This window comes from Marmota monax, unplaced genomic scaffold (assembly GCF_021218885.2).
Source record: "Marmota monax isolate L192 unplaced genomic scaffold, Marmota_monax_Labrador192_F-V1.1 WCK01_AAM20220418_F8-fsc00404, whole genome shotgun sequence".
In the NCBI taxonomy this organism is placed as follows: Eukaryota; Metazoa; Chordata; class Mammalia; order Rodentia; family Sciuridae; genus Marmota; species Marmota monax.
This window is the reverse complement of record NW_026694380.1, coordinates 27,803-562,812: the sequence shown is the minus strand read 5'-3', so window position 1 is coordinate 562,812 and position 535,010 is coordinate 27,803. Positions and strand designations below refer to the sequence as shown.

General features: G+C 47.3%; 50 protein-coding genes, 1 long non-coding RNA gene and 10 other non-coding genes across 121 annotated transcripts; 33 read left to right on the top strand and 28 right to left on the bottom strand.

Moving 5' to 3' along the window:
• Positions 1-2,136: 2,136 nt before the first annotated feature.
• Positions 2,137-2,243, bottom strand: LOC124109372 (U6 spliceosomal RNA). The gene has a single exon (XR_006856912.1). It is a non-coding gene; the product is annotated as a U6 spliceosomal RNA (small nuclear RNA).
• A 2,215-nt stretch (positions 2,244-4,458) lies between these two features.
• Fkbpl (FKBP prolyl isomerase like) lies at positions 4,459-6,022 on the top strand. 2 transcript variants are annotated; one of them, XM_046467920.2, is made up of 2 exons: positions 4,459-4,624; positions 4,911-6,022. In XM_046467920.2, exons 1-2 carry the CDS (start codon positions 4,617-4,619, stop codon positions 5,995-5,997), a joined length of 1,095 nt encoding a protein of 364 aa, XP_046323876.1. In that variant the 5' UTR covers positions 4,459-4,616; the 3' UTR covers positions 5,998-6,022. The 2 variants fall into 2 exon arrangements, with proteins under 2 accessions (XP_046323876.1, XP_046323877.1); XM_046467921.2 differs by having other exon boundaries at positions 4,874-6,022.
• A 415-nt stretch (positions 6,023-6,437) lies between these two features.
• On the top strand, positions 6,438-17,802 carry Atf6b (activating transcription factor 6 beta). Of its 2 annotated transcripts, none has more exons than XM_046467941.2 (18): positions 6,438-6,590; positions 6,969-7,048; positions 7,177-7,255; positions 7,524-7,615; positions 8,119-8,254; positions 11,884-11,969; positions 12,113-12,248; positions 12,335-12,466; positions 12,616-12,749; positions 13,535-13,720; positions 13,811-13,902; positions 15,101-15,280; positions 15,452-15,559; positions 15,753-15,834; positions 15,980-16,050; positions 16,244-16,355; positions 16,494-16,578; positions 17,109-17,802. In XM_046467941.2, exons 1-18 carry the CDS (start codon positions 6,485-6,487, stop codon positions 17,336-17,338), a joined length of 2,127 nt encoding a protein of 708 aa, XP_046323897.1. In that variant the 5' UTR covers positions 6,438-6,484; the 3' UTR covers positions 17,339-17,802. The 2 variants fall into 2 exon arrangements, with proteins under 2 accessions (XP_046323897.1, XP_046323896.1); XM_046467940.2 differs by having other exon boundaries at positions 6,493-6,599.
• Positions 17,803-23,115: 5,313 nt separating this feature from the next.
• Positions 23,116-80,213, top strand: Tnxb (tenascin XB). 5 transcript variants are annotated; one of them, XM_046467949.2, is made up of 44 exons: positions 23,116-23,313; positions 28,947-29,336; positions 29,685-31,523; positions 31,962-32,077; positions 36,943-37,099; positions 37,283-37,546; positions 38,295-39,035; positions 40,140-40,508; positions 41,500-41,793; positions 43,497-43,787; positions 44,141-44,446; positions 46,043-46,375; positions 46,760-47,107; positions 53,077-53,385; positions 54,577-54,864; positions 55,115-55,411; positions 55,959-56,273; positions 56,391-56,714; positions 57,138-57,461; positions 59,102-59,398; positions 61,234-61,566; positions 61,983-62,336; positions 64,828-65,160; positions 67,145-67,462; positions 67,878-68,186; positions 68,703-69,026; positions 70,986-71,303; positions 71,637-71,987; positions 72,556-72,843; positions 73,250-73,528; positions 74,937-75,224; positions 76,130-76,438; positions 76,695-77,030; positions 77,244-77,366; positions 77,487-77,630; positions 77,827-77,946; positions 78,037-78,180; positions 78,274-78,404; positions 78,523-78,655; positions 78,741-78,892; positions 79,004-79,100; positions 79,190-79,351; positions 79,426-79,589; positions 79,920-80,213. In XM_046467949.2, exons 2-44 carry the CDS (start codon positions 28,958-28,960, stop codon positions 80,019-80,021), a joined length of 13,203 nt encoding a protein of 4,400 aa, XP_046323905.1. In that variant the 5' UTR covers positions 23,116-23,313; positions 28,947-28,957; the 3' UTR covers positions 80,022-80,213. The 5 variants fall into 5 exon arrangements, with proteins under 5 accessions (XP_046323905.1, XP_046323908.1, XP_046323906.1 ...); XM_046467952.2 differs by lacking the exon at positions 38,295-39,035; XM_046467950.2 differs by lacking the exon at positions 44,141-44,446.
• LOC124109369 (steroid 21-hydroxylase) lies at positions 79,720-85,557 on the bottom strand. Its single transcript, XM_046467960.2, has 10 exons — positions 82,591-85,557; positions 82,420-82,509; positions 82,152-82,306; positions 81,946-82,041; positions 81,748-81,849; positions 81,566-81,652; positions 81,216-81,416; positions 80,807-80,985; positions 80,625-80,728; positions 79,720-80,501 (listed from the first exon to the last, which is right to left on the bottom strand). The coding sequence occupies exons 1-10, from the start codon at positions 82,790-82,792 to the stop codon at positions 80,239-80,241; spliced, it is 1,479 nt and encodes a 492-aa protein (XP_046323916.1). The 5' UTR covers positions 82,793-85,557; the 3' UTR covers positions 79,720-80,238.
• Positions 85,558-85,679: 122 nt separating this feature from the next.
• On the bottom strand, positions 85,680-99,306 carry LOC124109368 (complement C4-A). Of its 2 annotated transcripts, XM_046467958.2 has the most exons (41): positions 99,153-99,306; positions 98,827-99,025; positions 98,423-98,624; positions 98,176-98,246; positions 98,009-98,097; positions 97,704-97,786; positions 97,426-97,522; positions 97,184-97,289; positions 96,963-97,095; positions 96,047-96,162; positions 95,766-95,942; positions 95,456-95,641; positions 95,140-95,325; positions 94,821-94,979; positions 94,402-94,528; positions 94,175-94,249; positions 93,707-93,904; positions 93,507-93,618; positions 93,348-93,418; positions 92,974-93,113; positions 92,649-92,858; positions 92,352-92,403; positions 92,162-92,251; positions 91,844-92,053; positions 91,608-91,683; positions 91,342-91,498; positions 91,128-91,244; positions 90,862-91,033; positions 90,387-90,619; positions 90,142-90,309; positions 89,735-89,794; positions 88,700-88,793; positions 88,420-88,606; positions 88,193-88,283; positions 87,982-88,056; positions 87,158-87,260; positions 86,907-86,996; positions 86,727-86,825; positions 86,497-86,580; positions 86,114-86,246; positions 85,680-85,948 (listed from the first exon to the last, which is right to left on the bottom strand). In XM_046467958.2, the coding sequence occupies exons 1-41, from the start codon at positions 99,215-99,217 to the stop codon at positions 85,807-85,809; spliced, it is 5,235 nt and encodes a 1,744-aa protein (XP_046323914.1). In that variant the 5' UTR covers positions 99,218-99,306; the 3' UTR covers positions 85,680-85,806. The 2 variants fall into 2 exon arrangements, 1 of the variants encoding a protein (XP_046323914.1); XR_009228927.1 differs by lacking the exons at positions 85,680-85,948; positions 86,114-86,246; positions 86,497-86,580; positions 86,727-86,825; positions 86,907-86,996 and having other exon boundaries at positions 87,198-87,260; positions 88,544-88,606.
• Positions 99,307-99,859: 553 nt separating this feature from the next.
• On the bottom strand, positions 99,860-105,687 carry Stk19 (serine/threonine kinase 19). The gene is made up of 7 exons (XM_046467825.2): positions 105,553-105,687; positions 105,266-105,402; positions 101,801-101,896; positions 101,380-101,519; positions 100,730-100,827; positions 100,472-100,619; positions 99,860-100,272 (listed from the first exon to the last, which is right to left on the bottom strand). The coding sequence occupies exons 1-7, from the start codon at positions 105,650-105,652 to the stop codon at positions 100,227-100,229; spliced, it is 765 nt and encodes a 254-aa protein (XP_046323781.1). The 5' UTR covers positions 105,653-105,687; the 3' UTR covers positions 99,860-100,226.
• Dxo (decapping exoribonuclease) lies at positions 101,483-108,189 on the top strand. Of its 3 annotated transcripts, none has more exons than XM_046467822.2 (9): positions 101,483-101,531; positions 105,586-105,668; positions 105,833-106,155; positions 106,338-106,699; positions 106,853-107,088; positions 107,178-107,397; positions 107,520-107,655; positions 107,808-107,902; positions 107,987-108,189. In XM_046467822.2, exons 4-9 carry the CDS (start codon positions 106,344-106,346, stop codon positions 108,135-108,137), a joined length of 1,194 nt encoding a protein of 397 aa, XP_046323778.1. In that variant the 5' UTR covers positions 101,483-101,531; positions 105,586-105,668; positions 105,833-106,155; positions 106,338-106,343; the 3' UTR covers positions 108,138-108,189. The 3 variants fall into 3 exon arrangements, with proteins under 3 accessions (XP_046323778.1, XP_046323779.1, XP_058442584.1); XM_046467823.2 differs by lacking the exon at positions 101,483-101,531 and adding an exon at positions 101,910-101,936; XM_058586601.1 differs by lacking the exon at positions 101,483-101,531 and adding an exon at positions 101,910-101,936 and having other exon boundaries at positions 105,171-105,668.
• Positions 108,190-108,244: 55 nt separating this feature from the next.
• Skic2 (SKI2 subunit of superkiller complex) lies at positions 108,245-118,991 on the bottom strand. Its single transcript, XM_046467817.2, has 28 exons — positions 118,887-118,991; positions 118,705-118,808; positions 117,494-117,603; positions 117,278-117,395; positions 117,073-117,187; positions 116,884-116,958; positions 116,542-116,595; positions 116,266-116,456; positions 115,967-116,095; positions 115,594-115,739; positions 114,929-115,075; positions 114,728-114,812; positions 114,022-114,128; positions 113,604-113,750; positions 113,437-113,533; positions 113,045-113,257; positions 112,855-112,965; positions 111,655-111,885; positions 110,970-111,107; positions 110,680-110,817; positions 110,448-110,552; positions 109,990-110,137; positions 109,771-109,897; positions 109,391-109,601; positions 109,194-109,304; positions 108,894-109,112; positions 108,584-108,724; positions 108,245-108,489 (listed from the first exon to the last, which is right to left on the bottom strand). The coding sequence occupies exons 1-28, from the start codon at positions 118,906-118,908 to the stop codon at positions 108,289-108,291; spliced, it is 3,741 nt and encodes a 1,246-aa protein (XP_046323773.1). The 5' UTR covers positions 118,909-118,991; the 3' UTR covers positions 108,245-108,288.
• A 59-nt stretch (positions 118,992-119,050) lies between these two features.
• Positions 119,051-125,072, top strand: Nelfe (negative elongation factor complex member E). Its single transcript, XM_046467824.2, has 11 exons — positions 119,051-119,206; positions 119,641-119,723; positions 121,174-121,243; positions 121,338-121,483; positions 122,130-122,204; positions 122,290-122,327; positions 122,505-122,830; positions 122,940-123,084; positions 123,238-123,292; positions 123,538-123,640; positions 124,901-125,072. Exons 2-11 carry the CDS (start codon positions 119,649-119,651, stop codon positions 124,996-124,998), a joined length of 1,131 nt encoding a protein of 376 aa, XP_046323780.1. The 5' UTR covers positions 119,051-119,206; positions 119,641-119,648; the 3' UTR covers positions 124,999-125,072.
• Positions 125,073-125,213: 141 nt separating this feature from the next.
• Positions 125,214-131,081, bottom strand: Cfb (complement factor B). The gene is made up of 18 exons (XM_046467819.2): positions 130,882-131,081; positions 130,563-130,793; positions 130,009-130,194; positions 129,728-129,901; positions 129,397-129,498; positions 129,168-129,304; positions 128,731-128,869; positions 128,295-128,426; positions 127,919-128,020; positions 127,706-127,843; positions 127,067-127,164; positions 126,829-126,946; positions 126,515-126,668; positions 126,329-126,405; positions 126,056-126,156; positions 125,843-125,975; positions 125,723-125,772; positions 125,214-125,424 (listed from the first exon to the last, which is right to left on the bottom strand). Exons 1-18 carry the CDS (start codon positions 130,943-130,945, stop codon positions 125,269-125,271), a joined length of 2,292 nt encoding a protein of 763 aa, XP_046323775.1. The 5' UTR covers positions 130,946-131,081; the 3' UTR covers positions 125,214-125,268.
• A 371-nt stretch (positions 131,082-131,452) lies between these two features.
• On the bottom strand, positions 131,453-145,311 carry C2 (complement C2). Its single transcript, XM_046467818.2, has 18 exons — positions 145,162-145,311; positions 144,786-145,001; positions 143,759-143,944; positions 142,011-142,184; positions 141,813-141,911; positions 141,511-141,644; positions 139,424-139,562; positions 138,722-138,862; positions 137,227-137,316; positions 133,708-133,848; positions 133,488-133,582; positions 133,282-133,393; positions 132,999-133,164; positions 132,821-132,897; positions 132,585-132,676; positions 132,263-132,389; positions 132,091-132,140; positions 131,453-131,929 (listed from the first exon to the last, which is right to left on the bottom strand). The coding sequence occupies exons 1-18, from the start codon at positions 145,256-145,258 to the stop codon at positions 131,753-131,755; spliced, it is 2,313 nt and encodes a 770-aa protein (XP_046323774.1). The 5' UTR covers positions 145,259-145,311; the 3' UTR covers positions 131,453-131,752.
• Positions 145,312-166,142: 20,831 nt separating this feature from the next.
• On the top strand, positions 166,143-166,214 carry Trnat-agu (transfer RNA threonine (anticodon AGU)). The gene has a single exon. It is a non-coding gene; the product is annotated as a tRNA-Thr (tRNA).
• Positions 166,215-173,532: 7,318 nt separating this feature from the next.
• Zbtb12 (zinc finger and BTB domain containing 12) lies at positions 173,533-176,078 on the top strand. The gene is made up of 2 exons (XM_046467820.2): positions 173,533-173,817; positions 174,312-176,078. Exon 2 carries the CDS (start codon positions 174,332-174,334, stop codon positions 175,709-175,711), a length of 1,380 nt encoding a protein of 459 aa, XP_046323776.1. The 5' UTR covers positions 173,533-173,817; positions 174,312-174,331; the 3' UTR covers positions 175,712-176,078.
• A 1,747-nt stretch (positions 176,079-177,825) lies between these two features.
• Ehmt2 (euchromatic histone lysine methyltransferase 2) lies at positions 177,826-193,118 on the top strand. Of its 4 annotated transcripts, XM_046467813.2 has the most exons (28): positions 177,826-177,895; positions 178,542-178,608; positions 178,703-178,909; positions 179,003-179,256; positions 181,228-181,312; positions 181,409-181,449; positions 181,706-181,861; positions 183,540-183,677; positions 183,768-183,882; positions 184,040-184,141; positions 184,353-184,501; positions 184,593-184,736; positions 184,821-185,056; positions 185,136-185,318; positions 185,430-185,512; positions 185,932-186,038; positions 186,136-186,258; positions 186,344-186,445; positions 187,423-187,527; positions 187,653-187,807; positions 187,898-188,065; positions 188,991-189,135; positions 189,425-189,502; positions 189,875-189,990; positions 190,106-190,192; positions 191,616-191,694; positions 191,857-192,032; positions 192,613-193,118. In XM_046467813.2, exons 1-28 carry the CDS (start codon positions 177,854-177,856, stop codon positions 192,791-192,793), a joined length of 3,624 nt encoding a protein of 1,207 aa, XP_046323769.1. In that variant the 5' UTR covers positions 177,826-177,853; the 3' UTR covers positions 192,794-193,118. The 4 variants fall into 4 exon arrangements, with proteins under 4 accessions (XP_046323769.1, XP_046323770.1, XP_046323768.1 ...); XM_046467814.2 differs by lacking the exon at positions 184,040-184,141; XM_046467811.2 differs by lacking the exon at positions 177,826-177,895 and having other exon boundaries at positions 178,310-178,608.
• Positions 181,556-181,627, top strand: Trnaa-agc (transfer RNA alanine (anticodon AGC)). The gene has a single exon. It is a non-coding gene; the product is annotated as a tRNA-Ala (tRNA).
• Positions 193,119-193,515: 397 nt separating the features above from the next.
• On the top strand, positions 193,516-212,919 carry Slc44a4 (solute carrier family 44 member 4). The gene is made up of 21 exons (XM_046467815.2): positions 193,516-193,613; positions 195,437-195,485; positions 196,159-196,232; positions 196,356-196,434; positions 197,251-197,350; positions 197,432-197,557; positions 197,789-197,849; positions 204,640-204,730; positions 204,814-204,897; positions 205,159-205,394; positions 205,506-205,605; positions 206,261-206,353; positions 206,622-206,724; positions 210,098-210,351; positions 210,437-210,531; positions 210,626-210,729; positions 210,839-210,912; positions 211,136-211,206; positions 211,312-211,406; positions 211,487-211,571; positions 212,673-212,919. Exons 1-21 carry the CDS (start codon positions 193,580-193,582, stop codon positions 212,792-212,794), a joined length of 2,130 nt encoding a protein of 709 aa, XP_046323771.1. The 5' UTR covers positions 193,516-193,579; the 3' UTR covers positions 212,795-212,919.
• Positions 212,920-213,238: 319 nt separating this feature from the next.
• On the top strand, positions 213,239-217,055 carry Neu1 (neuraminidase 1). Its single transcript, XM_046467917.2, has 6 exons — positions 213,239-213,489; positions 213,915-214,107; positions 214,810-215,072; positions 215,625-215,807; positions 215,989-216,211; positions 216,313-217,055. The coding sequence occupies exons 1-6, from the start codon at positions 213,328-213,330 to the stop codon at positions 216,537-216,539; spliced, it is 1,251 nt and encodes a 416-aa protein (XP_046323873.1). The 5' UTR covers positions 213,239-213,327; the 3' UTR covers positions 216,540-217,055.
• Positions 217,056-233,613: 16,558 nt separating this feature from the next.
• LOC124109354 (uncharacterized) lies at positions 233,614-235,833 on the bottom strand. Of its 2 annotated transcripts, XR_006856908.2 has the most exons (5): positions 235,677-235,833; positions 235,456-235,494; positions 235,183-235,223; positions 233,987-234,170; positions 233,614-233,819 (listed from the first exon to the last, which is right to left on the bottom strand). It is a non-coding gene; the product is annotated as an uncharacterized LOC124109354 (long non-coding RNA). The 2 variants fall into 2 exon arrangements; XR_009228926.1 differs by lacking the exon at positions 235,183-235,223.
• Positions 234,495-234,561, bottom strand: LOC124109378 (small nucleolar RNA SNORD52). The gene has a single exon (XR_006856917.1). It is a non-coding gene; the product is annotated as a small nucleolar RNA SNORD52 (small nucleolar RNA).
• On the bottom strand, positions 235,323-235,385 carry LOC124109379 (small nucleolar RNA SNORD48). Its single transcript, XR_006856918.1, has one exon. It is a non-coding gene; the product is annotated as a small nucleolar RNA SNORD48 (small nucleolar RNA).
• Positions 235,834-240,641: 4,808 nt separating the features above from the next.
• LOC124109353 (heat shock 70 kDa protein 1) lies at positions 240,642-243,121 on the bottom strand. Its single transcript, XM_046467922.2, has one exon. The coding sequence runs from the start codon at positions 242,932-242,934 to the stop codon at positions 241,009-241,011; it is 1,926 nt and encodes a 641-aa protein (XP_046323878.1). The 5' UTR covers positions 242,935-243,121; the 3' UTR covers positions 240,642-241,008.
• An 11,241-nt stretch (positions 243,122-254,362) lies between these two features.
• Positions 254,363-257,170, bottom strand: LOC124109348 (heat shock 70 kDa protein 1). The gene has a single exon (XM_046467916.2). It carries the CDS (start codon positions 256,979-256,981, stop codon positions 255,056-255,058), a length of 1,926 nt encoding a protein of 641 aa, XP_046323872.1. The 5' UTR covers positions 256,982-257,170; the 3' UTR covers positions 254,363-255,055.
• A 1,137-nt stretch (positions 257,171-258,307) lies between these two features.
• Positions 258,308-264,391, top strand: LOC124109347 (heat shock 70 kDa protein 1-like). Of its 2 annotated transcripts, none has more exons than XM_046467913.1 (2): positions 258,308-258,428; positions 262,020-264,391. In XM_046467913.1, the coding sequence occupies exon 2, from the start codon at positions 262,033-262,035 to the stop codon at positions 263,956-263,958; it is 1,926 nt and encodes a 641-aa protein (XP_046323869.1). In that variant the 5' UTR covers positions 258,308-258,428; positions 262,020-262,032; the 3' UTR covers positions 263,959-264,391. The 2 variants fall into 2 exon arrangements, with proteins under 2 accessions (XP_046323869.1, XP_046323870.1); XM_046467914.2 differs by lacking the exon at positions 258,308-258,428 and adding an exon at positions 258,444-258,619.
• An 885-nt stretch (positions 264,392-265,276) lies between these two features.
• Positions 265,277-270,232, top strand: Lsm2 (LSM2 homolog, U6 small nuclear RNA and mRNA degradation associated). Its single transcript, XM_046467918.2, has 5 exons — positions 265,277-265,523; positions 266,111-266,178; positions 269,448-269,478; positions 269,594-269,653; positions 269,751-270,232. The coding sequence occupies exons 1-5, from the start codon at positions 265,521-265,523 to the stop codon at positions 269,874-269,876; spliced, it is 288 nt and encodes a 95-aa protein (XP_046323874.1). The 5' UTR covers positions 265,277-265,520; the 3' UTR covers positions 269,877-270,232.
• Positions 270,233-271,448: 1,216 nt separating this feature from the next.
• Positions 271,449-284,040, top strand: Vars1 (valyl-tRNA synthetase 1). 2 transcript variants are annotated; one of them, XM_046467830.2, is made up of 30 exons: positions 271,449-271,726; positions 271,991-272,410; positions 273,333-273,467; positions 273,559-273,697; positions 273,944-274,071; positions 274,157-274,244; positions 274,468-274,568; positions 274,699-274,826; positions 276,918-277,082; positions 277,333-277,414; positions 278,087-278,206; positions 278,297-278,405; positions 278,497-278,591; positions 278,859-278,949; positions 279,204-279,328; positions 279,417-279,520; positions 279,608-279,766; positions 279,866-279,956; positions 280,071-280,176; positions 280,268-280,338; positions 280,425-280,550; positions 280,876-280,980; positions 281,065-281,133; positions 281,220-281,298; positions 281,413-281,540; positions 281,879-282,034; positions 282,208-282,414; positions 282,486-282,597; positions 282,729-283,054; positions 283,910-284,040. In XM_046467830.2, the coding sequence occupies exons 2-30, from the start codon at positions 272,024-272,026 to the stop codon at positions 283,976-283,978; spliced, it is 3,801 nt and encodes a 1,266-aa protein (XP_046323786.1). In that variant the 5' UTR covers positions 271,449-271,726; positions 271,991-272,023; the 3' UTR covers positions 283,979-284,040. The 2 variants fall into 2 exon arrangements, with proteins under 2 accessions (XP_046323786.1, XP_046323787.1); XM_046467831.2 differs by having other exon boundaries at positions 271,450-271,726; positions 274,160-274,244.
• Positions 284,041-284,119: 79 nt separating this feature from the next.
• Positions 284,120-294,452, top strand: Vwa7 (von Willebrand factor A domain containing 7). Of its 5 annotated transcripts, XM_046467832.2 has the most exons (17): positions 284,120-284,471; positions 284,784-285,032; positions 285,372-285,653; positions 286,136-286,232; positions 286,807-286,917; positions 287,347-287,542; positions 287,661-287,830; positions 289,439-289,551; positions 289,791-289,907; positions 290,325-290,510; positions 291,041-291,173; positions 291,291-291,443; positions 291,556-291,648; positions 291,891-292,192; positions 292,271-292,410; positions 292,626-292,800; positions 292,912-294,452. In XM_046467832.2, the coding sequence occupies exons 2-17, from the start codon at positions 284,799-284,801 to the stop codon at positions 293,074-293,076; spliced, it is 2,667 nt and encodes an 888-aa protein (XP_046323788.1). In that variant the 5' UTR covers positions 284,120-284,471; positions 284,784-284,798; the 3' UTR covers positions 293,077-294,452. The 5 variants fall into 5 exon arrangements, 4 of the variants coding, with proteins under 4 accessions (XP_046323788.1, XP_046323790.1, XP_058442582.1 ...); XR_006856903.2 differs by lacking the exon at positions 292,912-294,452 and having other exon boundaries at positions 292,276-292,410; positions 292,626-292,758; XM_058586599.1 differs by lacking the exon at positions 284,120-284,471 and having other exon boundaries at positions 284,897-285,032; positions 285,448-285,653.
• Positions 294,065-295,726, bottom strand: Sapcd1 (suppressor APC domain containing 1). 2 transcript variants are annotated; one of them, XM_046467829.2, is made up of 5 exons: positions 295,381-295,726; positions 295,011-295,151; positions 294,442-294,537; positions 294,247-294,336; positions 294,065-294,160 (listed from the first exon to the last, which is right to left on the bottom strand). In XM_046467829.2, the coding sequence occupies exons 1-5, from the start codon at positions 295,642-295,644 to the stop codon at positions 294,065-294,067; spliced, it is 687 nt and encodes a 228-aa protein (XP_046323785.1). In that variant the 5' UTR covers positions 295,645-295,726. The 2 variants fall into 2 exon arrangements, 1 of the variants encoding a protein (XP_046323785.1); XR_006856902.2 differs by lacking the exons at positions 294,065-294,160; positions 295,381-295,726 and having other exon boundaries at positions 294,311-294,352; positions 294,442-294,630; positions 295,011-295,374.
• A 142-nt stretch (positions 295,727-295,868) lies between these two features.
• Positions 295,869-312,096, bottom strand: Msh5 (mutS homolog 5). The gene is made up of 25 exons (XM_046467826.2): positions 311,885-312,096; positions 311,362-311,517; positions 310,854-310,977; positions 310,296-310,376; positions 310,086-310,148; positions 308,512-308,633; positions 308,272-308,381; positions 307,991-308,026; positions 307,462-307,544; positions 306,794-306,839; positions 302,630-302,768; positions 302,462-302,524; positions 300,650-300,778; positions 300,062-300,134; positions 299,645-299,754; positions 299,324-299,404; positions 298,765-298,852; positions 298,356-298,545; positions 298,114-298,240; positions 297,587-297,736; positions 297,180-297,254; positions 296,881-297,024; positions 296,558-296,695; positions 296,349-296,422; positions 295,869-296,120 (listed from the first exon to the last, which is right to left on the bottom strand). The coding sequence occupies exons 2-25, from the start codon at positions 311,503-311,505 to the stop codon at positions 296,009-296,011; spliced, it is 2,502 nt and encodes an 833-aa protein (XP_046323782.1). The 5' UTR covers positions 311,506-311,517; positions 311,885-312,096; the 3' UTR covers positions 295,869-296,008.
• On the top strand, positions 299,803-299,875 carry Trnaa-agc (transfer RNA alanine (anticodon AGC)). The gene has a single exon. It is a non-coding gene; the product is annotated as a tRNA-Ala (tRNA).
• Positions 312,097-315,973: 3,877 nt separating the features above from the next.
• Positions 315,974-321,493, top strand: Clic1 (chloride intracellular channel 1). The gene is made up of 6 exons (XM_046467932.2): positions 315,974-316,245; positions 318,128-318,237; positions 318,441-318,566; positions 318,734-318,840; positions 319,416-319,597; positions 320,919-321,493. Exons 1-6 carry the CDS (start codon positions 316,207-316,209, stop codon positions 321,078-321,080), a joined length of 726 nt encoding a protein of 241 aa, XP_046323888.1. The 5' UTR covers positions 315,974-316,206; the 3' UTR covers positions 321,081-321,493.
• Positions 321,494-321,640: 147 nt separating this feature from the next.
• On the top strand, positions 321,641-325,143 carry Ddah2 (DDAH family member 2, ADMA-independent). 3 transcript variants are annotated; one of them, XM_046467930.2, is made up of 7 exons: positions 321,641-321,859; positions 322,697-323,055; positions 323,169-323,268; positions 323,381-323,454; positions 323,621-323,740; positions 324,319-324,419; positions 324,604-325,143. In XM_046467930.2, the coding sequence occupies exons 2-7, from the start codon at positions 322,759-322,761 to the stop codon at positions 324,755-324,757; spliced, it is 846 nt and encodes a 281-aa protein (XP_046323886.1). In that variant the 5' UTR covers positions 321,641-321,859; positions 322,697-322,758; the 3' UTR covers positions 324,758-325,143. The 3 variants fall into 3 exon arrangements, with proteins under 3 accessions (XP_046323886.1, XP_046323884.1, XP_046323885.1); XM_046467928.2 differs by having other exon boundaries at positions 321,643-321,859; positions 324,270-324,419; XM_046467929.2 differs by lacking the exon at positions 321,641-321,859 and adding an exon at positions 322,003-322,550 and having other exon boundaries at positions 324,270-324,419.
• Positions 325,144-325,466: 323 nt separating this feature from the next.
• Positions 325,467-330,270, bottom strand: Mpig6b (megakaryocyte and platelet inhibitory receptor G6b). Of its 3 annotated transcripts, none has more exons than XM_046467925.2 (6): positions 328,731-330,270; positions 328,190-328,537; positions 327,956-328,046; positions 327,552-327,592; positions 327,336-327,434; positions 325,467-327,208 (listed from the first exon to the last, which is right to left on the bottom strand). In XM_046467925.2, the coding sequence occupies exons 1-6, from the start codon at positions 328,789-328,791 to the stop codon at positions 327,192-327,194; spliced, it is 657 nt and encodes a 218-aa protein (XP_046323881.1). In that variant the 5' UTR covers positions 328,792-330,270; the 3' UTR covers positions 325,467-327,191. The 3 variants fall into 3 exon arrangements, with proteins under 3 accessions (XP_046323881.1, XP_046323880.1, XP_046323882.1); XM_046467924.2 differs by having other exon boundaries at positions 327,336-327,415; positions 328,731-330,264; XM_046467926.2 differs by lacking the exon at positions 327,956-328,046 and having other exon boundaries at positions 328,731-330,256.
• Positions 327,685-332,983, top strand: Ly6g6c (lymphocyte antigen 6 family member G6C). Its single transcript, XM_046467927.2, has 5 exons — positions 327,685-328,087; positions 329,286-329,512; positions 330,053-330,167; positions 331,532-331,642; positions 332,293-332,983. The coding sequence occupies exons 3-5, from the start codon at positions 330,116-330,118 to the stop codon at positions 332,505-332,507; spliced, it is 378 nt and encodes a 125-aa protein (XP_046323883.1). The 5' UTR covers positions 327,685-328,087; positions 329,286-329,512; positions 330,053-330,115; the 3' UTR covers positions 332,508-332,983.
• An 830-nt stretch (positions 332,984-333,813) lies between these two features.
• On the bottom strand, positions 333,814-335,702 carry Ly6g6d (lymphocyte antigen 6 family member G6D). The gene is made up of 3 exons (XM_046467948.2): positions 335,617-335,702; positions 335,362-335,508; positions 333,814-334,165 (listed from the first exon to the last, which is right to left on the bottom strand). The coding sequence occupies exons 1-3, from the start codon at positions 335,672-335,674 to the stop codon at positions 333,942-333,944; spliced, it is 429 nt and encodes a 142-aa protein (XP_046323904.2). The 5' UTR covers positions 335,675-335,702; the 3' UTR covers positions 333,814-333,941.
• A 1,693-nt stretch (positions 335,703-337,395) lies between these two features.
• Positions 337,396-346,910, top strand: LOC124109363 (lymphocyte antigen 6G6e). 3 transcript variants are annotated; one of them, XM_058586598.1, is made up of 3 exons: positions 337,396-337,550; positions 338,304-338,406; positions 346,843-346,910. In XM_058586598.1, the coding sequence occupies exons 1-3, from the start codon at positions 337,441-337,443 to the stop codon at positions 346,876-346,878; spliced, it is 249 nt and encodes an 82-aa protein (XP_058442581.1). In that variant the 5' UTR covers positions 337,396-337,440; the 3' UTR covers positions 346,879-346,910. The 3 variants fall into 3 exon arrangements, with proteins under 3 accessions (XP_058442581.1, XP_058442580.1, XP_046323900.2); XM_058586597.1 differs by having other exon boundaries at positions 338,281-338,406; XM_046467944.2 differs by lacking the exon at positions 346,843-346,910 and adding an exon at positions 338,510-339,179 and having other exon boundaries at positions 338,281-338,406.
• On the bottom strand, positions 340,426-343,577 carry Ly6g6f (lymphocyte antigen 6 family member G6F). Its single transcript, XM_046467946.2, has 6 exons — positions 343,443-343,577; positions 342,636-342,965; positions 342,249-342,512; positions 341,123-341,278; positions 340,899-340,965; positions 340,426-340,741 (listed from the first exon to the last, which is right to left on the bottom strand). Exons 1-6 carry the CDS (start codon positions 343,498-343,500, stop codon positions 340,717-340,719), a joined length of 900 nt encoding a protein of 299 aa, XP_046323902.1. The 5' UTR covers positions 343,501-343,577; the 3' UTR covers positions 340,426-340,716.
• Positions 346,911-346,948: 38 nt separating the features above from the next.
• Positions 346,949-361,543, top strand: Abhd16a (abhydrolase domain containing 16A, phospholipase). 2 transcript variants are annotated; one of them, XM_046467943.2, is made up of 20 exons: positions 346,949-347,142; positions 348,332-348,388; positions 349,121-349,187; positions 349,433-349,519; positions 352,523-352,608; positions 354,365-354,438; positions 354,647-354,769; positions 356,307-356,421; positions 356,514-356,615; positions 357,631-357,694; positions 358,094-358,143; positions 358,493-358,616; positions 359,043-359,147; positions 359,361-359,424; positions 360,178-360,234; positions 360,438-360,500; positions 360,611-360,687; positions 360,770-360,868; positions 360,951-360,997; positions 361,207-361,543. In XM_046467943.2, exons 1-20 carry the CDS (start codon positions 347,011-347,013, stop codon positions 361,288-361,290), a joined length of 1,677 nt encoding a protein of 558 aa, XP_046323899.1. In that variant the 5' UTR covers positions 346,949-347,010; the 3' UTR covers positions 361,291-361,543. The 2 variants fall into 2 exon arrangements, with proteins under 2 accessions (XP_046323899.1, XP_058442579.1); XM_058586596.1 differs by lacking the exons at positions 346,949-347,142; positions 348,332-348,388; positions 349,121-349,187 and adding an exon at positions 349,056-349,080.
• A 5,013-nt stretch (positions 361,544-366,556) lies between these two features.
• Positions 366,557-370,570, top strand: Ly6g5c (lymphocyte antigen 6 family member G5C). The gene is made up of 3 exons (XM_046467894.2): positions 366,557-366,671; positions 367,946-368,113; positions 370,372-370,570. The coding sequence occupies exons 1-3, from the start codon at positions 366,560-366,562 to the stop codon at positions 370,524-370,526; spliced, it is 435 nt and encodes a 144-aa protein (XP_046323850.1). The 5' UTR covers positions 366,557-366,559; the 3' UTR covers positions 370,527-370,570.
• A 2,292-nt stretch (positions 370,571-372,862) lies between these two features.
• Ly6g5b (lymphocyte antigen 6 family member G5B) lies at positions 372,863-375,223 on the bottom strand. Its single transcript, XM_046467892.2, has 3 exons — positions 374,486-375,223; positions 374,236-374,364; positions 372,863-374,011 (listed from the first exon to the last, which is right to left on the bottom strand). Exons 1-3 carry the CDS (start codon positions 374,541-374,543, stop codon positions 373,611-373,613), a joined length of 588 nt encoding a protein of 195 aa, XP_046323848.1. The 5' UTR covers positions 374,544-375,223; the 3' UTR covers positions 372,863-373,610.
• A 150-nt stretch (positions 375,224-375,373) lies between these two features.
• Csnk2b (casein kinase 2 beta) lies at positions 375,374-379,613 on the bottom strand. Of its 5 annotated transcripts, none has more exons than XM_046467888.2 (8): positions 379,462-379,612; positions 378,777-378,859; positions 378,044-378,146; positions 377,371-377,486; positions 377,046-377,147; positions 376,860-376,935; positions 376,529-376,718; positions 375,374-375,608 (listed from the first exon to the last, which is right to left on the bottom strand). In XM_046467888.2, the coding sequence occupies exons 2-8, from the start codon at positions 378,846-378,848 to the stop codon at positions 375,518-375,520; spliced, it is 750 nt and encodes a 249-aa protein (XP_046323844.1). In that variant the 5' UTR covers positions 378,849-378,859; positions 379,462-379,612; the 3' UTR covers positions 375,374-375,517. The 5 variants fall into 5 exon arrangements, with proteins under 5 accessions (XP_046323844.1, XP_058442577.1, XP_046323845.1 ...); XM_058586594.1 differs by lacking the exon at positions 379,462-379,612 and adding an exon at positions 379,183-379,303; XM_046467889.2 differs by lacking the exon at positions 376,529-376,718 and having other exon boundaries at positions 379,462-379,613.
• Positions 379,614-379,814: 201 nt separating this feature from the next.
• Gpank1 (G-patch domain and ankyrin repeats 1) lies at positions 379,815-383,106 on the top strand. The gene is made up of 2 exons (XM_046467885.2): positions 379,815-381,830; positions 382,481-383,106. The coding sequence occupies exons 1-2, from the start codon at positions 381,205-381,207 to the stop codon at positions 382,923-382,925; spliced, it is 1,071 nt and encodes a 356-aa protein (XP_046323841.1). The 5' UTR covers positions 379,815-381,204; the 3' UTR covers positions 382,926-383,106.
• Positions 383,107-384,181: 1,075 nt separating this feature from the next.
• Bag6 (BAG cochaperone 6) lies at positions 384,182-403,228 on the top strand. 18 transcript variants are annotated; one of them, XM_046467869.1, is made up of 26 exons: positions 384,182-384,524; positions 392,258-392,378; positions 393,797-393,914; positions 394,029-394,225; positions 394,464-394,517; positions 394,678-394,752; positions 395,651-395,889; positions 396,464-396,593; positions 397,029-397,226; positions 397,436-397,688; positions 397,994-398,071; positions 398,182-398,289; positions 398,413-398,525; positions 398,632-398,719; positions 398,911-399,194; positions 399,756-400,047; positions 400,211-400,380; positions 400,568-400,621; positions 400,753-400,855; positions 400,945-401,069; positions 401,227-401,373; positions 401,627-401,686; positions 401,800-401,943; positions 402,024-402,131; positions 402,619-402,765; positions 403,043-403,228. In XM_046467869.1, exons 2-26 carry the CDS (start codon positions 392,271-392,273, stop codon positions 403,136-403,138), a joined length of 3,489 nt encoding a protein of 1,162 aa, XP_046323825.1. In that variant the 5' UTR covers positions 384,182-384,524; positions 392,258-392,270; the 3' UTR covers positions 403,139-403,228. The 18 variants fall into 18 exon arrangements, with proteins under 18 accessions (XP_046323825.1, XP_046323826.1, XP_046323822.1 ...); XM_046467870.2 differs by lacking the exon at positions 384,182-384,524 and adding an exon at positions 391,361-391,614 and having other exon boundaries at positions 398,635-398,719; XM_046467866.2 differs by lacking the exon at positions 384,182-384,524 and adding an exon at positions 391,361-391,614.
• CUNH6orf47 (chromosome unknown C6orf47 homolog) lies at positions 384,518-386,488 on the top strand. The gene has a single exon (XM_046467886.1). The coding sequence runs from the start codon at positions 384,897-384,899 to the stop codon at positions 385,776-385,778; it is 882 nt and encodes a 293-aa protein (XP_046323842.1). The 5' UTR covers positions 384,518-384,896; the 3' UTR covers positions 385,779-386,488.
• Apom (apolipoprotein M) lies at positions 386,617-388,852 on the bottom strand. Its single transcript, XM_046467893.2, has 6 exons — positions 388,633-388,852; positions 388,083-388,237; positions 387,625-387,698; positions 387,436-387,534; positions 387,170-387,268; positions 386,617-386,759 (listed from the first exon to the last, which is right to left on the bottom strand). Exons 1-6 carry the CDS (start codon positions 388,744-388,746, stop codon positions 386,734-386,736), a joined length of 567 nt encoding a protein of 188 aa, XP_046323849.1. The 5' UTR covers positions 388,747-388,852; the 3' UTR covers positions 386,617-386,733.
• A 1,154-nt stretch (positions 403,229-404,382) lies between the features above and the next one.
• Prrc2a (proline rich coiled-coil 2A) lies at positions 404,383-419,855 on the bottom strand. 3 transcript variants are annotated; one of them, XM_046467864.2, is made up of 31 exons: positions 419,670-419,855; positions 417,284-417,458; positions 416,598-416,775; positions 415,975-416,074; positions 415,821-415,893; positions 415,367-415,510; positions 415,057-415,208; positions 414,795-414,874; positions 414,505-414,647; positions 414,129-414,219; positions 413,786-414,002; positions 412,779-413,241; positions 412,173-412,363; positions 411,675-411,975; positions 411,086-411,296; positions 409,023-410,891; positions 408,449-408,717; positions 408,124-408,254; positions 407,760-407,889; positions 407,570-407,655; positions 407,144-407,377; positions 406,851-406,991; positions 406,661-406,732; positions 406,382-406,549; positions 406,091-406,176; positions 405,725-405,935; positions 405,550-405,648; positions 405,231-405,443; positions 405,033-405,127; positions 404,840-404,930; positions 404,383-404,723 (listed from the first exon to the last, which is right to left on the bottom strand). In XM_046467864.2, exons 2-31 carry the CDS (start codon positions 417,393-417,395, stop codon positions 404,583-404,585), a joined length of 6,492 nt encoding a protein of 2,163 aa, XP_046323820.1. In that variant the 5' UTR covers positions 417,396-417,458; positions 419,670-419,855; the 3' UTR covers positions 404,383-404,582. The 3 variants fall into 3 exon arrangements, with proteins under 3 accessions (XP_046323820.1, XP_046323819.1, XP_046323821.1); XM_046467863.2 differs by lacking the exon at positions 419,670-419,855 and adding an exon at positions 419,316-419,466; XM_046467865.2 differs by lacking the exon at positions 419,670-419,855 and adding an exon at positions 419,316-419,466 and having other exon boundaries at positions 406,091-406,173.
• LOC124109373 (small nucleolar RNA SNORA38) lies at positions 416,972-417,101 on the bottom strand. The gene has a single exon (XR_006856913.1). It is a non-coding gene; the product is annotated as a small nucleolar RNA SNORA38 (small nucleolar RNA).
• Positions 419,856-425,301: 5,446 nt separating the features above from the next.
• On the bottom strand, positions 425,302-427,178 carry Aif1 (allograft inflammatory factor 1). 2 transcript variants are annotated; one of them, XM_046467861.2, is made up of 6 exons: positions 427,013-427,178; positions 426,761-426,822; positions 426,607-426,673; positions 426,208-426,249; positions 425,846-426,008; positions 425,302-425,548 (listed from the first exon to the last, which is right to left on the bottom strand). In XM_046467861.2, the coding sequence occupies exons 1-6, from the start codon at positions 427,035-427,037 to the stop codon at positions 425,464-425,466; spliced, it is 444 nt and encodes a 147-aa protein (XP_046323817.1). In that variant the 5' UTR covers positions 427,038-427,178; the 3' UTR covers positions 425,302-425,463. The 2 variants fall into 2 exon arrangements, with proteins under 2 accessions (XP_046323817.1, XP_046323818.1); XM_046467862.2 differs by having other exon boundaries at positions 427,005-427,150.
• An 8,635-nt stretch (positions 427,179-435,813) lies between these two features.
• On the top strand, positions 435,814-435,917 carry LOC124109374 (small nucleolar RNA U13). Its single transcript, XR_006856914.1, has one exon. It is a non-coding gene; the product is annotated as a small nucleolar RNA U13 (small nucleolar RNA).
• A 1,819-nt stretch (positions 435,918-437,736) lies between these two features.
• Positions 437,737-441,449, top strand: Ncr3 (natural cytotoxicity triggering receptor 3). Its single transcript, XM_058586582.1, is given in 3 exon segments — positions 437,737-437,761; positions 440,684-440,899; positions 440,902-441,449. Coding segments are annotated over 3 exon segments (366 nt in total). The 3' UTR covers positions 441,027-441,449.
• A 456-nt stretch (positions 441,450-441,905) lies between these two features.
• Positions 441,906-443,808, bottom strand: Lst1 (leukocyte specific transcript 1). Its single transcript, XM_046467963.1, has 4 exons — positions 443,676-443,808; positions 443,180-443,278; positions 442,800-442,822; positions 441,906-442,134 (listed from the first exon to the last, which is right to left on the bottom strand). Exons 1-4 carry the CDS (start codon positions 443,689-443,691, stop codon positions 441,988-441,990), a joined length of 285 nt encoding a protein of 94 aa, XP_046323919.1. The 5' UTR covers positions 443,692-443,808; the 3' UTR covers positions 441,906-441,987.
• A 4,184-nt stretch (positions 443,809-447,992) lies between these two features.
• Ltb (lymphotoxin beta) lies at positions 447,993-449,868 on the top strand. 2 transcript variants are annotated; one of them, XM_046467961.2, is made up of 3 exons: positions 447,993-448,157; positions 448,561-448,828; positions 449,233-449,868. In XM_046467961.2, exons 1-3 carry the CDS (start codon positions 447,996-447,998, stop codon positions 449,733-449,735), a joined length of 933 nt encoding a protein of 310 aa, XP_046323917.1. In that variant the 5' UTR covers positions 447,993-447,995; the 3' UTR covers positions 449,736-449,868. The 2 variants fall into 2 exon arrangements, with proteins under 2 accessions (XP_046323917.1, XP_046323918.1); XM_046467962.2 differs by having other exon boundaries at positions 447,996-448,157; positions 448,645-448,828.
• Positions 449,869-452,910: 3,042 nt separating this feature from the next.
• Tnf (tumor necrosis factor) lies at positions 452,911-455,565 on the bottom strand. Its single transcript, XM_046467919.1, has 4 exons — positions 455,198-455,565; positions 454,601-454,649; positions 454,372-454,419; positions 452,911-454,098 (listed from the first exon to the last, which is right to left on the bottom strand). The coding sequence occupies exons 1-4, from the start codon at positions 455,381-455,383 to the stop codon at positions 453,680-453,682; spliced, it is 702 nt and encodes a 233-aa protein (XP_046323875.1). The 5' UTR covers positions 455,384-455,565; the 3' UTR covers positions 452,911-453,679.
• A 1,479-nt stretch (positions 455,566-457,044) lies between these two features.
• Positions 457,045-459,106, bottom strand: Lta (lymphotoxin alpha). Of its 2 annotated transcripts, none has more exons than XM_046467937.1 (4): positions 459,044-459,106; positions 458,529-458,636; positions 458,338-458,443; positions 457,045-458,094 (listed from the first exon to the last, which is right to left on the bottom strand). In XM_046467937.1, exons 2-4 carry the CDS (start codon positions 458,625-458,627, stop codon positions 457,682-457,684), a joined length of 618 nt encoding a protein of 205 aa, XP_046323893.1. In that variant the 5' UTR covers positions 458,628-458,636; positions 459,044-459,106; the 3' UTR covers positions 457,045-457,681. The 2 variants fall into 2 exon arrangements, with proteins under 2 accessions (XP_046323893.1, XP_046323894.1); XM_046467938.1 differs by lacking the exon at positions 459,044-459,106 and adding an exon at positions 458,927-459,035.
• Positions 459,107-467,650: 8,544 nt separating this feature from the next.
• On the bottom strand, positions 467,651-481,603 carry Nfkbil1 (NFKB inhibitor like 1). Of its 4 annotated transcripts, XM_046467904.2 has the most exons (5): positions 481,465-481,591; positions 481,214-481,283; positions 479,670-479,946; positions 471,744-471,965; positions 467,651-471,551 (listed from the first exon to the last, which is right to left on the bottom strand). In XM_046467904.2, the coding sequence occupies exons 1-5, from the start codon at positions 481,485-481,487 to the stop codon at positions 470,962-470,964; spliced, it is 1,182 nt and encodes a 393-aa protein (XP_046323860.1). In that variant the 5' UTR covers positions 481,488-481,591; the 3' UTR covers positions 467,651-470,961. The 4 variants fall into 4 exon arrangements, with proteins under 4 accessions (XP_046323860.1, XP_046323863.1, XP_046323864.1 ...); XM_046467907.2 differs by lacking the exon at positions 481,214-481,283 and having other exon boundaries at positions 481,465-481,603; XM_046467908.2 differs by lacking the exons at positions 481,214-481,283; positions 481,465-481,591 and adding an exon at positions 481,068-481,189.
• Atp6v1g2 (ATPase H+ transporting V1 subunit G2) lies at positions 481,178-483,826 on the top strand. Of its 2 annotated transcripts, none has more exons than XM_046467912.2 (3): positions 481,178-481,294; positions 481,830-481,930; positions 482,439-483,826. In XM_046467912.2, the coding sequence occupies exons 2-3, from the start codon at positions 481,871-481,873 to the stop codon at positions 482,610-482,612; spliced, it is 234 nt and encodes a 77-aa protein (XP_046323868.1). In that variant the 5' UTR covers positions 481,178-481,294; positions 481,830-481,870; the 3' UTR covers positions 482,613-483,826. The 2 variants fall into 2 exon arrangements, with proteins under 2 accessions (XP_046323868.1, XP_046323866.1); XM_046467910.2 differs by lacking the exon at positions 481,178-481,294 and adding an exon at positions 481,453-481,586.
• Positions 483,827-486,204: 2,378 nt separating this feature from the next.
• Ddx39b (DExD-box helicase 39B) lies at positions 486,205-504,617 on the top strand. 4 transcript variants are annotated; one of them, XM_058586586.1, is made up of 12 exons: positions 486,206-486,361; positions 487,616-487,953; positions 488,929-489,056; positions 489,337-489,429; positions 492,212-492,395; positions 493,511-493,629; positions 495,688-495,819; positions 496,772-496,881; positions 496,981-497,125; positions 497,443-497,590; positions 497,930-502,587; positions 503,270-504,617. In XM_058586586.1, the coding sequence occupies exons 2-11, from the start codon at positions 487,743-487,745 to the stop codon at positions 497,944-497,946; spliced, it is 1,287 nt and encodes a 428-aa protein (XP_058442569.1). In that variant the 5' UTR covers positions 486,206-486,361; positions 487,616-487,742; the 3' UTR covers positions 497,947-502,587; positions 503,270-504,617. The 4 variants fall into 4 exon arrangements, with proteins under 4 accessions (XP_058442572.1, XP_058442571.1, XP_058442569.1 ...); XM_058586587.1 differs by lacking the exon at positions 486,206-486,361 and adding an exon at positions 486,367-486,479; XM_058586589.1 differs by lacking the exons at positions 497,930-502,587; positions 503,270-504,617 and having other exon boundaries at positions 486,205-486,361; positions 497,000-497,125; positions 497,443-497,582.
• On the top strand, positions 487,184-487,261 carry LOC124109376 (small nucleolar RNA SNORD83). Its single transcript, XR_006856915.1, has one exon. It is a non-coding gene; the product is annotated as a small nucleolar RNA SNORD83 (small nucleolar RNA).
• Positions 492,449-492,525, top strand: LOC124109377 (small nucleolar RNA SNORD83). Its single transcript, XR_006856916.1, has one exon. It is a non-coding gene; the product is annotated as a small nucleolar RNA SNORD83 (small nucleolar RNA).
• Positions 498,164-499,423, bottom strand: Mccd1 (mitochondrial coiled-coil domain 1). Its single transcript, XM_046467909.1, is given in 3 exon segments — positions 498,164-498,616; positions 499,269-499,360; positions 499,363-499,423. Coding segments are annotated over 3 exon segments (357 nt in total). The 3' UTR covers positions 498,164-498,412.
• Positions 504,618-523,671: 19,054 nt separating the features above from the next.
• Positions 523,672-526,527, top strand: LOC124109342 (HLA class I histocompatibility antigen, alpha chain G-like). The gene is given in 5 exon segments (XM_058586585.1): positions 523,672-523,797; positions 524,069-524,338; positions 524,584-524,838; positions 525,629-525,913; positions 526,031-526,527. Coding segments are annotated over 5 exon segments (1,140 nt in total). The 5' UTR covers positions 523,672-523,733; the 3' UTR covers positions 526,297-526,527.
• The last annotated feature ends 8,483 nt before the right edge of the window (positions 526,528-535,010 follow it).

Sequence of the window (535,010 nt, the reverse complement as noted above, 5' to 3'; positions counted from 1 at the left end):
TCCCTCAAATGTAAACTACAAGAAGCAATCAGGGCTTCTATTTCACTGCCTTATATCCAGCCCCTAGCACAATGCTTAGAACAAAGGAAACTTTGAATAAAGATTTGTTGAACCAGGGACTGGGAGTGTAGCTCAATGGTAGAGTATTTGCCTAGCATGCCTAAGGCCCTGGGTTTGATCTCTGGCACCACCAAAGAAAAAATAATTTGTTGAATAACTTACTGAATAAGTAACTCATAGAAATGTGCGAGGAGCAAATGGGATAATGTATGTGAGACACTTAGCACAGTGACTAGTATTACAGTCACACTGCATGGTCAGTGTTGGCCAAAGAGCAGTTCATATTACACACTTTATTGCAAAAAAAAAAAAAAAAAAGTCTGCCTTTCACTGTCTCATCCTGCCTAAAAACTCTGCCTACAGGGAAGGACAAACAAACAAACAAACTGCTTTGGGAGAAGGGAGGAAAAATTTTGACACAAATCCCAGCAGAACTAAAAACCAACCACAGAAACCAAAACTAAACAGAAGGGGAAATTTATTTAACCTTTGGAAAGCTAGAATTTTTGTCTCTCATGCTGATGCTAAATGGCAGAGTGTTAGTGTAGCATATGGTTCCATGTGGTGAATGTGGAATGCAAAGGAATGTGAGAGTATAAAAACTAGCAGCCAGCTCCTTGCCTGGTGACAGGGCAGCACAAATAGGTATTGGAATAGCCTGGGAAAATTGAGATTGACAAGCTGGACATGAATAATGCTGAGGGTAAATTAGTTTCCCTTTATTTATCTCTCCTGTCTTGTGTTTCTTCTGCATCTACAATAAATCTCTTCATGGGCTGGGGATGTGGCTCAAGCGGTAGCGAGCTCGCTTGGCATGCGCGGGGCGCTGGGTTCGATCCTCAGCACCACATAAAATAAAATAAAGATGTTGTGTCCACCAAAAACTGAAAAATAAATATTAAAAAAAAATCTCTTCAGTCTTCACAGGTCAAAACTATGGCCATCTTTCAAGGTTCGACTCTCTAAACCCCTCCATGAAGACTTTTCAGATCAGTTCATCCCTGATTAAAATAACTTCCTTGCCACTTAATTTTTTTCCCCTGGAGCATTTCATAATATGATTCTTTACATTTATTAGATGACTGGTGGGAATCCACCACATTTTCATATTTAATCGTCGAGTTCTGAGTACTTGGTTAAGAATTTTTTGTGTGTGTTGGAGATTGAACCCAGAGCCTCCTATACGCAGGCAAGCCATCCACCACTGAGCTACATCAATCCTATATAGTATCTTTTTTTTTGTGTGATGAGGTCTCACTGTGTTGCCCAGGTTGGCCCCCAAACTCCTCGGCTCAAGAGATCCTCCTTCCTCAGCCTCCCCAGTAACTGGGGCTACAGGTGCATGTCACTGCATCCCTTTACACTCTCAAATCTCTAAGGGAAAGAGAGGGCAGAGTCATCAATCTTCCCTCATTTCACAGTCCAAGCCTCTCTCCCAAGAAAGTAATTTTTCACCTGTGTCTTTTTATGTCTTCTTCAGATCCCATGTTCTATATCCAGGCCTGGGGGTGTAATTCTCCTGGCTTATTTCTTTCCTTTGTCATGGTTCCTTAGTGACTACCCCCAGAGAATATAATGAGGCTCAACTGGGAGAGAGCAAGCACAGTGAGTCAGTCAACATTCAGGCAGTACCTATGCATTAGGGGAGAGCCTATACTTTTCCCCATTTCTTTACCTACACATGTTGAGGTAGGAAGAATTTATGGGTCCATGGATGTCTTCCCTGGGGACCTCTGAGTCTTCTCTCAAAAATGTAAAATTCAGTGTGTCTGTATGATGGTAGGGATGGAATCCAGGGCCTCATGCATGTTACGCAAGTGCTTTACCACTGAGCTACACTCCTAGTCCTGTATTTTTTTTTTCATTTTTTAGGGGGGGTAACTTTTAAAAATAAAATGCTTTAATTCGGGGCTGGGGTTGCCTAGCATGTGTGAGGCACTGGGTTTGATCCTCAGTATCACATATAAATAAATAAAAAATAACGGTCCATCAACAACCAAAAACATTTTTTTAAAAATGCTTTCATTCATGATTTAAATTAGTTTTATTTTACTTATTTTTAGGGCATAAAACAATAAAAATATAGAATACTTTATGAATTTGCATGTCATCCTTGCACAGGGGCCATGCTAATCTTCTCTGTATCATTCCCATTTTAGTATATGTGCTGCAAAAGTAAGCACTTGACTTATTTTTAAAGAGGTTTGCACTACGTTTACATTTGCACTTATATTCACAATAGCAACAAAGGATCGCCTAAAAAACAAAGTAGACTATTTAATTCAGTGTTTTTCAATATATAGCCTAAAGGTTTATTCTGAGGTTCAGCTCCAACTCATTCTTACAATGTGAGTAAAAATTTCTCAGTGTCAAAGAATGTTCCCTCATCCCTCATCATTCACTCCCATAGCATCTCACACTTCTCTTCCTATCATTATAATTACTGACTTTCCTTGGCCTGACTATAAGCTTCATGAAGGCAATAACTAGGCCTGTCTTATGCATCTATGTATCCCCAGTTCATAGCATGTTGCTTGGCATATAGCAGGTGATCAACAAATATTTATTGAGTGGATGGAGAAGATATAACCCACATACACACACACATACACAATCACAACCCTGTGGAATCTGAAATGTACAGATAAACAGAGCAATAAGAGAAAATATTTCAAAACACAGATTCGTAGCAGGGAGCAATTTCTTTTGAGAGAAACTGATCTCTATCCAGAAATTAGGTGTGATTTTTAATTTTATTTTTTAGGTGGGTACCAGGGATTGAACACAAGGGTGCCTAACCACTGAGCAACATCCTCAGCCCTTTTTATTCTTTATTTTGAGACAGGGTATCACAAAGTAGCTTAGGGCCTTGCTAAATTGCTGAGGGTAGCCTCGAATTGTGATCTTCCTGCCTCAGTCTCCAGATTTGTTGGGATTACTGGCATGCCCCCTATACCTGGTAGGGTGTTATTCCTTTATGACTTGCTTTAGACTGCCTTGAAATCCCTGAAATCAAAAGAGGAAGAGGGAGGAAGAAGAGATGGATTAATTTTCAATAGGATCCCAGGGATTCCAGAATGAAAGTAGTTAGCCATGGGGTGGAAGCAGTGTTGACTAAGCTTACTCTGGCTCAGAACACAGAAATAAAAATCCAGGGTAAATTACATCTAGGTTGGGGCTGGGGTTGTGGCTCAGCGGCAGAGCGCTCACCTAGCAGGTATAAGGCAGTGAGTTCGATCCTGAGCACCACATAAAAATAAATAAATATAAAGGTATTGTGTCCAACTACAACTAAAAAATTAAAAAAAAAAAAAAAAAAAAAAAAGAATGTCTAAGTTAGTGACCTGAGGCTCAACACAAAACAGGAGAGGGCTGTTTTAACTCAACTCTGTAGTTAATGATGAAACCAATGCACAGCACACACATACACTATCCTTGCATGGTCCTTGTAGTCCAAGGCACAATGAGACAAACTGAAGAGGGAGTCAAAGTGAGGTACGAAAAGGATTCCTTCCCCCTGAAAAGTTGTGGTGGCCCAGCCTGTGCAGGTAGCTGGCCAAGCAAGGATGAAATCACAAAAGAAACTTACACCTACTCAAACAAGGAGGACCAGTTTCCCCCTGCTACATTCAATGGAGCAAGTTATACCAGTTATATATGCAAAATGTAGAACAATCTGAAGGGGCACAGAGCAAGGGGTGAAGAGAATGGGATGAAATTATTTTGGAATCATTCAAAGAGTGGTTGAACCAGCAGGAGCATCACCTGGTTGTTTGTGGAAATGCAGAATCACACTCCTCATCTTAGACTTCCTAAATCAGAATCTGCAATTTAACAGCTTCTTCAGTTGACGTGTATTCACCTTAAAGTTTGAAAAGCACTGATTTCTTGATTAAATGAAACTTGAAAGGCAATGATGAATATAATGTAAAAGGTAAAGAAAAGCCTCAAGTGGTCCTCTAAGGGAATCATGCCGGTGGGAGAGAAAGAGGCCGGAGGGTTTATCTTGGATGGAAGGGGCAAAGGACCCGGTAGGAGTTGACCTCTGCTGGGATCCCCGAATTTAGGAATAATAGCACAGAAGGGCCTGAGGTTGCTGGATAAAAGGACTGCTGCCACTCTCATTCACCATCACCACCCCCACTCTCTATTATATCTTCAATCTTCCGGGTTTCCCACTCCAGGTTTTCTTTCCACTTTGAGTAAACAGACCAGGTGGACCTCAGCGGGGTCGGTTCAATTTCCCCTTGTTCAGTTGCTTCGGCCTACTTCAGTTGCTAAGGCCCGGAGCTTCGTGGTTGCGGAGGAAATGATGTCATGCGCAGTAGGCGGGCCAAACAGGTTCATCCCCGCTCCCGATTGGCTGCCAGAAATTTGACTGGTTACGCAAGTCTCGCGGGCTCCAGCATTAATTGTCAGTATCAGCTGCTCCTAGCTTCTAGGCAGTCCTCTGAGTCCAGCACTAGACTCCGAGGACAATAATCAGTAAGCACTTAGCTTCGGAAGGAGAGAAGATTCGAGTAATCCGGCTCTTACCACCATGCTAAGTGTTTTGGATGTTCAGGTAGTTTTTTACCTCATCGGGTGTCCGTAGGGAAGCTACTCGAACCGTAGGGAATTGTGGAATTTATAGTTCTGAATCTGGTCTGGGTGGAACCGAAGCTTGAGGAAGACAAGAGATTTTGGGAGCGGGGGAATAAAAGCGGAGGAGGGGATACTTTCAGACTAGGAGCCTCGGTCTCAGATGAGAAAGAACGAGTCGGAGTCTAAATTAGGACTCCAGCAATTAGCATTGTTATGATTTTCTTTTCAGTTGCTGACCTGAACCTGATCTGTTCCTTTCAAATCAGAACTGTTCATTCACAGTGGAAGGGACCAGGCAGACAAATGGAGACACCATCAGTAAATCCAACGGGAGAGAAGGACACCTCTCAACTGAAGCAACAATGGGAAAGGAACCCCCAGGAAAACTTTGATTCAACTACTGAGTTTAGGCAGCAGACCCAAAACCTTCCTACTGAAACCCTTGAGCTGAAAATGAGTTCAGATCCAGCCAGGCAATTTATAGAGAATCCTCAAGGGACTGAAAAACTGGTCACTAGACTTGAAGGAGACTCTGAAAAATCTCATGAATCAACTCGTGAGATGCCAGAGTTCCTTCAAGCATCGGATGTCTGGTACTGTCCTGATGGGAGCTTTATCAAGAAGATCATAATCCGTGGCCAAGGCTTGGACAAACCCAAGCTAGGTTCCCGCTGCCGGGTACTTATTTTGGGGTTCCCTTTAGGGTCAGGGTTGCCAGAAGGCTGGACAGAGCTAACTGTGGGTGTTGGGCCTTGGAGGGAGAAAACTTGGGGAGAACTCATAGAGAAATGCTTAGAGTCCATGTGTCAAGGTGAGGAAGCAGAACTTCAGCTCCCTGGGCACTCTGGGCCTCCTTTCAGGCTCACTCTGGACTCCTTCACTCACGGCCGGGACTCCTGGGAATTGGAGATCAGCGAGAAGGAGGCCCTGGCCAAAGAAGAACATGCAAGGGGCTCAGAACTATTTCGGGCTGGAAACCCTGAAGGGGCTGCCCGATGCTATGGACGGGCTCTTCGGCTGCTGCTCACTTTACCCCCACCTGGTCCTCCAGAACGAACTGCTCTTCATGCCAATCTTGCTGCCTGTCAGTTGCTGCTCGGGCAGCCCCAGCTGGCAGCCCAGAGCTGTGATCGGGTGCTGGAGCGGGATCCTGGCCATTTAAAGGCTTTATACCGTAGAGGGGTTGCCCAGGCTGCCCTTGGTAACCTGGAAAAAGCAACGGCTGACCTCAAGAAAGTGTTGGCAGTAGACCCCAAAAACCGAGCAGCCCAGGAAGAGTTGGGGAAGGTGGTCATTCAGGGGAAGAAACAGGATGCAGGGCTGGCTCAGGGTCTGCGCAAGATGTTTGTCTGATTAAAAGTTAAGAGGAACCTGTGAATTGTGTCTATTCTGTGAGATTTTTAGGGGCCCAGTGGGAGGGTTTCAGCCCATATCTTATTTATAATTTTTTTGCCTTGCTGGGGGAGATAGCAGTGTTCTCAGACAATCTTGGGGGAGCATATTTATCTCCGAAGACGTCAGGAAGTTATCTCAAGTCTAAACTTAGGACTGGCTGGGGGAGATGCTAGACCTTTAAATCCTGGGAACTACATGTCCCAGGCTCCTTGTCGCTGGGGCCTGTTTGGCGCGTGCGTCAGTTTTACAGCCAGCTACCGTGGAACTACTACTTCCACCGCCGTGCTCCCATTGGCCCTGCCTGTATAGCCATTTCTTTTCTCAATTCATGTGCTCAGCATCCAGGTTTTTTACTGGTCGGTAGGACTTCCGGGATCCCCCCCTTTTTTAAAATAGTCAACTGATTAGTTGGTGATGGGGAGAGGCGGGCCTTGGGAACCGTCTCATGGTCGGGGGGTGGGGGGCTAAGATGGCGGAGCTGATGCTCCTCAGCGAGATTGCAGACCCGACACGTTTCTTCACTGACAACCTGCTGAGCCCGGAGGACTGGGGTGTGCGGAGTGAGGCGTCGGGGAGGGAAGACGGCTATGGCCAACTGTGTCCCTGAGGCACGCGGGAAGGAAGCGAAGGCCAAAGAGAAAGGCTGGGCGAATACGGAATCCACCGTCCGAAGGAGGGCGGAGCAGGGGGGGGGGGTCGTGGTTTCGGGAGATGAAGGAGTTGGGGAAGACCTCCGCTCCCAACGGGAATGTCGAGTTGTTCCGGGGTTGGGGGAAGGAGGGGCTGAAGTTCTTTGGCTGTATCACTTTTCAAGTGGGCGGGCGGTGGGTCTGGCCAGGCAGAGCCAATGAGGGATGGGGCGGGGGCTTGTGTGCGATCGGTAGGCTGGGCGGTTGGACGACCCTCCTGACACTCCGCACTGCTTGTAGACAGCCCTTTGTATACTGGCCTGGATGAAGTGGCCGAGGAGCCGACGCAGCTCTTCCGTTGCGTGGAGCAGGATGTCCCGGTATTGCTCCCCTAACCTTTCTCTAACCCTTGGTGGGTGGGAGTGGACCCAGAATTATGACTTGTTTCAAGACCAGAGTCATCTCTATTTTCTTACATTCCTTCTCTGTGATATCCCCCTTTATTCAGTTTGACAGCAGCTCCCTGGATGTGGGGATGGATGCCAGTCCCCCTGAGCCCCCATGGGACCCACTGCCTATCTTTCCAGGTAAGATAGTCTTTGTGGTTGCTTCAGCCTTCCAGAATCCCTTATCTTCCTACTGTTTTCTAGAAACTATGTCATCCCCTGAGTCCTCACACCTCCTCCCCATAAGTGCCTCTGCACTCTTTTTTCCTTTGATCCTTTCTGTGTGTTCCTTCCTCCATGCTCTTGTGGAGATATCTCTACCACCTCCCCACCTGCCATGTCCCTCAACACTTTTTAGACTCTTCTCAGGCTTTGCTTCCTGGTTATTATCTAACCCCTTTTCCTCCAGATCTTCAGGTGAAGTCTGAGCCATCCTCCCCCTGCTCTTCCTCTTCCCTCAGCTCGGAATCATCACATCTTTCCACCGAGCCCTCCAGCCAGGTGAGAGAACAGTCTTCCTACTCTGTGTTGCAGGGACTTTTCTCCATTCCCTTTACCCATGGATGCTGAGGAAATGATTTGCTCTGAGTCATGAAGTGGAGGGAGGTGTCTTCTTCTGCCTCTGCATTTTCCATATTCCTTTCTAGTTGTCTAGAAGTGAAAATGGAGTCTTTTTATATACAGAGATATGTGGCAGCAGTGATGTGGGGCTGGGAAGAAGAGAGGTGTTACTGCTGAGAATTCTGGAGCTATTCTTGCCCAAGTTGTCTACTGTATAGCAATATTCCAAATCATGAAATTTTATCAGCCTTCCCAGGAAGAAAGTAGAAAGAAAAAGCAAAGGACAAGAGACAGCTTAGAGAGATGCTCAGTACCATTCAGACCACAATAATTGTCAGATAATTGACAAGCTCTAAAACTTCTGTTTTTGCTCTTACTCTCAACACCTTCCTTGTTTTCTTTCCTCTTTTCTGCTTCCCTGTTCCACCCCGATTTTCATCTAGGTCCCTGGAGTAGGGGAAGTTCTGCCTGTGAAGACAGAGTCTTTAGCACCCCCACTATGCCTCCTCGGAGATGATTCAACTTCCCCATTTGAAACTGTCCAGATTACCGTGGGCTCCACCTCTGATGATCCCTCAGGTAATAACAACCTGCCACTGAGGGGCATGGTAGCCCATGCCTGTAATCTCAGTTACTTGGGAGGCTGAGGCAGGAAGATCACAAGTTTAAGGCTAGACTCAGCAACTTAGGGAGACACTATCTCAAAATAAAAAGAACTGTGGATATAGCTCAGCAGTAGAGTACTTACCTAGTGTATATGAAGCCCTGGGTTCCATCCCCAGCTTGGTAAAAGCAGGAGGAGTAGGGGGCAGCTGCCATAGTTTTGGGGCTTTACCAAGGTAGTCTACTTCTGTGTATGTGTAAAGATAGAAGAGTGGGTGTAGGCAATAGGACAGGAACGACAAGGTGGGGTGGGAAAATAGCAGGTAGCAAGGAAAAGGGCCAGGAATGAAAGGGAAAATTTTCAGAAACTGAAGCAAAGGTGTTGATATCGATGATTTCTCTTTTTCTTGTTCTTAGTGTTCTGTTGTATTATTCAACTTACCATTAATTTGCATTTTAAAAAACTGTGGACAATTTAGGACATATTTATTTGTGTTATTTTTACCCCAACTGTTTTATTTTTATTTTTTTGAGCTGAAGTCTCGCTGTGTTGCCCAAGCAAACGTTGAACTCCTGGCCCCAAGCAATCCTCCTGCCTCAGCCTCCAGAGCACCATTCTACCCATCTTCTTCCAATATTTAATTATAAAAATTTTCAAACATACAGAAAGGTTGGAATAGCATATATCTAACCCCTAGATTCTACAGTTAACCTCATTTGTGCTTTTTTTGTGTGTGATTTTTAAGTTTATTATTCAAAAGCACATTTAGCAAATATTTATCGAGTACCTAATTCATACTAGATACTGGACAGCATGTTGGGAAAGCAAAGATGAAAAAGATGTGACCACCACACTGACTTAAGAGTTCTGTAATATAGTAGAGAGAAAGACAAATATGAGTCAGTATAGCTGTGGTCATTCCAGCATAAAGATCTTTGGATGGTAGGAGGAAAGTTCATGAGAGAGGGCTGCTTAACCGGAATGGGGCTGGATGTGGGACTTGCTCCTGAAGAAAGGTTTCCTGAGCTGAGATTTTGTTTTGTTTTACTTTATCCTTTTTTGTTGTTTTGGTTTTTAATGGACGTAAATTAATGGACATAAATTATTTATGGAGTATAGTATAATACATGTATATAATGTATAATGATCAGATCAGGGTAGTTAGCATTTTTTTTTTTTTTAAGAGAAAGGAGAGAGAGAGAGAGAATTTTTTTAAATTTATTTTTTAGTTTTTGGCGGACACAACATCTTTGTTTGTATGTGGTGCTGAGGATCGAACCCAGGCCGCACGCATGCCAGGCTTGAGCCACATCTCCAGCCTGTAGTTAGCATTTTCATCTCCTCAAATATTATCATTTTCATGTTTGGGAACTGATCTGAGTTTTGAAGGACATATGGAAATAAACCAGATGGATGAGAGGGTTGACTTGTGAGTATTTGAGGACCCTGCAGCTCTTTGGAGTGGATGTAAGTAAGGTGAAGACCTACAGAGGCTAGGGGACCAAGTGGGCAAGGGGCCTCTTGTTCAAAGGCAGTTGGGAGCCTTTGAACAACTAAGTGAGGGGGAAGGCATAGGATTATAAAGATGTCTCTGGGGCCTGGAGACATAGCTCAGTTGGTAGAGTGCTTGCCTCACATGTACAAGGCCCTGGGTTCAATCCCCAGCACCACAAAAATAAATAAATAAATAAAAGTAAAATAAAGAGGAATGGATTGTAGAGAGGAAGACTATAGTGAGATGGACTAAGGAAGAAACTCATGCCATTAATCAAGAGAAAACATTCCAATGCTGAGAAGAAGACAGATTTGAGAAAGAATGAAATGAAAGGGATGAACTTCAGTGATCCTTGGCATTGAAGAGAGGTAGGATTCAAAGAGGGTGCCTCGGTTTCTGACTTGCCAGGTTACAGTGCTTGAGGGTACTGTTTGCAGGATGGAGACTGCAAAGGCAGGAATCCTCTGGTCAAGGAAGATGATACTACACTTGATCTTGGCCAAGAAGCCATCAGGGAAGAGGATTAATTCAATGTTGGACATGATGACTTTTTATTTCAAAGTGCCTTTTGCCTGGTTGAACTCCAACAAGAAGCTGGAGAGCAAGGGAGTCCACTGCTGCAATCCATTTAGATTTTCTTCCTGGACCTCAGCAGTTCAAGGAAGGGTAGAGAGTAGTTTAGAAAGACAAACAGATCATATCTAGCAGACTATTAAATGTTACAAATAGGGCACACACAATAAGAATTGAAAGACTTTTAGCAACAAAGATTGTCTGTGACTTGGTAAAGCACATTGTTATTAAAGTCAGATTCTTCCCTATTTTTTAGGTATTTTCAAGGTCCTATACTTTATCCATTACTATGATAGGAGCATAGTCCCAGCATTTGGAGAGCTTTATGAGGGCTATAGCACACAAATAATAGTGGTCACCTCATGGATTCAGGTGGTACATACTTGTAATCCCAGATACTTGGGGGCACTAAGGGAAGAGGATCCCAAGTTCTAGGCCAGCTTGGGCACCTTAGCAAGATTCTGTGTCAAAGTAAAAAAAAAATTTTAAAAAGGACTGGGAAGTAGCTCAGAGGTAAAGCACCCCTGGGTTTAATTCTCAATGCCAAAAATAATAACAGCAGCAGAAATAATAATGATAGCAGTGATCTCTGAGGAGGGACGTTGGGTGGGTAGGAGACAGAGAAGGGAAGGAAATTTAATTTTCACTGAATTCCCCTTTGTTCTTTTGGAATGTATATCATATGACTATTAAGTATCCAAAATATAAATTATAAACTTTAAATAGCAGTATTAGCAATCATAATTTACCAGCAGCAAATAAGTGGTGTGAACAGAGGTAGTGGTGAACTGTTGCCCTTTGACCTGAATCTGGGTTTCATTTAAGCCATGTGGGTCCTACATTTGTTTTCCTGGAGTTATCAACAAAATATGAAGAGATTTAACAGAAGCTATGGAGGCTCAGAAGTGCCTGAGGCTTTGTAATTTAGTGGCTGGGAAGCTAACAGATATCAAAAGGGAACTAGTATGAAGGAAAAGCAGTGAGCCTCATTTAAAGCCAGTTGAATTTGGGTACATGGGGGCATGAAGATGTAAGTGACCAGAAGTCAGCTTGCAAGTCAGGATTGGGTGCAAGTGATAGATCACTTGCAAGCTGGGTAGTTCTTAGTGTGGGAGGTACTCTAGGCCAGGTTGGGTGGAAATACGGCAAGACAGGAACATGGGCCATGTAAATATTGGAGACTCTGTTTGGGTCTCTGCTATGTGAATGAACAAGATTTGTGAAAAAGAAAGAGGGAATAGCAAGAACAGCCTTGAGGAAAACTAGCAGTAATAAGAAAAATTAGAGAAACTACTGAAGGAGAAAGAGTACTGAAGAAAGGTAGAAGACGAATCATCAGGGTAGCAGCTTCTGGCCCCTTCTGAATTGCCTGCCTCTGGCCAGAGTAGTAGGTAGAACGAGAAATAACTCATTTCTCCATCTGAACCCTCTTCCACTTCCTCTTCAATATTTACCAGATAATATTAGGTAAATTTATTTCTTTTCTTTTTATTTTATTTAAGTTTATTGCTTTTATTTCTTCCTGCAACCCCACAGATATCCAAACCAAGGTAGAACCAGTCTCTCCATCTTCTTCTGTTAACTCTGAGGCTTCACTGCTGTCGGCAGACTCCCCCAGCCAGGTAAGTATAACTTCCCTTCCTCCTGGAGCTCCTCTGAGCCCTTCCTGCTTCATGGCTGTGAGAGCTTTTCTCTCTTCAGCTCTTTCTTCTTGACATATCTGATACTCCTCCTGACTAACATCTCTCTGGACTGCCCCACATAGGCTTTTATAGGAGAGGAGGTGCTGGAAGTGAAGACAGAGTCCCCATCCCCTTCAGGGTGCCTCCTATGGGATGTTCCAGCCCCCTCACTTGGAGCTGTCCAGATCAGCATGGGTCCATCCCCTGATAGTTCCTCAGGTAATGGGGCCTCTTGACCCCTGGGGTCCTTGGTAAGAGGCCCACAGTCCTGAAATTCCATCTTCCTCTCTTTCACCTTCCTTTAGGCAAAACCCCACCCACAAGGAAGCCACCACTGCAGCCCAAACCTGTGGTGCTAACCACCGTCCAGATGCCACCCAGATCCGTGCCTCCTAGCACCACTGTCCTTCTACAACCTCTTGTCCAGCCACCCGCAGGTACCAAAGAGGGAGGAGGCAGGCTGGATTGACCTGGTCAGAGAGCTCCCAGCCATGGAAGCACCCAGTCCTTGGGTGCTTTGGTGCAGGGATAGACAGAGGACCCCATGTAACTCATAGCTCTCTGACCTCCTGTTCACTTGCCCCAGTGTCCCCAGTTGTCCTCATCCAAGGTGCTATTCGAGTCCAGCCTGAAGGGCCAGCCCCCACTGTTCCACGGCCTGAGAGGAAAAGCATTGTTCCAGCTCCTATGCCTGGGAACTCTTGCCCGCCTGAAGTGGATGTAAGTATTGGGAAGAAGAGGAGTAGAGCTAGTGATACAAAGGGACGAGAGAGAGGGGGCTAGGGTTGTGACTTAGTGGTAGAGTGCTCACCTAGCATGCATGAAGCCCTGGGTATGATCCTCAGCACCACATAAAAACTTAAAACTAAAAAATATATATTTTTTTTTAAAGGAAAAGGAAAGAAAGGGATGAGGGAGGACTGGGGATGTAGCTTAGATGGTAGAATGCTTGCCTTGCATGCACAGGCCCTGGGTTCAATCCCCAGTACCCTGCCCCTGCCGCACCACACACACACACACACACACACACACACACACACACACACACGGTGATAAGGGAAGTCTCTCTTGGAGAGAATGGTGGATGAGGAGGGAGTTAAGATATGGGAGCAGAAAGTGAAGATGTAGACCTATAGATGATCCTGGAGGTCAGAGTGCAAGGCTAAACTTTGTGCAAGTGCAAGGCTAAACTTGGTCTCTGTAAACAAGGGCTGGGAAGAAGGAAGGCCCACCAAGTAAAGAGGTTTTACCAGGATGGAGGAAATTCTTCCTGCAGTCTAATTTCTCCCTCCTCTGAGTGACAGAGGGAATAGGGAATGGTTGAGAGAAGGGTTCCTTCCCTGGAATGTTTTAGTAGAGGAGGAAGCCCCTCTGGCTGAGGAGGTGGAAGGTAGGAACGGCCCTTAGGAGATTTGTGTAGTTAGTCCCTGAGGCCTAGGGCCATTGGTCCCCCTTTCCAGTTCATCTATCATTTTCTTTTTGCCTCCTCCTCTCTGGGTGCCTAGGCAAAGTTGCTGAAGCGACAGCAACGAATGATCAAGAACAGGGAGTCTGCCTGCCAGTCCCGTAGGAAGAAGAAAGAGTATCTGCAGGGGCTGGAAGCGAGGCTGCAGGCAGTGCTGGCAGACAACCAGCAGCTGCGTAGGGAGAATGCTGCCCTCCGGCGGCGGCTGGAGGCCCTGCTGGCTGAGGTCAGACTGGACTGTCCTTGGGAGATGGGTTGCAACACAGGCTCCACGCGATGACATCCTGTCTCTTTTACTTCTCCTTCTGCACCTTAGAACAGCGAGCTCAAGTTAGGATCTGGAAACAGGAAGGTGGTCTGCATCATGGTCTTCCTTCTCTTTATTGCCTTCAACTTTGGACCTGTCAGGTGAGACCCTACTCATTTCCCTAGAACCCTCTGGGTGGAGCTGACCCTCACAACTGTTAGATTGCCTGCTTTGGCCAAGTCTGTTTCCTTCCACTTGTACACAAACAGTTCTGGTGTCCTCAGCAATGGTGGTATATCCAGCAGTCTTTTTGCTCCACTGTTTCCTTCATGGATGGCACATTGTACAATAGATAGATGTTGGTGATAATGTTGATAAAAATAATCCATATTGAACTGGGAATGTAGTTCAATGGGTAGAGTACTTGCCTGAGATGTTCAGAGCTCTGGATTTGATCCCTATTAACCACCAAACAAACAAACAAACAAAACAGTGACTGTTAAGGGCTTACTGAGTTCTAGGCTCAAGGCTAAGCATTCTTTTTCTTGTTTTCTGGACCTATGAGGTAAAGATGGTTCCTATTCCCATCTTAAGATGAAGTGACTTGGTCTTACTGGAATCCAGGCAATCTGACTACAAAGCCTTTACTCTTTATTTTTGATACCAGGGATTGAACCCAGGGGTACTTAACCACTGAACCACATCCCTAGCCCCCTAGACAGGGTCTTGCTAAGTTGTTGAGGGCATTGCTAAGTTGCTGAGGCTGGCCTCAAACTTGTGATCCTCCTGCCTCAGCCTCCTGAGCCATTAGGATTACAGGCGTGCGCCACATCTGGCAAGCCCTTACTGTTTTTTAGTTGTAGACAAACATAATACCTTTATTTAATTTATTTGTTTTTATATGGTACTGGGGAATGAACCCAGTGCCTCATATGTGCTAGGCAAGCATTCTACCACTGAGCTACAACCCTAGCCACAAGCCCTTACTCTTTTTTTAAATATTTTATTATTATTATTATTTTAGTTGTACGTAGACACAATATCTTTATTTTATTTTTATGTGGTGCTGAGGATCGAACCCAGGGACTTGTGCATGCTAGGCGAGCGCTCTACCGCTGAGCCACAACCCTAGCCCTCAAGCCCTTACGAGTTTTTTTTTTTTAATATATATATTTTTTACTTATAGTTGGACATTTACTTATTTATTTTTTATGGTGCTGAGGATCAAACCCAGTGCCTCACATGTGCTAGATGAGCGCTCTACCGTTGAGCCACAACTCCAGCTCCAAGCCCTTACTCTTAAGTAGATACTTGATAAGCTGGACTTCTTTATCCTGCTCTTTCCTTCTTTGTCCATAGTATCAGTGAGCCTCCTCCAGCTCCCGTCTCTCCTTGGATGAGCGGGGAGGAGCCTCGACCCCAGAGACACTTGCTGGAGTTCTCAGAGCATGAGCCAGTTCATGGAGTTGAACCCCTCCAGGGATCCTCCCAGGCCCCTGAGGAGCTGCAGCCTAGCTCAAAAGGCTTGCCCAGTTTCAGGTAAGGAGAAAGAAGCTGCATCTCCTTTGTGGGTGTAAGCAAGTATTCTCCCTAAAAGCACTTTTGCGTGAAGAGGGAGCCGAAGCTACTCTCCTGCCACTGGCACCTTCCTCGTTGATGTGGGTGTAATGGGAAGTCTCTGATGGCTGCTTCATCCATGCCTCACTCCAGGAACCTGACAGCCTTCCCTGGGGGTGCCAAGGAACTACTACTGAGAGACCTAGACCAGCTGTTTCTCTCCTCTGACTGTCGGCACTTCAACCGAACCGAATCCCTAAGGTATGGGGGAGTCAGGGCTAGGCTCTGACTATAGAGAGATGCTAAGCTCAGAGGCCCTCCACTTCCTGGTTCTCCTCATGTACTGAAGCACCAGCTCCCCTGCCTTATCTTCTCACTCCTGTGTGCAGGACAGAAAAGCATCTAGGGCATCTAGGCCTGGCCCAGACATGTTTACCCTGCTGTGCTTCTCTAGGCTTGCCGATGAGCTGAGTGGCTGGGTCCAGCGCCATGAGAGGGGCCGGCGGAAGGTCCCTCAGAAAACCCAGGAGAGACAGGTAGGATGGGTAAGATTGTTCAAGGAGGCCACTTGAAGAAAAGGGCTAACTGTTCTGGGGAGACATCTTGTTGTGGAGGTTTCAGGAATTGTTTGGGGAAGTAGAGGAATGGGCGTGAGATGGGGGCCACCTGTTCTTCTTCTAGAAGTCTCAGCTACGGAAGAAGTCACTTCCAGTTAAGGCAGTCCCCACCCAACCTCCTGACCTCCCAGAAAGGTGAGTACTGGAGTGCTTATTAAGTGAGGTTCTACTCTAAAGAGCCATACTGTGCTTGTCAGCATTGTCACCAAAGAGATTATCCCCCACTTATCCTCTGAGGTCTCTGTCTCTCATACTCTTTCATCCTGGCCCAGTGGGAAGTGGGCATTGGGTTTAACTCCTCCCAAATCCTGTTTCCCCACCTGCCTAGGGATTCTGTGGGCCAACTGCAGATTTATCGACACCCAGATCGTTCACAGCCAGAGTTCCTGGATGCGATTGACCGCCGGGAAGATACATTTTATGTTGTCTCTTTCCGAAGGGTAAGTACTCCTGCCCCTGTCTGTCATCCCAGACTCTCTAGCAACCTGTCTTCAATGGGAAGATAAAGAGTAAAGCTGGAGTGCCTGTTTTCTGGCATCTTTTCTTCCACCTCCCAGCCTGGCCCCTCTGTTCCCTAGGACCACTTGCTGCTACCAGCAATCAGCCACAACAAGACCTCTCGGCCCAAGATGTCCCTGGTGATGCCTGCCATGGCCCCCAATGGTAATTCTTTCCCTCTGGGATGTAGGGAGGGGTCCTGAAACCAAGGAAGGAGGAAGTTCTGGTAGGGAGATCCAGCAGGGCAGCTGAGGGAGAAGGGAAGAAGAGTGGGACATTGAGAGATGCTAAGCTCAGAGGTGAGAAGAAGCAGGAAGTAAGTGGAGAGAAAATCAAAACTCAGAAGATTATAATGGGAGGAAGCTAAGGGTGGGTGCTCCTTGGTGAAGGTGCTTGGGAAGGTGGCTGGGCAGAGGGCATGGGCTGGGAACCTGCTAGACTCATGTCCTTTTTTTCCTCTTGACATCCTCTCTTTTATGACCCCCTCCCCCATCAATATCATTTTCTTTTCCTACCCCTTTCCTCCTCCCTGCACCAAACTCCATCCCTGCCATCCCGTTTCACCCCTGTTATGGGTCCACCTCTGTACCATTGCCTTTTCCTTTCCTCCCTACTCACCATAACTTTTCTGACCACACCTCTGCCCCGCATTTGCCTCCCCTTTCTCCTCTTTCCTGACTCTCCCCTTCTCACAGAGACCCTATCAGGCCGGGGGGCCCCAGGGGACTATGAGGAAATGATGCAGATCGAGTGTGAGGTCATGGACACCAGGGTGATTCACATCAAGACCTCCACGGTGCCCCCCTCGCTCCGAAAACAGCCGTCCCCAACCTCGGGCAATGCCACAGGTGGCCCCTTGCCAGCTTCTGCAGCCAGCCAGGCCCACCAGGCCTCCCACCAGCCCCTCTACCTCAATCATCCCTGACCTCTGTAACTCACACTAAGAATTGGGGGTGGGGTGGGGGGTACAGTGTGACCAATTGGGACTGTTTCAAATTCCCCTGATCCCTGGGTTTGGCGGCAGCTGGTAAATGAAAGACAGGGGCTAAGCACTTATTTGGGGGCTGGGTGGTTCATCTCTCTTCTCACCCCACTTCAGAATATAGGGCTTCTCTCATTCCCATGAACCCCTAGTCCCTGCTTCTTTCTCTGAGAGTATTGAGTGATGTTCAGTTTTGGGGTGGGTGGGCTGCTGCATATTCTGTTCTTTTGTTTCTCTCTTTGAGGGTACAAGTGGGAATTTAGTCCCCAGGTGGGACAAGGGACATTTTTACATTTTGGAGCTAGTTACTGGGAGTAAAGGAAGGTTGGTAGAGGGAGATTAGATTTATGTGTGTGCGTATCTTCTTTTTTGTTATTAAATAAACAACTTGGAGGGAGTTGAAGGAATGATGATTGCCTTCCTGGCTCATGATGGGGAGTTTTGGGAAAAGTGGCTTCTGTAGAGCCAGCATCACAAAACCAAGCACTGAAGACACTGCTGGTGGTGGGGTGGGTGTGGGATCACAGACCTCATGTCATCCCCTTGCCCCACCCCTGTAACTCTGGGGTATGTCTGTGTCTCGCAGGGATGTCTATGGCGTGACAGACTAGAGGATGCAGATCCCTGGAATGTGTCTGAGTAAACAGGAAGGACAGGGGGCCCCACACCCTTCAGGGTCCCCTGCTCTCCAGCAGGTTCTCCCTCCCTCCCCTTGCTTTCCAGGATGAGCAGCTCACACAAACAACAGGAGCTGGGGCCAGAGGGCCCTGAGCCCAGGAAGGAGGGGCCACATTGGAGAAAGGGGTGCTATTTGGGAGGAAAGGGGCATGTTTCTGGCATCCTCTTAGCCCTAAACCAGAGGGACTGGGATCTGAGGGTTCAGATGAGGGGGTTGGTGGGGAGGTCGGGCAGAAAAGACTGTGTATTCTAATTAGGAGGAGGGACAAAGTGAGGAGTTGAGTCTGAGCCCAACTTGAAGAAATCCCCCTCCAGCTGCCCCTGTCCAGCAGTGCCTCAGGCCTGACCCTGCAGGAGTGTCCTGGGTCAGCTGGAGGGTGTGAGCTGGGCTTGGGCTCCACGCCCAGATGACTGGACAGGGGCTGCCTGGGCCATAAGCCCAGGCCTGAAGGAGGGAGGAAGAACCTCACGTGTCCAGCCAGGCTCTCCCTCCTCCCTACCACCCGCCCATACTGTGTTTGGGGTGAAAACAGACTGGATAACTATGGCAACCTGGAACGGGGGCTCCCAGGAACTAGACCTCTCCTCCCTCCAGAGGGCAGCCCTGGTCCTCAGCTGTGCTTCCTGCACCAGGGTCCCTAGAGCCTTATCAAGCCCTACAGAGGCAGTAAGTTCCATGGGAACCAGGATTTTGGAAGTAGATCACCTGAGTTGGGCTCCTCCGCTTTGCCTTTTATTAGTGGATGTCCTAAAACACTGTCCTCAGGGTCCTCATCTGAGAGATGTGATATTCCTACCTACATCTTCTGGTGGGGTGAGGATGAAAGATGATATTTTCAGTGTTCACTCCATAGTAGACACACCGTTCCCTCAGGCCTTACTTCTTTCTCTCCCCATTTACATTGCCTTTCCCCCCTCTATTCTCATTTTATCCCGTCTGGGTCCATCACTGTTCAACTGTCCTACAGCTCCTCCTCCTTCCTGACTCCAGTTGGAGAAAGTGCTTCAAGCACTGGCATCTCATGCTGGAGGCTATAGGATGGGGCATGCTGCCCCTCCACTAAGTGGCCAAGGATAGCTGGCACTCTGGTGTGAACCAGGCCTCATACCTCTTGGCTGAGGGAGTGGAGTAGCAGGGAGGATGGAGAACTGTGGAGACTGGGTATGCCTGGGCTGGGGGTGAAGGCAGGCTCCTGGCTGCTGCCCTCCAAGCCCATGTGGGTTTCCATTTCCTTTGTCCACAGCCCCTTCCAAGGCTACCTCAGCATGCCAGGCCACTGTCACTCCTGCACTTCATTGCTCCCTTCCTGTCTTAGTCCCTCTTGATCAGTTTTGCTTTTGGGGGCTACCACCTCCTGCTTCCTCCCTCTGGATCCCCACCTTTTGTTCTCTGTGGTCCCTGACTCCCTGACACCATTGTCCCTCCCTTCCTCTTTTCTCTGCTTCTTTCTTGCCTGCCTTTTTTTTTTTGGCCCTCCACCGCAGCACAAATTATCACATCTTTTGACCCTTTATTCCTGTTTTGGTTTTTGTTTTGCATTTTGTTTTTCCCCTTCTCTCCCTCTGCTTCACTGTCTTTCTTCCTCTTATTTTTTCTTGGTCTTCTGGTCTCCTGCTGCTGACCCCGTGCATGCCTCCTCCCTTTTTCATGCCACCCCCCCATTTCCCTTTCCACTCCTTTGTCCACATTCCTTGCCCCTTTCCATTACTTCCTCTCTTCTCCCCCGCTGCAGTCTTCTCCTCCCCCCTTCTCTCTTCACTTTCCCGCTCCAGTCCTCTGTCCTCTTCCCAGCTGTGGGGGCCAGGACTGGGGAGCCTAATGTTTGCCTCATCGTTCTGCTATGGCTTCTCGATACAGCACATCTGGATTCCGGGGCCCAGATGTGTGGTTGCCACAGCGACCTCAGTCCCTCTGGTAAATACAGGCGCCCACCCGCCCCAGAGCAGAGAACAAAACAATTGTGTGACTTTCTTTTGTCACGGGATAGAAATGTCTTCCCTCCTCCCTTCTCCCCACACCCATGTCTCTGGGCAAAGGAAGTTTTAAGGGTCCAGACCCTTCTTTCCATGACTCTCTAGCCCCTGTTCATCCTTGGCCTCTTAGTTCTCTCCCATCTCAGGCTGTTTTCATTATTCCCATCCTCATCTCCCAGCCTTCAATTCCCTGTAATAAATGTTGGACATCCTACCCCATATGCAATTTAGGCGGTTTCTTCTCCCTGAATCTATACAATAACTGGATACAGAAAGAAGTTTTAAAAATCCAGCTTCTTTACGCTTTCTTCCGCAAGTTCTTCAAGAAGCTACTTTGCTTGTTTCTGTTTTCAACCCCTTCCTTTCCTGGAGCTGTTGGGGAAGGGGGAGAGAATGTAGGCTTTGGAATCAGAAAACTGGGGTGAGGCCCACTTTCACTACTAGCAAATTCTCTTGGACAAGCCACATAATGTCTATGAGCCTCCATTTCCTCATCTACAAAGTGGGATTCATAAAATGCCTGTGTAGGAAGCTGCTTTGTAAACGGAAGCCCAGTACAAATGTTTCCTATCTTTCCTTCTCTGGGCTGATTCCTTGGCTCACAGCCTCCTTGGCCTCCCTTCTTCGTTTCCTTCTCTGTCCTTCAAGCCCTTGCCCTCAATTGCCCTTCCTTTTCTTTCTCTTCTCTTTTCCCTTTTCTTCTATGTATATCTTTTATTCTATAACCTCCTGAGGTCAGGACAGAAACTTGGAGGATCATTCAAGGATGGAGGCTCAGAGCTGAAGATACCAGCTGAAGACCTTGAGAACAGTCAGAGCACACGGACAGTTTTGGAAAACACCATGACCTCTCCACCTACCACCCAGGACACCTCAGTGAAGCCAACCCAACACCTGACCAGAGGGCTTCCCTGCCCTCACACCTGTGGTTCCCTGCCAAACACTTGCTCCCCAGAGTCCTTTCACAATTCAATATTGACGAGCATTTATTGGTCACCTGTGCTGTGCAAGGCTCAGTGCTTTTCTGAAGAGAAGCAAAATGTTTATAAGGCCTGGACTCCTGGGAGACTGAAATGTAGGAGGTGAGTCAAGATTTAGGCAGTCATTATTTTGGAACCTGGAACTACATCAAGCTTCCAGTGGCTTTCCCAAATGCCTCATAAGCTTGTCAACATCTGGAACCCCATGTTCCTGTCTCAGACTCCAGCATCCGGTCCCCAGAGGTGGGCTTCCAAAACATCCTAGGGCCATACTTTTGGTTTTTGCTTCTCTCCAGAGTCTCATGACCACTCTCTGGACTAAATAACCATACTTTCTAAATACTGAAAAGAAGACAGGGCCTGGGGGGGTGGGTGAATGGATATAACCATAGAAATTGGAGGGTGTCAAGAGAAAAAATCCATACTCTACAATCTGCTCTCCCCAGGTTGTGCAATTTCCCTTGCCTTTGATTTGTCTTCCCCACTGCTTGCTGGGAGATCTGGGAGAAGGTGGTACCTACTCATGGCTCTGAGGGTTCAGGCCAAAACAGAGGAAGGAAGCTTAGTCCAGCTCTATCCAAGATGCTGACATCATCCTTCCCATCAAAGCCAGGAAAAAAACAGCCACATACACCCAGGCACACGGACATACACGGGGACACCCATGAGAGAGCCCATGTGTGCTTCTGCTCTCAGCCACGCAGAGCTGAGTGGGCAGTGGCCACAGCCACATGCTGTGCCAGCATACCCAGACCCAGGTACCCAGTACATCTGTGACTAGATCTCTGACCTGAGGTGCAGACACCTGTGCCTCAAATCACATGTGGCATCCAACACATGCCTGTTCTAAGTTCCTTCACTATCACCTATTACTTGGCCAAGGTACACCTTGTTGGTGAGGGGTGGAGAGGAGTCTATCCTCCACAGAGCCTGGGTCGGGTTCTTCCTCAGTGTGAACAGTTCTCTGTGACGGAAGTCCCATTTTTAGCCCCTTAACAGGGCAGCACTGGGAAAATGAGGCCAGAGAAACACCCAACAGACTTAATGTGGGGTGTGTTTGCTTGATCAGTCTTTCTGTCTCGCCTGAGACCAACATGCCCTTTTCCTCCAGCCCCTGTTTCTCTCCCTTCCCTGCTCCCCAGGCATTAATTCCCTTCCATTCTGCCTTCTACAACATCACCTCTCCATTTCCACAACATCACCCATATGTGCCTCCTGCTCTAGCTCTTTTCTTCATCCTTTTACTTGCCCCTAACCTCAGGTTTTCCTTCCCTGTCTTCCCCTCAACCCCTACTTCTTCCCACGTCACATATACCCTGATGTTCAGTCAAGCACTTGCCTAGTTAGTCTCACACATTTTTCTAGGAATTTGCTGAGGTGGGAAAATGAGAACAGGAAAGGGACTGGTCAGAGCAGACAGAAAGGCAGCTTGGTGTCAGTGTAAGCTGGGGAAGAGGGAACAGGTGGGAGCAATGGAGGCAGGTGGGGTGGATGTGGAACCCCATGGGTGGTCTCTCATGGCAGAGGTTTTAGGGTTAAAGGGGAGGTTGCCTCCTATCTCCTGCTCCTACCTCTGCTCCCTACCCTGCATGGCCAGTGGAGAATAGTTGGGGGGATGAAGGAGCCTGTGCTAGCAACAGATAGGGTGAGATTCCAATTGGAGCAGCATCTGGGAAGAAGTGGAAAAGGAATTTGGGGAAGGAGCAGGAGAGGGACTGGCCATGAGGAACAGTGTTGGCAGAGAAAAGAAACTGGGTCTGAGAAAAGGGGCCACAGGTGGGGAAAGGATGGGGAATAAAGAACTAGCGGGAAGAATAGCGAATGTCAGGTTGGGCAAAACTTAGGGTGGGGAGGAGTTTAAAATAGGATGGGGAAAGAACATGAGAAGTTGAGACAGGATGAAGTGGGTGAGACAAGGGTATGGTGGGACTCTGTGGTCCTGGACAGGGAGGGAGCCAGGATGATGGCAGGGGGACAGGAGGGGTGGTGTCTAGGAGGGGTGGGAGGACCTGCCCTATCTCCGCTCCCCTCCCTGACCTCATGCTGGTCCTCCCCTTCTCCTCCCCCTGCTCACTGCAGGCTCCCTCCTTCTCTCTGTCGCTGCCCAGATCGACAGTCAGTCTGGTCCAGGCTTGGTGAGCCTCTGCTGCAGGGGACAAGTGAGGGGGACCTCCGGGGAGTCTAGGGCTGCCAAAGGGAGTCCACCCTGGCCTGCTCTGAGACACTTCTTTCCCAGGATTGGAGACAGAGCAGGTGCAGAGGCACAGCAGCTGCCCTATTGCCCAGGTAAGGAACAGAGCCCTAGGGAGACACCGATGGGTAGACAGATAGGGATTTCACTTCTATCTGTCGGAAACACCCCAGCAAAGGTGTGGCAGGAGAGCTCTCAGAGTCTCTCCTAGGGCAGGGACTTTTGTTCAGGACAGAGGAAATAGGGACATCCACTGGGATCAGACTCCTTGTAGAGGATATATCTGGAGGGTGAGACAGTGTGATTGTGGGAGGTGGGGTGTGCCAGGGTTTGGATGGTTCCCATACAGGCACGTGAAAGGAATTGGGAACAAACCCAGGGACTCGGAGAACAGCACCACGGTAAAGGTGATTATCAGTGAGGTGCTGAGGCTGCCGGGAAGACAAGGCTGGGCTGATCTGGTGAACAGCTGAACCTCAGGAGGAAAGTACGGGTGAAATCCCAACTGCCGGGACTGTAGTGGCTGAGCCAGATCCAGAGGTGCCAGAGGGAGCTTTGGGCATCCAGACGGGGACTCCCCAGATGACAGCACGGAGGTTTCACAACCTGGGAAGGAGCCCTAGGGAGTCTTAAGCCTTTAGGAAATGCTGAAATGGGGCAAAGTGAGGACTCTCTGGTTTGGGAAGGGCACAAAGCCTACAGAGATGATCCTGAAGCTTGTTCTTGGCCGGGAGCGCTGCACCCATGACTCACAGTTCACCGCGGCTGCAATGGCTGAGTGATGTCCCTGGAGGGGCACAGCACTCTTGTCTTCACTCCGCCGTCCCCTTCTAGTCTCCTTTTGCTCAGTCGGAATCGTCCCACTCACCCCCTAATGCACGTGACACACCCTGGGTGGGGCGGGCGGGCCTCTTATCTCGCCTGGAAAGAATTTAATGGCTTAGAAACAACTGGAAGCGGAACTGAGGGGAACTACTGGGAAGCAACTAGGAAACACCGCAGCTGCCGCCTGTCCCACCCTTCTCCACTTCCGAGACCTCCAGCCCCCTCCCCTCTTTCCCTGGCCCTGTCTCCAATCCCTTGAGATCCAGCACCTCAATTCCTCAAACTTCCTTCTACTTAAATCCTGGCCACTAATGTAGAACCAGAACTCGCCTTCCTGTCTCTCACTGTCCTCCTGACCTTTCCCACTAGGGATTGGGAAATCCTTTTGTCTTAGTTTTTCCATTCTCCTGGCCCATCAGCTGACTCTATAGGATAAGGGGCAGCTAGGTCCCCAACTCTCCCTTACCAGTACTCTCTTCCCACCTGCTTATTATCCAATATCTCAGGCTCCTGTGCTCCTTCCCTCCTTTCTCTTAGACTCCTTCTGCCTTTACCCCTCATTGCCAAATTCAGCTGGGAGTGTGACAGGAGGGGCAGAGGGAGGAATTAGGATGGGATCAGAACCCCCCAGTCTCTGACACATCCCTCATAGAAGCCCACCCCCTCCACACCCCATGGGTCCTAGAGTCCCTGATGAGCAAAGTGTCAAAGTTGGCCACAAAACCAAATACCAGGGATGCTGAGTCACATTTGGGAAGATGCCCCTACCCCTACCAGTCCTCCAACTGTGGGAAGAATGCCAAGAGGGTGAGGCCACATTGCCCCCAACCAGCCACACTTGGGAGAGACAGAGGGGAGACACAAGAGATACCCAAATTCTTTGCTTGCCCATTGTAAAGAGAACAGTCAGAATTTTCCAAGAATTGGAGTGGGTAGCTAGAGGGGTGGTGGTGGAAGGGAAGGGGAGGGAACTGGGAAGGAGGCTCTGGGAATGGTTTATGGGGGTTGCACCTGTCTTCTAGACCAGCTTTCCAGAGAAGGCAATGGATTCTGTATACTCCTTCCTGCTACAGAGACTCCCTTCCATGCCCATGGGGAAAGAGACTGAATCCTGTGGGGGATGGGGGATGGGAAAGGGACTGGAGAATTCCCAGAGGCCTCCAGCAGTGTCAGAGAATACAAGAGGGACCATGTATCCTCCGCCTCCCAATTCGGAGGAGTCCTAGGAGTGCAGTTCCCTTCTGTTCAGTTCAGTTCTTCATTTTCACAGCTGCCCTTTGAGCCAGCAAGAAATCAACTTTCTTGGTCATCACTCAATGGCTAGGTAGAGGGGAGGTTGTGTGTCTGAGTGTGAGTATGGTGTGTACTGTGTACACGTGCCTCTACAGATTCAGGCTTTATAGGTGGATGTAAGTATTTTATGCACAAGCATGTTCATATTTGTATTTGTGGATGAACACTTGTGAATATCTCTATTTGTGTTACATATTTGTCTGTGCATGCACCATCATAGTTGGTATGTGGATGATTTGCACAGCTTTAGACACAGAATGACAGGTAGTTTAAGCCAGAACCCACCTGATACCCAAAGCTACACCTCTACCTGAGAAGGGCTGGGGCACAGAAAAGGGTGGCTGTCTACATTCAGATTTATCTGCCTTGGCTACCTGAGGTGAGGTGCCTCTCCTTGTGGAAACACTGTCTCTGGTGTCCAGTTCCCGTCTGTGTCTTGATGGCTGATGGGGGACTGTGGGGGCTTGTAGCCCTGAAAACTCATTTTTCTCGGACTCAGAGGCAGGCAGGAAATATGTAAATTGAGGGGGGGGTCAGTCCCTTGCCTCCTCAGCTGTGACACCTTCCCTTACTAGTTCATTTTTCCGCTGCCCTACTCTGCCCTCCTCTCTCCAGTCCCTCTAGTCTAGAAGAGCTGGCACTTGCCAACATTACTCCTCAACTTTTACCTGAACTGAAGCTTGACCCACTCCTCTGTACTCCCTCATTCTCCAGAACCCTCCCTCCCTCCTTGCCTCTCAAACCCCTATCTCCTTTATGTCCCAGCCCTTGCCACAGTGAATCCCACAAACACGATGGAATAACCATTACCCAGATTAAGAAATAAGATTTCCCTGGGCTCGATTTCCAGCACTGTTTTTTATATATATAGTATATGTTTTTTAAAAGTATCGGGGAGTGTAGCTTGGTGGTAAAGCATTTGCCTAGTATGCACCAAACCCTGGGTTCAGTCCCAGTACCATTAATTGATTAATTAATTCTCAGCATTCTATATTCTCCCACTATGTCCCATCTGGTCATTACCCGCACCATGAGCACCATATTCATGACTCAGAACACTATAGATTACCATCCTCTCTTCTTGAACTTCATTTAAATAGAATTATTTAGCATGTTCTCTTGTGTGTCTGGCTTCATTTGCTCAAGCTTTTAGTAAGATTCATCTATATTACTACATTTAGCTGTAGTTCCTTCTCATTGCTTATTTTATTCTACTGTAAGAATGAACCACAATTATTTAATCCATTCTGCTGATGTGAAGCATGTGGGTAGCTCCCAGTTTGAAACTATTCTGGGTAGTAGTGCTATGTTGGTTGTATTCCTAGGATTGGAATTGCAAGGTCATGGGGTTTACATATGTTCAGCTTTATTAAATCAAGTAAATTCAGCCAAACAGTTTTCTAAAGTGCTTATACCATCTGATCCTTCCAGGATCCATCCAACTCTGGTCTCTGACTGGTCTACCCTGGCTACTGCTTTCTAACTAATTTCTATTCCCAGACACTGTCCGTGGTCCTAGCCCTGACCTTGGTCCTATTCTTGACTTCAGCCTTAATGCTAGTCCTGAGCTTAAATTGAAATTTTCATTCATTCCTATAGTGAATAAATATTTATTGAGCACCTGTTATGTGCTTGGTGCAAGGATACAGATGACAAGGTCGGGGGAACAGTTACTATGACTGCCCCATAGACCTTATGGTCTAATGGGCAGATTGAGAATAGGCAAGAAAGTAATAAAATAATCCCATCATATATCTATTTGTGTCTGATCACAAATTGTTATAAATGCTGCAATTGGGAATTATATGGTACTGTGATATCACATGATGGGGGACCTGACTTGTTCAGAAAGGCTTTCATGAGGAAATGATATAGGGCTGAGACTTGAAGGATCTGGAAGCCAAGAGAGAAGGGAAGAGTAATCCACATAGAGGGAACAGTGTATATGAAGGTCTGGGATCAGGATGAAGCACAAGGAATATGAGGGACCTAAAGAAGGCGAGTGGAACTGGAGTGGAAAGAAGAAGGGAGATGAGGTAGGAGAAGTCAACAGCGGCCAGGTGATGCAAGGCTGTTTATCATTGTTCTGAGATAATTTGGAGGGGAGACACTTAAGAGTTCCAAGGAAAATAGGGACATCTGGTTGCCTTTGCAGGGTTGTGGAAGATCAGCTAGAAGTCAATGGCCATTGTTAGGCAAGAGGTGGATACTAGCTTGGACTATAATGATGGTAAGAGGGAAAGAAAGAAATGATTAAAGAGATGTTTATAAGAAAATGTGGATAAGTATGATGAAATATGGTGGCATTGAATGAGCTATTGGGTTTCTGCTAATAGAACTGGATGAATAATAGAGCCCTGAGGTGCATTGGGAGGGAAGGGATATGGGAAAGACAATCATAAGTTCAGTTTCAGAGAAGATGCCAAGTGCTAAGAGCCACAGCCAAGTAATATGATGCATGGCATTTTTGGTTGAAAGGTGACGCCAGCAAGCCATTGAGATGATATGATTATGTTAAGATCTGCATTCTTATGGATATTAGATTCCTGCTGTCCACCTAGGCCTGCTACGGGACTCCTGGAGAGTTCCCATTGGTTGGGGAAGTGCGGTAGGAGGGAATTCCGGAGGAATTGCAGAGGCACTTTTGTCGTTAATCAGGTGATCATGTGTGCTTGGGTCTTTTCTGGCTCTTATTTTCTTCCATGTGACTATTCTTGCAACTTTATAATAAATCTTGGCACTTGATAATGTAAGTCCCAAGGAAGAGGCTTTTTTTTTTTTTTTAAATGGGAGATATATGAACTTATTAAAAAAAACTGATGGGAAAGATCTAGTTGAGAATGAAGAAGGGAAAATAATCTATACCTTAAGGATTCTGAAAGACTACAGGAGCTGGGATCCAGGTGCTTGGTGAAGGACTGGCCCTAGATACTCATCTGCTAATTTCATTCAATGTCTATGTATTGGGTGGCACATTTACCAACACATCAGTTTGTTAGGGACAGGGACACAGCAGTGCTAGGACAGTCAAGATCCCTGTTCCAAAAGGGCACCCATTATAGTAGTGGGAAAAGACAAAAGAACAAGAAAACAAGGCAGCAGAAAATTCCATGAGGAACATAAACAGGCCATTGAGATGAAGACTACTGACCCAGCATAAGGAAGGACTCTCAGGGTCAATGACACATGAATTAAGATTTGAACTAGAAGTGGCCAGCTGGGGATGTAGCTCAGTGGTAAAAACAAAAACAAAATTAAACGGAGTGAAGAGCATCCTAGACAGAGGGAAGATAACAGTGCAAAGCCCTTAGGCTAGTGTAAACTTCGAGCACTTGTGACAAATAAAAGATCACTCTGCCTGTGAAGGGAGAACACAGTTTTTATAAAGGAGAACAAGGTAACCAAATGACATTACAAAGAGTGGTAGAGACCAGATAATGCCCAGGAAAGTATCTCTTGGGGTTGGGCTGAATGTGAATTTTCACAAATATGTGAGTTGGGTAGATTAGTTGTGAGTGATGGGACTGCTGGTGTGTTGGGGAAGAGGGGGTGATGCATTTTGTCTCCTTCCTTTTGAAGCTGCTCTCATATTTGCCCTCTCTCCCTGCAGCCTCCTGAGCGATGCCAGCCCAATGTCCTTTAACCTCCAGTCTGACCTTCCTGGTACTGCTGGGCACAGCCAGCGCAGGCCCCTTCTCTCCACGGTCGAATGTCACACTCCCAGTTCCACGGCCCCCTCCCCAACCAGGGGGAGGAAGCCCCTCTTCTCAACTTTACGAGCATACTGTGGAAGGAGGGGAAAAGCAAGTGGTGTTCACCCATCGCATTAATCTGCCCCCCTCTGCTGGCTGTGGCTGTCCCCCAGGCACTGAGCCCCCTGTCCCTGCCTCAGAGGTGCAGGCCCTGAGAATCCGGCTAGAGATCTTGGAGGAGTTGGTGAAGGGGCTCAAGGAACAGTGCACTGGGGGATGTTGTCCTGCTGCTGCCCAGGCTGGCACAGGTGAGCTGGTCATCACAAGAGGAGGCACAGAAGAGAGGGTGGAGAAGAGGGTTAGGGTTGGGTGCATCATTAGTCCATAAAGGATCTTGGATCTTGGTGTGAATTACAAAAAGGCACCCCTTCCTTGCTGTTAGAAGGGGTGGATGCAGCCCAGGGCACAACTTGGGGAGTGGAGCTGGGCTAGATGTCAACCCAAGCATTTGATAAGGTCATTAAGCAACTGGAAACTAAGTTGGCCTTATGAAATGAGGCTGGCCCTGCTGGAGGAGGGCACAGGAGCATACTATGTAGGCTCAGTCTCTCTCCCTGCAGAGAGACTGAGGCCTGTCTCTCTCTCTCCCACTTTAGGCCAGACAGATGTTCGTAGCCTTTGCAGCCTTCATGGTGTGTTTGACCTGAGCCGTTGTGCCTGTTCCTGTGAGCCAGGGTGGGGTGGACCCACCTGCTCCGACCCCACAGAGTCTGGGATGTCCCCCTCCTCCCCTCCTGCAGAATCCGGGTTTTGTCCCGATGACTGCAACGATCAGGGTCGCTGCGTCCGAGGTCGCTGCGTGTGTTTCCCCGGCTATACCGGCCCAAGTTGTGGTTGGCCTTCTTGCCCAGGGGATTGCCAAGGCCGAGGGCGCTGTGTGCAAGGTGTGTGCGTCTGCAGGGCAGGCTTCTCAGGTCCCGACTGTGGCCAGCGCTCCTGCCCTCGGAGCTGCAGCCAGAGAGGACGCTGCGAGGACGGACGCTGTGTGTGCGACCCAGGTTACACTGGTGAGGACTGTGGTGTGAAAAGTTGCCCTCGCGGTTGCAGCCAGAGAGGACGTTGTGAGAACGGGCGCTGTGTGTGCAATCCTGGCTACTCTGGTGAGGACTGTGGGGTGAAAAGCTGCCCTCGAGGCTGCAGCCAGAGAGGGCGTTGTGAGGACGGACGCTGCGTCTGTGACCCTGGCTACACTGGAGAAGACTGCGGCGTGCGGAGCTGCCCTTGGGACTGTGGTGAGGGAGGGCGCTGCGTGGACGGCCGCTGTGTGTGCTGGCCCGGGTACGCAGGCGAGGACTGTAGCACCCGAACTTGTCCTCGCAACTGCCGGGGGCGTGGGCGCTGTGAGGATGGCGAATGCATCTGCGACGCAGGCTACAGCGGGGACGATTGCGGCGTGCGTAGCTGCCCTGGCGACTGCAACCAAAGGGGCCGCTGTGAGGACGGCCGCTGTGTGTGCTGGCCGGGTTATACCGGGCCTGACTGTAGCGCCCGTGCCTGCCCGCGCGACTGTAGAGGACGTGGGCGCTGTGAGAACGGTGTGTGTGTGTGCAACACGGGTTACAGCGGTGAGGACTGCGGTGTGCGCAGCTGTCCTGGGGACTGTCGTGGTCGTGGCCGCTGCGAGAGTGGGCGTTGCGTGTGCTGGCCCGGATACACGGGTCGGGACTGTGGCACGCGTGCCTGTCCTGGAGACTGTCGCGGGAGGGGGCGCTGCGTGGACGGCCGCTGTGTGTGCAACCCAGGCTTTACTGGCGAGGACTGTGGGAGCCGTCGGTGTCCTGGAGACTGCCGCGGACATGGCCGCTGCGAGGATGGCGTGTGTGTGTGCGATGCGGGTTACTCAGGCGAGGACTGCAGTACACGCAGCTGCCCTGGGGGCTGTCGAGGCCGCGGCCAGTGCCTAGATGGGCGCTGCGTGTGTGACGACGGCTACTCGGGTGAGGACTGCGGTGTAAGGCGGTGCCCACGAGACTGCAGCCAACACGGCGTGTGCCAGGACGGTGTATGCACCTGCTGGGAGGGTTATGCAGGCGAGGACTGCAGCATCCGCACCTGCCCCTCCAATTGCCACGGACGCGGCCGCTGTGAGGAAGGACGCTGTGTGTGTGACCCAGGCTACACCGGCCCCGTGTGTGCCACCCGCACCTGCCCAGCTGACTGCCAGGGTCGTGGGCGCTGTGTTCAAGGAGTGTGCATATGCCACACGGGCTATGGTGGTGAGGATTGTGGGCAGGAAGAGCCTCCCGCCAGCGCCTGCCCAGGGGGCTGCGGCCCCAGGGAACTGTGCCGCGCAGGTCAATGTGTATGCGTTGAGGGCTTCCGAGGCCCTGACTGTGCTATCCAGATATGCCCTGGGGACTGTCGTGGCCGTGGAGAGTGTCGCGAGGGTAGCTGCTTCTGCCAAGATGGCTATGCCGGGGAGGACTGTGGGGAAGGTGAGTGGGCAGTCTTCTCCAATATGTTTGGGGAAGGACTGGGATTCTAGGACCAAGAGCCATCCAGAAAACCTAAAGCCTTGGGTGCCCAAGACCTGGAGGGAGATGGTGTAGGTGTTAGAGGGGTGGGAGTCAGAGGAGCCAGAGTCCCGCAAGAAAAGCAGAACTATGGGGAGGCAGTCATCAGGTGAGACTGGGCTTCAGATCTCTGAGGAGCGGATTGGGGCTCCCTTTAGCTGCTTGTAAAGAGATTCTGTGTTCCTGGAGATGGGAAGATGAGGGAGACCCAAGCCCTGTTCCAGCCTCTACCAACTTTTCCCCACCTACAGAGAGCAGGGGAAGGTCAGATGGGCCTCTTGGTGTGGCCTTGAGTAAGAGGGGCTGTGGGGGTGGCTGCCTGGGGCTAATCAGCTTTTCCTACCCTGTTCTCCTGGGCAGAGGTGCCAGCCATTGAAAACATGAGGATGCACCTCCTGGAGGAGACAACAGTTCGGACAGAATGGACCCGGGCTCCTGGCTCTGTGGATGCCTATGAAATTCAGTTCATCCCCACGGTGAGAAGGGGGCCAAGCTCCAGGAGTGAGCTGACTGAGTGGCACTGGCAGTATGTGTGGCAAGGGAGGGGGTCCTCACCTCATGCAAAAAGTTCATGTAATGAGTGGTTAAGCCCAGATGGCTGGAATCCTGAAGCTGCTGTACAGGCCTTCTTATCCTGCCCCATACCAGGCCTGGTGGCCTCTGCGACATCTCCAGCAAGCATTGGTCTAGTGCTGTTGGAACACTTCTAGTGATAGTGAGCTCAGTACTTCCTGAGGCTATACAGTTGGCCATCAAGGCTAGTCAGTTCATTGTGTTGGTGAATCCAAATTTGCCCAAATTCTACCATCCATCCATTGACCCAGCTGAGCATGCACCAGCTGATGGAATATTTTTTGCTTTTTCTGTGTCATATACCACAGGCCTCCAGATATTTGGCAACATCAGCCATCAATTATATTTCATTCTCCCCAGGCAAAACCCTTCAGTTTCTTCACCCCTTCCCCCTAAGTTTTTGTTGTTTGGAATTCATTACATTCTTGTGCTTCCTGCATTTTGTGTGTTCCCCAAAAATGGCATCAGAGAGGAGCCCATTGGCTAACTCTGGATGCACCAGCACATTTCTCAGAGTTGGCATATATTAACTTGTAGTCACAATACTGTCAGCAGTTTTGATCATAATTCTTTTAAGTGTCTTTTAATTATAAAAGTCATCTGGGCCAAGTGCATAAAATGTAGAAAATACAGATAAGCAAGGAAAAAATAAAAAAGGGAGGAAGGCAGGAAGGAAGGAAGAAAGGAAGGAAAGAGAGAAGACAACATTCAACTATATACACTTTTTAGTCTAAATATAGGTCTTTGCCTTTGACTCTGTTCAATGTTATCTTTCTTGGTTTAGGCCAAGCTGTCTAGGCTGTTGCAATAATTTGAGTCTGTGGACTTGTTCTTTCACCTTCATGACGCCAGCACATTGCAAAGCATTCTTTCTCTACCCGCCTCCAACTTGCCATTAAAACATTTGGGGAGCACAATAGGGGCAAAGCCTATGGCCTATTATTAGGGCCTTCCCTTTCTGTGAATTGAGCTTTTAGGATATGGCTGTTTCCCAGCTCTAAATCATCTGACATTTCTAGCATCCAACTCATGTTTTCCTGCATCATCCCCAAATGCCACAAGGGATGTGCCATGTCACCCTCATCTCCATCAGCTTAACCAGGACTCTGGAAAAATAAATAACTCTCTGGGCCTAAAGCCTGGTCAGACACTAGGACAGAAGGGATAGCTCAGAGATATTAGCTGTCATCCTTGCCCCCCTTTGCCTGGTCTCATTATGACCCCCAGGCTAGACCCCCACCATGTCCTATCTCTTCTCACTCTCAGGCCAAAGAAGAGGCAGAAATCCCTAGTTTGTGATACAACCAAGGTAGCTTGGGTTTTTTCTTATGTTTAAAAGAAAAAATTGTGATAAAAATAATTTAATCACGAGACAAGAACTTGGCAGCTAAAGAAAAACAAATAATTCTTGGCTGCTCCACACTAAAATAAGCACTGCTAACATTTTAAAGTGTTTCTCCCACTCTCTTCTTCTATGTGTACATTATTTACATAGCTCTAATCCAAAGAGGGTGGGACTTTTAAAAGGAATTTTCCTAAGAAACTTCAGAGAAAGAAGAATTAAAATAAACACTGGAGATAAGAGAAGCTTTCAGAGACCGTTGTCTCCTGCTCTGAATAAATACAGATTTATCCTTGGGTGTTGTCAGGGGGTGCAGCTTGCCAGCCAAAGCCCTAGGCTTTGCCCTTTACTCTGAGACAGGGTGGTGCTGGGTTGGCCTGCTCCAGGCGTGGTCCTGGTCTCAGTTCATCTACTCTGCTCTGGATATGGAACTCTGTCATATTGTGGGCCTGGGTGTGAAAGAAGCTCCTGTTAATTGGTCCCTAAACACCCCTCTTGGATTCCACACCAGCCTGTGCTCCCAGTCCTTTCTTTGTGTAGCTGACCTCTACACTTGAGTCTTCTGTTTTGGCCACTGCTCTCTGTCCATTTCTGTTGGCATGGGATATGTTCAGTAGCTCACTGTCCTCTGACCTCTGCCATTTTCCTTGAAGCCGGTCTCTACTTCATCTCCTCCCTCTTTCTGGAAGTACTTCTCTCTCAAAATCCAAACTCTGCTAGTTATTGGAATTATTTTCAGAACACAGAAGAAGAATGTCCCTTTTCTCCTTGCATATGTGGCATTGTTATTGTGACTCAGTGGGCCTCAAAGTGTATTCAGTGCTCCCTGGTCCTCAACATCAACATTACCTTGGGAACTTGTTAGAAACATGTGGTATATCAGACTCTACCCCAGCTCTCTACTCCAGAAAGTCTGCAAATGGATCTCAGTAACCTATGTTGTAACAGGTCCCCCAGGTGATTCTGATGGCCTCAAATCTGAGGATCATTACTTAAGAAATGCTTATTTTCCAAAATGTTGGCTGTTATGAGAGTGTGAGAGAAAGCATGGCATCCTAAGGGAGGTGATCCCTGCCTCAGAAAGAGGTTCAGGTATTCCTGGTCTGGGTGTATTCTGCAGCCTGGAAACAGACTAGGCCAAGTGTTGGCTTGAATACAAGAGTGCACACACAGAAGAGTTTTTGCATGGGTCTTGTCTGAAAAGGGAGGGTGAGAGACCAGTCAAGATAGAGTCCTCCCTTTGAGGGAGGTTGACATTAAGAATAAAGTTAAAAATTCACCAAGAACAATTGCTGAGGGAACCAAGCTTTACCAAGGGGCAGAGTTAGCTGCCAGAATCTGCCTCCAGCCAGCAAGATGGTGCTGGGACACATGGGTTAGGCTGACCGTGGACCTTTAAGGGGACTGTTCCCAAATCTATCTCAGGAGGAACCAAATGGTGTCTACAGAATATAGACAGGCTATTCCACAGAGTGAAGGAAAACTCTGGGGATAGGCTTGCCTTAATGAAAGAACCAGGCTTACTCAGGGAGCACCCAAGTGTGGGGTGGGGGGAGGGAGAGGAGAGAAAGAAAAAACAAAAGAGACAGAGACAAGAGAAAGTAGGGGTGAGAGTAATGGGCAAGTGGGTTCTGGGAAGGGTGAGACGTTACAGGTATTGAGTGAGGGCCAATCTAAGGTTTCCTAGCCTGGGATATCCAAGAGCAGCCTGAGTAGGACAGGAACAGAGATCGTGTGTGTCCAGGAAAGGTTTTCAACCCAGAAAACTCTGACAAAGCTTTATTTCATCCTCCACAAGAAATCTCTACGTGGCCTTCTCATCTGGTTTTATACTTTGGTATTTACTATGTTGATTTCCCCACAAGTCTCTTGGTTTAGGAGAGTACCTTTAGAAATTTCCAATCCTACTTGGCTGAATGGAGGCATCCCCATCACGGCCAACATAGCTAAGCAGAACACAGTGTCCTCAGCAGCTGTCCTAGCTGGATAACCCAGTGAAATGCAGGGATGTTAGAATGCTCACAAATGTCCAGCTCTTCCAGCCTCCCCAGAGACTGGCACTCTGAAGACTCTGTCTAAAGCAGCAGCCCAAATTTCCTGTGAGGCCACCATATACAATCACACTACCTTAAATATACACTTAGAGAAGGGTTGTTTTCTCAAACTCATTTACTATACAAAGAGATTTGTGTGGAGATCTACATTTAGCTACTAGAATATGAGCTACCCAAGGACAGGAACTGTATTTTTGTGTCTCCATTACTGAGCATGATTTCAGGTTCAAAATCAGCAATGAAGAAACACTTGTGAGCTGGCTATGGTATCCATGCCTGTAATCCCAGCAGCTCAGGAGGCTGAGGCAGAAGGATCACAAATTCAAAGCCAGCCCCAGCAACTTAGTGAGGCCCTAAATCAATTTAGTGACACTCTGTCTCAAAAGTAAAAAATGGGCTGGGGATGTGGTTCTGTGATTATATGCTCCTGCTACCAAAAAAGAAAGAAAGAAAAACATTTCTAGAACTAGGAGCCCATAGGCCTTGTTGTAAAGGGGTCTAGAAGCAAGCTGAAGAGAAAAGTCCTAAAAAGAAATATCATGATACAGGCCACAACCAAATTACACAGCCAGGGCAGGCATCTGCTGGAGATTCAGGCTGAGTAGACACTTGAAGGAGGAAGTGAGACTCAAAGGGGATCGTTAGTCTACTTCATTTGTTCTGAAAGGAACAAGTTTAGGAGAAGCCTCCTCCTACTCAGGTAGTTGGGGTTGCCAGGGGAAAGCCAGCAGGATTGTCAGGTGGAATTCTGGTAGATGAACAAAACAAAGAGTGCCCAGGAAGAGCAAACCTGGGTTCACACTGCCTGGGCTCAAGTCCTTGCCACTATCTTGATTTGAGTGATAAGATACTTATCATTCTCAGTTTCCTTATCTGTAAAATGGGACCAATAGGACCTATCTCACAGAGCAGTTGCAAGAATTGAGTGAGTTTGGCTAGCATGGTGGCTTATGCCTATAATCCCAGCAATTTGGGAGCCCAAGGCAGGAGGATTGCAAGTTTGAGCTCAGCCTCAGCAACTTAGTAAGACCCTGAACAACTTAGTGAGACTCTGTTTCAAAATTGAAAATTATTTTAAAAGGCTAGAAATGTAGTTCAGTGGTAAAATGCCTCTGGGTTCAGTACCAAAACAACAACAACAAAAAAGAATTAAATGAGTTCATATTTGTAAATTGCCTAGAATAGCAGCTAGCAGGAAGTAAGGCTCTAGACATGTTTGCTGTTACTTGCCTGCTCCCAGCTTGTACAGGGCCAAGTTCCACACAGTCCCATGCCAGCACTGTTCAGAATTGGAAAAAGAAGAGATATAGGGGAATTGGGCAGTAGGGGCAAGAGTACCAGCCTCTGATCCACCTGGTACTCTCTCTCACAGACAGAGGGGGCGAGCCCCCCATTCACGGCGCGGGTGCCCAGTTCTGCCTCAGCCTATGACCAGAGAGGACTGGCCCCTGGTCAGGAGTACCAGGTCACTGTCCGTGCCCTTCGAGGGACCAGCTGGGGTCCTCCTGCTTCTAAGACCATCACCACCAGTGAGAGCTGGAACTGTGGGGGCAGGGTCCTGGGTGGAAGTCTGGGTTTGAGAGGGACAGCTGTAGGCCTGTCCTGTGGGAGGCAGAGGGATGGGGTGGGATGGGGGCTCGGGTCTTGGAAGGAAAGCTGATGACTGAAGAATCAGAATCCCACATGAGCCCTCCTCTCTCCAACTCAACTAGTGATCGATGGTCCCCAGGACCTCCGCGTAGTGGCTGTGACACCGACCACCCTGGAGCTCAGCTGGCTACGACCCCAGGCTGAGGTGGACCGATTTGTGGTCTCCTATGTCAGTGCCGGAAACCAGAGGGTACGGCTGGAAGTTCCACCCGAAGCGGATGGGACACTGCTTACCGACCTGATGCCAGGCGTGGAATATGTGGTGACTGTCACTGCAGAACGGGGTCGGGCAGTCAGCTACCCAGCTTCTGTCAGGGCCAACACAGGTATGGCCAGCCAGGGGTTAGGGAAGGGCCCTAATTTCCAAGACAGGGAGCCCAGGTCTAAGGTTCACAGTCTCCTCTGAATGCATTTGGCAGGGTGTGTGGCAATCCCAAAACACCTGTTGCTCTGTTCTGAAGTCACTGAGGACACAGTTGCTTAGAGTCCTATAGCAAGGCTGCAGGTTAGACTCTGGAAGGAACTACCCCATGGAAAGGAGATGCTCTCTGATCCACCCAGATAAGGAAGGTTCTTATCCTAACTTAGGTAACTGAAGCAGTGGTGCTGAAAGTCAGATCTTGTAGGAACTGGATTCAGGCAGATTATAAATCAGCAGTCCTGTTGACTTCAGGATTTTGGTCTCCAGGAGTTGGGTCTCTCGGCCATAATTTTCTACTAACCCTCAAAGTTTCTTAACAGATGCCTGGATCTTTCTTTTCTTTTCCTGTGACAGGGGGACGCTCACTTCGCTGTATCTCACATTCTCTTCTTACTCCCCTTTCTCTCCTTCAGATACAGGGCCCCGCCTGCTGGCTTCTCTTTTCTTTCTAGGGCACCAACAGTGGTGGGCTTGGAGGGTGAGGGGAACTGACTCATTGCTCTGGTTCTGTTTCCAGGTGGGGCTGGGACTCAGGGGAGAGGCCTCTGGCTCTGATGGGGACGGGAGGGGGAGGAGCCGCGGTGGAGTGGAGTGCAGGGTGCGGGGAGCTGCCACTGACCAGCTCTCCCCTACCCCTTTTTCGTCCCCGGCAGCACCAGGCCACTACAGTTACCCGGAGGTGCACCCCCCAGCCCCGCCCCCCAAGCCCCGCCCCCGTCCTGCCCCTGCCTCGCGGCCTCTGCGGCCAGCTCGGCCCTCGGGGCCAGCAGAGGAGGGCGAGGAGGAGTCCCGCCCGGGGCCCAACCTGCCTCAGCCCTCGCGGCGGGCGTGGGGCAACCTGACCACCGAACTGGGCCGCTTCCGCGGCACGGTGCAGGACCTGGAGCACCACCTGCGGGCTCACGGCTACCCACTTCGCGCCAACCAGACCTACACGTCCGTGGCGCGCCACATCCATGAATACCTGCAGCGGCGTCGGGCGGCCGCTGCCCCCGCCGGCTCCCCCGCCCCCCAGCCCCGTCGCCCCCACCCTACCTCCAGCCCCACCGCGGGCACCTGGAAGCGGGACTCCAACCAGGGCATCTACGGCCTCTCCCCTGAAGGCGTCGACCGGTTGGCCGCGCCTCGCCACCCCAAGCCTGAGGTGTTGGGCAGTTCCGCTGACGGTGCGCTCCTCGTGTCTCTTGATGGGCTCCGCGGCCAGTTCGAGCGCGTGGTGCTGCGCTGGCGGCCCCAGCTGCCTGCAGAGGGCCCCAGCGGGGAGCTGACGGTGCCGGGCACCACACGCACAGTCAGTCTACCCGACCTCAGGCCCGGCACCACCTACCACGTGGAGGTCCACGGGGTGCGGGCGGGGCAGACCTCCAAGTCCTACGCCTTCATCACAACCACAGGTAGCATGGGCTGGGGTGGCGGGACCACCCATCTCCTATCCCCAGCGCCACCTGCCTTGGAGCCTGCAGCCTCACTTCTATGACTGCCAACCCCCACCACCACACCCTTCTACTTTCTGGCCCTCCCTGGCCCAGGCACCAGGGGACCCCCCCTCACCCCTACAAAGCACACCCTCCAGTGTCCCTGGAAACCACCCTCACCCCAGAGCTCTGGTATCATCCTATGGCCTTTGGGGTTCCCTTGTTTGCATCTGGGTTCCCACCTAGACCAGGATTGCTGTCCTAGGTAATGAAAGGGGTATCTGGGATAATGGCTTGTACAGCCTATCCTGCTCTGAGTGGCATGGGTTGAAACCAGTGATTCTCTGATTTACTGTGGTGAGGGTGATGAAAGACTGTGGCCTGTGGTTATTTCCCACAACTTGGCCTTGACTATGAAGGGACATTTGAGAACTGCTTGAGGGTGTCCATGAAGCCATCAGGCAGCATGTGTATGTAGGGGTGAAACCACTGCTTATTAGGCTGTGTTTTCAGTCTTCCTGGCTCACTACACGCTTGTCTCTCCCACAGGAACCATGTCTGGGCTGGGGGAAAGGGTGCTCTATGGCTGCAGTGGGTGTGTGTGGAGGGGTAGGGATGGTACTCTTCTTCCCCCATAGGGCTCAGATGCCACTTGACCTGGACGTCTACCCCATGCTCTCTTTCCTCTCTTCTACTGCCCATTCTCTTCTTGCATCCTCCCTCCCTAACACCACAGTCCCCTCCTTTCTTCCAGGCTTCTCACTGCAGCACTAATGGAAGCCGGACCTCCACTCAGTGGGGAGAGGGAAGTGGGTGGGGAGGGACATAGAGGGCATGGAAGCCTTATGAGGAGTGGGATGGCAGGCTTTATCTATTTACTACCTGCCCTAAGCACAAGCCTGTCTGCTCAGGAAAATGGTAGATGGGGGTGCTTGAAAGACAGAAAAAAACTTTGGGAGGATGTGGGGGGGGACCAGGAATATAAAAGGGGAGGTTCCCCAGGAATATAAAAGGCTGAGAATTCCTTTCTGGTTCTCATGTTCCACTCTCCTGTTTTTCTTGCCCTGCTCTGCCCCTTCCCAGGGTCCTCACCCTCGGGCCTCTTGGGGGCTACTGATGAGCCTCCTCCCTCAGGCCCCTCGACGACCCAAGGGGCTGAGGCCCCTCTCCTGCAGCAGCGCCCCCAGGAGCTGGGAGAGTTGAGGGTGCTGGGCAGAGACAAGACAGGGCGCCTCCGTGTGACCTGGACTGCCCAGCCCGACACCTTTGCCCACTTCCAGCTGCGCCTGCAGGTGCCCGAGGGCCCGGGGGCACATGAAGAACTGCTGCCAGGGGACGTCCGCCAGGCTCTGATGCCCCCGCCCCCTCCTGGAGCCCCCTACAAGCTGTTACTTCATGGGATCCCCCCTGGGGGCAAGCCCTCTGTTCCCATCACCTACCAAGGCGTTATGGGTACTTCCTGAACTCTGCTCAGATCAATGTCCTGAGATTGGGGGAGAAACTGGGGAAGTCAGAACTTCAGAAATGAGATGGGGATTCTGGAGCCGGTGAAGGAAAGAGCTGATGTTGGGGGCTGGGTTGTAGAAGAAAAAAGGATTCTGGGTTCAGAGGGAAGACAGTTGGAGGGGATCTTAGAACAATGATGAGGGTGGTGGAGTGGGAGGAAAAAAGTCAGAGGGTGAGACAGGAATCCAAGGAGAAAGGCTGTAAGCTCCTGGCCACCACCTGCAACTTTCTTTGACCTGTGTCTGCCCCCTACTTTCTGGTTGTTCCTTGCCCTACCCTTCCCTATAGATCTCTCAAAGATCCCTCAGCCCATGATACTCCTTCCTGGGAGTCTGGCTTGCTGTGGACAGAACCCTATGGTTCCATCAGCTAGATTCTGCTGGGGTTAGAGGCTCCTTGAGGGCTGGAACTCCTCAGCCATCAGGACTTCAGAGATGGGGGATTTTTCAGGACCAGTGAAAGACAGGGCTGGGGTACCTGGCTCACATCCCTTTTGGTCCTCCCTATGGGACAAGGGTGGCTGACTTTCACCTCAACTCTAAGTCAAGCTGACCACTGGGAGAGGGATGGCAGGGGAGAGAGCAGCTCAGATGGGCCAGGGAGCCTTCACACTCTTCTGGAGCAACAGTGGGGTGGCTAAAAACTCAGGCAGAACCAAAGGAGAACTGAAACTCCCACCAAAATCCTGGTGTGCAGAGGAGCTAAGTTTTGTGAGAGGTGGGGAAGTTGTCACAAGGAAGGGAATAGAAATTGAGGGGGGAAATATTCCCTTTCCCAAGAGGGTTGGTCATAGAGGGCTGAGGGATAGGTAGATGGAGGTTTCCAAGGGACGCAGTGCTAGGATGGAGTAAAGCAGGCAGAGAAGAGGGAGGGAGAATGGGGATAAGGAAATGGTTTGAGTCCACCATGCTTGCTTTTGCCCCCACCATAACCCCAGACAGGGATGGAGAGAAGCCTAGGAAGTCCTTAGGTCTACCACGCCTGGGTGAGCTGACAGTGACCGACGTGACCTCTGACTCCCTGCTCCTGCGTTGGACAGTCCCTGAGGGGGAATTTGACTCCTTTGTGATCCAGTACAAAGACAGAGATGGGCCCCAGGTGATGCCAGTGGAGGGGCCTCAGCGCTCGGCCCCCATCACATCCCTGGAACCTGGCCGAAAGTACAAATTTGTCCTGTATGGGCTCATCAACAAGAAGAGGCATGGTCCCTTAGTGGCCGAAGCCAAGATCTGTGAGTGAGAAGAAACACCCCATACCTGCCCACTGTACTATCATAAAAGAGGCCTTCTTCATGCTCTGGGAAGCTGCCTTGGGGCTCAGGAAGGCTTGCTACAGGCAGCAAGGCCTGAACTGCATCCCAAAGGGAAAGCAGTATGGGGCAGCGGGAGGGAGTGGTCCCTAGGAGAATCAATGTCACTGTTTCCTCTGGCTGGAGAACAAGGCATGTGGGGAGTTCAAGGGCCTGGTCTACAGCTCTTTTGCTGTGCGAAGGGTGTGGACCTCATTTGAGGACCCCAGGGAACCTCTGGGCCGTTTAAAGTGATTAGGTGTTTATCTCACAAATAGTACTGTGACTGCTGTAGAGGCTGACTGGAGAGTGAGTCAGCTGGTGAGACATGGGGGCCTGGCTGGGATGATGGCAGTGGGGTGGATGTCGAAAGTGAAGGAAAGCAAAGAGGCCCAGGCAAACCCTGGGTTCCCAGATCAGTTCTGTTCCCTGAGGCAGGGAGCAGCAGCTGGGGAACAATGTAGCGTGGAACGCTTCCATAAACACCTTTTGAACATTTATTGAGTCAGATGCCTTCAGGATGTTCTAAGTGAATGATCATACTTACTGCTTAGAGCAGCCTGGCAAGGCATGCCACTTCATGGATGAGGAGAATCAAGCACAGGGAGGGGAGGTCACCCAAGTAGAAAATGGCCAGGGCCTCCAATTGCTGCCCTGGTGGGCCTAGAGAGCAGAGAGAAGGCCTGCTGAGGGGCCTGGGCATCAGTGTCTGAAGGCAGGAGCCAGAGGGAGGAGAGGTGAGCCAATGGAACTCTGGGGACAAAAACATTCCAAGCAGGAGCAGAGGAAGAGGATCCCATGGGGTAGCCTGAGGGGTGACTGTCAGGGATGGGCAGAACCAGGGAGGAGAGTGGTGTCCTGGATGCCAGGAAAGAGGGTGTGGTCAGTAGGTCCAGATTCTGAAAGAGTGATTCAGGGGCTACTGAATGGCAATTAGCAATGGTAAGGTCACACTGGCACCATGGAGCTGCCTGACAGAGGGGTGGAGCTGGGTTGGGACATGGTTGCAGTTAGTGTGGCTTTTGGAAATCTAGGCTGGGAATAGAAAGCAAAGAGGGAAGGTAGAGGTTAGAGAAAAATGCAGGCAGAATGTGGGGGTGAGGGACAAGAGCATGTTTAAATATTGAAGGCCACATTGGTAGGGAGTCAGGGGCTGGTTATACAGAGTGGGGATGGCAGGTGAGTTGAAGCCCCAAGGAGGAGGGTCCAGAGCACATAGTGCCACCCTCTGATACCAACAATTTCCCAAGGATCTATCCTTTTCTCTTCAAGGAGAAACCAGCTATGAGTTAGGCTTGGAAGCAGTGGAGGTTGCACTGGGGAAGTTTTCCTGGCTGTGGAGATAAGGGAAGGCCTGGCTGGGTGCCCCACTTTCTGAACCCCTTGGTTGTGACAAAGTCAGCACTGCATCCACAGGGATTTTGTGTCATTTAGATGATGGCACCCTTTTTTAAGTGAACAAACCTCCTCTGCAGGGTACTTAGCTCGGCAAGCAGAGTGATGGTTGGATTTCAGTGCCCTTGTACTCCCTAGGTCATGCACCTTTGTGCATTGAATAGCCTGCCCAATATCACACAACATTCCTATGTGGGAGATGGGTTCCCCCTTCTGCTGTGACCCACCTTCTCTCAACCTTCTCTTCCTAGTGCCTCAGAGTGATCCCAGTCCAGAAACCCTACCCCGTCTGGGAAAGCTATGGGTAACAGACCCTACTCCAGACTCACTGCACCTCTCCTGGACTGTCCCTGAGGGTCAGTTTGACTCCTTCATAGTCCAGTATAAGGACAAGGATGGACGGCCCCAGGTGGTACCTGTGGAAGGACCTGAGCGATCAGTCATCATCTCCCCCTTGGACTCTGATCACAAGTACAGATTCACTCTCTTTGGGATTGCCGATAAGAAGCGGTATGGCCCCCTTATGGCTGATGGCACTACTGGTGAGTATTGCCACCAAAGCCCCCCACATGACCCCTCTCTCTCTCTGCACACTTACCGTCAGCTAGGAGCCAGCTGGGGCCTCCCAGAAAGGTGGCTGACTCCACCATTCTGGCCCTGCTCCCAGGCTGAGGGGCAGCCAGCCTCTCCCACACTGCTGGGCTTTATCCATTCTATTCAGCTACTCCCCAAGGCCCAGAAGGTGTGTCATACTCTGGCTGTACTAGACTTCACAGGAGTTCAGCTCTAATACTAATAGAATAGTGACACCTCCCCCCTCAGGTACTATGTTTAAACCCCAAACCCCAATCCAAGACTTCCAACTCAGCATCTGGTTGAATCCTCTTGTTTACAGCCCCAGAGAGGCAAGAAGAGCCCCCTCACCCTGAGTCCCTTGAGCAGCCCCTTCTGGGGGAATTAATGGTGACTGGCGTGACCCCAGACTCCCTGCGCCTGTCTTGGACTGTGGCCCAGGGCCCCTTTGACTCCTTCGTGGTCCAGTACAAGGATGTGCAGGGGCAGCCTCAGGCAGTACCTGTCAGGGGAGATGAAAATGAAGTCACAGTCCCTGGCCTGGAGTCCAACCGGAAGTATAAGATGAACCTCTACGGGCTTCATGGCAGGCATCGTGTGGGGCCCGTGTCTATAGTAGCCAAGACGGGTGAGTCAGCTGCACAGGCCTCTCTCCCTGCTTACCCCCGAACTCTGAGTGGGACCTGGCCAGCTCCACCTTCTTTTTTTCAGCTCCTCTTTTGACAAAGCCTCTGCTGTCTTCCTTCCCCTCTGCTCTTCTGTCCTCCACATTCCAGAACTCCTCTTCCAGCCTCTAGCTCCTAATCTCTTTCTCAGCCTTATTTCTCCATCTCAGAGCAGGCCCCAATTTAACTCATTCCAAGTATTTGTACTCATCCCTCCACCCCAGGCTGCCTTTACCTGCGACCACTGTATTCTCGACTCTCTTTTTTTACTGTGGGATCCTTCTGGGCCTCAGCTAGAACCTAGTCACTTCTGTACTTGTGTCACTATTCAGTGCATTGTTGTTCTGTACAGAGGTGGCAGATCCAGGAGATAAGGAAATCATGTTTCCCTGGCCTCCTCCTGCATGGAGAGGACTCTTCCCAGCCCAACTCCCTGATTCCCAGCCATCTTGCAGGGGAGTAAAGGGCTCACTTTCAGCCCTGCACCCCAGCCTGTTCCTCCGCATCCCCAGCTCCTCTCTGTTGGATGCCATGATCACAGCCCAAGATGCCACTGCCAACAAGTGGTGTGGCAAAGTGGTTTGGAGCATGGACTCTGGAACCAACTGGTTCTGAACACCAGCTTTGCAACTTCCTACCAGGGGACTATGTACAAGTTACTTAACCTCTCTGAGCCCCAGCTTTCCTTTCTGTAAAATGGAGGTAATATGGTGACCACTACACAGAGTTGTTAGAAAATACAGTGAACATGCATTCAGTACCTGGAGTGGTGTCTGGCCCATGGAGACTGGGGCTGTTCCTCATTGCTCTTGCTCTTTCTAGTAACCTCTTTTTTCTCCTCTCCTCCCTGCCTTCCCATCCTTGCCTGGGTTCTAATTCTTGCCTGATTCCTGCTCAGTCTCCTTTCCCTTACATAGCACCCCTGAACCAAGGAGGGGTCACAGAAGGGCTGGTTTCCCTTTTGCCACAGTCTCCCTAGTCCATGGAGCCCTGCAGAGACCTCCTTGGAGGGGACTGTGGGTGGGAATGTGATTTCAGAGCCAACCAAGGAAGGGCAGGTCCCTCTCCAGCCCCTGCCCATCTGAATCTTTCCCCTACTCTTGGCCAGAGCCCTACCTTAGCAGTTCAATCTAAGGGCTCAAGGGGAGAGAGGAGGAGGCCTGGAGAGGAAGCCTTACCAAGAACTCATTCCATGGTTTCATTTTGGTAAGAGGGATGGGGCTGCCAAAACACCCTGTGAGTAGACAAGGTGGTAAAAATCCTCCCCATCCCTCTGTTTTCTGAGGTCAGTACTGTCAGGGATAGGATCTGGAAGGATCCTCAGAGGGGTCCTGTCTTTTCGAATCAGCTTCTTTCTGAACCACCAGCACACTCCCACCAGCAGACAGGCTGATCCTTCTCCATCCATGAGTGCCTGGGTAGCTAATACCAAACGCTACACAAGCCCCTATGCACCTTGGCTGGAGGAGCATATCTGTAGGCTGGATGTACTACATTGTTCCCATTGATGGCAAACCAAGTCACCCTTAATGCCTGTGTGCCCCTGTCTCTTTTCTCAGCCCCACGGGAGGTTGTAGATGAGATCCCCAGCCCTACAAAACCCAGCATGGAAGTCCTGGAAACACCTGAGCAGCCACGCCTTGGGGAGCTGACTGTGACAGACTCCACCCCTGACTCCCTGAGCCTCTCCTGGACAGTGCCCGAAGGACAGTTTGACCACTTTCTGGTCCAGTACAAGAATGGGGATGGACAGTCCAAGGTAGTGCGGGTGCCAGGGTATGAAGATGAGGTCACCATCTCAGGGCTGGAGCCAGATCACAAGTACAAGATGCACCTGTATGGCTTCCACAGTGGCCAACGTGTGGGCCCCATGTCTGCCACTGGGGTGACAAGTGAGTGATCTGGTGGGAAGTTGACCCTCTAATTCCTTGGTGATAATTGAACAGGACATGGTGGCAGGGGCTTAGTTGAGTAACCACACAGGTCTGCTTGTAGCTGAAACTGTGGTCCCCTGTGTTCTTCCCCTGGGGTTGACCTCTGTCTCCTCCTGGGAAGGGAGGCACCAAAGGGACCTGTGCTATGCTGGGGGCTTCCCCAGTTCCCTACAGCTGACCAGGAGCTTGGGCATGCTTGTCAGTTTTCAGCAGAGCAAGGCCTTGGAGCCCCAAGGATGACCTCAGGTCTGCCAGTGGGGACCACAGCTTCTCACTCCTTCCTTAAGACCTGGGCACATCTCTTAGAGAGCCTGCCTCACCCTCTCTCTCTTTCCTTCTCAGCTGCAGTGGAAGAAACCCCCAGCTCTATAGAGGTGGAGAACCCCAGCCCCACAGAACCCAGCACGGAGGCCCCAGAGCCCACCGAGGAGCCACTGCTGGGGGAGCTGATGGTGACAGGAACCTCCCCTGACTCCCTGAGCTTCTTCTGGACTGTGCCCCAAGGCCAGTTTGACTCCTTCACCATCCAGTATAAAGACAGGGATGGGCAGCCCCAGGTGGTGCGTGTTGGAGGAGAGGAGAGAGAGGCCACTGTGGGGGACCTGGAGCCTGGACGCAAGTACAAGATGCACCTATATGGGCTCCACCAGGGCCACCGTGTGGGCCCCGTGTCTACTCTGGGCGTGACTGGTAAGTGAGGAAGGGTCTGACTCAGTTCCCTCTCACAGCTGATCCTGACTTTCTGTAGCCAGTTGCTCTCATTCCAGTGAGGCCACGAGTTTCTGCCTCTTGGGAAGACCTAGTAAGAGCAGGTCATGGTGAGAATTGGGGCTACATCTATTGGGGCTACAACCAGTTTTTGTGACTGTCTACCAGTTTTGTTTCCTTTGTTTCTTTGTCTTAAAAAGCAGATAATACCTACTTCATGGAAATATTGTGAGGATTAAATGAGTTAACAAATATCAAGTATTAAGAATGGAGCTGCGGGGCTGGGGTTGTGGCTCAGCAGCAGAGCGCTCACCTAGCACGTGCGAGGCCCTGGGTTCAATCCTCAGCACCACATAAAAATAAATAAACAAAATAAAGGTATTTTTTAAAAAATGGGACTGGGTGTGGTGGTGCATGCCTGTGATCCCAGAGGCTCAGGAGGCTGAGGCAGGAGGATTACAAAGTCTAAAGCCAGCTTCAGCAACTTAACAAGGCCCTAAGCAATTTTTTGAGACCCTGTCTCAAATTAAAAATAAGAAGGGCTGGGGATATGGCTCAGTGGTTAAACACTTCCGGGTTCAATCTTCAGTGCCAAAAATAAAGAATGGGCCTGGCAGAACGTAAACATGGTGTTGGGTTTCTTGCTATGGTCATTAATTATCCCTACTCTGGGATCTGCTTTGTTCCCATGGCTGGGTCAGCTACTTAATTGGTAATAATGTGTGTCAGACAGTGGGCTATTCATTAGCGCCACTCAAAATTTTTCTTTTTTTGAAATATATTTTTAGTTATCGATGGACCTTTAATTAATTAATTTATATGTGGTGCTGAGAATCAAACCCAGTGCCTCACATATGCAAAGTGAGTGCTCTACCACTGAGCCACGACCCCAGCCCTCAAAACTTTCTTTAATGATCATCCAGCAAGTGACTTTACAGCAAAAAAGAATATTTCTCCCACCCTTTGTCTCAGGCCAATTATGGGGCCACATTGGCCAGCATAAGGACCTATCCTGGGCACTTTGTCTGCAGAGCCTCATCCAACAAGGCTGAGGATGCCTCTGGGACCCTTCTGCTGACCTGCCCAGCTTGGTCACAGTGAAGGATGTCTCTTTTTCCCTTTGATTACTGAAACATAGGCACAAATGTTTTAAAAACAGCTTTTGCTATAAGAGAAAATATTAAAAACTTAAAAGACAGAGAAACAAATAGGTTTCTAGAACATGGTTTCTGTACTTGCACAAAGTTCAACTTCATAATTACTTGGATTATTTAGTTTCCAGAGCCTTCTACTCCCAAATTCTTTTCTTTGCCTCTGAAGAGGAAGAACCTCCTCATCAATTTACCCTCCTCATCACCTGATGTAGTGAAATAGAGGATTGTGCCATGCCCAGAGCCTGCTGCCAAGGTCTCTCCTGGGGTGACTGTTGGCCTGTCCCTCTGTCCCAGGTAGCCACACTAGGCTTTGTGTGGCCTTGTCCTTGGTCTGTGGGGTAAGGGTGAGCCCTTTCAGGTAGTGACTAAAGTGGTGCAATAGAGGAAGATTGAGTTTTGAAATCTGATAAACCCATTTCCATTCTTGGCTTTCCCATTCTTGGCTTGATCTTATGAAATTTACCTCCTCTCCTGGAACCTCAGCTTCCTCATCTTCAAGATGGAGAAACATGGTCCACCTTGTTGTAAGTGTGAGGGATGCTGATTTCTCAGCTCATTTGACTTTTTCTCAGACCCTTCTATAGAAAGATCACTGTATGTCCGTGTTCTAATGCTAGAATTTTTTTTCTTTTCTGGAATTGGGGATTGAACCCAGGAAATAGGGTTTCACCAAGTTGCTTAAAACCTCTCTTAAGTTGCTGAGACTGGCTGTGAACTTGTGATCCTCCTGCTTCAGCCTCCTAAAGCTGCTAGGATTACAGGTATGCGCCATGGCGCCCAGCAGATGCTAGATATTTTAAAACATGTACTTTACATGTTTGTATAAAATAGAAGTGGCCCTTTAAAAAGAGAATGGGACAGAATGTTTACCATCAGGGCAGCAAGGAGCTGAAGCAGCTGGAGCCTGCTGAGTAGGCTGAGGGCTGTGCCTGGCACACAGCATGTGCTGTACCGTTGCCAGGAGAAGCACTGCATGGAGCTAGTTAGAAACACTTCTAATCTGGCAAAAGACTATCCTTGATGCAGCGTGGAGACTGTCATATACATGAATAGTTATAATGTCACCTTTTCCAGTTAAGCCGAATTATTAACAATCAGGCTTGATGATGAGGGTCAATTTCTTCCCTGATGGAAAGAAGTACAGAGAAGGCAGAAACAAGCAGGAAACGGATTTTACAGGAACCAATAAGGTCAAAAGGCAAGTGAAACGAAAGAAAATGCCAGGCCTGGTAACTGTACAAGGAAGATGTTTAATATATGCTGATTGCTCTGGTCCCCTCACCCCCTTCAGCTACCTCTGTTCCTGCCCTTCTCACCCACACTCACTTTTGTCTGCCTGAAGCCTGGGTCCTGGTCCATTTTAAGCAGATTTCACTTGTCTGGAGTGTAGTCTTATCCTCCCATGGAAGTCAGAGAAACAGGCTCTTGGGAGTCCCACCCAGCCAGCCACTCTCTCCACCAGTTTGCCTCTTGGGACCACCTTCCAGTTTGGTCACTAATGAAATACCTCTCTGCCAGACTCGGCTTTCTCTGGAGCACTGGGGATAGGCAGGTTCTGAACTCAGTCTTTCTATCCCAGACCAGCACACCACTCGTGTATTTAACAAGCATTTGCTGGGGGACCCTCTGTGTGTTGGGCACTGGGACACAGCAGTGTGAACAATTCAAAACTGCTGCCTGTGGAGCTCACAGTCTAGAAGAGGAGAACAGGAAACCACTTGGACAAATAATGTCAGTGGTGCCATTTGTTATGGGGACAAAATCTGTGGGGGAAAGCAAAGCCAGTAGGTAAAGGTGGTAAGGACCTTGCTACACAGTATCTAAGGAAGGATCTGAAGGAGGGGAGAGAATGCCACATTGATCTTTGGGAAAATGTGTTCCAGACAGAGGGAAAAACAAATGCAGAGACTGGCAGGTGGCAAGAGGCCCCAAATGTCTGAACCAGCAGGGAGCTCAGCATGATTTGGATAGAGTCAGGGGAAGGCAGGCAGCAGGGAACTACATGAGACATGAACACATAGGTAGTTGGGAGCCATTTTAAGAAGTTGGCTTTTACTTTAAGTAAGCAGGAAGCCACTGTGAGATGGTCTCTAATGTAGTAACAGGACCCCTCTGGCTGTAGATCCAGCAGATCAAAGGCGGTTAGGGCTGAAGGAAAGAGGTGATGAGGAGACTGTCGTGATGACCCAGTAAGAGCCCATGGTGCTTGGAGATGATGGTGGTGGAGGTAAGGAGGAGCCAGATCCTTAAGAAAGTGAAAACAGGACTTACCCTTGGGACAATGTGGGAGGTAAGAAAGAACATGGGGATGACACCATAGATTTTGACCAGAGCAGCTAGAAGAACAAGGTTGTTGTTTGACTGAGGTGGGAAGGCTGCAGAGGGCACAGGTGTCAGAGGAAGCTCAGGAACTTGGTTTTGACTTGTTGCATTTGAGATCAACGATATATCCAAGGAAGATGTTGAATAGACATGACTCTGGGGGATAGAGGAAGTATCTGACAGGATATAAATTTTGTCACTGACCTACTGATGGGATTTTAGCCATTTTTCCAATCTTGATGACAATTGCTCCCCCTCCCCCAGCAAGCACAATCTCAGACATCTGGCAGGGACTTAGTGAAGGATAGTTGGCCAGAGAGATGTTGCTAATCAATGCAGTTTTACATCAAAACTACCCCATGGGTGCGCAAAAGCAACAGAAAGATCCTTTCCTAACAGTCCCCTGCCAACTCTATCCCAGCCCCATAACCAGAAGAACCAACCCCTGAAACTACCAAAACCCCCTGGAACCATGCCTTGGGGGAATTAACAGTGACAGATGTGGCCCCCAATTCCTCTCCTGGACTGTCCCTGAAGGCCAGTTTTACTCCTTTATGGTTCAATACAAGGACAGGGATGGGCAACCCCAGAAGGTCCTTGTGGCTGCAGACCAGCTTAAGGTCACCATCCCCAACCTAGAGCCTACAGGAAAATACAAGATGAACTACTGTGGGTTACATGGCAAGGAACACATGGCCCCCCTATCTCTGTGATAGCTTTGTGATGGGTGAGTAAGTGGGAGTGAGGCAGTTCTCATTCCTGTTATCCAGAGCTGCCCCCTAAGACCCTTCTCCTAGCCACCATCCCTCACTGAGGAGTTAGGCCCCTCAAGCTGTGCCTCAGTGACTCTGTAGGTCCCTTTCCAGTCTCCCAGACATCTTAGTCTGTTCTCCGACCCCTTAGCCTCTCCCTGGAGCTAGAACTTTCCCACCCTTCAGTGCCTTCCCCATCTCCAGCTCTCACCAGGCCAGAATGATGTCATCCTTCCATTTGGCCTAAATCCAGTCTCTCTCTCTCTCTTTTCCACCCTCTCTGATTGTCCACAGCTGTTTCCTCCCCATCTCTTTTACAACCCTGTGACTTGGATGCGGCTGCCACCTCCCCCCTCTTCCCCCACTTTTTTTTCCTTTCTTTTCTTTTTTTAATGTGTATGGTACTAAGGATAGAACCCAGGGCCTCACACATGGTAGGCAAATGCTCTACCACTGAGCTACATCCCCAGTCCAGCTCTTTTTATTTTTTGAGACAGAGTCTTGCTAAGTTGCTGAGGCTGACCTCCAAGTTGGGACCCTTCTGCTTTAGCTTCCCAAGTAGCTGGCATTACAGGAATCCTATCGCACCTGGCCTTCTTCTGCCTGTTTTTATTGGGGTTAAATGACACACATACCTGAATATCTTCTCAGAGATCCAGCCATCTGGCCTGAGTTGTATTTCCTGCTGATCCATGCTAGTCTCATCCTTCCACAGGCTGCCCTCTCCCTTGGACCCTCCTGCCCCTCATGGCTTCCTGGGCATAGTTTTGCCACAATTTTTGTGCCAAGGCACATGGTGAAATCCCTATCCCTTCTCTGAGCATTGTTTTAAAATCTAGAAAATAGAATGTATAGGATTAAAAAGGACACCAATTATATTGACATACAGCATGTCTTCTGTGTCTGCAGGTTTCACAACCAACTATGGATCTGAAGGCTTGTTGTTGTTTTTATACCAGGGACTGAACCCAGGGGCATGAACCCTTTTATTTTTCATTGTGAATTAGGGTCTCACTAAGTTGCTTAGGGGCTCACTAAATTACTAAGGCTGGTCTCAAACTTGGAATTCTCCAATCTCAGACTCCCCAGTCGCTGGTATTACAGGGGTATATCATCACATTTGGCACTAAGTATTTTTTTTAAATGTGCTTGTCCTGACTGGGTGCAGTGGGACAACTACATAAGTAGTGTGTTGGACTATATTTGGAGATGATGTTCATAGATTATATGTAAATACTACACCATTTTATATAAGGGACTTGAGCATCCTTGGATTTTATTAGCTCTGGAGGGTCTTAGAAACAAACCTCTTTTGATTCTGTGGGATAAATATACAGTTACCAAAATATTTCTTAAAAACTCACATTTGTGATTTGGTAATACCCGGACTTCTTCATTAGTTCATTAAATAGCAAGTCTTTGTGGCATGTTTAGTAAACTACCACACTTAGAAGTAGCGATGAATGTAAGCAAAATTTTGAAGCTTCTGAAGTAGCTCTAAGGTGATGTGAAAGCATCTCAGCTTTCTCTTGATGGCAACCTCACAAGTATTGTTTTTTTTTTTTTTAAGTATTGTTAATTCTACAATATTTGGCTTCCTATCTTGATCATTGAAGGGACTATAACTGTTCCCCATTTTAGTGCTTGATTCCCTTGGAACCAGCAGAGCCCAGGATTTCTCCCCTTTGTAGAACAGGCATGTTCTGTGTCTTTTGGATTCTAGATCCCTTCCCACCCACCCAGGCCACTGAAACCCCTGACCGCCCCCTGGAGCCACGCCTGGGAGAGCTGACAGTCACAGATGTGACCCCTGACTCCGTGGGCCTCTTGTGGACAGTTCCTGAAGGCAAATTTGACGCCTTCATGGTCCAGTATAAGGACAGGAATGGGCAACCCCAGGTGGTGCCAGTGACTGCAGACCAACGGGAGGTTACCATCCCTGGCCTGGAGCCCTCCCGCAAGTATAAGTTCCTGCTTTTTGGGATCCAGGATGGGAAACGACGCAGCCCAGTCTCTGTTGAGGCAAAAACAGGTGAGAGGGTCCCCCGTGCAGCCAGGCCTTGGGCCTCAGCCTTCCCGCCTGCTTCTGTTTGGTTTAAAAATTTATACTGCCTGCCCCAGTCCAAAGCAGACAAGGACCAGTTCTTGGGTCCAATTACCTCCTGCTGGTCTTTCCTCTCTTTTCAACATTTCTGTTTCTGTTGAATGGGGGAAGCCCCTTCCTGGAAGATGGACTATGGGAGACTGGAGCTGCTGGGAGAAGGGTAGTGGTCACCATCCTTCCTCCCTAGGCCTTGTGGGTTTCTCACATCTTGAGAGTTTCACCCTTTCCCTCCAACTCTCACCCCCCTCACCCATCTGGCCCCTCATCTGCCTCCCATAAAGGATTTTCTTCCTCCTCTGTCCTCCTGAAGCCTTGGGAACTGGGAACCAGAGGAGTCCAACCCAAATGTGCCCTATTTTGGGGTTCAGTCCAGCCCTTCTCTGCCCCTGGGGCTTCCTATTGCCAGAAACCTCTCGCAATAACAATGCCGTCAGCGTCTTTGCCGTCCAGGAAGGCAACAGGCCAGCTCCTTCCCAGGCCCCTGAATGGCTCCTTTGGCAGACATCAGATGCTTTCCCCATCTCAGTTCTCCCACTTTACCCTTCAATTCCTGCAATACCCCCAGGCACAGACAACCCCCCATTCCTCTAGGCCCTATGGGATTCTCAGTGCTCTTGAGTCCAGCTGGTGCAGAATAAGAAAGGGAACAGAGACGTTGCAAGGACCACCCCTGTCATAACATTTTTCTTCCCCCACTGCTGTCTGCCCCCATTAGGGAACCTGTGCCCCACTTGGATTTCCTCAGGGGCCAGTCAGATCACAAAGTGTGGGCTCCTGGGTCAAAGGAAATAGAGACCAAGTCCATGATAAGATGCCCCCTGCTGGGGAAATAGTCTCTCAGAGATGGGAAGAGTCTAGACAGCAGAAAGGGTAAGATGGAGAGGGGAACTAGGGAATTTCTTTCCAGGAATAACACAGGGCAGAAGACTCTTCCCACGTTGGTCTAGTAAAGAGAAGCTCAGGCCAGTTAGAGATGGTGGCAAGGATGGAGGCTGATGGAAATACTCTGAGGGAAGCACTGACTACTTGGGCAGTTCTGGGGTTTTCCAGCCATAGCCGGAGACAGTCAAAGAATCATTTCAGAAAAAAATAATCACAGGAACTTTTCCTCCCTGTTAGCTGCCCGAAGTGATGCCAGCCCAGGGGCTCTACCTCGCCTTGGGGAGCTATGGGTGACGGATACCACCCCAGAGTCACTGCGCCTCTCCTGGACAGTCCCCGAGGGCCACTTTGACTCTTTTGTGGTCCAGTACAAGAACAAGGATGGGCCCCAGGTGGTGCCTGTGGAGGGCCATGAGCGCTCAGCCACCATCACCTCTCTGGACGCTGGACGCAAGTACAGATTCCTTCTCTATGGCCTCCTAGGCAAGAAGCGCCTTGGCCCCCTCACTGCTGATGCCACCACAGGTGAGGGGAATCCCCTGCAGAGCCTGATCCTTTAAGGCCCTGGGGCAGCAGGCAGTCACTTGGATAGCTGCCATTACCATTATTAGATCCCAACCACTTGGTCTCAGATCTAGCTCCCCTATGCCCTTGCATGAGCCTGTAGCACAAGTCCTTTACAAAGCCCTGTCTCCAGATCTCGCCATCCTTCCCTTTGAGGTCACCAGCTTTCCAGAAACACATTAGCCATTTCTTCTCCATTTCTCCATCTCAGTGAGCCCGAGTTCTGTGGACCATACTGGAATAAAACCCCAACTAGGGGAGGAACTGCAAGTGACTGGCGTGACCTCTGACTCTGTGGGCCTCTCATGGACAGTCCCTGAGGGGCAATTTGACTCCTTTGTGGTCCAGTACAAAGACAGGGATGGGCAGCCCCAGGTGGTGCCTGTGGACGGCAGCCTCAGGGAGGTCAATGTCTCAGGCCTGGACCCTGACCGCAGGTACAAGCTGCTGCTCTATGGGCTGCACAACAGCAAGCGTGTGGGTCCCCTTTCTGCCATTGCCATGACTGGTAAGTGTGTGGTGACCAGAACACCCTGTGTTTCTTTTCCTCCTGGCTCTCCTGGTCTCACTGAGCCATAAGGTCGCTCAGCTTTCTGTTTCCCTTCTTTTGGGGAAAGAATGCCTCAGTATTTAAAGGCATCATTAAATCATCACAATGGTACTGTGATTACACAGTATCATTGAGTTTTGGTGAATGTGTAAGTCACGAAACCATTGCCACAAGGGAAATATAAAGCATTGGCATCTACCCAAATTTCCTTGTACCCCTTTGCAGCCAACGACCTCACTCCCAACCCTTGGCATCCATTGATCTACTTTCTATCATTTTAGTTTTGCCTTTTTTGCATTTTGTTTTAACAGCATCATACAATATATGTTGTCTTGGGTTTGGATTCTCGTACTTGCATAAAGTTTTTGAAATTCAGCTACATGTATGAAAAGTTGACTCTTTCATTGCTGATCTCTTGCCCTTATCTCCTTCTTTCCCACCTCCTCTTGAGAGATTTGTTCAGTGGCAGACCAGTCACCCATCTCTCCCTGTCTCTCTGAACCAGCCCCTAGGGAAAAAATTGAAGGTGATATCCCCACCCCAAGCCCTCCGACAGTTGAGCCCCACCTGGGGGAACTAATGGTGGAGGAGGCCACTCCTCACAGCCTGCATCTCTCCTGGATGGTGACCAATGGAGAATTCGACTCCTTTGAGGTCCAGTATGAAGATAGAGATGGTCAACTCCAAGTGGTCAGTACTGGGGGAGACCAGAGTGATGTTACCCTCACTGGTCTGGAATCAAATCACAGATATCTGGTGACCCTATATGGCTTCCATGATGGTCAGCGTGTGGATTCTGCCCACATAGAAGCCCTGACAGGTGAGTGAGAGGAACTCTGCCACTCTGCTCCCTTCCAAATGACTAGGGGGTCCGAAGGAGAGTAAAGGCCCTGCAAACATAGCCTCTCTTTCAAGCCTTCTCTCTCTTCATATTCAGTGCCTCAGGAGGAAGAGAATGAGCCATCAGAAGTACCCACCATGACCCCTGAGCCTCCACTCAGGCCACGCCTAGGGGAGCTGACTGTGACAGATGCCACCCCTGACTCCCTGAGCCTCTCCTGGACAGTCCCTGAAGGACAGTTTGACCACTTCCTGGTCCAGTACAAGAATGGGGATGGGCAGCCCAAGGTGGTGCGGGTGCCAGGGCATGAGGACGAGGTCACCATCTCAGGGCTGGAGCCAGACCACAAGTACAAGATGCACCTGTATGGCTTCCATAGTGGCCAGCGCACAGGCCCCGTCTCTGTCATTGGGGTGACAAGTGAGTGGATACTGGGAGCCTCAGGGTGGGACCCAGTGGGAGGTTGACTCTAACTCTTGGGTAACAGCTGAGCAGGGAACAGTGGCAGAGGCTTGGTCAGTAACCACAGACTTGTTCTTGGCTGAGGCTATGGCCCCCTTTATGCCTTCCCTGGGGTTGACCTCTGTCTTCTTCTGGAAAGGGAAGGGCCATAGGAACTTGTGCTGTGCTGGGAGCTGCTCCCAGTTCCATCTAGCTGCCCTTGAGCTTGTTTAGGCATGCTTGTCAGCTGAGCAGGGCCTCTCAGCCCCAAGGATGAACTTGGGCTTGTCTAAACTGACCTCGGTACCCCTAGTGGTGGCTGTGGCTCCTCCCTTCTTCTCCCCAAGACCTGAGCACACTTCCCAGGGAACCTGCCTCACTCTCTCTCTTTCACCTTCTCAGCTGCAGTGGAGGAGACCCCCAGCCCCACAGAACCCAGCACAGAGGCCCCAGAGCCCACTGAAGAGCCACTCCTTGGGGAGCTGACAGTGACAGGCTCCTCCCCTGACTCTCTGAGCCTCTCCTGGACTGTGCCCCAGGGCCAGTTTGACTCCTTCACCATCCAATACAAGGACAGGGATGGGCGGCCCCAGGTGGTGCGTGTTGGAGGAGAGGAGAGAGAGGCCACTGTGGGGGACCTGGAGCCTGGACGCAAGTACAAGATGCACCTGTATGGACTCCAGCAGGGCCGCCGTGTGGGCCCCGTGTCTACTCTGGGTGTGACTGGTAAGTGAAGGTCAAGGGGTCTTTAGGTTGATCTCAGGGAAGTTGAGTCTCCAGTGTATCCTCTGCTAAAGACCCAGGTCCCCAGAGCCCCTAGGCCTCTAATCCCCCCACCCCATCCTGTAGTGCCTTAAGACAGGTGTGATCTGGGGGCAGGGAGAGCTAGTCAGACCTATCTGGGTGAGAGCCTTGGAGACTGAGGCCTCTAAGACAGTGATTCACAGCCAGTTTGTGGCTCTCTCCTTTCCCTCAGAGAAAATTCTAGAGAAATTTCTTTTTGTATGATTGGGACAAATTCCATGAAATATTAATTTATTCCTTTAACACATCATGATGAAGCAAAATTTCAATCATATATGCAATGAGAAAGAATAATATGATGACCACTGGTATATTTGTCACCCTGCTTCAATTAAATGTCAACTCCTGGCCAGTCTGGTTAATTTTTGCCCCGCCCCTTCCCACCCTCTCCTACTAGAATGTTCTTTATTAGTGATTTTTTTCACTATAAAATTTATGTGCCATAAAATTCACCTGTTTTAAGGGTGCAGCTTATCCATTTTGGTACATTTACCTAGTTTGCAACCATCACCACTGTCTATTTTCAAAACTTTTTCACCATCCCAAAAAGAAATTTTAACTTCAGATGCGTTCCTATCCCCATCCCTCCTTCCCCACTTATCTATATGACTCAGGAGATTTGCCTTTTCTAGAATTATACAAATATAATTATATAATTCATGTTTTGGGGGGTCTGACTTCTTTCACTGTGTCCCAGGGACAGTTTGACTTTCATTGAGCATGATGTTTTTGAGGTTTATTCACTGCAGTATTTTAAAACTAATCTTGGACACACTATATTTTTAATAAATATGTAAACATATCTTTCTTTTTAAAAAGGCTATTTTTATAGGCTGGTGCTATAGCTCAGTGGTTGAGTGGTAGCCTAGCATGTGCAAGGATCTGGGTTCAATCCCTGGCACAGCAAAAGGAAATAAACACACAAATAGGCTATTTTTTAAAAATATCCACAATGCAATTACCATACTTTTAAAAATCGTAACAATCATTTCTTACTATGGTCAGTTATCCAGATCTCATAACTGTTGTTTTGCAATTTATTGCTAGAGCCAGGTCCAAATAAGGAAAATCATTGAAATCAAAAGAATTGGGTTGGGGCTGTGGCTCAGAGGTAGAGCGCTCACCTACCATGCGCGTGAGGCACTGGGTTCGATCCCCAGCACCACATAGAAACAAAATAAAGATATTGTGTCCACCTATAACTAAAAAATAAATATTAAAAAAAAAGAAATCAAAAGAATTGGAATTTTGATTAGAATAGTCAAGAAAGGCCTCCAATAGGAGGTGATATTTGAGCAAAGATTTAAAGAAAGAATAGACATGAGCCATTCATACATCTGGAGAAAGTCTTCAGGAGAAGTGAACACTCATGCAAAGGCCCTGATGTAGGAGGCTGCCTGGCATGTTTGTGGACTGTAAGGAGACCACAGAAAGACTTTGGTGATCATAATCAGAAATAGATTCTAAGGCCAGAGCTAGTCCACCTTCTGACCTGGATCCAAGAAAGCTGGGACTTCAACACCTCCTTCCAGCAACAAGAAATATTCTGTTTATATCTCTAGCCCCTGAAGAGGAGCCTTCTGATGCCCCTCCTCTGAAGCCACGCTTGGAGGAGCTGACCGTGACAGATGCCACTTCCGACACCCTGAGCCTCTCCTGGACAGTCCCTGAGGGACAATTTGACCACTTCCTGCTCCAGTATAAGAATGGGGATGGGCAGCCCAAGGCTGTGCGGGTGCCAGGGCACATAGATAGTGTAACCATTTCAGGCCTAGAGCCAGACCATAAATACAAGATGCACCTGTATGGCTTCCACGGTAACCAGCGCATGGGCCCTGTCTCTGCTGTCGGTTCAACTGGTGAGTGGATAGAAAGATACTGGGCCCTGCCCCAGGTTGGATCCAGTTTTCCTTTTACTGTTAGTATTTTTGTTTTGTTGTTGTTGTTTTGGTTTGATTTGGGGTATTTTTTTTTTTTTTTTTGTATGTGGGATTGAACCCAGGGGCACTTAGCCACTGATCCACATCACCATCCCTTCTTGAATTTTATTTAGAGACAGGGTCTCAGTAAGTTGCTGAGGGCCTTACTAAGTTGCTGAGACTGGTTTTGAACTTGTGATCCTACTGCCTCAGCCTTCTGAGTCACTGGGATTTCAAGCGTGTGCCACCACACCCGGTTGTTGTTGTTATTTTTATACTAGAGATGAACCTCAGGGAACCTTACTAATGGACTAAAACCCTAGTCCATTTCATCTTTTTACTTAGAGAAAGGGTATTGCTAAGTTGCTTAGGGCCTCAGCCTCCTGAGTTGCTGGGATTTCAGGTATGTCTTACCATGCTCTGCTTGGGTGTTTTTATTTTACTCCCTGAGACTGAGCCTCCTGAGCTTCTAGGATTGGTTCCGCTCTTGTCTTCACTCCAAACCTTTGATGTTGCCTCAGCTCTCTTATCCTCTACACAGGGGTATTTTGGGTCCTTGAAGAGGCAAGATACCAGGGAAAGAACGGATTCAGGCACAGCCTGGGTTGACCTTAACCTCAGCCCATTCAACCTCAAAAGAATCACTCAGCCTCTCTGGGCTTCCCTCTCCTCTTCAAAGAAGGAATAGCCACACATCTTAAAGGGTGGGTGGGGTATGACTGGGCTCACACAGTGTGAAAGGTAACCACTTCCCCTTGAAGGTAATTCGTTCTTAAAGACTCCTTAGGACAGAGGCTAGAGTTGTGGCTCAGTGATAGAGTGCTGTCTAGCATATGTGAGGCACTGGGTTTGATCTTCAGCACCACATAAGAAAATAAACAAAAATAAGATAAGGTATGTGTCCATCTACAATTAAACAACTAAAAAATATTTTTTAAAAAACTCCTTAGGACAAACCTATTATCATCGATTTCAGTAGGAAAAATTATAGATGTTTCCTAAGCCCCCAAATTGATACCACTTATGCTGAACCAACAATGAATCCTGTACATTGTTTTACTATTTAATATTAGTCATGTGTGCAACTTAACAAGGCGTTTTCCTTTCACCAGTCACTCTGTAACATGGCCACTGATGCTTTTATTAGGCCTTATGTCGCTGCTACCCCCGAGGTATAAGATGCTTTCCCAAACAGAACAAATGAACATGGTAATTTTGTGATTCAATTCTCAAGGCAGATGAAACCCTATAAGAACAGAAAAGGTTAATAAAAACAAAGCACATGATTTCACAGAGGCCCAAAGAGCTGGTCTCAGTGGAGTGGAATCTTTGTCCTAAGTTAGCAGAACCCCTGTTAAGGTCTAGAAAATACCTGATTGCAAAAATGACCTCAGTCTCTCATCTCCTTACCCTCAGTTGTGAAATCAAAATTGGCTTCTAAAAATGCTTGGGAAAATATTGTAAACCAGAAGGGACATTAAAGGAAAGTACTTGTAAAATAAGAGTCCCAATCCCAAGAGGATGTAGCTCCCAATATAACTTTCCTGTAATGTTGGGTTTTGTCATAAAATGTTGTATCTAACACACTAAACAGATGGGATTTGGCAACTCCTAAGGGACTGCATTGCAACTTTGCACAAGTCTGTGCTTTCTCCCTGGTAACTGAATATTCAAACCAGAGGACCTGTATAACCCTTCTAAGAGAAATCCTAAAATCCCTTGGCTAGAAGGAACCCTACCAAATATGTCCACCGATTTTTTTTCTCATGATGCAGACCCAGAAAAGGATGAAATACTTAGCGCAACTCTGACAGAACCACCAACCACAACCCCTGAGCCTTCTATCAAGCCACGCCTGGGGGAGCTGACCGTGACAGAGGCCACCCCTGACTCCCTGAGCCTCTCCTGGACAATCCCTGAAGGACAGTTTGACCACTTCCTGGTCCAGTACAAAAATGGGGACGGGCAGCCCAAGGTAGTGCGAGTGCCAGGGCATGAGGACGAGGTCACCATCTCAGGGCTGGAGCCAGACCACAAGTACAAGATGCACCTGTATGGCTTCCACAGTGGCCAGCGCACAGGCCCCGTCTCTGTCATTGGGGTGACAAGTGAGTGGATGCTGGGAGCCCCAGGGTGGGACCCAGTGGGAGGTTGACTCTAACTCTTGGGTAACAGCTGAGCAGGGAACAGTGGCAGAGGCTTGGTCAGTAACCACAGGCCTGCTCTTGGCTGAGGCTATGGCCCCCTTTGTGTCTCCCCTGGGGTTGACCTGTCTCCTTCTGGAAAGGGAAGGGCCATAGGAACTTGTGCTGTGCTGGGAGCTGCCCCCAGTTCCATCCAGCTGCCCTTGAGTTTGGGCATGCTTGTCAGCTGAGCAGGGCCTCTCAGCCCCAAGGATGAACTTGGGCTTATCTAAACTGACCTCAGTACCCCCAGTGGTGGCTGTGGCTCCTCCCTTCTTCTCCCCAAGATCTGAGACACTTCCCAGGAAGTCTGCCTCACCCTCTCTCTTTCTCCTTCTCAGCTGCAGTGGAGGAGACCCCCAGCCCCACAGAGGTGGAGGAGACCCCCAGGCCCACAGAACCCAGCACGGAGGCCCCAGAGCCCACTGAGGAGCCACTCCTGGGGGAGCTAACAGTGACAGGCGAGGCCTCCCCTGACTCTCTGAGCCTCTCCTGGACTGTGCCCCAGGGCCACTTTGACTCTTTCACCATCCAGTACAAGGGCAGGGATGGGCGGCCCCAGGTGGTGCGTGTTGGAGGAGAGGAGAGAGAGGCCACTGTGGGGGACCTGGAGCCTGGACGCAAGTACAAGATGCACCTGTATGGACTCCACCAGGGCCGCCGTGTGGGCCCCGTGTCTACTTTGGGAATGACCGGTAAGTGAGGAAGGGACTGAGAGGTTATCTTTCTTTCCCTGTGGATATCTGTTTGACTGTTGGATTTTTTCAACAACTCCTGTGGGCCCGGGCCTTGGCCACCCTCTCATGTCCTTCCTCCATTATCCTTGTCCATGGCCTATACCTATTTGTTTGACTTTTGCTCACTTTCAGCCATTTTCACTTTGTTGTGGACTCTCTCTGACAGGCAACCTTTGCCACCTCCAACAGTGATATATGTCAGGCACAGGCCAAGCTGGATTTACCAGAATTTTCTTTTCTTTCCATCGTAATTATGGGATTCTTTATTATAACTACACACACACACACACACACACACAAAAGAAACAACCCAACATCAAGCCATATTGGGATGACTGAATAACTTAGTGAATAGCTTTAAAATGAGCTATTATACTGCCATTGAAAATGTTTTACATAAAACAATGACTTTATTATGTTCCATTGAAAACACAGAGGCCCAAATTTTTGTAAAGATGCTAATCACAGCTATTTGAAAATAGCAGGCATGGCAAGAAGACTGGGAAGAAATACATCCCACGGGTATATGATTTGTTAGACAGAATGGAGTGTTCCAGCATGTTTTATTTTTCTATTTTATTCTTTTCTGCATTGTCCAAATTTTCTTAAATGAGGGCATTTCTTTTTTCTTTCTCTAGGCATTTTTTTTTATAATCAGAAAAAAGCAGAGAATTACAATGTCTTCTTTTTGTATTCCGTCTGTCTTCTTCCCTGTCACTCTGGAAACTTACTTCATTTCTAATTATGACAAAGTTAAATTCAGTCCACAAGAAAGTGAGGAACAAATCACAAGGTGAATTGGAATCCCACAGGGCATCAGGCTGCCTTTTCCAAGTCATTCTCAGCCAGATTCTGATGGCTGCCTCAGATAATTTCTTAAGAGTTTCCCAGATCTGGAAGGCCCCACCCTCTGAGAGTCATCTTGTGGAGGGCAGGTGGCTGCCTCTTTGCCCTAGGACTGTGGTTTGGGACAGGTACTGTCATGTCCTGGTGATCATCTAGATGGAGGAACTGTTCTTCCTCAGGCTCCCTGCCCATGGGGACAGGCCTTGTTCTTATACGTGTATTCAGCAAATCATCTGTGTGTGGAATGGGAGGACAAGGAGAACAGAGGAGTCATTGGAAAATGAACATCAGAAAAATTTGCACTAAGCTGTTAATTCTCATGCACCATCAGTTGTGTATTTTCTTATCTCCTATCCTGGCAAATCACAGCATTCCCTAGGAAGAGGGGGCAGTGTAAGGGGTCCATGTCCCCTGCCTTCCTGTTCTATCTGCATTGCTCTTCAATCCCACCCCCTTCTCAATTATTATTTCTTTAAATTTTTATTTATTTATTTATTTTAGTTGTTGATGGACCTTTGTGTTTTATTTATGTGGTGCTGAGAATTGAACCCAGTGCCTCACACATTCAAGGCAAGTGCTCTACCACTGAGCCACAACCTCAGCCCTCAATTATTACTTTTTATAATACAAAATTTCTCTTTTAATTTTTTTTTCTTTTGAATCCAGGGTACTTTACCACTGAGCTACATCCCCAGACCTTTTTAGTTTTCATTCTGAGACAGGGTCTTCCTAAGTTGTTAAGGTCACCCTCCAATTTGCCATCCTCCTGCGTCATCCTCCCTAGTTGCTGGGGTTATAGGCATGCGTTACCATACTCAAGCAGAATTTCTTTCTAAATCTACATTTTTATAGTGAAAAGAACTGTAGCAGCATTATGGAAAAATAGGAAAAAACTCATAATCCTACCTTTGACCCAATAACTGCTGTAAATAACAGTGTGAGCATTTGCCTAGCATGCATGAGCCCCCCTCCAAACAAACCAAAAACTATGTGTATAACGCATATTCCCTTTCTGCATTTTGCATACAAGTATGTGTTTTGAAGTTGCAGTCAAGAATATTCATTTAAATTTTGGCTTTTAATTTTTTGTACACAGTTACATTGTAATCATTTACCTGGCAGCTACACAACCTTTATTAATCATCATTTTAATGGTTATTTGATGCTTTGTGGTGAAAGCTCTGTAACAAAATTAATCATCTTTTCCAGGTCGTTTGGTTTCCTGACACATTTTGCTGCCATGAATAATCCCATTATGAATTCTTCTATGCTATAACTTTTTCCTGCTTTTAATAATTTTCTTAGGACAGATGCCCAGGATGGGATTATTGGGTCAAAGGAAATGAGCACTATTTTGGCTCCTGACACCTATGTCCCATTTGTTTTCTGAAAATTTGTAACCATGCACCACTGCCAACAGGACAGGATAGGCGTGGGGGCTGGCTCAGCTCCCTCCAACTATGAATGACTGAATGGCTAATACCAAAGGCTACCCAAGCCTCTGAGCCTTTGACTTGAGAAGCATATCTCCTGGATGTACTTCTCCATATGTATCAATGACACTAGTGAAGTAAGTCACCTTTGCTTCTGTCTCTTCTTTTAGCCCCACGGAAGGTTGTGGAGGAGACTCCCAGCCCCACAGAACCCAGCATGGAAGCCCCAGAACCCACCGAGGAGCCACTCCTGGGGGAGCTGACAGTGACAGGCTCCTCCCCTGACTCCCTGAGCCTCTCATGGATTGTGACCCAGGGCCATTTTGACTCCTTCACCATCCAGTACAAAGACAGGGATGGGCGGCCCCAGGTGGTACATGTTGGAGGAGAAGAGAGAGAAGCCACTGTTGAGGACTTGGAGCCTGGACGCAAGTACAAGATGCACCTGTATGGGCTCCACCAGGGCCACCGTGTGGGCCCCATGTCCACTGTGGGTGTGACTGGTGAGTGAGTGTAGGATGGGGCAGGGCAGGGAAGAGCAGTGCTGGAAGTTGTTTGATTCTCCACCAGCTTCACAAAAACAAAATGTTCCTGCAGGAATGCCGCTAGTTAAAGCCTGTTCATCTTGTTGAAAGGCAGATTTGTATTCATCAGGTTGGTGATGGAGCCTGATATTCTGCATTTCTATCAAAGTCCTTGTATTAGAACTGAGTGCTATAGTGCATGTCTCTAATCCCAGCCATTCTGTTTTGGAGACTGAGGCAGGAGGATCACAAGTTCCAGTCCAGCTTGGGCACCTTATCCAGACCCTATCTCAAGATAAAAAACAGAAAAGGCTGAGAGAGGAGCTGGACTTGTGGCTCAGTGGTAGAGCACTTGCTTAGCATGTGTGAGGCTATGGGTTCGATTTTTCAGCACTGGATCTAAATATATGAATAAAATAAAGGTCCATCAACATCAAAAACATATTTTTTAAAAATGCCAGGAGATATCGAAAAGGTAGAGCACCCCTGGGATCCATCCCCATTTCCAGAAAGGAAAAAAAAAAAAGATACTTGTTAGATTTTTGCTACTACAACAAGTACCAGAGATAATCAAGTTACAAAGAGAAAAGATTATTTTGGCTCACAGTTTTGGATGTTCTAGTCTACATTCAGTTGGCCCATTGTTTTTAGTTCTGAGGTGGGTCAGCAGATCATGGTGGGAGAGAATGGCAGTGCAAAACCTCTTACCTGATGGCCAGGAAGCAAAACAGAGAAAGGAATGGCTGGGGCACCAGTATCCCCTTCAAGGGCACACCCGATGACATGAGGACACCCCACAGCCAGGGACCATCTCTTAAAGGTTCTACCTTCTAGTGTCACCACCCTGAGGACCAATTCTTTGATATGCGGGCCATTGGGGAGCATTCAAGATCCAGACTACAGCAGTGCTCCTGATGCTGACATTGTAGGTCCCTGGGTCAGCCCTTGAGTAGCAAATTCCTCAAAATCTTCTCTTGGAATTTTTGCTAAGAATTCTGCTTGCAGCCCTGATTTCTTTCAGAGGAATCTTGTGGAGATTTCTCTTGGGTCTCTAGTGAAGTTGACAGGGGGCCATGAGGAAAGGGGGCAGGTACCCAGGGCATCTCCTTCACTGTATACCCCAAAACTTCAAGGTTCAGGTATCATCAGACTTACGTCTCCAATAGATCACCAAACCTGTGGGTGGCAGGATCCAGGCCCTGAGGGGGTTGGATGAGACCTTGAAAATGGCAGACTGACAAATTCCTGAGTAATGGGGAGCAGTGGGGAGGCAGGCCATAAACAAGAAAGCACAGCAAGGAGATGATTTTGTGATAGGGAAGCCTGGAGGACAGGCCAGGACCAGGCAAGGACTCCTAAGCCAGCATGTCCCCAAATACCAGGAACAGCCAAGACCTGGTGTGAGCTTTGAGGTAGAGAAGCCAGTAGGGAGGTAGTAATCCTGGTGACAGGAGACAGTGCCACTCTAGAGCCCTGCAACTGGAGGAAGGGGAGTGAGGCAGCAAGGAGGAATTAGGAAAGAGGCTGGGAGGAACACTCTCTAAGTCTGATGGCAGCTGGGAGAGGGACAGGTTCAGGGCACTCTCCAGTTTCTGGCTTGGGAGGAGTGTTCTGAGGTTCTTTGGGAGCAAAGACCTGAGCCAGGTGGATGAGGAGGTAGCCAGGAGACCCCAGTGGAGGGAGGCCCATGGTACAGTGACCAAGTGGGTCCTTCTCAAGAGGCAGGTGCTGGAGGGAGGAGAAGTTATGTGGGTGTTGATAGATGGTGGCAGTTAGTAGATGGTGGGTGAGGGCTAGGAACGGGGATGTGGAAGGAGCAGGAAGGGGACATGTCAGTGGTGCCATGGCCAGCATCATTCTGCTCCTTGGTGCTTTATTTGTTGTAAATGCTGCTTTGGCTTCTGAACTGAGAGGGCAGAAGAGATCTCACTGTCCCTGTATGTGTGTGTGTGTCCCTCTGCAGAGGATGAAGCAATGACCACGCAAGTAACACCCACCACAACCCCCGAGCCTCCTCTCAGGCCACGCCTAGGGGAGCTGACTGTGACAGATGCTACCCCTGACTCCCTGAGCCTCTCCTGGACAGTCCCTGAAGGACAGTTTGACCACTTCCTGGTCCAGTACAAGAATGGGGACGGGCAGCCCAAGGTGGTGCGGGTGCCAGGGCATGAGGATGAGGTCACCATCTCAGGGCTGGAGCCAGACCACAAGTACAAGATGCACCTGTATGGCTTCCACAGTGGCCAGCGCATAGGCCCCGTCTCTGTCATTGGGGTGACAAGTGAGTGGATGCTGGGAGCCCCAGGGTGGGACCCAGTGGGAGGTTGACTCTAACTCTTGGGTAACAGCTGAGCAGGGAACAGTGGCAGAGGCTTGGTCAGTAACCACAGGCCTGCTCTTGCTAAGGCTATGGCCTCTTTTTGCCTCCCCAGGAGTTGACCTCTGTCTCCTTCTGGAAAGGGAAGGGCCATAGGAATTTGTGCTGTGCTGGGAGCTGCCTACAGTTCCACCCAGCTGATCTTAAGCTTGGGCATGCTTGTCAACTGAGCAGGGCCTCCCAGCCCCAAGAATGAACTTGGGCTTATCTAAACCGATCAGTACCCCCAGTGGTGGCTGTGGCTCCTCCCTTCTTCTCCCCAAGACCTGAGGAAACTTCCCAAGAAGCCTGCCTCACCCTTTCTCTCTTTTCCCTTCAGCCCCCAGCCCCACAGAACCCAGCACGGAGGCCCCAGAGCCCACTGAGGAGCCACTCCTGGGGGAGCTGACAGTAGCAGGCTCCTCCCCTGACTCCCTGAGCCTCTCCTGGACTGTGCCCCAAGGCCAGTTTGACTCCTTCACCATCCAGTACAAGGACAGGGATGGGCGTCCCCAGGTGGTAAGAGTTGGAGGAGAGGAGAGAGAGGCCACTGTGGGGGACCTGGAGCCTGGACGCAAGTACAAGATGCACCTGTATGGCCTCCACCAGGGCCGCCGTGTGGGACCCGTGTCTACTCTGGGTATGACTGGTGAGTGAAGGTCAAGGGGCCTCTAGGTTGGTTCTTGGGGAAATGGAGTCTCCAGTATTTCCTCTGCTGAAGATCCAGGTCCCCAGGCCCCTAGGCCTCTAATCCTCCCACCCCATCCTTGAGACAAGTGTGATGTGTGGGGGCAGGGAGAGCTAGTCAGGGAACTGAGCAGAGAACAGTGGCAGAGGCTTGGTCAGTAACCACAGGCCTGCTCTTGTCTGAGGCCATGGACCCCTTTTTGCCTTCCCTGGGGTTGACCTCTGTCTCCTTCTGGAAAAAGAAAGGCCATAGGGATTTCTGCTGTGCTGGGAGCTTTCCCCAGTTCCACCCAGCTGATTTTGAGCTTGGGCATGCTTGTCAGCTGAACAGGGCCTCCCAGCTCCAAGGATGAACTTGGGCTTGTCTAAATTGACCTCAGTACTCCCAGTGGTGGCTGTGGCCCCTCCCTTCTTCTCCCCAAGACCTGAACATACTTCCCAGGGAACCTGCCTCACCCTCTCTCTTTCACCTTCTCAGCTGCAGTGGAGGAGACCCCCAGGCCCACAGAACCCAGCACAGAGGCCCCAGAGTCCACTGAGGAGCCACTCCTGGGGGAGCTGACAGTGACAGGCTCCTCCCCTGACTCCCTGAGCCTCTCCTGGACTGTGCCCCAGGGCCAGTTTGACTCCTTCACCATCCAGTACAAGGACAGGGATGGGCAGCCCCAAGTGGTACGAGTTGGAGGAGAGGAGAGAGAGGCCACTGTGGGGGACCTGGAGCCTGGACGCAAGTACAAGATGCACCTGTATGGACTCCACCAGGGCCACCGTGTGGGTCCCATGTCCACCGTGGGTGTCACTGGTGAGTGAATGTGGGGTGGGGCAGGGCAGGGAAGAGCAGTGTTGGAAGTTGTTTGATTCTCCACCAGCTTTACAAAAACAAAATGTTCCCAGCAGCAATGCTGCTTGTGCATATCTGAGTGCCTTGTGCATCTGCAGATTTGTATTCATCAGGTTGGGGCTGGAGACTGATATTCTACATTCCTATCAAGGTTTGTTGCCTCTGGTGCCTTGGTAAACCTCCTCACAACAGAGCAATGTGATTGTCCCTTGCAATTCATTGCTAAGAATTTTGCTTGCACCCCTGATTCCTCAGAGAGGCTCCACCTCTGTGGAGTTTCCTGGAAGCCATGAAGAAAGAGGGAAGGTAAAGGGGCACAGCATCTTCTCTGTGCACCTGTAATCCCATTGTAGGATACTGACAGACCTTTGGTCTATGGGTATACTGTTTATTCCACAGTGAATTTCATGCCCTTATCCAGGCACTGTGGAGTTCATTCACCTGTGATGCATGAATGAATTTATGCTGCTTGTGGAGCAGGATAGTGAGTAATTCTGTAAGAGTGTTGGGAAAGAAATGGTTTAGGATCTGTGCTAGGTGTTAGGTGACTTGTGGGAGACTAGGAGGCAGGTTTGGCTCCGAATTGGATGCTGTCAGGAAGAGGGCTCAACTTTATCACTGGGAATCTTACCAAGTCTTATCTGTGGGGAGGTCTCTAGAAGGAGGCCAAAGTTGGGACTCTATCAGCAGCCACCACTCAGATTAGCTGGATGGGGCTGTTGGGTCATGTCTTTGGTTTGGTGAATGTTCAAGTTTGTGTGTGGAGACATGATTCCAGGCTGGCTCTGTTTTTAAGCTATTCTGGTGACAGATGTCTATGTGGATGACCCATTAAACTATCTATGCTCAACTGGACCACATAGGTCTGAGCTGTGCCAGGCCAGCTTTGAGCAAGCAAGGTCAGCTGAGAGAGAGTGGGCAGCTCACATTGTTAGCTCACATTGCTGCTTTTTTCTCTCTCAGGGTAAAGTTTTGAAAGAGACATATACAAGTTCACATTTTTGTTGGGCTCACATTCAGGGTGACAGGCAGAAAGCCAGAAAGTACAGTAGAGGGGGATGAGCCTGAATGAGGCAGGGACTCCCAAGCTAACATGCCTACAGGGAGCTGAAGCTTATCAGGCATTAGCCTGGCAACAGCTTTAGAAAGTGGGTATCAGGTAAATGTCCCAACTGGTGCAGAGACATGAGGATAGAGAGAGCATGGCACACAAGAGAGGATTTTATAAGATATCTTCAAGGTACAGGGATGGCCCTGAGGTACGGGTGGAGAGATGGGAGAAGCTCAGGAGGCCTGAGGGGTATGGTTGCCCAGTTCTCTGCCGAATGTTGGCATCTGATGTGAACATACCAAGCTCAGGCCATGTTAAATATGGCGGGTGCAGGTGAGCCCAGAGTCAGGAAGGGCAATAGGGAAGAAACAATCCAAGTGAGAAGAGACAGTGGCCACCCCAGGGCCTGCAGCTAGAGGAACTTAGGAAGGAGTCTGGGACATCCTCCGAGTCTGATGGCAGCTGGGAGAGGGACAGGTCCAGGGCACTCCCCAGTTTCTGGCTTGGGTGGGGTGTTCTGAGGCTCTTTGGGAGCAAAGACCTGAACCAGGCGGATGAGAAGGTGGCCAGGAGACCCCAGTGGAGGGAGGCCCAGGGTACAGTGACCAAGTGGGCCCTTCTCAAGAGGCAGGTGCTGGAGGGAGGAGAAGTTATGTGGGTGTTGATAGATGGTGGCAGTTAGTAGATGGTGGGTGAGGGCTAGGAACGGGGATGTGGAAGGAGCAGGAAGGGGACATGTCAGTGGTGCCATGGCCAGCATCATTCTGCTCCTTGGTGCTTTATTTGTTGTAAATGCTGCTTTGGCTTCTGAACTGAGAGGGCAGAAGAGATCTCACTGTCCCTGTATGTGTGTGTGTGTCCCTCTGCAGAGGATGAAGCAATGACCACGCAAGTAACACCCACCACAACCCCCGAGCCTCCTCTCAGGCCACGCCTAGGGGAGCTGACTGTGACAGATGCCACCCCTGACTCCCTGAGCCTCTCCTGGACAGTCCCTGAAGGGCAGTTTGACCACTTCCTGGTCCAGTACAAGAATGGGGACGGGCAGCCCAAGGTGGTGCGGGTGCCAGGGCATGAGGACGAGGTCACCATCTCAAGGCTGGAGCCAGACCACAAGTACAAGATGCACCTGTATGGCTTCCACAGTGGCCAGCGCATAGGCCCCGTCTCTGTCATTGGGGTAACAAGTGAGTGGATGCTGGGACCCCCAGGGTGGGACCCAGTGGGAGATTGACTCTCACTCTTGGGTAACAGCTGAGCAGGGAACATTTGTACTGGTCAGGGAAGGACCGCAGGGACTTGTGCTGTGCTGGGAGCTGCCCCCAGTTCCATCCAGCTGACCTTGAGCTTGGGCATGCTTGTCAACTGAGCAGGGCCTCTCAGCCCCAAGGATGAACTTGGACTTGTCTAAACTGACTTCAGTACCGCCAGTGGTGGCCATGGCTTCTCTCTCCTTCTCCCCAAGACCTGAGTGCATCTCCTAGAGAGCCTGCTTCACCTTCTCTGTCTCTCCTTCTCAGCTGCAGTGGAGGAGACCCCCAGCCCCACAGAGGTGGAGGAGACCCCCAGGCCCACAGAACCCAGCACAGAGGCCCCAGAGTCCACTGAGGAGCCACTCCTGGGGGAGCTGACAGTGACAGGCTCCTCCCCTGACTCCCTGAGCCTCTCCTGGACTGTGCCCCAGGGCCAGTTTGACTCCTTCACCATCCAGTACAAGGACAGGGATGGGCAGCCCCAGGTGGTACGTATTGGAGGAGAGGACAGAGAGGCCACTGTGGGGGACCTGGAGCCTGGATGCAAGTACAAGATGCACCTGTATGGACTCCACCAGGGCCACCGCGTGGGTCCTGCATCTGCTGTCGGGGTGACCTGTAAGTAAGGGGCGGGCCCTTCACTCTGGGGTCCCCTCTGTTTTTTTCTTTGTTCTTTTTTGGATATCAACACCTTATCACTGGACCTCTTGGTTCCTATTTTCTTAAATATTACTAATGATGTTGCTTGTCCTTGAATTGAATATTATTTATCACTTAATTTGTGGTGAAATGGGCGTGTAGTCCATGCCCCATTTATTGTGGCTTCCCTCCTCCCTCCATTATCCAGAACTTCTAAGTCACTCTATTTCTCATTAATTGCACCTTCAGGTTCCATGACTGGATATTTTAATGACTCCAAATGTGCTCCAGGTTTGGGCTGTGTAGATTTGAATCTGCCTCCAAGCGTACTAACTGTGATTTTGCAAGCTTTTCTTAACCCCTGTGGCCTCAGATCCTGCAGTGTGGGGTGGTAATTTTATTAGCACTTTGTTGGGAGTTAGGTGCACTCTCAGGTGTGAACTGCCTACAGCAAAGCCTGGGATACAGGGAAGAGGTTATGGGGAAAGAACCGTCTCCCTTTGAGCAGTTCCTGCCTCTATCCTCAGCCTCTTCTGCTCTCTTCCAGCCTCCCTCCCTACCCAGACTCCCGTGGAGCCCCACCTTGGGGACCTGGCTGTGGCAGCTGTGACCTTGGACACTGTGCACCTCTCATGGACCGTGGCCCAGGGCCCCTTTGACTCCTTCCTGGTCCAGTACAAGGATGCACAGGGGCAGCTCCAGGCAGTTCCCGTGAATAGAGACCTCCGTGAGGTTACTGTCTCGGGTCTGGACCCCGCCCGCAAGTACAGGTTCTTGCTCTTTGGACTCCTGGATGGGAAGCGCCATGGCCCAGTCTCTGTGGATGTCAAGACCCGTGAGTGGAGGACAGAGGCCACCTTTGTCTCTGGAGCTCGTGGCCTGCTCCGCCCCCTTGTGGTGACTTTTGGGATTTCATATTTCTGTGCCTCACACTCCAGACCTTAGGACCTCAGGACCCATTTATTTATCAGGTTTATTGAAATCCAGACCCTGAGCTTCTCTTCCCCCACGCCACTCCCATCATTATCCCTACCCTGCTTACATCCCATTCCAGGAGACCCTTAGTTTCTTTGCTGACTTTTTTTTTTTTTTTGCAGTGCTTTTATACCTATTCCTGGTCCATTTGCTCCCTCATGTCCTCCATAACCATAGAGCATAGCACACACACACACACACACAGCAATCTCTCTGCTTCCATCTCTGTGGCCATCACTCTCCATACAGCTCCCTCTCTTTTCCAGTCCCAGACAAGAAACCCTCTCCCCGCCTGGGAGAGCTGACAGTGACAGATGTGACCCCTGACTCCATGGGCCTCTCATGGACGGTCCCTGAAGGCGAATTTGACTCCTTTGTGATCCAGTACAAGGACAGGGATGGGCAGCCCCAGGTGGTTCCTGTGGCTGCAGACCAGCATAAGGTTACCATCCTCAGCCTGGAGCCAAATAGGAAATACAAGTTCCTGCTGTATGGCCTGGCAGGCAGGAAGCGGCTGGGCCCCCTTTCTGCTGATGGCACCACAGGTAAGCAAGCCCCTGGCCCTGCCTCCTGCCCTTTCCAGAGCTGCCTCTTATTTGAGAGCCCAGAGTTGACAGCATGGCCTTCCCAGGAAATATATTCTCTCTTCAGCCTGGGCATAGCAACCATAACACCAAAAGAAAGTCCCTACTGTGTGCTAAACACAATTGTGAGCATTTCATATGCACTATTACCTTCATTCATAAACTGCTGCTGAAGGATTAAGAAGTAGGCTTTGGGCCGACCTGTGTTCAGATTCCAACTTCAGCCCTCTCCAGCCATGTGGCCATGGACATTGGCTTCCTCACCTGCGTGATGGTGATGAATAATCCCCACTGGCACTCAGTTTGCCCATCCTTCTTCTTCCATCCCAACCCTGAGGCAAGAGGTGGAAAGTAAGGGAGGGCTTGGCTGAAGAAAGACTGGAAAAATCTGGTATCCTTGAGCCCATGACTCAGCCCCCTGAGAAAAGGGTGGAGTGGGTCACTGACCCTTACCCACTCCCAGGACCATGAGTCATCCTGGCCAGCCAGTCAGGGCTTGGGGCCCCACACTCCATTATTATTTTTTTGGGGGGGGGGTACTGGGGATTGAACTCAGGGGCACTCAACCACTGAGCCACATCTCCAGCACTATTTTGTATTTTATTTAGAGACAGGGTCTCACTGAGTTGCTTAGTACCTTGCTATTGCTGAGGCTGGCTTTGAACTCACGATCCTCTTGCCTCAGCCTCCTGAGCTGCTGGGCTTATAGGCATGTGCCACTGTGCCCAACCAGACTCCATTTTTCTTTACCCCAAACTCTCACTTTGAGACTACATATGGGTTCCTCTGATCTCTATCAACAGCCATCCCCATATGGGAGAGTTTCCTTTTCTCTGTTCTTTGTTCTTCCAGCTCTGCCCTACCCCAGCTGCCCTGGTCCAGTAGGATTAGTGTGGGACTGGGGAAGCAGGTGGGCGGATGGTTCAGGCTGATGGCCATGGCAGGAGATAAGGCTGAGCAGTGACAGAAGCTGTGAGCTGCCTGGCTGCCCAACCCAGGTCTCCCACATGGGGGTGTCTGACAATCCAGACACCCTCTGAGAGTCTCTCAGCTTTGACCACAGCCCTGCTCAGAGGCTAGAAGTCAGAGGAAATTAAGGTCCCCCTCTGTACCACCCTTCTCTGGTGAGATGATCTTTTATGTTTATTGTACCCTTGAACACAGCAGGGAGGGAGCAGAGATGGGAAGGGGGGTGGGCAGTGGCCTCCAGAGGGAGGACCGGGCTGCTATCCCTCATCCTGCAAAGCAGGCCTATTTATCCTTAGGTGGCTGTCCCAGAGACAACCTGGGGACCTTTCCAAGACCCTTATACCTCAGGGCTCGGGGTCAGGCAGGTCTTAACAAGGATTCTCCCTTATGCTCTCCACAGCTCCCCTGGAGAAAACCCGGCAGCCCCCACCGCGCCTAGGGGAACTAGCAGTGACTGAGGAGACCTCAGACTCCCTGCGCCTGTCCTGGACTGTGGCCGAGGGCCCCTTTGACTCCTTCCTAGTCCAGTATAAGGACACCAACGGGCAGTCCCAGGCAGTGCCTGTGGCTGCAGACCAGCTTGAAGTCACCATAGAGGGCCTGAAACCTGGCAGGAAATACAAGTTTCTGCTCTATGGACTAGTTGGAGGAAAGCGCCTGGGCCCAGTCTCCGTCCTGAGAATGACAGGTGAGGCCTAAGGCTGTCCTGCTTGGCACTAGCAGGTAGCTTCCTTGCACTTTTGTGCTAAAGACTGACCGGAGTGGACAGGCCAGGAGAGGGAGCCTTGACCAGGGCCCAAGGAAAAGGAAAGTTTGCCACTAAGTCAGACTGCCATTGATTACAGAGTTAGACAAAAGCGGAGCCAGGACAGGCGAGAAGGAAAGGTCTTGGTGGTGGTTCCCTTACTTGCTGACCCCAGTTTTTGCTCCATCATGTGGCTTCCCCCCACTACTCTGTTGGGGTATGTTAACCTCCAGACCGGGGCAAACTTTCCTGCCATGGATGAGGCAGGAGCATTTCCTCAAATGGAAAATCACTGGGAAACACAACAGATGAGGGACACAGAAGCCAGTAGATGTGGCTGCATTTGTGGGGCAGGCTCCTCTTCCAGAGGTCACTGACATCCACATCAGGTCTGCCAGGTTAGAGGCAGCTGGTGTGACTGGCCTATCACAGCCCGGTCCACCCTCAGCTGTTCTCAGAAAGAATACCATGTGTCCCAAGCCCCAAGCCCCATGATTGCCAGGCAGTCAGTACAGGGTGAAGCCTGTGCAGACATCTAGAGGAGAGGCTGGATGGGATTGGGTGGGGAAGGGGAAAATATGTACTTGATCCAGACACAGCACAGGATACCTGGAAAGAGGATGAGGTCACAGCAGCTTTCCAATCAGGGAACAAGCCTCAGGCATGTCAGGAATAAGTCAGATTTAAGAGATGGAAAGTCCTAGAAGAACTTAGCCCCTCTCTTCTCTCTACCTGATAGCCTAATCAGAACTATAAAGTCCCCACCCCGGCCTTGGGCCAGCAAGATGGAAAAAGCAGAGCCCTGTGGCACTTCCACTTAACTTTTTCTCTGGGATCCCCCCACATAGCCCCAGAAGAGGACACACCAGCCCCAGAAGCCCCTGAGCCCTCTGAAGCACCGAAGCTGGGGGTGATGGCTGTGACCGAGGCAACCCCAGACTCACTGCGCCTGTCGTGGAGTGTGGTCCGGGGCCCCTTTGACTCCTTTGTGGTCCAGTATCTGGACACAGATGGGCAGCCCCAGGCCCTGCTTGTGGATGGTGATCAGAACAAGGTCCTCATCTCAGGCCTGGAGCCCAACACCTCTTACCAGTTCTCCCTCTATGGTCTCCATGAAGGGATGCGTCGAGGGCCCATCTCCACAGAGGGCACCACAGGTGGGGCCAGGCCTGGGTTGAGCCGGGTAAGGGGGCCCCCAGAAATGGGGATCACTTGAGGGATTGAGGTGGTGTCCAGGAGAAGGCAGGCCAATGGACTCTGGGGCAGCTCTTTGCTCTGCTCCTACCCGCAGCCACTAAAGGAGTCCTTTACCAGCTCTACTGTTGACAGAGAAATATGCCAGGGCAGTGGCAGAGGGCCACTGGGCTGGTGTGTATCTGTTTCCAACTTTTCTTTCCCATCTGTTCCTCCCAGGGCCTCCTCCTGCTGGTCTGACCCCAGGAGACCCAGGGCCCCGCCTGTCTCATCTGTCAGTGACTGATGTGACCACCAGTTCGCTACGGCTCAACTGGGAGGCCCCACTTGGAGCCTTTGATTCCTTCCTACTCCGCTTTGGGGTTCCATCACCAAGCACCCTGGAGCCACATCCACGTCCTCTGCTGCAACGGGAGCTGATGGTGCCTGGGACGAGGCGCTCAGCGGTGCTCCGAGACCTGCGCCCTGGGACCCTGTACAGCCTTACTCTCTATGGGCTACGAGGGCCTCACAAGGCTGACAGCATCCAAGGCACTGCCCGGACCCTCAGCCCAAGTAAGGCCCCATTTGGGGCACCCACTAAAATGGACCTGGTACCTCAGCCAGAGGGAGGCTGGGGAGTGCGTAGGAGGCATGGAGGATTCTTGAGAGCAATTTCCATTCCTAAGAAAAGGTGTGGTGGGCACTTCTGGAGCCAGGAGGCCCAGGAGAAAGGGAGGGAACCTCCCTGCCCCTGCCCTCACCATCATCCCTTGCTCCCATCCTCAGTTCTGGAGAGTCCACGTGACCTCCAATTCAGCGAAATTGGGGAGACCTCAGCCATGGTCAGCTGGGTGCCACCAACATCCAGGGTGGACAGCTTCAAAGTTTCCTACCAGCTGGCAGATGGAGGTAACGCTTTTCTGCCCATGTCCTCATCTGCTCTCTCATCTCTCCGGCCCCTGCCCTCTGTCCACCCCCAGTTGCTATGGAGTTCCCTGGGTAACCTCCTAGCCCCCAATATGATTTCAGGGGAGCCGCAGAGTGTGCAGGTGGATGGCCGGGCCCAGACCCAGAAAATTCAGGGGCTGATCCCAGGTGCTCGCTACGAGGTGACAGTGGTCTCTGTCCGCGGCTTTGAGGAGAGTGAGCCTCTCACAGGCTTCCTCACCACTGGTGAGAGGGACTGGGCCAGCGCAGCAGGTGGAGGGAGAGAAAATGAGGGTGTGGGTAGGAGCCTGGAAGGAACCCAAGGGGAAGGGAGGGGAGACACTGGAGCTCTGACTGTGGACAAGGGAGTAGCCAGTGAGTTCGGGAAGGTTAGGAGTAGGGACAGTGGTGGAGACCCCTCTGAGCCCCTCCCCTCTCCCAGTTCCTGATGGCCCCACTGAGCTGCGAGCACTGAACTTGACTGAGGGATCCACTCTGCTGCACTGGAAGCCCCCCCAGAACCCCGTGGACAAATACAACGTCCAGGTCACAGCCCCAGGGGGTGAGCAGAGCTGAAGACTCCCTCTACATGGGACTGTTGGGGGTAGGAGAGCAGGGAATGGCAGGAGCTGACACCCACCCCCATTCCCAGCCCCATCTCTGCAGGACTCCGCCCCGGGCAGTGCTGTGGACTACCCCCTGCGCGACCTGGTGCTCCACACCAACTACACTGCCACTGTGCGCGGCCTCCGGGGACCTAACTTCACCTCCCCAGCCAGCATCACCTTCACCACAGGTACAGCCTGGGGTATGTGAAATGGGTAAGGAGAAGGGCAAAGGAGCCGGGCAGGCCTCATCCCCATTATCTCTTCCCATCTTCCCCTCCCAGGGTTGAAGGCTCCCCTGGACTTGGAAACCAAGGAAGTGACTCCCCGAACAGCGCTGCTCACTTGGACTGAGCCCCAAGTCCTACCCACAGGCTACCTGCTCAGCTTTGACACCCCTGGTGGACAGACTCAGGTGCCCGCACCCCTACCCTATTGGCTACCTCCTCTCCCTGGATTGATTCGGAGGTGCTGGCTCTGGCTTCCTCAGGAGGTCTCTCCCTCCCCTGACCTATGTCTTGTCTGTCCCACAGGAGATCCTGCTCCCCTCGGGAATCACCTCACACCGGCTCCTTGGCCTCTTCCCTTCTACCTACTATAATGCACGGCTCCAGGCTGTGTGGGGCCAAAGCCTCACACCACCAGTATCCACCTCCTTCACCACTGGTACCCAGAACTGGGGCCCGCACTGGGTGGGCTGCAGGGTCTAAGGTTTGGAAAAAGGACAGGTTTCTCACACTCCTCTCCCCAGGTGGACTGCGGATCCCCTTCCCCAGGGACTGTGGGGAGGAGATGCAGAATGGGCCCAGCACCTCGAGAACCACCACCATCTTCCTCAATGGCAATCGCGAGCGGCCCCTGAATGTGTTTTGTGACATGGAGACCGATGGGGGCGGCTGGCTGGTGGGTGCCAGCTGGTGGCTGCCCTCCTCTCTCACACCCCAGGGATCTGTGTAGGGCAGAGACTGCTGCCCCTGAAGCCAGAGACTAATGCTGTTCCCATCTGCCTCCCAGGTGTTCCAGCGCCGCATGGACGGACAAACAGACTTCTGGAGGGATTGGGAGGATTATGCCCATGGCTTTGGGAACATCTCCAGGGAGTTCTGGCTGGGTCAGTGCCTCAGGGATTGGGGAACTAGGGAGGGGATGAAGGCCCTGTGGACATGTGGTCTCTGATGAAGCACCCACCCCTACCCCCAGGCAATGAAGCCCTACACAGCCTGACACAGGCTGGTGATTACTCCATGCGTGTGGACCTGCGGGCTGGGGATGAGGCTGTGTTCGCCCAGTATGACTCCTTCCGAGTAGGATCAGCTGCTGAGAACTACCGCCTCCACCTGGAGGGCTACCATGGCACCGCAGGTAAGAGCAGGCCCAGGCCTGGGAGAGGGAGTGGGAAGGAGTGACCTCACCATTCCTTCTCATGCCCTGCCCAGGGGACTCCATGAGCTACCACAGTGGCAGTGTCTTTTCGGCCCGTGATCGAGACCCCAACAACTTGCTCATTTCCTGCGCTGTCTCCTACCGTGGGGCATGGTGGTACAGGAACTGCCACTATGCCAACCTCAATGGGCTCTATGGGAGCACAGTGGACCACCAGGTAAGAGGCTGGGGAGGCAGCAGGGCTGCAGTGACTGGGGCTTGGTTGCTTGGGTGAAGCCCAGGATGTGACAGAGTTGCTCATGCCTCAGGGCCCCATCTGTGAAATGGGATAATAAAGTCAACCTTGCTGAGTTATCCCAATAAGATGATTTATTAGGTGAAAAAGGCCAGCTCAGGATTAAACCTCAGTCCTGGGCAGCTGAGGATTGCAATGGAAGGTGGGCAGGGTACCGGGAGAGTGGATAGATCTCTGGGAATCACTTCCTAAAGGGGCAGGGGTAGGGACAGATGAGATATCCAGATTTGACTCTTGCCAAACTTTCCCCAGGGAGTGAGCTGGTACCACTGGAAGGGCTTTGAGTTCTCTGTACCCTTTACGGAAATGAAGCTAAGACCAAGAAGCTATCGGTCCCCTGTAGGGGGAGGCTGAGCTGCTGCCCACCTCTCTCACACCCCAGTATGACTGCCGAGCACTGAGGGGTCACACCCAGAGAAGAGCCAGGGATGCCTCCACCTCCCAGCCACCAGAGGAAGCCTTCTCTGCCTGTGACCTCACAGCATCATGTTTACAGGGGGGAGGGGGAGGGGTTTCTATGGGAGCAATAAAGGAGAAACTGAGGCACCTGGCTGGCACTGATCCTGCCCCATCACTGGCACTGGTCATGCCCTGGGGCCCCCAGGTCCCGGGGCTGCAGCCGCACCTGGAAAGGCTGCATCAGGAGGTTCACACCACTGTAGGGCTGGGGCTGCAGAGAGGGCAGGGCACCCTCAGGCAGCAGTGTGAAGGCCTGGAGCAGGTGGGCCAGCACCATGAAGAGTTCCACACGCGCCAGCGGTTCTCCTAGGCACACGCGTGCCCCACAGCCAAAGGATGTCACTTTGGGGTTCTTGCCAGGCTTCAGGAATCGGTCTGTGAGCAGATGGGTGGATGGGACAGGGAGGTTTTTAGCTGTTATGAGCCTCCTCCACCTCCTCTTCTGCCTCCTCCATTTCCTCCTTCACCTCCATGCCTGGCACCTGGCCCCCCACATACCAGGCCAGAACTCCTGTGGCCGCTCCCAGACCATCTCGTCAAGGTTGGCACCTTGGAGGTTAGGGATGATGACTGTATCCTCAGGAATGTCATAGCCAAGGATGCTGAGGGAAGGTGGTGTTAGAGGCTGACCAGGACCCTGCTCAGGCCTTCCTCACTCATCCCTAACCCTTGGGACTCACCTGCTGGGCCGGATGGTGCGGTGGGGTAAGGCCAAGGGCACCACAGGCCGAAGGCGTAACACCTCTGAGATGGTGGCATTGAGCAAGGGCAGTCGCATTCGGTCCTTATATAGGACCTGAGAGCTTGAAGCCCCGGGCCCCAGTTGGAGGTCCAGCTCCTTCTGCAGTCGATGCTGAACCTGTGAGGCAAGGGTAAGCCTGGAGACCAGGGACCAAGCTCTGCTGCTGCCCACTCACAACTGCCTGACCTCCAGCCACTCCCTCCAGATACCCAGATATTGAGCCATTGTGTTCTTTTTGATGAATGTAGCCCCTGCCAGGGTGCAGCACTAAGAGAAGAGGGAGCTGGGATCTTCTGACCCTGGCCAAGCTGACAGGAAGGAACCTTTTGCCCGCCCCTGGCGCACACCTCAGGGTGGTGAAGCAAGAAAGCCACAGCCCAGGAGAGGGTGGTCGCTGTGGTCTCAGTGCCACCGATGAAAAGGTCCACCACGGCCATGTGCACGTGCCCTTCAAGGAGCTGTCCAGAACCACTGTCCTCTCTCGGCCGCCCCAGCTCTTGGAGCATGTAGTCTATCATATCTCTCCACTGGCCTGTCACCAAACTTTCCTGCAGAAGGTGGGGGAGTGACTGAGTTCCCAGCTCGGGGAGGGATGTGTGGGGGCAGCAGGTCCAAAGGTGGACCCAGCAGTGATGCTGAGGCAGTAGCATCACCGGCCTGGGCTGAAGGGAGCCTGGTCCATTCATGTCACTCCCACCTTGTGTTGCCTCAGCTGCTGCTCTACAATTTTGTCCCTTTTTTCCATGATCTTCTTCAGCTTCCAGACCCCTGGGTTGGGGAAGAACTGGACAAGGATAGAAGGGGGAGGCAAGAGTGAGCTGCTGAGAAGGAGGCCTATTCCTCTAGCCCCACCTACATGTCTGGACTCCACCTCCTCACCTTGAGGAAGGGAACCAAGTCCAAAATTTGGACAGACCAGTGGTTCCAAGCTTTCATGACATCCTGAACACAATTATAAATGGCATGTCCCAGGGTGTCATCCTGCCAGAAACGAAGGAATACTTTCAGTTTGGGACCAAGGAAGGGTCAGGGAAGGATTGAGGGGGAGGATGGAAGGGAAGGGAGGGCAACCTTTACCTTTTTTCCAAAGGTGAGGCAGCAGATGATGTTACAGGCAAAGAAAGAAAATTCCTTGTGGATGGCTAGAGGGGCACTGGCCTGGACTCTGAGGTGCTGTGGGGGAAGAGCAGGAGCTACACAGGCTGGCAGGGGAGCAAAGGGGCACTATGAGAGAGGGGAGCCTGACCCATGGGAAGGGCTGGGCTGCAGGAGCCCAGCTTCACCTCACAGAACTCCTGAGTCAGCTGCTTCAGCAGGGACTCCATGGATTCACGGACACCCAGTAGCAGGGCTGAGCGGGCAAGTTTCTTATGGGCCTTCCAGAGCAGGGAGTAGTCCCCTAGTGACAGGTCTGGATAGTTGTGAGACACCAGCTTGTCTGCAGTGGGAATCACAGGGATGGATGGTAAGAACTGACCACAGAAGCCAAGGACCTGAACTTCTCCTACCTCCCAAGTCCCTTTCTCCCTCAAGAATGCCCCCAGCTCTTACAGGATGGTACTCGGGGTCTGCCAGCAAAGTCCACCCACTTTCTGACCATGGCTTCCTCGATGGCCCTGGTGGAGTTCAGCACCACGACATCTGGGGGGAGCCCAAGCAGGTGTCAGGAAGGGCAGGACCCCACCTAGCCTCCTATGGGACAAGGAAGGAGTGAGCACTCACCCTGAAGCCCCAAGCGGAGCCTGTAGATGGGCCCAAGTTTCCGAGTGAGGCTGAGCAGATAGATGGGGAGGTTGGGTTGCAGAAAGTGCAGGAAGCCTGGGGCACGAGGAGGGAGGTGGAAGCCCCTGAGTTTCCTCTGGCCCCACAGCAGGCGGCTGCCAGCCAATAGTGTCAGCAGCAACAACAGCCCAAGAAACAGCATGGCTGAAGACCTGTGCGAGGCCCTGTCACAACCACTTATAACTCTTGAGCCCCCGCCTTGTTGCTTGGGTCATTTTGGCAGCCTTCCAGCCCCCACCTTCAGGACCCTTCCCACTGTCCTACCCACAGAGTGACACATTCCCAGGATGGTGACAGTCTTATAGACCTTGGAGATATCACATTTCAAAGGACATACCATCTATCAAGAAGATAGGAAGGGAAACAAAACCCTGACCTTTTTCATCCAGAATCAGCTTTCCAGTTCCATGTCAGCCATGCAGGTCAATGTGTCCATCCCCAGCCCAGGCCCTCGCCCTCCATACCCACCTTGGACAATTTTACTGGTTTAAATTTGTCTCCAAGAGAAAAATAACAGTCCCTGCCTACTGTGTCCCTCCAGGATTGTTTGAAGGACAAATGAGATGAAAATAGGGTTTTCTTTGTTTTTACTTTTAGATAGGGTGGCCATATGGCCTAGTTTGCCTGGGGCATCCAAATATATACCTGTAGTCCCTGCGAAATTATTAATAGAGCCTCTTGCACTATCAGAAGTGTCCAGGAGGCAAAGAATTATAGGGGTCATCATTTAGAGCACCTAATATGTAGCAGACTCTGTTCTATGTGCGTTCCCTGTATAAAGTAACCCTTCACAGACATGCTATACATAGAACACTAGTATTGTTCCCATTTTATAGATAAGGAACCTAAGATGAGAGGCTGAGTGGCTTCCCCAAAAACCAGAACAATCGGAAAGTGGTAGAGGCAGCATTCAGGCTTGTGATCAGGCTGCATAATCTGTACCTTTAACAGCTAGTGGCATCTCTCTTTGGTCCCAAAGAAAAATAACACACCTAAACTCGTGTGATAAAGATAAGAATTGTTATACAAATACGGAGATGTTTTGCAGAACCCAACAACAGGAAAGCAAGGAAGGGATCTCTGGCCTTGAAGACCAGGAATAGGAGGCAGAAAAAAAAAATTCCTGTAGGTGGCAGTTGCCTCCTCTGTCACTCCTCCCCTCTCTCCCCTGCTGGCAGAGAAGAGACATGCTTCCAGGCAGGCAGAGAGGGGTTGCTGTTGGTGCCAGGGTCCACAGGTTACAGGGTCAGACCAAGAAGAGTGTGGATTCCCAGCATTACTGAGCATCAATACCAAAGTCCAGGAAGCAGCACAATAGCCAAAACTGACCAGGGGCTACTCCTCTTCTGGAATTGTAGTCTTAAGGGATGGATTTTCACTGGATCAAGTAACTATCAGGGACTACTTTTGTGAGGAGGTAATTGGGGGCTTAGAAAAGAGGGCTGCCTGGGAGGTAAGAGCTTAGGCTTTCCCCTAACTCTCTATCTCTGCAGATAGCTCCTGGGACCCAGGGGGTCCCTCTCCCCTGGGGGTTTATCCAGAGCACAGGCTGTGCTGCTAGAGAGCCCCAATTGAAATCCCAGCAGTGCCACCTACTAGCTTGACCTTCCCTGCTGTTTGGAGTCCTAAAAGAGGCTCAGGCTCAGCCTAGATTCATGCCTTGCCCTGAAGGGAGACTAGAAGGGTGGGACTTCTGAAGTTGGCAGTGACAGCTGCCGTCCTCTTCATGGTCGACCTCCTGGGCCCGAGCTGTGTCTTGTCACAGTTGCAGCTACTGGCAAATGAGTTTATGCTGCCATCATGCAGAATGGCTTAGGGAGAGATGAAATGGCAACAAGAGGGTCACTTAAGCAGAATCCAAGGAAGTGCTGAAGTCCTAAGGAAGGTCAGAACTGCTTGATGTTGCATGGAAGAAGAGGGGGGCTCCATTTGAAAAGAGACTGATGTGGAAAGCTGACACACTGGTGGACAGCTCCACCCCTACTCCAACTCCCAAATATGATGAATGACATGCACTCCTTCTCAACCTTCAGAACATAATTTCTATGTCACCTCTTCTAGGAAGCCTTCCCTGGTTCTCTGGCACTCTCCTTTACTGGAATGGATGCCCCACAGGACCACACTGCTCCCTGACATCACACTTTTCAAAGGATGGGGAGTGTTCATTCTCATTTCTGCTTCCTCCAACAGTGAGCTGGCCACAGGCTGAGCACTGGTGGGTGCTCTGGCACAGGAGGAACAGATGGCTATATTTCTGGCATCTGGCACAGGGCATGGCATGGAATTAGAGTTCTGTGAATTTCTGTTGAATGATTGAATGGTGGGCTGCTGGACTGTCTCAGTTGGCATCAAAACTGATCTCAGTAAATTCCCCTGGGTGGATTTCTAAGGTCACCGCTTAAGATCCCAAGGGTTCAACCAAAGTGGGAGAAAGCTAGGCAAACAGAGTAGAGTGGGTTGTCCCCAGTAGAATGATCATTTCCTTCAGAGTATTAACAAATACATCATAGTTAGCCTTTGGGCTTGTTTAAAATCAGTGCCCAGATGAAGACATCATCATCGGATTGCACAACTTAAGATACCTAATGCTATTGATAACAGGATCAAGGGTCAACAGGATTTCAACAGACTAGGACTCAGCTAAATTCAACAGACCCCAGGACTGCCAACTGCACAAGGTCAGAGTAGGAACACGGGACTGGACACAGCTCATCTGGCAAGAGGTGATGTGTCAACTGAGCACAAACCCTGCCCAAGGCCCAGGTGACTGATGACATTGGGCGATGGAGCTCCTTGGGAACATCTCAGGGTACACTCTGGTCCTTGAGGAACAGGCTGCTGGGTCACAGTTCTGCTTGAGGTGGTCCCATGATGACTAAGGTCTAGTGAGTCATCATCAGGGTGGGTTCTGGCAGAGGTGGCCAGTCCAAGGGTCCCCAGGCTCTGAGAGTCCAAGATTATACAAATCTGGCCTTGGCCCCCCAGAACCCAGAATGGCAGATGCTCTCAATCCTAGAGATACACACTGACACTTTGGCAAAAGGCTTTATTGTGACCCTGTCCCTGGCTGTGTTCAGAGGCCAAGGAGTTGCTGCACTGCCAAGTGTCACCTTTCTCCAGCTCAGGCTCCACCTGGGAAGCAGAGAGGGGAAGCCCTCACACTTGGCACCCCTGGGTGCCATACTCCTGGAGGAAGTCACTGAGCTGGGCACAGGCTGCCCGCTGGCGGGTGCTCCGGCACAGGCGTTCAGAGGGCATTTCTTCAATCCAGCTATTTGAATCCAGCAGGTATTGGGGGCTGCAGGGAACAAAGGGCTGTCAGCAGAGGTCAGGAGGATGGGCATGCAGAATAGAGAGCATAAGGCCTTGGCTTCTGAGGGACAGGGATGGGTGCCAGGGAGGTGTTCCCTAAGGAAGGTCATCGATGTGAGGAAAACAAGACAGAAGGGACCAGATAACTCACTCTCCTTTGAGGTCATATGTGGCCCCATCCAGACCCATGATCAAATATTCTTTCTCAGGCTCCAAGTGAAGGCGGCAAGAAGCTCGAACCAGGAAGTTGCGGGTCTGACCAGCAGCAGCCTTGGAATCCTTGGCTGAAGGGATAATATGTGCAAGAGCCATTAGAGAGGTAGGGAAGGCCAAGGGCAGCACAGGGCTCTGCACAGCTATCATTTAACCCTTACTGTCCCTGATAGGCATGTGCTATTACTCCCCACTTATAGGCAAGCCCAGGTTGCTAAGAACGTGTGCTCAGTCTGAACTTTCATGATTCCAGCTGGCCAGACCCCACACCTAAACCTCCCTGCCTCCCCCAGTTGCCCGCCTCTTTGGCTCCCTTCCTACTGAAGTGCAGGACTTGGGTGATCCTGGTTTCAAAGAGGCGGAAAGCAGTTCTGCTATCTTCTCGGAGAACATGAACCTGGAAGCCTAGGCAAGGGTGAGGGGAAGGGAAGGCAGGTTGGTCAGCAGAGGCTGAGAGACCCCAGACAGCAAAGAGGCCACACATGGGCCTGTGAGAGGAACAAACAATCCAGAGAGACCAAGACAGCTGGTCCCTGAGGGAAGAGACTAACCATATTCCACACGGGGATAGTAGCAGGCAAACTTCATCCTATAACCATCCTCATCCTGCAGCCCCCGCTCCAGGGCACGACGCTGTCGAGGGCATTTCCCTGAGGTGGAAGGCCCAGATGAGGGGTGCATTTGCCCCATCAGCCCATCTTCCCAGCCCTAGCCCAGACCTTGCCTCTCACCCTCAGCACACTGGCAGACATCAGCAGAGCACAATGTGGACAGAAGTTTGCTCTTAGTTGGTGCCCCATAAAACACAGAACATTTGTGCTCTGGAGAAAAACAAAGAGTGGAGTTAAGGCACATGTCCCTCCTCCACACCTCCCCATCTCAGGGAGCCCCCTTCCACCTTTTACTGTGCTGGTTCCTGGCATCCCAAATAAGGGTGCCGACCCAAACCTCCCCAAATGCTACGTGGTCCCCAAGTGCTCACCAGGGCTGTAGTAGTCATATAGGACGGCGCTAGCTGGCTGCACCAGCCCCACGGCCACCTCCTGCACAGCTCCAAAGCCCACACACTCCCGGGAGGTGGGGACCTGGCACCGGGTGGGGAAGGAAGATTAGGGAATCACTCCCCAGCCTGCAGGCTTCCGGCTGCCTTTACTTGGCCTGTTTCTATTCCATTGCTATTGATCTTATCTCTACCATCCTTCACATTCTGTTACCTTCCGGCCACCAGAACTCTAAAAACTGATCCCCAAGGTCTCTGATAAACTTTACTGTACTTATGGTGACCTTGCTCCAGTACTATTTGTCCCAATCCCTCTGCAGTCTTAAATTATGGACACATTCTCTGCAAGACTCCCTAAACTGAGAGTAAGCTTCTGAACCGTCTCTGGTTCCATCTGGAAAATCCTTTTTTCTCTTTTCCTTCCTAGGCCTGAGCCCTCCTTCTTCCCCCTGACTCCCAACAAACCCTTCCAGGTTGATGATTCTCAAACTGGACTTTAAGTACCATTCTTGCATTGGGATTGTGGCAGGACTTGTCCTCCAAGGCATTCTAAATGCCCTCAAGCCACACTCCTGACAGCCTTGTCCTCATTACCAATATAACTAGGGCCTCTGTTATCTGCCATAACCTAAGAAGACTGCCTCTAATTCTGCTGTGGCTCACGTGGGTCTCATTTTTGTCCTGGCTCCCTGCTTACATTCTAGGTTCTCAAGAGCTGCTGACACAGCTGCCCCCTGAAACTTCATAACAGATTCAGTAATCCCAGTGCCATCAATTCCCTTCCTGTATCACCCCTCCCCACTCACCGAGTCAAAGTACAGTAAGACATGGGGTCCATCCGTCTCAAAGTGACTCACATAACGGTCAGAGAGGGAGGTCAGCTGTGGAGAAGGGGAGACAGTTTCAGGTCAGTGGCCCTAGGCCTCAAACAAGCCAGGACTTAGCATCTGGTGGTACTACAGGGATGGAGCAAGGTTCCTGAGGGCAGAGAGGGATGGTCTGGGTAGCTGACCATACCTTCTCTAGGTCAGCCCGCAGGGCATGGAATCCACTCAGAAGAGTAATATCCGCAATGGCCATACCAGACAGCCCCACCTTGCCATTTCGCCTGTGGAGAAATGTGGCCTGATGCTTAGATTCCATGTTACTCTGTTCCAGATGCGCAGCCCCAGCTTCTGTCCCACCCCCATTCTCCTAGCCCAGTGGTTGCACCCAACATGGTCTGTTCAGCTCCCAGCACGCACCAGATGCACACAGTATACTGCACTCTGGATTCCTGTTCCTCTGCCACCTTGGGCACCTCCCTCCTACGGCGGTTCCTCCGTCCCTCAAACAGCTGCAGGGGTGTCACAGGATGGGTATACACACCTGGGTCATCACTGGCTGGAAATTCCTCATACTCATAATCCTCATAATCCTCATTTGCTTCCCCTGCACAGGGCAGCATGGTGAGAAATGACTGGGAGGCCACTCAGCCCTACATCAGCCCCTCAGGGCCCAAGGCCTCCCCACTCCAACACTCACTTGTGTAGTCTACATGGCCTATGACTGACACCTCAATCTGAAGGTCTGTGCAGGTTGTGTTCTTCATGTCCAGGACATTGTAGGTACGCAGGACCTGGCTCAGCAAGGGGCAGAGAGAGGACATACGATGCTTGGGGTACAGACTTAAGGGCATCACCTTGGGATGAGGGGTCTAAAGCCCTAGCCCATCTTAATGGTCCAACCATAAGTGGACACCAGATGGGCTGCTGGGTACGACATGAGACAGAGATGATGATGCAGGGCTGCCCAAGGAAGTCAGCGCTCTAGAAGGCACACAGGAGGCTGGAACGGAAAGCTCAGGAAAGGGTTCTGGCTGAGGCTGGAAGGAGGAGAATGAGCTTGTTCCATGGTACAGGGAGCAGAGGGAGTGCATATATGCAGGGAGAGCTGTGTGGATGTGTGGTCTGGCCAGAAAGGTAGGCAGGGACCCCAGTGTGACTTTTTTTCTAGGTGAATCTGACTGGTGTTTTCAGGTCAGTCTCGTTGCTATGTGGACAATGGATCAGAGTGGAGAAATGGGAGGAAGGGCCAAGACCATCTTAACAAGGGCTCTAGGACACAAGTGAAAAGGCCCTAGACAGCAGGGGAGCAGAGCAGGAGTTACAGAGTCTATAAGGAGATGCTCTGGGTACTTCTAGATGGCATCTAGAGTGGTGGCTGGGCTCCTGGGCAGAAGGGGATCCCATCACTCAGATAAGGGACATAGGAGAAAGAAGGGGTTTGAGACCTGCTGTGTCTGAGGTACTGTGGAATGTGTTGAGCCTCTGGTTCAGGAGATAGAACCTTGGCAGGGAACAAGATGTGAAGATAAAGGAAATGACAAATGCCCAGAAAAGGCGGAGACCAGAGCAAAAGGGAAAGGCCCAGGATGGAAGCAGAGGACACCAACCCTGAGGTAGCTTCTTCTTCCCCCTGACTATAAGTTCAGCCTCTAGGGACCCCTCACCACCAGCTCCTCCCTCTTCTGTGGGCTCTGCCTCTCCCCTGACTGGGCACTTGCTCCGTCAGCCTTACCTTCAAGGTTCCCTTGCTGTTTCCTCCCACTTCCACATTAATCTTGTTGCTCAGAGAAAACTTTCAGGAACAAAAAAGAGAAACAGACATCAGAAGGACAGACGGAAATCAGTTTGTTGCTCTAATAATTTACCTCTTCCCTTAAAATATCCCACCTCACATTTCTAAAAGTCTCCACCTTTGTATGCATTCTTTCACTTGAGCCTCCTAAAACCATGTGGGACAGACTCCACATATATATGATTTATGGCTGAGAAAAGCAAAGCTCAGAAGTTTGGTGACACAGACAGAAAATCTTCCTAGGAGGACCTCTGGAAGAGGGCCACAGGGATTCCTGAAGGGTGACAGTGGGGATGGCTTCTAGACTGGCCCAGTTTTCATGGCAACCCAGGTGTGAGTGCGTTCACCTGCAGCTCCTCCTCTATCCCTTTAATTTGGTGGTTGTTCAGCTGAAGCACATAGGATTTGAACCCACTGCGGCCTATGGAACTGAGAGTCACATTGAGTCCCCGTTCCTCAGTGGTGTGGGCAGCGATCCAGTATGCAGACAGGGCATCCAGCGCAATCACTGTGTCCTAAGGAGGTCAGGCCAGGTAGGACTCAGCACTTGGTCTCAGAACTAGCCAGCCCCAGAGCCCATGGCAACTCCTACCTGAGTGCTGCGGAATCCCCCTTGGAAGCTGCCCTGATGGGTGAGCCAGGATGCCGCCTGATTGGCCAGCTCTGCTTTGCCCTCTCGAAGCAGCAGGTGCAGCAGGCCATAGGCTGTGGTTTCAATCCACAGGGCTGGGGCCTGGGGCATGGGGTCTGCTGGACTGCGAGGAGCCAGGGTGGGTGACACGACATTGTTCTGAGAACCAGTGACTGAGCCCCAGTACAAGTAATCTGGAAAAGAAGGGAGACCGAAAGGCAAATAGGGCAACAGATAGGGAGAGGATCCCAGTTACCTTCCCTCTGACTCCCTTCTGTCAGGCTTTCCTGATTCTATTCCCAAATCCTCCCTGCTTATGCTTTAATTCCTTCTCAGGGTCTCCATTCTTTCTCTTTCTAGATATATCCAGGTATCACAAGGACCATCCTCTCCCCACAAGCCAACAGAGTCACTGCCAGAACTCCCTTGTCCTTACCACCAGTCTCCTGGGCCATGGCCATAAGGTTGTTGTGGGCAACATCCCGCAGGTTCTGGGAAGCCTTGGACAGAGTTAGGGCATAGGCCGTGATGGCAGCTGCATGGGCACCCAGGAGCCCAGCACTTGCTTTCTCCCCCAAGAATGAGTTTGCCTTTGAGATGGAGGTTTCCTGGAAGAAAGCAAGGAGGAAGGTCTGGACTCCTGGGAGAACTGGGTCTGAATGCCTGAGTTCCAGTGATGGGAAAACCCATAGGTGTCCTTACCACTCTCTGCTTCAATTGCTGTGCACTCTGGTCCTGGAAGACAGCCAGCCCATGCTGAAGGGCAATGACCACGAAAGCAGTAAGAGCCACAGTCTCATCATTTCCCACCAAACCCCCCTAGAGAGGGGAGAAAAGATGTCATTCAGGAGGGAAAGAGGCAGAGACAGTTTTTGCTGGAGGTGCTCCTTGGCCCAGTCTCCCAGCACATCCACACCTGCATGGCCCTGTGGATAACTGGACATGGGTCCTGGAATGAGCCGTCTGCCTGTTGCTGGGACAGCAACCAACTGGCTGTCTCCTGCAGTTTTTCAGGTGAGCCGCCCACCTGCTCCTGAGCCAAACTTAGAACCTTCAGCACAAAGGCTGTGAGCCTAGTGGGAAGGAAGGGACAGATGGGGATAGGAGCGTTCCCTCTGCAGACACAGTCCCACTTCCTGGGTATCTGATTATTCAACCTCCAGGGCCCCCTTCCAATCTCACCAGGTGCTGCTGTCCCTGTGTAACCAAGCCCCAAAGGAACCATCTGTCTTCCGAAACTGCTGGATCCGCATGTAGCCTTAGAGAGGAGAGGGGGCTGCTAAGGTGTCACACATTCTTCCACTGTTTGTGCCCGAGGCCATGCTTCCCCCTGCTTCCCCTCTCTAGCCTTCTGGGCTGCCCATCTTCCATTACTTGCCCTCCCAACCCCTAGTCCTGCTTGGCCCTGCACCCAGAACCTTTCTGGATCAGATCCACGGCACGATCCTTGGTCTCAGGGGGCAGTTTGCTCCATTGTTCTGTCTTGTCCAGATAGTGGGAGGCTGCCAGTGTGGGAGCCAAGTAGATCATGGTTTGTTCAGCACAGCCATAGGGAAGCCTCAGGAGGGCGGCTAGGCCCCCTGGGGATAAGGCCCCCTCAGAGCCAAGGGTCTCCAATGGATCCGAGGCTACGAAGAGAGAGAGGGTTGAGGATGAGAGTGGGTCTTAGGGTCAAAACAGGGATCCACAGGCTTCACATGTGGACCCATCAGGAAGGGACTAAAGGTCACCCCCACCTGTAACTCTCACGATGCTGCTGAAATCTCCATCAGGGATAATATTTGGATCAGAGTTGCCAGGAATTTCCAAGCTCCGGCCTCGGTGGTCTGGGAAGATGGGAAAAGTTAGCAGTCGGTCCTTCTATCCACATCCCTATCACCCCACAATCTCCTTAGGAAACTGATGACTGGGGTAGGGGTCACTCACCCAGGGGGTTGAGTTCATAGACAATCTCCTCCCTGTGGATGGCCCCTTCCTTCTGTCTCAGAGAAACATGGCTGTGAGACATCAGATAGGTCTATAGCCTTCCCCCTCCCCCACTGCAAACTCCCCTGGGACTGTTCCAACTTCAGGGAGTGTTAGGTCACAACAATAGAAGATGTAAGTGTAACAAAACACTGGTTTTGGGTACAAGAACACTGGTCTGGACAGCAGAGGATGAACTGAGGATGGGGGATAAATCTGGGAGTCCAGGGACTTGGATTCAGGGGTTGCTCCATTCACCTCAATTTGCAGAACCTTGGACACTGCATCCCCTACAGGGAATTCAAAGGATCCTCGAGCCACCACCTTCAGGGACATAGCAGCAGCTGCCATGGGCACCATAGAGAAGGCAACGGGCCGGGCAGAGCCTGCAGGCACCAGCACCTGCTGGGCCAGCCCTCCGCCCCCAGCCAGACACAGCCCCTCCACTGGGGACACATGGACGCTCACCTGGGGGCAACAAAATGGGGATGGCCAGAGCCCCAGACCAGTTAGGGTTTCCATCCCCACCTGTCCCTGGTTCCCCCACCCACCCCCATGTGCTCAGGCTCCCAAGGGGCCTCACAGTCAGGTTTTTATCCAGGTAGTTATAGAGGACAGGCCGCAGCTCAAGTTGCTCAAAGCGGCGGACAGAGACGGGCAGGCGGAGGTGCAGGTGGAACTCGCGGAACACTCGGAGATGGACCGGTGTAGCCACACACAAACCTGATGGATGGGGAATTTGGGCATGGGGAGCAGAGGTCAGTGGAGAGCAGGGTATGACCCAGCTCTGCCATTAGCCTGCCCCTTCTCTCAGGATCAACCCAGGTGCATGCTAATAGAGACTTCCCCAGATCCCTGGAACCCCTTCTTCTATTGAGAGCAAAGGGTTAAGCAGGGTGCCTAGGTCAAAGAGAAATGGGAGAAAGGCAGCCTGAGGCCCAGGCAGGGCAACCTTACCTGTGCTTTTGGACAAGCTCACGCCATGGATCTCCCACGTGGTCAGAGAGTCAGGGAGCCACAATGACAATCTAGCAGGAGAGGTGGAGAAGCCCTGTCACACCCAGGGCTGGTCCTAGACCTAACCCAGAGAAAAAGCAAGGTCCCCCAGGTCCTCACATTTTGGAACGGTCCACTGTCTCCACTCTCCAGAGCCAGTTCTCTGGGAAGAAGCTGCGCACCACAATATCATCTTCATGCATCAGTTCCTCTTCCTGTAGGACCTCCAGGGCTGGGGGCCATGGGGGATGGGAGTGAGGAGGGACCCTTCTGCCCTTCCAGGCACCACTGCCTGTCCCCCACCCCACCTAGCCCCTCACCTCGGGCGAGGCCCACCTGGCCCCTTGTCCTGTTCTTCTTGCGCAGGCTCTCAGCAAACTGGCAGCAGGACAGGAAGGGCTCCCGGCAGGCCAGCTGCAACACACGAGCTACTCGCTGCTCACAGGAGCGTGCCATGGGTAGCCGTGTCAGCCCATCCTGACAGCAGCGCTTGGCTTCAGGTGAAGAATACTGGCCCACTGCAGGCCAGGTGAGGGTAAGAGCAAGGGACCAAATCAGACACGCCTCAGCCCCCATCCCAACCCCTAGACCCACAAGGACTTGCCTCGAGAACATAAATGTGGGGAGACAGCCACCAACCCAGTTACTTCAACCCCAGAACTTGGTTTCTTGGTCCCACATACCACCTACTGGCTCACTGAGGAGTAAAAGGGCAGAGAGACAGATCTCTACCCTGATCCAGAAACAAGTGGACAACTTAAGTTGCTTCATGGGTGCCCACAACTCACACTTCTCACTAAATGCCTTTTGGAAGTTCACATTTCTCTTTTTCCGGATTTTATTCTCCTTGGGACAGCTCAGACCTGGTAGAGAGCAAGTCTACAGTCAAGTCCTGCCTCTCCTCTCCTCCCCTTCCCCTGCCCATCCCTCCTGCCCCTCTTCTTCCTTGACCCCACAGGCCCTTCCTCCTTCCTCATCTTCCCCTCACCCACTCTCTTTCCACCACTGTTCTCACTCTTTCTAACGGACGTCAACTTCTCTCCATCAGAAAAGGCCAGACCCGCTGCCTGGAACACCTGAAGGGCACTGTCCCCACCTCCAGCACCACACCCAAGGTCATAGCTATTCATAACTTCAAAGACCTGGTAAGAAAAAGCAGGAAACTGGAGACGAGAGTGTCTGGGGGGCAAGATCAGCCACTGGGCTATGAGCAAGAGGGCAGGACATGGACAAATATGAAAGAGATATAGAGCGGGAAAATAGAGAGCAGAGGCCAAGAGGAGAAATGGACAAGGTCCAAGACCTGGGAGAAGAATAGGAAGGGTCTGTTAGGAGCTCAAGTGAGATCTAGGAACTGAGCTCAGTACTTGGGCTCAGGGAAGCAGGGGAAAGAGCCATAGGGGGCAAAAAGACAGGGGAGAGGGCTCAACAAACCTTGCTCATGTCCAGGGGCTTATAGGACCTGCCACCCACAGCATACAGAGCTGTGTCCACAGCCCCCAGGGCCACCAGGGCTTGAGAATCTGTTTGCAGATGCAGCTTTACATTCTCCCCATTACGATAGTCCTTGGCACCATCCAGGTTCAGTTCCAGCTGGCAGAGATGGGCGGTGGGGGCAGTCAGAGTAGGGAGAGCTTCTTTCAATCCCACACAACCTCACTGTACCCAAACTAAATCCATGCCCTTCTAGCAATCACCCTGTCTTCCTTTCTTAATCCCGTTAACACACAACACCTCTTCCAACCCCAGTCACCTTGCCCTCGCAGGCCTCAGCCTGGACATCCACTCGCAGGGAGTTGGCCACTGGGAGGCCTCGATGATAATAGAAGGCCACGAAGTAGAAGGAGGGTGCTAGGCGATGGTCCACAAACACAGAGACCGAGGTCAGGGCCCTCCTGTCCTCTCGATTCACAGACACGATCTCTCCCCGGGATAGGATCTGGGCCACGAAGAAGAGGACAAGAGTGGTTTCCTCTTCATTGAACATCCCCACCCTTGAAGCTGCACCCAACCTGTCCAGGGGGCTGTTCCCTGCACCCTGCCCTCCTCTACTCCCCAGCTATGCACACCATGTAGTAATAATGAGAGAAGGTGTCCCCACTGATGCCCATGGCTTGCAGGTTCAAGTTGAGAGTGTCCCCTACACGAGGGGGTCGAGGATCCAGCCGCTCAATAGACAGAAAGCCAGAACCTCCTGAAGGTGGGGCTCGCACAGTGAGCCTGGCTATGGCTGGATAGAGGGAGCCTGCAGACACCTGGAGAGAGGGACAGGTCAGGACAGGGTCAATGGCAAGGACCCATGTACCCCACTCCTCTCAAGTTGGGCTGTGGACACTTCCTCTCCTCCCCCACTGTCCCCAAGGGACAGGGGAGCCCTACCAAGAGCTGCAGTTCTGTGATAGTCTTCGGGACAACGATGGGAATGCTGACGTGGCCAGTCCCATCTGTGTTTTGTTGAAAGTCTTGAATTTTAGAAACTGACTCAGAAGACAAAGTGGCAGAAACTTTTACAGGAATGCCAGAAGCTGGGGAGCCTGACATTTCACGGACCAGGGCCTACGTGGGGGAAAAAGAGGCTGGTAAAAGGGGGTGGTCAGCAAGACACAGGACCCTCCTGACCAACACTCACTCCCCGCCAATCCTGCCTCCCCAGGAGCAACCTGCAGTAGGAAGGGGGCCCCAGGTACAAGGTGTCGCTTGGTCTTGCTAAGATCCAAGGAGAAGGCAGATGACACAAAACGCCAGGATGTAAGCTCTGCCTCCTCCAACTCCCCTCCTGCAAGACAAATGGCAGTGAGAATGTGGAGGACAGAGCTCTGGGAAAGAGGAATGGGAAGGTGAGGGGAAAGCTTGAGCATGCCCCACCCTAAGACAATGAGCTCCTTAGCACCCAGGCTGAACAGTATTCATCTCCATTTGCTGAGGCCCAACAAAGGACCTGCACACAGAGGTGCGCTGGATGAGTGAGCTGATGGACAAATGAGCAAAACAATAAATAAATAAACCAAGATGGGGAAAGGGGCAGACCCATGCAAAGACAAAGTTGGAAAAAGACAAGGTCTTTTGGGTCTTTCCTGTCTTTAGGCCTGATATGAGGTAGCAGAAGTCCGGGGTGGTGCAGGTGCTAGAGAACACGATCAATGCTATAATTCGGATCTTGAATGTCCCTCAAAGGTCCATATGGAAAAGGACTGGTCCCTAGTGTGGCAATAGTGGGAGGTGATGGGACCTTAATAAGGTGAGGCCTAGTGGGAAGACTTCAGGTTATTGGGGGCACACCCTCAAAGGTGATAGTGGGACCCAGGACCCTTACTCTTCCTTTCTTTTGCTTCCCAGCCATGAATGGAGCAGTTTTGCTTCAACATACACTCCTACCAGGAGGCGCTGCCTCACCACAAGCCCAAAGTAAAGGGGTCAACTGGTCATGAACTGGAATCTCCAAAACCATGAGTCAAAACAAATCTGTATTTATAAGCTGACTCTCTCAGGTAGTGGTTAGGATGATGGGATGATGATTAATACAGTCAGCTCAGAGGTAAGAGACAAGGGGCTAGATTTTACTGGGGAGTCACCTACCTGGAGACTCAATGATGGCTGCTGCAACATACAGACGCAGTCCTTGGAGGTCAGCAATACCAATATTAAGCTTCTCCAGGGTACCCTGGACCTTATCCTTTGAGAGGGAAATGTGACTCTGGCCTTCCACCAACTAGGGCATGGAGTAGGAAAACAGGACATGGGGTGAGACTGGAGTTCTCCACTTCTCTGCTCCCCACCTCTCCCCACCTCTTTCCTACCTTGTTCTGAGTCTCCAGCCCCCGGAGGAAAGTCTTCTTACCATCCTCATCCTGGAGGGCAAAGCGCACATATGCTACCCCCTGCACTGGCTTCCCATAGATGTACCTATTACCAAAGGGAGAAGAGGAAGAAGGGAGGCTGAGGCCTGGTAGAAATAATAATCTGGGAAGGAAGGAAGCGGGGCTCTATACCCTGTTCATTCTGCATGGGAACAGGACCTGGCAGGAGCAGGAGCTGTTACCTGGCCTGGATGTCTAATTCAATTTCGCCAAGATAGCCAGGTGCAGTCAGGATGTAGGGCTTTCCAGGGGTGATCTTCACCTCAAAGTTGGGAAGGACTGACCCAGAACAAAGGGGTAAGCAGGTCATACCCTAGTGAAAGTACCCTTCTAAGACCCCCTCCCCTCTGGTCTGTAGTGCCCATACCTCCCTGGTCCTGCCCTGTCCCACCATCTCTCCTTCTACCCCTTTTTTCCTTCATGAAAGAAGCTACCTGTCCTTCATATCTCCAGCACTCACCATATTTCTTCACCTCAAACAGGGTGCTTCTGTTGGATTCCAGACTGTCTGAGAATCGGGCTGAGATCTTCCAGGTCCCTGGTCTGAGGATGGACAAGGAAGGGACTCAACTCACCTATGCAGGAGAACCACAGAGAGCCAGCAGCCTGGTTCCCTAGGAGTAGGTCTAAGGGGATAAACCAGAGGCTCAGGAGGCCCAGGGCCAGGGCATCTGGGATGTGACCATGTTGAAGGTGGACAGCCCAAAAGGAAATGGGAATTGGAGTGGTGTAGACAGGGATAACTCCCAGGTGGGGGTAGCTCACTCTGAGATGTCTGGAATCGTGAAGTCATCCTGGAAGATGGGTGAAGGAACGCGGACCTCCTTCTTGAGCACACGGAGGCCAAAAGAATTCTACAAGGGGAATAGAAGTGGTCTCATGTGGGAAGTCACAGCGGCAGCCAGGGTCAGAAGGCCAGTCAGGGGACTCACCTCAACCATGATCGTGAGGGTGTCAGTGGATGGGCGCATCTTTTGATCCAGTGACAAGACCCGGTACCGAACTGGGAATGCAGAATGAGAGATGAGCAGGAGTCCGTGTGCAAAGGGAGGGTAGGCCCAAAGGGAGGGAAAGGCCCAATGGCGCTTTCTTTCAGGTTACCTCACATTAAGGAGAACCAAACATGTCCTGAGTGGGTTGGGAGGGAGTTAAAGTAGAGGGCCTGAGGCCTGTGCTTACCCCGTTGGCCAGGGTTGTAAATGGGCTGGTCAGTCTGCAAAAAAAGGTGTCCCCGACGAGAGGAGAAGAGCAGGTTAACACCCTGAATATCTGTTGTTCTAGACAGGGAGTCCTTCAGCCATGATGACTGGGCCACTAGCTGGACCTCAGGGCTTCTACGTAGTTCAAAGAGGCCACAACTCTTTGCATCATTCAGGGGGATCTGTCAGAAGAAGGAGAAGGAGCAGGTCAGAGACAGACACAGAAGAAAAATATCAGAGAGAGCAACACAGCAACAGGAAGGAGACCACTGAGGTGGGAAGAGAGGAAGGAAAGCCAGTGAAGAAGCCAGTCATTGGCAAGATTATAGAGGGGAACATTGGGGAGGCCCCCAGAAACAGCAGCAGAGGATGGGAGCCAGTTACCTGGAGACTGAGGAGCACAAAGTCTTTTTCTGAGCTGAGGGTAAAGTCCTCCTTTGGGGAGCAGCGGTGATTATTTCGGCTTGGGTTTCTCAGGAAAAGTGATCCTTTCACTACCTGTCCCCGGGGGGCATCCTGGAGCTGCACCCCCACTGATAGGGGGACCCCCAGATGAACCACAGAAGGCGAGAACAGAAGCAACCTGAGGAGAGGGGTGTCACAGACTTGACCCTGACCCTTCCACACCAGCTCTCCCTCACTCCCGAGTTGGGTTCTATCACCAGCCCTGCCTCCACCCAATCACCCAGCATATTGATTGCCTTTAGTACCTGGGCTTCTGCAGAGACAAGACAAAGAAGCTGGACGCCCAGATCAGCCCCCAGAGGAGCCTCATGGCTGGAGAATCCAAGAGGAGTCAGGTCTGTCTGTCTGTCTGTTCCCTTCTGGTCAACTTAGGGTTCAGGGCAGAGTTGACTCTGGATGTTGCTCCTCCCTTACCCCAGCTAAGCCGGGAAACCACGTGACAGTCAAGAAATGCAACTGGCCCCAGGCCCAGGTGTTGGGGGTTGGGGACTCGGGGCAGCCAGGACACCAGGGTCTGAGGAAATCTGGAGAAATCTTGGCCTAGAGATGGATCTTGCCTTCCCTATTAACCCTCCTCATCCTGGTGCCTGGGCACTGCCCTCTAACTGGGTATACCTGTGTGTGTACACATTTAATTGTGCTCATGTGGCCTAGATGTACACACCTAACAAAACAAGGATGGGCTTCTAAGACCCTTGCCTCTTACTTTTACCCTGACACAAACTGAACCTCTATAGCCTTTCGCATTCTGTAGGCCCTAACCGAAAGCCTGTGGTTTAAGAAATGGGGTGCAACCTCACCACCCTACAGGGAGAACTGGCCTGAATACAGAATTAACCCTTGTTCTCTCTGAGCAATGGAGAAAAGCTCAGAACTAAGGTTGGCTTTACCTATCTCTACCCCAAAATAAGACACCCAATCACGTCACACAAAATAAAGGACATCCAGAAAATATCAGAAAGCAGAGTATTTTATTTAGCAGTTTCAATCCAACACATAGGGTACAAGACCCCTCTTTCCCCAGCCTCCCCAGCAATCCCACCTTCCTGTCCCAACATAGAACAATAGCACCTTCTTTCCTGATAGGCAGTGGCCATGGTGGCCTTGGCACAGTTTCTGGCTCCAGATTCGTGGAAGGGCAGATAAATATTGCCTAGAGCCTACCACAAGAAAGAACCCAAGCTTGAACCTCAGCAGCATACACGGCAGCATTCCTGGCTTCCAGGCCTTCCCAAGGTGACCCTGGATCAGTCATTGTTGGGCAGGATCCCCAGGACCCTCACCCCACTCTGGGAGATGTGCAATGACAAGCAGAATCCTCACGTTTCTGGCAGGCGAAGGATGGTTCCAGAAGTGGTGGAGACACTATACAGGAGAAAGATAAGACTAAAGCCAACAGTGTAGGCCCAAGGTATGAGAAGAACTCAACTTGGTAAGGGGTGTTCCTGGGTCCCAGAGAAAAATGAGAGAAACTGGGCTTCAATAGTGAATTAAGCTTGTGTTGGGAAGAAATCCAACCTTGGGTCATTGCTCTTTCATCTCCCAGGCCAGGGGCAAGACTCACCAATCGACCAGCTGGGCTCCAATGAGGTCATGTACATGGTAGGCAAGGCCAAGTTGCACTGTGGCAGGTGCCCGCCGACCCAAGAGCTCCGACAGGAGAAGCTCCCGGTACTTGGCCTTCCGGACCATGCCAAGGACTGCCTGGCGCCCTGGAGAAGAGGTGGTACAGGAAAGAGAAAAGGTGAATAAAGCCTAGAGGCCTGAGGAGCCACCAAAGGATGTTCTTGAGAGGTTGAGGGCTTGGTTGCAGACAAGTTACCTTTAACAAAGTACTTGATGAATCTCCCAGCTCCAGGTACAGCTAGCCACCAGCTCCCAGCATCACGGACAGTGAAGACTCCGGCCTTTACCAGGTGCCTACAGCCGGGGGAAGTCAGAAGAGACACAGCCTGGACTCTGAGAACCATATGTCCTCCCCATCTATTTATGTTTGGGCACCAAGTTTCCAGAAACATGGGGAACCATGCAACAGGGACCAGATAAGAAAACCCAACCTGGCGCAGGTGTCTGCTCGGACCATGCATGCTATTTAAGGTTTTTGTGCCCTTGCTTAATCCACTGTCCATACTGAACTGCCTTCTGCCCATTCTTTTCCTGTTATTTAATACCATTCTCTATCCTCTTAGATCCAGCATGAATAAAATCAGAAAGCTATAGTTTCTGCCAACCCCCTCATGTATTTGTCAAGTCACTCAGCTCTCCTGAATTCTGGTCTGGAGTTCTTTCGAAAGCCCCAAGTTAAGATAGGCCTCCTCTCTTGAAAGAAAGAACACAAACTTAGATCATTTTATTACATAAAAGAGTCAGCCTTTTTTGGCAGGTTTACTAGGAAGAAAAAGATATTTTGGATGGGACTGGAAGAAGGCAGGGAGGTACCAGATGCTTGACTGTTGGTCCTACAAATCTCACGTGATCTCTGGATCCCTGAAGCCAAAGGTCTGTGTCATTTGTTCCTGCTGAAAACTAAGGTCCCCACAGGCTGGAAGCACGGAGGCCAGAAATTTCTGTACTGCCCCAGCGTACGGTCGGCCATCACAGGCCTTGAGGACCTAGAACCAAAGGTGAGAGATATGGGCTAGTCCTACCCTCCACCCATCTCCATTCCCAGGACAGCATTTCTCTTCCTGATTTCCCTCTTACTCAAGACCTTCCTCCACTCCTCCTCCTTCCCCTCCTCCTCCTCTACTTCTCTACTCCCTCTCCCTCATTTTACCACTTACCAGAGCCCTAACCCTCTTGATGGGACATGGGATAAGGGAAATCATTTTTTCATTCCTCAATTTCCTCACCCTCCCCTGCTCATGACACACACATACACAGCTACACATACTCTGGTCCTGTAGTCTTCAGTGAAGACAATTCCATGGGCATCCAAGTCAAAGCCCAGCTGGATGATTCTGATTTCTCCCTGCTCTTGAAGTTCCTTCTGTCTCCACAGAGATAGAAATGAAAAGAAGGATTTCAGGGTAAGATGTTGTTATACTCTGGGCACAATGGGGCAGGGAGTCTTTGTTTGCCAGAATTGGGGAATTTTAATGTGTGGGGATATAATCAGGTGGTACACCAAGCAGCCTTTTTCAACTAGTTACCCACCTTCCCAGTCACCTGACTTATCAGTTGTCTGTGAAAAAAAATATATTTTCTAAGACCAGTTCTACGCCAAGCAGTGAGATAAAACAGTGATTAAGACAGAGGCCCTTCCCTCAAGAAATCCACAGTCTAGATATCAGATGGCAGAAGGTGGGGAGAAGTATTGGATAAAATGTTTAAAACAAGTAAAAATAGCCAGGTGCAGTGGTACATGCCTGTAGTCCCAGCTCCTCCAGAGGCTGAGTCAGAAGGAACACAAGTTTGAGGCCAGCTTGGGCAACTTAGCAAGACCCTGTCTCAAAATTTTAAAATAGAGTTGGGGTTGTGGCTAAGGTAGAGCACTTGCCTAGCACGATGAGGCACTGTGTTCAATCCTCAGCACCACATTAAAAAAAAAATAAATAAATAAAAAAGCTATTAAAAAAAATTAAAAAGAGCTGGACAGGGGATTCAGCACAGTGGTAGAGTTTTTCTGAATTCAATTCCCAGTACTGAAGATAATAACAACAACAGAATAAAAATAAACTAGAATTCCTGTCTATAGGAATATAGCAAGAACCAAACACCTACTTGGAAATTAACTAAAATACTAAATATTATTTTAAAATTGTTTAAACATTAAAGAGATCAAAAGATAACAAAAATTACCAGACCTAATATAATATTTAAGCAGAAACAAGAACTCACAGTGGGAGTGGGACATGGAGAGCATTTGCTAATCTAATCAAATCTGTCCGACACATGGCCAAAAATAACTGGGCCCACAGGAAACAAAAAAAAAAAAGAAACAAATGAAACATACCAAGACTTTTATAGTGGAATTATCAAAAAGACAATCTTTTATAATGGCTATCAAAATACAGTTAGGTAAACAGAATAACTGTTCTATAGCATGGTAGGATAACTATAATACAGAAAACAATTTTATAAAGAACTAGAAAAGAAGAACTGGAAAGTTTTCAACACAAAATTATAAATGAAAAAGAAAATGATCATTATCTAATATGATGGTTACATACTGTATACATGGATCAAATAAGTCATATTGTATCCTATCAATGCATAAACTACTCTATGTAAAAATAAGACTATCCACTTTTACTTATTTGTTTATTTACTTATTTACTTTTGTGTTGGTATTAGGGATTGAACTCAGGTTACTTTACCACAGTCATTTGTCATTTTTTATTTTGAGATAGGGTCTTGTTTAGTGGCTGAAGCTGGCCTCAAATTGGCCCCTGGGTTCAATCCCTAGGAGCGAAACAAGGGGGCGGGATGGAAATTAAGCTAGTTATTTACGAATATGTACACAGGTGATATAAAGAACACCAAGGTAACAATTATAGCAGTTTGAATGGTGGTCAACTCCCAACTCCCAAGGATGTAAAGAATTTTGATCAGAGAAAGATATGTACAATATTGGCCATGTTTTATAGTTTGACCTAGGTGGTGGCAAGGTATTTCTTTATAAACATTCTGTAAATTCTCTGTGTACATTTATATTTTCTTTTGTGTAATTTTTAAAACTCTTTTGAAATATAAAAGATGTACGCTAACACAAATATAAAAACAACAATACTTTGTGTGTGTGTGTGTGGGGGGGGGGGGGGTACTAGGGATTGAACCCAGGGGCATTCTACCACTGATTTACATTCCTAGTCCTTTTGATTTTTTATTTTAAGACAAGGTCTCCTTAAGTTGCCAAGGCTGTCCTCAAACTTGCAATTCTCCTGCCTCAGCCTCCTGAGTCACCACTACATCTGGCTAAAAATCACAAATACTTTTTAAAGAATTAGTTCCATCTGACCTGCTTTCTCATCAGACTGTACAAGTCTCCATTCTCCTTTTCTTCTTTCTTTTTGTGACTAGCTAACTCCAATGGAGAGATTTCAGCTTTTATTTTACTGGACCTCTTCAGAGAAAATTCTTTGAGTTGCAGGTTTTAACACCACCAACTACTCCAACCTCCTTGAATACCTCTTTACTTTCACATTAGACCTCTTCCTGGATTTCTCTTAACTGGCAATTCCTTCTCAGCCTCTTTCACAGATTTCTCTTCCTCTGTTTTTCTCTTACATTAGTAGGCCTCAATTTTTAAGGCAAATTAAGAATCACCTGAAGCAGTAATTTAAAAATGTAGATTCCTACATCCCTACATCCCACTCCTACAAGATATCTTAATTCATTAACCTTGGGTAAATCCCAGAACCTCTAATTTCTGAATTAGCAACCCAGACGATTCTGGGCTGCTAATTCAGAAATTAGAATAGGTAGAAATAAGGCCATATAGTATTACATTGAGTAACACTGCCCTAAATAATGGTGTTGCCAGCATTGTGGATATGGCCCTAGTATCTTACACTCTAAACCTGGGGTCTTTAACCTTAGATCTCAGAGGAACTGTGAAACACTCCCCCACAAATCATACCTAATACTGTGTGTGCATGTGTGTGTCTGTTGTAGAGGCATTTTTCTGGCAAGAAATAGCTACTGCTTTCACCACCTTCCAAACATTGTAAAAAATCACTCCCTTTTCCTACTGGATCTCACTTACATCCATGTTCTGAACCCACTATCCATACCTCTATGACTTTTAATTCTATTATTACTGGCTCCAAATTCTCTCCAACAACTTTGGATGATCCGCAAACATGCCAACTCAACTTGTACAAAATTAAATGCATCATATGCTCCCCAAAGCTCAGTGTGCTCCTCCTGTATTCACTCCACCAACCATCTGGAAAACCTGGGAGTTACCATGAATTCCTCCCTCTTCATCACTCTCCACAAAGCCTCACTCACACTCCCCCTATCTTCCACACTTCCCTAAGTTAGGCCTTCCCCAGTTCTCAGATGCAATAGCTTTAAAGGCATGGCATTACCTCCAATACACCCAATACACCATTCTCTCTCCTGTTTAACATGCTCTACTAGCTCAATGCCTTCGTTATAAGACTGAAATAGCACCACTAAACCGACCAGGCCTGTTGTGATCTGATGTATGCCTGCATTCCCAGAGATGGACGCTCGTACTATGTATGCCCCACGACTGCTTCCCTAAAAGCTTCGCTCTTCTGTCTCCTTGATTTGGCCTGATGCTTGCTGGATAGCTGGTGAACCGACTGAGGATCTGTCTGACGCTGGCCTTCGCGAGTGCCCACAAGGCAGGGAAGGGGCCTCCGGTGGTGGCCTTGACGCCCCTCACCAGTTGCCGGTCCGCCACGGTCCGGTCCGGCAAAAGGCTGTACACTTGGCTCCTCAGCACGATAGGAGGCAGCGCATCCTCGAACAGACCTCTCGGGAACAACTGCACTAGCTCCTCGACCGCCGCGCGCGCAGACCCTGATTGGGGAGACAGGGACATTGAGACAGAATTAAGCGGGGGTGAGGGACAACTATGGGGGTGCGGGTCTCCCCCAAACACCTGGCTAGTGGAAGTGAGGTCCCTCCCAGTTAGGGTCTACAGCCCTGCACCGGGGCTGCCACGCCTACCTGATTCACCCCTCAAAGGATCCGCTTCTACAGGCCCTCGCTCCCGCCGCTTCTTCAATGCAAAAGTCTCCGGGGCCAAGAGGCGTCTCTTCCGGCTCATATCCCCGGACTTTAAGGTACCGGGGAAGCGGCAGAAATTGAGGGAAGAGCTAGTGGAAACAGGGTCTTCCGGCGCAGAGTAGTGACGTAGACCTTTCTGGGAGTCTCGGGAGATCTTATCCAGCAGGTTTAAACAACGTGATGACGTAAGAAGGGTCCCACTTGTCTTGCCCTTTGCTAGGAGAGGCGGATACCAGCACCACTTCCGCCGGGCAGCTGCCCTATGCCTGCCGCTGATTGGCTCTGGCCGAGAGCGCTCATGTCCCGGAACACTTGGATGGCGCTAAGCCGCACCGGTGGCCACGTTGGGCTCGATTTACTGGTGTAAATCTCACTGCTACCCACACCCGCTCCACCCCCTCCAGAGGATTTGTCTGGCACCGTAGCGGGATCGTTGCATCATTGGAAGCAAAGGAAAAAAAAAAAACAATTTTGCATTGCTCTTCTTCTGATATGCCCCCCTGACGTCATAGCCTTGCGGAAGACAAGGTTGGGGACTCTAAGGTAACCAGATATTTCATCTGAGTCCAGATTCCTTCCTGACCTCACTGCATTTAAAGAACCTGGGGGATAGGGCAAAGAAAGAGGTGGGCTGGCTTTGAGGGGCTGGGGCCTGCAAGTTTCAAGGCCAAAATCTGGTAGTCTGGAAGCTCACTTGGTTCTGACCCACTCTTTTTCCCTCTTAGGACTTTATGGAGCCCAGAGGGACCAAGAGAAGAGCAGAAAAGTTAGAGGTAGCTGAACCTCGGAACAAACTTGCCTATTCTGCATCCTCACTACCCACAGAGCCTGCACTCTACTCTGGACCCTTTCCTTTCTACCGGCGCCCTTCTGAATTAGGCTGCTTCTCTCTGGATGCACAACGCCAATACCATGGAGATGCCCGAGCCCTCCGCTACTACAGCCCACCCCCCACCAATGGTCCAGGCCCTGAATTTGACCTGAGAGATGGATACCCTGATCGATACCTGCCCAGGGATGAGGAGGTCCGAGAGGGGCTGGACCACTTGCTACGCTGGCTCCTGGAACACCGAGGCCAGCTGGAGGGGTGAGATAACCAAGAATAGATCTGGAGACTTAAATGTACCTTCTAAAGTTAGGAGGGCCAAAGCTGGAACAGGAATCAGTCTTTAGATTCTTGGGGAAATGAGCTGAGCTAATGCTGTGTCAGACCTTTACTCTCTTAACTCTTCCCTCTCAGAGGTCCAGGCTGGCTGGCAGGGGCCATAGTGACATGGCGGGGACACTTGACAAAGTTGCTGACAACACCATATGAGCGGCAAGAAGGCTGGCAGTTGGCAGCCTCCAGGTTCCAGGGGACACTGTACCTGAGTGAAGTGGAGACCCCAGCTGCTCGAGCTCAGAGGCTTGCTCGGCCACCCCTTCTCCGGGAGCTTATGTACATGGGGTACAAGTTTGAGCAGTATATGTGTGCAGGTGAGAGTTGCCCCTGCTCAGTGGCCCCTTTCCCCTTCCCCAGAGATTGAGATGCCCCCACCCCTGCTGCTGCTTCTCTCCTTGTGCAGACAAACCCGGAGGCTCCCCAGACCCCTCTGGGGAAGTTAACACCAACGTCGCCTTCTGCTCTGTGCTACGCAGCCGCCTGGGAAACCACCCTCTGCTCTTTTCCGGGGAGGTAGACTGCACAGACCCCCAGGCCCCATCTACACAGCCTCCCACCTGTTATGTGGAGCTCAAGACCTCCAAGGAGATGTACAGCCCTGGACAGTGGAGGAGCTTCTACAGGTTCAGGATGGGGTGGGCAGAGCAAGGACTGGGAAGGGGACTGGGGAGGATGATAAGGCCTAAAGGTGAGGGAGGAACAGAGGGTGGAGAGGGTCCCACTGACCCCTTGCCTTTCCTGTCAGACACAAGCTTCTGAAATGGTGGGCTCAGTCATTCCTCCCAGGAGTCCCAAAAGTTGTTGCTGGCTTCCGTAACCCAGAGGGTTTCGTCTGTTCTCTCAAGACCTTTCCTACCATGGAGATGTTTGAACACGTCAGGGTAAGACAGTGACATCACAGTTCCCACTTATATTTGCCTACCCCATGCACCAAGACCACGGGTCCAACATCCAGGGCTGCAGTCTGCCTTCCCCTTCTTCCAACCCATCCTCACCACTAGTCTTCTGCCTCCTCCTCCTTTGTCCACTCCAGAATGACCGTGATGGCTGGAATCCCTCTGTGTGCATGAACTTCTGTGCTGCCTTCCTTAGCTTTGCCCAGAGCACAGTTGTCCAGGATGACTCCAGGTGAGGCATTCAGCTCTGTGCACCCCCTCTGGATCCCAGGAGCTCAGTCTCTGGCCCTCAACTCACTCTCCCGTCTGCCCCCAGGCTTGTCTACCTCTTCTCCTGGGAGCCTGGTGGCCCAGTCACAGTGTCTATACATCGAGATGCACCCTATGCCTTCCTGCCTATGTGGTACGTGGAAGCTATGACACAGGACCTCCCATCAGTTCCCAAGACACCCTCCCCAACAGAGTGAGGCTTCAAGGGGCCAATTCGTCTGCAGAGATAATAAAGGTTTTCTAAGTGGCTCTCCCTGCTGTGTCTTCTGAGCTGAGTCATCCTGCCCAACACCCCAAGCACATGTGGTGGTTTGCTATTTTATTATTCCACTTCCACCCAGGAGTCATTCACTGGGTGTAAAGGCTAGCTGCAAAGACAATGTCCCTTCGTAACAGGGTAGCTGCTGTCTCCATCTTGGCTCCCAGCACAGGCTCCCCTACCAGGCGGGCTGCCCCTCGAAGTGAGCGACACATCTCAGCCAGGCGCTGGATGCAGCGGACCACCAGGCCTTCAGGGGTCCCCGAGAGCCCTGCCAACTCAGAGAAGGGCTGTGGGGAAAACAGAGTGAAGATTGAAGATGCCAGACCCAGACAGCTTCTGACCGGCCAGCCAGCCACAAAACCCCAAACCCCAGGTACTCACCATGCCCCGGGCCCACTCGTACACAACCTCAACAAGTCCAAAATTCAGCTCCCCCACAAATTCCTCCACTGTCTGGTTCAGACCGCAGGCCACCTGGACCTCACCAATCCGCTTTGCCACGGCTCGGATGCGTTCTACTCCCTGCAGAAGGGAAAGAAGAAGTCAAGGCTTGTCTTCCTGCTCTAGGCCCAGGGAGGCCCAAGTGAAGGAAGAGGCCATGTGCATTTTTAGAGGCACTTGTGGTCACCTGGGGAAACCAGATCAGGGGTTGGGAATGCCACAGTCCAGGGAGAGTGGTAGTATCCCTTACCTGCTTGAGGGTGCTTGGAAGCTGATCCCCAGGGTCCCCGGGACTCTGGCAGACCAGGCCAGAAAGCAGAGCTGCGATCTCCTCAGGCCGCAGGGCGCTCAGTGCATTGTCAAACATGAGCTCAGTGAGGAGCAATTCATGGCTGCTCATGGCACAAGCTACCCGCCCTGCCAACTTCACAGTGCCTGCCTGGTCCACGTAACCCAGCGTTCGGAGTACCTACAAGAAAGAGGGTTAGTGATGGGGAGTCTGCCACTTTCTCCCACACTAGCCTCCTAACCCCATCCCCACCGCTCCTACCTCTACTCGCTGGTGATACTCAGGGAGCAGCAGCAGTGACTGATCTGACAGTAGGAAGCGCAGCCGCTCCATCTCCTTCTGAATCTGCATTCGTTCCCTCAGCTTCAAATACTGCAGAGAGTCACAGGCAGGAGCCCTCAGTCCTCTCCCCTCAGCAGAGGTGTTAAGGAAAAGTCCCCCCTCCACTTGAGAGCTACCTGGGCAGAAAAACAGGGGCTGTGTACACACTGGGCTCCCCGAATTAGCTCTTCCAGCTTCCGGGCCCGGAGTCCCCCCTCTACCACTGACACATCCTTGAGCTGTAGGTCATTAACAGGGTCAAGGGTGGGAGGTCCTGCTGGGTAGGCTTGAGCCAGACGAAGCAATTCCTGGACAGCAGTGGTCACAGCTGCAAGGGGAGGATCCTTCCTAAAGAGGGAGCATGTTTTTGAGATCTGGGCAAGAGACTTCTTTGCCATAGGAACCTCTTTAGGCTAGACAAGGGGATCCCCCTCAGGCTGAGGGGATCTCTCAAGTATACTCCCCTAGCTGGTAATTCATGTCCTCTGGGGAAAAGGATCCCCCCAGCATCTCTGACCTGAATTTTGGTTGCTGCCTCTTGCTGAAGTCCTCCAAGATCTTCTCACCATTCACCCGGAGCACCTTGGTGGTGATGGCAGCCACATCTCCTGGCTGAAGCTTGGCCACAGTATGGTCACAGGGCCCTGTGAAAAAGGAAAAGTAGGTCAGTCCTTGCCATAGAGCCAGGCATCCAGCTCACATACCAGTCAGGAAGCCAGACATCTGCCTCACTCACCTTCAGGCAGGAACAGCTTAAACCCTACTAGGTCATCTGGGTGGGGCACATCTGGAGTGTCTGGATCCTTGTCCTGTGGATCCTCAGACACAAGCTTATCACACAAGACCAGGATTGTGAAAATTCTGCTGGTGGAGTTTGAGGAGACCTGAGGGAGGCAGAAAGCCCAGGACAGTGGAATGTAAGGAATAGACATCAAAAGTAGAAACCAGAAGCCCACCCTTGGGCTGGGATCAGGGAGCAACCACGCAGAGCCTACCAATATGGAGGGGTAACCAACCACCCAGCATATTTCTTTGTGTGGGAAGGTGGACATGAGGTATTGGTGGGAAGGAAAAGGGGGAAATGAAAGCATTGTGGTGGCAGCAACCTGCCCCCCAGCCAAGCAGGGAAGACGGAGCTAGAGTTTGTTCCCTCATTCCTTCCCACCTTCTGAGTTCCCAACCCATCATCCTCACCTGCAGGATCACACCCAGTGCATTGTGATGCTCCCGATTCTTCACAACCACCACTCTTCCTGTGGAGAGAGATTTCAGCCCATTCACCGACTCTATGATGCGTTGCTGAAAAAGAGGGAAATGCACAAGGGGATATAGTAGAAGGTGTCACTGGGACTAAGTTCGGGAGTACCCAGGGTGACCCAATCTCTTACTCCCTCACCCCATCATCTCCCCACTGGCACGCATTTACCTGGATCATGTTCCGGGTCTCTGTCAGTTCCTCCCCCCAGCTGTAATACTCTGGTAGGTCTACCAATTGACCAGTCATATCAGGCTCCTCCAAGGCACCCAGCCTCTTGGTTAGTTCAGCCAGCGCCTGTTCATGGGCCTGGGTGGCAAAGGGGATGTTGTGAAGCAAGCCCCTCAGGCCCATCTTGCCACACCCCCCACCTTCGCCCAACTGGCCTGTATAACAACCTCTTCTCAACCTGGTCTTGTCCACCTTCCTGTCCAGTATACTGGTCACCCCAGCCTCCTCACCTTGCTGTCTTTACGGGATGGAAACTCAGAGAAGCTCCTCTTCATCATGTCCTCCACCCTGAGGGCATCTACCCGAAGCAGATTAAGAATCATAGTGTACGTGAGGCGGAACTGGGACTGCAGCTGGGATGGCTTCCCCTGGAGCCAAGCCAGAGAGGTCAATGAGATCAGGTGGGGACTCCTTGGCCAGTCCTATGGGAATCTGTATCCTCTCAGATCTGGTCCTAGCTCTGTAACCATGGATCTTAGACAAACCACCTGCTCACCTCTTCTATAACAGGAAAGAACAAAATGAAATACAAAGACTCTCAAAGGCCCTGTCTAGCTCAGTATTCACAGCAGGAATAAACTAGAATGGATGGAATCCAATCTCTTCCTTAGATTTTCTCAGTCTCATCTTGGGTTCCTCCAGGCAAAATAAAAAACTCCAACAAATATTCTGCCCATTTCCTCTCTAAAAAGAGGTAACTACATAAGCAAATGAGGAAAATGATAATACCTGTCCTATAGAATTGCCTGGAGAGTTAAATGAGATCTTGTTAAGAAATTACCTGGGACTGTGCCCTGGCTACAAAGTGAGGTAGACTTTTTAGGGAGGAAACAGGCAGAAGGTTGGAAAAGGGAATTCAGCAGATCCCTGGAGCTGAAGCCCTGCCTGTCTTGGCCTCACACCACCCCTGCTCACCATCATCATGCGGTGCAGATCTGCCATCTCAGGCACACGACCCTTGCAGAGAAGGATGACAGTGCCTGTGGGGTCCAAGCCCCTCCGGCCTGCCCGGCCAGCCATCTGTACATACTCCCCAGGTAGCAGGTCCCGGAAAGTGGAGCCATCATGCTTACGCATGGAGTCAAACACCACTGTACGTGCTGGCATGTTTACACCCATGGCAAAGGTCTCTGTGGCAAACAAGACCTAGAAGAGCAGAGAAGAGCAAGGATCAACAAAGGTGCTCAGCAAAAGTCACACCCACCTCACTTTGTAGCTAAGGCACAGTCCCAGGTCATTTCTTACAGGATCTCATTTAACTCTCCAGGCAACTCTTTAGGACAGATACTATCATTGTCCTTATTTTGCTTATGTATTTACCTATTTTTTCCTTTTGCACACGTATCCCACTGCAATGATTCCAATGTGTTTAACAAGTATCTTGGTTAATATGTTATTTCAGACCATGACTTGTTTTGTGCACTTGTAATTTTTTAAAAATATTTATTTATTTTTAGTGCTGGGGGCCAAACCCAGGGCCTTATGCATGCTAGGCATTCATTGGCTTAAATAGTGCCAGGGTGAAAAATATAATGCCAGGTGAATTCTAAACTAGTATAAGTGGTACAACAACTCCTAGTCTTCCATGTCTCTGGCCATACTTGGCTAATATTAGCCAGGTTCCTAAATTTTACATTTAATAGCTGTAAAGTCATATCTTCTAAGCATTTCAATTTATGTTTCTCTGATTACTAGTAACTTTTTTCCTTTCCTTTTCCTTTTTTTCAGCACTGGGGATGCAACCCAGGGTGGCATGGATGCTAGGCAACTGCTCTACTACTGAGCCACATCCCCAGCTCTAGTGACTTTTCATATGGTCCCTAGTTTTTTGGGTTTCTCTTCTGATGATCGTTTGTTTGAGTATCCTGTGCATCCCCATTTTAAGATGGGAAACCTAAGACTTTCAAAGGCCCTGTTTAGAGGTTTGGAGGTTAAGAAATTTGTCCAAGGTTACACAGGGAGGATATGGTGAGGCTGAGATTCAAACCCAGGTGGTCTGGACCCAGAGCCCAGGTTCTGCACTGTCTTGCCTAAACTTCTATACTTCTGTCCTGGGGACTGCCCGCAAGGTGATGCCTAGTACCGTGGAAGTTCCTCTTCCCCCATCATGTGTACCTTGACCAGGCCACGGCTGAAGAGCATCTCCACAATCTCCTTGAGAATGGGCAAGATGCCACTGTGGTGTACACCCAGGCCACGGTGCAGGAGTTCAGACATATGCAGGACCTGTGAGGGTGGGGAAGTGGCCCATAGTCAGAGATGGGTCTCTGAAAACCTTATCTCACCAATTTCCATACAGATGCACCTGAGGCAGTTGGCGGTCAGAGCCCCTGAGACGAGCAAGGCAACGCTGCAGAAAGAGGTGAATCTCACTCTTCTCTGAACTCGTGGTAAGGTCAAGTGAGGTGAGGCCTGAGGCTTGCTCATCACAGCGGCCCCGGGAGAAGGTAAACACTACCACAGGCAGCTGGGCCCGGGCACGGAGGGAGGCCAGGAGTGACAGGTACACCCCACGGTCCTGGAGAAGGAAGGATAAAGGGTAGATGTTGAGTCCCTGAGAGGCAACTAAAGTGGAGGATGTGAAATAGTGATCAGTCAGCCAGGGTTCAAAGTTCAAGACCAAGTCCCTAGAGGACTAGGGAAAAAAGGATAGCAGAGAAACCTATGTTGGCAGATAGGAACCCCCCCAAATCTCACCTGTGCAGGGCCCCCCTGGTGTGTGGGCTGCTTGGCCCCAAAGGTCTGGGCATGTTTGCTCATTCTCTCCTTCTTGGCCTCTACAGCTGCATAGTACCTGTGGCAGAGAGGGGCAGCCATCAGATCTGGCTGGAGCCCAGACCTGATTCATCCAACCCTGGACTTACCCCTTGGTATGGAAGGCCCCTCGAGAGTCCAGCAGCAGAAAGAGCTCTCCCTGGGTCTTGGGGCTATTCCCTGTGAAGAGATAGTGCTCCAGGGGCACAGGGCGAGAAACAGTGCTGATCACATAGATCTGGCGACGCTTCAGTCTCCTGAAAGGAAGAGGGAGCAAGTCAGGGTGGGAGTGCAGAAAGGAACACCCATCTCTGACACCTTCCCCACCACCTCTGACTTTATCCAGTCTCACTCTGAGACCCAGAATGGAAAATTGTCCCCAACAATCCCATCTCAACATACAAAGTGTTCTGGGTCCAAGAGGAATTCCACAGCCACCCTCAAGGCCTGACTCTTCTCTTTGCTGTGGTGTCCTTAGTACCCCCAGCTCCCAATCAAGGAATTTTACAGTTCCTTCACCCATCTCACCCAATCCAGTCAGCAAACTCCAGGGCATTAGGGACGGTAGCACTCAGAAGGATGATGGAGACATGGTCAGGGAGCATAATGAGCACCTCCTCCCACACGACCCCACGCTAGGCATGGAAAAGGAAGACTGGTCATAGGGAGCGCAAAGAGGCCAATTTCTGCCCCCAGAGATGTGGCATAGGGGTCCATGGGGGCAAAGAAAGCAGTAAGGTCCTCTGTCGGGGGCCACGATGAACAGGAGCTGAGCACATAGGAGCTGAGCATGTACCCTTAGCCTTGAGCAATGAAGGTGTGGAACTGGCTTCCACTAGAAGTGCGAAAGCATTTCACCTTCTCTAGGCAAGGAATTATAGCTCTGGGAGCGGGCGTCACCCAATGGACTGGGCTATACACCCCTGAAACCCAATCCCTCGCCTCATTTGGGTGGAACTTTCTCGAGTGTCTTCCCCCCAATAAATAGGTTTTCAGGCATGCTCTCTCTCTCTTTCGCCTGCCTCTCTGGCCTCCCTTGTGGGAGCTAGAGTAGAGGAGCCGTCACTGGACCCCAAGAAAAAGGAATTTTCTCTGTCTCTGTGTGCTTATTTAGTGCCAGTCCAATTCACCTAGAGTGATCCTGACTGATTTAGTCATGTGTTGCAGCAGTCCTCAGGGTATATGGAATAGGAGAACTCTCCACTAGTCCCACAGGAGACCCCATGTTTCTTACCTCTGCATCATTAATATAGTGAACCTCATCAAAGATGACCCACTCCAGATCCCGAATGACATCAGAGCCACTGTACAGCATGGAGCTGGGAAGAAGAGCAGAAAGCTGACTCCTTAGAGGCTCCCATCTTCACCTTTGGGTTCTCTAGAGCAGCCTCCTCTACCTACCCAAAACCCACCATGTTGGGTGCCCCTTTCTCACCGGAGGATCTCTGTCGTCATGATAAGGCAGGAGGCCTCTGGGTGGAGCTGCACATCCCCAGTGAGAAGCCCCACATCCCCAAATGTGTTTCGGAAGTCCCGGAACTTCTGATTGCTCAGGGCTTTGATAGGTGAAGTGTAGATGGTGCTGGGAAGAGGTGTAAAGTCAGCCAGAGTCTCACACAGACCCATGGTCAGCACTTGTTCTGAGCTCTCCCAAGTCCACATCCCAGAGGCTGTGATGCTCCCCTTCTTTACCCAAATGCCCTCACATATTCCTTCATGATACGACTCCAGAAAAACTTAGTCTCCTGGGCTGGGGCTGTAGCTCAGTGGTGGAGCACTTGCCTAGCATGTGTGAGGCACTGGGGTCGAGCCTCAGCACCACATATAAATAAATCAATAAAAATAAAGGTCCACTGACGACTGAAAAATATATTAAAAAAAAAAAAAAAAAACTCTGTCTCCCATCTCTTCCTATAACCCAGGTCATCTTTCTAAACTTTCTCCCCACCACACCTTCTCATTTCTCTCTGGGCCCCATTTCAGTCTTTCCTGAACCTCCTTTATAAAGGATGAGGCAGACAGGTGTGGGAGAGATGAGGTCCAGACAGGATGCAGGAAAAAACAGGGCTGGTTGGTGAAGGGAGAGGAGGGTACTTATACCGTGTCATGTGTTTCTGGGCCAGGGCAATGGCATATTCAGCCACAACTGTCTTCCCTGCAGATGTGTGAGCTGCTACAAAGACAGAGTCATGTTGTTCCAAGTGCAGGATGGCTTGTTTCTGAAACACATCTGGCTCAAATGCCCACTGTGAGAGAGAGAAATTGATGGGCTGAAGAAGAGGACTTCTGCTCATGGACATACGGGAGACAGGGACAAAGTTCAGAGTGGGGTGAAGCTGGGACTGAGGACTAACACCGGTCTGGAGGTACAAGGCCTCTGGTGGGGAAAGAAGACAAGGGGTAGGCTGGGAGACAGGGCCAGAGTCTGAGTCACCCAAAGATGAAAGAACATGTGAGGACTAGGGTTCAGTACCTGGAAGGCTGGCTGGGGAATAAGACGATAGAAATCACCAACAGGGGAGGTGACATCTACAGGAATGGCCCACTGCTCCTGAGGTGGAGGTTTGGGAGGCTCTGGCGGGGATATGACTGTGGATGCTTCCTAGGAGTGATAAAAGGTACAGCCAAAGAGCTCTCAAAGATCACTCCTCCCCAGAGATACTTCATTCTTCCCAAAGATGCTCCATTCCTCCCCTAGACCCAACCTAGCCATCCCACCCTCCCTATGGCAAGGCCCCTTCTTTCTTGCCTCCATTGCCCAGAACCACCAACCTTTAACACTAGGTCCTCCAAGCTGCTTGCCCGGGCCAGGGGAACACTGCAAGTAGAGGCTGAAACACTGTCCCCTCTGGGACCTTCAGACTCTCCCTTTGCCTCGCCCTCATCCTCATCACCCACTCCCAAATCTAGAGGCTCCAGCAGACGGCTAAGGCTGAGTAGCCCGGGAGCTGGAGCTGGGTGATCTGAGAAGCAAAGCAAAAAGAGCAACCTTGTCACATCCATCTCTATCCATTGAAGGGTGCCACTGTAAAACCTCATAAAACTCACCCTTGGGGGCAAAATTCACGCCTTTCTTAAAGCCAGGTGGAATGGTGAGAAGATCTGGAAGCCAGGAGTAAAGAGACAGAATCAAGGTCACTGCATGCTGTTATAGATAACAGATATCTGCCATACAGATGTTTATAGATGGGTATGTCTGTTGTGACCATTTCCCAACAGATGACAATAAAGGTTGTTATTGAAAGGTCACTTTTCCCTTTGTTTGTTTGTTGGTCGGGGCAAGGGGGAGCTTTCATAAAACACAAAAGCATGGAAGGGCTACCAGCAGCCTAGTGACAGGGCTGCCTGGGCCCCTCTTCCTCGGGGCTCAGATGCAGAGCTTCACCTCACCTTTCTCAAAGTCTATATCCTCCTCAGCCTCCTCACAAGTGCTCAGATCTGTTATGGTGGGCTCATCCATCCCACCTGAGAGGGTAGACAGATAGGGATTCATGGAATGAGTAAAACAGGATGAGTGGGGAACCTTTCCCTGAAGACTAAGGACTCCCTCTCCTACCACCCTGTCTCCACAACAGTCACCTGGCCAGAAAGGGTACTGTGTTGGGTTCCCCCATAGAGACTGGGAGACTGGCCCTGGAGGCCGGCGAAGAGATAAGGAGGTTGTGGCTGACAGGTTTGTGTTCTCCAGCAGGACCTGAGGTAAGATATCAGAACCCCAGTGAGGCCGAGCTTGCCTCTGACCATCTTCTCCCAATTCTACTTCTGGAAGCCCCTGATCTTTTACCTCCTTGTAGCCCAGGATCTGGCCTGTTGTTGGGTGTCTTTGGGCCTGAAGGTCAGATGGAACTGGAGCCCCGGGGGCAGCCAGGAGTGACCAGGGATCTGTCTTCCTCTGCCATTTTCTGAAAAGAAAGGAAATAATTTTCAAGTCTTCGCTCTCTCTGCCCCAGCTTCCTTCACTGACCCGTCTCCCTAGTCTTGACCCCTCCAGTCTCCTCACCGAGCTGAATGCTCCACACCATGCAGTGGCAACCAGGCTGGAGAGGACAGAAACAACTGTTCTGCTTCTTGGTGCAGATCTGGGGCACAGGGAGGAAGGCCATGGGGAAGCTGGAACCAAGGTAAGATGAGAGGCATTAGGTCAGGAAAAAGAGTAACGTGAAGAGATGGGGATATAATTCAATCGGTAGAGTGCTTGCCTCGCATGCACAAGGCCCTGGGTTCAATCCCCAGCACCAAAAAAAAAAAAGAGTAACATGAAAAAAAAAATGATAAGATTTGTGTTTAGGTCAGAAATAGTAGATGTCCCAGACAGTCCAGGTTCATCAGGCAGAAGCAATGTTTCCTAAAAGTTGTCAAAACACTACCTGCTACTAAATTATCTGAGGTACAGACTTTGGATTTCACAATCATTCCCACCCAAAAGTTGCATTCTTTTTTTTTTTTTCAAATATTTATTTTTTTAGTTGTACACAATACCTTTATTTTGTTTTATTTAATTTTTTTTATGTGGTGCTGAGGATCGAACCCAGAGCCTTACATGTGCTAGGCAAGCTCTCTACTGCTGAGCCACAACCCCAGCCCAAGAGTTGCATTCTTTTTTTTTTTTAAAGAGAGAAAGAGAGAGAGAGAGAGAGAGAGAGAGAATTTTTTAATATTTATTTTTTAGTTCTCGGCGGACACAACATCTTTGTATGTGGTGCTGAGGATGGAACCCAGGCCGCACGCATACCAGGCGAGCACGCTACCGCTTGAGCCACATCCTCAGCCCCAAGAGTTGCATTCTTAAAAAGCTCTTCTGATAATCATGAAGTACACTTAAATTTGATAATCATTAGTTTTAGAAAAGGCATGCCAGACCTAAGGATGAAGAGACAGGGACTCAAAAGATAGCATCACAGCCACAAAGTGAACTTGTTCTTGAGGACAGGGAACTCCAAGAAAAGGACACATTTCAATGAGTATCTCTCAGAACTAAGGCATTTCCAGCACTCCCAGCTCCATCCTCAGATGGGCTCTGACCCACTACAGGTCCACTGAGCTAAGATTTGCCCGGCATCAGCAGGGGGCCCAGATGACAGTGGCCAGACACAGGGCCCAGATGACAGTGGCCAGACACAGGACAGGGAGGTCATGCTAGATCCTACTGAGGAGGGTGGAGGAAGTTTTAGGCTCAATGCGGGTCAAAGCTTGGGGTCAAACGTCACTCACGGTGCTCTCTGGAGTCCCAGGCACGTTCAGCAGCTCCCAGCGCCCTGTGCATCCCAGTTCCACGGTCCGAAGCGGCAGGTTCAGGGGGTCGGGGGAAGGAAGCACTAGAGAGCAAAGGTCAGAGGTCAAAGGTCAAGAGTCATTCTCAGTCTACGACTCGGTTCCACCTCCCTCCCCCTCACCAAGTCTCTCGGTCTCCAACATCCCGGAGCCAGACAGCCGGCCCGCAGCCTTGAAAGGCAGCGAGTAGTTGCAGGCAAGCCCCGCCCCTAAATGGGCGGAAGTAGAGGCGACTTCCGGTACACACCCCCGCCGGGAGCGTGGACCAGCGCGGCCAAGGGGCCCGACCTGGAACAGGAGAAGGCCGGGCGGAAGTGCCTGCGCCTCCGCCGCCTTGGTTACCGCGTTCTCAGCCCCTGCTACGTCATCGCTTAGAGCCCGCTCTCAGCAGCCAGCGCTGGCGCGGCCCGAGACCGTGGGGCTCCAGTTGCCGCCCCCTCAGGTAAGGTCTTCTCTTCACCCCTCGCCCCTTTTTTCGGAGCCCCTTCTATTTTCTTCCCCTTTTTCTTGCACTAAGAGAGCTGCGCGGGTTCAGCCGCCTCCTCTGCTGTCCAGACCCCGCTGTTGGCCATACTAACTCAAATGGGGATGGGGAGTCGGGTGCCATCACCTTGGTGACGGAGTCGGTGTTTTTCCCTCCCTGAGCCACGTGGTACCCCAAGGCTCTGATGTCTGATCCTTGGAGACAAGAGGAAATGCTGGTTGATACAACGACCGGGAGCTTGGACCACAGCCTGGTTTAAACAAGGGGTAGAGAAAGGCCAAAGGCAAAAGTAGGCAGGCCTGGAAGGGTGGGTTGGAGTATAGGGTGGACCGCGTGTGAACCCCGGGTGGTGAAAGTGGAGAAAGATGTCTTGGGCCCTGCCCTTGAACCAGGAGCCACCATGTTGGTGATACCCCCCGGACTGAGCGAGGAGGAGGAGGCTCTGCAGAAGAAATTCAACAAACTCAAGAAAAAGGTGAGGGAGTGTGTGGGGGCATATCCCAACCTTTCAGATTCAGCACTCCAAGAACACCGGGGTGAGTGTGAGGGGATGGGGGGTTCCAGCTCACACCTGGAGACATCACCTCTCCATGTAACTTCAAAAGGTGGGCTTTCTCAAGTCTTGGTGTGACTTTTTCCTTTTTCTATGCAGTCTTTCATGGAATTGTCATCTTTTTCTGGGGCTTTTAATACCACCACACTTCAGACTGGTAATTCCCAAGTTTAGATTTTCCAGTTGCATCTGTTGCCTTACTTATAACCTTTAGGGACCCAGACTGAAATTATTATCTTCCTATCTAATCTAGTCCTTTTTCTTGCTCTTGCACATAGAACTGACTATGTTCAACTCTTTTGTGTTTGAACTCAAAAATCTCATCTCTGACTTCTGCACCATTTGCAGAGCCAAACAGTTTTTTCCCCCTTTTCTTTTTGAGATTGGGGTCTCACTATGTTGCCTGGGCTAGTCTCCAATTCCTAGGCTTAAGTGACCCTCCTGTCTCAGACTCCTGAGTTGCTGAACTACAGGCACACACCACCATGTTCAGTGTGCCAAGTCTTCTTGATTCTTCTTTCAAAGTAATTTATCCTGTCTATTCATTCCCATGAATTTCTCATTGCACACCGTTGCACCTAGGCTGTTAGAATGGTCTTCAGTCTTTTTTTTTTTTTTTGAACAAACATTCACTCCTATTAAAATGATCTATTTTGTCCTCAAAATTCATGAGTGATTTCACATGTATACAACAAAGCCCCAAAACCTTAGGTTGACATTGCTGTCTAATCAAGCATAACTGTTTACTACTCAGAATTCATTCCCCGAAACCGTCTTTTCTCTGCATCTTTGTTTTCTTTGTCTAAAATACTTTTCTATTTGTATTGGCTTCGATTCTACTCGGGGCCCAGTTTAGTAGCCACATAAGCATCAGAAAGTCTTATTTGTATTCAGCTACAAGTAATCTACATCTTTTATAATCATTCTTGGCATTCAGTCTAGTCATTTCATCTCCTGGACTGTTAAGCATAGGAACCATGTATTTACTTCTGTATATCTCTGTTACAAAGTCATGTCTGGACTTCCTTAAATATGTAAGGAATGGGTAGGTGAACACCCCCACAAAGGCACATAGGCTTATACTTACTTGCAACTTATATCCTGGGGCTCCAATCCATGACTGGATTCATTTTCATCAACTTAAAAAATGTGAGACTCTGGAAAGCCTCTGGATACCATGGTTTGGTTAAGTATTGCTGGTATTGTACATGATTTGGGGGATCAGATATGAGAGGCAGGGATACCTCAATGCACCACTCCAGGGGTACCATTTGCATTGTCTTCTTCAAGGAAGGTGTCCCTGGAGTGTTGTACCCAGGGGCCTTGGGAAAAGACTTGGCCTGACTGACCACTGTCTTCTCATCATTCACAGAAAAAGGCATTGCTGGCTCTGAAGAAGCAAAGTAGCAGCAGCACAGCCAGCCAAGGTGGCGTCAAACGCTGTGAGTGACAGGAAATGGAGAGGATTAGAAGTGGGCAGTGTCGGCCTGACCTGTACCGCAGCCAACATAATGTCTGTTTCCTTCACTACTCCAGCACTGTCAGAGCAGCCTGTGGTGGACACAGCTACAGCAACAGAGCAGGCAAAGCAACTGGTGAAGTCAGGGGCTATCAGTGCCATCAAAGCTGAGACCAAGAACTCAGGCTTCAAACGTTCTCGAACCCTAGAGGGGAAGCTAAAGGTGTGCACAAGCAGGATTGTTCTTGGGACCTTTGATTTCAGAGAGCATCTCTCCAAGTTAGAAGGGAGATAGGTTTAGGGGGAAAACAATGCATATTTAGACATGGGCAACTTATTATACCAACTGAGCTTTGGGGTTTCCTTTTTTTTTTTTTTTTTTCCTTTTCTTTTCTCTCTGAGATGGGTCTCCCTATGTTGCCCAGGCTGATATTGAACTCTTGGGCACAAGGGATCCCACCTCAGCTTCCCAATAGCTGGACTGTAGGTGTGACCCACCACACGTGGGAAGAGCCTTAGGTTTCTTATTTGTAAAGTGAAAAAAAACTAGGTGAATCCTATTGTCTTCTCTGTTTTATACATTCTGTGATTCTAATCCACGTGAGGTTAGAGCTCTTAAAATGTGTTGCTCCAAGAAGTTGAACAGGCTGAAAACATCATCAGATTCAAGGTAGCGGTTAAACCAGGTACTTTACATGTATGTCAGGTCATTTATTTTAAAAACTACACACAATCAGATAAGAAGTATATGTAGCATTAAAAGAAAAGATCAGAAGTCAAGAAGAGAGTGAGGGAAGAGTAGCCCCTCTGTCTCATGGTTAGGCAGCCTCCTGTTCCAACACTGACATAGGCTTCTACCACCTCTTCAGGACCCTGAGAAGGGGCCAGTCCCTACTTTCCAGCCCTTCCAGAGGAGTATATCTGCTGACGATGACCTGCAGGAGGTAATGGTTCCAATTTGCCATCCCTGAGCTGGGGATTGAGGAAGACGAGAGACCCCATATTAACTATTCTTGATTTCTTTTTCAGTCATCCAGACGTCCCCAGAGGAAATCTTTGTATGAGAGGTTAGAGAACTAGACTGGGTCCCACTCAGTGTGGGGGTTGATTGCCTAGTCCTTGGGATGGTTGGGACTGGAGTTAAAAAAAAAAAAATAGTTTGTGGAGGGTGTGTTGAGTCTCCACAGGGTCTGGGAGGAGGAAGTAAAGGCCCTCTTTGAATTATATTGTCTGTTTCTCTTCAGCTTTGTATCTTCTAGTGATAGACTTTGGGAACTAGGGCCAGATGGAGAAGAAGCAGAGGGCCCAGCGTCTGGTGATGGTCCCCCTCGAAGCTTTGACTGGGGCTATGAAGAACGTGGCAGTGCTCGCTCCTCAACCTCCCCTCCCCGAAGCCGGGACCGCAGCCACGAGAGGAACCGGGACAGAGACCGAGATCGGGAGCGGGACAGAGATCGAGATCGGGACCGGGATCGAGATAGAGACCGAGATCGAGATAGAGACAGGGATAGAGATCGAGATCGAGACCGGGACAGGGATAGAGACCGAGACCGAGAGGGCCCTTTCCGCAGTGAGTGATCTTGGCTGGCAGGATGGGTGATCTCAGCTCAGACTTGGGTGGGTGCCACTAAGGTGGAAGGTGAAATGGACTGTCTTGTGACTGATTGCGAATCCCATAGGGTCAGACTCATTCCCTGAACGCCGGGCCCCTCGGAAGGGGAACACTCTGTACGTGTATGGAGAAGACATGACACCCACTCTCCTCCGAGGGGCCTTCTCTCCCTTTGGAAACATCATTGACCTCTCCATGGACCCACCCAGAAAGTAAGGATGGCCACAGGGCATGATAAGAAGACCTGGGATGTAAGGCCTAGGGGAGGAAGCTGCCCTGTTTCCAGCAGCCTGTGAGCACTGGGTTTGGTTGGGTCCAGCAGAGCCCAGAGGCCTTCTACTGACTCTGTTTTTTTCTCATCCCAGCTGTGCCTTCGTCACCTATGAAAAGATGGAGTCAGCAGATCAGGCCGTTGCCGAGGTTGGGACTTCCCAGACCTGTTCTTCCCATCCCTTCTGCCAGCTTCATGTTTTCTTCTTAAAATACTTGAAAGCCAGGAGGAAATTGGTTCCTTTTGACAGGAAGTCTCTTTCTAGTCACACAGAAAAACTTAAAATTTCAGATCCTTATTTATCTGCTTCTAGGATAGTAGCCCCTGGAATAGCTTCTCTGGGTTATCTGTAATGTTTCCCCTATCCTCTGTACCCTATCATCTTCTACTACAGCTCAACGGGACCCAGGTGGAGTCCGTACAGCTCAAAGTCAACATAGCCCGAAAACAGCCCATGCTGGATGCTGCTACTGGCAAGTCTCTCTGGGGCTCCCTTGGTAAGAACAGGAATCTTCCTCATTCCCCCCACAAACTATCCCTTTTTGTTCCCTTGCATATCCCTGGATTCCTTAGAGGTAGTAATGGTCAGAATTTTTATGGAGGCTATGGGAATAGAAAGGAGAATTGCCAGGCCCTCCATCAGCTAGGGGTAAGGGGAGGAGAGAAGAGTATTGAAACCAAAGCAATGACTGGAACAGGGAAGAAAGTGGGAGCCAAAGTCAGGTTAGTAGGGAGATGAACAGTTCATGAGACTTGTGCATTCTGAGCTGGAGTACAGCAGGCTTCATGAAACTTTGAAATTAAGAGTCCAGAACTCAAATGTGAAGTGAGGAATAAAAATGGTTTCGAGTCATTTGCATCTTGGGATGGCTACAAAATGATAGTATCATTAGGAAAACTGATTTTGGAGAAAAGAGTGACCCAGGACTAATTTGGGGACTGTTCAGGGAATATGTTAGGAAGGTGGACCAGGCTCCTTGTGCCCTACATGTCCCTAGCAGCCCTGACATGTTAGGTTGAGGATTCAGCAAAGAAAACAAGAAGTGTCCAACACTAGCAACAGCATCAGAGACCCTAGGCCACTAAAGCCAAAGGACACAGGCTTCAAGAGGGATAAGTGGTCAGTGGTAGGAGACGCAAGAGAATGGGAGTTGGTGTGGAGAGACTTGCTCTAGCCCTCAGGTAGGAGGGATGGAATCCTGATGAAGGAAAGAAAGAGAAAGGGAAAAAAGGACCAGAGGCTCAAGAGAGTATGCTGAGAGCCAAAGTTACCCCTTAAAGGAGTTCTGGTGGGGCCAGTAACATTTCTTACTGTGAATGACCCATTTTACCTGAAAATAGATTTTCCTGGGAAAGAAGTAAGCAGGAGGTAGGATTTGGACACTAGGAAGGATCCAGAATTGATCAACAAAGGGCTACAGATTTCTGATTTTTAATTTTTGATGTATTGACTAAAAGCAGTAGGTTAACATCATTCACATGTCTCAGTAATGATAACATTTGAGGATTTTCTAAGAACAAAACATTCATCACAATAGCCACATGCTCTGCAATAACATCACACTCTTGATTGTGATAGGTTGACCACAACCAACCTGAAGGAGCTAAGAGGAGACAGGCCATCCTGTCCACCAGAGGGCAGCATGAGAACTGGGCTTCCTGGGGACAGAGGCCAGAGTGAGGTAGTCAGGCTCTAGGCCTCAGGTCTGACTCATGATCTCCTTCAAACCTTAATTGTTACTCTTTTCCCTCTCTAGCTGTCCAGAATAGCCCTAAGGGTTGCCACCGGGACAAGAGGACCCAGATTGTCTACAATGATGATGTCTATGAGGAAAACCTTGTGGATGACTTCTAGGGAATGGAGCTGGATTCCTTGTGCCTCATACGCCCCCAATGCTGGTCTCAGTAAAACACTGAGGTGGAAGCTCACACACCTTCCTCAGCCTCTGGTTTTTCAGCACTTGGGATTGGGGTTAAGCCTTTAAAAACGGCTGTCAGATTATATTTCAGTTGTTAACATCGTCAGTACACATCCCCCGCTCCTTTACCCCACAAGGATCTGGAACACAGTTATTATTGCAGCTGTTTTAATTTGATCCCATGCCCCTTTCCAGCAGGAAAACCCTCATAGAAAACCCAGATCCTCATCTTTGAGTTTCTCCTTGAGCCAGGGCAGGACTTGGAAGAGATTGACGTGAAAGTCCCGGGCGTGAGCAGGTACCTGCTGTTGCAGTCTGTGGTCTTTGCAGACATCCACTACTCCCCAGCTGATCACACCAACCTGCAGAGGTGAGGGGATGCTATGGATCATTTTGTAGAGTTTCATCCTAATGTCAGGAAGCATGGTTATCCCAAGTGCATCTGAGCTGATCCAAGGGAATGAGACTAGATATCCAGCTCAACCCTGTTCTTGCCTTGCAGGCCAGACACATAACGCTAAAGTGATCAGTTCAGAGACTAACTCTAAGGTTAGGCGGGCTCTGTCCTTCTGTTACCAGCTATGTTCAGTGAGCTTTCCTGCTTTGGGGTCCATGCTGACCATTTAGCATCTCCCCACAAATAGGAAAGGGAGTACTCACTTGAATGAAGCGACTTTTCTTGTGAATAATCAGAGGACCACCAGAGTCACCTGTAGGAGAGAAGCTTTAGGGAAAGGACAATTGGGCCTCAGGAACTTATAAGAACCAGACTCCTCTCACCTTTGCAAGTATTGGGATCAGCATAGGGATATACCCCTCCAGTGCAGAGGAACCTAGGGGTGACAACTTCTGAGATATCCTTGACTTTATCATAGCCTGGAGCATATTGAGCATCTCTCTCACAGCTGGCTTTCTAAAGGGGAGCATGGGGGAGAAAGGGATGATGAACAAAGCCGACTTAAGACAGGCCCTTAGGATTTCCCCATTCCTCACCTTATCTCCATTCTTGATGTAAACCTCCTTTCGAGTCAGCTTTTTCTCTTCCTCAGAAACGAACATTGCTTTGACATCCTTGACAGGGAGCAGCTCTTCCTCTGAACAGGTGGACAGACTGGGTTACTCCAGTTCTCCCCTCCCACCCCATTGCTTCTGTCTTAACAGATGTCCTTCAAGCCCTTCCTGAGCTAGGCATCATTTGCTCCTACTACACCTCCCCCTCACATCTCCTGGAGTCTTATCTTTGTCCCATCCCAGAATATGCCTTACTGTGTTGCTTGCAAGTGGCTGTCTGAGGGAGTCGTAAAGCTCGAGTTGTTCCCTCGGTGCAGGGCAGACAAATGGGCCTGTTACAGAGGTGAGGACAGTCAGGAGCAGCAAATGGCCTGCCCTGCACCCCTGTCCTCCAGCCCACCTTCCCCAGCCTCCTTTCCTCAGGCACCCAGATTCTCTCACCTAAGAGTCTGGCTGTACTTCAGTTTATTCTTGAGCTTGATCAAGGCAACATCATAGTCATAAAATTCAGAAATTCCTTTTTCCTTTTTCCCATTGATGTTGTAGTTGGGGTGAAATAGGACTTCTTCTATCTCCAGGTCCTGCCTCTTCCCTCCTGATGGGGGAAGAGAGGGCAGCCTCCTGACTCTGACCCAGTGTCATCCTGACTTCTGGTTTTCCCTACCCCTAACTTTTTAGAGGGAAGGGCAGAGTTCGGGGTGGCAAGGAAGTGGGAGGTATGGCCGGAGCTCAGGGCCCATCTGCTGCGTCCTTACCCACGCTGACCTTGATTGAGTGTTTTTGGTCATCCACAGTGAAACAGTGTGCCGCTGTCAGCACAAAGTACTCAGACACCACAGCCCCCATACAATTCTCATGTCCCTTCAAAGGGCGCTGGGAACAGAACAGTGAAGGGGGAAAAGCCAGTCTGATGTGCATATTTTGTTCTTCCTCTGCCCTCTTTGCCCCTTCCACCTCCCCTCCCACAAGTACCTACTAGGATATAGTACTTACAGTGACTGAGATCTTGGCATGCCATGGTTGCTTGTGGTAATCAGTACCTTTCCTGTGTTCCCAAACCATGCCACAGAGCCCCAGAGTCTGGGTTTCATCTAGCCGAAAGGAAAGTGTGCTGAAAGCTAGAGACCCTTCATCCCCAAGTGGCAGCAGCCATTTTAGAAGGAATCCCCACCCCCCACCCCGCATGTCTATGGGGAACAGAAGCCCACATAGAGAAAAAGGCTGAGAGCATTTGTTATGTTAGGAAACAAGAAAACACTGGGGTAGTGAAAGGCCTTGGGACCAAATCAGGGACCTGCTGTTTTCAGACCCACTTTTGTTGCTAGCTTTCATTCCCTTAGTATCAATTACCACATTTGTAAAATGAAGTAGAAAGTCCTGATGTTGCTGTAATTCTAAGATCAGGAAGTGGACAGTGGCAGGAAACAAGAACAGTGACATAGAGGAATGAGAAAAGGCTTCCAAGGTCTGGGAAATATCAGTTGTAGAATGCGTGTCTAGCATGTGTGAGGCCCTGGATTCTATCCCCAGAAAGGAAGGAAGGGAGGGAAGGAGGAGGAGGTAGAGGGAAATGAGCAACTTGATGAGATCTGAGTTTCCTAATATTCGTCTTATGCTTTTGTATGTTCTTACCAATCATTTGGTAGAAAACATCCTCCAGATTTTCCATGTCCTTGACTTTGAACACATGCTGCTCATTGTCCTTCTTGGAAGCCAAAGCATTGATGTTCACTTGGTCCACCAGAGGCCCGACCCCAAACACATATACGTCTAAGGAAGGAAAAGGCAGAGTAAGGGTCCAGGCCCTGAGAAAGCATGATGCTAGGTCTTTGGCAGGTCACTCACCCAAATAATCCTCCCTTGGGTTTTTGCGATCCCTGCCAATGTCCAGCAAGTCCCGGATCTCACCAATAATAGTGACTGGATCCCCACCCATGTTGTACAAGCCTGCAGAGAAGACAAGGACCATGTGGGCAGGAGAGGAAAAGAATCAAAAAACATTAATTGGGGAAGGCAGTGACAACACACATAGCTGAGTAGCAGGTTGGAGATGGGATGGAGGTGACAGATCATAGAAGGCCTTGGGGAGAAGGATCCCACCTTTAAAAGGGTCATTGGAAAACTCAACAGCCAGCTATGAGCAGTGTTCAGGACCCCAACTCAAGTGTTACATGTAGATTTGAGGGTGGGGAGTCTGGGTAGGAAAAAGGTCCCTTCTGACCATCAGTCATCAGGATGATGACGTGGCGAGTACGGTTCCAGCCTTCAGGGGGGACATCTCCTGCCCAGTTCATCATGTTGTACACTGCCTGGAGGGCCCTCTTGGTATTAGTCCCTGTCTTCAATTTGTGGTCTGTAGAAAGGGAAAAGGTCATCACCTCACCTGGTCTTCCAAGCCATCCTTGAGCCTATCACAACTGAGATCCCACATCCTTCATCTTTGTGGATTGTCATCCCTTTGACTACAAAATTGCCCTATCAGCACCCAATATGTCCCCACTAACCCCCATTACCCAGTAACCCTGCCATCCATCTTTAACTACAATGTATGGTACCTGCCCCTGCCCCCTCTACCCCTTCCCCCATAATATCTCTGAGGCTTCTGACTTCTCTGACCCCCCAGTTAACCTGAGAGCTTCCCTTTCTTAACCTCTGACCTTCGTAACTGATTTGGTTGAGTTTCTCTGTGACCCAGTCTGCATCGCTGCTCTTTTGATCAGACACTCTGATCACAACTTTGGGTTCTGTGGCATATGTCACTAGAGCATATCTTGGCCTCACCCCATAACTTGCTATCTGTGAATGAGAAGAGTAAGAGGTCATGGCATTGAAAGTACAATATTATAGTTAGAAAAATTCAGCACCTTTTTTGGGACAGAAAGACCACAGTAAGAAGCTCAGGCTGAAGTTCATGGAGGAGGCTGTGCCAAGCATTAAATTACCACTTCACCTTAAAAGGAAAGGACAGAATAGGACCTGGAGATTTTACTGGGATGCTGTGGTTCAGAGAGACAGGGAGCACAAAGGAACTTAGTCCTGGAAGGGCAGCAAGGTCCAGTCAGGATCCCCACATTCAAGGGGAAGGGGATTCCACCTTCTCAATTAAGTTGGCGAGACACCTCTTAGCCCCTGTGAAGTTGCCGGTCCCAATGCTGTCAGATCCATCCAGCACCAGGTAGATGTTCATGGAGCCTGAGGGATCCAGGACAATCTTCCGCTTCTGTTGTTCCCCTGGATGCCAGCAGAGAGACTCAGGATTCAGGATGCATGTTTCTCCTGCAACTCCCCCAATTCCCTGCTCTTCCTCCCAACTCTGCTCAAACCTGGGCTGTGCCCATCCTCAGCATCAGCTCCTTCTATGGTCTCTGTCAGGGAAGACAGGAAGGCTTCGGCCACCTCTTGAGGGGTGTCATACATGAAGGTGTCTGGGAAAGGTCAGAACTCAGGTCAAATAGCTGAAGGGTCAAGGACAGTGACCAGAAAGACAGGATGATGCCTTTCTAGGATGGGAAGGGCTTGGAAGTGAGAAAGCTCTACAGAGTTTGGAAGAAGTGAGGAGAAGCTGGGTTGAAGAGAGAAGGAGACAGTGCCTTGCTGTGGGAACATTAGGACTGGAGAGTAGGATCTGACCTGGGAGCCCAAGTCAAGACTCACCTTGGCAGGAAGGCTCTGTCCCACTCCAAGATCCACCTTCCTGGCATTTTCGCTGTTGGGAGCCACGCAGGGTAAGCCCCCGGCTGCAGTGGTAAGTGACTGTGTCTTCAAGGCGGTACTGGCTTCCCACCTTCCTTGTGCCAATGGGAATGCCCGGGTTTGGGCAGTACCCCGCTGCAGAGGCCGAGAGGGCAGGTCAGAGAACAGTTGTGATGCCTGTTCCTTGGGGATGGATGTGTAAGGGAGAGAGTGTGGTCGACAGGAGCAGGCAGGCTTCTCACCTCCATCATCGCAGATTGCTGTTTGCCCATCCCACCGGCCATTTACTTGGCAGGTGCGATTGGCAGAGCCCCGGAGAATGTATCCATGGTAGCATTGGAAAGAGATCTCATCGCTCACATTGTAATAAGAAGACCTGGGCCAGTAGTACCCATTCTCAAATTCCTGAGGTCTTGGGCAGTAAATCGCTTTGGGGAGGAGGACAAGTAAAAGTCATCAAGATAGAAGGGCTATCTTCAGGGTATCCCTCTTGCTCTCAGAGACCTTGTCACTGAGAAACAGCAAGTCCCTGGTCTGCTGGTCTGCTCCCAATTCCTGAGCATTCTCTTCACTGCCACGGCTGCCAGATACAGGGCAAATGCTTAGTGAAGGTGAGCCCCCCTGCCTCCCAGATTTTTACCTGCACCCCTAGGGCTGCCCCTTACCCTGTTTAGCCAAACCTGTTGGGCTGCTGGCCTCAACACAGCTCTAATCTCACCCAAGGGCTGCTGACCTTGGCTACCACCTGCCCCATCATCCCCTGTCTCAGCACATCCCTGTTCTCACTGCCTCTAACCTCTGCACTCTGCTTTCTTGACAATCTTTTGGTCTCGAGTCTTTAGGGAACTCCAGGACCCTGTGGATCTGCAGGTGCGTGTCTGGACAGGGTATGGGTAGAAGCCAGAGGGACATATGTACTCCAGGGTCTTGCCCTCTTGGAGAAGTTGGAAGGAGCCACCTTTGATCTCTACCCCCTCCAGAGAGCAGGAGCCTTGGGGCTGGGCCAGCAATGGAATTGTGTTCACACCTGAAAAGAAATACTGGTGAAGCTTGGCCCTACAAAGTCAAAGAAGAATGCTGGGGGCATCAGGAGGGTGGGGGTGACCCTTTCTTACCTCTGGGCAAGAGGCCCAAGACCAAAGATACCAGACAGAGGTGGGGGCTGAGATGGCACCCCATGGTGATAGAAGGCAGGAGAGAAGCGGGCGAGCTGGGGTCAGGAGGGCTTCTCCAGGTTCCTTCTGTGTGCCTGCTTGGCTCAGTGTCCAAGCTGAAACTCTAGACCTAAGTCTAGTGGCACTCCCTTCCCCACCAATCCCCAGCCTTTTATGCAATCTGTTCTGGCACCTGCAGCTTGTCCGGCCTTCCCTATACACATCACTTTCCGGGAATATTCAAGCAGGAGGGCCCCACTGAGCTGCCAATTGAAGAAACAGAAACTACACAAGCCCCACCCTTTGCTGCCCAAGGTCTGGGACTCTCCCCTTTGACACTTCATGTCAGCTTCCAGGTTCTCCCCAACAATCCCAGACCACCCTAGCTAGAGACCAGAAATAGTCCCCCAGCTGGTTCCCCTGTTGACTGTGTTATAGGGCAGAGTCCAGCTGCTGTTTGTCCAGCAGGGTCTCTGACCTTCCTGGAATCATTCTGCCCTCCCCATCCCCCAGGCAGAGGTACAGACAGATGTGGAAATCATCAATTTTTATTAATTTCATAACTGGGAAATTTCATGTGAAAGTGAAAGGAACACATTATGTTTACCAGGGGGAGGGATTTGAGCAGGAGCAGGAGGGGAGGGTGCAGCGGGCAGACACACTGGCCAGCACCCCAGGGGACCTTCCTGCTTGTGCTTGCTGTGTCTGGGCTCCTGAATTCACACAGCTAGAATTGAGGATGGGCCACAGGGTCTGAGGGTAGGTGTTCAGGGGTAGGAGATAGGAGAGAAGGCAGATCCTGGCAAGATAGCCAAGGGATTTGTGGCCATGATTAGAGGGGCAAGAAATTCAGAACACCCTCCAGATGCTGCCTCAGCCAGGGTTGTAGGCGGAAGAGGTTAATGTGGAAGTCTCGGGGTGGTGGGGCACCATGGGGAGGCTTTTTGCGGGAGTTTTTGTTGGTAGCACCAAAACAGGGGTTGTAGAGACCCCAGCTCACCAGGCCCACCTGAAAGAAAGGAAAAATGAAGTAGAAAGACGCCACAGCCCCAGCTCTGAGCCCTGACTCCCATGGTTCCTTCAGAGACCTCCCTCACCACCACCACCACCACCCCTGCCCCAGCTAGGCTGAGTTCCTGTAGCCAGCCTTGTGAGCTTCCCTGTACCCACCTGGAAAAACCTGAACCTCCGCTCAAGGAAAACTGCTCCCCCAGATTCTCCTGCCAGCAAGATGAACAAGAGACAGTGTCATCCAGGGCAGGTGCTGGCGTCCTGGCATGCATGCTGGCCACAGGGACACTGTGGCCCTTCCTTGGGAAATCCAGACATGGGGGGTGCTCACCTTTACAGGGATTGTCATCCTCCTGGGTCCCACTGCATAGAAACTGATCTGTCACCACCTCACTGACATCCGTCAAGTTGGGGAACTTTATTTTGTCTTGGGAGACTACCTTGATACAGTCTGACCTCTGCAGTAGAGGTGGAGCAGGAAGGAAGAATGAAATGAGTGGCCTAGGGACACTTGGCAGAACACTAAGCCTGGGAGGAGGGGTGACTTAAGTGAGGTGGAAAAAGCAGCCGGAGCTAGAGGAGGAAGAGCACCATTCTGTGATCTGGCTTGAGTGGGACCCCAGAACCCCACCACCACCACCTAAGACCCTCACCTCTTCCCCTGTCTTGAGGTTAATGTTCAGTTTGCTCCCATTCAAGGCCACAAAATGAGCAGGGATGCTCTGTTGGTTCAGAAGTTCTGTCTCTGCCGTCAAAGAGAAGGGGATGTTGATTGTAGGTCCCTTTACCCACCAGTCAGACTTCTGGCTTGGAGACAGAAGTCTAGTCCCTGTTAGCACCCCCAGGCTCTGGCCCCAGCTCTTTACAAACTCTAAACCTCAGCACTCACCATGGTCCTGGCAGGTACTACGTTGGGGTCTCCGCAGAGCCATGTTGGCCTCCACTGTGCAGGGAATGCAGATGGGCCTGGAGAGAAGGGTGAGTGTCACACAGCCCATCCTCAGTATCCTGGGGCTCCCCAGAGCACTCTCCCCTGCAGGGCATCCTCCTGTCCTAGGATCAAGCACCTGGCATGGGTGGACATTTTCACTTTCTGGGCCAACTTCAGCAAGGCTATGTCATCACCATAGAACTCCTGTATCCCCTGGTCCTTCTTTCCATAGACATCAAATCCCGGGGAGATCTCGACTTTCTCAATAAGGAATTCTTTGCCCCACTGGGAGTTGGGATCCCCTGGGAATGATACGGTGGATGAGGCTGAATCAGGGCTCCTGAAGGGGCCAGAGGCTGGGGACGGGTAACCAGCACTCTGGCCTTGGGGTCAGGAACTTGGTGAAGCCCCTGCCTTACCCACGTTGACCCTCCACAGGGAGCGGTCCTTAGCATTGTGGAAGCAGTGAGCTGCTGTCAGAACCCACTGGTCAGAGACAAGAGCCCCCCGACAGGCCTCGTTGTTCTTGGGCTGCAGGGAATAAGTGATATTCAGAAACTGCAGTGTCTCTGGCCTATAGCTGCTTTCACCTCCGGGATCCAAGCCCACCCCTCTTTCCTGGTACCTTAATAGTGACATGCCAAGGTGTCCTTTCCTGGTCGGAGGCATTAGCTGACATGTTCCCCACCCCACAGATGGTGTCTGTGAACTTGGAGACATCTGTAAGTGTGAGGATCAGGTTGAGAAGGAGGCAAGGGAGGGGTATTGTGCCCAGGTTCCCAATATGGGCCCCCCACTGTCTCCCCACCATTCTCCCCAACACCAGGAAGACAAAACTCACTCACCCAGCATGTGTTCAAAAGCCTGGTGTAGAGCCTGTGGGTCCTGCAGAATGAAGGCATGCCGCTCACCATCCTTTTTGGACCCCAGCTCATTCAGTTCTTTCCAGTCGACATCCAGCTTGCCCACCCCGATGGCATAGATGTCTGATGGGGAGGAGGGAAGTCACCAATCCTGTGGCTGAGGGGCTATCCCGTGAGAGAGAATGCTGGAATCTGAACTACTATGGCAACAAAGATCTACATGAGCTGTATCCAAGCCTCCCTCACCCCTGCCACCTGTCTGTTTCCTAGCACTCCCTGCCCCTCACTCTTCCAGCACAGCCTTCTTGAAGTTTCTTTAAAAAAAAAAAAAAAAAAGCTTTCTGGCTGTAGTTGGACACAATATCTTTATTTTACTTATTTTATGTGGTGCTGAGGATCAAACCCAGTGCCTTGCATGAGCATGGGTGGACATTTTCACTTTCTGGGCCAACTTCAGCAAGGCTATGTCATCACCATAGAACTCCCAGATCCCCTGGTTTTTCTTTGCCACTGAACCACAACCCCAACCCTTGAAGTTTCTTAAATCTGCAGACGCTCTCTCACCTCCAACCCTCTGCACCAGCTTCACCCCATCTGGGTCATTCTCCCCAGATGTTCTCATGGTTCACTTTCACACCTGTTTAAGTCTTAGCACAAATGTACCTTCAATGTCTAAAACTTCAATGCCCCAGACCCTCCCATTCCCTCTCTGCCTCATTCATATCATGTCATGAGTTACCTACAAGCTGCATGCTATATGGATTCCTTATTTATCCTGAGTATCACCTAATGTGGGTAGAATCATGTTCTCCAAAGGATATATTCAAGTCTTAACCCTCAGGACCCATGGATGGGGACTTAATTGGAAACAGGGTCTTATTATTTTTTCTTTTTCTTGGTACTGTTACATCCTCAGTAATTCTTTTTCTTCCTTTCTTTCTTTTTTCTTTTCTTTCTTTCTTTTCTTTTCTTTTTTTTTTTTTTTTTGAGTGTAAAGAGTAGAATTTATTCAAGTAAGAAGAGAAAGCTCTCACAGGCCAAGAGTGGACCTGATAGAGGTGGTCCAGAAAAATGGTCTTTGCAGAATTAATCAAGTTAAGATGAGATCATACTAGATTAAAGTGGGTCATAATCTAAAGTCAAGGGCAATGGATGTGTAACTGATGTGATTCTGCAATCTGTATATGGGGTAAAAATGGGAGTTCATAACCCACTTGAATCAAAGTGTGAAATATGATATATCAAGAAATTTGTAATGTTTTGAACAACCAACAATAAAAAATTTAAAAAAATAAAATAAAAAATAAAGTCAAGGGCTGTCAGTGTAGCTAAGTGGTAGGGCACCTGCTTAGCATGTATGAGGCCCTGCGTTCAATCCTGAGCAATGCCAAAAAAAATGTTTAATAAATAAAAATAATAAGGAACTTTGGAAACAAACACACAGATGGCAGGATACCATGTAATGATACAGAGATTACACAGGAAAGAAGGCTAAGTAAGGACAGAAGTAAAGATTGGGTTATGCTGCTACAAGCCAAGGAATGCCTGGGGCTGCCAGAAACTAGAAGAGGCATGCAAGGATTCTTCCCTACAGCCTTTAAAGGGAGGCTGGCCCTTGCCACACTGTGATTTCAGACTTCTGACCTCCAGAACTGTGGAAGAATAAATTTGTGTTTCAAGCCACCCAAGTTTGGGGCAGTTTGTTACAGCAGCCCTAGGAAACGAATATACGTTGTCCTCTCTGGAATGGCAGACCTGTGCAAGCAGGCATTTTTGTCTGTCGAGCACCCAGGATGGTGCCTGGCTCAGGAGAGTTTCTCAGTAAAGACTTTAAAATGAATGACTGAATGAAAGAGACTCATAAACATAGCACAGAGACAGAGCTTCAGATATAGTCTTCCTCTGGAAAAGTAGGCTGTGGGAGAAGGGACTAAAGCCATCTCTTCACATTGGAGGCCCTGGACCCACACAGCTGCCAGTTCTGGCCTAGGAGTAGGGATCCCTGGAAGAACCACCCTGTGGTGGCCCTCAGAGTCCATCTGCTTCCACTCTTTGCACCCTTTTGGTGTAAAATGATCAAGGAGCTCAGAAAGACAGAGGGAAATCTCAGAAGTAATCAGCAATGCCCAGGACAGAAGCATAGCAGAACCACAAAATGATTTCTTCAGCTCTATTCCTTCAGTTTCCTGCTTCCGTTTGTTTGCTTGCTTTCACAGTGCTGAGGATGGAACCCAGGGTCCTTGCTGTTGCTAAACAAATGTTCTACCACTGAGCTACATCCCCACTCATTTTTGTTTTTGTTGTTGTTATTTTTGTTTTGTTTTGTTTTTTAAATCACAGTACATGTCAACTTGGACTAGTCACATTTTTTTTAAATATATTTTATTTTTTTTAGTTGTAGATGGACACAATGCCTTTATTTTATCTGTTTATTTTTATGTGGCACTGAGGATCAAACCCAATGCCTCACATGTGCCAACTGAGCCACAATCCCAGCGCCCCAACCCCGTTTTTTATTTTTGTATTTTGAGACAGGGTCTTATTAAATTTTCCAGGCTGGCCTCCAACTTTCTAGTCTCCTGCCTCAACCTCCCAAGTAGCATGTGCCACTGCACACAGCTATTAAGGTGTTTTTTGAGCATCTGACTCTGGTTCAGAGGCTAAAGAGGAAGGAAATGAATTTGGAGTTTTAAAACTGGGCCAGTTTTAAGCCAAGTATGATAGCACATGCCTGTAATCCCTGCTTGGAAGGCTGAGGCAGGAGGATCACAAGTTCAAAGCCAGACTCAGTAACTTAGTGAGGCCCTAAGCAACTTAGTGAGAGCCTGTCCCTAAATAAAATATAAAAAGAGCTGGGGAAGTGGCTCAGTGGATAAGCACCCCAGTACAAAAAAAAAAAAAAAAAAAACGGGAAAAGAAAGAAAGAAACAGAAAAAAACAAAAACAAAACCAGCTGCCCTCTCTGAGTGTCTCTCTCCAAAATCTTTTTCAGGTCAAAGGTGAGTACAATTTGTGTTTACTCTGAACCTGAGAAACTTTTCCTTCATAGACTGCAATTGCTAAACCTTGGTTAGCTGTCTATATTGCTAAAAGAGAAACAGCAGGGAGAGTCTAGAGGAATCCAGGATCCTTCTTCCTGGAAAGTTTCCTGAAACTTGAGACAATGGTGATGACCACACCAATGATGACAATGGCAGTTCTCTATGCTAGGCAAAATTTGCCTGAGCGTCTTCTCTTGGCCTATGAGGGAGGTCCTAGTACTGCTCCCCTTTTACAGATGAAGAAACTGCCCACAATCCCAGCCCACCAAAAGTGAAACCAAGGTGGGGACCAGGGGCATATCACTTCCCCTCTTCCATGTGATACTCAGCTACCCTCAAACAAAACAACAGAGAGAAAACTGTGTGGCTCTGGCCCAGAGCCACTGGAACTCTGGCTGAGGATCCCATACTGTCCACAGGGCAGCACAGATTGGGTGGGTGGGTGAAGGCAGAGGCTTACCTAGATAGTCATTCCTGTTCTGTTTGATATCCACAATCTCTTTGATGTTGTCAATTGCTGGCTTGGGAGAACCACCCATGTTGGACTTTCCTAGAACAGAGAAGGGAAAGAATTGTCCATCTGCGTGGGTTTCTGAATCCTCTGGAGCCCCAGAAGCATGAAGAAGCATTCAGCCTGGAAACCTTAACAAAGCCATTTCAAAATATTTTGTTTCCTGAAATTGTCTACATTCTAGGCACTGGGCCAGGAGCTTCATATACTCTTTCTCATTTAATTCTCATGAAACCCCAGGAAGTATGGATATCCTTATTTCATAGATGAGAAAACCAAGTCCTGGAGGGGCTATGTAATTTGGACAAAATCAAGATGTAAATGACAGGGCTGGGATTGTGGCTCAGTGGTAGACAACCTGCCTTGCACGGGTGAGGCACTGGGTTTGATCCTCAGCACCACATAAAAGTAAATAAATAAAATAAAAATAAAGGTATTGTGTCCTACAACTATAATATATATATTATATATATTCTAGGTTCAATACCCAGCAGCAGCAACAACAATTTAATAAAGTATATATATAAATGGCAGAGGCCAGATCCAATACAGACAGCTCCTCGTGTTCAAGAACCACATCTCCACCATTGAGCACCAGGTTACCTCCAGGTGGTAACATGAACTGACATGTTCTAATCATAGAATGCTTTTATACATACTACTCAAGTTTCTGTCCAAAAAAATTATGTAAGGAAAGGAGAGTAGTTATCATTATCCTCATTGTTGTTACAATCATCATCAATAACACTATTTTGGGGCTGGGGTTGTGGCTCAATGGTAGAGCGCTCACCTAGCATGCGTGAGGCCCTGGGTTCGAACCTCAACACCACATAAAAATAAATAAACAAAATAAACATGTACAACTAAATTAAAAAAAATATTTTAAAAAATAACACTATTTCTATCTTATAGATAAGAAACTGAGGCTCATTATAGTTTCAGCAGCACATATATTAAAATCAGAATGAAGCCAGGCATGGTGGCACATGCCTGTAACCCCAGCAGCTCAGGAGGCGGAGGTAAGAGGATCACAAGTTTGAGGCCAGCCTCAGAAATTTAGCAAGACTCTAAGCAACTTAGAAAGACCCTGTCTCAAAATAAAAAATTAGAATGTCTGGGGATGTGGCTCAGTGGTTAAGCACCCCTGGCTTCAAACCCTGGTACCAAAAAGAAAAAAAAAATCAGGATGATAACAAAGATTATCATGACCCCTGAACAAGGATTGCATGAAAATTTACAAAACATTACATTGGTTCAACTGCATTGTGGTTCAACTTGTCCCCTCAAAACACTTTTACTATGGAAAGTACTAAAAAAAAAAGGAAAGGAAAGAAACTGAGGTCTGAAGTGGCCAAGGGGGGAACAGAATGCAAAAGGTCTTCTGACCCTACATTGATGCCCCTTTCACTATTCCAGACCCCCTCACAAAGATGGCAGTACCCACCATCTGTCAGAATGATGATGGCGTGTCTGATTTCCTTCCAGGCGGATGTTACTATGCCAAGACGTTGCATTTGGTTATTCATCATGATGTAGACACTATTTAGAGCTTCATAGATATTGGTCCCAGTTCCATTCTCATGATCTGGAACATGCCAAAATGAAAGACTGTCTTAGAAACTTCCCACCTCCACCTGGGAGTGAGGAATCACTCTTTCACAACCACCGGAAATGTAAGTTATCAATAGGCTTTGATAAACTCAGAACTTTAATGATTTGACATCATTGCCTGTTCAAATGTTCAGTCTTTCTACCTAGAATGCTCACTGCATCCAAGACCACTGTAAGGTTCCAAGATTCAGGGATGGAGTTTCCAAAGAACTTGGATTGTTTGATCATTTTTTTTTTACACAGCGTGCGGGTGGATAATGATGGGAGACTGCCGTGCTGAGCTATGAAATTCAACCACACAGCATGGCCCTCTAGAAGGAGTTGAAAACCAATATCTGCACCATTCGTTTAGATTAACAGCACTTCAGGGTAAGCCATGAGCCAGGGGAAGCTGGGACTCCTCCACCGTGACCCTGGACTTGGAAGATACCCCAGAGCCTTAGGACTCCAGGGCCCCAAGAGACCTCACTCTCCAGACTCTACCTACAGGTACTGACCTTCCTCTCTGGCAGCCCTCATTTGATGACAGCCATACCTTTATAGTTGGCATTTTGCAGACTGTAGAGCACTTCGGTCACATCCCTGGATTTGTCACTCAAGATAGACATGATGGTTTTGGGCCGTGAGGCAAATGTGATGATGGCAACGCTGACATTGACCTCGAAGCTGAAGAGCTGAGGAGGGCAGGTGAGAGGAGGAATGAGAAGTCCGGAAACCAAAGGGGACACAGTAAGAGAATAAGAAAGAGGCCCTCGCAGAGGCAGAGAACCTGCACCGAGACTGAGCAAGCAACTGCAGCTAGGAAGAAGCCAGGAAAACAACATTTGCTGAGCATCTATTCTCTTTAACATACTCGCTCCTCATCTCATCCTCACATCAAATCAGTGAGGGACCTGATGCTCCCTATTTCATAGATTAGGAAACGGAGGCTTATTATCTCGTCCTGGATCACACTACTAATAAGAGGTGGCATTAGGATTGGAGTCTGGCCAGGCATAGTGATGCCCTCCTGTAATCCCAATGACTCAGGAGGCTGAGGCAGGAGGATCACAAGTTTGAGGTCAGTTTCAACAATTTAGCAAGACCCTCAGCAACTTAGTGAGACCCTGTTTCAAAATAAAAAATAAAAAGGACTGGGGATATATCCCAGTACCAGGGTTCAATCCCCAGTACCAAAAAAAAATTTTTTTTTCATTAAAAAATAAAGGATTTTGCTCTGCCAGTGCAACTCTGAGGTCATTTCTCTAACTGGTACATTTTATCGCCTCACCATTTAATTATATACTTTAAGTCCTAAGAGAAACTCTACAGAAGATATAAAGAAACCCTCTTTAAAACATGGCTGGGGTGTGCAGGTAAGTGTGCTTAGCCCTAGATTCAATCCCCAGCAGCAGCAACAACAATTTAATAAAGTCAAAAATGTAGCTAAGGGCTGGGGTTGTGGTTTAGTGGTAGAGCACTTGCCTCACATGTGTGGGGCACTGGATTTGATCCTCAGCACCACATAAAAGCAAATAAGTAAAATAAAGGTATTGTGTCCATCTACAACTAAAAAAAAAAATAGATAGTAAAAAATGTAGCTGAAAGCGAAAAACCACCTATTTACATGAATTACTGTGAAAAGCATAATTACAAAAGAAAGGGCTGGCAAGGAACCAAAGAACTGAAACCAGTGGCATCCGAACTCTTTTGGTGATGCTTCCTGTCAGCAAAAACATTTTGGAGGCCAGGCACGAGATGCATGCCTGCAATCCCCGTGGCTCAGAAGGCTGAGGCAGGAAGACTAAGAGTTCAAAGCCAGCCTCAGAAAAAGTGAGGCACTAAGCAACTCAGTGAGTCCCAGTCTCTAAATAAAATACAAAATAGGGTTGAGGATGTGGCTCAGTGGTTGAGTGCCCCTGAGTTCAATCTCTGGTACCAAAAAAAAATAAAAAATAAAAACATTTTGGACACATACCTCAATACAGGTGTATATATTTATGATTATGTGTGTGGGGGGGTGGAATCCTGGGGATTGAACCAGAGGCATTCTACCACTAAGCTACATCCCTTGTTTTGTTTTGAGAAAGAGTCTTGCTAAATTGCCCAGGCTGGCCTTGAACTCACAATCATCCTGCCTCAGCTTCTTGAGTAGCAGGATTACAAGCCATTGGGCCCATTTATAAATTATAAAGGATTGAACTATTCAAATACACACATTTTTAAAACTGCACAAAATATTGAAGTTTTAAAAGAAAATTATTAAATATCATTAATTTAATTAAGATTATTCAACAGAGACATCAGTAATTTTCTGCCTCACCCCCATGGATTATTATGTTACCCCTCTGTGGATACCACTGCTCTAGATAATGAATTTCTGGGGAGAAGACCTCACAGCCTTGTTCATCTTTGTTATCCCCCAGCATCCAACATGGTGCCTGACCCATAGTAAGTGCCCCAAAGGGATTTGTGGAGTTTTAAAAATGATCATGTGAATTGAATTTATGATTCCTGCATGGCATGAATATAATCTTGGAGGACATCTAGAAGGAGGTGGGCTGTGAGAGAGGCTCTGAGCACAGGAAGAAGACCGAGAGAGCCAAGAAGGACTTCTCAGCCTGTAAACTCCTAATTCCTGACCCTGTCCACCATGAGGAAAGCACTCTTCTTGAAGATCTCAAAGTCATCTTTCGACACACTCTGAGAGGCATCCAGGAGCAGGTAGAAGTTCAGGTGACCAGAGCGCTGGATCTGGATTTTACGGCCCAGGTTTTCTGGAGAAATGTGCAAGGGGAGATTCAGTTGCGCACTCCTTCCTGTGCTCTTGGTGAGGGAGTCCAGCCTCCCTGCCTCCCCTTCAGTCACTGAGTCACAGGAGGCTTCCCTCCCCGACCTGTTCCACCCAGGAACATCCCCTGCTACCCCGTCCTCAAAACACTCACCCTTCTTCTTCTGGGTGGGATTGGTGGCTCCAAGCACATGGGACAAGGAGATGGACAGGGCAGGGGCCACATCCTCAGGAAAGTCATAAGAGTAGGGTTCTGTGGGAAGAACCACCTGGAGGTCAGCCAAGGGGTGTCAGAAGTCTCAGGAGGGGCCAGGGGGGTCAGGAGTCCCAGGAGGGCAGCATGGCTACTCACGACGGCAGATGGGCTCTGTCCCACTCCAGACCCCATTGCCCAGGCACTCCCTCTCTGATGACCCTGTCAGCACCAGATTTGAGGAGCAGCGATAGCTGACCTTGTCCCCAAGGCCAAAGCGGGAGCCCGTCCGCACTGCGCCCACTGAAATGCCTGGGTTGGGGCAGTGGCCAGCTGCAAGTGAATAAAAAAGACAGAGATGAGCAAGCCACCAACCCCTCCCTCCAGGCTCCTCTATAGACCTTCGGAGCTGCAAGGGTCCCTTGGGAGAAAACAGAACTGTGAGACCAGGGTGAGTTTGAAGAACATTAAGTAGGGTGAAGGGTTTAGAATTTGGCAACCTCAGTTGCCAGCTGGAGCATCCTAGTTCCAACCCAGGCCTCACCTGTGTCTACCCAGAACCCCAGAGAAGATGTAGTGTGAGGACAGCTGCTTGCCCAGCATGTGTGAGGCCACTGGGTTTACTCCCCAGAACCTAAGGACATTTTTAAATAAATTAAATTTATATTTGAATAAGTGTTTGGGGCCGAGCATGATGGGGCACACCTGTAATCCCAGTGGCTCTGGAGGCTGAGGCAGGAGGATCGTGAGTTCAAAGCTAGCCTCAGCAACTTAGCAAGGTTCTAAGTAACTCAGTGAGGCCATGTTTCTAAATAAAATACAAAAAATAGGTGGGGGTGTGGCCAGTGGTTAAGTACTCCTGGATTTACTCCCTAGTACCAAAAAAAAAAAAAAAAAAAAAAAGCCTATTTGGGGAAAATTCCAGGGCAGGGCAGAAGTAGGGAGCCATCAGCTGAGCCACTGGGTGTGGGTATAGTCCTGCTGCCTGGTAGGCGTTGTCTTCTGTGTTATAGAAAGCCACAGGCAGCTGTGACTCAGAGTAATCCTGGAAGTCCTACTTCTGCCAAGCAGAGCCACTCACTATTCACAGGGGCAGTAAGAGCCATGACAAAAGTATATGTGGTGGGGGACTGGGGTTGCAGCTCAGTGGTAGAGCACTTGCCTAGCATGTGTGAGACACTGGGTTTGATTCTCAGCACCACATATAAATAAATAAATAATAAAGGCCCATCGACAACTTAAAAAAAAATATATGTGGTGAGGCTGGGGGGGTTGAGGCTCACTCGTAGAGTGCTTGCCTTGCATGCATGGGGCACTGGGTTCAATCCTCAGCACCACATAAATAAATAAAATAAAGGTATTGTGACCTACAACTAAAAAAAAAAAAGTGTATGTGGTGTTTATCAAGTTCCAGCTATTCTAGGTCTTAATAATATTAACTCATTTAACTCACATGGAAATCCCATGAGATCAGTACTCTTACTACTGCCATTTGATAGATGTGAAAACTGAGGCATGAAGAGGTTATATAACCTGCCCAAAGACTGTTAAGATCTAGGCTTGGAATATCCTAATCTGGCTCTGGGCAAGGCACTTAAGCACAATACTTAACTCTCTCCAATCATGTTTTCCGGGCAATACTTCCTGGGGCCCAAATACTAAGTGTTGCCTTCAGGCATGTAGAAAAGATGGACAGAGTATGTGGAGCCATTGTGTTGGAGCTGAAGTTTAGTACCAACTTCCAAGGGCCAGGCACCCTGCAGACCAGTGATGGGTGACCTGTGGATCTCAACTTACCCAATTCCAGGAATATTCTTCGGTCTAGAACACCAGGCCCCTGTCCCCAACAGAGGTTCCCTGGGCACATCTGGCCTCCACAAACTCCCCCTCCCTGTCAGACTACTCACCCCCATTGTCACACACAGCCGTCTCTCCATCCCACATGCCATTGGGACGACAGTGCCGCACAGGTGAGCCCCGCAGTGTGAAGCCGTCCTCACATATGAAACTCAGGTTGCCACCCACAGGGTGGGACCCCAGCCGTGGAGTGTACACACCATTCTCAAAGGTAACAGGGGCTGGACAGCGAACAGCTGGAGGGAGAGAAGTGGAGGAGACAGGGGTGGATGGCTGACACCTGGGCTGGACATCAAGTGAGTGATATTCTTCTGGGACACAGAAGAATGATCAACTGGTTGTCAAAACACTGAAAGAGTTGAACATGATCAATCCCAGCAACTGGAGAGACTGAAGCAGGAGGCCAGCCTCGATAACTTAGCAAGACCCTGTCTCAAGATAAAAGATAAAAGGGGCTGGGATGCAGTTCAGTGATGGAGTGCTCCTGGGTTGAATTCCCAGTATCACTTCCCCTTCCTCTCTCTTCTCTCTTCTCTCTTCTCTCTTCTCTCTTCTCTCTTCTCTCTTCTCTCTCTCTCTCTCTCTCTCTCTCATACACACACACACACACACACACGTTTTTTTGAGAAAGTAGGTTGACAGAGATGAAATTACTTTTTAAGATAACTGGTTGAATACTGACAATTTTACACAGTACAACTTAATTGATTGATAGTTACTTCCCTCAGCCCACTGTGGGTCATGGTCACTCCGGCCCCTTTCCTGGGATTCTCAGATGTCAGGAGATCCTGGGACCATTCAGCAGCCATTCAGAATGGTCACGACCACAAATCAATTGTACATAAAAAGTCATCCCTATCTTTGGTACCCCACAATCTCCATTAAAACCTGTCCTGAATTCCTTACTGTGGATAATTGACATTTTCCAAGTATTTTGGAGGGCCCTCTGCAAGAGCCGCCTGGCCAGCCCTCTACACCGCCTAATCAGGGTCAGCCTATCCTGAGCAACTCATAAATAGAAGTTCTGGGCTGGCCCTTGGCCAGGGCATGCTGGGCAAAGCCCAGGGGGAGCCTCACATCTGCAGACAGCCTTAGTGAGCCGGGTAGATCTTGGGAATCCTGGTGTCTGCCACCGTCCACTGCTCTTGCACAGTCGTGATGCAGGGACTGGGTAACTGCCCTGGGGGCAGGAGTAGGTAAGGAGGCTCCCGGGTGCCCAGCCATGGCTGAGGGTGAAAGTGCCACCAGAGATGTTCACGTTCTGAGGACAGGAAGGAACGGTAGCTGCCAGGCCTGTGGGTGTGGAAACACACAGACAATGAGAGGGGAAAGAAGAAAAGCACAGATGAGAAAAGGGAAACAAAAGACCATCCCTTTCATAGTGGGACTGGTCTCAGCCTGGGGAGACTGGCCTTTCCTGCAGAGCCCACCATCTCCCTCCCCTGCCTCCTACCTGGGCCCAGGAGCAGCAGATAAAGGAGAGCCATCTGTGGGTCCATAGTGTCCACCCCAGGGCAAGGAGAGCCAAGCCAGAAGAGGGAAAAGGTCATCTGACTTCCCGCAAACCAAAGCTGGCTGTTTCATTTACTGACAGAAAATGAAAGCTAGGGAGTGGCAAGGGGGGTGGCCTCCTGTTAGAAAACACTAAGCAGGGGTTGGGGACTGGGTTGAGAGGCAAAATCTTTGCCCTGTTTCCCTAATTCTGATATATCCGTAGTCAGTAGATCACCACCACAGACTTTGCATACTGATCTCAAGTGCCATGTGCCACACACACACCCACACACACCCATACACACACATGCATGCAGGAACACAGGCATGCACACACAAATGCACAAACACACACACACGTGCACTTACACACGTGTGCTCATTTGCACTTGCTCTCACATAACTAGTCTAAAGCACACAAACCCACAAACCATCCAAGATATTGCCAAATATGTTTTTGAAGCAAAGTTTTCGTTTTCTTTTCGGGTTTGCCAAGTGCATTTTATTTCCTGGGAGCCTGAGAGAGTGTGATCTTCTTGAATATAAACTTGCAAAGGATTGAGACTGATTTTCTTAGACTTCTTTTTTTTTATTTTTATTTTTTTAAGTTGGAGATAGACACAATCCCTTCATTTTATTTATTTATTTTTATGTGGTGCTGAGGATGGAACCCAGGGCCTCACACATGCAAGGCAAGTGCTCTACCACTGAGCCACAACTCCAGCCCTTCTTAGACTTCTTAATAGGAAAATTCACAATCCTTTTCTTTCCTGCAACCCTTCCCAAGAGAGAATCTAGGGAGAAAAATAGAATTAGCATTTGTTTGTGAAGACAGGAAAAATGTTTAGAATATTTTTACAGAAAGCCCAGTAGAAAAATTCCCCACTTGCAAAATAAATAAATTTGGAGTTGGTTACTTGAAGTATTAAAAGCATTTGGCTGGGATTATGGCTCAGCGGTAGAGCACTCACCTAGCTCATGTGGGGCCCTGGGTTCAATCCTCAGCACCACATAAAAATAAAAAAATTTTAAAAAGGTATTGTGTCGGACTACAACTGAAAAAATAAATATTTTTAAAAAAAGCATTTGGGGCTTAGGATGTGCCTTTCAATCATAACCTGCACTTGTATAAAATGAAGGAAGTAAAGAAATTTTAAGCCTGTGTGTTAGGCTCCCTGCCCCACAGTAGTCTCTCTTTAATACTTTTTGGAATATCAAATAAATATGGGATATAAATAAATAAGATCAATAAAAATTAAGATGAAATCTTTCTGAAATGATCATTCACATTTGCAAAAACTCTTTTGATTTATGAATAAATATATTTATAATCTGACCCACAGCGGGCTGAGGGAAGTAACTATCAATCAATTAAGTTGTACTGTGTAAAATTGTCAGTATTCAACCATTATTTAAAAAAGTAATTTCATCTCTGTCAACACACATACACAAAGTGGGACTCACAATGGACAAGACTGAGTGCAAGAAAACCATGACAGCCCAGGTGTCAAGGGTCCCCTCGCTGCTGATGTGGCAGAGCTGCTGGTGCTTCCCCCAGCCCCAGGATCTGTTCTCTCCCCTACAGTGGAAGATGATTAAGAGGACACACAGTCACCCAGCTGAAGACCATTCCCCAGCCTTCCTTGCAACCAGAGGTCAGACGACTCGGTTCCGGCCAATAGGATGTGAGTAGGGAACTGATGCTGTAACTTTCAACTTAGGCCCCTAAATTAAAGAGGAGCATGTCCTTCCATTCCCATGGGCTAGAACATAAATTTAGTAGAGAGCTGTCACCACCGTGAGGATGAGGGCAATGTCCTGGGGATGGAAGAGCAAACAGAGAAGGCTGCACCCCCCCCCCATGGTGTTGGTGTCAGATGAGCCCTGCCCACCTGCTACAAGAGGAAAATAAACTATCTTAAGGGTGGTGGTATTTAGAGATGTTCACAGATATTGTGGTTTTGTCTCCTTCTGGTCACCTGGTGGGACTGAATTTCCCCATCCATTTACTGAAATGTGAGTAGCATTGATGTGTGTCACACCCAGGCAGGCATTCTAAAAGCCAAAGCAATCTTCTTTCTTCTGTATGGCAACGTTTGATACAATGACCGTTCCATCAGCCTAGATCTCTAGGTGACAGCAAAAGCCTAACCACATACGACCTACAGAGGATACACCATATGAGCAAAAATACACCTGTGTTATTTTAGTTATTTAGTTATTATGTTATTTTTGTGTTACTAGAAGTCATATGACAATATTTCTGCCACATTCTATCAGTCAAAGCACTTCACATGGCCAGCTCAGATTTAAGGGTACAGGAATAGACTTTACCTCTTGATGGAAGGAGTGGCAAAGACACATTGCAGGGAGCACGCACACCAGAATAGAAGAGATTTGCGGTCATATTTTGCTAACTACTATGGCATCAAATACTTTGGTATTTTTTGTCACCAAAGCAAAATAAATCCTAACCTGGTTGAATGGTGAAGCCACTGAATTTTGTGAGTGCCTTGTTAAGCCACCAAGCTCCTGTCAAATCACTTTCATAGGAAGAGTCTTTCTTTAATGAATTTCGCCCAATATTTATTGAGTTAAATCAACTTGGCAGGGTGTGGCAGAATCCATTCTTTTCTTCTTTAAGTAATGAATGCCCAGTTTTCACCACATCTATAAAGTATGTTTTCAAGAAGAGAAGCATATGCTTCTCAATTTTCTTCCTCCCTTCCCACTAGGTGGAATGAGGAGAGAATGGTGGAAATTGCAGCAGTCACCCAATCACAAGATGGAAGTCACATGTCGATGATGACAAAGCAACAAAGTTAAAGAAGTCCTGTTCCCAAACCTGTAGGGCTGTCAGGACTGTAGGCTGTCTTGTACTGCGTATGCTCAGACCACTTAACGCCCGGCTACTCTACCTTTGGCATAGCAACAAGTCTGTAACTAACAACACACCTAGCCAGAAATCAAATGGGAGCCAAAGGCAACACTCAGGAACTGTAAATAAAGAAAAAACCTAAATATACCAGAGAGGCTTTCTTCTCTCCAATAAAAGATCCTCAGCATAAGCAGCCAAGGGTGATAGTTGATGGGGATCCTGAATGGCATGACAGTTGTATGTCACCCTCACTCAGGACTTAGATCCGTTCCATCTTATGGTTCTTCCATTGGGAATTGTTCCTGTCCGTGTGGTTGAAACAGGATCTCCATCAAGTCTGCATTCCAGTCCAATGAGGGAGGAAATAGGGGGCAAGTCGTGTCATGAAAATTCCACCTAACTATTCCACTCACATTCCATCAGCAAAAATGCAGTTATATAGAAGGCTGGGAAATGAGGCCTCTATTTTGTCTACCATGTGTGCAGCTGGAATTCTAATGCTATGCCAGAAGAAGATGGATTTGGGGAAAGAAAGTGCAATGTGCCAGAGGAGGCCGACATTGATGGGAAGCACTGCACAGTGGGGACACTTCGTATAGTGGCAAGTCAAGATGAACAAGACAGACTGGGTCACAGAGTTGGTCAGCTGCTCCAGGTCTCCGAGAAGCCCACCCAATTCAATGTGGCAGGACCATGACCTGAGTGACTTTGGGGCCAAAGGCACCATCTTTATTCCCCTCTATGCTCCTGAGTAGATTTTTAGAAGGTCCCCATTGGGTGAAGGTGATGGTGGCTTGTCCACTTCTTACATCATACAAAACCTGACAAGTGCAACTTGGGCTTTTCACTCCAGATGGAAGGAAGGAGGTGAATAATGCCAGATTCTTTCGTCTTGTTCAAATTTCTTTTTATGAATTCAAGGTTTCTAATGTCTGCTTCCAGGGGGCCAATTTCTTAAAATATTTTTTAGTTGTAGATGGACACAATACTTTTATTTATTTATCTTTATGTGGTGCTGAGATGGAACCCAGTGCCTCTCCCATGCTAGGGGAGAGTTCTACCACTGAGCCACAACCCCAGGCCCGAGGGGGCCAATTTTAAAGAGAAGAAATCAATTCCCCAATTTCTACACCTCATCCCCTACTCACAGGTAAAAAGTGGAAATAGTGATGTGATGACCTCTCAGTCTGATTCCTACTCTTCTGAAGCACTCCATATCTTGCAGCTAAAAATTTCACTGGAAAAATGGCAGATAGCATGGGCCAAGCCTACCATAGTCACCACGGCCTATGCCTTCTACAATCTGGACACCTGGATATAAACTTTGCTAACATTCTTTGATCTGCCACCCCTCATTTTTCTATGGTAACTGTAGGCCTGATCCCTAAACCCATATCAACCCCTAATTTTGTAAAGTAGGCTGACCTGGCCTGGGTCACAGTCATACTGTGTGATTTTTAGCTAGGAAGTCAGTATTGTTTAACAAGCCTCTTTGTGGTTATACTAGATCCATAATCGCCCCAACTCGGGCCTTATCACCGGGTGTTTCACTGGTTTCCAACAGCAGCATCTCTTTGCCCAAGAGATTTTGTTTTTGTCAGTTTTTTTTGTGTGAGTGTGTGTGTGTGTGTGTGTTCTGCCCTACAGTGTACAGAAAACTGGAAACACCAGAGAATCAAGGTCCCTGAACCAATGAGTGAACTAGCACATAAATACCCCCCTTCCTTACCCACCACCATGGGATAATCCTGATTTGCATGTTCTGCACCACTCCAGGGTTCCTCAGCAGATTAACCTCCACTCACCCCGCCTTGGCAGAGTCCTTGATAATACACCCTTTGTTGACTACTTTCCTTCTCTGACCTGCTTTCCTACTTCCCTACCCACATTTCCTGAGATCACCTTCCAAACACACTATTCGAATGGTTGTCTCAGAGTTTGTATCTACTTCGGGGGAAAAGGACTTCATATTTATGGCAGCTGCTCCGTGCCAAATACTGTTCTAAACCCTTTCCATGTAAGCACTCACTTAATCCTTGCAACAAATGAGGTTCTGTTCATCACTCCTACTTTACAGATGAGGAAACTAAGTTGCATAAAGGTTAAGTGAGGAGCTTCAGGTTCACATAGGCACTAAGTGGCAGAGTTTGTGGCTCCAGAGTCTACACTCATAGCCACAGCGCAATGGCACCTCTTCCTTTCATGTCTGTAGTGACTTCAGAACTTTCTCCATGTCCCTTCAGCCTACCCCAGTACTTTGCACTGTGCCTTTCCAAGCCCTGACTCCGTTGGCTCTTGTCTCCTGTTCCCCATACTGTGTGACACTCTCTTCTGCATCCTTCTCAAATGCTTTATCCATCAGACTCCAACAGGACCTATCCACGCCACTCCCTGCCTTGGAGTTATTCATATGCTTGTCTCAAGTTCCCCAGAGGAAGGATCCAAGGAGTTTTTGTTGAAATAATGAGCTCTATGAGTAAGGTTGTGGCCAACACCTTCCCCAGGTCTCTCTCCATCCCAAGAAAATAGTATCTTTTAGATCTGCAACAAAAGTGGCTGTTGTTTCTATTTCTTCCATTTCTTTATTAATAAAAATATTTAGATTGGGTAGGCCTCACCCACTTCCTCTAACACAGGCCACTCCTAGGTCACTAGGTATACATACTATCCCCCATTCCATCAGGCATTGATTTAATTACTTTGAACTAATTGCCCAACTGTGACCTTGAGGAACCTTTTCGTGCATCACACTTAGGGACTCCAGGAAAGGATATATCCAGCCTCTACCTTCTCCAGGCTCCTGGGGCCCAGGGGCCACCTTCAGACCCAGGCACTAGATTGTATACTGAACCTCCCATCCTCATCATCCATTGCACAAATAATTCCTAAGAATTAAACTAAGGGGTAAGGTGGGCCTCCCAAGAAATAGAAGACTCATCTTAGCTGTCCTAGGGGCAGTGGCACACGTCCTGCTACCTGGGGGCAAGGCTGCCCAGAATTACTCAGGTGAGAGGACGATGGCCATGTGCCACATGTTCAGAGGCCAGATGGGAAAGGGCATCAGCAGAGATGGCCTGTGGCTGCAACTGCTCTGCCTCCTGCCTTACAAGTCCCCTGCCTTCCAGTTCTGGACTTGACCTTAGTGAGAGGGGGAACCTGACGGCCCTCCATCTGCCCTTTCATTCACAGTGCCTTCCTAATGTTCCTTCCACATACGGGGAAGTGAAGAGGTGCTCCATCTCCTTTCCTGTTCCTGGTAACAGCCAGCAAGACAGGCCTGGAACTTTCATGTCTGTAGTGACTTCAGAGCTCCCTCCATGTCCCTTCAGCCCACTCCAGCACTTTGCACTGTGACTCTCCAAGCCCTCAATGCCACAATGACCCTCAATGCCACAATGACGGGGTGAAACTTTCCATTTTCAAGGAACTTATATTTGTTCCTTACTTTCCTCCCAGATGAAAATGAAAGGTTATACCCTCAGCAGAATGGTAGAAGAATTTGGGCTTTGACTTTAAACAGCCTAGAATCTAAGGTTCAGTTTGGCAAATTGATTAGCTGTTTCATAATCTCACTTACCCTATTTCATCACCTGTCACAGGCAGAGCCAAAAGCAAAACACTCCCCTTAAAGTCACCTCTGAGAATTAAATTAAGACCTCAAAAGGAAAGGACCTACTACCCTAAACGTGACATACCGTGTTTGGAAAGACCCTGCTTCCACTAACAGAGGTCTAAGGCAGCGCCTGAGACATGTGGACACTAGTAGAATGGGCCTCTGAAAGCTTGAGGTCTATTTTATCTACAGAGTGAAAGGTCTCAGATATTATATGAAACATAACAAACATGCACTTTTTAACTAAACATGTTCAAAATAGTACATATGGATGTCACCATTTATGCAAAAAAGGATGGGAGGAAAGAGATGGTAGACATATACAATTTTTGTCTTTTGTTTTGTTGTTTTGCTTTTGTGGTGCTGGGGATGGAACTCAGGGCTTCCCTAGGTAAGCACTGAGCTACACCATTGACCCCATATACACGTTTCATGTGCGTTTAATTTTTCTGCACAGGTTTATATGAAACTGGGTAGGAGAGTTGCCTCTAGGGAGAACTGGAGGCTGGAAAATAGGGTATAGGCAAGGAGGGTAACTTACTTTTCACTAAATCCCCCTTTATTTCAGTTAGTACTTTTAAAGATTAATTTATTTATTTTTGGTGCTGCAGATTGAACCCAGAGCCTCATGCAGGCTAAGCACACACCCTACCACTGAGCTGTGCCCTAGCCATTGCTTGTGCTTTTTATCACACTCATGATACCTATTCAAATAGATGGATGGAAACAAGAGGCCAAGGAGAGAGCTGCGGAACCAGGCAGAGGACATTTTTTTGAGGGGGGGGGGCGGTTACTGGGGATTGATCTGAGGGGTGATTAACCCCTGAATCAGGTCCCCAGCTCTTTTATTTATTTATTTTAGTTGTTGATGGACCTTTATTTTATTCATTTATTTATATGTGGTGCTGAGTATCAAACCCAGTGCCTCAAACATGTGAAGCAAGCTCTGTACCACTGAGCCACAACCCCAGCCCAGGCCCCCCACCTTTTTTTTTTTTTTGAGACAGGGTCTCAATGAGTTTCTTAGGGGCTTGCTAAATTGATGAAGCTTGCCTCAAAGAAGTGATCCTCCTGCCTCAGCCTCCCAACTTCCTGGGATTACAGGCATGAGCCACCACACCCAGCCAGAAAGATTCTTGAGGGAGGTCTTTGGGAAAGTCAGCACTTCCTTTGAGTTCTCAATCTGTTGCCCCAGAAGAAATCCTGTAAAAGCTTTGACAAAGTGACTTGAAGGTCCATCTTAATCTTCTACTATGCCATAAAAACATCTTGAGGAATGTGACCAAGAGACCTACAGACAGTCTCTCTGCAGATTGTTTCATCTTGTAAAATTTCAAACATATGCAAAAGTAGAGAGAATAGGACAAAGGACCACCGTGCACCTGTCCCCAACTTCAACAATCATCAATGTACAGATGATCTAGGTTCATTGCTACGCATCCACCCTCTCCTTCTGGAGTTTTATGTAAATAAATTCAAGGCATTATATTACACTTAACCTGTAAGTATACATCAGTATATATCTCTACAAGGAAAAGATTCCTGTATGAAAACACAACCATAAATCAATTAGATTTTTAGTGCATGCTAGGCAAGCATTCTACCACTGAGCTAAACCCCCAGCACATTTTTAGAAAACCAATCATATGACATTCATTTTTAATAACATGTCACACTCTATGTGTTAGTCAGCTTTCTGCCACTGTGACAAAATGTCTGAGAAAATCAACTTAAAAAGCGAAGATTTACTTTGGCTCAGTTTCAGAGATTTCAATCCATTGTCACTTGTCTCCATTCTTTGTGGGCCTATGGTAAAGTGAAACATCACAGCAGGGAGCATGTCATGAAGCAAAGCTGCTCAGCTCATGGAGGCTGAAAACAGAGAGCTCACTTTTATTGCAAAGTTCCTTTGCCCAAACCCCTTAAGCTATGAATCCATAAATGGATTAATCTATTGATGAAGTCAGAGCCCTTATGATCCAATCACCTCCTGCAGGTCCTGAACACTGCTGCATTGGAGACCAAACCTTCAACATATGAGCTTCTGGATGACAGTTCAGATCTAACCATAATGCTTCACTTTTGATAAACAAATTTGTAATATCTTTTTTTGTGAGGTAGAACACAGGGCCTTGCAAATACTAGGCAAATGTTCTACCATGGAACCACTGAAAAGTAGACATATAGACAAATCTATATGTAAAGTACATTGACTTTTTTTTTTTAACAGCACTGGAGATGAAACAGCCTTGGGTGAGGGTGGAAGGTGGGGTCTCTATCCCTAAACTCCATCTCCCCCTCTTTTTTTTTTTTTAATAATGAGACAGGGTCTCACTAAGTAATTGAAGCTGGCCTGGAACTTACAGTCCATCTGCCTCAGTCTCATAAGCCTCTTGGAGCCACTGTGGGGGCCACCATGCCTAACCCCATTGACTTTTTTTTTTTTTTTTAAATCCTTATTTATTTAATTATTTTTTTTAGTTCTCGGCAGACACATCTTTTTTTTTGTATGTGGTGCTGAGGATCGAACCCGGGCAGCACACATGCCAGGCGAGTGCGCCACCGCTTGAGCCACATCCCCAGCCCCCCCATTGACTTTTTATATAGTTGTCACCTGAGTAACCACCTCCCAGATAAAGACATGGAATATTCCCAGTCCCCAGTCTAGTGCCCTTCCCACTCCATTTCTCACTATTTACTATTAAAATGTAACTTTATTATAAAAATTATATGTAAAAGCTCAACTCTTTTATTTTTCTCAAAACATATTTTCTTTCACTTCTTAGCTTTTCCCAAAATAAAATGCCTCTTTGGGACTCTAAGTTTATATCTTTTTGTTTTCTGTATTAGCATTCTGCTTCTATTTTTAAAGTATGTAGAATAACAAAAGATCTGGCACCTTCCACAAATTGCCATGAATAAGTGGAAAAGGAATTATAATAGACTGAAGGACTTTAGAGTCATACTGACCCAACACAATGTGTGGCCCTTGCTTAGATCCTGATTCTAACAAACTGCCTCTAAAAACACATTTCTGAGACATTCAGGAAAATTTGAACATAAGCTACATTACAGCTATTATTGCTTGTGGTTATTGTGTTAGAATTGATCAAGGCATTGGGGTTACATTGTTTTCAACTTCCTCTGATGTTAAGTATACAAACATCAGTATTTATATACGACTGTATATGATAGCTTGGATTTGCTTTAAAATACTCTAATGGAAAAGAAGGGGCCAGATGAAACAAGGCTGGTGAATGATGGAAAGTTCTATACAGGTGATCTATTCTGGAGGGGGCCTGAATACCATTCCTCTCAATTTTATGAATATTTGAAAGTTTTCACAGTAGAAAGTTTAAAAAAGAAAATGTTGTAGCTTCCCAAAGGAAGTTAGTTTTGACTTAATAGTCAAAACCATTAAGTGACAAAGATTAAACAAATAAAAAGACTAGAAAAGATACAAGAGCCTGACAAACGATAAACATTGCCAAAAATACCAAATGCATGAAGGATAAGACTCAGGGAACAAAAGGACTGAATCATCTCGCAAGTTACATCCACCACCTAAATTAACAAGTGAGCCATTTGTACATTAGCTTTTCATGAGTCTTAATAGCATGAGTTACTTCCTTGAAGCTCAGTTATATCTGCATTTTTAAAACCCTAATTCTGAGTTCAAAGAGCCCAAGGACCAGACCTTTTAAAAAGTGACCATGTAAATGTTAAGGGCTGCCTGTTATATACCACCAGGCATGGTAACACACACCTGTAATCCCAGTTGCTCAGGAGGCTGAGGCAGGAGGATCGAAAGTTCAAAGCCAGCCTCAGCAAAAGCAAGGCGCTAAGCAACTCAGTGGGATCCTGTCTCTAAATAAAATACAAAATAGGGCTGGGGATGTGGCTCAGTGGTCAAGTTCTCCTGAGTTCAATCCCTGGTACAAAAAAAAAAAAAAGGCACCAACACAAGGGCTGGCAGAAAGTGCTAATCCAATAAGTGTTGGGCCCATGGGGCAGCCGCGTCAGAAGGCTTCCATCCACCTCTGATTTCAGCCATGGCTAAGTTGTGTGGCTCTTCAGGAGCTCAGACTCACCTTGTGCTAAGTCATGCCAGCCTGGGCATTCTTCTGTGCCTCAGTGCCCACTTGGCAGGTCAGGTAGAAAAAGCAGGGGAGCTAATGTCCTCATCAACCTGCTGTTAGTCACAGAATGGCAACTGGGGGGCAAATGCCCCTGCTTCCTGTTCCTACAGGTGAACAATTTTTTTAAGACATTCTACATAGCAGTAACACTTTTTTTTTTCAGGGATTGAACCCCGCACCTTCAGGAAATGCTCTACCACTGAGTCAGAGGTCTAGGTCTAGCCCTAACACTCTCTTTTAATGGAAACTTTTAAAATATGGGTCCCTGAGCAACCATTATGATCAGGGTCTCCCAATATCACTCCTGCATCCTAACAAGCAGCATTAGTAAAAAAAACAAAAATAAAACTGGGTTGGGGTTATAGCTCAGTGATAAAGCCACCTCTGGGTTCAATCCCTAGGACTGGAAAAAAAAAAAATGAGTGTTTAACTACCTGAAAAAGAGAGAGAGAGCAACACAGAGAGAGCAGTTCTCTGAGTAGAGGTGATGACTCTGGATCCCCAGGGTACATTAAAGAAACTGAAGCAGTTCAGGAAATTTTGGGATGGAGGGAGGGGAGACCACGGTGAACTAGACCATGGAAGTCAGTAGGCCTTTTTAAGGAGCCAGGGCGTATGTTTTGTAAGGCAGTTAGCTATGTGGTATTTTAGACAAGGAAGTGATTTGATTAGCATTTTAGAAATATTATTCTGGGATCAGTGTGGAGGGACTGGAAGACCAGCGAGGAGATATTTATAGTCCTGACAAGACAGCAGGAGCTGAAGACAAGCACAGAAGTGGGGAAGGAGAGCCAGGACCAACACTGAGGCATGCCCATGCTGCCCCTCGGAGCCCCCTCTGAACCCCCTCTGGATCTCATAATGCCCAGTCACATGGTTGTCCTGTGACTGCCTGTGTGTTTACTAGAGTCTTCTGGAGAGTAGGATATGTGTCTTATTCGTGTTTTCACTGAACAGATGTGTACAGAATTTGATGGCTAAGAATGTAGGAAGGATGAAGGAGGAAAGAGGAGTTTTAGCTTGGGTGATGAGATGGGTGGTGGCTCCCCTACTTATGAGTAGAGGAGGAAACAGACCCTATTCAGGACATACTGCATTTTAAGTACCTTTAGAACATCTGGTGGAAATAAAAACTTGAGAGTCTGTATCAGCCAGGATTATCTAGAGAAAGAGAACCAGTAGGATAATACAGAAATTTATTTTTAAGGAATTGGCTTGTGCAGTTGCGAGAGCTGGCAAGAACAAGATCCATAGAGCCGGCCAGCAAGCTGGAAATTGAGGGAAGAGCTGTTAGAGTCTTGAGTCTGAATTTGTAGGACAGGCTGGCAGGCCAGAAACTCAAGCAGAATTTCTTAAATATTACAATCTCGAGGCAGAATTTTTTCTGGAAATCTGTTTTTGCTTGTAAGGCCTTTAATAGATGACATGAGGTCCACCTGCACTGTTAAGGGTAATCTCCTTTACTTAAAGTCAACTGAGGGGCTGAAGTGTTTCTCAGCAATAGAGCACTTGCCTAGCATGCACAAGGTCCTAACACACACACACACACACACACACACACACAAAACGACTGAGATGTAGATTTTAATCAAGAAATACCTTCACAGAAACATCTAGACTAGTGTTTGAACAAATAACATGGCACTATGGCTTCCACCAAGTCAACATATAAAATTAAACATCAAAGCTGGGCACAATGGCATCCTCCTATGATCCTAGTGACTCAGGAGGCTGAGGCAGGAGAATCTCAAGTTCAAGGCCAACCTCAGCAACTTAGGAAGACCCTGTCTCAAAATAAAAATACAAAAGGGCTGAGGATGTAGCTCAGTGGTAGACCACCCCTAGGATAAACCCCTAATACTGGGGTAGAGGGGTGGGAGGTAGCAAAGTGGACAAAGGAAGAGAGTGAGGGGTGAGAGAAGAGTGAGGTTCTAGAGAGGAGGGAACCTCGAGACAGGCATCATGAAATCCAGGGGAAAGCAGTGAATCAAACAAGTGTGGTCCAGTGTGTCACAAGCTGATCGAGTGTCCGTTCAATTTGGAAATCAGGAAGCCTGGAAAAATCTCTTCCCAAGCAGGAGCATTCCTACTCCTGGTGGGAATGTAAATTTGTACAGCAGCTTTAGGAAACAGTTAGCCAGGGAAGCTGAACGTGTACAGATCTCACCATGCAGCAGTTCTACTCACAGGACTATACTGATGCTGACCTCAAAATGTGGCCCACAGATGGGAAGCCTCAGCTTCACTGGCAGCTTGTAGAAATGCAGAAATCTCAGGCCCCACCCAGGCCTACTGACTCAGATTCAGCAATGCAACCAATCTCCAGGTGATTCATCTGCACATTAAGTTTGAGAAGCACTTAATCTTCAAACTGTCTCGCTCATGTTAAAAGAATTTTGCAAATTCTGTACTATTTGCATGTTTTTATGATACTATCTAAAAATGTTCCCAGATGTTGAAAGAGTTTCAAAAGGATGTAATTTCCGAAGTCCTACTTAGGCAACTAAGCAACAAAAAGAAATAGTGGGGCATCTAAATCTGAAAGAGGAAGTCAAACAATTCCTGTTTGCAGATGACATGATCTTACCTGTAAGAAAACCTAAAAATTACACACACACACACACACACAAATATATATATATATTAGCACTACTAAACATGGTGGCACATGCCTGTAGTACCAGAGGCTTGGGAGGCTCAGACAGGAGTATGGAGAGTTTAAAGCCAACCTCAGCAACAGTGAGGCCCTAAGCAACTCAGTGAGACCCTGTCTCAAAAAAAAAAAAATACTCACAGGGGAAAAATATACAAAATAGGGCTAGGGATGTGGTCGAGTGCCCCTGAATTCAATCCCAATACCCCTCCAAAAATAAATGTTAGCACTGATAAGGAAATCCAGTAAAGTGCAGAATACAAGAACAACATACAAAAATTATAGCATGTCTATAAAACTCTCTGAAAAAAAAAATCAAGAAAATAATACCATTTACAATAGGGAGGCTGACATAGGAGGATCACAAGTTTGAGGCCAAACTGGACAACTTCATCAAAGCCTGTCTCAAAATAAAAAATAAAGGCTGGGAATGTAGCTCAGGGGTAAAATATCCCTGGGTTTAAACCAGTACCAAAAAATAATAAATAATAAATAAATAAAATACATAATAGTAAGTTTAATCAAGGAGGCAAAAAAACTCCACAGTGAAAACTAGAGAAAAAAAATTGAAAAGAATACTCAAAAAAATTGAAAGATTCTTCATGTTCCTGGATTGGAAAAAGTAATATTGTTAAAATGTCCATATTAGGGCCTGGGGTTGTGGCTCAGTGGTAGAGTGCTCGCCTAGCACATGTGAGGCCCTGGGTTTGATCCTCAGCACCACATAAAAATAAATAAATAAAATAAAAGCATCGTGTCCATTTACAACTAAAAAATAAAAATATATTTAAAAAGTCCATATTACCCAAAGTGATCTACATACTCAGTAAAATCTCTATGAAAATAACAATGACATTCTTTGCAGAAATAGAAAAAGCATTCCCAGAATTTTAGATCCACAAAAGATCCTGAGTAACCAAAGCCATCTTCATCAAAAATAGCCAAAGCAATCTTCATCAAAAATAACAAAGCTGGGGCTGGGGTTGTAGCTCAGTGGTAGAGTGCTGGCCTAGCATGTGTGAAGACCTGGGTTTGATCCTCAGCACCACATAGAGATAAATAAATAAAATAAGGTTATTGTATATATATATATACAACTACAAAAAAAATTTACAAGACCTAATTGAAAACATAACACAAAACTATAGTAACTCAAACAGCATGGCACTGGCATAGAAAGAGACACATAGACCAAAGCATAGAGAACTTCAAAATAAATCTCTGTATTTACAATCATCTGATTTTCTATAGTCATCAATACACATTGGAGAAAAAGACAATCTCTTTAATAAATGCTGTCAACGCTTACCTACTCAGGAAGCTTCTTTGGAGAAACTAAGCAAGAAATACAAATTGCTCACAAATATATGAAAAATAATGCTAAGTATCACTAATCATTAGGGAAACTCAAATCAATACTACAGTTAAGACAGGAGCAGTGGCACATGCTTGTGATCCTAGCAACTCAGGAAGCTAAGACAGAAGGATTGAAATTTCCAGGCCAGTCTCAGGAATGGAACAAGACTCTGTTTCAAAATCAAAAATAAAAAGTGCTAGGGATGTAGCTTGCAGTAGAACTCTTGCCTAACAGGTAAGCAACAACAACAACAAAAAAAACCAATGAGACATCACCTTATCCTAATTAAAATGGCTAGTATCAAAAATATTTTTTTAATGCTGTGGAGAATGTCAGAAAGGGGAACTCTTATATACTGTTGGCAAAAATGCAAATTAGTGCAACCATTATGGGAAAAAAAAATATAAAGACTTCTCAAAAAACTAGAAATAAAACTACCTAATGACCAGCAATCCCACTTTGGGGTACATATCTGAAGACAAGGAAATCAATATGTCAAAAAAAAATCTGCAATCCTGTGTTCACTGCAGCACTATTCACAATAATCAAGAAAAGGAGCCAGACATGGTAGTGTGTGCCTATTATCCTGACTACTCAGGAGGCTGTAATCCCAAGGATCACAAGTTCAAGCCAGCCTAGGCAACTTAGACTCAAAATAGAAAGGGCTGGGGACATAGCTCAGTGTTATAGTGCCCCTGGGTTCAATGCCCAGTACTGCCAAAAAAAAAAGTGTTGGGGGGGGTGAGGGATTACCATTTGTCCATTGATGGATGCTGAATGGATAAGGAAAATGTGGACAATGGAAATTTTGTGGGGGGCGGGTACTGGGGATTGAACCCAGGGGTGCTTAACCACTGAGCCATATCCCCAGACCTTTTATTTGTGTGTGTGTGTATGTGTGTGTGTGCGTATGTGTGTGTGTATGTGATTATATATATATATATTGTTAGAGACAGGGTCTCACTGAGTTGCCTCTATAAGTTGCTGAGACTGACTTTGAACTCGCAATCCTCCTGCCTCAGCCTTCCAAGAGGCTGGGATTACAGGCGTGTGCCACCATGCCCAGTGACAATGGGACATTATTTTTAGCAATATGAATGAGCCTAGAGGACATTATGTTAAGTGAAATAAGCCAATCATGGACAGACAAATACCACATTCTCACTTAAACTGAAAATGTTGGTCTCAGGTGTGGCCACTACACCTGTACCCCAGAGGCTGCGACAAGAGGATCATTTGAGGCCTGGAGTTGGAGACCAGCCCGATAAATGGTTGAGGTAATGGATATACTAATCATTTTGCTTGATCATTATACATTGTATACATGGAATGAAATTTTACTATGCCTGATAAATATGTACAATTTATATGTATTAATTAAACATAAAAATGATGATAATAACAAAAATGATGCCATGCCCAGTGTGTTGTGAACACTGACCTTTTCAAAAAAGTATTATTTGGGCTGAGGTTGTGTCCACCGCGTGGCCAGCACGCTGGTTTCATACAAGAGGTTCCTAGTATAGAATTTAACTAGTGAGATCAAAATAAACACACAGACTCAATTGCCTTTTTCTATGACCAGGTCTGAAATGGCCCTTCCTCTGGCTCTCGCCTCGAACCACCCGGTGGGGCAGCAAGGCTTACTCAGGACTAGCAGGAGAGAGAGAGAGCACGCCAGGGAGTGGCCTTTTATTGGGGAACAAGAAATTCAGGGGAAAATTCCATCTAATGAAGGTCGAGGGGGGGGCAGCATTCCAAGGTCAGGGTCAATGATTGGTCTCAGGGTCAATGGTCAGTCACTCCCCCACACGGACAGGCTCTCACACCTGGAGAGGGTGGGGATAGCTCCGACACAGTTTGGCCAGAGCGCCTCACACCCAATCAGGGAGGTGCCCAATCACGTGGGAGAATGGCTTCCCACAGTTGTGGCTCAGCAGTAGAGCGCTTGCCTAGCACCTGCGAGGCCCTGAATTTGATCCTCAGCACCACATAAAAACAAATAAATAAAGATATTGTGTCCAACTACAATTAAAAAATAAATATTTTTAAAAATATATTATTTACCATACCTTTCACAATTCTTTTAAAACATAAGTACATGATCATTCTCTTCTTTTGGGGGGTGGTAAGGGGGTATCAGGGATTGAACTTGGGGCTACTCAACTACTAAGCCACATTCCCAGCCCTATTTTGTATTTTGTTTAAAGACAGGGTCTCACAGAGTTGCTTAGTACCTTGCAGTTGCTGAGGCCTGGTTTTGAACTCATGATCCTCTTGCCTCAGCCTCCTGTCCCGCTGGGATTACAGGTGTATGCCACCATGCCTGGCCATATTCTTCTTAAGTAGGGCATTATGGCACAGTCCTGTAATCCCAGCAACTCAGGAGGTTGAGGCAGGAGGATCACAAGTTCAAAGCCAGCCTCAGAAATTTAGTGAGGCCCTAAGCAATTTAGTAAGACCGGATCTCAAATAAAAAATAGAAAGGGCTGGGGATGTGGCTCAGTATTTAAGTGCCCCTGGGTTCAATCCCTGGTACCAAAAAAAAGAAAAGAAAAAAATCATACTCTTCTTTAACAGTCAAGAATTTCACACTGTTCTATTTCTTCTGAATTCATATTTCTATTTATACCCCAAACATTTTCCTAATGTAATATATTTTATGCTTGAAAGCCTTCTAGGGCTGGGGGTGTAGCTTGGTGTAGAGCACTTGCCTAGCACACGAGGCACTGGGTTCAATTCTCAGCACCACATAAAAAAATAAATAAATAAAGGTATTGTGTCTGTCTACAACTAAAAATTTTAAAAAAGAAAGCCTTCTATTTTCTGCAAAAAGTTATGTACATAAATTAAAACTGAATTTTAAAAATTTCCTGTGGCCATAAGGCTCTAAGTATTAAAAATTTCCTTCTGGGTTATAATAAATATATGTTTGTATTTATTTATATATATAAGTAAAACAAATATATTTGTGTCTATTATTTATAATTAACTTACCAAAATAACTTGAGGTCTGAGTACTATGGCACACTGACACGGGAAGCTGAGATAGGAGATTCCTGCATTCAAAGCCACCCTTAGCAACTTAGCAAGGCCCTAAGTAACTTAGCAAGACCTTGTCTCAAAATAAAATATAAAAATGGGTTGGGGGTGCTGGGGTTGTGGCTCAGTAGTAGAGTGCTTGCCTAGCATTTGTGAGGCACAGGGTTCAATTCTCACCACCACATAAAATAAGTAAAATAAAGGTCTATCAACAACTAAAATAAATTTTTTTAAAAAATGAGCAGGAGATAAGGCTTAGTAGTAAAGCATCCCTGGGTTCAATCCCCAGTACCAAAAAAAAAAAAAAATAGTACAAAGTAAAATCATATTGGAAGTATAGTTCTAAATAAGATAGTTGGGTAGTTGGGTCACTTCTTTTCAATTAGTTCATGTACTTATCGATGAGCACTATTTATTGCTAGAATTAGACAAGATTCAGCATAAATTCTATTCCTATCTTTCATTTTTATAGATGTGAGAGCTGAAAATTTTGTTCCTATAAATATTATAGGTGGGAATGAAAAACATTTTGTCATAGTGATGTCACTACCTTATTTGACATCACATTTAATAAGATACCTAAACACAGTGACCTATCATCAAAAATCAGTCACCTGGGTAAATGGATGGAACTGAAGAACATCATGCTAAGTGAAAGGGACTCAGAAAATCAAAGGTGGAATGTCTTCTGTTATATGCAGAAGCTAGAGCACAGTAAGGAAGAAAGGGGGTGAGGTGGAACCCCATGAAAATGAAGGGAAGATCCGTTGAGCAGAGGAAGTAGCTTGAGGGGGAGGGAAGAAGGACAAAAAAAAAAAAAACAGGAGAAACTGTGGAATGAAGTTATGCTATGTATATATATGACTATACCACAGTGAATATCACCTTGATGTAAATCTACAATGCTCTAATTTTTAAAAACTATATATAAGTAGAAGGAAAATCAGTAGAGTAGAGGAAAGGGAAGAGGGGGAGTTGAAGAGGGAAAGAGGAAATTCTGGGAACTGAATTATATTCAATGCATATATGATTATGTTAAAAAAACTGATACTATGTGTGACTATAATTCAATAATAAAAAACATTCAAGATCAATCAACTGGCTGGATATAGTAACACATTCCTATAATCCCAGATACTTGGTAGAATGAGGTAGGAGCATCACAAGTTCAAGCCAGCCTAGATAATTTAGCAAAGCACTGTCTCAAAAATTTTTAAAAAGCCGGGCATGGTGGCCCACACCTGTAATCCCAACAGCTCAGGAGGCTGAGAGAGGAGGATCCCGAGTTCAAAGCCAGCCTCAGCAAAAGCAAGGCACTAAGCAACTCAGTAAGACCCTGTCTCTAGGGGTTGAGGTTGTGATTCAGTGGTACAGTACTTGCCTAGCACATGTGAGGCCCTGGGTTCAATCCTCAGCACCACATAAAAATAAATAAATAAAATAAAGATATTGTGTCCACTTACAACCAAAAAATAAATAAATATATATATATATATATATATATATATATATATATATATTTTTTTTTAATATCCTGTCTTTAAATAAAATACAAAATAGGGCTGGGATGTGGCTCAGTGAGTGAGTGCCCCTGAGTTCAATCCCCAGTATCCAAAAAAAAATTAAAGAAGGATTGGGGATGCAGCTCAGTGGTAGAACATACATACACCTAGCATGAACTGAGGCCCTGGATTCAATTCTTAGCACACAAAAATAAATAAATAAAATAAACACAGTTACCATATAATCCAGCAACTCCACTGATAAGATACAAATTGCAGATAAACAAATACATGTATACACATACTCATAACAACACCATCTAGAAACAGCTTAAATGTCCATCAACAGATAAATAAAACAAATTATGGCATATCCACACAATGGAATATTATCCAACCATTAAAAAGGAATAAAGTCATGATAAATGCATCTCCAAAACATGCCAAGTAAAAAATGCTAGACACAAAAAGCTCCATAGTCTATGATTTCAAATGTCCAGGATAGGTAAATGCTCAGGGACAGAACATATATTGGTGGTTGCCAGGGCCTGGGGAAAGAAGGGGAATAGAGAGCTGCAGCTTAATGGGAACAGGATATCCTTTTGGGGTGATGGAAATGTTTAGGAACTAAATAGCCGTGGTAGTCATGCAACACTGGGACTGTACTAAATATCACTGAATTGTTTATTTATTTTTTTAATATACTTTTTTGTACTGGGACACAATACCTTTATTTATTTATTTTTATGTGGTGCTGAGGATCAAACCCAGGGCCTCGCACATGCTAGGCGAGCGCTCTACCTTTGAGCCACAACCCCAGCCTGAATTGTTCATTTAAAAAGGGTTCATTTTATGTTCTGTGAAATTTTTTTTAACCAAAACAGTTAAAAAATAATAATAACGAATTCTCCTTCAACTTGTAGAAAGGAAACAGAATGAAAGTATCTATTCCCTGATAACAAAGGCATTCACTTTCTCAAAACTAACACAGATTTTTCAAATTGTCCCCTTTGGTGCCCTGGATGTTGCCACACTCCTAAATTCTGTCTTGGGCCTTCTTTCCATGGTAAGGAAGCCTGAATGGGGGAAGAGGAGGGGATACCTGTGCCAGCTTCACAGGGATCTCTCGGGCCCTCCACATCCAACGGGAAGTGTTAGATCTGAGAACGATCCCCTTAAATCTACCCAAGTTCATGTAGCCCTGGGACATTCCTCTGGCACTACAGGGACATCCATGCCTACACACCAAATGGGCAACACTGCACAGTATACTGTTTGGGAACACCTGCAGAGCACATAGAGAGTGAAATTGTGGCCATCTGCAAAGGAAGTCTATGTAAGAAATTCAGAAGCAAAGACACCTGTGTGTGTTGGGGGGTTGTCTTTGCAAAGGGACTCCAAGGTCCTGGGAATTTAGTTCTTAAACTGGGGTCAGGTACCCCATTCACCTTTCCCTCTGCATGCTGATTTGATGCATTCTTCTTTGGGTACAGTCTATTCACACTATTTTTAGGAGGGAGGATGAGTGTGAGGGGAGAGTGCTGAGCTGGCAAGGGGGAGGTAAGATGTGACTCAGCAGAGAGGGGCTGAGATTGACGAAGAATTTTTTAAAAAATACAGCAAATACTTGTCTGGGTTTATAGACCTAAAGTCAGAACCAGTAATGGGGATATGGAGCAAGGTTGGGAGTGAGATGTAGGAATGACTGATTTTCAGCAAGCTCTGAATCTGAGAAGTAGTCAAGAAAGGGGAGGCTGGGGATGCAGCTCAGTGGTAGAGCATGTGCTTAGTATGCACAAGGTCCTGGGTTCGATCCCCAGCTCCACTAAAAAAATACATATGTTCATTACCTACATATTATTGTAAGGAGGATGTCACTTCTCAGCCACAAAGATAATTGGGTTTAACTGGGCAATTTAATAAAAATGAGTATTAGCGGGGGGCTGAAGGAGGGCACTCCAGGCTCAGGGAGATGGCATAGCCATCTACCAAGAGATAAGATCGGAGTGTGGTAAATCCTGACTCTCAGAAGAGCACACAAGGTAGGAAAGACCCTTGGTGGGGAAAAGGGCTCAGGCAGCCGGAGAGCAGCTGAGTGATATATTATCAGCGGCATTCTTGCTCTATAGGGAAGGAGGAAGTAGGGAGAGGCTGACAGAAAAGGCACAGCTGAGGATTCCAGGCCCCTGAGTGGTGAGCAGGTACATGTGTCACCCCAAGGGTGCAATCTGTGGGCTACTTGGAGAATGGCATGTTGGCATCTTTTGGGGGGGATGGAGGGGCAGGGTGTACTGGGGGTTGGATCCAAGGTGCTTTTTAAACACTGAGCCATATCCCTAGTCCTTTTATTTTTCCCAAGGCAAGGTCACACTAAGTTGCTTAGGGCCTTGCTAAATTGTTGAGATTGACCTCAAACTTGCCATCCTCTTGCCTCAGCCTCCTGAGCTGCTAGAATTACAGGCATGAGCCACCATGCCCAGCTAGGCATCTTAAATTTCAAACAGAATAAATGTGGTGCATGCCTATAATCCCCGCTACTTGAGAGACTGAGGCAGGAGGATGCAAGTTTTAGGCCAACCTGCATAATGTAGAGAACTTATCTCAAAATAAAGAGGGGGGAAGAGTCTGGCATGGTTGGGTATGCCTATAATCCCAGCAACTCAGGAGGCTGAGGCAAAAGGACCCCAAGTTTGAGGCCAGCCTCAGCAACTTAGTGAGGCCCTGTCTCAAAAATAAAAAGGGCTGGCAATATGGTTCAGTGGTTAAGTGCCCCTGGGTTCAATCCTGAGTACCAAAAAAAAAAAAAGGGGGGGTGGATTGGGGGGGATAAAAGGCTTAAGGATGTAGCCCAGTGGTAGAGCAACCTTCTAGGTTCAATCTCCAGTAACCACACACTTACATACCTATAGCCCCTCACCCCAGAAAAAAATCAGAAAGTACCAGATGCTGATAATCATCAGAGTGAGATCCTAGGAAGAAAGTAGCTTCATTGGAATCGAGATAAAATTTGTTGGAAGGAGACCAAAAAGCTTTAAGAGGGAGGTCTTTACTATGTACCTTATATTCTTTTTGAATTCTGACTCATGAATGATTCTATAAAAAAAAATATATATATATATATATATATATATATATATATATATCAATCACCAGGACTCCTGCCCTGCAGGCAGAGCCAAGTGTAAATTGGAAAAGAGAGAGGGGAAAATGTGAAGATTTGGCTGTAAGACAGGAAGGTTTTATTTAAAAGGATTTAAAAAGTCCAGGCTGATGGCCCTCCTCCTTTCCTACTGATTGCAAGAAATACAGTATTCCAGTCTGTGCTAAGCACAATTATAAAAGTATACCCACAGTTGAAAATATTTTAAATGCCTCAGAGAAATATCTGGCCTTTCCTACTGTTTTGGATTATAGAGGTCACTATCCTCCTCCTTTAGTAACCAAGAGTGTATCCTAAACCATAAACTAGCTAGCCTTGAAAAATTCTCCCAGATATGCACACAAAAATGCACACTCCTGGGTGCAGTGGCACAGGCCTGCAATCCCAGTGACTTGGGAGGGTGAGGCAGGAGGATTGCAAGTTCAAGGCCAGCCTCTACAATTTAGCAAGACTTTATCTCAAAAAATATAAGGGACTAGGGGTGTAGGTCAATGGTAGAGGACCCTGGTTTCAATCCCTAGTATTGATGGTAATAATAATAAAATAATAAAAAATAAATGCACACACCCCTTATTGAGAGTAAACTATTATGGGCCCATGGAGAGAGAAAAGATTTCAGAAAGTAACTGCTCCACTACATTGTAGAAAATACTGAAACCTCTGGAGCCTTGATGACTTGAAGCCTGGACTAGCTAGAAGCAGCGGCACACATAAGTAATCCCAAATATTCGGGAGGCTTAGCAGTAGGATCACAAACTCTAGGCCAGCCTGAGCAACTTAGTTAGATTCTGTCTCAAAATAAAATAAAAGGGTGGGGCCTAGTGGCACACATCTGTGATACCAGCAACTCAGATGGCTGAGGCAGGAGGACTGCAAGTTCGAAAGAGACCCTCTCTCAAAATAAAAATAAAAAGAACTGGGGATGTAACTCAGTGGTAAAGCTCTCCTGGGTTCAATCCTCACTACCAAAAAATATTAAAATTCAGTTAAACGGTAGTGTGTGTGATGCCCTGAGTTCAATCCCCAACTGATTGATTTTTTTTTTCAATCTGAAAAAAAAAAAAGTAAAAGACATATACTGGACTAAAACTTAGACCTTATGACTCTTAGCTGTTCCTTGCATCTATTTGGATTTTACTTCCAAAGCCCACTAAGAATACTGAATTTACTTGTTCTTGACACTAGGCCAAGACATTTGGTACTGCAAGCTAAGGACAGGAGAGCCCCTTGTCTTATACTGGCAGAAGTTGAAGAACAAGAGACAAGGATCTAGATGATTCTAGACCCCCTGGATGGAGTATATAATCCCAGCTACTCAGGCCTTACATCATTTCTCCATCAGACTGTATAGGAAAGGATAGGTCTGTGCACTCTGGCTTGATACTATGTAAAGCTGTAACCAGAAGGACCAGGCACTTGAAGGATTCATTGGCTCTCAATTCCACCTACTACCAAGTACCACCAGTCCTAAACTACAAGCTGAGATTAGTCCCCTATGTGGGATGACCACATTCCCAGAAAGAAGTAGCAAGAAGAAGAAGGATATAAAACTTTGCAAATTCTTGTTCTTAATCTAACAACTTTTTTTTTTGATACCAGGGATTGAACCTAGGTGTGCTTAACCACTAAGTCACATCCCAGCCTTTTTTAATATTTTATTTAGAGGCAGGGTCTCACTGAGTGGCTTCGGGCCTCTTTAAGTTGCTGAGGCTAACTTTGAACTCATGATCCTCCTGCCTCAGCCTCCCAAGCCTAGAGGCATGCAACTATATTATTATTAAAGGTGTGCAAAACCAGGCCTAATACCTTTTTGTATTTCTACTCTGATTGGAAAATGATGATGATGATTTTTTTGTAATACTGGAGATTAAACCTAGGGGCTCCTACATGCTTGGTAAGTGCTCTGTCACTGACCTACATCCCCAGCCTTTTTTATTTTATTTTATTTGCCCAGGCTAATGTAGAACTTGCAATCCTCCTGTCTCAGGAGGATTAAATAGATGGATTACAGGTGTGCACCATCTCATTTGGTTCAGACTGACATTTTCAAAAGAACTTTAAAATTCTGTTTTCCTGGTGGGTGTTGTGGCACACACCTGTAATCCAAGCTACTTGGAAAGCTGAGGAAAGAGGATCAAAAGTTTGAGACCAGACTGGGCAACTTAGTGATGAAGTAGGTTAGAATATATAAGGATGGGTATTTTGAAAGGAGACAAACAGGGAAGGAAAGAGGGACTGTATTTGTAAACTAAAAACTCCATGAACACCTCACTTTCACTCCCCAGGCCTGTCTTCCTCAAGGCCTGAATTCTTAAGAGATCCAATAAGTCTCAGAATATTATAAATCCAAATTAGTGTCTATATTCCTTTTTAGTTTATAGAATGTATTTCTAGACTGATTAAAAGAAGCCGAGAGAGATGATGTTTAAAAACCCATGATACAGGGCTGGGGTTGTGGCTCAGTGGTAGAGCGCTTGCCTAGCATGTGTGAGGCACTGGATTTGATTCTCAGCATCGCATATAAATAAATGAATAAAATAAAGGTCCATCAACATCTAAAACAGATTTTAAAAAATGATACAGTTCAAGATCTATTAACTAGAAAACGTCAGCCTGAAAATTCTAAGAAGACCAAAGCCATCATGACTCACTGTATACTCTCCATGAGCAAAAAAAAAAAAAAAACGGATCCAGATGCCATGGCACATGCCTAGAATCCCAATGACATGGGAGGCTAAATCAGAAGGATCACAAGTTCAAGACCTGCCTCTGCAATTTAGCGAGACCCTGTCTCAAAATAAAAATTGAAAAATGGTTGGGGATGTAGCTCAGTGGTAAAGCTCCCCTGGGTTCAATCTCCTGTACCAAATGGAGGAGGAGGAGGGGGAGGGGGGAGGAGGAGGCGGAGGGGGAGGGGGGAGGAGGAGGAGGAGGAGGAGGAGGAGGAGGGAGGGGGAGAAGAAAGGAAGGAAGGAAGGAAGGAAGGAGGGAGAACTGTGTTCATTAGGCTGACACTGCCACTGCATGCTTCCCATGCTCACTATTTACAAAGTTTAAAAGAAGCAGCCCCCACCAGGGCACAGTAGCAGGTCTGTATTCCCAGTAACTCAAAAGGCTGAAGTAGGAGGATGACAAGTTCAAAGCCAGACTGAGCAATTTGATGAGGTACTGTCTTAAAAGAAAAAATAAAAAGATCTGGGATATAGCTCAGTGGTAAAGCACCTCTGGGTTCAATTCCCTAGTGGGGCGGGTATAGAGAAGCAGGAAAATAAGAAGCCTAAAACCCCCAAAACACATCTTAATCTCAAGTGTCCACACTCTCTTCCTTTTGTTTTTGACTCCCTCTCCCTTTGACTGTGTAGCCTGCTCTATTGTGTGTTGTCCTAAATAAATCCCCTTGCTTTCTTAATAAGTCTTTGCTTATGCCTTTTTTAACTTGTCCTGAAGTTCCTTTCTGTGGCATATGTCAAGAACCTGCCAGGGCTCACTTGAGGTCCCCTTTTCCCCTTCCAGGGTAGCTCCTTGGACCCAATCCAGTGACAGACCAAGTCTCAAAAAAAAAAAAAAAAAAAAAAAGGCAGGGGAGGTGACTTGGAATATAGTACAATGGTAGAGCATTTGGCTAAAGTGCCTGAGGCCCTGGGTTTAATCCCTAGTACCACAAAAAAAGAAAATGTTAGTCTGTTTCCCAAGTAGCAAAGCAGAAAAGAGCTACTGTTGATTCAGCACCTACTGTATGCCAGGCTTACTTAAACCTTACATTGGCCCTGTGAGCAATTAGTACCTTCAGTTCAAAAATAAAGATACTGTGAGAGCATAAAGTAACTTGCCCAGGGCCCTTGTATAGTATAGAGTGGAATATGGCTTTGAGCCAAGGTTCATAAGCATATGTTCTTCCTTTAATCCACTAACCTGACTACAAATAAGATTTCTGCAAAGGGGTTATTTTAGAATAAAGAGAACTGGGCAGGGGCATAAAAGGCAGAGAATTTTAAAGGGCAAAAAGCCAAGACATTATCTGAACACTGCCTGCACCTTCCAACCAAACAGCAACCCTTAAATTTGGGTGTGCAGTTTAAATCAAGAATAAACTTTCTTTGGATGGATGCTGGCTGAGCTGAAGAGGAATGACTTCAACAGCCAGTCATTTATTGCATGACTTTTATTTGCAAAACATAACTCACAACATAATTTTCATAATCAAGAAGTTTACCATCTCATGGGGAAACCAGATATTGAATACTTTAGTAAAAACATCAGAATTAAGATGTAAGGAAAATGTGCTACTCTCCTATGTGGGAGGCAACGTGAGTTACCTCCCTGGCTGGGGGAGAGGCGAGAGGCCCTTAGACACATCTTTGTGTCCAGAACTTTCCCCACCCTTCTCAGGTTGAGGGCTTGTCTGTGTAAAGGCGTGCCTGACCACAACCCCTGAAGACCCAATGGTCTCACCTGACTTTGGGACACTGCCCCCCTTAATCTTCATTGGAAGGGATTTTCCCCAGAATTTTTGTTACCCAATAACAGTCCACTCCCTGGCGTGTTCTCTCTCTTGCTAGCCTCTTCAGTAAACCTCGCTACTCTAATAGGTAGCTTGAGGCTGGGGGTACAGAAGCCGTCCTGGAGCTGGTTTAAAGGTAATTCAAACTCTCTTTGGATTTCTCCCTTCACCTATGAAGCCTGTGCTGGCCGCCGGCTAAACTCCTGGATGATGTAATAAATGCAATTGGTAAGAAATCTTCACATGGAGTTAGTTGAGAAAGTGAGTGTAGGTATTGTGGATATAAGAAAGAGGGGTGGTTGAGGACCAGCTTTCAAAGCACTGATAAGTGTTGACTGTGGGGGCTGGAGTTGTAGCTCAGTGGTAGACTGCTAGCTTAGCATGTGTAAGGCACTGCGTTCGATTCTGTACATCACATATAAATAAAATAAAGGTCCATTGACAACTAAAAAATATTTAAACAAAAACAGGTCCGGGGTTGTAGCTTAGTGGTAGAGCGTTTGCCTCGAACGCGTGAGGTCCTGGGCTCAGTCCTCAGCACCACATAAAAATAAATATAAAAATAAAGATATTGTGTCCATCTACAACTAAATAAAGGAACAAAAAAGTGCTGATGGTGAAGCTGTGCCAAAGAAAGAGAAGGCCAGCTGCAGAACTGAGGGGAGGTTTTGTTTAGGGCAGTGGAGCATCTGGAGGAGAGGCTAAGGATCGGAGGAACTCGTGCAGAGGGAAGATAGTAGACTCATACTAATATAAATAATAGCATAATTAGAAGAATTAGTCCTCTATGGTTGCCTATATAGTAGAGGTGAACTGGGCAAGGTCGTCGATAGCACGGAGATAATTTCAGTTATGGAAATGGAAGGGAGGACGGGTGTGATCTGTGACCTGAAATGGGGAAAAGCTGAGAGTACTGGATTATCTGGCTTTGTGGGAAATGAAATCATCTTTTAGGCCAGGAAGGCTGAGATGATTACTAGCTTAGAAGACTTGGAAAAGTCTGGAAGTGTGATTGGGAGAACTATGCACATACTCATGATGCACAGGCGGGCAACAGCGACCCAAAAGCACTGATAGCCGTGGGCTGGCCTGAACCTCTGGGAGGAGTTGCCGCTGTACCAGGGGCCTCACTCCACACAGCTGGACCGGAGCGTACCACCCCTAGGGAGCAGGTGGCAGAGCCGCCCAGGAAGAGCCGGGACACAAGCGCGCGCTCTGGGGGGGCGCGGAGCAGGAGGGACGCGCGGGGGCGCGGAGCGAGCGCGGGCCGCCGGGAGCGGGGGGCGGGCCCGAACAAGCGGGCCTCTGCGCGGCACTTGGCACGCACGCGCAGATGGGCCGCGGGCCCCAGAGGCAGAGAGGAGGGGGAGCAAGAAAAGAGCGGGGTGTGGAACGTATTTCCGCTCTGGCGGACAAATAATCCTGGCCAAAGGGGAGGCACGGCTGTCCAGCCCTTTAACCGCGTGGGGGTGCCAGTGGAGAAAGGGGGGTCGGGAAGGGGGGGGATCCTGCTCCTTTAATTCCCTCCCCTCTTCCTCCTCCCTGAGTCCTCGCCGACGCCGCCGAGCGCGGGGCCTGGAACACACGGCACGAGCTGCCCCCGCCCCTCCCCCCTTACGCCCACGCGGAGTCGGCCCCGCGCGCGCGCCCCGTTCACCCCCCGCGCCTGCGCGCTGCCCAGGCCCTGCCCGTGTGTGTGGGGGGCGCTGCCGGCCCCGGGGGGGTGGGGGAAATAGGGGGGAAAAAAAACAGCGCGCGGAACTCGGCCAGGTGAGAGACGCGTGCACTCAGGGTCGTGGGCTGGTGGTGGGGGGGGGCGTGCCACGGAGCTCTGAGCGTGGGAGGGGGGCGTGCACGATGCGTGCAGGCGGCTGGGAAGGACGTGTAAATGGGGATCAAGGGAAGCAGGCAACGGATAAAGGGGGCGGGGTGAGAAGAGCGTGCAACCCTGGTCACCCTAGAGTCCAGAGCCCCAGGATTCTGTCCCCCTTTCTTCGTCCTTCCCCTGTGGGCGCGTGGGCTAGCCCCTGGGTCGCGGGCCGCCGGTCTGGGGGGTGTGGACCGCTGCCCCGCCCCCAGGAACCACGCCTCCCTCCTCTCCCAGGGCCAGCGCCTCCCGGGGGTTCGGGGAAACTGAGGAAAAGGCTTGAAGACTGGGAGATTGGATGCTAGGGGTGCCGAGCAAGAATGGGAGCGAGAGGCCTGGACCCCTGGCTTCGGAGAGCCAGAGACCTTTGTCTCTGACCGGTTTCCTTCCCAACCAGGGTTGCCCACTCCTGCCACAATGGCCTCTGGGGTGGAAGTCCTGCGCTTCCAGCTGCCGGGCCACGAGGCTGCTACGCTACGGAATATGAACCAGCTCCGCGCAGAGGAGCGGTTCTGCGACGTGACCATTGTGGCCGACAGCCTCAAGTTCCGTGGCCACAAGGTCATCCTGGCTGCCTGCTCGCCATTCCTACGAGACCAGTTCTTACTGAATCCCAGCTCTGAGCTGCAGGTCTCGTTGATGCACAGTGCACGCATCGTAGCCGATCTGCTCCTTTCCTGCTACACTGGTGCCCTCGAGTTCGCAGTCAGGGACATCGTCAACTACCTAACCGCTGCCTCCTACCTACAAATGGAGCACGTGGTGGAGAAATGCCGGAACGCCCTCAGCCAGTTTATTGAGCCCAAAATAGGCCTTAAAGAGGATGGGGTCAGTGAGGCTAGCCTCGTGAGCAGTGTCAGTGCCACCAAGTCCCTCCTCCCTCCAGCCAGGACCCCAAAGCCAGCCCCTAAGCCCCCGCCCCCACCTCCTCTACCCCCTCCGCTCCTGCGGCCAGTGAAGCTGGAGTTCCCTCTTGATGAAGACCTGGAGCTGAAGGCCGAAGAGGAGGATGAGGACGAAGATGAGGACGTGTCAGACATCTGCATCGTCAAGGTGGAGTCTGCCCTCGAGGTGGCGCACCGGCTCAAACCCCCTGGAGGCCTGGGAGGGGGTCTGGGTATTGGGAGCTCTGTAAGCGGCCACCTTGGGGAGTTGGCCCAGAGTAGCGTGGCCCCCAGCACTGTAGCCCCACCACAAGGTGTGGTGAAGGCCTGCTACAGCCTGTCGGAGGACGCAGAAGGGGAGGGCCTGCTGTTGATCCCAGGAGGCCGGGCCAGTGTGGGGGCCACCTCGGGCCTAGTGGAAGCGGCAGCGGTGGCCATGGCTGCCCGGGGGGCGGGGGGCAGCCTTGGGGCAGGGGGCAGCCGGGGTCCCTTGCCAGGGGGTTTCTCAGGTGGAAACCCCTTGAAGAACATCAAGTGCACCAAGTGCCCAGAAGTGTTCCAGGGCGTGGAGAAGCTGGTCTTCCACATGCGTGCGCAGCACTTCATCTTCATGTGCCCACGCTGCGGCAAGCAGTTCAACCACAGCAGCAACCTCAACCGCCACATGAACGTGCACCGTGGCGTCAAGTCGCACTCATGCGGCATCTGCGGCAAGTGCTTCACACAGAAGTCTACACTGCACGACCACCTCAATCTGCACTCGGGAGCGCGGCCCTATCGCTGCTCTTACTGCGATGTGCGCTTTGCCCACAAGCCTGCCATTAGGCGGCACCTCAAGGAACAGCACGGCAAGACCACTGCGGAGAACGTGCTGGAGGCAAGCGTGGCTGAGATCAACGTCCTCATCCGCTAACTAGTGGAGCCAGCGTGGAGGCCAGGAGGCTGGGGTCCCTGGGCTGGTTGGGAAGAGGGGTTTTACGCCCAGGAGAATTGGGGGGTGGGGAATCTGGGGCAGACACATCCCTAGGGAGGGAGGGAGGAGATTCCTTGGAAAGAAGACCCTGCCTGTCAGCAGAAGAAAAGGATGGAGCTGGGGACAGGGTTCTTTGACAAGACCAAGGGAATATAGGGTCCCAAAGAAAGATTTCTTCTTGTAGAGGTGCATGGATATGTGGAGGGAGGGGAAGGGTCTTATACAATAAGGAAAAGCAAAGACTGGAAAATGTTTTTTTCCTGGCTAAGGCTGCCCAGGAGAAGGTTCCAACATTTGTTGAGGTAGGGGTGGGTGGGTGGGAATTGGGAGGGTATTTGGCAGGAGGCAATTTACTTGCTCCTGTTTAGAATAGATCTTGGGAGAGGGAGTGGTAAGGGGAAACGGTTACTGAATCCAGAAAAGGAACAGGGGAGTCAGTTCTTGCATGCTGGGGAAATGGGACTGTGGGTACAAGGCTCACCAAAATTGAAGAACAAAGTAAGGTGCCAGGTAAAAAACTAAGGTGAGCATCCTGGGTAGATATTGGGAAGTGGGGGTACAATAGCAAGAACAATGAATAGTGGAGGGGGTGGGGGGCAGGGCACATAGGAAAAGGACACAAGGAGGGCTGTTAGCGGGGAGGGAGAGGAGTAGAGACTTATACAGTATTTTTTAAGAAAAAACGTATTTTTTAGGATTTTTTCTGAAGTTTGGGGTTTTAGTTTTTCTGCTTTGTTTTCCACGAAATAAATTTTTTTTTCTTTATACTCTGGCAACTGCGTGTATATAACTGTCCACCCTAGACAGCCTCTCTCTTTAATGTTGTGTGCTCAGTAACCAAAAGTCACAAATTCACACAGGTCCCATGCCCAAAGGATCCCAGTTTTACACAGGACATAGAATGTGACAAATGAGCACCTCTGGCCAGAAAGATACACTCCTCCAGTTCTGCAACCTCAACTTATAGCCAGATACCTCATAGCACAAGTGACTGTCATCTGTAGTGATACACAAGTTGTTCCCCGACCTGCTGGATTTGGTATCAGTACCAAGAATGGGCTGCAGGTGGCTATACCCACTGAAATTGCAAATACACATCTGTGTTTTGGCATTTTTGTCTGGGGGAAATGGTTCATGTCTTGGGGAAAACTAAAAACCCACTAAACTTGCATAGGGTGTGGGGGAAACTACATTTCCCAGAAAGCTCTGGAAAGTTCTTAACCAGAGAACTACAGTTCCCAGAAGGCCTGGAATTGGCCTCAGATACCCCATACCTTAACAACCTGCCTGTGTCAAATACTGTTTGAAACCATACATTTATTTCCAAACTTTGACTAAGATGTAATACCTTCCGGGATGGCACTCTAAATCAGAGTTGTGTATCTTGGTGTGTGCCATTCATACATAAACTGTCAATTAAGCTACGACCCAAGGAGTGCCTCTATTCTTTAGGAAAAATGATTACTTACAGTAGTCACTCACTCGGGCCGCCGGGTTTACCTGGATCTCTAGCGCATATGGTGGCGGAACACGCCTGGCATAAGCAGAAGAGACATTTAGCCCCAGGTTTTCAAAAGGGAACGCCGCTCCAAGGGGCATGAAGCAGCCTGCTAGAGCGAGCCAATAGTATAGGTGTCCTCCGCATGTCCCTAACGCTCCCTTCTTGCTCGATAGACAGGCGAGGACCAAATGAGGCCGAGCCTTCTATCTGGTCGCCCAGAAACTAGAAAATACAGAAAAGCAATCAGAGTCAGGAGAAGCACAAGAGAATCAGAAAGCCAGCTTCCGAAAGCCAGGAGGGACAGACACTCTGCTTTTAAAACCAAGTGAGGATAGAGAAGCCACACCTGGATCCAGACTTGCCTCACCCTTAGTTCTCTGCAGAGCTGAGGCTGGGAAAGACAGGAATTCAGACCCGCAGTCCCCAGTTTAGGACAGCCACTGCCATCTCCGAGGCCGCTCTCAGGGGAAAATGGCTAGAATGCTCGTAGCGGCTCCTTTAAGCCTCCTCCTCGCCCCCCCTCCCTCGCCCACGTGACCCGGGGCGGCCGCGCGCCGGCTCGGCCCCTCGCGCAAGCGGCGATGGCGGCGGCGGCGGGAGCTGCAGCGGCGGCGGCCGCCGAGGTGCGGAAGGGGAGGGGGAGAGGCGGGTGCATGCCCGCGCGCGCGCCCGGGGGAAGCGCGCGCCCGTGCAATGCTCCGGGGGTGCAACGGGGCCGGGGGGCCCGGGCCGGACTTGCAGCAATCCAGGGGGCCAACACCGGGGGCGGATGAGGGGACCAGGGGGTGGGAGGTGGGGGGAGTGGGCACGGAGGCGCGCGTGCAGCCGCCGGCTGCCCCTGAGTGGGCGGCGGGCGCCGGGGCTCCGGGAGCACGCGCGAGGGGCACGAGGGGCCGTCCACCAGGCTGGGGGGCAGCGGGCGCTGGAGGGGTTGGTGCCCGGGGTCCCCGCGGCCTGGGGGACAAAGGGGGAGCGGCGCGTGCAGCCGGGAGGAGGGGGCGGGGCCGGGGCGCTGAGGCCCCGCCCCCTCCCCCTCCTCTCCTCTCGGCCCCAGAGATGCGGGGTCTACCGAGAGGGCGGGGGCTGATGCGGGCCCGGGGGAGGGGTCGTGCGGCCCCTCCGGGCAGCCGAGGCCGAGGAAGAGGGGGCCCCCATAGAGGAAGAGGTAGGCCCCGGAGCCTACTCTCTCTTCCCAGGGCCCAGGCGTCCTGGGCCCCCCAAATCCCTACCGGGCTGACCAGCCCCCCCGTCCCTTGTCTCCCCTCCCAGGGGGAGGCCCCCGCTGAGATGGGGGCACTGCTGCTGGAGAAGGAGCCCAGAGGAGCCGCCGAAAGAGGTGAGTGGGGTGGAAAAGGGCCCAGTTAGACCTTCACTTTACTGACAGAGGATCCCCAGAGTCCTCAGCCCTGAACTTTTTCTCTTCCCTACAGTTCATGGCTCTTTGGGGGACACCTCTCATAGTGAGGACACCCTGCCCAAGGCCAACACCGACTCCCTGGAACCTGCTGGCCCCTCATCTCCGGCCTCTGTCACTGTTACTGTTGGTGATGAGGGGGCTGACACCCCTGTAGGAGCTACACCACTCATTGGGGATGAACCCGAGAACCTGGAGGGAGATGGGGGCCGAATTCTGCTGGGTGAGAAGAAGGAGAGTCAGGGAGTGAGGGTGGGGTTCTATGACTCTGCTGCCTTCTTATCTTGCCTCTGCCTATCTCCCTGTCTTTTTCTAGGCCATGCCACAAAGTCATTCCCCTCATCCCCCAGCAAGGGAGGTGCTTGTCCCAGTCGGGCCAAAATGTCAATGACAGGGGCAGGGAAATCGCCCCCATCAGTCCAGAGCTTGGCTATGAGGCTACTGAGTATGCCAGGGGCCCAGGGAACTGCAGCAGCAGGGCCTGAACCCCCTCCAGCCACCACCAGCCCAGAGGGACAGCCCAAGGTACACCGAGCCAGGAAAACCATGTCCAAACCAGGAAATGGACAGGTAAGGATGAGGGGATGGAGTGGAAGTGGGAGGAAATGAGGTTATCCATGGTAAAGGTGTGTTTTGGTTTTTGTTGTTGTTGTTGTTAATGTAGTTTAGCTTCAGGCCCCTTCAGGTTTTCACAGATTTACCAAAGGGCTGCTATGTGTTAAATATTAGGCTGGGCTGGGCTTAGTCTGACTGATTCTCTCTTCCTGGAGTTTGTATTCTTGGGGGAAGGGTGGTAAGAATAGAAAAGAGGCATGTTGAAGGTTTACTTATAGTTTATATCCTAATTACTTTTTATGATAATGACTATGTAAAGGAACTTCCAACCTCTCTATTTTTCTACTTGAAAGCAAGTCCTGAAGGAGATTTTTCATCCCTTCTTGGAACTGCCTGTTCTATACCCTCCCACACACAAACACATACACATACATACATACACATGCTCTGTTTATTTATAAAGTCTGTACTGGGAATCTATCCTGAGAAGGAGATGAGGGCCACAGAAATGTCAGAAGAGGAAAGTGAAAAGGGTCCCCAAATCCTAGAAGGTTTACAACAAGGTGGGCTTTTTGGATTGGGGGTATTATTTTTTTTGGGGGGGTGGTCTTGTTTGTTTTTGTGTTACTCAGGATTAAACCCAGTGACATTCTAGCTCTGAGCTATATGCCTATCCATTTTTTAAATTTTGAGACAGAGGCTTGCTAAATTGCCCAGGCTGGTCTCAAACTTGTGATCCTCCTGCTTCCGCCTCTTGAGTAGTTGTGATTATAGGTGTGTGCCCCATGCCTGGCTATGACAAGGTTAAGGACTCCTGGAATTCCAAAAATAACATAAAAATTGCCTTATAATCCATTTTTAAGTGGACAGTTTAATGGTGTTAATATTCATAATGTGTAACCATCAATCTTCACAACCCTTTTTACCCTGTAAAACTTAAAACTACATGTCCATTAAACAATAACTCCCCATTCCCTCCTCCCTAGCCCTTGGCAACCACCATTCTAAGAGTGTCATTACTCTTAATTACCTTATACCCGTGCACTTATTCTTTTTGTGACTGGCTCATTTCATTTAGCATAATGTTTTCAAGATTCCTCCATGTTGTCATATGTGTCAGAATTTCCTTCCTTTTTAAGACTGAATAATATTCCATTGTTCATACATATTATCCCTTGATATCCCAAGGGGGATTTATTCCAAGCCCCCTTATTGATGCGAAAGTCCCTGAATGCTTAGGTCCTTTACATGAAACAATTTAGTATTTGCTTCTAAGGTACACATATCATCCTTTAAGTCAGCTCTGGGTTATTTTTAGTACAACTTAAGTGCTTCATAGTTATTACATTATAATGTAATGACAAAAAAAACCGCATGTTCGGTATAGGCAAAATTTTTTTCAAATATCTTTTGGCTTCAGTTTGTGGAACTTGTAGATACAGAAGGCTGACTTGGTGAACCACATTTTACTTTGTCCATTTATCACTCGGTGGACACCTGAGGCCAGGCCTGATGGTGCATGCCTATAATCCCATTGGCTTAGGAGGCTGAGGCAGGAGGAGTGCAAGTTCAAAGCCAGCTTCAGCAAAAGCGAGGCGCTAAGCAACACAGTGAGACCCTGTTTCTAAATAAAAAATACAAAAAAAAGGTCTGGGGATGTAGCTAAGTGTTTGAGTGCCCTTGAGTTTAATCCCTGGCACACCCCCCCCAAAAAAAAAAAATGGACACCTGTGTTGCTTTCACATCTTAGTTGTTATGGATACTGCTGCTGTGACTGTAGGTGGGCAGAGACCTTTTAACCTCCTGAGTTTGTGTTTTCACACACCTCCTCTTAGAAAACAGCAGTTCTTTTTTTGCCACTTACTGGTTTCTGGAGCTTAATTTTGGAGGAGTGGTTCACCATGCCCCACTGAACTTGAGCTCCAAGCTAACTCAGGCAAAACTGCAGGTTCACTCCAATCCTAAGCCTGTTTCCTCTTGCCCCAGCCCCCAGTCCCCGAGAAACGGCCTCCTGAAGTACAACATTTTCGTATGAGTGATGACGTGCACTCTCTGGGGAAGGTGACTTCAGGTTAGTGCCCTTCCTGACCCCCCCCCCACCTCCGTGATTTGATGTGGCCCATCCCTGGGGTGTACAGTACAGGTTTTACTCTTTTTCTCATTACAGATGTGGCCAAAAGAAGGAAGCTGAACTCTGGAAATGGCCTGGTGAGCTAGAGGGAGGGAGCAGGGTCTCTCCATCTGGGGGGCTGTTCCAAAGGATCCTAGAAATTGGGGCTATAGCCTGTCCTCAAGAGAAATAGGGGTGGAGGGTTGGAATGTAGCTCAGTGGTAGAGCACTTGCCTAGCATGCACAAGGCCCTGGGTTCAATCCCCAGCACTGCAAAGAAAAAAAGGAGGGAAAAGAGAAGTGGGGGATTGATGGAAGATGCTTGTAGCCTCAAGTTTTTTGATCTTTTTCTAGTCAGAGGAATTGGGTTCTGCCCGGGGTTCAGGAGAAGTGACCCTGGAGAAGGGGAACCCCAGGTCCCTGGAGGAGTGGGAGACAGTGGTAGGCGACGACTTCAGTCTCTACTATGACTCCTACTCTGTGGATGAGCGCGTAGACTCTGACAGCAAGGTGAGCCAGAGCAGCCTGCCCTCTGCAGTCAGGGAGTCCCCTGGTCCGGGGCTCGCTCTCCAGTCTTTTCCTGTTCCCCCTTTTCTTTCTTTTTATCTTCTCAACACCTGCTAATCCATGATCCCATGCTATCTCCCTCTGTTTCCAGTGTGTTCCTCCAACCCATTTTATCCCTTGCTCTCTCCACCAAGATGCCCCCCCATCCTGTACTTCAGCTTTAACATCCCATTTTGTGGTTTGTTGGTGGTTTACTTATTCTCTTGCTCTTTATTCAGTTTTATCTCACATGTTTATGTGTGGTTTTGCTTTTTATTTAACATTTTATCATGGAAACTTTCAAGTATATACAAAGTGGAGAATAGGGAACCCCCATCATCAGCTCCAGTGGCTATCAACACACAGCTGCTCATCTATACCTCTCCCAATACACACACTGGCTGGATTGTTTCAAAGTAAGTCTCAGGCATCATATTGTTTCATGTAGAAATGTTTCCACATGTATCTCTAAGTATAGAGTCTCTTTTTATTTTTTTAACATTACAAAATTACTATTTTCACACCCCAAAAAACTTAGCAGTAATATCTTAACACCATTAGACATCCTGTCAGTGTTTGCATTTATTTGGTTGTTTCAAAGTGGGCTTTTGGCAAGATCCAAATGTAGACCACATGTTGATTTGATTGACATTTGTCTTAGGTTTCTTTTGATACAGATTTCCTCATCTGTTATTTATTTACTATTATTTATGTTGGTACTGGGGATTGAACCCAGGGGCCCTTTACCATTCAGCTATATCCCCAGGCCTTTTTAATTTTTTTTCATTTTGAGACAGGGCCTCACTAAGTTGCTGAGGCTGGCCTCAATCTTGGAATCCTCCTGCCTCAGCCTCCTGAGTAGCTAGGATTATAGACATGTTCCACCACATCTGGCTGTGTTCCTCATTTTTTTTACTATTTATTTGTTGAAACCAGATCAGTTGTCCAGCAGAATTCCTCACACTTGGAGTGGCCTATTATTTTGTGTGAACAGATTAAGCTGATAGTTCTAGAAGCATGATTGTACTTTTTTTTTTTTTTTTTTTGGTAAGAAGACTTTTGATAGTGCACCCAAGTTCTTCCTGTTTCCTCACATTAGTGACGTTATCATTGACCAGTGGCGGGTTCAGGTGATGTCAACCTGACTCCTTCATTATAGAGCACCTCATTAACTTTTTAAATTTTTTTATTTGTTTTAATTAGTGATACATTGATTAACTTTTCATCTAGTGTTTTCAGCAGCCATTAGCAATTGTACCAATTTTCAGTAACCATTAACAGTTGTACCAATTTACCAATTTCATAAAAGCAGTATCACATGGTATTTGTTTCCTGAAATTCCCTTTTTGTATTTCCTATTATGTTGCCAGAATTCACACTACATTTTTACTTGCAACTATGGCACCCTTTTCCCTTCTGTATAGTATTCCATGTTCCCATCTTTATCCAGCCCTTTCCCTTCTCTTTTGCCTACATTTGCCTTTTCCAAGGAGCCATCTTGAGTAATGGCAGTGATAGTGGTGTTTTTCTTTACCCTACCTTATCATCTTTAGTCCTGGGGTTCTACCTCTGCCCAGTTCTCCCCAGGGGAGGGCTAGGACCTGGAGGTCAATGTTTCCCCAGCCCCACTTTTCTCTCTCAGTCTGAAGTTGAAGCTCTGGCTGAACAACTGAGTGAAGAGGAGGAGGAAGAGGAGGAAGAAGAGGAAGAAGAGGAGGAGGAGGAGGAAGAAGAGGAGGAAGAAGAGGAAGATGAGGAATCAGGCAATCAGTCAGACAGGGTAAGAGTAGATGTGGAATGGAGGCCTGTGGGGCCAGAGGAGCAGGGTGTGAGGTTGGGGCCAGAGCCCCTAACCCTTCGTCCTTCACAGAGTGGCTCCAGTGGCCGGCGCAAGGCCAAAAAGAAATGGCGGAAGGACAGCCCGTGGGTGAAGCCATCTCGGAAACGGCGGAAACGGGAGCCAGCACGGGCCAAGGAGCCACGAGGTGAGGGGGCTCCTCTGCTTTGGATCCCCTCCTCCAGCCCCCCTCCCGTCCCCAGAGAGCACGCACGTACACACACGCTCACGCATGTATACGTGCATGTACCCACACGTCCAGGCACTGTGAGCTCGCACTCTCACTCTCTCTGTCTCTGTGTCAGGAGTGAATGGTGTGGGCTCCTCAGGCCCCAGTGAGTACATGGAGGTCCCTCTGGGGTCCCTGGAGCTGCCCAGCGAGGGGACTCTGTCCCCCAACCACGCTGGTAATTGCCAATTGCCCGGACAAGGAGCCACTAGGGGGCGCCCACAGGGCTGGAGGGACGGGGAGGAGGGGGGTCCCCTGCCAGCGCTGGGGTATCCATGGCAGACTTTGGGGTTCTGGAGCAAGGAGGGAGAGGTAGGGTGGGTAAGAGAGAACCCTCAAAGTGGGTGAGGGACAGGGCCTCCCTCAGCTTCCTTTTTCCTCTGTCCAAGGGGTGTCTAATGACACATCTTCACTGGAGACTGAGCGAGGCTTTGAGGAGCTGCCCCTCTGCAGCTGTCGCATGGAGGCACCTAAGATTGACCGAATCAGTGAGCGAGCAGGGCACAAGTGCATGGCCACCGAAAGTGTAGATGGAGAGGTGGGCCCATGGGCTGGTGGGAGAGGTCCTTGGAGAGCCAGCAACAAACCCCAGACTCACCTTTTGTTCTCACCCATCTTCACTACCCCAGTTGTCTGGCTGCAATGCTGCCATCCTCAAGCGGGAGACCATGAGGCCATCTAGTCGTGTGGCACTGATGGTGCTCTGTGAGACCCACCGTGCCCGCATGGTCAAACACCACTGCTGCCCAGGCTGCGGCTACTTCTGTACGGCGGTGAGTGACCGGTGGTGCAGACAGGCAGCCTGCCCCATGGGAGAGGGCTCTCGGAGCCTGACTGTGTCCTCTGCCTGCCCCCAGGGTACCTTCCTAGAATGCCACCCAGATTTCCGTGTGGCCCACCGCTTCCACAAGGCCTGTGTGTCCCAGCTCAATGGGATGGTCTTCTGTCCCCACTGTGGGGAAGACGCTTCTGAGGCCCAGGAGGTGACTATCCCCCGGGGTGATGGGGGAACCCCACCAGCTGGTACTGCAGCCCCTGCACCCCCACCCCTGGCCCAAGATGCCCCAGGAAGAGCTGATACTTCCCAGCCCAGGTACTGGCCTCCCTCTTCCCTCTGCCTGTTCCCTACCCCATCCCTCCTGCCCCTTAGACATTAAAACCTCCTCTCACAGTGCCCGGATGCGAGGGCATGGGGAGCCCCGACGCCCACCCTGTGATCCCCTGGCTGACACCATCGACAGCTCAGGGCCTTCCCTGACCCTGCCCAATGGGGGGTGTCTCTCGGCAGTGGGACTGCCACCAGGGCCAGGTCGTGAGGCCCTGGAGAAGGCTCTGGTCATCCAGGAATCAGAGAGGTGAGTGGGTGTTAACTCTGAGGACAGCCAGGGCTGGGACCAGAGGAGCAGGTACTGCAGCTGATGTTGAATTCTAAGCAACCCACCTTGTCCCCCTCCTCCTTCCGGCAGGCGGAAGAAGCTCCGATTCCACCCCCGGCAATTGTACCTGTCAGTGAAGCAGGGGGAGTTGCAGAAGGTGATCCTGATGCTATGTGAGTGTGCCACTTACTCACTGAACACCGCCTTTATACCAGGCCCTGGGCTCAGGGCCAGGAGGACAGCCACAAAGCTCAGTCCTTACCCTGAAGGACTTAGCATGGTTGGGGAAGGACCAAAACCCAGGAAAGTGGGGACATGGGTGCTAAGTTCTCTTTTGCGTGTTTATACGTGTTAACTCAAACCTTCCCAGTATCAAGGCACAAAAGCAAAGTACCTTACCCATTGTGCAGCAGTACCAAGGGGCAGGGCCAGCCTGAGGGAACTCTGGCTCTCTGCTGAGTGCCCTGATAGAGGCAAACACAGGATGCCCAGCAGGGGGCCTTAAGGAGCCTTCCTACAGGAGGTACCATCGCCCCCTAGCTTGCTTACCACTTGTCCCTCCCTCTTCTGGTATGGCGGGCTCTCCATGCAGTGGACAACCTGGACCCCAACTTCCAGAGTGACCAGCAGAGCAAGCGCACGCCCTTGCACGCAGCCGCCCAGAAGGGCTCCGTGGAGATCTGCCATGTGCTGCTGCAGGTCAGCAGAGCCCAGCCCTCTGCCTCATTGACCAGGTCTTGGACCCTTTCCCCTGCCCAGCCTTGCCTGGTGCCAGCCCTCCTGCCCCTCCTCGCAGGCTGGAGCTAACATTAATGCAGTGGACAAGCAGCAGCGGACACCGCTGATGGAGGCCGTGGTGAACAACCACCTGGAGGTGGCACGCTACATGGTGCAGCGTGGTGGCTGTGTCTACAGCAAGGTGCAGCAGCAGGGAGTGGCCTCTAGGAGCCAGGGTTGGGCTCAGAGTGCCAGCCAGAGGACTTATCTGCCCATGTCTCCCTCAGGAGGAGGATGGTTCCACCTGCCTCCACCATGCCGCCAAAATTGGGAACTTGGAGATGGTCAGCCTGCTGCTCAGCACAGGACAGGTGGACGTCAACGCCCAGGTCAGCAGCCTGGGCTGCACACCCTGTCCAGCCCCTCTGGGTTCATCTCTAAATGTTCAAGCTTTGTCCAGGAAAAGCCCTTTGAAGTAGGCTCCTACGTTCTCTGATGTGGCCCATAGCCTTTGAGAGCTCTTTGGCCTCTCAGCACATTTCCTGCCCAGACTCAATTTCTCTAAAAACTCTTTTGTTTTTTACGTGGGAAATAATTTGTAGTAATTATAATCTGTGTTCTTAGGGGTGTTTATTGCTGCTGAATTGTCACAACTTCTAAGACTTTGGAATGGGCAGATCTAGGAAATAGTGTGGATGGGGTTTTTTTTGAGGGGGGGGGCTGTATCATGGATTGAATCCAGGACACACTTAACTACCAGGCCACATCCCCTTCCCTTTTTGTATTTTATTTAGGAATAGGGTCTCACTGAGTTGCTTAGAGGCTAAATTGAGGAAGCTTGCTTTGAACTCACAGTCTTCCTGCCTCAGCCTCCCAAACCACTGGGGATTACAGGCATGCACCTCCATGGCCAGCTTGAAATTGCGTGTTTTTGTTTGTTTTCGAGGGGTACTGGGAATTGAACTCAAGGGTTCTCAACCACGGAGCCACATACCCAGCACTATTTTGTATTTTATTTAGAGACAAGGCCTGAGTTGCTTAGCACTTCGCCATTGCTAAGGCTGGCTTTGAACTCTAAATCCTGCCTCAGCGCCTGAGCTGCTGGGATTATAGGCATGCACCACCACACCCAAATAGTGTGTTTTAGAGGAAGAAAAATCACTTAATTCTCTGCAGCCTTAGGCAACAGGCACTGTTAATTCCATTTTATAGACGAGGCCCACACATGATAAGAGACTTGTCCATGTTCTCCAAGCTTGTGGGTACAGCTGGGATTCACAGACTGGCCTCTTAGTTTGTGTTCTTGACCATATGTACTCTGGTGAGCAGGGCCAATGGCCCGCTTCTTACCCCCTCTCACCCACAGGATAGTGGCGGGTGGACGCCTATCATCTGGGCCGCAGAACACAAGCATATTGATGTGATCCGAATGCTGCTGACACGAGGAGCTGATGTCACTCTCACTGACAATGTGAGTAAGGATTTGGTCAGGGTTGGGAGAAGGCGAGAGCAGGTACAGCCTCAGGCCCCTGAGCAAATTGGAAGCTGCATTCAGGGATTCAGCCGCCCATACCACATCTTTTCTTTCACCCATAGGAGGAAAACATCTGCCTGCACTGGGCTTCCTTCACTGGTAGTGCTGCCATCGCTGAGGTTCTCCTGAATGCCCGTTGTGACCTCCATGCTGTCAACTACCATGGGGATACGCCCCTGCACATTGCAGCTCGGGAGAGCTATCACGACTGCGTGCTGTGAGAACCTGCCCACCCCAGGCCCCTGACACTCCTGCCCCTCCTCCAACAGCTTGGGATGCCATGCACAGGCTCCCTTTCCCTCCCTAGGTTGTTTCTGTCACGTGGAGCCAACCCTGAGCTGAGGAACAAGGAGGGGGACACAGCATGGGACCTGACCCCTGAGCGCTCTGATGTGTGGTTTGCACTCCAGCTGAACCGCAAGCTCCGACTTGGAGTGGGAAACCGGGCTATTCGCACTGAGAAGATCATCTGTCGGTGAGCTTAAGTCCCTCTGCACCCTGAACAACCAGTGTGCCCTCTTCCAGGCCCCATTACACCCTTATAACATCCCCCAAATCCTCCCCATCCCCCATCGAGCCTTATATTCACTCTAGTTGGTCTCCCGTTAGAGTTGACAAATACAGCAAATAGAAAGAGAAAACACCTGGTTGGATTAGAATTTCAGATGGGAGCTGGGCAGCTCCTATAATCCAGGTAGCATACCTTTTTTTTTTTTTTTTTTTTTTTTTTTTTAGCATAAGAATGTCCCATGGGGCTGGGGATGTGGCTCAAGCGGTAGCACGCTCACCTGGCATGCGTGCGGCCCGGGTTTGATCCTCAGCACCACATACAAACAAAGATGTTGTGTCCGCCAAAAACTAAAAAAAATAAATGTTAAAAATTCTCTCTCTCTCTCTCTCTCTCTCTCTCTCTCTCTCTCTCTCTCTCTCTCTCCTCTCTCACTCTCTCTTAAAAAAAAAAAAAAGAATGTCCCATGCAGCTGGGCATGGTGGCGCACACTTGTAATCTCAGTGGCTCAGGAGGCTGAGGCAAGAGGATCACAAGTTCTAAACTAGCCTCAGCTCAGCAGTTTAGCAAGGCCCTAAGCATCTCAGTGAGACCCTGTCTCTAAATAAAATATTAAAAGGGTCTGGGGATATGGTTCAGTGGTTACATGCCCCTGGGTTCAATCCCTGATATAAAAAAAAAGAATGTGCCGTGAAATATTTGGGACTAAATTATACTAAAGTGTTATTCCTGTTAATCTGAAATTCTAGTTTAACTGAGTATCTTGGATTGTATCTGGCATCCTTACTCCCAGAACCTCCCCTTCCCCATGCATAAGGAACCTCTCTACCCGTCTTGCATCTATGGGAGCTCTTCACCCTTGGTCCTTATCCTGTCTCTCCCACTTCTGCAGGGATGTAGCACGGGGCTACGAGAATGTGCCCATTCCCTGTGTCAATGGTGTGGATGGGGAGCCCTGCCCCGAGGATTATAAGTACATCTCAGAGAACTGTGAGACATCCACCATGAACATTGACCGCAACATAACCCATCTACAGGTAAGTGAGAGCCCTGGGTCCGCCACAGAGCCACCAGAGCCACCGAGTACAGTTGAGCAAGTAGGGTGCTTTTCTAGGTTACATGAAGGTATCATAAATAGGAGTTCATGGTGGCCTTGGGGACACCCCTATCAGTAATATCTTAATTTCCTCTCAACCTGAGACCGTCACCAACCATTGTCCTAAAACATGGGGTCCCAGAGAAAGAACAGTGCTGGGGTGCAGACAGCACTGGGAGCTGGGCCATTGCCGATCCGGGGTTAAGTTGACCCTCTGCCTCCCACCCCAGCACTGCACGTGTGTGGATGACTGCTCCAGTTCTAACTGCCTGTGCGGCCAGCTCAGCATCCGCTGCTGGTATGACAAGGTACATACCCCTCACCTGGACCCAGACGCTCTGCCATTGTTCCAGAGGAGCTGGCTGATAGCACCAATTCCCTGGGATCTTGTTCCTCACCTACCCTGTCTGGGAAGTGACAGAGAGGGCAGGGCAAGGCTGAGGATTCCAGGGACACTTCCAGGGCAGAGCTGGGCCTCTGCCTAGGTATATGCAAATCAAGGGTGATGCCTGTGTTTCCTGGTCTCTGACCTCAGCAATGCTGCGGCCTCCTCAACACCTCCCTGCCTCTGGGTTGAGATCAGCAGTGGGTTTTCCTACGTAGTGTTTGTTGGGGGTCTTGGGCAGCTAAGATGGGTCCCACACAAAAACCACTGTTCTCGCCTCGGGTCTACTCCCCAGGATGGGCGGTTGCTCCAGGAATTTAACAAGATCGAGCCCCCCCTGATCTTTGAGTGTAACCAAGCCTGCTCCTGCTGGAGAAACTGCAAGAACCGAGTGGTGCAGAGCGGCATCAAGTAATACCCCTGCAGCCCCCATCACCCGGTCTCACCTACCACTCACTGCCCCATCTCCTCTCCTGGGGCTTTTCCAGGTCCTTGCACCTAGTATCTCCCTCTCTCCCACCCCTAGGGTACGACTGCAGCTCTACCGAACAGCCAAGATGGGCTGGGGTGTTCGCGCCCTGCAGACCATCCCCCAGGGGACCTTTATCTGCGAGTGAGTCAGCTGGGGGTACCTTGGCACCTGTGGGCACAGTCACTTCTGACTCCAAGCCTCCCTCTGCCCTCCTCCCTGATGGATCACATCTCTTCTGCCCACTTCAGCCAGCCATCTTTGACCTCCACCCCACAGCTAAGGGAGCCTACCTCCACTCTGCCCACACTGCAGGGCCATCCATCCCTACTGTCCTGTTTTCCCTTCCCTCCACCTCAGTGTATTTCCAGACCTCACACATCTTCTCCCTGCCCTGCCTCTGTATGTCCTTGGGCAAGTTGCTTAATCTCTCTGAGCTTTAATTTTCTTGTCTGTAAAATGGAAGTGATAACAGCAGCCTGCCACCTACTTAAGGGCCTGTTTATCTCCATGACTTCTTTCTCTGCCTTCTACCGGCTGGCTCCCTATACCCTGGCCCTCAAACTTATTCCTTTGGCCTGGTAGGGGGAACCCTTGTTTGCCTATTCAAGGGACCATTGAGCTTCTCTCCATTATGTCTTCTCTCAAATTCTCAAACAAGTAGCCCCTTCCCCTTCCTCCTGGACCATCCTCCCCCACCATCTGCTCACTGCCTGTCCCTGCCAAAATCTGCTCTTGCCCTCACCTTCTGCTGCAGCCGAAGCCGCCTCACAGTCATTCTACTGCACTCCTACCCCCAATATGTGTCCCAGTCCTTGTTCTGGCATTTGCCCATTCCTATTAGACTACCTGATCCCATGATGCTGCCCTCACCTCTGCCCAGCCCATCCAAAATTGCTATCTACCAGTTCCTCCTGCTGTCCAAATGTGGGCATTCTCACCCCCAAGCCACTCCCAAAGTTCCTCATTGCTTCTTCTCTTCCTGCAGCCCAGTCCCTCTTCTGTCACACAGCCCTGCATCGCCCACCACCTGCCCTGTGGTTCTAGGACACAAACCTCCCAGTGTCTAAACCCAGACAAACTTCCCCATCTGAGCCTGCTGTCCCTGGGTGCTAATGCCCTTAGCCACAGAGGCCCAGCTCTGTCTCCACACTCTCTAGGCTCTAGCCCTTTTCTCTCACCTCCCACCACTGTTTCTCCAGGTCTTCTGGGGCCCACAGGCTTCTGGGATTTCCCTCCTACCTGCCTATTGTTCCAGGTCTCCAGTGGGGACCCCAACTGGCAGAATTGTATATTGGGTTGTGCCCTCACATGCCTATCTATATCCCCCTTCCTCTTCTTAACACCCACCCCAGAGCCGGGGACTGCCCACTACCCGTCCCAGGCGATGTGTGCTCCTCTGTGTACCCGCTGTGCCTTGGGTCACCCACCACAGCTCCAGCGGTGTTGATCTGTGAGGTCCAAAGATAGTAATGGGGCATCTGAGGAATGAAAGAAGAGGATTCTGTGGGGTTGTAAGGAGAGACCGCCCTGCTCACCTTTAGAACCACTGTTTCCTGTGCAACAGGTATGTTGGGGAACTGATCTCTGACGCTGAGGCTGATGTGAGAGAGGATGATTCTTACCTCTTCGATTTAGACAACAAGGTAGGCAGGCAGCTTCTAAAAGCCCTGCTCCTAGTGGCTAGGTTTCTGGAACCCCCTAGGAAAGGGAAACCTGGGGAGGAAGGACTGAATGGTCAATGCAGAGGGGATGACCAGGCAGGCAAGGTGGGGATGGATATGAAGAGTGATGTCCTTCCCCCTCAGGATGGAGAGGTATACTGCATTGATGCCCGTTACTATGGCAACATCAGCCGCTTTATCAACCACCTATGTGACCCCAACATCATCCCTGTCCGGGTCTTCATGCTGCACCAAGACCTGCGATTCCCACGCATCGCCTTCTTTAGTTCCCGAGACATCCGGACCGGGGAAGAGCTAGGGTGAGGCATCTCTGGGCTCTGCCAGGAATGTTGGGGATCAGGCAGGGATTGAAGGGAGCTTCTTAGACTTTATCATACAAAGTGTCCCCTAGAGAGCTTGCTTGTGGTTTTTATTTGTTTGTTTGGTACCAGGGATTGAACCCTGAGCTTAACCTCTGAGCCACATCCCCAGCCCTTATTTTATTTTTTATTTTTGAGATGGGGGTCTCACTAAGTTGCTTAGGGCCTTGCTGAATTGCTTTGAACTTTCAATCCTCCTGCTTCAGTCTCCTGAGCTGCTGGGATTATAGGTGTGCTCCACTGTGCCTGGCACTGGTGGGGCTTGTTAAAACTGTCCTGAGCATCAGCAAGATTCTGATTCACTAGATTTGGGAGGGGCCCCAGGAGCCTACATTTCTAACCAGTTCCAAGGCAGTGCTGAAGCTGCAAGTCCATAGAACTTAAAAAGATTTAGAATGTATCTGGCAAAATGGGGCTGGGGACCTGAGTCCTTCATGGGAAGTGGCATCCTCAGAGTCTTTAGAGTAAGGCTCTGGGTGCTTGAGTCCAGATTATACAAGTATCTGTGCTCCTCTGACAGGTTTGATTACGGTGACCGCTTCTGGGACATCAAAAGCAAATATTTCACCTGCCAGTGTGGCTCTGAGAAGTGTAAGCACTCAGCCGAGGCCATCGCCCTGGAGCAGAGCCGCCTGGCCCGCCTGGATCCCCACCCTGAGCTGCTGCCCGAGCTTGGCTCCCTGCCCCCTGTCAACTCCTGAAAATGGACCACACCCTTGTCTCTCCCCTGCCCCAGTGGCCATCAGCTCAGCAGCTGCTTCTGCCACCTGCTGCTCACAGCCCAAACCTGGGGCACTGCCACCTTTCCTGCCCACTACCCTTCACACATTCCTCAACCAGAGACTCCAGCCAGGCCCTGGAGGTCTGATGGCCCCTCTCCCAGAGCTGGTTCCTCCCTGGGAGCATGACTTCAGGGCTGGCCACCCCCGTCTCCCATCCTCAGCTGAAGTTTGATGAATTGAAATCTGGCCTCTATGCCAACTGGGTTTTTTGTTGTTCTCAATAAACTTTGGGTTTGGTAATAAACTGGGTGATTGTTGTAAGGATCTGAAACACTCAGCCAGAAGGATGGTGGGTTCAAGGGGCAGAGCAGGGTGAGAAGCAAGCTAGGCAGCGGGAGGGGAGGGGGGGACTGGAGGAACAACTGGTCTAGTCAAGGACTTAAATAAAGACAATTCTTAACATTTAATCCTTAGGAGGGTGTCGGCCCAGGTATACCCCAGTTATGGTACTGCAAAATTTCTTGTTGGCATGTGCCAGTTCCTTCCCACCCTGGTCTTTGACACTGAGCAAGCAGCCTCTGATCCTCTGGTTCCAGGCTCAAGCGTCCTGGCCCCACTGGTCACAGAATTGTGGATTCGGAAGGAGGAACTAGAGTGTGTCGGGGACCACAGCCGGGGGTGGAGCTGTGACGTGTGGGAAGGCGGGGCTGGCGGCAGGTGAGACGCCTGGTCTCCTGGGCTGCAATCACTCCGGGAGACTGAGCCATGGGAGGAAAGCAGGATGAGGACGAGGCCTATGGTGAGACTGAGGGGAGAAGCCGGGGCTATGTGGAGGGAGGGAAATTGGCAGGACACGGTGGCTGAGACTGGCTCCAGGGAGAGGAACTAAGGAAAGTTCTGGGTCCCTGAGGAAAGAGTCCTGGAAACAGGAGCAGGTGGAAGGAGGTAGAATCAGGGTCCTGGGGAGAGGATAGGGCTCAGAGCCTGGGGGCCATTGCTGGGGAGCATTTGTGGAGTGAAGCTGGAGGAGGTGACAGGATTTCAGGCTTGCACTCTGGGCTCTGAGGGTCGGGAAGGGGTGGGCAAACAAAGCCCAGATGAAAAGTGGCAGGGTTGGGGTCATGAGCAGGACAACAGGGCTCAGGATGCAGGAAGAACCTGGTGGGTGAAGCTGGAGCCTCTGTGAGGAAGAGTCCAGGAGTCAGTGTGGACTCTGGGTCTCTGAAGCCGAAAGGTGCCAAGGCCTGCCAGGCAGTCTCTGTGAGGAGTGGGAGCATGTGATGTTGAGTGGGCTGGGGTCTACTTGCAGGTCTCTGCAAGGAATGGCAAGAGAAGTGGGTTCTGCTAGGATCCCTATGAATAGTTGGGGATAAGGGTCTTAATGGAAATGGCCCTGTGACCTGCCTTGGCGTCTCTGTTAGAAGTAAGGAGTCTGTCTGGAGTACTTTGAGGAGTAGGACCAGGACTGGGATTCCTGTGAAGAGTAAGGGCCAAGGGGAGAAGGAGCCAGGAGCTGGCTTCCAGAATCTGCAAGGAAAAAGGGCTAGGAGTAGGGAGGGAGCTGGGGACCAGCCTCCAGGATTCCTGTGAGCAGCAAGGGCTGTAGCCTGCCCACAGAGATCCCCTTAGGTCTGGAGGGGAGACAATCCTGAGTGAGAAGCCTGGAGGACCAGGTGTTCCCTAGAGAGGGGGGGGGGGGGGGGGCCCAGGACACTCCCCAGAAAACTTCCTGGAGCAGCTTTGGATCAATCATTGACCTCATGCCCATAAGCCAAGGTAGGACAGAGTCCAGAGCACCTGGGAAGAGAGGATCCCACCCCTTCCCAGACTCTGGCCCAGCCTTCTGCCCTCCCTCCTGGTGCCCACAGTGAGACCCTGGCTGCCTGGCCCCACCTCCTCCCTGTGTGTACTCAGGGAGGACCAGGAACAGGACGTGGCCACAATCTCAACAGCCAGTCAGCTCAGGTGTCACCCTGACTAGCACCCAGAGCTCTGTGGTGGCTGCCTGAGAACTGAGGTCCCTTTGAAGTGGGGTCCCCTCTATAGGGGTCCTCTTTTTCCAATCCCCAGGCCCTTGCAGGGGTTGACACCCTAGGCTCAATTTTTTTTTTTTTTTTTGTCCATGGCTTCAGGTCAGAGAGTGAAGATAGGCATTGGTTCTGGGGCAGCTGTGATAAGGGGCTGGGACACCTCCCTGAGGGGCTCTGGACCTGGGAAGTCCAAAGCAGAATGTAGAGAGAGGAGAAGGATAAGAGTGGGGACTGAGAGCCCCTGAGACACAGTGTCCCACCTCCCACCAGCTAGAGGGAGCCTTGAGAGAAATGGGGCCAGGGGACCAAGGCTATTTCCCAGACAGGCAGCCTTGAGGTGTGAGTCTTGATCTGGAAACAGAAAGTCCCCCTCCCCACCCCTGCCTGTCATCTGGGTGGAGTTTAAGGTGAGCAGTTGAGCTGCTGACCAGGCGTGGATTCCTGGATTCTGCAGTTCCTGCTCCCTAGATTTTCCCTCCTGCCAGCCCTGCCCTGGACAGGATCCTGGGGCCAGGAGGGACTCCAGAGGAACAGACTAATGGAGAAACCCCTTCAGGGCCTCATTCTCCACACTTTTCTCCATGCCCCGCAGGGAAACCTGCCAAATATGACCCCTCCTTTCGAGGCCCCATCAAAAACAGGTGAGTTCTGGTCATTGCCCTGGGGGGCAGGGGAGTCTGGTTTTTATTTTGTATTTGCTAAAATATCAGTTAAAAAAAAAAAAAAAAAAAAGAAAAAATGCTACCCCAGGGTATTTGTTGTGTCTGGTCAGCAGGGAGCTTCCTGGTACTGGTGATACAGGGGTGTATACATTTGGGGGAAATTCACCCAGCTGAGTACTTAGGACTTGTCCTTTTTATGTGCAGTACTGGGGACTGAACCCAGCTCATGTTCTACCCCTGAGCTATACCCACAGCCCCTGAGTTGTGCTTTTCTCTGTCATGCTTTAGAAGAAAGATACCCACAAAGAGGTTTTCTTTTAAAATAAATAAATAAATAAGCTGGGCACAGTGGTGAATTCCTGTAATCCCAAGAAAGAGGCAGAAGGATTGCACATTCCGGGGCAGCCTCATCTATTCAGCCAGAGCTCATCTCATTATATAAAATAAAAAGAGCCAGGGATGGAGTTCAACCGCAGAGTGTCCCTGTGTTTCATCACCAGTACTTCAAACAATACATGAAACCTGCTAATACCCACTCTCCAGCATTTCCCAACTCACCAGCAGACCCTTGGGGACTGTCCCCTTCCCCTCACCAACTCCCTCCATTATACCTCCCCAAAGCCTCCCCAGTCAGACTCCATTTCTTTCCCAGGAGCTGCACGGATGTCATCTGCTGTGTCATCTTCTTGCTCTTTATTTTGGGTTATATCGTGGTGGGGATCGTGGGTGAGTTTCCATCTGTGCAGCGTTGGAATGGTGGGTGGGGTGATAACCCAGAGGTACCACCCCATAGCTGCTCCCTGCAAGCTCCTGCCCTCCCATGATCCATCTGTGTATGTCTGTCTTCAGCTTGGGTGTATGGAGACCCCCGGCAAGTGCTCTACCCCAGGAACTCCACAGGTGCCTACTGCGGGATGGGGCAGAACAAGTAAGTACAAAGATAGAAAGAGTAAAAGGAGGGAGGTAAGGTGGGAGTGGGCAGGAGATGGCAACAGCCTCCCATCCCCCAGCTCAGGCAAGAGAACCATCATGCTCTTTTACACTCTTCCCCTGTTGTTCCCACCCCATCCCCACCCTCTCTGAATCTGATCACACCAGAGCCCTCCCTTTGCTGGACATTTAGTTTGAGTCCCCCAGAACTGAGAGGACTTAGCCAGAACGTGGTAAATTGCATGGTTTTAGAGTTCAGAGATGGCTGTTTAGATTTGGCTAAGTTTTGGTTGTATATCCTTCGACAACTTACTTAACTTCTCTGAGCTTGATTTCCTCATCTGAAACACAAGGATGATTATAGAAGTGATGCTGTCAGTCTCCACAGGCAGGAAATGTTTAATAAATAATCAACCCTCCAGCATTTACATAGTGTTGACTATGTTCCAGGCAGGCAGTATACTTTACACATGCTCTCTTTAATGCCTCATGATGTAGATACTATCATTTTATAGATGATGGATCTGAGTCAGAGAGATGTTTAGTGACTTGCTCAAAGTCATAAAGCTAGTAGGAAAGGATTAAGCTACAGAATTGATGCCCTCAGCCATTCCTTAGCTGTTGTGATGGGAGTTGTTCTGGGAAATCATCTAGTTTCTCCCTTACCTCCCCAGAGGAGCTAGGACCAGGTGCTGGATGTGACTCCTCTAGGCCACAGGGGGTCCACTGTACTCTAGGGGAGTGACCTCAGTAGATCCTCCCCTCCCCTAACACCAGATGAGGCCCTGAGCCCACTCTTCCTCTCTTCCTGCAGAGATAAACCCTATGTCCTGTACTTCAACATCTTCAGCTGCATAGTGGCCAACAACATCATCACAGTCGCCCAGAAGGGACTACAATGCCCTACGCCCCAGGTCAGAGCCCAGGGCTGCCTCTGCCTCACATGTCCCCAGGGCCCCAGGTACTAGCCCCTTAGTACATTCTCTGCTCCCCAGGTATGTGTGTCCTCCTGCCCGGAGGCTGTATGGACAGTGGAAAAAGATCAGTTCTCGCTGACAGTTGGAGAGGTCTTCTATAAAGAAAAAAAGAACTTTTGTCTGCCAGGGGTGCCCGGGAATATGGTGAGTACTGCCCCCGACATCATCACTGTCACTCAGGAGGGCCCACAATAGGATGGAGTAGCAGGGGAAGTTGGGTAGAGGATCACTGATTGGCGTTCCTGGGAAGGGTGGACCGGCTGAGCCCTGTGGTAGTGGTGGTGGCAACAGTGGCAGTGGTGGTGAGGGGACCCAACTTCTCCATCCTGTTCTATGTCTGTGTGTGTGTTCTGTTCTCCCTTCCCCACCCCACAGACGGTACTCCAAAGCCTGCAACAGGAATTCTGCCCCAGTTTCCTCCTGCCTTCCACTCCAGGTGAGAAACACAGTTCCCTCCTCAGGCATCATCTCCTCCAATATTTATTTTTATTTCTCAAATGAGGAAACCAGAGAGTAAAGAGAGTAAAGCCACACAGCTTGTCAGTGGCACAAGTGGAATGAGCAACAGGTCTCCATTTCTCTCTCTGCCGTGTGACCCCACAGTCAGACCATCAGTGTTTTTCAGGCACCTACTATGTACCAGGCACTGGGGATAAATGTGGGGAAGGTAGAAATTGCTCTGGGCCTGAGCTACATTGTAGGTGGAGAGATCAGAGATGGTCATAGAAACTGTATGAGAACCCCATGAAAACCCCATGGAAGAATCTATACATACATGCTACCCCTTTGCATAGGGGAAAAGACTAGAAGGATATCCACCCAGCTGTTACAAATGAATGTGAGTGGGTGGTGGGGTTGCAATTGGCCTTTATCCTGTATGTTTTCCTTTGCAACCTCAAATACACACACACACACACACACACACACACGTGTGTGTGTGTGTGTGTGTGTGTGTGTGTATGATAGGGGAGGGAGGGAGTACTGGGGCTTGAGCCCAGTGGCACTCTACCACTAAGCTACCCCCAGCCCCTTTTTAAACTACATTTTGAGACAAAGTCTCACTAAGATGCCCAGGCTGGCCTTGAACTTGCAATCTTCCTGCCGCCTCAGCCTTCCCCTGTAGCTGGGATTACAGGCATGCCTCACCATGCCCAGCTCCTAATACATTTTTTTAATGTAAAACATTTTTTAAATTGTAGCATGAGTAAAGATAAACAGTTTTTAATGTAAGTACAATAAGAAGTGTGTCCAAAGATTGCTCCAAAGTCAGATCTGGATTTAAATTCTAGCACTTTCCCGCTGAGTGATCTGGGCTACTTAACCTCCCTGCACCTGGTTTCCTCTTCTTTGTAATGTAAATAACCTTCCTGGCAAAGTTGTGAGGGTGAATTAAATGGCTCTACATGTACATAACAAGTACCACAGGAGATGGGGATGGGTGAGAAAGCTTCCTGCAGAGGTGAGACTGAGCAAAAGCTGTTCCAGAGGAGTGGGGGGACTTCAAAGAAGGGAGGTGTAGAGTGAGGGGACAATGGAAGGCAGGGTCCAGAAGCTGGGCCAGGGAACCTGGATGGTTTCCAGGCAGAGCCTCTGAAGGTATCTGAGAAGCCAAAGGACATAGAGCCCGGAATGATGAGGTCGTGCTGTGCCCTGGTCTTCCTGGCCCACAGACAGGCAGAGGGTGTCAGGTCAAGGGAGTCCGGCAAAGGAGGCAGATTTAAAAGGGCCGCTGAATGAGGCTTTATTGAGATGTCACTCCCTGGCGGAACTCGATCAGACCCACAGAGGGGACAGGGGAAGGGTCTGAGGAGAAACCGCATGGAAGCTCTATAGGACTGGACCTTTATGGGGCTTACAGCAGGAAGGGAAGGGCTTGGGATAGGAAAAGGTGTTTTTAGGGTCCCTTGCCCCTTTGGAGTTGGTCAGGGGAGTTGGCTGAACTCCAGGATTGGCCAGTGAGTCCTGCTGATTGACAGGCATTAGTCAGGAGATCTGGCTGATTGACAGGCATTTCCGCAGGCATCTGATTGATGTTCCTTTCCCGCGCGAGCTGCTTTGTTCTAAGTTGTCACCACCGACCTAACATTCCAGCCTTTTTGGTGATACAGGGCGGCGAATTTCATCTAGCTACTTCCTGCTTGTTTAGGGGTATCATGAGAGGGGAGTGGCTCGGGTGTAGGTTCCGTGGGAAGGCAACTGTAGGGGTGTAGGAGCATCTGGTTGTAGGTCACGCTGGCAATTTCACTCATTTGCTTTTGAACCAACCTGAGGAGGCAAGGAGCAATCATTAATAGAAGTCCTATTACTAATATAGGAGTGAGAATGGGAGTCAGTCACGCAATGAGGGTTGAGTTTAGCCAGCCTGGCCAAGGGTCATTTGATGGTTGCCATTTAAGCCTTTCACCCAAATGATGGAGGGTGTCAGCATTCTCTTCGACCAATCCAGTTTCATTGATATAATAGCAGCATTCTTCTTTTAGGAACACACAGGTTCCTCCTTTATCTACTGTCAAAAGATTTAGAGCTCGAAGGTTCTGCAATGAGACTTGGGCAAGAGATGTTATTTGTCTTTGTAGGGAAGCGAGATAAGCGGCTGATGCCTCTACTGCTTCCCAAAGTTGTTGTTCAAGCTTCTGAGTAGCGGTTACTGCATAACCAAGTCTTCCTGCCCCAAGTCCAGAGGCAGCGAGGGAGGAGGCCAGGGAGAGTCCAACTACCACTGGCAAAAAGACGGCCCTTCTTGTCCTGGAAAGGGAGGTGGTGACAAGCTATGTTAATTCAGCCTCACTGTACAGAGTTAATTGGGGGACCAAGGTGGAAGGAACACAAAAAGCAAACGGCATGTTGAGGCTTAGATTTTTTTGTTAGGGTACCATTGCACCAGAAAAAGAACTCAGGTGGAGCAAAGGTTAAGGAAGAAATTTGAACAATCTGGTCATAGGGTGCAGAACCTGAGGAAGTGTAGCAGCAAGAGAAGTTCCCTGATGAGTTACGAAAAAGAGGTACTTCCTCAAAGGCTGGAGAGAGGGGTCCTTGGGGTCTAATTGAGGTATTGAGTGGAAAATCAGTGGGAATCGCAGTTAATGGAGTACGATCCAAACCTGCGCAGAGGAAACAGTCTGAAATGTTATTCACTTTGGACAAATTGAGAAGCTGAAGGCCTGACGTATTAGGGCCACCTATGAGAAAGGATCAGCTATAGGATGGGCAACTGCATCCAGCTGGTGTTGGAGTTCCTTCTCTTGCTCCTGGATGGTTATGTGAATTTGAGGGAGCACTTGTATATAAGTTCTCTATATTCTGATAGAGGCTGAGGGGTGTTTGGCAAAACCCCACAAATAGAATTTACCATCAACACCAGAAGCCCATTTTGGGTTCCATGGGTCCCAAATAGTCAATTTGGTGTATGCTCGATTCTCATAGCAAGGCTTATCTAGAAAGCGTTTTTTTCATGAATTATAAGGGCACCCGCCATAGGTGTCAGGCCAGTGCTTACAGGATTCTTCAGTTTGGTCTGATATGAAGCATAGCATTGCTGAACATAAGTGGGATGAGGTGGCCTGGTTGAATCCAGTAACATTAAGGGTGACGACCCAATTACATCCAGTGAAAGGGCAATCGCCTTGGCCCATAAACTGAGAGCGGGTGGTGCCATCCTGTTGCCATGTCGCTTGGATGTAGAAGCGCCATCTGTGGGTTGGGATAGAAGCTTTAGAGAGATTAATGATTAGTAAAAGAAGGAGAGGGTTGGCAAGAAACTTCCAGTTTGGTGGGCCCCAGCATGGAAGTATGACTGTATGGGGTCATTGGGGGATGTGGAGCCTCCAAGTAATGTTGAGGCCTTTGGAGACTAGTTGAACAACCTGAGAAGTGAAGGCCAGACCATTATCTGACTGGATGGAGGTAGGAAGTCCAAATCTGGAAATGATCTGCTCAATGAGGATGGAGGGGACAGTGTTAGCAGTTTCCCTTGAGGTAGGGAAACTGTAAGAGAGTGCTATCCCCAAACCACAAACAGTTAAATTCTGTGTCAAGGCCTAACCAAAGAGGTAGGGACTGTCCCTGAAGCCTTGGGGTAGGCCTGTCCATGTCAGCTGTTGAGACCTAAAGGATGTAGGGTCTTCCTGTGTGAAGGCAAAGAGGTAATAAGAGTCAGGACGCAGAGGCACTGTAAAGAAGGCAGCTTTAAGATCCAGGATAGTAAAGTGAGTGGTCAAAGGGGGGATATGAGAAAGAAAAGCGTGAGGATTGGAAACCACCGGGTGGATGGGAATAATGGCCTCGTTAATTAGGTGGAGTTCCTAGACTAAGTGATAGGTGCCTGAGGGTTTGCGTATCAGAAATATGGGAGTGTTGCGGGGGAGTCTTAGGGACTCAAGGAAATTTAGTTTGGGGTTTCAGCTGGGTTCGGACTGGCTTGTGGTGGGAGGCTATGACCGGCGTAGAGATGTCCCAGATCTGGGGACAACTAGGTCAGGTCATTATAGAGGGTAAGAATTAGAGGCAGAAGGAGATGGGTGGTAGTATTCTTGGGGTGTAGTTGGAGGGTGGCTCCTAGTAATTGGAAAACATCTCTGCCTAGGAGAGGAACTAGACAGGATGGAATAACCATAAAAGAGTGTGTGAAAGGGTGTCCCTCCAGGGCACAGGCCAGCTTAGCAGTTCGGTTTGGGGAGGAGGCTTTGTCATCAATCCCCATAACTGAGACCTGGGAATGAAACAGAGGCCTAGAGTGGGCAGGCAAGACAGAATAGGTAGCCCCCATGTCCACAAGGAAGCTTATGGACTTACCCGCTGCATGGAGCATTACCCTGGGCTCAGAGAGGGTAATGGTGGTCTTTGAATCTGGGCTTCTTCAGTCTTCTGTGAACCCCAATAGTTCAAGAGAAGGGACCACCTGACTGGTCATACCCCTGCGTAGAGGCGCCGAGGAAGGGCCAGCCATGGGCAGTCAATCTTCCAATGTCCTGTCTGCTTACAGGTGGGGAATGGCCTGGGAGGAGGCCATGGGTTTGGGCATTGGCGAGCCCAGTGACCTTTGCATCCACATTTGAGGCAAGCTCCTGGCAGAGAGGAATGCTGGTTTCCCCCGTGAAGCTTTTGCTAGAGACATAGGCCTCAGGGCCACTGCCAAGGCCTGGGTTTGGGGTGTTACCTTTTTCTGCAATGGAGCCTGCTTTAAAGGCCATTTTCACCAGATCTCAGATAGGGGTCTGAGGGTTTTCTAATATCATGAGCCGACTGAATAATGAAATGGATTGTTAACACTGTAGCCCTGGTGGGAGACTCAAGATCCAGCCTAGTGTATTTGGTTAGGGCCTCTGTAAGGCGGTTGAGAAATAAGGATGGATTTTCATCTGGATTCTGGGAAAGATCCTGAAGTAAGAATGGGATCTGTATTTGAATGATCCCTTTAGCAGCAGCCATTTCCTTGAGAAGACAAAGGAGCTTTGGGTTAGCTGGTGGGAGGGCCTGGTGGGACTGGGTATCGGAACTGACAGGAGAAGAGAGGCATGAGTAGGGGGAGGGGAAAGGGCCTGTCAGTAGAAGAGGTGAGCATAGCAGAGGAGGAGGCTCAGAGGGATCCGGAGAACCCACCCATTGCAGCCAGGTGGGACCCATCCTGCCTGCCCGTTGGAACCAGGCGGCAAAGGGAGGCGTGTGAGAGGAGCCAGCAAGGGAGGGAGAAAGGGCGCACGTGTCTGGTGGCCAGGCAGACTGGAAGCGCGCAGACAGGGCCGTGGCAGTGGTAGGGAGGGGGAGGGGACGTGGTACCACTGGGAGGGAGAGCAGACAGAAGGACTGGAGCAAAGAGCAGAGAGACGGTTGGGAGCAGAGAGCAGAAGGAAGGACCGGAGCGAATCTCAAAAAGCCTGAACGTGGTTTCCCATTTCCCTGTCCGGCGACAGAAATTGTCCAATTCAGTGAGGGTTTAAATTCAACAGTTCCTTCTGGGGGCCATTGTGACCAATTATATAACTGCAGTAAAATACCAGGCAGTTCTTGAATGAGCCCTAACTTGGCAGAATTTGAATATAGACACCCAAGGACTTTGGGGTCTAAGGAGAGGACTCTGTTTCCCATGACATTCTGGCACCCTCGGGGGTGAGTGGGAGCAGAAGAAGGCATCCCAAATTCTGTCTGCACTCACCTACAGAACAGATACGGGCCAGGGCAGAGGTTGAGTCGTTCCCTACAGCCTCCGCGGGCCCCAGTGGTTGGCCAACCTGGTTGGGTGGGTGGTTCTCAGGAGGACTGGGACTTCTCCACATTCCCCCCCCCCAGCCCTGAACAGAATGGGCGGGGCCTATAGCATGCGTGACTTAAGGATAGACCCCGCGGACAGACAGAAAGAAAGGTTTGGAAGGTCAGGGGAAATGGGAACTTACCCCACTCCTGTCGGCCTGGATGAAGGGAGAGGGAAAGAGCTGCTTAGAAATTTCCCTGTTCGTTTTAAGGGGGAAGGGATGTGTTTCAATCCCCTGAGGGAGAAGCCCAAAGATCCCTTCCCGGGTTTCAGCACCAAGATGTCAGATCGGGCCAGGCAGGCAGCGACCAAAGGAGGCAGATTTAAAAGGGCCGCTGAACGAGGCTTTATTGAGATATCACTCCTGGGTGGAACTCGATCAGACCCACGGAGGGGACAGGGGAAAGGTCTGAGGAGAAACTGCGTGGAAGCTCGACAGGACTGGACTTTTATGGGGCTTACAGCAGGAAGGGAAGGGCTTGGGACAGGAAAAGGTGTTTCTAGGGTCCCTTGCCCCTTTGGAGTTGGTCAGGGGAGTTGGCTGAACTCCTGGATTGGCCAGGGGGTCCTGCTGATTGACAGGCATTAGTCAGGAGATCTGGCTGATTGACAGGCATTTCCACAGGCATCTGATTGATGTTCCTTTCCCCCTCTGGCTGCTTTGTTCTAAGTCACCACTAAGTCGCCACCAAGTCGCCAAGTTGCCACCACCAACCTAACAGAGGGTGGATGGAAGTTGAGACTGGGGTATCACAGGGGTCCATCCAGAGGAGAGGAGATCTGAACCAGGGCAGCAGCAGAGAGGAATGGATGGTAGCCTTGACTCCACGGGGCAAGAGCCCCCTCTTGGCTTCGGAATCCAGAGCAGCACCCGCACCCCGCACCCCTAGTCCCAGGAGAGGAGAGTCCATCCCCTGAGGCATTATGGGCTAGTAGGGGGGAATAGTCTTTACATCCGGCAATCCCTGTTCTCTTCCAGCTCTGGGGCGCTGCTTTCCATTGCCCAACACTAACTTTACACTACCTGAATTCCCCTGGATCACCAACACCACCATTACTCAGGGAATCAGGTAGGCATCGCTCCCCCCCACCCGCATCTATCCCACACCACTTCCAGCCCGCAGCCCCATCTGATTTGGTCTCTCCCCAACAGTGGTCTTCTTGACAGCCTCAATGCCCGTGACATCACTGTTAAGATTTTTGAAGATTTTGCCCAATCCTGGTATTGGATTCTTGTGTGAGTCACCACACTCTCCTCCTCTCTTGTCCTTCCCTTCTCCCCTCCCTGATTCTCTACCTGCTAGTCCCATGTCAGAAACAGAAGGAAGAGAGAAGAGAAGGAGCCAGAGCTCAGAATAGACTCCATGCCCATCAGGATTTATAAGGGGGTCAAATCTGGGGACATTGGATGGCATAAGGAAAGGTATTTGGAAACCTCTGAAAGGAAAACAATTTCAGGAGCCAGAAGTGACCCTCACCTATGTTACTATGCCTACAGTGCCCTAGGTGTGGCTCTGATCCTGAGCCTGCTATTTATCCTGCTTCTGCGTCTGGTGGCTGGGCCCCTAGTGCTGGTGCTGATCATAGGGGTACTTGGAGTGCTGGCCTACGGCATCTACCACTGCTGGGAGGAGTACCGAGTGCTGCGGGACAAGGGCGCCTCTATCTCCCAGCTGGGCTTCACCACCAACCTCAGTGCCTACCAGAGTGTGCAGGAGACCTGGCTAGCTGCTGGTAAGTACCCTACCCGTTCTCTAGCTGCCAGCCACCAGAGCCTGGCCCTGGGCCATGCTGGCCCTGGTCTGACCCTGGCCCTATGCCCACTGTCTCCCCCATCCCCTGCAGTGATTGTGCTGGCCGTGCTTGAAGGCATCCTGCTGCTCCTGCTCATCTTCCTGCGCCAGCGGATTCGCATCGCCATTGCCCTCCTGAAGGAGGCCAGCAAGTCAGAGCCTGTCTAGGAGGGAGATGGGGCTGAGGGTTGGGGTGCAGGCCTGGGAGTGGGGATGCCAGGGAGGTGGCAGGGAGCTCCAGAGGAGAAGGGTATTAGGGCAGTGGGTAACACCACTGGATGACAGGATCTCAGAGCCTCAGTTTCCCACCTGTAAAATGGGTGTATCAGCAGTTGCAACTTAGGGGATTGTCATAAGGATTAAATGGATTGGTGAATGCCAAGTACCTAAAACTAGCAGGCCTCTAGAAGGGTGGGAGTGGCCATGGTGGATGGAACAGCAGGAGACCAGGCAGGGAGGAGAAGCGGCAGCTTCCTGCCAACCAGGAACCACCAAACTTGTCAAGGAGACCACACTTTGGTGTTTCTCTTTGCTTGCCCAAGTGGCTTCTGTGATTCTAGTCCCCTTTAAGGGTCCCTAGAAACAAGATATATTGCCTTCAGTTCATTCAGTGAGCACCTGATTTGTACCCACCCACACCAAGCACTGGTGCTAGGAAAGATGAAATTTCTGCCCTACTGCTGCCACCCCAGGGACACAGGGCCGACTCTGGCTGTGGCAGCTGAGGGGCCCATGCTAGAGTCAGCCGATCTCAGAGGATGGGTGGGGCTAGGGGCAGGTTGGTGGACAGCTCTTGTCTCTCCACAGGGCTGTGGGTCAGATGATGTCAACCATGTTCTACCCACTGGTCACCTTTGTCCTCCTTGTCATTTGCATTGCCTACTGGGCCATGACTGCTCTGTATCCTTTGTCCACAGTAAAGCCTTGGGGTGCAGGCCTGAGGGGCAAAGAAGTACTTGCCCATATACTGTCAGAGAGCATTTGGCAAATGTACCCTTTTCTCTGTGCAGCAACAGCCCTGTGGCTAGACAGCACTGAGTAAGGGAGCACAGGCTGAATTCTAGCCCCCTTTGTACTGTATACAACCTGCACCAGCGCCCAGGAACAGTCCCTGAGGAGTGGCCTATGGAGGCACCATGCGACCATGCTTTCCTTGACGCCCCTCTGGATACCTGGCCACGTCTGGGCAACCCCAGTACGTATACTGGGTGTCCAATGCCAGTGCACCCGGCTGTGAGAACGTACCAGTGAATACATCGTGTGACCCCATGGTGAGGAAAGGTGGACCATGGAGGGGGCTTCAAGAGGGCTGAGGGGACCTTAGGAACTAATTAGCCCAGATCCTCATTAGGCAGAGGTGACTAAGGCCAGAGAGGGCAGGGGGCTCTCTCAAGTTCACATAACCTACCACCACCCTCTATTCCTCTTGCTGACTCACCCATTATACATAATGGAAAAGTGAGGCTGTGACAGACATCATGGCCTAAAGGTGGAAGAGGGGAGGGCTGGGTAGCAGGATATTCCTCTGCCTCGAGGGTTATTAACTACTTCACCTCACTTCAGCTCTGTCCTTCACCCTGTCCTTCTGGGTAGCTGAGAAGGTTAAGTGACATTGGATACTTAAAGTACTTGGTACAATGCCTGGCACCTGATGAGATCTTATAAGCAATGGGGTTGTTTTGTTTTGCTATTTAAGTCTACTTCCCTTGAACACTGTCCTAGGCAGTTCACAGGTGAGATCTTGGAGGTGGGCCTGGAAGAGAAGCTACTTCCTTAAACTCTCCTGTGAGATTCTAGGGCATGGCACTATACTGCTGGGAATTTACTATCCTCAAAGCTTTCACGTCATAGCTGGGTGTGGTGGTGCACACCTGTAATCCCAGAGACTCCGAAAGCTGAGCCAGGAGAATCATAAATCCAGGCCAGCCTGGGCAAATTAGTGAGACCCTGTCTCAAAATAAAGGATTTTAAAAGGAGCAAGACACAGTAATGCACACCTGTAATCCCAGCAACTCTGGAGGCTGAGGCAGGAGGATTGCAAGTTTAAGGTACTGGGCCCACTCTTTATTTTATTTACTTACTTACTTACTTACTTATTTTTTGGTGCTGAGGATTGAACTACCAACTGAGCTATATCCCCAGCCCTTGGGCCCACTCTATTTAAAAAAAAAAAAAATTAATACAGGCAGGTTCGCACATGCATGTAATCCTAAGCAACCTAAGAGGCTGAGACAGGAGGACCACAAGGTCAAGGCCAGCCCCAACAATTTAGTAAGACCCTGTCTAAAAAAATATTTTTAAGAAGTCCTGGAGATGTAACTCTGTGGTAGAACATCAATGGGTTCAATCCCTCATACCACAAAAACAAGCAAACAAACAAACAACAACAAAAAAAAAAACTCAGCTATACTTGCAGAAGACGCACTGGGCACTGGGCGCTGGGTATGTAAAGCCCAGAATGCCCTGGTTTCTCCTTGCAACTTGCTTACCATCTACGTGAAAACTGACGCAAACCTGGTAACCTACAAAGTGGAAAATTGTTTTCTGGTTCTTTGGGGGTGGGGGATATTTTTTGTTTGTTTGTTTTTTGATACTGGGGGTTGAATCCAGGGGCGCTTAACCAGTGAGCCACATTACCCAGTCCTTTTTATTTTTTATTTTAAGACAAATTCTTGATAAATTGCTTAGGGTTTCTCTAAATTGTTGAGGCTGGCCTCAAACTTGCAATCCTCCTACTCAGCCTCCCAAGTTGCTACAGTTACAGGTATATGCCACTGTACCTAGAATTATTATTATTTTTTTCTTATTACAAAATTTCAAACACAACCCAGTTTCAGAAATTATCAAGATTTTCTTGATCACATTTGCTGGACTGATTTAGTTTTTATATATGCATTTACTTTTCATTATGGACATTTTCAAATGCACGCAAAGTAGGTTCACAGTAGAGTGGTGAATCCCTTTACCCAGAGTCCACCACCCTCAGTTTTCTGCTCTTCTTACTTTACCTATCTCCCTGCCCTCATGACATTTTTTTTCCCCTAACTTTTGTTTTTTGGTTGTTTAGCAGTGCAAACCTAGGGCCTTCACGTGCTGGGCAAGTGCTCTACCACTTAACTACACCCCAAACCTTTAGGGAGTTTATAAATGCAAATTCTGGACATCATGTAAATATGTCAGGATGAGTTTTAAAAGCATAACTTTAGTGTGGAGGCTCACCCCTGTAATCTCAGCAACTCAGGAGGCTAAGACAGGACTGTAAATTCAAGGCCAGCCTTAGCAACTTAGTGAGACCCTGTCTCAAAATAAAAAATAAGAAGGGCTGGGGATTCGGCTCAGTGGTTAAGCGCTCCTGGGTTCAATCTTGAGTACCAAATAAACAAAAAATAAAAAACATAATGAAGGGCTGGGGATGTGGCTCAAGCGGTATCGTGCTCGCCTGGCATGCATGCGTCCCGGGTTCGATCCTCAGCACCACATACAAAGATGTTGTGTCCGCCGAGAACTAAAAAATAAATATTAAAAAAATTCTCTCTCTCTCTCTTTAAAATAAATAAATAAATAATAATGAAGACTGTAGCTCAGGGTTAGAGTGTTTGCCTAGCATGCACAAGGCCCTGAATTCTATCCCCAGCAATATAAAAAAATTTTTTGTTAAAAAAGCATAACCACATCTGGGTGTAGTGGTGCATACCTATAATCCCAGCAGCTGGGGAGGCTGAGGCAAGAGGATTGAGAGTTCAAAGCCACTCTCAGCAACTTAGTGAGGCTCTAAGCAACTCAGTGAGACCCTGTCTCTAAATAAAAATATGTATTTAAAAAAATTTTTTGTAGTTGTAGATGGACAGAAATTTTATTTATTTTATTTTATCTTATTTTATTATTTATATGGTGCTGAGGATCGAACCCAGTGCCTCACGCATGCTAAGCAAGCGCTCTGCTTGAGCTATAGCTCCAGCCCTAAAAATATTTTTTTAATATTCTATTTTATTTTTTAGGTGTAGATGGACACAACACAATGCCTTTATTCTTATGTGGTGCTGAGGATCGAACCCGGGTTCCACCCGTGCTAGGCGAGTGCTCTACCGCTGAGCCACAATCCCAGCCCCTAAAAATATTTTTTTAAAGGGCTAGGGATGTTGCTTAGTGGTTAAGCATCCCTGGGTTCAATCCCCAGTACCAAAAAAAAAAGCATAACCACTCCAGTTGTGGTAATGCACACCTTTAATCCCACCAATTTAAGAGGCTGAGCAGAAGAATTGCAAGGCCAGCTTCAGCAATTTAGCGAGATCCTGTCTCAAAGTAAAAAAAAGCATAACCACTGTCAATATCACACCCAACAGAATTAAAACTAATTGCTTAATATCAAAATACCCAGTATATTCAATTCACACAGGTGTGGACTTCACACACACCACTGGCTTGGCCCAGGAGACCTGGATGTTCTTGGGCCAGTCCAGAGACAAGGAAGCTAATTAACACCCAAACAACAGACTGAATGCAGTCTGAACCTGGAGATAAGATTCCTAGAAGGAACTGTCTCCCCAGCTGAGGGAGGCTGCTGGGAACTGGTGGAGGTCAGGGCTATGCACTGAAGTCTCTAAAGCTGGACCTGAACCAACCTGTCCTCCTCGCCACCCCCAGGACCAGTCCATGAACTACTCCTGCCCAGGGCTGATGTGTGTCTTCCAGAGCTACGCATCCACAGGCCTAGCACAACGTTCTCTCTTCAACCTGCAAATCTATGGGGTCCTGGGGCTCTTCTGGACCCTTAATTGGGTATTGGCCCTGGGCCAGTGCGTCTTGGCTGGGGCCTTTGCCTCCTTCTACTGGGCCTTCCACAAGCCACGGGACATCCCCACCTTCCCCCTGAGCTCCGCCTTCATACGCACCCTCCGGTAAGCCAGAGGAAGGACCCTGGGAACTATGAGCAATAGAGACCCAGGAGTCCTGGGGCCACTAATTTCCTAATTCCTTCTGCAGTTACCACACTGGTTCGTTGGCATTTGGAGCCCTCATCTTAACCATTGTGCAGATAGCTCGGATCATCTTGGAGTACATTGACCACAAGCTGAGAGGTGAGCCTGCAGTCAAGAGCTGGGGAAGGCCGGGCTGAGCATCTGGATCCTTGGGGAAAAGCATTGACCAGACAGGAGTTTCCCTTCCTCCCAGGAGCCCAGAACCCTATGGCCCGCTGTATCATGTGCTGCTTCAAGTGTTGCCTCTGGTGTCTGGAAAAGTTCATCAAGTTCCTGAACCGCAATGCATATATCATGGTGAGCTACCAGGGGCAAGCAACTCCTTGGTCTGGCACCCCTTGGCCTAGGCCCCCAAGCCAAATCTAAGAAAGCCCACCACATGTGACTGACCTTCCTACCCCCTCAGATTGCCATCTACGGGAAGAATTTCTGTGTCTCAGCCAAAAATGCCTTCATGCTGCTCATGAGGAACATTGTCAGGTCAGGCTGTCCTGCACTGCCATGTGGCTCCCCCTCAGGTCTCCCACCCTAGTCTGGCTTCCTAAGCACACTGCGTTCAGAAGGACCCTGAACTTGGTTTAATGCTTTGTTATAGCCATTTTGAAATGGGAATAACTTTGATTTCAAACAAGTCCCTGCAAATTATGTAGTCAGCTGTTCTTCTAGGCCTCTCACCCACAACCTACCCTAATTGCTGGTACAGGGTGATTGTCCTGGATAAAGTCACAGACCTGCTGTTGTTCTTCGGAAAGCTGCTGGTGGTTGGAGGTGTTGGTAAGGACCAAGATTGGGATTTGCAGAGTGGGGGTTGGAGGCGTGCTGGGGAGCTGGAAAGGTAACCTCAGAGGAGCAGCACTGATCTTGGGAACTCTCCCACAGGGGTCCTGTCTTTCTTTTTCTTCTCTGGCCGAATTCAGGGGCTGGGTAAAGACTTTGAAAGCCCCCACCTCAACTACTACTGGCTACCCATTATGGTGAGTGACTCTCCTCTGTGACTCAACCCCCAACTTCCCAAAAAAATCCCAGTAGCTCCAACCAGCCTTGTGTCTTCCAGACCTCCATCCTGGGGGCCTACGTCATTGCCAGTGGCTTCTTCAGCGTTTTCAGCATGTGTGTGGACACACTCTTCCTCTGTTTTCGTGAGTGATACCCCTAGCTACCTTCTCCCCAACCTAACAGTACCCTACTGCCAGGCTTTTTTGGAGATTTGGTGCTTCTAGAAACAGCAATTTGTGAGTTAAAGAAGCCAGAGGGAACCTCTTCTGAAATCCTAAGGCCAGGGGTTTGGGAAACAAAGGAGGGAGTGAATCCCCAGGCTGGTGGGCTCTCCCATGTGGCAGGCATGGTGGCACACACCCGTAATCCCAGCAACTCAGAAGGCTAAGGTAGGAGAACGGCAAATTTAAGGCCAGTCTCAGCAATTTAGAGAGCCCCTGACTCAAAATAAAAATTTTAAAAGGTGGGCATGTGACTCAGTGGTTAAGTGCCCCTAGAGGTTCAATCCCCAATACAAAAAAAAAAAAAAAAAATCCAGGTCAGTCTGGGAAACTTAGCAAGATCGTGCCTCAAAATAAAAAATAAAGGGTTGGGGTTGTGGCTCAGTGGTAGAGTGCTTGCCTCACATGAGGCACTGGGTTCAATTTCGATTCTCAGCACCACATATAAATAAATGAATAAAATAAAGGTCCATCAACAACTAAAAAATAATAATAAGTAAAAAGGGCTGGATGATGTAGCTCAATGGTAGAACACCCTGGGTTCATTCCCCAGTGTTGGAGGACAGGGGAGTCACAAGAGAGACTTCCCAGCAGGTGGCTGTAATGAGAGGGTATTTTCATCCTACAAAGTACATCCATTTTATTAATTTTTTGTATTATTTATTTGTTTTTTTGTTTATTCCGGGGATGATACATGCCTAAGCAATTCATGTGTGCGTCTGCTGCAGATAGGATCCAGGGCCTTGTGCACACAAAGCACATGCTCTACCACTAAACTACACCCCTACCCATGCGCTAAGCAGGTGACATGCTGCTTAATCTTTATGACTCTATGAAATACATTCCTGAGATTACATAACCTGCCCTGTAGATCACAAAATCTGCCTGAAAAACATCAGCAGGCGGTGATACCCCCGGGACTGGAAATAAGCGGCTAGTTTCGCAGTCCCAGCAGTCCCAGATTATTTCCCCCTGGGCATGGCCCCACCAGGGTTCACTCTAACAACGCTATGTTATGGCTAGTGGAAGACCTGGAACGGAACGATGGCTCCCTAGACCGTCCCTACTACATGTCCAAGGGCCTCCTCAAGATTCTGGGCAAGAAGAACCAGGCGCCCCCTGGTGACAAGAAGAGGAAGAAATGAGAGACCAGGCCCTGACCCAGTACTGCACCACGCCTGCACAGACGCCCAGTCACATTATGCCTTACAGACCCCGATTTTGTAGCTAAATGATTTTATTAAAAGATTGATTATTTTTTTCTCAATAACTGTTATTTTTATTCCCTCCAAGACCACACGGTGCCTCTCGCATCCCACCCACCGCCGGTACCTTTAAATTAGGCCCCGTCCCTGTTACACCTCCCTAAACTTCAGCCAATCACAAGGTTGATACGGTGTGAGTCCGCCTTCCTCACGAGGGCCAAAAGAACTTCCCATCCGGGTCACGCGCTAACGCCCTTCATAGCGGACCAATCGGAAGGGCAAGTTCCAAGGCGCGCGGCTTGACAGAGGGGTCAGAGTGCCTGAGGACCAATTAGAATCATGGAAGCGCCGCGGGGCCGCTCGGTGTGGGGCGGGTTTGGAGGAGAGGTCTGAATGTTTAAAGAGCCGGGGTCAGCTGACAGACTCCGGCCGGGGCTGATTTGGGACTAGGGTCTCCGCTGCTGTGGAGAGATATGACAAGGGAACAACCGGACACAGAGATCCGGGGCAGACCCGGGAGACCGCGTATGCCGGGCTCCAGAGAAGGTTGTGGGTTTCGGCTGTTTGCCGGGTTCTTCCAGCTGCTGTTGTCCCTGACAGTATTGGAGGCTGGGGCTAAGAATGACTTCAGTCTGGTGAGTCGCCGCTTTCCGTAGCTCCGGCCTCGACACGCGCGGGTGATCCCTACCCCATGTCCACCGGGAGACGGTTTGCTGAGCCGCTTCTTCGCGGCGGGACTTTTCCCCCTTTCCTAGACCTTGTTCTCTCAATCCGCTTCCAGCCTCTTGTCCTCTCTGGGTCTCTGTCCTCCTCATTCGAGCCTCTTCCCTTTTGGGGGTCTCCATCCCTACCTAAGGGTTCCTTCTCCACTTCCCTGTTCTGAGCCATCAGCTTCACTCCAAGCTCTCCTTCGGGTTACCCTTTCTTGTTCTGGTCCCCCACCCCTTTTCAGGATCCCCAGTACTCTCCCTCTAGTCGGAACTGAGTTGAAGCTGCCACCCACCTGTCCTAAAACCACAAGTTAAGCTTGTCTCTTTTGCCTCTTCCTCCTCCCTTGCAGGTACAACCAATAGTGACAATGGAACAGCTCTTATGGGTGAGTGGGAGGCAAATCGGCTCAGTGGACACCTTCCGCATTCCGCTCATCACAGCCACTCCTCAGGGGACTCTTCTCGCTTTTGCTGAGGCCAGAAAAAAGTCTGCATCTGATGAGGGGGCCAAGTTCATTGCTCTGCGAAGGTCCACGGACCAGGGTATAAAGATGTCTGAGTTCAAAGAGCTGGGGCTATGTTGGGTGGATTGGAAGGATCCTTATCATCCCAAGACCCCTGAGGATAGGGAAACTTGGAGGGATGAGGTCGGAGTTCCTCAGGGATGGGGGAAACCTAAGGAGGAAAAGTGCCCATGGCAGTAATCTGGGTGTTGGGATCATCAAGGAGTTGAACATTTGTCCAGTGTGAACATTTGTTGAGCACCGGCTGTATACCAGGCATTAGTGTAGGTTCTGTGAATATAGCCATGAACAAAACCAACCTAAAATCCCTATCTTCGTAGGACTTACATTCTATTGGCAAGAGATAGGCAATAAACATAATAATTAAATAAATTTGTTTCTTATGTGGGGAAAGGTGATCAAAGCAATGGAGAAAAAATGGGGCAAAGGCATGGTGATGAAGCCAGGCTTAGTGGTGCACCCCTGTAAACCAATCTACTCTGGATGCTGAGGCAGGAGTTTGCAATTTTGAGGCCAGCCTGGACAACTTAGCAACACTCAGTCTCAAAATAAAAAATAAAAAGGACTGGGGATGTGGCTCAGTGGTAGAGTACCCTTGGGTTAAATCCCAGCACACCCCCATCCCCCAACACACACACACACACACACACACACACGAGTGATAGAAAAGGTATGTTCAGAGCACTCACTCTGCATTTCTTCCTTTTTTTTTTTTTAATAGGTAGCACATGGTCTTCCACAAAATTCATTATGGATGATGGGGAGACAGCTGATGGGCTGAACCTGGGGGCAGTGGTGAGCGATGTTGAGACAGGAGTAGTGTTTCTTTTCTACACTCTCTGTGCTCACAAGGTCCACTGTCAGGTGGCCTCTACCATGTTGATATGGAGCAAGGATGATGGCATTTCCTGGAGCCCACCCCGGAATCTCTCCCTGGATATTGGCACTGAAATGTTTGCCCCTGGACCAGGCTCTGGCATTCAGGTCTCCATCCTGGGATATGGGTGGAGGGGGCTGCCTATTGGAGAGTCTAGCTGATGACCCCAAGTGGACTTTTTCCCAAAGGGAATACCCTGTCAAATCAGATTTTCTGTCTCAGATGGGATTCTTAGGTGACAAGATCATCCTGGGAAGAACACCCTGCCCAGGGAAGGCGGGACTTTACCTCTGGCTTCCCACTTGGAGAATAGGACTGCCCTAGTCTATGTGATACCTTTATGCAAAAGAGAAAAGGATTCCCTTCCTTATGGCAGACTTAAGCCTGTGTTAGTTCACAGCTTGGTGAATGAGCTCATTTTGGGTTTAAGCTTCCATAGCAGGGGCCCCAGTATGCACAACATATCCAGTAGTAGACCTGATGACCCAAGAAGAGCTTCTCAGTTCTGTTAGTCTATGCTTGTGGAATTCTGGAACTGTCAGTGAAGGACATACTGAAGGGACAAGCATGTCCTCACATGTGAGGTAGTGAACTCCTATCCCTGCCTCTGAGCCCCTACAGAGTCCCCCTTTGTAGACACCCAGTTCTGCTTCCCACAGAAACAGCGTGAGCCTCGGAAGGGCCGGCTTATCGTGTGTGGCCATGGCACACTGGAGCGAGATGGTGTCTTCTGTCTGCTTAGTGATGACCACGGTGCTTCCTGGCGCTACGGGAGTGGGGTCAGCGGCATCCCCTATGGCCAGCCCAAGCGGGAAAATGATTTCAACCCTGATGAATGCCAGGTCAGGAGTCCATGGGAAGTTCCCCATCATTCAACCTGCCCTATCCTCCAGAGCACCATTCCCTCCACAGAGCCAAGACTGGCTGCCCAACTCTGCCACCTGACCTTACTCCCTTCAGGAACAAAGGCATTTGCCCTGCCCCCTCCCCTGGTCCTTCTGAGGCCCTGCTCTCTCCTCTTAGCCCTATGAGCTCCCAGATGGTTCAGTCATCATTAATGCCCGGAACCAGAACAACTACCACTGCCACTGCCGGATTGTCCTCCGCAGCTATGATGCCTGTGATACACTAAGGCCACGGGATGTGACCTTTGACCCTGAGCTGGTGGACCCTGTGGTAGCTGCAGGAGCAATAGCTACCAACTCCGGCATTATCTTCTTCTCCAATCCAGCCCATCCAGAGTTCCGTGAGTACCTGAGGGTGGGCTCAGCAGGGGGAGCACCTGCATTTAGATAAGGCCTGCAGAGCAGAGACCCTCCTCCCCCTGACTCTTTGCACTCTCCCCAGGAGTGAACCTGACCCTGCGCTGGAGCTTCAGCAATGGTACTTCATGGCAGAAAAAGACTGTCCAGCTATGGCCAGGGCCCAGTGGCTACTCATCCTTGGCGGCCCTGGAGAGCAGTGCTGATGGAGAGGAGCAGGCCCCCCAGCTCTATGTCCTGTATGAGAAAGGCCTGAATCACTACACAGAGAGTATCGCCATGGCCAAAGTCAGTGTCTATGGGACACTCTGAGCTGTGCTCTACCCCAGGGGTAGAAGGTCCTAACTCTGCCTGCAGAACCATGGATCTAAGAGAGTCTGCTGGGAGTACCTAAAAGACAGTTCCATCTTCCTTTGGATTCTAGCTTTTTTTACAAAATCAACTTCTTTTTGACAGGGAAATCACTCCGTTAGGACTAAAAGCCCAGCTTCCTCTCCCACACAGGAAGTTCTGCCCTTACCTGGGGGCACTTCTTTTACATATCGCTGGGTATGGTGTCCCCTTACCCTTTCTGCCCTTCCAGGATAGTGACTGGTTCTTTTTGTGGGCAGGGCTGGGTTGGCCCATAGATTTGAACAAATGTGAACTCAGGGAACTAGGAGAAGGCTGAGCTTTCTTTTAGGGGTTGGAATAAAGAGGATTGTGAAAGTCCCTAGAGGGCAAGATACTTGGTTTCGGGGTAAGGAACCAGGTGTACCCCACCCTTTGACTATTTATGAATGAAAATCTTTGTAACTTAACATTTTTAATGAAAGAAAATGAACATTTGTAGAGTGTCTGGTTTCTGTCAGTGCACATCCTCATGTACAATTGTGAGACTGGGAAAGTATTTTGAGGAGGGAGCTAGTGTGCTTATTGCTTGGAAAAACCTGAATTTGGCAAATCAAATCTTCCTTTCCCTCTGACATTCCCTCTCATCACAGAAAACAGGTCAATCTTAATAGGTGCAATGAGGAGTAGGAGAGAGAACTCCATAAGATATTTTGAAACCTGCTGTGTTTCATATTCCTAAGATGAGGTGGAATACTTTCCTCCATGAAATAGGGAGCAGGTCTATAAAATCAGATGGGAAGACTGTTCCAGGCCAGCATGATGAGAAGTAAGCACTTCCTTAACAAATTATTTGACAAAATCGCACCTTTATCCTGAGGCAGATGCTACAGAAAGAACAGAGCAGCCTTCTGGTAAATGGTAGAGCCACAGCTTTACTCCATGAGGAATGAAAATACAACACCTCAATGGGATGTTAAGAGCGTTCAGAGGGGGCTGGGAGTGTAGTCAGTGGAAGACCAAACCCAGGGTTTAATTCCCAGCACCATAAATAATAATAATAATTTAAAACAATATTAAGAGGCTGAGAACTTCGTTCAGTGGCAGAGTTGAATCTCTAGCTCTGCAAATAATAATATTAACTAATATTAAGATTTTTTTTTAATTCATAAACATTTTTAAAACAAAAGTGGGGGACAGGGGATGGAGTGGGAATAGTTCCCATGTCACAAAACTTTAAGACAAGTTCTTACTACGTTACCCAGTCATATCTTAAACTCTTAGGATTAGGTGATCCTCCTGCGTCAGCCTCCTGAGTAGCTATGTTTATGGGCATATGCCACCATGCCTGGCCAACGTCTAGCTTTAACAGTTATCAAGATGTTGCCACATTTGCTTCTGTGTTTCTGCTTCTTATGTTCCTATTTTCTTTTCCTTTGCTGAATATTTTAAAACAAAGCCTAAACTTCATTTCATTCACCCCTACATTACTAGGTATTCATTTCATTCTTTGAAAATGAAAATTTTACTGCATAATCATAATGCCATTTCACACCCCAAAATTAACAATAACTCTGGTATTGTCTAATACCCAGAAAATATTTAAATCTCATCAAATGTCTCAAAATATGGGTTTGGTTTTTTTTTTTTTTTTTGGGGGGGGGGTGGTACTGGGGATTGAACTCAGGGACACTTGACCACTGAGGCACATCCCCAGCCCTATTTTGTATTTTATTTAGAGACAGGGTTTCACTGAGTTGCTTAGTGCCTCACTATTGCTGAGGCTGGCTTTGAACTCGTAATCCTCCTGCCTCAGCCTCCTGAGCCACTGGGATTACAGGTGTGAGACACTGTGCCCAGCTGGATATTATATTTTGATGTCAAGTCTTAAGTCTCTTTTAATCTACAGCAGTCCTCTTCCTCTCCTCTTTTTTCCTTATTAATTTCTTTTAAATGCCATTTAGACATACAGTTATTTCTCCTATAGAAAAATCCATTCTCTGGATTTGTGGGGGGTTTTGTTTGTTTTGTTTAGTTTTGTTATTTATTTATTTATTTATAGTTATAGATGACAGCATGCCTTTATTTTATTTGTTTATTTTTATGTGGTTCTGAGGATCAAACCCAGTACCTCACATGTGTGAGACAAAGTGTTCTGCCACTGAGCTACATCCCCAGAACCCCCAGCCTTTTTTTTTTTTTTTTAATATTTTATTTAGAGACAGGGTCTCAATGAGTTGCTTATGGCCTCACTAAATTGCTGAGGCTAGCTTTGAACTCAAGTTCCTCCTGCCTTAGCCTCCCAAATTCTGGGATTACAGGCATGTGCCACTGCGCCTGGCTAATTTGTCTTTTTTTTTTTTTTTTTTTAATGTCATTTAACTTCTTCCACTGTCCTGTGTATTTGCAATTATTCAACCTTCAAAGATTTGGTTGGATTCAGATTCTATTTTAGAGGAGCAAGATGACTTTCCGAGTACTGTGTGCTTCCTACTGTACCCCATGGGACATTCACTCTCTGTTTGTCCCTCTCTGAATAAACTGAGATGGAACAGTGGATTCAGATGTCCATTGTCTGATCCCCTCCCTTGTAAGTTTCCACCATCAACGTTCTAACTATCAGTTTCACCCACAGATGAGTGTTGCCTAATTCAGTTATTTCAAAAGGAGTTGCAAAATGGTGATTTTATAATTCTGTTGTTTCTTCCTCATTTATTAGCTGAATTTTCAGCAAAAAAAGGAGCTTTCTCTCATCAAATGCTTTGGTTCCTATAACATAGTTTGTATAGGAAAGGCAGGATACATGCAAAAGTTTACCCTTAAATTACCATTCTCAAGGTAAAGTGATGTAATACATTGACTTGTTCGGTAAACCACGGTTACCCAACAGGACACACACACACACAGGCCTATCTATGGGCCTGTAAGAAGTAGGGAGAGAATCTGAGGGAATATGAATGGGAGATCAACATACCTAAGATGGAGTACCGCAGATGTCTAATACCACTAAAAGTGGTATTTTTTTAAAAAGTACTTTTAATTTGAAACAGGGTCTCACTAAGTTGCTGAGGCTCAAACTTGTGATTCTCCTGTCTCAGCTTCTGGAGTCACTGAGATTACAAGTGTGTGCCACTGAGACCAGCTGATATGTTTTTTAAAAATACATTTCTTGTGGGCATGGTGGCAAATGCTTATAATCTCAGCCACTTAGGAAGCTGAGGCAGGAGGATTGTGAGTTCAAAGCCAGCCTCAGCAAAAGTGAGGCGCTAAGCAATTCAGTGAGACCCTGTCTCTAAATCAAATACAAAACAGGGCTGGGGATGTGGCTCAGTGATCAAGTGCCCCGAGTTCATTCCTGGTACAAAAACAAAAACAAAAAAAATATTTCTTGTACCAACTACTTGTGAGGCTGAGGCAAGAGGATTGAGACTTACTTAAGGGACAGCCTGGGCAACATAACATGACCCATTACAAACAATAGAAACCCATTTCTTTTTTTTTTTTTTTCTCCCCTTAAAACTTTTCTTTCTTTGTTTCTTTCTTTATCTGCCATATTATAGAGAAAAGTCGAGTTCTTTTTCTTCAAATCCTTTCCTTAAAATAATTCCAGTTATTTAATATGCACCCAAAGAGTGAGTTCGGAGGGATAGAATTGAATTATACATAATCTTGAAAAAAACACAATTTAAAGCTTCCCCTTTAATCTTTCTGAAAAGAAAGAAAAAATAGGATACTTTTTAAAAATTCTTACTGGATACTCCATGAGTCCCTAAGCCTGGATTTAGATATTGTCATATCAGAATACTTATATTATGGTTTTCAGGATATTTATACATTAACATACTAAACTTGGATTAGGCAGCATTGGCCACACATTGCCATCTACATGAGAGGTTCCCTAACTCCTGAGGCAGTCTACTCTTAGCAGGAATAAACTGGTTCATTCCTTGACAAATTAACAGTAGTTGAAGCATCCTCCCAGCCTCTGATAAGGAGAGGTATTCTTGCTTCTAGGGATCCCTGAAGCCTTTCAGTCTTTTTTTTTTTTTTCCTTCTGAGTGTTCCTCACATAGATAAACTCACTCTTTTTTTTTTTTTTAATATATATAAATTTTTAGTTGTAGATGGACACCATACCTTTATTTTCTTGTTTTTATTTTTTATTTTCTTTATGGTGCCAGGGATCGAATCCAGTGCCTCACGCATGCTAGGCAAGTACTCTACCACTGAGCCACAATCCTTGCCCAAGAGGCCCACTCTTATCACATACCCAAAAGGCAAGGAAAGACAAACAGAGTTTGGGTCCTTTAACCCTTTATGAAAATAATATCTGTGAAATCTTAAATAATCTATATTTGCTTGAGAATTTATTTATTTATTTGATACCAGGGATTAAACCCAGGACGCTTAACCACTGAACCACATCCCTAGCCCTTTTTATATTTTATTTTGAGACAGAGTCTTGTTAAATTCATAAGACTGGCTTTGAACTCACCATCCTCCTGCCTCAGCCTCCTGAATCAGTGGAATTACAGGTCTGTGCCACCATGTCTGGTTCTTTCTGGTTCTTTTCTTTCTTTCTTTCTTTTTAATAGTGAGAATACAATGGCCTTCCTTATGGAGAGTTTTTAGGAAGGAAGACTTGGGTTGTTTGTTTGTTTATTTGTTTGTTTTTAACAGGACAATGTTAAGGAAAATCCAGTGGAAGATTTATTTAAGGCTGATGTATTATCCCATGATCAGTAAAGACAAACTCTATAAATTGGACAACTATCTTTTGTTTTATTTTTAATACTGGGGAATTAACCCAGTGGCACTTTACCACCGAATTACATCTCCAGCGTTTTTTTTGTTTTGTTTTGTTTTGTTTTTTAGACAAGGTCTTCCTAAATTGCTTAAGGCCTTTTTAAATTACTAAGGCTGAGAGCTGGGGTTGTAGCTTACTGGTAAAGCAACTCGACTGACAGGTGCAGGATGCTGGGTTTGATCCGGAGCACCATAAAAAATAAAATAAATAAATATTGAGTCCAACTACAATTAAAAAAAAATATTTAAAAAAAGAATTACTGCGGCTGGTCTCAAATTGACAATCTTCCTCTGAGTTGTTGGGGCTATGGGGTTACAGGTGTGCCCCACTGCTCCTGACCCATCACTATTTATTTGTTTGTTTGTTTATGGTACTGGGGATTGAACCCAGAGGCACTTTACCCACTGAGCTACATCCACTCCCCTTTTTATTTTTTATACAGGGTCTTACCAAGTTACTCAGCGCCTCAATAAATTATTGAGGCTGGCCTTGAATTTAGGATTTTCCTGCCTTAGCCTCCTGCATTGCTGGGATTACAGGTGTCCACCACTGTGCCCAACTCCATCATTAAAAAAATAAAAATAAGACTCTCCCCCCTCCCCCTCTCCTCCTCTCCTCTCTCCTCTCTCCCCCTCTGCTCTCTCTCCCTCTTTCCCTCTCCCCTCTCTCCTCTCTCTCTCCCCTCTCTCCTCTCTCTCTCTCTCTCTTCCCCCTTCTCTTCTGCAACTGCCCGTTATGGTCCTGCTAATAAAAAAAGAAAAAAATTTAAAAAGACAAAAAAGAAAAAGAAAAATTCCCCTCTCTGCTCTCTATCCCTACCTCAGAGCCTCTTTTTATGCTCCTCACAAAAATACTCTGGGAAGTATATCCTGGGCTTTTACTCCAATTGTTTTTCTTAGGAAAATATGTCCATTACCCAGGGAATCCAGGTGCTGACAACCACAAAGCAAAACCCCTTCTTTCCTGAAAGGTAAAAAGGAGAAAGCTCTCACAGTTCTTAATCTTTTTAATCCTTGCTGTGCTTGAATAGACACATCTTGTCCTGTGTGCCACCCTGTGGAATTATATAACCAAATCAAGGATATTACAAACCCCAGCATGCCACCCAAAAGGTAATCTTTCTTAAACACACAAGTAAAGTCTTCTCATTTGCCAAATCATATATTGTTTCCTTTGATTTGCACGTGTTTCTTTCAAGAATGTTTCTACAGGAATTTTGTGGTAGAAAAAGTTAATCTTCTCAGGTTCCAATATATAAGAAGTGGGGTCAATTATTTGAAGGTTTACCTCGTGTTTACCAAAAGGAGGAAACAAGCAGAATCTGGGATTTTACTAGATTTTAAGTGAAATGAGAATATATATTTTTTTAATTAATTCAAAAGGAAATTCTCACCCATAACCTGTTCTGGAAATCCACCTAAATTTAGTGACTCCAAAAACAATATGTTAGTCAGCCTTTAGTCACTACAATCAAAACATCTGATATACTTAAAGGATGAAGGTTATTTTGGCTGACAGTTTCAGAAGTTTCAGTTCATGGTCAGCTGGCTCCATTGCTTTGGGTCTAAGGTGAGGCAGAACATCATGGTGGAAGGGTCTGGCAGGGGAAAGCTGCTCACTTCATGAGAGCCAGAATGCAGAGAGTCCCTCTTTTTTTTTTTTAGTGGGGGGTGGGTACTAAGAATTGAACTCAGGGGCACTCAACCACTGAGTCACATCCCCAGTTCTATTTTGTATTATTTATTTATTTATTTTTCAGTTTTCGGTGGACACAACATCTTTATTTTATTTTTATGTGGTGCTGAGGATGGAACCCAGCGCCCCACGAATGCCAGGCGAGCACGTTACTGCTTGAGCCACATCCCCCGCCCTCTATTTTGTGTTTTATTTAGAGACAGGGTCTCACTGAGTTGCTTAGTGCCTTGCTTTTGCTGAGGCTGGCTTTGAACTCAAGATCCTCCTGTCTCAGCCTGCGGAGCCACTGGGATTACAGGCGTGTGCAACTGCACTGGATGATAGTCTTTTTATAGCATGATGTTCCAGAGAACCAAGAGATTAACAGATTTGTTAGATCAGGCTCAAATTGACACATTAGCAATACAATGAGTATTTCTAATGTGATAGTTTTTATCAGGCACTCATGCATAAGAATCCTTTCTTTAGCTGGGTACACCAGTGCATGCCTGTAATTCCAGGGACTCAGAAGGCTGAGACAGAAGGATTCAAGTTCAAGGACAGTCCCAGCAATTTAATGAGACCCCTCAGCAACTTGGTGAGACTCTGTCTCAATATAAAATAATGACAAGGACTCAGGATGTAGCTCAGTAAGGAAGCACCCCAGATTCAATCCACCCATATAAAACAAAACAAAAACAAAAAATTCTTCCTTTATAAACTCTCAGCTTTTTTTTTTTTCTTAGTTGTAGTTGGACACACTACCTTTATTTTATTTATTTATTTTTATGTGGTGCAGCACCTTGCACGTGCTAGGTAAGCGCTTCTGCCGCTGAGCCCCAGCCCCAGCCCTCAGCTTTATTTTTTAACATGTTGATACATGTACCTGTCTTGATTTTGACAGATCTCATATGTATAGTTTTTTATTTTCTTGTCTTTGTAAAAGTCTTTCTGAAGACAATTATTTTCTTGTTTCATTGTCCCTTGTTGCTGGCGTCTGTCATAATTGTTGGTCTAATTTGGTCCCATGTAGGAGGGGAAGTTATTGATAATGGGGAATCGGCATCAAAAACTCTTTTAACCACATTTGAGCAACAAAGAGATTTAGAAGGAAGTTCTTAGGCCAGGTTTATCTGAAGTCCATTGCTAGTTCTTTTTTTTTTTTTTAATCCTATCTGTCCTATAAGTAATGGCTAGTATATCAAAACATTGGATGAGATCATTTTGTTAGGTGTGGTACTTCTACAGAATTTTTACGAAGCAAGAGTTACAAAGTTTTTTTTGTTTTTGTTTTTGTTTTTTTTTAAAGAGAGAGAGAGAAAAAAAGAGACAGAGAATTTATTTATTTATTTTTTAGTTATCAGTGGACACAACATCTTTGTTTGTATGTGGTGCTGAGGATGGAACCCAGGCCGCATGCATACCAGGCGAGCTAGCTACTGCTTGAGCCACATCCCCAGCCCAAGTTACAAAGTTTTGAAAGGAAAACAAAACAAACCCAACAAGCACAAAACAAATTTAGTTTGTGATAATTTTGAATCAAGAAACAATTTTTTCAGTCATACCAATTTTTACCAGATAATCAATCAAAGGATAACCAATTCGTCTGAAAAATAAGTTTGATTTTTTTTCTTTCAGAAAGCTGTATTTTAAAGTACTTTCTATGGGGCTGGGGATGTGGCTCAAGCGGTAGCGCACTCGCCTGGCATGAGTGTGGCCCAGGTTCGATCCTCAGCACCACATACAAACAAAGATGTTGTGTCCGCCGATAACTAAAAAATAAATATTAAAATTCTCTCTCTCTTTAAAAAAATAAAAAGAGCTAATCTTATAGTGATGAAATAAAGATTTAAAAAAAATAAAAATACTTTCTAGAATCTTTTCCATTAATCTGGTTGCAAATACTTCAAAGAACAATCAAAACTGTGAATGACAAAACACTTAAAAGAGCAATGATTAGGATTTTGATGAGAATTTACAAATTGACAAGATAATTTTGTTATTTTCCTTTATACTATCTTTTTTTTTTCTTTTTACTGGGAATTGGCCTCAGAGGTGCTTTTACACTGAGCCACATTCCCAATCCTTTTCATTTTTTATTTTGAGACAGAGTCTCACTAAGCTGCTGAAGGCCTTGCTAAATTGCTGAGATTGATCTCAAACTTGTATTACTCCTGCCTCAGCCTCCTGAGTCCCTGGAATTACAGGTGTGCGCCACCACACCTGGCTATAGTTGGCTTTTATTTGCCATTCTATATTTGAGCGATATCTCATTCTATAAAATAGATCCAGTGTTCTGATAAGCTGAGCAGAGAACTTTGGTTTTATGGGCTATAAAATGAGGTAGGATAGAAGAAATGAGGATAGGTAAAAAGGCGAAAACAGGGAAGGAAAGAGCAACTGTTAACTTCTAATTTAAAAACTCCATGAACACTCTCACCTTCACTCCCCTAGGCCTCCCATGGAGAACACAATACCTTTATTTTATTTATTTTTTTTCTTCCATGCCTAAATTCTTAAAAGGTCCAATAAACTTAGAGTACTATAAGTCCAGTTAGTGCCTATATGCCTTGTTAGCTTACAGAATGTATTTTTAGACTGATTAAAAGAAGCCTAGATGGGGCTGGGGTTATAGCTCAGTGGCAGAGCACTTGCCTAGCATGTGTGAGGCACTTTGTTTGATCCTTATCACCACATAAAAATAAACAAATAAAATAAAGGTATTCTGTCAGTATATAACTACAAAACCAAAATAATAATAATTTTTTAAAAAATCAGCCTAGAGAGAGATTATTAGAGACCTTTGGTATGGGTCCAGTCCAAGCACTAATTAATAACTGCATAGCCTCACCCTAAAGATTCTAAAAACCAGACCACTGTGACCTGCTCTGTGCTCCACCCTGAGAAGAATCAAACTCAGTAAGCTGATGCCACCTCACGTACCTCTCATGCTCACCATTTACAAAGTTTCCTTTAAAAGCAGAAGCCTACCTGGGCATGGTGGCACATGCCTATAATCCCAGATTTGGAAGCCTAAGGCGAGAGAATTCCAAGTTCAAAGCCAGCCTCAGCAACTTAGTGAGGCCCTAAGTAATTTAGCATGACTTTCTCAAAAAAATAAATAAATAAATAAAAAGGACTGGGGATGTGGCCTAGTAGTTAAGAGCCCCAAGTTCAATCCCCAGTATCAATCAATAAATAAAAGCAGAAGCCTGAGATTCCCAAAGTGCATCTCTGTTGCTCACACACTTCTTCTCCCTTTGAGTGTATGTCCTGCTCTATTGCTTGCTTCCCAAATAAATCTTCTTATTTCCTAAATAAACCACTGCTTGTGTCTCTTTTGACTCATCCTGAAATTCCTTTCTGTGAACTTATCAGGGGCAAGTTGAGGTTCCCTTTTCTCTTTTAGGGACCTCCTTGGATCCCATCTAGTGACAAAAAGGGCTGAAGAAGCCAGGTGTGGGGCTGGGAATGTGGCTCAAGCGGTAGCGCGCTTGCCTGGCGTGCATTCGGCCCGGGTTCGATCCTCAGCACCACATACAAGCAAAGATGTTGTGTCCGCCGAAAACTAAAAAATGAATATTAAAAAATTCTCTCTCTCTCTCTCTCTCTCTCTCTCTCTCTCTTTAAAAAAAAAAAAAAAGAAGCCAGATGTGATGGTGCATGCCTATGATCCCAGGGGCCCAGGAGGATGAGACAGGAGGATGGCAAGTTCAAAGCCAACCTCAGCAAAAGTGAGGTGATAAGCTACTCAGTGAGATGCTGTCTCTAAATAATATACAAAATAGGGGGGCTGGGATTGTGGCTCAGTGACTGAGCACTTGCCTCGTACATGTGAGGCCCTGGGTTCCATCCTCAGCACCACATAAAAATAAATAAATAAAAATAAAAAATAAAAATAAATGCCCTCATTAAAAAAAAAAAATACAAAATAGGGCTGGGGATGTCTAGTGCTCCTAAGTTCAATCCCTGGTACCCATCGTCCCCGCAAAAAAAAAAAAAAAAAAGGCTGAAAACAGGGAACAAAAAGCAGATTGGTAGGTTCCAAGCTACCTTCCCAGTGAAGGTTAAGGCAGAACAGCTACCTTATCATGATGACTAAAACTGGTCTATTTGGGATTTGGCTGTTAACTCTTTCTTCTGATTCCTTGGAAAATCAGAAAAATGACATACTTTCAGCTTAGTCACATGGACTTCAGCTTGAGTGACTATTTTGTTTGGTCTAATGGGCATAGTGTAGGAACTTACTCCAAGCAATGTGCTCCTATAAATGTTATTTAACAGTAGTTTGACTTTTACCAAGCTTGATTGTGAAATTTTTGAATCCCTGGAAATCATGAGATGGCCCAGCAATTAGAGGTGGAGGTGAAATGCATCAAAATGGGTACCTGGTACAGAGAACTGTCCAAGAAATCATGTGACTTTCCTGAGATGTCATGTCAGCCCTAGGACCAAGTCCATGGCCATGATTCTTAAAGGAGAGAACAGACGGTCGGTGTCTTAGTATGTCTGGGTTTCAGCAAGATGTTTGACAAAATCAAAAGGAACAAAGGGAAGGCTGAGGTGGTGGCTCAGTTGTAGAGCGCTTGCCTAGTATGTGTGAGGCACTGGGTTTGATTCTCAGCACCACATATAAATAATAAAGGTCCATTGACAATTTAAAAAGGTTTTTAAAAAGGTTGTTTAATATAAAAAAAGGAACAAGAGAAATTTCCTAGACCCATGGATATAAAAAAGAAGGCCAGAGTGGCTGGGGTTATGGCTCACTGGCAGAGCACTTCCCTAGCATGTGTAAAGTCCTGGGTTCGATCCTCAGCACCACATATAAATAAATAAAAAATAAAGGTACATCAACAACTTAAAAAAAATGGGGAAATTCACTTACCATCATTAGAGGACATTCAAATAACTCCTTACATACACATTGTAAAAACTGGAAAAGTATGAATTACTTATTTTTTCTTTGCAATAGGAAAAAATAGATTAAACAAAGGTCAGCTAATGACTTATTTATTTTACAGAAGTCGGGTAATAAGTATAGGAAAAATAATTAAAGGGAAAAGTCATCATTTTGCAAACTCAACTAATGGGCATTGATGATCAAGAGATGCTAAAATAATTAGGTAAAAGAAAGTTGGAGCTGGGGGTATAGCTCAGTGGTAGAGCACTTGCCTAGCATGCATGAGGTCCTAGGTTCCACACAAAAGTGGAGAACTGGATATTCATTCACAGCACCATACACAGCACCATTCACACAGTGCCAAAGAATTACCCCAATTGGGGCTGGGGATGTGGCTCAAGTGGTAGCGCGCTCGCCTGGCATGCGTGCGGCCTGGGTTCGATCCTCAGCACCACATACAAACAATGATGTTGTGTCCACCAAAAACTGAAAAATAAATATTAAAAAAAATTCTCTCTCTCTAAAAAAAAAAAAAAAGAATTACCCCAATTATTATAGTCTGAATATGGATTAAATATGTCCCTTCAAAGTTTCATGTGTTCAAAATAGGTAAATAGGAAACAGAATGCTCCCTGACCTGAGGTGATATCTACCTTGTTGCAAGACCCTTTGGATAGCTTCCCTTCACCAGTTTATTACCTGCTATCATGATGTAACTAGAAATTATCGGATGACATCTGTATCTTCTCTGTCTCTCTGTCTCTCTCTCTCTTAGAATTTTATGGTATAATGACAGCAATAACCAGCCTAGAACATAACGCGTTTCCACCTGAGATCCACCTGACTAAAGACAACAAAATTTAACCCATTGAATTCCATTTTAAAGTCTGCAAATATTTTAAAAATATTTTTAGTTGTAGTTGTACACAATACCTTTATCTTACTTATTTATATTTATGTGGTGCTGAAGATCAAACCCAGGCACTAGGAGAGCCCTCTACCGCTGAGCCACAACCCCAGCCCCTAAATTCTGCAAATATTTTAATGAAATTGACACACGTATTAAAAAAGTTGGAGGGCTGGGGTTATGGCTCAGCAGTAGCACACTTACCTGGCATGTGTGAGGCACTGGGTTCGATTCTCAGCACCACGTGTTAATAAATAAAATAAAGGTCTATCAACAACTAAAAATATATATAAAAAGTAAAAGGTTGGAAATGATAATCTTGAATTTATATATATATCAATTAATATAGCTATTATAATTATATCCTTGTTATTATGTAATTACATATTACACACTATATTTAAGTTTTTAAAATTTTTTTGGTTGTAGATGGACACAATACTTTTATTTATTTTTATGTGGTGCTGAGGATCGAACCCAGTGCCTCACATGCTAGGCAAGCGCTCTACCACTGAGCCACAATTGCAGCCCCTATATTTAAGTTTTTATAGGTATTCTACATCTGGGATGATAGGACAAAATGGTTTAATATTTTAAGAGTCAGCAGGTACTTTAACCCTTGGGATAATGTGTTTCCTTATTGAGAAACAACACAACAACCAAAGGACATTATAGGGGCAGTGGTAAAATGCTTTTTGAGGGCCTGGGTTCTTTTCCCAGTACTGTAAAAAGAAAGCATACCTGTAATCCCAGCAGGTTGGGAGGTTTCAGCATGAGCATTACAAGATCAAGGCTAGCCTCAGCAATTTAGCAGGGCCCTAAGCCAATTTAATGAGACTCTGTCTCAAAACATTAAAAGGGATGGGGATGTGACTTAGTGGTTAAGTGCATCTGGGTTCAATCTCTGGTACCAAAAAAAAAAAAAAAAAAAAGAAAGAAAAAGAAAAAAGGAGACAATTATGGGAAATCACAATGTTGTGGAAAAGTACAATAAACAAACTATGCCAGGTGTGGTGGTACACACCTGGAATCCCAGCAACTCCGGTGGAGGCAGGAGGATTGCAAGTTTGAGGCCAGCCTGGACAAATAAATAAATAAACAAATAAACACTGGGGTTGTAACTCAGTGATAGAGTGCCCCCAGGTTCAATCGGCAGTACCACCATAACAAAAATAACTTTATATAGGCCTAAGCTGCAGAAAGCAAGATGCCCTCATATTATTGGTCAAAGTTAAATTTAGGGGCTGGGCTTGTGGCTCACAGGTAGAGCACTTGACTGCCACGTGTGAGGCACTGGGTTTGATCCTCAGCACCACATAAAAATACAATAAAGATATTGTGTCCACCTATATAACTAAAAAAAATATTTTTTTTAAAAAAATGCTAAATTTGGCACCTGTGGTTATTCATGCAGCATTAAAATAAACCAGCATTGTGGGAAGCCATGGCGAATGACCACCCACCCCAGGCTCTGACCAACCACTGCATTGGTTGTGGCTTGGGCAGAGACCTTCTGGAGGTCTTCTTTGTGGGCATAACCCTAGGGTTGAGTTACACTCATCTGTTCCCTTGTAGTCCTACCCCTTCTGCCCTTTTATGGATAGAACTTTCTAAGAAGTGTCCCCCCAATTAAAGCCCACTTCCGAACGTGCTCCCTCTCTCTCATCAGCCTCTCCTGACTTTCTCTTGCTTTCCCTTTGGGGAGCCGGAGAAGCTGTCCTGAAGTTTGTGTAAAGGTAAATTGTGTCTGTGTTCTATTTTGTGTCCCTGCAAATTCACACAAGTCATCTTAGTTTAGCTGCCCACGCTGGTCAGGGGCGGCACAGCATGGTGACACAGCACCAAACAAGCCATGCCAGGGGTGGAGCATATTATTCCATCCTTTGTTTCAAAACATCTTTTTCATATCATCTCTGATTTCTCTTGTCTCACAATTTGATTTCTTTTTCTATTTCACTAACACACTATTCAGTCAGCCTGTTGTTTGAGCAGTTTATTGTGTTTATGTATTATGTATTTATTTCTACTCTAAAATTTCTATTTGTTTACTCCTCTCTTGCCCCCAAGCTGGAGTTTGAAACCAGGAGCCTCCCTTATGCTAAAAACATGCTCTATCAAGGAGTTACACCCTTAGTCATTTTAATTTTTTTTCCAAATCTATCCACTTTCTTTACAATGAACAATGTTCTGTTCATGCAAGTGGATTGAGTTCTTTCCTTTATCTATTGGAAACAGCCTTTCTATTGTATGCTGTTCTGAGTTTCTGTTATAAAGTCACCTGTTATTGTACCTGCTGGCTGGTTCCCACAGTATTGGACTTCCCTGCCCATCCCCACCACCATCACCACCACCTCCACCAGTGGGGATTGAACGCAGAAGCACTTAACCACTGAGTCACATCATGAGATTTTTTTTTTTTTTTTTTTTTTTAATTCTGAGACAGGGTCTCACTAAATTTTTCGAGTTTGGCCTCAAACTTGCAATACTTCTGCCTCAGCCTCTGGAGTAGCTGGGATTATGGGTGTGCACCCCCATACCAGGCTACCTATGAATTTTGTTGTTTATTAAGTATTGGGGATTGAATCCAGGAGTACTCTAACACCGCATTTCCAGCCTTTTTCATTTATTTTAAAACTTGAGATTGAGTCTTCCTAAACTGCAGAGATGAGCCTCAAACTAGATATCCTGCTGCCTTAGCCTCCTGAGTAGCTTGGATTACAGGAGAGGGCCACTGCACCTGGCTTTTTTTTTTTTTTTTTAAAGTTGTGGATGGATACAATATCTTTATTTTTATGTAGTGCTGAGGATCAAATCAGGGCCTCACCCCTGGGAGGCAAGAGCTCTACCACTGAGCTACAACCCCATACTGTGGCTTTTGTTTCTTATTATGGCTCATCTTCAGAGTAGTTGTCCTCCAAGAGAGCAACACCATATGTGAGCTCCCTCTGGAGGTGTCCCTGTGGGTGGTTGGGTGGTTTAGCTTTGCTCTTGCTCTGCCCTTTGGGAATCACAGTGCCAAATGAGGTTTTTAAGGTATTAAAAAGTAAACAATATACTCCCATTTAGCTGGGTACAGTGGCACATACCTGAAATCCTAGCTACTTTTGAGGCTGAGGTAGGAGGATCCTGAGTTCAAGGCCAGCCTGTTCAATTTAGAGTCCCAAAATAGAAAAAAGACTAAGACTGCAGCTCAGTGATAGGCACCCTTGGGTTCAACTCCCAGTACCATGTTAAAAAAAGACAATGCAGGGGATATAGCTCAGAAGCAGAACATCTCTAGTTTAAATCCCTAGTATCAGCTGGGCAAGGTTACTAAATCCCAGAGACTCAGACTGAGGCAGAAAGACTGCAAGTTCAAGGCCAGCCTCAGAAACTTTGTAAGACTCTTGTCTCAAAATAAAAAGGGGTGGGGATGTGGTTCTGGGTTCAATCCCCAGTGCAACAAAATACTAAATGTATAAAAATAAAAGGGCTGAGGAAAGCCAAGTGTATACCCTCATAATCCCAGCAACTCAAGGCTTAAGCAGGAGGATTTCAGGTTCAAAGCCAGCCTCAACAATCTATCAAGGGAAACAACAAAAAACTTAGCAAGGACCAACATAAAAAGGATAATGGCAAGGGATGTGGATCAGTGGTTAAAGGTTCCTGGGTTAAATCCACAGCATCCCCACCCCCACACTAATAAAAGGCCAAGGATTAGAGATGGTAAGTGAGGTACCAACTGTTCAATTTGAAGAAACAATTTCTGATCATAGCAATATAGGGTTTGCTATGTGGTAGGCATTTTTTTTAAGATTTTAGGTAGTGCTGGGGATTGAACCTAGGGCAAGCACTCTACCAACTGAGCTATATCCCCAGCCCTAGGCACTTTTTTTTTTTTTAAACAATGTACATCTTTCAATTTGAGGGCATAAGTGTCCAAGGTGATTCTATAATCTTTTTGTGGTAGTGGGAATGGAACCCAGGGGCATTCTATCATTGAGTGAGCCCTTTTGGAGACAGGGTCTCATTTGCTTAGACTGACCTGTAACTTTTCGATCTAGTCACTGGTTGTTAGGCATGTGCCAAACCCAGCTCAATGTCTTATTCTTTTTTTTTTAATCTTTTTTTTTTAAGAGACAGAACTTTTAATATTTATTTTTTAGTTTTTGGCAGACACAACATCTTTGTATGTGGTGCTGAGGATCGAACCCGGGCCCCACGCATGCCAGGCGAGCGCGTGTCTTATTCTTATGCAGTACAAGCACCAGTCAGGTGTTACAAAAACTTACATCCTAATATATACCAGAGAGACACTCATCAGCTTTTAAAAGCCTATAATCCCAGTGGCTCAGGAGGCTGAGACAGGAAGATCAAAAGTTCAAAGCCAGACTCAGCAAGTCAGTGAGAACTGGTCTCCAATACATAAAAAAGGGCTGGGTACATAGCTCAGTTGATAAGAGTATTTCCCTTGTATGCACAAGGCCCTGGGTTCAATCCCTAGCACCACACACACAAAAACAAAAAACAAAAAAGGGCTGGAGTTGTGGCTCAGTGGTAAAGCACTCCTGGGTTCAATATCTACCCCCCCCCAAAGTTAACAGAAATGTATATGGAAAAGTGGGATCTAAATTATACAGGAAAATACACAAAGAAAAAAAGCAAACTGAAGAAGACCTCAATTCAATTCCTTAACACACATACCAAAAAAAAAAAAAAAAAGGCAGTAAACCACAGAATAGTTCTTATCTTTTTGTACCACCCAGAGACCAAATAATCCATTCATTACTTGCTTTAAAATATTTTATTGAAATTTTTCCAATAAAATCATGTGCTTGTAAATGAGAAAACACAAGCAAATATCCTACTTAATGGTAGGGTCCCAAAAATTTTAGCCAGTTATTTGTGCTTCATAGCTGCTCAGTTTAATACAGGAAAGATGTTATATTCATAGAAACCGTCCAACATCAGAGCATCCTTTGTGTCAACAAAATCCTGAAATTTCACAAAAGGAACACATTAGAACCATGCAGGCAACCGGCAATAAAACCATGAAGCTGGATGGGAAGTTGTCACATGGGATGGAGGGGAAGAATTAAGTAGATCTGGTAGTTTTAAGGTCATTATTACCCTCAGGGTGACAGCCAATGTGAATGACTCACCATAGTAACCAGGGAGAAAGGGTTGCTCTCCACTTGTCATGACAGCCTGAGGATGCAACAGCAGGAACCTAAGCATCCCAACAGTGTCCCATGGGGTAGATTCCAAAACCTTTTCAGTCTTCAGGTTAGCAAAGAATCTCTGGGTAGGGGCACTGCCCTTAGCTGGGCTTGCAGAACTCTCATGCTAGAAAGACAGGACAACCATAAAGAACAAGCAGGCGTTAACCAGGCGGTGCATCCCTATAATCCAGAAAACTGGAAAGCTAAGGCAGGAGGAATTCAAGGTAGGAGGCTAGCAGTAGTTTGGCAAAATCCTGTCTCAAAACAAAACAGAAAGGGGCTGGGGCTGTAGCTCAGTGGCAGACCTAACAGGTATGAGGCACTAGATTCAATCCTTAGCTCCATATAAAAATAAATAAAATAAAGGCATGCTGTCCATCTACCAAAAAAAAAAAAAAAAAAAAAAAAGCAGCCTTCTCCAGAGACCCAAGTATCCAGTTCCCTAAATGAGTCAGAACTTATTTTTGACATCAGGACCAGCATCAGAGACTCTAGTCTGTAAATTCATCATTCTCACTTAAGGAAGATCTGGATCAAGGGAAGCCATTCTGAGAGGGGATACAGTACAAAGACAACAGTCCTACTATATAAGGACTTAAGGAATGAGGAGTTGAAGAAAGAGCACAAAAGAATACAGTTGAGAATAGCTCCACTTGGAGGACCCACATGAGCTCAAGTTTACAATAGAAATATTTTAGAATAGATGTGTTAACTGTACTTAAAAATACAGAGGGGGCTGTGCATGATGGCCCATGCCTGTAATCCCAGCTGCACCAGAGGCTGAGGCAGGATCGTGGGTTCAAAGCCAGCCTCAGCAATGGCGAAGCGGTAGGCAATTTAGTGAGATCTCATGTCTAAATCAAATATATGAGAGGGATGTGGCTCAGTAGTCAAGTGCCCCTCAGTTCAATCCCTGGTACCCCTCCTCCCCCAAAAAACCCAGAGGTGATCACAAAGGAACAAGAACCACAAGAGAAATGTAAAACAAAAGTGGTCCCTGGAAAGCCACCACATGAAATATGGGCACTGTTGTACATGCTCATTAGGAAACTAACAGACGCCGACGCCAACGCCCCATGAAAGCTGGGAAACAAAAGGGTTCAGAGGCATTTGGGACTCTTGCAGTTAATACTAACCTTTATTTAAGGATTACACACCAATGGACGTCTTAAAACCCCTAAATAAGGAAGTTTAAAACAAAAAATTATAATTATTAAAAGGGTTCTTGGCCACCAACTTCCCCGAGCCCAGACATTGAGAATTCTGGCACGAGGGGTGTCAGCGCGCTGCGGTGATGGCATCAGCGACACGCTCAGAATCACCTGGAATCATCATTACCCCGTCCTCCCCCAAGGTCGACCGCCAGCGACTCCAAATCTTGCAATTATTCGTACAACCAACCCACTTACCATCGCTGCGCTGAGGACCCGTCTGCGAGGATCAGGAGCCTGTGAAGAAATCAATGAGTTAGCAAAGACCAGAGGGAATCCAGTCGAGTTCCCCCTGCCCAGGGCTGGGTCAGTTTTAAGCATTGGCGTCACGCAGACATCAGAAACTCTAGTCTGTAATGGTATTCATCCCGCTCAGCCCAAGTCTACGGTCCCCTTTTCCCAGCAAGGCCCCCGCGTACCTGCAGGCGGGTTGCTACACCAAAGGTGTGCCCTGTGCCTTCCCGACACTGAACGGCAGGTTCCGCGGAAGACGCCACGCGGACCGAAAGGACTCATACTACTACCAACCGGTCCACAGCACAAAGAGGTAGGCAAACGGAAGCCGGAGCTATTTATGCCGCGTCGGGTCGGGGGCCTAACGGGCATAGCTGTCTTCTTACATGCCTGGCTCGAAGCGCGGTAGTTTACCCATCGTTCGTCCAAAACGGAATAAAACAAAGTGAAAGAAAGGCCTTGAATGTAGGATTCCCAATCTTCGGAACAAACACGCAGGGATGGGTTACAAATTTTTACAAACAATAACAAAATGAGCAGGTGATCTGGCTGGCCAGACGGGAGAAAGTCCCTGGCCAGCAGGAGCCCCGGGAGCTAGGCGGTCTTTTTTTTTTTTTTTTTTTTTTTTTTTAATATATTTATTTTTTAGTTTTCGGCGGACACAACATCTTTGTTTGTATGTGGTGCTGAGGATTGAACCACGGCTGCACGCATGCCAGGCGAGCGCGCTACCACTTGAGCCACATCCCCAGCCCAGTCTTTTTAATTTTATAATCTTATCTTTTCTTCTTTTTTTTAAAGCACGGTATCGTTATTGTTGCCTAGGCTGTTTATACTGAACTCATGTTCCTTCTCTGCCTCAGCCTCTGGCGTACAGGTGTACGCCACCATTTCCAGCGAAACCGTCTTCAAGACGCTGAGACGCTGCCAGGACGCTCTGGACCCGTTAATGACTCTGGGACTTCTCCCGTTATAACCCTCCCCAGCTTTGGGTCGTGTCCACTCCATTCCAGGGGACTCACTCGTTCCAGCCAGCGAAATCTGAATTTGTTCAGGCACATTAAGCTGCTGCTGCTGCTGCTGCTTCTTTTTTTTTTTTTTTTTTTTTTGCTTTTAATCAACTTTATTGATATAATGGTGATTTTTAAAAAGATAATAGTCATGCAATAAACTACACGTTTAAAACTTTTTTTTTAACCATCTGTACAGTTGAGTAATTATAATATATTCACGTTATTGTGCACAGAATCTCCAGAACTTTTTTATCTTCCCAAAAGTAAAACGTTGTGCCACTCCACAATTATTCCTCATTTCCCCCTGTTATATGTGTTCGGTCTCTCCCCCCCCCCAACTTATGGTTGAACCCACAGACGCTTTACCACAGAGCCACATCCCCAGCCCTTATTTTTAAAAATTTATTATTATTATTATTTTGATACTGGGAATTGAACTCAGGGGCACTGGCCAGGGAATTTCCCCAGCCCTCTTTTGTATTTGATTTAGAGACAAAGTCTCACTGAGTCGCCTAGCACCTCGCCATTGCTGAGGCTGGCTTTGAACTTGCAATCCTCCTGCCTCAGCCATCTGAGCTACTGGGATTACTCGTATGTCTAGCTACATGTTCTTTTTATAAGCAACGTTAGAATGAGAGTACCCTGAAAGTTGGTGGAAGTGTTCAGTGCCCTCTGAATAGTGCCTTATGTTTGGAGCTGGCCTGGGGGGAGGGAGGATTGAAAGCAAACCAAATTGGGGTGAGGTGGCAAGAGCAGGGACAGTTTTCTCCCCTCCTAGTGTTTTTCTCCCTCACAAATCTTAGGGAGCCACCAAGGCAGGAGAATCACAACCAGCCCAACCTAAAATAAAAAGGGCTGGGGTTGTAGCTCAGTGGTAGAGCATCCCTTAGTTTAATCCCCAGTACCCCAAACAAAACAACAAAAATAGAAATCTTCCTTAGGTATTTGCTCTTGGTCCTTAATCCACCAACTCATAAGTGTCATTGCAAATCCCACCTCCTAAAACCCCTCATTCCTCATTTATAAATGCACATAATGTTTGGTGTGGTGTTTTGGCACCTAAATTGCCTAGGCTGGCCTTGAACTTATTTCTACCTCAGCTTTCTGAGTAGTTGAGAAATTCTCTTTTTTGGCCCAATAAACTTGCTGGCGATTTCCCTATCTTGTACTTATTGCTGTTGCTGCCAGTGAATTGCCTCTTTCAAGCCTTCAGACTCCAATTTACAGCAGAAAGCCTCTTACCAACAAGTGCTGCTGTTAAGACACCTTGCTGTACTCCCTAGTGATGCCCCTATCCTCCTAAAATAAAAATCAGGAACAGCCTCTGGTTTTCAGTGGTTTTTCTCAGCTTTGGCTACACTTCATACCTGGCCCTTTCAATTTTTTTTTTTTTTTTTTTAATTTTAAATGAAACGGAGTCTTGCTAATGGCTGAGGTTGGTGCTGAATCTGTGATTCTCCTGTCTCAGTCTCCCACATTGCTGGGATTACAGCACCATTTTTTTTTTTCTTTCTCCCCAATTTGATTCTTTTTTTTTTTTTTTTTTTTTTTTTTTGGGTACTGGGGATTGAACTCAGGGGCACTCAACCACTGAACCACATTCCCAAGCCTATCTTGTATTTTATTTAGAGACAGGGTCTCTCACTGAATTGCTTAGCACCTAGCCATTGATTAGGCTGGCTTTGAACTCATGATCCTCCTACCTCAGCCTTCCCAACCACTGGGATTACAGGGCTGCAGCACTGTGTTGGGCTCATTCTATTTTTTAAAAATATTTTATTAGTTGTTGGTGGTCTTTTATTTATTTTTATGTGGTGCTGAGAATCGAACCCAGTGTCTCACAGGTGCTAGGCAAGCGCTTTACCACTGAGTCACAACCTCAGGCCCTCATTCTATTTTTATGATGCTAGGAATTGATTGCAGGGCATTGTACATGCCAGACAAGCCTCTACCATTAAGCTATATCCTAAGCCCCCAAATGATTTTCTTATACCACTAGAGTGGAGAACGATTGTTCTAACGGCTTGAAGATAAAGGATTTTTTCCCTCTAGTGCCTGTTAAAAAAAAGGGGGAGGGTGGGTAGAAAGCCCCAATTCCAGCTGCTACAATAGTGACACTGCATTTCCCATATGCTGAGTCAACGGTTATTATTATTATAGCCCACCTTTCTCACAAGCAAAACAAGCCTTTGAGAACTGGTCCGGGGCTGGGGATGTAACGTAGTTGGTAAAGTGCTTCCTTCATACTCACAAGGCCTTAGGTTCAATCCCCAGCACCATACACACACACACACAAAAATTGATCCAGAAACCAAACTGTTTTCCTTTTCATTGAGCTTCCAAGAAAGCATTCTATATTGATATTTTTAGAACAGTTTATTTTCCCACAGGGTAAGGACTGTATGAAAGGTTTACCATGGAATGCCAGTCTGTTGCTGGATGCAGTGGTATACAACTGTAATTCAGTGACTTGAAAGGCTGAGACAGGAGGATCCCAAGTTCAAAACTAGCCTCCATAACTTAGGGAGGCCCAAAATAACTTAGTGACACCCTGTCTCCAGAAAAAAAAAAAATACTGGTGATGTGGCTCAATGGTTAAGCACCCCCTAGTTCAATCCCCCCCACACCAAAAAAAAAAAAAAAGTAATGCAAATCTTGCTAATCTGTTCAATTCCAAGCTGCCAGTTTGAGGATGATGATTCTCAAGATTAAAGGAGGTTAAGGACACCTAACTGCTACAGCAGGAAGAATCCTAAGGGAAGAGAATGAGGATGAGGAAAGCCCACTATCAACTTGATTATTCCCAGCTCTACGCTGTGCAGCATTTAAAAATATATATATCTTTACTTGTAGATGGACAAAGTATCTTTATTTTTACGTAAAGCTGACACTCAAACTAGGCAAGTGCTCTATTACTGAGCTACAAAGCCCCCTGTGCACCATTTTTCTTCATCTCTTTCGTCATAATTAAATCTATTTTACACTGCTATTGCTCAAGACTACTGATTGTGATGAGCTGAGGTTGTGGCTCAGTGGTAGAGTGCTTGCCTAGCATGTGTGAGGCACTGGGTTTGATCCCAGGCACCAGATTTAAAAAAACAAAGAAAAAAAAAAAAAGACTACCGATTACTAAATCTGGGGGTTAAACCATCACCAAAAAGGAATATTATGCAAGGAGATCCAGGAAGTGTGTGTGTGGGGGGGAATTTTAGTTCTAAAACCATCACCTATTACTCTCTGATCATGGCCTAGATTCAGCTGAAGTGACTAGCTCCATATACTAAACTGTGAAAAAATAACTTTAAAATACCTAATGTAGAACTTTGGGGCTGTGGCTGGGCGGTAGAGTGCTCATCTAGCATGTGAGAGGCCCTGGGTTCGATCCTCAGTACCACATAAAATAAATAAACAAAACAAGGGTATTGTGTTCAACTCCAGCTAAAAAATACATATTAAAAAAAAAAAAAAAACTAATGTAGACAGTGGTGGTAGGAAGACCAGAGGGTGAAAAGGATCTAGGTATGGTGTATATTATCTCTCTCCTCCATAATCCAAATTGATTAATTTGGATCTAGGGTGATCATGGCTGAAAATGTTGTTTGTCTATTTGCATTTCTGTGCAAAATGATGTTAGAACTTTGAAGTGAGGCCATTTATACAAAATAGTTCAGGAGGAAGCTACCAATGCTAACAATCTACAGAAATGGTGCTTGGTTATCCAGTTGGGATTTCAGAGCCAGAGTTGAACTTCCAACTCATTGTTGATATTTGTCCACAGCTGTCACCTACATCAAAGTCTGGATAGCAGGTAAGACAGCAATGAAATGTGAAGCTTTGGATTTAGAATAAGCACAGATGAGCCCCTTTGGACAGTGCCTTTCTCCATTTCCAGTTCTTAACCCATACCAACCTTTCATCCCACAAAACCCTATTTACCCATAAAATAAATCACACTTGCATGGAAATGAGTACCTGACAATTTTTTTTCTCCCCATATATAAATTCTAACAAAAGTGTCCAGAATCATGACTCCTATGTGTCCCTCTCCTTCAGTACTGCTGTCCTGGTCTTCACGTATCTATAGAATTCACACATATGAAGAATGCATTTTTTCCTCCACAAATACAAATAGACAAGCACAGTTCTAAATATTTTATTTTTCATCCTTTAGTTATTAAAAAAAAAATTTCCCTGATCTTGTAGCGTTGCAAAGCAAAAACTGTAACACAGGGTGGCAGTGTTGATATGAAGACAAGAAAAAAGAGGAAAAACATCCTCACAGTGTTAACTTACATTAAACCTAAAGGACACATGGCTTACACCACAAAAATATAATGACATTCAGCTATAGTTACCTTCCAGATACAACAGTCACTTTAGAAAAAAGTCAGCAGCAGAAAACTGAAGTTGGATAATAACAGAGGGCAAACAGCAAAGCCCTGGAGTCCCAACAGTGGGTCTCAACGACAGGAAAAACATGGAGGGAGGGAAGAAAGAAAGACCTCTAATCCACCTCCTCGATGGTGGGGCCAGACCCAGAGCCCCCTTTGGGGGCCTGAGCTCCAAAGCCTCCAGCCCCGGAGCCACCCGCACCCTGGTACAGTCCACTGATGATGGGGTTACACACCTGCTCCAGCTCCTTCCTCTTGTGCTCAAACTCATCCTTCTCGGCCAGGGTGTTGGCGTCCAGCCAGGAAAGGACCTCCTGGCACTTGTCCAGCACCTTCTTCTTGTCGGCCTCGCTGATCTTGCCCTTGAGCCCCTCGTCCTCCACGGCGCTCTTCATGTTGAAGGCATAGGACTCCAGGGCGTTCTTGGCAGACACCCTCTCGCGCTGCACCTCGTCCTCGGCCTTGTACTTCTCTGCCTCCTGCACCATGCGCTCGATCTCCTCCTTGCTCAGGCGGCCCTTGTCATTGGTGATGGTGATCTTGTTGGCCTTGCCCGTGCTCTTGTCGGTGGCCGTGACGTTCAGGATGCCGTTGGCGTCGATGTCAAAGGTCACCTCGATCTGGGGCACGCCCCTGGGGGCAGGGGGGATGCCGCTCAGCTCGAAGCGCCCCAACAGGTTGTTGTCTCGCGTCATGGCCCGCTCGCCCTCGTACACCTGGATCAGCACCCCGGGCTGGTTGTCCGAGTACGTGGTGAAGATCTGCGTCTGCTTGGTGGGGATGGTGGAGTTGCGCTTGATCAGGGCGGTCATCACGCCCCCGGCCGTCTCCAGCCCCAGCGACAGGGGCGCCACGTCCAGCAGCAGCAGGTCCTGTACGTTCTCTGACTTGTCCCCCATCAGGATGGCGGCCTGCACCGCCGCCCCGTAGGCCACCGCCTCATCAGGGTTGATGCTCTTGTTGAGGTCGCGACCGTTGAAGAAGTCTTGCAGCAGCTTCTGCACCTTGGGGATGCGGGTGGAGCCGCCCACCAGCACCAGGTCGTGGATCTGCGCCTTGTCCAGCTTGGCGTCCCGCAGGGCCTTCTCCACTGGCTCCAGGGTGCCACGGAACAGGTCGGAGCACAGCTCCTCGAACCTCGCCCTGGTGATGGACGTGTAGAAGTCGATGCCCTCGAATAGGGAGTCGATCTCCAGGCTGGCCTGCGTGCTGGACGACAGGGTCCTCTTGGCCCTCTCGCAGGCGGTGCGCAGCCGCCTCACAGCTCGCTTGTTCTGGCTGATGTCCTTCTTGTGTTTCCTCTTGAACTCCTCCACGAAGTGGTTCACCAGCCGGTTGTCGAAGTCCTCCCCGCCCAGGTGCGTGTCGCCGGCAGTGGCCTTCACTTCGAAGATGCCGTCGTCGATCGTCAGGATGGACACGTCGAAGGTGCCTCCTCCCAGGTCAAAGATAAGCACGTTGCGCTCCCCCTTGCCGGTGCGGTCCAGGCCGTAGGCGATGGCGGCCGCCGTGGGCTCGTTGATGATCCTCAGCACGTTGAGCCCGGCGATCACGCCCGCGTCCTTGGTGGCCTGGCGCTGCGAGTCGTTGAAGTAGGCCGGCACGGTGATCACCGCGTTGGTCACCGGGTAGCCCAGGTACGCCTCGGCGATCTCCTTCATCTTGGTCAGCACCATGGAAGAGATCTCCTCCGGGTAGAACGCTTTGCTCTCGCCCTTGTAGCTCACCTGCACCTTGGGCTTGTCGCCGTCGTTGATCACCTGGAAGGGCCAGTGCTTCATGTCCGACTGCACCACCGGGTCGCCGAACTTGCGGCCGATCAGCCGCTTCGCGTCGAACACCGTGTTCTGAGGGTTCAGCGCCACCTGGTTCTTGGCCGCATCGCCGATGAGCCGCTCGGTGTCCGTGAAGGCCACGTAGCTGGGGGTAGTGCGGTTGCCCTGGTCGTTGGCGATGATCTCCACCTTGCCGTGCTGGAACACCCCCACGCAAGAGTAGGTGGTGCCCAGGTCGATGCCGATCGCCGTGGCTTTGGCCATGTCGGTGCTCCGCTCTCTGGGATCTAAGCTGAGCTTCTGGCTGCGGTGGGGGGACGCGACCCGCGAAGAAAAGCTCGGTCCTGGATGAAAGTCGAAAGCCGACCGCTCGGGTGTGCGCTCACGGAACGCTGAAAAGCCGCCTATGTCAGCTGCTGCTGCTGAGGCTCGCCGTTGCTCAGCCTGCAGCCCGCTGGGGCTTTATACGTCGCCATGGAGCCCCGCCTGCTCCCTCTTGGGCCAATTGCCGTGCCGGATGAGGCTGTCGGGACCGGAATGTTCCAGGGGTTTCTCCTGGCGTTCTGCCCCTGTCCTCCCAGGACCAATCAGAGGCGAGGGTGCCGCCCCTCCCCAGAACTCTCCAGACGCTTCTGGGGTTCACTGGAGGGGATCGGGAGCCCGGAGGGGAGGGCGAGTGCGGAGGGGGGCAGGAGGTTGTTGTCGCCTGCGTTTCCATGGCTTTGCTGGCGGCCAGCCCCTTAGAGTGAAATGACCGCAAGGGCCAGCTTTAGGCTTGGGTTGTAGGGCGGTGAGTGGCTGGTGGGAATCAAACGAGTTCTGGGTGTTTAAGGAAGGAATAAAGTCTCTCCACGGGACACCCAGTACACAGAAAGTCGCGGAGGTTTTAAGGAGGCGGGGTAATGGTGGACCAAAGAGACTGACTTGGCTGCGGGTGGGAATGAGGGATGGGCCAGAGGGCCTGCGCTGCCTGAGGAATGCTTGGCTCCCCGCGCCAATCATAGGTTTAAAATGGGAGGGATTGAAGTAGGTCTCGGTGTTTCTGTTCGTCTGCCTCATCATTTTTTACCTATGCGAATGGAGTATCTTCTGATGGGGTGGGCGGCTTTGGATTCTGAAGAGAATAGTAATGGTGTAAAAACATGGTGGGTAGAATGAGACAGTTCTCCGAATCTGAGGAAGGAAGTCTAGGGAGACCTGAGTGAGGCCGTGGTGCAAGCAGAGCTGGATTGGCCGCGCCCAGGGACCGGGGACCCATTTTGCCTCAGATTTCAATCTGCTTTAGTAAGACAAAAAAAATTTTTTTTTTTTTTTTAGTGGAATGTGGACTGGCTTTAAAGACTCTTGGTCATCTCTTTCCCTCACGGAGTTCCAGCCACTCTCGCTCTCCTTTCTGCCTTGTCCTTAATTCCTGGTTCAGTCCCTGATGGTGGAGGTTAACCTCCAAGTTCTGAGTTTGATATTCTGCCTGTACCTACAACTCCTAGGCTGTTCACCACTTTCAGTCAATGTCACAGGGTGGTGAACATTCAGGGAAGGGGTTAGGGATGTTCTCTCTTCTTTAAAGGCATCATTTTCTTTGAAGGTAAAAGTGGTTGGAACCCACATTCTAATTTATCTAGTTAAGTTTTTTTATCCTAGATACCAACTTCCTGCACTTCCTGTTTTGAGTACAATTATATTTGATATTTGTGTGTGTGTGTGTGTGTGTATTTACTGGGGATTGAACGCAGGGGCACTCTTACCACTGGTAAATTGCCCCAGCCCTTTTTTATTTTTTCAATTTTTATTTATTTATTTAGTGATGCTGGGGATTGAACCCAGAGTCTCCTGCATGCCAGGCAAGCACTCTATCAACTGAGCTATATCCCCAGTCCCTATTTTTAAATTTTTTGAGACAGGGTCTCCTTAGGTTGCTCAAGAGTCGCCTTAACTTTCAATCCTTCTTCTGCAGCCTCCCAGATCGCTGGGATTACAGGCATGCCCCACCACACTGGCTACATTTGTTAATTTATTTTTTTCTTCATCCATTTTAGGGAGGAAAGACCACTCGATAGTGCCTGAAATGAAAACGTGAGGGCCATTTAAACATTGAATTAATTAACCCATGGATGAAAACACTTAATTGCAATACTCATATGTCCTGAGCATAGGTGGGAGGATGCAGTTTTATTTGCTTGATATCAGGGACTGAACTCAGGGTGCTTAACCATTGAACTACATCTGCCTTTTTTTTTTTTTAATTTTTGAGACAGGGTCTCACAGAGTTGTTAAGGTCCTGGCTAAATTGCTGAGGCCGCCTCAAATTTGCAATCCCCCAGTCTCAGCCTCCCAAATTGCTGGGATTACAGGCCACTACACCCAACTCAGAGGAGGCAATTTTTAATGAAGGATTTTGAACAGTGCTTCATATGGATAGGGACACAAACACACACACCTGTGCACTGTCTAAACATCTTCCTGGAATCAAGCATAGTTATTTTTTTCTTCAATTTGCTGATCTAAACTGATGTTGCAAAGAGATTGCTTCTGTGTGTGTGTGTGTGTGTAGGTAGACAAACTACTTTTACATTCAGATGCAGTTCTCTAATGAATCACCTCCTTAATCCAGTCAAACTGGTCAAACTTCAGGGATTTTCCATTACTCTCTCCAACTCTGGCAGGAGTTCCATTTTAACTGCCCAAAGTGTATCAACATGTCCAGAGATACGCAAGACTTGCTCCCACCTTCTGGAAGGAAGCCTCATTGCCATTGGTTGTTACCACTGGCAGTTTCTAGATTCACTTCTTCTCTCCAAATTTGCAATTCAGGGGCTGATAGAGTGCTTGCCTAGCACATGTGAGGTAGTGGTGTGGTGTTGGACTCCTGTAATCCCAGAGACTTGGGAGGCCAAAGCTAGAGATCACCAAGTTTGAAGGCCAGCCTCAGCAACTTAGTGAGACCCTACCTCAAAACACTAAAATAATTAATTAATTAATTAAAAGGATGGGGAATGTAGCTCAGGGATAAAGTATCCCTGAGTTCAATCTGCAGTACTTCAAAATAGAATACTTCTCTATTGGCTTGAAGAAAAGAACATCACTGTCTCCACTGTCTGGCAGGTGGACATGGTGATAAGTTCTCTAATCTGGCTTCTGCTGGGGTAGCAGAAACAGATTCATTGGAAATACTGTCTTTCATGAATCAGACAATAAGCTACACACTGTGGTCAGAGTCTACAGTATTATAGTTGACCTACCTTTTTAAATTTTTTTTTTGGTCCTGGCGATTGAATCCTGGGGTGCTTTTACCATAGCTATACCCTCAGTCCTTTTTATATTTAATTTTAAAAAGAGTCTTTCTAAGTTGTAGTCAATCTACGTTTTGTGTCATGTTTCTCTGTGGACTGGTCTGGAAACCAACTATTTAGTTTTGGTGCTGGACATGGAACCATGGCCTTGTGCACACTAAGCACACATTCTACTAACTAAGCCATACCCTTAGCTATTCCTTGTCCATTTCCTGACAGGAAATGCTATGTAGGATGACTATAAGAACCTCAGAAGATTGGGGCCATATGGCACCAAAAAACAAAAATAACATACACACATGCACAAACAATAGATGTTTCATTAATTTTGGAATCAGGTTTTTATTGGTTTCCATGTTTGGAAGGAACAGGGCTCAGTATTCCAAAGTGGAAAGCTGTTAGGTACTTTTTTTTTGGGGGGGGGGGGGGGCAGGGAGTAGTGGGGAATGAACTCAGGAGCACTGAGCCAAATTCCCAGCCCTATTTTGTATTTGATTTAGAGACAGGGTCTCACTGAGTTACTTAGCACCTCGCGTTTGCTGAGGCTGGCTTTGAACTCACAATCTTCCTGCCTCAGCCTCCTGAACTGCTGGGATTACTGGCATGCACCATTGCACCCATCTTGTTAGGTGCTTTTAAGGGGGGAGATTAAGAATCCTAGCTGGGGCTGGGGTTGTAGCTCAGTGATAGAGTGCTTGCCTAACACATATGAGGTAGTGGTTTTAATTCTCAGCACCACATATAAATAAATTAAGGTCCATGAACAACTGAAAAAAAAAAATGCTGGCTGCCATAGCATTAAATGAGGAGGGAGAGAGCCTTCTTCAGCCTGATGCTGCAAAATCTTTTTTTCTTTCTCTTTCCTTTTTCTTATAGTTTCTCAAACTGCACTGTTTTCTCCTCAATGCTATTGATTTTAAAAGATGGTATAATTCTACCTATATCCAGAAGAGACAACTGATAATGAAATCTAGAGTTAGGCACATTTGTTTTAAAATATTTTTTTAGTTGTAGATGAACATAATACCACAATGCCAGGCAAGCACTCTATCAACTGAATATATATATATATATATATATATATATATATATATATATATATATATATATCTCCAGCCTGAAACTCCCCTCCTGCCTGCCCTATGCCTTTATTTTATTTATTTATTTTTATGTGGTGCTGAGGATCAAACCTAGTACCTCATACATGCTAGGCAAGTGTCCTACCACTGAGCCACAACCCCAGTCCCAAGAGTTAGGCATTCTTAACAACCTAAGGCTTCAATAATATGGGAAGAGATTTTCAGCCTCATGGGGATGGGGAGGGGGGTATAAAACCTCTGGGAAGGGAAAGACTGGGCTTGTGTCTGGATTCTACTTTTGTTCAGGTTTCCTTTTCTTTTTTAAAAAAAACAAAATACTTGAAGTTGACTAAATCACATAAATTTCTCTATGCTCATCTCTAAAACAAAATATCTATTTCATAGGATGGTGATATTGAGTAACAGGAACACATTTTAGTGACTGTTACATAGTAGATGCTCAGAAGTTTGCTCCCTTCTCCCTTATTTTTTCCTGGGGGCTCCATATCCTCAGGTCAGACTTCCTAGTCTTTTTTTTTTTTTAAGTTTCTACTTTTAGATGGACACAATACCTTTATTTTATTTATTTATTTTTATATGGAACCCAGGGCCTCACACATACTAGGCAAGTGCTCTACCACTGAGCTACAGCCCCTTCCTAATCATTTTTATTGAGGTGCTTACAAGGTTGGAGACTACTACCAGGACTATAGCATTATTTTCATGGCATTAGTGGGGACTGAACCTAGGGCTTCTTCATGCTAGGGAGGCACTCTGCCACTGAGCTACTTCCCCAGCCCTATGGCATTACTTTCTGCTTAATGTAAGTACAGATTCAAGATCTTTTTTTTTTTTTCTGGTACCGAGGATTGAACCCAGGGGTGCTCAACCACTGAGACATATCCCCAGCCCCTTTTTATATTTTGTTTGGAGACAGGGTCTCATGAGATGCTAAATGTTTCGCTAAATATCTGAGGCTGGCTTTGAACTCACAATCCTCCTGCCTTAGCCTCGGGAGCAGCTGGGATTACAGGCATGCTTCCTTGCACCCGCGCCCCTCCCTCAAGATCTTTAGTCACAAGCCATTCAGTTAAACCTTTTCATTTTCAAAAAATGGGCACAAAAGATCAAAGCAGGTCAATATCTTGATCTATTCACCCAGATGGTAATTGTACTCCTTCTTATACAGGAGTATAATCTGATTTTTTTGTTTTCCCAAAAGAGGAAACAAATGGACACAGAACCAAAAAATGAGTAGATGGCAGGCCTGTGTGAGCATTAGGGACACCGTGGGTATGTGACCAGCCTGAAACTCCCCTCCTGCAGGCCCTATGCCTTTTTGGGCCATTCCCCACACCATCAGCTTCCAGACCTTCCAGCTTCTTCCAGCCCCTCCTCCCTGTTTCTCTAGAACTGACTGCTTAGTCAGAAATAGGGAAAAGGAGGGGGGAGCCTTATTGCCATGCAAAGCCTGGCACATAGTTCTCGGAATCTTCTGGATATTAAATGTAGAGTTCTGACTAAGCTTGATGTTCTAGGGCGGGGTTGAGGGGTAGGGAGCAGTTTGTTTGTTGAGGAGTGTTCCTAAGAATAACAACAGGGCGGTCCCCGCTTTGAGATCAGAAAACTGGAGACAGGTCTGAGCATAGTCAGAGCTAGGGCAAAAGGCGCCCACGCCTGACGTCCCGAGAAAACAACGGGAGGAGCGGGCAGGGCGGTCGCCGGGGTCATGAGGGTCGCTGGGCCTCCTGGCCAGTGCCTGCAATTTTCGAGTCCCCGTCCCCGTCCCCACCCCAACCAGGGTTGAGGAGAGACCTTAAAGAGTTTTTCTCATACTACTAGAGAACTTTTTGTTTGTTTTGAGACGAAGTCTCGCTGAGTTGCCCAGGTTGGCTCGGAACTCCCAGGCTAGAGCCATCCTTAGTCCCTCTGCCACCCGAGTGGCTGCGAGCACTAATTTATCAGGCGGAAGTTTGGGAAACTTTCGTAACTTTTACTCAACCAGATGAATTACGCGGCCAGAGGCGAGAAAACAATGTCCCCACCGTTAAAGCTTGTATAGGTGTGGGCGAGGACCGGCGACCAACCGTAGCGGCGAGGATGGGATCTGTGGGCTGCTTGTGCCGCCACCTCACCGCCTCCCCAGGGGATCGAAGACTCTCGGGAGTGTTTCCCGGTGTCCGGGCTCCTGGACTGCCTCACGCTGTTCCCCGGCTCCATCCCTCCCTAGCCCTCTCTGGCAGAACTTGATCTGGCCGTTAAGGGGCGGGCTTGCCTCTGCGTCCTGAATCCCCTGGCTGCCACCCCTTAACATCCATTTAAATACCAAGTGCAAGGAAAGGGAGAAGGTTTGGTGGGCTTGCTCTTTCAGACTGGTGGACTGATGTGGAGAGTTACTTTCTTATTCCTACGTAAGACTCGCTCGCTCCCTTAAAATCGGCAATACTGGTTTCTAGCCTTAAATAACTTTAAATAACTCCATCTCCTCTTTTATTAAAAACCCTGTACCTGCCCACTTTTTTCCACATTTGTAAAAAATGATTGTTTTCTTTGGTATCCTTTCTTCATCTTTGGAGGGTGTCAGAACCTTGGTTCTAAGACCAGGAATAACAACAAATGTATGTTGCCAGTAAAGCATATCCTGGGTTCAAATGCCCGGGTGTTTTCTGAGGCCCATAGGAAAGCAGGACGTGATTATAATCAGGGAGGATACTTGATTTTAATAGCAATATTTTTATTTTATTTAATTTGTGGTGCTGGGGATCAAACCCGGCCTTGTGCATGCAGGGCAAGCACCCTGCCAACTGAGCTATATCCCCAGCCCAGGTACTGATTTTGAAAATTCTTTCCACACCTACAGTTATTTTTCCTGATAAACCTCTCCTACATCAAAGTACCTTTGATGCCCCACATATCACTTCTTCCATCTATAGTACTTCATTCTCTTTATTAATTCTGCAATTCTTCCAGCCTGATTTCCTTGAGGTTATAAAGTGAACATTTCAAAGTATTCGTTGCTAGAGTATGCAGGCAGGCAATAACTTATTGTTTTAATTAAGCATCTGCCAATAACCTTGATTGATTTGGCCATTGGAAGCTCTTATTTTCTCCATTAATGTTGTTTCTGAAGATTTCTCTTATCAAACTGGGATTAATAGGTAGGTCCTTCCCCCATCCGTCCCCCCATCCTGCTCACCCTTTCCTCAATATAGGGATAATGGTGTTTAGAGGACCCCTTGTCTAGAGATAATGATCATAAATGCTACTCCAGGTCTAGGGGGAAAGACTGTCCTATAATAAATCCATATTTCCATGAATATTGATTTACATTTTGCTATACAGTTCAGCTATCATGAGGTTTAAATGTCTCTATTGGCTGGCTGGAAACCTAAGCATCTCTGAAAGATTCCTTCTCCATTTACAGTGCAAGGTCTTCCTGCATAAGCCATTTTCACAATACTGGATTTTCTTTAAAGCCACTATTTAGTAAAAGGTTTAATGGGCTTTGAGGTACACATCAGCTCACAAAATGCTTTTATGTAATACCAATAGTTTTACACTACTGGAGATTCCATACAGGGTGTGGCACATGCTAGTAGGCAAGCACCCTACCACTGAGTTACACCCTCAGCCCTTTTTTATATTGAGACAGACTCTTGCTAAATTGCCCAGACTGGCCTGAAACTTCAGATGCTTCTGCCTCAGCTTCCCCAGTATCTGCAATTATAGGTGTGTGCCATTTTTCCAGCTCAATTTAATTTTTGTATTATCTTTTGTTGATACATTCACTAATAGGCTGGGCACAGTGGCTCATGCCCATAATCCCAGCAAGGCAGGAGGACTGGAAATTTGAGGCTTACCTCAGTAACTTACCAAGGCCCTAAGCAATTTAGTGAAACCCTATTTCAAAATTTTAAAAATGGGCCAGGTGTGGTGGCACAAATCTGTAAAACCAGCAACTCAGGAGGATTTTAAGTTTGAGACCAGCTGCAGCAATTTAGCAAGGCCCTAAGCAATTTAATGAGACCCTGTCTCAAAATAAAAAGTTTTTTAAAAAGGGCTGAAAAGTGGTTCAGTGGTTAAACACCCCTGGGTTCAATCTCTGGTACCAAAAAAAGGGGTGTAAAGGGCTGGCAATGTAGCTTGGTGGTAAAGAACCCCTGAGTCAGTACCAAAAAAAGAATAAAAAATTTACTAACACGTTGTGATATAGCTCAGTGGTAGAGTGCTTGCCTGGCATGTATAAGGTTTGATCACCAGTACTATGAATAATTCACTTATTTAAAATTAACCATTTTGATTTATTTTATTTTTGTACTGGGGATTGAACTCAGGGGCACTCAACCACTGAGCTACATCTCCAGCCCTATTTTGTGTATTTTTTATTTTATTTAATTTTTTTAAGAGAGAGAATTTTTTTTAATATTTTAGTTTTTGGTGGACACAACATCTTTATTTTATTTTTAGCGCGCTACCACTTGAACCACATCCCCAGCCACCCCCCCCAGATTTTGTATTTTATTAGAGACATGATCTTACTGAGTTGCTTAGCCCCTCATCTTTGCTGAGACTGGCTTTGAACTCGCAATTCTCCTGTCTCAGCCTCTGGAACTGAGCCACCAGGTTTACAGGCATGTGCCACCAAGCCTGGCTACTTTAAAAATTTTTTTGAGGGGCTGGTGTTGTGGCTCACAGGTAGAATGCTCACCTAGCATATTCAGGGCCCTGGGTTTGATCCTTAGCACCACATAAAAATAAATAAAGGTATTTACAACTAAAAAATAAGTATTTGAAAAAAATTTTGAGCAACCATTTTGAAGTGTGAAATTCAGTGATACTTAGTTCCTTCACAGTGTTCTGCATTCCAAAATACATATATTTTCATGTGGTGCTGGGGGATGACCTTACCCATGCTAAGCGTATGTTCTATCACTGAGCTATGTACCAGGACTTAGTTCCAAAATATTTTCATCACTCCTAGAACTGATTATTTTTGAGGCAAGATCTCACTAAGTCATCCAGACTGGCCTCAAACTCCTGGGTTTAGTGATTCTTTTGCCTCAGCCTCCCAATAGCAGTGATAATATGTGTATCCTACCATGCCCAGCTCTACAGCCTCTTGTTTTGTTTGTGGTACTGGGGATTGAACCCAGGGCCCTGAACATGCTAGGTTATATACTAGCTCTTTTTATTTTTTGGTACTGGGGATTAAACTCAGGGGCACTCAACCACTGAGCCACATCCCCAGCCCTATTTTGTATTTTATTTAGAGATAGAGTCTCATTGAGTTGCTTAGCATCTCACCTTTGCTGAGGCTGGTTTTGAACTTGCAATCCTCCTGCCTCAGCTTCTGGGGTTGCTGTGATTACAGGATGCACCACCAGGCCTGGCCAACCAGGTCATCCTGAAGTATTTTTAAAGAGCATCACTACCCAATCCTTGGGGATTATGGCAGGTGTTTTCCAAAAAGAAAACTCGAGGCTGTTAATTCTAAGATGTTAGCAGCAAGGACATGAAGCATTTCAAAAGAAAAAAAAAAGGGCAGGAGGGAGGGGTAGTTTGTATCTAGGACTTCAAGTCACCCCCCTCCACCACATTTATATAATATATATATTATATAATTTTTTATAGGTGGACACAATATCTTTATTTCATTTTTATGTGGTGCTAAGGATCAAACCCAGTGCCTCACATGTGCTAAGTGAGCACTCTACCACTAAGCCACAACCCAAGCCCCACCCCACATTTTTCTAAATTAATAAGTACTAACAGTTTATCATCATTCCTATTGTATAGTTGGCATAATTGTTTAGGAGTATACAGAGTAAAGATAAAAGTTTGAGTAACTGACTGTAAAACTAGGGTAGTGCCGAGCTTGGTGGTGCACTCCTATAATCCTAGCAGCTCAGAGGCAGAGACAGGAGGATTGTGAATTCAAAGCCAGCCTCAGCAATTTAGCAAAGATCTAAGCAACTCAGTGAGACCCTGTCTCTAAATGAAATTCAAAAAAGGGTTGGGGATGTGGATCAGTAGTGGAGTGCCCCTGAAGTTTAATCCCCAGTACAAAAAAAAAAAAACCTAAGGTAGAAATAGAAGCTCAAACTAGACATGCATAAACAAAATCTGGTGGTGGACTTGCAATGGTATGGCAAAAACTTCTGAATTAGAAACCAGGTTGAACATCTTTGCTGAACCCATGATTTTTTTTTCCCTTCCATTTAAGCAACTATAGTTGTTAGTAACTTATTAGTCTCCCCACAAGTCCACCTGTGAATGTCAGCAATACCTAAGGAAGTGTGGTAAAGTGAGAATAAAGTAACACACAAAAGGCCCCAGGTCCCAGTGTAGTGTCTGCACTACATTACAGCACTCAAATGTTGAGGTCTTTCTGCTACTGAGGCACATGTTCTCAGGTGACATCTCCCTAATGTGCTATCTGGGGTAGTTAAATGACAACTATTTTGGCATCCATTCAAAAATAACTATAGACCAAAGCATCAAAAATCCCACTTTAAAAGATGACAGCCGCAACGTGTTTGAAGGACTGAAAGGAAAATGCTGTAAATTTAGAATTCTTTCCCAGCAAAAGTATCTTTCACAAATGAAGGTATTTCAAGGTGAAAGAATTCATAATGAGGGTGAAAGAATTCATAATGTATGTCCTTCAGATCAAAAGAAAATCATACTAAATGGAAAGGTACGTGGTTAGATACATAAGATTTTCTTATTATTTAAAAATCTCTTTAAAAGAGAATTTTTTTTCTTTTCTATCTTCTTTTCTTTTCTTTCTTTTTTTTTTTTTTTGTAACTTGGGATTGAACCCAGGGGTGCTTAACCACTGAACCACATCCCCAGCTCTTTTTTATGTTTTGAGGCAGGTATTTGCTAAGTTGCTTAGGGCCTTGTTAAATTGCTGATGCTGGCTTTGAACTTGAGGTCCTCCTGCTTTAACCTCCCATGCTACTGAAATTACAGGTGTGTGCTACTGTATCCAGTAACTTAATATTTCTTGACTTCACCAAGAATAGTGTTGTAGAGTACTCCAACAACTCATTCATCCACTAAAGCAGCTATTAACTTATGAACTTTGAGACTAATAAAAAATCTTACAAAAAAAAAAAAAGATGACAGCCAGGGATGAGGGTAGTTAAGGCACTTGAGCATTTAATTCAGGAGCCAGAGCTTGTACCCTCACCTACTGTGAATTCTTACATTTGCAGTTCACATACCCCGATTTCTGTTGCCATAATTATAGAACTGTAAGAAACAACATATGCATATACCTTCTGACCTCAAAAAATAAAAAAGGAAGACAGACACTAGTAAAATTATGTGTTTATTTATTTTTAAGTAACCAATAAAAAATTGGCTTGAGTTCAGTATGAGTACATAAAAAAGAAAATGGACAAAGTGACAATATAAATTCATCTCTATATTTAAAAAGCAGAGAAACATCAAGTTCAACAAAATATATAGTTTGCAAACAATAAAAGATACAAGAAAAAGTAAAGTCTTGATACTCAACCATCTACAATACAAACATGGCCTATGGAAGGAAGGGTCTTTAACCTTCCTCCTGAATGGAGGAGCCAGACAGAAATCCCTTGGGGACAAGAGGCCCAAAGAGAACAATTCCAGGGCCAGCCAAAACCTGGCAGTTCTACTGGCGATTTTAATTTTTCATCATTTGAAAAACAAAATGAGCCTTTGTCTTCTTGCAAACACAAACAATCATACATGGGATAAGAGTGTTGATTTATGTTAGAAAACAAAGAGAAGAGGAAAGACATCCTCATAGAGCTTACATTAAACCTAAAGAACACATGGCTTACACCACAAAAATATAATGACATTCAGCTATAGTTAGCTTCCAGATACAACAGTCACTTTAGAAAAAAGTCAGCAGCAGAAAACTGAAGTTGGATAATAACAGAGGGCAAACAGCAAAGCCCTGGAGCCCCAACAGTGGGTCTCAACGACAGGAAAAACATGGAGGGAGGGAAGAAAGAAAGACCTCTAATCCACCTCCTCGATGGTGGGGCCAGACCCAGAGCCCCCTTTGGGGGCCTGAGCTCCAAAGCCTCCAGCCCCGGAGCCACCCGCACCCTGGTACAGTCCACTGATGATGGGGTTACACACCTGCTCCAGCTCCTTCCTCTTGTGCTCAAACTCATCCTTCTCGGCCAGGGTGTTGGCGTCCAGCCAGGAAAGGACCTCCTGGCACTTGTCCAGCACCTTCTTCTTGTCGGCCTCGCTGATCTTGCCCTTGAGCCCCTCGTCCTCCACGGCGCTCTTCATGTTGAAGGCATAGGACTCCAGGGCGTTCTTGGCAGACACCCTCTCGCGCTGCACCTCGTCCTCGGCCTTGTACTTCTCTGCCTCCTGCACCATGCGCTCGATCTCCTCCTTGCTCAGGCGGCCCTTGTCATTGGTGATGGTGATCTTGTTGGCCTTGCCCGTGCTCTTGTCGGTGGCCGTGACGTTCAGGATGCCGTTGGCGTCGATGTCAAAGGTCACCTCGATCTGGGGCACGCCCCTGGGGGCAGGGGGGATGCCGCTCAGCTCGAAGCGCCCCAACAGGTTGTTGTCTCGCGTCATGGCCCGCTCGCCCTCGTACACCTGGATCAGCACCCCGGGCTGGTTGTCCGAGTACGTGGTGAAGATCTGCGTCTGCTTGGTGGGGATGGTGGAGTTGCGCTTGATCAGGGCGGTCATCACGCCCCCGGCCGTCTCCAGCCCCAGCGACAGGGGCGCCACGTCCAGCAGCAGCAGGTCCTGTACGTTCTCTGACTTGTCCCCCATCAGGATGGCGGCCTGCACCGCCGCCCCGTAGGCCACCGCCTCATCAGGGTTGATGCTCTTGTTGAGGTCGCGACCGTTGAAGAAGTCTTGCAGCAGCTTCTGCACCTTGGGGATGCGGGTGGAGCCGCCCACCAGCACCAGGTCGTGGATCTGCGCCTTGTCCAGCTTGGCGTCCCGCAGGGCCTTCTCCACTGGCTCCAGGGTGCCACGGAACAGGTCGGAGCACAGCTCCTCGAACCTCGCCCTGGTGATGGACGTGTAGAAGTCGATGCCCTCGAATAGGGAGTCGATCTCCAGGCTGGCCTGCGTGCTGGACGACAGGGTCCTCTTGGCCCTCTCGCAGGCGGTGCGCAGCCGCCTCACAGCTCGCTTGTTCTGGCTGATGTCCTTCTTGTGTTTCCTCTTGAACTCCTCCACGAAGTGGTTCACCAGCCGGTTGTCGAAGTCCTCCCCGCCCAGGTGCGTGTCGCCGGCAGTGGCCTTCACTTCGAAGATGCCGTCGTCGATCGTCAGGATGGACACGTCGAAGGTGCCTCCTCCCAGGTCAAAGATAAGCACGTTGCGCTCCCCCTTGCCGGTGCGGTCCAGGCCGTAGGCGATGGCGGCCGCCGTGGGCTCGTTGATGATCCTCAGCACGTTGAGCCCGGCGATCACGCCCGCGTCCTTGGTGGCCTGGCGCTGCGAGTCGTTGAAGTAGGCCGGCACGGTGATCACCGCGTTGGTCACCGGGTAGCCCAGGTACGCCTCGGCGATCTCCTTCATCTTGGTCAGCACCATGGAAGAGATCTCCTCCGGGTAGAACGCTTTGCTCTCGCCCTTGTAGCTCACCTGCACCTTGGGCTTGTCGCCGTCGTTGATCACCTGGAAGGGCCAGTGCTTCATGTCCGACTGCACCACCGGGTCGCCGAACTTGCGGCCGATCAGCCGCTTCGCGTCGAACACCGTGTTCTGAGGGTTCAGCGCCACCTGGTTCTTGGCCGCATCGCCGATGAGCCGCTCGGTGTCCGTGAAGGCCACGTAGCTGGGGGTAGTGCGGTTGCCCTGGTCGTTGGCGATGATCTCCACCTTGCCGTGCTGGAACACCCCCACGCAAGAGTAGGTGGTGCCCAGGTCGATGCCGATCGCCGTGGCTTTGGCCATGTCGGTGCTCCGCTCTCTGGGATCTAAGCTGAGCTTCTGGCTGCGGTGGGGGGACGCGACCCGCGAAGAAAAGCTCGGTCCTGGATGAAAGTCGAAAGCCGACCGCTCGGGTGTGCGCTCACGGAACGCTGAAAAGCCGCCTATGTCAGCTGCTGCTGCTGAGGCTCGCCGCTGCTTAGCCTGCAGCCCGCTGGGGCTTTATACGTCGCCATGGAGCCCCGCCTGCTCCCTCTTGGGCCAATTGCCGTGCCGGATGAGGCTGTCGGGACCGGAATGTTCCAGGGGTTTCTCCTGGCGTTCTGCCCCTGTCCTCCCAGGACCAATCAGAGGCGAGGGTGCCGTCCCTCCCCAGAACTCTCCAGACGCTTCTGGGGTTCACTGGAGGGGATCGGGAGCCCGGAGGGGAGGGCGAGTGCTCAGGGAGGAGGGAGGTTGTTGTCGCCTCTGTTTCCATGGCTTTGCTGGCGGCCAACCCCTTAGAGTGAAATGACCGCAAGGGCCAGCTTTAGGCTTGGGTTGTAGGGCTGTGAGTTGCTGGTGGGAATCAGACGAGTTCTGAGTGTTTAAGGAAGGAATAAAGCCTGTCAGCGGGACACAGAAATTCGCGGAGGTTTAAGGGGGGGGGGGGTTAATGGTGGACCGAAAGGACTGATTGGGCCATATCGCCTGTGCTGCTTGAGGAATGTTTGTCCTCCCGGGTCCTTGTTCCCATCTTGGCTTTAAAATGGAAAGGAAATGCTGTAATAGAGCTTTTACCTTTTAAAAAAACATTTATTTTTTAGTTATAGGTGGACACAATATCTATCTTATTTTATGTGGTGATGAGGTTTGAACCTGGTACCTTACGCATGGTAGGCGAGCCCTCTACCTCTGAGCCACCACCCCAGCCCCTGAGCTTTTACTTTTTACATAACTTTTTAACTACATAATGAGATATCCTCGAGTTGGGCGGGAAGGTTTAGGTTTTGAAAAGAAAAGCAATTGTGTAAACAAGCAGTGTTAGAATTAAGGTCCCCATCAGTTGGATCAGCTGTGCCTTCCTCTTGCCCGCAGCTGCCCTCCTTTGAGGGGGAAGATCAGCTTTGGCCTTGTCGTTGTAGAACTGTTGACTGATTGTATGGACTTCTTGGCTGTCGCAATCTGAAGAGTTTAGGCGGTGGAGATGAGTTGTTGGTGGGGACTTGTATGTTGACACAGCCAGGTTTGGAGGGCGTGTCTGATGACGCAGCCCTTTCCAGTAGCGTTACAATGGCGATGCCGCCTCTGACCTCACGGGCTAGTTTAGGAATCTGGGTAACTGCACCCAGCTGGCTCAAAGTTACAGGGCAGGGCGGGGTGGGGGGTGGGGGGACGCCGGCTGATCAAGTTGCATATTAAGGGAGCTCCCACTTGGAGGGACTCCACATCCGGACATTTCCAAACTGGAGCGTAGGCGGCGAGACAGCAGGTGATCCTGGAGGGCTCTGGTTGGAATGTGGTAGGGACGTGTAAGGCCAGTGGATCCTTGTTTGACAAAGTGTTGGAAAGTCTCTCAGTTGGTTTAAGTAAGACTGAGGCGTGGGGGCGTTGTCATACAAGGGAAAGAGGATCTCTTCAGGAACGCTAGAGTAACGGATCGGCGAGAGCTGGTAGAAAAAGGTCTGGATGTACTCTAGAGAGTGGGGCGGGGTGGAGGGTGGCAGAGATGGAAGTAAGACCCTAAGCCCTTTCTGGTTATGCTATTGGCTCCAGAAAACAGGGGTTATATTTCGAGAGAAGGATAAAGAAACTGCCTGGAGCTCCCTCGCTTCTCTGGAGAAATCTTATAAAGGCTTTATTGGGTTCCAAGCAGCCATCTTCAGGGTGTTCCAAATCACTCTCCATGAATTTCTAATAGAGCAAGGAAAGTAGTAAATTCCAAGAATGGTGGTTAATGTGCTGACTCCAGCACATTAATTAATAGGAGAACAGGAGACAGGTGTGATCCCAATAAAATGATCTCAGACACAGGAAAAAGACAATTGAATCAGATCCTGTGAAAAACTGAGAATATACACCCACTTCCCTCTCAGCTCTTTTGAGTAGCTTCTCAGCTACTTTTTTGCTACCATGTCCAATAAGCTCTTTTATCTTGAAAACAAGACATCAATATATTTGTATACCTACTTTCATAACAGTGTTATTCACAATAATTGAAAGGTGTAAGCAATGTAAGTATCCATGTATGTAACAACGCATGGGTAAATAAAAGATGGTACATGCACCTAATAGATATTATTCAGCCTTAGAAAAGAAGGAAATTTTGAAATGTAGCACATAACAGATTAGGATGACCTGCAAAATTAAACAAGCCAAACCACTAAAGGATAAATACTGTATAATTCCACTTAGGAAGTATTAAAAGTAGTCAAAATTCATACAGACAGAAGAATAGGGATTGTTAGAAGGGGGTGGGGTGGGGTCTGGTGTGGAAAGGAAGCTGTTTAATGAGTGTAGAGTTTCAGTTTTGCAAGATTATAGAGTTCTGAAGATTGGTTGGACACCACTGTGATTACACTTACTAGTGAACATATGCCTGTAATCCCAGTGGCTGGGCTCTGGAGGCTAAGCAGGACCAAAGCCAGCCTCAGCAAAGGTGAGGCACTAAGTAACTCAGTGAGAACCCTGTTTCTAAATAAAATACAAAATAGGGCTGGGGATGTGGCTCAGTGGTCATATGCCCTTGAATTCAATCCCTCAGTACCAAAAAAAAAAAAAAAACAACTTACTAGTGAATGCTACCCTTAAAAATTGTGAAGATGAGCCAGGCACAGTGGCAAACATCTGTAATCCCAGCAGATAGGGAGGCTGAGGAAGGAGGATCTCGAGTTCAAAGCCAGCCTCAGCAACTTAGCAATGCCCTAAGCAGCTCAGCAAAACCCTGTCTCTAAATAAAATATAAAAAAAGGCTGTGGTTAAGTGCCCCAGGTTCAATCCCTGGTACCAGGAAAAAAAAAGATGTTATGTTTTATGTATATTTTACCCCCAAAATTAAAAAATACACCACTCTGCCTCAGAAACTTCCACCTCCACACTCTCTCACCACTATCACCACTGCCACCTGCTTCTGTGTCCTCTGCCACTTCTGCACAACCTGGGCCCTCATTTGGAGAAGAAATCATATACCCATGGTTGAGGGAAGCAGGGCAGACCCCTCTCCAGCCTTCAGCAACAGTGAGGGCCACTTCAGGTATGGGGGTTACATGAACCAGCCTGGCCTCACTGCTTACTGGTGACCCAGTTGGGTTTCATGGCTGTCCTCATGTAGCAGCCCAAGAACTGGGATCTTCTTCTTCTTCTTCTTTTTTTTTTTTTTTGGTACTGGGGATTGAAATCAGGAATCAGGGGTACTCCACCACTGAGCTACATCCGCAGCCCTGGTTTGCATTTTATTTAGAGACAGGGTCTCACTGGGTTGAGGTTGCTGAGGCTGGCTTTGAACTTTCAATCTGATTTGAACTCCTGCCTCAGCCTCCTGAGCCACTGGGATTACAGGCATGTGCCACAATGCCCAGCCCTCCAAGAACCGGGGTCTTATCAACAGTTTCCCCAGAATTACCTGATAGGACTCTAAATTATCTTAACAAAAATCTGAGGCATAGGGCTGGGGTTGTGGCTCAGTGGTAGAGTGCTTGCCTAGCATGTGTGAGGCACTGAGTTTGATTCTCTGCACCAATATATTGTGTCCGTCTACAACTAAAAATACTTAAAAAAAAAAACTGAAGCATAAAGTGTATAATTTAGTGTCAACACAACTGGATAGGCAGGACTGGAATCCTACAATGAACCAGTTTTGAAATTGCCTGAAGCAGAATGTGGTTCATTTAGGGATGTTAGAAGCAAGAATTGAGAAGACTGTTTCTCAGGTGATGGATCCAAAATTAAACTGTATCTTCAGGCCACAGATAGAAGGAACAATTCATGGGTTCCCCATGGTTCAGAAAAAGAAGCTGTGCCAGCATCCCATTCAGAACCTGAAAGCAAGGACCATGGCAGGATGATTCCTAAGAACATGCCTGACACCTTTTGAAAGCTACATTTAATTGATGATGATAAAATGGATTCCTGTTAACATAGGATATAGCTTCAAAATGAATATAGGCCAAGATCATCACTGATTTCAAGACTGCAACCTTGTCTGATGGACAGTGTTCAGATTGAATAGGGAGCAAATTTGGCAGTAGGAAGGTGGTTAACTGTGCATGTCCCTGTGTTGTTTTGCCAGTTGACTAGTTTTTTATTGTTGTTTTGGTACTGGGGATTAAACCTATAGACATTTAACCACTGAGTCATATCCCTAGTCCTTTTTATTTTATATTTTTGGGTACCAGGGATTGAACTCAGGTACACTCAGCCACTGAGCCACATCTCCAGCCCTATTTTATATTTTAGTTAGAGACAGGGTCTTACTGAATTACTTAGTGCCTTGCTTTTGCTTTGAACTTTTGATCTTCCTGCCTCAGCCTCCAGAGCTGAGCTGTGGGGATTACAGGCATGCACCACAACACCCGACTCCTTTTTATTTTTTTGAGACAGGGTCTCACGAAATTACTGAAGCTAGTCTTGAACTTGTAGTCCTCCTGTCTCAGCTGGACTAGAGATGTGTGCCACCATGCCCAGCAGTTTCTAATTGGTTTTTCTTTCTTTTTTAAAAATATTTTTTCTTAATTGTAGATGGACATAATACATTTATTTATTTATTTATTTGGTACCAGGGATTGAACCTAGTGCCTCACACATGCTAGGGGCAAGCACTCTACCACTGAGCCACAACCTGGCCCTTTAGTTGGTTTTCTTTCCCCTGTAAGAAGTGACAAAACATGAAACCCTAGAAATGTGTGTTATGAAGAAAAACATTTTGCAGGCTGTGTCAGGGCTTCTACCTGTATTTCAAGGGCTCATGAGTCTTGGCTAGGTTTATTCTCATAGTTGTGTTTTTTTTAGAAAACTGAATGATCATTTGTTACTCTAAATAAATAAATAGAACTCTGCCAAAACAGTATCTCATTCTCTTCCACAGGCCTCGGAAACCCATGGCTGCTGCTAAGGGAACAGCCATAGGCATCGACTTGGGTACCACCTATTCTTGTGTAGGGGTGTTCCAGCATGGCAAGGTGGAGATCATTGCCAATGACCAGGGCAACCGCACCACCCCCAGCTATGTGGCCTTCACGGATACAGAACGGCTTATTGGGGATGCAGCCAAAAACCAGGTAGCCATGAATCCTCAGAACACTGTCTTTGATGCCAAACGTCTGATTGGCAGGAAATTTAATGATCCTGTTGTGCAGTCAGATATGAAACTTTGGCCTTTTCAAGTGATCAATGAAGGAGGCAAGCCCAAGGTGCTGGTGTCCTATAAAGGGGAGAAAAAAGCTTTCTACCCTGAAGAAATTTCTTCAATGGTATTGACTAAGATGAAGGAAACTGCAGAGGCTTTTTTAGGCCACCTGATCACCAATGCTGTGATCACTGTACCGGCCTATTTCAATGACTCTCAACGCCAGGCCACCAAGGATGCAGGTGTGATTGCAGGACTCAGTGTGCTAAGAATCATCAATGAACCCACAGCTGCTGCCATTGCGTATGGCTTAGATAAGGCAGGTCAGGGAGAGCGACATGTACTCATCTTTGATTTGGGTGGAGGCACATTTGATGTGTCCATCCTGACCATAGATGATGGGATTTTTGAAGTAAAGGCTACAGCTGGGGACACCCACCTAGGTGGAGAGGACTTCGACAACAGGCTTGTGAACCACTTTGTAGAGGAGTTCAAAAGGAAACACAAGAAAGATATCAGCCAGAACAAGCGAGCGGTGAGGCGTTTGCGTACCGCCTGTGAGCGAGCCAAGAGGACCCTATCATCCAGCACCCAAGCCAATCTGGAAATTGATTCACTTTATGAAGGCATTGACTTCTACACATCTATCACCAGAGCCCGGTTTGAAGAGCTGTGTGCAGACCTGTTTAGGGGTACCCTGGAACCTGTGGAAAAAGCTCTTCGAGATGCCAAGATGGATAAGGCTAAAATCCATGACATTGTTTTAGTAGGGGGCTCCACTCGCATCCCTAAGGTGCAGAAACTGCTTCAGGACTATTTTAATGGACGTGATCTCAACAAGAGCATCAATCCTGATGAGGCAGTAGCCTATGGGGCTGCAGTACAGGCAGCCATTTTGATGGGTGACAAATCTGAAAAGGTACAGGATCTGCTTTTGTTGGACGTGGCCCCTCTGTCTCTAGGGTTAGAGACAGCTGGGGGTGTGATGACTGTGCTGATTAAGCGTAATTCCACCATCCCCACTAAGCAGACACAGATCTTCACCACATATTCAGATAACCAACCTGGGGTGCTGATCCAGGTATATGAGGGTGAACGGGCTATGACACGTGACAACAACCTACTGGGGCGCTTTGACCTGACTGGAATACCTCCTGCACCCAGGGGAGTTCCTCAGATTGAGGTGACCTTTGACATTGATGCCAATGGAATTCTTAATGTCACAGCCATGGACAAGAGCACGGGCAAGGCCAATAAGATCACCATCACCAATGACAAGGGCCGCCTGAGCAAGGAGGAGATCGAGCGCATGGTTTTGGATGCAGAGAAATATAAAGCTGAAGATGAGATGCAGAGGGAGAAAATTGCTGCCAAAAATGCTCTAGAATCCTATGCTTTTAACATGAAGAGTGCTGTGAGTGATGAAGGTTTGAAGGACAAGATTAGTGAATCTGATAAAAAGAAAATTTTGAGTAAATGCAATGAAGTCCTTTCCTGGTTGGAGGCAAATCAACTCGCTGAGAAAGATGAGTATGATCATAAGAGAAAGGAATTGGAGCAGGTGTGTAACCCCATCATCACAAAACTCTACCAGGGAGGATGCACTGGGCCTACCTGTGGAACAGGATTTACACCTGGAAGGCCTGCCACTGGCCCTACCATTGAAGAAGTAGATTAATCTTTTCTGGAACGGGAGGGCTCTAGGGTGCCTATAGGTGAATTTTATTCTCTTCATTTTCAAACACCAATTATGATTCTTGACTGGAACTGAACCTAAGTTAACATTACTTTGGGATTCTAATGGAGGCGTCTCATTCATCATCTTTTCATACTCCGTCTTGTCTGTAACTCTGAAATGGACTATTAGGAAAACTTGGCCCCTCTTTGAACCATTTGATGGATTTGATTATCTGTTATTTATTTCCAGCCACCCCAGCTTTCTCTTTCCTGTGTGGATGATTGTCAGTAAATTTGTTCCTAAAGGAAATTACTTCTGGTATCTTTAGGCTATGAGTGTAACTTGAAAAGTAAAGAACAGGAGAGTTCATAGAGAATATATGTTCTCTGATTGTGAGCTCACTGTGAATGATTAAACTGGTAAGGGCAAAGTATTTGGATTTTCATGAGCTCATTGTTTCAAACAAAAAATATTTTTCAATCCTCAGGTACCTTTAGCCTAAATGGAGCAGTTGTTTACTATGGTTACTTCTCATAACCAGTTACATGCAGGTTTAGGATTCAGCTGGGGGTGAGGGTGCAAACCCTGTTTGATGTCCCCATTCATTATAGGTGGGGTCCAGGAGATCCAGTATTTGTGGCTGGGCTCAACTCACAGAATCCATTATGTCCTTTACATGCAGAAACGATTTCAACAAACTCCTGACAAATTTACATTTATGCAAGATGAGAAATGGAAAATTTATAGTCTTATTCCATGAATATTTTCAGCTATCATATTACATATTTAATTGCATTTGTGTCTGGAAGTGAAACATTACAGTGGGTTATTGCCACCTGGAGCCACAGTCTGTTTAATTCTAATCCTTTATAGAACAGCCCTTGGCAAAAGTATATAAATATGGAGAGTGAGGCTAGGGGTGTAAGCCAGTGTAGAGCACAAGCTTAGCACACCTATGGCCCTGGATTCAATCCCCAGCACCTAAAACAAACAAAAAGAACAAAAGAATTAAAAAAAAAAAACAGTAATTAAGGCTAGGAGAAATCTATTTACTGGGAACTTTTGATAAAAAGACTCCCCGATCTTGGGGGAATCATTTTAAATTTCACTTAGCACAAAGCGATGAATTTTTAAAAACATCCTAACAGTTCTCAATAGAAAGTGTGTTTAGGGTTTGCGCAAATAACGCTGTTTCCCGCAAAAGTGACAGAAAAAAAAAACCTTGGAAGACAGCAGCCAAACATTCCTAACCCCGGCGGCCGCTTTGCCTGCGCCTGCGCAGTAGATGCTGACTCGCCCTGGGAGGAAGTAGGAAGACAGGAAGCCCCGCCTCTTTCCTGGCTTCCAGTCCGGCTGGGCTGTACCTTACCCTCTCCCCTCCGAGCCACGAGAGCCCCGCGCTCTCTTGGTCTACTCCAAGCTTTCGCAGCGCTTCCCTTGCGCCTGCGTGAATCCGCCCCGCCCCACGCGCGGACTAGCGCTCTGGTTCTGGCCCGGCCTCCGGCCCGCGGCACCCGGCGCTTTCCTTCTCGGTACGGCCGGCAGCGCGCGGCGCCAGCACCATGGTGGGTACCGTGACGTCACAAGGGAGCGCCGGCGGGGGGCGCGGGTGTTTAGGACAGTTGGGCGCGGGATGGGACTTAAGTATTTGTCCCTCTGGGCTGGAATTAGGCCCCGGAGCTTTTCCCTCCATCCTTAGTTCGTGCGCCTCAAGTTCTCGGAGGAGACTACTGGGAGCAAATGGGTTTTTTTCCTATGAGAGAAAAATCCCAACGAATCCCAGCGAAAGTTGGCGGGGACAACCTCAAGGAGCACTTTCCCGCCGGAGATAAAACTTCGGGACCGTGCCAGTGGTATACCTTTTGCAGTTTACCGAAAGGAGTGGGTAGGGAACCTCAGAACAGGCTGAGCGGGCCCGAGAACCGAAGGATTCAGAGCAGTGTGTCTGGGGCTTTAGATACGGGACTCACTGAGGTGTGTAGAATTATTTGGGATCCAGCCACTCACCCCTTTCAACCGAGTATTTGAATTTTTGAAAACTGCCAAAGATGCAATGGGGCCACTAATACCAGTATTTGAAAATACTGGCAGGGGACACTCCTCCCTATCATGTCCCTTCCAATGTGATGGTTTTGCCCCTCTTGCCCAATAGCTCTTCTACTCCTTTTTCAAGTCCCTTGTGGGCAAGGATGTGGTCGTGGAACTCAAGAATGATCTGAGGTAGGTACCTGTTTCAACGAATCTGTGGAGGGTGGGTGTGCTTCGGGTGTGGAACATACATGAAAATATGAGGGCTGGGCAAGATGGGAGAGATGTCGAAGAAATGAATGACTTGTGTCTTAAGCTTAAAGACTAGCTGGGGAATGTAATCCCAGCTGCTCAGGAGGCTGAGGCAGGAGGATCGCTAGTTCAAAGCCAGCCTCAGCAATTTATCGAGGCCCTGTCTCAAAATATTAAAAGGGCTGGGGATGTGACTCAGAGGTTAAGTGTCCCTGGGTTTAATCCCTGGTAACCAAAAATAAATAAATAAATAAAAAGAAGAATGAAATTATAAGGAAAGCACTTGCATGTGGCATGATCACCCTTATGTTAAAGAAAATATAATTGATAATCAGAGATCAACACAGTTCCTTTTGTCTATATACTGCTTTTGCATCCCCTACCCTCTTATATTATTATCTCCTGATTATCTTTCAGGATTTGGATTAAATACTGTGTCTTTGGAAAGATTTTTCCTGGTTATTCTAGTCACATTAGAACCCTCTAGCACAGAGTATTTTCTTAGTGGATGTGACTCAGATTTTGATTTCATAGAAGTATGTATTCTGTTTATAGCCTGTTCTTACAGGGCCAGGACCATGTTTAAGCTCACCCCTGTGTACCTAATGCCTAGCTTAGGCCAGGTATACAAGTGCTTAAAGAAAAATAGCTAAAATTTGAAGACCTCCTGTCCACTAAGGACTGCTCTGAATACTTGACATTCATTAATTCATTTAATCTCACAACACCCCTGTGCATACACCATTGTTGCTGTTTTACTCATAAAGAAACAAGTTTAGATATGCTAAGAAACTTTGAAGTATACAAAACTAGTGAGTGACACAACCAATACCAAAATCCAATTATATCTATTTTTTCTCCCTTATTGTTGATTAAACCCAAGGCCTTTCTTGTGCATGCTAGGCAAATGCTCTACTACTGAGCTCCATCCCTGGCACTTTTTTTGATTGGAAAACTGGGGATTGAACCCAGGGTTTCATTACCATTGCACCCTCAGCCCTTTTCTTTTGTATTATTTTTAAAATTTTGAGACAGGGTCTCTTTGAGTGGCTGAGACTGCCTTGAACTTGGGATCCTCTTCCCTCTGGCCTCTCAGGTCACTGGGATTATAGGTGAGTGCCATTGTGTTTGGCTGCAACACTTTATTTATTTATTTATTTTTGGTGCTGGATATTGAACCCAGGGCCTTATGCATGTGAGGAGGTACTCTACCAACTGAGCTATATCCCCAGCCCTAAAACAAATTATTTTGAGAGCTGGGAATATAACTTGGTGGTAGAGCCCTTGCCTTGGTTCAATCCTCAACATCATGAAAAAAAAAAAATTTTTTTTTTTCCAGTTTTGAGATGGGGTCTTGCTAAGTTACCATGGCTAGACTTGGATTTGTGATTCTCCTGCCTCAGCCTCTCAGGTAGCCTGGATGCAGGCAAGCACCACCATACCTGGCTAAAAATCTGCCATGTGTTACAGTCACTTTGCTTAAGTTTTTATTTTTTAATACCAGAAAAATTAGGAAGGACAATTAAAGAGCAGTTATTCTTAGAAAAATTATTGACAACCTGTAGCTTACCATATGTACTTTCAACTACTTCATCCTGTGTTTTCTCTTTTGTTTCAGGCTCATGAAATCTTAAATACACATGCGTGTTTCAGAATCACAATTCTAAGACACTTAAAATCTTGTGATGACATGTAGTACAGTTATGGTCAGGGTGGCCAGGTGGAAGGCTGACCTGGTTTGAATTGCAAAGTAATAAGACCTTGGTTTGTAGAAGTCAAACTAGAAATGGAATTAAAAAACTGTTCAAGTCAGCATAAAAATAGGGATTCATGGGACGTAAAGAAGTGAGACTAATAAGATTTGAAGTTGTAAGACTTAAATATCGATGAAGTCATTGATAGGTATAAAAGAAGTTGGGAAGTTGGGAGGTAGGTAATGTGTATGGCACTGCTTTTTTTTTTTTTTTTTTTGTGGTACTAGGGATTGAACTCAGGGCTTTGCAAATGTTAGGCTCAGTGCTCTCCCACTGAGCTACATCCCCTCCAGCCCAGTACTGATTTTTTTTAAAAATATTTTTATAGTCAATGACCTTTATTTTATTTATTTATATGTGGTGCTGAGAATTGAACTCAGTGCCTCACACATGCTAGGCAAGCACTCTGCCATTGAGCTACAACCCCAGCCCCAATATTGATGTTTTGATAACATTCCTCATTAACCTTTCAGGGGGCTTGAGGATTGGAGAAGGGAAAGGTCATGGCTTGTGCCTGCATCATCAATAATAATACCTTTACTACATATGAGGCTCAGATTCCAACACAAAAAATATGGGCTGGGGGTGTGGCTTGGTGAGTGCTTGCTTAACATGCTCAAGGCTGTGTGTTTTATCCCCAGCGCTGTGTTGGTTAAAGAAGAGGAAACACCTACAAAGTGTGTGTGTGGTGTGTTAAATAATTTTTTCCTAAGAATAACTGCTCTTTAATTGCCTTTCTAAAATGAAAAGAAAGGCTCTAGGGCAATATATGTTTAAAAACAGCTGATGGGCTGGGCAGAGTGGTACATACCTGTAATTCCAGCTTTCTCTGATAGGAGGGTAGCAAGTCATCCTGGGCAACTTAGTGAGAGCCTGTCTCTTTAAAAGGGCTGAGAATGTATAGTTCGATGGCAAAATGACTCTGGGCTCAGTCCCCAGTACTGGCAGGACATACAGGGGGACCCTAGCTGATGGTTCTGGGTATCAGACAGACTTGGACTAATGTCTGTTTGTACGTACTAAACTTGGGCAAGTTACATATCTGAGTCCCTGGATGGTGATAGCTATCTAGGAAAGATAGCTGTAAAGATTATTAAATATAGTTCTATCCCATAATTACTGTTTAATGGTAGCTATTAAGAATGGGTTGGGGGGCTGGGGATATAGCTCAATTGGTGGAGTGCTTGCCTTGCATGTACAAGTTCATGGGTTCAATCCCAGCACCACACACATACAAAGAATGGGTTGGTTTAGGGAAAGAAGATGTGAGGTCTAAAATAAATCATTCTGGCAGCTCTATCTTTACCATACCAGGGCTTAGGAATGCCCTTTTTGTTCTGCCTTTTCTGGCTTAAGGCCTTGACCTTAGTGATGTTGTCATGCTATCTCTGAAATTACCTCTATGTTGACTTCAGTATAAATTAATTTAGTTCTTTCCCTCTTTGTCCTTGACAGCATCTGTGGAACCCTCCATTCTGTGGATCAGGTGAGAAATAGCAAGGCTCAGAATTTGTTCTTGGGAAGTGAGAGGAAAAACTAAGGGTTGGGTACTTACAACTTGTCTCCTAGGGTTAATAATGATGTTCATCTTCCTTTCTTAGTATCTCAACATCAAACTAACTGACATCAGTGTTACAGACCCTGAGAAATATCCTCACATGGTGAGTTTGGGGTTGGAAAAGAGGAAACACCTCCAAAGCAAAGGTCCTTGGGTGTTTAGAGGAATTTTTAAGGGTGTTTTTACGTGTCTTTGTTTAGTTATCAGTGAAGAACTGCTTCATCCGGGGCTCAGTGGTCCGTTATGTGCAGTTGCCAGCAGACGAAGTGGATACACAGTTGCTACAGGATGCAGCAAGGAAGGAAGCCCTGCAGCAGAAGCAGTGATTGCCACTGTTCCTTTTCCTCTGCCTTTTCTATTGGTTACCCCATAACCTTATGTCTCCCCAATACTTGAGGTGGTTTTTTGTTTTTTTTTTTTTTAAGTGATGGCTTTTTTTCCTAAAGGGATTTAGACGATGAGAGGAATAATAGCAAAGAGCAGCTATCCTCTGTTGAGAAGGGAAAGATAAATAGGTTGGGGAACTGCAAAGCCTTTCCTGTCCCCAGCACTGGTCTTTCCATTCATTCCCTGGGGATAGTGGGAGAATTTCTTAACTCTCACCAGGGCAGCCTGTTATTCATTTTGGGGATGGAAAAAATCTGTCCCGCATCGGGAATAAAATTTATGATGCAAATTTGAATTCTGGTTCTGTGGTGTGTTTTGGGCAGGAAGCTGGGGGTGGAGGCGCGGCCGGTAGGAAAGATGTTGAATTTATCCAAGCCCTGGTACTCTCCATTCCTCCAGCCAAGAAACCAACACAACTTCTTCAGCCAGACTACACCATGTCTCCTGAACGTGCCCCTACCTACATGTTTTCCCTTTTGTTTTTCTTTTCTTTTCTTTTTTTTTTTTTTTTTTTTTTTTTAACTTTTTCATATTTATTGTTTTTAGTTTTCGGCGGACAAACATCTTTGTATGTGGTGCTGAAGATGGAACCCGGGCCGCATGCGGCCAGGCGAGCACGCTACCGCTTGAGCCACATCCCCAGCCCCTCCCTTTTGTTTTTCTCCAAACACAACTGGAGTGCTTGCTGCCCTTCATCTCTGTGTCCCTCCATTAATGTGACACGAAAATGCTTTTGATATTGCCGTATTAATACAGCTATTCAAGTGGTCTGATTTGTATTGTAAGCACAAATGACAAGCGGGAGGCCAGAAGCAGACCTCAGGGATCAGCAGCCTAGTCAATGGGTAGAACAATGTAGGTGGCTCCTTTCCCTCCTGGGGGTGGGGGGGAATGGTAGTGGGCTAAAGCAAATATCTGGATTTTATAGGCCTCATTTTAGGGTGGGACAGAAGAGTAGTTCCTCTGCAGTTCATTGTATGGGGGTCAGCTGATCCATTAGGGTGGTACTAAAGTGTGGCAGCGAATTTCCTGGGGCTAATTGTATTGGTTGGCTGACCAATTAGGGTAGGGCAGTCAGGTGCAAGTTCCTTTTGTGTTCCTACCCTATGGCTGAGGCCTGGGTTTTTAAATGTCAAAAGCTTCAATTTTCCTTCCCACAAGGCTGGTGGGGGAATACCTACAGATGGGGTGAATGTCCCAGGACTTATTTTCTGTATCCTTCAATAGTGGGGAGAGTGGAAATTACTAAATTCCAACTCCTCATTCAGCAACTGTATGGTAAATGCGCAAGCTTTAAGGGATCTTTGAGGCCACCTAGCGACCATCGGTGTTAAGCGGCAGGTTCCTCCGCTGGGCACCGCCCCACCGCCCCGCCCCGGCCTGACGAAGGACCCCATGGGGTGCCCGTGGCGGTGCCTGGCCGGAGCACGGGCGACCACGGACTGCTCCCGGCTCCCGGGGCGTCCTGTTGGCCGGCCCGCGCCATTTCTCGCGAGCGTGGCGAGCGCCTTGGCTCCCTAGGCAGGGTTGGGCGGGAAAGCGTGCGCTTCCCCAGGCAGGGCCACGCCTCCCCTGCCAGGACCCGCCGGCCCGGAAACGCTTGCTGTCACAAAGGGGGGACCACGTGGGCGCCGACTGCCCCAGCGGCGGTCGCGGGAGCTAGGGTCTTCTGGAGAACCGCCTACCATCTGCCCGCCCGACGCCTCCTCCCGGGCCGCCGGCCTGTCCAGCAGCGGCTGGCGCCCGATTTCGAGGGGGATTCCCGACTCAGTCTGACCACCTCCCTCCAGTACGTACACGCGACCCGAACCTGCGTCCTACCGGACGCGGACCGGCTCCAGCGAAATTCCCACACTCCTGAGGCCGGGCGATCGTGCCCGCCCCATCTCCTCAATTCCAGGCGCTTTCCATTGTCACTCTTCTACTTAGAGCCAGGCCCGTAGGCTTTTGAAACCTCGTCAGACTCCTGCGACAGAGGAACTCCCTTATGGGGTTCCCTCTCTTCAAATATGGGACTTTCAGGATTCCTCAGTCTTCCATCTCTTCTCCTTAGGTTTCTCCAACTCGTCCGGACCCTCACATAACCATGTCCATCCTCTACGTCTCCCCTCACCCAGATGCCTTCCCCAGCCTTCGAGCCCTCATAGCCGCTCGCTATGGGGAGGCTGGGGAGGGTCCTGGATGGGGAGGAGCCCACCCTCGCATCTGTCTCCAGCCGCCTCCCACCAGCCGCACTCCTTTTCCCCCACCCCGCCTGCCCGCCTTGGAGCAAGGTCCGGGTGGACTCTGGGTTTGGGGAGCCACAGCTGTGGCCCAGCTGTTGTGGCCAGCAGGCCTGGGGGGACCTGGGGGTAGCCGGGCAGCTGTCCTTGTCCAACAATGGGTCAGTTATGCTGATACAGAGCTGATACCAGCTGCATGTGGGGCAACGCTGCCAGCGCTGGGACTCCGAAGTCCAGCTCAAGACCCCCAGGTGAGTGGGAGGAGAGATGAGGGAAGGGGAAAATTCTGGGGAAGGAAGGATTGGTGGTGTAGTAACCTTGGGCACTTTTTTTTTTTTTTTTTAATTCTCTGAGCCTTGTCTGCATATGTCTATGAAAATGCAAGTTGATGTAATTTGTGTCTCACTGATGTAATGAGGTTAAAAGATGTGTGCGAAGTGCAGCCTTAGTGCCTGGCGTTTTAGTTTCCTAATAAAAGTTGGATGGAAAAAAAGTTTGATGAGTCTGAAACTGATGAGGATAAAAGTTACTTTGAATTGTAGGGAAAACCTGGGTGAGGGAAAGATGACAGTTGCTGGGAGGAGATAAAGGAGGAATGAAATGAGGAAAGGAAGTGAGGGAGAAGAGAGATAATCCCTAAATTGCACCTAAATCCTTCCACTGTAGGGCTGTGTCTTAGTATACTTAAAACTCTGCCTCCTGCAGAGTATTGAGCAAATGGTAGACACTCAGTGTTTCTCCAATGAATGAATGAATGTGATGTGGACCCTGGCTTGTTCCTTCCTATCCTGATCACCCTATCTAAAATAGAGTCTCTCTGTCCTGCAAAACCCTGTTATTTTCAGCCTGCTTATTTGCTGATAGGAATTAAGAAAAAAAAAGGGTAACACATTATATATTTGCTAATTTATCCTTCTCTCAATAGAATATGTTTGTTGATCCCCTGGGACTTGGCAATTGCTAGGGATCAAACCCAGGGCCTAGTGCATGTCAAGCATGTGTTTTATCCACAGCCAGAAATATTTTTCTCATGACCACTTGAGTGAAAATGTACTGGTCTCAGGTGGTGATTTGCGGGAGTAGAGGGAGGCCAAATGGATCAGGTTGGGGTGGGCGATAAGGTGGGATTAAAGTGAGCTAAGTTCTATCTCACATCCTTTCCCCTTCCTGCAGGCTGCACTGGGGGCCCTGGGCAAGGCCCTGAGCCCCTTGGAGGAGTGGCTTCGGCTGCACACCTACCTGGCTGGGGATGCTCCCACTCTGGCCGACCTGGCAGCTGTGACTGCTTTGCTACTACCCTTCCGATATGTGAGTCATTGGGGCCTAGGGAGGAATAACATTATTTCTCTCAGACTTCATTATAGAGTGATGAAAGACAGTCATTTCTTTTTCCTCCCAGGTCCTGGACCCCTCTGCCCGCCGGATCTGGGGTAATGTGACTCGATGGTTTATCACATGTATTCGGCAGCCAGAATTCCGGGCTGTGCTAGGAGATGTAGTTCTGTATGCAGGGACCAGGTCTCTCTCTCAACAGCCAGGTGAGCAGAGGGAAGGGCTGTGAATATATGCTCCGCTGGGGCTTTCCATGGAACTTATTTGCTTTTTCCTGTTAGGAATAACTAAATCACTGGATTAGGGGCCTGTTAGCAGGCAGGGGTGGGCGGGATATGGTGGAACGTCAGTGCAAGAGAGCATTTATGCAATTGAAGTAGTTCTTCTGAAACACAGTAGCACTGTTCACAGAGGATCCAGGTTCACTTCTGAATTTCTGTGCTTCTCTCCAGGACCTGAGAGAGACCCTGCACCCCCAAAGACAGCTGCTCAACTCAAGAAAGAGGCAAAGAAGCGGGAAAAGTTAGAGAAATTCCAGCAGAAGCAGAAGATCCAACAGCAGCAGCCACCCCCAGGGGAGGTGAGAGGCTAAGGGTGGAGCTAGAAGAAGGGTTTGTGCTATGGTGGGTGGCTGATGTCTGGGCCTCTATCTTTTCTCTCCCAAGCAGAAGAAACCAAAAGCAGAGAAAAAGGAGAAACGGGATCCTGGGGTCATTACTTATGACCTCCCAACCCCACCTGGGGAAAAGAAAGGTACCAGGAAAGGGAAGGGGAGGAGACCCCCACATACCCCCCAACTGAAAAGGATTCTTCCTGGTTTTTACTCCTTTTTCACTGTCCTGGCTCTTTGCACTTTGCTTGGTAAGGGTTTTTAGGGAATGCTGATGCCTGTTCTGTGATGTGTCCTGCTCCATCTGTGCTGGCCCATTCCTCCCTGGCCATTCTTTGAGCCCCCCCCCCCCCATCCTTTCCCCAGATGTCAATGCCAATATGCCAGATTCCTACAGTCCTCAGTATGTGGAGGCTGCCTGGTATCCTTGGTGGGAGAAACAGGGCTTCTTCAAGCCAGAGTACGGGGTGAGTGGGCGCTGCTGCCCAGACCCCTGAGCGGGATGGGGAAGGGAAGGGCTAAAGGATTCATTGCCTGGGAGGGAGCCAGGTGAGGTGACTTAAAGCCTTAGCACATGCCCATCTTTTCCACTGTCAGCGTCCTAGCGTGTCAACACCAAATTCCCGAGGGGTCTTCATGATGTGCATCCCACCCCCCAATGTGACAGGCTCCCTGCATCTGGGCCATGCACTCACCAACGCCATCCAGGATTCCCTGACTCGATGGTGAGCTCCTGGCTATACCTCCAGATGGTTCCTTCTGCCCTCCCTGCCTTTCTTCACTTCTCAGACTTTTCCCTCTGGCATCTCATGTTGGCGCTAATCTGTCCCCCAGTGTCATTATACTTCTCTGTCCTTGTCACTTCCATCTGATCATTTAGCACCCTAGTCAAGTAATCCCATCTTGCACCTCATTTACAGGTTCCTTCCTATCCTTTTTTTTTTGGACCAGGACATGTTAGGAATTTGCATGGGGAGGGGGAAGTTTATTTGTTTTGGTACAGGGAATTGAATCCAGGGGCTATTTACCACTGAGCTACATCCTCAGTCCTTTTTATTTTATTTGTTTATTCCTTTTTTTGAACCCAGGAGTGTTTAACCACTGAACCACAGCCCCAGCCTTTTTAATTTTTTATTTTGTGACAGGGTCTCGCTAAAATGCTTAGTAAGTTGCTGAGGCTGGCTTTGAACTTATGATCCTCCAGCCTCAGCCTCTCAAGCCACTGGGATTACAGGTGTGCACCACTGCACACAACTTTATTTTCTTATTTTGAGACAGGGTCTTACTTAGTTATTGAGGACCTTACTAAATTGCTGAGTCAAAATTGCAATCCTTCTGCCTCAGCCTCCCAAATTAGTGGGATTATAGGCATGTGCCACTGTGCCCAATTCCTAGCCATTTCTTTTAAGACAAGGTCTCACCATGTTGCCTAGGCTGGCCTTGAACTTATGGTCCTCGTGCCTCAGCTTCCTATGCAGCTGGGAGTATAGGCATGTGCCACCATATTTGGCTACTTCTGTCTTTTAATAGAAAGGGTGCACATAAAACATGTCATTATAAAATGTTTTTCTTACACTTAACAATTTCTCTTAGAAATCTTTTTTTTTGGTACCAGGGATTGAACTCAGGGGTACTTAACCACTGAGCCACATCCCCAGCCCAGTTTTTTTGTATTTTATTAAAGACAGTGTCTCACTGAGTTGCTTAGTGCTTCATTGTTGCTGAGGCTGGCTTTGAACTTATGATCCTCCCTCAGCCTCCCAAACTGCTGGGATTACAGGCGTGCTCCACCACATCCGGCTCTTGGAAATCTTTTCTTGTCCCATTCTTGTTTTTTTTTTTTTTTTTTTTGGTACTAAGGATTGAACCCAAGGGTACTTAACCATTGAGCCATATCCCCAGTCCTTTTTAATATTTTATTTAGAGAGAGGGTTTTGCTGAGTTGCCAAGTGCCTCGCTAAATTGCTGAGGCTGGCTTTGAACTCCTGTCTCAGCCCAAATTGCTGGGATTACAGGTGTGCATCACCGCACCTGGCTAGTCCCATTCTATTTAATTCCTCTATAGTATTCCATAGTTTGGGTGTACTATAGTGGAATCACTTTTTTATTGATGATTATTCCTAGTTTTCATCTGATGAAAACCTTGCTCAATATGCTTGGCATGTGCTCTACCACTGAGTTAGATGCCCATTCCTGTTTTATTATATTGAATTATTTGATATGTGTAGAACTTGAATATTGGAAAGTAGGCAGGGCTGGGGTTGTGGCTCAGCGGCAGAGTGCTCGCCTAGCACATGTGAGGCCCTGGGTTTGATCCTCAGCACCACATAAAAATAAATAAAATAGAAGTATTGTGTCCAACCAAAAAAATAAATATTTTACAAAAAAAAAAAAAAGAAGAAGAAGAAGAAAGTAGGCACACTTTTTTCAAATAATTGGCTTATTGGCCTAAATAAGTTTATTAAATAATTTGTTCTTATCCTGCGGATGTGAAATGCTACCTTTCACAAATGCTGAGTTTGCTTGGATCTGTTTCCTGACACTGTTTTTTACCCCAAATCTATCATTTTGTTTCTATGTGGTAACTTACTTTCATAATCATAACTTTCTCATGTCTTGCTGTCTAGTTGGGCAAGAGCCTCCTCTTGGGTTCTTTTTCCAGATTGCCTTCACTATTCTTTCCAGTCTTGAGAATTAGGGTGTTTCCAGCTCTACCTTGCTTCTTTCCCAAGCATCCCCCAACTCCCTGCCTGGAAGCCTTTTCTTCATTTGGTGCCAGCCCAGCTCATCCTTTGACCCTCATGCCCTCCCCACAGGCACCGCATGCGCGGGGAGACCACCCTGTGGAACCCAGGCTGTGACCACGCAGGCATTGCCACCCAGGTGGTGGTGGAGAAGAAACTGTGGCGGGAGCGGGGACTGAGCCGACACCAGCTGGGCCGAGAGGCCTTTCTGCAGGAGGTCTGGAAGTGGAAGGAAGAGTGAGTATGCAGCATCCCCATGGGAATCACAGCCCTGCTTCCCTCTCCCCTCCCTGCCCAGAAAAGACCTCTGTTACCTGGGATCCTTGGCTGCAGGTTCAAATCCTTTCACCGAAACAGAGGGTCATTTGGCTCCAGGACCCAGATCAGTTTCAGAAAGATGAGTGATCCCATGCTGCTCCATCTGCCACCCATGTCTCCCTCCAGTCCATGCCTGAGTGTTGATCCCTGCCCATCTGTTTACTTCTAGGAAAGGTGACCGGATTTACCATCAGTTGAAGAAACTTGGCAGCTCCTTGGACTGGGATCGAGCCTGTTTCACCATGGACCCTGTGCGCAGGAGGGGTCTCAGGACTGGGGTGGGAGTGGGCAGCTCCCCAGGGTAGGGCACTCATAGAAGAGAGCACACATTGCATCCTTCTCCCAGGAAGTGAGCCCAGTCCTAGGATACCACTGAGGCCTCAGCTACAAACGCCACTTTCTAGCCCCCCTCACAGCCCTTCTTATTCTCTGTTCCTATCCTGGAACTCCATGGATAAATTTGGCCTCCTTATTTGGCCTCCTTCTCCCATGGATCCTGAACTCCTGATGTGCTTTGTACCAGCACCTGATCCCCATCCAAGTGGCTCCCTTGCCATTTCCAACATCACCAGGCTTGTTGCCTGCTGTTGTGTTCAATAGTCATGTTTCTCTCTCAAGAACTACTTTTCTCTTCAAGGGGTCCTGGCTGATGGGACTCTGGACAAGCCAGATCCTGCTGCCTTGGATCTTGGATGTGTGCCTAACCTTCGGACTCATGATCCAACATTTTTTTTTTTTTTAGAGAGGGAGAGAGAATTTTTTAATATTTATTTTTTAGTTCTCGGCAGACACAACATCTTTGTTTGTATGTGGTGCTGAGGATCGAACCCGGGCCGCACGCATGCCAGGCGAGCGCGCTACCGCTTGAGCCACACCCCCAGCCCCATGATCCAACTTTCTGACTTACCCTTGCTTCACCCCAGAAATTGACAGCAGCTGTGACAGAGGCTTTTGTCCGACTTCATGAGGAAGGTGTCATCTACCGCAGTACCCGCCTTGTCAACTGGTCCTGTACCCTCAACTCTGCCATCTCTGACATTGAGGTACACCCACATCCCTTCAGCCTGTCTCCCATCAGCAGTACAGCCCCAGCCCCATCCCCTAGGCCAAATCTCTAACTACCCTTCTTGCAGGTGGATAAGAAGGAGCTGACAGGTCGCACCCTGCTCTCTGTTCCTGGTTATAAGGAAAAAGTGGAGTTTGGGGTCCTCATCTCCTTTGCCTACAAGGTCCAAGGCTCAGGTGAGAGCCAAGGACACTAGGATTCTGGGCCAGTTGAGTAGGGGGGCAAGAAGGGGCCAGGGTTGAGACCATAAAGCCTCTGTCACCACAGACAGCGATGAAGAGGTGGTGGTGGCAACAACTCGGATTGAGACTATGCTGGGAGATGTGGCTGTAGCTGTGCACCCCAAAGATCCCAGATACCAGGTGGGATGAAAGCACTGCCTGTAATCGGGGGAGAAGAATTCTGGGGTAAAAGGGATTCCCATGCTTATGGGTGTGGGGGGTAGGGATTAATGCTTATGACTGACAACCAGGGAAATTAAGTTAAAACCTCATCTTCTGGCTCCTTTTCCAACCCTGAAGATGGAGCCATCATTGAACATTTTGGGGGAGTTTGGATCAGTTAAGGACCTGGGTAGGAGAGACTCAGGTCTAGCCCTTGTACATTTTGACATTTTCCTCTGTCCCAAGCACCTTAAGGGAAAGAGCGTGATCCATCCATTTCTGTCTCGGAGCCTTCCTATTGTCTTTGATGATTTTGTGGACATGGAATTTGGCACAGGTAAGCAAAGGGCTGGTCCTGTGGGAAGAGGAAAAGACTGGAGCCCCACAAGGCTCTCTCAACCACCTTCATCTTTCTTGGAAAAAAAAGAAAACAATCTAATCAAAGAGGCAGGACTTGGGTTCTCTCAGTAGACCATATTAGGGAGCAGGGGCTAGGGTGATCTGAGAGCCACATCCCTCAACACAAGGGATGAATGTGGGAAGAAACTCCACAGAGTCCCTTGGGACCCTGGCCCTTCTCTTATACTTCAGGTGCGGTGAAGATCACCCCTGCACATGACCAGAATGACTATGAGGTTGGGCAGCGTCATGGGCTGGAGGCCATCAGTATCATGGATTCCCATGGGGCTTTTGTCAATGTACCCCCACCTTTCCTGGTGAGGCTGCCTGGGGTGTGGTGTCCCTGGTTGAGGGAAGTTGGGGAATGCCTAGGCATCACCATGATGAGGCCTTTTTCCTACTCAGGGCCTGCCCAGATTTGAGGCCAGGAAGGCAGTTCTGGCAGCACTGAAAGAGCAAGGACTGTTTCGTGGCATTGAGGACAACCCCATGGTGGTGCCACTTTGCAAGTGAGGGTGGGGACCAGGTATGGTGGGAAGTGGGGAGCTCCTTCAGGTGCTCACTGCTTGGCCTCCTCACCTCACTTGCACTCCCAGCCGTTCCAAGGATGTAGTGGAGCCTCTGCTAAGGCCACAGTGGTATGTGCGCTGCGGGGAGATGGCCCAGGCTGCCAGTGCTGCTGTGACCCGGGGAGACCTCCGCATTCTGCCTGAGACCCATCAACGAACGTGGCATTCCTGGATGGACAATATCCGGTGTGTAGGGCCCCTCAGTGTGAGGTAGCTGGCTGAGGAACATGGGAAGGGACACTTGCAGGCCTCCCTGACACTTTCCCCACTACTGGCCATTTGCAGGGACTGGTGCATTTCCCGGCAATTGTGGTGGGGCCATCGCATCCCAGCCTACTTCATCACTGTCAATGACCCAGCGGTACCTCCTGGGGAGGTAAGGATGGGCCAGAGCTAGGTGCCTGGGGAACTGGGTTTGTTGGGCCCTGGGTTGGGGAGTGGTTGGGGCAAGGCAGAAACACCCCATGGGAACTCATTCCGCCTTTGGCAGGACCCCGATGGGCGGTACTGGGTGAGTGGACGCAGTGAGGAGGAGGCCCGAGAAAAAGCAGCCAAGGAGTTTGGAGTGTCATCTGATAAGATTAGCCTCCAGCAAGGCAAGAAGGGGCCTTAGGGGTGAGTTGGCAGAGCTGGAGCTCTGACCCTTAGGTCCATTTCCTCTGACCTCTGACGTTTGGCTTCCCTCAGATGAGGATGTATTGGACACCTGGTTCTCTTCCGGCCTCTTCCCCTTCTCCATCTTGGGCTGGCCCAACCAGGTGTGTTCCTGGGGCTAGACTAGGGTGGGTTGTGGTCTTGAAAGAGAGGGTACTTGACTCTCGTTCACACCTTGGTCTGCCCGCAGTCAGAAGATTTGAGTGTGTTCTACCCGGGGACTCTGCTGGAGACGGGTCACGACATCCTCTTCTTCTGGGTGGCTCGAATGGTCATGCTTGGCCTGAAACTTACCGGCAGGCTGCCTTTCAGAGAGGTGTGAAGATGGCCAAGACCCTCCCACTTTCCTCCCTCCTCTCCTGCCCCTTTATGCTGCAGCTCAGGCTCTGCCCAGACAGCTGTGGATGGGCCTGGTCCCAATGGGTGGGGTCGAAATCCAGCCTGGGCTCCACTTAGTGATTTCTGTGCTTTGGCTTAGGGCTTTCTCTTTCCAGAGGAGAAAGAGCTTCTACTGATTTATTTGCTGAATGAGCTGATGGGGATAACTCAGTGGGATCTAAGGTGGGGCAGACCCTGGTAGGGGGCATTGATGCTATGAGAGGGACTGAACCTCACTGTTCTTCTTGCCTCCTGCCTGTCAGGTCTACCTCCATGCCATTGTGCGTGATGCTCATGGACGAAAGATGAGCAAGTCTCTAGGCAATGTCATTGACCCCCTGGATGTCATCCACGGAGTCTCCCTGCAGGTAGGACTGGGTCTTGGACCATTGGGAATAATTAGCTCTGGGGCCGTGGCCACAGCTATCTAACTATTTCTCCTCCATTGTCAGGGCCTCCATGACCAATTACTGAACAGCAACCTGGACCCTAGTGAGGTGGAGAAGGCCAAGGAAGGGCAGGTACAGAAGGCAGGGCCCTGGGGTGGAGCCTGAGTAGAATGTGGGCAGGGCTGACAGGAGGCTCCTCCATCTGCCTCCTCCTACAGAAGGCAGACTTTCCCATGGGGATTCCTGAGTGTGGCACTGATGCTCTCCGGTTTGGACTCTGCGCTTACACATCCCAGGGTATGGCCTTCATGCCTCCTTCCCAGAGGCCCACTCTCTCCTGTGCCCTGGGCTTCTGGAGAGCCTGGGCCAAGAAGGAGAATGGTGAGGACTCTCATTTTATCCCTCACCTAGGTCGTGACATCAACCTTGATGTGAACCGAATATTGGGTTACCGCCACTTCTGCAACAAGCTCTGGAATGCCACCAAGTTTGCTCTCCGAGGCCTTGGGAAGGGTTTTGTGCCCTCACCTACCTCCAAGGTGAGGGCCTGATGGGCAGTGAATACGCACCCACATAGACTATGCCCCTTTCCCTCAGCTATCAAGCATAGTTGTGCGAGGATTGCAGCTGTAGGATCAGGAACCCAAGCCCCAGTCCCTGAGGGTCCTCTATGTAGCTAGGGAACAGAGACAGATAGATAGTAACAGGTATTAGGGTCATCCCTGAGGTGGCTGGAAACCTGTTTGTTTTTCCCAGACACTGGGCACATGCTCAGTTACTTCTGGAATGGAGACTTACCATGATTCCTACCATTGTGGGGTTCAGGCTCCTCCCTCCATATGGTGGCTTGCTGGCTGATATACCCCTTTCCCCTAAGCCTGGAGGCCACGAGAGCCTGGTAGACCGCTGGATCCGCAGTCGGCTGGCTGAGGCTGTGAGGCTCAGCAATGAAGGTTTCCAGGCCTATGATTTCCCAGCTGTCACCACCGCCCAGTATAGCTTCTGGCTCTATGAGCTCTGTGATGTCTACTTGGTAAGAAGAAACTGAGGTGGGGTAGGGCATGGGGGTTGCTGAACTCTGGGCCCAGCTCTGTCACTGGTTGGTTGTGAGATCTAAGCCAACCCATTCCTTTGCCAGTCCTTATAGTCACGTGAGGGCTTGAGGCTCGATCTCCAATCTGAGCTTTGTACCTCCCTATCCCCTAGGAGTGCCTAAAACCTGTCCTGAATGGAGTGGACCAGGTGGCAGCTGAATGTGCCCGCCAGACCCTTTACACCTGCCTAGATGTTGGCCTGCGGCTGCTCTCACCCTTCATGCCCTTTGTGACAGAGGAACTCTACCAGAGGCTGCCCCGGCGGACCCCACAAGCTCCAGCTAGTCTTTGTGTTACCCCCTACCCAGAGCCTGCAGAGGTATGGGGTATGGTCTGGAGGGGACTCGAGCTCACTCCCAGGCCTCCCTCACCTCCTCCTCCATCCCACAGTGCTCCTGGAAAGACCCTGAGGCAGAAGCTGCCCTTGAGCTGGCGCTAAGCATCACCCGAGTTGTGCGCTCCCTGCGTGCAGACTACAACCTAACCCGGATCCGGCCCGACTGTGAGCCTCAGGCCCTTATGTCTACCTTGCCCCACTGTCCCCAGCCCACTCTAGGAAACCAGTGTCCAGCTGTGGCTGTCTAGTCTCCTGTCTCCTCGTGGCCAGATCTCACCTTCCTTTCTCCCTTGTAGGTTTCCTGGAAGTGGCTGATGAGGCCACAGGCACTCTTGCATCGGCAGTGTCAGGCTACGTGCAGACACTAGCCAGTGCGGGTGTGGTGGCTGTCCTGGCGTTGGGGGCTCCTGCACCACAAGGCTGCGCAGTGGCCCTGGCCTCTGACCGATGCTCAATCCACCTGCAGCTGCAGGGCCTGGTGGACCCAGCCCGGGAGCTGGGCAAGCTGCAGGCTAAGCGAAGTGAGGCCCAACGGCAGGCCCAGCGTCTGCGGGAGCGACGTTCTACCTCGGGCTACTCTGTCAAGGTGCCCCTCGAAGTCCAGGAGGCAGACGAAGCCAAGGTTTGTGGTGTGGGTGGGCATTTCCCACACCGTCAGCTCCATCTATCCCCAGGCCCCTTGAGCAGTGACCATGCAGCCCCCTCCCTATATACATAAGAAACCGCTGTGGGTAAAGGACCCAATGCAAGGTTACATGGCAGGTTGGAGAGAGAGGCAGACTTAGAATCAGGCATCCTGTTTCCCAGTTAGACCCCCAGCTCCCAGAATGTAGAAACCCACATTCCACATGGGGTTGGATTTGGCACCCACGTGCAGTAAGGAGCCCCAGGTCTAGCACCTACTTCTACTTCTGTAGCTCACTGGGCTGACCTCAGAAAGTCAGGATCATCTCCTGGTGTGAAGCCCCTCTGCAGACCCTCTGCAGCTAAGATCCCTCCAGGGAACGGCAGTGGGTAAACTACATAGACCAGAGAAAAACAGTCCTGAACCTAAGAGCAAGGGTGTTGGCTGACAGGTTTATCTCACTCAACTCATTCAGCACTCTCTGAATAGGCAGCATTACCATTTGGGTTACCGCCGCCGACAGGTAACATGATTTCCTGTCAGCCTGTGCTTTCCTGCCTGGGTGAGGGTGCTGAACAGGGTGTGTGGGCTCTGAATCCCTTCAACCTTGGTTACTAAGGACTATAAGAAAAGGGAAGATCTACGTGGCAGGGTCCTGGTGGAAGAGAGTGGGGAGGTGCTGGTGGGAAGACTGGAATTGGGGAGAAGGTGACAGCCAAGCACATAGTCCTGGAACTGCTCCCTGCTAGTGATTCTCACCCATCTTTCCAGCTTGAACCCCTTTGCTATCCTGGTGTTCAGGTCTTCTCCTTGGGCCTGGGTCCTCACCTCTTCCCCTCATTCCATCTCTAGCTCCAACAGACAGAGGCAGAGCTCAGGAAGATGGATGAGGCCATCACCCTATTCCAGAAGATGCTGTGACACCCAACTTCAATCCTCACAGCCCACCATGGGATGGCAGCAATAAAATATTTTGCCACAAACTCATCTCTTATCTGTGAATGTGGTGGGGGTGGGAGTGGGTGCAGAGGGCTGGGTTCCTAAGGCCTCAAAAACTGCTGGCGTAGCTGCAGGCTGGGATCCAGGCAGGTCCTGGTGGGCAGAAGGGTGCGTCTGGGTCTGTCCTTGGCACCTCGCCAGGCCTGAGTCATGCTGCTTGCTCCCTTCCTCCTTCCCAGCTCTTCTCACCTCCGCACTGCAGCTGGAGAAAGCCAGCACTGGTGCCGCCCTGCTGCCGGCCTCTGCTTGTGGCCCTGGGCAGGTCATGAGTAGAGGGCCAGGGGCTGTCTGTCCTGCCCCCTGGCTCCTGGGGCCTCCTTCCCCCTCCACAGAGGCCTGGTTAATTATAACTCTGACCTAAGTGCCCTGTGACGCCACACCCAAGCTAGTCCTGCTCAGGAGACCCAGCAACCAGGTAGGGGAGAGGCCTGAGAGGAGATTCTGATTTCTTATGCATGGGGGTGTTCCTGGGGCAGGGCTGGGAACTTGGTTGGGACTGTGAGAGAACCTGGGGAAGGAGCTTTGGACCCCATTCCTTTCAGATCTATGGGTTTGATAAGGCCCTCAGGCTATCTGGGTGACAGTGGGGAAGCCAGCCTGGAGCAAATGAGGCATTTAGCCAAAATGAAAGGAGGTGACTAAAGCAGGTGCCTGTGGAGACAAATAAACAAAACAGAACAATCAGATTTGCTGTTTCCTCCTCCCTTGAGAGCCTTCTGTCCCCTAGGTCCATGTTTCAGCCATGCTCTCTGCAGAGGTGCCCCTGTCCCACTTGGGCCCCTCAGTGCTGCTTCTGCTACAACTGCTGCTGCCCCCCACTTCGGCCTTTTTTCCTAACATCTGGAGCCTCCTGGCTGCCCCTGGCTCCATCACCCACCAGGACCTGACTGAGGAGGCTGCACTCAATGTCACCCTGCAGCTCTTCCTGGAGCAGCCGCCACCCAACCAGCCCCCACTTCGTCTAGAGGACTACTTGGTAAGCATCCCCAGGGCCCCTCACATTCCTGCTAGATTCCCCAGTTCTCTGGGACTTCTGCTCCCTGAGGACCTTGGTCACAAGAGAAGGGACACTGTTCATTCCCCACTCCACCTGTTCACCTCCCCATTCCACCTCCTTGCAGCAACAATACCTAGTAGTCCTGGTCCTGAAGTTGGGAATCCCCCGTCAGGGAGGTCCAAGGCTACCCACTTTCTCCTCAGGCCCAGTGCTCTCTAATCCACCTATACCAGCCTTGAGCGACAGTGCTGACAATGTGGGCAATAATCCAATCCTAGGGGCTTCCCTGGAGCCCCTGTCCCCTACCACTTTCACCAGGGCCGAACCCTTCTTGCTGACGACCTCTTTGCCGCTTACTTTGGACCTGGGTTTCCTTCCCGGCGGTTCCGAGCAGCCTTAGGCGAGGTGTCCCGTGCCAATGCAGCCCAGGACTTCCTGCCAACTTCCAGGAATGACCCTGACCTGCACTTTGATGCTGAGCATCTGAGTCAGGGACGCACCCACTTGATGGGGGCTTTGCAGGAGACATTGGTGGCAGCCAGAGCCCTTGACCACACACTGGCCCGCCAACGCCTTGGGGCTGCGCTTCATGCCTTGCAGGTGAGACAGAGTGGGGGGAATGGCCAGAGGGGTCTTTAGTTTTCCTTTCCTGGTGGACCCTGACCTTAAACATGCCTTGTCTTTCCTTACTCTAGAGGGGTGGGGCACTGTTTGCCAGCACCTGAGGCTCTTTCCTACTTTCCAAACCAGTAGTGTTTCCTGGGGGGCCACTATGGCTGGAGAAAAGGGAGGGAGAGGATAGTAACAAGTGGGAGAGGTGAGGGAGGGCAGCTCATCTGTGTGCAGGACCCAGTGGGCCACTGAGAAGCCTTTGGCTTAGACCCCCAAGATGGGAAGATGGGTGGCCCTCCTCCTCCAAAGCTCTGTTCTGGAGAGAAGAACAGTGGAGGGTGTCTCACAGAAATAGTGGGGTGGGAGGAGACTTTCTGGATGGGAATTTGAAGGAGTGGCATGTTAGAGCTGGATTTCATGACAAGATCAGACCAGTGCTTTGTTCCCTATCTTTTTTCCCCGGGGACCAGGATTTCTACAGTCACAGCAACTGGGTAGAACTGGGGGAGCAGCAGCCACACCCTCACCTCCTCTGGCCACGGCAAGAGCTCTGGAGCCTGGCACAAGGTATGGCCACGACTTTGTGGTAAAGTGGGAGCTCACAGAGCCACCACCTCTCAGTCCACCCTGTGTCATGTCCTGAGGTCATATAGGATAAGATGTCATTTCATCTCTGCAAGGATTCTGAGGTCCCCTAGTTCAACTAAAGACCAGGTCAGTTAAGTGGCTTCGCCAGGGTCACATGGGAGAACAGCCAGGACCAGATCTGTAGACCTTAGACTGATCTTTCATGTGGCTTGCTCCTCCACCCCCAGTGACTCCCATGACCTCTCATAATCCCCCTCAGCCTCTCAGCTAAACTAGGACCCAGAAGCTTCCTCCTGTTCATTATAAGTTTCCTTCCTCACTATAGCTCACATAAGACAGAATCCTCATACAGTTGATTCTAACACTTCCTGAGTTTTCTAGCACAGCCCCAGTTTCAAACATCCAGTCCTGCTACCAGCCTTGAACTCCAGAATATCTAACCAGGGTCCCTTTTACCTTATTCCAACCCAGAGCAAGGACTGAAGTTGGGTGGGCAAGGATAAAGTCCTGGGGTAACTGAGGCTTGGTTCTAGCCCCTGTCTTCTTTTCCCAGTGGGCAATCCTACCTGTGCTGATTGTGAGGAACTGAGCTGCCCCGGGAATTTGCTGGGCTTCACACTCCTCACCTCTGGCTACTTTGGAACTCATCCCCCGAAACCTCCAGGTACCAGAAAAGAAAGATTCCCAAAAGTAAAGGGAGAAAGTCATTTCCTTTGAACACTCACACAGGATTTTAGTCCTGTAGGCCTTTGCCCCATCTGCTGTGGCATTACTTCTTAGGAAAGGTTATTGGGAATGGGATGGGTGGATGAAGGCCCACTGAAGAGGCCATGATCTTTGAGTGGGGAGCAGCTTCTTGCTCCACTTATAGGATTTTTCTTTTGCCTATGGGCAGTGTTGGGAGACTGGCTGGAGGAATCTGGGGATCTGTCATGTGATTAACCCCTCCATGTTTATTCTAGGTTTGCTTCTACAGTGCTTATGCTTTGGTAAGGGCTTAGAGGGTCACATCAAGTCTGACGTCCTCCATTTTCTTAGGAGGCAGTGGGACTTTTTTAAACCTCCACCCTCCAGATCTCTTTCCCCAACCCAGGAAAATGTAGCCATGGAGGCCATTTTGACCAGAGCAGCTCCCAGCCACCCCGGGGTGGCATCAACAAGGATAGCACGTCCCCAGGATTCTCCCCCCACCACATGCTGCATCTCCAGGCTGCAAAACTGGCCCTTCTAGCCTCCATCCAGGCCTTTAGCCTCCTGAGAAGCCGCCTGGGAGACAGCTGTTTCTCCAGGTTAGTGGCCTCCTAGAGGTGGGTCCCCTGATGGGTTGGTGCTCCTGGGAGAACTGAAAAACTAGAGGCTGTGGACAAATATGCAGATCCTTCACTGTATTTTTGGCCTGCTCCCCAGGCTGCTGGACATCACCCCAGCCTCTAGCCTGAGCTTTGTCCTGGATACCACTGGCAGCATGGGTGAGGAGATCAATGCTGCCAAAATCCAAACTCGCCACATCATGGAGCAGCGGCAGGGCAGTCCCATGGAGCCTGTCCACTACATTCTGGTGCCTTTCCATGACCCAGGTAACTGGGGTCTGGCCAGGGTAGTGGAGAGAAGGAAAGTCCAGGGCAAGGGATAAAGACCTCTGATGAGGAAGTGGTCTTCATAGTAACTCTTCCTGAATGAACCTCTATGGGATACTTATGCCACTTCTGTTTCCAAAATTGCAACATTCTACATAAGTCTAATGTACAATCCATGCTTAGGCCTTCTTTACCTTTCTTGCTAATAAGTCATTTTCGACTGTCTATTTCCTACAGACAAAGATTGGGATGAAGATGAGGGGTTGGTGGATCTGTTCCTTTGGGAAGTATCTGAGATATCTAGTTATATTCTGTTTTTTTTTTTTTGTTTGTTTTGTTTTTTTTTTTCGCTACTGAACTAGAAGTCTGCCCATCAGGCCTGGGTCTACCAGTCTTACTGTGTTCTTGGGCTGGCCATTTAACCTCCCTTGGCCTCAATTTAATCATCCATAAAGTAGATTTCAACCATACTTTATCCTATCTAACTCCCAGAGTTAATGACCAAATAAAGTGTCTCCTGGGGGGGTCTAGGTTTTTAGCTCCATAGTAGAGCACTTGTCCAGCCTGCATGAAACCCTAGGTTCAATACCATCACTTAAAAAAAAGTATTATAGATACATAACATATACATTTATGCCTCCTAAACTGAGAATTCCCTAAAGGGAAAGTTTGTCTTTTTTCCTTATAAGTCTTATAGTGACTGGCATTTAATAGGGACTTATTACATGTTTGATGAAGGTAGAATAAATGAATAAGATTTTAGCACTACATCCAGGCACTATTCTAAGATTTACAAAATCAATTCATACAGTCCGCTTAATAAGTTTGTGAGGTAAATACTATTATTTTCTCTGGCTTTTCTGATGAGGAAACTGAGGACCTAGGTTTTTTTTTTTTTTTTTTTTTTTTTTTATGCAGGCACATGTATCCATTAAAGGTCCACTCAAGATCACAGGAAGTGCCACCATTTTAAGGGAGTGGAGACCCACTTTCCCTGCCAGACCCTGCCCTTCTCTTCTGATGAGTATAAGAAGTCATATAGGGCTGGGGTGTGACTCAGTAGTAGAGTGCTCACCTTGCATGTGTGAAGCCCTGGGTTTGATCCCCAGCACCACATAAAAATAACTAAATTAAATAAAGGTATCATGTCCATCTACAACTAAAAAAAATTTTTTTTAAGTCATATAAATAAAAAAGAATAATCTTTTTTTTTTTTTTTTTGGTACCAGTGATTAAACCCAGGGTTACTTAACCACTAAGTCACATCCCTAGCCCTTTTTTACATTTTATTTAGAATTAGAAGCAAGGTCTCACTGAGTTGCTTAGGGCATCGCGAAGTTGCTGAGGCTGGCTTTGAACTTGCAATCCTCCTGCCTCCACCTCTCTAGCCACTGGGATTACAGGTGTACGCCACTGCACCCTGCTTTCCTTTCTTTCTTTCTTACTGGGGATTGGACCCAGGGCCTCATGCATGCTAGGCAAGGAATATTGTTATTTCAATATTTGTCTACCCCAGGAGCACAGCAGGCCTCTACTGGAATGTGGGCCAGGGTAGGAATAAGGGGAGCTCTTTTCCTACTCACCTCAAAGTCCTTTCTTCCTACCCAGGGTTTGGCCCTGTCTTTACAACCAGTGATCCTCACAGCTTCTGGCAGCGACTAAATGAGATCCACGCCTTGGGGGGTGGAGATGAGCCTGAGATGTGCCTATCTGCCCTGGAGGTCTGACCCTTCCCTTTCTCTTCCCCTTCCCACTTGTCCTGCCTTTTCCAGACCCTGCCACCAGAGGGAGATAGAGCTAGAATTCTCCCCAGTCTCTTCCACTGGACCCCTTCAGAACCTAGCTCTGCTAGCCTCACTCCAAGGTTCCAGGGTCATATTCCTTTCTACTCTGTCCTCCCTGGCTCTGTCAACTCCCTGCTGCTGCAATTCTTAACACTAGCCCTTTTCCTCCCTGGCAGCTAGCCCTGCTGCACACACCTCCACTTTCAGACATCTTTGTCTTCACTGATGCCTCCCCCAAGGATGCCTTTCTCACCAACCGGGTGGAATCCCTGAGTCAGGAGCGTCGGTGCAGGGTGAGCACAGCTGGTGGGAGACCCAGTGATAGCCACCCAAGAATAGAGAGACCCTATGACAATAACCTCATAACAACAGTGACACAACACTATGGTGGTCAAACTAGCCACACCTTTAGCAATAGTCCTATCCTTAATACTGCTGAATTCATATTTGAACCAGCACAGTAAAGTATTTAAAGAACTGGAAAACTAGTTGCTAAAATTCCACCATGAAACGTGGTGGTTACAAAGGGGCAGCCAACTATTGAGGGTCAGAGGGTTGCATCATTAGGAGACTGGAAGCAGCTGGAGTATAGACAGAAAGATTTTATCACTAATCATCAATCTGGAGAAATTCTGAGCAGAAAGGATCCTTATTTATAATACCAGATGGCACTTGGACACCCCAAGCATTGGACTGTCTTCTGGCCACAGGTGACATTCCTGGTGACTGAAGACCCATCAAGGGTTCAGGGTCGAGCTCGGCGTGAGGTCCTATCCCCTGTGCGTTTTGAGCCATATGAAGCAGTGGCCCTGGCCTCAGGAGGAGAGGTGATCTTCACCAAAGACCAGCACATTCGGGACGTGGCAGCCATTGTTGGGGAGAGCATGGCTGCTCTGGTAAGTAGATGCCAGAGGGCCTGGTGCCCTCTGTTCTGGGCTGAGAAGTGTGGTGCTGCTTCTCACTTAAACTTTGTTGCCATTCATTCAGAAGTGTGGACAAGGAAGTTTCTTTCCTTCTGAGATCCATGGCTGTCTTTTTTCCACATTGCCTTTTCAGATTAGTAAACCTCCCTTCCATATGGCTTCCAGTGCCTCAGGGCTGTCACAGAAAGTCCTTCCATCTTTTTTTTTTTTTTTTTTTGGTGGTGCTAGAGATTGAACCCAGGGCCTTGTGCATGTGCACTCTACCAACTGAGCTATATTCCCAGCCCAGTCCTTCTTCCATATTTTAAGGGCAAACAAGTAGTGACTGCCTCATTCTGAACTCTCACCTCCAGCTTTGTTGTTGAACATAATAACTTCCCCTCATTAGTATTCCTTCTCCTTGTGTGACTTGGTGTCTTTCTGTCTCTGCCTTTCTCTTTTGTTCCTACTCATTCCATGCCTTACTTTCTCCCCTACATTTTGGTCCTGTCCATTCCCCCAAGGTGACTCTTCCTCTGGAACCGCCTGTCATAGTGCCTGGCAAGCCACTTGTGTTCATTGTTGATGGGCTGCTCCAGAAGGTCACAGTCCGGATGCATGGGGAGATCAGCAGCTTCTGGATCAAGAACCCTGCTGGTACCTCTGTGTGTGGTTCAAGGCAGAGAGAACAATGTAGATGGAGAATGGAGAACTAGGGGGGATGTGCTAAATACAGGGCTTGTTTCATATGACAATCTATTATCCCCATCCCAGGAATATTCCAGAGCCAGGAAGAAGGTATGGGTCCTTTGGGTCATACTCACCGCTTTGGGCAGTTCTGGATGGTGACCATGACTGACCCCCCACAGGCAGGGACTTGGGAGATCCAGGTCACAGCTGAGGGCACCCCCCGGGTAAGAGTGCAAGGTAAGGAGGGAGATGTTCTTGGGAAGGGAAGGGAAGTTCTCTCAGGGCTCAGAGAACAATCTGAGGCACATTCCTCTCAGGAACCTCTCTGACTGCCTTCACCCTCCCCCAGCCCAGACCTCCCTGGACTTCCTCTTTCACTTTGGTATTCCCATGGAGGATGGACCCCACCCTGGCCTTTACCCTCTGACTCAGCCCGTTGCAGGTACATCTATTCCCTGTCTACCCCCAACTCAAGTACATTATGTGTGTAAATGTATGTGTATGTATGTGTAAGCATGTATACTTATATAAATATACATACATGTGTACACAGACATACACAGACATACATGGACACATTATATACACATTTTTATTGAGTAAAGAGCCATAACTAAGTGTACAGCTTTGTGGATTCTGTATAATACACCATGTGACCTCCCCTTCTTTCCCTTCCTGTCTCAGGTCTCCAGACCCAGCTGCTGGTAGAAGTGACAGGGCTGGGTTCGAGAGGCAACCCTGGGGATTCTCCCCCACATTTCTCTCATGTCATCCTCAGAAGGGTTCCAGAGGGCACCAAGCTGGGTCAGGTGCCCTTGGAGCCCTTGGGACCCCCAGAGCGAGGTCTCCTCACAGCTTCACTGCCACCTACATTGCTGACCACCCCCGGACCCTTCTCCCTGGAGCTGATTGGCCAGGATGGAGGTGGGCAGGGCCTGCACCGGATTGCCCCCCAGCCTTGCACTGTGGCCCCTGTGCTTCTGGAGGTGAGACCTCAGGGGAAGGTCCCGGCTTAGGTTGGTGAGAACTTACGGGCTTCTCCCCTGACTGGCCTCTCTCTGTAGCTCAGTGGTCCCCCAGGTTTCTTGGCCCCAGGCAGCAAGGCCCTGCTCACCCTCCGCATCACCAGCTTCTCAGTCCCTCAGGATCTTGATATTAGGATATCTGTCAACCCCAGCTTTGCATTCACCTCCAACCTCTCAAGGTGAGTCCTCTGAACCCTCCTGCTGGGTTCTGGCCCCACCTGTTGGTTCTAGGGGTGTGGCCCCACGCTCTTCATTCCAAACCCTGCCCCTGAGCCCTTCCCATTAGCCCTGAGAGTTCCCCATCCTCTTTCCTGCTCTTGGCTCACACCTAGACTCTCAGCCATTGGGAGCTTTCCTTGGGGCTTTAAGCCCCATGTTCCTAACCACTCTCAAGGGCTCATCTGGGGCTGAATGAATCCACCTGGGGGTGCCTGTGGCTGGAAGTCCCAGACTCAGCAGCCCTGGACTCCATGGTGATGGTGACTGTGACTGCCTTGGGTCGAGAAGTCAGCCTAATGCCTCCGACCCATGCCTTCCTCCGGCTCCTGGTACTGGCTCAGACCCCGCAGGTGAGGTGCTTTCACCTTCTATCTGAGGAGAAGCAGGGCAAGAGGAGGGCAGTATAGTTTTAATTTGGACAAAGCTCTAGCACACCTGACCTTCCCTTCCTCTCCTCTCAGGACCAGCTCTCTGCCTCATCTGGGCCTGTTGTCACCACCACCACTCCTGTTTTTCGTTCCTCCACTCTGGTGACTCAGGGAAGGGCTAGGGGAGGGAAGGCAGGCAGACCCTGGTGGGGTACTGTGGGAGGTGTACTACTTCTGCTAACCCTGGCCTCCTGGTGACAAAACAGCACCTAGAGGAATGAGTCTCTAGCTTTTCAACCTGCCCCACTGGTGAAACCATGAGATAGGCCTCAGGACTTTATTTCTCCCAGCTGGATGGGTGTTTTCTTTCTCTGGCCCTTGTCCCTTCTCTTTCTTTTGCACTGTTGGGGACTGAACTCATGGCCTCAGGCATGCTAGGCAAATGCTCTACCACTGAGCCCCAGCCCTTTCTATTTTTTATTTTGACAGGGTCTTGCTAAGTTGCCCAGGCTGGCCTCAAACTTGTGATCCTACTACATCAGCCTCCTAAGTAGCTAGGATTACAAGCATGGGCCACTGCATCAGGTTCCTTTTCTTAAACATCATGTTTTCAGTGGTTAGAGCACTTGCTTAGCATGGTCAAGGCCCTGGGTTCCATACCTAGCACTCCAAAAACAAAAAACACCAAGATTGGGATAGAAGGCAGTGGATTTCCTGGCAATGCACTTTCTATAACCCTTGTGGGAATGAAACCAAAAAGATATATATATATATATATATATATATATTTTTTTTTTTTTTTTTTTTGAGAAAGTTGATCTCTATTTCTCTGTAGCATCTAGAGCATTAACTAGTCATGCTCTCCCAGGCTCAGGTAGATAGATATGTGGGGAGGAGACTAGTTTTGGAAGGAAGTAAGTGCCAGGAAGCATTATTTATAGAGTTGTTTTTATTTTAAACTCTGGAGCAGCTTCTATTTTATTTTTTCTATTCAAAACTGAAGGATGGTTTCAATGAACATGCCTTTTCCCCTAAGGGATTTCAAAGAAAGATCATTTTTGCATATCATATATAGAGAGTGAGGGCATGAGACATCAAGAAAATGAAATGGAAATTTTTAGGAGTAGAGGATAAAATTATACCAAGGTATATGAACTTTGTTGACCCAAGAACTGCAATCGAGTTAAGACAGAATGAGGAGAGAAGGTTCTGACTCAACCTGCTCCTTCACTAGATTGAGAAGGGTTTACACAAGGGTAGGGCCTCTCTGCCCCTGGAGACAGCTCAGCTGAGCCATCTCCTCTTGAGACTGGATGTTTCCTTTCTGCTGCTTTGATAACTCCTGGAGAAGAAGAGAAAAATAGACTGAGCATCTGAATGTTCCCTACCCCATGGGGCCAGAGCTTCTGGGGAAAGACCCCCCAATACCTGTTGCTGCCACAAGTTCTGCTTCCACGGCTCTTCCTTCCAGTTCTGGGTGGTGCAGGAACTGGCCTTGTTCAATGGATGTGGGGAGAACTGGTGGTGGGATTCACTGTGAATTCCGTTAAATGAGATACTGACCCCAACAGTATCCCTCTCTCTCCCATTTCCAAAAGTCTAAACTAAAAACAATAAACTCACCTTTCCTTGAATCAGATTCTGCAAACAGATGTTCACTTTTTGAATTTGGGCTAACTGGGGGCCGCCAGGCTCTGAGTGTAAATCTGTTAGAAAATTCTGAAGGAGGAGTTGGAGGCTGACAACATGCTGTCACTCGTATGTCATCACAGGCCACTCCTTTCCTCATATGGATCCCCTCATCTCGGTATCCTTCCAAGCAGTTGGAAAAATCCAGTACTCTCCATCTCTTTGACAATGCAATCCCCATCCCCCTCAAATAATATAATCCCCCTTTCCCCTGTTCTTTATGGATCTTCCCTATCCATCCCTACCCTATTGGAATAACCGAGGCCACTCCCCCACTCCATGGAGTGATCCAAATCATGTCCCTCTGAATGGAATGCAGACCAACCTCCTCCAGCACTAACAATGAACAGGACCTAACACTTGGTGGCATCCTGTCATTCCAATGTTGCCTCCAATTCATGATCCCTACGCATTAACTCTCCCCTTTCCAGAGTGGTCTCAGACCATGTCCACATACTTCCTGCTCCTTCCTCCCCGTCTCTACCGCACGGGGCAGTCCCTACCTCACCAAGGGCTCCCAGATGCAGCTGCTGTTGCTGTGCCTCCCTCAGATGGTCTTCACACCAGGCCCGGCCATGTTCCAGCAGCTCCAGGCCCTGCCACAGGGCATCCTGCTCTCTCTCCAGAGCCTGCATCCTCTGCAGCTGGGTCACACAAGAAGCAGAGGCTAACTTGTCCTACAGCAGGGCTGTGGCCATGGCCCATTGCATAACCCCTGGCTGGGTTCACTGGTTACTGAATGTAAGCCCAGACCGTCCACTGAGGACCTAGAGGTCAAGGGGAAAAGACCTTACTTCTGTGGGTCCCTGGAGTTGAGTAGAAATATAAAGGACAGATCTGAGGAAAGGGATCTCTTGTTGGGCTAGTACTTACCCAAAGAAAAAAGCTCTGGGCCCCGGGGTCTTCTCGGCTTGTTCCCAGTGGCAGCAGCAGAACTGTGTAGGGAGCCTGTGCCAGGGGCTGCCCACCAGAACCCTGGCTCCCCATGGCTCTGAGGTGAGGAAGGTGCAGCCACTCCCTCTGCTGTGGCCTGAGCTGGTCCCTCCCCTCAACCCCTCCCTCACACCCATTCTGCCTCTCTGGCCCCTTTCTGTGGTGTCTAAGGCTGAGGTGTTCATAGATAAGGGGGAAAACCATCTCTCTTGGACCCCTCTTTCATTTCTTTATTCTATTTTCACAGGGCCTTTCTTAAGTAGCTTTTTCTCAAGAAGTCTCCTGGGGAAGAATCTGAGGGTCTTCCCATAGCAGTGTCAATGTACTTTTAGTGAGGTAGGGCAGGTTCCTCTGTGGAATTCTGCTTGGTGCTTCATCTCTGTCCTATTCTCCTGTTCTGTTTTGGATTGCCTAAGGAAACAATAACATTATCCAAAATAAACTTTATTCCTAACATGAAACAAAATTTCTATGGAAATTGAGAACTCTGGGTCTAAAGAAGATAAGAAAACCAAAAAGGCATTGCAGCCCCTGGGTCTCAGGTAGTTGGGGAGGGCAGAGGAAGAACTCAGAGGATGGTGGTGGCAGCAGGCAACACTTCCTGACTCATGAAAATGTCCAAGTCCAGGCTGGGATCTTCCAAATCCAGTTTCAGAAACTTGTCCACTAATGTCTGGCAACTGAAGTGGGGGAGAGAATGGTGAGATTTATGGAAGAACAGTTAACTGAGTCCTTGAACAGAGGGAAAAGGCTGTGGCACAAGAAACCCATGACCTTGAAGATTTAGGAGTTTAAGGAAGAAGGAATGAGTCCTTGAAGGGCACAGTACTGAAAGAAGGCTTCCGAGGCTCTGTGAAGGGGAGAGGAGCTGCAGGAGAAGGCACGAAGAGACCAGGCCGAACACTCACTTTTGCATTTGGTTCTCCTTTAACAACTCCTTCACAGGCTTGATAGGTTTTCCACTGCGGATCAAGTCTGAGACCTAGGGACAGGAAGGAAGGTGGAAGGGGTGGGGAAGAGGAAATTAGGATCAGAAATCCTGTGGGCCCAGGAACCCAGGTGTCCAAGAGGAAGGGACCCCTGAGGCAGAGGTAGTTGGATGCCTGGATCTCTTCACCTCTTTGCCACGAGCAATGAGTTTTTCAGGAAGCCCTGCCTGGGCAGCCGTGTGGGAGGCATAGCTGGCATTGGCAACTCCTCCGCAAACCTGATAGAAGAAGACAAGGTCGTTCCCATCCTCACAGGTCTCCATGGTCTTAAAGAGAATAGAAGGGGGAAGCACATATCATTAATCCTGGCTTCCTACCCTGAAACCCTTGGCCAGTCCCTGTGGGAACTAATAAGAAGGGGAGTACTGGAGCCCCCACTCTAATGGAAGAGCCAGTCTCACTTCTGGGAAACACTCAAGGGAGCCCATAGGAACTATATTGATTTCCTCACCAAATACTGCACCAGGGGCCCTTGTGGCAACAGCTGTAGTTGAACAAGACTCAGAAAGTTGGTGGCCACAAAGATGTGGGGGCACATGGGTCCAAGCACCAGCCAGTGTCGGAGCACAGCAGCCAAAAGTGCAAGCCCATCCACCTGCAGAGGGAGGTGAGAGGATGTGAAACCCACCTTCCCCTCTGCTTGTGCCCTGGCCTTTCCCTCTCCCAACCTTTCTTTCTTTTCTGCCCACACATCCCTATTCTTTCCCCTCCATTTCCCCTCCTTAGTTCCTCATCAGTTTCTCCCCTCACCGTGTTGGTTCCCTTTCCGAATTCATCAATAAGGACCAGAGATCGCTCAGTGGCATTATTCACTGCTTTCGCCACCTGCTGGACAGGAGGTGGACAAGGAAAGTTTCATTAGCATTTGAAGCCTATTACTTACTAACCCTAGTCAGCCTGTGAAAGAGTTGTTTATATGTATCCACCCTACTGCACTACAAGTTCTGTCATGGTGAAATGCATGTTTAGTTCATCCTTTCATTGTCAAATGACTCACACAAAGCAAAGGTTCAATAAATGTTCATAGTGTTGTTTCTGACCTGGGTGCTCCCTGCCCCAAGTATTAAGGACATGCAACAGAAGGAATGCTTTCCTCAGATCAAATTCCTTCCCCATTATCCCTTTCCCTGATCCCACCTCCCTTTACTCCCTTTGACCTGGTTGAGGTCGATCATGAAGGTGGAGAGGCCAAGGGAGATGGATTCACAGCTATGAATTCTGGTGAAGATGGCATCTACTGCCCCAATTTCAGCCTCCTCTGCTGGTACAAAGCTGCCCACCAGGGCCATGAACGTGATCAAACCTACCTGAATAGGGGAGGAGACAGGATGTGGAGCCTCGTAGTGTGGGCTGAATAAAAAGCAAGGCTCAACTGAAGGCATGAATGATAGATCAAAGAAAGATGGACAAATGTAATAGAAGAAAAAATGTATAGAACACACTGTCCAGAATCAGCAAAGAGGTATGGGGAGTGGGTAGAGGCATACTTAGGAATGGCATGTACCTAGGTAGAGGGGAGTGAAGGAAGGTTAGGCCATGGAAATATCCATTAGAATATAGCTGTTCCTTAGCTAGAAAATGAGAACATGGAAGTAGAAGAGCAGAGAACCTCAGTTAGTTGGCAGGTGGGGGTGAAAAAGATATAGAAGATGCCCAAGGCCCAGGTTGTAGGGCTCCTTCTCACCTGTTTAAGGTATATGCTCTTTCCTGAGGAATTGGGTCCAGTGACGACTTTGACCCTGCCTTTGTCCCCACCACATTCTACAGAATTGGGCACAAAGGTTCGGGCACATAGTTCCATCAGAGGATGTCTGTAGTGGGTGGAGAGGTACCTTACATGGTCCATGGATCCAGACAAATGAACCCTCCAGAAGATGAGGTCTTTGCACACCTTTTATCTATGCCTCCAACCCCCTCTCCTCTCACCTGCCATTATGGATTCGTACCCCATGGAGCTGGGGGGAATAATGGGGCCTTGAGTAGCCATAGTCCCGGGCAGCACTGGCAAGAGCCAGCAGGGCGTCCAGGCGGGAGGCAAGGTCCAATACTCGGGTCAAGACAGCTGCCCTCGCCAGCACCTGGCACTGCAGCTGGTACATCAATAGGGTCTCCTGGTCTGGGAGTGGGTGAGGAAGGGAGCCAGGGGTCACTTCTAGGAGAAAGTGAAGGAGAGAGGCCCACAGAGGGTCCCGAAAGCAGGCATATAAATTCAGTCTGAGACTCCCAGAGACATTCAGAGAGGAATATGTAGAGTCAGAGTGAAAGAGAGGCTAAGAGCAGAAAGAAAAGGGCCTATTGGAAGCATTACGAAACTCCAGCTTCTTGGTTTCCTCACCCCGGATCTCACAGTGCAGGTCCCCAAGCAATGCATCCAGCTCCTTGGTTCGAGCACTGCGATAGTGCAGCTTCTCCTCTGAGAGAAACTGGGTACAAGGGTTAGAGCTGTGAGCTGTGCATCTCTTGGTCCTCCTCTCCTCTCCCACTTTTCTAGCTGTACCTACAGTGTTCTGACTTCTCTCTCCTTCATGTCATAACTTGTAGAGCTCAAAGTAAAACTACAAAGAAGAAGCTGGCACAATGGAGCACATATTGCTATAATCCTAGCAATTTTGGAGGCTGAGGCAGGAGTATTACAAATTTGAAGCCAGCCTGGGGAACTTACTGAGACCCTGTCTCAAACCAGAAAATAAAAAGGGGTAGGGATATAGCTCAATGGTATAGTATCCCTGGGTCCAACCCCCAAACCCCAGTACCAAAAAGAAAGGAAGGCAGGCAAAAACAAAAAACAAAAACACCACTACAGAGGAGAAATCTCATATTGGGCTGTGCTGATGGGGCAAAGCCCTCACCTAGCTGCTGCATTTTACACCTCCTACAGAAGTTAAGGGTCTTACCATGAAATCCAGTCCCTCAATTTCAAAGTCACCAGCCTCTACCATAGAAGGAAGGCGGGGAATAGAAAGAAGGAAGCCAATCTGGGGAAAATAAAGGACACAGAGCAGGAAGTGACCTACTGGACACCTTCTCTGCCTAGAGGAAGCCCCAAAACCCATGAAGGTATACCCCATGCCTCCCTTAGGAGGCTAAAGTCACCAAAAGGCTCATGATCTTCAGACTCCTCCCTCCAAGATTTCTTACCTACCAATATGTCTTTCATAAACCTAATATTTCCTCTAAAAGAGCCCTAGAGGCTACAGCCACCCTCCTTCCCTCACCAGAGGGATGTAGATGACACTGCATGATGGAATACGGGAGTCCAGATTCTCCAGCTCCTTCCGAGCAACTTCAGTGAGGAAACTGGGAAGACCCATCAGCCTTCGTTTTTCTAGGAGGGTGGAAGGCATGTAGATATTAAAAGTAAGGTCCCTGGGGCTGGGGTTGTGGCTCAGCGGTAGAGCGCTTGCCTAGCACGCAGGAGGCCCTGGGTTCGATCCTCAGCACCACATAAATACAAGTAAATAAAATAAAGGTATTGTGTCCAACTACAACTAAAAAATAAATATTAAAAAAAAAAAAAGTAAGGTCCCTGATCTGGCTGCTAGTTGTAGTGACCGTCTGTTGAGAATGATACCCCACTGATGGGCAGGCTTTATTTGGGGGCTAACAGGCCCATTCCCACACCCAACACTCACTCTCATCAATTTCAGGGTCTACATTGGGAAGAACTGTGAAACGATTTTCAGCAAGACTGCCCTCAAAGTCCACCTGTGAAAACAGATAAGGAGCTGTTTCTTATCACCTAGCACCATCTCTGTCCTGCTCTCCTTGGGCCCAATTCCTCCTATAATCCTATCTTAACCCTAACTCTCCAGACACTTTTCCTGATGTTCTGCCGCCTCCTCTGACCATCCAATTTTTTTTTTATTTTTTGTGGTGGTGATGATGGTATTGGAGATTGAGCCCAGAGCCTTGCACACTAAGCTACTTCTCTAGCCACCATTTTTTAAAATTTTATTTTGAGAGAAGGTCTCCCAGGCTGGCCTTGAATTTGTGATCCTTCTGCCTCAGCCTCCCTAAATAGTGGGATTACAGGCCTGTGTCACCACTCCAGGCTCACTATCCATCAGTCACCCAACACAATTCTTCAGTCACCCAACTGACCTCAACATCTCCCATGCTTCCCCATCTGCCATACTACATTCCCTAGACCCCACTCCTTTTCCATTCTCCAGCCCCATTCCTCTTCCCTCTCTCAATATGCCCTCTTTCCTTCCACTCACCACTTTGCCAATGAGGCTGGCAATGTGATGCAGGTCGTCAGAGAATTCTTGGGCAATGTCCCGAAAAAGCTGAATGGACTGGGGCAGGGAGCGGCAAGCATCCCTTAGTCCCAAGGCACTGTACACGGTCTGAGAAGAAATGCAGCAAGGAAGGTGACCCCCACCCAGGTTGGGCTAAGGGAAGGGGACAGTGACAGACTGAAAAGAACGGAGAATAATAAGAAGCTGAGTGTGGTGTGCACACCTGTAATGCCAAAGGAACAGGAGACTGAGGCAGAAAGATTGCAGGTTGGACACCAGCCTCAGCAACTTAGCAAGGCTGTAAGCAACCTAGTTAGACCCTGTCTCAAAATAAAAAATAAAAAGAGCTGGGGATATGGCTCAGTGATTAAGCACCCTTGGGTTCAATTGTTGGTACCAAAAACAAAGAAACCAAAGACGAAAAGGAAAAAATACAAAGTGAAGATCTTAAAGACAAAAACAAATGGAGAGGAGATGGCAACTATAAAACTGTGCCAGGCACTGTACTAAACACTGAGGCCACACAGACAAAAGATAAATGACCCCTGACCCAAATGAGTTCACATTCTAGGTAGCCAGGTACAAATGGTGCATGCCTGTAACCACAGCTATTTGAGAGGCTGAGGCAGAAGGACTGCAAGTTTGAGGCTAGCCTGGGCAATTTAGGGAGATCCTGTTTCAAAATTTAAAAATACAGGCTGCCAGGGCTGGAGTTGTGGCTCAGTGGTAGAGTGCCCACCTAGCATGTGGGAGGCACTGGATTTGATCCTCAGCACCACATAAAAATAAGTAGTTATAAAAAAAATTAATCTTAAAAAAATATAGGCTGGTATGTAGCCCAGGAGTAGAGCACTTGCTAAGCATGAGCAGCCCTAGCTTCAATTACCAGTACCACACACAATAATAACAATTCTTTTTAGTAATGACACTGAAATACGTATGAATAAAATTAAATAGTGGCTGGAATTCAGAATAATCTAAAAAGGGAAAAGTAGGAAGAGAGATAGATGAAACAACATTGGCAGGAGTGAATGTGTGTTGAAATTGCATAAGATTAATAATATTATTCTCTCTAAATATTTTTTAAATATTTATTTTTTTAGTTATAGTTAGACACAATATCTTTATTTTATTTTTATGTGGTGCTGAGGATTGAACCCAGGGCCTTGAACGTGCTAGGTTAGCGCTCTACCACTGAGCCACAACCTCAGCCCTCTAAATATTTTTTACATTTTCCACAATACATAATTTTTAAAAAGTGATGGGCCAGGCATGGTAGCACATGCCTGTAATCCCAGTGGCTCAGGAAGCTGAGGCAAGAGGATCTTGAGTTCAAAGCCAGCCTCAGCAAAAATGAGATGCTAAGCAACTCAGTGAGACCCTGTCTCTAAATAAAATATAAAATAGGGCTGCGGATGTGACTCAGGGGCCAAGTGCCCCTGAGTTCAATCCCTGATGCCAAAAAAAAGTGATGGAATAAAGCTGGACAAGGTGATTAGAGTTAATTAAGAGAGTCTGGAACATAGGCCAAGAGGCTTAACTTGGACTTCCGGGGTTCAAGAAGGGAAGCCTTGCCAGGCACAATGACACACACCTGTAATCCAATGGCTCAAGAGGCTGAAGCAGGAGGATCTTGATTATAAAGCCAGCCTCAGCAAAGCAAGATGCTAAGCAACTCATGAGAACTTGTCTCTAAATACGAAAAAGGGCTGGGGTTGTGACTCAGGGGTCAAGTGCCCTTAGTTCAATCCCTGGTACCCACCCTGCCTTACCAAAAAAGGGAAACCTTACCTTGTACAGAACCTGCCAGTCACTGACCTTGGTGTGGGACAACTTCATGCGTTTCAGAATCAGCTACAGTCAGACAAAGGGAAAATCACCATTTTCTCTCTCCCACCTGAATGCCCCTCAAGAAGCTAATGTCCTTCCCCACTTCCCAGCCCTGAACCCTGGGCTCACAGGCACATTCTTGATGTGACTCATAAGCCGATGCAACATCTGAGCCATGTCCAGATTCTGGGGCAGCAAAAAAAACTGAATGACATCCAAACGGGAATTGAGTTCTCCCAGGTCCTGAGTTGGGCGTGTGAACCAGAGCCTGGAAAGGAGGGTTTGGGAGGGAAGACTAGAAATTACATCTGTTTCATTACGGTCTTGATCACAATTTGTCAAAATATGTTTGGAAATCCCTGGGGATTGTGTCAATGTGTACGGGTGACATGCTACGGAAACGTACTGGCAAGTGCAATGTCCTATCTATGCGGGTGTGTTTATGTATATCAACTGACAACTGCAAGATGTATGAGTGTGTCTGTACATCATGGTTTGATGGATAAGACCATGTGTCATTCCATGTGGATATGTGATGGAGCTTGTCAATATTTTAGAGGGAGAGCAGTGTGCTGAGGCATTTGTGTGCCAACACTGTAGTTCTCTCTGTGACTAAGGAGAGGGTGAGTCAGTACGAGTTTGCATGTCTGTATTTAGCTGTGAAAGTATCTTTGGGTAATAGCACAGACATTTGTCTTTTCTTGTTCTTCCTGTGAAAATATGTAACTGTCCCATGTGGAATGATAAGCCTGCAATTCATAATAATGGACATCTCTACAAAGAAGAGAGGATTGATGGGGAGAGGAACATTTAAGAGGCTTTAAGAATAAGTTTTATTCTTATTTTCTCTCTTTTTTTTTTTTGTTTCCAGTGCTGGGGACTGAATCCAGGGTCTTGCACCCATTAGGCAAATGCTCTACCACTAAGCTACAGAGGCAATCCAAGAGTGTCTTAAATTGGCTGGTGGAAATACAGAGGTTTATATTATTATTTTCATTTTTGCTTATTAGAAGTATATCCTAATAAGTAAAAATAGTACATAGAAATAAATGTTTCCTCTGTTTACTGAATTCTGGGAATCCCTATCTCCCTATGGCTATGAAGAGAAAGGACTAGAGCCCATGGATTCATTTCTACATTAGAGCAAACCATTAAGAATTTTATCTAAAAGCCACCATGCAGAGACATTGGAGCCTGCTGATACGTATTTCACATTACAGTCTATAACTGATTACCCTGGGTCAGAACAGCTCAAATTAGAATGAAACAGAAAACCCAATTGGATTCAAGGGTGGATTTTAGGCACTTCCACTCTGATCTACAGTGGACTTCAACCACAGCAGTTGAATACCCACTCCATCCTCTGTGGAGAGGACATGAGCCTCACTGAGCAGACTCTCTTATATAACATGTAGATATCTCTAACTCATCTTCTACTGTGCCACGGAGACCTTAGCCAAGCCAATTCCCTAATTTTACACCTAAGGAATAGAGGCCCTTAATGGGTAAGTAAGTTGTCCAAGGTCATCCTGATAATGAGAAGTACATCTGAGTCTCAAACTCAGGTCTCCAGACTGACAGAACAGTGCTCTTTAGAGCACAATGTGACATTCAGTTACCTTCTCAGCACCCTGTTCAGGTTTAATTCATCACTCAGGCTGATTCCATAACCTGTGTATCCCCTCTGGGAAATCTGCACTCCTTCCCCATCTTTAATCCTGTTCTCTTCTCCACTGGGAATTTCTTCCATCCCTGGTTGAGATTAGAGATCTACACTTGAAGCACTGGAGATGGGTAATTAAACTACTCCACCAATTACTTGGCGATGACCTCAGGGATTATTCTAAATTAAACTTCAGAAGGTATACATTGCAGCAGGGAGAGGCAATGTATACACCTGTAGGCTAGGAAAGGTTTCTACTCTTGAGTTTTTAGAGATGATTTGACTGGTATGTTTGATTTGTGTGTCATGTTCATTCACTCAGTGCTACTACCAACAAGGCCATGTGTTAGGCACTGAGGTAACAGGAATGACCACTAGATAAAAGTTCACAGCTATGGAGGCAAGCAGGCTCACTAACTGCTAATTCTAACTTTATATGTCAGTGCAATTGAAAAACAAGCACCGTGTAATCACATGGAAGGTACATGTTTATTTATTTACAGGTACTTATAAAAGCTTTACCAACAAGGTTTGCCTCTTTAAGAGGATATAAGATTTTGACAAAGGGAGAATAGATGAAAGATTTTCCCAAATGAAAAGCATAAACACAAGCATGACGTGTTTCCATAATAGCAAGTATCCCTAAATAACTAAAATGCACAGTGGATCCAGTAGGAAAGGACTTAGAAGTTTGGGAAGGTAAGTGCAAATTAAAATTGGGTTGAATGGAAGACAGCCTGAACATCATACTGCAGCATCACACTGCTAATTTCTTTTTTGTTGTTGTTGTAATTGGATAAAATACCTTTATTTTATTTATTTATTTTTATATGGTGCTGAGGATCAAACTCAGCATCTTGCAATGTGCTAGGCAAGCGCTCTACCACTGAGCCACAACCCCAGCCCCATACTGCTAATCTTAAAAAAAAAAAAATTGTTGTAGTTACAGATGAAAAGCATACTTTCATTTTATGTGGTGCTGAGGATTGAACCCAGTGCCTCACACGTGTTAGCAAGTGCTCTGCTACTGAGCTACAGCCCCAGCCCATACTGCTAATCTGTAATGCCAGGCAAGAGGGCAAATACCTGTCATCCCAGTGGCTTGTGAGGCTGAGGCAGGAGGACTGTGAGTTCAAAGCCAGCCTCAGCAAAAGTAAGACACTAAGCAACTCAGTGGGACCCTTCCTCTAAATAAAATACAAAATAGGGCTGGGGATGTGGCTCATTGGTCGAGTGCAAAAAAAGCTCATCTTCATCCTGAAGGTAATATTATGGACAGCTTCCTGTTATTTTGTTTCTACTTCAAAGTTTAAAAGAAAGTAGAATGACACAATCAGACCTCTGTGTTGGTATGTCAAGTATTTTAGAATGAAGAATTGGAAAAAGAAGAGATAAGAGGCAGAGAGACCAATCTGGAGGTAAATGCAAAGTTCCAGGTAAGAAATTACTATAGCTACAATTGGAGCAGTGGAAAGACCAAGAAAGGATGGCTAAGAGAGACATTTCAGGATAGAATCAATAGACATTAGTGAATAATTGAATATGGGGGTGAGGGGTAGAAGCATCTATCCGAGGTCCATAGTTTGAGAAGCTGTACTGCCAGCAATGCCATTAACCAAAAAAGGCTGCAAGAACAGCAGTTTTTGTGGACACTAGTTTTGGATGTCCTGAGTTTGAGGTGCTTGAGGAAACTATGGATGGCATTAGTATATAATTAGCATTACACATGTGGAGTTCACAATTAGGGACATAAATTTAGGAATCATCACAGAATAACTCAAGTTTTGATTTTTTTTCTTTTTTTGTGGTGCCAGGAACGAAACCCAAGGCCTCACACATGCTAGACAAGTGCTCTCTCATTGACTCATTCTCAGCCCTTGAAGTATGTTTGTTTTTTTACGGGGGAGTGGTACCAGGGATTGAATTCAGGGGTACTCAGGCACTGAGTCACTTCCCCAGCCCTATTTTGTATTTTATTTAGAGACCAAGTCTCACTGAGTTGCTTAGCACCTTGCTGTTGCTGAGGCTGGCTTTGAACTCTCGATCCTCTTGTCTCAGCCTCCTGAACTACTGGTATTACAGGCGTGTGCCACCGTGCCCAGCTTGAAATGTTTTTGTTTTTTTTTTTTTAATTTTTTAGTTATAGACAGTTACAATACCTTTATTTTATTTATTTGTTTTAAAATTTTTATTTAAAATTTTTTTTATGTGGTGCTGAGGCTCAAACCCAGTGCCTCACACATGCAAGGCAGACACTCTACCAACTGAGCTACAACCACAGCCCTTGAAATATGTTTTTTATAATTAAAGATATTACCAGTGTTACATGAGTGTTTTGTGACTTTTGTAATGTTTCTGCTGCTTGTATACATGCATGTCTGTATATCATCAAAGGGTGTATCTTTTCTGAAAACAAAAAATGAGGGTAATACTAGCTACTACATGGGATTATTGTAAGAATTAATTACATGCATTTAGCCAGAGTTCAGAACAGGGTAGTTGTTTTATTATTACTGGTAGATGGAGTGGTATGTGTGAGTCTGTAGACTGCTATTAATAGGACTCAGTATGTAGTATGTACATGAGACCCATGCGTTAGTGTGTAGCATGTGTCTGTCAGATCCACTCACCTGAGTAGTTTCTCTCCCCACTTACAGCGGCATCTGTTGAGGATTCCTGTGGGGAGTATGGGCAGGGAGTGAGCTTGTTACAAGGTAGGCTGGCCTGGGGACCCAGACATAGGATTCATTCCATGGAGACTGGGGAAGGGAAGGACACTTATGGCAAAGCTCAGCCAGAAAAATACAGGAAGCAGGCATAACGTAACATTCACAAAGAGCCCAACACACATATGTAACAATTAGACACAACTCATTGAGAGATGCAGATACTTGGGGCCACATTTGTAATATACCTTACATCCAAAAGGCTGTAAAGACTATTAATCAAACACAGGCACTTATGGAAGTTACACAACTCAATAGTTTGAGAAGCTGTCCTGCAAGCATAGGCCCTCCCAAAATTCTTAGCAGGTATCCAGCTATATAAACATTCACACAGACCAGGGGAATGAACATAGTACTGGTAAAATCACAACTATATGCAAATACTATACAGTTAGAGTATGGAGAGATGCTTAACCTCAGAGCAGGTACAAAGATGATAATAAAGCTGAACTAGCTTAGAAGAGACAGCTGGCAATGGGAGTAAAGTGGGAAAGAGGGGATAGGACACACTTTAGTCAACAGCTTTTATCACAGGTTTTTGTAGTGTGGGGTTAGGGATGGGACACACCTACCAAAAAGGCTAAGCCCCTCCTTCAGTCCACTGGCCACTTTGTATACTGAGGGGTGAGCCTCACTCTTAAAAATCTGTAGAACACTATCAGAGAGAAATGAAAGATTTTGGGGTTACATGATTTTTGAAGACTGAGAAAACAGAATGGGGACTAGAAACATCCTTCTAAAATCAAGTCTTGATGTAAGGTTTATCTCTCACTCTTCTATGCTTTAGTTTCTCCATTCAGAAAAGAAAAGTGGCAGGCCAGGGGTATAATTCAGTGGTACAGCACTTGCCTAGCACATGCCAGGCCCTGGGTTTGATCTTTAGCACCCCCCCCCCAAAAAAAAAAAAAGACACAAAAACAAAGTGATACCTTTGTGCTTTTCTTCCTTTTTTCCTTTCACCCCCGCCCCTTTCCTTTCCTTCAGGGAAAGATATCTTAATAGCCCCAGGATTAGGGAAATTAGAACCTCATTAGGATTATTAGAGCATTAACCTTAATCCTTCTATCCCCTAGAGATGGCAGCCTGCCTCCACCTCCTCACCTGTAAGTGTCTTGATCTATGCTCACAAGATGGGTCCTGAGGACAGAAAGCAAACAGAAGGGAAGGCGACTGAGGTATAAAAGGTCTGAGTTCATTACAACCTACACCCATTTGGCTCTCCTCTCTGAATAGTGTCCTGATCCTCTCAGAGCTCCATAGCCCCTCGGGTTCTCCTGTTCAAATGCACTTCACTAACTGGGTCACTGTCCCCTACCCCTGGCTTACTTTTTAAGCCTCCAAATCCCACTTTACTTTGATTGAGGTTAAGCCAAATCACCTACAACACAAATTTCTTAAAGCCCAGGATGGGGATGCTGACATTATAGTCTTCCAGTTCAACTCCAATTCTTCTTCGACCCAGGAATTTGAGCAGTCCTCCAAGTGCCCGGACCTGGGAGGGAATCAGCAGTGGAGTTGGGGGACATAATAACGTCCTGGAAGCTGGTCAACACTAGGGAAAACTATTATTTTCCACAGATAGGCCAGTATAATACAGAACCCAACCCCAGGACCCAACATACCGTGAGAAGGCAGTCAAAGGGAATAATGGAGGAGAGGAAAAGGATTTTTTCAGTGGCAGTCATGGACTCCGGGACAAAGGAGTAGTTTCCAGAAAGGAGACGTTGTTTGCTTATCTCCAGACCTATTTTGGGGCAGTAGGGGAGGGAAAGATTTCATAGCTAAATTTTTCACCCCACTTTTTTTTTTTTTGATAGGAGGGATTAAACCAAGGGGCACTTTACCACTGAGCCATATGCCCAGCCCTTTTTACTTTTTATTTTGAGACAGGGTCTTACTAAGTTGCTTAGAGCCTCTCTAAATTGCTGAGGCTGGCCTTGAACTTATGCTCCTCATGCCTCAGCATCCCAAATTGCTGGGATTACAGGCATGTGTTATTATGCCCAGGTTTTTTCACCCCATTTTAAGAATAAGACAATAGAAGCAAGAAAGATGATGTGACTTGCCCAAGCTCACATAGATAATTAATGGAAAGCTGAAGCAAGAACCAAAATTTTAGCCGGGCATGGTAGTGCACACCTGTAATCTCAGCAACTAGGGAGGCTGAGGCAGGAAGATCTCAAGTTCAAAGCCAGCCTCAGCAATTTAGTGAGGCCCTAAGCAACTCAGTGAGACCCTGTCTCTAAATAAAATACCAAAAAAGGGCTGGGGATGTGGCTCAGTGATTAAGCACCCTGGAAATCAATCCCTGGTACCAAAAAAAAAAAGAGCCAGGTGTGGTGGTGCACACCTGTAATCCTAGCAACTAGGAAAACTGAGGCAGAAGAATTGAGAGTTCAAAGCTAGCCTCAGCAACTCAGTGAGGCCATAAGTAACTCAATGAGACCCTGTCTCTAAATAAAATACAAAAAAAAAGGGCTGGGGATGTGGCTCAGTGGTTAAGCACTACTGAATTCATTCCCTAAAAAGAAAAAGAAAAAAAATATTTTCAGATTCTTAGTCTAATACTCCTTTTATTACATATATAAAGCAAATATGTTTGAGAGCACAACCTGAGAAAGATTAATGACTTAGGAGAGAAAGCTATCTATCTGGAATTGGAGATTTGGTTTAAAAGATAATGCTGAGTACTGGGACTGCGGCTCATTGGTAGCACACTTGCCCGGCATGTATGAGACACTGGGTTCGATTCTCAGCACCATATAAAAATAAATAAAATAAAGGTCTATCAACAACTAAAAAAAAAAAAGATGATTATATTGATAGAGGAATTAATGTTACTGCCTTAACATCAAATTAGAATAGAACAGAACATTCTCTGTCTATTTTGTAAACCTGGGAATGTTACGGAAATGTCTTATGAATCATCAGAGCCACTGAGTGCCTTTTAACTTTTTTTTTTTTAAGCAATAAATCACTCTTGTAAGCAGTACATCTGAGGGGAGGTCTCTGATGATAGGGTGGAATTAGGAGAAAGGAAAGCAGAAGGAAAGGTGACTGGGGTATAAAATGTCTGAGTTCATTCCAACCTCCACCCACTTGGCTCACCAATCTCAATACTGTCTCAATCATCCCCTTAGAGCTCCATAGCCCTGACACTGGGATGGGTTATTGGCAAAGCAAAAGAAGGAGATACCAAAATCCACACTTGGCAAAAGTATGATTTCAGGTCTCTTTGGCTCTCTGTGCTCCTGGGAGGCTGTGGGGGAGGCAAAGACAAAGCCATCATTCTGTACATTTTAGTTCTTTTACCTCTGTCCCACTCTCTCTAGCCCAATTCTAGCTTCCTGCAACATTACATATCTCAATCCTTTACTATTATCCCATTTCCCAACCCACTCCTTACCAAGCTTCCCTAGAAAACGAGTCATATTCTCATCCTGTTTGGCACTGGTAACAACAGACCGGGGATTGATTTCATCCACAACTTAGAAAGAGAACAAAGAATAAATGAGATTAAGGATCTTTATCCTTTGACTAAAAGGGAAACTGTAGCTCTCTTTTTGCCCCTTGTTCCCTCTCAAGAATTTATTTATTTTTTCCCTCTAAAAGGAGGAGGTGCTCCACATATCAGGAATAGAGGTAAAAGGAATGAGATTTAGAAAGATAGTGACCATCAGGATGGTGGGAGGCAAGAGCGATGCCCTGGAAATTGTCAATAGACTATAAATCCCTAGAACACACACACACACAAAAAAAATAACTGATTTGACCAGGACTATCTGCAGTTCTTGATACATTATAAACAATTAATAAATATTTTAAAAATAATGGAAATGGATTCCTAAAACCAACAGAAGGGGCCTCTGGTTGTCAACTAGGAAACTGATTTTCAGGTAAGTACATATGAGTGAAACATATTTCCAATCCCAGAGAGAAGAGGGATTCATTGATCTGCCCCCACCTCTTTGAAGAAGCTTGAGGCTCTCATGGTCTGGGGCATCTGGCATGAAGTGAACAATGGAGTCACTAGTGTCATAGTAGGCAATGCCCAGGTATCCTGAATTCCATAACACACACAGATGGATCTGTCCCACAAGGAAGAAAGAAAATCAATATGTGAACCACTGTAAGTTGTAGGGTTTTGCCATCAGGGATTGAACAGAGGCAATCCACTACTGAGCTACATCTCAGCCCCTTTTATTTCGAGACAGGGTCTTGAAAAATTACCCAGGCTGGCCTCAAAATGAATTTGCAATCCTCCTGCTTTAGCCTCCCCAATCGCTGGGATTACAGGCAAACTGCATCCATCAAGCCTGTTAATAATTTTATCAAATCTCTTGGGATAGACAGCATCCCATTGGAACCAGAGGCTCATGAAGGGGACTTGCCCAGTCCTCCCAACCCCTTTTATTCTATTTATTTATTTATTTATTTATTTTTATCAACTCCCGGTTGGCTCTCTAGAACACCTCGGCTGGTCCTTCCTCCTCCTCATCTTCCTCTTCGTTGGCTTCCGCGGGGCCCGGTGCTGGGACCAAGTTGGGGAACCTGGCCGAGGCCGCCCCAGGTCCCAGTCCCTGAGGCGTCCTGCCTGGGGTTGCTTGGAAGGTCATGGGCTTGGAACTCTGCGGATATAGGAAAGTGAGGGCGGTTCAGAAGTGCCATTCTAGCTATGGTGGTGCGTGGAAAGACAAACCCACTGGGGACATAGGGGCGTAAAAAGCTGGGTTGCAAGATATGGGGGCATTCTGAGGGCGACTGCTCATCTATTTCACTAAAGAACAGACTAGGAAACTCCACGCGCCCCACCCTCATTTCTGTCACAAGGAGATTGTACTTTGGAAGGAGAAGGGTTGAGGGCCCTGTGGGGCGAATTGTACACGTCTAACTTCTGCTTCTGCCAACCACGCCCAATGATCACAGCCTATTGCTCTTAAGTCTCCAACCCACCACCTGCACCAACTCGCGACATTTTCCCGCGTTTTCCGTCACCTCAGTCGCTACACGCGAGAAACAGCCCCAACCACCACCACCAACGGCAAGCCTGCAGGAGGGGCTCGTCGGCGCGTGGGTGGGATGCGCGCGCACTCGCACCACCCCCGTAGCGGCTTATTGGTCGGAGGATCCTGGACCGCTCAGAGATCCAACCAGGCGTGAAGGTGGAGTAGGCCGCAGGCGCAGAAGAATCTGGGTGTTCATTGGACTATTCGCATTTGAGGCGGTGCTAGAAGGTTCAAACTTCCCGCCCTCTATCGTTGCTTAGCAGCGGGCCTCTGACCCGAACAGTTTCTGGGTTTTGATTGACGCGGGGTGGAGTCCCAGAGCCTGGATGGGATCTGGGGAGTTGGGCAGGGGTTTCGGAAGGAGGCTGACTTTAAAGGGCCAGAGGCACTTTTTTTTTTTTTTTTCCCTTGGAGAGTGGAGAAAAGTAACATTAAACCTTTGCCAACAGCAACTAAGTTAATATTTGTACCCTCTGAGTTAATATTTATAAAGAATTTGGAACAGTGCCTGGCAAATAAAGTAAGAGCTATATAAGTGTTTTAAATAAACAAGTGGAAATAAGAAGTGGGACTCCTATCTCAACCCTATTTTTGCCTGTTTCCTGGGTCCAGAGTATGACCATCCCCACAAGGGCACTACAGGGCTAATTTATTATCCCCACCCACAATGAATTATTCAAATTATACCAAATTCTGAAAGCAGTAGAACAAATAAGAACACTTACACACTTATTGGGTTATTGCCATACTCCTACATACACACATACATACTCCTAAGGACAGAGGGTGGCATTAATTCATTCAGCATTTATCTTTGTTAATTATTATTATTATTATCAATAGTAGTACTATGGATTGAACCCAGGGGTGCTATACCACTGAGCTATATCCATAGCCCCCACTTTTTTAAAATAATTTTTTTGGTTGTAGATGGACACAATACCTTTATTTTATTTGTTTATTTTTATGTGGTGCTAAGGATCGAACCCAGGTCCTTACATGTGCTAGGCAAGTACTCTACCACTGAGCCACAACCCCAGCCCATAGTCCTTTTTTAAAAATCTTTATTTTGAGACAGTGTCCTCACTGAGTTGCTTAGGGCCTCATTAAATTGCTGAGGCTGGCCTCGAACTTGTGATCCTCATGCCTCAGCTTCCTAATCTGCTGGGATTACAGGCATGTGCCACCACATCCAGCTCAGCATCTATTTATTTAGTGCCTACTCTGTGACAGGTGATGGACTCTAAGTAGTAAACATAATGAAGTCCTTACTCTATGAAGTTTATTTTTTAGGGTGTTTGGTGGGAAGGGAGAGGGAGGAGGTTGTGAGGCAGAAACAAAGAAACAAACAAATATGTACTTTTTAAAACTCCATCTTTCTTTCCAGTGTGGAGACACATGCCTGTAATTGTAGCAAGTCAGGAGGCTGAGGTAGGAGAATGGCAAGTTTAGGCCAGGCTCTGAAATTTAGCAAGACCCTGTCTTTAAAAAAATAAAAAATAAAGGCTGGGAGTGTAGCTCAGTGGTAGAGAGCCCCTGGGATCAAATCCCCAGTATAGCAAAAGAAAAAAAAATCAGTTTTGTTTCTCTCTCTCTCTCTTTTTTTTTTTTTTGTGTGTGTGTGTGTGTGTGCGCGCGCGCGCGCGTGCAGAGACTTGAACCCAGGGCTTTGTCCACACTAAGCAAGCTCTCTATCACTAAATTACATCTCCCAATCTCTCAGCTTTGTTCTCAGTACCCTGGAATGGGAAGATCCCACCCAAGAGGCAAGAAAAGATGATGGGGGTGAGATGACTTAAGTGTGCTGACCAGTGATTGGAAGACCCTCTCCAGAGAAGAGAAGGTAGGGAAACACAGCTAAGGGCTGAGTTAATGGTTACCTTGGCAAATTGTTGAACAATGGAGCTATGGAAACCTGGAGAAGGCTGGTGACAACTCTGGGGAGTGGCAGAGAGGGACACACCTTCCAGGGTGTGAAGAGATTAGAGACTGGTTTACCAAGCCACAGAGGGGAAGGGAGCAAAAGAGAAGCCTAGAGAAGGGAAGGAGAGACCGTGAAAGAGGAGAAAAGCAGGGGCAAGATAAGATGAGTTGAGATGGAATGGGAGGAAAACTTCTCTGATGCAGGACTTAAGGGAGCAGCCCCAACCTCAAATCCCTGAGGCACTGTTGGTGGTTACAGGAGAGGGCAGCGTTACCTATCACCTGGGGAGTTAAGCAAGATACCTTATAGGTAGCCAAAGTCAATACTGATGATCAAGGCAGCCGTAGCTATAAAGCTGTAGGAGAAAGAAGAAGCAAGGGAGGGGCTGTCAGACCTGTTTGAGCCTATAGCTGGCCCCATTTACTTAAGCTTCTCCCAGAAAGATCTTTGTGGGACACTCATCAGTGAAAGCAGGAGAGGACCCTGGGAAATAAGGCTTTTTCTTTGATAACCTTCCAGATCCCATCAATAGGAAGGGGTCCTGTGTGCGGATTTTGAGGGTCACCAAGAAGGGGATATTCTCTCTCTCTCTCTCTCTCTCTCTCTCTCTCTCTCATACACACACACACACACCATTTATGGAATCATTCTGCATCCTCATAGGATGTTGTAATTCAAGTGAGCAAACATCTAATATGCTGCATCTTTCTGGGGTGGAGAGAGATGAGCCTTCCCTCAGGGAGAAGAAACCCACAGAAGAAGAAACACAAGAGGAAACCACTAGGGCTGGGGATGTGGCTCAGGCGGTAGCGCGCTCGCCTGGCATGCGTGTGGCCCGGGTTCGATCCTCAGCACCACATACCAACAAAGATGTTGTGTCCGCCGAGAACTGAAAAATAAATGTTGAAAAATTCTCTCTCTTTCTCTCGCTCACTCTCTCACTCTCTCTTAAAAAAAATAAAATAAAATAAAATAAAAAAAAAAGAGGAAACCACTAACTGCTGGTTTCCAGTGGCATATCATATCACTCCACCCCACTCCTTCCCCAATCTCTACCTTTAAGGTCCAAAACCCTGTTTTGCTTCCATGTCTTTGCAGTCTACCATGTTTTCAGGTTTTCTTTTGTTGGGCAGAGAAGGTGTGAGAAGGAAAGAGAAGAGACAGTTAGGAGAGAAATTCAGGGTATTGAGAGTGGAATATATGCTGTTTGGGGGACATATTTTGAGACTTTTTCAGAAGGTCATAAAGAGTTTGAAAGTACAACCCAAATCAAGGTTACCAAGGAGGGAGAGAGTAACTCTTTTTCTGTCCGCCCTACTTATTCATTTAGATGTCTCTAGGACTCCACTCACACTATTTTGGGTGTTGTTTGTTTTTGCAGTGCTAGGAACTGAACCCAAGGCGCTATGCATGCTAAACAAGTACTCTGCCATTGAACTACATACTACCCAGCCCCACTTCACATTATTCTGTCTGACTTGTTTTTTCCCTATGAAAGGACCAGCTACCATTCCACCCACCAGCCTAGTGCCAGGATAAGCCCACTCCAACACCCCATCTTCAAGACAACCTACCAGTGAGAAGAGGGCAAGGGGCACAGGAAGGGGCCCAGTATGGGAGGCAGAAGTGGAAATGTTAAAACTGACCAGGCTATCAGTAGAGCACCTCCCCTTGCCATTCAAGCCCCAAAGTTCAGCTTCCTGTTTCCCCAGCACCAGGCCTCTGGGTCTCCCTTCCCATCCACTGTACTACTACCTTTCACCACTCCCTACTCCCAACCCCAGCTTTCACTTCCAAGTTCTCCTCCCAGACCACAGTCCTAAAAACCCAGAATTTAGACTGGAGTCTGGAAAAAATATAGAATCTTTCCTTTCTAAGTTCCATTTTTATGAGCGTGCCTGAGCTGTTAGTGTCAAGTTTCTTGTGTGAGGGTGGATAACCCTTCTGATTAATGAATCAGAGAAACTGAGGCAGAAAACTCAGGAGAGGACAGAGACAAAAGGCTTCTCACAACTTACTCCTCTTAACACCCCCAATGCCTGATCTTCTGGGAAACCCGAGGATCTCCTCTTCGGACCCAGTCCCTAGATCGCCCAGTCCCTAGGTCGCCCAGTCCCGCCCCCTCCTGTCCCCTCCCCAGGTTCAGGGCGGGGCCGGCCGGTGAGTCAGCGGCTCCCTGATCCAGCTCCGGAGGGGACAGAACTGGAAGAGTTAGGTGTGGGGTTCACCTGTTTGGTGGAGCAAGTGGGTCTGATCGGGCTCGTGTTGGCTGAACGGTCAGCCCTAGGTCTGGAGAAGAAAATCCCCGACTGTGAGACCCGCCTTCCCAGGCCCGGGCCCCTCCCAGTTCCCCCAGCGACGGCCGCTTCCTGGTCCCCGACGCAACCATGGCTGAAGAACAACCCCAGGTCGAATTGTTCGTGAAGGTAAGAACACCTTCTCTTTCCTTGGCCATCCTCCGAATTCCCGGAAGCCAATCCTGCCTTTTCCCCAGCTGCAGTGGAAATTCCCCAATTCCTCCTCTCTCAGACCCCAAACCCCAAGTCCACGTGTAATCTGGGTGGGGGGGGAGGTGGCGGGAGGGAAAGACAACTTGTAAGCCGGTAATGAAACTTCTAGACCCGATCCTGAAAAGTTTGTAGCAGAACAAGTTTCCAGAAGCCTAAAGGAGAAGAAAGTGGAGAAAAAGGAGTTTCCAGGCGTGAGATTGGGATGGGTGGGGGTGCGAACTGATGGAAGGACAGGAGAGAAAGCGGTCTGCTGGAGCCCAGAGGGGCTTGGGGAGAACAGAGGGGAGCATCTACTGGGACAATGGCTGCTGGAAAGATGGGGGGGAGAGGGTAGGGAGGGATTCTGGAAGAGGGTGTGTCTAGGGAGGCTTGGGAGTGGAGGAGGTAAATCGGCCAGAATTGGTGGGGTGGAAAGAAGGGAGAGGATAGCAGGAGGGCTGGAGGGATGATGAGGTAATACAAATATCCTCTGAATGGAAAGAGCTGAAGAGAGGAAGTGAGGAGGTGACAGTTTGGCAGTAGCTACCCAAAGACAGTCGAAGTAGAGATCAGAGGAGAGCTGAGTTGGTTTGGATATGGGACGTGTAGATGCAGAAGGAAAAGCCTCGCCCCCCACCCCAACTCTCTCCCTTCTGTGTGGGTGTGGATGAAGAGACTTGGTTCCATGGTATTTGGGTGTAAAATCTCAGGCAGCAGCCTTTCTTGTGTCTGTCTGGACCCCTCCCCTCCAGCATTGCCTTCTGTCCCCTGTCTTAGGACCTTGACTCTGCCCTTCCCTTCCTTTCTCTCCTTGGTGGTCTGTGTCACCCTGTTTGTTCATTCTTCCCCACCCTCCGCTTTCCTGCCTCCTTTTTCTTTGCTTTTCCCTTTTGTTCATCTGTCTTTGTGTTTTCCTGTTTCTCTCTTCTTATTCGCTGGTTTCTTAGTCATTCCCTCTCCCTGGGCCCCAGGGAAGTCAACTCCAGCCTGGGTCCGCCCCTTAGGTGTGGTCCCTACCTTACTTTCATGCTGGCCTCTGGGGCTATTTTTACTCCTGGGTGAAGCTATGCTGGTATGGATTTTGGCCCTATGTCCAATACAAGAATTATTGGTAGCCAGAGGACTTGTACTGGAGAGATCTAGAAGTGGGAATGAGGGCATTAGTGGGCTGGAGAGGTTCCCTAGCAGCTCAGGCCTTAGCTTCGCTGTCCCTGCCCCCACTTCCTTAGCAGGAAGGAAGCTGCTGAGGCCTGAGACACCAAGAGATGAATCAGTCTCAGCCCAGGGGGAGGTGTCCCTTGGGGGATGAGGTCACTACTTGCCAATTAGAGAGTAGCCCCCCTCTACAGGGCTCTCCATATCTCTAGAGTAAGGCTCAGGACCCCTTGAGTTCCCACTCAGTTGTCAGAAACAGGTTGAATGGAGATGTAGTAAATCAATTCTGGCTTCCAAATCCCACTCCATCCTTAGAGTCCTTAGACTCAATTCAGGAATCTAGGGCCCTAGCCTCTAATTCTAGCCTCACCAAAGTCCCATACCCTTCCCTCTCTATGATTTAGACCCTCCACGTTCTCTAAGACCCATTCCCTCTGCCTCTTCCTGCTTGTGCTTAATCTCTGGAAACTAGAAGCCTGCCTTTGCCAAAATTTTCCCATTGATCTGCCCTAAATTTGATCTAGGCCAGCTCTGATAGCTTATAATAGGGGAATAGAGCATAACTAGGAAGATAATAGCTGGTCTGGGAGTAGGAGGTGAAGAAAATGGCCTGGGAGGTGTGGGGTACACCAGACCTAATCTTAGGATGGGGATTGCTTTTCAGGCTGGCAGTGATGGGGCCAAGATTGGAAACTGCCCCTTCTCCCAGAGACTGTTCATGGTGCTCTGGCTCAAGGGAGTCACTTTCAACGTCACCACTGTTGACACCAAGAGGTGGGCCTACTTCTGTTTTTCTAAATACCCCTTGAATACATGCATGTATATGTGTACACACATACTCAGGCCTACCTGAGTCCTTCCATCTTAAACCTTTTCCCTCTCCACCTGGAGCCTTTTTCTCTTCCCACATTCCTCTATCTCCTTTCTGGCTCTCCCTGACCCCTTTTTCCTACCCTGATACCTGGCCTCTTCTCCAGGAGGACTGAGACAGTGCAGAAACTGTGCCCAGGAGGGCAGCTCCCATTCCTGCTGTATGGTACTGAAGTACACACAGATACCAACAAGATTGAGGAATTTCTGGAGGCTGTGCTGTGCCCTCCCAGGTATAGGAGTACTTGGAAAGGGGAGAGGGGGAACTGGAAGACTCTGGAGAACTGAGAGTTTGGAAAAATAGAATACAGAGATGGTGATGGGGCTGGGGCAGGGGAGATAGATAACAAAGCCTCCTTCTATGAAGGTATCTTACCTTGTTTCTCTCATTGGCTTTCAGGTATCCAAAGCTGGCAGCTCTGAATCCTGAGTCCAACACAGCTGGGCTGGATATATTTGCCAAATTTTCTGCCTATATCAAAAATTCAAACCCAGCACTCAATGATAGTGAGTTTTGTGGATCAGAGGCCAGAAGACTGGGTCCTGGGGGAAGGGAAAACACCCAAGGGTTGAGAGGCATTAAGGGCATTTGGAAGTTCAGGTTATCAGGAAGATGGAGTAGGTGTTGGAAAAATCTCTTCAGCCTTCCATTTTTGCTTTACCTCTTTGTCTCCCTGCATTCTCAGACTACCTGAGCACAAATCCAGCTAGTTGTATGACTGAACAGTTCACTTAGCCTCTTTGTAAATCCATTTCCAGATCTATAAAATGAGGATAATAATACCTATTTCCTGGGTTGCTGTGAGAATTAAATGAGTTTTGTTTCTGAAGGGCTTAGACTTGGGGGCTGGGGATATAACTCAGTGGTAGATCATTAACATGCTCAAGGCTGTCAGTTGAATCCCCAGCACCTCTCACCAAAAGGGGGGGAGAAAGTGCTTGTTCTCTGTGTTACTATATATTAATATTTGGTATTATTATTTTGTACTGGCCTTGCATTATGTCCCCCCCCCCCCCCAGGGTCTTCTTGGATAGGCTTTCTCAGTCTTCTGGTATTCTAATCAGTTCCCTCTCTTGCACAGATCTGGAGAAGGGACTCTTGAAAGCCTTAAAGATTTTAGACAATTACTTGACATCCCCCCTCCCAGAAGAAGTGGATGAGACCAGTGCTGAAGATGAAGGCATCTCTCAGAGGAAATTTCTGGATGGCAATGAGCTCACCCTGGCTGACTGCAACCTATTGCCAAAGCTCCACATAGTACAGGTGAATGGTCACTATGGGAGGAGAGGATGGTAGCTGGGGTGGCTCTCTAAGGGGCTTCCACATGACAGTCACTTCCCATGACAACAATTTGAAGGTGATTTATTTCATAGCATGTTTTTCATAGATTGCTACCAAGGCGGACAAAGTTGCTACCACCCCAGTGACAAAGTCTAGTCCCCAGCAGTCATTGCTGACTTGACAATTACATTCCATGAGACAAGCCATGGGTGCACATGCCTTAGCCAAGACTAACACATTCTGGTATTACTTTCAAAAAGTCTCTTCCTATCTCTGTATTACTGCCAGATCCCCAGATAGACAAAGCAGGCTTTTCCTAAGGCAAAGCTGTAACTCTTTGTAGCTTCAGACTCCACTTCCTCTTTTTTTTTTAATTAATTTATTTATTTATTTATTTTTCGGCGGACACAACATCTTTGTTTGTATGTGGTGCTGAGGATCGAACCCGGGCCGCACGCATGCCAGGCGAGCGCGCTACCACTTGAGCCACATCCCCAGCCCATCCACTTCCTCTTAAGGAAGTTGAAAACTTCTGCTTCCCATGTCTTTATTATAGCCTCAAAGCTGTGGTATAGTTTATAAAACATGGGCCCAAAGTCAGTCTGCCATACAACTGAGTAATGAAAATCTGTGTACTAGTCATTGAAAGACAAAAGATGTTTGGCAACCGGTCCATGCCTTTTAAGAGATGAAACCTAACAGAACATAATATTAACATTAAAGTTATGAATAATACATGTCTAAAAGTCAAATGAAAAATAGAGACAAAAATCACTGGAACCAGGTGCAATAGCACATGTCTGTCAACCCCCCAACTTAGGAGGGAGGGATCACAGGTTTGAGGACAGCCTCAACAATTTAGCAAGACAGTCTCAAAAAAATAAAAAGGTCTGAAGATGTAGCTCAGTGGTAGAGTGTCTCTGGGTTCAATCCCCAGTACTGACAAAAAAAAACAAACAACCCACTGTGGAAATTCAAGTTAATTCCTCTCCCCCACCCCTTTAATACCAGGGATTTAACCCAGGGGCGATCAATCACTGACCTACATCCCCAGCCCTTTTTAAATTAACTTATTTTTTTTTGGTACCAGCGATTGAATCCAGGGATGCTTAACCACTGAACCATATCCCCAACCCTTTTTAAAATAATTTAGAGACAGGGTTTCATTAAGTTGCTGAGGCTGGCTTTGAACTTATGATCTTCCTGCCTCAGCCATGTGTGTGCCACAGTGCCTGGCAATTCCTCTTTTTACTTGTCTTCCCTGGGGTTTACATTTTGGTTTCTCTCCTCTTCCCATCTCCAGGTGGTATGTAAGAAGTACAGGGGATTCACCATCCCTGAGGCCTTTCGAGGAGTTCATCGATACTTGAGCAATGCCTATGCTCGGGAAGAATTCGCCTCCACCTGTCCAGATGATGAAGAGATCGAGTTGGCCTATGAACAAGTGGCCAAGGCCCTCAAATAGGCCATTTCTGGGGCTCCCTCACCCCCGTACATGTTCTTTACAGAGGCCCAGGGCGGTTTCCACGTTGCTTCCCATGGACACACTCCAAAATGGCCAGTGGACAGAGAATCCTGGGGCACTTGTGCAGGACTGGGGAGGGGGGGCGAGTTTGGGGGGTGGAAGGGAATAAGGGTAAGATTTTTATTGTGGGGTGGAGTGGGTAGGACAACTTATTTCAGTAATAAAATACGTAGTGAAAATGTAGTGTTGTTTTTACACAAAACGGAGTTGGAGTGTAGTTGACACCAAATTAGGGGTGGGTCAGTGATCTTGAGCTCAGCGCAGAAGCCAGGAATTAAGGAAAGGGATATTTGTTCCAGGGCTTCCGTCTGTTTTTTTAGTGCCAGTCCAATACAGTGCTGTCTTCTGGTCCATGCCGCATTTGCTTCCTGGCCAATAGGGCTAGCCAGATATGGGTGGGCCTGGTCCGCGCTCGGGGGGCGGTGCCGAGTTCAGGGAAGGGGGGCTCAGTCCTGGTGGAATGGGCGCGGCACCGCAGAGCGATATAGGCGTGGCCTTGTAAGGCTCCGCCCCGTCCCGCTTAGACAATGCCCGGGAGCCGCCAGACCCAAGCGCCCCCGCCCCGTCGTAGGACGTGAACTCGCCAACCCAGGGACCCCTCAAAAGCTAGAGCTCCCAGTCTCTTGTCTTGAAGACTAGGATTCCTTTATATCCCTACCCTACCCTCTGGGGGTGGGGCCCCAGCCGAGATCACAGCGCAGCAGGAGTGACCACTGGAGGTGAGTCTGGGGAGATGGGTGACCCCTGGACCGTAGCTGGTATTTGGGGATACCGGGCCTGTGCCAGTACAGAAAGGAGTGTGCGGGAGGCTGGCTTTTGGGTTGGAGCTGGGCCGGGTGGACTTCGGTGGAAGATGGACAGGGGAACCGGGTCTTGGGGCCAGGAGTGGCGCCCGCGCCCCGGAACCACGCCCCCGTTTCCCCGCCTCCCGGATTTCGTTGTAGACCTCTCCCAGTCCTCCGGGACTAGGTCTGGTTTATACTGGGTCGCGCCAGGGACAGCGTGACTGGCCTGGGTGGAGAGAGGATGCTTAACTCCTTGGACTCTTAATTCTTCTCTCTCTTCCTTTTTTTCCCCTTGGGGCTTAAGGACTTCTTGTCCTGGGTCCTGATTCACTCCCCAGCTTTCTCCTCCTGCCCCATTACCCCTGTGTGTGGGTCCCTGGCCAGACTTCGGGTCCCTCCAGCTGCGAGCTGCTGAGGGTTAAGGGGGCGGGGCCGCCGCATTTTTGGGGAGTGAGCGCATCCTAGCGGCTGCCAAGAGGGGCGCCCAGCAGGGACCTTTTGAAGCCCCCGAACAGGGGCAACAGGTGTTTTGGAGATTAGGGATTTAAGACTTGTTCCAAGGGCTCCTCTTAAAGAAGCAGACTCATGGGGTTGCAGTGTGGAGCAGGGTCCACCGAAGAGAAAGGTCTGGAGGGGGTGGGGAGGAGTGGGAGGGGCACCGAGATGGCAGGAGGAAGACCCTCTTAATCACCGTTAATCAGGCTCTCTTATTCACCCCCACGACCTTCTCTTCATGCCTCTTTCTATGCTTCCCCCTGTTTCTTCTTCCAGACAGGTGAAGTAAAAAGAAAACAGAAATCAGCTTGGCCGGAAAGGGCGTCTGTGTGGATGGGATGGGGACGCCGGGGGAGGGGCTGGGTCGCTGCTCCCATGCCCTGATCCGGGGTGTCCCCGAGAGCCTGGCGTCGGGGGAGAGTGCAGGGGCTGGCCTTCCAGCTCTGGACCTAGCCAAAGCTCAAAGGGAGCATGGGGTGCTGGGGGGTAAACTGAGGCAGCGACTGGGGCTACAGCTGTTAGAACTGCCTCCGGAGGAATCGCTGCCGCTAGGACCGCTGATTGGTGATACAGCCGTGATTCAAGGCGACACGGCCCTAATCACGCGGCCCTGGAGCCCGGCTCGTAGACCTGAGGTGAGCGCCAGGGTGGGTGTGTAAGGGGAAGGGCGAGAGGAGTTGGATGTCCGAGTTTGGGAAAAGAATTGGGAGTTGAGGTGTCTGAGCCGGCACTCTTCTCTTGCACTAAGGTTGATGGAGTCCGCAAAGCCCTTCAGGACTTGGGTCTCCGAATTGTGGAGATGGGGGATGAGAACGCAACTCTGGATGGCACTGACGTTCTCTTCACGGGTGAGGCTGGGGTCTTGGCACAGGGAAGCAGTTTGGGAGACCTAGGATGTCTCGGGCCTTGTTTTCAACTCACTCAGGTCATCAAACCTTTGTGGCCTTCCCGGGGGTTCAGGCCGGGAGTTTTTTGTAGGTCTCTCCAAGTGGACCAATCACCGAGGAGCTGAGATCGTGGCGGACACATTCCGGGTGAGGAGCGGTACCAGCCTTGGGAGGGAGTGGGGCGCAGGCAGGAGCCCCGGTAGCCTGAGGACTCCGTGAGGAGGAGGAAGAAGCCTGGGAGCAGCCTATGTTTGAGGGTATCCCCTCTCACCCCTCCCACGACCCTGAATACCCTCGCCTTTGCTCTCCACAGGACTTCGCCGTCTCTACTGTGCCGGTCTCTGGCCCTTCTCACCTGCGTGGCCTCTGTGGCATGGGGGGACCCCGCACTGTGGTAGCAGGCAGCAGTGACGCTGCCCAAAAAGCTGTCAGGGTGAGGAGGGGCGGGGTGGGGTGTGGCCAACGACCATGGGCGTGGCTCCAAACTCAGGAGGCGGGAGCTCCAACCCTAGCCTTCACCAAGCTGTCCATCTAAGTATGAAAGATCACCCAAGTAAACAGGTGGGATACATAACAATAGCTGGCAGGGAGCAGGGAGACTGGGAACAGGGATGATTAACTTGCTCTTCCAGAGTTTTAGGAAACTCCTTAAAGGTGATATTTAAACGGATTTGTAGGATGGATGGGACAGACAGGTGGGAGCTGGAGAAGGGCAAAAGAGGGTTACAGGTGAAAAGGACTGCATCTGAGTAAAGAGTACAAGATAGAAATTAGCAGAACACTGTCTGACATATTAGAACACTGTGTGACATATAGTAAGGACTATGTACTTGCTGTCACTATTATTCCACAAATAGAACTGTCCCAAGTCTTTAATAGGGCCCTTAGTTTGTGGTAGGATAGGCAAATTCAATTGTGGAAAAGCTCTGATACTTAAACACTTCCTCTTTCCTTTCTCTCAGGCAATGGCAGTGCTGACAGATCACCCATATGCCTCTCTGACTCTCCCAGATGACCCAGCTGCTGACTGTCTCTTTCTGCGTCCTGGGTTGCCTGGTGCACTCCCTTTCCTCCTGCATCGTGGAGGTGGGGACTTGCCTAACAGCCAGGAGGTGAGAGGGATATGAGCTCCACCACCACTACCCACTACCAACAACAACCAATAAAAGAATTTTTCCCAGTGGGAGGAAGGAGGGGTACCTTACCTAGAAACCTGGGTGGAGCCACCATAAGGTGGCTGGACAAGGGTGACTCTAGACTCAAGGTTTTACTCCCTTCTCTGTACTGTCCCTGCAGGCACTGCAGAAGCTCTCTGATGTCACCCTTGTACCTGTATCCTGCTCAGAACTGGAAAAGGCTGGTGCTGGGCTCAGCTCCCTTTGCCTGGTGCTCAGCACACGCCCCCACAGTTGAGGGCCTGGCTTGGGATTCTGGGTGGCCAGCAAAATAGGAATTAGAAGGGGAAGGAGAGCTGGGCATGGTGGCACACACCTGTAATGTCAGAGACTCGGAAGGCTGAGGCAGGAGGATCACAAGTTTGAAGCCAGCCTCAGCAATTTAGCAAAGCCCTGTCTCAAAATAAAATAAAAATGGCTGGGGATTTAGCTCAGAGGTAGAGCATCCCTGGGTTCAATCCTCAGTACTGCCCCACCCCCAAAAAACCCAATAATAATAAATAATAATAATAGAAGGGGAAGGAGGATTAGATAGATGATAAGTAGGTAGTAGCAGGAAAGGGCCCCAAGATGGGGTGGGATGGGACATAGTGTAGGGAAAAGTATAGGAGCCACTGGGTGAGTCCTCTCTCAGAACCAATAAAATAGAATTGGCCTTTTAGATTGTGCTGTGGCTGGTCTTCCTGGGGCAAAGGGATGGGGCGGGGCTGAAACCTGAGCTGGTGTCAGTGCTGGAAAAGAGAACTCTTTCTTTCAAAAAACCCTTGTTAAGCAGTTACTCATTGCCCAACCCTGTCCTAGGTGCTTGGGCAGAAGATGGTTAAAACAGAATTTGTATTGTGCACAGTCTGTCCAGGGCAGAAAAGGGAGTGTGTGGGTGGATCACTCTCTGACTATATCTAAATGTCAGATGATTCAGACACTGGTAGATTAACAGTCCACCTTTACTTGATAGAGAAGAAGAAATGACATTTTCAGAGACAATCATTTTCATTCACTCATTTACTGAAGCTTAGCAGTGATATCAAAAGGGTCAGTCTCCAGATGTCAGGGAACTTATAGTACATGAACATTTCTTACAAATTGAAATATAGATAGTAATGTAATAATTCACAGGAAGCTGTTTCTTTCTATGAGAAAAATAAGGGACTCTGTAAGGTATCAAAGTGTGTGCTGCAAAGGGCAAGGAGGTTCAGGACCAACTTCTCAGAAAAGGCAACACAAACTGAGTCCTGAGGATAAATAAGAATTAGCCAGGCAGGTAGTGGAGAGGAGAAAAAAAGGGTAATCCAGAAAGAAGGAATTACTCTGGACAGAGGCATTTTGGATGGCTGGGGAGATTTTTTTCTAAGGCTGGCATGTTGCGTGCACATGGAATGACAGATAAGCCAGAGAGTGCTATATCACCTTGTATCAAAAGCCAAGGTCCAGGGCTGAGGCTGTAGCTCAGTGGCAGAGTGATTGCCTAGCACTGTGAGGCTCTGGGTTCAATCTTTAGCATTACATTAAAAAATAAACAAATAAAATAAAGGCATGCTGTCCATCTACAACTACAAAAAATATTTTTTTAAAAAGCCAAGGTCCATGACCCAGAGCTGAAGCTTAAGGAGAAAAATACCACAGTTTAAAAATAAGGGATGTCAGGAGCAAGTTAGTACTTGAAGAGGATCTCCGGCTTCAGAGGAGGGCAAAGCAGAAGTATGAGTTATGGATAACCCAGGAAGGAAATGAGGAGATTACATTCTGGTGACAGCACTAGACATGGAAAAAAGATTTGACAGTGACCTTAAGATAGACAAGACTTCATGGCTCATTGTGTGGAAATGAGAAATGAGGTCATATGACTCCAGGTTTCTGGCTTGGTCAACTGGGTTGATCAAGAGAGAATGTAAACAATAAATTGTGCTTGATACACTGTGCAAAATGCCTGGGGTCAGCCAGGCAGGATGTCCTAGATCTGGGATGCAGAGAGTTCTAAGTGTCTTTCTAGAGGTGCAGGCTGAGAATTACCTGCAGATAGGAGATTTCCAGAAGAGGGGTAAGGGGAAGAAAGGGACAAACCTAGAATGGTAGAGAATACCATGGGGATAGAAAGCAAAGAAAAAGAATCTAGAGGAAGATAAGAGCAGCAAAGTAAAATAACTTAATGAAGGGGGTGATCAAAGGCCATGCCAAATGAGTGCTAAAAAACGTAGCCTAGGACATCAGAACATCACTGGCAAACTTGTGGAGAGTAGATAAGTAATTTCAGCAGATAAGTAGTGGAGATAGAAGAAAAAAGAAAGTGAAAAAAAGCAGATGTATGCTCCTGGTTCAAAGGCTTGATTCTGAAGGGAAGAGATAGGACAATTATTGGGAAGTTAACTAAGATATCGAGACAGGGTTTGATTCAGGTTTAGAGAGGACATCAGGGGCGAAGGAGACATGGAAGCTATAGGAAAGATGAGAATAACTGAAGGAGCAAGATCAGCAGCAGATATAGCCCAGAACCCAGGCCTTCAGACTCCTAGACATGCTCATTTCCATCCCATGATGCCTTCCTCTAGGTGAGAGATCAAGAGGGTGGGAATTATGGAGGGGTGGAAGCCCCCAACTACAGAGTTTGGAGTGAGGGCTTCCCTTCAAACTACAACTGCATAGACAGTGGACGCATCAGCAGGGACTACTGTGGACAGCCGACGGGGTCTCCTGAGGGCTCTATGGTCCAGATCAGCGTAGAGCAGGCTCTGAAGGAGGCAAGGGAGGAAGGCAGGATGGTCTCAGCAGTCTGACTCCCTTGAGATTCAGACCTACCTCTTGGTCCACTTTCCTGGGGGATTCCGTCCAGCACCTTTCCCATTCCCAAGTCCTTACCGGCTCCTGGTCCAGGTCCCCTGGAATCTTGGGCTCCTCCTCCTCCATGGGTCTCTGGGGCTCGGCTTTCATCAAAGGAGCTATATGGGGGGGACAGAGCTGAAGGATGGAGAGAAGGTGACCAACTTGTCTGCTCCCAACAGGGGCCCAACTCAGGAATTGAGGGGAGGGGACTGTACCAGTAGGAGAGGAAAAGTGGGGAGGAGTTAGTCTTACCAAATGTGGGGAGTGGTGGAAGCGGAGGCGGGGGCGAGCGCCTGTAAAGGAGTATAAGAGTCTTTAATAGTCACCAATCTTGTTGCGCTGGTTCTCCTTGGCCGCAGGCGGCGCCAACCACAACCTTGCAACTTGCTCACTCTGACCAGCAAAACAACTTAGGCCCCTCCCACACAAAAAGTGCTGCCCACACTCCGATCCTGTGGCGCATCTAGCTTCACTCCTCTAGTCATGCCCAGCTTGGTACACCAGCCTCCGGCCTCGCTCCCAAGTGTTGACCTCTTGCGTTCTCCAAACCATGCCTGGATCTCCAGATCTAGCTCTTTTCTTTGCGAAAATTCACGTTTCGCCCCTGCCGCCTCTGGTCAAGCCCTATTAAACCAGGCCCCGCCCCTGGTGCTCACCTGCGCAACCACCAGACCACGCCCAACGCTCCCAGTCCTAGCACCAGACCAGCGCCCAGCAACGGGACCAGGACTTGGGGATACAGCGACCCTAAGGAAACAGCGTGGCGGGGAGGGATGCAGACGTCAGGGGTACGACCACAGAGAGCTAGCTCTGTTGCTCAGCAAAGCTTCCATCCCTCTCCCCGGAGTGTGTCCGAGTTAACTCCACCGTACGTGTTGATCTCCACTTACCGTGCGTAGGCCCCTGGGCTCTGCAATCGGCCCTATCGCCCAGCACGTGAAGCACCGTACGACTCTCATCCTCGTGGCGTCCCCTGCAGAAAAATGTGCCCGAGTCCCCCGCACTCAAGAGCAGCTCCAGCCGCCGGATACCAGGGTCCAGAGAGCGTAGGCGGCCAGCGAAGGGCAGGAGTGGAGGCACAGTGGGGATCCCACTGGACGATGCCCACAGGATCGGGCGACGTCCCTTGGACAGACCTTTGCAAGCTGGGAAACTAGGCGCCCAAGCCCAGCGGATGGGGTGTGAGACCCCCACGCAGGAAAGATTCACCCGGTCTCCAGGGCGTCCATCCAGAGATGCTAGGGGAGGCGGGGGACGGTGGTTAGGACAAGTCCATGGGGCAGGTCGATGACACTGTCCCCACCCCATCTCTTTTTTTCACTCTGCCCTTCCACCATTTTGGATCTTCTCACACACTCGCGACTCCTCAGGTGTTCCCTTCCCCTGCCTCAGTCTTTCCTCACCATCACAACTTTCCCCGGAATTGCTTACCCCCCGGGTCCCCGTGGGCCCTCGAAAGCAGCAGAGGCAGTAGCTGCAGAACCAGGGCCATGGCTGGGGTGAGGTGGGGAGAGGCAGCAAGTGAATCAGCGGGAAGACCGGAGGGAAGTCTGGGGACAGGGACTGAGGTATCTCGGGACTGGGGGCTCTGATAAGAGCAGGGGCGGGGCCACCAATTCTTCCATCTCTTTAGGAATCCTCACAGGCAAACTCACAGCCCTAAAACAGTGCCCACTTAAAATTTGTAATAGGCTGTTTACACAGCACTCCTGCCTACTTAACTCCTCCAGCAGAGTGATAGCTGGGACAAATTCTGGAGCTCCACTGTCCTGAGTTCATATGTTGACTTTGCCATCTATGAACTGTTGGATGTGGGCAAGTAGCTTAACTGCTGCCTCTTTGCTCATCTGTAAATGAAGATGAACACACCTATTTCATACAGCATTGTGAGAACTAAAGTAATACCTGTAAAACAACTAAAGCAATAATGGACATAGGAACACTAAGTGCTCACCATTATTTTTACTACTTCTGTTCTTATTTTAGCTTCTACCTCACCTTTCTGTGCCCACGCTGTCCTTCCCCGCCTGCAGTACCCCACCCAAGTCCACAAGTTTTGACTGGGGAGGCCTTTAGGAGCAGATGCAAATGTCCCACACCTGTTACTCCAGCAGCCTTCACTGGACTGGAGCCATCAAGATCACATCAAGCCCATGTGGAGGGGTGAGGTCCCTCAAACCTTTAGGGGGCCTGAAGCAGCAACTCTTTAGAAGGTAGGCAGCCTCAGTTCCCCTATCCCCAGGACATCACAGAAACCCTCCATGATGTCACAAACCCTTCATCCTGTGGTTGGGCTGGGGTGGGAAAGACCAAATGAGGGTTGAGTAAAGATTAATTCAATCCCTTCCATCTTTAATTTCTGCCTGCATCCTGGCCAGTGCCCCCCAGGGATCCAAATTCGGCAATCCAGCTTGGGCCACATTCCATTGTTTCCTAGGACCTAGCAGAAGCTGCCACTATGGTCATTGTAAATCATAGAGGCTTTTTGGTGACTCTCCTTCAGAGGACTAGACAGGGCTTTCAGCCGGGCATCCTGAAACCAAGAACCAAAATGGAGTTGGCCACCAGTGGCACTTCCCCTTCCCCTTCCCTCTCACCCATCCCCATTCCCCAGCCAGGTCTGCTCAGCCTCTCCCCATCCTTAGTCTTTTTCTCTGGTCAGCACAGTGTAAATAGGAAGGGAGGTGCCAGCAGAGGCAGAGAAGGGAGGGGCCTTGGGATTATAAATTCCAAAAAGGCCGTTCAACTCCCAGAGCAGGATCCCTGAAAATCTCTTGACAACGGCTGTGACTACTACCATTCTTGGGACCCTCACCATGAAAGGCCTTCTTCTGTTCACCCTGTCTGCTCTGCTCTGCTGGGTGTCAGGTAAGTACCTGTGGCCCCCAAGAACCTGGTTCACCTGTCAGGACCTCAACCTCCCTGCCCTGCCTGTACCACCCATTAGTCATGATCCCAAAAACCCTCAGCCCCAACTGGCTCAGCTCTCCTATGTTTCCAGGACCAGATCTCTCTGTTACAGGCTCCTTGCACAATTTCTCAAGGACCCAGGTCTCCATCATCATATTCCTCCTCATCCCCAAGAAAGTGCCACTTTTCTCACCTGCGAGGGCTCCAGGTCTCTTTCTCACTCCAAGGTGCCCACTTCTTGGAAACTCTGATATCTAGTTCCCTGGCTTGCCCCATTTCAATCCACAATTCTCCTGGATCCATCTTACTGCCTTCTCTCACCTCCTGCAGACAGCGGGATGTGTCTTCAGACTTAAGCCTCCAGATCCAGGCTTCTTTCAGACCTCACCCTCTCCATCTACTCCACCCTGGACTTAGGTACTCAGCTGTGGCTCTTCCTAGTGTATCCTTGTTCCTCCCTGAGCTACATATTCTCACCCCTACCAGGGACACAGGCTTTCTGGATGGTTTCAGTAACTTCTTAAAGCCTTCTGGGGAACCAGGGAGTTTCCCCAAAGCTCCTAGGGAGGGGATGCCAGGGCCACTCACCCCTAGAGTGAGGTGGGTTTTATTTCCAGGCTCTCCACTCTTGGACTGACCTCTCCTTTGCCAAATCTTGCATGCCCATGCCTTGAATTAGCTGAAGCAGGAACACTGGGGGTGCCATCTTCTGTACCCACCCTCTCCTTTCTGGTAATCTGCTAAGAAGGATTCTGATGAAATGTCTCTCAGGTATTATTCCTTCTGCCAGAGAGCTGTGGTAAAGAGGACTCCATTCAGGACTGGTTCCTCCACCCACACTCTTGGCTGCCCCACAAGGTGAAGAGTAAATTGCTAAAGTTGGCCACAGGTGGCTTTCTTGAAGCCTCAAGTTCCAAGCCATTTTTTAAGGCATCATAATCCCATCATTTTTATTCTTCTTATTTCTTCCTATTTCAAGTCTCTATCCTCTCCCTCCTTTCCCCATTCCTTCCCCACAGTTTCCTCTCATCCCAGCTGTCCCCAGACGCATGTTTTTGTTGGTAGTTGTGCTCCTCTTGACTCATCCCAAATGGGGTGTGGTGGAGGAAGATATTTAGGGTGTGAGCCTTTCACAAAGAACAACTCCACCCTCACCTGTCACCCACTTGCCACTTTCACCGCATCACTCACCTGCTCTGTCCCATGGACCAAACAGATCAGTGCACCTATTTCATAGGCTCTTCTACACCCCCATTCCCAGTTCAGCTTACCCCCAGGTAGCTTAGACACCCCATGCCTCAGCCTGACCTGTTTCTCCCCAGCTGATATCCGCTGTCACTCCTGCTACAAAGTCCCTGTGCTGGGCTGCGTGGACCGGCAGTCCTGCCGTCTGGAGCCAGGACACCAGTGCCTAACAACAAATGTGTACCTCGGTAATATCTGCCTCTATAGTGGAAGAGGGACAAGTGGGACACTCTGTCTGGGACTGAGACCCAACCAGGGCTAAGACTAAGATGGAACAGAGAATTATAGCAATGATGACATTTGGCCAAAATGATTATATACCAGGCACTGGGCTTTTTTGTGTGTGCATGTGTGGTAATGGGTACTTTACCACTGAGCTACATCCAGTGCTTCCCACCTCCCTGACTTTCTTTTTCTTTTTTCTTTCTTTCTTTTTTTTTTTTTTAAGATAGGTTTTGCTAAGTTGCTGAGGCTGGCCTCAAACTCCCAGTGACTTGGGATTATAGGAATGTGCCACCGTGCCCAGCTTGACCTATGTCTTTATGTGCTCTGTTTCAATGAATGTTCATGACAATCCTATGATGTTGGTGTTAGTGTCAAATTGACTAAATACCCTCAAGAGAGATAAAACAGGCCCAAAGACCTCATGGCCAATCAGGATTGGGGTTCAGAATAAGGAGGTAGAGGAGTAAAATAGGCTGAGAAGAGATAAAGGGCAGGGCTGGGCAAATTTGCGAAGGAAGGAAGCCTGGGTGGGTGTACATGGTGGGGAGTGGGCATAGGTGTGCCAGGTGCCAATCCTAGCTGATCTCCCTGCCCACTCCACTCCTGCCTCTAGGAAAGATGTGGGTTTTCTCCAACCTGCGCTGTGGCACACCAGAAGAGCCCTGTCGGGAGGCCTTCAACCAAACCAACCACAAGCTGGGCCTGAACTATAACACCACCTGCTGCAGCAAAGACAACTGCAATAGCCCAGCCCCCCGGCCCACACCCACCCTGACCCTGGTTTTCCTCACTTCCTTGGCTGGCCTTGGCCTCTGGCTGCTGCACTGAGGCTCACTCTGTGGCTGTCCTTCCTCCCCACCTGCCTTAGCCAGAGCCTCTCTCCTTATGGCTCCACATCTCCTGTTTCCCAGAATGATCTTTCTCTGGCTCCCCTTCCTCTGAAGAGCGTTTCTCCAGTCCCTTCTCATTTCTTTAATGAAACAGTGCCCAGAGTGGTCTCCCTATCTATTTTTCCTAAACTGTACTCTCTGTTCTGTTTTTCCTGAGTCTTTCCCTTTAGACCACTCCAGATCCTCCACTGGCTCATGAAGGACTTCTACTTTGTCTTCTACACTCTGAGGTGCCCTCCTTGAGAGGAGGGATTGGGATCTGGGCCGGAAATGGGGCTTCTGTCCCGTCTCCAATGAAAGCCCCAGGAAGGACCTGATGACCTCACTCTATGGGACTGATTCACCAAACCCTCTACTCATCTTTTCCATTTTGAGTAATAAATGTCTGTGTCTAATAAATTGTGCATTCATTTTCAGAAGACTTTAAGTGTCAAACCCCCTCCCTGGATGTAACACTCTCAGCACCTTCACCCCCACCCCCCGCCTTCCCCTTACCCAAGAGTCTTTCAGGGAGTTTCCCTGGGAGGCTGGGCTCATGTAAATGAAGGAACAGGTTTTTCAGGTCTCCATCCTGTCTTTCAGTGTCTGGAGGTGGCACATAGGTCCCAGTGTTTGGAGAAACAACCCTTATCCTAAATTTAGCCACACCCTAGTGATATTCTGCTAAGGAGGAGATACAGCCTGGCTTTAGGTCTCCCCAGAGAGGTAGGAGAGGGATATGTGGATGGGGCCTCAGATTAGGATCTGAGGCCTTACCTGGCCTAGTTACTAACCAGGGTATCCAAGCAACTCTCCTATCGCTGGACTTATATTTCCTTTTCAATTCAAAATAGTCCTATCCATGCTTACCTAATGTGTGAAGCCCTGGGTTAAATCCCAGTACTGCAAAAAAAAAAAAAAAAAAAAGTCCTTTTGGGAACTAAGTTACAAATGGAGGAAAGGGGAACAAACCCAGACAGCCAAGCTCATGGAATCCTGGTCACTTCCACTCAGTCCAGAGCTTACTCTCCTTAGTAATCTGCATTACTAAGGTAGATCTTCCCTAGCAGCAAGATCCAGTAGTCACTAAGAGAGATTCTGCATCTTCCTTGGGGATTTTGTTGGTTAAGGGGTGCAATGTGGGATCGTGGTTGGGGTCCAGGACCAGAGAAAGGAGCAACCACTGTAACTAGGTCCATTGATGGGCCAGAAACCCTCAAACTAGAAGATAGATGTCCCCATATTGCTGCTTCAAGTTTCCCATCAACAAAAGGTAGATGGAATTTTCCAGTCAGCTCTAGATTTTAATGGCTCACAAAGAAGTGCTTACTTTCTCACCTTAGATGTTCAGAGCTCCCTTGTTTCCTTGCTCCCTTGCCTACCCTCATTCCCACTACCCGCTCCATAGTCCTGGCAAAAGCCAGACCAGGGTGGTGGCTGCTGCAACCAAGATGCATGCTGGGGCCACGGTGCTTGCCACAGCACTGTTGCATAGGTCTCCAAAGCAGCAGTTCCTGTGAGTTGTGTAAGTCACGTCTCCCACCAATTCTGTTTCCACTTGGTTGCAATGATGGGTGGCCACACAGGCAGGATGGTGATGACTCAGGGTCACTGAAGCTGAGAGAAAGAATGAAACCGGGGTGTTGGACTCTTGGCTTCAGGATTTGCCTTCTGGGGCAGAGCAGATGTGATTTCAAGGAGCCCAAGGGAATTCTCTGCCCTCTCAAAAAACACCTCCCTGAAACCAAGTGATCAAAGTTAACACATTAACATTGTTAACTGCTGCTCTGGTGTGCTGATAAGGGAACAACATCACTTCTATGGTATTCCTGCCTGAAATACATGACCTCAATCTTATCATGTGAAAGAAAATAGAAGTTAAACCAGTTGTGGTAGCACTTGCCTGTCATCCCAGCAATTTGAGAGGCTGAGGCAGGAGGATCACAAGATCAAGGCTAGCCTGGGGAATTTAGCAAGACCCTTCTCAAAATAAAAAAATAAAAAGTGCTTAGGATAGCTCAGTAGTAGAGCATCCTGAGTTCAATCATCAGTACTACAAAAAAAAAAAAAAAAAAAAAGAGGAAAAAACAAGTAAATAGACAAATCCAAATTGAGAGCAATCTACAAAACAACCTATCATAAAATTACATAAAAACAAAGTGATCTATCAGGGCTTTTCAAAAATATCAAAGTCATGAAAGACAAAGAAAGACTGAGCATTTGCACAGGCTGGAGAATGTAAAAAGACGTGAGAATGAAATGCAATGTGGGACCCTGATTTGTGTCCAGGACCAGATAAAGGACATGAGTGGAACAACTGGCTAAATCAAAAAGCCTAAATTAGCTAGTCATATTATACCAATGTGATTTTCTGATTTTGATAATTGTGCTACAGTTATGTGATATGTTAGCATTAAGGAAAGTTGAGTGAAGGATATACACGAACTTCCTGTACTACTTTTGCAAACATTCTGTCAATCCAAAATTATTTCAAATTAAAATATTAAAACATACACAATATACCTCTTAGCCAGTGCTTGAAAGTTGGCCCCTGACTTAAGGGACGAATTTCTGAGTAAATGGGCCTATGATTCTTTCTGGAGAATAAAGAGGAGGGAGGTAAAAGCCCAAGAACTGTGGGATGCTCAGGTGCTCAGTGCCAGGAACCAGAAGGGTACAGACTGCTCTTCTCCAACAGTGGCACCATCTGCCCAGAGCCAGACGGAGCCTGGAAGGTTCTGGAAGCCAGAGGAATAAAGTGGGGCCTAAAGGCAGGGAAGGGCTGAGGGTAGAGGGAGAAACTGAGGACTCACGGTTCTCAGACAGTTTGCTCTGTCCCAGGCCTGGTTGGGGTTTACGCTCCAAGAAGCCACAACGTTCACCCTCACCACAGATGGTCACGGTCCCTTTGCAGGAGTTGCTGGGGCCTCCACCACAGTTGTAGCACCGCATGCGGTTTCCTGGCAGGAGAGGCAGGAGAAAAGAGGCACTGGACCTGGGGCTCTCTGGGGAGTTGCTGGCAGAGGGTAAGACAGGCCATATGAGAGGTGAATTGGCCTCTTTCTTACCCAAGGCAGCCCCCAGCAGTGTGCAGATCAGGATTCCAACAAATTGGGGTTTCATCATGTCTACCTGTGTCAGTAGGGCCTCTCCCTCCCTCCCACCCCCCTCCCTGGCCCTGCTCTGCCAGCCTTATATCCCCCTTGTTTTAGGCTTTATAGGGCTATAAAAAGGGAGGAAAGAGTCTTCCCCAGCAGGCGCCAGGGCCCCAGTGGAGACAGGGAGGGGCCTGTGGATGCTCTCAGCATCCTCTGGAGCCTCAAACTCCTCCATCTTCAGCAGTAGTTCAAAAATTATTGCTCAAGAACTCCTGGGGGTCTCTAAGACTCTGTCAAAGGGTCTTCAAGGGTCTTCCTTTTCCAATTCCATTGGATTATCTTTGAGGTTGGATTTTCAACCAAACAACGTATCCCTACAGACTGAATATCAAAGAAGTAGATATGAAAACCCTGCCATCTTAAGCTTGACATGAAATAGATTCACAAAAATGTAAAGCACTTCCACTCTTCTTACTGTGAAATTGAGAACTTGTATTTATTTTTCATAAAACTATTTCATTAACATGTAATAGGTTTATTGTTCTTATTTGTGAAACAAATCAATACCTATTTAAAATGTCTTATTTTAATTTCTAATACAATACATATTGATATAAAAAACATGAAAACAAACTCTTTGGGACATTTGGATATATATATATTTTTAAGAGTGTAAAGAGTTGGGTGCAGTGGTGCATGACTATAATTCCAGCAACTCAGGAGGCTGAGGCAGGAGGATTGCAAGTTTAAAGCAATTTAGGGAAGCTTAAGCAACTTAGCAAGACCCTGACTGAAAAAAAAGTTAAAAAAAAAAGTAAAAATAAGAAGTAAAAGGGCTGGGGAGGTAAAGCACCCCTGAGGTTAATCCCCAGTACCAGAAAAGAGGGAGGGAGGAAGGGAGGGAGGGAGATAGACAGAGAGACAGAGAGAGAGCTCCTGAGATCAAAGTTTTTAAATACTGCTGCTCAGTGTCTCCCCTGCCCTCACCCTTCCAAGTCTTCCTTATTCCTCCTTAGTCTTTTTTGTGGTCCTGAGGATCAAACCCAGGGCCTCACCCATGCTAGGAAAAGCACTCCTTCACTGAACTACACCCACAGTCCTGTCTCCAATCTCTTAAACCCCAGTCAGCCAGACTCTGCCACACTCCCCCGTCCCTACATTCTATCCATGCCTTTGTTCCTAGTCTCATTCTTCCCCAGTGGAAGCACATCCACCCAGCCCCACCCATGATTAATTTTTTTCCTCCAAGGTAGTAAAGCTGGGAGGGATAATTATGGGGTGGGAATGTTGAGGCTTGGGGGGGATCAAAGGTATATGAAGCAGGGTGGGGCTGGCCCCTCCACAGCTGGGCAGTGTGGGTGGGTCCCCTCCACAGCTGGGCTGTGTAGGTGGGTGAATGAGTGTTGTTGATTCCACCTTCAAACATCACATACACTCTAATGATCTAGGCCAGGACTGTTTAGGAGTGTAACCTTGAGAAGCACACATGCGCTGAGGGGACAGAGAAAACAAAGAATAAGAGAACAGAGAACAGCTTGAGATGGGGAGCAAGGGAGGGGAGCAGAAGGGAAGGCGACAGACATAACTCAGGAGCAGCAGACAGAGCTGAGTTATAAACACTGAGAGAACAGAGAAGACCCTCAAGGCACAGGCGGGGAGGGGGGTGAGAGACAGGGGCTTCGGAGCAGAGGGCTGGGGACCCTGTTGAGTCATGCTGGTGAAATCTATCCTATTCCACCCCCAGGTTCTCTCCCTAGGTGTGTTTGTTTACTGGTCCCTCCCTGTCATGCTCAGATGTTCCTTCTCGGGGTGCAGATCACATTCTCCCAGATTCCTGAGCCCAGGTTCTGCCATGGGCACCTCCAGCATCTTCCTCTGCGTCTTGTTCCTCTGTGGGGCATTGGGTAAGGGTGGACTGGGGAATCCTCAGGGGGCAGGGGGCAGGGGGCTGGGGCAGGGGCTGGCAGATTCTGAGGATTGGAAGGGAGAGGGAGCTGGGAGAAGCCAACAAGAGAGCAGGAAAGACTTTGGGGAGACCAGCCACTGGGATGGCCTCAGGCCAGTTGACAATGTGAAAGAGCAGAAGTTGCCTTTCAGAGGCACTGTCTCTTCCTTGCTGGTCTTTGACTTGCCTCTGTGTCTCTTGTTCCTTATCTCACCTCTTGCTTTTGTGCTGGACCCCTCAGTCAATGTCAATTCCCATTTTCTTTTCTGCCTCTGATGCCATCTACTTAAAGTTTTTTCACTTTCCCCCTCCACCTCTTCACCAATCTCTCTCTCTCTCTCTCTCTCTCTCTCTCTCTGTATGTGTGTGTGTCACCAATCTCTCTCTCTCTCTCTCTCTCTCTCTCTCTCTCTCTCTCTCTCTGTATGTGTGTGTGTTTCTCTATGCTTGTCTCTGATTCTTTTGGCTTCTGTTCATGTCTGCACCTCCCTTTAATTCCCTTTGCCTCTCTGCATGTTTCTTTTCATTCGTTCTCTCTCTTCCCTTTCTTATTTTTCTACTTCTGTCTGCCTCCATTTTATGGTTCCTCTGTCCCACTTTGTGTGCCATCTCTCTCTGTATGTCCCTCTGCCAGCTCCTTTGGGGTTCTGCTTTTTACCTTCTTGCCCTGATCTCTGCTGACCCAACAGGTCTCACCACTTCCCCTGCCCAGGGACAGCTTCACTGTTACACCTGCAGCTTCGCCAAGCCTTGCTACCCTGTACCCACAGAGTGTCAGGATGATGAAGCTTGTGGCATCACTGTTGGCACCTCAGGTAGGAGTATGGTCCATTGGCCCTTGTCCAGGTGGCTCCCTACCTGTCTCCTTCCTGCCTTTCCTGCTGCCCTCCGCCTCAGCATTCCTCCTTCATCCCACAGACCAGAATGAGATCATCGAGCGGAAAGGCTGCCTCCCAAGGACCCAGTGCCCTCTGCCAGGTCATGCCACCTACTGGTCACGTGCCTACATTCTGCGGCACCACTGCTGTGAGCAGGACCTGTGCAACTCGGCTGTCACAGCACAGTGGCTCCCCAGTCTCTTCCTCACCACCCTGCTCCTCCTGGTGGCCAATTTTGCCTGGGGAGGCCAACTCCTCCACTAGCCTTGTGTGGACTCTCAGCCCCCAACCCAAGACTCCTTCACCATCAACATGGTACTGGAAATACCTGCATGGACACTTTTGAGACATGCCCAAGAACCTGATTTTGTACACAATCCTTAGACTCCTAGACCCAACACCTCCACAGACCCCTCCCAAGACCTGTTTCCCATGGGCACTGCTCTAGCCCTTGTAGGCACCCACCCAAAGCCCAGCCTCATAAGAAACATCTGCTCTGTGTCTTTTCCAAACGCCTGGTGCTGATGTCTTCTCTCAGCCCCAGGTGCCTAGCAAGATGCCATTTTGATAGAGCTGTGGTCCCAGGCAAGCGAATTGAAAGGGCACAAGGTATGGTGATGAGGAAGGTCTTTCTGGGAAAGATGTAACATAGTAGGTGGGGAACTATAGAGTACATTTAATAAAGGAGTTATCTGGGAACCTAGCAATGGTTCAGTGTGTGCAGGGTGTGTGTGTGTGTGTGAATGCACGGGTGTGCTCTCTAAGAATGAACTATAGCTGCCTGGCAGGTTGGGCTGGAGTGCTGGAACCTAAACAATATTCTCCTCATTTTCCATCTGTCATCTCATTCTCCTTCCTGCCAGTATTTTAGCTTAAGCCGCTGTAGCATGAATGTTTTAGGCAAGATATCAAAGGAAGTTTTTCTCCAGGGAAGCCCAGACTTGAGCCAAGACCCAAAAGGGGAACTGATAGGGTTACTTTATGAGGATGTGGCCTGGAGTCCAGCTCATCTCTGCCTGAGACTGGGGACTGGCCAACTTGGGAGTGTGAATGCCGTTCCCCACTGACCAGCCCAAACTTGTCTGTAGTTCATAGGTGGCCAAGCATAACCAGCCTCACTAGGGAATCCCACCTGCTAACCCTTGTGGACACTCTTCTCTGCTTAGGGAGAAGCAGAGAAGGTTTGGGGGTGGGAGAGGAAACACTGGGGTTGGATTGGGGATAAGGCTCTGGTTCCTGAGGAAGTAGAGAATAGAAAACTATACTTAATCTGACAGTCTGCTTTACAAATCCCACAGCCCACCTGCCCACAAGACCAGGTGATCTTGGTGACATCATGGGTAGCGGCTGGGCCTTATTGCCCTCTGTATCCTTACCACCTTATATGGTATCTAGCATGTGGTGAGACTAAGCAAGTCTTAGAGAATAAAGACTTGGCTCACACACTCTCCAGGGTGTGAGCCATGGGCACAGGGAGGTAGTGTTCCTAGGAGTCTGAAGTGATAACTGTTTAGCTCTGAATGCCACAGTGGAGCCCCACAGGGAAGTGTGTGTGCCATGGATAAGGAGGGAGTCTGGCTGGAGGTGGAGCGTAGGCACCCCCATTCTGACTTGGTTCCTTTCCTTCCATTTGAGGAAGTCTGTGAGCTGATTAAATATGTTTGTTCCCTAGTTTCTTTGTGAGAATGAGACTTAGCGGGTGGGGAGGTCTGGCTTAATTTGGAGGCATGTTGAGTCTTCTTTCCATTTTCTGTCCCTTAGTTCTCCCACTTTGCACTTCTGTTTTTTTTCTCTCTCTCTCGGTTTCTTTTTATTTTAACTTTAGTCTCTTTCCTTCTCTGTTCCTCAGTTTCCCCCATTCTTCTTTAGATTCCCCTGTGACTCTAGATTCCTTTATCTCCTCCCTGCCTACCTCACCCCTTCTCACCCTCAACAGGTACTCCAGCCTCCCCTCAATTCTATAGTATTGCATGCTCAGGGCCATCCCTCCTCTGGCCAAGTCAAGACACAAAACCACACCTTTTTGTAGGTGACATCATGAAATAATGCTACACCTTTTCTTCAGCTCCCCCATCCCCATTTCCCAGGTAGCCTGAGGGCTGCAGGAGGCCAGATAGACAGTAAGTCACATTCTCTGCCCACCTCCCAGCCCTACATCCCCGCTGAGGTTTTCAGGGAATTTTTCAAGTGCCAGATGACCAGGGAGAGAGAGAAGGTCACAGTTCCCAGCAGCAGATGTCACCAAGATCACCTGGTCTTGTGGGCAGGTGGGCTGTGGGATTTGTAAAGCAGACTGTCAGATTAAGTATAGTTTTCTATTCTCTACTTCCTCAGGAACCAGAGCCTTATCCCCAATCCAACCCCAGTGTTTCCTCTCCCACCCCCAAACCTTTTGCAATTTAGGCCTCTGTCCCCTGTTTGTTCCTTACCTGAGACGGGCCAAATGGATGTTTTCATAGATCTGGATTTCAGGTTTAAAGTGAGGAATGGAGGCATCTGGGGAGAAGTAGTCAGAATGTGTATAGAAGTCTCTAGATAATTCAGTTGTGTTCTTTTCTACTCCCTCCCCTAGAGAGGACAAGGTTCAGAAGCAAGATATGAACCTTTGCCTCACATATGCCCTCTTCTCCCTTCTGGAAGAGGGGGGACTCACCTCTGCCCTGAACCTCCCGGACTCTCCGCCTCCAGAGCATGATGCTGAGAGCTAGGATGGTGAATGCCTGGCCCACTGTGAGTGACAGCATCAGGATCCAAGTCACATCCCAGGCCATGGAAGGTACAGTGAGGTTAGGAGAAGCATCCATGGAGGCTGTAGTCAGAGCAAGACAAGAGGGATAAGGAAGGAGGCAGTGAGGGGACCTGTCCCTGTACCCCAAAGACAAACTCCTCCCAATCTGGTAGGATCTTCCTACAGAAGACTTCATGAGCTTCCCTGACCCAATATCCACCATCCCACTTTGCTCTTTTCCAGACCTCTCCCCCTGACTCCATGGGTAGTAGAAAACCTCAATAGAGAACGACAGTGTTGCCCTGTTCATATGTGGACAGCTAGCTCTAGAACAGACCACCAGCCAAAACTGCCCTCATAGTAATTCAACTTTTCAAGAAAAAATAAAGTGTCTTCCATTTATTTGTTCTTCCATTCATTCTTTATTCTCTAAGACTTGCTTAGTCTCACCACATGCTAGATACCATATAAGGTGGTAAGGATACAGAGGGCAATAAGGCCCAGTCGCTACCCATTGACTGGCCTTTGATTCCCCAAAGAGTAGCCATTTGCTTCACATCCTGATTTAAATTAGTTATTCTACATCCAATAGTATTCATTCTCTCTTTAATGACCTTTTTTCTACTTTTTTTGTAGAACAAATATATATTTTTTCCTTTTGTCTTCCCTATCAATGGGCCATTGAAACACTAGTGCATATATCCTTTCTTCAAAAGCAACTGCCCCCAAAATAATCCTTATTTTCTTCATCTCTGCTATAGGATATTCCACAAAATCATAAATTACACTATTTCTAAACAATGGTATATTCCACTGAAATATATACAACTTTGCTGCTAGTCTATTCCTCCAGAAAGTTGGCTTAACCAATCCCTTTCTCTGTTATGGACTCAGTCAATGATAAAAATTGCCTCCTCCTACCAGCAATGAATGATCTGCTCCAACAGAAGTCACCTCAACCTGTCCCTAGTTGTCTCCTATCCCACCTACTTTCTTATCAGCAGGTGAGGGATGTTCCCCCACTCTGGCACATCTCCTCCCCTCGGTTTACCTGCCAGGCTAAAGCTGACTCCTTTATTCTGAGACACGAGGCAGCGGATGATTCTTGGTCTATGGCCCTTGGGCTCAGGAAACCCTTCCCCAGGACACACCAAGAGCAGGGCAGCCCCATCACCCCAGAAGGAATGAACACGTCCTCTCACAGGACCCTTCCCCTCCAGCCAAGTCACAGAGTCCAGACGTCTGACAGGGACCACAGAGCACAATAGGACAGAGCAGGAGGATCCATCTGTAGCCTTTGCAGAGAACTGGGATCCTGTGGAGGAAAGAAGACCTTTCAGTTCTTTGGGCTTCCCCAGTCCCTACAGCTCGCAGTCTCTGGGTTCTTTTCTACTCCCTCCCCATTCAACCTTAGGTTCCTTTATGACTGGTACCTTACCTTTGAGAACAGAGACATCATACACTCTCCAGTTCTGATACCTGTGGTGCTCACCCAGCACGGTGCACCAGTACCGCCCAGCATCTGCATCCTTGGACCCCTCCAACCACAAGGAATAGTTTCCAAGGAGTTTGAGCCTGGATTCTTTTCCAGGTTTCCTAAGGTTTGGGATTGACCTGGTCACTTGGACCTGGGCCACCAGGATGGTGGAGGAGCCTGCTCCAGGGCTGTGGAACCATGATAGGAGTTCATCTCCATGTAGGGTGGGTGGTGAGGGACACGGCAGCTCCATCGCTTCCCCCAAGGCTACATAGATGACCTGGATGTTGTCTGTGAGGAGACAATTGTATGAGGCCAGAGACCTCCATTGCATCAAGGCCCCACTTGTCCTCCAACCCCTGGCTCCCTCCCTCTATAGGGTCTCCCAGCAGTGACTCAACTGATGAACACATTTCTTAAGTGACAACTACAAAGAAAGAGAGGTGGAAGGAAGAGTGTACAGACTTTCCTTCCCCCCTCCCCAAGCTGGTGGAAGGGTCTGGAGATGAGAGAAAAGCCTGGAATAGTTGGCAAATGCCCATCTCTTTAGACATTTACTCATCTGCTTTTATTTTCTAAAGGAAACTGTACATAACCTGGACCCTCATTTCTTCTGGGTCTTCACCAGTGGTAGAGGCAGGGAGAGGTCAAATGGGTAAATATGTATTCTTGAGTTGGATGCATTCTCCAGACCTCTAAGGAGAAAGATCAGCAATCCCTCCCTAATCTTGCAAATAGCTGAAATATCTCCCACCTCCTGCCCCTTACCTGTAGCAGCCTGGGGGAGCCCACAGAGGAACAGAAGAAGGAGAAATAAGACTGCCATGGGGAGAGACTGCCAAGTTCTTTCGCTCTAAGACCTGGGGTTACTAGGGAGGAAACAGAAACTAGATAAAGGCCCATACTCCCTGAGCTGGAGTGACATGGGCCTCTGGAAGGGATGAGAATGCTGGGGAGATAAAACCCAGTTGCATGTCTACTGGGGAAAATGACCCCACCTTTCTGTTTTGGGGGTGGAGGAGAAACTGACTCAAGCCACTTTTACGTAGATGGGGTTCCAGGTCTCTATCTCCAGTCAGTTTGGAGGTATATTCTGTGATCTTTCTTCCACTCCTGAGAAATATTAGCCATGAGCCAAGGTCCTGAGTTCTTCATGGAACCCAATACAGAGCTGGACATACAGTTAATGCTCCATAAATGATTGGAGTGAGTTTTGCTGTGGTTTCCTGGTATACCACAGACCTCTCTCTCTCTCTCTCTCTCTCTCTCTTTAATTGTGGATGAACATTTTAATTATTTTTATTTATTTATTTTTTCTGTGGTGCTAAGAATTGAACCCAGTACCTCACACATGCTAGGCAAGCACTCTTCTACTGGGCCACAACCCCAGCACCTCTAGAATTCTTGAGAAGTATTCTAAGCTATTAATCAAAGAGAAGAATAGCAGGGATCTGGATTATTCATTAATTCATCCCTCTGCTCCAGGCAAGACTGAAGGAAGCTCTTTATACAGTTCTAAAAGTTTTTAATGTGTTATTTATTTTAATTAATTAATTAATTTTGGTGCTAGGAATCAGATCTAGGGCTTCATGCATGCTAGGCAAGTACTTTACCATGAGCACAATCCCAGCCGCTAAATTAATTAATTTCCTTATTTTTGTTGTACTGGGGATTGAACAGGGCTTTGTGCATACTAAGCAAGCGCTTTGCCACTATCTGCTTGTGTTTTTGAGGTGCTGGGGAATCAAACTGAGAGCTTTGCCATGCTAGGCAAGTGCTTTACTGCTGAGCCACAGTCTAGCCCCTTAAATTTTCCCCTTCTCCTCCTCCTTCGCCCTCCTTCTCCTCCTCTTCTTCTGTTTTTTTTTTTTTTTTTTTCCCTGTACTGGAGATTGAACCCAATATCACTTTACCATTGAGCTATATCCAGCCCTTTTTTAAATTTTGAGACAGGGTCTTCCTAAATTGCCCAGGCTGGCCTTGAATTTGCTATCCTCCTGCTTCAGCCTCTCAAGGAACTGGGATTATAGGCATGCGTCACTGCACCTGACCTTAAATTATTATGTTTTTTTTCTTGTTGGTGCATTATAGTTATACATATAGTTGGATTCATTTTGATGAAATGAAGTCATACATGCATGGATTTTAATTTATTCCATTACTGTTCCCAGTGTCCCCCTTCCCTTCCCTTTTCCCTCTCCCTATTCTCCTTACTCTATTGATCTTTCTTTCATTAATTTATGTAATTATCTAAAAAAAATTTCAGTTGTAAATGGACATAATACCTTTATTTATTTACTTTTTTATGTGGTGCTGAGGATCAAGCCCAGTGTCTCACGCATGCTAGGCAAGTGCTCTACCACTGACTACAACCCCAGCCCCTATTTAATCGATTGGTGCTTTAGAGATATACATAAATGTGGAATTCACTATGGTATATTTATACATGCACAAGCATAATTTTGTCAAATTTATTCTGCATTTAAATTATTTTTGCTGATTATTTTTGATGAAATTCTTCATACCAGACTACATATGAGGTACAACTATATAAAAGCTAAAACTGTGAGATATATATATATATATTTTGGGGGGGGTGGGTACAGGGGATTAAACCCAGAGGGATTTTACCATTGAGTCACATCCCCATCCTTTTATTAATTTTTTTTTTAAATTTTGAGACAGAGTCTTACTAAGTTGCTTAGGGCCTTACTAAGTTGCTGAGGCTGGCCTCAAACTTGCGATCCTCCTGCCTGAGCCTCCCAAGTTGCTGGGATTACAGGTATGGGGCACTGCTGCTGGCAAACTGTGGTATATTTACAGGATGGAACACTGGATAGTAAAGAGAACAAACACAGCCCTGCTATGAAGTTGAATCTCACAAGTGTCATCAGAGTAAAAGAAGTCAGACACAAAGAATATGTATTGTGTGATTTTTATTTATATACAGTAAAAAAAAATGGAAAACAAATGTGTGGGTGAGAAATTCAGAGAGTGGAATATCTTGGGGTGGGTGGGGGGGCAGGTAGCAATTGGCAGGAATCCAGAGGTTCTTCTGGGTGCCATAATGATTTGTTCTTGATTTGGGTGCTGAATACATAGATTATTCACATCCATCCCTTTTTTTGTATATGTGTTTACTTCAATAAAAAACTAGAGTATATATATTATGTAGGTGTAAGATACAATGAAAATAAAACAAATCTGTATATATGTTAAGAAAGAGAACATTACCATTTCAGTCAAAGTTACCTTATACTGTATACTATTTTAAATTTGGTCTTTGTCTTTCACTTGTTTTATTATTAAATTTTATGTGGTTTTGACTTTCATACAATGCTATCATGTTCTATTTTTCTTATGTGGTTTTCTTTCTTTCCCTGAACATGATGGTTTGTTGTGCAATTCCTCCATGCTTGAGAGTGATAATTCATTCATTAAAAAAAAAAAAAGAAAAGAAAAAAAAAACAAGTATTACACATACTTTAACAATGTTGTTTTCCTATGATCCTCCTATGGCTCTTCATTTACTTAAGCCTTTATTTACCTAGTTCAATAACTTTGTTTTTAAATATTTTTTTTAGTTGTAAATGGACCTTTATTTTATTTATTTATGTGTGGTGCTGAGATTTTAACCCAGTGCCTCATACATGCTAGGCAAGTGCTTCACCACTGAGCTACAATCCAGACTTCAATAACTTTTTTATATTTTTTTCTCATAAAAATCTAGCATTTCTTTTATTACCTATACTGTTAGACACCTTATCTTTTTTATAGCTCTTGTCAAGTGCTCCTAATCTTGTGTTTAGTTAGTTACTGGCACTAGGGACTGAACCCAGGAGCACTTTACCACTGAACTACATCCCCAGCTCCTTTTATTTATTTACTTATTTTGATACTGGGTCTCGCCAAATTACTAAGGCCTCCCTAAATTCCTGAGGTTAGTCTTGAACTTGCGATCCTGCCTCGGTGTCCTAACTTGTTGGGATTACAGATGTGTGCCACAACGCCGGCAAGTACTCCTAATCTTCTCCAGGGTTTCTGCTATCACTCTAGAGTCTGTTCATATTAGAAAATAGAAAGAATGATTTAACAATTCCGGACAATTTTCTAACTTTCCCCGTTGCAAACGCTTCCTATTAATTTCTGACCATTGCTGTACCCGTAGGTCCAACAGCGCGAAACCCTTCCCAGTAAGCGCTGAGAAAGTCCAGACTCGGCACGAGGCGGAGCCGGTACGTGTTGACGTCAAGGGCACGCAACACCTCAGAGGCAGGGGAGGGCGGGGCCAGTAGGGGGACCTGCTGCTGGAAGAGCAGCGGCCCGAGCCGGGGCCATGGCGAAGCTACTGAGCTGCGTCCTCGGCCCCCGGCTCTACAAAATCTACCGGGAGAGGGACTCAGAAAGGGCCCCATCCAGCGTCCCTGAGACTCCAACTTCAGTCACTAATCCCCCTACCAGCTCCTGGGTGAGTCGAGTTCCTCCCTGGTCAAGAACATGGTACAGCCCAAACCTTTTACGGCCTTTGCTCCCCAGAAGTGCCCACTATTGGAAATAAGGGGAGTCTGCTTGTCAAGCCGGTTGTCCGAAAAGTCTGCGCTGTTTGTGTTTCCAGGGTTCAAGTCACGCCTATGGACTACCCGCCTTCTCTCTTCATCGTTGTTTGAGCACTGCTTTCTCATTCCACTACCAGTCTTTGCTTTTTCCTCCCCGCATCCCCCCCCACCCCATCTGTCATGGTTCATGCCGGCCCCACTTGGGTCTCAAGTCCTGCAAGAGACCCTGTGCGATTGGGGATCCGGTGGATTTTGCCGTCATACTCCCAATTTCTTCTTCGGTTTCCTTTGGTGCCTCTCCGGGCTTTGTTTATTTTTCCCTTTAACCTGGCATTGAGTTTCAAAATGACTTCTGCGCATCATGTATCTGCCTATCATGTATCTGCCGTTCTTCCCCCAACACACACACCCTCCAAACCTAGCCTGGAGACCCCAGGGTCATTGCATTTACGAAATCTTCGGGTAGTGATAGGCTATTCCCCTATTCTCTTCCTTTTATTGTTAGTCTCAAGTTATGTTTACTAACCTCTACAAACTGCCCACTCCTAGCCACATTCTTTCTTTTCTTTTTAAATATTTTATTTTTTAGTTGTAGTTGGACATAATACCATTATTTTATTTATTTTTATGTGGTACAGAGGATCGAACCCAGGGTCTCGCACCTGCTGGGCGAGTGCTCTACCACTGAGCCACATCCCCAGCCCCACATTTTTTCTTAATCAACCTACTCTTATTTCTGTTGCTCTTCTTTCCCTCTTAGAATTGTCATGGTGTCTTTCCTTTCTTCTCACTAACCCTGCTCCCTGTAGGGACATGCTCAACCCATTTGCAACTGGGTTGTGAAAAAGAAGCAAAAGTTGCCCAATACTGCTTTCACTTTTGCTTATAAGTCCAGCACCCTGAGCTTGTTCTCATGGTCAAGGATGGGAAATCATGTTCAGGGTGGGGGTGGGGAAGAAAGTCTTTTGTAGAGGCTAGGAGTGTCTCAAGAGAAATAGCCAAGCAGGCTAGAACCAAAGGATGCATATTAGGGCTTTTGAAAGGGAAGAGGTAAGACTTTTTAATGGTCAGGGTCCTTAATGGGGCCATCTATTTTGGCAGGATACATACTATCAGCCCCGTGCCCTGGAGAAACATGCGGACAGCATCCTGGCACTGGTATGTCTACCCCAGTATCTGCTATTCACTGCATCTTTTCAGACCCAGCTGCCCTCTTGAACTTACTTTTCCCCAGGCCTGGGAGAAAGCAGTGCCCCTGGGGGTTGAGGGTGCTCTGAGCTTTGCTGCAGACCTTTCCAACACACACACACAGACACACTCTCAAGTGTGTACAGTTGGCACTCCCCTTTGTATGAAGCAAAACTTTCTCTGGGGAAGCCTAAACCCTGAGGAAAACATGTTTACTCTTGGGACCATCTGCAGGTGCTAAGTCCTGCAGTCCCCTGTGACCTGTCCTCCCTGGCAACTAACCTCTTTGGCTGCAGAGACAGCTGTTCTCTCTGGCAGGGTTCCTATGGTGACGTTTGTGCATCTCTGGTCCCTGGGGACCAGGCCAGGGACTGTCCTGAGCAGGGCAAATTGAAAAGACTTGATTAACTGGAGTATTTAGAGACTGGTCTTTAAATGTGATGAGATTTTGTCTGGGAATGATTAGAGGAATAAAATAGAATCTGCACCTAGTTTTCCCAGCCTGCATTATGCTATGATGCCCTACCTTTCAACAAATATTAAGCACTTTCTGTGTGCATGATGTCATCCACAGAATAGATACTTGATATGATATTCCTCAGGTTATCTACCTTGCTCAGAGTCCAGGCCTGGAAATGGTAGACCTGTATGCATGTGTGCATGTGAGTATATTGATTGCCTGTCCCTATCTCTCTGCTGCAGGCTTCAGTCTTCTGGTCCATCTCTTATTACTCCTCTCCCTTCGCCTTCTTCTACTTGTACAGGAAAGGTCAGTGTGGTTTCAAAGGTGGTGGGGTAGGAAATGGGCAGGTTGTTGGCAGGTGAACCACCCCCCTAAAGAGGAAAGAGAACCTGTGAGGATGGCTTGGCTTCCCTCTTCCATCAGGCATATATTCTTCCTCTCAGGGTGTGGCTATTCCAAAGAGAGGTGTTGGGGGAGATTGGGGGCTAGTGGGGAAGAAGAGCTGAGGAGCACTGTGGAGAGCTTCTCATATCATCCCTCTCCCCTCCCAGGTTACTTGAGTTTGTCCAAAGTGGTACCGTTTTCTCACTATGCTGGGACATTGCTGCTGCTACTGGCAGGCGTGGCCTGCCTCCGAGGTAGGTGGAAAGGAAGCCTAGTTTGGATTTATCCATCACTGGGTAAATACTAAGTTATTTTTGCGAATACAGTTTGGTGCTGGGTCCTGAGGGGGAATAACCATGGATGGTCTAAAGCACAATCTTTTCCCTAAGGAGCTAGAGAAATTCCTGCACAAGTATAAATAAGAATATAGCATGCATCATTTATAATAATCCTATTGGAAACACCTCCAATGGTCATGACATATAGGATGGATAAATAATACTTTATGGTATAACCATAGAACACTACACAGCAATGCAAATGAACAAACTATATCTACACTTACTGCAGATGAATCTTACAAACATATGAAGTGGAAGAAGTGCACCACGATTTGATGTATGTAGTATGTTTTCACTTATATAAAATTTAAAAGGAATACTTATGTATGTGATAAGTCACTCAAAAGAACAAGGGCATGCTTATTTTGAAAGTAAGGTGAATGATTCCCTGGGGTGGAGGAATACAGGATGGGAAGACTCCTGACTGCAAGTGGCTCTCTTTATCTTGAACTGGGTGATAGTCACATCAATGTTTACTTTGTAGGGTCTTTTTTTTTTTTGCGGGGGGATATCCAGGAGTGTTAGACCACTGAGCTACATCCCTAGCCCTTTTTATCTTTTATTTTAAGATAGCATCTTTTTAAGTTACCCAGCTGGCCTCAGTCTCTTGAGTAGCTGGGATTATAGGTGTGTGCCACCACACCTCACTTGCTTTGCATTTTTTAATCTGAATGTGTGTTTTATGTATATATGTTACATCTTATTAGTAAAAAACAAAACAAAACGGCAAAACAAATCATTGAGACTTGGTGGGTACATATTAATGACCACCAGGTGAGGGAGATGCTTCAGAGTGGAGATGTGGGGTTGGGGCTGGATGGTTACAGTTGGGGTCACTCAGGTGAGGGCCCCCTGCCTGAGGCATTCTTACCCCTGATTTCTGTTTGGCTGGGCTCCCTCCTCTGAGTGACTTTTCCTGACCACTTGTCTCAAAAGTAGCTTATACTACTCAAGTTTCATCTTATTTTTTTATTTATTTTTAATTTAGAAAAAAACCAAAAATCTAGAGAACAAAATATTTTAAATATTACAATGCTTGTGTTTTTTGCTATTTGCCTTGGTTACCTTTTTTGGGGAGGCGGGTACCAGGGATTAAGCTCAGGGGCACTCAACCACTGAGACACATCCCCAGCCCTTTTTGTATTTGATTTAGAGACAGGGTCTCACTGAGTTGCTTAGTGCCTCACTGCTGCTGAGGTTGGCTTTGAACTCTTGAAGTTCCTGCCCCAGCCCCCCAAACCACTGGGATTACAGGCGTGCACCACCACACCCAGTTTATTACCTTTTTTTTTTAATCTTTATTTTATTTATTCATTTTTATGTGTTGCTGAGGATCGAACCCATTGCCTCACATGTGCTAGGCAAGTGCTCTACCACTGAGCCAGAATCTCAACCCTGGTCTGTTACTTTTGTCAATAAAATATCAAAGCATTACAGTGGACTTGTATTTGCCATTGGAATCCTCCCAGCCCCACTTCCTCTTTGCCCAGAAATAATCATAGTTCATCTGGTGGACTATGATCTGGTCCATATTTTTGTACTTTTATGAATAATATACCTTCTTTTATCAAATCTAAGCTAACATTCATTGAAAAATGTATATTAATTTTAGAGTTTTCAAATGTTAAAACAATTCTTCTTAGAATCTATGAAATATGGTAAGAATCTGTAAACAATACAGTGTGATTTTGTGCATTTTACATTTTTGGCATAGGTGGCATTGCTCCATACAAATCATTCTGTATCTTGCTTCTTTTCTCATTGTCATATTGTTCAGGGGCATTACCCTTGAAAAAGTTCTAGTTCATGGGGGCTGGGGATGTGGCTCAAGCGGTAGCGCGCTCGCCTGGCATGCGTGCGGCCCGGGTTCGATCCTCAGCACCACATACAAACAAAGATGTTGTGTCAGCCGAGAACTAAAAAATAAATATTAAAAAATTCTCTCTCTCTCTCTCTCCCCCACTCTTTCTTTAAAAAAAAAAAAAAAAAAAGTTCTAGTTCATTCTGGTTTTATTGTTGTTGTAGCACTTAGACCATTCTGACAATTTTTTAAAAAGTTTATTGACTTTTCCCGGTTCCACCTCACCCCTATCAGAATGCCAGCTCTGTGAGGCAGGGAGCTATGCATCTCATTTCCTGCCTGTCTCCCCTGGGTGGAACAGTCCCTGGCATACAACACCTGCCAGGTCAGTGAGCAGTAAGGAGAAAAGTTGGGATTTGATATTTCTCAGCAGTAAGGGAGAGTGGATGTGATCCTGAAGGGGGAGAGGAGTCAGCACTGAGAATTGCTGCCCTTCCCAATGGGAAGGAGAAAAGAGGCAGGAGAGAGGCAGTGTGGGAATCCTAAGGAAGCTAGGGCAAGCCCAGGAAGCAGTGGAAGAAGGAATCTGGAGGGACAGGAAGAATGCTGAGTGGAGCAATTGAAGAGAATAAGGACAGAGGAAGGGTACATAGATTCAGTGATGAGATAATTATGGGCAAGGGCAAGAGAGTGTGAAGCCAGATGGCAAGGGTTAGAACATACAGAAAGCAAGCACTGGAGAAGTCTGGAAGGGAAAAGTCAGGAATCCTGATGTTAGCAAAAGGGAAGAGTAAGGTTGGGTGACAGTGTTTTAAGACCAAGGAGAATGAACATTCTGAAAGATGGAAGCTTGCTAGTCTATAAAGAAACAAAATGAATCTCCAGCACTGAAAGAAAAAAATAGACAAACTGAAGAAGCTAAGGAATTGAAGAATTCTTTAGCCTTTTGCTGGATGTGGAAGAAGGAGGAAGGTCTGTTTCCCGACATTGTAGGCTCTCAGTTCCTTTTTCTCTTACCTTTCCTTCCAGGGCCTTCTTACCCATCTCTCCCTAAGACCAAGACATCTTCCTTCCTTGTTTTCCCAATAAACTACTTCCTGTCCTCTCTCTGCCAGGCATTGGCCGCTGGACCAACCCCCAATACCGGCAGTTTATCACCATCTTAGAAGCAACACATCGGAACCAGTCTGCAGAAAATAAGGTGAGAAGTTCTAGGAAAGGTGTCAGACAACATACCCTGCTAGCAGCTTCCTCAGCTGCCCCCAGAGCTCCAGGCACCAGCTTCTGCCAGGAGGAGGTGGTGTGCTTTGCCACCCACCACACTGGGTCTTTGCCTGCATATATTGCTGTGTCCTTTCCCTACTCCATAAATGAACTGTCCTCGCTATCACTTCTTATGAATATTCTGTTAGAACAACCCTCTTCCTCTCCACTTTCAATCCACAAGAATTGTCTAAAGGTAGAAACATTCATAATATTTCTTTCTTCTTCTTCTTCTTCTTTTTTTTTTTTTGCAGTACTGGGGATTAAATTCAGCATCTCAGAGATGTTAGGCAAGTGCTTGTACTACTGAGCTACATCCCCAGCCCTCCATAATGTTTCTTGGGAGAGTTTTCTATCACAGCAACTCAGTTCTATAAATATTTGTTTTTGTTGTATGCACTGAACACCATGCTAGCTTTGTTTGGGGATGGGACAAGATGGACAGGCATAGCCACTCCTGTGCCCGAGAGCACAGCGTGGCTCCAGGAGGCAGAAAAGCCAGGGCACAGTGTCCTTGAAGTTGTGCCAGGTTTGCCAGTGCTGGAGTGTGATTATCTTTGAGAAGGGGCTATGGGGCCCCATGAAGCTCCTTCCTGTTTCTGGGATCAGATAGCTATGATTACCATCATTGCCTTGATGATTACTCCATACCACCATTTATGGAGCTGTGTAATAATGCTCTGTACCTTGCCACTGTTCTGAGACATTTTGCATAATGCATATGTCCTTTCTAATTCTCATAACAGCTGTGTGAGGTAGCATAATTACCCTCATTTGTATATCTGAAGAAACATAGGCAAAAAGAGAGGTTAAGTGACTTGTGCAGAGTCACAGAGCAAGGAAGTGGCTGAGTCTAGATTTGAGAGCAGATCTGAACAAAGCCTGGCTGAAATTGGCTTTTCTTCATTTTGTTTTGTTTTGTCATTTATATTTTTGTACAATTTTTATATTGCTCTCTCTTAGTCAAGTTATTTTTGAAAATATCAAAAATTTCTCTGACAGGAGGAAAAAAAACCCTCCTCAAAATAGAGAGCCGGAGCTCTGGGGGTGGGGGAGGAACACAGTACAGCATGAAGATGCAGCTCCCATTGCCCGCAGAAAGCATGTGGGCTAACACAGCAGGGTGACCAGAGGCACAGATGGTCTGTGTGGCAGAACTGGCCCCTGGCTTCAGGAGTCGAAGAGAGGGAGCTGGCTGTGTGAATGGAATAGTCAGAGCTTTTTTTCCAGAATAGAGCCCACTGTGGTGACTTCCCTCCTGACACTCAGCCATGAGACCATCAGTTTGATCTGCTGGGGGATTTCGGAGCCACCAAGATGGCACCATTTAAGGCATCCAGGTAGAGAAGGGAATGTGACCAGCCAATGGGCCCCCACTCTCTATATCTGAAGCACCTGCTAGGGGTGGGTCAGTCTTAGATTCTTTAAAAAGAAAAGTTAGTTTCCTTGTCTGGAAGAGGGAAGATGGGTCAGCACTGATGCTCAAATAAGACACCTGTATTTCCCAATTGTTCTAGTCATAGTAGAGTTTCCATCTGAGAACTTGGAGGGTGCTGACCTCCACTTGGTCTCCTGTGACGTGTGGAGGCCAGGCCTGTGGATGACAAGGATGTTGAGGGTGGATGGGGACCACCCACCCTCAGTTCTGAATCCCCCTTTTCCTCTCCAACTCTTTCATACCCTGCTCACCACAGAGGCAGCTTGCCAACTACAACTTTGACTTCAGGAGCTGGCCAATTGACTTCCACTGGGAAGAACCCAGTAGTCGGTGAGACCCCAGTCCTCTTACTCTATCCCTTCCTTGGAACTGTCTCAGATAATCCCTGTACTGCTTGTCCCTGCCCTCCATCCCCTCTCAGGTCCCAGTGCCTGTCTTCTAGTGCCACCTTCTCATTCCTAGACCCCCACCTTTCTCTGGACCTCAGATATCCAGCTTTCTTTTCTTGACCCTATCTTCCCTTCTTTCTGTTTCTCAGGAAGGAGTCTCGAGGGGGCCCTTCCCGCCGGGGTGTGGCCCTACTTCGCCCAGAGCCCCTACACAGGGGAACAGCAGACACCCTCCTCAATCGTGTTAAGAAACTGCCTTGTCAGATCACCAGGTGGGACATGATGCGGGAGGGAGGCCAGCAGGGTGGAGAGGACATGGGGTAAGGATCCTAGGACTGGTACTCCATCATAAAATGGCTGTCATTTATTGATTGGGCCTAGGGCCAAGTGCTTGTGTGTATCATTTGTAGTGAAGAAGTTTTTATCCACATTATGTGTGAAGAAAATACTCAGAGAGGACCAAAATCTCACAGGTGAAGAACTGGGATATTAACACAGCTCTGTCTGACACTAAAGCTCTTTCAGTGTGACTGAGAAGGAACAGTGGGGTTGGGGGTGGAAAGGAAACACATCATCTGTAGCTGGAGCAGGCTCTAGTGCACTTCTGTGTAACCATCCTGGCTGCTTCGCTCCTTGGTTCTTCCACCCTGGCCCTTGGCCCCACTGTGCCTCAGTTTCTGCATCTGTGAGTAGCCTGCCTTATAGAGTTGTTGGGGAGAATAAGTAGGATAACATTTCTGAAGGATTCATACCTTGCCTGGGTGCCTGTGCCAAGTAAGTCTTAGTTTATTGATGACAGAATAACAACAGCAACCACTCATATCTTACAGCAAAGCAGATGCTGGGCATTTTCTTTAGTGGGGAGATGGGGCATTTTCTAGAATACTAAGGAAGGGGTTGGACTAAGGGGTTGATTATTGACAGTGTGCTGATCAGTAGATGGGCAAGCCAGATTTGAGGACTTGTTTTTGAGGTACTTGAGAGGCCTCACACATGCCAGGAAAGCGCTTTACCACTGAGCCTTATCCCCAACCCCTCAGATTTGAGGTTTTGAAGGGGATGCTAGAGAGTTTGTGAGACATTCTGGGGCTGTCCAACTTCAAGGTTAACTGGAAATTGTCAATCATCTTTTTCAGGAATAGCACCTACCATATCTTATCTGTCTAGATTAGAAAGTTTGTTCAATAATTATTTATTAAGCGCCTACTCTACAGTACTTTAGGTACCTCCTATGTGGCAAGTACTGGGCATATTGCATTATACAAAATAGCCAGGTCCCTGCCCTGATGGAGTTTGTGGTCTAGTTTGATGTTTTGACCCACTAGTCAATCTTTTTTTTTTTTTTTTAAAGAGAGAGAATTTTTTTAATATTTATTTTTTAGTTTTCAGTGGACACAACATCTTTATTTTTATGTGGTGCTGAGGATCGAACCCAGCACCCCGCGCATGCCAGTCGAGCGCATTACCACTTGAGCCACATCCCCAGCCCTTAGATGTGTTTTTAACAGTGATATTTTCAATTTACAATGATTTTGTTGGGCTGTAACCACCTTATAAGTTGAGCATCTGTGTATATATGTATATAGTGGGCCACAGTAGAAAATGTACATATTTACAATTCTTGCAGTTAAAAAAAAGTTTCAAAAACACCAACCTAGCACATATATTATTTCATTAAGTCCTGAAAGAGGATTGTGAAGCTGTGAAGGTCAGTGGTGAAGCAGGCTCACCATTCTGACAATGCTAGAGCTGAGTCAATATCCAGGCCCCACTGGGGACTTGGGGTTCATTAATCCATGTTTCCTACAGCTACCTGGTGGCACACACTTTGGGGCGCCGGATGCTATATCCAGGCTCTGTATACCTGCTCCAGAAGGCCCTCATGCCTGTGCTGCTCCAGGGCCAGGCCCGGTTGGTGGAAGAGGTGAGGCCCCCTGTCTTGCCCCCTGCTGGCCCTTCTCTTCCCCAGAGATGTAGCCTCTTGCTCCTCACAACCTGGCCATTACATCTTCCTAGTGTAACGGCCGCCGGGCAAAGCTGCTGGCCTGTGATGGCAATGAGATTGACACCATGTTTGTGGATCGGCGGGGGACAGCTGAGCCCCAGGGACAGAAGCTGGTGAGAGACCACAGGGACCAAAGGTGGTGTGCGGGGAGGGCAGTAGAGGCTCAGGGGACCCCAGTCATACAGACTTTCCCTATGGCATCAGAGTGGGGAATAATCCAAGCTGTACCCTAAAGCCCTCTATAGAAAAACCCTAAGACAAGGAAATACAAGTTCAAAAAATAATTATCATAGTTGTCACCACCAAGAACATTTATTCCATGTAAGACATATATTGTAATCTTCTTAACAATCCTGTGAGATAGGTACTATTCACGTTAGCCCATTTTTATAGATGATGAAACTGAGGCACAGAATAACTTTCCTAGCTCATACAGTTAGTAAGTGGTAGCATTGTATGTGGATTCAGGCAGCCTGGCTCCAAAGTCTCCTGCTTCCATGAAGGAGCTCTGGAAAGAGCACTGACCCAGGAATCTAGGAGTTAGGTTCTAGGGCTAACTCTGCCGGCTATGGGAGTTCATGCAGGTCCCACCATCTCCGGGCTTCAACTTGGGACACCATGGAACTAGAGTTTATCTAATTAAAAGATTAAAGCCCAATGAAGGAGAAGGAGAAGGAAAGCAGTAGGCATGCCACAAAACAGGGACAGGTACAAAACAGACCAAAAGCTATGAAGGAAAGAAAATTCAGGCTCTGGGAGTGTAGCTCAGTGATAGAGCATTTGTGAGGCTTTGGGTTCAGTTTCCAGTGTGCTTGTGTGATCCATAATCCCATCCTCTCCTAAGAGCAACCTACCTGGTGGCCTCCCAAGGGAAAATGGACATTGTACTGAGTGGTGGAGCGATCCAACTTGAGTCATCTTCCTCTGAGGGTCCAGTTTGCCAAGCATTTGTAGTCACTTTGCCTCTCATCTTATGGACTTTGTGGAATGATAAGTTTTTATTCACCTCAAAAAAGAATAAGAACTTCCCTTTCCTCTTCCCTACACAGCTCTTCTCAGGCTGCCCTCCCTGTTCATGTGGGAATTTCCAGTGGATCTCTGAGCCCTGCCTTTCTGTCTCTTTCCTAGGTGATCTGCTGTGAGGGGAATGCCGGGTTCTATGAGGTGGGCTGTGTCTCCACGCCCCTGGAAGGTAGGCCATGGCTCAGCCCTCTTATTTCTGCTCTTTGGACTGGAATATACCTACCGCTCACACTGCTCTGATCTTCCCAGAACTAACCTTTACTTTCTCAGAGTGAGGTCTCAGTCTCTCACTTTGGGGGAAAAGTCCACTCCCCATTTGTTTTGTGAATCATATATTGTTCCCCTTTTCCGTATCCGCTACCTTTATTATGCTCTTCATTCTGTTCCACCACACAGTCATATATCTTTCCCTTCTGCTGCCTCAGAGTCTTTGGCATCATCTCCTTATCCTGGGAAGGCATGGAGCAATTTGCCTCTGAGTTTGGAGGGTACTTCTGCTGTCTTTCCCTCAGGGACAGAGAGGGGCATGGACCATGAGGTTTCAGTCCCTTCTCCCCTTGTGTTACAGCTGGATATTCAGTCCTGGGCTGGAATCATCCTGGCTTTGCTGGAAGCACGGTGAGACCCTCTTTGCAGTCCCTTTCTTTTCCAGAATTATTTCTGGTGAGCTACTGGAGGGGAAGAAATGGGATGCAATTTCTGTGGGGCCTTCCATTCACTGAGGCTAGATGCTGAGGGCTGGGAGGCTGTAAATGTGAAGGCAGCATGGGAGCTGCCCCCCCCACACACACACACAGTTGGGGGCTGGCTGAAAGGCAGTGGATCTCAAACATTGTCCTCTCCCACCACCTTTTTCTTCCACATCTTCTCTGTTGCAGGGTGGCTGTAGGAAGGGTCCATATTAGGAGGATGCAGGTGAGCTGGCCTTTGGTGTGACCCCCTCCTGCCTTTGCCCTTCCTCCTACAGGGGGTGCCTTTTCCTCAGAATGAAGCCAACGCCATGGATGTGGTGGTCCAGTTTGCCATCCACCGCCTGGGTTTCCAGCCCCAGGACATTATCATCTACGCCTGGTCCATTGGTGGCTTCACTGGTACCAGTTTTCTTTCCACACGCCACTGTAGACACATTCATGCCCCCCACCTAGGAGAGGTGGGGAAATACACCAATGGCTCTGGATGGGGGTAGAGGCTCAAGGAAGAAGAGGGAGGAGTTAAAAATCTCTAGGTGGGCCCAGGAGTAGATATCTAGTTGTATAAACTTCACCTTTCCTTCCTTCCTTGAAGTAGCCGAGGGTCCTTGGTGGGCAGTTCAGGGAAAGAGTATGTTCTGCCTACTGTCTTTCCATGCACTTGGATATCTTCTTCTCCAGATTGTGCCCTGGCCAAGTGAAGTGGGGTTTAAGGAAAGACCAGGGGATAACATCCTGGCTAGGGTGGGGTTGGCCCATGGGATGAGGGTGTGTATGGTAGGCAAGAGCATCTCTCAGTCCTTGCCTTCTTTCTTGTTCTGCTACTAGCCACATGGGCAGCTATGTCCTACCCAGATGTAAGTGCTGTGATCCTGGATGCCTCCTTTGATGACCTGGTACCCTTGGCTTTGAAGGTCATGCCAGACAGCTGGAGTGAGTGCAGCTCCCAGGACTGTCATTCCAGGGAAGGGGTGGGCTGGAATTAGGAGCTATTCTAACTGGAGATAGTTTTCATTTGTGTGCGTGGGAAGAATTAGGAAGGCTCAGCCCTCTTATTTCTGCTCAGTTTTTTCCTGTGAACAGTGGGGATCTCTTGTTGGGCAAGGTCTTTGTCACTGCTATTCCTTCACCTTTATCCCACTCTAGGGGGCCTGGTGACCAGGACTGTGAGGCAGCATCTCAATCTAAACAATGCAGAACAATTGTGCAGGTGAGGGCAGGCAAGTGTCCAGCATCTCACTCACCCCCATTACCCACCAACCCATACCACAGCACTGTTGGGCATTAATACACTGAAAATAGCCCTAAATGGAAAGCTGGCAAATAGCCACTGCCCCATGAGTTACCCTGTCACACCCAGTCACACCTCAAATCCCCTGAGACCCTGAACTTCCTCATGATCTGGCAGTCAATGGATTAGGGCCTGGCAGAGCAGGGCTCCCCCACCTCAAGATCAAACTAAGCAATGCCTGCCTGCCTTTCTTTCTCTCTTTCTTCTTTCTTTAATTATGGGAATGGAACCCAGGGCACTCTACCACTGAGCTACATCTCATCCTTTTTATATTTTATTTTTTTAGTTTTTGTAGTTGTAGATGGACAGAATGCCTTTATTTGTTTATTTTTATGTGATACTAAGGATCAAACCCAGTGCCTCACACATGCTAGGCAAGTGCTCTGCCACTGAGCTACAGCCTCACCCCCTTTGTTTTTATTTTTGAGACAGGGTCTCACTAACTTGCTGAGGGCCTCACTAAATTGCTAAGGCTGGCCTCAAACTTGTGATCCTCTTGCCTCAGCCTCTGCAGACACTTGGATTATAGGCATGTACCACCATGTCCTGACTGCCATGCCCATTTTAAATATTCTGACCTCACTCCTGGGTGAAGGCTAGCTTAGGATGGGGGTAGACAAGTTGTTACTTTTCTCCATCTGAGCTTTCCTTCCCTGCTGCTCTGTCCTGAAGGTACCAGGGCCCCGTGCTACTGATCCGGAGAACCAAGGATGAGATCATCACCACGACGTGAGTGCTTCAGAGCCTCTGCCCTCCCCAGACCTCAGAGATGGCTAGAAGTTGCCCCTGCCACCTCTGCCTACATGAGGGAGGACCCTCTTATTCGTGATTCTCTATGTTCATGTTGCTGTTTGTAGTTTGTGGAAACACAGCTTTTCAGATCCTTCCTTCCCAACCTCCAGCCCCTCCAGAGTAATTCTTCTCATCCTCAGGGTTCCTGAAGACATCATTTCCAACCGAGGCAATGACCTGCTTCTGAAGTTCCTGCAGTTTCGGTGAGAGCTGGTAGATGGGGATAGACACTAGCATGGGGAGGGAGGGAAGTTTTGGGGTGAAGAGTGAAGTGAAATCAGTCCTAACCTCCTGTCTTGGTGCTTCTCTGTAGGTATCCTCGTGTGATGGCAGAGGAAGGCCTTCGTGTGGTGAGGCAGTGGTTGGAGGCCTCCTCACAGCTGGAAGAAGGTAAGAGGTACCTGATAAGGCTTGTGGCAGGGGCCTAATAAGGCCAGGTTGCTTATAGGTTTTCATTTCTCTCCCTGAACAGCCTCTATTTATAGCCGATGGGAGGTGGAAGAGGACTGGTGTCTGTCTGTCCTCCGTTCCTACCAGGCAGAACATGGGCCTGACTTCCCCTGGAGTGTGGGTAAGGAGGGCAAGTGAGGAGAGTCCAAGAAGGGGCTGAATACCTAAGCACCTGGCCAGGTTTAAGTGCCTCTTCTCTGCAGGGGAGGACATGAGTGCAGATGGACGGCGGCAGCTGGCTCTGTTTTTGGTGAGCTCAGTGAGAAGCAGTGGAAGGGGACTGAATGGAAGGGGTCACATATAGAGTTTGGGGACAGGGGATCCCTTGTAAGCAATAGAAGTGGCAGCTTTCATAGAGTGGTGAATTTGGAGGGTGGAGGATGGGAAGTGAGGAGGGTGTCCAATGGCTTCTGCTGCCTATGGTGCTCTGTGCCCACTTGCCCCACCCCCTTTCCTCAGGCTCGGAAGCATCTGCACAATTTTGAGGCCACACACTGCACCCCACTTCCTGCCCAGAACTTCCAGATGCCCTGGCACCTCTAGGGACCACATTGGAACACATGGAAGAACAGGATGGGGGAGACATGAGGGAGGACCCTCTTATTCGTGATTCTCTATGTTCATGTTGCTGTTTGTAGTTTGTGGAAAGTGGGGGACCATCCCCCTCCTTACCACAGTTCCTCTTGCACGTTTCCCCTCATTCACGTGACAGCACCTAACCTTCCCCTATACATATCCTGCATTAAATGAATGGATTATTCCTAATAATTAATATAAAAAGGTATTTTTTCTACTATCTGGCTAATTGTGTGACTTCACAGATGTTCAGCTAGGGGATGGTACTGGGGAGAGCAGAGGCCCCAAAGGGCCAGGCTTTGGGAAAACCATAACTCCAGACAATCAGCTTAACTTTCCCCATCTCTGTGTACCCCTTGGCCTTCAACCACAATCTGAGCTGTCCTCATGCAGCAGGTCCCAAAGCCTAACCTTTCCCTGGAGTGCCTAGGGTTATCACAGCTGTACAGCTTCCCTAGCTTCTCCTTCCTCCTTCCTCGGTCTCTCCTGCATACCACAGCCCTAGGAGCCTGTGGTTGCCCCCTCTAACTTATAACCTGTTTACAAAGTGTTTTCTAGTATTTGATTTCACCTATTCAACTTCTCTGCTGATTTCCAGGTCCAGTTTGTATGGTGTCACTCTCAGCCCCTACAGCCATCCTTGCTCAGCTCTTCTCATCCCAACAGGGAGTGAGAAGCAGTCTGTTCTCTCTTGGAGTCTTATGCAGCAGAACCTGTCCACTTTCCTCACCATGTCATCAAAACTGTCCTCCCAGTTTTGCAGTTCAACACAGAGCTTGCCAGGGACCTTAATGCCAGGAGCCAAGGACACCTGTCTTCCCAGAGCCATGCTTCATCTTTTGGACAGCTCTGTTAGAAAATTCTTAGGTTAGTCAGATCCAGTAGTGCATACCTGTGATCCCAATGGCTCAGGAGGTTAAGGCAGATGATGGATCTGAAGTTTAAGGCTATCATGAGCAACTTAGGGATACCATGTCTCAAAAAGGGGTGAGTATATAGCTTAGTGGTAGAATGACCCTGGCTTCAATCCTCAATACTGCAAATAATAATAATAATAATAATAATAATAATAATAATAATAATAAGGGAAAAGAAGGAAAGAAAAATAAAGTTGTTAGATTTAACCTGAGGAAATCAATTCCCAAAAATTTCTAATCCTTGGACCTTATGTAACAGAATATATTCCTCTTCCATCCAACAGTTTGTGGCTTGGCTACCTTCTACCCTCAGAAACTTCTGTTTTTCAGATGATATACCCAAAGTTTACTATACTACCTAGTAACCATCGTTAGGTATAAGATGCTTAACATGAGTGAAAATGTTCTGATGTTCTAGTTATAGTCTCTGGCTGATTTCTGTGTCTTCTCCAACTCCAATGCATGACCCTCCTCTAATCTGGGGGACAGAGGCTGTGTCTGTCCCAGCAGCTCAGCAACTCCTTAAGAGGGTATTCCCAGTCTCCACAGGAAAGGGAGATCTGAGATGTATCAGGTGATATGGGCCTGAAATTTGGGGTTAGAGGGGAGGTGACTATAATTCCAGAATGCTGTGCCTTTTGCAAGTTTGATCCTGACACCCTTCTCCTCTGTCTCATCCCAGGGGGTAATGGGATGGGAAGCGTGGAACAGGAAGCTGTGGGACCAGCTGCATGGTTCTGAATCTCACTCTCCCAGATGCATCAGGACAGTTAATCTCTTGGAAACAAAGACTTTGTTCAGCCAAGGAAACCTTCTTAAGTGCAAATAGGGGGTACCCATTTCTGTCTCCCATACCCTGGAGACAAGAACTCCCATTTCCTAGCCCTGTATAGGCATTAGGGACATTGTAGACCTTCCCTAAAGCCACTTTTGCCCCACCTTTCTACACATACTATAGAGAACAGTGGATGACAAGAGGGGACCCTTGGATTCCCCAAATGGGTAAGGGTAGGGGAGGACCAACATGTTGATTTTCCTAAAAGTACCCCACTCAGGAGCCTCAGTCTATGTCAGATTATTCCACACCTGATAAGGTCAGAGTAGCTAAATAGAACCACCCTTCATCTTGGGATGGGACCAGCTCCTGGTCCACTCCTCACTCTATATAGCAAGATTCCAGAAGAGGTCAGCTGAGATGCCCACCACACAGCTGCTGGGGCTCTCTGGATCCTCCTCTACTGGGCACCAAGCAAGGCCTGAATACCCAGGCACCTGAGGAGCTGGGAAAATGGCATGAGAGTGGAGGCTAGATGGCAAGTTAGAGTCTGGCAGGAAACCTGGGAAGAAGTGGGCAGGTCCCTGGACAGGGCCATGCTTTATCCTACCTTATCTCATTGACCCAAGCTTTGCCTTCAGCTGCTCCAAGTGTGAGGTCCTGACTTGGCTCTGGACTGGGCTGTGTGTTTGAGAGTTTGCTCCACAAGCCCGGGAGGGGCATGTGTCTCTCCACAAAGCTGTCACAAGTAAGTGAGGGTCTTTCTGGTGAAGGATCCCTAGGGGGTGGGGCTCAGACTTTGCGGGTATCGATGTCCCCATCCATCCATCCATCCAATCAGGAAGCCAATCTAAAGACTCAGTCTAAAGTTCTGCAATCCCTCAACAGAACTTGCCTCATTCCAGGCTGAGGCAGGAGGATCACAAAGTTTAGCCCAGCCCGGGTAACTCAGCGAGATCCTGTCTCAAAATAATAAAAAATAAATTTAAAAAAAGCTGGAGATGTAGCTTAGTGGTAAAGCATCCTGGAATCAATTCCCGGTAAAATAAGTAAGTAAATAAATATTTAAAGGACTGGCGATGTAGTTCAGTGGCAAAGTGCCCCTAGGCTTGAATCTCAGTAACACTAATAAATAAGGAGAAAGGGAGGAAAAAAAAAAAAAAAACACCTTTCTCGCAGAGCCTACCCCTTTACGGCCCCGCCCTTCTTTTGCCAAGCCTGATTCCTCCAACTGTGGCTTTCAGTCCTCAGGCCCCACCTCCTCGCTTTCGTCACTCGGCTGCCTACCCCTAGGCGTCCTTAGTCCGGAGGGAGGAACAATCTGCTTGGATGCCTTCGTTCCTTGCTATCACCATAGCGACTGCTACAACGCCCCACCTCTTTACCCTAGGAAAGCTTCGGAGGAACCCATCACCACGAAAACGAACTCTCGCGGCGCTTAGCGTGTGCGGCCCCGCCCTGCCGCGTGAACGAGGCAAGGAATAAAAAGAAGCAGGGGCTGGACTAAGGATTCTGAGACCATGTCTGTCTGTCGGAGACGGCTCCCACCAAGCACCCGCCCTCCGCTCCCGGGTCTTCCTATAGGTTCTGCTCAAAGCTTGCGGGGCTGTAACCTTACTGCGGGGCAAGTCTTCTCGTACCCCACTTAAGCCTCACTTAGCTCCTAGTTTGGCCTTTCAGGTGCGGTTATATTCGATAAAGGGGTTCTGAGGGCTCCGTAAAATTTCCCTTTGACTCCTCTTTGCCCTTTTCGCTTCCAGAGGAGCCCTCGCTCGTTGATTTTTTTCCTTATTATTCCATGAACTCCCTCATTTAACAGACAGGTGACAGGCGCTTCTCTCCCAGTTCTTCGTTCTGTAATACAGCGTTGAAATTTCATTCATTCCAAGACTGGTAGGGTGGGGCGCGCAGTAGCGTGCGTTTTTCTCTAGTGTTTCTTCCATCCCGTTATTTCTAGGACCCGTCCTTGCTTTTCCTGTCGGTTTCTTACCATCTTCCCCATCAACACTACAAGATCGCATGATTCTTGAGTAGTCAGGGCAATAGCAGAGAATCCGACTTCAGGACCCCGCCCCAAACCTCCAAAGGGGAAACCGGAGCAGGTGATGTCGTCCTGGACGCCGAGGACCTCCCAGTGTCCTTACTTTTAAGCCCGGTGTCCTTAAAAGTAAAATCCCTGAGTCTATCTGCGACTGATCTAAGGAGGTGGGGACTGAGCTGGTGAAGTGGGGGAGCCCCGCAGGTTTAGCGCCGAGGAAATGGGCTGGGCCCCTGGGGCCGCGGACTCCGGAATCCACCCGGAGGAACGGTGGTACTACAGCACCACCTTCCGGGTAAACCGCTTCATGCACAGGGTGTCCGCAGGCTCACCCTTGGGTCCCCACGCGCAGCTCGCGCTGGCTTGACGCCAAGCGAACTGTGCTTGGGCAGGGGCCGCCCCCGCATCCTCCTGAGAATTCTAAGGTGCAGTCAGGCGCGGAGAGAGAACGCACGGCGCGGGAACATGTAGGAACCGGAGATTAGACTCACTGACCTGCAGCCGAGCTTGGGCGGGGGTGGAGTAAAAGGGGTCGTGGGGGATAAGGTGCCCCGGAACCTCAAGGGGGCACCAGTCTGAGAATAGGGGTGGGGAGAGTGTCACTGTTTCTCTGTGATCCAGATATTCCCGCTTTTGGAAAAACATGGTACTTGGAAAATGATACTACCAGTCATCTCCTCGTGCAAATCTATTCCCCATTCCTTCACTTACTCATTCATACACCAAATCTGTACAATCTTTTTTCTAAATGCTCAGGTTCTTTCATTCTCTTCAGCGAGACGAGGCCGCCATCTTGTGACTGAACTCGGGAATAGCTCCCTATTTCCCTGCATTCTCCCATTCTCCCATGTGTAACAATGGAAATCTTTTTTTTTTTTTTTTTTTTTTTGCACCAGGGATTGAGCTCAGGGGCACTCAACCACTGAATGATATCCCCAATCCTATTTTGTATTTGATTTAGCAACAGGGTCTCACTGAATTGCTTAGTACCTCGCTGTTGCCCAGGCTGGCTTTGAACTCTCTCGATCCTCCTGCCTCAGCCTCCCGAGCCTCTGGGATTACAGGCAAACAATGGCAGTCTTTTATGAGAAATCTGATCGCGTTTCTCTTCTGCTGAAATCCCTCTGGATAGTGATTTCTACTATCCATATGCTCCCAGCAGCACTCTGCCTCTTCCCACCATTGCCTGTTGATTTGTCTCCTCCACTAGACTGTGCCCTGTGAGGGCAGGGGCTTTGGACACTGCTTATCTTCAACATCTGATGCAGTAAATCAATAAACATCTGATGAATTAATATAAAAGTTTCCCTCTCATTCCTCTGTTTCTGGGTCCCTGCCCCAAGCAGGATGTTAAGATCTGGAGTGGCTGTGGGTGAGGACACTCTGATCTGACTGTTCTGGCACTGATTTCCATCCTAAATGTGTTGCCTCTCTCTTTCCTCTTGGCCAACCTCTTTTCCACCAATATAAGCCCAGAACAGAGGCCAGAGGGCAGTGGTGCATTTCATGGCAGGCTTTTCAGGGAGCTTGAGTCTGGGGCCTCTGAGCCTCCACAGCATCCCCCAATCCCTGTACAGCATCTTCTTAATAGTGATGGTCATGATGAGCTTGGTGTTTGGTAAGTGGCTCCAAGGGTTCAGAAGGGTCTCCTGGCCTGCTGGATGGAGAAATAAATAAACTGATTGTCTGAGCACATCTGCCCAGGATGCTTAGGTAAACCCAGGCAGCAGAAAAGATGCAATGGACAGGTGTGGTAGGGAAATACCTGGGTTTGCCTAAGGACTGATATTGACCCTGAGGGTCTTTTCTAGGAACTGCCCCATGGCTGTCTCACTCAGTGACAGTGATCTGAATGGAGATACTGAAGGGATTCTATCCAAATCTGAGGACAACCGAATAGGGAAGGTTGAGAAAGTACTTTCCCAACCATGGAAGCAGAATCCACAAAGTAGAACTAGGCTAAATTCTGTTTGATGATCTTACTGGGCTGAAAGCACCATCTACAGAGAAACAGGATTCAAAGTGTTTGTTTAGTATTTGCCTCTGCCTCACCCAAGTGCTCTGCTGAGTCTGAGGTTTCATTAATGTTTGGTCTGAGCTGAGGACTAAAGGAAGAGGGGGATGTATATACATGTAGTTGGGGAAGGAGGGAGAGAATGGGTATTTGAGTGGACAAAGTTTAATATGGGCCTCTCCTGTGATAGGACTGCAAAAACAAGGCATGTGGCATGGGCTGCTTGACGTCCCCTGTCTGCATGAAGCATGGTCTTTCTGGCCTGTGATGCACTCTTGTTTTTACTTCTCAGCATTATGGATTTTAAAAAGTTCATGTCAAGTATGTTGGGGAACATCTGTAATCCCAGCTACTCAGGATCCTGAGGCAGGAGAATTGCAAGTTCAAGGCCAGCCTAGGTAACTTAGTAAGACACTGTCTCAAAACAAAAAAGCTTTCCTGGAAAGTGTGAGGCCTTGGGTTCAATACCTAATATCACAAATAAAATGAAGCATGTTTGGAAAAGAGTCTGGGGGACAGAGGATTTCGAGAGAAAGTTACAGAGGAAGAACTGCCCTAACAGGGCTGTACAAAGCTGGTATGGGCTGTTTCAGCCTCACCTGTGAATTTGAGAGAGACTGAGCGCTGGGCAAATATTAGCTCTTCAAATACATGTTGAATGAATGAATAAGTGATTTAATGAATTCTCACCTTTAGAGGCAAAAGAAGAGAGAACAAAGATTTTTTTTAATACGGACTAAAGCTTCTGCTATACTAAACCAAATGGATTTAAAGAATCAGGGATTTTATGGTTTTCTGAGGTGGGGAGAGGACAGTGGGATTGGCCAACCCGGAATCAGGTATGAGGGGTTTGGGGTCATTGCTTTTCTGTGTTCTAGGTAAGCTCGTTCATGACAATCCGGGACCCCCTCAACCACCTCATCTCCCCAAATACCTGCGTTGCTATAGATGTCTCTTTGAAACCAAGGAGTTGGGATGCCTTCTGGGATCAGACATCTGCCTCACTCCAGTTGGCAGCAGCTGCTTCACTCTGCATATAAAGAACAGTAAGCTGCCTTTTCCCACCATGGGCCCAGCCCTCTTAAGCAGCCTCTCCCAGCCTCCTAAACAGTACCCCAAGTCCTGTTCCTATAGCCGTAGGACACTGTTCCATCTCTTTCCTTCAGAATCACTCCCTATCTCCACTTCCACCAGCTTCCCTCCTCAACCCACAGCTGATTGGCTCCTACCCTCTTTGTCACTCAGGTTTGAAGGGGACCCTGGAGATCTCCAGAGGTATAGGCCTTTCCTCAAGTTGCCTGCTCCCCAGCTATCGGCATAGTTCCTATATATGTCACTCTTCTGAAACTTCTACTGGTCCTCATAGTGACCTTCACTGTCTTGCCTTATCCCCCCGAGACTCAGTGATTCATGTTTGGTCCTTAGCTGTCTTCCCACTGCATAGCTCTTCCTAGAGGATATTATCTGCTTCCTTGGCTTCAACCAGCAGCCACAGAGTACTTCCTCCTGGATCTGAATGTTACTTTGAACCACTTTCCTTGTGTCCTGTTATCTACTGGACATCTCTACCTCATTTTCAACTTGCCGAAAATTGACCACATTCCTTCTTTCCTCAAGTCTGTTCTTCCACCTAGTCCCCTGCCTGCTTTTCTTCCCTCCCTCTCTCCCTCCCTCTCCCTCTCTCTTTTCCTTTCCTCCCCTCCCCTCCCTCCCTCCCTCCCTCCTTCTTTCCTTCCTTCCTTCCTTCCTTCCTTCCTTATTATTATTTAGTACCAGGGTTTGAACCTAAGAGTGCTTAACCACTGAACCACATCCCCAGCCCTTTTTGTTTATTATTTTAAGACAGGGTCTTGCTAAATTGCTGAGGCTGGCTTTGAACTTGTGATCCTCCTGCCTCAGCCTCAAAGCCATTGGGATACAGGTGTTTGCCACCACATCTGGCTATTTATTTATCTTTTGAGACATGGTCTCTCTATATTGCCCAGACTGGTTTCCAACTCCCAAAGCCTCCTAAGTGCTGGGATTACAGATGCACACCACTTTCTCCTACCTTTACTAAGTTAACAAAGACAGCACACACACTCTGTGCCAAGTACTGTTTATTTTAGAACCTTATGAGGCAGTATATTATCCCCACTTTACAGATAGGGATATAAAGATGTAGAAAGAAAAAAAATCTGCCTGAATCTCAGAGGCTGGGTCAGAAGTAGTGGCTCCACGGATGGTGTTCTTAACACCCAATGCATGAAATTGCCTTCATTTACATCCTTCCACTACATTTTAAAAATTTTTTTAAAAAATTTTTTCAGCCATGCTGGAGATTGAACCCAGGGCCTTAAGAATGCTAGACATTTGCTATATGGCCAAGCTGTATTCCCTAGTCCTCTCATTACTTTATCCTGTCTGCAATCTTCTGTGCACATTTCACCCTAAATATGCTGCTTTTTTTTTTTTTTTTGGTACTAAGGATTGAATCCAGGGGTGCTCAACCACTGAACCATATCCCAAGCCCTTTTTTATATTTTGTTTAGAGACAGGGTCTCACTGAGTTGCTAAGTGCCTCTATAAGTTGCTGAGGCTGGCTTTGAACTTGAAATCCTCCTGCCTCAGCCTCCCGAGCCAATGGGATTACAGGCATGCACCACTGTCTGGCCCCCATATTCTTTTATTCACTCTTTTATTTCTCCCAGACAGTAGCAGACCATGATAAACACATAAACACTGTTCTGCATTTGCTTTTTAAATTTGACAGTTATGAGGACTTAATGTTTCCATATCAGGTTATAAACAGCTTTGTTGTTCTGTTGAGGTATTCCACTGTACTTCATGGCAGTGGGCATATCAAAGCTGATTTATTCATCCTACTATTGATAGGCATCTAGGCTGTTTCTAATATTTTTCTCTCTCAAGCAGGATAGCAGTTGAATATCCTTGTGCATGACTTTTTGGGACAGGGACACAAAGCTTTTTTTCCCCTTTAATACATACATTATATCAAAGACATCATCACCCTATTTTATCACTTTTACCCTCTAATGGGTGCTTGTTCTCCCCATTTTGCTCTACAGATCTCAACTTAGTCTGGCTCCTCTAGTGTTACATTTTTAAATGGTTCTTTTCTTTCAACCTTCCTTGGGAAACTTCAGAGTTGCGTGGCTTGTGACTCACTGGACATTCCCCACTCCTACCCAATTCTAGGAGTCTTTTCTTTTGACCCAGGGAAGTCTATTTGGGGGAAGAGGGTGTGAGGATGGGACTCTGCATGGGAACCTCCTTGTCACTGGAGTTTGTGGTCCTTCCATAGGCAGTGGTTCTGACATCTTGGTGAATGACTGCCGCAGCCAGGAGCAGATGAGTGATTGTTCATATACTCATTCTTCTCCTGTGTCTGGCTTCTGGATATACTCTCAATGCTGCTTCCTGGACTTCTGCAACGACCCTAAAAATAAAGTACTCTAACATTCATTAGAAGCACTACCAAGAACCTTGGAGAAAACTGCCAGTTTCCTGCCACCCTTCTGATTTCTACCTGGGTTCAGCCAGGGAAACTTACAATTTCTTATACTACCCCTCCCTGCCTTCCTCAAGTCACTACCCCAGACTGGACTTTTCTCCTCTTGGTTAATTCTCCCCTACTCCCACTCTGCCTCCCAGGTTCCCTCTCTTGCCCCAAGTCCCCAGGTGTTCCTTAGAAATAAATGGTTGGGCAAAGTGTTTGGTTTGTCTATCATCTGGTCGAGGTAGAACTCCTGAATGTCCCATTATGGGGACAGGAAAGGGGCATCCAACTTTGCTCCTGCCCCACTTCAGTATCTCTGATTCAGCTCTAGGCATAAAAGGGCAAAAAGGAATGGAAGCCCTCCTATGAAGGCTAGATTAGTGGGCATCCTGAGAAGTTCTGTTCAACTAGAGAAGTGTGGGGCTTGAGGGGAGGTTCAGAGGACTATGATGGCAAAAAGGGTGGCTGCAAAAGGCCAGGTCTACGGAGGAGGGGGTGGATGAGAAGGGCACATTAGGCCCAGTGGACTCCTGGTCTCCGATTTCCAGGCTCAGTGTCCCTCTTCAAGGATCAGCAAATTTCCCAAGGGTCTTGGGTTCCTCAGCTGAGGCTGTCTTCCAATTTGGCCTGCTAGAGCTGCATAAACCTGGGCTTATCTCTGTCTTGTACTGAAGTTAGAGGTTCTGGGGGACAGGAAGCTCAGCTAGGAGTGGGGGCACAGAGGGTTTGTTTTTGTACCTCCAACTGCCTCATGATCTAAAACTTAATGTTGGTGTCTTTGCCCCAGTACAGACCATCAACAGGTAGATTTGCTGATCTGCAATATGCTGAATAGGAAAGAGTATGTAGTGCCATTTCCATCAAGCAGAGAGACAAAACTTACCCAAGCTGCTTTAAGGCCACCTCTGAGGGTTAGTAGTGCTTGGGAAGGGACATAAAGGCAGTATTGGGTCTGGTAAAGGTCTTAAAGCTGACTTGACAGATGGTTATACAGATGCATAGGTGACAAAAACCCATCTTATGTTATGCACAAGCTTCTGTATGCTTTGTCAGAAAGGTTTAAAAAAGTAAGATCAAGCCAGGTGTGGTGGTGCATGCCTGTAATCCCAGTAGTTTTGGAAGCTGAGCCAAGTGATTGCAAGTTCAAAGCCAGCCTCAGCAATTTAGCAAGGCGCTAAACAACTCAGTGAGACCCCGTGTCTAAATAAAATACAAAATAGGGCTGGGGATGTGGCTTAGTGGTCGAGTTCCTCTGAATTTAATCCTGGTACCCACCCTTCCAAAAAAAAGTAAGATCAAAAATTGTATGTGCATTTGTCTCTAAAGTGCATTATGTACTTCAAAAAAAAAATTTTTTTTTTTCGCTCTTTAGCACTGGGGGTTGACCCTTACCAAACTGCTGAGTCTTGTTAATTTGCTGAGGCTGGCCTCAAACTTGCAATCCTCCTGACTCAGCTTCCCAAATTTCTGGGATTAGGTATACAACAAGGTACCTGGCTTATAAAGCACTTATATATACAATTTGTATGTGTGCATATTTACGTGTCCTTCAACCATGAGGCATAAAAAGGCATTCTTCCTTGACAGGTAACCAAGATGAGACTGGGAGAGACTGACTTACCCAAGTGGCAGAGGAGCTCAGATTAGGCCTCCCAGCCACAAAGCTGGACTGCTTTCAGAAAGTTTTCATAACCCCCAAGTTTGGGAAAGGCAGATACCTGGCTATACTTTTTTTTTTTTTTTTTTTTTTGGTGGTGCTGGGGATTGAACCCAGGGCCTTGTGCATGCAAGCAAGCACTCTACCAACTGAGCTATATTCCCAGCCCCCGACTATACTTTTGTGGGACTCCTGGTGCTTAACAAGTCTGGCTCAGGGCAGTGACCGGTGTTTGTTGAATATGTGAAGGCTGACTTTTGAGTATCCACTGTTGCTTTCTGTATGCTTGCAATTTTTCAGAAACAAAATATTAAAGATCCAACTACTGCATTCCCACTAGTACACACTCTGCACATGCCCCCTCCATTTGAATCCCCATACAGGGGATCTTGGGTATTAATACACTTGAAAACTAAGTACAGGAAGGAGTCCAGGTCCCTTAGCATCAAGTGATTCTGAGATGTAGATCCTGAATCTTCCTGGTTTGAAGTTTTTTCCTAGATTTTGCAGAATATGTTAAGGTTGAGGAGAGTCAGGATCCTCATGCTTTGATCTTTGAGCAGCGGGTAGGGAAGGATGTGGGCCCTTTGGGGGAGGGCCAAGAGGCCACAAAGGCCACATAGAGTGGGTGGGACTCTGCAATCCTGTTTGAATGCCAAACTTATTAACTTTCTTTATCCTATTTACACCTGCCTACAACTAAACCTGACATCACAAACAACATGACACAGATTTAGTAGCCCAGTCTGTTTATTGTGGAGGGAAATGGGGGATGTAGAGCAGAGTAGGACAGACCCTCTCTTTCCTTTCACCAGGCACTAATGGACATGGGTATCAGTACTCAGTGAGGTGAAATGGGGCTGAGGAGGACAAATATTGAGAAAAGAAAGGACACAGGCAGCAGGAAAGTAGGACAGAAGAGGAGATGAAGAGGCAATGAGGCAGAAACATCAGATTGCTATGTCAGGAAATCTTCACAGCAGTCTACCCTTAGTCCTTTCTTCTGCTAGTTCAGTCTGGCACCAACTCTTAGAGACAGGCAAAAGAAAGGAGATATAGTGCCAGATCTGAGTAGATGTGGCAGATGACCAGACTGAGAAGAGGGGAAGATGGTGAAACACTCAGATGATGGGAACCTCTGTGCCTTTTTCAGGTCAGACTGGGCAGAATTCACATTTGAGATTCTTTATTAGGAGGAAAAAAGAGCAGCACCAGGGTTCCTGGGAGGAAATTAAATGAAAACCATATAGACACTGGAGGTCCAAAGGAGGGAGGCCTAAGAGATCACAGGGGTCAGAGGATGTGATATTCTCAGAGGGTACTGCAAGATGCTGGAGGTGTTGAGGAAAGGCTCTGGAACAGAGTGGAATTTTGAAAGGGAAAGATGTCAGGGTCCAGCCTGGGGAAGAACCAGAACTCTTGAACTGTTGAGGAACAAGTACATGTGGCGCAGGTCAGCAATGGACAAGCCCAGCTCCAGGGGCAGAGTGAACAGGGTCTCCTGGCCTTTAGGCTCCTTCCCAGCATCAAAGCTAGGCAGGGGCAATGAGAGGTTCAGGGCCTGGTAGAACTGGTGGATCTGGGGGTTGGACAGGGGCCGGATTATGGGTCTTTTGCGGGACTCAGGCAGGGAGCTCTGGAGTTGGGGGCTGAACCAGGCGTTGCAGTAATCATACTGGCAGCACTGGGCCTCATACCAGTACCCTGGCAAGTAGGTGCTGTGTTTTTCTTGGCAGCGGTAAGAATTGTACTGTCCACAGCCTCGGATGATGAAGCGAACCTTGTTATCTAAAGGAGATGGGACAGCCATAATCTCTAATAATAGCTTCACACAGTCCCCAAACTTGGTTCCCCTGCCATTGATTCCCCAAACCTCACCCAGACCTGATTTCTATTCTGGGCACCTTCAGATGAGGCCACAAGAACCCCTGCCCCTCCTTCCAAGATGCTCTGTAGGAAGAAACCAAGCCATAGCTGTCCCACCAGCAGCCCCTTCCTGGGACTTTACTCACTAATATAGATGGTGATCACCATGCATGGGGATAAGCTGCTGATAGTGCACTTCTCGGAGCCCGAAATGCATCCTACAGAAGGATCTTCTAAGAGGCACAAGTGGCAGGTTCGGACCTGGGGGACAGGACCTGGGGATGCCAAAGAAGGAAGGATGGAAGCAGAGGCTAGGATGGCAAGCATTCAGAGCCCCAGTTCTACCCCTTTTCTAGACGATTTTCCCCTTCTTCCCTGCCCCTGGGCCTCACTTACCCTTTCCCACTGTGAAGGCCACCATGATAAGCACATCTACAAGCATATAGGCCTTCATTATTGAATTCGGGAGAGAGGGGTGGTTCCTGAAGGATGCCTAAAACCCTATGAAAGAGTTTGATCCTGAACAGCAGGATGGTTTTGACAGGCAGTCTGAGGAGTTTGCTGTGAGTGTGGAGCTATATTCCCGCCTGGGGCAGAATTCTGGCTGGTGGAGGAAATTATTAACTTGGCAGGAGGGACAGCATGTCCTAAACCATAAAGTCTGGTTCCCGAGAGTGGGAGCAGTGGCCCAGACAGGGTAATACCTGGTTACCACACAGATCTTTGTTCAGTTGTCTATCTTTATCCTACACGTCCCCCTTCTCTCAAGGGCCCATAGATTGATTAGTGTCAGTCTCTGGCACTATCTGTAGTCTTTCCCACACAATAGGGTTAGTTCCCATTGTGCTGGGACATTGCCCAGGCCTAAGAATCCCCATCCTTCTGAGGAGCATGTGTCACATACCCCAGACAGGGAACATGGATTACCACAGGATCTCTTCCCTCCTCTCTACCCCTTACAGTTCTGTTTATTTTAGGACTACATTACCTTAAAACCAACTAAAAAAATAATATTGCTGGTTAAGCCCCTTATAAACAAATACCCATGGTGCTCAAAGAGAACAAAAATATTATTCTTGTCCTTAAAACCTGATTGTTTCTTTTCTTTTCCTTTTGACATTTTATTTCCCCACTTTGCTCTATAATAAAAATATAAAACCAAATCCATGCAGCACAGATGTGTGCTGGTTTACAACCTGGGAGGGTGGGCTGAGCCATGGCCCCTTGGGTCCAACACACCACCACCATCCCTTTCCCAACCACAAGCACCAGCAGACTAACTCATGGCCTTTTCTTCCACTTTATTTCATATTCCCACCACAATAATGACTCCTTTAATTTAAACTAAAAACCAGAGGGTTCTTGAAAGGGTGGCAGCAAAGGAATGGAAGTGTCAAAGACTGAGTGAGGGACACACGGGGTGGGGTATCAGCGAATCGTCTTGACTGGGCTCTTGAAGTTGCTGGCGGCTTGGAGTTGCAGCTGGTAAGCCATCGGATGGATCTTGAAACCGTAGAGCCTGGCCAGGGCAGAGGTCAGAGAGGCAGCAGGGTGAGCCCAATCTTGGCCCTGCCTGCATTCCCACCTCCCTACCCCAGCTCCTCCATGGGCCTGCTCAATGCTTGAGAACAGTTGTTCCCAAGCTTCTGTGTTATGAATATTTGGGAATGTATCTTAAACATCCATTAAAGCTGTAATCCCAGTGGCTTGGGAGGCTGAGACAGGAGGATTGAGAATTCAAAGTCAGCCTCAGCAATGGTGAGGTGCTAAGCAACTCAGTGAGACCCTGTCTCTAAATAAAATACAAAATTGGGTTGGGGATGTGGCTCAGTGGTTGAGTGCCCCTGAGTTCAATCCCTGGTACAAAAAAAAAAAAAAAAAAAAAAATTCATTGAAACTTAAATTCCAGACCAGGTGTGATGGTGCTCCCTACAGTTCCAGCTACTGAGGAATTTTGAGACCAGCATGAGCAAGACTGAAAACAAAACAAGCCTGGTATCGTGACACACTTTTATAATCTTAGCTACCAAGACGCTGAGGAGGAGAACATAAGTTTGTGAGGAAAGCCTGGGCACCTTAAACAAATCTTACTTCAAAATTAAATTTAAAAAAGAGTTGTAGATGTAGTTTAGTGGTAGAATACTTGTCTAGGAAGTCACAAGTCCTGGGTTCAAATCCCAGTATAACATACAAAAAAATAAAACAACCAAAACAGAAAAAGAAAGCACTATCAACTAGGCACATGCTATTAGCATCCGTGTTTGATGGACAAGGAAACTGAGGCACAGATAATCAAATAACTGCCCTACAATCATTCAGCAGGAAGAAGCCTGGTTTTGGAAAAGCAGGCCTCAAGAAAGGGCTATCTGTGACCTCCCTTTTCTCAGTAAATCCTCAGCCTTTCCTTTGACCCTTGGTGATTCTGTCCCTGCTCCCCACCTGGGCACAAACTGGTTGGCAGGTCGCTTGGGCCGGTATTCTGGATGCACCATGAAGAGCATGTGAGGGAAACCGGTGCCGAAGTAGGCGCCGTCCGTGTGATGGTGCCTCGATGACTTGGGTGTGTACACATCCATGCACTTGGGACAGTAGAGCTTCACCATAGCCTCGCCTGGGATGTCTGAAAGGCCTGGGAGACAGCCAGACTCTGCAGGCCAGGTCCCCCCCCAACTCTGCCCAAATTCCCCATAAGACTCAGGCACCAATCTGCTGAGCCTCAGTCTTGGAGGACTGACATACAGTGCCCTCCTCTCCCTTCTTCAACACTCACCGATGGGAAGCATTGGCTGGTTCTCACAGTACACACGGGGACAGTAGCCAAAATCCCCCTGCTGGTACTTTTCCAACTGAGGTGAATAAAATGGAAGGGAGTTGGCAGGTAAGTGTGATGAGAAGAGGCAAGCCCTTCCTCAGCCCAACCAACATCACTCTGCCCCTCCCACCTCCCACTTCTGACCAGAAGCCCCTTCTCTGGTCCAGATGGGCCCTCTGACTCCTCTGCTGCCTTTCCTCCAGTTGGGCAAGCTGCAGAACACCAGTGCCATCTGCTATTTGTTCCCTAAAGAAGAGGCAATCTATAACAACTCCCTGTCCAAGCTCTCATTTCCCTCCCTGAAAATAGTCCCCTCAGCACAACCCCCAGTAAGATTCATTCTCCAAGCCCTGGCCCTGAGCTAAATTCCTTGACTGGGATGAAGCCATTCCTGATGGTGACTTCTTGCTGAAGGAATTATTTCCCTTATTGCTTCAGAAGGAGTCAAGTGGGAGCAGAGAGGCCTCACCATCTGGGCGATGCCACGGTTGGTGAGGATGTAGCGGGCGTGGATCAATCCATACAGCATCTCAGCTGCCTGCTCAATCAGGTCACTCTGGTTGGGGTTGTCTTCCAGCTCTTCATCTGCAATGTGGGCCGGCCAGATGCAACCACTTGTTTTTCAGCTTTCCTAGATACCCATCCACCCTTAGGGATCATAAGCTGCTCAGCTTGTCCAGTGCCCACCTTTGAGCCCCACCCCATTCATCACCTGGCATCCAAACCAGAAAACTGGTCCTTTGACCTTTTCACCAATTCAAAGAAGCTCTGCCTTCTCTCCACACTTCTTCAGCCCCTGCTCTCTTCTCTCCCTCCCTACTCCCTTCTTAACACAAAAACACAAAGAAGTCAGTCTAGACTGAAAGGTGCAAAGCAAGAGAAAGAGGTCATAAATGATATCCATGAGTAAAGTGGCATTATGCAATGATGAGTTATAAATTCAGAGAGCAAGAAAACCATCGCACAATGAGGCAAGTCAGATAGGGGATCAAAATAAAGCAGGGGATTTGAGGTTAGGAGAGTAGAGAACTAAAAGGAAATTTAAAATCTCAAGAAAATAATAGGGATTGGAAGATAAAAGAAGGCACATATGTATGTGTGAATGCACATGCATACACACAACAACCCTGAAGAAGCCTCACCAGGCTCCAGGTCCAAGATCATGTCTAGAGCTTGTCGATAGTGAGGCACCTGCTCATTGAGTCCAGTAAGATTAAATTTGTCCTGGATATAGTCTTCATCCACCTGACAGAACACAGAAGACAGAACCTTTATAAGAATACCCAGCTTGACTTGGGTAAGAAGCTCTAAACTGTATCTGTTCCCCACTCCCAACTTGGCAGAAGTACTTGAGTTATCTCCTGCCAGTTTACATCACTCTCTCAAAAAGCTTAGGCTTTTCTAAGGATAAGCAGGTATAGCTACCTCCTCCTTACACAGATATTCCTTTCAAGATCACTATTTCTTCTTCTGCCTCTCATCTCTAGGAACCTGTTTTGTCTTCTACTTTGGTACATCTGGCTTTGTGATGATGATGGACACTGAACAGCCTGGTGTCTAAAGGCTGTTTGAATCCCTTACATTAACACACAGCCATGCCCATTACAAAGATCTTAACATGAAGCATTTCAAATTTCTTAACTACCAAAGGTAGACACTACCAGTATACCATCCTAGTAATAAGACAGATTAACAAATCCAAATGTATACTGCTGCAGGGTGGCAGGTCCCCAGTCACGCCTCTTCTTCACTGGTTAGTAGAGAACTACTGGTAAGACCTTTCCTTGATGGGAAGGAGTGCCCATAGACACATCTAAGTGTACAGAAGCTGAAAGACATGAGGAGTTGTCAATTAGGGGTTTGCAGAGAACTCACTTCACAGAAGAATTCATTGCCACGGAGCCCACAGAACCAGGAAATCCAAGACACCTCCTCTGAGCTACTCATCTTCACGTTGGCTGGGAAAAAAAAAGGGGGGGGGTATGGTGGTGTTATAAGTAAGCCCAAACTCTCCCGTCTGCCTTTGGTATCCTCCCTCCTCCCACACTCCAACACGGAAAGATTTGGGGCCACCCTTTCTTAAAGGATCCCAGGCCCTGAAGCAACCCTCTCCAGCCTCTCTTACACTTCTGCCACTTTTGGTGAGGGGGAAATTCTCTTAAGTCCCACCACTTGTGAGAAACCGCAGGTACTGATCCACCTACTCCATCCACTCTCTGACCCTCCCTGACCTCTCCCCTTTGTGTCAGTTTCAGCAGGGCCCTCGGCTTGGGCTCCCTACCACCGCAGGTGTCTGCATGTCCTCCGCGTCTTTCCCAAGGGTTCTGAAGTTTATCCTTCCCAAGGGCCGGGTCCCTCCTTTCCTCACATACTGAGAACGGCCGTCATGCCCCTTTCACCGGAGTACCCAGATAACACCTCCGGCCCTCAGCTCACTCTCCCTCCCTTCCTTTGGTGATGGACCGGGTCACTTCCTTCCTCGCCCCCACATCAAGGCGCAAAGACCCCATGTGCCGCGCCCAGGGACAGGGGACAGGCACGGCGACGACCTTAGACTCACCCTCTGGACGGGGAACGGGACCGGGGTGGGGGAGGGGATTACGGCTTCTAAGGAACGGCGGCTACCGCTACAGCGCAGGCCGCGGACCCGACCGCGGCAGGCTAGGTTGGGGGGGGGGTGAGTGGGGGAAGAGTGGAAACTGGAGAGGGTGGGGAAGAGGAAAATGCGCAAGCGCCAAGGGTCGGGAGGCTCGGTGGACGCCGGGAAATGGAGTCCCCAGTATGGAGAAAAACTAGCGATTTGAGTAGAGGCGAACTACGAATCCCAGGAAAACCTGCGCACGACCCTGGTGTCGCGAGGCCCCCGAGAACGACGTCTGGGGGGCGGGGCTCAGCGAGGCACACCGGAAGCGGAAGCCAAGTACGGCGTTCGGGGCCAGCGAGCCTGGGAAATATAGTCGTGCGCCCACTGGACTGAGGGGTCGAGAAGGGGCGGGGACTGGGGCAAGCTGACTGATCCCTCCCCGCCTCTCTCACACCTTTCGCCTCAGGTCCCAGCTCGGTGCTACAGCCCTGCGGATGGACTCCATTCTAGGTCTATCTACTGGGCTCCTATTGCCAGTCAGGTTCCTCCTCCGAGTCGGACCCGCCACTAGATCCCCTGACGGACCCATGTTTCACCCGGGATTTGGCGTAAGGCCGGGAGGTGTGACCGGCTCCATTCTGAGGGACTTGGATCGGGTGTGCTTAGGCTGAGCTGAGTGAGTGGTGTGAGAACCGGGACGGCCCAGTGCGCTAACCTGAGGTGGCGCCAGCCATTCTGCTGTTCGTCCCTTTGGACTTTTCCATTTCCTCTTAGGGCTTGAATGGAGCGTTCTGCTGCGGGCTCTTAAGTGTGTTCTTCGAACCCTGGTCAGAGTAATGGTGAGGGGCAACGTGACGTTATTTCATTTCACAGCTTCTCGGCATTCCACAGGTTTCCTTCTGGCTTCTTAGGGCTTTTCTTAAACCGGAGAATGGTTTCCCAGCTCCAGGAAATGAACTTGTAGGTGGGGGCCACATCGAGGGCCGCGAAGGGCATTGTGGGGGCGTTATGTAAAAGTAGGACCCCAACCGACAGAACTCCGGGGTCCTCGCGCTAGTTAGGCACGCGATGCTTGACGCGTATACTCGAAAAGGTTCCAGCGCGGGAAACCACCTTTTGGGTGTTTTGTTGTTGGTGTCGTCACGCATGCGTCTTCGTGCCGTGTGGCTGTTTGTCAACTCTTTAGATTAGAATAGCGCCATTTTACGGTACGGAACCTACAAAGCAACGCAGGCAGGAGCCTTTCCCATTTTCTGGAGATACTGCAGAAAAGTGTCACGTCTGTTTTTGTTTGGAAACAGGAGATCTCGAAATAGGATCGAGCAAGAATTAAAGGGCCGGTTTGAGTTTCCTTAGTGGTGTGTATTAAGAGATTTTTTTTTTCTTCTCAGTGCTGCACATTGAATCCAGGGTTTTATATTTGCAAGAGCTCTGCCATCTATGTAGATCCACACGTCTAATCCCTCATGGAGTTTTAGTAATCTTTACTAAGGGGCCGGGTCTATTATTCTAGGGGTCACTATTTTTACATGTGACCCAGGACCCTTAAGCCTTGCAGGGCTTTAGGTTGTGGAGTCAAGTTTTGGGGCAGTAGGGTGTTGTTCATCCAAGGCCACCCTTTCTCCCAGCAGATCCCTGGAGGTGGTACTGGTCACTACAGAGGCCATCGGGTTAGGTTGCTTGTTTCATCCTTCTTTTGTCTACATTTTCCCAAAAGCCATGTCCAGGCCTTCCCTCATCACATTCACCCCAGCCACAGACCCCAGTGACCTATGGAAGGATGGGCAACAGCAGTCAGAGCCTGAAAAGCCAGAGCCCACCCTGGATGGGGCTGCAACACGGGCTTTCTATGAGGCACTGATTGCAGATGAGAACAGTATGCCTGAACCCCAGAGATTTCGGCCTGATCCTGTTAGGGAGAAAAAAAGGAAGAAAAGAAGAATGACAAAGGAGGTTGCAGCAGAAGCAGTGGCAGTAGGAATACCAGGAAGACATGGACAAGGCAGATCCTTTGAAACTGAGGACAAAATGACCCAGTGGATATTGAAGGCTGCCCAAGAGGGGGACCTGGCAGAACTTCGAAGGCTGTTGGAGCCCTGTGAGGCAGGGGGAGCTGGAGGGAATATCAACACTCGAGATGCCTTCTGGTGGACACCTCTGATGTGTGCTGCTCGAGCTGGCCAGAGTGCTGCTGTGCACTATCTCCTGGGCCGAGGGGCTGCCTGGGTGGGGGTCTGTGAGCTGGGTGGCAAGGATGCTGCTCAGCTGGCTGAAGAAGCAGGCTTTGCCAAGGTGGCCCGCATGATCAGGGAGAGCCATGGAGAGACACGGAGCCCAGAGAACCGGTGAGGGGGAACCTTATCCCATACTCTTCTTTCAATGTGTTCTGCCTTTCCTGGCCACCCCACACTAGAGGCCCTAGAACAGCTTAAGGAGTGTCCCTATTCTCCAGGGTAGGTTGATAAAGTAATATACTCAAGTGGTTATGGACATATACTCCCTAGGTTTAAATTCTAACACCACTTATTTGGAAGAAAATGACTACATATGTTTTCCCCTCTGAGAAATGGGGGTTAAAGAGCACCTTTTTCATGGGATTGTTTTTAGGATTCAGTGAGTTAAATATATAAGTGCTAGAATAGTACTTGCCATGAAATCTGCACTATAAAAGTAATAGCTATAGTCATTATCATTCCCTTTCCCAAGATTTTGTGAGGCTTGGTTGCCAACTTTTCTTCCCAATATTGCCATCTGGGTCCCTCTTGCTAGGTGGGGAGGGGCTTGGGTATAGCTCAGTGGTGGAGCACTTGCCTCGCATGCATGAAGCCCTGGGTTTTAATCCCATCATTTAAAGCAAAACAAAGTGATGATGCTAAGTGGGAAGGAAGGCAATGTGTTCCTTAGCAGAAAAGCTGGAGGGATTCTGCCCCACACTGCCATCCCCCTAAGGCCTCAATTCTTCACCTTTGATTCCTCTGTTCTTCTTTCTCTGTAGGTCTCCTTGTCCCTCCTCTCAGTACTGCGAGACCTGTGATGCCCATTTTGAAGACTCCAACCACTGCACATCCACTGCTCATCTGCTGTCACTGTCCAGGGGTTCCCAGCCCGCTAGCCTTCCCTTTGGGGTGCCCACCTCCAGCCCTGGTTTCAAGCTGCTGCTGAGGGGAGGCTGGGAACCAGGAATGGGGCTGGGACCCCGGGGTGAAGGCCGTGCCAACCCCATACCTACCGTCCTCAAGAGGGACCAAGAAGGTCTAGGTTACAGATCAGCACCCCAGCCCCGAGTCACACATTTCCCAGCTCGGGATACCCGGGCTGTGTCTGGGAGAGAGAGAGCTCCTCGAGTGGCCACACTTAGCCGGAGGGAGAACAGAAAGCAAGAGGAGAAGGACAAGGCCTGGGAGCGGGATCTGAGGTTATACATGAACCTTGATTTCTGACATAGGTGAAATCTGATGTTGGTCTGCTTTGAATTCTGAACTTGGATCTCTGACTTGGGCCCTTCGACTTATGTTTTCTGGGATCTGCCCAGGTGCCAGATCTTCAGGTTTTGGTCGTTGGACACTGATTTGGTGAGGAAGGGCTGAGAATTGAGAAATAAACATCTTGTATTGTGGTTTATTTACTTTTTTGGAATCTGTTGAGGAAGCCAAACAGAAATCTGGGGACTACATATAAGTCCCACCTGAGCCAAAAGAGGCAGCCTCCCCAGGTGACTGCCAGTCTGGGTTCATTTCCAGATCCTAGCCCCTGCTGGATAGGTGCCCCACCTATTCTTTCAAACTTTCCTGAACTCTGGAATTGCCATAATTCTCACTTCCCCTAAGAAGGGTCCCCTGACTATTCCAGCCAATTCAGTCACTGATCTTAAACATAGTCATATACAATGTACTAAGACTACTAGTGAAAGACTTTCCCAACCCTGCAGGAGGGAAGTGTAGTCATTTTATTACATTACAATGGGTGGTGATAGGGTAAGTCAAGGAAAGCCCTTACTCTCAAGAGCTCTGTGATACAAGGTGTAATTATCCGCCCTTAATGCTGTTTGAGCTGGGACCAAACCGGCCTCCCAAATCTAAACTTGTCACAGTTCATTTCACAACCTGAAAGCTCCTGAGGGCAGGGAATAATTTGTTTTCCCACAATTTGCCACTTTAGCACCCCCTCACTCCATTGTGCTCATACCAGGTGCTAGGCACATGAAGAGTTAACAGATCCCTGCATGGAGGGGCAAAGAAGGGCCGCTACAGTCTCAATGTCGCCCTCATCATTTTCCCCTCCGGAAAAGCCTTTCACAAAGTCGTGCGAGATAAGTGGAGAGAGTGTGTGCTGGAGTTGGGAGGACGGATACACAAGAACCCAAGGGCAGTGGGTAGGCGAGTTTAGAGAAGCACCGGGGCGTAGTGCCTCTGGGAGGTGAAAACAGAGAACTGGGTTTGTATTCTGACTCTGGCCCTCGCGAATACGCGCCGCCGCCTGCGGAACCGAGCTCAAAGAAAGCGCGGGGGTAGCGGGGAGGTCGATCCTCAGGGTCCGCCCAGCGATCTGTGGGCTCCGCCCCCGCCAGTCCCTCCCGTCCCGGTGCTGCTGCTTCCGGGCTCCGCCACTACGGGCGGTCCGCGAGGCCCGGGCTCCGACGCTGGGCCCAAGAGCGGTCCCAGTGCACAAGCGCCTGGACGCCTGGGTCCCCACGTAGGCCCCCACGTAGGCCCGCGCTGTGCCTCCCGACTGGGATCTCCGAGGATCTCCGTCCTGACCTTGCGGAGGCCGCGTCTCTGTTGCGTCCTCGCCGGCCGGTGGGGCCACTTTGTAGGAATCATAGCCTCCTTAATCGGGACGGACGCTACTGGCTGGAGTTTGCTGGACATCTTCCACCTACTTCCCAACAGAGACTTCCTATTCCTTGAACTCCCTTGGGGCAGCAGATTAAGACTTTTCAGATCCAGGAGGACCTAAGAACCCTGGGCCACCTTTCTTCCTTCCTTCTTTGATGGAGCACCGCCTCCCCAGTTTCTGGGGCACCTTGTGGCGTGGCCTTGGTGAGTGAAACTTGGGGTGCTGCCTGCTGGGAAGGAAATCTGGAACACGGACACTGTAGGGGTGACCCCGGTCTTGTCAGACCCTGAGACTCTTGAAATCTCATGGGTGGGGATTGTGGTGGTGAATGAATTCGAGTGTGCCTCCCTTCTTTACCCCCAAACGGAAAACAAAACAAACCACTTGCCATTCTTGAGGCTGCATGACCATTCAGGGGAGCGGGGAGCCCCTTCTGAATTCAGAATAGGACGGCATCAACAAGCAGATAACCTGTTCTGAACCTGAATAGATTCTGCCTTCTGAGGAGACCTTGAGAGTGTAAGAAGTGCCAGGAAGTAGCCCCAGATTTGGGGAGTTCATTACACACCCCAACCATGTTCCTGCGACGGCTTGGTGGCTGGCTACCTCGCCCTTGGGGCCGCCGGAAACCCATGAGGCCTGACCCGCCTGCCCCAGAACCCAAATGGGTGGACAGCTCCCCTGAGAATTCAGGGAGTGATTGGGACAGTGCCCCAGAAACCATGGGAGATGTGGGGCCTCCCAAGACCAAGGACTCAGGGACACTGAGGAGTTTCCGGGCTGCTCCAGAACCAAGCAGGGAGCCCCAAGTTGAGCAACTGGGGAACAAAAGAATGGATTCCCTCAAGTGGGACAAGACTGTCTCTAGCACTCAAGAGTCTGGGAGACTGGAGGATGGAGGGGCCATTCCAAAACTAGAATGGGATCCTGTGGATTCAGGTGGCACCAGGAGTCCTGGGGTGTCTCTTGAAGGGGGACTGGGCGCCCCTGGGCCAGAAGTCCCAGTGGAGAAAACTGGCCAGCATCAGAAGCTGCTGGGCTGGCTGCGGGGGGAACCAGGGGCACCCCCACGGTACCTGGGGGGCCCAGAGGAGTGTCTGCAGATCTCCACCAACCTGACCCTACACCTGTTAGAGCTGCTGGCCTCAGCCCTGCTGGCGCTGTGCTCTCGGCCATTGCGGGCAGTCTTGGATGCATTGGGTCTTCGAGGACCAGTGGGCCTCTGGATTCACGGGCTACTGTCTTTCCTTGCTGCTCTGCATGGGCTCCATGCTGTGCTGAGCCTACTTACTGCCCACCCTCTACACTTTGCCTGCCTCTTTGGCCTCCTGCAGGCGCTGGTGTTGGCTGTCAGCCTCCGGGAGCCTGGTGGGGATGAGGAGGCCACTGACTGGGAGGGTGAGGGTTTCCTGAGGGAGGGTGAAGAACAGAGGGGAGATCAAGGAAAGGGACTGTGACTATGGGGTGGGGTGGGGGCAAAAGGCAAAGATAGTGTGGCCTTTAGTAAAAGACTGGGGAGCATGACTCTGATTGTAAGCACAGGGACCTCAGGGATCAGAAAGAAACCCGAGAGTGAGGCACAGGGCCCCCCTTCATACACAGGAGAGAACAGAGCTGTTTAGCTGAGAGAACAGACATATTTATGGATGGTGGGCATTACCCTAGGATTCACCAGCTGTTGTTACTTTCTGCTTTTACATTTATCCTTTTACATTTTTTCTTTCCACCTCCATTAAAAAAAAAAAAAAAAAAAGTGATAGTGGAGAATAAATACCAATGGGTCTTTCCTCCCTTTCCAAATTTGCCAGGGGTGGAGGAGACCAAAAAGGCACAATAGAGATCTCTTCACTAAGAGGGTGGCTGAGAGACCCAAGATGTCCCGGGAGCCTGGAACCTGAGCCATCTAGGAAGGAATGGGGCTGCTATGTTGGCGGATTAGGAGCCTGGAGAGGGCCCACAGGTGACAAAGGCTGCAGGAAGACCTGGTGCTCTTGAGTCAGAGGAAGGTGTAGGCAGTATTGGCAGGAGTACCACAGCTCAGAAGGGACTCGCAGCTCAGACAGGGGAGCACTGAAGTTTGTAGTTCCCACTAAGAGACTAGGGGCTTGTTCACTCAGCAATAAATAACTGTGTAATACTAAATCCTAAATACACCACTACAATGTGAGAGGTACTGTCACTCAGTGTCTTTCCTGACGCCGTCCAATTTGGGGGGTTAGGTGGTAGAGGGTCTAGAGGAGTGTTGAATTAGGGGGAGTAACATTGATGTCTGGAGATAAACCCCAGGATGTGATGTGGATTGAAAAATCATTTTTATTTTCCTTGAAAGGGAATCAGGAGTCTCCAGCTTCTCTTTCCCCCAACAACTCAGCAACCGCTATATTGTTCTGGGGGCACAGATGAAGTTACAGGTCAGTTACTGGACAGTTTGCAGGCCTCTGTGAAGGGAGGAAGGAAAAGAAGATAGAAAGGCAGTCCAGGGAGAGAATAAGGTTGGTGGTTTTGGGGTTGGGGAAGAATGTGTGCCTTTATTCCCCCATGTCAAAGGACTCTTAAAGGCCTTTTCTCCTGTATGTCTGAATCTCTGCCCCCTTTATCCACTATAGACTTAAACCTGTTTTTTGAATAGCCCAGAACCCATCCTGGGTCCCTTAGACAACATCACAGCTCTTAGTCATATCCCTGTGATGCCATCATAGCTTATGAGATGTACAAGTGACCTCACAGCCACTCAGGTGATGTCTGCCTTTGGCCATGCCCTCTGGTAACATCACATGAGCCTCTCATTTAGCACTTGCAGAAGACCTGGTGAGTCCCAGTCCTCTTCTGGAAGACTTTAACCCCTCACCTTGATTCCTGGGAGTTAGTAAGAAGGCTCTGGAGTCCAGGCAGGAGGTCAGGGTCTGGAATTCTTCCACACACTTCTCAGAAGGGTGTGGTGAGCGATCTGAAAGGGCAGGGTGCAGCCAGGCCAGTCAAAGACCCTCCTTCTCACCCCCAGGACCTCACAGAAATTCTCAGCCCATTTTGAAAGGATGTCTAAGGGCCCAGACTGGGCAGCCCTTCTGCCCTCCCTTGTTTCACTGACACTTCCTGCCTTGCATTTCCACTCACTGTAGAGGAGAAAGCGCTGGTAACCCTGGCCTGTCTCTTTCAGCATAATTCCACCTGGGCATGAGCTGGAGAAGAGCTCAGTCTTCATGTCAGGGCGGCCTGTCAGGGCAGAGTTGGGGATGGGTGAGAACAGAAATGCAAAACCAAGCTTAGGGAGGCTGGGGTGGTTGAGAGCTGGTGGGAACCAACCTTCAGTTCTGAGGTCTGTGTTCCCTTCAGTCAAGTGATAAATCCATTCACGGGGCACACAGAATCCATTTTTCCTGCAGAGGTGATGATAGCAAGAAGAAAAGACAAGAGTGTTACCCCAACCACACAGTACCACCATGGTTTTTATTTTTTGTTTGTTTTTTGTTGTGTCAGGGATTTAACCCAGGGCCTTGTGCAAGCACTCTACCAACTGAGCTACATCCCCAGCCCCAGCATGTTTTTATTCCATCTTGTTCTTTGCTGATGCCTGACTCCCTTTGGGTTTCAAGCTACCAAGAGATGGTTAAGTCCATTCTTTCTCCAGAGAGCAACTGGTAGAGCTATTGAATTCACTGGGCCAAGAGTCATGGATATACCGACCAAGAGCCCAGTGGGTGGCTGCTCACACTTTGGGCAGAGAGTGCAACTATTGATGCCTCTGCCTTCTCACTACTCACATGCGGATGGTAGCACGAAGCTGGAGCTGCAGTGGGGCAGAACCAGAAGCCATGTTGAAGATAATGTTGTCCACAGAGTCAAAAGTTGCCAACTCCTCCTTGGTGGGAGCTGCCCCTGCGATAAAGTACCACTGGCCCAGGTGGGGCTCTGGGAACTGGAGAGACAATAAGGGGAATAAAAGAGGGTAGATTGGGGGGTCCATCTCAGAATTCATTCAGCTGCTTCATCAGTCAGCACAGCAAGATTTGGGGTGAAGGTGTTGGTTGTCTTCCTCTTTCCAATTGGGGGCTAAGTTCATGACAAGGAGTCATGAAATAACTTTCTCTTTGATCCTCTGCAATCAACCTGGGTAACCACTCTACCCCACCCTCCAATTCTTTCATATCTCCACAGTGATGGCTACAGCATTGATATTTTTCTTCCTGTTTTCATCATCAAAACACTCATGTTTCTTCCTCCCTTTTCAAACATAGCTTCTGGTTATCCTAGGCTACCCACCCAAGACTTTTAAGGCTTCCACCATAGGCTTCCCCCATTCTCAGTCCATACCTCTTTCTCATCCACTCCCAGAGTTGTCAGTTGACTGTGTTCAGGGCACTGATAGATGGAGTTAAGGAGAATGCCATAGAGGTAGAGTAGAGCTGCCCAAATTTGATTGAACATCTTCAGGTGGGAAGGAGCTGGTGGTCTGGTGGGGTAACTGGTGCTTTAACTGCTCTCTTCACCGAGGGCTGCTCAGTCCACTCTCTTCCAGCCCCCATGCCTCGACCCTTGACCCCTTCACCTGCTAATGAATAACTTCAACCTTGTTTTCCAACCCAAACCTGGATTATCTACAGTGTGTGGGGCCTTCCTCCCCCTCTTCTGGATGCAACCATTGCAGGATCTCTCAATTTTGAGGAGAGCTAGAAGCCTGTGGTCTTTCATCCCATATCTTGGTGGGAGATCTTTTTGTGTTGTGCTGCATCAAAGAGAAGTGGCTTGACTGGGTCCTAATTTTATTAATCTCTCTGTCTTGTTTTTTTCATCTGTAAAATGTGCAAATCTTCACTCAGGAAACTTTTTGAGTCCTAGCTGTTTGCCAGGAACTGGCTAATCCCTATGGATATAAAAACAAATAAGACACAATCCCTGGCCTTGAAAAAGCCAGGGATATAGGAAAAACTAGTTGTGTAAACAACCATTGACATACAATCTTAAGTGCTTTGAACAGGTATGAACTGGTTGCTGGGGCATGGAGGGTTTTCTCTTAAGTTTATAATTGTAGAAATAGTTTGTACATACCCCAGAAAAGCTTGCTGACACATAAGTGAGTTAATTCAATGTTTATTACTACAAAAGACCACATATTTTAATGATTAAAGAAAATGGCATTGCTGTCTGATTGGTCCAAACCCTAACTCAGGTCTGGGACAATTTTATTAATCTCTCTGTCTTGTTTTTTCACCTGTAAAATGTGCAAATCTTCAGTTTTAGAGAATTAAATAGGAAGATACATAAAGCCCTTTACAATGACCTGCACATAGTAAATCTAAAGAAGCATTTTCTGTAATTGATAATAATGTTTATAAAGAACTTATACTTTCTGAATTCTCTAATAATGATAAGAATTCTCAAGAGGCAATGGATAGGGCCAAGTGAGTTAAGCAGTTAATGTGATGAGTTGTGGGGCTTAATTATTTAAAACTCATGGGCTGCCACAAAAAGATTTACATTGAGAGGTGAGACTGGCTATGGGCTTGTGATTTAGTTAAAAGAAAACATAATCTGGGCAATGGGTGTCTAAAGAGTTAATTATACTGTTGGGGGTAATGTTTACAAATTTTATTTTTGCAGGACTGGGGGTGAACCCAGGACCTTGCTTGTTATGCTAGTCAAGTGCTGAACCACTAACCTACACCCCAGCCCTTGAAAAATTTTTTGTTTTGGAGACATGGTCTGACTTTGTTGCCTTGGCTGGTCTTGAACTGGCAAAACTCTTGCCTCAGCCTTTGGAATACCTGGGATTACAAGCCCTTGAATAAAAACTAAAAAAAAAAAAAAAAAAAAAACAACAAAAAAACAAAAAACAATTATTGTAGCAGTAAAGCAGAAGACTCAATCCCGAGTCCGGCAGGCCTGGATTTGCCAGCTCTTCTACTTAGGCTCGTGGATGTTATTATCCATCTCACATGTTGAAAACCCTTTTGCGGTGTTTCATGTGGTGCTGGGATGAACCCAGGGCTTCACACATGCTGTGAAGGAGCTCTGCCACTGAGCTGCACTCCTTTTAAGGCTTAAAAACATGACAGTTTGTAACCCACCCGGTGGCTGGCACAAACGAAGTGCTCACTAAACATGCTTATTGGAACTTTTTTTTTTTTCCCCTGGGGGGGTGGGATCTAACCCTGGAACGCTTTACCACTGAGCCACATCCCCACCCCTTTTAAATTTTGAGACAGCCTCACTTATCTGCGGAGGCTGGCCTCGAACTCGCGATCCTCCTGTCTCAGCCTCCCGAATTGCTGGGATTACGAGGGAGCCACCACGTCCGGCTTTATGGTAACTTAACGGATGTAGTACTTGCACCTGGATATAAACTATGAATTCTAGAAAGGCTAGGAATAATAAGGGTTATAGAGATTGTAATCACCCAAAGCTTAGAAACCCTGTTGGTGGGCCCTTCAAGTCCCCATTTTCAGGGTCTTGTTTTTCGGTCCAGCCGGACTCCGTATGCTCCCAGTTCTCAAATTCAGTGGTGGTGTCCCTTTTCTTGAAAAGTCCTAAAAAGCAGTGGCTTGCTTAGCTTTCCTAAAACATGGCATGTCCCCTCAGCCGCACTTAGCCAATGGCTAGCTTGACACCACAGTCCGCAACACGCCCCACCCGGTCAAAACGATCTCTACCCAACGACGCGACGAGACGCAAAGTAGCCCGCAAACGGACCCCAACCACCTAAGGTAAAGTGACCTCCGGAGGCGCCGAGCACAGGGCCAGGTGAGGGCCGCAGTGAGAATGAGAGTTTTAGGTGGCTAGGTCAGTGCCGCTCAAAATTCTCTGCCTGCCAAAACTTTAATATTGATAAGGCATAATCCCAAATCTCCAAAATCCAAGGTTCATAAAACCATCCACAGCATCTCTCGAAGAAGGCGTGGAGTCGATATATTTTCTTCAGGCATTTATAATGGCCACCTCAACCTCCTAGGTCTCTAGCGTGCTCATAGGCAAAGTGCAAAAGCCATGGTGAAGGGGGTAGGGAGGCTCTTAAATGTTTACGCATGCGTAGTGCGACTCACGCAGGCGCACTACAGTTCTCCGGGCGACGGCGGCGGTGGCTACTGAGGGTGTTCGGCTCTTTCCCATCTAGGCCGGCCCCAGCCCATCTCCACCCCGGGAGCTCACTACCTGGGGCCGCGGACTACCTCATCGTGCCCCATAAAAGTAAACTTTGGGGACCTGGAGGAGCCGAAAGTACCGCGTCGAGAGCCCCAAATACTATTGGGGAAACGGAAGTGGCTTTCGGTAGCAGACTAGGGGAAACCGGAAGTGACGGTACCGGGGGAAGTCGGGGGCGGAGCCATAGGGTGGTGGGGTGTGTATGTATATGTGTGTGGCCGCGTGTTGGTTGCGCCGCTCTGCTGGAACACCGAGGAAGGCGGAAGAGGGGGGCAGTCAGCTAGCCGGTCCAGCTCCCCCCCCCGTAAGTGTCAGCCGTCTTGGGTGTGTAGTGATTTCGGCGGGTTCGATGGGCGTGGCGCGCGTGCGCGAAACCACTTTCTCCGCCGAGCCGGGCGCTACCCCCACCCCCACCCCCACCCCCACCCCCGGTCTTGCGTTGTCCCAGAATTGGCCGACTTCTAGGGCCTTTGCCCTATCGCGACCGGTGATGACACTGGTCTCTGGTCTCGTGCTTCCTTCCCTCATTCTCAGCCCAACTGGCCCTCCTTTATTGTGATTGGCATTGTGGAGCCCCTCCCACCTCCTGTCCTTCAGCTCCCTATGCCGTCGATCTCCTGCCCTTTGTGTTTCTCTCCCTGTGCCCCGGAATCAGAAGGGGGATGGGGGCGGGTGTGAGTGTGTGTGCTTGTGTAGGAGAAACTTTTTAGGTATTGGGGCGGAGATTCAGGCCAGGGAGGCTTCCGGTATATAAAATCTTACGGGCGACGCGGACCTTCCTCCCTTCGTTCTTCCTTAGAGAGCTGTCCGCCATGGAGCCCAGTGATTCTACCAGTACCGCTATGGAGGAGCCTGACAACTTGGAGGTATTAGTGAAGACCTTGGACTCTCAGACTCGGACCTTTATTGTGGGGGCCCAGGTGAGATCCCAGTACTTCTGGAAGATACCCATTAGCTCTTCCTCTTCCTCCCTTAGAACTGATGGGAGAGCCTGATTTTCTTGTCTTCAAATTTTCATTGATTCCTTTGTTTATATTCTAGATAGAACATCTTTTGATGTGTTTGTTGGGGGAGGTATGTTTATTGTTAAGTGAGGCAGATTTTATTTTGCCTTTCTTCACCTTGCTAGAACTCAGTGCAAAGTAAAATAGACCCGAAGGAGGAACCTGTGCTATCATGGGTGGACCCTAGCCCAAAGGAAGAGTTGGGGCTCCAGTTTTGGGGAAAGGAAACAATGCGGGGACCTCAAACAATTTTTCTGATAAACAGATTGATTGCAGCTGTATACTGTACTTATGAAGTCTGGAAACCAGAACCCATAATGCAGGTGGAGCCCTAGTAGACTATTCAGTGGAATTACTAACATCTGTGGCATAAAATGACTCTTGAATTTAATACCATAGTTATCTGTTTTTAATTCTGTAATTCTTGGAGACAAACTCATGAGCTGGTGGGTCAATGATATTTTAAGATGTGTTTAAGAAAGTCACATAGGTTTTTCTGTGGCTAGATATTTGTAATACTTTCCAAGACTTTGTCTAGTTAGGGCAAATGTTTTTCTTTTTGGCTTCCTTCTTTTTTGCAGAGCTGGGGGTTGAACCCAGGATCTTGCACATGCTGGGCAAGTGCTGAGCTACACCCCCAGCTCTTTGCTCCCTTCTTACCTTCATGGTGGGGGACCCCTGCCTGGTACTCTGGGGCTTGGGGCCTCTTCTTGGTTAGTTTTCCTTAACCTAATTCCCTACCCTATCCTCCTTTCCTTTTTTGTTTTAGACATAGCCTTGCTAAATTGCTGATGTTGGCCTTGAATTTGCAATTCTGCCTTAACCTCCCAAGTCACTGGGATTATAGGCGTGTACCACCCCATCTGGGTTTGCAGTTATTTTTGTCTTTGAGATTACGGCAGAAAAATGAACTCCTGGTATCATTTTGTATTTAGGAAGGGGTTACTGATCTCTCTAGATACACTTTCCTTTGGAAGCTAGGCAAAGGAGAGAAGGAATATTAGTTGGCTTTTTTTGTTCCTCATCCATGAGGCACTGGGTTCAATCCTCAGCACCACATAAAAATAAACAAAATAACGTCATTCTGTTCTTTTACAACTATTAAAAGAAATTTTAAACATATGTGTTTGTATTATGCCTGAAAGTTTGTTAAATTAATTCTGTATTTTGGTGGGTTGTCTTTGTTCAGTGTTTTGCACAATTAATATCTTACAGTCAGGACAGTTGGATAGTGATTCTATACTGGTTTTTACCCCTTAACTCCACAAATCAGTTGGCTTTTTCTCTTTTTTTCCTTTATTCTGATTCCTGTGTATGATTATTCCTCCTTACAGATGAATGTAAAGGAGTTTAAGGAGCACATTGCTGCCTCTGTTAGCATCCCCTCTGAGAAACAACGGCTCATCTATCAGGGGCGAGTTCTGCAAGATGATAAGAAGCTCCAGGAATACAGTAAGAGGGTTGGAGGGCAATTCAGAGGTTTAGGTTGCTACCCAGAGGGATGAGCTTAAGGCCATGTATATACCTACTCATGCAATGTTTTGGTGTGTATCTTTTTTCCTGCAGATGTTGGGGGAAAGGTTATCCACCTGGTGGAACGGGCTCCTCCTCAGACTCAGCTCCCTTCTGGAGCATCTTCTGGGACAGGGTCTTCCTCAGCTGCCCATGGTGGGGGACCCCTGCCTGGTACTCGGGGGCCTGGGGCCTCTGTTCATGACCGGAATGCCAACAGCTATGTCATGGTTGGAACCTTCAATCTTCCTGTAAGCTTGTGTTTCACATGGAAGGGTTTTTTAGGGAGGGGTAGTTTGGGTTGTGTTAGCGTCAGGGAACACATTAGATAGTTGTCTCAGTCTTGAGATTGGGTTTGGAGAGCTCTCTGATCAGATATTGGCCTTGGTTTTTGAGAAAAAGGGGTGGGGCTCCACAGAATGAGTTGAAAAGTGTGGAGGCCTTAGTATTTGGCTTCTCCCAGAGCAACTTCCCTTACCCTTTCCCCAGAGTGACGGCTCTGCTGTGGATGTTCACATCAACATGGAACAGGCCCCGATTCAGGTATTGAGGGGCCTGGGAGGGTCAGGGAAGGGGATCTGGGAGAAGGAGGCCATGAGGTGTGGTGGACCTGGCTAATGAGATGCTTGGGACCTGGATTAGTAGGCGGTGAAGCTTATGACTTCATCTCAGACCTGTCCTGATTATTCCTTTTTTATTGTAGAGTGAGCCCCGGGTACGGCTAGTGATGGCTCAGCACATGATCAGGGATATCCAGACCTTATTATCCCGAATGGAGGTAAGTGAGCAAATCTGCCTAGGTTCTCTCCGCCCGCTTCTCCTCGTAGCCTGAGGGTAGGAGCATGATTGGCCACATCCATAGGATTCTGTCTTCCTAATCTGGTCTTTTCTTTGCAGTCGTTCTTTTGGGCAGAAAAAAGTATCTTTGTGAGGCTATCTTGTCCCTGCCAATCCTCTGAATGCCTGGTATCGGTGGAGTTTGTTTCAGTTCTTAGATAACTTGGCATAGCATCTTTTCAGTTAAAGAAGAATTCCACTCTTTCTTTGTTTCTTCCTTCCTTTCTTCCTTTCTTTCTTTCTTTCTTCATTTCTTCCTTTCTTTCTTTCCTTCCTTCCTTTCCTTTTTTCCTTCTTTCCTTCTTTCTTTCTTTCTTTTCTTTCAGCTGCAGATAGACAAAATTCCTTTATTTATTTTTATGTGGTACTGAGGATCAAACCCAGTGCCTCATGCATGCTAGGCAAGCGCTCTGCCACTCAGCCCCCGCCCCATCCCCTGATTTTGAACCCAGGGTCTTGTGCATATGAGGCAAGCACTCTACTGAGCTGTATCCCCAGACCCCATAATTGATTTCTTAACTGACATGTTCAGCATTGGAATGCTCTAACTTCATTAGTTTGTGTAGCAACTACAACCTGTGGTCTTTCTCTTTCCTTATAGAAGTTACAAAATTGCAATTTTTACTCTGTTAGTAATTTGTTTAAAAGTATTAGTTATTTGTCATGTATCTAATTTGTGCTAGTCCTATACTGATTGTTAGGGAGTTAAAGAGAATGAATGTAAAGTCCTGTCTTTAGGGAGCCTAGTTGGAGCACTTTCTCTATTCACATTCAGTTGGCCTGAGTTATCTGCTTTAGTTTCATCTTGTCTTTGGTGTCCTGACTTCCCCACTTTTCAGTGTCGAGGGGGACCCCAGGCACAGCACAGTCAGCCACCCCCACAGACGTCAGCTGTGGCTCCAGAGTCAGTATCCTTGAACTCACAAACATCAGAATCAGTTGAAAATGAAGCACCTCCTCGGGAGCCCATGGAGGCAGAAGAAGTGGAGGAGCGTGCCCCAGCCCAGAGCCCGGAGCTTACCCCTTCTGGCCAAACTCCAACAGGCCCTACACCTGCCCCAGAGACAAACGCACCCAAGTGAGAGATGGAGGGAACCTTTTGGGGTTGTGGGCTCTAAGTGCAATATGAAGACCAGGAGAGGTATGGTGGGTGAGGAGGTCTCATTGGAGGTAAATGAGGTTAGAATTGACAGCTGAGCAGAAGCTCTTCTCTCCCCTGAGCACATGACACATGCCTGTAATTTCAGTGACTCCAGAGGCTGTGCAAATTTGAAGCCAACCTTAACAATTTTTTGTCTCAGAATTTGGGGGCGAAAAATGGGGGACTATGGATGTAGTTAAGTGGATATCCTGGGCTAAATCCCTAGTACCGCAAAATTTTCTCTCAAGTTCACACAGGGCCCATCTCTTATTTTAGCGTTAGTTTCATACATTATAGCTACAAGATTGTAGTGGGAAAGGTGAGAGTAAGGGTCATTTTGTCCTCTCCATCTTCCCCTGGGTGGGAGTAAAGAACAGAAGCTCTGCTAGTCCAGGAAGGGATTGGGCCAGGGGTCTGGGAGGCCAGGGGGAGACAGAGCAGATGATCTCTGGGCTTTGAGGTGGGGACTATAAGGAAAGCCTTTGCTCACTGCCCTTGGGGTTATCCACAGCCATCCTTCCCCAGCTGAGTATGTTGAAGTGCTCCAGGAGCTGCAGCGGCTGGAGAGTCGCCTCCAGCCCTTCCTGCAGCGCTACTATGAAGTTCTGGGTGCTGCTGCCACCACGGACTATAACAACAATGTGAGCCCTTTGATGGCCTATTCCTCCTCTCCCCTCCCCCCAGTACTCCTGAAACAGAATAGGCTGAGGCAGATAACCCTTTACTCCCCCAAACAGCATTGCAACAAAATCCCTCTAGACACGTAAATGATCTTTACTCCCTTGGGAGGTGGTAATTTTTGCAGTACCCACTGTCCTTGCACCATTTGTGTCCCTAAGTGAATTGTTTAAGAAATTTACATAGTAAGGGAGATTAGTTTGATGACTTATGATCTTTTGTAGAATTTGTCTTAGTAGGAAATTCTTTTTGCACATAAAATAGAATTGACTTGCAAAGGTTTGAGCAATGTAGAAATTTCTAAATACGTAACTGAAAACTTGGGATACTTAGAAGATCCTTAGAAGAGGTAATTTGGACTTATTCTTTTCTTTTTTTTGACATGGTGATGAACACAGCATGAAGGCCGTGAAGAGGACCAGAGATTGATCAATTTGGTTGGGGAGAGCCTGCGGCTTCTGGGCAACACTTTTGTGGCACTCTCTGACCTGCGTTGCAATTTGGCTTGTGCACCCCCACGACACCTGCATGTGGTTAGGCCCATGTCTCACTACACCACGCCCATGGTGCTTCAGCAGGCAGCCATTCCCATCCAGGTGGGTCATGGGAGGCTGACCCAAGAGAGGATGAAGTGGGGGGTGGTGCAGTGATACAGAGTGATTATTGGGCTCAAAGGAGGGTAGAGAGGGAGAGAACTTGGGAAACATAATGATAAAGGATGGAGGCTTCTGAGATAGATGGTAGAGGTGCTTTGGATTAAGCTGTTGTGTTTTTTCTCACTTTTGCGTGTCCATCTCTCTTTTAGATCAACGTGGGGACCACTGTGACTATGACAGGGAATGGGACTCGCCCCCCCACAACTCCCAATGCTGAGGCACCTCCCCCTGGTCCTGGCCAGGCCTCGACTCTGGCCCCGTCTTCTACCACTGTTGAGTCCTCAACTGAGGGGGCTCCCCCACCAGGGCCAGCTCCCCCACCAGCCACCAGCCACCCGAGGGTCATCCGGATATCACACCAGAGTGTGGAACCCGTGGTCATGATGCACATGAATATTCAAGGTGAGTTAGGATCAGTGACTGGAAGAGAAGACCAGTACGCTGAAGGAAGTCTGGGGTTGGTGTTGAGGTGTGAGGGAGTAAGGGTTGTGCAGATTGTTGGCATGTGTTGGGAGAGGCCTGAAGGGGACTGATTTATCCTTGGAAATTTTTTGTGGTTAAGAAGTAACCTTGTTCCTGTCTAGAGGTGTGAAAAGCTGACTTTTTGGTTGGGAAATGGTGGCCTGTAGGACAACTGATCTCAGGAGGGTACACTTAGGCCTTAGCCCCAGTGGTCTCAGGGTCACACTCTCTGTTTCCCTGCCCAGATTCTGGCACACAGCCCGGTGGTGTCCCGAGTGCTCCCACTGGCTCCCTAGGACCCCCTGGTCATGGCCAGACCCTGGGTAAGAACAAGGGCATCAGAGCAGGTTGAGCTCTGGGTAGAGAAGGGTTAGGGCTGAGTGGGTGGGTTGCAGGGGTCCAGGTTCAAGGTTACATCAGACCCGCCCCCCAGGCTCCACCCTCATCCAGCTGCCCTCCCTGCCCCCTGAGTTCATGCACGCCGTCGCCCACCAGATCACTCATCAGGCCATGGTGGCAGCTGTTGCCTCCGCGGCCGCAGGTAATCACCTGGAAGGGGAGGCCTGGGAGGTGGGGCCTAGTCCATGGTGGTGGGTACTGTTGGCTGTCACTCAAAGAGTCTGGCCCTCAGCTCTTTTCCATCTCTCTCCTCTGCCACCCATAGGACAGCAGGTGCCAGGCTTCCCAACAGCTCCAACCCGGGTGGTGATTGCCCGGCCCACCCCTCCACAGGCTCGGCCTTCTCATCCTGGGGGGCCCCCAGTCTCTGGGGCTTTGGTGAGTAAGGGTGGGAGAGTTCTAGTGGGGAAGAGTCCGGTAAAGAATCTTGGGGTGATGTATAAGGAGGACAGGATTGAAATCCTCTCCTCTCCTTCCCTGTCAGCAGGGTGCTGGACTGGGTACCAATGCCTCATTGGCTCAGATGGTGAGCGGCCTTGTGGGGCAGCTTCTTATGCAGCCTGTTCTTGTGGGTGAGTCCTCATTTTTCCTCACTTCAAACTTAAGAATTCTAAGACTCTCAAGTCTGATACTAGCTTTCTAGCTGTTCACTGGTACTTCCTAGCTCTTTCATTATATTCTTGATTGTTTTCCTGCTAGAAATGGGGCTACTATAAATGTCTAGTCTTTCTTCAAATTTCACCTTTCTTTGGGTTTCGGACAGCTCAGGGGACCCCAGGAATGGCTCCACCTCCAGCCCCTGCCACTGCTTCAGCCAGCGCTGGTACCACCAACACAGCTACCACAGCTGGTCCTGCTCCTGGGGGCCCTGCTCAGCCTCCACCCCCCCAGTCCTCCACAGCTGATCTCCAGTTCTCCCAGCTCCTGGGGAACCTGCTTGGGCCTACAGGGTCAGGAGCTGGTGGGCCTGGCATGGCTTCTCCCACCATCACTGTGGCAATGCCTGGTGTCCCTGCTTTTCTCCAGGGCATGACTGATTTCTTGCAGGTGAGTAATGGACTTGCCTTTTATTCTGTCCTTCCTCTCCAGCATTGGGCCAAGCAGTGATACTTTGTTGCCATTCTATAGCCATTGGATTACAGTCTAGTAACATGGCAGGGAAAGGGACTGGGTAATCCATTGATTGTGAATCCTCTGTTTTGGAGATGAGAAAAATAAAAACAGCTCTAAGAAAAAAAAATCATATAGTAATGTCACTGCTTTTTGATCTAACCTATTCAGAGGGATAGAGGTCACTGTTTAGTCTAACTTTGTTATTGAATACCTGTGTATGAGTATTCTGCTTTAAGAAGTAAAGGCTTTCTTCCTAGACTCCTGTTGTTTTGTGCCCTCTTTTATTTATTTATTTTTAGTTGTAGTTGCACACAATACCTTTGTTTATTTTTATGTGGTGCTGATGATCAAACCCAGGGCCTTGCTTGTTCTAGGCGAGTGCTCTACCACTGAGCCACAACCCCAGCCCTGTTTTGTTCCCTCTTGATGCCATGTTATGTCTTTGTCCCTGTTCTCACCTTGTTTTCTGTTCTTTATTTCTTCTCTGTTTGCCAGGCCACACAGACGGCCCCTCCACCTCCTCCACCTCCTCCACCCCCACCCCCAGCCCCAGAACAACAGACCACACCACCACCAGGGTCCCCTTCTGGTGGCACAGGGAGTCCTGGAGGCCTGGGTCCTGAGAGCCTGCCACCAGAGTTTTTTACCTCAGTGGTGCAGGGTGTGCTGAGCTCCCTCTTGGGCTCCTTGGGGGCTCGAGCTGGCAGCAGTGAAAGCATTGCTGCTTTCATCCAGCGCCTCAGTGGATCCAGCAACATCTTTGAGCCTGGGGCTGATGGTGCCCTTGGTAAGCAAAGGGCAGGGAGTGTCTTGGTTTATTCCAGGAAGGGGGGCACAGAGGAGAAGGTAGATAACCTTTGTCTAGGGCTGTTGGCAAGATGGGATGAAGTTGATGGACTGGGCAAGCCTAGGTGGTAAAGGTGGTTGCTAACTTCTGCTTATATTCCCAGGATTCTTTGGAGCCCTGCTCTCTCTCCTGTGCCAGAACTTCTCCATGGTGGATGTGGTGATGCTTCTCCATGGGCATTTCCAGCCACTGCAGAGGCTCCAGCCCCAGCTGCGTTCCTTCTTCCACCAGCACTACTTGGGTGGCCAGGAGCCCACACCTGGTAACATCCGGGTAAATGCAAGCCTGGGCCCTCGCAGTTTTCCTCTTTCCCACTACCAATTGCTTATTCCTGACTGTATCTGCCAGTTAAAGCTACAGCTGTCCCAGCCCAAGCCTTGGACTTTTTAGGGTTAGGGTAGGGAGAGGGGGAGTCTTGAGAACCAAGGCTTGGAATTAAATCTGTGATGTTTTCCTGTAGATGGCAACCCACACATTGATTACCGGACTAGAAGAATATGTGCGGGAGAGTTTTGTGAGTGACCCTTCTCTATTTCCCTCCTGTTCTGGGTCTGGGCAGGGAAGCTAATATTCCTTATGGCTTCCTTCTCCATTTCTAGTTTTAGGATTCCTGATTTGGGGATCTTCTTGTGTCTTGTCTTACAGTCTTTGGTACAGGTTCAGCCAGGCGTGGACATCATTCGGACAAACCTAGAGTTTCTGCAAGAACAGTTTAATAGCATTGCTGCTCATGTGCTGCACTGCACAGGTTAGGGGTTAGCTGGGCCAGGGAAAGTGGGGCATTGGGTGTGCAGGGCTGCTGGGTACCAACATTCCTTCCTCATGTCTTGCCTACAGATAGTGGATTTGGAGCCCGGTTGCTGGAGTTGTGTAACCAGGGCCTATTTGAATGCCTAGCCCTAAACCTGCACTGCTTGGGGGGACAGCAGATGGAGCTTGCTGCTGTTATCAATGGTCGAATTGTAAGTACCATGCAACCTCAGATCTCTAGTCTCTTGTTTCCTTTGATGTCTTGCAGTTTTCACTTTTCTTGCCATACTGCAGCCTATTACTCTTGAGTCTGATAAATTGTAAAAGCTGGTTGAGGGTTGTGTTGCAAGTTTGCTTTCTATCCCTCAGCGTCGTATGTCTCGTGGGGTGAATCCATCCTTGGTAAGCTGGCTGACCACTATGATGGGACTGAGGCTTCAGGTGGTTCTGGAGCACATGCCTGTGGGCCCTGATGCCATCCTCAGATATGTTCGCAGGATTGGTGATCCCCCCCAGGTAAGGGACCCAGTGGACTCTGTCAGGGAACTTGAGGGAAGTGGAGAGATCTGAGAAGTTTCTACATTTTGTTTTCTTTCTCTGTTCACTTTTTTTTTTTAAATATATTTTTTAGATGTAGTTGGACACAAAATATCTACAGTATATTTATTTTTATGTGGTGCTGAGGATCAAACCCAGGGCCTTGCATGTGCTAAGTGAGCACTCTACTGCTGAGCCACATCCCCAGCCCCCTCTCTATTCACTTTTACAGTCACTTTCTGAGGAGCCAATGGAAGTTCAAGGAGCAGAAAGAACTACTCCTGAGCCTCAGGTACCAGGGAGAGAGGTTGAGGGGCCAGGTAATGTGGAGAAGGAGGGATAGGGAAAGAAGGGCTTGAGGATAAAAATTCTGAAATCTGGGTCTTCTTACTTTCTGACACCCAGAGGGAGAATGCTTCCCCAGCCCCAGGAACAACAGCAGAGGAGGCCATGTCTCGAGGTCCACCCCCTGCTCCTGAAGTAGGCTCTCAAGATGAACAGGATGGAGCTTCAGCTGAGACAGAACCTTGGGCAGCTGCAGTTCCCCCAGTAAGTGGCAGGAGGTGATCCAGTGGTGGGTTAACGAGCTGCAGGGTGTGGGAATTACTTTCTAATCCTTTCCTTCCCAGGAATGGGTCCCTATCATTCAGCAGGACATTCAGAGCCAGCGGAAGGTGAAACCGCAGCCACCTCTGAGTGATGCCTACCTCAGTGGTATGCCTGCCAAGAGACGCAAGGTTGGTTTACCTCTTCCCTGAGGATCCCTGTCTACCCAGGTTCTCCTATCATGCTTAAATAAAACAAACTCTTCAGAGCTAGAAGGAGCTATTCCTAGTGTAGTCTGCTTATTTAATGAGAAAATCTTTCTGGGACTGACACTGGCTTGTAGTTGGTGTATAACCACACAAGACTTTACCTCTGTTTGCTATCTTATTCCCTCAGCTATCTAATGCCCAAGTGACTAGGGCTCATTTTCTTTTCAGGTGGGCTTGGATTAGTTTGCTCAGAATCTCAGATGGCTTGCATTTGGCCCTTGCTTAGAAGAGCAAGTTTAACACAAACACTGTATTTGGCCAGAGCCAGCTAGGAAGGCCACATGTAAAAATGTTCCCACTTCTTTCCTCTAGCATAAATACTCAGTGATTGACTCATGGAAAGGGTGATCTGGGTGGTGGTACTGGATCTGACGTTGATCCTCTTTTCCCTCCTAACCCCGTCCCCCAGACGATGCAGGGTGAGGGCCCCCAGCTGCTTCTCTCAGAGGCCGTGAGCCGGGCAGCTAAGGCAGCCGGAGCTCGGCCCCTGACGAGCCCCGAGAGCCTGAGCCGGGACCTGGAGGCACCAGAGGTTCAGGAGAGCTACAGGCAGCAGGTGCCCCCACCTTGAAGCAGAATAGGGATGGTCTAGCGGGAGGGGTTGGGCTAGGGTCCCTTTTCCTGGATCCGTTCAGAGGAAGTGGTAGTCTGGGGCTGCCACTTTTTGAAGCTTTTCCCATGTGGTATCTGGGAAGTCTCAGTGATGCCATATTGGGCAATTGACAGATATGGCTGGTGGGAAAGCATTAGCTCCTGAGGGGATGGTGTTGTGTGCTTGCTGGGATCTGGGGCTTGCTCAGTGCTACTCTGACCTGCTTATTCTCTCTTTCTAGCTCCGGTCTGATATACAAAAAAGACTGCAGGAAGATCCCAACTACAGCCCCCAGCGCTTCCCTAATGCCCACCGGGCCTTTGCTGATGATCCCTAGCTCTTTGCTCTATGGCCCTTCTTCACCAGGGGACCATTTTCCCATTCTTCCTTCACAGTATTTAAGAAATAAAAGTCGGATTTTCCTGGCTCTTGTCTCCAAATTGTGTTTAAGTATTTCAAGTCCCTTATTTTGTATGTTTTTTAAAAATCTAGTATTTCCTAGGAACCCAACTTCATAGAAACAGCTTGTAATTGTCCCAGTGAGCATATGTACTCAGTCATGCAGCACATAATGTGTAAGCCTGTTTATTTTGTAGTACTGGGGATTGATCTTGGGCCTTATACATACTAGGCAAGCACTAGATCACTGAACTACATCACTAGCTTTGTAAGATTGTTTTCAAGGTTAGCTTTTTCTGCAGAAACATATCCTGTATTAGGGATTGAACCCAGCCAGGCTTTGTAATCAAGCTGTATCCCAACTTTTTTTAAGATAGGGTCTTGCTAAATCACTAAAGCTGGGCTCAGAACTTGTATCCTCCTGCCTCAGCCCCCCACATAGCTAGAATTTGTAGGGACATGCCACCAAGCAGCTGGGCAAGAAGACTAATTTTAAATGCAAACAGAAAGACCAAGGTCTTGAGATGGAAGTGTACACTAGGACAGAAAACATGGCTTTAGACCCAAGTACTCTTGAAGCATAACCTACATGTGATGCCCCAATGAAATTCAGGTTTGATCATGCTGGACCTAGGCTGTCAAAACTCAAAAAGCCAGTTAACGTACTTGGATATGGAAGACATCTGCATTCTTTGCCATTCCTTTTGAGATGTAGTTGATGTCCCTTTCCCTTTTAACTAGCTTCATGCTAGACCAATAGAAATCATTAAACACATTAAGGGCAGGTCATTAGCTCTGCAGCTTCTGTAGAGCCCCATGCCAAAACCACAAAAGCAAAAAACTCAAAGATTGTTTTGTGTGTATGTGCTGGGATTGAACCCAGGCCTCTACCAACTGAGCTTATCCCTAGTCCCTCTCAGACATGGTCTTTTTTGGGTACCAATGATTGAACTTGGGGGCACCACAACTGAGCCACATCCCAAGCCCATTTTCGTTATTTTAGAGACGGGGGTCTGAGTTGCTTAGCCTCACCGTTGTTAAGGCTGACTTTATATTCCTGTCTCTGCCTCCCAAGCAGCTGGGATTACAGGCTTGTGCCACCGCACTAAGCCCAGACATATTCTTAATGAAGCTACACCATGCTGTTAAAAGTATTATAATCAAACATACCCATCCCCCGAGTCACTTGGAAATATATTTTTTTAATCATTTTATTATTATTTTTTAACAAACGGCCCCAGGGATAGGGGACCAGGGGAAGGGGGAGGAGGGGAAGCGAGGCTCCAGCCCCACAACCCCTCCCCACCCACCCCTTTCCCCCTTATATATTTATAATCTATATACAAGCCCCGGGGGGTGGGGTGGGGGCAAGAGGAACTCCCTCAGCGGGGTGGGGGCAATTCAGGCTCCTTGTCCCCTCGGGACCCAGGCTCTTCTGCCCTTCTGGAAGACCCTTCTCGAGAAGGTGGCCCTGTCCGCTCCCAAGGCTTCGGCATCCAGCGCAGGGCATCCGGTGGGGAGGCCTAAGGGACAGGTGGTTATGGAAGAGTACATCAAATTATTAGGTCAGGAATTATTAGGTCAGGAACTCAGGTGGCAACTCTTGAATTTAGACCGGAGGCCACAAGAGTTTCTTCACCTGCTGGTAGAGGTCGATGCGCTGGGTGCGGAACACTCCGCTGTAGGTGGAAGGTGGGGCCTTGAGACGGGAATTGAGACCAGGGAAGGACCTGAGGGAGGAAGCGTGTTTAAGGTAAGTTTAGGACTTTCCCTGACTCCAAAGAAAGACAAATCCTTGGAGATAGGGAATCTGCATTCCAATTTGTGATTACCTTCCAGATGGGGGAGTACGAGATGAGCCAGGTCCCCCAAGGCTGCTGCTTAATTTCCGATAATCCTGGAAGGGCTTTAGTTCCACTGGATGAAGCTGAAGGTAAAGAATTCCTGAGCCTCCGCCCATCAACCCATTCATCTTAAGACAGAGAGAATCCCTGTCCCTAAACTTGAGTGCCTCACTTGCTGTACTTTACCTCTGCTCGCCCCAAGCTAGGGGGGAAGGGCCTGGCAGGTGAAGGCAGCACCCGAGTAGCAGGAGCAGGTGGGGGCCGCACAGCCAGGCTGGGAGGCTGCAGAGCGGGGCCCACAGGTAACAGGGAAAGTGGGGGTGGGGCAGGAGGTGGTGCTGGCGGCAGGGAGCCAAAATTCACCACAGGCAGCTGTGAATCTACCATGGGTAGAAGCATCTGTAACAAAAAAGCCAAGTGTGTACGTTGAGTCAGGAAGTCATTTTGGAAAATAAAGCTAGTGACTAGATAGAGAATAAAGGGGGAGTGGGAAGATAAAAGGTACCTGCTGTGCAGGGGCCCCTGAAGGAAGGAAGCCACTTTGGCCACCAGGCTGCAGAGGAGCAGAATAAAAATCCGAAGGGGATGGCAGGTCCTGGCGTACCTGTTAGGGAACGGGGAGAAGTATGTCAACTCCCCTAAACATTCCCCCCCACCCCTAGCACCTGCCCACCTCTTACCTGAAGCAAAGGTGGGTCAGGCAAAGGGCTGGGGCAGAAAGCTGAAGAGTAAAGAAAGGAAGGTGGAGGGTAGAGAACTCCTCCAGCTGGCAACTTCCCCAGTTCTGTTGCTTGCAGTGCTGAGAAATCCAGAAACTGGCCCTTGAGTGCTACCCCAGAGAGCAGGGCCGAGGGAGGAGCTGGGCCTGGGGGTAGGTATAGGGGCTGTGACCTGAAAAGACATCAGGGAAGGAATGGTGTTAAGAAGCCAGTTATTTACTCTTAATCTCAGCAATGCCTAAATCCAGAAAACCTCTAGAACCCAAAACTACATCTTCTCTTCCCTGAAATCTATCTCAACTTTATTCTGAGGTCCACAGGTCTTACCTGTAAGGGTGAAGTGAGGGTGTCCCAGGGCGGAAGCCTCCATTATTGGGATGTAACTGAGAGTCCATGGCTCCCCCAGAGACCTGCTAGAGAAAAGGCAGGTTTGAAATTGCTCCATTTATATCTGGTCAAGAAAGCTAACCCATCCCCCAACTGCAGCAGCTTAAAAAGGAGAGAAATAGAATAACAAGGAAATAGTGTTTTACAATTACACAAATTAGGTCTGATTAGAAGAAACAACAGGCAGAGAAGATTCTTTCAAGGGCACACAGGATGAAAATTGGGGCTTACCTGGGAACTGGGAGGCCCAGGGCTGCCATAGAAGACCTCAGGATATAGGCGCTGGCCTGAGGAACTAGGCTCTGGGCCACAGTGCCCAGAACCCAGGCTCTTGGATTGTGGCTCAGCTGAGGCAGAAGCACTGGGGAGTAGCTCCCAGTCTCTGGATATCGGAATGGCCTGGGCAGGAGAAAACTTGTCAAGAAGAATGCCTGATGTCCTGGACACCCAGGTCACTCTCAGAAATTTTCACCAGAAATGTTGGGTCTTCCTACTGAATTCTCCACCTACCTCGGCAACTGATGCTGTTAGCTCCTTCTCTGCTTTTAAACTATCTCCTACCACTAGGCGCAGGTCCGAGTCCTGTGATAATAAGGCAGGAGAACATCCTGTGATTCAGACATGTTTTCCATGTCCTGTCTCTAGCCCCTCCTCTCTCCTTCCAACATAGGAAGATTCCCAGGGTCTAGATCACACACACCTTGTCACTAGTTCCAAACTGGACTGCTTGGCCAGGTCGATGGGATGGCCGGAGGGGGCCAGCCTCTGGGCCTCGGTCCGTACGCTGTGTTCGTTCTGTGCCTATGGGGCCAGGGGGCAGAGGCTGCTCCCTGGGCAGCTCCTGAGTTGCAGAACATAGTAAAGTGAAGGTATAGGGAGGAAAGGGAACCCAAATCAGGGAATTCCCAGAACACCCAGAAAGAGGGACGGAACAGATAAAGGGAAAGCCAAAGATTACTTGAAACATTCTTATCCTTTCCTTTGGTCTTTTACCTTTCTGTCCCCATCATGGGGGGCAGGTGGCCGTCTCCTAGGAGGTTCAGAGGGTTCAGAGCCAGGTGGACCCTCACCAGGAACAGCATTCAGGGGTGAGGGGCCTCCAGGCCGCTTGGGGGGTCCCTCTGCTGCCCCCTTGAGTCCTCCATCAGGGGAACTTCGCTGGCTGCAGGGACCTGATGACACCTGAGAATCCCCACTCAGGTCCACCCCACTGTCAGACTGACTCATCTGAGAGGAGCGGAGAAGGAGCTAGTTAAATCAAGGTAAAGAGCATCCTGATACCTGACTGATGCACACATACAAATTTAAGGAGATAACCATGTGAGAACAGCCCCAGACTTGACCCAGAACAGGTGGGGGAAATATGGCCAATATTCAGACAAGATCCCAACTCAACAACTCCCTCCCATCCTCACACACCTCTGTGCCAGCCACATCCTCAAATGGACTCAGGGGCTCCATCCAGGGCTCCATGGAGCCGGGCCGGTAACTCTTTCGGCTGGTGGCTGGAGGAGAGCACCAACCAGGATGCAGGCAGTGAGAAGACAGTTCCAAAGCCACCTCACTCTCACTACTTTACCAGCTCCTTCCTTCATTCAGCTTCACTCACCAGTATGTAAACGATCCCAGATGTGGGGGGTCAGGGCCTCTGTGCCTGCATCTCTGGATTCTCCCTGAGGGCCTGGGACCTCAGGCTTTGAGGGCAGGATTCCAGAGGTATGAGAAGCTGGCAGAGATTCCTAAAGGTGGAGAGAGGCCAGAAGCAAAACACGAATTGGGTAGGAACTGGGGAATATAGGAAGCCAGGACAGAGTGAGGCATTGGGGCAACAATGAAGACACACGGGAAACAAACAGTAACTACTAGTGAGAATTTTGAGTAAGAATATGGGAATAGCAAAGAGTGGAGAAATATAACCAAGAACCTTCAAAGTGAAAGTGCAGCAAAGCCCAATCTCCAGCCCCATCCCTCACCTCCTGCAGCAGCTCCAGTTTTCGGGGAGGTCGCTCCCGCCGTTTGGGGGGGAAGGGATTAACCCCGGCAGAGTCCCGGGGAGTCCCGCCCACCCCCCTCACCATCGGCCCTGGCTCCTCGAAGTGGGGGTCTGGGGAAAAGGGGAAAACTGTCAGCATCTGCCTCACTATCACTGACCCTAGCTCCCTACTGTTCCCCCCAATCCTTCCACCCTTGCTCAATGAAGACACCCAGCAGCAGGGCCCCCAGGCCGCTCTTCCCACTTCAGCACCTGACCTTCTCTGGGGATAGAAACATTCCCACCCAGTACCCTCTCCAGCTTACCAGAACTGACACTGTTGGTGGCCCTCTGGGGGTCATATCGGGTTGGGGGCCGAGGGGAGGAGCCCTGAAGGGCTTGGGGAGGCCCAGGTTTAGGCCTTGGGTGCCCCCCTGGTGCTGTTATGTTTCCTTGGCGGCTGCTAAGCTGGGCCAGAGCCTGTTGGATGCCAGCAGGGTTGCTGTGGATAACTTGGTCCAGGCGGAAGACAGCCGAACTGCTAGGGGGTGGGGGAGGCAGGGGGAGTCCTGGAGGACGCTCCTCTGGAGGACGGCTGAAGAGAAAAGAGCATTAGTTCCCAAGGTTCACTAAACTGTTTTTCTATACACTTCTATCTTTCAACTTTTTCCCATTAAAACCTGTCCTTTTGTTATGCCCCTCTAAGGATTTTTCATGTTTGGATCTGTGTAGTTAAAAGCAAGAAACAAGATGTGGAGTACTAGTAATCAGGCACCTTAGTTGACCATGGAACCCTAATGCTTTTCTAATTTGAGTCCATGTGCCTGTACCTATCCTCACCTTCCCCCGGGGCTTTCTCCCTTTTTTCCACCTTAAGAATAAACTCCAACCTGTACACACCTTCGGTTTTTGGGAGAGGGCCAGCTCCTCTTGTCCCCTCGTCCTGGGCCAGTCCTTCCCCCTGGACCTCCACCACCACCTCCACTGCTTCCACTTCCACTGCCAGTCTTGCCCCCGGGGCCTGGGCGGCGGTTCTGCCGATCCATTCCTGGCCTCTGACTTGAGAAGCTCCGCTTGCTCAAATCCTTGGCCCTCTGGCTCAGATCTCCACGGGACATGGTTGAAATGCCTGGTCCAGCCCCACCAGTACCACCCCCAGGAGTTCCCACAGCTTTGGGGGTCAGAATTGCTGGTGGGGGAGCCTCCTTGTCACCACGACGCTCACTAGCAAAGTCACTGCTCTCTGATGCAGTCTCCCATTCCTCATTGGCTTGGTCCGAGTTCTGGTTTGACAGATCAGGAGACTTGGCCGCTGCCCGACGAGGTGGAGGGGGCACTGTGACTGTTGCCAAGGCTTCCTCAGGTCCAGGAGTGGAGGCTGGAAGGGCTAGGGAAGAGGGCTTGCCCTCAACCCCTCTGGCAGCATTCTCTCGTTCCTGTTTCAGCCTCCGGAACCGAGGTGGTTTGTCCTGCTGCTGAGCCCTTCCATGCCTCCTCCTTCGGGGTCGTTCCCCATCTTCCACACCTATACCCATGTTGCCTACTCCACTGTTGCCTCCCCGGGCCATGGGAGACAGAGGTCCTGGAATCAGCTTCTCTTTCAAAGGCTCCTTACTCGGAGGTAAAGGACCTGTTGGAGGTTTCTTTGGAACCAAGGACTTGGATGGAGGGCTCCAGCCTGGGCAAACAGGAGGAGGGGGCCGCCCTCCCCCTCGGCCACGCCGTGAGGGCACCCCTCTTGGAGTGAAAACACGTCCACCTCGGGCAGTGGAAAAACGGGCAGGGGCAGGTGAAGGGGGAGCTCCTGGTGGTGGGTGAGCGAGAGGGACCTGGGTGAGTACTCCCTCCTTAGGTGGGGGAGCCTCTTTGTCTGAGGGAGCCAGATCACTCTCATGGGTCTCACTGCCTGTTTCTGAGCCACGCTGCCGGCGCCGCTTAGGAATTTCTTCATATTCTGAACCCTCACTTCGTGTCTCACTAGCAGTGCGGCCTCGGGGAGCAGCAGGGTGGTTTGGTCCTCCAGTCCCAGCTCCACGCCCATCATCTCCACGAAACTCGCGGTAACTGCGGAACTCTCGGCTTCGGGCTCCCCGTCCCCGTCCCCCATAGGTCCCCCGAAAACCCCTCCCTCTGGCAAAATACTCGCCTCGGCCCCGACCCCGGCAAGAGGTAGGACCCACTCTCTCATATGAATAATCCCTCCGAAGCCTTGGTGCAGGGGAAAGATTCCCACTGGGTGGGGTCTCCTTGGGGACCATTTTCCCCTTAGCTGTCTTGACTGGGTCTGGCTTTGGGGGTTTGGAGGAGTCATCCCCCTGTTCTAGGGATTTAGGAGGCAGCTCTTCCACTTTTGCAGGTGGTGGTGGTTTCTTTATAGGCCCAGCCCGGCGGGGAGGGGCCCCTGGATCCTCTGGAGGGATTCCTCGACGACTGCTACCTGGGCGAGGGCCCCAGCGGGTCTCGGTACGACTCTCTCTGCGTGGTGGTGGGGGGCCTTGGCCTCCCCCTCCAACTCCACGGGCAGGCTTTCGACCTTCCGGCCCTGTCAGCTGTGGAGTCTCCTCCTTGGGGGGTTCCTTCTTGGGTGGTGGAGCTTGTATTTTGGCAGCTTCATCATTGCCTGGGGGCCAGGGGAGTGGGTGGGGCCCTGGGGGAGTTGGCTCCTCCAGAGGGAAACGAGAAATTGGGGGCCCAGGGGCTCCATTCTCAGGAAAGCCTGGATAACTGGCCAGATAAGGTGGTGGAGGAGGTATTGGAGGAGTCTCGCTCCTAAAAGGGAGACAGAAAAAGAATGAAGTATCTCAGGATGAGGAAAACAAGAATTGGGTGGGGAAAGAGAACACCTTAATATGAGCTAAATATTCCCTTTATGTTCATCATCTCACCAATAATCCACAGTACCTTTTCCCTAGACCCAGGCCCTTTAACTAGGAACTAACTCATTCCTCATTAACAAGACTCACCTCAACCCCTTGTCTTCCTCATCTGCAGCCTGGCGCAGAGGTGAAGTAAGCGGGCGAGGGTCAGTGGGTGTGGTGGTGAAGACATCTCCTACCCAGGCCAACTTTGGATCCACTGGTGGGGTGCCCCGTTCCCGTAAGAGGGGGGCTGCATGACGTTCAAACGGCTCTGAGCTAGAACCCCCGCTATCTGAGCGCTCTCGGGGAACTAGGCCTGAGGAAACAAAAAACGAACAAAATCATTTCGTGTCATCTGGACTTCCAGCGCTTCAAAACCACCTCCCCAATCTAGTCTTCTCTGTTAAGTCAGCACCTTTCATCTTTCATACCAGCAAATCTGTGCCTTGCCTATTCTTGTGAAATAGGAACAATCACTCAGTTGTCATATGAAAGAACCAAACCCCCTAATAAAGCCTTGCCAAATAAGGCCCAACGTTTGTTTCTTCCCTAAGTCCACTCTCACACAGAACTATCTCTGCCATTAAGCACTCCCCTCACCCCTACTTGTAATTCCAGTCACAACAAATTGAGACATTGATATCCACACTTCCTAGGACTGAGGGGTTTTACCACCTCTCCAAAGGCCCCTTACCAGAAGGATGCACACCAGGAGGGTAGAAGTCCAGTGGGGGCCGGCCCTGAAGGAGCCGAGGGTCCACATAAGGAGGAATCATCATCCAGCGAGGATCAAAGTTCATTGGGGGCATGGGTGGGGGCCGGCCCAGAGCACCTGGGTACAGGGCCTTGGGGGGTGGTGGTGGAGCCTGCGGAGCTGGCACAGCCCCCAGGGTCACAGGCTGTGGTGGTGATGGGGGCACTGGGGCAGGAGGGGCAGACCCCTGTTGATGCTGCTGCCATTGCTGCTGCTGTTGCTGCTGCTTCAGGAGCTGCTCCTGAGCAAGAACAAAAAAGATGGGATGGAAGAGGTTATAAAGCCCCCACACGAAGGGAGCAACAGAGAAAAAAGTTAATGCACAAGTTTGACAAAAACCTGGAGTAGATGGAAACTGTCACACAGGAGACCCAAACAAAGGCAAAGAACCCAGAAGACAACTTATGGATAAAATTAGCAAAAACAACTTGATCTCACCTGCTGTTGCCGCTGGAAACGAGGAGGCAATGACTTCTGATACTTGGGGTAGCCCAAGCCCTGGCTGGGGGGCTGTCGGGCAGGACCCACCCCATCACCCTTGGGTTCCACCTTTGGGGCTGGGGGTGTGGTAGGTGGAGGAATCTCTTCTGGTGGTTCAGGACCCTCTTTTGAAGGCAGTTGTGGTTCCACTGCATTGGAGAAAAGAACAGAGTAACCTAGTGCAATAGGACAGTCCAAGAAAAGATCAGAAATTCCAGCCAACTCATGTAGCTTGCTCTCTCCAGAGACTGAGGTATTCAACCGAATCCCACTGTATTGAAGCCCATCCCATGTAAAACCCATAAAAACAAACTATGGCCTCAAGAGCCACTACTGCTGCTATTAATGGCCTATGAAATCACCCAAACAACTTTCTTCAATCTTGCTCCACTCTAGGCTTATAGAAGCAGTTTTAGAGCTTTCCCTTTCATAGATGAGCAAATGATGGGACTTCCCCCCACCACTCATAGACAAACAAACCAAAACAAATAACTTCTACTTCACTTCCATCCCTACTACCCTGCACCCTTAAGATCTTAGCAGTACCTATCCTCTTTTCCATACCTGGGCTGGCTTCAAAGCTGCCACTGCTGGTGCTACTGGTAGTGCCACCACCACTCACTAGAGTGGGAACTGGAACCACACCTGGACTGGGGGTGGACTGAGCAGGAGGGGCCTGTGCTGGCTCTTCAGGTTCTTTCTCTGGTGTTGTGGCTGGTGCCGGCGGTGGAGCTGGACTTGCAGGGAGTTCTTTGGGTCCTGCAGGTGGTGGAGCTGGGGCAGGTGGGGCAGCAGGCTCTGCTTTGAGCCGTTTGTCAGGTGCCCCAAACTTTTCATCCAGTCGCTTGAGCTTCTCAGCACAGGCTGCCCGGCGCTCTTCCTGCATGCGCCGCTCTTCCTCTTCTCGCCTACGGCGGGCCCGCTCCACTGCCAGGGAGATTTCAGATGAAGACTGCTTTCGCCGCTGCCGCCATGCCTCATCCTCATCTTCAGGTGCTGGGGGTTTGCAGGGAGGACCCCCACGATCCTGTCAATGGGCAGACCCAGCAGGCCAGGGGTGTCAGTCATTAGGCTTTCTATCATCTCTCTTTTTTTTTAATATTTATTTTTTAGTTTTAGATGGACACAATATCTATTTTTATGTGGTGCCGAGAATCGAACCCAGCACCTCATGCATACTAGGTGAGCACACTACCACTTGAGCCACATCCCCAGCCCTTTCTATCATCTCTTTAGCAAAACAATCAATTAAAGGATGCCAGTGTCAGGCCTCGGGGGTCAATGGCCTTTGTGGGTGGAAACAAATCTTATCACCTTTTTTTTTTTTTTCATTCCTTTTCTTCTTTGGAGACCTAAGCACTCAGGGGTCTTGTTTTTCCTTACTAGCAGCCCAATTTTTCTCCCAGACTCCCCAGGATGTTCTCAAGCTTTCCAGAGATTCTCCATTACCCTCAACTTCACAGAGTCCTTTTTCAGACTTCCCTTCCGTTTCCTCCATTATCACTGCTTCAATTACTCAGCTGATACCTCCCACAATTTAACCCTTCTCAACCCTCATTGTAGACACTCACTGGGTAGTCCCCAGGGGGGCCCCAGTTCCCGGTGGGGCCCCGGTGAGGTGGGGGTGGGGGAGGCTTTGGGGCAGGAGGCCCTGGCTCTGTCTCTGGAGGCCGAGAGGTCTCTGCCCAGGCGGTCTTGAGAGGGGGCGGTTCGCTGCCAAAGGAGGTGCCCTTTTTGCCATCTGCTTCAGGAGGCCGTTCCTCACCAGCAGCTGATTGGGAATCTTTGCTGTGAGCAGAACATGAAATTAAATTCAGCTGCAAATCAACTCCTCTGAGACTGTATTACCATGAGTTGTAGAAAAAGAAAAAAAAAAATTGAGCTCCCTCCTTTCCCCTGATAGTCCTAACTCACTGGCCCTCAGCTCCCTCCTCATCAGAGTCTCGCCCATCTTCCTCATCACTGAACTTGAGCTTTTCAGTGTAGTCAACCTCCTCATGGGCCCCTGAAGAGAAAAATAAAGAGTAGTAATCCAAGTGTCCTGCTCTTCAATCTCAGATGTGTTCCTAGGACACAGGAAGTGGTCTGAAATACATGATGAGACATATTATCAATACTGGCCCCTCCCTCTGAGGTTTATGTTCATCAACTATGAGTCTTGTCACTGTCACTGCTCTCTGTACTTTGCCAAGACCTGGTTTTTCTCCATATATTTTCTCTACTGTTCAATGTCTGTTCTCCCATGATACCCCTTTTAGGATCCAATAGTTAACTGTTCATATTCACTCACCTGCCCAACCATCATCATTTTCCTGGTCCAACTGGTCAAATTCTTTGAGATTATCCTCTTTAAGAATAGAAGGCCGACCCACAGGCTCTACAAGGCGCATTGGTGGCCCTGAGCCCCGGGGGCCCGCCACACGGGGGAAACGGCTGTGTGTTGAAAGAAAAATGGGACAAGATAAAAGATGATGTGTTATAAAACCACACACAAGACCATATCTCCTAGCTAAAAAACCATATCTTTTTCCCAGAGGTTTCCCCTTCCCCCAACCACAAACTCAGACCGGGATTCCTTACCTGGGCCCATCAGGAGTAGGGTATCGATAAGGCCCCTGGGGTCCATAGGGTGGAGGGAACGGAAGGTATGGGGGATACATCTGCAAAAGGACCCAACAGTAGCTGACAAGAGGGACAAATAGACTGCCAGTCCTTTAAACCTGCTATTGTCCACCCACCCTCTGTCTGGCTGCCTGCTTTGTAACTGCATCCTCCAAAGGTCAAGTCCTTATTCCCAACACACTAGCTTTCAGTGCAACCAAAACAAAAAATCCAGACTCACAAAGGGCGGCATCATTCCGCGGTAGGGAGGGAACTGGGGTGGGCCTGAAGGCTGTAGCCCCCCTCGGGGATCATGACCATGATGAAGTTTGGAGTCCGGGCCCTCCAGCTCATCAGGGCCACGCCCACCTCCATCCCTCCAAGTTGTAGAATCTACATTTTGGACAAAGGTGGAGAAAAGACATGTTTATATTCCAAGGAAAGTGAAAATGATGGGGAGGAAGGTGAATAAGCCGTCACTTAGCTCAGAGATAGTATAAACAATGTTGTGGCTGAAGGGAACCACTTACTCCCACTATGCAGTCACTCACTTTGGGGGCGGAGGCTTGGTCCTGGCCCAGACGACTGTTCGGCAGACTCCCTTTCCTTGGCAGCCTTGTCCTGGTCGCCAGCCGCCTGCAGGGTCGGAAATTCCTCTCGAGAGAATCGCGACAGTAGGCTTGATGCCCTTCCACCTGTTGGGGTGAAGGCGCAGATAAAAGACAGATACATTTGTTAAAGATGCATGCACCATAAAAGTAAAGGGTTCTAAGAGGTTCCTGCCTTCAAACTCACTTCTTTGAAATAGCTGATCATTCCCCAAGAAGGTCCTAGAACCCTACTACCCCCACATAGAAGATAGATTTAAAACTTCCTCATGTGCCCCATGAAACTGAATACAAGGGACTGAGACTCAGCGAGAGGACCAAGGACACTTAAGGCACAGTCAAGGGCGCCTGCCTCCTGTGATGCTCAGACACAGTTCCCTGACAGTTCTGTACTCACCATCTCCATGTGCTCCATGGGTGACACTGGCTTGTGCCCAGGACTTTACCCCGCTTGGAACTGAAGGAGTGTTCTAAGAAAAAAGATAAATGATGACATGGGTTGGGGGAGATAGAAACCATTTCCCTCCCAACACCTCTAGTTCTCCAGATACCTCGGGGACTGTTGGGGGTCGTTTCGGCTGGTTGGAGGCAGGCGTCTGTGAAGCCGGCAGTGGCTGCGATTCCGGCGGCTGAGCGGTTGAGGCATCGGAACTGAAGGGATAATAGAAAAAGGTTACCCAAAACCCCAAGATGCCTCTCCAACTTCTCCAATTAGTAGAAAGTAAGGATAGACTCTAGGTCCAATACCATTACTTAGAAATATTAGGACAAACTACCATTAATTTTGCCACCCTGTATAGGCTGTTAGCTGTTTCTTTTCTCTAACAAAGAGCTTACAGTACCATTTTTTATTTTTTTTTGGTACAAGGGATTGAACTCAAGAGCACTTAACCACATCTCCAGCCCCTTTTTATATTCTATTTAGAGATAGGGTCTTACTAAGTTGCTGAAGCTGGCTTTGAACTCATCACTGGGATTACAGGCCTGCACCACCACGCGCGGTGTCATTTCTTAGTATCTAATCAGAAACCCAGAATAGGTTCAAAAGGTGACTCCTTCATTTTTTTTTTTCTGGTTATCATGGGACTGGACTATACCAAACCAAACCGCAATCCACTTTTAAGTTCAAAGTTAAGATACTCATCACTCTTTGGTCCCCCAAACCTCTGTCTACCTCTTGGGGTCGGACTGCTCCTGTTTGCTTGCCCATCCTGTTCCGTCTTTCGGCACTAGTGAGACATTGGGGTCATTGCCTTTGTTCTCGGCTTTCAGGCTTGGAAGGTTGGCTGGGGGTGGCATACGCCGGGCAATGGCAACTTTCCCGAGACTCTGCAGGCCATGGCGAGGGGCAACTGAAGAAAAGGTGGAGAGAGGGTGAAAAACATCTCACATGGGAGATCTGACAGCATCCCAACCTGATTCTATTCAGACTTCCTGAACAGCCTGTTTCCTACGTACTCCAAGTTTCTCTCAGAAGCTATCCCTTCCCTTGATAAAAATCTCCAAAATGCCTCTTGGAAACGTTGAGATATATTACATTTATTGTCTCTATGTGGGATGACTGATCTGAGCCCGCGAGGAGCAAGCTGGCCCCAGACTTCCCCAAATCCACAATTCTTTTCCTCCAGTTCTTACGTGTCCAAAGACAGGGAACCAAAGACACGCCTTTGTAGGAGGGTAACTGGTGTTAACCCAGAACTCAACACCCTCTACAGGACTCAAGGTAAAACTGGGAGATTTCCAGTGTGTTCCTCTGGTCTTTTACTCTACTATACCCATTCCCCTTCAAAGAGCTCTAAAATGTATACCCCAATCATGCCTAGCCTCCATCCATTAGTAGCATCTTTGTAGGACCCTCACCAGTGGGTTTCTGGATCTCTAAGGACTTGCCCTTATAAGTATCAAACAGGTTGAGCGAGGAATACTTCTTTCCATCCTTCCCCTTGGCAGTCGGCCCCGAGCGATCGGACATTGCGCTGGAAGCTCATTGAGTACGTTGGGTTCTTCAGGCACCTCCCCCAAAACGTGCCGGAGCCTGTGGGCCAGATACCAGTGTCTCAGACTCTACCCTTTTCATAGACTGTAACAGAAATGTAGATGCTCTCTTTCATTCTCACTAGGGACCCGGGTATGTGGCCCTTTAGTGACTTTTCCTCCAGTCTATGTAAATTCCACATTCTTTTTAAGCAACCACAATATACTTATTTCCCACATAGTGCTAATGCCATGTTTTCTCTTTCTCCTGATACCTTCTGCCAAGAAAAAAAATTCAAATAAAAATCTAGTTATCTTCCCAGTATTAATGCTCTGCCCTTTGTGCCAATCTAGAAAGGGCAGCAGCCTCTTTATTATTCCCAAAAGTAATAATTCCTTTTCTCCACCAAAATCATTTCAGAGACCTACAATCAAGTGGCAAAGAAAACCAGAAAGAGGCATACAACTCCACCATGAAAGAAAGAAAACTTTAGACCACCAATTTATTAGATAGACACCAGCTCCCAAATCATGCCCCAGGGCCCTGTGCCCCAGGTTCTACTCCCAGCAATCTCAAGTCCCATCTGGGAACGTTTGTAGGAAGGTATGCTGGGAGTTTAAGGATTTTATGAGCTTGCTCCACCAGAATGGGAGCTGGTGCCAGAGGATTCTCATGGAACAACCTGGACTCTACATCTCTCATGTTATAGAACTCCAATTATTTGAAACACTACCTTTTCCTAAAATTGAGCCCATCTTGGCTCCTGGGAACAATTCTACCTTCACAAAAAAGTACTAGTGGGCTTTGGCTTACCCTGTGTAGACCTGAGTAAACCAAAGCACTGTGAAAGAACTGAGAAAAATCCAAAGCACTAAGAAGCTACTTTGAGAACACCCTGTAACATGGGACAGTAACCAGAACGCCAAGCCAAGAATCAACTTCATTTTCCTATCCTCAAAAATGTCCATCAGCAGTCATTTCTTTCCTTAATAGCCCCTGCTCCCCAAGTAGGCCAAACTCCATCTAGAGTGGGTGGGAACAGTGTAAAGGAAAAAGATGGGAGATGGTGAGGAGAAAGTAGATAGGCCCAGGATGAAAGCCAAAATCGGGGAGAGAGAGAACTTTATGACAGGCTAGAGATGAGAGAATGGTTATTGCTCTGTAGTACTGGAGGAAGCCAATCTGCGAAAATCAATAATAAGAAAAAAAATGTAAAGAGAACAGACTAAAACTAATAAAAATATTAACACAAACACAGGTGGGAAATAATATATGGAAGTAATGGCAGAGAAAGGATGCGGAGGAGAAAGTAATGGTATAGTGTCTAGCGACCCAAAAAGAAACACGGTGTTGGGGAGAAAGAAGGGGACAGGTCTACGAAAAATGAAAAAGCAGAGAAGAAACTGAGGAATATAGAAGGCAGATGCTGGATAAAAGCAAGGTTCTAGAGGGGGAGTGACTCGACGCAAAGGGGCCAATTAAGGGGGACCAGAGCACCGGGTAATGGGAGGGGGAGGTCCCATAATATGGAAAAGAGACCCTCCAAGAGGAGGTCTGTCGGGCGCGGCTCAACCTAGGGCGGCGGTGGCGGGGAGGGGGCTAACAGACGGGGGTGAAGGAGCAGAAGAGCAGTAGAGGGTACAGTGTTTCGGGCTCAAGAGCTGGGGTCGGCCTCTGAAGCCAGGGCGGTGAGTGGGTTGGGGCAGGCTGCAGGCCCTGAGAGAAGGGCTGGAGGTGCCGGTACTGGGGTAGAGGTACCGGAGGGGGAGGGGCAGGCAGGCCCGGCAGCAGGAGGACAAAATGGCGGCGGCTAATGGCAGCTTCTCCTCCCCCCGGCCCGCCGCCGCTGTCGTCGCCGCCGCCGCCTCCGCTCCCGCGCCGGAAAAGGGCGTCAGCGCTCGACTCGCCCAGACTCACCTGGCCGGGTGCGTGGGGGTCCGGGACCGGGACTTAGGGGCTCCCCGGGGCGGGATGGCGGTGGGGCGGGGGCGGATGGCGGCGGATGGCGCCGGGTTCGGCTCCTCCCGTCTCCCTCGCTCACTCCGCGGCTGGGCTCCGACTAACGGCCCATCCGGGCAACCGCCGCCCCCGGGAGCGCCCCCCCACCTCCCGCCTCCCACCGCTGTTGGACACGCCCCCTGTTTTGCATAAAGGGCGGGGCACTTTCTAACCTAACCTTTACTTCTGGGGCAGTCCTTATTTAAAAAAAAAAAAAAAGGGCAGAGTGTGCGGGGCTTGCAGAGCTTATTTGCATAAAGAGGAGGGACTTACAGACGATAGGACGCTGGTTGGCTGAGGAGGCGGGCCCCCGGCGTCGGCCGTTGAGTCGTGTAGAGGGGGCGGGAATGCGGCGCCGGTCGGCCGGGCGGTTGGGGCGCAGAATTTACACGACGAATGGTGGGAGAAAGAGGCGGGGCGTGCGTCGTGCGTCCGCAGAAAGATGGGAGCGGAGAGACGTAGGGACGCTGAAAGTGGAAGGAAACGATGCAAGGCCTGTGGTCCTTTCAGCGGAGGAGAAAGAAAGGACGGCGAACGAACCGGAGGGATTACAAGCGGAGGGCGGGGCTTACGGGGAGAGTCCCAACTCACGCGTCCTTTCGCGAGAGGTGAAGGCCTCAGAGGGGCGGGGCCTTCCATTTATTAAATCACGTCATGCAAATGAGGTGGGTAGACAGGCCAATCCCAGGTTCCAGGGGAGCGTGTCATCGACACCCGCGGCGTAGGCATTCTTTGAGTAGTTCTATTTATTTGCATAATATATGCAAATCATTGAACAAAGATAAGCTAGGAATGACCTAATCTTCAAAATATCAGCAACTGAAGACTAAGACTTAACAATTGATTTTACAACCTATAATTTTCTTGAATAGATTTTTATACTTTTTATTATCGGGTTTCAACAGAGGGTTTCATTTTACAAACTGCAGGACTGTTTTCTCCCTTTGTCTTCAGTTCTTGACTGTAGAATCCTCGGCTCCATTTAGACCTGCTAGTTCAACAAATCATTCAACAACGATATTTTGAAACTCTGAATATATGCACAGAATATTATAGAAGTAAAAATAAAATGTGTCTGCCTGGGGAAGTTTAGAAGTGCTTCTAGAAAAAAACATTAAAAAATATGAAGTCGGGCTCAGTGGTGCTCACCTGTAATCCTAGCAACTCCGGAGGCTGAATCAGGAGGATCGCAAATCCAAGTTCAGCCAGGGTAATGTAGCAAGACTGTCTCAAAATAAAAAGGACTAAGTATGTAGCTCAAGGGTAGAACACCACTGGATTCAGTCCCCTGTACCGAAAGAATGAAAAAGAAGAGCTAATTATAGTTTAGCCAAGTTTTGAGAGGGTGCAAAATAAGGTTCAGTGAACAGATCAGTGAAAGCGTGTGTTTGGGGACCTGCACCTAGCTGGCAATGATAAAAATGACTATTTGTCCATTTTTTGGACAGTGAAGGCAGAAAATTTGTCAGGAGTCAGTTAAGAATATTAGCCTTTGCAGCAGGTATGGTGACACATGCCTGTAATTTCAGCAACTTGGGAGGCTGAGGTAGGAGAATAGCAAGTTCAAGGCCAGTCTCAGCAATTTAGCAAGGCCCTTAGCAATTTAGAGAAATCCTGTCTAAAACTAAAAAAGAAAAAGTACAGGGGATGTAGCCCAGTGGTAAAGCACTCTGAGTTCAATCCCCAGTACCAAAAAAAAAAAAAAAAAAAAAGAAGAAGAAGAAGAATTTTAGCCTTTAAGGGTGTAGCATGTGTGAGGACCTGGCATCAAATACAAATACATATTTGTATTTGTAAGGTTCAGTTTCCAAACTTTCAAAAATTATTGTCTTATCCTCTCTCTCTCTCTATAGTTAACTACCACACCATTTTTTTGCTCCCCTTTGCCACAGCAAAAAATTTTTATTTTTCTTTTTTTTTCTTTAACGGTACAATATTTTCTTAAAGGTGTCTATTATTACTTTCTCTAATTTCTGTACTTCCAAGGTAACTTTCATCCAACCCAGGGCCTTACAAATACTAAGCACATGCTCTACCACTGAGCTCTACCTCTAGTCCCCAATCTCACTTAAACTCACTCCAGTGAAGGCTTCACCCTGACCCTCTACTAACCAAAATGGGTTGTCAAGGACATCAAGTCTCTTGGTTTCAGATAGCATTTATGCATTGATGACTTCCAAACATATAGTTTCATCATGGATCTCTCCCCCCAACTCCAGACTTGTATTTAGGTTTGATGTCTCTCGGATATCTAATAGACCATTTCAAATTAAGTGTATCCAAAGATAGACATTTGATCTCCAGCTTCTCAAAACTTGCTGTATTCATAGCCTTCCCCATCAGCTGAAGCTGATGGCAATTTCAAAAATCCGGTGAAGTCCAAAACCTCAGAATCCTCATTGACCCTTCCTTCCTTCCTTCCTTCCTTCCTTCCTTCCTCCCTCCCTCCCTCCCTCCCTCCCTCCCTCCCTCTCAGGGGTGCTCAACCTCTGATCTACATCCCCAGCCCAATTTCGTATTTTATTTACAGACAGGGTTTCACTGAGTTGCTTAATGCCTCTCGGAGACTGAGACTGGCTTTGAACTTGTGATCCTCCTGCCTTAGCCTACCATGCCACTGGGATTACAGGTTTACACCTCAACGGCCAGCATTGCTCCTTTCTTAATCTCACTTCTCACTTGCAATCAAATAGGAAATTTTATCTTGAGAAGATATCCAACCTCATCACTTCCACTGCTTCCACCTTGATCTAAGCCACCATCATCTCTCAGTGGGGATATAGCAACAGCCTCTCAGTTGGTCTCCTTGAGTCTCTCCTGCTCCTACAGACTCCTCTCTACACAGTAGCCAGAATGGGTCTTTTCTCCCAGGAGGCCTCAAGGGACTCATCTGATCAATGTCCTGTAATGTTCCAATTTGTCTCAGAATAAAAGCCAAACTCTTTAGTGTGACCTACCATTCCTCAGTGGGTCGATCACATACAGTCTCTGATTTTATTGCTTTCTCTACCTGCTGTAAGAGATGTCTTACTTTGGAGCCTTTCTGATGCCCTCTTCCTCTGTAGTTGGCTCTTCCCCCAGAAGCCCTTGTGGCTCACGCTTTACCCTCCTTGAACTTTTTGCTCAAAGTTAATCACCTAAACAGTAAGGCCTATCCTTATTAACTGTTTCAAATTTTAATCTCCTCTGCCCCCACCCCTAAATCCTGGTACCCCCTCATTCCTCACTTTTGTGATACTGGGGATTGAACTTAGGGCACTTAACCAACTGAGCCACATCCCCAGTCCTTTATATTTTTTATTTTAAGACAGGATTTTTTTTTAGTTGTATATGGACACAATATCTTTTATTTATTTATTTATTTATATGTGGTGCTGAGGATCGAACCTAGTACCTCACACATGTGAGGCATGAGCTACAGCCCCAGACCATGAGACAGGATCTTAGTAAGTTGCTTAGAGCCTTGCTAAATTGCTGACGCTGGCCTTGAACTTGGTATCCTCCTGCCTCAGCCTCCCAAGTTGCTGGGATTACAGGTGTGCACCACCATGCCCAATTCATACTACTTATCATTTCCTAATATATAAGTTTTATTTGTTGTTATTTTTGGAGCTGGAGATCCCATCCTGGCCCTCAGGTTTGCTAGGTAAGCACTCTACCTCTAAATTGAATCCCCAGACCCCATATAAATTTTAAATTTTGTTTGTTGACAGTCTTTCTCCTCCTCTACCAATTCCCAAAATAGAATGAAAGAGAGAGATGTTTGTTTTGTTCACTTTTACATCTCAAGAACTTATAAAAAGAGACTAGCCTGTAGTTGATGCCTATAAAATAAAGGATTTAACATTTTTTAATCACAGCACAATATATATGTATGTAATAAATATGTATGAATTTTCACAAACTAAGCAGAACATGTGATCACAAAAACAGAATCTTAACTAGCACCCCATCTCAGAAGCTGCCCTGGAACTTCTGCTTGTTAGTACCCTCTCCCAAGGCTAATTACTATCCCAACTACATATAATATACCTGAATTTTACCTTTCTTATATTTTATACAAACTATACAGTAAGGATTCCTCTTGCTCAACACTGTATATATAATATTCATTCATGTTGTTGTGTGCAGTTGTAGCTTCTTAATTCTTATTGCTGGGTGGTAATAGTACATGGTATGAGTATAACGCTATTTATCCTGAATGAATGAATTATTTAAGCCCCAGGGTTGTTGTGAAAATTAAATGAATTAATACATGGAAAGTATTTAGAATAGTATCCTGTACATAGTAGGTGCTCAATAAAGGTTAGCTATGAATTTCATTACAGTTAGATACGTATTAACTTATTCAATGATTAAGTTTTGGTCATGAAGCAATGATCTCTATATCATCTGAAGTCGTATACAGTCACTGCAGCTCTATAGGAATTACCTACCTGGATGCCTTCCTGGCTTCCCCACTGGGAAGAGCCACTATGAAAGGCTTAGTGGTCCAGTACATGCTCAGTATGTGAATTAAACTGGGATAATCAGATTCTCATTATCAAGGGACTTAAGAAACATGAGGTTAGGAATGTAGCTCAGTGTTACAGTGCTTGTCCAGCATGCAGGAAGCCCTGGGCTTGACGAACCCCTTCACTGGCCAACCAACTGTGCGCCAAAAAAAAAAAAAAAAGGCTGGGGTGGGGCGGGGGTGAGAAAGATATCTGAAATACTGTCCAAAGAGTGAGGGTTGTTAGAGTTGACTCATCTGGATACCTTGGAGGAGGAAAGGTCTGGCCTCATCAAATACTATGAAGCTCTTAGGCTCCTACCTTCCCTGGATTTGACTGTTCACCCCTTTCTTCAACTCAAGAGATCCTGTGTCTCCATTATCTGCCCCCTTTTCTTTCTTTCCATGTTTTTATTGGTGCATTATAGTTGTATATAGTAGCGGGATTTGTTGTTACATATTCAGACATGCTCACAATGATAAACTGGGTTTCTATAGCTTTTCCCCAATAGGAGGATCTCAATGACTCATTTAACTCTTAAGTTATCAGAACTTATAGTATTGTAAATCCTTTACTTCATTTAATGACATCAGTTCTTTCATTCATTCATTCATTCAAGTTTTAAACATTAAGGGCTTGTGATATGCCAGGCAAGATATATTATCCCCATTTTCAGATAAAAACCTCAGAGAGGCTGAGAGATTTGTCAAGGTCAGAAAACTATAGTAGTGGAGAACGTTAGTTCAAAGTAATCCTCATTCTTTTGTGAAAGTTACCATGGACTTGTGCCAAATAAACAGATTTTTAAAAATAGCCTACCTAAATTTCTTCAGGTCACAACTGTCTTATACATCTGGAATCCCCCTTGGTGCACAGAGCCATCTGTTGTAGTAGATACTACAATTTTTTATTTATTTTAATTTTTTGCAGTACTGAAGATTGAACCTGGAGTACTCTGTCACTGAGCTATATTCCCAGCCCTTTTTATTTTGGTTTTGGTACTTGGGATTAAATCCAGGGACACTTTATCACCAACCTACATCTCCAGTACTTTTAATTTTTTATTTTGAGACAGGATCTCATTAAGTTGCTGAGGGTCTCACTAAGTTGCTGAGGCTGGCCTTGAACTTGTAATCTTCCTGCCTTAGCCTCCTGAATTGACTACAGGTGTGTTCCACTATGCCAGGACTTTTTATTTTTGCCTAGAGTGGTCATGAATTTGCTATCCTCCTGCCCCTGCCTCTCAAATAGCTGGGCTTGAAGGTGTGTGCCACCACACATAGCTACAGAATTGTTGATAGATTGTTTATTTGAACAAGTCCTTGCTGTCTTTCCCTGGAAGATATATCATCTCTCTTTCCCAAGCCCAGGGGGAGAAAAATCCCCAAAATAAAAACCATACAGACTTGATCTGGAAGGGAAGGATAATTTATTTCGTTTGACTGGCTCACAATTTTGGTTTTTTGTTTTGTTTTGTTTTTTCATGTTGGGATCATTAGAAGCCCCTTCAATCTCGCTGTGGACATGCACATGTGTGTACACACACATAACACACACACACACATACACACAAATTAGGGCAATTCAGAGATAGCCTTCTTGGCTGGGGGACCCGTTGGCTTTTCCTGTTCTCTTGCTTTCTCCTCATACATTAAGATCCTGGAAGAGACACAGGTATCAAGGAACACTTTTTTCAAGGGAACAAATCTTAGGCTGCTGTGAGTGTCTCAAGGGGACGGGGTTGTGAGGGTGGGAGGAGGAAGAATGAGAGCAGAGGTGGCAGTGCTAGGAGCTATGCAGAGGAATAGGGATGGGAAGAGGACCTTGGAAGAGTCCCTGTCACAATGGAAAAGTGGATGCTGAGTAATGTATAGCAGTTGAGGCTGGGGATAAGAGTAGGGCTGGGGGTGGACAAGAAAATGGTAAATATAGGGGAAGTTGGAAATGGACTCTTACATTTTTAAGATGGCGGATCTCTTGCCCAGCATCATTCTGAGAAAGTCAGGATAGCTGAATGTCTCCCCAGAGCCACTTGACACCTCTCTAATTAATTTCTTAAGCTCTAGGTGGGTCTTGGGGATCCCAAGTTTCTCTAGCATTTGCTTCAAGGACATGATATCTGGAGGGAGAGGATCAGGATGTGGAGAAGAAAGGGAATCCCTCTCTCTCTCTGCCTCCTTTCCCACCTCCAAATTCTCATTCTCCGTCCTCTTACTCTGGTAGGTAGACTCTCCCCCAAAGCCACAGGGAACAGAATAAGTGGAAGAGTTTTTCATCTGCCTAGGCCTGCACACTCCCCCAAATCACCCTTTTCTTACCAATATCTCCATTTCCGTTCAGGTCAAACTCCATATATTTTTCTGAATGAGGGAAGAAAGCAGATAGGGTAAGCCCTGGTTGTAGGGTCCAGGGAAGGGGATTGAGAAAGAGGTGGCTGACCAGCTGAGAAAGAAGATGTGGAAGAAGGAGGAGGGGCAGGCGGAGGAAGTAGGGTTGAAGGGTTGAGAAGCCCTGTTAAAGTGGAGGGAATTAGAGGGGTGCTAAGAGGGGCAAGCCAGGGAAAGGGACTCCAATGTGGGAGGGGAACAATCAAGGTAGGTTCTCCTTTTCCTACAACAAAGTCAATTCTGCGTTTTCATTGTCCCCTCTGGGTTCTTGTAGAAATCCTACCCCCAAGCCTACCAGGCCCCTTTCCACCCTAACAGTTTCCCCCTCACTCTTGAAGGCTTCCAGTTTGGAGGGTAGATCCTCATCAGTGCTGTATTTGGGATCCTCCAGGAATTGCTGTTGGGGAAAGGTAACAGCAGGATTGGCTCCCTCTGCCCCAGGGCTCCATCCCCCAGGCTCTGCCTCCTCAGGTCTTCCTTTTACCTTGTTGATCTCATTCAGTCTCTCTTCCTGCTGGGCCTTCAGTAGTCCAAAAGCTTTACCTCCTGAGGAATACAAAGATTGATCAACCCTCACCCCTCCCTTACTCTCCGCACCCCCACACCCAGCCCAGAGTCACCCACAATTCTGTCCTGGAGCTCTCCCCTCCTTCCGCCTGCCCTAACCTAGCTCCCTGGCCCAGGGCTGCCCACCTCCTTGTTCCCATTGCAAGCTCCAGCCTTTATACCTCCCTACCCTGTAAATCCCTGGTTTGGCTCATAGCTCAGCAGATGCCCGTGGCAGGTGGCAGGTGGCAGGTGGCAGTAGGGAGAGAGAACCAGACTGGCTCTGTCTGTTAGTCTGCCGGCTCTTCTCTCCCACCAGTCTCCCCTGAGGCCTCCCTCCCAAACTTCCCCTTTCTCCTCATTCCCCTCTTTGCTACCTCTTAGATCTCACTTCCCCATCAACTTCTGCTGACACCAGCACCCCAGGAAGAAGGGGGAGTAGGCATAAAAAGGACATGAAAAAAGAACATTCTATAAACTCCTTTTGTGTGTGTGTATATGTGTGTGGCAGTGGGGATTGAACCCAGGGATATCTACATCCATAGCCCTTTTTTTTTTGGAGGTGGGTACTGGGGACTGAGCCACACCCCCAGCCCTATTTTGTATTTTATTTAGAGACAGGGTCTCACTGAGTTGCTTAGCGCCTTGCCATTGCTGAGGCTGGTCTTGTGATCCTCCTGTCTAGCCTCTGGAGCCTCTGGGATTTCAGGCATTCACTACTATGCCTGGCCCATAGCCCTTTTTATTTTTAATTTTGAGACAGGTTTTGCCAAGTTGTTGAGGCTAGCCTTAAATTTGCAATCCTCCTGCCTAGCCTCCTGAGTAACTAGGATTACAGAGTAGTGGGATTACAGATACGTGCCATCATTCCTGGCTTCTTCTTCTTCTTCTTTTGGGCTTAAGTGATCTTCCTATTTTAGCTTCCTAAGTAGATGGGACTACAGGTACTCTACTTTGCTCAATTCCACTCCTGTGTATGCTGGGGATTAAACCCAGGGTTTCATACCTGCTAAGCAAGTACACTACCACAGAGCTACATCCAAACCTTTTTATTTTATTTCAGACAGTTTTTAAATTTGTCTCACTAAGTTGCCCAGTCTGGCCTCAAACTTGTGATCCTATTACTTCTGCCTCATGAGCATGTTAGATTACAGATGTATTGAAATAATTTTTTGGGGGGGTGCTTTTTTTGTTTCTAAGTTTTTTTTTCCATTACTGGGGATCCAACTCAGGTCCTCCTCGATCATGCTAGTCAAATGCTCTACCACTGAGTTATATCCCTTATGCAAAGAAATATTTTGATAAGCTATTGAAGATATGGGGGAAGGACAGTAAGATCCCAGGGCATTTATTATCAGGAATAAACAAATATTTCCCTTGAATAAGTCATGATATTCAGATAACTATAAAGTTTTGAACTTTGTTAGGTTTCATTAGTCTGGGCACATGGGTTAGGATAGGGAGCCAAGGGAGGGCTGGCTGAATTTTTCTGCATTGTGGATGGGAGAAGACTCTGAAATCCATGGACAATCCAGGAAGGTGGTGAGATAGATACAGGGCCTAGCAATAGAGGGAACCCTCACTCCTGGCAGTTCTAGAGGGGCACTTGGAAACATGGAAATGCCTAATGGAGGATTTAATTTATTTGCTTTAGGATGTGCAATGTCACCTCATCTTGTCTTCTTTGAAATCCTTGTTAAAATGTAAAGAGTTCAGGACTTGAAGAGTTCAGAACTTTGTAGTACTGGGGATTGAGCTCAGGGTGACTCTACCACAGAGCCATATCCCCAGCCCTTTTTATTTTTATTTTTTCAGACAGGGCCTCACTAAGCTGCTAAGGCTGGCCTTGAACCTGGGATCCTTCTGCTTCTCAGCCTTCCTAGCCACTGAGAGATTACAGGTGTGCACCCAGTGGAATTCAAGAATTTAAATAGATACTCAGCGAAACTGAAAGTGGTTCTCAAACTGCAGAGAAGCTGACATCACAAGCACCAGCTTGCACACCCCCCGACCCCACCCCGTGTATGTGTGTGTGTGTGTTTTAAGGGTGCTGGTCACCATGGATTCAGCAGAGTGTGTGAGTACTTTCTAATAAATGCCCTCCCTAGGCATAGCCTTTCTCCCTTTTCTACTCTTCACTTCACTTTCAGGAAAGTGAGGAGACAGCATCCCCCTCACTGAGTCCTCCTTGTCCAAAGTCCTTGCCCTGGGCCCCACCACCCTGTCCCAGTACTGATGTAGACCCCTTTCCTTCTGCTGTCTTCTCAGCTACTTCTGCTTCATAGCTGAGTTTTCACTTCTCACTGCCTCTTCCTGACTGAGATGGGGTGGGGATGCCGGGGTGGACTCTTGACTTCTTGAGTTCCCTTTGTAGCAGCTTCAGAGAGACTCAGCCCCTGCCCTCCCAGTGCTCTCTCTGCCCGCTTGGGGCAATTTGCTTCTCTATTCATGCATTTATTCAAACATGTATTGAGTGCCTGCCTATTATATGCCATGCATGCTTCCAGGGCTGATGAACCAAACAAATGAAAACTCTTGTCCTCATAGTCAGTCAAATTGGGGAAGGAAAACAATAAGTATAAAGAAGTATATTAAAGGTGAAGGAGGAGGGGCTGGGGATGTGGCTCAAGCGGTAGCACGCTAGCCTGGCATGCGGGCGGCCCGGGTTCGATCCTCAGCACCACATACAAACAAAGATGTTGTGTTCGCCAAAAACTAAAAAATAAATAAATAAATATTTTAAAAAAAGGTGAAGGAGGAAAAGTAGGGACGGAGGATAAAAATGCCATGTGTAGAGTGCAGTTTTGAATAGAGTAAGCAGTGAAGTTTTCTCTGAGAAAGTGATATTTAAGCAGATTTCAAAGAGGTGAGGGAACAAGTTGTGTGGCTTTAAGAGTAAAAAGGAAAAATACACTATTTATCTTTTTTTTTTAAATATTCATTTTTAGTTTTAGGTGGACACAATATCTTTTTTTTTTTTTACATGGTGCTGAGAATCGAACCCAGTGCTTCACACATGCTAGGCAAGCACACTACCGCTTGAGCCATATCCCCAGCCCTACACAATTTATCTTGTTGTTCATAACACTTCATGTGGGATTCCCCCAACACCAACCAATTCTCCAACTCTTTGTTGGATACTTTGGTGTCCTACAATTTAATTCAGTTCTGATACTATCTACCAATCCCACAAGTCAAAGGGCTTCATCCCATAAGACCCCTCACCCCCAGTTAGGATGCTAATTACAAGTTTCCACCTCTTTTTTTTGGGGGGGGTGCTGGGGATTGAACTCAGGGGCTCTCACCACTGACACACATCCCCAGCCCTATTTTGTATTTTATTTAGAGACAGAGTCTCACAGAGTTGCTTAACACCTCGCTTTTGCTGAACTTGCGATACTCCTGCCTCAGCGTCTCAAGCCTCTGGGAATACAGGCATGGGCCACTGTGCCCAACACAAGTTTCCACCTCTTATACTTCTGGCCAGTCAGCTACAAACTAGAGGAGGGTATGATCCGCTCCTTGAGTTCAATAATTTGCTAGAATGGCTCACAGAACTCAGGGAAACACTTTATTTATGTTTACTGATTTGTTATAAAGGATACAACTCAGGACATAGAAGAGATGCATAGGGCAGGTACTGGGAGAGGAGTAGGGAGCTTCCATGTCCTCCCTGGGCATGCCACATTCCCATCACTTCCATGTGTTCCCCAACCTGGCAGCTCTCTGAACCCCATCCTTTTGAGTATTTATGGAGGCTTCATCACACAGACAAGACTGATTAAAACACAGCCATTGGTGGGAGGGAGGGCCGAAAGCCCCCACCCCCTACCACTGGGGACTGAACCCAGGGCACTCTACCACTAAACTATATCCCCAGGCCTTTTTAATTTTTTCTCAGATCTTTTTTTTTTTTTTAAACCAGAGATTGAACTCAGAAGCACTCGACCACTGAACCACATCCTCAGCCCTAGTTTGTATTTTATTTAGAGACAGGGTCTCACTGAGTTGCTTAGTGCCTTGCCAGCCTCCCAAGCTGTTGGGATTACAGGTGTGCACAACCATGCCCAGCTCTCAGATCTTTATACACACACACACACATATTAATTGTTTATATTTATTTATTTATTTATATGTGGTGCTGAGAATTGAAACCAGTGCCTCACACATGCTAGGCAAGTGCTCTACCACTCAGCCACAACCCCAACCCATTTTTCTCAGTTCTTTCTAAAAGTTTTATTTTGAGACTGGCCATGAACTTGTGATCCTCCTGCCTCAGCTGAATTGCTTAGGGCTCACTAAATTGCTGAGGCTGGCTTTGAACTTGCAATCCTCCTGCCTCAGGCTCACAAAGCACGGAGATTAAAGGCATGCGCCACTGCACCCAGCTCAACAATAGATTTTTTCATGTGTCTCTGTTGCTTCTAATATACACTCAAATTTGAGAGCAGATATCCTGAAGAAATAGAGCAGTTCCTGAGCTTGCAGGGCTTTCCAGGTATTGCCTGAAGGTACTAACATAGCTTAAGGACCTGTCATTGGGTGCTGGGGCTGCTCAGGAGTAGGGACAGAATGCTGACTTAGTTCCAAAAAGGGAACCACTGGAATCCTATGTGAATAGAGCTACTTTGTCAGTGCCCTGTGTTGCTAAGGGCCCTTGTTATGATTCTGTGCTCTCCAGGGGACTGCTATTTAAAGTTAGGTTCCATAGAGTGTGCCTACAAGAAGAGAATGCACTGGAAGGGAACACACTAGCTTGGAGTAACCATCCCCCTGGCTGTCTCCCCACAAGGTCACCTCAGGCATACCTAAACCTCAATTAAGGACAATACTCCTCTCTAGACCCTACCTCAGGAACAGTTCTTACGACTGTCTTCTGGGTTTCAGTAGCCCAGAAGAGAGATTTCACATGAGCTGTGAAACTGTCCTATGTCTGTGTTTTGCTTTGTCAAAGACCACTTCACAGTTTAAAGATCTTATTCAAGCTAAGCAACAACATCTTTTGTACTGATATGTCTTTATTAAATTTAAACTTCAACTTTCCTGGGTTTCAAATGTTATCTTTTATTTAATATGGCAATAAAGAAGTACATGATTTATTCTATTGCAAGTTTGCAGGGTTTTATTAATATTTTGGTAAGTGGAATGCAATTCACTGGGTCTATTTTGGTTTCAATATTATATATTTTGTGTTTTACTAGAATGCCAAAGGGATGTGTGGCACCAAATAAGTCAGAACCCCTGTTGGAACTTCCCTCTCTTTTCCTTCCTTTGGGCCAGGGTAGCACTATCCCTTGCATTTCCCAGCAGTCACCCACACCTTTGTAAATAAAATGTCTTCTTCCAATTGTCCTAATTTGTGGGTGCTGTTTCCTGTGGAACCCTGATTGACACAGTGCTTGTGTGTATCTGGAGGGAGAACAAGGGGCTGGGAAGAAATAGATCTCTGCAGTGCAGTTTCTTGTTGTAAATGAACAAAAGGATATCCTGATGTCTGTAGCACTGCTGGAGTGTGGTTACTGAGCAGCTGTTCTTGAAGTAGGAAAATAAGTCAGGGTTCAGAGCCTTCAGGGCACAGCCTGTAGAACCCAAACCAGTTCACCTGCTGCCATTGCCAGAAGCTTTTCCTTGTCTACAAAGTCTCCATGTAGGGCTTTGAGAGGAATGTGACAGCAGTTTATTTCTAAATCTCCCCCTTGTTTCCTGGAATCCATATAGAGCAATGAAGAGAATGGACACACACACACACACACACACACACACCATTTTCAGTAAAGCTGAGAAGCACAGAAGCTACAAATTCCAAATTATGTATATGTGTGTCTAAAATCCAAGTTGGGCAGGCAGTTCCCAACAGCGCGGCAGAGAAGAGCTGCACTGAAGGGTCCTGGTGACTTCAGTATTGGCAAATACCTACTCATTCCTGGGAGGAAAGGCTTCACCCTCAGAAGGAAAAATCGAGAGCAGGGTTGCTAGAATAGAGGAAAGACTGGGGTAGGTGGAGAGAGAATGATTAAAATGCCCAGAGGGACCCAGAAATGGCAGATCTCAGAACATGCTAGCAAAATTCTTTGAATACAGAGTGAAAATCCTTCACAGAGTGCATCTTTTTAGGTGTATGGGGTGATAACAGTCTGTGGGAGCTGCTGTGAAACACAGAAGCATGGAAAGGTTTGCAGAAGCAGAGCAAGTACTGGCTATACAAAGGTGCCAGGTTTTAAGGAAATAAACTCATTATTGTAGCAAAAGAGTCTTTGAATTTGTAAACCAGGAAAGCTGTTCTGAATCCTCTCCTACCCTTTACAAGGCCCTCCTGTTAATCATTCAGAAAAATCTACCATTTAAGTATGAGTAGCAAAAAGAAATGACTAAAACTTCTGTACAACTAATCAGGAGAGCCTAGTGCGGTGGTGCACACCCGTAATCTCAGCGACTTTGGAAGGTGAGGCAGGAGGACTGCAAGTTTGAGGCCAGCCTCAGCAACTTAGCGAGGCCCTGTTTCAAAATAAAAAATAAAAAGGACTGGAGATGGGCTCAGAGTTTAAATACCCTGGCTTCAATCCCCAATACCCCCCCCCCCCAAAAAAAAAGGGGGGGAGAAAAAAAAAAGAGCAATGAAACTTATCAGAAATGTAGTGCTAAAAGCAGATGGAAATTCAGTCCAAAATTCCATCATGAACAGAAAAACAAAACTTATCATCTTAGCAATGCAAGCAGGCCACACATCAGAAATACAACTACTCAGAGAAGAGACTACAGGTAACAGGAGACTATGAATGGGAGCAGGAGGCAAGAAACAGCAGAAAAATACAAAGCCATTTCAAAAAGAAACATTTTTTCCACATACTAGGCAAGCATTCTACCCCTGAGCTACATCGCCAGTACGTCTGTCCCTTCCTTCTTTTTTTTATCCATCTCATTTGTAGATGGACAAAATTCCTTTATTTTATTTGTTTATTGTTTTAACTATTTTTTAATATTTATTTTTTAGGTGTAGATGGACACAATACAATGCCTTTATTTATTTATTTATTTTTATGTGGTGCTGAGGATCAAACCTGGGTCCCACCTGTGCTAGGTGAGCCGCTCTACCTCTGAGCCACAATCCCAGCCTATTTGTTTATTTTTATGAGGTGCTGAGGATCGAACCCATTGCCTCGTGCATGCTAAGCTAACACTGCCACTGAACTACAGCCCCAGTCCTACATCCCACATTTTTAATAGGCAGTATTATCTCTGTCATTCAATTCAAAATTCAAAATATTTTAAATTCTACTATAATATTTTCTCTAAACAGATATTTTCTCTAAAGAGAGATATTTTCTCTAGACAGAAAATATTAAATGCATTTAAATTATTAAAATATTAAAAGCATTTAAATTATTTAGAATGGGATTTTATTTTATTGTGGTGCTGGGGGTCCAACTCAGAGCCTTACTCATGCTAGGCAAGCACTCTACCACTAAGCCACATCCTCAGTCTTGGAAGTAGATAACTTCAAAGATAGCTTATTTTATTTTATTATTATGTGTGTGTGTGTGTGTGTGCGCACGCATGCACATGCTCACTGGCCCTGCTAGAGACTGAACCCAGGGCTGCTCTACCACCTTTTTTATTTTATTTTTTTTTATCCTGAGGGCATTGCTAAATTGTCCATATAGGCCTTAAATTTTTTGATTTTCTAGCCTCAGCCTCCTGAGTCAATGGGATGACAGCTGAATTTTGAAATTTAAAAACCTACATGAATTGTGCATGGTAGCCCATGCCTATCTTCCCAATGACTTAGGAGGTTAAGGCAGGAGGATCACAAGTTCATGGCCAGCCCCAGCAACTTAGTGAGACTCTGTATCAAAATAGAAAATAAAAAAGGCTGGGATGTGACTCAGTTGTAGAGAAGTGATTTCAATCCCTAGTTCCCCTCCAAAAAGAATTAGAAATGTGTTTTTAAATTTTCCTGACATGTGCCAAGCAGCCTGGTAGAGTCAAGGATGCCTTCTAAGTGGAGGGGCAAAGGGCCCCAGATGGAAGAGATGAGTGTCTCACTGCTGGCCTTGTTCACTCTCTTAACAAGGAGAAATGGGGGAGAAGGAGAGCAAGGAAGATAGGGTCAGAGAAAGTGTGCTAATGAGGAGGGATGGAAGGAAAAACATGGAGAAAGATGGGGAAGCAAAAAGAGGTGTGGAGAGAGATGGGGACTGTGTATGTGTGTGTGAGAGAGAGAGGGGGGGAGAGAGATGGAGGCAGATGCGGGGTGTGGACAGAAAGATGGAGAAGAAACAAGTGATATGAATAAAGGTGGTGAGACAGAAAGAGACATGAGAAATGAGGGAGAGATAAGAATAGGGTGTTTGGCCCACAGAAGTCACTTATTGAAAGCATCACTAAGCCATATGCAATGGCACACACCTATTGTTTTAGCTATTTGAAAGGAGTTTAAGGTCAGTCTATCACAGAGCAAGGCTATCTCTCAAAAAAAAAAAAATAGAAGTAAATATAAATGAACATATCAATAAAAGTGTTGCTGAATAAATGAATGGACTTTGTTGCTCAGCAAAGAAGGAGTGGAAAGACTACCGAGCAGAATGCACATTATTTATCAGAAAAAAAAATTATACTGGTTTCATCCAAGATGACAAAGGCCTTAACCAGCAGTGGGAATGAAGAGGTGGGGAAAGACACCTGATATGTTTCAGAGGCAGCATGGACAGGACTTGAAGATTGTTTGGATGGAGGAACTGAGGGAGAAGGCATAGTAGGATCAATTCCAGGTTTGGGACCTTAAATGCCTGGGTGGATAGCTTCCACTCATTGAGACAGGAATTTTAGGAGGCTGACATGATTTGGGTAGACACTGATGATTTTGAAATGCCTATCGAACATTTAGGAGGACAGATAAATATTCTGGGCTTAGTCTCAAGAAAGACGCTGAAGATAGAAATATAGATTGGGGACTCATCAGAGAATAAGCAGCAATTAAAACTGTGGCTATGGATCCTTTTATGATTCATAAATATGATGGTTGGGTTTTCACACTATTGTGTGAGATGTGCTATTCTGAAATCCTATTATGATATTGGCACATGAACCACCTGATGTAAAATAGAAACTTTCTGTGAACCCATTGCATTTGCTCCAAATTTGTTGAATGAAAATGGGAGAAACAATACAAAAGTTCTGCAACAGGAGGATGGTGTGAAGGTACAGGAGTGTGTGTAAGGTACAGGAATTTGGGGGCTTCCCTGGTGACAAGCTCTAAGATATAAGTCATATAGAGTCAAGCTGATGGTTGGAGTAGAGGAAGTGAAGCAACTGTGAAGTTAAGGATAAATCAATGGTTGCTTCTGGGAGGGGATATGGATTGACCAGAAAGGGGAATGGGGGATTTGCTGGGCTTTTGGGAACTGCAGCGTGGTTTACATGGGCATATATATTTGTCAAGGGTCATCAAACTCTTCACTTAAATCTATGCTATATCAATGTTAAAAATGTCATTTTTGTGGGCATTAAGTCCACTAATAGGAAGATGAAAAGTCAGGTGAAGCTCTTTAAAAAATTTTTTTTGATACTGGGAATTGAACCCAGGGGTGCTTTACCACTGAATCACATCCCCAGGCCCTCCCCACATTTTTTATACTGGGGATTGAACTCAGAGGCTCACTGAGACACATTCCCAGCCCTAGTTTGTATTTTATTTAGAGACACAGTCTCACTAAGTTGCTCAGCGCTCTGAGGTTGCTAAGGTGAGCTTTGAATTCTCGATCCTCCAGCCTCAGCCTCCAGAGCTGCTGGGATTACAGGTGTGCACCACCTCACAAGGCTCAAGTGCAACTCTTTATGAATGTGAGGGAGTTCTGCAATAGGAGGATGGTGTGAAGATACAGGAGTGTGTGTAAAGTACAGGAATATGGGGGGACTCAGGCCTGAGGGATGCTGACAGCCAAAAGGCAAGACCGAAAGTGGTAGAATCAGATGCTGTGAACCTTGAAGAGAAGCTGTTTTCAGGCGTAGAAAGTGTGACAATCTGAGAGCCATTCATTAGCTGACAATCATTGACAGGAACTTAGCCAGAGGAAATTCACCCCTGCCCATCCTCCAACCAGGCCACAGCTGTTTTTTCTTTCTTTCTTTCTTTCTTTTTTGCCAGGAAAGTACTCTACCACTAAGTCAGATCTCAGCAAGAGTTTTCTTTTGAAAAATTCCATCCTTGTGTCCACCAAGCGGATTAACCTAGTAGTTCCCATCCTGCAGGTTACACTTCCCTACAAGTTCTCAGAGTTATTTGAAGGGGTCCTCAAATCCTTACACATAACGGGATTTATTCTAAATGAAATAAAGAAAAAAACCCCTAAGTACTGTATTTAGAATCCACAGCATTCCAAGCTATGATGAATGGTTTGGAGGTCTTGGGTAGAGAGAAGGACATCCTTGAGTTCAGTCTCAGCAATAACTCTGTTCACCTTATCCCAGGACTGGGGAAATCTGAATCACTGTACACTGAACATCTGATGCAGAGGGATCTGGGAGTTTACAGGAGAGACTCCCATTTTACAGATATGTAAGTAGTGGAACTGGGACTCCAACTTAGCCTGACTCGGCTTCTAAGCCACATGGACCTGGGACATGGAATACTTCCACATGTGAGTATCTGGTGGCCCATTCCATGTCCCCACTAGTGTTGACCTTGCCTTGCTCCCCAAACTGTGGCTTTCTCACAGTTGAAGTAGAAGAGATAATTTTCTCCACATTGACTTTTTGGGGTGGGTTTGGGGGTTGATAGAAGGAGACAAAGTAAGGGACAGGGAAGAAACTGGAAATGAGGCCCAGAGGAGTAAAACCACCATGAAGTCTCACGTCTTTCATGCCCTGTGACCAGCAGGGGGCAGCTCTTGCCTTGCTAAGGCATCTCAGTCCGACATGGTCCAGTTAGATGCCCTGGGAGGTAGCTTTTCCATTGCTGAACAATGACTGACTCAATACTTCTCAGACTTTGTGGCATGTGTGGTTGTCCAGGTGGCTCAGGGAGGTTAAACTATGTGTTCAAGATTATGTTACTAGTTTGTGAGGGAGCTGGCATTTGAACCCAGCCTGTTCCAAGCCAGCATTTTTACCCCTGAGGTTACTGCTTCTCTAAAAGAAATCTCTGAGTTGCAGTGATAGGTGGCAACATATCTAAGAACTTATTTCAAAATAGAACTATAAATAGGGGCTGTGGGTATAGCTCAGTTGGTAAGAGTGCTTGACTCACATGTACGAGGCCCTGGGTTCAATCCCCAGCACCAATCAATCAATCAATCAATACATGCTTACAGTTTAAAAAGGTTCCACCTGGTATATTACATGTAATGCTTGTTTTCTGTATGCTGTGTTATGTGCAGTATACATAACCAGGTGTGTGGCATACTCTTGTACTAATCCCTATATAAACTCAAAGTTATGTGTAATGTGATGTGTCTTTCATTTGTGTCTGTAAAATACAGAGTGGATTTCCCAGTGGGTAAGCCTGTATAGAAGGCAGATAAACAGACCTCCAGTAGGAGTGGATTCCTGTAATGGAGATCTGAATATGAATGAGTCCAAACTCCATCAGCAGCACTCACTCCTCTGCCAAACCACCCAATCAACACTATCAGAGTAAAACAGGCTATGTAAATGTAGCTTCTCCACAAAGTCCCTGGTGCCCGCCTCCTATCATCAATCAGCTTGCTTCTCTAATCCTCTCATTTATAGAAATTCTAGGGCAGTCCTGGGGGGAAGGGGGAGGGCCAGAGTTCAGGGAAGGAATTGGGGGCAACGATGGGCTTGGGCAAACTTGAGCAAGGGGGAGGGGAAGGAGGTTAGCTTTGGGGCCCAGTAGGGCTGCTGGAGGCTTATTCTGAGTAAAGGGTTGGTCTTCTTGAACCTCAGAAGCAGAGGGAACCACATCCTGGTCTCACCCACCCTTGGGCTACCAGCCATCTAAGCTCCACCCTGCTCCTTGCATGTGGGCCATGTGCCCCACCTCCCAGAGTTCCAGACATCTTCAGCAGCAGCATCTTCTTTCCTCAGGGAGGCATGCATTTGGTACCCAAGGTCCCAGGCAGTCAGGTCCTTAGCAAGTGATGCGTGAGTTCTGTTTGTCCTAAAAAGCTTTCTACCCCCCATCTGGTGACCAAAGATCTGACCACAAGTGATTGAGGACCTCCACCCAGGTTCTCCTCAACAACTGTAGCATCCTTCAACATGGCCTAGACGCTATTGCTCATCTTTATTATGGTCTATCCAAATGACAGGGTATTTGCTCAGGACCCTTAGGGGTGTGGGGCTGGGAGGAGGAGGCTAGGGGGAGGCTGGACTTAGATGCCCTAGGGGAGCAAGCTTGGTAGGGCTGAACCTTGTGCCCTGAGGGGAGCTGTGGGCACTTCCCCTCACCTCTGTTAGTTGATGCCAGTAGACAGTAGGTTCACAGCCCCTCTAGGTCTCTGGCATACTGCAAGTGTTATTCTAAATTTCCATGCCAGAGACCTTTTCTTCTCAGTTACCTTCCTAGTAAGATAAAGTTGAAAGAACCAGTAAGAACGGCTGCAAGGAAAGAAGGAAGAAAAGGACCAGAATTTTGGTTTATCTTTTTTGTAGGATTTTCATTTGATGTTTAAGAAGTGTATTAATCTAGGCTTATTAGCTAGGATCTGGATATATAATTAGGAGTTCAGGAGTCCTAATTAAGTCTAACATACTTTTTTTTAGTGAAACCTATTTTAATTAACAGAGATTGCTTAACTATCAGGCATATTAGTTAACTAAATACAGGGCTTCTTAGGTGTAGATTCCATTCTCAGCTTCAGCCACCTGGGAACCTAAGGCAAATTCTTAGGCCTCTGTCCAGACTCTAGGGGCCAACCAAGGAATCTGTTTCAACAAAGACTTTGGCGTGTGTGTGTGTGCGTTGTAGTCCCAATTACTCAGGAGGCTGAATGGGGAGGATCCCTTGAGCCCAGGGATTTGAGGCCAGCCTAGGCAATAAAGTGAAATTCAGCTCAAGGGGGAAAAAAAAAAGTACAAACAGGTAATTTAGGGGAATTCCCATACACAGTCAGGTTTGAGAATCACTGAAATAGAATGATGGGGGAAATTTTTCCCTAATTAGATAATTTAACTGGAGATTTTAATAATTGATTTAATTAATCAATATGGACAAGTTCAATGAGGATTTCAACCAATCTCAGCTATGTCTTCACCTGGAAATTTAATTAGTTAATGCTCTAACAAAAAACATAGCAAAGATGGTTTACTATTATGGAATGTTATTAGTACTAAAGTAATTCCTGAAATAATATCATGATGATATTAGTTAGCTAGGCAGCCACATTCAAAACTGAGTTGCAATTGCACCATGGTAGCATAAATTCAGCAAGACAAGTCCTTTGTGAAGGCAGTTGGAGAGGGTGAGGGTGAGAATTGGAATGGGAAAGACTTTGAAAAATGATTTAATGAACAATGTTAAGAAATTAAATTAGCGGGGTGCGGTGGTGCACACCTGAAATCCCAGCAGCTCCGGAGGTGAAGGCAGGAGGATCACAAGTTCAAAGCCAGCCTCAGCAATTTAGCAAGGTGCTAAGCAACTCAGTGAGACCCTGTCTCTAAATAAAATACAAAATAGGTCTGGGGGTGTGGTTCAGTGGACGAGTGCCCCTGAGTTCAATCCCTGGTACCCCTGCCCCCTAAAAAAGGAATTAGTAAACTAGTAAAGAGGGAAAGATTTAATGAGACACCCAAAGCATGTGTCTGTGTGCCTTACAAAGAGGGACAGTTGGGATATTCACTCCAAGCTCTTTTCTCTTGGAGAAACTAGAGAGGCATCTCTGGATTTTCTCTCTGTCCCCAGGATCCTGTATTCTCTGGGTGTTCTCTGCAGCCCTCCCGCCCTGCTCCTTCAATGCCAGCAGAGGGAGACCAGCCATTGGCTCTGTCACATGGTACCAAGACAAGGTGGCCCCTGCGAAGGAAGTGAAGAACAGAACCCCACAGTTCAGGGACCGCCTGGTTCCCCTTTCTTTTTCCCAATTCCTCTGTGACCACCAGGCTGAGCTGCACATCTAGGACACCAAGGCCAAGATGCTGGTGTCTATGTGTGCAGGGTGGAGGTGCTGGGCCTGGATGTTGGCACAGGCAATAGGACTCAGCTGCTGGCAGAGACAATACGGCATGGGGAGGCAGGACCTCCTTGACTGGAATGTCCCTGGAAATCAGGAATCCTACCCCTGCCCTTGTTAACTAAGCCCCTTCCTCTCCACTGCCCTCATGCAGGACCTCATGGGCTAAAGATAAGCACAGTGTTCCTCCTTCAGGCTGGATTCTATGCCTTTGGTTTTCTCTCCATGGCAGCACCCTCTCTTACCAGAGCAAATGTGAGTATGGAGCCTGGAGCAATTATGGAGGGATAGGAGGGGCAGTAAGAACTGGAGGAGGAAAGGACATACGTTATGAAGAGGAGAGCTTCAGTGTTGGGGCACTGAATGGCTCCTTTCATCTCTCCCACCAGGCCACTATCACATGGGGACATGCTGCCATTCCTTGGGTGGCCTCTGAGGAATGATTCCAGATCCTAGTGATCTCTGACCCTTTTCAAGAGACCCCAATATATCCTTCTCTGCCCCATAACTACCTCCTCCTTTAGAGTCTTGTATATTTCCTTCTTAATTTTCCAGATGCCCAAATCTGGTCCCCCTGGTTCTCAACTCTCTTCCCCTTAGGTCTGACCTGGACAGGTCCAAGGAGAGATCTCCCTGCAATAGGGCCTAGAGGTCCCTCCCAGCATTATCTGGAGCTTGTCCCAGCATTATCTGGAGTCTCAGCCAGGGAGGCTGAGACTGTGGCTCCTGAGAAATGGAGATTATCAAATTAATTATTCCTACTTGTCAATTGCTGATTTCAGCCAGACCCACAGACAATTTTCTGCTCCCAGGGAAGTTCAGTTCCTTAATACCTTTTTTTACCCAATATTTATGACTTGACCCCAAAAAGAGTGGGAGCGAGCTACTTAAATCTGGATTGTTCTCATTTGGAATAGTGGTTCAAGATGGATTGAGAGGCCTGAGACACAGAAGTGGCAAGATCATGGTCTTTACTGAGTGAACCATAGGATGATCCTGACCACCCGCCTGGGGTGAGGGAGGTGTCTAGGGGTACTCAGGTGGGTTTGTTCTTGGCAATGCAGGCGTAGTCAGTGCTGTGGTCCTCCTTCATGCCTTCTGCTTCTCCTTCGACCTGATCACTGCCCAATATGGGTAACCTTTGCAGAGAGGCATAGTGGAGCTCTTGGTCTGGAAGGTGGTCCTGGCCAGGTAGGAGATGCTGGTGGAAGGGTGCTGGGAGCAGCACCTTCAGATCCTTCCCTGAGTACTGCCCTCAGCTCCCATCTTTCTTACCTCACTGATGCCTCAGTTTTCCTTTTTTTCTCTGAAGCTTCCCTCTTCCTCTCATTCTCCCTGTCTCCATCTTTCTCTCTCTGCTGACCTACGCTCCTATTCTTTTTTTGGTGCTGGGGATCAAACCCAGGGCCTTGTACGTGCAAGGCGAGCACTGAGCTATATCCCCGGCCCTGCTGTTCTTTTCTATTATTGCTGTTTCTCTTTGTGTCTCTCCATCTCTTGCTCCCCGCTGCCACCCCCCCTCCACCCATGCACACTTTTATTCCTACTCTCTTACTTTTTCCTTTTCTCTCATTTTCTGTCTCTCTCTTAATTTCTCTCATTTTTCATCTCTTTGTCTCTCTCATTCCATTCTCTTTCAATCTTATTTTCTCTGATCTTCATACCATATCTTTTTCTCTCTTCTTCTCAATTTCTTCTCTCTTTTTGCCTTTCTCTGACTTTCTCATGTTTCCACTGTCTCCCCTCTTTACTCTTGGCCCCCACCCCTCACATCAGCCCCCTGCACCCCCTTATCCCCCAACCCTGCTTGGGCTCTCTCTGACCCTCCCCTCCCTGCCCCAGACTCACCCATCTTCTCTCCAATCTTTTCACTGGAAGAAAAGAAGCAACTCAGCAAAGCCTTCCTCACTAGCTCTGCACCATCCCAGCAGTAGTTTCCTCACTTATTGATTCTGGTGGTTTCCAGGGACAAAGCCCTGCCCCCCACTTTTTCTTTTCTGCATTGCTGGGGATAGAACCCAGGGTCTTGTACATAGGAAACAAATGCTTTATCACTAAGCTACATCCCCAGCTCAGTGCTGGCCCTTTGCATATTCTTCTCTCACCTTTCCCACCCAACTCCCACCAGTCAGGACCTGTCAGGATTGATGGAGACTTTGGCCTCAGCAGTAGGAAGGATGTGGGTTGGCACTGCTATAGGTGACTGAGGAAATGAAGCTAGGGCTCACCTCTCCGACGGAGCAGACAGAGGCAGGTGAACAGAGTGACCACAAGCAAGAGCAGGAGCCCTCCCAGGCCCAACACCCCATAGTGGAAGAAAGGGCACCCTGTAGGGAAGAGGGGTAAGTATTAGAGGGTCTATTTCTCTTTTCAGCTTTCACATCCTCCTGGTTGGTTGTGGGCATCTCAATTTCCCTATCAGTTTTAGAGGCGGAAAAATATACTCTTAAAGATTTTTCACCCTAGACCTCATTATCTCACTTCCTACCAGAGTTATGCATCCCTTATCAGTTACCTTGCCTCATATCTGGGACCGCTCACCCCTGTGGCTTCCCACCACAGTCCCTGCTAATCCAGGACCTCTGTGGGGTCTCTTTCCCACCCACACCTGTGGTCCTTGGAAGCCTTGATCACCTACCATAAACCATCCATATCTCTTTTCACCCATTACTCCCTGCACACCCACAACCCTCCCTGTATAGAAGAGAAGGGCCCATTACTCACAGCTGAATGAACACATTAGGTTGAGGACTGAGAACTGGCCTGGAGATCAAGAAGCCTAGCCAGTGTTCTGACAGTCTTAATGACCTGGGCTAGTCACGTGTCTCAAGTTCCTTATCTGTGAAACAAGGGGCCCTGTGTTACAATCTTTTCCCTAGCTGAGGAGCCTCACCTATGTCCTAACCCTGAGATGGGCATTTTCCACTTGTTCCCACAGATTCTGAGAGTAGAGGGTAATATAGTATCCATTTATTTCCCAGGTCTAAGGAGTCTGAGTCTCAAGCATGGACTTTTACAGAGATATCTAGTCAGAAGTGGGTAGAGCTGGGGTTTGAGTTCTAGCCAACTCCAGAGCCCCCCACCTCCCTTCCCTCTGACCAAGGCTAGCCAGGTGGTTTAGAGGGGCCTCTCCAGCACTGGGTAGTTCTAGGAACTGGTGAAAGGGATGATGGAGGGAGAGGAGCCTGGAACTAGAGTGGGTGTGGGGGCTGTAGAAAAGTAGAGAGAAAAGTGTCCAGAGCCTCTCAGCTACTGTGGCCCAGTAGAACAGGTCTACTTGGCTGATACGGTGAACTGGGGCGTGGAAGAATTTCTGGGGCCCACAACTTCCCCTCAGGCACTTCCTGCACTCCAACCACTGGTTCCTGTTTGAGGGCAAAGAGGGGACTACTGACTTCACACCAAAGCCAGATGTACTGACTATGGTCTAAAACCAAGACTCTCCTGGGTTTAAGAGGAATTAGTTAGGGTGCGTGTGGGAAACAGAAGCCTGAGATGGCCATGAGGATGGTGGGAACAGAAATGGATTGTTTTTCATTTCCTTGGTCATCAGAGACTCAGGCTGGACAGAGGATTTCTTTAGGGCCTAGGGAATATCAAATACATGGCTTCTGACTCCCTTCTTCTTAACCTTACCTCACTCTGGGGTGTGGCCATCCTTACCCTAACCCCACAATTTCCCGGATGAGGGTCTCTATCTATTTCCAGCTTACCCTGAAGGGTGGATACATTGGCTAGAGACCCCTAGGTAGAAAGGAGAGTGGCCATCTCAGACATTCCTGCCCCTTCTCTGGTCTTAACCACCCCAACACAACTTTCCCAGCATTATTAGGAGAGGAAGTACATCTCTGAGGTCTAGGATTACAACATCTTTCCTTCAAGGTTCCCAGGCTGCGGGCAGTGAATAGGTCCCTCTCAACTCCAGTCATACTATTGATTATGCTAGTAGTCAGTGAATGTCCCCCTTCTCTAGAGGCCTTACCTGATTAACTTGTTCCCAGTTACCTTTCACTCTGCATCTGCTGAGAGCTCATGATCTCAGTTTATGCATGAGAACACACACAGCCTGGCTTCTACATTGGACAGAACTCTGATGACTTTAGGGTGACTCCTGGTCTTCTATATCTACAGCCAAGAATCCAGCAGGGTGCTTGGCTGGTTGATTAATAAGCAGGACAATCAGAGGTAGCCATACTGCTAATAGATGAAGGACAAAAAGTTGACAAGTTGTTGTCATAGGAGGTGGGGGTAATCCAGGAAGACTTCCTGCAGGAGGCAACATTCTGGTGCTGAGCACAGAACTAAGGGCAGTGATCCAAAACCCTCTGGATAGAGACCTGGGCAAAGGCCCCTTCATGATACTGTGATGGAGAGGGTGAAGGATGATGGAGGATTGTACTCCTGGCCTTTGGGAAAGGTAAAGACTATGAAGCTTAAGTGAAGGCAAGAGGTGAGGAAGAGATCTGGTGCTTGGGTTTATATGTATTTGCATTTTGTTTTTCAAATTCAGGAACTTTGTAATTGGACATGGTGCATGCCTGAAACCCCTGCCACTCAGGAGGCTAAGGCAGCAGGATCACAAGTTTAAGGTCAGCCCCAGTAACTTAGCAAGATCTTATCTCAAAAACAAACAAACAAACAAACAAACAACTAGGTGTGTAGCTCAGTGGTAAAGCACCCCTGGGTTAAATCCCCAGTACTGCCAGAAAAAAAAAAAAAAAAAAGACTGTCTCAAAATGAAGTAAAAAGGGCTGGGATGTAAGCATGTATAAGACCTTAGGTTCAATCTCCAGTACCACAAAAAAAAAAATAAAATAAAAATTCAGGAACTTTCTGTTACTTCTTACCACCACACCATCCTTAATGTTCCCCCTGCAGAACAATAGGACAATATTCAGGTATGTTTGTTTATTTTATATATTTTTTTAAAGTTCAAATGAAGAGAAAATTTGAAAGAATTATACAGCAAATATATCCTTACCACCCAGATTCTACAATTAAGAGTTTTCTATATTTTCTTTCATTCTTTATTTTTGGTAATAGGGATTAAAACCAGGGGCACTTAAAAACAGAGTCACATCCCTAGCCATCTTTATTTATTTATTTATTTATTTTTAAAACTTGGTTTTCTTTTTTTTTTTTAAACAGAGAGAGAGAATTTTTTTTTTAATATTTATTTTTTAGTTCTCGGCAGACACAACATCTTTGTTTGTATGTGGTGCTGAGGATCGAACCTGGGTGCACGCATGCCAGACGAGCGTGCTACCGCTTGAGCCACATCCCCAGCCCTTATTTTTTTATTTTGAGACAGTGTCTTGCCAAATTGCTGAAGTTGGCTTTGAACTTGGGATCCTCCTGCCTCAGCCTCCTGAATCACTGGGATTACCGATGTGTGCCATTGCATCTGGCCTGTATTTTTTTTTAAATACTTATTTTTTAGGTGTAGAGGGACACAACACAATGCCTTTATTTTTATATGGTGCTGAGGATCGAACCTGGGTCCCACCCGTGCTAGGGGAGCGCTCTACCGCTGAGCCACAATCCCAGCCCTGGCCTGTATTTTCTTTATCACACATTTATCTTGTGTCTTGTATCTTTTGAAGTTGCAAATGTTAGAACATGTCACCTCTAAACCCCATAGTGTGCTGATCACTGACTCAAGTTGAGTATATTTCTCCATTTCTTTTTTTTTTTTGCCTGAGGAAGACAAAATTTACATATAGTAAAATGCACAAATTTGAAATGCACAAATTTTTTGGGGGGGAGAATCTAACTTAGGGCCTCACACATGCTGGGCAAGCATTCTCCCAATGATCTACAAGCCCAGACTGTCCATAAGTTTCTTAGCTAGCCTCTCTGTGCCTCAGTTTCTACTTAGGTTTTTATCAAGATTGAAATAATTATTATAAATAAAGTATGTAGATTGGTGTCTCACACGTGCTCAATGTTATTTGTGTATTAGCTATATTATTATTATTATTATTAGTGTTACTACTACTATTATTTTTTTTGTGTGTGGTGCTGGGGAATCAAACCCAGGGCCTTGTGCATGGGAAGCAAGGACTCTATTAACTGAGCTATATCCCCACTCCTACTACTACTATTATTATTGTTATTATCCTAACACAGAGAGATGTCATCAAGAAGTAGAGATGATCTGGGGCCATCTGAAACTTCCTCGGACCTGATCTTTTTTCCCTCAACTCTTTCCCACTGCCTGCTTCTTCCATTCATCTGGTCCTTCCTATTTTGTTTTGCTTATTCATTCATTTTTCCTTTCATGCATCTATTCATGAATATTTAGTAAGCATGTACTAATGGATGGAGCTCATTCTAGACTAAAGCTCTCTAAGGTGGGAATGTGCCTCATCATTCTCTGGTCCTTGATCTTTATAGCAAGGGAGGTAATACTGTATTCCTATCTCTCTTCAGCAAGTCAGCAGTCATTGGTGAGGCTGAGGCCTGCTTCAATTGCCATTGCTGTGAACTGGCTTAACTCTGCCTTTCCCACCTACTGCTAGGATAGGAGTGAGCAAGGGAACGGAAGAGGTCAGCCCAGTGTGTGTATAGGTTTATTTCAGGAAATCAGACATGCATCCCTCAAGACCCCAGTTCTTGTCCTCCTACTCCAGCCCTTTACTTCAGGAAAGGGTTTGCAGCCCTCCTTCTAGCACCCATCTCTGAGGTATAGGAGAATGCAAAAGACATTGGAGAGCTGGAGTTCTGTATTGTCATTACAGTTTTGCTGTCTGATTTTCTGCAAGCTTCCTTTTCTCTCTGGGTCTCAATTTCCCTCCCTGTGAGCCAGAGCGAAAAGCCCCTCCATCTCTACTTTGAGACTGTCTCTCTACCCCAACTCCTTCCCCAGTTCAGAGAACCCAGGCATCCAGCTGCCCCACCCCAGCTCTGGGTAAACAGGAAGCTGGGTGAGGGGAGCAGGGGTGTGCGGAAAGTCCCAGCCAGGTGTGTGGGTCTATAGGGAGGGGGTGGCCCCACCCCTGAGGTATGAAAGCCCCCCTGTTCTGGTCCTGGTTCAGAGTCTGGATGGGAGCACTGGGGCTGCAGGGCCGGGGTGGGAGGCCCCAGGGGACGGGCTGCCTCCTGCTGGCTGTGGCAGGAGCCACTTCGCTGGTGACCCTGCTGCTGGCAGTGCCTATCACTGTCCTGGCTGTGCTGGCCTTGGTGCCCCAGGAGCAGGGAGGACTGGTGAGTGGCTGCAACAGACCTTAAAGGGCTGCATCTTGCTGATGCTCATTGACCTCTGGCTATTACTGGGGTCTTTTGCATACCTGGCTCAACTGACTGGCTGTCTCTGGTGGAAATGTTATGTCTGTCTTTTTGCTGAATGTTTCCATGTTCCTGTACCGCTACTGTCTTGATGTCTCCAAGTCCCTTCCTGGTTGTCTATTTCTCTCCTCTCCTCTTCCCAAGACACACACAGACTCGTCTCTCTGCCCAAATACATATGTCTTGCTTGCTCTCCCTTCCAGGGAGATGTGTATTGGGGATGGTGCTGGAAACCCAGCCTGGGGTTTGGGTCCATAGTTGGAGGGGTGCAGTTGGCATCAGATGAATCTGAACTCTGGACACGGTTACCTTACCCAACCAGGTAATGGAGTCCGCAGGCCTGGGAGCACAAGCCCAGCAAGGACTGAGTAAGAGCAATGGACTCCCTTCCCGTCTGCATTCCCAGATACCCTCTTCCTCCAAGAATCCATTCCTGCGCCCTGGCGCCCTGTCCTCTCATGGGAAGCATCCATGGGTGGCCACCCTGCCCCCAATTGTGGCCTCTACACCAGTTCCAGGGTTTCAGCAACTGCAGGAAGAGAAGCCAGAAACAGATCTCAGTTCCAGGCTCCCGGCTGCCCACCTTATTGGTAAGGCTGTGGTCGACCTGAATATGCATTCAAATAGTCCAAGAGTGCCAATTTTTGTGGAGTCCCTCCATTCTGCGATTCCAATGCTGGATTTCCCACCCCTTCCACCACCTCTTGCCCCTAAAGTGCCCATCCTTCCACTAATTCCCCATTCTTGCTGCTTCCCGGAGCAGACAAAACTCAGCCTAGATCTTACCACAGCCCTCCGCACCCCACAACCCGGTGCCCTCAGCCCCCAGCTTGGATTCATTCCAAACGTAGCCTCGCCGCCCCCGCCCCTCCAGGCGTCGCGCCCCGCCCCCTCCTGCCTACCCTCCCTGAAGTCCCGTCCTCAAGCGGTGCTCTCAGCACCAGTTCCCCGAGAATCCACCCACCCGAGAATCCATCCACCCGTCTTTCTGCAGGCGCGTGGATGAAGGGACAGGGGCTAAGCTGGGAGGCGAAGAAAGAAGAAGCGTTTCTAAGGAGCGGGACGCAGTTCTCTGGCGCCGAGGGGCTGGCCCTCCCGCAGGACGGCCTCTATTACCTCTACTGTAACGTCGGCTACCGGGGTCGGGCGCCACCTTCCGGCGCGGGCCCTCAGGATCGCTCCGTCACGCTGCGCAGCTCGTTGTATCGAGCTGGTGGCGCCTACGGTCGGGGCGCTCCCGAGCTGCTGCTGGAGGGCGCCGAAACCGTGACTCCAGTATTGGACCGTGCCGGGAGGCCACAGTACAGACCCCTCTGGTACACGAGCGTGGGGTTCGGCGGCCTGGTGCAGCTCCGGAGGGGCGAGAGGGTGTACGTCAACATCAGTCACCCTGATATGGTGGACTATAGGAGAGGGAAGACCTTCTTTGGGGCTGTGATGGTAGGGTTAGTGCCCTCTGCGTCCCTAGGAAAATGTCTGCATAGTGCGAATGTATGAATCGACCCAGGGATTGGGGACCCAGACGCCCGGGATCCCAGGGCAGTAAGAAAAATATAGGAAACTGTTTAGAAACTGATTTTGAACCCGATGAAAATAAAGAATGTAAAGCTTTAGTGCCGTCAGTACGGAAGAGATGCTAACGCGTCTTAATTCATAGTGGTGCAATGTGTTGGTTAATTGTTTTTGTGTCTTTCTCGTTGCTCAAAACCATTCATAACACTGTGTGTGGCCTTTGCTCCCACTCTGTGGGGACTGCCCTTCCCACTCACCCTACCTCTGAAGGCCAGACCCCAGCACGAGTCCAGTTGGAGGGTATAAGGAAGGGCCTCTTTAAACCCTGAAGCATCGCCAAGCATCCTGGTTCTCAGGGCATGGTAATCCCCACCAGACTCTCACTATTCTCTTTTCCCTTGGGTCCCTTCCCACTCTGAGAGTAGTCATTACAGGGGAAAGCAAGCACCACTCAGAACGACCCAGCGGCAAGAGGGAACCCCTAGGATGGCTGAGGGGGGAAGCATCGAGGGCTCCAGCAGCTCTCCCCTTCTGGCTGACTAAAGGTCCCTTTAGTCCCCAACCTACTCTTCTACATGGAGCAGTAATCAGGCTCCTGGGTGTGAATGCAGGAGGCTACAGGAAGGAATGGAGGTTGTTTGGGAGGAGAGGAGCCTGTGGTGCCCCACCCCAACAGGGAGAGCCTAGGGAGGAGGGGTGGAGGAGGAAACTGATGAAGATCCTGTGTTGGGCGGGATGGAAAGTATTCATCCTTTGTTCACACTTCGGGTCCTCCTTCCCCCAAATGGACAAGATGGGTACCTTTGGGGTGAGTAACAGCAGTCTCCCCACACCATGACCGACTTTCAGCCGCAGCCTGGAGGAGGCAGAGGGGGACTCAAAGCCCTATCTAGGTCACCCCAGTGGGTCACCCCACCCCCGCAGAACATCACTTATTGGTTTTCCACTGCCTGGCTACGCATCTGGACTGAAGGAAAACCCAACTTCTGAGCCTAGTGGAGGCCACTCTATGAGGCTCTGTTTCCTATTCCGCCTCTATTCGGCCTCTATTACCTCTACTGTAACTCCATGTTCAGAAGAGCCTTTCTGTAGGGTTTGAGGGTGATAAGTATATTTTGCTTGGCCAAACTTTAGTCAGGTTTCTGAATCTTCTACTTTGCCTATTTGTATACTTCCTCATAAAATCCAGTTTTAGCCACAAACGCTGCTAAGTTGGTTTAGCACGAACCTACCACCTTCTCCATGTCTGATCACTCTCAATATCTGGTCAAGTTCCTTATCTTCTATATTCCCAAGTGATGTCTAATTACCCTGGCCTGTCTCAGCAAATATCCTGTCAGATCTGCTTAACCAGAATCCCCCATCCCTGATTTTATATTTCCTTTTAGTTATTTTTCATCCACTGACCCTCACCCTGCTCCTTGGTTATCAATTCCCTCTTGCCCATGCTGTATTTGGAGTTTAGCCCAGTCTCTCTTCCTCACTGCAAGATTTCATTGCAGGGTATCACCATGGTCCTGAATAGTTGCCGCCGCCTCCTCCTTCTCCTCCTCCTTTTGGAGCCTGGTACTGGGAATTGAACCCAGGGGTGCTTTACCATTGAGCTACATCCTCTTCACAATTTATTTATTTATTTACTTATTTATTTTTGAGACATGGTGTCACTAAGTAGCTTAGGGCCTTACTAAGTAGCTCAGGGCCTTGATAAGTTGCTGAGGCTGGTCTTGAACTTGCAATTCTCCTGCCTCATCCTCCTAAATCAGGATTACAGGAATGCCCCACCACACCCAGCTCTGAATAGTCTTTCCTACCATGCTTTACCAAGTACCATTGAGTAATGTGAATGTGTGTGTTTGTATGGAGTGTGTGTTGTGTTGAGGATGGAACCCAGGACTTGCATATTCCATTGAGTAATTTTTTTTTTCTTTAACAGAGGTTCTTTTCTCTTTCCAATTCACTCCCTTCATGCCCGACCCCTCATCATTCACTAAAAAGATCAATGAGACCAAAGCTGGCAAGTGGGTCCTTCACCAACATCTTATACCTTTTGGTGGTGGTGTGGGGGTATACTGGGGATTGAACTCAGGGGCACTCTACCACTGAGTCACATCCTCATCCCTATGTTGTATTTTATTTAGATACAGGGTCTCACTGAGCTGCTTAGTGACTCTTTGTTGCTGAGGCTGGCTTTGAACTCGAAATCCTCTTGTCTCAGCCTCCTGAGTCGCTGGGATTATAGGCATGGGCATTGCTCCAGCCTTCTTGTTGTTGTTGCTTGGTGCTGGGGGTTTAATTCAGGGCTTTGCACCTGCTAAGCATGCACTCTATCACTGAGCTATATCCTTTGCTTCTAGTCTTTGATTTTTAATTTTACTTGGTTTTTCCGATTTTACCCACTGAAGAATGAATGGATAAAGGAAGTAAGGCAGCATTTATTGAGTGGCTATCATGCCAAGTACTGAGCTGGGTCTGATGGAAGTTGGGCCTTTTTTTTTCATGTGCCCTTCAGGCAGTGGCAGGTGAGGTTGACTGGTTTAGGTTGCACAGTTAGCACAGGGTTGGGGGGAAGGTGGTTGGGATGGAGTGATTTGGAGCCCAGACACCTGAATCTTTGGAAGTCCCTTGGCTGTGATTCAGGTACCTGAGAATGTGGCTCCTCCCCAGCTCTCTCAGGCCACAACAGCCGGAAAGAGTAGCAGGATTTTCCCAGCAAGTACTTGGAATTCCCAGAATGGGAAATTCCCATGCCCTGAGGGACAGGTAATTACCTGGTTCAAGCTCCAGTTTCCTGGAGAAGGGAGGCTATTCAGCTGGGCTTTGTTACATAGTATCTCCTGGACCCCAAGAATCTAAGTACTGGGGTCTGTCTGTGTCCAGGCATCTTTTTTTTTATTTTAATTTTTATTTTTTTAAGAGAGAGAGAGGGAATCTTTTTTAAATATTTATTTTTTAGTTTTTGGCGGACACAACATCTTTGTTTGTATGTGCTGCTGAGGATCGAACCCAGGCCGCACGCATGCCAGGGGAGTGCGCTACGCTTGAGCCACATCCCCAGCCCGCGTCCAGGCATCTTAAGCTCTGCAGAGAGAAGACTTCAGAGAGTGGGCTCCTACCCCCAGGGAGAGACAGATGCAGAATTGACTCCAAGAGACAGATCATGTTTCTTTTCTAAGCAATCTTTATTTCTATTTCTCGCCACTGCGATTACAGACACAGCTCCCCTAGGGAGCAGAGGTTCAGCGATGTAGCAACAGTAGGTCACCAAATCAGTATTATTAAAACATCTGGATTAGATAAATATTTTGTTTAAAACATAAGCAAAAGGAGGCAAAGAGGCCAGGAGGCCAGGTGGGAACAGCCTATAGTTCAGTTCCGTTTTCACAGAAAACATGTCTGGCCCAAGGCAGCTCCGACGTTGGGCCCCCAGGACACCCTGACCTTCTAAATAAATACATTCATCAGTAAATAAATAAATAATAAATAAGTAATAAATAATTATAAGTGCAACCATAAATAGAGGGGGCTGGCCCTGTGGGAAGGGATGGGCTCCATATCTTAGGAGTCTGGAAACATCTGAAGAGAGGAAGGCCTGAGGTCCACTCTTGTAAGTGTTCGAGGTGAAGTCTTCTTAAAGAGTGTGCTGAACCAAAGGCTTCCTGATCCCCACATTTCAGATGTCCCAGGTTGAATTCAGGGATCAAAACCTGAGGGCCCCAGTGGTTTCTGGTAGTCTTGGTTTGAATTCTTGCTAGAGTGCCCCAGTGCATCCAGGTCACACATCCCTTCATCCAAGTTTTCTGAGTGGTGTTGAAAGTTCTAAGATTGGGGTCTGACCCTAATTCCCTTTCTCAGCCAAAAAAGGACAAGGAGGCAGGGGCCGAGGGATTGTGGTAGGTGAAGGAGAGGAGGTGGATGGACATCCATCTCCCTCACAGAGCGATGACCCCAAAGTAGACCTGCCCGGACTCAGCAAAGTCGAGATAGCTGGGCAGGTTGACCTCAGCACTGAGTCGATCACCCTTCTGCAGCTCGAAGACCCCTCCTAGATAGATGGGTTCATACCAGGGCTTGAACTCAGCCCCCTCCAGGCTCTCCTTTGGGCAAGGGCTCTTGATGGCAGAGAGGAGGTTGACCTTGTCCTGATAAGAGACAGCAAAGCGGCTGACAGTGTGGGTGAGGAGCACGTAGGAGGGGCAGCCTTGGCCCTTGAAGAGGACCTGGGAGTAGACAAGGTATAGCCCGTTTGCAGGCACCACCAGCTGGTTGTCTATCAGCTCCATGCCATTGGCCAGGAGGGCATTGGCACGACGACTTAGCCACACCAGCTGCTCCTTGTCTTCATTTTTTGCTAGAGGGAGGGAGAGGTGAGTCAGTATGACCCTGTGAGTTTACTTCACATCCTGGCCCTCAAGTTCTGCTCACCCCAACTTCCGGTTACTGTCCCCTCTCTTTTCACATCTCTTCTGGCCCTGAGTTTCTGAGTATCCATCACAAGGCCTTTCTGTTCCTCCACCCTCCTTCACACACTGTCTCCAGGGTCTTCTACTTTCAACCCACCAGTCCTATGCCTCCATGTCTTATGTGCTCCTTCATCCCCAAGACACATGCTCAGAGTTCTTACCTACAACATGGGCTACAGGCTTGTCATTCATGTTTTGAGAAGATGATCCTGAAAAAGAAAGAAAAGAAAAAGTTGAGCCCCCCCAAACTTCTTTGAAAATCCCTGCCTACTTTGACCTCCATTCCTTCTCCCCAAAACCCAAAACTCTAAATTTCCCCCACTGTTTCCATCCCAGGACTAACACTCCTCCCTTCACCAGAATTAGGAAAGAAGCTTGGGAGATACTTACTGAGTGTGAGCATCTGGGCCTGGGGGCTGAGAGGGAGGTTATTCAGGAACTGTGGGAGAAGGAAAAGATTTAGTACTCGAGGAATCACCCCAGAGGAGAATCAGCTGGCTGCTTATTCAGCTTGAGCTCTCTGCACCAAACATCTGGTTTCGTCTCTCCATTCATTCATTTATCCTTACATACATCCAACAAGTGCCTTCTGTGGGCCAAATTTTTGCCTCTCCTTATCTCACTTTCCTTCAACTCTCTCCTTATATCTCTTTCCCTCAGTTCTCTCCTTATCTTTCATATCATCCACATCTCATTCTGTCTCATCACCTTTAATCATATAACTTTCTTTTCTCCCATCTCTCTGCTCATGCTCTACATCTTTCTCTGGAACTCTTTATATATGTATATCTGCCTGCTCCTTCATTCATTCATTCATTCATTGAACAAGTATTTGATTAGCATGTTTCTTGTGTCTTTCCACATCTCTTTCTGCTCCCCTATCTTCTCTAGGCCTCCCTATCAGCACTCCTTTCTCCCCACCTCTCTCTTGTTCTCTTTCTCCCCTTTTTCTGTCTGGATGGAAGTGAAGTTTGGGGAGGCACTCACCTCTTCCCTCTGGGGGCCGATCACTCCAAAGTGCAGCAGGCAGAAGAGCGTAGTGGCTCCTGCCACAAGCAGGAAGGAGAAGAGGCTGAGGCACAGGCACCGGCTGGAGCCCTGGGGCCCCCATGCCTCCTTGGGGAGTGCCTCCTCGGCCAGCTCCACGTCCCGGATCATGCTTTCAGTGCTCATCGTGTCCTTTCCAGAGGAAAATGTGGAGCCCTGGATGTGGAGCAAGCAGTGTGTGTGTGAGAGGGAGAGAAACTGCTTGTCTGGTTGCCTTTCTGGGATTATTTTCAGGGGAGTTTGGAGTTGCTTCTCTCCCTCCTGGCTGGTCCCCTGGTGTCCTCGCTCAGGGAGCTTTTGCTGGCTGGGTGTGCAAACAGCTGCCTTTATAGCCCTTGGGGCAAGAGGAGGGCGGGGAAAGACTCTCGTTCAACCAGCGGAAAACTTCCTTGGTGGAGAAACCCATGAGCTCATCTAGAGGAAGCGGTAGTGGGCCCTATACATTCTGTCTCGGTTTCTTCTCCATCATGGGGGCGGGGGTTTGGAAAGTTGGGGATACCCAGGCATCAAGGATACTCCTCATCCTCCCCACCCAGATACTGTGGCAAGCTTCTTGGGCCAGTTAACAAAGTGTGTGTGTGTGTGTGTGTGTGTGTGTGTGTGTGTGTGAGAGAGAGAGAGAGAGAGAGAGAGAGAGAGAGAAACAGACCCCCTGGAAGCTGGACCCAGTTCCTCCTGACCCTTAATGTCTGTTGTCTCTATTTTTTGGAGGGCCAGGTCTGCTGTGGTCTTTCCCCTCTGATTTCTTTTTCTTTTCTTTTTCTTTTTGGTACTCAGTGCTTAACCACTGAACCACGTCCCCAGCCCTTTTTATATTTTATTTAGAGACAAGGTCTTGCTGAGTTGCTTAGTGCCTCCCTAAGTTGCTGAGGCTGGCTTTGAACTCATGATCCTCCTGCCTGAGTTTCCTGAGTCGCTGGGATTATAGGCATGCACCACTGCACCAGGCTCCCCTCTAGACAGGACTCCTGAGAAGGAAGACATGAACTGGAGCTTCAGAGTGGGAAGGAATTGGGGTGGGGGGAGAGGCCAGAACAGTTTGAGATTGGGGGCACACATTGGCTTCTGGAAGGGGTTGGGAGGGGTAGCAGGGACAAGCCTGGGACAGCCCCAGAGGGAGTGAACTCTGACTTGGGAATTCCAAAACCCACAAGGGCCTTCTCCTTTCATTCACAAACCCCAGGCCTTCTTCTTTCATTCTTATCTGGAATTCAAACTACTGGTTTCAGTCTTGCTTCCAAAGGACTTTGAAACCCCTGAATTTTTTTTTTTTTTATTGAAGACTTCAGACCTCTGATGTTGGCCATGTCTCTTCAGATGTCCACTATATTTCATACCTCTTAGTTCTGGAGGCTCTCCCACTCTTTAGGGCCCACGCATGGCCATGTCTTCCAGAGAATCCCCTTATTCCACCTCCCTAGATCTGGACATTCTCTCACCCTTTGGTATTGTAACTTCTCCCCAGAGGTCACCAGTGACCCCTGTTCCTAAGAAGCCCTACATGTGGCCATAGCTCCCAGAAACCCTCTGAATACCACCCCTAAGGACCTTGTCCTCCCCGCATCACCACCATTTTTCTTTCCAGTTTCTCCCTCAATTCCCCTGCAGCAATTAGACTGCCTGGCCCCTGTGAACAGGCTACAAATCCCTGGAGCTCCTGGGCCCCCTTATCTCCTTGTCCTGCCCATAGCCCTTGACCCCTCTGAGACCTCTGTCTCTCCCTTCATTCCCTAGAGAGATCTAAGAAATTGTCCCCACTTCAGACAGACAGACATAAGCAGACAGCATTTCAGAGAAAAAAGAGGTTTATTTGGCTTTATCGAGGGAGCAGATGGCTCCTTGTGGGTGTCTAGTCAGGCAGTGGCTGGCTTTTAGAGCCTTTCGCTTCCTTCTAGAGCCCCTCGGTCCCTTAGTCCTACTTTTCTCTCTAGGTGAGCTCTGAGCCGATACCTTCTCACTTTCCATCTCTGGGGCTTGTTCAACTCTCTCTTCTAATGCCTTCCTATTGTTCCCCTATCTCTATCCTCCATAAATAAATAACTTAATTTTCCCCTTCATAAATAGTCCCCCTTCCCTGCCTCTAGTCATCCACCCAGGCTGCCCCATGTGTCTACTCCTCTTCCATGTCCAGGTCAAGGCCCCACCTAGACCACTGGGACAGAAGAAGAGCTCTGTGTTGGGAATTTCTAGGCAGGCTTGAAATCTTCAGTAGAATACCCAGGGTGATTCAGGGAGCTGTGGTCCCTGGAGTGCCTGGAATTTCTTCTTTGAAAGCTTCAAGTGACTTGAGTGGGGAAGACATGAGGCGATGGTTGGAACGGGCACAGGAGAGGTGGTGGTGACCCTTGAAATGGTCAGAACGAAGGCAAAATGGAGAGAAGGACTTGAAACCAATTTCTTTTTCTCTCTGGATCTTTCCAAGTCCTACAGAGCAAAAGCCCCAAAGAAGACGCTGCTGGGACTGAAGAGCAGGTGGGAGATACCATCTGTGTGGGTGGACAACTGGTCTCCTCGGGTGAGCAGGAACACAGCCCCCTGGTATACTGAGCGCACCCAAGGTCCTTGTGGCCCTGGGCACACAGACTTCTGGGCGCTGAGGAGAGGCACATGGAAGGGGTACTGGGAGGAGAAGAGCTGAACCTCATGGGCGAGGTAGAGAGGGGTGGAGACGGCCTTGGAGGAGCAGCCTTCCCCAGAGAAAACCACCTGGGAGTAGACGAAGTAGAGGCCACTGGTGGGGACCAGGAGGGAATTGTTGCTCAAAGAGAAGCCATGGCGGAGGAAGGCACGGTCCGTGTTGGCTCTCCAGCGTAGAGAGTTCTGCATGCTAGGGTCTCCTAGGAAGAGCCACAGGAGGTGGGGGAGGAAGGGTCAAGGATCTACATTAGAGGTCTCCTCCCTGAGGAAGCAAGTACTAAACAATTGAGTTTATAGGGGATGACTGGGGAGAAGGAGGAGTAGGCTCTGTCTTTAGTTGTAGGGGAAGCTGCAGGGAAAGATGGGGTGGCTACTTGGGTCCCTAGATGCTGGTAGGAGGGGAGCGGGGGGCTGCATGTCTGGGAGGTTGGGTGGAACTTTACCAACAAGGTGAGCCGCAGGTTTGAGGGTGCCATGAGCAAAATGCTTCTGGGGGTGCTGCTGAGCAGCCCGGGCAGCTGAGGGCAGGAGGCCAACACCAGGGAGTCCCTAGGGGAGAACAGAGTTGAGAGGGCTCTAGGGATCCAAGCTGGGCTGAGCCACCCCTGCAGCCCCAATTTTCCTACTGCCTCACCTTGGCCCTAGGTGGCAGCGCAAGTAGCAGCCCCAGAAGCAGGAAGAGGAGGCGGGTGCCACGCACCCTTGGGAGGTATAGACGTCCAGGTGGTGTCATGGGGAGAATCTGCAGGGAGAGAGAGAGAGAGTGAATGGGGCGGGGCACACAGAGGAAGACAGACCTCCTGCCTGCCTGCCCTGCAAAGACAACCACCCTGAGAGAGGATGACAGACAGAGAAGGGGACAAGACACAGGCAGGGAAATCCCAAGGTGAGCAGAGGGAGACATAAAAACAAAGAGAGACAGGAAAGGAACAAAAGGAGATTGCTGCAGAAACAGAATGAGTGACAGGTCAGAGAGAAAGAGAATGACAGATGGAGAGATAGAAACCCGGAACAAACCAAAACAAAACCCACCCCAACCAAGGCCCAGGCCCAGACAGGCTGGAGATCCAGGTAGGAGGTGCAGGAGGAGCCAGGGCTCAGGACCCAGGCAGAGGGGCAGCCCAAGGAGATGGGGCAGGAGAGTCCTACCTGGTGTGCAGGGCCCCTGGGCCAGGACGCTTGGGTCCCTTTATAGAGGAAGCGGCAGTGGCAGCGTGGCAGCCAGCGGGCGGGTTCTAGGCCGGGGCTGGGGCCTGGGGAAGCCCCCAGGGCTTAGAAGATGCTGCTGTTTCAGTCGAAGGCAGGAAAGGCTGAGGCCTATAAGAGAACCGCAGGCTGGGGGCTCAGGCAACTGAGTTCTGGGAAAGGGAGTGAGGTCAGGGGAACTGGGGGCCAGGACTGCCCAGGAGCAAGGTCAGACCTAGGAGTTCCAGAGAAAGGCAATTCGGGGAGAAGAAGGGGGAGCCACTGGGGTGTATGCTGGGGGCCTGGTTCCCTGAAGAGCTATCATTTATGACACCTCTGCACCCTCCACAAATTACAGGCTTCTTTCTGCCCATTTCCTCCTCTTATCCCCAGTGCCCCCAGCTGTCCTTGTCCCAAATGACTCAAGTCACACATGTCCCAGGATGTATACTTTCCAGTCTTCTGGCAGGTGTCATATCAAGAAGTTCTATTATATAACCCCTTGCCTGGAACATCCTCATGTGTGCTCTTGTCCTAGTGAAAATATTAGTGGAGCCCCCTTACACACTCCAAACTGTCCTGGTTTGGAAGATGAGGTGTTTTTTTTTAAGAGAGAGAGGGTATTCTTTTTTAATATTTATTTTTTTCAGTGGACATAACATCTTTATTTATTTTTATGTGGTATTGAGGATCGAACCCAGCGCCCTGCTCATTCCAGGCGAGCGCGTTTACCGCTTGAGCCACATCCCCAGCCCAAGATGAGGTTTTTAATTTAATTTTAATTTTTTGTCCCCTTACCCAGAGATGATGCTAGGCACTCATATATAATGAAGTCTCGACCCATTCTTGAAAGATGCCATCCATCTTGTGGCCACACAGATTAGATTTATATAACTCCAAATAAACACACACATTCGACTCAATTTGGCCAACAACTTCCAAAGTTCTCTATAGGGGGAGCTTCAGAATTCCACATTGGCTAGACTTATGGTAACAACCTAGGGTCAGGTGGGAATGGCTAAGGGATTTGTCTGGAACTTGCATTTGTGGTATCAATACACTGTTTTAAGGAGCTGGCGGTGTAGCTCAGTGGTATTATGCTTGCCTAGCAAGTGTGAGGCCCTAGGTTTGATTCCCAAGCACTACAAAAAATTAAAATTAAATAAAAAAATTAAAATCATCCAGGATTGTTTTCCATTTATTAATTTATTTTTTAGTACTAAGGATTGAGCCCAATCATACTAAGTACCATGCTCTACAATTGAGTCATACCACCAGCTGTTTTTCTTTTCTTAATGTATAACAGTGTACAATGAGGTGCTCCCCTCTGAAGTGTGCAGCTAATGAATGTTTCCATCAGTATATGACCATGTAGTCACTACCCAGTTCCATTTCCCCAAGAGGTTCCCTTATGGCTTCTCCCAGTGCATATTCTCTAAAGACAATCACCCTCTGGCCTCTAACACCATAGACTAGTTCTTTCTGCTTTCAGTTGCATATAAATGAAATCATACAGAACTTATTCATTTGTGTTTGGCTTCTTCCAGTCCACATTTTATTTGTGAGATTCATTCATGTGGTAGCATATATCAGAGGTTTTTTGTTGTTGTTGTTGTTGTGATACAATATTCTAATATATAAATATACTCTAATACATTGTGTGTGTGTGAGTGTGTGTGTGTGTTTGTATGCGGTGCTGGGGATAGAACCCAGGGTCTCACACATGTTAGGCAAGTCTCTACCACTGAGCCATAGCCCAGCCTTTCAGTTTCTTTTTTTCTTCTTCTTCTTTTTTTTTTTTTGGTACAGGGGATTGAACCCAGGAGCGCTCAACCAGTAAGCCACATCCCCAGCCCGTTTTTCATTTTTTATTTTGAAACAGGGTCTCCCTAATTTGCTCAGGGCCTCACTAAATTGCTAAGACTGGCTTTGAACTTGTGATCCTTCTGCCTCAGTCTTCCAAGTGGCCTGGATTAAAGGCATGCGCCACCACACCTTGGTCAGTTTCTTTTTTTTCTTCTTTGCCTCACTGGAACATAAGCTCCAGGAGTGTCAGTACCTTGTCTCACTTTTTGCCACTATTTGCCTAGATCAAGGACCAGCACATAGTAGGCACTCAATAAATACCTATTAAGTGAAGAAGGATAAATAATAAAGTAAATTGGACAAAGTTCAACTTTAGGTTTGTGGCTCAGATGGAACTTATATTTAGAGTCAGATTTAAGTTTGAGGTTAGGAATGGGGATACGTAAGTTTCAAGAGTAACCCTAGAAACAAGGTTAGGTTGCTTTAGAAGACAAATTTTATTTGGAGTTTTATTGATTGGGATGTGTTTGGATTTGAGGTTAAGGTTATCTTTGGGGTTAAGTTTGAGTTGTGATTTGGGTTGAGGTTGAAATTGGAATTAAACCCAAACTAGATTTTGAGGCTAAGTTTAAGTGGAAGGTTAATGTCATTTCAGCCTCATTTGGAGGCCCAGTGATTTCACTGGTACTCCACAGAGACCACTATAAAGGCTGTATTTCCTTGAGTTTGGGCACAAGACTCCAGTCATCAGCCTCCCACCCAGGGAAAGCCCCAAACCAACTGCTGGCTTCCCCAAGAAAGAAACTGAATTTCATACAACCTCTGAAACTGAGATTGAAACTAAGATTGGCATGTCTCAAGGAGCATCCTTCAGCACATTGCAAACTCCCGTGACACTGAGCTTCAGCCTAGTTCTTGCCCTTCCTTCCTCTCTGTCTCATGTCTTTTCATTCTCCTTGTCTTCTTCTTGCTGCCTCTGGATGTCCCAGTCTTCCTCTCTGGCCTAAATTTCTATCTTTCTTAGTGTTAATTGCAATACTGTTTTGTACTTCAATATGTTTTTTTTGGCTGGAGTCTGTGGGCCCATTAGCTCATGCTATTAGAGAGGGAAATAACAGGAAGGGAAAAAAAAGACCTCCAGGGAAAGAGGAACAAGAGAAAAGGAAAGGAATATGGGCTAAGAGGGAAACCAACAGTGACACAAGGGATTTTAATATTAAAGGAACAAGTGAGGCATGGTGGTGCATGCCTGTCATCCCAGCTACTGGGGAAGCTGAGGCAAGAGGATTGCAAGTTCGAGGCCAGCTTCCGTACTTCAGTGAGGCCCCAAAAGACTTTGTGAGACTCTGTTTCAAAATAAAAAATTAAAGGGGCTGTGGATGTGGCTCAGTGGTTAAGTACCCCTGGGTTCCATTCCCCATACCAACTCCCCCTCAAAATAGAACACCACCACAACAAAACCCCAAAACAACTCCTGAATGTTGTGCCTGAGAACAACAATGTGCCCAGTGAAGAGCAGGAGAATTTTTAGCTTTCATCCCCACTAGCCCCAGCCTTGCTACAACCCTCCAGATGAATCATACCAGCAATGACAGTAATGATAATATCTGAGGTGGCCAGCTGGTATTATCTTGATCTTACAAAAAATGAATAAATCCTCTTCTGAAACTTGGGTTTTCTAAAAAATCTGTTACTTAACAAGCTCCGTGAAAACTGGCTCATGTACAAAATGTTCATATCAATGTTTTTCACATCAGCTAAAACTAGAAACAAACCAAAAACCCATCAATAGAAGACTGCATTAGAGGGCTGGCCTTGTGGCTCAGAAATAACAATGCTTGACTGTCATGCATGAGGTCCTGGGTTTCATTCCTAGCACTGCACAAACACAAAACAAAAACAAATAAGGAAGAAGAAATCAGTAAGTAGTGCTATAAGATTATAAGACAGGATAATGTGGAAAGTAGCAGGGAACTACCTTTAGATACAGTAGTCAGCTCTGGGCATGGGGCACACAACTGTAATCTCAGTAACTCAGGAGGCTGAGGCAGGAGAATCACAAGTTTGACGAGGCCAGCCTAGACATCTCAGTAAGACCCTGTCTCAAAATAAATAGTAAAAAAAAAAGTTGGTGATGTAGCTCAATGCCCCTGGGTTCAATCCCCAGTACCAACAAAAAAAAAACCCAAACACCCCAAAATAAATAACAACAACAAAAACAAAAACAACAAACAAAACAAAACAAAACCAAAAAACCACCAAGAGCTCAAGGCTTCTTCTTATTTTATTTTTATTTATTTGTTTTTGGGGCTGGGGATGGAATCTACAGCTTCGTACATGCTAGGCAAGTGCTCTACCATTGAGCCACATACATCCCTAGTCCTAAATGAAAGTTAGAAAGCAAAGCATTCCACATGAAGCAAACAGCTGAGGCAAAGGTGGGGAAGAAGGATCAAGCTGGAGGTATTGAAGAACAGTGAGGCTGCAACAGAGAGCAGGCAGGGAGGGGATTGGGTTTATGTTTTAAAAGTTCATTGTGGCTCCTGTGTTTAGGCCAGAGAGCAAAAAATGAGGATACCAGTTAGGAGGCAGTTTCAGCCATGTTGAAGAAAAGATGGTGGCAGCAGAATTCTAAGGGTGTGGGAGAACCAAAAGCTCTATTTTGAATCTACTAAGTGAAAGCCTTTTAGAATTGTAAGTGGCAGCTGGATACATGAGTCCAGATTTCAGAGGCAAGGTCAGAACTAGAGAGAGAAAACTGGGAGTTTTTAAATGCATGAAGACAACATTTAAAGCCACAAAACTGGAAGAGAAACCTTAACTTACGTATTTGAATAGATTTCATAGAATGTTGTCACATAGATCAGAATATGTGGGCAACCGGAAGAGATACCATATTATGCGTCTCCCTAAGACCCTGTTAAGATATACATGTCCTATTCAATAAATGCAATGTATCTTCCATAATGAATTCCAGAAGAAGCAATCTCCTGCTTCCATGTGCAAAACCTCCAGATTATCTTCTGAACCTCTGTGGATTCAGTTCCCTACTGATCTATTTCACAATATTCTATGGAATACCTTATTTATTAAAATACTCTTTTTTTTCAACTGGGGATTGAACTACCACTGAGTTGGTTGGCACTCTTCCATTGAGCTACATCCCCAGTCTTTTCCCCCCATTTTTATACAGGTCTCACTAAATTACTGAGAGTCTCATTATTATGTTGTCCAGGCTGGCCTCAAATTTGTAATCCTCCTGCCTCAGCCTCCCAAATTGCTGGGATTATAGGTATGTACCATTATTCCGATTCAAATCCTCTTTCTTTTTTTTTTTTTTTTGTATAGATGGACACAACACAATGCCTTTATTTTTTATATGGTGCTGAGGATCGAACTCGGGTCCCGCCCATGCTGGGGGAGCGCTCTACCACTGAGCCACAATCCCAGCCCTTTCTTTCTTTCTTGTTGTGTGTATGTGTGCTACTGAGGCTTGAACCCAGGACTTTGCCCATACTAGCAAGCTTTCTACTACTGAGCTACATAACCCTAACTCCTTTATTGCAATTTTGAAAGTATCTCCCTTTGAGCGCTGTGAAACCTGGTTTTCCCCTAATGATGTGACTGCTCTTTGGCAAAAACTGCTCTTTCTCTGACCCCAGAACTAGGAGAAGTGGGGCAGAGGAGACAGGTCTGTGTCCTCTGATCTCTCCTCTGCTTATGCTTTTGCTACCTTGTTCTCCTCTTGAAGCCCATGCCTTTACATTTGCCACGTTCTTCCTGTTGTCACAGTACCACCTTCTCCATCAACATCTTTACTGTTCTCTTAACTTGTCCATCTAGCTCAGTTTTTCTCTCATCTTCTACCACAGTCTTCAGTGACTTCAAAACCACACAAATCAGGCTGAGGTTGTAGCTCAGTGGTAGAGCACTTGCCTTGCACACGTGAGGCCCTAGGTTTCATCCTCAGTACCACATAAAAATAAATAAAAATATTGGGGCTGGGGTTGTGGCTCAGTGGTAGAGAGCTTGCCTAGCACGTGCGAGGCCCTGGGTTCTATCCTCAATACCACATAAAAGTAAATAAAATAAAGTATTGTGTCCAACTAAAAAATAAATATTAAAAAAATATTGTGTCCATCTACAACTAAAAATATGTGAAACCACACACAAATCAAAAAATAATATAAAACCAAACAACCTTCCCAACACACAAATCCAGTGAATTGTATGCTCTAGCCACCCAGTTGTTCAACTTCCTCAACTATGACAGCTTTACCATTTGTTTTTCTGCTTCACTTTAACCATCCCTGAAAAGGGTTGCACTTCCAACCTCATCATCACTCGGATGATCTACCTTTCAGAACCTTGAACTCCAAATTCTTCTCATCACAACTGCTCACTTTTCCCATCCCTCCACCCACTCCATTAAATTCATTCTTCATTCTCATCCAGACCTCCAGCTTCTCTTCTTCCTTGTTGATTTTGTTCAACACATATTTCAGGGTCAGTAGTTCTAACTGCACTCTCATTGGTGGTTTAGAATTTCTTACCTACCTGCTATTCTACCAAAAAGGCCTTGAAAAACTTGAGAAAACCCAAAGTTCTCATTTATGGGTCTTTCTTCTTGGCTGCCAAGAATTCCAGGAGAATTGTGTTACCATAAGGGGCTGCATTCCCAATGCTTTTTATTTTTCATTTTGAGACAGGATCTTGCTAGGTTGCCTAGGGCCTTGCTAAATTGATGAAGCTGGTCTTGAACTTTGGATCCTCCTGCCTCAACCCCCAAAATCTCTGGGATTACAGGAGTGTGCCACTGCACCCAGTTTATTTATACTCCTTATCCTACTTCCTCTTCTCACATTTCTTATATTTTCTGTACCTTTCTCTCTTCATGTGCTTTCTTTTTCTTTTATAAACATATTCAATTTTATTTCTTGAAAACAGACATAAAAACCCCTCCCTGGACTCTTTTTCCTTCAAATGTCCACTCCATCTCTCACCTTCCCTTTCTGTATGATGTCTCAAGACCCCTTGACTAACTGCTTTTTTCAGGAACTGGTAAAATTTTCCTCATCTGTTAAATTTGTGGGTAAAACTAAGAGATGATTCTTAGCTGTCTTCTGTATCTGCTCCTTGTGCCCCCTGCCTCCTTGGTCTCACCTCCCACTCATTCCTTACCGTATAATGATTTCTGCCACTCTACTAAATGGAAATTGTTTTCTCAAAATTGGTAATCATCTAGTTCCTGAACTCAAAAGACCTTTTCAACTCTTACCTACCAGACCTTGAGGCCCCAGATATAGCTGCCCAGTCTCTGCTTGTGCATCTCCCTTGCCCTACTTTTGGGGTTGCTCTCCTACTCCTCTCCTCTTTTGGTTCCTCTTCTTTGATCACCCTCTTGGCTCTTTGGCCACTGCACCCTCTCTCCTGAGGATCCTGTCCTTAAAGGTTCAACCTCTACTGGAAGAGAATGATGCCCAAACCTATCCCTCTAGCCCAAACTTTTGAGCGCTAGACCTGCTTGCTGGAAACTTCCACCTGAGTGTCATGCTGACCATCTCAAACTCAGTAGGATTTCTTTGGGCACTTACTTTACTACTCTAAGCAGATGCATCTCCATTATTTTATTATTATTATTATTTTTGGTAATGAGAAATTGAAACCAGGGCGCTTAACCATGGAGCCATATCCCCAGCAAACACCCCCCATCCTTCCTTTCTTAAATCTTTAGATGGGGTAAAGAAGTTGCAAAGGCTGGCCTTGAACTTTTGATCCTCCTCCCTCAGCCTTGAGTTGCTGGGTTACAGGCATGTGCCACTATGCCCAGCTGGCACTCCAAGTTGTTACTTGTGTATTGTTTGTCTCCCTTGAGCACAAGTTCTTTTCTTTTCTTTCTTTCTTTTTTTTTGGACAGGGTCTTGCCAAGTTGCCCAGGCTGGCCTTGAATTTACCATCCTCCTCCCTCAGCCTCTCAAATAGCTGGTATTACAGTAGTGTACCATTGGGCCTGGCTAGACTGCAAGTTCTTTGACAGTGATTTTTTCATTTATACACATTGTCTAGCAGTTTACTCCTAATAGGTGCTTAATAAAAATGTATTGATTGTCTGAAATTACACTCAGCCATGCTCTTGCTTTTTGGTTTAGGCCATCATTATCTTTTCAATCCCTCTGGCTCAAAAATTTAGAGTAAGATATCTAGGACTTCTTTCCCCATTCTCACCACCAATCAGCTTTCATGTCCTTTATTTATTTATTTATGTATTTATTCTAAAACCCAGGAGCATTCTACCATTGAGCTACATTCCAAGTCCTTTCTATTTTTTGAGACTGGGTATCACTAAGTTGTTCAGGCTGGACTGGAACTTGTGAACTTCCTGCCTCAGCCTCCAGAGTTGCTGGGATCATATGCATGTGCTACTATGTGCCTAGCCAGTTGTCATGTCTTAATATCCCCTCAACATTTATAAAACCTGTTCCATCTTTTAATGTCATTTGGACTTAAAAGAGAAAGAACACAAGTTTTGGAATCAGATGAGCTTAATGCTAATTCCACCACTTTTTAGTTGTGTAGCTTTGGACAGGTTTCGAAATTACTTATTGGCCTTAGTTTTTTTCATCTGCATAATGGATTCCATCATCTGCCTTTGGACAGATGGTGGTGGTGCAGGGGCAGGAAGGTATGTTTGATCCCTTTTCTTACCCTTCTTAAGGGGCATCACCCACACTCATATAAGACAGGAAAAAAAAAAAAAAGGACAGGTTAACAAGGGAAAAGCATAACAAATTTATTTAATCAAAATTTTACATGACACCAGTGACTTCAGAAATGAAGATGTAAATATCAGGAAAAACTGTCCATTTTTATGCTTGGAGTTGATGAAGAAAAATGAAGAGCGATGTAGAAATGTGACTGGGTAAAAAAGGGTATGACCTGATGGACACAGAGCAGGAAAACTCAGCAGGCCTGTTCAGGTTCTTGTTGGCCCGTGTGGTATTCCTGTTCTTGGGTTTGGGGCAGGAGCCCTCTGGAATGAGGGTCTCATGATTCACTGCCACAGGATTTCTTTATGGCCGGCTCTTACACAGAAAGGGTGTGTGTGTGTGTGTGTAGGCTTGAATAATATTTCTAAGGTCTTACAGCTGGCTTTGTGGAAGGATTCTAGTTTCTATGACCCATCTTAAAGGAGAGGAGTCTGGTTTTTGACTCACTTTAGCAGTACGACAGGACAAGAGAAAGGCAGAGAGCCTGGCTTCTGAAGCCTGTTTCCTTCAGTTCAAAGCACTTATTCAGCATGCCAAAGCATCATTCTTTGGAGTATTGTGATCCGAGCCCCCAACAAGATTACTGATGGTAGGAAAAGGGCTGGTTAACACCTTGCCAGTATTCAAAAAGACAGTGATTTCCTTTTTACTACTGTGTGCACTTCCACAGCGCTGTCCTGATCCCCCTCTTCACAGCAGTTCTCATAAAGCCCAAATTCCTAACCTTGGCCTTCTGTGGCCCTTTCTTTACCACGGGCTTCCTCATATGCTGCTTCTACCTCAGGACACTCATCTTGTCCTGCACATACCAGGCTTTCTGACTTCCCAGTCTCTGGTCAAGCTACTTTGTTTGCCTCTGAAGACTTTCCATAGCTCTTCACCCACTGAAACCCCATCTATTCTCTGGGGCCTACTCAGATGTGCTTGTGTTTCCCTTTTCTATATCCAATGTGCCCTATTGTAAAGTTTACTTGGCCTGCTTTCAACCAGTCAATTAATATGGGTCTGTCCCCCTATGGGACTTCAAACTTGAAGTAGAGTTTGTATTTCTTTGGGATACATCATGCTCAGCTGATCTGCACTGAACAGAATACTTTCCATATCCTTTTCCTAACATAACCCAAACATATCCTCACCCCAATCCACAGACCGACCCTCTTGAATCTCACTAGTCTCATTCTCAACCCCATTTCTCAAACTGAAACCTAATGCATCTTCCACTGATACCAACTCCTAGTTCCAGCTTGAGAGCAGGGATACACAATCTTGCATCTCCCCAGTGTTTCTCAGTAGGCACTGAGTCACCCCTGGGGGAATCCCTGTGGCCCCTCCCAGCCCCCCACAGTGGTGGACAGGATGCCTGCTACCTGGCACCAGGGGGTCAGAGGAAGCCAGGGCCTCTAGGGCTCAGTATTTTTATCAGCCTAGGAAACAAGAGACATAGAAACGGAAATCATGTGGTCAGAGAAAGTGAACAGCCCTCATCTCAGGGGAACCCCCATCAGGGCTGGGGGCCAGACACCAGGGAGGGATGCTGAAAAGAGGGAGGTCTGGGGATCCATGTGTCAGGGGTTATCTTGCTTTGGTTTTATATAACTCTTTCAGAGAAGATGATGATGTTTTTAAAAATTAGAGATATCTGAATAGAAAAACAAATGTGGACACCAAAGTTCTCTCTCAATTGCCAGCTCAGGGACCCTAACCTCAACTCCCCCCAACTACAAACCTGGGCTCTTTGCATGCCACTTCCGAAATCTCCGGTCTGTGAGAGGAACCGGACGCCTGGGTTGCTCACAGTTCGAAGTCTCTTCTCTGAATCACAGCAGCTTCCTCTCACAGGATCTTTCTCACCAGCCTCTTCCCCTCCTGTCCCAGGACACTGGCCTCGTTCTCTAAAGCCTTGGGCCTCTTCCTAACTTCAGGTTTTCTATCTTCTCCAGGGTCTCAGGCCCATCCCATGTCCCCAGTGTCTTCCTCTCCCTATCCTTTACCACTCTCCACTTGCATTCCTAGGATCTCTTGTGTATACCTGGGCTTGGGCTTGAGTCCTGATGATTAAGTTTTTGACTGGAAAGATTTTCATGTGGACATGCACATACCAGTGCACATCTGTACTTTTTCCTTTCAGTCCTGCCCTTTCTTTCTTCAAGTTCCCAGTTGTGTTCTGGGCGACGGCAGTTGGGTTAGGCCTACACTTCCTTATTTCCAGGAAGTTGGAGTAGGAGCCAAGTTCAAACAGTGGGAGAGATGGAGCCCCCTCTCTTTGTGGGAATCCTGAGTTCTCTTCCTCCATTCCTCAGAACCTCAACTATGAATTTTTGCAAAAAGAGATGCTTATGTGACAGACCAAGCCTGGGTTGCCCAGAGATAAGACTGGGTTTGGGATGGGGCAGAAGTTGGATGGAAGAGGGCTCCACAGGAGGGACGGGACTAAGAGGCTTGAGGGCAAAGCTAGCTGGGAGCTCAATAGCCCATCCAGCCATAGGGGTGGATCTCTGGTTGCCCAAGAACAGACAACCCAGGTTACATAATTTGGCTCTTTCCGTCTCCTTCCGCCGCATCTAATTTTAGCAACCGAAATTCCCTCCCCCACAGGGCTTTTCCTCCATCCATCCTGCTTCTCTCTTCCATCTTCGGTCTCCTCATGGTCCCCAGCCCTAGCTGCCCCCTACTCGCTCTTTCAGTGACTCAGCAAAGGGAAAGCCCTGTGTTAGGGGGAGGGGGTGTCAAGTGGGGAGAAGGATGTGGTTCTGCTTGGTTAGCTGGGGGTGGTGGTGGTGGAGGGAAACTGGTTTTGTTCCCTTTTTTGGCCTATGTTCACATCTGTTTCTCCAGCCACAGAATGCAGAGTGGACAGAACCCCAGTGTAGGGAGCAGAGTGATGAGGCTGGGGTAAACTAGGCTTTCTGAGGGCTGACCTCGAGAGTAGGCAAGCAGAGGGCTTCTGGTCTCCAGCTGATGGCTCATATCAGTGCGTGCGTGCTTGTTGCAGTTGTGTAGGAGCTGTGGGTTTCGGCTGGCGGGTGGGAAAGGAGATGTCATGGGTGATGAAAACCATACTGATGGAAAAAGGCAGAGGAGACTCTGGGAGTGAGACGTGGAACCAGGTCTTATTAGGAAATGGCAGAGTCAAGAGCAGCGGTAGAGGCCCATTTGCCACCACCCCCGCTAGTTACAAGTTTCGCTCCCACCCATATCCTCTCCACGTGGCATGTGCCTCTTCCTTTTGCGTCCCCATTCCTGACCTTACCCTTACTCCTGCCCACCCCTGAGCCTGCATCCCCACAGTTTCTTGTTCTTTCACTAGAGTTACTTGAGGGCTTCTGCATGGCGATTGAGGGCCTGAGAAAGGGCTGTCACAGCTCCCATTACACGACCCAGCTCCCAGGTCTCAATCTGGCTCCGGAATCGCTGCAGGAATCGGTCAGGGTGCCAGCGAACCTGCTGAACCCTCAAGTACCTTCTTAGAGCTCCCTGTTCCTCCAATGGGGGGCCCCTGGCCACCAGGGCTGCAGCCATGGCCTCCGGGTCCCCTCCCCCAGGGCAGGGCCAAGGCACATCGCCAAAGCGCCAGAGGCTGCCCCTTCCCACCCCTCTGGGCTGCTCTGCCCTGGGCCCAGCCCTGGCTGGCTCAGGCCCTTGGTCCCCTTGAGCCTCCTGGGCCCTCCTGGCTCGGCTCTCACGCAGTTCTTCTTCCTTGGCTCGGGCTCGCTCTCTGAAGAGACGCTGTTCTTCCTCCTGTTGTCGCCAGCTGTGACTGGAAGTCTCAGCTCTTGGGGGTCGGCAGGATCCCTCTGCTTCCCGATGCTGCTGTTGGCGCTTCTGGGCATGTTCCCGGGCCAGGCGATCTGACCAGGCTGAGAAGGACTCGGGTTCCTGGGTCTCACGGGAAGCATCATCTGGTTGGGAAGGGAGATGGGATAGTTGAAGAAAGGCTGTGAGAAGATGATGGGGCAGGAGAGGCAAGGAAGTATGGTGGGGATGGGGGGGGGGGGGCAGGCAGAGGAAACCAGGGTGAAGCGTTCATGCAGGGGGACTGGAAAAATGACCGATGGGGGAAGAGTAACTGTGGAAGGCGATAAATTCCTCACCTTCAAACCTCCCAATGACCTCCTGCCACTCATCCTCCAGCTCGCCTTGCAGCTTCTGCCTCCATTCCCGCTCTTTGGAAGCCTCATCTTCTTCCTCCTCTTCAGCAGAATCCCATGGGGGGCCCCAACCCAGAATTTGCCCAGGAGTCTCCCCATCCTTATTCTTTATTCCCATGGCAGAGGGACAGCGACTCAGCAGTGGTAGGAAGAAATCTGTGTAAGCTATGGGTGGGGGAAAAAACAGCAGAAATTAGCAGGGACTCCAAACCTCAGCAGGACCTCCATCTTGGAATTATGCTAGTCACTCATACTCCCTTGGTTTAGCACAACAGAAAGGATGGTCCATCTGGATGCCTCTTGAGTATTAGGAAGAAAACATCCCTGACAAATATTCACCGTTAGTGTACATGCACTATAAGACTGATAGTTTAAAATGCTCTGACCTGGGTTCCCACAAACTATTTTGGTGGGCTCAGAGTTCTACTGTGTCAAATGACATTTAAAAAAAAAATTTTTTTTTTTTGTAGTTGTAGATGGACAGAATGCCTTTATTTTGTTTATTTTTATGTGGTACTGAGGATCGAACCCAGTGCCTCAGGCATGCTAGGCAAGTGCTCTACACTGAGCTACAGCCCTAGCCCATCAAATGACATTTTTGGGATCTGTCTCTAGCTAGGGTTACATCAAAGTCCTTTCACTGTACTTTTACTTTTGGCTTGAAAATGCTGTCACTACATATCCCCTTGTTGTGTTTCTCACCCCAAATTATAGATCAGACTGGCAAAATATCTGAAAGCCCTATTCTGTACCACTATAAATACACAACTATATTTCACATCACTTTTTTGTTATTAAAGCAAGTTTATTTATTTATTTATTTTGCAGTTGTGGGGATTGAACCCAGGGCCTCTCACATGCTAGGTAAGCACCCTACTACTGAGCTACATCCCCAGTCCCTCATATCACTTTTTAATATATTGAATAAAATACATGTTTTCAGGGTAATTTCTCTCAGCTAGCCTTCCCCAAGAGACAACAGAAATGAAGCAAAGGCCAGCAATGAGCTGATCCACATAAATGTGTTCAGGAGCCAGGCAGATGGCACATACCTGTAATCCTAGCCACTCAAGAGGCTAAGGTAGGAGAAGCACAAGTTTGAGGCCAGTCTGGGCAACTTAGCAAGATCTTATCTCAAAATAAAAATAAAAAAGCTGGAGATGTAACTCAGTGGTAGTAGAGTGCTTGCCTAACATGTGTAAAGCCCTGGGTTCAACTGGAAAAAACAAGCTCTTTCCAAATGACTACTCACCTAAGGCAGTGTAAGGGGCCTAAGACACAGAGCCTCTCTCAGGAGCTGGTAGGAAGTAGAACAGGGACTGACATTCCCAAGCATCCCTTTCCCTGAACCTTGACCTCACTACCTAAGTTCCAGGGCAAGTAGAGTGCAGTGCTGCTTGTTTCACTCCAACCCAGGCACCCTATTCTGGGACAAGCTCACCTTCTGTGGCCACCAACCACCTCTTTCGCTCAGAGGACAAAGGGAGGTAAGTGAGGCAGCCTCCCTTCCTGTGAACCTACTTTTTCCTAGGGTAGGAGAAATGGGTCGGCAGGCCTTACATCTTTATTTGGTGGTGCTAGAAAGCACTGCTTTCCTGGCAGAAGGATGGCACAGGGAAAGGATTGACCTGTCACTACCAGAAAGGCAAGGAAACAAATGGGTCCATCTTTGGTTAGCTAAGGCCCCCAAACTACTCAAACTATATCAGGGCGAGGGGAATGGGCACTTCTCCTTAGTATTGCTGCTGTGACCTGTCACAAGCCCTCTTGACTTCCCACCCAGCAAGTACTTGGTCCTGTCTCTCAACTGCTTATTCCCACCAGGGCTCACTGCAGGGATGTGTGTGTGTGTTCCTTAGACTTGCACTTTTTTTTTTTTAATTCATAGATTTTTCTTTTTTCTTCTTCTTCTTTTTTTTAATGGTACCAGGGATTGAACTCAGGGGCATTCAACCACTGAGACACATCCCTGGCCCTATTTTGTATTTTATTTAGAAACAGGGTCTACTGAGTTGCTTAGTGCCATGCTGTTGCTGAGGCTGGCTTTGAACTCACGATCCTCCTGCCTCAGCCTCTTTAGCAGCTGGAATTACAGGAATGTGCCACTATACCTGGCTAATTCATAGATTTTTAAGGAGTAAGGCTTCCAATTAGAGAAACATGATCAGTAAAATATGCTACAGAATATCCTACAATCACTATAAATGATGTTTGTTTGTGAAAAGAGCTGGCTACAAAACTGCTTATGGGATCTGATAACTGTTAAAAATAGAGAGAAAGACACACACACACACACACACACACACACACACACACGAGAGAAAGAGAGAAAGGGGGGGGGGAGACCCATCAAGTTGGGTGTATGCCTATAGTCCCAGCTACTCAGGAGGCTGGAACTAAGAAGGATCATTTAAGCCCAGAAAGACCAGCTTGGGTGACATAGTGAGAACCCATCTCTAAACAAACAATTTAAAAAAAGAAAGGAAAAAAAAAGAGAGACAAAAATCATATAATTGAAGAAAACAGACTGGAAAAAATAAGTAAAAATTCTCATCTCTGGATAGTAAGACTACTGGGTTTCCTTCCAATTTTATTTAATTGATATTTTAATGTGAAAGGGCTAAGACTAAATAGAAAATTTCTTTACTTTTTAAAGAAGGAATAAACAAGAGCTACTAACAGTTTATTGCTAAATTATAGCTATTAACAGTTTCCAGTCCTGTCTTGGTGTACATTAATGCATACATATGATAAATTTACTCAAAGATATGTGAGCCACACTATACATATTATTTGACAACTTTTTTTTTCATTTAACATCTCATTCATATTTTTCCACAGAAATACAAAATCCACTTCATTCTTTTTGATGACTGTGTAGTTAGTGTTCCACTGTGTGTACAAAACAAACAAATCTCCTCACCCCTGACAGACTTTGTTTTCAAAACTATTGTTTTTATACATATATCTCTGGGGACTTGTTACAATATTTGCGTGGGATAGATTTTCAGAAGTGGAATTTCTGAGTCAGTCAAAAAAAAAATGTGCAAAACAAAAAAGAAAAGGAAAAAAAGCATATATGCAATTCTGCTAAATTGTTTTCAATATTTGTTTGTGCCAAGAATACATAAATAAGCCTGTTTTCCTTTGCCAAAAATGTTATCATCTTTCCTTAAAATTTATTTTTAATTGGTGCATTACAGTTATACATAAAAGTGGAATTCATTGCCTCACACATGCTAGGTAGGCAAGTACTCTACCACTGAGCCACAATCCCAGCCCCCCAATTTTAATTTTTTATTTTCAGACAGGGTCTTGCCTTATTGCTGAGGCTGGCCTCAAACTTGCAATCCTCCTGCCTTAGCCTCCCAAGTCACTGGGATTACAGGCCTGCACTACTATGCCTGCTACATCATCATTTTATTTTTAAAGAAATAAAACTATCACAGATAAAGCTGACTTTCTTTGATACTGCCTTCTAAGTTTTATTTATGGGAAGGGGTTACAGAATCTATTTAATTATTTATTTTTAAATTTACACACACACACACACACACACTTTAGTTGTTGACAGTTTTTAAGTTTTTTAAAAGTTTTTAAAATTTTTATTTATTATTTTTTAGTAGTAGTTGGACACGATAGCTTTATTTCACTTATTTATTTATATGTGGTGCTGAGGATAGAACCCAGGGTTTTGCAAATGCGAGGAGAGTGCTCTACTGCTGAGCCACAACCCCAGCCTCAAGTTTTTGTTTTTTTTTTAAATATTTTTATCTTTTAGTTGTAGTTAGACACAATACCTTTATTTTATTTATTTATGTGTGGTGCTGAGGATCGAACCCAGGGCCTCACATGTGCTAGGCAAGAGCTTTGCCACTGAGCCACAACCCCAGACCCAACCCCAAGTTTTTAAAAAATTTTTTTTTGTAGTTGTAGATGGGCAGAATGCCTTTCTTTATTTATATTTTTATATTTACTTTTTAGTTGTAGTTGGACACAATACCTTTATTTCACTTATTTATTTTTATGTGGTGCTGAGGATCGTACCTAGTGTCTCACGCATGCTAGGCAAGCACTCTGCCTCTGAGCTATAGCCCCAGCCCGATAGACCTTTATTTTATTTATTTATATGTAGTGCTGAGAATTGAACCAAGTGCCTCACACATGCTAGGCAAGCACTCTACCACTGAGCTACAACTGCAGCCCTAGAATTTACTTTTATAAGAAACAAAGTCTCACTATACTGTCTAGGCTGGCCCCAAATTCTTGGGCTCAAATGATCCTCCAAGTAGCTAGTACTGTAGAGGATCACCACATACTTAGCTCTGGAATTTCAAGTTAGGTGTGAGGTAGGACTCTTTTTTTCTCTAGATAAGCCAAATGTTTCAACATCATTTATTAAACATTTTATATTCTTCTAGCATTTGAAATGCCACCTTTATCATCAATTTATCAGTATAGATCAATGTTTCCCAGTGTTCATTAATTAATATGTTGTACATCCATACTAGGAAAAATAAACATGAAAAACTTTTGTGGAATAAAAAATTTACTTTGTCTTAGTGATGGAGGCACTTGCTCCTTCCTTATCCATAAAAAGGCATGATTTCTACCTTACAGGTACAGACATACTAAATGGTAAAAAGAATGCAATGTTTTTCTTTTTTGTGGTGCTGGGGATCAAACCAAGGTTCTTGCACATACTATCAATGAGCCACACCCCAGCCCTGAACACAATTTCTAAAAATGCAAGTATCACAGATGGGCAGAGTAGTGTATGCTTATTATCCCAACTTTTTGGGAGACGAAGGTGGGAGGATCATTTAAGCCCAGAAGCTCAAGACCAGCCTATTTAAAAAGACAAAAAAGTAGTATCAAAATTTTATACTGAGTGAAGATTAACTGAGGCCCAGAGGAGGAAAAGGTAAAAGTCGGTGAGGTAGTCAGAGAGGGCTTCAAGAAGGAGGTGGGGCTTGAGCTGGTAAGGGAGGATAACGCTTAGCAAAGTGGAAATTAGGAAAGCAACATTTAAGAGACAAACAGATTTGTAAAAGATGTGTTTAGGGTCATTGAACACAGAGCCACATAGCTGGAGTCATGGGTCTGTGGCTAGGCAGCAAGAGGTAAGGCTGGAAAGGCAAGTGGAACATAACCGGATGCTCAGTCATTGTAAAATGGGGTCAAAGCTTGTTTCTACTGCACAGATCAAAGTGAGTAATTGATGTTGAATGTCTGGTACTATGTTAGTACAGAGCAGAAGTGCAGTGAATGTTATATTTAAAAAAGAAGAAACAGACTGGCTTTGAGTTTTATTCATTTTGTAAAAGACTGAGAAAATGACCCCCTGCTTCTCAGTGTTCACTAATTCTTGTTCTATGTAAAGGATGGTTATTGTTTCATTAAGGTGTGTTTACTTAGGGGGTAATCTGGCAGCTAAGACCACTTTCCCATTAAGTGACGGGTTCTAAAAGAAGTCATCCAAAGCCTAAAAGGTAGGAGCCCTTCACTTGCATCTTACTGGGTATAACTCAGCCAGCTGTTCCAGCATGAACTGGAGCATCCCTCAGACTTAACATGGGAATTAGGGAAAAAAAGTCCTGGCAGGGGATTGTGGGCCATTTAATCTGTTCAAAGAAGATCCTTTCATTTTACTAAGGCAGGTGGTTTCTAAAGTAGTTGGCTGAATGAGAAGGGCCTTCTAACACACAGGTATTAGAAGGCCACCTTGTGGCAGAGCTGGCAAGGGACTGGGGGAAATAAATCCTGAGAGGATACCAAGTTACGGGAGTGAATCCAATCACCTCACAGCTATGAGATTTCAGGCTAGTTCCTAACCTCTGGGCCCCCCTTTCCTCATCTGTAAATTGTATAATATCAACCTTACATGCTTCTTAGAATTCAGTATAATGAAGGAAATGTCTACCACATCATTACGGACATTTTTATTACTCAAAAAGCCTTAATGAATTATATAAAAACAACATACATATCATTTAGGGGGTGTCAAAACTGCACCAAATGTTTGGCTCACTTACTCATCACAATTCCCATTTTAGAGAGGCAAATTAGGCTCAGAGGTTATGTTGCACGTCTCTGTCCTCCGTAGAGCTGAGATCTATCTGGAAGCAGCTCTGCCTTGTGGTAGTCTGCTTTGTTGCCTTCCAAAGCCCTGCCTGTTACAATATCAGCCAGCCAGTTAGATACCTGTACTTGGTAAGCCTCCCCTCTTTGTTTCTAAGTTAAAAACAAACAAACAAAACAAAAACAAAACAAAACATAACAACCAAGTCGGTTCGGAAGCACATGCCTATAATCCTAGCTACTTGGGAGGCTGAGGCAGGAGGATCATGAGTTCAAGGCCAGCCTGGACAATTACAGTAAGATTGTTTCAAAATAAAAGCTGGGGATATAGATCAGTGGCAAAGTGCCCCTGTTCAATCCCCAGTACCAAAAATAAAATAAAATAAAAAATTAAAATATACCAGCTATCTCACTTGATATACTGAGAGGATACCAAGTTATGGGAGTGAAAGCAACTTATGTTAAGCAGAATTAAAGGGGATTTAAGACCGTATGGGAGAAGAAGGGGTTCCTGTACATACCTGGAAACCCGAGGATGGAAAAATAGCAAATCAAATTAAATTAGCATTGTTCATCTGAACATAGAGGCTTTCCTCTTACTCTAGAAGGAAATCTCTAGATGTAGAAAGGGGTTTCACCTTTGATTTTGGTAAGCTATATTGCTACAGAGCTGTTACCACTGCAACTGCAATATAAACAGGTTCCACGTCTGTATCTCAGGATCAAAGGTTTTTCAAAACTCAGATGTTTTGAGATTTGATAGAACTGATCTCAAAATACATATACTGTAGATTAGGTATCCCAGGGGAGTCTGGGCAGCCCTAGTAACCAAACACATCAATGTTTCTGGTATGAAATCTCTGAATATTGACATCAGTGGGATAAAAAAATCAGAGATAGCCTCACTTTAGTTCGGATTAGGTTTTTGTCACCAAATGAGTTTTGGTGGCAAACTGATAAAAACTTGTTCCCAGAGTGTTTCTGAGGTTCAGAATTGTGTGTAAGGGAGTACGTACTTGTTGATAACAATAGGAACAACCACTACCAGGATCTATCAAGTGCTTATCATGTACCAGGCATTCTAATTATGCATTATGTTGATTGATTCTCAAAATATACGTCACAGCCTGAATATGAATGTGGGCGCAATCACTATATAATTCCATAATGTACAACACAAGACACTACATAATTAGGCTGCTTGGATTACAATCCCTGTTCTACAAGTGAATAGCTGTATAAGTCTGGAAAATGATTTAACTTCTCTGTGCCTAGTTTCTTCATCAGGAAAGTGGGGTAAAATATCCATACTTATTACCTTGTAGAGTTATTGTGAGGATTAAATCAGTTACTTTATGAGAAATATAGGGTACACAGTAAAGGTTGTTATTTTAATTCTGCTCATTGGCAAACTAAGCCTCAGGACAATTTAATAACTGAATACACAGCTATTAAGTGTGCAGCTGGGGATTTGAACTCAGGCAATCCAACTTCAAAGCCTACCTTCTATTCTATTTTTGTGCTAAACACAACCAATCAAGAAACAAAGTAGCTACTAAACGGCAAAGATGTGAAATTGGAAGAGTAGTTCCTGTTTTGGGAATGCCAGGCTCTTTAGACAATGGTATTTCAGTAATGTAAAGGCACAAACCATCGCCACACGCCAACCTTGTCAGTTGCCTCCCTAGGTTCAACTGACCAAATAACTAGCTTGTTTCCCAGCTACTAGTTGGCCTTCACTTCTGATGACCATCACTCATGACCTTGTTCCCCACGAGGCTGACTCACCATCGGGGCCCTGGCGGGCAGCAGCGTGCAGCGCTGTGTCCCCATGGCGGTCCTGGTGGGCAGGGTCAGCCCCAAGGCGAAGCAGCAGGCACAAGGCAGGAGCATCATGGCGGGCACAGGCCCGATGCAGTGGTGGGGGCTGCCCAGCATCCACATCAAGGCCTGGGTGTCGCTGGAGAAGGGCCTGGGCCCGGACCAGCCGTCCTGCAGACAAGTAACGACGGAAGCGACGCTCTCTGCGTTGACGGCGGGAAGTGGAGGCCATGGAACTCTTGGGCTGAGAAAGAAGGGAAGAAAGGCAGCAGTCAGGACTCCAGCCTTGGCTGGTCCCTCCCCCTCCATCTCAGACATTCCCTCGTTTCTCCTTTTAGTTCCCTGTTTCTTTTCACAACTCCAGTAAAAAATGAGGCCTATTGTACTCTTATCCTTTACCAGATTATAGGTTCGAAAAAAATTTTTGAGTGGGGTTAGGGTCACAGATTTAATTTTTTAACGTAAAATTTGAGAAAAAGATGCATAATTGCTTTAAGGTTCAAAAGCCCAGGTAAATTTAAAATTTGTTTATAATTGATTTTGAAAAAAACGAATAGGGCCTGATGGTGGAAATTTTATCAGGAGAAACTTGAATTTAAAAGTCACAATTTCCAATAATGATCTAGAAATTGAATATAATGTACCCGGCCGACAGATGTAGAGGCTTCTTCCTCTGGGACCTGGGGGGAGGGGTTATTCATCAGACCAGCCCCCCCCCGCCCCCCAAGTACCCCCCGAGCTGTAGGCCCAAGGCCTGTGTTTAAGACGCTCCGAGAAGGGAGGCGGGAAGGGCGGAGACACTCCAGGCTGGCGGAAATGGCGCAAGCACAGACGAAGGTTTAGGGCGGAAATGAACTGTAAGGCGCACTGTCGGAAGTCGTTCTGCCCCGAACCGGTAGTTACTCAGTTATGCCTCCGGAGGGAACTGGGAACTTAAGACAAAGGTTCCTCCATAAACCGGAAGACAGGATGAGAAGCCGAAGGCGGGGTAAAAAAGGAGGGCTATTTGGAGGTTTACCCCTGTCCTCACTCAACTGGGAGGAGAAAGGGCATGGTTAGGTGATGGATGGAAAGATAAAAAGATAAAGAAAAGAGGGGAGGTAAAGATAAGATAAAAATCATAGTGAAAATGCAAAACCAAAACCACAATTAAACCGAGAACAGGGATAGATCAGTAGAGAAAAACGGACACGATAAGACATAAAAAGACAACTGTAACTGTAGCACAGGGCAAATGAGATAAGAGAGATCATTACAGAAATTTGGACTTTGGAAACATGTAGGAAAAGATGGAGATAGAGGGGAGAGAAAAGAGAAGTCCAGTACATCTCTTTTCCAGCACGCGTCGCATGATAACATCCTTACCTTCTCACCCCATTTTCATTCCCTCTGAGCCTCCTCTGAGACCACTGATCAAGTTCTCCTCCTCCCACCCAAATACTCCCAAATATTTCTCCCTTCTCAGTCTCTATTCCCATCCCTAGACTTTGGTGACTGGAAAGATCCTACACCTGTAGAGAAGTTAACCGGCAGGTTTGGACCTGGTCTCTGCTGCTCCCACGCGGTCCTTTTGGGTACTGCCTGAGAGAGAGGTAGGAGAGGAGGACCATCATCAGTGGGAGGATCAGATTGGGGGAGACAACCAATGCAGGAGACTGAGTGAAAAGGGGAGCACTAAGACCCAGGGGTAGTGGAGGACTGCAGCAACGAGCTGGAGGAGGAGTAGCAGTAGGCATTGGGGGTGGGGGAAGCCATCTGATACCTTGGTCCCCTACGAAACAGCATCAGCTCTAAGGACGGAAATGGCCAGTCAGTCCCAGGGTATCCAGCAGCTCCTGCAAGCTGAGAAGCGGGCTGCGGAGAAGGTAGCAGATGCCAGAAAGAGTGAGTCGCCTCTCCCTTAGAAATCTGGAAGGAAAATAAGGGATGGAGATTAGCAAACTCAAGGCTTTCAGGTCGAGAGCTGGGTGCTGAGTGTTGGTTAGGAGGGAAGAAATCGGTGGGTATTAAAATCTAACACTTGGTTTGGCTGAGAGAAGGCCAAACAACTTTCTGGAAGGGATTGACCCCTAATATCACAGTTGGTGGGGGATCCATCCTATCCACTGTCTTTTCTTCTACCTCCAGGAAAGGCTCGGAGGCTGAAGCAGGCAAAGGAAGAGGCACAGATGGAAGTGGAGCAGTACCGCAGAGAGCGAGAGCAGGAATTCCAGAGCAAGCAGCAGGCGGTGAGTTGTGGGGTGGGGGGAGTTTGGACAGCACCCACCCAGTTGCAAGTTGGTAGGAGCATGTTGTGAGGTGTGTACAAGTGACTAGGCAAGAAAATACTATGGTAGAGGGCTTAGGGGACTCTGGCAAGGCTCATAGTGTTGGTAAAGCTTTGAGATGATATGTAAGAGAGTGGCAGTTTGAAGGACATGAACAGCTTGGGGGCCAGGGGAATCTCCACAATCTGTGTGGGGTATGATAACATTTAGGGTGAGGGCAGAGTTTTATGGTCAGGGGTGGTGAGGTGGTGGAGACTTTACAATCCCTGTTTTAGGATGAGGTTGCATGTCTGTTCTTAGAGAACAGGGGATTGTGTTGATCTCTTTGATATCTGGTTATTTCTGTGGGATGGGGACAGTTTCTGAAAAAGCCTTTCTTTTTGGCTTGCTCAGGATCTTCCTCTCCACATGCCTGGACCTTTCTCTGTTCTGCTTTTGTCTTTCCTCCACCCCTTTTCCCATCCCCCAGGCCATGGGCTCCCAGGGGAACCTGTCAGCTGAAGTGGAGCAGGCCACAAGGCGCCAGGTACAGGGCATGCAGAGTTCCCAGCAGAGAAACCGGGAGCGTGTCCTGGCCCAGCTTCTTGGCATGGTCTGCGATGTCAGGCCCCAGGTCCACCCCAACTACCGGATCGCTGCCTAGGATCGACCATGGGGTCTGACTCCTCCAGCCAGTTCTCCTCCTCAAAGAAATCTCCCAAGTCAAATCACCTTCCCTTGCCTAGCATGCATAAGCCTTGGGTTCAATTCCTAGTGCCACCAAAAGAAAAAAAAAATCAACTCTCCATTCTTTGGAAAATCTGGGAACCAGAATCCAATATTCTCCTGTGAAACTTGTAAATATTCTGCTCAAACCTGAATTTATTTATTTTTTTCAATTTATGTTTTTTAATCCTCACTGGATCCTTGTAAGTACCGAAGTCATTCCCTTCCTTCATGTGAAGGGTGGAACATGGAGAAGTAGGGACATGGAAAGCCCTGTGACTTCAGAAAATGGCAGATTTGAGTTCCTTTCTCAACCCTGCCACTTGTTGACCATGCAATTGGGACAGGCTACTTAATCTGGAATCCTCAATGTTCTCCTCTGTAAAAACTGAAATAATAATGCCTACCTTGTGAGATTGCTTCAACAATTAGGAATCATTCTGTAAAGAGCTTAACATAGTTCCTGACAGGTAGTAGTTATTATTCAATAAATGGCACTCCTGTGACATTATTCCCACCTCTGTTCACCTACCAAAACCTAAATACTGCTGTTTCCTGACTTCTGCCAGTGACTCTTTAATTTTACTCATTTCATTCTGTATCCCTAATAATTCTCTGAAGAATTGTTCTTACCTTGCTTTCCCCAGAGACCTTATGGTCTCTGAAAAGAGTAAATGAACTGGGCCCAGTGGCATATGCTTGTAATCCTAGCTACTTGGGAGGCTGAAGCAAAAGGATTGTGAGTTCTGGGCCAACCTTGGCAACTTAGTGAGACCTGTCTCAAAAAAAAAAAAAATAAAATAAAAAAATAAAAGGCTGGGGATGTAGCCTGGCAACATAGAGACACTAAGTTCAATCCCCAGTATGGCCCTTCCCCCCCCGCAAAAAATACTTAATTTAGCCCCTCTATTATGTTCCAGGTAGCTATGGCATCTCTCAGCTTCTCTTTTTGTATCACTTAAGATGGCCTTTCTCTTTATTGGATTCCCCTCTCTTTCTGTTTCCCCAAAGACTACCAGATGCTCACTGCTTCCTGAGATCTAAAGTGATATGTATCCCCCATATGCATGACTTTCCTTTGTGTATCCTTAACACCTTGCTCTCCCTTTGTAACAATAAGAAAGGGTCAATAAAATAACTAAGAGCAAATCAGTTGGTGAGTTGAGCAGCCTCCTTTTGCCTCACTCTCTTGTTCCTTTTCAGTCACTCTCTTATTCCATGTGCACATATTCTCGAAACACCAAAAGAGCTGTCCTTCGAAACTTTCTGGAGAAAAAAAAGCAAATGGCACTTCATTATTTCTCTAAAGTGCAGAGAAACACATGTGTTTCTTTGCTTTGGAGTCTGAGGATTAGAGACAACAACTGGAAGAGAAAAACTGGAGTGTAGGAACAAGCACCCTTTCCCCTTTTACCTTGTTTTGCACTCAAGAGTTGACATTATATGTTTATGTGTTGTTTCCTCTGTTATGTAAACTCTGAGCACAGGGCTGTTCACTGCTGTGTCCCCAAGTCCTAGGATAGTAGTTGGCACAGGGCAGGCAGTTGATAAATACTGTGAAATAAATTAAATAATACTTAGGACTCAGAAAACTGCTCTTCTGTGATACCATCCTATGATTATTTCTCTTCACCACAGAGGATAAGCTTGCTTGTCAAGGCCTTGAACTAATGAGGTAATAATCTATACTGTGTTTATTAACAAGATTCTTTAAGCAGAGAGGCAGGATATGATAGAGAATTAGAGATGTTTACATCTTGGCTGTTACCTTAATAGATGTATTTTTTTTTATCATTTTTTAGTTGTAGTTGGACACAATATCTTTATTTCACTTATTTGTTTTTATGTGGTGCTGAATATTGAACCCAGGGTCTCACATGCGTGAGGCGAGCACTCCATCGCTGAGCCACAACCTAAGCCCCTACTAGATGGTTTGCTTTGAATATTTGATTTACTTCTCTATTTGCTTAGCTATAAAATGGGGATAATAGTAGCTACTTCTTAGGGTTAAATAAAGAGGGGGATGTCAAATGTTTTAGGAAAAAAAATCCAGGCTGAACAATAGGTCTGTTGGGGTGGGGCTAAAAAGCATTCTGCTCTAATGAACAATATTAGAAAGCTTTACAACCAACCCTCAAGCCCTACTATTTATTTTTTGTAACTGGCAGAATCTAGATCTTGTTTTTTTTTTTTTTAAAGAATTTTTTTTTTTTTTAGTTGTAGATGGATACAGTATTTTATTTATTTTTACTTATGTGGTGCTGAGGACTGAACCAGTGCCTCACGCATGTGAGGCAAGCACTCAACCACTGAGCTACAGCCCCAGACCATAGGTCCTATTGTTAAAGAGCTGGGGCCTTCTGAGAAACTGAGGCAGCATGAAGACCCTCTTGTCAAACCCAATTCTTGTGATCAAGTCAGAAAGATTTCAGATATGTAGCTCAGAGTAACAAGAATGAGTTTATTGAAATGACAGGAAAAGGGAAAGGGGACACTCTCAAGGGAGAGAGTGGGTCCTCTCAGAGTGAAGAGAGACAATATGCCCCTCCTGCACTACAATTTATTGGGGGTTGGGGTGGGCAGGGAAGTTTCCTAAGAGTTCTGTCCAGGTCTTGACTTTTGACTGACAGCAGAGTGACATCAAACTTTCAAATCTTCATTGCATAACAATTCTCACCTTGGCCCAGGCAGAATTCTAATTGGTTCTAATTAGATTCTTCATCAATTCTAATTGGTTCTAATTAGATTCTTCATAATTTGGAGGAATTATCCTTATCTTCTATAATCTGGTCTGTGAAAAGGGTCACAAATGTCTCTCCCTTCACAGTAACTTGGGTTCCTCTTGTAAATGCATTTCCTTACAGATAACAGGTAGTTTGCTGAGGAATGCGACATAACCAGTTCACTTAGGCCAGTCACTTAGGCCAGGCACGGCTGCAGATAAATTGCTTTTTGGCAAAGAAAGCATGTCGGGGTCAGCAGAGTGGGCTCATTTTATAGTACTCTCTTAAACTCGTGTTCCCACCATCCTCATTTGTTTGTCCCCTAAGGCTGTGTACCACTGGGCTGACACATTCCTTATGTACTAGCCTACTTCATCAAACATCATTTTGGGAAAATACTACCTTACGTCCTCATAGCTGGGAAAGGCACGGAGTATAACCCTCAAGCACAGCTCACTCCAGTCTCCTGACACTTGCCCACCCTTCACCTGCAGTCAGACATTTCTTAGCGCAAACCCACCGTCTCCAGGTCACCTTGACTACCAGGCCAAGGACCCCGTGGGAACTCACATCCCCTGCCGCCCTCGTTCCTCTCGCGCCCACGGAGGTATGCCCAGAGAGAAGACCTGCTTGGCAGAAACGTAAACGAAGAGATGAGGGGCGTGAATAGGAGTGGACAAATAGCAGCAGGAAGAGAAGTTAGTCTCCTTACGTCTTGATTTTGGCAATAACGGAGGAGTTAGAAAGGCCTTTAACATTTTTTCTGACAGGCATTTTCCAAAGGCAACCCCAGAGCGCGCGGAGATAAAGAACAGCGAAAGGTCCTTCTTCCGGCACCATGCGACTGCGCTCTGGCAGCCGAGACGGCGGGAGGCTAGGGTTGAGGGAAGCCTGGAACCGGAAGTGAAGAGAGATTCCCTCCCTCGTCGCTGTTGCTGCCGCCATACGCGCTCGCCCTGCTCTGGTAAGCTTTGGCCTTTGCTACCATCCGCCTCCATCTGCGCTTCTCCCTGGTCATCCTATCACATGGATTCTTGATACCCCTTCCACAAGCGATGATCTGGTCACTGGGGCCTGGTTGGGTAGTTATTTTCTTTGTTTCTATTCTTTTCGAGAGCGCCGAGCTCCTAGGGGGAGGCAGGGAAACAAGGGGGGCACAATCCAAGATGGTGGCCCAGGCGCCATTGTGCCCCTTTTGCTCCCAGCTCTTCCAGTGGGTCCCTCGCTTCCCGAGGCCCCAGCGACGTCGAGAGGCGGCGCTAGGCTTATTCTGGTCCCGGGCATTGGCGGAGGGCGGGGCTCTTCTCACCCCTCTTCTGGGTCTTTGGGCCCCCTGTGGGATGAGGAGTAGGAGCAGGTTTATGGACCCAATTGGATTTTTCTCACCTCGATTTACCCACTTTAATTTGGAGGCTTTCCAAATGTTTATTGGTAGTGTCATTGTGTTTCTTAGAAATGTGTCTTGTGGAGGTAGCAACTCAAGAGTGATGTGAGACCACTTGGTGAACATTCTGTTAAAGCTTGTTATATTTCTATCATTAATATATTTTTGATTATGTCTTCTGGTGTGTGTATATATATATATATGTGTATATATATGTATATATATATATTGCGGTACTGGTCTTGCTCTACCCTTGAGCTACACCCAAGCCCATTTTTATTTTTTGTTTCTGAGCCGTTTCACTTAGGCCTGCTCCTCGGTGTTAATGACATAGGTTTGTTAAGCAACTGAAGGAGGGTACTTAGGCGCGAGATACTGGAGAGGTGTAGGAGGTGATTGGCAGCCACATGATGTTTTCATTTCGAGAAGTGAGCGCTTTGCGCAGTGCTGACCTTAATCTATCACCCTTGACTGATGGCTGCTGTTAGGAATGGACACCATGAGATTATAAGGAAACTTATTTAGTCATAGTCACCTTTTCATGATCTGTTTTTTTTTTTTTTTTTTCATTGTTATTTACAATTACAAATGTATGCATTGGTCTTCCCCTGTCAAACTAACTGGTTCTGCTACTGTGAGCTCAATCTTTTTGGGAACAATATTCCCTGAGACCACTTTTTTCATTATATTTGTCTTTTATTTTTATGTTTTATATCTGTTCCTTAACAGATAAAGGGTTCACAGTTCAGGGAAAGTAGAAAGTGTGGCAGTGGGAAAGAGGTGGTGAAAGTCTGCTAGTGACTGATAAGTTTTTTGTCTGTTTTCCCCACTCAGCTCTTCTATCAGAAACTAGTACCTTTTCTTTTGCCCTTTATCAAGCCCCTCTCTTTCCCCTTGTTTTCACCTGTTCTGGGAGAACTCATCGAGAGACCCCTCCCCTTCTCCCCCTGCCGGCTCAATTATGGCAGAGAATGATGTGGACAATGAGCTCTTGGACTATGAAGATGATGAGGTGGAAACGGCAGCTGGGGGAGATGGAGCTGAGGCTCCTGCCAAGAAGGATGTCAAGGGCTCCTATGTCTCCATCCATAGCTCTGGCTTTCGGGACTTCCTGCTCAAGCCAGAGTTACTCCGGGCTATTGTTGACTGTGGCTTTGAGCATCCATCAGAAGGTAAATTTTCTGTTGGTCATAGAGTATACATTAGGCTCTTTAGGGATACAAAGAAAAGGATTATTCATTAGGCTCTTTGGGGATACAAGGAAAGGATGTGCTTATGATTCCTCAGGTGGTAATGATTTATGTTTGGACTAGACCAGGAAATAAATAAGTACCAAAAAAGATCTTAACATTAGAAGAGGCTGTGTAGGCTTTTCTTTCATGATAGCATGAAAGTGTTAGTGATCCAAAAACAATTTAGAAGCTTACTTTTTATTTTTGTGTCTGGTTTTTCTTGTTTGCTTGTTTTTTAACTTTGTTATTTTGACCATTAATTTTAAATTTCCAGGGGCTGGGGTTGTGACTCAATAGTAGCCTGCTCGCCTAGCATGTGTGAGGCACTGGGTTCAACTCTCAGCACCACATACAAATAAATAAAATAAAGGTCCATCAACAACTAAAAAATATTTTTAAAAAATTCTCAAAAAAGTTTTTTTTTTAGACTTCCAGAAAGGGTCTGTTTAGACCTTCCACTTTTGGGTCAGGCCAACTCTGGTCTTTAGAAATTTTATGATTGGTCAGGTAATAAGTCCATTTTGTTTAAGATTGTAGGGTTATGAGACCCAAAGTATGGTAACTTAAGTAGGAGAAATGGTCTGTGGCAGGTATTTAAATATCGTGGATTGTTACAGTTTAAGAAAAATACAGACAGAGCCAGAAACACTGAAGGTGAGCTGTTGGTAGATTTAAGAGAGTTGTTAGCATCACTGGGGTGGCCTGAACCTGGAGGAGGTGAGATCTGGAAGGAACTAGGAGGATTTCATTTTGGGATATAATGTGATTGAGGGAGCAGAGAGAGGTTGAAAGGGTTTGAAAGTTGGCAAGAATCAGGTAAATACTTTGGGAATTGAGTGGGAAGAAATGAATTTGGAATGGTTGTGGAGTTACTTGGGATTGCATTCTAAATTTTTCTTTCTTTTTTTCTTCTAGTCCAGCATGAATGTATCCCTCAGGCCATTCTGGGAATGGATGTCCTGTGCCAGGCCAAATCAGGCATGGGAAAGACAGCAGTGTTTGTGTTGGCCACACTGCAACAGCTGGAGCCAGTTACTGGACAGGTATACTTAGGGAGAGTGTTGGGGAAAGCATTTTGGTTAGGGATATGTGGGAAATGTTTCTGGCCCAGTTTCAGATTTACATCTCTTGTTTAGATGACCTCTTATCATCCTTGACAACTAGGTGGAGTGTTCTGCAGTAAGCATGAGCTTAACGATTTAAATCTTAGAAATTGAAGTCATTTATAAATGTCACATGTGCTTTTGTGACAATCTCTTTGTCTGAGGGGATAACAGAGGTATGTATGTACTTAATTTTATCTATCTCTATTTCTCTCTCAAGGTGTCCGTGCTGGTGATGTGTCACACTAGGGAGTTGGCTTTTCAGATCAGCAAGGAATATGAGCGCTTTTCTAAATACATGCCCAATGTCAAGGTAAGCCAGAGTAAAGAAACATGAGAAAATGAGGGTATGGGGAGTTATAGGCACCTGAAACTTGTAGATCAACAGTTTCTGTTCCACAGATGTTAAACACCTATACAAGAACTTCAGCAAACACATAACTGATAGTAAATTTCTGCAGACTTAGGGTGTATTAGATATATTACTAAAATATGGAACTCTTGGATTTATATTACATTTTCAGAGATGCTTGTTATTAATTTTGAAGAGGCTTTAGTTTGCTTTGGTGTAATACAGGGTAAATACACTGTAGCATGAGAACTCATGATTGGGTTGACGGATAATGCTTACCATGGACTACTTCATACTTCTTTACACTGAATTTGAATCATTTTAGTGTGTTTGGTAAGTTTTGAGAATTTTGGGGTGTGTGGCAAGAGGAAGCTCTAAAAGCAAAAGAAAGCTGCAATATATTGTGTGAATTTTGAGAATTCTTTAAAATGGCAGAAAATTGAAAGATGAGGGGGCTGCAACAGAGTTGATTTGTTTTCCATTATATGTCATTAATATTTATGTTGTGGTTCCAATATCAATAGCTTCAGCATCCTTTGGGAACTTGGTGGAAATACAGGGTATATGGGTTCTGTGCCAGACCTACTGTGTATGGAAATAATGTTCTAACATGATCCTTATGTGATGGGAGGTTGAGAGACACTGATGTAGATAACACTGTTCTTCTAGGTTAGAGTGAAAAACTACTTTTGTTCAAATCGTTACCCATTTATTATTTCACATTTTAAAGAAACTAGGAATGTTGAATCATAGCCTAAAACTGCAAATAATTTCTTAGAAACTGAAATAGTATCACCAGTGCATGATAAAAATGTTTAAGTAGTTTAGGTTTTATAATGAGAAAATTTGTGCTCTCCCATCTGTAATCCTGTTTCACGGAAGGTAATCACAACCATTAAAAAAAAAAAATCCTCATGGTTCTGTGTAATCAAGTATTAGGCACTATTAATTAGTCAATTCTAGGCTTTCAGACTTCTTTTCATGAAACATTATTTGTCTTGTTTATACTACTTTTCCTCTGGGTATTTTGAAAGCTATGTTAATTCTTTAAATACAGTCTGAAGGCCCTGTATATGTAGTATAGTATATATTTATGTTAGGAATATCTCTCCTATTATGTTGCCAGAATGAATAGGTTTATATTCTGTCCTTTTACTAAGCAGTCTAATCTGTAGGTGGAGTCTGAAAGTTACACACCAGAAAACTGTTTAGGTTGATAGAACTATTTACTATTGAGTTCCGTAGTGAGTGAGAGTCACCTCTGTAGGCCTAGCTCATCATCACCCTTAAAACACTTGGTGTCACCCTTAAAACACTTGGTGTCAGAATCAGATATGATGCATTCTTGTAGTCCCAGCTACTTGGAGGGTGAAACAGGAAAAAATCACTTGAGCCTCAGAGTTTGAGGTCAGCTTGGACAATTAGGCACAACCCTGTGTTAAAAGGGTGAAAAAAAAAAGAATTGTCATTATTTAACTCTTACTTTACTTATTTCTGTTCAGAATTGTTACAGTGAGGGCTGAGGTCTTATAGCTCAGTGATAGAGTGTTAAATTGTTACAGCTCAGTGGCAGAGTGCTTGCCTAGCATGCTTGAGGGCTTGATCCTTAGCAATATCTCCTTTCCTGATGATTAAAATGACTTGTTGAAGAAGCTTGGACAGTTCTACAGAATGTCCCATTCTGGATTTGCCTGGTTACTCTCATATCATGTTTAGCCATTTGTTTGCTCCCAGTATTTCCTTTTTTTTTTTTTTTTTTTAAGTTATTCATAGACATTTATTTATACGCAGTGCTGAGAATTGAACCCAGTACCTCATACATGCCAGGCAAGTGCACTACCACTGAACCACAGCCCCAGCCCTCCTCCCAGTATTTCTTATAAAAATAAAAATTTATAGTTGAAAGTTCAACTGATTGATTTGAGCAAGAACATTGCCAAACATTTTTGGCAAGAGTCCTTTATGGGCAATGCTGTACCTCTGATTTTTCCACAAAACTGGTTGATCTTGCATTAGTGATTTTAGATTTACACCAGGGAAGAAACAGATTTATCATAGAGTTAGGGTTATGACAATTTGAGTCCCCTCCCCTCCTTCAGTGCTGAGGATTGAACTAAGGGCCTCTCACATTCTAGGCAAGCACACTATCTCAGCTATATCCCTGGTCCATGGCTTTTTCATTTTGATTTCTTGTTCTTTTCCCCCTCGAAACTAGAAAGCAGTTTCTGTGTTACTTGCCTGATGGTTTAAAGTTTAAACATGGAGTAATAGATTTAGCTCAAATTGGTAATTGTGTAGGGTTTGTGTGCTGGTCCAGTTGGGAAAGCTTGGTGTTCCATGTGCTTTTTGTGGAACTTGATACTGGTGATTTCTTGCTGTCCTTATTCTTAACATGAAGTCTGGTCTTAGAGTCATATGAGGGTATATGGTTAAGCCCTTATGCCCTGTTTTTCCTATATTTAGGACACCTATAAAAATGCGTAATTTAAGTTTTTATTGATGCTCTTTGTATAGGATGATGGGACATAATGGGCTAAGGCAGAAAAACTGCTAGCCCTGACTGCCTCCATTAACCATGTAACTTAGGGCAAGTCACTTTTGTTTCTTAGCCTCAATGTTTGATCACTAAAGTTGGTTTTAGTACTGAAATGTCCTGCCAGTTTAGATTTAGCTGAAAGCATGGAAACTCTGGGGAGGATGGACTCTTTCCTTCTTTGAGAGACTATTTTATTCTGACTTGCAGGTTGCAGTTTTTTTTGGTGGTCTGTCTATCAAGAAGGATGAAGAGGTGCTGAAGAAGAACTGCCCGCATATCGTCGTGGGGACTCCTGGCCGCATCCTAGCCCTGGCTCGAAATAAGAGCCTCAACCTCAAACATATTAAACACTTTATCTTGGATGAATGTGATAAGATGCTTGACCAGCTCGGTGAGTGGTAGTGCTGGGATGGGGTCACGTGGTCCGGGGAGTTGCTCTTTGGAGCCAAATGATGTTTATTTGATACTGGAGCACTTCGGTGCAAGGACGACTCTTAATCTATCACCCATGACTGATGGCTCTGAGTTCCCTGGACTATTTTTGTTATTTTATTTTTTTGTGCTGGGATTAAACCTAGGGTCTCATGCATGCTAAGCACATGCTGTACCTCTGAGCTATAGCCTTAGCCCTTTGGTATTCTCTCTATAATAGATGTTCTTTGAGAGTAGGGGACTATGATAATTTTAGGTAAAAGTCACCACCACCACCCTTTTCTTTATAGATTCCTATACTGAGTGTCATGGGAGAGATGTTAAACTGAAGGAGGAGACAGTCCACCCTCTGGCATCCCCAGCACAGCATATGTGATCAGAATTTATAGCTGAATAGGTTTCTAGACTTAAGTTCTAGGATTAATGTGGTGAGTGTTTGTGGGAGTTTGTGTGGTGTGGTATTCTAGTGTGCTAAGTGGGGTTAATAAAAGAAAAAATTTCTGTAAGACCAAATTTTGAAGAATGGGAGAATGGGAATGGATATAGACCCAGACAAGTCATTCTAAATGATCTTTGACTATTCAAGGTGGTGAGCTATAAGATAGATGTAGAGATGTTATATTTGCTTGACAGTGTAGGAAAGTGTGATTCAGAGGAGGCATGGAATGGACTGACATTTAGAATGTAATAAGTGCTCAGTACTTGTAGACTGCTAGAACTTGGAACTTGGGTAAAGAGGAATTGGGACAAGGGCCTATAAAGCATATTTATATGTCCTTGTGAGCCTTTGTAGCGGGCTTTGTGTCTGTTGTATTGTCTTGAACTTTAGGGCTTCATCATATTTCTTGCTTGGTTAGAGCAGCTGGAACCTGATCCCAAGTCTTTATTCTGTAGTCATTGTGTTTTCCATTGTTATTACTATTTGGTTTTAGAGTTGTTGGAGAAAGTAGAGAGACCTGAAGTCATCTTTCCCTGAAATGATTCCTTATCCATTTCCAGTAGTCACCTCACTGGGAAGTCTGTTTCTGATCATTATCACAGATGTCTATTATCTTTAATCTCTCATTCTTGTAGACATGCGTCGGGATGTCCAGGAAATTTTTCGCATGACCCCCCATGAGAAGCAGGTCATGATGTTCAGTGCTACCTTGGGCAAAGAGATCCGTCCAGTCTGCCGCAAGTTCATGCAAGATGTAAATACCCTTCTACCTTCTCTCCCTCCACTCCCCGCCCACTGCCTCCTCCCCTTCCTCGCCCTCTTCCTCCAGACTCCCTTGTCCTTCAAGTGCCAAGAAGGGGGCTTTTGCCCGTCTGGGAGCAACAACTCCTTGAAGAGACACACAGAGGCAGAGACAGCTAGTGTTAGGGTCTGCGCGGGTGCCAGGGAAACTCCGGAAGACTTGGTCGGGTTAACGTGAGAGCGGGTAGAGTTCGACATTTTTTTTAATCCCAGCATTTTTGAACCTCTTCTCCCTTTTGGGGGAGGGCAGGATTTTCTGCCCTACCACCCATTCATCCATCATCTCCTACATACCCCTTACAGCCACGCACCCCAAGGTGACATCAAGCATACAGCTGGAGTTTCTGTGCTCATCAAAACTCATAACTCCCGGTGGTAGGAGAGTAAGAGAGGGACAGACAGATTGCAGGGCATGTCCAGAAGAAGAGCAAACAACACAAATGAATCTGCCCCCTCCCCACCTCCAGGGGTGGGGGCCTCTGGTACCTCAGTCCCCAGTCCCCTACTCCTTCCCACCCATACCTCCTTGCACCCATCGGAACCTCGGTCGATGTGAGCCGGCAGCAGAGAAGCACCGTGGCACGACGAGGGAATGCGGACGGCACCGAGCTGTGGATGGCGGCAGCGGAGGCCGCGGGGAAACCTGACCAGGAAGCTGAGGACCAAACCAGCCTCTTTTTCCGTTCCCGGTTTTTTTCCTGAACCTAACACGTGCTGTGCCCCATTCTCCCCCATATGTGTTGGGGGTGGGGTCTCCTGAATGGGTGGTGGATTTTTTTTTCTTTTAAAGAATTATTTTTCAATATTCAGAGGAGAGGGATATGGGAAAGGTAAAGTGGAGATTTCCACTTGATGTAATCAGATGGGTGTTAGGGTTGGGGCTTGGGGGGAGCCCATTGTTTGAGCAGTGGAGTATGTTCTTCTCCTCCCTGCAGTGCTCCTTCCCTTGAAATAACTTTCTCTTTAGTTGCACTTGTTGTTAGAATTAGATTTGAAGGCGGCCTTGGAATTTCTCTTTGAAAAGCATGATTTGCTAGCCTGCCTTCTGGGATTCTGCTTCTGGATTAGTTTTTTCCCCCCAAACACACACACATCCTTGCCCATCTTGATCTCTGGATCTATACATTAATTAGGTCCCCCAAGATGGTAGGGAGAGTGTTAGGAAAGTCTGGCTATAGAGTTGTCTTGTGTCAGCTTCTTATGTCTTTTTTTATGCTGCTTTCCCCCCCTTCAAGGGTTGTGTGTGTGTGTGTGTTGTTAAAAAAAAAAACAAAACATTTTTTTTTTTCAATTTTAAAGATGAATGCTATCTGCTGCTGTTTTTTATTTTTTAGCACCCTTTACTAGTGCTGTCCATGTAAACCAAACTGTAGATGGTTTGACTATTAGAGACCAGTCTCATCTAAAACTATTCCATATAATATACTCATCTTGAGTAATTTTTGGTTCTTAAATGGACTTTTTGACTAGATCCATTATAGCCATTCTGATCTTAAAGACATCCACTTTCTAATGTGTATAAGATTCTCTTAGTTGAGAGACAATGAAAATGGAGCATTCCTTGTTATCTCCCCCATGTTCTTAATAACCAGCTCTGATGGAATTACTCTGACCTTGAGTCACTGTTCCCCATCATTTCTAAGGTATTTGAATCATATCATCTCTTTGAATGTCACCTATTTTCTTTCTTTCACCACCTCCATTTGAGGTAATGGTGTCTTGCCATTGGATGGTTTCACTGCTCCATTACTTTGCAAAGTTCCTTTTTCCCCTGATAGTTTTCAATTGGGCTATCTTAAAAATCAACTGATAGGAAGGAAGGAAATTAGATCTAGTGTGAAAAAGACCACAGTAAAATTGGGTATTTTTAGTGGTGGGGTGGGGTTTTCAATCTTTTCTCTTCTCCCCATCCCCCCATGGGGTGTTTTGGAGATCAACTTCCTCCACCCCCCCAGGTTTAACCCCCCCACTCTGCCCTCCTCCCGTTCCCCACCCCCTTCCTCCCCCTCAGCCAATGGAGATCTTCGTGGATGATGAGACGAAGTTGACGCTGCACGGGTTGCAGCAGTACTACGTGAAACTGAAGGACAACGAGAAGAACCGGAAACTCTTTGACCTTCTGGATGTCCTTGAGTTCAACCAGGTCAGTGTTCAAGGTCCAGTAGAGTGATGAGCAGCATTGGATACATAACAAGTTATAGCAGAAACTTGTGACCAAGGTGTGTTGAGGGAGCCACATATGAGGAGAGAATGGTGGAGACATTCTCATAAATGGGAATATAAATGTTTTTTGGGGACTGAGCATGAGCAAGGCGTTCTGTGACTGTGGGATAATGAAGATGTCAAGTAAAATAAACCCCCAAAAGTAGATTTCTTTTTTGGTAGCGGGGATTGAGCTTGGGCAATCCACCAGTGAGCCAAATGCCCAGCCCTATTTTTTTTGTATTCTTTTTAGAAATAGGGTCTCACTGAGTTGCTTAGCGCCTTGCTGTTGCTGAGGCTGGCTTTGAACTCATGATCCTCTTGTCTTAGCCTATGAGCTGCTGGGATTACAGGCCTGCACCATCGTGCTCAGCTCCCAAAGTAAAATTTTTGAAGGGTTTTAGGAAGTTTGTAAAAATCTTGAGCTATTCTAGGCATTTAGGGTTGGTTTATTTCTTGTACTCCTTGTTGAGGAAAAGCAACCCATCAGTTTACCTGGTGTGTGATGTCTTTGCTCTAGAGACTACTAGAATTAGGGTAAGCCCCTTAGTCTTTTGGTAAGTAGGAATATTAGTTGTGGTCTTCCTAGAACTTTGTTGTAACTTTTAGCATTTATCTATGAGATGGCCTTATCTTTGTCTCATAACATGTCTGCCAGTTTGGATGATTATTCTCCACACCACCTCAGAGGTCAGCCTACCTAGAAATCATCAGAACTTGGAGAGAAAGGCTAAATTGTATTTAGAACAGAAAAGGAAATATGTGATAGGGTATAATAGGGACTGAGAGGAATTCCTTTAGATGAGTAAGATTATTAAAAACTCTGCCACATGTGTAATTTCTTTTAAATACTATGTACCCCCTCACTCTCATGCACCACCCCTCCCATACAGGTGGTGATCTTTGTGAAGTCTGTGCAGCGGTGCATCGCCCTGGCCCAGCTCCTAGTGGAGCAGAACTTTCCAGCCATTGCCATCCACCGTGGGATGCCTCAGGAGGAGAGGTGAGTTGGAGCTGGAGAACAGCTTTGTGACCTTGGGGGAAAAGTGAACCATTGAGAGAAGGGGACCTCAACATTTTCCTAATTTCCTTTCTCACAAAGGCTTTCTCGGTATCAGCAGTTTAAAGATTTTCAACGACGGATTCTTGTGGCCACCAACCTATTTGGCCGAGGCATGGACATTGAGCGGGTGAACATTGCCTTTAACTATGACATGCCTGAGGATTCTGACACCTACCTACATCGGGTAAGTACCACATCCAGGATACCCCACTCTTCCATACCCTTATTTTATGTATCTTTTTCTTTAAGATTTTTTTTTTTTTTTTTTTTTTGAGGGGATGGAACCGTACCAAGGATTGACCACAGGGGCACTTAACCACTGAGCCACATCCTAGCCCTTTTTTTCACTTTGAGACAGGGTCTCACTAAGTTGCTGAGGTTGGCCCCTAACTTGGCTATCGTTCTGCCTCGGCCTGTACAGGCGTGTACAACTGTGCCCAGCCTTTTTTGTACATCTTCCATCTTTAGGGTCTTCCAGTTTTACTTTTTTTCTTCTTCCAGGTGGCCAGAGCAGGTCGCTTTGGCACCAAGGGCTTGGCTATCACATTTGTGTCAGATGAGAATGACGCCAAGATTCTTAATGATGTGCAGGACCGCTTTGAGGTCAACATCAGTGAGCTGCCTGATGAGATAGACATCTCCTCCTACAGTGAGTATGGAGCTCAGGAAACTGGCTCCCCCAGCTCTTAGATTTTCCTTGTTCTTATTGTGTATGTCTTGAATCCCTTATGTAGGTAGTGGTCACCTGATGCCTTATTGGTGGCCCTTTGATGACCTCTTGTCCCTTGATCTTTGATACTGATTGGGGTGTTTTATTTACTATTTTTGTGGGGTCTTTTTTTCTTTCTTCAAAGGATTTCTTTCCGTACTCCTGAGTCTGTCCTCTCAATCTACATGGTACACAAACATCTTCATGTATGTACCTGTGTGTTTCTGTGTTGGTTTCCCCTTTGTGTGCCTTATTTTAACTGCCTTGTTTTGTCTTCAGTTGAACAGACGCGGTAGAGGATTCACCTATTCTGGAATGTGACGGTCTATCTCTTCAGGAGAGGACACCAGGTGTGGGGGTGAAGGAGACACTACTGCCACCTGCCCCGACAGCCCCCACCCCTCCCCAAGGCTTCCTTCTTTTGCATCACCACCACTCCTAAACCCCATTCCTGATTTATCAGAATTTTTTTTAACAAAACTAAAAATGAAACACAAATGTGTCTGTGGTATCTGTAAGTGCTCCATCCTTTATTGCTTATGGTAAAGTTATTTAGGGCTTAATCCAGGATAAATTTCTCAGTTCTGAGTACCCTGCTGTAGAGTGGGGTCAAAGTGAGAATAAGCCTGCATAGGCCATGGCTCCTCAACTACTTTCCAATTTTTTGGACCCTTATAGAGTTGTCTTCATTTTTTGGTGGGCTGGCATGTTTCTGAAAGGGCCCATTGCAGGGTGCTGGGCAGTATTTCAGGTTTTGGAGGGTTATGCGGGCACTTGTGGGAAGCTTAGGCATTTCCTCTCTTGGTGTCTCTTCATCTGTTCTTTCAGCTTCTGGATCTTGAGCACTAGGGCCTGGGCTTCCCAGGCTCCCCCTGTCCCTTCCAGTAGGGCCTGGTACAGCTCCAGCTGCTGCTCCAGCAACTCTTCAGCTTGAGTCAGCTCAGCTTTGTGGTGGGGCCAAGGTTCCTGGATGAAGCAGGAATTGGGGGAGGCAGCAGCATCAGCCAGGATTGGGGGCTGAGACACTGGGAAGCTGTGTTGCAGAGTGTGGCTGGAATTCAAGAATTCTGTCTTTTTTTTTTTTTTTTTAAATACCCTATTAGTTTAAGGTCATCTCTGAAGCTCAGGTAGCTTCCTCTATCAAAGACATGCTGGGGGGTAAGGGGATTAGGTAGATATCACTGGCTCAGGGGCTGCCTTAAAAAGGTTTATGGACAGAGGACTAACTGTCCCTCCTCCCTAGGAAATAATTAACTGTTAGATGAAGGGGAAATTCCTGTTCAAGGAGAGAGGGAACCCTGAGATCTAGGTTAGTGTGGGGGTGGGAAGGAGTTGAGAGTTAAAATTAGGCAAGGAGCTGCAGGGTTTGATGGATACAGCATAAACTGGACATTTTTTTTTCTATTCCTTACCCCAATACAAATCATTTTATTTTAATACAAATCATTTTATTTTTTTAGTTTGACATAAGACCTTCATTTTGTTTGTTTATTTTTATGTGGTGCTAAGGATTGAGCCCAGCACCTTGCACATGCCAGGCAAGTGCTCTACCACTTAGCCACAACCCCCAGCCCCCCCATACAAATCTTGACACACTCCTCCCACCTTTGCCACTTACCCTGGCAGGTGACCTCATCTTCCCACCACCTGAGGAGCTGGTCTGTTCTTCCATGCTTTTTTTGGGATTCTGGAAATAGCATCCTTGGGGGCCCAGGAGGGCAATAGGAGGCGAAGGCGACAGTACTGAGTGATCCAGGCCAGAGGGAGGACCATGGCTAGTGAGGCAGGGAGCTGTCTTGAGCTGCCCAACAGCCACCAGGAACTGGCTGTCTTCCAGGCCTTGGCCTCACTTGAGTGCCTGTCCTGCCCAGGGACCCGCCCCTGCCTGACCCCGTTTGCCTCCACCTTCCTATCCTGGCTGAACAGTCTAGGAACAAGAGTCCTGGTATGAACATGTTCCTGTCAGTTTAGACAGAATTTGGTTTAGAATGCCTAGCCTACCATGTTTTGAGTTTGTTTCTGCTAGCACTGTCTTCTAATTTCTCCCTCAGTGCTGTGATAGGAATTACATCACTGGTTTTTAGATGAGAAAACTAACCAGGATTGTTTACTTTTCTCTAATTTTGTTGGCCCAGAATGACCTTTTTTCCTGTCCTGTCTTGCAGTATGTGTTGTAGGGGTTGCCTTTAGTTAGATCAGGCTCCTTTGTATCCCCTGTTGCTTATGACAGTGTGACACTAGTACAGGTGTCAAGCTTTGTTGAGCTAGTGAAGTCTCCCTTGGCACCTATACATAAACCTGTCCACACAGTGTGAACCTGTGTACAGATGGTAGGTGTCCTGCAGTGTGTTCTAAAGTGTCTCTTGTGGCTGGAGACCCCAGACACATTCCTGTGGGCAGTGGTGGCTCAGGGGGATCTATATTTTGATCATGTGGGAAATGGAAGGTCCTCAGAAGGCAGGATTGCTAGAGAGTAGACAGTTGCTAACCAACTCACTATTTGGAAACAGGGAAGATGGCTGAGGGGTCCAAAAGCCAGACAGGGAGAGTTTTCTGGAGGTCCTTGCTGCTCAAGCTTGGGCTGAAATGCATTTAGATGAGGCGGAACACCTCAGTTTGTCAGCTGACTTGTTTCCTAGTGTAAAAAGAGGCAAAACTGTAAAAGGGAGAATGGTTTTCTCTGTTTCTTAGTGACAAGGTTCTCATATTTGAATTCGCAATGGCTTAAAGTCTTAATTACTGGAAAATAGGCTCAAAGTACTGTCATTACAGATATGTGAAACTAGTACATGTGAAACTCGCCAACATTGAAGTTAACCTAACCATGTTTGTCAGTTAAAAGCAAGCTCAGCAGCTATTTAGGAAAACAAAAAACAAACCATGACATTTCTGCAGGGTAATCTAAATGATACATTAAATAACCCTTCCTGAAAAGCAGACATTTCAACCATCTGCTTTAGGTTATGCACTCAAAAGTGGACTAACCTACAATAATTTATAGTAGATATTCCTAAGCCACGGACAAAATAGTCTGAATTTTGGCTTTGTTCATCTATGTGAACTAAAGAAAGTTCTGGGATTTGGGTTGGTTGAAATCTGTTGAATGAACTGTGAATCATAGAAATGGAGTGAAGATAAATATGTATAAACCAGATTGCCTACTTTTATGTTAGTGTATATATTTACCTTTTGTCATTCCTGAATGTTTTGGAGTCATAATCATGAAAATTCTGGTCTCTGAAGACCCCTTCAATATCGCACCCTACTGAGGATTGACAGGACCAGAGTGATGGAGTGACTGACATGAATTTATGTCTTGTGAAACATATGCAGATGGGGACTTAGAGATATAGAGGTGCACTCATTGTATTTATGTGAAAATAAGTGTCAAACAACTAGCTGGGCACATTTTTATTCCTGTCAACAGTTGATGTTCATAGCAACCTTTCAAGAGAGCCTTTCTCATTTCACTTTTCTTGCATGTGATGTCCGGTCCAGCACCCTTTGTTGAAAAGACTGTTTTCTCCACTGAACTGTCTTTGCTCCTTTGTATCTAGGTGGATCTGTTTATGGTCTCTCCATTCTGTTCCACACATTCATTTATTCTTTTGGTGTTACCGCAGTGTATTTTAAAAATCATTTGAGTTGGCAAAAATTTTGTATTTATGATGTACATGATATTTTGGTAAGTGTATCCATTGAAAATGGCTAACTCAAGTTACTTAGCATATATCACACATATATACCATTTTATTTTGTAACAAGAACACTGTCAGCAGTTTTCAACTATATCAGTATATTGTTTAGTCACCATGAGATAAAAAATATCTCTTGAACTCATTTCTTCCTATGTAACTGTAATTTTGGTCTTTGACTAGCATCACCACAATTGTCCCACCGCTTAACCTATAGTAACCACCAGTTTGCTCTCTACATAAATTTGATTTTTTTTTTTTTTTTAGTTCTCCATAAGTGAAATCATCTATGCTGGGCTTATTTCACTTAATGTCTTCCAGGTTCATCCTTATCACAAACGATAGGATTTCCTTTTTTTTTTTTCCCAAGGCTTAATAGTATTTCATTGTGTATATAAACCCCATTTTCTTTCTTCATCTGCTGATAAACACAAGTTGATTTAGTCTATATGTTGGCTATTGTAAATAATGCTGCAATCAACATGGTAACAGATGTCTTTGACACTGATTTCGTACCTTTGGATATATACTCACTAGTAGGATTGTTGAATCATACAGTCATTCTATTTTTAATTTTTTTTTGTGTGTGGGGAAACGCCATACTGTTTTTAATAAAGGCTACCAATGTGGTACTAATTACTACATAGTCATGATTATTAAAGTCAGGTAGTGACTGTCCTTTGACTTTGTTTTTATTCTACATTGTATTAGCTAGATTTTCTTCCTCTCCATATAAACTTTAAACCAGTTTGTCAATTTCCACAAAATAACTCGCTGAGATTTTGATTGGAATTGATCAGTTGGGAAAAATTACGATGACAATATTTGTTTTATTCATGAACATGGAATATACTGTATTTTTTAGTTGATGACTTTCATCAGAGTTTTGTAGTTTTGCTTTTATACATACTTAGATTTATAACCTAAGATGAGATTGTACCTAAGTATTGAGTTGAAGTGTAGCTCATTGGTAAGCAGTTGCCTAACATATGAGGCCTTTAGGTTTGATCCCCAAGAAAGAACACACGTACACCAAGGGGCAGAAGAACAAGCTCTAACTTTTAGGGAGTGCTAATGTAAATGGTATTATGTTTTGCTTCTCAATTTCCACTCATTCCTTACTGGTATATAGGAAAGTGATTGAATTTTATATATTAACCTTGTATCCTGCAACCTTACTATATATTCTTTTTGTTTCCAGGGATTTCTTTTCTTTTTTGTTGTATTTTTGGCATACATAAAGTAAATATGAAACATCATAGGAAAATAATAATAATTATAAAAGCATAATTATGACATAAGTCTTGAAACTTTGATCTAGTTTATGTTCTCAGTTTTATTTAAACTAATAGAGTATTTTTATTAAAGATGTTTGCAAGACTCAGAGACAGTGTTGTATCACCTTTCTGTCTCAAACTTTTAATTATGGCTTTCCCAAAAGAAATATTACTATTAACAAAAAATTAGACGAGAGCATTTGATTTATAGAGTCTTGAAACAATATTTTGTGGCTTTTTTGTGTGTGTGTCACTAAGGATTGAACCCAGGGCTTCCTGCATGCTACCACTCTACCACTGAGTAATACCCTCAGCCTTTTAAAAATTTTATTTTGCGGCAAGGTCTTGCTAAGTTGCCCAGGCTGGCCTTGAACCTGTGATCCTCCTGTTTCAGTCCCCCCAGTAGTGGGATAACATGCATGTGTCACAATATCTGGCTTTAATTTTGGTTTTAACATATGCAAACACTTCATCCTCCCTTGCAGAGAGGCAGCTTATTCCCATCTCTATAATGGAGTATGGCCTGAACTTGCCAACTCGCCTCTGTGTGATGGAATAAGGTTGATGTAATGGGTTATGACTCTGGGTGTAAGATTAAAATACATTGCAGTTTTCATTTTGGTTCTTTCTGTCTCTTGGATCCCTAGCTCTGGGGATGCCAGCTGTTGAGTCATGAGCAGCCTGTGGAAAGGTCCAGGTGACTAGGAATGGAGGCCTCTTGGGACCAGCTAGCAAGTACCTGAGCCCTCTCCAACAGCCATATGAAGGAGCCATGCTCCTTGGGAGCCCCCAGTGCCAGTCAGGTCCTCAAAGGATGCAGCCTTGGCTGATGACTGCGACCTTGTGAGAGACCCTGAGCCAGAAGCACTCAAGGAACCTCTCCTGGATTCCTGACCATCACACCCTGAGGGAGATAATGTTCCATGTTTCCAGCTGCCAAGTTTTGGGTAGTTTGTTATATAGCAGTAGATAAGTAATATAGATTCTAAGGAAAGATTAAATCATTGTACTTTTTTATTTGCCCTAAATAAAACGTGTCAGTTAAATGATATTTAACATGCCAGTTGGATTTAAGATTTTTCACAGCTAAGTGAGATGTAATTTATTATTATTCTCAAACATCTATTTATTTGACTTTCATGATCCAGCTGTGACTCAATTACACAAAAAAGTAAGAATCTGGCTATGTTAGTCTGATTTTGTGATGGACCCTAACACCACTCCAATTAGCCATCTTTCTTCAGTCAATCAAATGCTAAGGTATTTGCTACTGTGAAGGGATTTTTGCAGATGAAATTACAGTCTCAAATCAGTTAACCTTAACATGGGGACTGTCCTAACTAGGTGATCCTTTAAAAGGACCAAGCTCTTCCTGAGAGAAGAGATCCATTGTGTGAGAAGGATTCAGTGTGAGAGATCTTCTTAAATGTGGGCTTTGAAAATGGAGGGGCAAGTCAGGTGCGGTGGGGCATGCCTGTAATCCCAGCAGCTCTGGAGGCTGAGGCAGGAGGATTGTGAGTTCAAAGCCAGCCTCAGGAAAAGCAAGGTGCTAAGCAACTCAGTGAACCCTGTCTCTAAATAAAATACAAAATCGGGCTGGGGATGTGGCTAAGTGGTCACCAAGTTGCCTGTAGTCCTCCCCCTCTCTCCCTGACAGCCAGCAAGGAGAGAGGGACCTCGGCCCTAAACGTGCAGGAAATGGGATTCTGCCCACAGCATTGTGTGAGTTTGGAGGATACTTGAGATGAGACCACAACTTTATGAAATCCTGAAGAGAGAATCCATGCATACCATGCTTAGATTTCTGACAAAGGAAATGTAAGCAAATAAACAGGGTAATGTTTTGGGCTATCAAGTTTGTGGTAACTTCTTATGTAGTAATCAAAAACTGTCAGGCTCAACTGTGCAACAGATAAGTGTTTTCTCCATTGGAATGAATTTATAAATTGTGTACATGAAATGCATGAAATAAAATATTTTTTTGTTTTTTAATGACTTCTGTGTGATGCAATTTCATTTAAATACAATTACATTTCATTTGTTCAACAAAAATGAATGTAGTGCCTACTGTGTACCAAGTATGATTTTAAATGCTGTGAATCCAATGTTGACTAAAACAGCCCTAAAAGCCTCTGTAATCATAGGTCTTATGTTCTAGAGATTTCTTTGGACCTATTAGATGGAATCTCTGGAACATTTTAAATGAAGAAATGAGAACCTGACTTATTAGCAGGATAGTTGATCATGGTGAGAATAGTTATGGTGCCATATAAGGGGACAATCCTGGTACCAAAATTCAGTGAGGGGTGTTAAGTTCCAAGGGGAGATTGGTGTCTGAGGGATGAGAAAGAAGTGCTGGGGAAGCTAGAGGTGAGAAAATAAAGCAGAGGTAAAGGATTCTAAAGCAGTGGAATTCTCTGACTTAAGCATTGTGTGTGTGTGTGTGTGTGTGTGTGTGTGTGTTATTTATATATTTTTTAGTTGTAGATGGACATAATACCTTTATTTTATTTGTTTATTTTTATGTGGTGCCAGGGATTGAACCAGTCAGTACCTCATGTATGCTAGGCAAGCACTCTACCACTGAGACACAACCCCATCCCTTAAGCATGTTTTTTTTTTATGATTTTAAATAGACATATATACAGAGCCTAGCAGAGTACCCTTTACATTTGCTATGAAATACATTCTATGAGATGCCTGTTAATGAATTGCTTCCTTATGTTAATTCAGGTTAAAAAATAACATTATCAAGCTTTCCAAATTAATCTGCACGCCATTTAATTGTGAATAATCCATAAAAGAGGCAATGCTTGAACACTTGCAACTTGAGGTTTCTGTGGTTGAAATATATAGTAACAAATTGTACTTTTGTATGCTTCTCTTTTCATCAATCCCCTCTTATCTGTGGTTTTCCTTTTTGAAGTTTCAGTTACCCTCAGTTAAGGAGGTCCAGAAATGGAAAAGAAACAATTCATAAGTTTTTGGTTGGGTGCCTTTCTCAGTAGTGTGATGAAACTCATTGCCAACTTGGTCCCTCCGTCTGGGATGTAAATCATCCCTCTGTGCAGTGTATATCCATGTTGTACAGGTTATTTAGTGCTGAGAGCCACGGCCGAGTCTGTATGGCCCCTGGCATTTTGCCAACAGTATTGATTGACAGGCGAGGCATTACTATCCGCCTCTGCCGCAACTTTTGAGTTCTCGCACTATTTTGGAGTTCTCATGGGGATTTCCGGGGATTCCCCGAGAGTTCCCATTGGTTGGGGAAGTGCAGGAGGAGGGATTTCCGGGAGAGATATTTCCGGCTGGGGGTTCCTGGACAAGCCTCCTGGCGCGTTCGGGAGGATTCCCCGGGAGCTGTGTGAAGTGTTTTCCTGCAGTTTAAAAATAAAGTTTGTTCCTGCTTCAGTGGCTCGTGATTTGTGCCCAGCCAGACTGCGGCATTTGGCGGCCCGTTCGGGGAACGTCTGAAGCTTCGGGGTAAGTGAAATTGCTTGCCCCTAAGGGAAGGCGAGAGAATGGGCGACCATTTTAAAAAACAATGTGTTCTTGTTTTGATTTGTTTTGTGTTTGTTTCAAGCTGCCTATCCCTAGAATTTTCTCAGGCAGATTGGGAAAAATGGTTGGCTCAAGGTTTGAAGTTGTTCGCCCCTGAGGAAGAGATAGAAATAGACCACAAATGCACATGTCAAGAAAATAGGAAAATTGATACAACGATTTTTTGTTCCGTTTTTGTTTCATCCTGTTTCGGCTTTGTTTTGTGTTATCTTACTGGGTTGCGTTATCTTTATAACAGATTAGAAATTAGTAAAAAACAAACTGAAAGAGTGTTAAGTAAATTGTTAGAGGTTCAGACCATGGAGAAAGACATTTTAGATCAAGCAAAAGAGAAGGTCTCTCAAGCTAGTCAGACAGAGGAAGAAAATTTAAAGGAAGAAAGCTTAGAGGAGAAACAGCTATTAGGGAAAAAGCTACAACAGGAGGCTGCTACTAACACCGTTCTATCACCAGAGGGCGTAATTCAACCAACAGCTCCCCCTATGGAGATAGCTGAGTGGCCCTCAAACCCCGTAGTTGATAGATGGGATCCTGAGACAGGACCTCAAAGATTAGCATGCCCTGTACTTGAGCAGGCAGGAGGGCAGCGAATTCACCGTGCTTTAGATTTCAAAACAGTGAAGCAGTTAAAGGAGGCTGTAACAACCTATGGTCCTCAAGCACCGTTCACTGTAAGCATGGTCGAATCCATTACCAACTTGGACATGACGCCAGCAGATTGGGCTAGTATGTGTAAATCTGTGCTAAATGGAGGACAATATTTGTTATGGAAGGTTGCCAATGAGGAATTTTGCAGGGAGACAGCTAGACGAAATGCAGCAGCCGGTTACCCTCAAAGAAATCTAGATATGTTGTTAGGAAAAGGGCCTTATGAGGGTCAACGGCAACAAATTGAATATGATCCTGGCGTATACGCACAAATTGCTGTAGATGCGGTTAGGGCATGGAAAACTTTACAGGGGCATGGAGGTTTACAAGGTCAATTATCTAAGGTAATACAAGGAACTAATGAACCTTACGCTGAATTTGTAGATAGGCTTATTCAAGCAGCTTCCAGAATTTTTGGGGATACAGAACAGGCAATGCCATTTATAAAACAACTGGCTTATGACCAAGCAAATCGTTGTTGCAGAGAGGTCATTAGACCATGGAGACATGAAGATTTAAACACATATATTAAATTATGTAGAGACATTAATGAACAAGGGCAAGTCTTAGCAGCAGTACAACAGGCTTTAGATGCCAGGCCAAAAACATGCTATAATTGTGATCAAACAGGACATTTTAAAAGGAGTTGCCCCATAGGAGGAGGGTTTAACAAAGCTAGATATCAAACGAATAGAATACCGGGTATTTGCCCACGATGCCGTAGAGGGAAACATTGGGCTAATGAATGCCGTTCTCAAACCACCATAGAGGGTATTCCGTTATCAAAAAACAGACAAGGACCAAGTGTTTACCCACGATATCGTGGAGAACGGCATCGAGCTCCATTGCCAAAAAACGGACAGGGGGGCCCAATGCTCCGGGGCCCACGACCACAAATGTACGGGGCACTGGAGGAACCCAGAAACACCATGGAGGAACCCAGCAACACCATCAGGGTAGTGCCCAGGACACATTATCCATCAGATCTCTCATCAGACGAACCAGAGGAAGCGCAGGGTTGGACATCTGCGCCTCCGCCAGAGCAGTACTAACTCCAGAGATGGGAGTTCAAATCATTCCCACAGGAGTAAAAGGACCTCTTCCCCAAGGAACAGTAGGCTTATTGTTAGGACGCAGTTCTTCTACGCTAAAAGGACTTATGATAAGTCCCGGGGTAATTGATCCCGATTATGAAGGTGAAATAAAAATTATAGCTAGCTCTCCAAAGGGTATATCAGTAATTTCACCAGGAGATAGAATAGCACAGTTATTAATAATACCCAGCCTACATGATAAATTTTCCAGTAGTACTATAGAAAGAGGTTCCAGGGGATTAGGCTCCACAGGTGTAGATTGGGCTATGCTGTCTTTAAATTTAGATTCTCGTCCCATGCTAAAACTAAATATTCAAGGACATGAATTTAATGGACTACTGGATACAGGTGCAGACCTTAGCATCATATCTCGTCAAGAATGGCCAAAACATTGGCCGTTACAACAAGCCACTCAAACGCTTCGAGGCCTAGGAGTGGCGACTAATCCCCATAGAAGTGCAATGGTATTAGATTGGAAGGATCCTGAAGGATGTGAAGGAACTATACAGCCATATGTATTGGATCATCTTCCTATAAATTTATGGGGACGAGATGTCCTAGATCAATTAGGTTTGACATTAACAAATAACATCAATCCAAATGCGCCCACTATTAGGGCTAGACAAGGTTTCAGGAAAGAAAAAAGATTAGGAGAACAAGGCATAGCAGCACCAATTCAGATAGATCAGGGAATAAATAGACATGGACTGGGTTTTCAGAAGGGGTCACTGAGGCAATAAAAATTACTTGGAAATCAGATAGACCAGTATGGGTTCCTCAGTGGCCCCTGACTAAAGAAAAGATACAAGCAGCCCATGACCTGGTCAAACAACAATTAGCGGAGGGACATATACAACCTTCCGTATCTCCTTACAATACTCCCATTTTTGTCATTAAAAAGAAATCTGGTAAATGGAGATTATTGCAAGATTTAAGAGCCATTAATAATGAGATGGTTATTATGGGACCTGCTCAATCAGGGATTCCTCAATTGTCTGCTTTGCCAAAAACCTGGTACGTTTTAGCTATAGATATTAAAGATTGTTTTTTTTCAATTCCAATTCATCCTGAGGATAGTCCACATTTTGCATTTACTATCCCTGCACTGAATCATGAAGGTCCTGATCAGAGATATGAATGGAAAGTACTCCCTCAAGGGATGGCTAACAGCCCAACTATGTGTCAAATTTATGTTAACAAAGCAATCCAGCCACTTAGAAATCAAAATCCTAAACTACAAATATTTCACTATATGGATGATGTATTGTTAGCACACAAAGATAAAAACACATTGCTAGAATGTTATGCCACACTTACAAATTTATTAAAAAATTATAATCTAGAGATAGCAATAGATAAAGTACAATTAAATTTTCCAATTAATTATTTAGGAGTTCTATTATCCTCAACCATGGTCCGTCCACCAAAAATTCAAATACGAGTAGATCAACTCAAATCACTTAACGACTTTCAAAAGTTATTAGGAGACATAAATTGGATAAGGCCTTATCTAGGCATACCAACAGGAGAGTTGGGACCTTTATTTGATATCCTAAAAGGTCCATCAGATCCAAATTCACCCCGCATGTTAACGCCTGAAGCAAGAAAGGCATTAAAAATTATTGAAACATATATGGAAAATATGCATTTGGATAGAATTGATATAACTTTGCCTTTATTATTTATTGTAATACCAACAAAAAATATTCCTACAGGAGTATTTTGGCAAGAAGGTCCATTATTGTGGATACATTTATCTTATTCTCCTAACACTATTCTTACTAGGTATCCTGAGGCTGTAGGACAATTAATACTCAAAGGAATAAAAGCAGCAAAGGGAGTGTTTGGAATTTCTCCCAATAAAATTATTACTCCATATACTATGGATCAAATTGATGAGTTAGCTAATGAGTTAAATACTTGGGCAATAATCATGTGTAAATCTAATGTTTCATTTGATAATCACTTACCATCTAATCCTTTGTTGTCTTTTTGGTCTTCGCATCCTGTAGTTTTTCCAAAAATGACAAGAAAAACCCCTATCATGAATGCTCCAAATGTATTCACTGATGGGTCAAATAATGGTACAGCAGCAGTAGTTACCCCTGATCAAACTTTTACATTTTTAGCACCCAAACAATCAGCTCAAAAGGTAGAGCTTAATGCAGTTTTACAAGCTTTTGTGATGTTTAAAGATTCTGTATTTAATTTATTCTCTGATAGTCAGTATGTAGTTAATGCTATAGTATCCCTTGAAGATGCTGGCAGGATTTCCCCTTCCTCTACTGTTTTCTCTTTGTTTTCTGCTATACAAAGTGTAATCTGGGACAGAAAAGATCCATTCTTTATAGGACATATCAGAGCACATACAGGATTGCCTGGAGCCCTTAGTTTGGGCAACGATTTAGCAGATAAAACTACACATGACATACATATTTTCTCTACACTAGAAGAAGCTACACATTTTCATAAAAGGTTCCATGTCAATGCTAATACTTTACAAAAGCATTTTAAAATAACTAAGGAACAAGCTAGACAAATAATAAAACAATGTCAAAATTGTGTGACCTTTTTACCACAAGTTAATCTTGGAGTCAATCCTAGAGGACTGATACCTAACCATATTTGGCAGATGGACGTCACACACTTGCCACAATTTGGAAAATTAAAATATTTGCATGTTACAGTTGATACTTCTTCCGGATTTTTGATGGGCTCCCTTCATTCCGGAGAAAAAACTAAAGATGTTATAGCTCATTGCTTACAAAATTTTGCCACTGTGGGCGTTCCAAAACAGTTAAAAACAGATAATGGTCCTGGTTATATTTCTACCTCTTTTAAACAATTTTGCTCATCATTTGGCATTACTCATATAACAGGAATTCCATACAATCCACAGGGACAAGGCATAGTTGAAAGAGCTCATCAAACTATTAAAATGTACTTACTAAAGCAAAAAGAGGGAATTGGAAAGGGGTATATGTCACCCAAAGATAAACTTAAAATAACCCTTTTTACTCTAAACTTTTTAAATTTGGATTCCTCAGGGCTTAGTGCTGCGGAAAGGCATATGTGTCCAAAAAATGTACATAAGCCTAAGGTACTTTGGAAGGATATTCTAACAGGACAATGGAAAGGTCCTGACCCAGTGATTGTCTGGAGTCGGGGTTCTGTTTGTGTTTTTCCACAGGGAGAACAGCAGCCGATTTGGATTCCAGAGAGATTAACTAAAACAATTTCTACAGGCCAAAAGGAAGATGATTTGACTCAAATCCATAACAGCTGATATCCAGAACTCCAGTTTGGCTATTCTTACATCTGCGACGGTGATTAACCAGGATGTTTTTTTCAATATTTATTTTATTATTTGCCTTTTCCCACATCATAAAGTTCTATTTTATTTTTGAGCTCATACAGACCTAGGTTAATGTTTTTCTGATCAGTTTTATTTTTTGACTGTGGAGTTTTTAAGCATTGCAATGGAGATTTCACCTAGGTAAAGCTACAAGGCCTTTACTATTGTCTTATGTGTTGTATGTTATGTGTGCACACTTCTGTTTTGTGTTGTATGTCTGTATGTGTGTATGTCCATATATCATATATGAGGAGCGCTCATGAATAAATGGATCCGAATTTTTTTTATTCATGTGATTTTAATGGTTTAATTTAGATTGGGTAAACAGCTGTTGAAAATTGTTTTAATATGTGAACAAATAAGGAGGTTAACAGATCTGTTTGTTTACTTTCACCTTTCCTTCTCATTATATTTAATAATTCTGTTCAGGATAATGTAAATTGTTCAAAAAATTGTTTTCTTAGTGCCTGTTGGAATGTTACATAATTTTTTTCTTAGCATCATTGCCAGAATTCCTATCTTCATCCCAGTGCCGGTGAAGACAAAGATAAAACCAAACTACAGCTTCTTCGATAGTTATCACAACAAACTGTAAAAACTGATGCATCAATGAATAATAACTCAACAAGTAATGCTCAATTAAGGAGTTGATTTACTTTGGGAGGAAATGGACATATTGACAGATTCCTCTGCTTTGAATTGCTTGCAGACCTTGCCTGGACTATGTATCATCTGTATGCATTTTGAACTATCTGTTGGTACAGCGAATTGTGGTAGTGCTGGAGTATTTTTGCTGATGGTGTCACCGGTGGTACAATTTTTCAAAGGAGCCCTCAATTGGCTTAGTGTCATGGCATTTTGCATCCTCCTCCCTTCTACTAGTGATGGTCTAAAATTTGGGGGCCAACAGAGGTGAGGCAAAGAACCTCACCCCCCACTGGTGCAAAGGCCTATCCACAAGTATGGCTGTATGCTGGACCGGTAGTCAGTGACGGGTATGATCCAATTGCAGTGGTACCAACCTAAGACAGGAGGCTGACGCCTAGAGGTCAGTTCATCCGATGACGGGTAAGGACCATATGTTGAATTGGACTGCCTAACAGGCACGGTCCCTAAGCCACATTGCTTGTTGTTTAATTAAACAAAAAGGGGGAGATGCTGAGAGCCACGGCCGAGTCTGTATGGCCCCTGGCATTTTGCCAACAGTATTGATTGACAGGCGAGGCATTACTATCCGCCTCTGCCGCAACTTTTGAGTTCTCGCACTATTTTGGAGTTCTCATGGGGATTTCCGGGGATTCCCCGAGAGTTCCCATTGGTTGGGGAAGTGCAGGAGGAGGGATTTCCGGGAGAGATATTTCCGGCTGGGGGTTCCTGGACAAGCCTCCTGGCGCGTTCGGGAGGATTCCCCGGGAGCTGTGTGAAGTGTTTTCCTGCAGTTTAAAAATAAAGTTTGTTCCTGCTTCAGTGGCTCGTGATTTGTGCCCAGCCAGACTGCGGCAATTTAGTAGCCAATTTGTTTATTGGATTAACTGTAATAGAGTGGCAGTGCATAGTTGCCTAGTACTACATACTCTGCCTACATCATTTAAATCACTTCATCTCATATAGGCATTGTATCATCATAAGAAGAAGGATGAGTACAGTACAAGGAGATATTTTGAGAGAGGGAAAGAGATAACAACCACATAGCCTTTATTATAGTATGTTATTCTATTTTATTATTATTATTGTTAATCAGTGATGGTGCCTGATTTATTAGACTTTATTACAGGTGTTTAAGTACATAAGAAAACACATAACATAGATAGGATTCAGTACTATGCCATATTCCAGGCACCAAGGAGGGATATTGAAATATATTCCTCATGGAAAATGGGGACCTGCTGTATTGAAGCTATGTTTAGGACTAGGGTTACACAGACAAATTCAGGACTATGGAATAAAGATAATTTAAAAAACACAACAACACTTAGTCTGATGTTTTATCTGGGAAAGTAATATTTAGGAGTTTTGTGAGTCTTAAGAGCAATGCTATTTGGACATACTTACAAATGAAGGGACCAAAATACCCTCCACCCCTACTGGGAACTGAACCCAGGATGGTGCACATGCTAGGTAAATGCTATCACTGAGCTAGCTCTCCAGCCCTTTCTTAATTTTTTAAAAATTGAGACAGAGTCCTGTTAAGTTGATCAGGCTGGTCTTGAACTTGTGAATTCTCTGCCTTAGCCTCCAGAGTAGCTGGGATTACAGGCATGTACTGCTAGGTAGCTAGTGAGACATGAATGGGTGAGCAGGGGAAAGACGATAAAGGCTGGACACAGTGGTGCACATTGTAATCCTGGTGATGGGGGGTTGAGGTAGGAGGATTGCAAGTTAGAGGCCAGCTTAAGCAATTTTATGAGGCCCTAAGCAACCTAGTGAGACCCTGTTTGAAAAAAAAAAAAAAGCTGGGGATGTATTTTAGTGGTAAAGCATCCCTGAGTTCAATCCCCAGTGTTGGGAAGAACTCGACACAGGCAAAACCATTTTGAAACATGGCCTCCATGGAGTTACCTCACAGTCACTGTGACTCAGTCAGACCTTAAACCCAGACAATAAGCACCAGACAATACTCCATCATACAAAGAAAGAACATTGCTATCTGGGACTGGAATCCTGAAAATACCTGGTTTGACATGGAACAGTGACCACCTTAAAGAATAGAGATGAGGACCACAAGGATCCTTCCCTGTCAACCCCTTAGCAATGGTATAACTAAAAAATACCCCTACCCTCTCATCCCCCTGTACCTACCCCAGGCTGTAAGCAGAAGATAGGTCTCAGTCTCCACTGGGTCCCCTTTGCAGGTTTGTCATGAATAAACCCGTTACTGTTGAGCCTCCTCTCCTCTTCTCTCTTTTTATTTCCTTCATTCACTTCTTTCCTTACATTTTAGTGCTGAAACCCAGGACTGGCATTTGAGGTCCCCCCACAGGTAGCTCTTCCAGGCCTTCCCTTGACCTCAATCCAGTCTCTTTCTTTCCCTCTCTTATTCTACTACCTTGTCCTCTGATGTCTCCAGTAAGGACCACTCACATTGCTGGACTTCTCATCCACCACTGGCCATCACCAGGTGAGTGACCCCCATAGACTCACCTGGATTTTTGGAATCCCTGCCTCAACTTCTTTCTCCATGGGTACTGTTCCACTGACAAATCCCAGCCCTGGGTGAGAGAAACCTCACTACCACTGGGTGGCAATGACTTGTTTTATGGGGGGACACCATCAATTGCCTATTTTTCTATTGATTGTTCTTGGAACAACCTTAGAGAAATCAATTTCTTGTGGGGACACTCCTTGTTTTTGTCTTTTCTCTTTGCTGGAGTTTTTAGGGGGGCCCTCCTCAATCCATTTGTCCAGCATGGGCCAGACCCCGTCAAAACCTCCATGACACACCCCACTGGGGTGCCTTCACGAACATACCCAGATTCTGGGTCTCCAAGACACTGTCAGACTTACTGCCTGGCCCCAATACAAGTCACTGGCCTGATAATGAATTTGACTTCCAAATTCTCTTGAGATCTTGAAAACTTTCTCGACTGCAATGGCAAATGGTCCAAGGTTCCATATGTCCAGGCCTGGTACCTCCACTCCAAACCTTCTCTCTGCCAAAACTACTCAACTTTTCACATTCTTTAATTAAAACAACAACAACAACAACAACAACCCTCAAGGCATTTATTTCTTGGGACCCCTTCCTCTTTGGGAGCTCTACTTTCTATTACTCTAATAAATCCAGTTACTTTGCTCTCTCTCTCATCCTTTTTGTCCATGGATTTCATTCTTCAAATTTACAAGACAAAGGCTGGGATTGTGGCTCAGTGGTAGAGCACTCCCCTAGCACTGGCAGGACCCGGGTTTGATCCTCAGTACTACATAAAAATAAAATAAAAATAAAAGATGTTGTGTCCACTGAAAAACTAAAAATAATTATTAAAAAATTCTCTCTCTCTCTTAAAAAAATGTACAAGACAGAAAACCTACCCATCCACCCTCTGTGTTACATTTATGGGGGCCCACCTGGGATTTTTGGAAGGGTAAGTAATGTGAGAAATAGAAGGTCTGGAGTTCCATTTTCAGAATATTCAGCCTGAATTGGATCCAACTGTAGCCTTCCCTTTTTGCCCACCCTAATATTAAAATTAGCCAATTGCACAGATTGTAACCCCAAATTCCTCTAATCAGAGTGAAGGGCAGTACTACCTTAGGTTAGAGATATAAGCAGGCGGTCTGCCCTTCAGGCATGCTAACTAGTCAGGTTCTGGTAGTATGCCTTTCTGCTAGAAGTAAAGGTTTACCTTGCCTACTCACTTTCCTGCACATGTTTGATTTCTTGTGACATCTAGTTATTTCTAACAGTAACACCGAAAAGGGAGTTCTTATTTCTCTTCTCTGTGCTCTTTCTTCATGGACAAGCCAGTTAAAAGTGACTAGCACAGCTGCTGATCTTAAGACTCAGGTGATTGGCTTACTGAGGTGGAACAATCCCCTTTTGCTTAGGCATTGGGAATGTCAGTTCTGACTTGCTTCAGTTTCCTTTCTGTGGAAGAGAACTGGCGTATGGGACAGAGGAAAGCTTGAGACAACTGAAGGTAAAAGACTCCCCTGTACTGCATGAAGGTCTAATGTCCCGAGTCTGACCCTGACAGCACTCACGGGTATCAAATATCAACCATCATCTGTCTTTCTGTTTCTGACTGACCTGGCCCAATGGTGAAGGGCACCCTCACCTGACAAATCTTGGATCCTGAGATGAACATTGGACCAAGTTAGTCAGAAACAGAAAGACAGAAGTCAGTCTGATCTGAGGTCTTTGGGAGAAAGGCGATCCATTAATCCAGAGTGTGAGCCAAACAGTCTTTTTCCTTTGCAGAAATGCCTCTTCTACATGTAAGCCCTGATGCTCAGGCTACTTCCAACTACTCTATGTCTCCTACTTATCCTCAATTCTTTCACCTTCTATCTCCAAGTGCCTAAATAGAATCTCTAGGGACCTATAGGCTTTCAAACACTTTCTGGGACCCAATACCAAGTCTGTCCCTGGTGTCCATCTCTTAAATAGGGACCCCTTGTGGGAGATTACCAAGAAAAAGCTTTCCTACCTTCAAAATTAGACTGTCTTCTTTAGACCTTAACAAGATACCTTTTCTTCTGTACTCCTCCTCATTCTGCAGGAAAAAGACCAAAAGTTCTATTTTACTTAATTATAGTAAACTACCACTTATCTCTTCTAGTCCAGGGAATCAAATTTTTTGCCTATTCAATTGGGGACATCACCCAGAGCTTTTTGCCTCTCATGCTCATAATAACAGCTTTCCTTGTTCCTTAACTGTCTGCCTAATATCCATCTAAAATGTAAGCTACAGGAGCAAATGCCCAAACTGGTTGGAGATCGGAGTGGGCTGTCACTTTTAAATCCAAGCTGCTCTTGTACATGAAAGACTGTTTCTTCTTTTCTTGTACAATGGGATTCTCCTCTTTCAGTAAGTTCCTTGCACTCTGATCTGATGTGTCATATGCTTCTTTACTGAAGTAATTATGGCCATGATATTTTATTATAGAAAATTAGAAGGAAAGGAAATGTTCTGGATGAGAAAGTATTTTATATGGTAAAGTAATGTTCTTTTGCTAAAGTCCAAGATGAAAGAGAACAAAACTAAGATGTAAACAAGTTGTAAAATATCTAAGTAAATTGCAAAAGTTTGTGGAAGGTAAAACTCAAAAAATTCATGTGTGTGATTAAGTTGGCTACAATTAGCACAATCAAAGTAAAGACTGATATGAAGTAAAGTAACACAGAGATGTGCTCTTATCAAGTTAATTTCTTACGTTTGTTAAGTTTTATTACTTAGGGAAATTAATTTAAATAAATTAGGATTTATACATTTTTAAAAGTCTTTTAAATGATTATTGGGTTAAATAAGCCACTGTTATTTTAGGCTATTACAATACAGTTTCATCATAGATATATATGCCAAGATATATGTATACACCTGTTTATTAGAACTATGTTTGTGTAAGCCTTGTTTAAGTGTTCTGTAAAATGAAAGTTTATGTAGGTTTATAGCCAAGTAACCAATAATTGCTCTCTTTTATACATTATATCTGACATAAAAGGGCCACACTGCCATTTAAAAGCCTGGATTATATCTGCTTGCTTTGACTAAGTCTATTTCTGATCATTAATACAGTTTCCTAAGTATAGAAGAAATTTAAGGATACTTTGATTTTTTTCTAGTACTTCTAACCCATGCAGACCTGTGATTATTGTTACCCTACTAGCGTAGGGTAACATTCTAATTTTTTCTCTAAAAGTTAAACTTAGTTAAAATGAGGACATTAGTATAATTGTAATGCTAATTATTACTAGCTTCTTTGTATATTAGATGTATTCATGTCCTACAAGAATACAAGTATTTTTAAATTTAATTTTATTTATTTATATATGACAGTAGAAAGCATTACAATTCTTCTTTTTTTTTTGGTTGGAATAAATTTATTTCATCTGTCTGTAAACAAGGTGTTTAATAGTTATGGCATTTTTAAAAATGCATATTAAATCAGATGAGTTAGACTATATCCCAGATGTAACAAAGTTCAGGGAAAGAAATGGACAAATCAGCAACAAGATTTGTTTTAAATCTGTACATTATCCACAAGGCCCAAACAATAGAAGCAAATACTAGAATGTCCCTAAAGTAGTGCCATTCAAAAGAAACCCTTAATAGGTCAATTAAAATCCATCTTACAATAGCAACAGTTCATTTTAACTATAGTATGGCACAGAATACAGATGAAAAAAATTCATCACAAGACAGCCAAGTCCACAATAATGCAACTTCATATAAAAACTCAAGCTGCAAATAAAAATTGGTCCTATGAAGAACAAACTGGACACCCTCCAGATGGTTATGTTGGGAGACCTAATGTCCATAATGGCAGCCTTTTACAGTCATACTAAAACAAGTAGAGCTGGTGTGCAAAGAAAAAGACAGGAACAACAATGTGAGCTATTGCGGTGATGGAATGTCCCTGGGGGGTGCTCAGTGTGGTTACTGTGAGGGAGTGGGAGGAGTGCCTTTTGCTTTTGTTTTGCAGTTGCACTCTGCACATGTGCTGCAGACACTGTGAAGAGATCTGTCTACTCAACTGCAACCACAATACTAAAAGCAAACTACTGCAGCTCTCAACAGCTCGTCAACAAAGGGGATATTAATTGGTTAAATAAACCAGGCACTGCATAAAAGAGGATGGAAGCAAACCAAATCCCTTATGTGCAAAGGGAGGGCAAGAGAAAAGAGGAGTGAAGGAGAGATGCATGCACTTTCTCCTCCCAACCATGCACTACAAAAGGAAGACTAAGTGAGCCAAGTAAAGCTCAAAGTGCTGAAAAGACATCGATCAAATTAGAGATTGTACAACCGGCACCTTGCTTAATATTAACTTATTTTAGAAATCAATATCCCATTAATTGCTAAGACAAAGTGATGCCCAATTTGGCATGCCCCTCCCCCCATGAAAATCATTATTGTGCTGTAATTATGTTGCCAGTAGGGGTTGGTTACATACAGTGGTTAACAGACAAATGATCATTGGGCAAACAGGAACCATGACATTAGAAAGTAGGTAAAGAAAACCTTTTTCCCCACATCCTCGCCAACACTTATTGTTGTTTGTAAGAATACAAGTCTTTTAAAATGTAAAGTTTAGGAGATATATAATGTGATACATAAAGGCCTAACTGACTTTACCAAGAGAGAATTAGCGAATTCTTTCAACAAATACAGAGGTAATACCAGTAAAAAGCTACTTTACAGAAATCATACGGCATTCCACAGCTCAAGGGGCCACCTATGCCATTATAAAAATTAAATGTTAGTTTCAAGCAATTCTACTACTGTGTCCAAAAATTTGTATGGCCTCCACTCACAAATAAATGACATGTCAGACTATACCCTATACTCTAATAAGTTACTATTTTCGTGGTCTTCAGAGGCTGGCTGGTAACACTGATCACTTTTGTGCTGTTTGCAGAAAACAGTGCTTTGCTCTATTGTTTGTTGTTGTCCTAGCATGATCCCTGCCCTTTTTACAACTTGTCTAGTCACCTGCTAACAGCCATCATGGACCTCTGGACTGCCCTGATTCATAAGATGCCTACAGCACCATTAAGCTCCAGATGGTCATGGAACCAGAACCCCCCCCCCCCCCGCCCCCGCATGGAGCTGCCTCCCAAATTCTACTGAGGACCCCTAGATAGACCCTCTGAAGGGTTTCCTTGACTGCCACAGCTGACACCCACTATTAGCTTGAAGAAACCAGAGCAGTCATTGTCCCTTTTCCTGACAGCAGTCAAGGACATCTTCAGAGGAGGGATTGAGGCATGAAATAGATTATCTATAGGTAGATAGAAATGGGAACCTTAGAGAATGGGATCCCACTACCCCATATTAAAACCCTAGGTTAAAGCTTTTTTTTTTTGGCTGCCTGAGTAGAAGGCCCCACTCTGGCTTGGCTGCCCAACCCATATCCTTGGCAGTGACATCCTAACTATATTCAACGCCTTCATTCATTTTCATTCCCACCATAGCTCACTATACTCTTCTGCTTCCTTTATCCTCTTATGCCAACCAGATGCCTTTCCTTCCCCTCTAACGTCCCTGCCATTGCTCCTCCTTGAAATGTCAACCTCAATGTGGGATACCTCCAAGCCCATATGGCCACCCACCACACTCCCATTAAAATTTTCCTACAAGACCCTACCTTCGGCTAAAGGGAGCTGTCTCCTATCACTCCTCTGGCTGCCTCAACTATAATCAGTGAATCTTCTTTGTAAATATAATTCTTATAACTGTTTATCCACTAACTAGACAGGAATTGCCTAGGCCCTTTTTCTCTTTCCAATTCTCTGTATAATTCTTGGCCTTGCTGTTTGTGAAAGATATGGAAAATAACATCTCCCAAGAAAAGGAAAATGACAGCCCCCAGGGAGAAAAGGAGGACAGTATAATCCAGGAGGAGAGTAGGGGAAGGCAAACACTGGGCCCTGGGCTCTGGGCTTTCATCCTTTCCCAGTAACACTGAGTCTGAGAGGGGAAGGCAAACAAAAGGGCTCTGGGCTCTGGATTTTTATCCCAGTAACAATGAGTTTCAAGCTATTACAACTGTTTTCCTGAGTTAGATTTTTAATCTGCAAAACTAGTTTCCTGACATGCCCAGCCGGCATGTCCCAAGTCTCTGATGATTAAGTCCCACTAAACATTCTGCTGTGATTAACTCTCATTAAAAACTATAAAAAGCAGACCCCTCTTGTTACCAGTTACCATTTTCTCCCCTAAAAATTTGTCATGTGTCATTTCATGGATGCTTAATAAAGACAGCTTGCTGATCCAAGGTCTGCTCCCGTTTTCGGTAATTTTTGCTTACAGTTGGGCCCTTCCTGTTTCAGCTATTCACCTCCCTTTTATAGAACCATCAACACCAGTATTGATCAGAGGGTCCAGAACATCCTCCTGCTAGCTCCATTAGAGCTGTTCAATACCAATGTTTATATGAATTCTCAATGGAAGCTCTCTCTCAGCAGGAAGTAATTCAAAAGACATTGCCACTCCTTCTCCCTTCACCCCTTTCTTATGGAATAAAAAGAAAAAAGGAGTAGGGAGGATAGGAAGGGCAGCAGAATAGAATAGACAATATGATTGATGTATGTACATTCCATGTATGTATTATATGTCAAAATGCATTCTACTGTCATGTATGACTAAAAAAATAAATAAAAATTTTAAAAAAGGAAAAGGCAGGAATGTTAGGTAAAACTTGACACAGGCAACACCATTTTGAAATATAGTCTCTATCTTAGAATGAGTCCTCTCACAGTCACTGGGACTCAGCCTGACCCTAAAACCCAGGATATACTCCATCATCTTACAAAAAAAGGAAATTGTTTTCTGCGACTGTAATCCTAAAAACACCTGGTTTGACATGGAACCTAAAATAATAGAGGTGAGGACCATGAGAAACTTTCCCTGACAACCCCTTTTCAATGGCTTAACTGCAAAACAATTCCCCCACTCCCTCATGCCCCTATATCTACCCCTGCTGTAAGTGGAAGATGGGTCTTAGTCTCCACTGAGCCCAGCTCTGCAGGTTTGTCATGAATAAACCTGTTACTGCCTCTCTTCTCTCTTTATTTACTTCATTTGCTTCTTTTCTTACACCCAGTAAAAAAAAAAAAAAAAGGAAAAGGAAAAGACAAGGAACAAAGCATAGAGGTACACGCCTGTAATCCCAGCAGCTCAGGAAGCTGAGGCAGGAGGACTGTAAGTTCAAAGCCAGCCTCAGCAAAAGTGAGGTGCTAAGCAACTCAGTGAGACCTTGTCTCTAAATAAATAGGGCTAGGGATGTGGCTCAGTGGTTGAGTGCCCCTGAGTTCAATCCCCAGTATTTAAAAAAAAAAAAGACAGGAAAATGAAGGGCAACTGAAAACCACAGGTGCCTTATCTGACAGAGAAGCACATGGAAAATGGGGGCTTGGTATGTTAAAACCTTCCCCAGCCATAATAACATCCCCTTAAGAAAAGTTATTGTTTAAGATCATGTTGTGCCGCCCCTGTTCATCGAGGATGGCTGAACTAAGGTTGCTTGTGTGAATTTGGGGTGATGCAAAATAAAACACAGACACAAATTACCTTTACACAAGCTTCAGGATGGCTTTTCCCAGCTCTCGGCCTCAAGCTCCCCAAAAGGGAGAGCAAGAGAAAGTCGGGAGAGACTGATGAGAGAGAGGGAAGCCTATTCAGAAGTGAGCTTTTATTTGGTGGGGACACTATTCTTAGAAAGTTCTATTCATAAAAGGGCAGAAGGGGTAAGATTACAAGGGAGCAGGTGAGTGTAATTCAATCCCAGCAGATATGTCTACACCTGAAGTCAGGCCTTGCTATCTGAACTGGAACAACCCCCAAGTCACTATGAAATGTAGTGAATAGTCAGAGCTCCCTGCTTCAGGACTGGAAGGCATGTTCATTCAGAGTGGCTCCCCACAATGTTGCACCCTATCAGGTGGCCTGGATCCCCCAAAAATTTCATGGAAATTTACCATAATCACCCAATCACCCTGGCAACCCAAATATCAATACCTTCACAAAGAAAGTTTGTGGAGGGGTATTCAAAGGGTAATAATCTGATTAAGGAGGCAGAAAACTGAGGCAAAAACAGGGGGGCTCAATTTCCTTAAAGTCTCCAACTCTGTGAATACCACATCATGTCTTTGAGACAGACCTTGCAGTTTCTAGGCTGTTAGTCAAAAGTCAAAAGGTGGACCTGGACTGGACATTCTAGAAACTTCCCTGGGTCACCTAATAAAATTGGAGGGCAGGAAAGGTGTTATAGACCCTCTTATTTCAGAGAAGACCCATTCTCTCCCTTTCCTCCTTTCCTATCCCTTCTAATAAACTCATGCCTGTTATTCTGAGCAACTGTCTAAAATCTTTATGACATGATTGTAAGAATGTGCTTTGAAGGGAGATGGGGTTCATCTGTGGACTGCCTCAGCTTGGGGGAAGGTCAGTGTCCCCTGTAACAGCACCACCACACCAGTCAAAAACAAGAACAACTATATCTATATCTCTATTTATATTTGTTTATATATAATTATATATTTATATATGTTGTTTATGTATATACATACATATATATGTATATATAAATATAAACAACTATATATAGTTGTTGTTGTGTATACATTTTATATATATATATATATATATATATATATATATATATATATATATATATATATATGATTTCTGACTACTCAGGGATTATCCAGACTGTGCTGCAGTTAATAAAAAAACAGGATCCTGGTGTCTATGGGAATCTATGTGGTGCCAAGTTTAAGGAGAAAGTTTCCCTCTGTCTCCATTTGTAGGCCAACTCATTGTTTGGCATCATTTTTCCTGTGGGTGAATTTTCTTCTAGAAAAATCCAAGAGTTCTGTTAGGGAGTAGGGGTATAGCTCAGAGAGAGGGAATCCAGGAAGAGAAAAGGGGTTTGGGTTCAGCTTGAGTGTCTCCTAAGATTTTCTCACACCCTGGATTCAGAGAGATGATGTGACAGAGAGCTATTGTCAGGATAAAGTTCCAGATCTCAGTTCGTGGATTTCAAGGTCTCAGGCCCAAGCCTGGTGTTTGAAGGTCTATGGTGCTAAAGTCGAGTTTTGGGGATTCCTCTTTGTCCTGACGTTTCGCTCCTCCACTTCCCAGCCTGGATATTTGTGACGCGACCGCAGTTCTCAATCCCATTGCGTGTTGGGTTCCTAGGGAAGCCAGTCATCGTCGCCGCGGTTCCGGGTTATAAAGTCCTCAGAGACAGGCTGGGACTGGAGGTCTCCCCAAATCTGAGAATAAGATCATGGCGCGCCGAACCCTGTTCTTGGTGCTCTTGGGGGTCCTGGCCCTGACCGAGACCTGGGAAGGTGAGTGCGGATTCCGGAGGGACCGCCCGGAGGAAGCGCTGGACAGGAGGAGATCGCGACCCGCTGCCACCGATCTTTAATCCCCAACTCCTACCTTAACTACTCTTCCTTGGTAGTTCACAGCCCAGACCCCACTACTTCGTCTCCCTCCTGGTCACTCCCCTCTCGAGTTCTGCATCCCGCAGCGCCTGTTCGGTTTCACCAGCACCTGCCCCTCCTCCTTTCCACCGGGTCTCATCCAACTGGGATCCTGGTCGCACCTACCCTTCAGGCTCCCACTCTTTGAGATATTTCGATATCGCCATGACCTGGCCGGGCCGCAGAGAGTACCAGTACATGACCGTCGGCTACGTGGACAACACGCCGTTCGTGCTCTTCGACAGCTACTCCGCCAATCCAAGGATGGAGCCGCGGGCGCAGTGGATGGATCAGGTGGGGCCTGAGTATTGGGAAGATCAGACACGGGTCTGCAAAAACTCGGCACAGATCGACCTAGGAAACCTGCGCAACCTGCTCGGCTACCACAACCAGAGCGAGGGCGGTGAGTGACTCCGGGTCCGGGTAGGAAATCACTACCCCCACCACCATCGACTGGCCCGAGTTGTCCCTGGTCCCCAAGTCCAAGGTTCATTCCCAGTCTTGGAGACTCGCGAAGACCCTCCACCTGGGAAAAAACTGCTGGGGGCCGTTAACCCTGTTCCATTTTCAATCTTGGTAGAAATCCCCTTGGATTGGTGAGGGTGGGGGCTGGCTGGGGGCGGTGGCTGACCACGAGGACGGGGCCAGGATCTCATACACTCCAGTGGACCCTGGGCTGTGAAGTGGGGCCGGATGGACGCCTCCTCCGCGGGTACCATCAGGCAGCGTATGACGGCGTAGATTACCTCGCTCTCAACCAGGACCTGCACTCCTGGACCGCGGTGGATGCGGCGGCTCGGATCACACTGCACAAGTGGGACACGGAATTTTACAGGGCCTACCTGGAGGGCCCGTGCGTGGAGTGGCTCCACAGATACCTGGAGAAGGGGAAGGAGATGCTGCAGCGCTCAAGTATATGAGGTTCTTGGATATCTCCCCTCTGCCCTCCTACTGCTGCTGGCGTCTTTTGAGGAGGGGAGGAAAACGGGATTCTGGTTAGAATTCTGCAGCTCTCTGGCATCTGGAGGGAAAGGGGGAGATCGAATTTTCAGATCCAACACCAGGGAGTGAGAGAGAAGGTCCCGGAAATAACCCACAAGCCCGCCCTTCCTTCCTTCTTTCCTTCCTTCCTTCCTTCCTTCCTTCCTTCCTGTACTAGGGATTGAACCCAAAGATTCACTGCCAGCTAGGCAAGGGCTTTACGACTGAGCCACCCACCTCACTTTTTTTTTTTCTTTTTTCACATTTGAGACAGGATCTCTCTAAATTGTTCAGGCTGCCCTTGAACTGAACTTACAATCCTCCTACCTCAGCCTCTGAGTAATAGTTGTGCACCACAGAGTCCGCCAGCACTTCCTCATGACTTTAGCAGCTGATTGGGAACTCCTCTCTCCCACATCTTGTTCTTTGCCCCAAGTTTAAAGCCTTTGCTTATCAGACTCCAGATATTTTGAGTTTCTTGGCCTCCAGTCAGAAACAGAAATTCCTTTTCTCCCCGTCAAAGACCTCAAGCCTTCTAACCTGGGCTGGCTTACTCTGATTCTAGACCTTTCCAAGAAATAAGTTATCCCAGATGCCTCTAGGTGTTTTGCAATCTCCTCCACCCTCGGTGTCCTGTCTATTCTCTGATGGTCTCATGAGTGCTGCTTCAGTGTACCAGGAATAATGCAAGGTGGCTGAATTTTCCAACTTTTCCACTAGACCCCCCCAAAGACACGAGTGACCTACCACCCCAGCCCTGAAGGAGACATCACCTTGAGGCGCTGGGCTCTTGGCTTCTACCCTAAGGAGATCACTCTGATCTGGCAGTGGGATGGGGAGGACCAGACTCAGGAGATGGAACTTGTGGAGACGAGGCCTGCAGGGGATGGAACCTTCCAGAAATGGGCAGCTGTGGTGGTGCCTGCTGGAGAGGAGCAGAGATACACATGCCATGTGCACCATGAGGGGCTGCCTGAGCCCCTCACTCTGAGATGGGGTAAGGAGGGGATGAAAGTACAGAGCCTGTTGGCAGGGAAAGCGGGAGCTCTTCTGGAGGGTCAGGGCTGAGAGCTGGGGGTCAGGGTCCCTCACCTACTTCCCCTTCTCTTCCCAGAGCCACCTTCTCAGTCCACCATCCCTGTCATGGGAATTGTTGTTGGCCTGGTTCTCCTTGTAGCTGTGGTCACTGGAGCTGTGGTGGCTGTTATGATGCAGAGAAGGAATGCAGGTAGGGAAATGGAGGGATCTGAGTATTCTTGTTCCAGGCCCCTGGTAGAAGTGAACTCTGCCTCATTAATGGGAAGCACCATCCACAGGCACTTGCTGACGCTCTATTGTATAGCACAAGGAAAATTCAGCACAAATTTATTACCTTTATGATGGTGATGATGAAGACACCTGATTCCCAGAAGTCAGAGGTCACAGGGAAAGTCACTGCTGAGGACAGACCTCCAGGATGGCAGTTGATTAAGTTCCTGAATATCTCCTTTTCTTATGTTTCCCTGAGTCTGTGGTCGCAATCTAGAAACTTCCCTGAGGTCTAAGACTAGGGCGTTCCTCTGGGCCCTCATGGCCCTGCCTTCTCCTTGGCTCCTCACAGGTTGTTTTTATTTTTTTTCTCTCACAGATAGAAGAGAAGTTATCTAGGCTCCAAGTAAGTATTGGGGGAGAATGTTGTCTCTGGAACCTTTGGGATAGTGTGTATAGGAGCCCATGGGGGAACTCACCCTTCTGGGCTCTGAGTATATCATGTTTTTCTGCCCTAAGTAATGACAGCGCCCAGTGCTCTGATGTTTCTCTAGGCCTGTAAAGGTGAGACCTAGAGGGCCTTAATAAGTAGGAGAGGGGTTGGGGCACAGGAGATTGGACTAGGTTACAGGTACTCTCTGGATCTTATGAGTGACCTATAGGTTGTTCAGAACATTATCACTGGTAGGAACTGCCCTGAATTTGTTCATGGTACTTTTGTTCTGAAGCATGAAACAACGGCCTTGTGTGGGATGGAGCAACACAAGATTTGTTCAAGTCTCCACTTTGTGATTCCAAGAACACAGGGATTCTCTTCTCTTTCTGCAACTGGTTTCTGTGTTTTTTTTTTTAGACTGGGAATTGAACCCAGGGGCACTTTACCACTGAGTTACATCCCCAGTCCTTTTTATATTTTACTTTGGAGTCTCACCAAGTTGTTTAGGGCCTTGCTAAGTTACTGAGGCTGGCCTTGAATTTGCAATCTTCCAGCCTCAGCCTCCTAAGTAGCTGAGATTACAGCTGTGCACTATCACATCCACCTCTGCAGATGACTTCTGAATGTGTCTATGTTTCTATGAGCATAATGAGAAGAGGTGAAGTGACCAGCCCAACCCTGCTCTCCAGGACTCTTGTCCCCACCTTGTCTCTTCCCCAATCACCTTTCCTGTACCAGCAGAGGTACAGCTGGGACGACTCCATCCTAGGTTCAACATCAAGGTGCACTGAACTACAACTTCCATCCTGAAAATAATAATCTGAACATAAATTTTTTTTTTCAAAATCTCGACCCAAACAATTGAGTGGTTAATTAACAGAGAAGATTCCTAAAATTTGAGGGAGGAAATAAATGGAAGCACTGAGAACCGATGGGGACAGGAGAGGGCTGTGAGGAAGCCAATGTGGATGGGGCTATGGCTCGTTGGTGCTCAGTCCATGCTGGGCTTTGACATGGTTACTCCTCAGCTGGGTTGTCTTCCTTACTCCCTTGTCTATGTTCCTCCAATAGAACCTTGTCCCACCAGGACCTGTGATCATGGGGACTGATATTACCAGAGCTTTGTCTTGTCTCCTAGACCTGTCTCTTGACCTGTGACCAGATCCATCTAGGCCCAGATCTGGGTGTGACCTTCATCCTACATCTTTTGTGTTTATTCTCTGTCTTACTTTCTAAAGAGGATTATGCCTGTTATTTTTCTTGCCAATGAGTTCTGGTCTCATTCTCCTCTGTGGCACCTGATGTGGCAACAGCAAGAGGTGTTTTTCCTGTCATTGTCTTCACAAGGCCCGTGCACACAGTATCTGTGGTATCAAGAGATGGATTTTCAGACTCATAAGCTCCTGTCCTCCTTCCATGGCCTTTTCCTGGATTGTCCTTCTTTATCCAATATTTTTTTAATATTTATTTTTTAGTTGTAGGTGGACACAATACCTTTATTTTATTTTTATGTGGTGCTGAGGATCGAACCCAGTGTTTCACGCATGCTAGGGGAGAGCTCTACATCTGAGTCACAACCCAGCCCATTTATCCAATCTTTTAAAGTCTGATTTCTAATTCTAGGATTAGCTGAGAGGAGGGATCTCATAGTTCCTATTTTAGACAAATTCCTGCTGATATTCATTTTCTGCTCTGCTTGTCTACCTCTCTCCCTGTCATTAGCTCTAGTAATTCTAGCACTGGCTCCAATGTAAATTCAAGTATTTATAATTCAGAGCCTAATTTAATTTTTTTTGGTACCGGGGATTTGAACCCAGGGGTACTTAACCACTAAGCCACATCCCCAGCTCATTTTTTATATTTAAATTAGAGACAGGGTCTTGCTGAGTTGCTTAGGGCCTCACTAAGTTGCTGAGGTTGGCTTCGAACTCATGTTCCTCCTGCTTCAGCCTCCCAAGCTGCTAGGATAACAGGTGTGTGCCACCATGCCCAGCCTTAATTTATATTTATTTGTAAAATAGGACCTATGAGCCAAGAATTGTCATTTCTGAAGGGAGAAATGTACTTGTATGCTGTGAAGTGCAGGTGGCCTTGTGTGTGTGTGTGAGAGAGAGACAATAGCACTGTAACAAAAGACCAGACAGCCCTGACCTCAGTGTTAGAGGACCTTGTGCTGCAGTAGCCACTGAGCAGCACTTGACCTGAGGCTCCATTAAAAAACATAGTGTGTTAGAAGACAGAGGTGCTTTACAGTGATCATTCATTCAGCTGATATTTGTTGTGTACTGGATATGTGACACGCTATTTTTTTTTTGCATGTGGGAACCTTATTGAAGGAGAAATAGAAAAATTGCCTACCTTGTACAGCATGTGTCATAATGGGAAGAGGCAGAGGATACACTCTAGGCAGAGTAAGGAAAATGTTGATGTTAGAAGGTGGAAAGTATTATGGGAAAGGTGATCCCAGTGTGTGGGGACAAGGAAGATGACTGTTTTACTAAGATGGTCAGCATGGAAATCACTGGGAAGGAGATCTTTGAAGCTTTGAAGAATACGAGGAATCATTCCTTGAGGGTGTCCAGAACAATTTTTTTCCAGGCAGGAGAAACTTTAGGGCAAGTGCACTGGGGCAGGAGTGTATCTACATGTTCTGGGAAGAATAAGGAAGTGGAGTGTCTGAAGCAGTCACTGAGATTTGGATGGTGGTTTAACCAGATCATGAGTCCTGGAGGATGCTGGAAGATTTTGTACTTTTTCTCTGAGTAATAGGGAGTTGGAAGTCAGTTTGAGCAGAAGAGGACCACCATGTGATTTGTTTTGTAACAGAAATGTGTTGTAATAGGAACTGTGGTTTCTCTGCTGAGAAGAGAATCTTGAGGTTGCATAACTAGGTTGCAGCAAAACTGCAGGGGACTACTAGTGTTCTGTTTTGGATGCAGACGTGGGTCCCCTCAGCAGAGATGTGAGCAATGAAAATGGTGAGAGTGATCAGATCCTGGATCTATTTTGAAGATGGACTTTTCAACATTTCCTAATGGACCGAATCTGGAATGTGAGAAAGGAGTCAAGGAGGACATCAGTGATTTTCGACTGTGGAATAAGCTGGAAGACTATGGAAGGGGCATACTTGAGGATAACTGAAGATGGAGTCGTGGGTGCCGTGGGTGGAACAGGAGGGGTCAGAGTATTGGGAAGAGAAGATGAGGAATGCCAGGGGTCACACACAAATTTACTAACTGAATTTGTTGGACCCTACTTTGCTACTGTAATCAGAGCAAGGGCGGTGAATGACCCCAGGTCCGGGTTGGAGGTCATGACCCTTTCACATCCCCCACAGGTATCCCGGGTACAAGATGCAAAAATCCATGCACCAGCAGCAAGTGGTGTTCTTCCACTTGGAGTTTCCTTATTTGTGGATGGAATGAGGGAGGACCATATTCATTTCTGGCATTTCCATCTGGAGTTTACTTTGCCTCAAAGGCTGAAGCAATGAAAAATAACTATGTGAATGGGAAACCTTTCCTTGAAAAAAGCTTTAATAAACATCTGGAGCTTGAAGATGCTGTTGAGGCCTCTGAACCCCAAAGGAAAGCTTTGAAGGGAAAATTACAGAAGATATTATAGAAGTTGAGATCTACAATGAAACTGGATTTAGGGGGCTTATTCCAGCTGAAGTATTACTTAGAAGCCATTGCATAATAATAAAGTGACTGAAAAATCCAGAACTTCAGATAATCTATCTACTTACCATGTTTAAGCTATGTTTTGTTTTTCAGACTTTTGTATACTTATTTCTGCGTTGTTTCATGAAGTTACACTTTCATAATAACACTTATAAATCATAATGAATTATTAAGTCCAAAATAAATAAAATAACTTGCTCTAAATCTAATTTGTTTGTAAGCTCATAGCTAGCTACAAAGCAAAAACCTATGGTATGTTCGATAAAAAAAACAAACAATCCCCCCCCAAACAAAAACAACAACAAGATACTCTCTAAATAAATAAGGACACTGAAGTAACTGCTTTCATGCCTTACAATGCTATGAATTAGTTAGTTTAGTTTTTGGAATTTATGCATATGGAATCATATAGCATCTGCTTTTTTTGTGTCTAGGTGTATTGATCAAATGTATATATGTATGTATTTTTAGTGAGATCGTCTGTATTTTGTGTATTGCAATAGTTTGTTCATTTTCATTCTGTAAATATTCTGTTCTCTATTTTTAAATCTCTCCACTAGTGCAGTCTGCCAAAAGCCCTACTATACTTCTTGGACTCCTAGTTACCACTCTGACTTTGACAAATACTTTGAAGCAGAGTGTTACCAGCAGAGTGTTACCAAATACTGACATCACATACCTAGCATTTCCCTCTCTGAACTCTGGTCTCATGGAGTCTTCAGTGCTTTGGTGGCTCTGCGGTGTCTTTTTTTTTTTTTTTTAAATATGTTTTAGATGTTGATGAACCTTTATTTTATTTTATTTATTTATTAGTTTTCGGCGGACACAACATCTTTATTTGTATGTGGTGCTGAGGATCGAACCCAGCGCCTCGCGCATGCCAGGCGAGCGCCCTACCGCTTGAGCCACATCCCCAGCCCTCTGCGGTGTCTTAATGTGGATGTTCTTACCTACCGAACACTTTCACCATTGTTCCTGAAGGAGAGTCAGTCTGAAACAGGCTGGTCTGCCATCATTGAAAGTGGAAACTTGTGTGTGTGTTTTTTTTTAAAGGTACAGTAAGAATTTCTAAATCTTTATGTTATAATTAGTTTACTCATGATGAAAACTGCATACGAATCAATTTACAAATTCAATCCAGTAAGAAAGGAAGAATCCCTTGGCAGACTAACTGACCAAAAATGCCACTTTTTTTTTTCTCACAAGTGAATAAGGCCAGTGAATTTGTTTAAATAATGGCTTAGAGCAATCACAAGTTAGGGATGATTTCTCTGTCTTGATGTTCATGACTTAAAAACAATAACACACACACACACACACACACACACTCACTCACACTTCGCAATTAAATATGTACATTTGGAGTTTTCTCAATTTTCAGGAGGGATGCTGTGTGGCCTTGAGGAAGTCTTGGTTTTTATGTTAGTCAGGTTTGCAAAAATACCTGACAAGAACAACTACAACTACACATTATGTAGCTCTCTTTCACCTCTCCATTCTGTTCTATACCCTTTTGCCAGTACCATATTCTATTTGATTAATGTATCTTTATAAAAAAATCTTAAAATAGTATTACATAATCTTCAGTGGTATGTTTTCATTATAATTCAGTTCAAAATATTTTCTAATTTCTCTTAAGTTTTCTTCTTTGATTCAGGTTATTTTGAAAGGTGCTTTTGAATTTTCAAATATTTATTTTCTCCCTCTAGATAAGTTGATTTTGATTTCCAATAAAATCTGTTTTGTCCTCAAACATACTATGTACGACTTCAGACTTTTGAAATTTATTGTTGACTCCTTTTAGTGAATATACTTAGGCACTTTAAAAATTAGTATAGTTCCCAAAAGAAGACATACATATGGCAAAATAGGTATTTCAAAATAGGTATTTAAGACTTTTGAAATTTATTGTTTTCTTCCCCAATAGATTTAACAATATAATTTATTTTACATAGGTTTAGATATTAGGTGTCCACCAAAAGCTCATGTGTGAGTCAATGCAAGAAAGTTTAGAGGTAAAATGATTGGGTTATGAGACTCTTAACCTAATGCAGGCATTCATTCCCTGATAGGGATTAATTGGATGGTAAGTAACCGTAGGGAGATAGGGTGTGGCTGGAGGAGGTGAGCCCCTAGGAGTGTGTCTTTGGGGTTTATATTTTTCCTCTGATGAGGGGAACTCTTTCTCTCTGCTTTTTGGATCCATGTCCTCCTCCACACTCATTTGCCATGCTATTCTGCCTTATCTTGGGCTCAGAGCAGTGGAGCTGCGTATCTATGGACTGTGACCTCTAAAACTGTAAGTGCCAAATAAACTTTTCCTTCTCTAAAATTGTTCTTGTCAGGTCTCTTGGTCATAGCAGTGAAAAAATACTTTTTCTTGGTATTGGGGATTAAACCAGGGACCTTTACCCTGAGCTACATCCCCAGTCCTTTTTATCTTTTATTTTGAGGCAGGATCTCACTAAGTTGCTGAGGCTGGCCTCAAACTTGTGATCCTCCTGTCTCAGTATCACCATGCTTGGCTTTATTGTATATTTTTTAAACCAGAAGAAAGATTTTGAATGTTTTCACTATAAAAGAAATGAGTGCAGGGATTTAGTTCACTGGTAGAGTGTATGAGGCACTGAGGGAAAAAAAAAAAAAGAAAATTCCCTGAGAGTCTTTTTAAGCTAGACAAGATGGTACATGTCATTCAGGAGACTGAGGTAGGAGGATCATGAGTTTGAGGCCAGCCTCTGGAATTTAATGAGATCTTGTCTCAGGTGAAAAAAAAAAAGGTTGGTGCTGGGAATGTACTTCAGTGGTAAAGTGCTCCTGGGTTCAGTCCTCAGTACCATCAAAAAGAAAAAAAAAATTGATGAGGAAATGTTTAACCTGATATAAACATTACATAATGTATATGTATATACACATTATGCATAGAAACATCATATGGCACCCCATAAATATGTCTAATTTTTATGTTTTTATGTATCTGTTAAAAAGAAATATAAAGTGACATATAGTTGAGGTGTTCTGTAGTGGTCAATTAGGGCAAAATGGTTAATATTGTTCATTTGCATTTTAAAGAAACTAAGATAAAAAGAATATTTTTTCCCCAATAGACTTAACAATTCTCATGTTATTTTTCCTATCTGTTGGTTCAGGTCTCCATCTGGTATGATTTCTTTCAACCTGAGATATTTCTTTAGTACTTTCTTTGTAGTGTAGTTCTATCTACAATACTGAGCAAGTGTTTCTGCTTCTTGCACTAAAGATGGGCTCTGTCCACCCAGCAGCCTCTGTCAGCAGCTTTCTCCGGAAGAAGCCTGAAGTCTTAGAGATAAGCCAAGAGCAGGTAGTGTTTCTGACAAAGAGAATGGAAAACCCACATCTGGGAGGGAAGTGACTAAACTGGAGGCCTGGCCATCACAGGTGCTCTGGGGATGAAGTGTCAACAAAACGATGATGACAAATGAAGGAAAGTGGAGAAGTGGGCATGTGACCAGACCTCTGCTAGTGTCCTGTTTCCTGTTGCTCTGACTGTTCCAGGGGAAATTATCTGAAGGAAACACACTATTCCGTCGTCATGTTGGTCTTTCCTGTTATTCAAGCAAATAGCCTGCAGATGGCGCACTAGCCATTCGATTTTCTGGTCCCCATTTTCCTCCCCTTCTTCAAAGGGGAAGTCAGAATCACTGGGGGAAAAGGGAGGATTTGGAGGTACAAATGATCACCATTGACAATTTTTTCATCTGAGCTGGGGTTTCTTTGCAAGAGTGAGAGCACAATTTAGAATGGACAAAATTGCCCTGAAAACAGCCAGAAGAATGTGAAATAGCTCTCCTTCCACAGGGACTTCTGAGCCTGAGCTGGGGCTGTTAGGAGAGTCTGAGAGGTGCTGAACAGTCAACAAAAAACATGCACCAGAGCTGCGCTTTCTCTTTAGAAGAAAACAGCACTGGCATCCTCAAAAATAATTATCAACAGATGAAATAATATCCTGTTTGGGATTTTTTCAAAAAGACCCAGTGTGGTTCTGGGTAGGGAAGGAGGTGCATCAAGACTGGAGAGCTTCATGGCTATGGCTGAGTGCAGGGAATGGGACTTCCCTGTACTCTTCTCTCCATTTGTGTGTGTGCTTCACGTGTCCTTAGTAGATTTCAAAATAAGGATCTAGATATCTGTGTTTACTTAAAGGAACTGAATTTTATGACCATCTGTCCATCCATGCCATCCTGTCACCACACAGTGCCAGTGTCTAGCTCTGCTGGGCATTTCTCAGCCTCTGATGTCCAATGTCTTCTGCCCTCAGCATCCCTGGGAAGAGGAGAATTGCTTAAGGGATTCAGATAAAAAGGCACTGACTCTGGGAAAGCAGAAGCGTTTTAATTGCATGTGTTTGCAACCAGCAAACCATCTGTTGAGTTGCATTTCTATGTGTGGGCCTTGCTCTGTTAAAGTCATGGGGCTTCTAAGGGACATGGCAGACAAAGTGAGAAGCTTTCTCTTACCCTGTCAGGTTCAGATGGCCAGATGCAGGTGCACCTCTGCTTGGTGAGTACTGGTCTTTGCTTCCTTGGGTTTGGGCTGTCGTGTTGGAGGTCTCTGTGAGATCAGTAGTTTTGATGTTGTGCATCAGTGAGAGTTTTAGAAGCTCTAACAAAACCCCTCTTGCATTCTAGAAATTAAAAAAAAAAAGGATCCAGGTAACTATGACAGGTGGAGGCATCATGTTTCTCACA

Coding starts and splice junctions, on each gene's coding strand:
- Atf6b (XM_046467941.2), top strand. CDS start 6,485: ATGGTCGGGGGGTGGGGGGCTAAGATGGCGGAGCTGATGCTCCTCAGC. Junction 12,249..12,334: donor ATCCCCTGATAGTTCCTCAG/GTAATGGGGCCT, acceptor ACCTTCCTTTAG/GCAAAACCCCACCCACAAGG. Junction 15,835..15,979: donor AGAAAACCCAGGAGAGACAG/GTAGGATGGGTA, acceptor TTCTTCTTCTAG/AAGTCTCAGCTACGGAAGAA.
- Tnxb (XM_046467949.2), top strand. CDS start 28,958: ATGCCAGCCCAATGTCCTTTAACCTCCAGTCTGACCTTCCTGGTACTG. Junction 47,108..53,076: donor GTCTACTCTGGGCGTGACTG/GTAAGTGAGGAA, acceptor TTTGGATTCTAG/ATCCCTTCCCACCCACCCAG. Junction 79,352..79,425: donor GGGCTACCATGGCACCGCAG/GTAAGAGCAGGC, acceptor TGCCCTGCCCAG/GGGACTCCATGAGCTACCAC.
- LOC124109369 (XM_046467960.2), bottom strand. CDS start 82,792: ATGCTGTTTCTTGGGCTGTTGTTGCTGCTGACACTATTGGCTGGCAGC. Junction 82,042..82,151: donor TGACTCAGGAGTTCTGTGAG/GTGAAGCTGGGC, acceptor CTTCCCCCACAG/CACCTCAGAGTCCAGGCCAG. Junction 81,850..81,945: donor GCCTCACCTTTGGAAAAAAG/GTAAAGGTTGCC, acceptor CGTTTCTGGCAG/GATGACACCCTGGGACATGC.
- LOC124109368 (XM_046467958.2), bottom strand. CDS start 99,217: ATGAGGCTCCTCTGGGGGCTGATCTGGGCGTCCAGCTTCTTTGTCTTG. Junction 98,625..98,826: donor TTGTGCTCCTCAGTCTCCAG/GTAACTGGCTCC, acceptor TTCTTCTGACAG/ATCCCCCTGAATGATGCAAA. Junction 89,795..90,141: donor GGATAGAGGAGGAGCTGCAG/GTGAACGCACTC, acceptor TGTTCCTGAAAG/TTTTCTCTGAGCAACAAGAT.
- Stk19 (XM_046467825.2), bottom strand. CDS start 105,652: ATGAGCCGGAAGAGACGCCTCTTGGCCCCGGAGACTTTTGCATTGAAG. Junction 105,403..105,552: donor TCCTTTGAGGGGTGAATCAG/GTAGGCGTGGCA, acceptor CTCCCCAATCAG/GGTCTGCGCGCGCGGCGGTC. Junction 100,828..101,379: donor TTCAGGGATCCAGAGATCAC/GTGAGATTTGTA, acceptor CCCCGGCTGTAG/GCACCTGGTAAAGGCCGGAG.
- Dxo (XM_046467822.2), top strand. CDS start 106,344: ATGGAGCCCAGAGGGACCAAGAGAAGAGCAGAAAAGTTAGAGGTAGCT. Junction 107,089..107,177: donor TGAGCAGTATATGTGTGCAG/GTGAGAGTTGCC, acceptor CTCCTTGTGCAG/ACAAACCCGGAGGCTCCCCA. Junction 107,398..107,519: donor CAGTGGAGGAGCTTCTACAG/GTTCAGGATGGG, acceptor CTTTCCTGTCAG/ACACAAGCTTCTGAAATGGT.
- Skic2 (XM_046467817.2), bottom strand. CDS start 118,908: ATGTTGGAGACCGAGAGACTTG. Junction 117,188..117,277: donor AGATCCTGGGCTACAAGGAG/GTAAAAGATCAG, acceptor ATCTTACCTCAG/GTCCTGCTGGAGAACACAAA. Junction 109,898..109,989: donor TAAGCTGTTCCTGCCTGAAG/GTGAGTGAGGCA, acceptor CCTTTTTCACAG/GGCCCTGTGACCATACTGTG.
- Nelfe (XM_046467824.2), top strand. CDS start 119,649: ATGTTGGTGATACCCCCCGGACTGAGCGAGGAGGAGGAGGCTCTGCAG. Junction 123,085..123,237: donor TCCATGGACCCACCCAGAAA/GTAAGGATGGCC, acceptor TTCTCATCCCAG/CTGTGCCTTCGTCACCTATG. Junction 123,641..124,900: donor GTCTCTCTGGGGCTCCCTTG/GTAAGAACAGGA, acceptor TTCCCTCTCTAG/CTGTCCAGAATAGCCCTAAG.
- Cfb (XM_046467819.2), bottom strand. CDS start 130,945: ATGGGGTGCCATCTCAGCCCCCACCTCTGTCTGGTATCTTTGGTCTTG. Junction 130,195..130,562: donor CAAGAAAGCAGAGTGCAGAG/GTTAGAGGCAGT, acceptor TCCTCCCCAAAG/CGATTTACTGCCCAAGACCT. Junction 127,844..127,918: donor CCCAAGGGAGGATTATTTGG/GTGAGTGACCTG, acceptor TTCCTTCCTTAG/ACGTATATGTGTTTGGGGTC.
- C2 (XM_046467818.2), bottom strand. CDS start 145,258: ATGACCTTTTCCCTCTTCTGGCTTGGCTCTCCTTGCCCTGGGGTGGAC. Junction 139,563..141,510: donor CTTTCCTCATGGTGGACAGG/GTCAGGAATTAG, acceptor TGCCCTCCTCAG/CTCTTCAGCTTCGAGGTCAA. Junction 133,394..133,487: donor CTTGGCATGTCACTATTAAG/GTACCAGGAAAG, acceptor TATTCCCTGCAG/CCCAAGAACAACGAGGCCTG.
- Zbtb12 (XM_046467820.2), top strand. CDS start 174,332: ATGGCCTCTGGGGTGGAAGTCCTGCGCTTCCAGCTGCCGGGCCACGAG.
- Ehmt2 (XM_046467811.2), top strand. CDS start 178,329: ATGCGGGGTCTACCGAGAGGGCGGGGGCTGATGCGGGCCCGGGGGAGG. Junction 183,883..184,039: donor ACGGGCCAAGGAGCCACGAG/GTGAGGGGGCTC, acceptor TCTCTGTGTCAG/GAGTGAATGGTGTGGGCTCC. Junction 192,033..192,612: donor CGGACCGGGGAAGAGCTAGG/GTGAGGCATCTC, acceptor CTCCTCTGACAG/GTTTGATTACGGTGACCGCT.
- Slc44a4 (XM_046467815.2), top strand. CDS start 193,580: ATGGGAGGAAAGCAGGATGAGGACGAGGCCTATG. Junction 196,233..196,355: donor TATCGTGGTGGGGATCGTGG/GTGAGTTTCCAT, acceptor GTCTGTCTTCAG/CTTGGGTGTATGGAGACCCC. Junction 204,898..205,158: donor TCCTGGTATTGGATTCTTGT/GTGAGTCACCAC, acceptor CTATGCCTACAG/TGCCCTAGGTGTGGCTCTGA.
- Neu1 (XM_046467917.2), top strand. CDS start 213,328: ATGACAAGGGAACAACCGGACACAGAGATCCGGGGCAGACCCGGGAGA. Junction 215,073..215,624: donor GACCAGGCTCTGGCATTCAG/GTCTCCATCCTG, acceptor TGCTTCCCACAG/AAACAGCGTGAGCCTCGGAA. Junction 215,808..215,988: donor TCAACCCTGATGAATGCCAG/GTCAGGAGTCCA, acceptor CTCTCCTCTTAG/CCCTATGAGCTCCCAGATGG.
- LOC124109353 (XM_046467922.2), bottom strand. CDS start 242,934: ATGGCCAAAGCCACGGCGATCGGCATCGACCTGGGCACCACCTACTCT.
- LOC124109348 (XM_046467916.2), bottom strand. CDS start 256,981: ATGGCCAAAGCCACGGCGATCGGCATCGACCTGGGCACCACCTACTCT.
- LOC124109347 (XM_046467913.1), top strand. CDS start 262,033: ATGGCTGCTGCTAAGGGAACAGCCATAGGCATCGACTTGGGTACCACC.
- Lsm2 (XM_046467918.2), top strand. Junction 269,479..269,593: donor CCCTCCATTCTGTGGATCAG/GTGAGAAATAGC, acceptor TTCCTTTCTTAG/TATCTCAACATCAAACTAAC. Junction 269,654..269,750: donor CTGAGAAATATCCTCACATG/GTGAGTTTGGGG, acceptor GTCTTTGTTTAG/TTATCAGTGAAGAACTGCTT.
- Vars1 (XM_046467830.2), top strand. CDS start 272,024: ATGTCCATCCTCTACGTCTCCCCTCACCCAGATGCCTTCCCCAGCCTT. Junction 277,083..277,332: donor GTCTGGAAGTGGAAGGAAGA/GTGAGTATGCAG, acceptor GTTTACTTCTAG/GAAAGGTGACCGGATTTACC. Junction 280,981..281,064: donor TCCACGGAGTCTCCCTGCAG/GTAGGACTGGGT, acceptor CTCCATTGTCAG/GGCCTCCATGACCAATTACT.
- Vwa7 (XM_046467832.2), top strand. CDS start 284,799: ATGCTCTCTGCAGAGGTGCCCCTGTCCCACTTGGGCCCCTCAGTGCTG. Junction 286,233..286,806: donor GCTCTGGAGCCTGGCACAAG/GTATGGCCACGA, acceptor TTCTTTTCCCAG/TGGGCAATCCTACCTGTGCT. Junction 292,801..292,911: donor TACTGGCTCAGACCCCGCAG/GTGAGGTGCTTT, acceptor CTCTCCTCTCAG/GACCAGCTCTCTGCCTCATC.
- Sapcd1 (XM_046467829.2), bottom strand. CDS start 295,644: ATGGTTTTCCCCCTTATCTATGAACACCTCAGCCTTAGACACCACAGA. Junction 294,538..295,010: donor ATCTGGGAGCCCTTGGTGAG/GTAGGGACTGCC, acceptor CTCCTCCTTCAG/AATTTTCTAACAGATTTACA. Junction 294,161..294,246: donor AGAACTTGTGGCAGCAACAG/GTATTGGGGGGT, acceptor CTTCTTCTCCAG/GAGTTATCAAAGCAGCAGAA.
- Msh5 (XM_046467826.2), bottom strand. CDS start 311,505: ATGACCTTCCAAGCAACCCCAGGCAGGACGCCTCAGGGACTGGGACCT. Junction 297,737..298,113: donor AGAGCATATACCTTAAACAG/GTGAGAAGGAGC, acceptor TCCCCTATTCAG/GTAGGTTTGATCACGTTCAT. Junction 297,025..297,179: donor TCGGAAAGGGAACCAACACG/GTGAGGGGAGAA, acceptor CTCCCTCTGCAG/GTGGATGGGCTTGCACTTTT.
- Clic1 (XM_046467932.2), top strand. CDS start 316,207: ATGGCTGAAGAACAACCCCAGGTCGAATTGTTCGTGAAG. Junction 316,246..318,127: donor AGGTCGAATTGTTCGTGAAG/GTAAGAACACCT, acceptor ATTGCTTTTCAG/GCTGGCAGTGATGGGGCCAA. Junction 318,238..318,440: donor ACCACTGTTGACACCAAGAG/GTGGGCCTACTT, acceptor CCTCTTCTCCAG/GAGGACTGAGACAGTGCAGA.
- Ddah2 (XM_046467928.2), top strand. CDS start 322,759: ATGGGGACGCCGGGGGAGGGGCTGGGTCGCTGCTCCCATGCCCTGATC. Junction 323,269..323,380: donor CACTGACGTTCTCTTCACGG/GTGAGGCTGGGG, acceptor CCGGGGGTTCAG/GCCGGGAGTTTTTTGTAGGT. Junction 324,420..324,603: donor ACTTGCCTAACAGCCAGGAG/GTGAGAGGGATA, acceptor CTGTCCCTGCAG/GCACTGCAGAAGCTCTCTGA.
- Mpig6b (XM_046467924.2), bottom strand. CDS start 328,791: ATGGCCCTGGTTCTGCAGCTACTGCCTCTGCTGCTTTCGAGGGCCCAC. Junction 328,538..328,730: donor GGCCCACGGGGACCCGGGGG/GTAAGCAATTCC, acceptor CGCCTCCCCTAG/CATCTCTGGATGGACGCCCT. Junction 327,593..327,955: donor GTGGTCTGGTGGTTGCGCAG/GTGAGCACCAGG, acceptor ACTCCTTTACAG/GCGCTCGCCCCCGCCTCCGC.
- Ly6g6c (XM_046467927.2), top strand. CDS start 330,116: ATGAAAGGCCTTCTTCTGTTCACCCTGTCTGCTCTGCTCTGCTGGGTG. Junction 330,168..331,531: donor TCTGCTCTGCTGGGTGTCAG/GTAAGTACCTGT, acceptor GTTTCTCCCCAG/CTGATATCCGCTGTCACTCC. Junction 331,643..332,292: donor AACAACAAATGTGTACCTCG/GTAATATCTGCC, acceptor TCCTGCCTCTAG/GAAAGATGTGGGTTTTCTCC.
- Ly6g6d (XM_046467948.2), bottom strand. CDS start 335,674: ATGATGAAACCCCAATTTGTTGGAATCCTGATCTGCACACTGCTGGGG. Junction 335,509..335,616: donor ACTGCTGGGGGCTGCCTTGG/GTAAGAAAGAGG, acceptor CTCTCCTGCCAG/GAAACCGCATGCGGTGCTAC. Junction 334,166..335,361: donor GAGCAAACTGTCTGAGAACC/GTGAGTCCTCAG, acceptor TCTTTCTCTCAG/CTTCAGTGACCCTGAGTCAT.
- LOC124109363 (XM_046467944.2), top strand. CDS start 337,433: ATGCTCAGATGTTCCTTCTCGGGGTGCAGATCACATTCTCCCAGATTC. Junction 337,551..338,280: donor GTTCCTCTGTGGGGCATTGG/GTAAGGGTGGAC, acceptor CTGACCCAACAG/GTCTCACCACTTCCCCTGCC. Junction 338,407..338,509: donor CATCACTGTTGGCACCTCAG/GTAGGAGTATGG, acceptor TTCATCCCACAG/ACCAGAATGAGATCATCGAG.
- Ly6g6f (XM_046467946.2), bottom strand. CDS start 343,500: ATGGCAGTCTTATTTCTCCTTCTTCTGTTCCTCTGTGGGCTCCCCCAG. Junction 342,966..343,442: donor GCTCCCCCAGGCTGCTACAG/GTAAGGGGCAGG, acceptor GTCTCCTCACAG/ACAACATCCAGGTCATCTAT. Junction 340,966..341,122: donor CCGGGAGGTTCAGGGCAGAG/GTGAGTCCCCCC, acceptor ACTTCTCCCCAG/ATGCCTCCATTCCTCACTTT.
- Abhd16a (XM_046467943.2), top strand. CDS start 347,011: ATGGCGAAGCTACTGAGCTGCGTCCTCGGCCCCCGGCTCTACAAAATC. Junction 357,695..358,093: donor TGTCTCCACGCCCCTGGAAG/GTAGGCCATGGC, acceptor CTTGTGTTACAG/CTGGATATTCAGTCCTGGGC. Junction 359,148..359,360: donor GGTCATGCCAGACAGCTGGA/GTGAGTGCAGCT, acceptor ATCCCACTCTAG/GGGGCCTGGTGACCAGGACT.
- Ly6g5c (XM_046467894.2), top strand. CDS start 366,560: ATGGCAGGCTTTTCAGGGAGCTTGAGTCTGGGGCCTCTGAGCCTCCAC. Junction 366,672..367,945: donor CATGATGAGCTTGGTGTTTG/GTAAGTGGCTCC, acceptor TCTGTGTTCTAG/GTAAGCTCGTTCATGACAAT. Junction 368,114..370,371: donor CACTCTGCATATAAAGAACA/GTAAGCTGCCTT, acceptor GTCCTTCCATAG/GCAGTGGTTCTGACATCTTG.
- Ly6g5b (XM_046467892.2), bottom strand. CDS start 374,543: ATGAAGGCCTATATGCTTGTAGATGTGCTTATCATGGTGGCCTTCACA. Junction 374,365..374,485: donor GGCCTTCACAGTGGGAAAGG/GTAAGTGAGGCC, acceptor TGGCATCCCCAG/GTCCTGTCCCCCAGGTCCGA. Junction 374,012..374,235: donor GGTGATCACCATCTATATTA/GTGAGTAAAGTC, acceptor CATCTCCTTTAG/ATAACAAGGTTCGCTTCATC.
- Csnk2b (XM_046467888.2), bottom strand. CDS start 378,848: ATGAGTAGCTCAGAGGAGGTGTCTTGGATTTCCTGGTTCTGTGGGCTC. Junction 377,487..378,043: donor GATCTTGGACCTGGAGCCTG/GTGAGGCTTCTT, acceptor CCCACATTGCAG/ATGAAGAGCTGGAAGACAAC. Junction 376,936..377,045: donor GACCAGAGAAGGGGCTTCTG/GTCAGAAGTGGG, acceptor TATTCACCTCAG/TTGGAAAAGTACCAGCAGGG.
- Gpank1 (XM_046467885.2), top strand. CDS start 381,205: ATGTCCAGGCCTTCCCTCATCACATTCACCCCAGCCACAGACCCCAGT. Junction 381,831..382,480: donor ACACGGAGCCCAGAGAACCG/GTGAGGGGGAAC, acceptor CTTTCTCTGTAG/GTCTCCTTGTCCCTCCTCTC.
- CUNH6orf47 (XM_046467886.1), top strand. CDS start 384,897: ATGTTCCTGCGACGGCTTGGTGGCTGGCTACCTCGCCCTTGGGGCCGC.
- Apom (XM_046467893.2), bottom strand. CDS start 388,746: ATGTTCAATCAAATTTGGGCAGCTCTACTCTACCTCTATGGCATTCTC. Junction 387,535..387,624: donor CACAGACCTCAGAACTGAAG/GTTGGTTCCCAC, acceptor CTGCCCTGACAG/GCCGCCCTGACATGAAGACT. Junction 387,269..387,435: donor CCAGCGCTTTCTCCTCTACA/GTGAGTGGAAAT, acceptor CTGCCCTTTCAG/ATCGCTCACCACACCCTTCT.
- Bag6 (XM_046467869.1), top strand. CDS start 392,271: ATGGAGCCCAGTGATTCTACCAGTACCGCTATGGAGGAGCCTGACAAC. Junction 393,915..394,028: donor TAAGAAGCTCCAGGAATACA/GTAAGAGGGTTG, acceptor TTTTTCCTGCAG/ATGTTGGGGGAAAGGTTATC. Junction 402,132..402,618: donor TGCCTGCCAAGAGACGCAAG/GTTGGTTTACCT, acceptor CCCGTCCCCCAG/ACGATGCAGGGTGAGGGCCC.
- Prrc2a (XM_046467864.2), bottom strand. CDS start 417,395: ATGTCCGATCGCTCGGGGCCGACTGCCAAGGGGAAGGATGGAAAGAAG. Junction 414,875..415,056: donor GCGGAATGATGCCGCCCTTT/GTGAGTCTGGAT, acceptor GTCCTTTTGCAG/ATGTATCCCCCATACCTTCC. Junction 406,177..406,381: donor CTGGGCCTCCCAGTTCCCAG/GTAAGCCCCAAT, acceptor CCTTTTCTCTAG/CAGGTCTCTGGGGGAGCCAT.
- Aif1 (XM_046467861.2), bottom strand. CDS start 427,037: ATGAGCCAAACCAGGGATTTACAGG. Junction 426,823..427,012: donor CCAAACCAGGGATTTACAGG/GTAGGGAGGTAT, acceptor TGTATTCCTCAG/GAGGTAAAGCTTTTGGACTA. Junction 425,549..425,845: donor AGATCCGCCATCTTAAAAAT/GTAAGAGTCCAT, acceptor TGTCTCTTCCAG/GATCTTAATGTATGAGGAGA.
- Lst1 (XM_046467963.1), bottom strand. Junction 442,823..443,179: donor CTGTCTGCTCCGTCGGAGAG/GTGAGCCCTAGC, acceptor CTTTTCTTCCAG/TGAAAAGATTGGAGAGAAGA. Junction 442,135..442,799: donor AAAGATTGGAGAGAAGATGG/GTGAGTCTGGGG, acceptor CTACCTGGCCAG/GACCACCTTCCAGACCAAGA.
- Ltb (XM_046467961.2), top strand. CDS start 447,996: ATGGGAGCACTGGGGCTGCAGGGCCGGGGTGGGAGGCCCCAGGGGACG. Junction 448,158..448,560: donor CCCAGGAGCAGGGAGGACTG/GTGAGTGGCTGC, acceptor TTACCCAACCAG/GTAATGGAGTCCGCAGGCCT. Junction 448,829..449,232: donor CCCGGCTGCCCACCTTATTG/GTAAGGCTGTGG, acceptor GTCTTTCTGCAG/GCGCGTGGATGAAGGGACAG.
- Tnf (XM_046467919.1), bottom strand. CDS start 455,383: ATGAGCACTGAAAGCATGATCCGGGACGTGGAGCTGGCCGAGGAGGCA. Junction 454,420..454,600: donor GGCCCAGATGCTCACACTCA/GTAAGTATCTCC, acceptor TTTCTTTTTCAG/GATCATCTTCTCAAAACATG. Junction 454,099..454,371: donor GCCTGTAGCCCATGTTGTAG/GTAAGAACTCTG, acceptor CCCTCCCTCTAG/CAAAAAATGAAGACAAGGAG.
- Lta (XM_046467937.1), bottom strand. CDS start 458,627: ATGACACCACCTGGACGTCTATACCTCCCAAGGGTGCGTGGCACCCGC. Junction 458,444..458,528: donor CGCTGCCACCTAGGGCCAAG/GTGAGGCAGTAG, acceptor GTTCTCCCCTAG/GGACTCCCTGGTGTTGGCCT. Junction 458,095..458,337: donor ACCTGCGGCTCACCTTGTTG/GTAAAGTTCCAC, acceptor GGCTCTTCCTAG/GAGACCCTAGCATGCAGAAC.
- Nfkbil1 (XM_046467904.2), bottom strand. CDS start 481,487: ATGCTGTTTCGTAGGGGACCAAG. Junction 481,284..481,464: donor CTGTTTCGTAGGGGACCAAG/GTATCAGATGGC, acceptor CCTCTCTCTCAG/GCAGTACCCAAAAGGACCGC. Junction 471,552..471,743: donor GGTCATTGGGAGGTTTGAAG/GTGAGGAATTTA, acceptor CTTCCCAACCAG/ATGATGCTTCCCGTGAGACC.
- Atp6v1g2 (XM_046467910.2), top strand. CDS start 481,505: ATGGCCAGTCAGTCCCAGGGTATCCAGCAGCTCCTGCAAGCTGAGAAG. Junction 481,587..481,829: donor GGTAGCAGATGCCAGAAAGA/GTGAGTCGCCTC, acceptor TTCTACCTCCAG/GAAAGGCTCGGAGGCTGAAG. Junction 481,931..482,438: donor TCCAGAGCAAGCAGCAGGCG/GTGAGTTGTGGG, acceptor CCCATCCCCCAG/GCCATGGGCTCCCAGGGGAA.
- Ddx39b (XM_058586586.1), top strand. CDS start 487,743: ATGGCAGAGAATGATGTGGACAATGAGCTCTTGGACTATGAAGATGAT. Junction 489,057..489,336: donor TGGAGCCAGTTACTGGACAG/GTATACTTAGGG, acceptor TTCTCTCTCAAG/GTGTCCGTGCTGGTGATGTG. Junction 489,430..492,211: donor AATACATGCCCAATGTCAAG/GTAAGCCAGAGT, acceptor TCTGACTTGCAG/GTTGCAGTTTTTTTTGGTGG.